Here is a 571,090-nt window from a genome sequence, read left to right as displayed (position 1 = left end):
TTGAATGTACTACCTGCACAAGCACATCAGCTTGCCAGATGGCACAATCTTCCCTCCATGTGTGCTGTTCTGGGGGTTTTCCCAACCATCCCCAGGACCAATTTTGCAGGGTGCCAATGGAGAAGAGGAAGGAAGCTCCATTGTGCAAGGATTTGTTATGTGAATCATGCACACAGAAACCCCTGGCTTTTGTATGGGTGGAATGTAACCTATTGTACAAGTCACATCCATTGCTCTGCCCACTTTTGCCCCTGTCTCCACCTACTTTTGCCTTGGGCCCTGCCCACCTGTAGCATGCGGCCCCTGAAGGATGCCAATGATTGAGTGCAGCCCCTTGAGATGAAAAGTGTTCCCTTGTTATATGATGAAGTTAATGAACTGGATGGGATGATCCCTGCAAAAGACAATACTGCTTCAGTTCTGGGAAGACCCAGAGCATAGTTGAGTCTACCCAGGCTAATGAAGGGGTGGGCCCTCACTGTTTCACCTCCCTGCTCTAGTCAGGTGAAATGGCCAATGGGTGCAGTTTTGTAAGTGGAGGAGGACCCATAGATTGTGATTCTGGGCCTGGCAGATGGTGAAAGCCTTGATGTCTCACCTCTCCCTATTAGGCTGCCACTTGGAAGAGCACTGGACTAAGTGAGGAGGAGCAGATGTCTACTTTGTTTATTTGTTTCAGCATTTCCTGGTTCTTTAGCTAATGTTAAGTGCATGAGCCCAGCACATGAAGCCATGTGTAAACACAACATTGTAATCATTCTGAAACCAAGGGATTAAGACGGGCTAAAAAGCTACAGCTGTTGCTCTCTCATAATGACCAATCACAAATTTTATTTCTGCCAAACTGGCTAAAAATTAAAAATAATCCAGTTCCCATTCTGTTGCAACTCCAGTCTTCTCTCGAATAGGGCTTGCCAACTCTACCACAATTGCTAGTGAGGGATCAGTTGTGGATGTACATCCAGTTCTCGCTTACAGCCTCTTGATTTGGACTAAAGCCCTGGAAAAATGAGTGATTTAGCCATGTGACTGAGCCAGCCAGGAAACTTCTCTGTTAAAAAAAAATGGCATGAAACCACAACAAACTAAAATAGTAGTAAAAATAGCTTATAAAACCACTAAAGTGCCAATATCTTTTTTTTTTATTAAAGGTTAAATACCTGCTGTGAATTGCAGCTGTTCTGTTTGGCAGAAACACCAGAAATCAAGTTACTTGATTCATATGACCACTGCTGCTTCCTATTTATGTGGTCTTCATAGAATTAATACAGTTTATTATACACAGTGAGAAACAAACAAATTTGGAGACAAGACAAATTTCAACAGAGTTCATTTGCTATAGCAAAACACAAAAGAGGCAAGCCATGTAGCACTTTAAAGACTTACATTTTATTAAGTTTTTGTAGCCCAGAACCCACTGTCCCTATCCAATATAATTTAAGCTTTACATTAAAATGACACAGGATGATGAGAACTGAAGTCCAGCAACATCTTCAGTGCCACAGGTTGGGTAAAACAACTGGTTAGGCAAAACAACTCAGGAGAACATTTCTGTAATTTGAGCCCCTCCCCCCATGGCAGGGCTCAAGTGAAGTACAAAGGACAAGAGCTTCCAGGCCATAGCTGTCAACCTTCCCTTTTTTTGCGAGAAATTCCCTTATTCCAGTGCTGTTTCCTGCTGCTTCCCGCTGCTATCCCAGATAGTTAGATATCCCATAGACTGTCCCCGGAACAGGTGAGGCTGCTGGTCCCTTATTTTCAAATTTGAAAGTTGAAAGCTATGTTCCAGGCTAACCTCTAGATCAGTGCTTCTCAAACTATCTGATGCGGGCAAAAGACATTCCCCCACCCCACAAAATGTGCCAGGGTCAGTACCATCTTTGGTCCTTGAAGCATCCCACCCAACCTGAGCTGTGAGTCACTGCAGACCAGCAGCTAACGGCTTGTGGACCAGCACCAGTTGGTGGACCACCACCTTGACTAGCAATGCTCTAGATGGCATTGAACTCCACTCCTATTAGATTTAACTGATGCAAGTCATGAGTCCCACGAGGGACACAAATGTCTCCCTCTCCAAGGGGTTTCAGGTTTTACAACAATCTAGCATCAAACGAGCCATTTGCGCTGCACAGTTTGTAACTCCAACCCTATCTGCAACAAGATTTCCCTTTTTTCCACAACCACGAGACCAGCATCAAGTCTTTTTTCAAAAAAAAAAAAAAATATTAAAGATTTTCTTGGTTTACAAAAGTACATGCCTTCTCTCTCTCTCTCTCTCTCTCTCTCTCTTTGCGTAATAAAGTTTTTTTTTTAATTCTTATTCTCAAACGGCGGCAGCAGCATAGCTGTCAACTTTCAGATTTGAAAATAAGGGATCAGCAGCCTCACCTGTCCCGGAGACAGTCTATGGGATATCTAACAATCCGGGATAGCAGCGGGAAACGGCGCTGAAATAAGGGGATTTCCCGCAAAAAAAAAGGGAAGGTTGCAGCAGCGCCGGCAGCGGCAGCAGCAGTCGCCGTTCTCTCTTCCCTGGAGACGGTCCAGCGCCGAACTACATTTCCCATCATGCTCCATTTCCTCCCGCCCTCTTCCGGTCTCTGCGTTTCCCGGAGCGCGGCTACGCCGGAAGCCGTGAGGAGAGCCTGCGCAGCGCTTTCTTCACAACATCGTTCTGCGGAGGCCGGCGGGACCGTGTGCATCAGGGGGTCCCTCAGCTGCTTGGCGGCCATGGCGCTGAACAGGAACCATTCCGAGGGGGGCGGTGTCATTGTCAATAACAGCGAAAGGTGAGCGGGTGCGGCAGCTGTGTGTGTGTGTGTGTGTGGACGGCACTTGGCCGCTTCTGTTCCCTTACTACGTTGTGTGTGTATATATATGTGTGTGTACAGTGGTACCTCAGGTTACATACGCTTCAGGTTACAGACTCCGCTAACCCAGAAATAGTACCTCGGGTTAAGAACTTTGCTTCAGGGTGAGAACAGAAATCGCGGCGCGGCAGTAGCAGGAGGCCCCATTAGCTAAAGTGGTGCTTCAGGTTAAGAACAGTTTCAGGTTAAGTACGGACCTCCGGAACGAATTAAGTACGTAACCTGAGGTACCACCGTGTGTATATATATATATATGCCGTGTATAGCGCTGCGTCTGATGGGGGTCGCCCCGCCCAGGGGCGGGGCAGCAAATGTTTACCTTCCCATTTCGCTCGGCCCGTTCGTCTTTTCTTCCTTTCTCTGGAAATATTAAAACCCTGAATCCTGTTGGGGGATTCAGCCATCGGCACCTTTACTGCTGCTCTCTGGATTAACGAAGAAGTTTGCAACTGTTTCCCCAACCCTTTGGACGAGTGGGGGGGGGAGGACTAATACATAAACTAGGGCAGCGAGGGGTCCTTGGGAAGCTCGCTAACCCGATGTGTTTTGTCTCTGCTCCAAAGCATACCTGCTAGTTGGAGGTCTGCTACAGTGCCTGAGTACTGAGCTTCCACCCTTGACACAAATCTATAAATCAATGGAGTCTAGGATGGTGTTTTGAAAGCATTTTTGCTGCCAGTGATTTGTGGTGACTCTTTCTGTAAGCTGGGGTAGGGGAACCTCTAGAAATTCTGTTGGACTTAAACTTCCATTGTTCCAGACTGGGACTGCTGGGAGTTGGGAGTCTTGTCAACGTTTGGAGGGCCGTAGCATCCTCATCCTTGCTGTCAATTAACCATGTGTTATGTGAAATAATATTTCCTCTTGTCTATTTTGAACACGCCACAACTTAATCTTGCTGTCCTGAGCCTTTAGCATTTTGAAGGAAGGAGAGACAACACTTTCCCCCCCTCTATTTTCACAAGTTCATTAATGTTCCTTCCGAGGTTTCGCAGTTGAGGGTTTGCAGTTGTTTCTCTCTAAGAGTCAGGTTCCCTTCCAATTGGGATTGATTGCTAAACCACTCTGAGAATTGTAGCTGTGTGAGAGGAATAAAGGTCTCCTAACAACTTTCAGCAGCTTAACAAATTACAGTTCCCAGGATTTTTTGGAGGAAGTCAGGACTTTTTAAAGTGATGTAGTGCTTTAAATGCATAGTGCAAATGGGACCAATGAGTAGTTGGTATCCACAGCCAGGTAGTAGATCCAGGGTGTTGGAGGGCAGGAACGCGAGAATACGCAGTTTCATAATATTTGGTTGTTTAGAAAATTGACATTACTTGTGAGTTCATGGGCATCTAGCAGAAGGAGCTACCCTCTACCACTCTCACGTTTTTGTTCTGCCCTTTTGTAATTAAGTGTCTTGGTTACTCCTCATATCGGATTTCACAACTTTGTCATGTCTGTAGATAAGATTTCACAGCCTTTGCTCATCTTCTCCAGGCGTGGAAGTAATTAATGCTGAGCTCTAATCTTCCACAGTAGGAAATTAAATTCCAGGGTTGCTGTTGCCTCTTGCTAGTACCAGTTTATGTAATGGGAATACTGCAGAAGGAGCAATCACATTTGGTGCTTCATACACTTCTGCTGTAGGAGTGAATCTATTCTTTAGAAACCCCGAGGTTTAAATTATTAAGGCATAGTATAAAGGGATTACAGCTACAAGTGAAACTAGCAATTGGAAGGCTTACAGATGCCATTTTTGTACTGTACAGTATTGCAGATACATTTTCAAGGAGGTGTTTTCCCCTATCCTCTCCTCACTATTATTTTCCTTCCACCTCCTGCTGCTCCCTGTATTTGTAGCAAAATGCTGTGGGGCAGCAACTGCCTGGCACAGCACAGATATGGATGAAGAGCAGCACTGCACCCTGGAGATGGCAGCACACACACATGGGTATATCAACAATTTCCTCTGTGTGTGTTTTTCTTCCTGAAACAGTTGGCAGAGTTTGTTGCAGGGTTTATAAATGTGCTGCAGATGGTGGTGGCCAAAGACAATGGGGGGATGGAACAGGAGCATATTTGCAGGAGCTGGTGAGATGGTGAAAATTCACCTGCATAGAGCCCTATTATACGATTTATTAAGTGAACATTGCAGAGCAGTTTATACACCATCATCAGTTTCACAGGTTCCTACAATGTTAGAAAATGCTAATGAGAGTACCTCCCCTCTTTCAAACTATATAGTCACAGTGTTTCCTAACAGTCATGTATATGAGTAGGGGTCCAGTGGGACCTGAAGTGATCTTTGTGTTCATATTGCATAAACTGGATACAGTGGTACCTCAGGTTAAGTACTTAATTCGTTCCAGAGGTCTGTTCTTAACCTGTAACTGTTCTTAACCTGAAGCATCACTTTAGCTAATGGGACCTCCTGCTGCTGCCATGCCACCGGAGCACAATTTCTGTTCTCATCCTGAAGCAAAGTTCTTAACCCGAGGTACTATTTCTGGGTTAGCGGAGTCTGTAACCTGAAGCGTCTGTAACCTGAAGCGTCAGTAACCTGAGGTACCACTGTACACTGAAATGGCTCATAAAATCACCACCACCACAAAAAGCCATGTGGAATTCCCACACTGTATGTAGGCCCTTCTTGATAAGATATTGCTTGGTGGGACATGTAAAACAAGGCATGAACAAAATGTTGCCATTGCAAGTTGAATAGTTCTGGCAGTGTCATAGCCCTGTTCAGGAGTTCAGCCTGATCACTGGAGAGCTAAATATGTATAGAATAATGGATGTGTGCTGACTCTGCCTCCCACATTCTCTGCATGCCAGGTGCACCCCCCGCCCCGACTTTTTAGTGTAAAGGTTTGAATGCAGTTCGGCTGAATGCAGTTAGAAGCCTCTATTAGATCAGGAATCCTGATTGTACAGGATTCCTGATTGTGTGGAAGCTCTTAACCACATTCAGCTGAACATGGTTAGATGCCCCCTTCATATGGTTATTTTTGGGGTGGAAGGGGGGGTACATCCGATGTGCTGAGTACATTGGCTGTGGGGCCAGTACATGTACCAACCAACGAGGGCTCCTGTGCACACTTAGCCCTCCTGTGTTCAATCTGAACAGCTGAATATGAGTCAAGGATACCGGCTTTGCTGTTGCTATGCCTCTTGTGCTAATTATATTTTGTGTCAGTTTTGTGTTCACTCTCCTATTTCTTTTTGTTCAACCCAACAGACAATCAGCATGTTTGTACATGTGTTTAGTAACATGGACACATTGCATATGGGTTTCACTTGGTGAATGAGGCTGGGTGATGATCTGAAATTTGTCAAACCCCACGTTATCTAACCTATAGAGAAATCATTACTAAAGAGTGAATCCGTGTACCAAACACCTCTTTTTGTGTGTGTATAGCATCTTGATGACCTACGATCACATTGAAATGACATTCCATGATATGGAACACATGCCGGATGCATTCAAAGGGACCAAGAAAGGCAGTGTCTTCATGACCCCATATCGAGTAAGTTGGCAAAAATGTATTTGGTATGTAAAATTCTAATATGAAGAGTGAAGAATATAGAAACAGACCACATGATTCTTCAGTGCTTGTTTTCCTCTGAAGCTCCATGATGAATTGATGTTTTGAATCCCAGCTAGCTATCTGAAATATCTTTACTTGTAAAGCCAAGCATATTGATGCAAAGAAGTAGGAGGGTTGTATGGAGAGGAGGAGATATGATGGTTATGATGATGGTGATAAATTCAATTTCTTATTTGCCCTTTACCACATGGTCCCAGGGTGGGGAGGGTGAGTGGCTCCTGTTACTTAGAAGTACCGTGAGAGGTGGATTTTTCCAGGGCTACGCATGTTCACGTAATAAATCCATTAACCTTCTGGGGGGTGCTATGAAAGTTTCTGGAAAGAGGTGAGCAACAATGGCAGGTTATGTGTGTTTCTGAAATGCATTGCTGCATCGTAGTATCAGTTGAATGAATGGCTAGGCTATTGTTCTAATGAATACATGACCTGTGAAAGTCTTCATTTTGAAAGCCCACTTTAGTTTTTCAGATTTTAGCTTCTAACAGTAAGATGGCTTTTTATTCTGATGCTAAATGTACCTTTTAAAGGAGATGTATTCTTTTTACCTGCAGGTTATCTTTGTGTCTAAAGGAAAAGATGCAATGCAGTCTTTCATGATGCCCTTTTATTTGATGAAAGAATGTGAGATTAAACAACCAGTTTTTGGAGCAAATTACATCAAGGGGGAAGTGAAAGCAGAGGCAGGAGGTGGGTATCAGACCAAAGCCATTGTGTTTGGTGATGCATTCAGTTTCTGACTTGAATTAGAAAGTGAAGAACTAGCAAAGAATTTGGATTCTTATGGACCACATGACAGCTTTATTACCAGCAACAAACTTCTCTGAAGAGCGTAAGAATTGCAGTGCTGGATCTGATGAAACAGCATTTATTCCAGCATTCATCTCCACCACTGGCCTGTCAGATGCTCCAGAATCTGATGATTCTGCACCAGTTTAAACATGGTGGTTTATATTTTTAGCTATGGATTTTTCTAAATCTGTTTTTAAAACTTTGTGTGCTTGGGGAGCCACTACAGTATCTTCTGCTAGTAAAATCCTTGAGAGTAGTCATGCTTTGTGTCAAAAGATACTGAATATGCATGCATCCTGAACCTTCTGTTAGCCCAGTGCATTTTATTGGAGGACCCCAAGTTGCAGTGTTAAGAGAGTGGATAATTGTATGGGAGCACCCCCTCCCTTCAGAACTTCCTGTAAAGAATTCACTGAACCCACACATTTCTTCCTGTCCTGTTCTCGTCATTCTTTATCCTAGTCCTTGCCAAAAATATTAGTTCTATGAAAAACCAAATATTGCATTTCTAGAAGTACATGCCTTTTGACCAAACTGCAGGAGGCAGTGGAAGGCAGAAATGCCTGGCGTGCTCTGGTCCTTGGGGTCACGAAGAGTCGGACACGACTAAACCACTAAACAACAACAACAGAAGTACATGCCAGAACTGCAGTATTGATTATTTTAATCTGTCCAGTTAGGTCTTTAGAGAGAGTTGGGATTACCTTTGCAGAAATGGTTTCTAACTTTACTTGCAAGCAGTTGAGCTCAACTAGGTATGTCGGAAAAGTTCAAAATTCAGTGTGTCAAAACTCCTTTTTGGTAACAAAACTGTAAGGAAAATTTTGTCCCATTCCTTCTCTACCTTTGTACTTCTAATGAAGCAGGATGTCACAGGAAAAAATGAGCTCATGCTCCACTTTGCAGATAATAAAACTAAATCAGCCAAATTATTTTATCTATTTAGCATCCTTAAATGGCTCACAATGAACTGCAGTCCAGGTCCCAGAGGATTTAAGAAAGACAATTGAGCTATAACTTTATCTTGGCTGTAGCCTTATCTCTTTTGCCTATGTAACTCTATTTCTTCATTTCAAACCTCAAACTTAATTCACTAAAAAGCAATTGAGCAGCATTTGCTTCTGTACAGCATGAGAGAGGCTTTTGACAAAAGTTAGATTAGCAATCTTCCATCCCACTCTGACTTCTGTCATTCTTATAATGTATTAAAAGGCGGCAATTCTAAAGACACTTCCCCAGAATAGTTCCCTTTCATGAATATATTGCCGCTACACATACTTGTGCCTCAAGTTTAATAGACACTTAGTCACATGTAGTGTATTGTCAGCAGTGGCCTGGATGATATACTCTGTTTGTTTCTAAAATGGGAAGTTCTGTTATCATTAATTTTATTTCTTTAAACCAAGGGATCTTTTGTGAGCCTTATGCTATACTTCCCATTTAATTTCTTGTCAAATGATTATAATTCCAGACTGATCTGTGGCTAGCTAGTGAGGGGAGTTTTTAGCAAATTGAATTTGCCCTTGCTGACTCAGAATAAATCTAATCTTGTTGATATTTAAGGTTGGCAGACAGAATTTTGTTGTCCTTTGTTGTCCTTTAACCACATTCTAAGGGATGTTGTCAGCGCTGCCCAAGGTCCCAGCTCACACAAGACCAACGCTGCTTCTTCCTCAAGTTAAAAAGTCTTTATTGAAGTTCAGTTTTATTTCCAGACGCACAGCGCGCAACGCTACGTCTATGCATCAGACCGTAGAAGTCCCATCTGAATCTCCTCCCCCCTGACACCAGCTTAAGATTCTAGCCTTACTCCACCTCTTCCTCTGTTCCTTCTTTCTCTGGGTCCTTCTGCTAGTCGGAGTCTCAGCCCTCCTAGATTCTTCTGACGCTGATTCTGCCGACTCTTCTCCCCCCCTCCTTCGGGCTTTAGGACCTGGCTCCCAATCCGGGTTTTCTGCTGTCCCGCGCTCCTCCACATTTGAACTTGGCGCGCGCGCGCAGCCTCCCACTTTCCTTCTGACCGTTACACTTGTGTCACTGCTCCCCCTTTCGGGGAGGCTAGCTGGACCTGGCCTTCCCTCCGTTTCCCCACTCCCCGATGGAGGAGAAGCTGGTCCTGACTCACGTGACTCTTCCCCCCCACTGTGCTCTGGTGGGGGAACTGGTCCTACTCCTCCGCTACTCCTTTGGGACTCCCCTCTGGTTCCTTGTTTATGGATCGTCCCCCCTGGGACTCGCCTCGCCCTTACCATAGGCGCCCCCTCCTGGGAATCTTCTGATTCGCTGGAGAAGCTCATGGAATCTCTCGGTCCACTGTCATATTCCCCTACGCTCCCCTCTGGTTCCTCTCCTCCGCTCTCTACTTGCTCTCTCCCCTGCTCTTCTGCTCCTGAGCCTCTGACAGATGTGTTTCAAATTCATGTACCTTTCAGTCTTTTGACTCCACTCAGCTTGCAACCTTCTTAAGGACCTAAGATAAGATAAAAGCCAAGTTAGGTTTTGCATCCAGAAAATTGCAACTCTACTTTTATGATAAATTACATAAATCAGAGATGGGTGGTTTTTGCTTTTAAACCATTTTTATTACCAGCAAATTTCCAGCTTGATAAAAACAAATATTACAAGTCATTCTTTCATATACAAAAGAATATCAACTCTTCACATCAGAGAAGTGCATTACTTTGTCTCAAGGCAAATTAAAGAGAAACAAATCTTCATGTTTGGATACTGAATAACACTTGCTTTATAGAACAGCCTGATAACAGATAAAGTGGTACCTCTAGTTGCGAACGGGATCCGCTCCGGAGGCTGTTCACAATCTGAAAAGAATGCAACTCGCGTCTGCGCACGCGGGGGTCACAATTTGCCGTTTCTGTGCATGCACGTGATATCATTTTGCACATACGCAAGTGGCAAAACCCGGAAGTAACCTGTTCTGGTACTTCCAGGTCGCCGTGGGACGCAACCTGAAAATGCTCAACCTGAAGCAAATGTAACGTGAGGTATGACTATACTCCCATTCCATTCTTACAGTTTATTTTACCTTTTCCCTAGGAGGTTGGGAAGGATCCACAACTTTCAAAATGACGTTCTCCGCAGGAGGTGCCATTGAATTTGGACAGCGTATGCTGCAAGTAGCATCTCAAGGTACTCACTGTTTTTTTGGTAAAAGAAGCCAGTTCCGCTAAATATAATCTGAATATATTTTGCTGAAAAGAAGGAGTGTGTGTGTGTGTGTGTGTGTGTGTGTGTGTGTTGGAGAGAAAGGCAGAGAGGGAAGAGAGAAATTAAAATATAGCTGAGTGATTTAAGTTATTTGAGAAATTCTAAGGGTTTGGGGTAAAATTGAACTTTGACAGTACTTTGATTGAATGGCTTGCTTTGAAAGCTCCTCCTACTAGGAGAGAAAATAACAGCTATTGTAGCTACAGAATCAGTAAAGTAAAAGCCATAGTGAAATAGAGGACGAGATGGTTGGACAGTGTTCTCGAAGCTACCAACATGAGTTTGACCTAATTGTGGGAGGCAGTGGAAGACAGGAGTGCCTGGCGTGCTCTGGTCCATGGGGTCACGAAGAGTCGGACACGACTAAACAACAACAAAATTGCAGCTTTTCATTGACCCTGTTTGCAAAAAACAAAACCACTCTTGGTATTCAGCATCTCAAAGACACTCCATTATGTGTGGCACTAGGCAGGCACAATAGATGCTTTCACACCTGACCTAGCCCTTCAAACAGGATTTCTCTCCTCCACCCTAGCTCATTGCCATTAATGACCTGTTGTTCCTTATACCCGCTGATTATCAAAGGACAGTCCAAAGTCCTTCCAACTCCCTAATATGCATTGCTGCCTTTTTCCTCAACATCTTTTTCAGTCAGCCGCTCCTGCTGCTTCCCAATTCTTCCAAATGGCTGATAGTTATGGGAGCTGGGTCTCCTTCCATGTCTCCTTCCTTGGCTTATTTGCTCAGTAAAGCATTTCTTCTTGTCATCTTTCCCTCCATCCCCACCTGAGGGGTGCATGAACACTAGGCATCAGGCCAGACAATTTACATTGCTGAATATTTCCTCTTTTCCTACTGCACCAGACTCCTCATGCCAACTGTACAGCGTGTGCTCTGAACTCATTAAGATTTCATGGTGGTGTTGTAAGATATGACAAGCCGTATATTTTATTCCTCTCACCCACTGCAGATTTCTTAACATTATAGTAGCGAGTTTCAAATTTGTTGAAGTTGGTGCCCTATGGTGTTTTTGGCTGATGTGTTTTTGAAACGGACACTGATCATAATTTCCTTTCCTTTGTTTTGCAGCCTCAAGGGGTGAGGTCCCCAATGGAGCCTATGGTTACTCATACATGCCGAATGGGGGCTATACCTTCCCACCACTTGCTGCCAATGGGATATACCCTACTCCCTCGGGGTATCCATATCCTCCACCACCTCCGGGTGAGTATTGAAAGTGGGAGAGGGAAAATCTAGTTAAATTATTATTTTTAAAAAATTGAAAATGAGAGAAAATAATAGAGCTCATTTGCTTTGTCGTGATTTCTGGCTGCTCCCTTGTTAAATGTGGGCCACTTTTGTTTTGCTTGAAAGCACTTACTTTTAATAACTACAGAGTTCCCACAGAAAACTCAGCCTATTCCTAGTACTTTCCATAATGATGAGTGTCTTCAGATGCCATGAGGTAGTTATCATGGCATAAGGTAGTCATCATGCTGTGAAGTAACTTTGAACTTGGCATTTTATCTGCCATAACTTGCCAGGCACAATACAGAAAAATGGTTTACTGGTGACAGGGTTGAATCTGACATGCTCTTCCTCTAAGATTCCCTGTTTTTAATAATATAGACATTGTTTTAAAATATATTGTATCAGCCAGAAGGTATATGGTTTAGTGATGCATTACAAAACTCTCTCTGCAAACACTTTATTCTTCCTTGGAGCAGAATTGTATCCTGGTCCCCCAATGGATGAAGCCATGGGATACATGCAGCTTCCTCCCCCTCCCTATCCAGGGCCCATGGAACCGCCTGTCAGTGGTCCAGACCTTCCTTCGACTCCAGCAGGTAAGAGAGGTACCAGGATGGCTGCATCACATATCCTCTGAACAGTGACATATCTGTAAAGGGCCTTCAAGCCTGGATTCAGCAGGATTCACTAGACTTTAAAGCAGCCTGAATAATGTTTATTTAGCTTCTCCTTGCAAACTTCCTAAAAGGGGGGGGGGTTGTGTTTTGGAGAGCAAAACTTTAAAGGGCATCTTTCTAAAAATGGTACAGTTGAGGTTTCATGTTAAACATCATGTTCTAACTCCAGAGTTAGCACAATCTGTTTACAAAGAAATGATTGTTTCCTCGCTGCCAACTTTGCAAATGCAGTTAATGCAATAAGGGAAAATAGAGGTTTTCTTCTACATTTTGGGTCATCAGGAAAGGGATAAAAACACAGCAGCTGCTCCATCAGACAAGCCAGGCAAGGATTGAACTTTGTTTACCATAGCAACGACATAGAATAACATGGATATAATAACAGCACTAGCTTTGCTTATTTGGTGTCACTGTGTAATACAGATTAAACAAGAACTACACACAGAGAGAGAAGGTTTTGTAGGAATTTTTGAGGGCTAAAAAAGAGGCAGTTCTGTGTCACCACTGAAGAGTTGCAAAATGGCAGAGAGCGCTTAGTTTACAGTGACAGGTGGGAGGCAGTTACTTAAACCTTTTATTTTCCACTGTGTTCATCCCTGTAATCCCCCTTTCTCCCTCCTCCTCCACCAACACTTCCATCTCCTGTCAAATGCTTCAGAATCCAGGCTGGGAAACAAGGTTGTTGGGGGAAGAATTTAGCATTGCACTTCTGGCCTGCTACTCCTCTACTTCAAATTGCACCCTTCTTCTGCCACTTTGCAGCTGTTTGGCAATGATTCAACTTTCCAAACTGGAATCTGTCGCAGATTTCTCGTTTGGCTCTTAGGACAGAACTGCTGTTATACAATCACAGATCTTGCAGCAGATTCTTACAGTGGGTCTGAGTTTGATGCTTGGCGATCGGTAATTTACCAAAAAAAAAAAAAAAAAGCAGTTTACGAAAAGAACCAAACAATAAGATGATAAGTTAGAGCAGTTAAAAACAAATATTTAAACATCAAATAAAAATCAATGAATGGCAAACTAAAAACAGATTAAACAAGCACCAGCAATCTATATAGATGGCTAGGCTTATCTAAACAAAAAATGTATTTATCAGGCACTGAAAAGAGGAAGTGAAGGTGCCTGACGTCAGTAGGCAGGGAGCCTCACCTGAGATGCTGCAATTGCAAATGCTGATCCTACCTAACCCGTGATGTTTTTCTTCCAGCTGAAGCGAAGGCTGCAGAAGCTGCTGCAAGTGCTTATTACAACCCAGGCAACCCACACAACGTCTACATGCCAATGGTATGCTTTGCACCTTGCCCTGCATGTCATTGCAGTCTTAGAAAGGAAGGGAAGATTGGGCACAAAGTATTCCATCTTGCTCTTGGCATCTCTTCCAGCCATATTGTACTGTTAGTAAATAAGACAAATTAATGTGGGTGCAGCAGTCAAAGAGCAGGAGAGGGTGAGGGATGCATTGAGGATTTTGTGAAATAGATCCTGGTGGCAAAAAAAGAGCAGGACTTGTTTCCCACCATAGGGCAGCCTTCCCTGATGTGGTTCCCTCCAGCAGTTTTGGACGACAACTCACATCACCCTTGACCAATAACTATTAATCCTGGCTGGGGCTGATACAGTACTCCAGCATCACCTGGAAGGTGCTAGGTTGGCAAAGGTTCTTTAGTTCAATACAAGAAATGTCCGTGTAAATTCAAGAAGACATTTCATATATTCTCATAGCTCATTAATCACTTGAATAGTACTCTTGATGCAAAAAGCACTTTGCAGTCTTCATAGCACTCCTTAGTGAATTTATTTAGAGCAGAGGTTGTTTTGGAGTTTGCAAGCTTAACAATATGTATTTACCTCAGGACTGGGAAACTTGGGGGGGCCATGTGCCAGTGGTGAATGGAGCTACAGCCAAAAGCGAGTACCGGGGAGAGACAGATTGCTGTTGCCAGAAGTCTGACCTGATTGCTTACAGGGGGCTCCCCACTCTTCCTTCTTTTGTGCAGTCTGTTTCAGCTCCACCCCCTGCATCCTAATAAAATTTGGCCACATACAGCCCTCAGGCCACAGGTTCACCAACCTTGATTTACGTATTTGAGTGCTCTGAAGTAGTAAATTGGATTGCTCCTTCACGGTTGGCATTGTTTACGAGGTAATGAATTGAAGTTAATTCAAACAATCTCTCTCCCTTTCTCTCATTTTAGGACCAGCCTCCTCCTCCTCCTTACTTTCCTCCAGAGGACAAGAAAACCCAGTAAACAGCCACCATACACTGCTTCATTTTTGCCACTTGGCTAAATGTTGATTAGGGATATGACAATGGTAAGGACCATTTAACCTCCCTCTCGTACACGTAACTCCCACAAACAGCAGTGGTAGATACGTGCGGCATTAGAAAAGAGATCTAACATTTTCCTGGATTGTTACATATAGAACTAAAAATATATTGTTTTCTTTTGTATGGTTCTTTCTCCATGTTGATGATATAATGGAGAAAGAGTTTTGTTCTTCCTCTCCCATCCCATCTTTCAACTGTCCTGGAGAATGTTCCTTCCTGAACAAAGACCACTTAAACCGAAAACTTAACCAACAGCTATTGAATTAGATAGGTGTTGACACTCTGACTGTGTTGACCAGCTCTTTCGTGGTGACGCTTCGGAAGAAAATCAACTTTGTGATCTACTAGACAATCCTTAGTTGCATGAACCCCCGCTATGTTGCGACCAAGGAAGTGCACTGATCTCTTGACAAGATCATCTGGTTCTATTTGGACACTGGACTCTTCTGCCATTTCTTCCGCAAGATGCATGTATGGTGGAATGTATGCATCGTCTTTTAATTTTGAACATTCCTGTTGAGTCACTTATATATCTTGGTCCTTTTCTTTCATACAACAACAACAAAACATTGGCTGCAAAGTTCTGGCAGTAAAACATCATACCTCTATGGTAAACTTTGTAATTTATTTGACCATGCGGTTTGATCAGTTATCTAAACACTAATTCCATCTTAGCAGCTGAAAACATTTCTAGGGAAGAAGATGGCTCGTATTTTGATCTATTTATTTAATTAGTTTTGTTTGATTTTATTTATTTGTTTTTTATCCCTAGCATTCTGACCATGCTATAATCTGAGGCAAAGCAATTCCCCTTTGGTTGCTTATGCTCAAAATCCATTAATTCAACTCAAAGAGGTAGAGAAAGATCACCTTCTGGACTGGGGATAACTTAGATGATGTCTAAACTAACAGAAGGGGAAATAAGAAAAGCCTCTTGGAGTTTTCTCCATCTTCTGTTTCCTCTCTGAGGCAGAATATTAGCAATTGGTTTTGAATAGCAGTAGCCCTTTGATGCACGGAGCATAGCAGACTCCCAAAGATCTCAGAAACCCATTTACTGGAATATTTGGAATTTGACAGAGCTGTATGACCCAGCATGTATGTGTTACCAGAAATCTGTTTCATTAGCATCACTTGTGACTTACACCAGAATAAAATCAGAATCTGATTTGTACAAAAATCTTCCCTCTTTCCCTGTAATCTGTGACGCAGAGGAAGTGCTTCAAATCATGGCTCTCTCAAATGCTAACTAACTGAGCCCATGCAGAAAACCTGGGGCATCTGTTCACAATTGCTTTGATTCTGGGTATCCGGCAGTATTTGAGACAACCCTAGTTAACTCCAGCTTTGTGCACATTGCGACACTGTTCCACTTAGCAAGGGATGCCAACTGCTTCCTGTTGTCGTTGCTGCAGAGATGTCCCAAGGAAAAACACAGGTATTATCTGTGGCCAAAATTATGGCAAAGTAGGATGGCTTAACTGCATGCCTCTGCAGTGCTTGATTTGTGCTCCCCTGACTTAGCTGTCTGTTTCGTTTTGAATAACATTCCTGACCTTGTGATTTATGCCAGGGGGTGGAAGTGCAAACTTGTTTAGTCTTTAAAATGTCCCTATTTGCATTTATTGCAGTTACCGCACTATGCTGCAAAATTGAGTGACAGCCAAGTGGATGAGAATCTTGAGTTTCTGCAGGAATCAAATTTAGTTTGTGTGCTTTTTTGAATAGTGGGAAAGGTGTTTCCTGCAGGAGCTCAAAAAACACCCTGTACTAATGAAGCTTGCTGAGATACTAGATGTGTGATGCCCCAGATAGACAAAAGTCCATTTCTGGAGTCCTTAGTTTGAATTTTCAAATGCTTTCTAGCTGACAAGTGATGTTAATGCGTGTGCACGCCCCCTTCCCATCTAATGCACTGACTTTTTTCTAGAATTGCTATTTAAACTGCAGTGAGGTAAAGAAATGATTATTTAAAGAATTGTATTTTGGGGAAGTTCTATTGATACCTTATGGATGTGAAGTGGGTCTTCTGAATGCAAGGCTGACTTTTTATTTGCTCAAGATTGTGAAGTAAAGATAACTTACAACAACTCTCTGTGGCTCATTGTGACTGCATATTTGGGTGGGCAGCTGTTTTGCTGTGGTGAAATCGCCTTCACAGGCTTTCAGATGGAAGAGTCATTTTACAAATAAAGCCCGGGTTGCTTGTGCAGGGTGATTCTCTTTCTGTGTCTTCCACTGATTTCTGTCACAACTGAAACGGAGTTAGTTAATTCCATCAGACCTTGTTTAAATAAATTGCATGGGTTTAGATATTCTTGCAGAAGCCAGCTAAAAAAGAATTTGCATAAATGTATTCACAACTCAAGTGGAACACAATAAAGTGTATCATTTTTTCTGGATTTGCTTAACTATTTCACTGGGTGTCTTTTAACTTGGACTGTCAACAAACCTTCTACCATAGAGATACCGAGCACTCCCAAGTTCATTCCCCTGTCAAAGTCTCTCAGCACACAGAGTGCTCTTCTCCCTGAACAGTCCTGTTCTGAATCAGATGGTTTTTGTGCCCTTATGTGTGTTTACTTCACTCCTCCACCAGAAGATTGATGCAAGCCACAACAGAGGTTCAAAGGAACAGATGAGGTGAGGTGGAGAGGAAAGGCAGAAGAGGGAGTGGTGGATCAAAATGGACCCTGAAGTTGCCACCTTCCTCACTCTCCAAACTTTTCTGTGAAATGTTTTATTACATTTGTAACCGGCCGTTCATACAAGAGGTGGAGAGACTACACCTTACAAGAAATACGGTGCTGCTGTTTTCAGTGGCAAGTCCCCCAAATAGACACACATAATGTGTCCAGTGTCATTGTACTATGTGCTTTCCCCCACCAGTGCTCTGTGTCGCTGGCTTGTATGGGTAGGGAAATTCACACAAAAAAGGATGGTGGGGCATGGGCAGGTTTTAGTATATGCTACAGAGGGGAAACACTCCTGACTGCTTCCAATTATACAACAGCCACCCCATGGGAGTTGTCAGTAACACTTCCACGTGGCAGCTCTGTGGTGGCGGTTATGAAATGACCTTCAAGTTCCCTTCAGAGGAAGGCAAGAGTTCCTGTTAATCACTCATGAAAAAAGGCATATTTTGGCCCATGAAGCTCTTGCATGAAAAAAATCTAGAGTAGAATCTCTAGCACACCTTTTGCTCCTCCTGGTAGGAGGCACCTTGTGGGACTCCAATATCCAGAAATGAAGGCGACTTGCAACCTACCATATTAGTGCTGGTGACTTCAGACTGTTTCTCCCTGAAGCAAGTTCAAGGAATCCATGAAGTCTGCTCTCACCTCTCATCACCTTCGCCCTCAGGTAGATGGAGTAAGCAGTGCCACACCTGAAGAGATGGATATCTGCTTGATATTGCATTCATTTGTTGAAACAGTTTATATGCCATTAACCACAATTGTCTCTAAGCAAATTACAGGGGTACAATACAAAAAGTAAAAATCGGAAGTATAAAATCAAGCTTCACTTAAAATGCCTGATGCAATAAAGAAATGTTCAGCAGGAGCTAGAAATTCAGTAGGGCAGGGTCCTGTCTGATTTCAGCTAGAAAGGAATTCTGTAAAATTGGGCTTGCAACACTGAACACAGCACCTGGTGGGTAAGGCTACTAACAGTGACTGGCCCAAAGACCTCTGTGATCAGGGAGGGATATAAAGAGTTAATGCAGTGATGGCATTGGTGGCAATGTCTGTTTCTGGGGGTCTATTGTTCAATAATATGTGACTAGAAGATGACATAGTCATCTCAGTGATAATGAAAAATTATCAAAGATAATTTGATAATTTGCACAATTCTGGAACTGTTATTTACACACACACCATGCACATGTTGCCAGTGGAGGCTGGTCCACTAAGGCATAATCCTCCCAGGAGAATGCCAAGCAATTAAAAAGCCCTCCAAAATCTGAAAGCCACAATTTCCTGTCTACATACACTTTTTACTTCTCACATAAGTTCTGCAAACATTTCTGTCAGTCAGGTCTGTGCAGCCCTCAGCCTAATCCCAAAACCCAGCTGTAGCAAAGAAGGCCTTCCCATGTATCTAAGCAGGAAAACTCTACAATTGATCAGACAGCCTTTTGAGGCAGGCCTCAAATGAAGCCTTCCACTCCATCTGTTATGCAGCTTAACCAGCATTCATAACAGTATTGACCTATTAGGACTGCCTTGAAGAGCAGTCTGAGCATGCTCAGAGCTGTTTTCTTGAAAGAAAGCAAAGCACATTCTTCATAGTTCACCAGAAGGGTATGCTTGCTGGCTTGAGCAGCTTTTTAAATGAAGAATAATTGTTAAGGGGAACAGTGTGTGTAAGTATATTTCATTAATATCCATTCTCAAATAATTTGCATTCATTTATGTGAATGGGAGGAGAAATGGTGGGTGGTTTCTATGTGTGTTGCAACCTTCAACACTGTGTGTTGTTGGGATAATAGGGTTTCTGGGTGTGTCTCTAGATTTGAGAGAAGTATAGAGTTTTGCATTCAAACAGGCTGTGTGGTGGTCTTCTGTGAGAACATGGTGCTAGACTAGATAGGATATTCAGCAGGAAATTCTACTGTGGCGGTTCTGCAATATATTACGTATATAAAGGTTGCTTGTGGAATCGCCTTATTAAATACAGACAGAAGTTCTGTAGTGGTGAGGCAGATGCACTCTGTGCATGCTCACACTATTTATTTTGAGGCTTATATCCTTTAGGCCTAATTCTATATCCTGTGCTAAGGTTTATTAGGAGGAGTTTGTAGTACTAATAGTCAAAGCCCTTAGTCTGCATCACACCCTGATTGGGTAGAATATTGCCTGCACATTTTCCTTCTCAGTAAAGCCAATTGGCAAAAGCCTCCCTATTTTCATACCTTTAAAAATAAGCGCACCAGAGGATCTGGAGACTTAACATAAAAATCCTCCTTTCTGGCTTATTGTGTGGTGCTGAGAACATTAATCTTGTATTCTTTCATTTAATGGGCTAGCCAACCAGCCATGAAATGAAACAATAATCAAGAAGCACTTCAGAGACTAGTAAATATTATTCTATAAGATTTCAGAGATTACCGAGAATGATGCAGATGACAAAGTGGGTTTTAGCCTCCAATGGCTTATGCCATAATGAATTTGTTAGTCTTTAAGGGGCTAGTACTGTTTTTGTTGTTTTTGCTGAAACTGGCAAACTTAAAATGCAAGTATGGCGGTGCAGAGGATGGTTCAGATGAGAACTTGGTGTGCAGCATCTTTATGTAGTACAGAATTATCAATTGCATCCTGCCCATACACCCCACAGAGACTAGCTTGTCTTAGCAGACAGCCACACACTGGACTTGCCACAGATTTACATGTAAAGTCCAGTGTTTGTAGGCCTGAATATCCTTAAAGTGTGTCCCGCATTCTTTTTTCCCTTTTATACTAAGAGCTGTTCAACAGTGGAACAGACTCACACAAGTCTGTGGTAGACTCTACTTCCTTGGAGGTTTTTAAGCAGAGGTTGGATGGCCACCTGTCATGGATGCTCTGGCTGAGATTCCTGCATTGCAGGGGGTTGGACTAGATGACCCTTGGGTCCCTTCAAACCCTAAAATTCTATGATTCTGTGTTTCCAAACTAGCCCCCTCTCCACCATTTCAAAAGAAGGGGCAGACAAACTAGAGGGAGACGTTTATTTTCGTTTATCAGTATTACATTTAAATCCATTCCACCTTTCCTCCAAGAGGTTGAAGGTGACATTCATGGGTCTACTCTTTCCCCATGTTATCCTCACTGCAACCCTGTGAGAGACAGCAACTGGGCCAAGGTTACACACTGAGTTTCATGGCCAATTTTAACCTTGCTCTGCCAGGTCCTAATCCACTTAAATTCCCTCCACCTTATTCCACATTCTGGAAAAAAGATACAGAAGTAGATAAGCAGGGGATATAGGCATAGACGGGGTGTGTGTGTGCAGGGGGGTAGCTACCCCCCCATCAAGTAAAGAAATAAAAATAATTAACTGACCAACTGCATCACAAGTAGCTCGATTCTGCCACCCCCCAACAAAATTCCTGCCCATCCCCAACATAAATCCTGGCTACAACCATGGCAGGGGAATAATGGTTTCTCAAAGGTCAGAGAAAAATTATGGGGTTCTTTGTTTACAGACCTGTGTGGCACCTTTAAGGCTAACCAATTCAGGCTGCAATCCTTTTTTTTTAAATAAAATTTTTTATTGGTTTTTCAACATATAATATAAGACAATACAAACAACAAACACTAACAAACAAACAAACATATAAACATGTATAATTTCATAAATTTTTTCATATACCCAATTTCAGCGACTTCCCCATGCCTCCCTTTTCTGCATCCCTGTTTTAAACTTTTTTCAGCAACCCCTGGTCTGAATTACTTATAAATTCCTTTCTATAACCCTTTTCTTTCCTCTTTTCCAATCATATCGCTGCAAATCTGCTATTCTCTACCCATGACATTTTAACACTCAGTAATTTTACAAGAATTTTAAAGATAAAGTTTAAATTTCTTCCAATCTTCCTCCACCGTCTCTTTCCCTTGGTCACGGATTCTGCTCGTCATCTCTGCTAGTCCCATATATTCAATCACCTTCGTCTGCCACTCTTCCAACGTGGTGCAATCCTGTTCCTACTTATCAGGGAGCAATCCCTATGGAATTCAGTGGGGTTTACTCCTGATTAATACAGTGATACCTTGGGTTAGGAATGTAATTCGTTCTGGAGGTCCATTCCTAACCTGAAACTGTTCTTAACCTGAGGTACCACTTAAGCTAATGGGGGTCTCCCGCTGCCTCCACGCAATTTCTGTTCTCATCCTGAAGCAAAGTTCTTAACCCGAGGTACTATCTCTGGGTTAGTGGAGTCTGTAACCTGAAGCGTCTGTAACCCGAGGTACCACTGTATACCGCTTCGTTGGCATGAACGCACACTCAAAATTGTGACAGCAGGGAACTCTTCAGAACCAAAGTAATACACTTTTCAGTTTGGTTAGGTGCTGTTTGTAAAATTGCAATGCATAAGCATCCACAGTAGCTTTGCAACGGAAGAGGATGGGGGAAAGCCAGAACAACTTGGTCACACACACCTGTAACCACTCACTGGTCACGCCCCCCCAATGACCTCCTAGCAGCCCCACCTGGTCTAGTGGGTGCCAGCTGCTGCTGCTGCTGCTGTTGCACCCACAACCTCGGGATTTATCAGCGCTGTAGTGCTGCCTGCGTTCCTGCCCAGTGCTGTCTTGCCCATGGGTTTACAATGCAGTGAGTCAGTCCAGCGCGTCAGCTGTTAAAGCAGTTTCCTGCATGAGAAGCAAAGGCACACCTGGCAGAAGAATCTGTGTGCTGACCGAGGTGAGTTATGGCCTCCCCCTAGCACTGTTGCAAGCCCACCCACCTGGTCTTTATCTGGTTTAGCATTTGCCGGTAAGCTCTCTCCCAAAAAAGGAATGCGTTGATAAGTCTGAGAGATGTTTCGCGGAAAAATGCTACTTGCAGGAAAGAATTCAAGGCAGAGCAGGGTGGGGCAAGCTTCGGCTTGAGGGTTGTATTTCAGATAGTGCTGTAAGAGTTTCACTAGCAATGGCACCCCAAATAACTGCCTGAGGGAGAAACATCTGGATGGTGCCCTCCTCCCATTTTACTAATAATGTTATGATAATTTAATTACAACCTACCGGCCTTTCATGGAACTCCAAGTTTTGCTATTTGCTATCTTATTTTGCTAGCAATTTAGCTTTCAACAAGATGCCATTTTATAGAGATCTGGTCGACAAAAATTAGCTGCGCAATTCAGGCTAGAATGCTGTAAAACAGGCTCATAACAGAATTTGTTTTGTGGATGAGTACCTTAATGGACTGTTACTGAGTTCTCACTGGTCAAATCTTTGTCCCAGGCACCTAGCCCAAAGTTGCAGAGGAGGGTGACAATGATGTTAAAGGGTCTGAATATTAAGCCTTATGGTTGAGGGAGTTGGGTATGTTTAGTCTGGAAAAGAGGAGACTCAGATGAGATATGATAGCCATCTTCAGGTATCTCAAGGGCTGTCACATGGAAGATGGAACAATCTTGTTGTTTTTCTGCTCTGGAGGGTAGGACCTATCCTAAAACAATGGATTCAAGTTACAAGAAAGGAGATTCCAACTAAACATGACGGAAGAACTTTCTGACAGAGCTGTTCAACAGTTGAACCGTCTCCCTTGGGAGGTGGTGGATTCTTGTTCCTTGAAGGTTTCTAAGCAGAGGTTGGCTTGCCCTCTGCATTGGTGCTTTAGTTGAGATTCCTGCATTGCAGGGGGTTGGACTAGATGACCCTTGGGGTCTCTTCCAACTCTACAATTCAATGATTCTGTTTTAATTTTAGGTGGAGTTGGTGGTTATGGAACACCCTGAGTACGATTATTTGCTCAACTAAATGATATTTCTAGTGGATTTCACCAGTCCAAACCTTGAAAAGATATAATACACCCACTTTTGTACAAACCAGCCTTCTCTATGCTACTATTTGTTAGACATGGCCTAGTAAATAGTTCAGTTTCTGGTGTGACTATTGATTCTTCATTTTGAAGTGTTGAGTTAGGAATGTCTGATTGTTACACACAGAGACCATGTATTTACAGACTGTATTATTTTTTTCTCTTCAATATGAGATTTCTTCTTGGCTAGTGTTTTTCTACAAAACCGGGTTATACCCAAGGGCCACTGTAATTACAGTTGTCATCTTTATATTTCCTGACAGAGGCTGTGTGCCTCTAACAGCTTCCTTACAGGTAGAAATGAAACTCTCAAATACTTTTCTGTCAGCTAGCCGCAAAGACAAAGAAACCTTTTTGAAAATGTGTGTGTCAGGCTGCTGTTTGAGAAGTAGTCTAAAGGTCACATCATCAGCTCTTCAAATCATGAATAAAAACCACAGCCCTCATATATGTTTGCCAGTTGTCTAGAAAACTAGCCTGTGCATAGTTCCACCCGCAGTGGTTCTCAACTTGTGGGTCCCCAGATGTTGTTGGACTACAACTCCCATCATCCCTGAGCTCTGGCCTTGCTAGCTAGGGGTGATGGGAGTTGTAGTTCAACAACATCTGGGGACCCACAGGTTGAGAAAGGCTGCTCCACAGGAAGCATTGATGGCTACCATTACTTGAATGACTTTAAAAGAGGATTTGACAAATTCCTGGGGGATAAAGCTACTAGGCATTATGACTATTCTCTATCTTCATGGTCAGTGACAGTAATACTTCTGAGTACCTGTTGCTGGAAACTGCAGGTGGGGAGAGTGGTCATGTGCTCTGGTTCTGGTTGCGGGTTTCCAGCAGGTATTTGAGTGGCCACTTGAGAACAGGATGCCAGCCTGATCCAGCAGGCTTTTCTTATGTTCTTCGCCTTATCTGCTCTTGTGCCAATATACACTAGATGTGCAGAAATCAGCAGGTGAGGCTTTTCATGGCATGGAGAGGAACATTATCATCTGTGTTAAATGTCTAAAGATCAAGCTGTTTATCCATCTAACTCATTATTAGTTACTCTACTTGTGACAGGCAGTAGCTCTGCATGGTTTTGAAAATGAGAGTCCTTCCTATCACCAGTTACCAGATCCTTTTTAACTGGAGATGCCCAAGATTGTACATGCAAACAGTGATGTAGCATGGGTTGCCAGTGCCCTGGGGGGCGTCGGAGAGAGGGAAGTGCACGGAGTATGCATGCACATTCAGTGGCATCCGCGTCAACCAGGAGATCATTGTTTCCTTCAAATACAGCAGGGGTGGCCAACTCCCAAGAGACTGTGATCTACTCACAGAGTTAAAAACTGGCAGTGATCTACCCCCTTTTGTGGGGTTCAGGTCAAAGTTGTTGAGTTTTTTCAGGGAGGAGGTAAAATGGTGAGCTTTTTTAAGGGGAGCCACAGTTATTCAGCTTCTTTGGGGGGAACCAATGATCTACCAGTGATCTACCACAGAGGTCCAGTGATCTACCGGTAGATCACGATCTACCTGTTGGACATGCCTGAAATACAGTATTTACTCGAGTCTTATGCACCATTGAACCTAATGCACACCTCATCGTTCAGAACCTTGAAACAAAAAAAAAGTATTTGCTGGCGAATATAAATGTGCCATCAAATGTAATGCACACTTTAATTTTCGCAATGTAATTTGGCCAAAAAAGGTGAGCATTAGATTTGGGTAAATACGGTAATCCTGGGCACTGTGATTTACCTTTCACCGTTACAGTTCCCAGCAACCCATAACAAACTACAATGCCCAGAAACAATCTGGGTTTTACTTGCTATTCAGACTCCAATATTATTTACCAGGTAGAACACAGTTTTCTTTGTTGGCAGTTCATGCTATCACTTTCTGTACTCCACAAGAAGAGGCATCATCTTTCAGAAGCAGAACACAGACCTGATGTGACTTCAGTACAAATGAGCCACCTGATGGGAAATAAGTATGTTCCTCTCTCTGTGTGTAAAAAACTAAAGGGTATTCACACAGTGAAATCAAGGACCACTCCTGTATATTCTTGATGCTAAGTAAACAAGCACCTGCTTGGTTTTGATCATGAGGCTGCAGCCAAAAGGTTTCTCCTTTCACAGGGTCTTGTTTTTAACTTGGAAGGGTGACTTGCAAAATTCTCTGTCTCCCCCAAAGAGATTGAATATATGCCGGAAGCCAGCCAGACCCGAATGGTTTGAACAACAGTCACGCTGAGCTCACAGCACAGGCTTTTTTTACTATTCTGCTTATTAGGACTCCATGGAAGACCAAAAACAAATAGAGTGATTTATATTAATTCATTTTTTGGGGCCAGTGCAGCCAATTAGACCAGAGCAAGACCTTACTCTGGCCTTACCAGCTGCCTGTTGTTAAAGGTCCTAAGTGCATACTTCCTGTCAACAATGACGGGGTTACTGTCTGCTTGACTATAATCAATGGATAATGCAATCAGAAACTGATTTACGTTTCTGCCCTGAGGCGGAATAGGATTGTATGATCTGCAGGGTGCTATTACTATTGAGGGAACAGAATCCTTCAAGGAATAGAACAGCTGGCGGCAAAGTTCAGTTTGGCATATCAGACAGGCAGTAGCCTGGTGGAGCACTGCTGTGTAAAGAGCAAAAATGAAAACAGACTAGGTAAGCGTTGATATTAAATATATGTCTGACGGGAGAAGCTGCTTTTGTGGGTGCATCTTAGAACGTCTTATAGTAGGTTGGAAGTTTCTGGGGATTTCAATATTGAAAGCGACTTTGTCTTGCATTGTTTGTGATAATAGATCCATTTCTGCGCCACACAGATAAGACCACACACTCATGAAATGCATCAGCTAATCTGAACTTGACTACTATATGCACCTTGTGTCACTATTAAAGAATTCTAGTGATTTTATCATGAAAATGCTTTCAGAGGGACCCCTTCCCACACACCCATCTTTTACCACTGTTAATCATTTTGGTTACGATGAATGTGGGCGTGTGGCTTATGCACGTTTACTTGGAAGCAAGTCTCACTGTGGATGAGGTTTATTCCCTAGTAAGTGTACTTAGGAGTGAAGTCCAATGGTCCAGAGGTGTAAAAGAGATAATTATTCATTCAGTGATCATCATGTGCTGTTTGTGTAGAGCTGAGTTAGAATTTGCAGATGTGCCATGTCTCCTTGAAATAAATTATGGGATGCTGCTACAGCTCCATAGAATATTGTGGAACAGCCCTTTTTCATGCACCCCTGTGGTATGTCTTCCAGTGTTTTAGAATATTGATCTGGCTACTTTTAACTCAATGGATAAACCTCCATCCAAATACCACTGGAGGTATAGCTTGAGGCCTCTGAACACAGGATATATAGGAGATGATTGGAGCTGGGGGAAGAGGTGCTCATGAAAAATGTATTCCTGATACAGCATACATCTCTCCAGTTTATCAGTAACTACACTTATGTATGTTTATAACATGCTTTTGCTTGCCTTAAGGAAAACACTGTTAAAACTATAGACACTAACGCTTTTGAGGCAGGATGTTCTGCATAGCAAATCAGAATTAAGTGAATACTAACAGGACAATCCAATGCATGTTTGTTAAGAGTTAAGTCTCAGTGTGTTCAGTAGAGCTTCCTTCCAGGTTAAGTATGCATGGGATTGTAGCCTTAATCTATACTGTATATTATCTCAGGCCTTTGGCCTTTTAAACTGTGGGGTTATTGTTTTTGTTTGTTGTTATGAGATGTATTTTTGTGTTTTTATATTGAAAACCGCCCTGTGATCTTAATAATAATATTTGTATACAAACAAAATTTCATAATTTAATTCTCATGCAATATCTAGGCTTCATTTATTTATTTTATGACTCACCATGATATTCGACAATCAAAATACCCGAGGGTGAAGACAGGCATTCTAGAGACTCAGCTATGCTAGTAAAGAAACAGCGATTTGTATTTTCTAAACATGCAACACCAGATGGCTCCAGAGAGCAGGAAATTTTAAAACACAATTTTCTATAGAGATTTTTTTTCTTTTGCTGTAACAATCTAATTCCGGCATAGGCAAACTCAGCCCTCCAAATGTTTTGTGACTACAACTCCCATCATTCCTGACCACTGGTCCTATTAGCTAGCTATGGGAGTTGTTGTCCCAAAACATCTGGAGGGCCGAGTTTGCCTATGCCTGATCTAATTTCTGACTTATTTATAGCATTCCCCCGTGTCTAGATCCACCCTAAGTGTGGTAACAAATGCATGAAAAGACTTGCTGCATTCCAAGTCACGTGCTTGTAAGGTGGATGGAATGTGCTGAAGCACCTTCCGTTACCTTTTAAAACGACTTTTCTATACCCCTTAAAATTGTGCAGCTTGACTGAACTATATGGAATAGCAATAATATAAAATGACCCCATTTGTTGGTTACGTTATTTTGTTAGTTCCCTGGAATTTCTTGTGTGTCTGTGTGTTTAAGGGAATGAGGAAGTAAAAGTGAAAGAGAGAGATGGCACTTGAGACACACCGTGATAGGGTTAGAATGAGTGTGTTAAGGACCAAAAGTTCATCCAGATCTCTTTTGCTTTCATTCTGAATCTTCAGCAAACCTGCTTTTCAGTTATGTTCTGCATCCTTGATGAGAACGACATACTTGTTGAAACAAAAGGCGAGGTTGTCATGATGCAATGAGAGAACGGGCACGGGAACTCTGCAGCTTTCTGTTAGAGCTGCTGACCTAGCTCTGCAGCAATAATGGTCGGACAGTGATTGTTCTGTTCTGTTGGCCATAAAGACACTCCCCAAGCTCTCGGATACTTGATCTGGAATTTGGAACGGGAGCTCAATTTCCTGCATACTCTGTTTTAACTGAGGCAAAAAAATGTTCCGCCTTCCTTGTTGGGCTGCGAAGCAAAGTAAACTTCCCTATTTGAAGTTGCCTCTTCCTTTCCCGCCTTGACCCTTTGAAATAATACTCTGAACAGCTAGAAGGCAACACGGCACTGAAGTGGTTCCTCATTCCTTCCTTGCATGAACTTGCCAAACACAGCTCAAGTCAGAGAAGTTTAAAAGATAAGGATTCTATGTTCCTGAACCGCAGAATGAGCTTTGGTCTACCCCATATCATATTTTGTTTATTTCATAAAAATTATACATGGCTTGACTGGGGGGGACCCCTTAGAGTGGTTAACAAAAATAATAAAACAAAAACAAAAACATTTTTTTTAAAAAAAATCTATTTAAAACATAGTAATCTAAGCAGGTGTTTCCACTGCTCTCCAGTAGCCTTATTCAGCCCACTGTCTCTTCTTTTCCTTTGTCTCTGGAAGAAATAAGGGGAACACAGGTCTGAGAGCTCACTATTAACTTAAGCAAGCTGGTATGCAGAATCAGTCACCAGTACTGGGGCACCGATACCCAGGCATAATGTGTGGTATTTAATGCTACTGCTACTTAGACTAGACCTACTGACGTTAATGGACACGCCTAACTTAGGTTCATTGGGTGGGGTTCACCTAACTAGCTCTGCCAATTTGGAATCTTATGTGAAAAGTTAGTGTGTTGATTTCAGTGAACTTAGGCACATATATATGATCAAGCAGCTTTTTAAGGCAGGAATTATATTGATGCAATCATTGATAAGCTACAGCTGTGGCCTCTGCTGGCCCGGTAGCTGTTAAAGGCACAGACCCAGTGTGAGGAGAAGGTATTTTCCTATCTGAGTGATGTAGTCAGCTTCAGATGCTGAGTTGTGTACATGTGGGGATTGTGTGGAATAGAAAACGCGAGTCGTTTTCAAATTGTACAGTCCAGGGAATGTCAATTTTATATTTGCCCTTCAGTGCAAAATCTGATTTAAGGGACACCTCTGCATTATACATTTTAAGCAGTATCGGGCCACTTTAAACAGTCATGGTTCCCCTCAAAGGATCCCGGGAGCTGTAGTTTGTTAAGTGTGCAGAAAGTTGTGAGGAGACCCCTATTCCCCTCATGGAGCTACAATTCTCAGAGTGGCTGAACAATCAGTCCCAAGGAATTCTGGAGATTGTAACTCTGTGAGGGGAACTGGGGCCTCAGAAACCGCAGCTGCCAGGATTCTTTGAGGGAAGCCATGTTTGTTTAAAGTGGTATGATACTGCTTTAAATGTGTTGATGTGCAGATGGGACCTAAGACTCAACATCCTCCCTGTGAATGCTGCTGGGATTTATACCAATAGCTTCTAGGGAAGGATAACAAGGCAGGCATTCTTTGCCCTAGCAATTGATCATCATGGACAAACAGCAAGCTGTCCAGCATTGTAGCTGCAATTGAAGCAAGTGTTGCTGGTCAGACAAAACAAGTTAAACCAGTTGACTGATCTAGTCTGGGAAATCGTACATTCCTAAAAAAACCTTCAGCTTGTGTATTCGAGGCTTCTGGTCTTGGAGCCCCACTGGAAGAAAAAACCCAGAAAGAAGCAGTTTCTGAGGAGAAACTGAGCAGGGGAAAGGTTGAATGCTCACTTTCCTGTGTGCCCTTGCATTGTAAAGATTTGGTGGCTGGTCTGCTGCTGTCTTCTGTACAGTTTGTCTGGCTGGACCTTTACTAATATTCTTGGCAATGTGGCCCCTTGGTAACTGACTGTAAGAAGAGTACTCCTTGGGTGGCAGCAGTCTCAGCTTTGAACATTGTATTTTCCCACCTCATCCCTGTTTCATTGACTGCTTTTCAGGACTTTTGTACCTCTGGTTCATTCAAGACTGTGTGCGAGAACCAGTTATGGGTGGGGGTAAGTATTCGATTCTATTTATTGTTGGAAAGGGTTGTTTTGAAGTTGAACCAGTAAAGAATAGGTGAAATGACTATTTTGTGCTGGAATTATCATCACCATCATCATTATTATTGCAAGGTTTGAAACCCCACCAGTTGTTCTCCAGGCATGGTCATTCGGAGTAAATATTGGTCTATGAACAGAGTAGTGACAGTTGGTGGGAACTGTGCCAAAAGGATAAAAGAAATATTAAATAATAATTGCTTTGTTATATTAATTGCTAGTTATAAGATTAGTTAGTCTTTGTACAAGGAAATCACTTGGCGTTTTAGTATGATACAGGGCTGGCAGGAGAGGACTCAGACTATTGTAGTAGTACAGTAGTAGTAGTAGTAGTAGTAGTAGTAGTAATTTATACCCCGCCCTGTGGGAGTCATAAAGCCATGGCAGAGGCTTGTAATACTGCAGGGTACCCCCTGACCTCAATGACCAGCACTCTGTGCCTGACAATATATAGAATGTATTGACCTTATATGGAGTTGTGTTTCCTCTGGGCAGTGATTACCTTATATGGTGATGGGTGTAGTAAAAGCCATGACTGGATGAGGTAACGTGAGACATTGGCAAACGGCCATGCGGGAGAGGGGAACAAAGGAGAATAAAATCGGAGGAGAGTGGTCGAAGGAGCTCCTCATCCCATCCTGAAAATACTTGCTGGCTCTCTGTGTCTTTTTTCTGTGCTGTGCACCATTTAATGACGGCTGGACTTCCGTCACCACCCATCTGGCTGGGTTTCCCCAGCTACTCTGGGCGGCTCCCAACAGAATATTAAAAACATGATAAAACATCAAACATTAAAAACTTCCCTAAACAGGGCTGCCTTCAAGTGTCTTCTAAAAGTCAGATAGTTGTTTATTTCCTTGACATCTGATGAGAGAGCATTCCACAGGGCGGGCACCACTACCATGAAGGCCCTCTGCCTGGTTCTATTCTAGGATATGTGGAGAGGGGATGTGTCTGCCGTCAGTAGCAATTTTCCCATCTCCAAGGAATATCAGGACTGGAGTATGTTATAGGAAGCTTCAGGTGTCACTCTTGCTTCTGGTGACAGGAGGCGAAAGAATGACAGTGCATAGACCATCTCGGTTGTGAGTCCTGGAAGATCTTTTGCCTGCCTTACAGGCCTTTTCCCGCCTGGCCTGATCTTAATTTTAGATCTCCTTTTGATTTATGTTGAAATTGTTCAATTGGGTTGTGTACTTTTTGATGTTTTAGTTATTGTTTATGGCTACTTTTGTTATATTTGTAATTATGTGATTTCCCCCCATGTTGTAAGCCGCCTTGAGCATGCAAAGGCGGCATACAAATAAAATGATGTATGTTTGTACAGTGGGATAGAATGGAGATACTGGGGTTGTGTTGGATTTAAATTTCTTCACCGTCTCTCAGTTCTTCATGTCACCATGGCCTCTTTTCCCTCCTTCACCTAATTATTTTTTAAAAACATGTACTTAAGCCCTTTCAGATTAAAATCCAAGCCACACAACAAATACAGTTCTCAGATACCATAGTGGAATATACTCTTTTCTTCAGATATGTGTCCATCAGTCACACTTTTAGCATTCTGCTCTGAATTTCTGTTGGCAGACTTCCTACCACAGCATTGACAACGGCTACGTCAGAGAAGGGCCATGTTGTCTGGGGTATATAGAGGTCCTGGAAGTGTGCTTGAAGGGTGAGGAATGGGCTCAAAGGGGTCAGGTTGTGATGAATGATGCCTGCTTTTCAGGTGCAATTCCGCATCTTGAATAAAAAAAAGCATCTAAGAACTAGTAACAGAGCAAAGTAAAAAATTATAGAACACCAATTAGCCATGATTACAACAGCAGGGTGTTTTGTTTTATTTTTTATTTAGCCTGATCACCTTGTGGGAGAGTGGGACTCCTTTCCTCTCCTCCACACTTGCAGGGTCCATGGGCTGCAAATGCTAAAGATTAAAAATAAAATAAACAGTGGTAAGCAGAAGGTGGATTATGGTGCCTGGTGAGATTCTTGCAAAGAATGCAGGACTAGAAAGACCATCATTCTGATTCACTAAAGCACTTCGTATGCAAGAACATGGGTGCATACTTAGGATTACTTTATGATTTAATTATACTTTATATATTAACAGACCATGAGTCGGCTCTCTTGTGCCATGAATTATAAACACACCAATAGACCCTAAAGTCATCCCACACTCCTGTCATACAAGCCAACGCAGCTACAAACTTGCTTCACTTTGTCCATGACAGTGCACCCACTTCAATTGCTGATTCTTTGTCAGCTCTGTTTTCTTTGTAAATGAAAACAGGGGCAGTCAAGAGATTCTCCTTTCCTATCTTCTTGTTGACAAGGGGGCCAACAAAGGAAGAAGCTCACCATGTCTCTCTCTACTAGATGAAGTGGATGGTTGGTGCCCACTCTTTCCTGTGTGCTCATTGCATTCAAGTGCGCAGTAAGAATAAGGTACTATTTAATTCCAGCCGAAAACAGCATAGAGATGACGTCTCCAGCGTTTTCTAGGTGCATACACAAAAAAGACTCTGCACACAGTGTTCTCAAGAAAGAAATGTGTTCATTGTCATTGGGAAACTTCTTGATTTCTGAGAACTTCAGAAGGACAAGTGTCTAGGTCAAACTGTTCTTTATTGGGAGCAGTAATTCAAGTTACATTAACTCAAAAACTACCCAGTGGAAAAGCTCATAGGTCTAGGATGATTTGTAGGTGATTGACGTAAGTAAAGACCTTGGTCACCATCCTCTCAGCTCTTTATAAACATCACTGTGAGTGCACATATTCATTTCAGTATTACATTGAGTTGTTTCGGCATAGGAGTAACTACTAGGTTATTGAAATATGTAGTCCTCGCTTGTGGAATTGCCAAATAGTTAGCAGCTTCTAACTTGCCTTAATTTCAACATGCAGTTACCGGTACATGCAGATACAACATAGCTCTGTTTCTGTGCAAAGAAAATATATATACAGACAGACACAGTTCAGTCAATATTAATATCACCCAAGTTGTAGATATCTACTAGTCATTATTTTGCTCTTACTCTCAGTGTGCTTATATGGACATGATCCATCCAAAGTTAGACACTTGCAAGTCTTCATGGTTCAAATGCATGCCACCTTGAGCTCCTTATAGGAAAGGTGGGGTATAAATGTGGTAATTGATGATGATGATGAATGTAGTTTTCATTAAGTTGGAGGCCGCTGCCAGTGAGGACGGAGTATAGTGCTATATAGATATGTGGTCTCTCATGTGGATCCAGAATTGGCCTCCACAGTCACTTACGGACTCATTGTTAAAACCGTGTTTATGGAAGACAATCTTGCTCGGCTACGAGTGAACGCCAAAGAAAGAAGAAAGATACAAACAATTTTTTGCAGCTTCAAGTACACATGTGCTGTTATGTCAAGTTTATGAAACTGAGTGATTACAGTTTTATCACGCTGCAAATATGGTTTTTCCCAGCTCAGTGTCACTGAAATACCATAGTTTTGCACAATAATCATTTGACCAAACTTTCCCCAGACCAACCTACTTCACTTTAGGCTTAAAAGAAGGAGGGAACCACATTGAAACCTCTTTTTGTCTTTGTGTGTAAAATTCTGCTCGTTTATTTTCTAGGTTGCAATTCACAATAAAATCAAAAGAAGGACAGAACTACAAGACAACCGACACAAGAGGTAAGCACATATTAAGCTGCCTTATACTAAGTCAGACCATTGGTCAATCCCTTTCAGTATGATCTACACTGATGGGCAGTGACTCTCCAGGGTTTTAGGTAGGCATCTTTTCCTGCCAAACCTTGAGACACCAGGGATAAAATCTTGGGATCTGCTAATGAGTAGATGTATATAAGATTGTGCTGCGCAGCTGCAGTCCTTCACACTTATCTGGGAATAAGCCCTGCTGAACTCAGTGGGACTTGCTTCTGAGTTGCATAGGATCCAACTTTTAGCCCTGTTTTAAGCAGAGTTTGCTTTCTCTGTTGCTTCATTTACAACATTTAGGATGAATGTTACTTCGAAAGCAGCTTTGGGACCCCAAAATTGGTTGAACTTGAGTTTTTTTGTCATAGTAAAATATTTACAGGCTGTGGTTGTTATTTGAGAGAGCAGTAACTTACAATATTGCCCCATTTCACACAAGACTGTGCCTCTTAGCACAAACAAGCAAATGTGGTTTTCCAGAGAGAAGGTTGCTGCTGCTGTGGAATTTAACACCTGGGTGACTGACTGTGTGTGTGTGTGTGTGTGTGTGTGTGTGTGTGTGTGTGTAAGGGATATAGACATTTTTTGTTTTCTTATCAGGCCTTCAGTGTCTTGAATCACTGCCTGTTACTCAACTGTTGAATGGCACAACTTTTCTCTTAACTGTAATACCATGGCAGAAAGTACTTTTCCTACTAAATTAAAAGTTTCCCCCATTGAGAACCAGTGTGGTGTGGTGGTTAGAACAGGGATGGGGAACCCGAGGCCCTCCAAGTGTTGTTGGGTTCCATTTCCCATCAGGCATAGCAGTATGGCCAAAAGCCAAGGATGAGGGGAGCTGTCACCTAGCAACATCTCCAGGTTAGAGTATAAGACTAGGATAGGCAGACCAGGGTTCAAATCCCCACTCATCCATTAAAATTCCCTGGGTGTCCTTGGGCAAGTCACTGCCACCCTTCTTGTCCCCTATTTGCTCCAGAGAGTTTGAGGAACCAACAGAAATAGATTTGAGGGCATGGGGGTGGGGAGAGTGAGAGGAAGTTCCATTGCACAAGTGGAAGTCCGTCCACTAATGGGGTGGCTTCATTGGATTACAACCCTAAATGTCTGTCAAAAAGTGATTAAGTGCAGGAACTTTGCCAGGGGAAAAAATGTGACAATTTAATTTGAGACATTTAGGATTGATAGGATTGATTTTTGTTTCTTTCTTTCATATATATTAAGATTTTCTGATTGGTAGAATTAGCACGTGCAGTGGTCTCTGCAATTCTATTTATGAAATGTGTGCTAGAGGTGGTTGTTTGCGGCTGGATGTGGAAGAGCAAATAGATTGGCAGCTCAGCTAGTGTGAGAGGAAACTGTCCTAATACATGTATTGAGTGACTAGCCTTTTTCCTTGTGAGACAAAAGAAGAAATGAAACTTCTTTCAACATCAGTGTTTCCTAATGCAGTTCCTCCAACATTGCTACTTATAGTTTGAAGGAACTCCCAATTTAAACAAGCTACTGCTAGAGGGGAATAATTTGGGTAAGCAAAACATAAGACATGAGTGATGAGGAAGTAAAAAAACCCCAGTAGAGTGGGGCTTTGTGAATCCTCAGCATATAATGACTGCATAGCTGTGAGAGGATTTCTGGAGGCTTCTACACAAGGCCGGCACAAGATATTTTGCCTTAAGCAAAGGACCAAATGGTACCCCTCCATTCCATGTAACAAAGACAGCCAGTGTGATGGTTCAATCTTACTTCTATTTGGGCAATTAGGCCGCTTCCTCCAAAGCTGCCCCACTCTGTCTAATGGTAGGGCCAGCAGGACAGAGACGCTAGGACAAAGACAGCTTGTTATGTACTGAGTTGAATAGGATCCAAAAGGCAGCAGTCTGATTGTTCCTAGAACAATAGGATCCAAAAGGCAGCAGTCTGATTGGTCCTAGAACAATAGGATTCAGAATGCAGCAGTCTGATTGGTCCTAGAACAATGCAGCAGTATGATTGGTTGGCAGGAACTACCCAATCATGCTCCAGATAGAAGTGAATCCACAACCTGATTGGCTTACAGTAAAATTCCGGAATTAGCCAATCATGTGCAGCCCATTGTGTAAATAATGTATATAAAGCAGATACTTTGAGGGGACATTCATTCATTCCTCCTCACCACTATGAGCTGAATAAAGAGCATGAAATCACTTTGCGACTCTGAGTATATTTCACAGCTACTACACAATACTATGAATTTCAGTGACCTAGCTTTATTCTGGCTGTTGCATATTGCCTAGACAAGGTTCCTCTTCTACCTTTTTTTGTTTTTGGAAGTAATAGCTAAAATTAGGGTGTCTGACATCCCGTTTGTGTTAAGGTAAAAAAAAAAAAAAAGGTAAAGGACCCCTGGACGGTTAAGTGCAGTCAAAGGCGACTATGGGGTTGTGGCGCTCATCTCGCTTTCAGGCCGATGGAACTGGCGTTTCTCCGCAGACAACTTTCCAGGTCATGTGGTCAGCATGACTAAACCGCTACTGGCACACGGAACACCGTGATGGAAACCAGAGTGCATGGAAACACTGTTTACCTTCCTGGCGCAGCAGTACCTATTTATCTACTTGCATAGGTGTGCTTTTGAACTGCTAGGTTGGCAGGAGCTAGGACAGAGCAACGGGAGCTCACTCTGTTGTGGGGATTCGAACTGCCGACCTTCCCATCGGCAAGCCCAAGAGTCTCAGTGGTTTAGACCACAGCGCCACTTGCGGCCCTATATCCCGTTTATGTAACAGATGTCCATTCACACAAATGGTGCTTCTCCCTCCTGAATTTATCCACATTGGAACAAAATGGGGGGCACATGGGCTGCAGGCGAAGAGAGGAAGGTTGCATCAACTTGAGTGATGTAAGTTATTGCCCTGGAACGTCACTTCTGAAATTTTAACAATAAAGGTCTCTTTTAAAATTTGCTAGTACTGCACTAGCAGAAACACATGAAGGTGGCATGTCAGGCTATGTGAATGACTAATTTTCTCTATGGGATTTGTGGTTGGTTGACAGCAAGTAACCTCAGCAACTGCAGTGGAAAACACACTGGCATTTATAGACAGAGCTGCCAAAGCAAATAGATGGAAAATAGAAGCTATTGGAAAAACAAATTATTTGAAGCCGTATTTTAAACGGTGCAGACTAATTTTTCATTTAATTAAATATGAGGAATTACCAGGCTGGATTTCCAAAATGTATCGGGTCTTGCACCAGCAACACTGGCTTTCAGTTTGTTTCTAGGTACAATGCAAGGTGCTGTTTGTTACCTCAAAATCCCTTAGTTTTTTGTGGCCAGGGTATCTGAAAGACTGCCTCCTCCTTATGAACCTGCCTGTAATGTAAGATCAGATTCATAGGCCCTGTTGTATGTCCAATCTCCAAGAGAAGCTAGGTTTATGGGGAAATTGGACAGGTCCTTTGGGCAGCATCCCATTATGGAATTCCCTCACTTGGAAGGCGAGACAAGACTAGCTTCATCTTCATTTAGTTTTCAGAAAGCCATTAAAACTTCTTTGTACCACATGGCTTTCAGATTATTATAAATATAATAAACTTTTCTGTTGTTTTTTAAATGTTTTTTACAATACGGCTTTAAAGTTTTGAGGTAAAAGTTTATAAATCTAAGTCACTATCTTCCATATTAAACCGCTCCTGCTTTAAAATCAGTAGATGAGGCCCTCCTGATGGTTCCTCCTCAGGATGAGGTACATGATGTGCCGCCCCGAAAAGGGCCTTTTCAGTGGCGACTCCTCATATATGGAACTCCCTCCTTACTGTGGTATGTCTGGCCCCATTTCTTTATAGTTTTAGGTGGTTATTGAAGACAAAGCTTTTTAGGCAGGTATTTGGAGGAGGACAGACCTGTTTGCTGTTGCTGCTATTAGTAACTGTTTTAGTGATTTGTTATTGTGTTGTTTTATGGATTTATAAAATATACATTTGCTCATTGTAAACCAACTTGTGCCTTGTGCATAGAGCGGTATATAAATTATATTGTTTAATTAATTAATTGTTGCCTTGGGGGCCCATTTTTGCCCAAAGTGTGGTTCATAAATATTTTTTACAATAAGCTAAAAAAATAAAATTGGGTGTTGATGGGGACTAGAAACATGCCAAGTCTAAATACGACACTGAATTCAGTGGAAGTATCACTGCTATATGCCAAGTCATTTAATCTTCCTTTCTCTCCTCTCTATGATACTTCAAAGAAAGAGGAAGTGAGGTCTCCAGTCTTGATAGCGAGCTTTTAGGATGGCAGTTGATGCTGGCAAGTGATAATAACATGCAGTTATATGATGGACTATAATCTGATCAAAGTGCCATTTATGTGAACAATATATCTTCCTGTTTCCCATCAGTGAAAAGAAAGACGTTGTCTCTAACTGTTATGTACTGAGTTGAATAGGATCCAAACTGCAGCAGTCTGATTGGTCCTAGAACAATAGGATCCAAAAGGCAGCAGTCTGATTGGTCCTAGAACAATAGGATTCAGAATGCAGCAGTCTGATTGGTCCTAGAACAATGCAGCAGTATGATTGGTTGGCAGGAACTACCCAATCATGCTCCAGATAGAAGTGAATCCACAACCTGATTGGCTTACAGTAGAATTCCAGAATTAGCCAATCATGTGCAGCCCATTGTGTAAAAAATGTATATAAAGCAGATACTTTGAGGGGACATTCATTCATTCCTCCTCACCACTATGAGCTGAATAAAGAGCATGAAATCACACTAACCCTCAGGGTGTCTCAGTCATAAACCAGAGAAAAGACTGCTGCTCTTTATCAAGTAGAGTTCCAGATATATTCTCCTTTATCCTTTTTAGAAAACTGAAACAACTATGAGGTCCGATTTTAGTTCTTGATGTACCGTACAGCTGAGTTTCAGTGCTTAAAAAGAGTAAAGTGGAAGTTTCTGCTTGTTTGATGCAGATAATGCATATTTCTTCCTGCCTGTTTCAGTGAGGCAACGTTGGCTTTGAAACCACGTACTTTCTTAGATCGTAAGAGCTGTGTCTGTTCTTAAGTAACAACAGCAGACACAGTTCTTATTGGTGGATGTGTGGGGAAGAAACTTCATACATTAGATTCTTCACACAGAATGAAACTGAGTGTACATGTCTTTCTACGCTTCCTACTGTGGCGTGGGAGGAAATGGAGGCAGAGACCGAAAGGTTACTCATCACAACTCAGAAAGCAGGTACTGTGGCTGTGTACAGAAGGCAGTTGGTAGTGGAATTGAGGCATCTTATATATATATAAGTTCTTCACATCATCTACACAGCGTTGTTCTTATGCAAATGACAGCCTGCCCTCCCCACCCCCGTTCAATTTGGATTTTCCAGATGCATGGATGGTGAGGGAATGGGCAGTGAAGTAGGGGATAAATCCAACCTAAAATTGCAAGTTAGCCAACTGTGGACATACTGGAGCACATTGTGTGGGAGGTTTTTTAACATGTGTGGTGATGTTTTGCTGGGTGCCATCTATCATGACACATCCTGCTTCTGCTAGTCAGGTGCTCCTCTGTGGGCTGCTGGTGGGGCCCACATGACACACAGATTTGTGTGGTATTTTTGACCCACTGTTTTCTGCAAGTCTGGTATATAGGAAACTTGTATCTCAGAAAACTTGGCCGTGTGCACAAGACACAGTGCAAATACATCCCATCAAGTACCACTCACTCGTGTGGATGGGAATCATGGGGATGCACTTAATTTGCTAGTGTGTTGACATATGTGTGCAAAAGCACAAAAGAGACAGATCTCTGTGACCCACATGGTGAAGGTGTGGGAGCCACATGGTGAACTAGTGAAGGGAAATGCTTTGCAGTTAAACCTGAACATGATAGCAAGCACTATTTACTAAGCTTGCTTACCTAGGGAGTTTTCTTAGCCCTGTAGGAGTGCAGGACCTTTGCATACATCACAGGTGTGGGGGTAAAATAAAGAGGGGAAGGTAGCTTCTCATAGCACTGAGGCAGGTGAAAGGATGGGAGAAAGCTGCTGATGAATGGTTCAGTCTGTCCTTGCCAGGAGGACTAAAGGGTATGTGCTCTGTTTGGGATCTGAGAGTGCTTCCTCAGAGGTCTAAGCCTGTCCTTAGCACATGGGGATATGCAGCACTAATTTCCAACATGAATATGAATTTGTTTTATTTGTGCAGAGGATTTATGTTGCACCCTTGTTGGTGTAACTCTCAAGGCAGCTGAATGCATAATCAAAGAGAGGGCGATAAATTTGTTTTGAACCAGCCACCAGTGTGACAGGGGTCTCCACATGCTCTAGAGAAATGACAACTCAGTAACTGTGAAAGAGGGCCGGGTACATTTCCGTTTGCTGTCACAATGGTCAGAGTGTGATAAAAGAGTGTGGTTTCCTCTTAAGCATGTGAGAGCTGATGGGAACACTGTGCTGGCAGGGACAGACTTCTGAGTTCAGGGTTCAGCCTCTGAAGAGTATATACACTCTGGCATCTTCCTCCACTTGCTCAGGCCTTCCCTATTGCTCAGGCCTTCCCTAGACCAGCCAAGTATGGAGGCTGACAGAGAGACCCCGGTGGGGGAAACTCCTGGGAAAGACAACAAAAAAGTATGTAGTCTTTTCTTTCACTTTTGAATGTTCTTTAGCGGCTAGTTACAGCTCTTGCTTTTCAATCTCCTACCTTTCATGTTCTGCTTCAACCTGCTGAGATACTGAAACCTTTGGGGGTGCTTTAGATCCCATTCTTAAATTTCTTAATATATTTCTTCCAAAGAGCTTTTTAGATTCACAACCACCTGTCAGGGTAGGTTAGGCTGAGAGGCCATGAGCTAGTTAATGAGGATTTTGGACCTGGATTTGTTACATCAGGCCCAGTACTCTAAGCTACTGGTTCTTACCTTGAGGTCTAGCTTTGACCTACCTTTTGCAGGGCAGGGGATGAGATGCCCAGGCAGTTGCAGTCTTGAAAAAGAATAGTGTGCAGACCACATGAGCCAGATCGTGAAGGAACATCTAAGGGCTTTTTGCTTCCTGATATTTGTCAAGTCCTTGCATAACATTTGGTGTAACTTGTTAATTTTGCATGTGCAAAATCAGCTAGCGTTAAATACTTCCTGGTGGTGGAGTTCCTCCGAGTGGGTTAGTTGATGAAGGAATGGTCCTGACAAATAATATCTCCACTGTCCATAGACAATCATGCCACGTTTTCTTGCAGTAGCTACCCAGGGCTTAACAAGTAGCTAGTCTCTGTTCATCAAGCAATTTATAACTTGTTGATCTGATCCAGTATCCTTTCCCTCCTGTGGTCATTTCTAATGCCTTGCAAGTTAGGAATTGGGAGGAGAATACTATTGATGCAAACCTGCCTTTTAAATTCCTAATCAGAAAACAAAGACTCATTGGAGCAAGTCTTGTTCTTGCTGTGCTGTAAAACTCCTTTCCACTTCCTCACCCCCCTGCACTAACCAGTTACGGCTGTGGTTATGGCCTGGTGTGGTTCTCTTATTTCTAAAAGAAAGAAAGCACAACTTGCGAGTCAGCAAGCAGCAACTCACAACCCTTTTTATAGTGGTGTTTGTTTTTACAATGTGGAAAATGTCTGGCGGGGATCTTAAAAAAACTAAATCCATATTTTAAAAAACCAAATGAGCACTCAAACCTGGAAAATGTAGAGAGCACGCAGCAAAGCTGCTAAAAATAACACACATACCTCTCTGCCTCTAAGACCAGAAGCGGAAGTCAAGGCATCAACATCTCTAGAACTTGGGTAGGCAAACTAAGGCCCGGGGCCAGATCCGGCCCAATCGCCTTCTAAATCCAGCCTGCGGACGGTCTGGAAATCAGCATGTTTTTACTTGAGTAGAATGTGTGCTTTTATTAAAGATGCATCTCTGGGTTATTTGTGGGGCATAGGAATTTGTTCATTTTTTATCCCCAAAATATATTCCGGCCCACCACAAGGTCTGAGGGACAATGGACCGGCCCCCTGCTGAAAAGGTTTGCTGACTCCTGCTCTAGAATGTTTCGTAATATGTAGCATTGTTTGAAAGCCATTGCTGTTGACTCTCTCTTTTCTTATTCTTTGGCTTTATTGAAAAAAGATTAATTAGGAAAGGTATTAGATCTTCCTAATAAAGCAGAATGATATATATATATTTTAAGAAAAAATTTTTGGTTTTGCTTATCTATATGTTGCTGACTTTGATAATGATTTTGTGTGTGTGTGCTGTGTTAGGTTTAAAGTTGTAATAAAGTTCTAAAAAACAAATGGAAGGTCATGATCACTCATGGTGGGTGGAACATACAGGACAGAATTAGGAAGAAACATTGGCACATGTCCTTGTTGCCTTCCAGGGCAGTGCTCATGATGGCCTGATTTTGTGTTGAGGGGGTATTGATTGCAACCAACCAGAAGCTGCAAATGGGGGGTGGATGGGTATGCACCACATTGTCCCCTACCCACAGTTTTACCTGATCTTCACCCTTCCCTCTGAAACATTTTTCTCCTGACTACCAGGACAACTCTAGTGAAGCTAGCATGCTTATGTTAGCTACAGACTACAGTGGTGCCTTGGGTTACAAACACTTCGGGTTACAGACTCCGCTAACTCCGAAGTAGTACCTTGGGTTAAGAACTTTACCTCAGGATGAGAACAGAAATTGCGCGCTGGTGGCAGCGGGAGGCCCCATTAGCTAAAGTGGTACCTCAGGTTAAGAATGGTTTCAAGTTAACCTCCAGAATGATTAAAGTTCGTAACCAGAGGTACCACTGTATTGTGGGAGCAATGGGTGCGTGTGGAATTGGTTTCCTTCCACTTTCCTTGCACAGGACCATTATTCTATACATACAGCACTTGCAGTGTTATCTGCAAATTGGGAGGGTGGATAGCTGTTAGCTGTAGTTAATAATGATGAATTGTCAAGGCAGCCAAATCATTTTCTTCCTGGAATACACTTTGGGAGCATTGCGTACTCTTGCTTTTCAAACCAGGTTCACAGACTTACTAGTGCATCTTTTTAATACTCCTCATTAACTTGTCTGGGCTCTTAAGAATTCACATATATAATGCCAGCATTTATTGCTCACTTTCTCCAGCTGGTGATTCCTCAGGCTGAGGACAACCTCCCAGCAGTTTTCTTGTGCAGTACATTTGCTGGGCAGACAGTCAGAAAAGCCTCATCTTCAGTTTCTGTCTCTTGTGTAAAGTACACAGCAGACCTATAAAAGGAAATCATTTCATTTTCAAGCTACTTTTTACCATAGTAATTTGTCAGTAGTTAAGGTTGCTCCAGGTTTCCTTCTGTTGTGCCCAATCCCCGTAAGATTGCTTGCAATAAACATTAATGCCTATAACCCATTGTGTTGTTGTAGTTTTGGTTGTTGTTTACCATGTGAAAAACAGAGGAGTAGAGCTGTTTTTTGTAAGAAAATGTAAGCATTTAGGGTAGTATCCAATGAAGTTGTTCCATGAGTGCAAAGACTTCTCCCTGCATAGCCCTTGGACCTTCCCCATAGCTGCTCCAGAGGGTTGGGGGAAACCCCAGAACAGCTTAAAGGGGGGCATAAGGAGAGGGAAGGAAAGTTCCATTGTGCATCCAGAAGTCTGTGTTCGAATGGAATTACTTCATTGCATGCTGCCCTTAATTCACGAGACAAATAGCGGAATTGTTACTGGCTGTTGTTTTATTCTAAAAGTTCCTGAGATGTATGTCTACCTGAGAACCTAGATGCCCTGCAGGCTTGCTCCATATTTTGGGAAATGCTCTGTGTACTTGGTGTTGGGGAAAGGATCTCCACTTGTACTTTAAGGCACCCACATCTCTATAGAATGTTTTGTATTTATTTAGCATTGTTTGAGTGTTAAAAAGGAGAGTACAGTGGTACCTCGGGTTAAGTACTTAATTCGTTCCGGAGGTCCGTTCTTAACCTAAGACTGTTCTTAACCTGAAGCACCACTTTAGCTAATGGGGTCTCCCGCTGCCGCTATGCCGCCAGAGCACAATTTCTGTTCTCATCCTGAAGCAAAGTTCTTAACCCGAGGTAATATTTCTGGGTTAGCGGAGTCTGTAACCTGAAGCGTATGTAACCTGAACCGTATGTAACCCGAGGTACCACTGTAATTGCATTCTGCTTTTCTTCCCCCTCTGTCTTTATTGAAAATAAGATTTATTTGGGAAGGTAGACGACTTTTAAATATGGCATAATGATTTTTTTTAAAAAAACTTGCTTTTGCTTATGTATATATATCTCTGATTTTGATGATGTTTTTTGTGTTAGTTTTAAAGTTACAATGTGGTAAGCATTTGTGGTAATGCATTTGCCCCATTTTGGGACCCCTCCTGATCCATTCTGCTGAGTAAGACCCTGCATTCCTGCCCCAAAGTTTTACTTTGACAGCACCACTGATTACAGCTTGTCAATGAAAGTCTTTTTCTTTTGTTTTCCCCAGATGGACCTGTCGCATAAATTCTCTAAGAGAGAGGTAAGAATCTATTCATTCCTAATAGTATACAATCAGAGAGCCTTGGTGGATCATGCCAAAGGACCACTTGTTCAGCAGCTTTATTTCCAACAACGGGCACCCAGGAGGCTGTGCACACACCATGCATTTAAAGTGCACTACTTCCCCCAAAGAATCCTGGCAACTGTAGTTTGTTTAAGTTGCTGGGAATTGTAGCTCTGTGAAGTGGAAACTAGTTTCCAAGATCCTTTGGCCGGAGGAATGTGCTTTAAAAGTGTGGTCCATATGTAGATGCCTCTGGAAAACATACAAAGAAGGGTTTGTAGGTGTCCTGACACCTGCTATTCAGAGACTGTTTTGCCTGTGCTCTGAACCTAGAAGCTTCATTTAGCCATCACAGCTTATAGCCATTAACACATATTCCTCCATGAATTTGTCTAATCCCTTTTAAGGCCATTTAGTTCATTGACTGCCTTCACACCCTCAGGCAATGAATTCCATAAGGTAATGATGCATTCTGTGAAATAGTACTTTCCCTTTTTTGTGTGTGTGTCTGGGTTATACAGCCAGATTCAGTGAGTGAGCTCGAATATTATGTACTGTTTTTAGAAAAAGGGACAGATTTGTTATCTAGGTATCTAGCTGTTGTGAAGTTGTTGTTGTTGTTGTTGTTGTTGTTAATTACCCACCCATCACTGTAAGGCCCTCAAGCTGGTTACAACAATTTAACATACAGTTTAAAACAGTTTTAAAACTTACAAAAAAAATAAAATAGAAAAAGATGGGTGGGTCCTAAAAATGTATCTCTCAGGTGTCAGAAGCAGAGATGAAGAGGTGTATTTCAGCGTGAAACCAGGGTGGATTTGATTTAAATCAAGTCAGTAAGACTTGATTTAAATCGCTAGTCATTAAGACTTGATTTAAATCATTTTTTTACAGAAAGACTAATTCTTGCTGGTATAATCTTAATGTTTACAACCAGATGAAGGTTTCATTTTTGGAATAATAAATTTAGTTTTTATTTACAGTTTTTACAGTTATAGAAAAAATAACTGATTTGGTTATACTATTACAAATACATTAACAGATAGTTATGAAATTATTATGAGGCTTAATAAATTAACTATTTATATTTGGACAACTTTTCTACTGTACTTTAATGGAAGGAGAAAAATAATCATTTAACAATTTATTTAACTAAAACAATAACATTATAGCATATGTATCCATGTTCGTTAACTGCTGTGGTTAAACATTTTTTTAAAAAAAAACTTAGACTGAAAAACTTAAAACAAATCCTTATATCCTGATGAATAGCCTTTGGACTATAATGTAACTTAAATAGAAAGCTATCTTTAGAAAGATTTTCCCTCCAAAAGCATTTTATTTTAAAAATCCAATTCAAATAAAAAATCCATTAAAAAAATATTATTGATTTTTTTATCCACCCTGTGTGAAACACACCCACACCATGCCATACAGCCTGGAGCTGTTTCCTGTGCAGAGCTCCTGGTTTGTTGTGGCAGACTGTCAACTTCACTGTGTTAGGTTGGTTAGTGTGACTGTAACTCCTGATCATCGTTGCTGCTTTGCTCCATCTTCCCATCTTCTTGGCAAGCCCAGAGCTCAGGAAGCAAGTCATCCAAAGCAGCAGGGGAGCTGTCCATCTATAGAGACTCTCTAGCTGGACAGCTCCCATCACAGACAACAGACAGAAGATGAGTCACAGCAACTGCTGGGCACCAGCTGGGCAGCTTTATTGCTGATTCTACTTCTCCAACCCCAAACAGGAGCAGCAGCAGCAGGGCGCTGATCCAGAGCACATATTGTTTCTGGCTTCATTCTCCTTAGTAGCACCAAGAGAAGGGAGGCATTGTGTTGTCAGATATATGCTGCACTTTGCACTTTCTGGGCTGGTTCTCTACTCAGATCTGCTGCTGTTTCTGCTCCTGGGGGATTTTGAGGATCTAGCATTGGAGAGTAGGGCCAGTCATGGTGTATTAGGTTCTTTCTGACTGGGGCAGCTTTCTGGGTGATGATCTCGATAGGTGCTGGGGCACCATTGGAATCTCCCTCCTCCAAGGTCCTGTTGGCATCAGTCTGCCTTGAGACACAATAGGCGTGCCTCTAGAGCTGAAGTCAAAGTGCTGTGTTACTCCAAAAGGAAGGGAGTTGGTCATGGCAGGTTGGAAGGGGGTTCTGCCATGTGATAATTGGTTTGAATCAGATGGCCTTCTGGCTACTTCCACTTCTCTGGTTCTACATCATGAAATCCAGCCCTGAGATATGTTAAAATGGATTATTAGTATGAAAAACCCTTCCCTTATGAACAACAACCTTATTCTGTTCAAGGTTCCCTTTGGTTAACCAATCCACAATAAAGTAAGAATGCAGGGACAGTAACCCAGAAGACTTTGGCTTTGTTTTGATCTGTTTCTAATGTGCTGTTGCAGCGCACCCTGCTATATGAAGAGGTCCTCTACACCATTCTCCATCGCTTGGGCAAACCAGAACTTAGCCATGTTGCTGATCCAGATGAGCTGTACACATATGTGCAGAAGGTCAGATGAAAGCCAAGTCCATCTTGTCTCATTAATATCCAGCCTAAAGTCTGGCATCCATCTCTGTTTGGGGTTGTGTTCTTGCCTTGCCCATTTATTTTCCTCCCACTGCAAGAAATGACTGTCTCAGTTTTGTTAATATCCCTACCACCATCACACCCACAAGACATCCCAAATGACATCTTGAGGAAAGTGCTTATTCTCTGCTATATGGAGTCCATTTGTCAGAGAAGAACTGCAGGCAAGTAATGGTGACAGTAGAAGCCAACAGACAAAACTTTACTTGCTAGGCTTCACTCCTTAAGAAGGCCTGATGTTTGAGAGGCCACCTGAAATTGCCTTTTTCAGAAAGCTAGTGGCTAGGCTTAGGATGTTCTGCAGTAGATAATTTTGGTACAACTTGCCTTAGAAAATAAACAGCGGAAAAATGTTCTGTCTGCACCATATTCTGTGTCCTGTCCCAGCCCGCATTAATATTTATTTAAAGTTGGTGACACTTGAAAGATGTACTAACCTTTCCTCAGCATCCCTTTTCTATATCTGGGTATTATTGCCTCTTCCACCATCAGGGTTCCTTTCTCCTTTCTTCCTTTTAATTTCATAATTTGACATTGTGGATACCCACCCCTTTTCAAGGTGGCTTTCACAATTCCTTGCTACTTCCCACTCCCACAGAGAGTTATTGTCCCCCTTATGTTTTGCAATAAAGGTGATATTCAAGCAAGCAATTGGTCTCTACTGGGATGGGTGTCTGTTTGGGCACAGAATTGATGCTGTTTGAAAGACAGCCTCTAAAGCTGACCCAAATAGGCTGCTGATCCAATGATCAGGAAAGATGTACGTACGGAGAATGTGCAAGCAGCTATCCTGAGACATTAAGAGACAATGAAAACTGAAGCCCTAAGAACTGTAACAAATTGTTCTTCTTTTAAGCCAAGCATGGGGAACCTGTGGCCCTCCAGTTATTGTTGGGACTCTAGTTCCTATCAGCTCCTGCCAGCATCGCCAGTTGTCAGGGGTGATGGGAATTGTAGTCTGGAGAGCTATCAGTTCCTCAGCTCTATTTACATTATATGTGTAATCTAAAATAATCCGTGTCAAGGCTATAAGGGACTACTCTTAGCATGCCTGCTCGATGCTGTTTCCCTTCACTGAGCTCGAGGTGATGGAACTTGCCCCACTTCATGCAGTATTATAAAAACAAGTAGGTCTCTAATTGTTTCTTTTCCAATATCTCAACCAGGCCTTCAATATGGATCCAGAAGAGCATGATATTCTACTACAGAGGGTCAAAGAGCTAGAGGTAAAGTCTTAAGGGGAGGGGAACTCAGACCTTCTCTTTATCTGGGCCTCATAACTCTCTCCAGACCACACCTTCTCCCTAGCCATGCCCCTCACCAGCTCTGCTTCACACACATCATGAGTGTTTTTCCTAACTGCTTGCACTTGCTTGTTCTCTGGCAGAATGACAAACATGGCACAGGTGTTACAGGTCACCGCAGCAGCTCCCTTGCTCCCCCATGTCTCTGGTCCTATGCACACCAAGAGACAGAACTCTGGGCCTTCCCCTTAAACTCCCCCGCTAAATGCCCTTGCAAATGCCCCTGTTTGTGAGGTCTGGTCGCAAGCTCCCAGGATCTGCAATGAGCAAAGTTTGGCTGCTGCTGGTTGCTAACTCCTAATTCAGCCTGGCTTCCTCTCAGTTGTAACTCCTCCCCCTCAGATCCTGTGTTCCCACAGAGCCATCAGCCACACACACACACCCCTCAGTCTCCTCCAGCAATCCTTGTTCCTGTTTGTGAGGTCTGTTCGCAAACTCCCAGGATCTGCTCTGTGGATCTGTTCTGTGCTCTTTCTGAAGGATTGAATGACTCACAAGTTAAATGTATTCTTTCTATTTCTTCTTCAGAAACCAATTTTTTGTCTTAAAGCAACTGTGAAGCAAGCCAGGGGCATTCTGGGTAAAGATGTCAGTGGTGAGTGGACAACTCAAAGGGACTTTTGAACCTAAAAATATGGTTCCTCCTTCAGCTCAGGATGGGCTTCTCCCTGTAAAACACTGGGAACATGAGGACATTTTCCAACTCCCATCCTGCTGGTGGTGATGGGGCCTTAACATATAAAGCAATCCCTGTACGTTTCAATAGCTACTTCTGTGCTTGCAGGATTCAGCGACCCATACTGCCTCCTAGGGATAGAAGAGAAAACTCGGGACTCTTCCACCAGTGGTGGCTCCCGTCAAGAGAATAAAAAGCGATCAAAGGCTGTGGTAAAGAATCTGCTCCCTGAAGACCAGACTCACCGCACCCAAATCATCAGCCAGACTCTAAATCCTGTGTGGAATGAAACCTTTATCCTGTACGTCTTGCTTCCTTAAGAGTGTGTGTTTTGCTTCTGACAATTTGGGGTGCTTCCTCTTCCCAGTCCTTGCAGGAACCACAGGCAAGAACCAGATCTCCAAATCTGACTCTCCTGTGTATGTAAGCATCGCCCATGAAAGTAGCAAAGGGGGTTGGCAGCTGGCGAAAGGAGTAGTATGCAGGTTATCCTTATTGGAGAAGTGATTCTCTAGTAATTTGACGTTTTGCAGCATGGTTTCAGACCACTGCCATGAGATCCAGACTAATATTCAGCAGGGTGGCAAACCCAGAGAAAGTGGTTTGTTGCCCTATGAGAAGATCTGCTGCTGTTTGGGTTGAGGGTGAATCAGATAGATGAATATATATAGCTGTCTGCAAATCCAGGACAATTCTAAAAATAATGCCTATAATCAGCTGGTTGTCATAATGAGGTAGGCTTGTTTACATATGGCTGTTACGGGGGTTGTTTTGCTTTCATGGTGTAATGTATTTATATTCATGTTTTCAGATGTGTTATGTAGGTTTGCATGGAGGCTTTCGAGTAGCAAGTGGCTAACAAGCCTAATATATAAATAAATCCTTATGCATAGTGTGCCCTTCACCATATGTTCACAAGGCAGAAAGGCATCATGTAAAAATAGTAAAATAAACAGTGAACGCTATAAAATGTCAAAAGAATAAAACAAAACATCAGCGGGGTAGAAAAGTAGGTGATTAAAATTATCAGGGTGGTTCCCAACATCAGCACTTTCCAAAGTTCTGAGGAAAGAGGTGCCTCTTTAGCTTATGGTGAAAAATTAGCAATGCATAAACAGCAACAAGACCGAAAATATGAAAGCAGTGCTGTATTGAACTCTCTAAGAGCACATATATCAAAATATAAATAATGTTACATATCGCACTGTGTTGCTTAATTGTATCAGAAGACAGAACCCTGGTTGAAAGTTCGCTTTGATTAAATCGATGTTTCCCAAACTTAGGTCTCCAGCTGTTTTTGGACCACAACTCCCATCATCCCTAGCTAGCAGGACCAGTGATCAGGAACTGATTGGAACTATAGTCCCAAAACAGCTAGAAACCCAGGTTAGAGAAACACTGGACTTAAATGGTTCTTTTACATGCCATCTATTTAATTATCTGGCATCCTTGGGAAGAGTGACAACACCACATTCTCCAGAAGGAAACCCAAGTCCTTCATTTGCATTACTGGCTGATAGACGCTCTTTTGCCTGTGCAGCTGCTTATTCTTTGGTATATTGTTAGCTGTAATCATAGTTCGCTTTAATTGCAACATTATTTATTTTATACATGGGCCACTTTTCAGTTTCTTGGAGGAAAGGTGAGATAAAATTGGAGTGAATTTTCAACTGCATATTCTTTGCATTAATAAAATGTTCCAATTTTACCTTCCAGGGAGTTTAAAGATATAGAGAACGCCTGGTTACATCTAGACATGTGGTAAGTAGGGTTGGGTGTTATTCCTCACAGCACTTGTACCCTTTGTGACATTTGAATTGTATGCCTGCAAAGATCTCTGTGGAGTTGGTCAGGTCTAACATTGCACCCTTACAGAAATATACCACTCTGCTAATGTCAGTCCATCTGTCCAGAATACTAAATTGTCTTTTGGCTGACACTCTTCTCATTTTGTTTCCATCTCTTTCTCTGTTTCGCTTGTACATCTTTAAATCTGTTTCTTGTAGGGACTCGGATGATGATGTCGAAACTGTGCGTCACAAACTGGGAGAGTTGACAGACCTCCATGGCCTGAAGAGGTTTGTACTAACCATGGGCCTTTTCACGTTAATGTAGGGTCATCCAGAGAGGCTATTGGACAAGCAAGAAAAGGCATTTGAAGAACAAAATGGAACAATATTCTGTGCTCTTCTGTACAAGAGAAGTCTCCCCTTGCCATTTCACCCTCTCTGGTTTGCTTTTTCCTCTCCAGGATTTTTAAGGAAGCTCGCAAGGACAAAGGGCAGGATGACTTTCTGGGGAATGTGGTACTTCGCCTGCAGGTGAGGAAGGGAAGACCGAATTTTCATGGCAATGCTTTACCTGTTGGCATCCTGGTCTTCCTTGAGCCATGGTTAATCCTCACAGATAATTCACATGTCATAAAGTGGTTAACCAAAACTTTGAGTTAGGGAGGTGGGATTCTCTATGTGTCTCCTGCAAATGCGCATGTGAGATTGTTTGGCATGTGGCTCCCAGAGGGTTGGTTAAGGATAAGTGTGGCTGTCAATCAAAGAAGTTTAATTATCCCTGCTTTAGATAAAGAAAGCCGTCGTGGTTCATTATTATTTTTTAAATCCAATGTGGTCCAGGGAAGATGGGACCTGTGTGGCAGCTGGCATGGTATGTGCCACTAAAAGAGATCCAGATTCCAGAGTTGGTTTTTGTTGTCACTCCAACCTCACTGATTGGAGGGAGCAGGTTCAAATCTGTAATTTACCAAACTGTAACCATAGCAACAAATTGATTACACGCTGCGGTCATGTTGAAAATGCGTGTTCTGCAATCGGAATTGCTTTGTTGTGTTTTTCAAAAAATACATTTATTTAATTTTTCACAATGTATCAAAGGCTATAATCCAAACCCCCTCTGTTTTGGGCATGGGGCGTATGTGTTGGCTTCTGCCCACAGAGTGACAGCTCCCTGTTTCACCCACCCAACGTGTGGGTAGAAGTGCCACTGGCAGGATCCCTGCCACAACATCCTGCAGCAAGCCCTGAAATGGCGGATAGTTGAGCCAGTCTGAGATCTGCTGGATCCTGAGCTGACCCTATTTCTCTCCCATGAGGGCATTGTGCCCAATCTTGGCCCAATCCCTGAGCCAATTTCAGGCTGGTGCAGCAGCCGTTTACCAGGGTTTGGATGGCAGCCTAACACAATTCAGTGGAGATGCCTCTAATTCACCTGCCTGAACTATCCTAACCTCTCTTTTCATCATCTGCCCACTGTTTTCTCTCTTTGTTTGGACAGGACCTGCACAGCAGAGACGACCGCTGGTGCAGGCTGGAACCTCGCACAGAAACCTACCCCAACCGAGGACATTGCCACCTGCAGTTCCTTTTTATGCATAAGAGGGTAAGGGAGTGGCCCCTTAACATTTAGAGGGCGATATGAAGGCAGCTGGGGAGGGGGCTCTGAACTATGGGCTGCAGTCTTCAACGGTTAGGCTGGCATGGCATCAAAGTGCAAGGCTTTTTCTCCTGTGTTGTCACCTCCTGCTGGAGGTTTGCCTGATCCAGTCTTTGGTTACCTTCCCAAAGGTGGTAAAGACTTTACCCTTTCAAATGACATTCAGATGTTCTGAAACAGTGTTGTTTTGCTGCTATGGCTTATTATAGCTCTATTGGGAAATTGGTCTTTTACTAGTATGGGCTTTGTCTCATATATTTCTACCCTGCCTTGGTTATACGTCTCGGAGGAAGGTAAATGAGATATAAGAGACACTTTGTCAGGTGTTCTAATATGGGTCAGTGTTATGATTGAACATGTAGAGATCAGTAATTGTAGGAAAGTGTGTGTGCAACTGAGCCAGCTCTGTCGTTAGGCAGAGTAAGGTGCCTGCCTCAGGCAGCTGATTTTTGGTGTCATGAAAGGGCAGCAAATGCTTATTTATTGAATTTAGTAATGTATTTTTTACTGCCCTCTGTGAGGGGAAAACTACAGTTCCTAGGATTATTTTGGGGAAGCCGTGTGCTTTAAACATAACGCTTGCCTGGAGGAACAATCTTCCCCCACCGTTTGCTGTTTCAGGGGTTATTCTGAACCCCCTCCAGTCAATTGAGGGAGGCAGAAGACATGTAGGATGGAGAAGAAGAGGGAAGCCCTCATTTCGCTAACAGAAGTCTTTGTATGGGCTTCCACTGGTGGGGCCTAGTTAGTTGATTCCAGTCTGTGGTACATATGCAGAGAACACCCTCTTCTAGTGCTTTCTAAAAGCTGGATGCCTGACATTGTTTTCCTTACTAGAGAGCCACCTCAGCCAGCAAGACACAACCGAGCTACACAGTCCACCGGCACCTTCTTCAGCAGATGGTTTCTTATGAGCTTCTTCAGCACCAGGTAAATGATGGACTTGACTTGGTTACTCCCTGTTTCCTTCCATCTAGTTCAATGATCTAATCTAGGTAAGTGGCGCTAAATGGAAACTGAGCTTTAGCAGAAAGAAGCACAAAGCAAGAGTCTCACAGAGCAACTGGTTGCTAGAGCTTCTCAAAGCAGTCATGATGTCAACAGGACTGCTACAGTCTCCTTCCTTTCCTTTGCAGGTGGGCAGCACTTCCTGGAATGGAGAGTTGAGCAAACATGCCAGTACAATCTTGTATCTGCATGCTACACAAAAAGATATTTCAGACTTCCACCAGGTTATGGCGTGAGTATCTCCTGCACTCTTCTACCCAAGGCAGCAGCTATTGCCATGTGGAAATTACTTCAGCAATCAAATGGCATTAGGAGTTAGGACTGTTGCTATTTTCGGGTGGGATTAAATCAAATTCAGGTCATAGTTGGTTGGGAGGTCTTGCTTAACAAGTCTGCTTCCCCCAAAAGATTGGATTTTTTTCTGATGTGGACCAAGTGATAGGGAAATGCACTGGAGGGTGTGGGATAACACTGGCTTTGATGCAACCTCATCTAACCTCCTCACAAACAAACCAGAACAAATGCTCATTAAGTAGCCAATGTCCTCTAATCTCTTTGTAAACAAATTGAGATGGAAGTCATCTGATGGTGCCTTTAGTCACAGATGCCTTCTGCTGATTCCTCTGTCAATCCTAGAATCCCATTCATGAGTTTGATTCATTTCCATATACTATGCACGCATTGTGACCCCACCCCTCTTTGAATAGACCTTTCCAGAGCTATTTACTATTGACAGAAGAGCTCTCTCCTCTCCCATCACTTAGCAATCTCCAATAACCAGTTGCAGCTTCTTCAACCTGGAGGTGGCACAGTGGGTCAGTGCTTGTGGCTGTCAACCAGAAGGTTGATGGTTCAAGTCCACTCAGGGACAGCTATGGACAGGGTTCCTGCATTGCAGGGGGTTGGACTAGATGACGCTCAGGATCCCTTCCAACTCTAATTCTACAAAAATCTAAATTCTACCCCTGAGAGACATTAAGAAAAGCAATCCCCCGTTTTCTGCAAAGAGACGTAACCTGCACAAATTCATCCTGGCTAATGAATGTGAGCTTTTTAAAAAATAAAAAATGCAGAATCTGCAGTTCTTTGTTGGGTTGATTTTTGACATTCCTATTCCTTTTGAAGTGACTATTGCTCCTTCCCACTAATTTTGTGGGACATTTATCCTCATCCTTTCAGTGCTTATTGTGTGACTTCTCCCTCCTTGATACAGGCACTGGCTGGCTTATAGCAAGCTCTACCAGAACTTGGAGTTTGACAGCAGCTGCCTGCTCCACCAGATCACCAGCATAGAGTACCAGTGGGTGGAAGGTCGATTAAGACAGGAGCAGGTAAGAAAGAGACCTGGAATTACAAGCGCTAGTAGAGTAGAATATGCCTGTCCAGCAGGAGACAGCCTCTGAACCATGTTTAATCTAAAAGGAGTTCCTGCTGAGTCCCCCATGTGGACTGATGCAGCAACACTTATGCACATGAATACTTAAGCATGCAAAAATGGCCACTACAGTCATACCTCATGTTACGTTTGCTTCAGGTTGAGCATTTTCAGGTTGTGTCCCGCGGTGACCCGGAAGTACCGGAAAGGGTTACTTCCGGGTTTCACCGCTCGCACATGCGCAGATGCGCAAAATGACATCACGCACATACGCAGAAGCAGTGAATCGTGACCTGCGCATGAGCAGACACGGGTTGCATTCTGCTCATGTTGCGAATGGGCCTCTGGAACGGATCCCATTCGCAACCAGAGGTACCACTATTCTTGGCACCTCTCAGTGCTGTGGTTGCCCTTTACCAGGTCTACTTTCTCGCGTCTTTTTGTTCTGCTTTTGGGTCATTTTGGAAGATCTTTATGGCTCTCGTTAGCGACAGAGGAGGAGGAAGGGTTCGGGGTGAGACCAGCTTCGAGGTGTAAACTGCTTTGAGGTTTTGTGAACTGCTTTGAGGAGTTTTAAATGTCTGACATTTTAATATGTTTTTATATTTTTCTGGAAGCCACACAGAGTTGATGGGTGGGGTGTAAATAATAACATTATTTAAATTAATCAATCCTGAATGCTTTCTTTTCTCAACACAACCTTTGATCCTTTTTGGGTGACTGAGGGGGGTGGGTCACTTCTCTCAAAAGGTACTTCTCACTAGGTCTGAGATATATATAAAACAAATGAATAAATATTTGTTGCTTTCCTCAGAATGTAGAACTGGCCGACTCCTTTCAGTCCTTGCTGGCTTATGGGATTTCTCTCATCCAGAAGTACCAGATTGTCTTTCCACTTTCTGCTCCTAATTCTACAAAGAAGCTACAATCCCTGCTCAGGTGAGCTGTCACAAAGCTTCCCTATGAAAAGGGACCACAATCAGCCCTCCCCACACCTTGGTTTAGGAGAAAAGAGGCAGAGCTGTGTATCATATCTGCATACTGACGACACGTCAGTCCAAGCCTACAGAGGATTTCTCCTTTTGCATCTGTATAGATGCTAAAAACCTTGAGGGATAAAATAGAACACTGAAGGACTAAAAGGATGGAGTGTAACAGATTACCCAGTGTCATCTTCTGGAATTGCCCTTCCAGAAGGGACCATCACCACTGTAACCCCATTTGTCAAACTGCCAACCAAAGGTGGTCTTGAAGGGTACTAGGGTTGATGGTGTGGAAAGCCATTAAGAACCCTGCTAGAAGAGAGATCTCAACTCATGTGTGATGATGATGATGATGATGATAATAATAATAATAATTTTTTTATTTGTATCTTGCCCTCCTCTGCCAAAGCCGGGCTCAGAGCAGCTAACAACAAGTAAAAATAGCACAATGTACATAAAACCACATAGTCAATGAATTAAAATACATTCTAAAATCAATTCAGAATCAAATTAATGCAACCATTGGGTTAGAGTTCTATGAGGATTACAGAAGAAGAGAGGGGGTCAGACTGTGCCTTGGCCAAAGGCCTGTTGGAACAGCTCTGTCTTGCAGGCCCCGTGGAAAGATGTCAAGTCCCGCAGGGCCCTAGTCTCTTGTGACAGAGCGTTCCACCAGATCGGGGCCACGGCCAAAAAAGCCCTGGCTCTGGTCAAGGCCAGTCTAACCTCCCTGTGGCCCGGGATCTCCAAGATGTTTTTATTTGAAGACCATAAGGTCCTCTGTGGGACATACCAGGAGAGGCGGTCCCGTAGGTATGAGGGTCCTAGGCTGTAGGAAAATAAATCCCAAACCTTTATTCAAATAGCATTAAACTTCATCAATGCTTTTTTTCATTGTCAAACAGACTCTTGGTGCAGATGTGTAAAATGAAAGCCTTCAGAGAACTTTGTACAGAGACCCCCGACCTTCAGGAAATGGTGACAGAGGCACTCAAGGTACATGGCCACTGGGCCTTTCCCCCCAAGCTCGCATTGAGATATTGAGGGCTTCTATATTCAGTGTGGAGCTGGAAAATGGTTAGTCTAATCCTGTTTTCCAAAACTGACCACCAGTGCTGGGCTTTGGGTTGTCTGTGACTGCCACCCTAGAGAAATCCATGCTTCAGCTTTTCTTCAGAGAGTCTGTTGAGCAAGTAGCATTTCCTAGAAGGCTCAAAAGATCAGTCTATGACCCCGGAAACTTTCTCCCTGTTTTGTGTGATCTTTGAGTATCTGGCACAATGTAGCTTCCAACCATGGCCCCAGATAATACATTGTTCAGATGTGACTAATCCCTGACTTCACATCTGAATGTGGACTTTTAATGGGCTTGGAAGCATGTGGTGGAACGTGACTGTAGTACTCCTCATTCCTTGTCCTGTTTTCTCAGACTGGAACAGCAGAGTGGTTTCAGATGAAGAAGCAACACCTGAAGCCAATGGTAAAGGTAAGTGTGTGTGTGTGTGTGTGTGTGTGTTTGTGTTTTAGTTGGACAGAGCTTACACTGAGAGCATGTTGCTGGGTCGTTGAATTCTGCATCTCATAGATTCTGGGATGGATGAAAGTAGGCAATGCTTCACACATTGCATTTCTTGTCCATATGGATAGACCCTGGATAGAACCAAATGAGGACTCATTTGTAGTTAAATGTAACCCAGGCAATTTCAGATAAGGCCACCAGCACCTTCCTTAATCATTAGCTGGCAAGTGGCAGAGGTGAAATGGGGGGTGGGGAGATGTTGGCGATATGGCATACTGGCCCTTACCGCCTCAAAAAAAGCACTGCCTGTTCCCTTCTCCATTCCTTTTGCAGACTATGGAGGAGTGCGGGAAGGCCCTGGTCACTCTTCTTCTGGAGGTGAATGCAGATCTCCAGCGGAGCCACAAAACCTATAACAAATATTTCACCAAGTAAGTCTCTTGAAGACATTTTTCTGTTCCCTGTTCAGTCTCTCCACTCAAGAAATATGTCCCAAAATCTTTATTCAACAACAGAAGGTCCAAGCGGTTGAGACCAAGCATAGCAGAATCTTACCGCAGTGTTATAGTTGCCCGTTCTTCCCAGGAAAATTAACTATTGTTTGTTTTAAATATTACTTTACTTAAATACACACACACGTACGCACACGCACACACACACACACACACACACACACTTATGTATGCATGTGTCACCTGACTTGTTATCATGAAGTCAGAAAGAAAAGTTTTAATGTCAAATTTAAATCAGGTTATTCAAATTGACTTATTTTGTACCACTCTCCTGCCTAGAAATTAAATCTTTTGATGTTGTTTAAATCTCTCACATCTGCAATTCCTGATATTTCTGACATTTTTAGCTACTGTTTTTGGATACTTTTAAGGACAGGGCCTCTCCTTATCCTTCCTCAAAATGGACACAGGAACTTAAGAAGAGCCTGCTGGATCAGGCCCATGCCCCATAAAGTCCAGCATCCCATTTTCACAGCAGCCGAGCAGATGCTTGGAGGAAACACACAAGCAGGACCCCCGAGCACAAGAACCCTTTCCAAGTTTCCAGCAACTGTTGGCAACTCCCAGCATGACAGCTATGAATTACTCTGTGTAACCTGCTTGCCTTTTGGTTGACAGTTCTGGGGGCTCAGCTTGATTGGTACTGAAAGGGGCTGGATCTGGCTCTGGGCCTCTAGCTGCAGGTTCCTTATTACCAGGCCTGAAAGGATTCAGTAATATAGTGTCTTGGCACATTTCTGACCACCTGTTTCTTCCTCCTCCTCCTCCTCCTGTGTAGCACTGTCAGAGTGGACCTCTTCTCAATTGCGTATCTCGAAATGCAAGCGCAGGTGAGTAGCTGCTTTGTGGGTCAGTTGCAAAGAGGACTTCAGTTCTTTTATGTGCCACAGCAGTGGTGAAAGAGACTGGGGAAAGGATGAAGCAGTGACTGTCTCAATTTTTATTTTTATTTTTTGTCATGTGCAAGAACTCTGGCCTTTGTCTGCTAGTCCCAGTGGGTGGTGAGATTCACCTGAGTCTTATTCACGATGGAGTTTCACTTGCCCTGAACCAGCTATGTTCATGTTTCATCTCAGGACTGGTTCACAGGTCCATTTCATCTTGGCTTTGAATCAGTGTGTGTGCCAACCAGCCCTGTGAGTACATGCAGTCCAGCTCAGGTGCTAAGAGACCTTGCTTGTTTTTGGTGTGAGTTTCTGGGCATAGCTTCTCTTGAGTGTTTTGGTGTTGTAGGTGCCCCGGGAACATGCATACACCAGTCATTACACACTGATTCAAAATGGGGTGGGGTGTTTTTTTTAATGTAAACCCTTTTTTTTTGCAAATAAGCCCTGTGACAGGTCATGTGGCAGATCCATTCAGGATTAATATGCCACAAATGTGCAATCCTTCAGGTTCTTCTCTAGGTGGAAATGCTCTGTGGTTTTCCTTTCGCTTCATGTGCCTATTGAAGGTTCAGGGCCTTGGGTGGAGTGTCCTGGTTAGCCTATGAAAGAACCCTTTTGCATGTTTGGAACAATGGCATCAATTAAAAAAGAAGACATACATACATTCTCTTTGTAGACTGAGAACCCTAGCCATTATGGACCCAATTTTCTGCATCGTAGAGGTTGGAAAATGTGGGGAGAGAAACACAAGCCCCAGTATGACTCCGTCCTTGCCACCCTCACTTACCTGGCAGTGGCGGCCTTAATTCCCAGGCAGGTGATGGGTGGTGGAGGAGCAATAGCTACAATAATAGCAAACCATGCAGGGCTTGCATCTGAGCAGGATGCATATTGTGACAGTCCTGACCAAGCTTCCTCAAACTGAGCCCTCCAGATGTTTTAAGACTACAATTCCCATCATCCCTGACCATTGGTCCTGCTAGCTAGGGACCATGGGAGTTGTAGGCCAAAAACATCTGGAGGGCCAAGTTTGAGGAAGCCTGGTCCTGACCGTGCTCCTTAGGGCTGGGATTTTCCAGTATCTGACCAGTTTTGTTGTAGGCCAGCTGAATTTTTAAAATAATAGTTTTCAAAGGCTACCCAAAGCACAGCTTATCAAATGAGTCTTCCCTGAGTCAATAGGAATGGCTGTTTGCCCTCTGGATTGCAGGGCCTGCTGCACGCTCACCGGTTCTCATTGGCCCACTCTAGTTTTTGTTGCCATTCTAGGTTTCCCATTATGTCAAGGAGCAGCTGAGAAAGATTGACAGTGGCATGTCCCAGCTCACAGCAGAGAGTCTTTTCCAGCTCTATCTCAGCCTGCAGGAACTATATCGCATGAAGGACCTTGTGTGCAACAGGTGCTGACCTCTTTGAAGGTCAAAGCTTTTGCTTTCAGCCTTGGGTCTGTTCTTATGGCCACCACATGGAGGCTCCTTATCCATTTCAGTAGAGTGTGGCCATTTCTGAGTGTGTGTGTGCATTCTTGTGTGCTTATAGTGTTATGAGTTTGGGGCGGGAGCAGGCTGCATGTGAGGTCGTCCCAACCCCTGAATCCAGCAAGTGTTTTTTAAAAAATAAGCCAGGCTATCTTACTGTGTGGGCCGCGGGTTGCACTGTTGCTTAAACCACAGAGCCTAGGACTTGCCGATCAGAAGGTTGGCGGTTCGAATCTGTACAACAGGGTGAGCTCCCGTTGCTCTGTCCCAGCTCCTGCCAACCTAGCAGTTCGAAAGCACGTCAAAGTGCAAGTAAATAAATAGGTACCATTCCGGCGGGAAGGTAAATGGTGTTTCCGTGTGCTGCTCTGGTTCACCAGAAGCGGCTTAGTCATGCTGGCCACATGACCCGGAAGCTGTACGCCGGCTCCCTGGCCAATGAAGCAAGATGAGCGCTGCAGCCCCAGAGTCGGTCACAACTGGACCTAATGGTCAGGGGTCCCTTTACCTTTACCTTATCTTACTGTGTGTTGAAGTGATTGCCTGGGTGATGGGCCATTAAAGGAAACAAAGGAAAGGGGGCTCTATGTGAGATAGCAAAATAACAAATGCGTGGGGCCCCTCCCTCAACTCAGAGATAGTTAGAAGGACAAAGCCTGAGTTTAGAGTTGAAAGTGGCAGTGATGTACCCTAGAAGTAAAGCAAACAGCAGGAGCAGCACCCTGAGAGCAGTGTTTGATTTCTGTTTGAATCCAAGGCTTGTAGCTATGGGAGAAACAAGATCCTTTTGGGGCATTAATGCTGCAAACCCCTCCATCATAGGCTCAGGTGGTATATATGTGCAAATAAACCATAGATCATAAAGACACCATTCTCCGCTGTGCCTCATTAACATGATAGTATTGCAGCAATAAAGCTGTCAGTACATTTGCAAAGCTATGCAGGGTCCAGTATGGTTTCAAAAGGAAACATGAACCCTGGAACCCCTGGAATCCTGCACTGCTTGGAGATTGGGAGTGGTGTGTAACAATGCACAAGGAAGGGCCTGTTGGGACAGATTTGCTATTATTGCCCCTGACCAGGTTGACTAATCCATGGAGCAAATTCAGGCAGAAATTTAGCACAAGCTACATGACTTAGTCTCAGTTACTGAATCTGCCGGGTTAAGTAGGTTCTGGTTTTGTATCTTTTCTTTCCAGGGAAGGTCCTCTTGAACTGACAAACTACCACCAGTGGTTCAAGGAAGCCATCCCCAAGTGGCTCCAGAAGGCATACACCATAGCCTTAGAAAGGACTCAGAGAGCTATCCATGTAGACCAGGTAATGAATGGATCCCCATCCAGGGAAGGGTCAGTTCTTATTGCTTTCAGCCTTATGGCATTCACACAGAGAGGCTCCTGCATTAACAGGTGACTTTTGCCAATAGGTGACCGTTCTGGTGAGATGCAAAGCGGGATTAAATCCCAAAAGGAACAATGTGTGCAAAATCATTATCATCACTATTAGGATGAAGACACATTTAAGCAGTGCTTTTTTTCATTAAAAAAATGAGAGAGGTACTCTCATTTTCCTACTCATATTGAAATACTACCTCTCAATGAGGCCAAACCTAGATTCACAAAATGTTTAGGGGTATGCATACCCCTGCATCGTCCCCCCCACAGAAAAAAAGCAGTGCATTTAAGTAAGTCCTAATAGCTACTTCCACTGGACCAACATCACTGAAGTAAGTGGAGCATTCTAAATTAAGTGATCGGAAGAACAGCTAGCCAGGTGTGAAAATCCCCTTTTGTTCTAGAAATTCAGGCTCCAAATTAACTGAAGCACTCAACAAATCTGCACTTGATTATTTGTTTCCCTTCTTTTGTTTCTCTTCAGCTGACACCACTAGGAGAGCTGAATAAGCACAGCACATCCACGGTAGACTTATCAACTTGCTATGCTCAGATGGTAAAGACCTGGCAGCAACTGGACTGGCCGGATCCTGAAGAGGCCTTCATGATCATGGTGAAATTTGTTGAGGTGCATATACAGTAGGGATGGGCTGTGTTTCACTTTCATCTGTGATCCATTTATAAGTCTTTTTACTCTTGTTTCCACATTAATCTGTGAATTTGTGCAGAAATCCATACAAAAGTAGCATTTAAATACCCATGTATTATTATTTTTTAAAATATATTTCAAAATTTTAAAATGCATTGTTTTTCAATATACTGTACATACGTATAAATATATTTTGATACAGCTTTTCGATTGGAGAACTGTGTCATAACATTCAGGAAGTGCAAGAGCTGATGGATCTTCACATTAGCCCTGGAGGTGTAGTATAGAGCCAGATGTTCCAATTTAGTAACACTGAGATCCAGTGTGATGCATAGAAACAAATCCTACGAATGTTGGGGAAGATCCACCCCACTGTAAACGACTTTGTACATGAATCTGGCACTTGAAACTTTTGAGATGTTGGAAACAAGGATGCCAGCTGAGAACCTATAGTCCCCAAAGAGGCATAAACAGACGAGACCCAAAAACAATCAAGCAGGTCAAGAGCAGCTGAAACAAGAAAAAGTCCAGTGCTTTGCACTTGTACCTGGTCGCACAGTTTTTACGCTTGCTCTTTCATTATACTCTGAGAAGTAGTAGTACTTCAGAAAAGAAGTAATATATTATTCCAATGGAAAAAAAGAACCCACCTTAATTTGGGATAGAGGATTGGAATATTTGTTTGTAAATTATTATTATTTCTTAAATACAGTGGTACCTCGGGTTAAGAACTTAATTCACTCTAGAGGTCTGTTCTTAACCTGAAACTGTTCTTAACCTGAGGTACCACTTTAGCTAATGGGGCCTCCTGCTGCTGCCGCACGATTTCTGTTCTCATCCTGAAGCAAAGTTCTTAACCCGAGGTACTATTTCTGGGTTAGCAGAGTCTGTAGCCTGAGGTACCACTGTATATTTCTTGCCCGCTTGCCACCCCTTTGATCCCTAATGACCCAAATTACCCCCCCAGACCAGATGTATTTCATTCTTACGGTGCTCTTATTATCTGATGAAGGAATCGCCTCTGCCTACGCCTTCCCACATCCTTGTAGGAAGCAGTGAAATCCAAGTGGTGAACTGATGCATTGGGAGTCTTTACCTCCATATAGCACAACATCCTCAAGCTTCTTCCTTTTTTGACTTCTTAGGACATATGTAAAATTGCTCTGATGTACTGCCGACTGATCAAGACAAGGGCAGAAGAATTGTCATCAAAGAAACACAAAGAGGGAGAAGCGGCAAACAGGGTGAGCGATGGAGCCAGTTTCTGACAAAGGGCGTTGTTCAAGTAGGCTTTTGGGAGGAGAAGTCCCGCTGAAATATACTTGGAGTTGAGTGTGGATTTCATGCTCTTTATTCAGCTCATAGTAGTGAGGAATGCCAGTTCCCCCAAAATTTCTGCTTTATATACATTATTTACACAATGGGCCCCACATGATTGGCTAATTATGGGATTCTCCTGTAGGCCAATCAGGTTGCGGATTCACTTCCACCTGGAGTTGGATTGGGTGGCTCCTGCGGACCAATCAGACTGCTGCATTTTGGATCCTATTGTTCTAGGACCAATCAGACTGCTGCATTCTGAATCCTATTGTTCTAGGTCCAATCAGACTGCTGCATTCTGAATCCTATTGTTCTAGGACCAATCAGACTGCTGCATTTTGGATCCTATTCAGTACATAACACCTGCCAACTCTTGAGGCTACAGAATTCTGCCATTCTGCTTCACAGGCAGTTGGAATGCATCAGTTTCTTGCTTTATTTCTCCCCCTGCCAGCTCTGCGTTGTGGTGAACAACATCGAGCAGCTCCGCATGATGATCCTGAAGCTGCCGTCCCAGCTGGACTGGGCGCGCCTGGAGCAGAAGACGGGAGCGGTCATTGCGCCGGAGCAGATCCAGCACACCTTGCACCACCAGCTTCAGGCTACCGTCACTTGCCTCAACAACGAGATTCGTGGCGTGGTGCAGACCCTGGCAAGCAAAGTAACCCTGCAGCCTTGGCTTTGCTCTTGATAAGCTCAATCTGGCAGGGAAAGGTCTGGGAGGGGCATGGTTGGAAATGGCAGAATGGGGCCAACACGAGACAGTCCGTGTTTTGCAGCCCGTGGTTATGGCTCCCTAAGATAAACCTGTGTGCATTCTGCATTTCTGTACAAGAGCCATACTGAGAATGCAGGATTTTGTAGGGGCCACACAACTCAGCATCTCAAGAAACCCAAGATTTGTATGAAAACATTAACATTTTTTTAAAAAATCTTACGAAAATTTCACACACTGCTCTGCGTGAAATTTCAGAAGCCAGAGCAGAAGATGAGAGGGGGGAACCTTCATAGGAAGCTGCCTTTATACGAGACTCAGACCAAATAGCCTATCTTGTTCAAGATTGTTTACATTAACTAGCAGCAGCTATCCAGCATTTCCCACCTGAACTTTTTATTCATGCAAAGCAAATGCTTTGTCAGTGAGTTTTGCCCTTCAGTGCCCCCTCCCCATAGTTCCTTGTCTAAGGCAGCAGAAATGTTGTAAAAACTAGCAAATAGACACACCATTGGCAGAGGTGGTTCCAAGATTGAGGTTGAAGAAGGGTGCTCAGTGGCTGCTGCTGTTGTTCTTGGTCCCCATTCTCCGCTTGCTGCTCTTCTTCATCTCTTCCTCCACTGTGGAAAAAATATTTTATATCGGAATGTAATGGCAGCCTTCTATACCTGACTAATGCAGTGATTACTAAGATAATGTATGTGAACTGCTTTGAGCACTTACAAAGCATCTTTCCTCAAGTAGTAGTAAGCACATGCGTTTTTATTTTGACAGCTGCATGCTGGAATTGCCAGACACATCCAGGAGCTGTACACCTGCAGCGCTTCCAGGGACCCAGAAGATGTGAGTCTTGGAATGCCGGAACAAACCGTTTTTTCTAGGCTACATGCTGTTGTGCTAAATGTGCCTCTTGGCTCTTTTGCCCTATCCATGTCTCTCATGCTGCCTTAGCTAGTCCTACATTCAAAAGAAGCCACAACCGAAACTAGTAATGTACTAGTAATGCCCCTGGTTTTAACTCTCGGCCTTGAACTGTACTATCTATGCCTTCTGGAGCTTAGGGCTGTTTGACTTTCCAGCAAATAGTTTGGCTTTGGAGCAATATGTTAGATCTCTGTAGAGGAGGTGCAGGGAGGTGTTCAGGAGCCACAAAGGAAGGTGGCAGTGGGGCGGCTTGAGTCACTTCTGAACTTACTGAGATGAATGAAAGTATGTAAGTTCATGTCAAAAAAAGCAAGCAATCATGGCGACAACCACCTTGTTCCACAGCTGTTACTATTGTCACTTTATTGTCATTACTATTATGTTACTACTAATAATAACAATATAGAATTAGCTTTGAGAACTCCTCCACAGAGCTAAGAGATGTTGATATTTTCTTTTTTTAACATCTTCCAGGACTATCTAAAGTCATTATTTTTGTATATAACAACAATATAGCACATAAGGTAAAAGCCTTTGAAATGTTATGCTGGCCGTTTCGAGCACCACCAGAGGAAGGCATTTTTACATACCTTGTATGGAGGCCTCTGAAATGTTTGATATAGACTCCACAGTGCTCTTCCCTGTCTCTCTATTTTCTCTAATCTTTTTCTCCCTGCCGCTCTAGTGCATCACCCCTTTAATGCTATTTTTGGAATGTGAGCTCCAGTATCTAAGTGGGAACCTGGTCCAAGAGAACTTCAACAGGTGAGCCAGAAGCCTGACATTGTTAGGATCTCCCCCCCCCCCCGCCAATCATCATTTTGTAGTAGCAATTATAGTAGCCTGTGGCCCTGTGTTCTCCAGAAGAAGAATCTTCTCCCTCCCAGAAATTCTGCAACTCCTTGGGAATAACAAAGGCTGAAGGAAGACAGGAGAGCTTAATGCTACTGGGAGATGAGTGAGGGGCATCCAACAGGTAAAAGGCCCAGGGTGCCAGAAATTCAGAAGATTTGCCATGGTGTCAGTGTGAAGAATACATGGGTGAACCACAGCAGCATGCCAGGGTCCATAGACAAGGAGATCCACTGCTTAGTTTCTACATTAAGAACACACAATCCCAGTGTTTCCCTGCTGGGTTTTGAAGCTCTCCAAATGCAGATTTACTAGTTACAGCTATTGGGGGGGGGCTGACCACTCTGCACATGCTCAGAAACATTCCATTCTTTCTTTATTTCGACTTCCTTGGGCCCTAGTGTTGAATCCCTAGCAAATCAGCAAGATGTTTGAGAAGGGATCAATAAGACACAGGGTCTTTAGAGACCTCCCAAATGTCTTGTTCTTCTGAACTGCTTTTGGAAACCATTATGGTTGAAAAGAGGTGCATAAATATTCTTACGTAAATAAAATGAAATATTGGAGCTGCTTTGAATGCAATGCTATGTTAAAACTTTATTTTGCCAATTTATTTCTGGGTCTAGGACCGCCTATGATGATTCTACTGTTGTGCATTTTTTTTTAATCCCCCCCTTCACCCATAGTTCACCTCATTCCCCCACAGAATCTAGTTGAAAGTTGATAAATGAAACCTCTGGGAATAAGGGAGTTAGTAAGATGCCCCCTGGCTTTCTTTCTCATTCATCTCGTTCACTGGTATCCAGTGGCAATCTAGTTTCTATCTCTGCTTTCTCTCCCCTCCAAACAGCCTCTTGGAGCTGCTGTGGAATCACACTCTGGACATGCTGAAAGAGGCTGCAAAACAGCAACTTGGCAACTTGGCGTACTTCAAGAAATTGCAGTGTGCCCTCAAGGTACTTAGACATGTGGAATAGAATGTAGGATGGAGCATCTGACTTTCTTTGCTGGGCTTTAACAATGGAGCATTCACTCTTTTTCCTTTTTCTTCTTCTCCCCACCCTCACCCCTTTCATTCCATAGAACTTGGAGCGGTGTTTTCATGGAGAGGGCTGTGGTCTGCTAGAGGACACCCTCCACAATGCAACATTTAAAGTAAGATGCTACAAACCCAATTGGGCTCTCTGGAGCGTTGGGAGTGGGGCAAGAGATCCCTCCACCATGAACAGGCCAATCAATCTAGGGACTCAGCTGCACTCATCAATTATATCATTATGTTTGTGTGACACCAGATGGCGCTGTGGAGCAATGGGATTTTCCATTAAGAGCTTTTATAATGTGTTTTTCTATAGCACTTAAAAAAAAAAACCTATATAGATCCAGCCTAGGCATGCACAAAACATCACCTAAGAATGGTGGTCTTGCTGATCACCAATGATGGGGTCTTTAGAACAAGTGGGCCTCCACTCTTACTTGCTGCTTGGATTACCTGTTTCAAATTTAATTTGTCTTGCATAATCTGTCAATTTTGGGGGGGGTTGTTGTTTTGTTTTTAAACAATTGCTTAATACTAGTACAATTTCTGCTCAAACCCACTTGTCTCCTAGGCTCTGGAAGAAGAACTGGACCTCTGCTCTTCCACCAGCAGAAAACTTATCCAGAAATACTTCAGCGCCCGAATCCAGCAGCAGGTGTGTGACTTCAGTGGTTTCTGGCTCCTGTTTACAAAGAAGACTGCATCTCCTTGTTCATTCTTCCTTGTGCTGAATTATATTGTTACATCTTATTTTCTTACGTTATTTGTGGTTAAGATCACCACTGTTGATTTACAGCAGGGATGTGAAACCTGTGTTCTTATAGACAAATTAACAGAGAATTAGGTTATGTTCTGCTCATACTGTTGGAGGCAGTACACCTCTGAATACTAGTGCCTCGAAAGAGGAGGAGGGGAGGGAGTTGTTGTGCTGAGGTCCAACTTGCGGGCTTCTCATCGACCCCTGATTGGCCCCTGGTCTAGATGGGGCAATAGCTTGATCTAGCAGGCTCTTACATTTTGTGGCCCAACAGTCCTTATTAGATCACATATCCCATCCTACCTGATTATTGGCCATGCTGTCTCGGGCTGATGGGTCACACTCCAAAAACATCTGTAGGGGCCACGGATTCCCCATCCCTAATTTGCTGAATAGAACTGGAAGTGATGTTTATCACTGTTTATTACTATGGTATAGGGAGACTAGGACCATTAATTGCTGGCAAGCAAACTGGGGCATTTGAAATGCATCCTGACTTCTCTGGTTGTTGTTATTTCTTAGACAGAGGCTAGCCCTGAAAAATACGGGGCTGTGACCATCAAGGCCCTTTACCGCCACTCGGAACAAAAGCTGCGTGTCGAGGTGCTCAACGCTGTCAACCTCCTTCCCCTGGACTCCAATGGTGAGAGAGCCCTTGAGCCAAAGGAACGTGTCTCATTCTCCTTATTAGTGCAGGCGCATGAATCTGGAACGCTGTGTACTGTTCTGGCTGCCTCTTCTCAAAAAGGAGTTGGAAAAAGTTCAGAAATGGTTGATCAGAATGATGATAACAAGGGAGAGTGATTCACTTCCCTTATGAAGCAAAGTTGCAACATTTGGGATTTTTAAGTTTAGAGAAATGTGGTCACAAAGGCACCATTGGAGGCAGCAAGGCTTCTGAATAGCAGTTGCTGGAAACCACGGGAGGGGAGAGTGCTCTTGCGCTCATGTTCCCATGGGCAACTGTTCAGCCACTGTGACAACAGAATGCCAGACTAGAAAATCGAAAAATAAAGGTTGGTGTTTTGATGCCAACGATAGAGTATAGACGCTGCAGAAAACATTCATGTGTGAGCAGCACTGATTCCATCTGGGAGTCCCCTTCAAATCTGAAAGGCAATTGCAATTGCTGGTAGTGTGGATAAATACAGCTTTAATATCTGAAGGGAGAAGGGGCTGAGCAGTCTGTAGGAACTACAGTGCAGTTCATTCACATTTCCAGAAGAGGTGGTTGTTGTCTCACTTAAGTGCTCCTGACTCTTTGTGCAAAAATCACAGCGGAGAACACTGAGCGTTAACACACTTGGCTCTTTTAAGAACACAGTGTGAGCTCTGCATGCTTGGGACCTGGAATGGGTAAATAAAGATTTTAGTAAAACTGAGCCAAGGAAAGAAATGGATGAACCTGCTCCAGAGAGTTGCTGCATCAGGAAGGTGCCCTTTGCTTAGTGGCAGAGACTAAGCCTTTTATGCAGAAGATCCCACGTTCAATCTCTGGTACCTCCAGACAGCTAGGAAAGTAGCAGGCTAGGAAAGATGCCAAGTTGGAGAGCCACCACTGCCCCATCAGACCCCACAGCATTGGGCTTGTTGTTGTTTAGTCGTTTAGTCATGTCCAACTCTTCGTGACCCCATGGACCAGAGCACACCAGGCACTCCTGTCTTCCACTGCCTCCCGCAGTTTACTCATGCTGGTAGCTTCGAGAACACTGTCCAACCATCTCATCCTCTGTTGTCCCCTTCTCCTTGTGCCCTCCATCTTTCCCAATATCAGAATCTTTTCCAGGGAGTCTTCTCTTCTCATGAGGTGGCCAAAGTATTGGAGCCTCAGCTTCACGATCTGTCCTTCTAGTGAGCACTCAGGACCGATTTCCTTAAGAATGGATAGGTTTGATCTTCTTGCAGTCCATGGGACTCTCAAGAGTCTCCTCCAGCACCATACATAGACCCAATGCACTGACTCAGTAAAAAGGCAGTTTCTCTCTTTCAACCTAGAAGGCTGAAACTTAACTCTCAGCAGCCATAAGGGGCTTGCTTGCTAGAAGGTCTTTGATGGGTCAATAACACTTGGCTTCCGTTCACAATTTATCAGAAGAAAGTACTAGCAAACATTCTATGGTGGGGGAGGGGGTGAACTAAGATAAAGACTCTTAAAATTGCAGGACACCACTGGGTGCCAAGTGAATGCAACTTATGCTTGGGGATTTGTTAGAAGAACAGATGCCCCAGGACAGACTTGCAGTTTGCTGCTGCTGCTGCTGCTGCTGCTGCTGCTGCTGCTGCTGCTTCTTCTTCTTCTTCTTCTTCTTCTTCTTCTTCTTCTTCTTCTTCTTCTTCTTATTATTATTATTATTATTATTTATTATTAATTTATACCCCACCCGTCTGGCTGAGTTTCCCCAGCCACTCTGGGTGGCTTCCAATCATGTGTTAAAAACAATACAGCATTAAATATTAAAAACTTCCCTAAACAGGAAATGATTACTCTCTTACTTCTTCCTCTCACCCCCAGGCTTAAGCGACCCCTTCATCCAGTTGACCCTGGAGCCACGGCATGAGTTCCCCGAGGTTATGACACGGACAACCCAGTGCATAAAGAACAATCTCCACCCTCTCTTTGATGAAGTATTTGAATTGTATGTATTATTATTATTTATTGAATTTATATACCACCCTATGCCCAGAGATCTCAGGGCAATTCACGGAATAAAATCAAAATATAAAACCACAGAATAAAAACAACAACCCAATAGCTACCCTTCTCTCCTGCCCTGCAGACCCTTGCCATGGGTTGGTTTTTTTTGAAGCCAGGCAGCACCCACGGTCTCAAACCACTGGAAGCAATTATGGGATTCAAGCAATGTCAATGGAACCACTGGGCTAAGATGGCTCAACCCTTGCCATGGTTGACACAGCTTGATAAGTAGCATGAGATGGTGAAGGCTGGTCCATTACAGCAAGTGGGGCATTGCCCCACCAAACTCAGTCTGCCCTCAGCCAGCATCCACTTGCCAATCTCCTTACTTACAACCAGTCCAGGGAGTGGAGGCCCTGGCTGTCAGCTTCCTCCTCCTGAGCCTCAGTTTTGCCCTTGTAGAACGCAGTGGGTAGGTGGGTGGGGGAACAACACTGAAATTACTGTATTTTTCCATGTATAAGACGGGTTTTTTCCTAAAAAATGATGTCAAAAATAAGGGGGCATCTTATGCACGGATACATCTCCCCCCCCCCCATTTTCTTAAATCTGAGTCCTCAAAAATAGGGGGTGTCTTATACAAGGGGGCGTCTTATAGACGGAAAAATACGATACGTCAGCTTGGCCTGTCCTTGTCTCTGTTTCCCCCTACTGTTGGCTGTTCCGCCTTCTGCCCTAACAGTCCCTCTCGACTCCAGCCACTACTGCCCACAAGTGTTACCAATTATTTCTGTTCACCCGTTCCCATTGGTTGGTATGGTTTGAAACACAGAGGAATCATTTGTCTGGTACTTTTTGCGTGTGCTCGGAGGTGGTGCTTCTTTCCCTCGGTTTGAGGTGCCTGCAAAACGGGGTCACTCAACTCAGGCCGTCCCCATGCTCATTTCCTTTTACAGTTTGGTCCCTCCAGAAAAATGCCAGCAGGATGGGACGTGCCTGCTGCTCACCGTGTTTGACTACGACACCTTAGGAGCCAATGATCTGGAGGGAGAAGCATTCTTCCCCCTCTGCAAGGTGTTGGGGCTGAGTGAGGACGAGGAAGCCATCAACCCTTCCAGAGTGCCGCAGACCCGATTGTCCTTGACTCATCCCGGAACTGCAGGTGAGCTCGTTACTTATACATTCCCAGCTTCACTTGTCCTTCTCCTTTTTGGCCAGCTAAACCTGTAGCCTCTTAGCAGGCAGGGTCATGGGCTTCTAGGCATCCCCCCCTAGAAAATACAGGTGTGTGTGGGGGGGGGATGTTCTTTTATTCAAGACCAAGTACTAGGCTGTATATTGAAATGCTCAGCATTTTAGTCCTGTGATTTTGGCTTGTATCCTGCGTAGCGCTAAGTTAACATTCTGTGAAGTGCCCCCTAACTCTACCCTGGGGCTTCCTTCAACAGGGAGTTTGCAGTGGGGCGAGAGGGGCGGGAGAAGTCCCATAGTGCCAGTGGAAATCCTTCCACTGATGGGGATGCTGTCTTTTGCTGTTGAGTTGGTGGTAAATTATATCCGCACAAACACAGTTATGTACTACTAATCTAACGAAGCCAATTTAAAGAGTTTACAAAAATTCAAGCTGATGCAGCTGATGGGTCTTCCAGGCTTCTCTGCTGACCAAGCAAAGGGAAAGATTTTGTTGTCTCTTGTGGGCCCAATCTGACCATACATTTAAACAGTCCCAAAGAATCATGGGAGCTGTAGTTACAGATAGGTAGCCGTGTTGGTCTGCCATAGTCAAAACAAAAAAATTTTTTCTTTCCAGTAGCACCTTAAAGACCAACTAAGTTAGTTCTTGGTATGAGCTTTCGTGTGCATGCACACTTCTTCAGATACACTGAAACAGAAGTTGCCAGATCCCTCTATATAGTGAGAAGGTGGGGAGGGGTATTACTCAGAAGGGTGGTGGGAATGGGTGATTGGCAGATAGCTGTGATGAGCCTGTTGACGACTCTTAACGACTGCAATAGGTCTTACAGGAAAAAGCAAGGGGTGAGAAGGTGAAAAATGGCTTTGTCGTGTATAATGAGATAAGAATCCAATGTCTTTGTTCAGACCAGGTCTCTCCATGGTTTTAAGTTTGGTAATGAGTTGCAATTCAGCAGCTTCTCTTTCCAGTCTATTTCTGAAATTCCTTTGTAGTAAAATTTCAGAATTTCAGAAATAGACCTGTAAGACCTATTGCAGTCGTTAAGAGTTGTCAACAGGCTCATCACAGCTATCTGCCAATCACCCATTCCCACCACCCTTCTGAGTAATACCCCTCCCCACCTTCTCACTATATAGAAGGATCTGGCAACTTCTGTTTCAGTGTATCTGAAGAAGTGTGCATGCACACGAAAGCTCATACCAAGAACTAACTTAGTTGGTCTTTAAGGTGCTAATGGGAGCTGTAGTTTGTTAAGGGTGCTTAGAGTTCTAATGGAACACCTATTTCCCCCCACAGAGCTGCAATTTCCAGAGTTTGGACCGTTGATCCTTCTTCTCAGAGAACTCTGGGAGTGGTAGCTTTCTGAAGGGAGTAGGAGTCTCTTAGCAACTCTTGGCACACATAACAAACTACAGTTCCCAGGATTCTTTGAGGAAGACCATGGCTGCTTGAAGTGGCATGATACTGTTTTACATGTGTAGGTGGGGTAATGGTGCTGGGAATTAAGAATTCTGCTGCCTGCATTTCAATCCCTTCCCACTGGCAGCTTAGGGGGAATTGTCAATATTCCTCCGGCCATTTCAGCATTAGCAATTTAACTGAAAACTAGAAGGCTGGTTTCATAACCTGTCTTCTAAGTTTGGAACCTAGGATGTTATAGAACACAGCAGGCTTAGTATGAGAGCCAGTCCCTGGAGGCATCTATACATATGAAGGTTTTGGAACCTGGGCTTTGATCTGTTACTGGAGCCATTTCTTCACTTCACTGATTCTAGAGAGCTAGGCGTGGCTTTTATTCTACTGCTTCATTTCAGAGACAGAGAGACTGTAGGGATGGCTTATTTTCATAAGATGGCTCCTTGTATAATATGGGTGGAAAGTTAGGACTTTGTGGCAAACAGGCTGATAATGGGTAATGTTTGAGGGGCAAATACCGTATCTGCAGAAAAGGCAGAAAAAGCCAAGCAGGAACAAAGGACTGACTTTACTTAGGGCCAAGTGCTTTTAAGGGCTCATCTACATGTCTGCATGTCCCGTAGCTAGAAAGCACAGGACCAAGTGGTTTTCCATTTGCCCTGCTCTGTTCCTGGGGAAAATGTGCACTTTAGCTTTAAATTGGAGCAAACATCAATCCAGAAAAAAGCACCTGATTGATGCTTGCTCCAATTGAGAACAAAAGATCAGGTTTCCCCAGGGGAATGCAGAGGGGAAAGCAGAAGTCTGGATGAGCCCTAAGTGTGTCCATAGCAAATGAAATGATAATTGGTTTGAGGGTAGCATGGAGGCAGGCTTTTTCACCAGTGTTGAGAAATTCCTTCCCTGCTGCTGTAGGAGAGGCTTCCTCAATTGCGTGGCGAGTTCCCGCCCCCCACCAAGATAAATAAACACACGAGACACCATAGTTAAGGTTAATTGGGCGAATTAGGCCACAACTTTATTGAATTCAGGAATGAGAGGCATTGGCTTAGGCATTGGTCCTATCGACTATCCGGCTCCAGCCCATTTGCTGGAGACACGGGGAAGGGTTAACACTAATCGGGGGAGTCTCCCGCCGAGGCACGTTGACTAGGAGCTCCCCCGGGTCACCGCTCTGGGGCGTGCCTTTGGCCCACACCTCCATAGGCTTCGGACAGGGCCACGCCCCCCGGAGTCCTTTAATGGACCACCCTTCGTTCACTGGGGGGAGGTGATGGCGTTCCTCCCCCCCCCCACATCCTCTTAACCCCTTCTTACCAATGCCTACCGCCAATGCCGAAGAGTTGTGACGAGTTGCTACGAGGTAGGCGAAAAACCAAAAGGCTGTAAATTGCCAATTGGGAAAAATTCCTACCATGCCCCTTGCGGCGACAGACCGAAGTCCATAGCAAAGTCAGACCTACCTAAAGCCCAACTAGAGGGAGGGAGGGTGGGAAAACGTGGGGGCTAGTCGGGGAAGAGAGGGCGAGCCTCCGCTCCGGCCCTAAATAGGGCAAGCCACGCCCCCCCCAGCCAGCCGATTGGCTGGCTGGGAGGCGTGGACGGTTGGGATTCCCCTGTTCTTGCGGGGGCTGAAACCAGCCCCCGCTCACGTGGGGAGGGCGTGATGCCCGCAACCCCACCTCCTGGGGCAGGCCTGGAAGTGGCTTTACAGCATTCCCCCTGCTCTTGATGACGTAGCCATTTAGGCAAGCATTCCCCTGAACTTGAACTTTCTGATACAGTAAATCCACAGCTTAAATATATTTAACTTGTGAGCATTCAGCTTTGCACTTTTGGCAAAATAAGGTTTGTTTTGTTTTTTTAAAAAAAGACTGAGGAAAAAGACTTTAGCAATGCCCACCCCCCGCCATTGCACACAATGTGTTTTGACTATACACAAGTTTGTTATCAGGTACTATCCCCAGAACAAAACCCATGTGCAAGTTGTGGTGTTTTTGTTTTGTTTTTTAAAAAAACCTGTTTAAATTGTTATGTTTTTTACCTGGCTTGTTTAATTGTGTATGTTTTTAATGCTTTGGAATGGTTTTTATTGTGTGTTTTAATAATATGTTAATTTAATAATTGATTTTATACTTGTAAACGGCTTCAGAGCCATTTTTGCATACAAGTGGCATCTAAATAAATAAATATACAATGTGAGGCATTTTCCAAAAGTGAGGCAAGGTGAAGAGCTTGTTTTTAGTTTGCAGGTTGCTGTCCTTTTTATCACCGTAGCTTCTACACTGCCCCTTTCCTAGGGACGCTGGACTGCACCCACTGGACTGCTGCTGGATTTACCTGAGCATCATAGGAGCAGCGTTAGCAGTTGACTCTTAACTAGAGATCTCCTGCTTTTACTTCCAACAGCTCAAAAGACAGTAACACAACCCACCACACCCAAACTCCATTCTCCTTTTAATAAGATTCCCTTTTCCTCACTGCTTGGAAAGCTGCTTCCATAGCAACCTCCAGCGGGAACAGCATTTTGACTCACTAAAGGGAGTTACAAGAGGTGCTTGGAGCTAGAACAGGAAATGGAAACAGCTGTTTTTCAATTAGCCTTGTTCTTCATGGGGCGCGCACATCATTCGCATTGTATCCATTAGCTGCATCCATTAGCTTGTTACCCCTTGGCGATGTCCTGCAGTTTTCCATCAGGTACCTCTGGGCTTCTCTGCTTTAGGATGTTTTGAGATATATGCAATGGGTAACTTTTTGAGGGGCCAGGATTCTTGGCTTTGGCCTAGAAGAAGCTTAAGTCTTAGTTGTTGCCTAGCTTTTGTGATGTCTGTCTGCAGGAAACTGGGTTTGTGTTAAACATCAAGAGACATTTAGTTGTAGGAGCAGTCTACTTGATTCCACATCTCACTGATTGCATGCCACCTCTCCCACTCTGCCCCAGGCGCTGAAATCTTGAAGCTGCTGGAGACCCGCAAAGGAGACAAGGAGGCGCAGGCATTTGTGAAGCTCCGCAGACAACGAGCAAAGCAATCCAGGGAGACTGAGCGACAGCAGGAGCAACAATAGAGGCTGCAACAGAAGGGACTGAGCTGAAAAGGTGCAGCAGGCAGGGCCTGTGCTGCCATGGCGACAGCAAATACACCATGTTGAGCAGGAAGCCCTTCTTCCACTCCAGCTTTTTCTGCTGGTGCTAGAGGGACATGCGGCATTCTAGCCTGGCCATAGCAGACCCTGGGGCTCTTTTGTCAGTGCATGCTGAAGAGCAAGTTGTGTCTGGATGAATGTTTGACCTGTTTCCATTCAAGAGGCGACAGGAAAGGCTTGTGTCACCCACTCCCAGCCCCATTCATCCGTTCTTCATCTGCAGTAAGGACTTCCCTTATTTTATTTTAAGAAAAATGGAAAACGTGGTACCATTTGATTTTCATACTGCAGGCCAAGGGATGCTACGAGCAAACACATGCGCACAATTGGCACGCATGCGTGCACACGAGGACTGAGAAAGAGCCTGTTTGGCCGGCAAAGCTTGTAATATGCCCCTTGTGGATTTCCCCCAGGAAATGCTTTACTCTGTTCGCCAGATGGCATGGAAAGCAGGCAGCCTGGTACACCAGAAAGCCAAAGGGTGGGGTGGGGGTGGAAGAGCAGCTTTTGGTGAGTTAAAAAAAACAAACACCCCAGACCTGCGATCACTAATCTCTGCTACAGGAACTGGCACTTCCTTCTGATTTAAGCATCACTGACTTAAAAAGGAATTAAATGGAAGAGCCGCTGGCTGTACGCTGTGATGGATTCTATGCCCACTCATCTCCAGGGCACAATTCTGATTATCACAAAGAAGGCACAGATGTTGCTGGGGAGTGGAAACTCTTGCGATTTAAAGCAGGGGAGGCTTTAATTGAAAAGAAAAGCTGCATGTTCTATGAACAGTGCTGTTGTTATTTATACCTGTAAGCTGTGCTTGGCTTTGATGGATTGATGGGAGCATAAGACTGCAGTCACCACCACCACGGTTAGAATTTCACCTCCATTTCGGCAGTAAGGCTTGTGAAGTGTTACTTTGAACCCTGACCTACAGGTAAATCTAAAGACAGCCTAACGTAAGCTTTGATCATAGCACTGCAGGAAGCATTCCCTCAATTTCTGAGCATTTGCGACTTGTTCCCCCCCCACTCCACTCCTTTGCAGTCAGGTGTTTCCACTGCCAGTGAGGCCAGGTCTTTATAGTAAGGATGGGGAACCTGGACCCCAATTCCCATCATCCATAGCATTGGCCAAGCTGGCTGCAAGTTGGGAGTCTGACATCTGAAGGGCCACAGATTCCATCCCCACTCCTGCTCTACAACTTAAGTTTTCCTGTTTTTCCTAAAGCCTAGAGCAGATCGTTGTCAGTGTGGTGGTGGTTGATTTAGCCAAGGTTTCTGTGCAAAGGGAAATTTGCTCAGTAGACTGTAGTTCTTGGCTGGTTTCCTCTCCCATCAAGAGGAATTGCTTTCCTGTAAGTGAAAAGGACAACTAAAGGATTATGTGAGGCTAAGGCATGCTATTTCTGTCACATTAGCAGCTAAAGGCTAAAGGCTGTGAAAGAAACCAGGCCAGGCTCTCGTTTAGTTTGGGCGGGGTGAGCTCTGAGCAAGCAAAAGCGTTTCCTATTTTTACAACTGTGTGTATGTGCATACATTCCTGAGGGTAGAGCTGAGTGGACAGGCTCTTGTGGAGGCATTTTTGAGCATCTTAAATATGTAGTGCTTTAATGCCTTTCACTTACTACACAGCCTTTGCAGAGGAGAGAAAACCCGAGAGCATCCTCTATATAGAGCACAGCTGCTGGATGTCTTATCTACTAACCCCCCCCCCAAAATCAAGATTTTTTTAAGCTAAACGGTGTGTTTTCCTCCAGTGTACCTCAGGAGACTTATTGGCATACTATACACCACTTATTCTATAATGTGTTCCAGTTTAAATTGGTGAATACAGTGTAAGAAGGGGACAGTAGCATTCTGTGGCACTGGCAGCAGGGAGGGAAACGGAGTATGAAGTAATCTCATTTCCTTTTGTAAAGGCCTGTAGAAAGCAACCTCTGCAGAGGCAGCTAGGGTAGTTGCAGGAGGAAAGGATGTAGCAGAAGTCCTGCATTGATTCAAAGAAAGAGCGTCCTCCTTTAAGCATCCTGGTACCAAAAATGGCCAACCAGATGTTTTGCACAGCCCATAGCAGGGTGTGAAAGCAACAGCTCTCCCTTACTGTTTGCCTCCCCCTCCAATTCTGCAAATGGAAGTGTAACTAAGAAGTGTGGCAGTGCAACAGAATGTGGCACTTCTGTTCAGTGTTCCGGTTACTCCATTCCCTCCCCTGAGTGTCCTACCCCAACCATTCACTCTTTTAAAACCATTTCAAGCCCACTGGAACATGCTTAGTCTTCATTGGCTGTATTGGATCCACCCTGCATTTGCAGTGTTGCTGGTGTGGTGGTGGAGACACTTGTGCCCAATTCCAGTCTATGGGCTGCTCTCACTTTTGTCACTGGGAACATTTAAAATAATTACTCAGGGTGGAACCAGCAATTGGATAACCCAGATAATCAGGTTTCCTTTTGTGTGTGTGTCGCCAAATCCCTATTTCATGGAGATTGTGAAGGTTTGTGACTGTATGAATAAAAAATTGAGAGGACAGTATACTACTTCTGAACCTGGGAGTTTTGTTTAGCCATCATACACATCATGACTACAGTGGCTGCTGCTAAACATGGCCTCCATAAATTTGACTAGGCCTGCATTAAAACCATTCAACCAAAGGGTCAGCACATTTTGTGGCTCAAGTGCCATAAATCATGTGCTGTAGGTAGGGTTGGGCAACATCAGCTTTTCAAAATTGCGCTATATCGCCAGCCAAACATCGTGGTGATATACCGAGATGCGGAAAAGCAAGCTGCATTGGCCTCTGCCCGTGAGGCACCTGGTGAAAGTGCCCCAGCTCTCACCTTGGGAACTGATGCGGTTTCACCCAGACGCTCATGGGCTGGGACAACACAGTTTGTGCAGCTCAGCTGGAGCTTGGGAAAGTTTCCCCCTCCCCAGCTGAGACAGCCCCTGCGCTCTTGCCGCTCACAGGTGAATGGGCAGAGCATCGGGGCTCCTTTAACTGCTCGGCTGAGGCAAGAGCAGCTATAAACTCCTCAGTTGAGCAGTTTAAAGATGCAGAGGGAGGAACAAGCTGTATCGGCGCCTCGCCAATACAGCTTGTTTCTCCCTCTGCATTGTATGAGGAGCAGACCGCGATGTCAGTTCCACTGAGCGGTATATCGCTGGTGAAACCACCACCGCTTCAGAGTCCCTCTGCTAAGCAGCGCCCACTGGACGAACTCTTGACTCGCTCCAGCAGATGCTGATAGCAGACGGACTCAGGAGCGGTGGCAGTTTCACCAGCGATATACCGCTCAGTGGAACCGACATCGCGGTCTGCTCCTCATATATCGCCCAGGCCTAGCTGTAGGAAGTCCTGTTGGCTGTTGTGAATCTATTCCTTTATCAGTTTCAGTGGGTAACCTGAGCTCCAGTACAGTATGAAAGGGAGAGGGGAGGAAATGCTCACTCTAACCTTCTACCCATTGCACCCTTTGATATCCTATTTTCTCCACGTCATCTCTTTCCTTATGTTAATAACCCCAAACACTTTAGCTTTTCTTAATTGGGAAGGCGTTTTCATTGCTTGATCATATTGACTGCACTTCTCTGCCTCTTTTCTAGCTTTGTGATGTCCTTGTTGAGTTGGCATGACCAGAACATGCATGTAGTAGTCTAGAGGTGGTTGCCCCTTGGTTTTAAGAAAGACATTATTATATTGGCCATTTCCAAACTGGGGCCAGCATGGAATCTTCATTCCTACACAGCTATGCCATTTTTATTGTGCCATCCATTATGACGGCAAGTTTGAGTCCCAGGTCAGTTTAGAATTCTATGTGAAGTTATTTTTTTGCCACTTTACATTTACTTTTGATTTCATATGCCATTCTGTTGGTTATGAAATATGTAGTAGAAAGGCCAGTTTGGGGCATCTCACACTTGTCACCTCCCTGCAAAATTGTTATCTTCCACAGACTTGACCTCCAGAACACTTATGAGTAAATGAAGTAGCGGCACTCCCATCACAGGTCTTTGGCATAGCATAGTACCTACCTCCTTCTCCTCCTGTGATAACAGTCTCTTCTTTCTATGTGCAGAGTCCTGGTCGTCAACCAAATCTTGATGCAAAAGAGGATCTGTCATTTTATCCCAAGACAACTAAGTTCAGGCAGAGGCCTTAGGGAAGTTATGTCACCAAAAGTAAATGATGCCTATAAGATCACTTCTCTACCTATTTGGTTAACCCCCAGATGCTTCTTAAAATGTTAGGGAAGCAAGACTTCAACTTGTACAAGCCATGCTTGTGCTACCTATATAAAGCGTCTTGTTCTACGTCAGGGTTGGGGAACCTGTGGCCATCAGCTTCTGCTTGACTCTAACTCCCCATTAGTCCCTGGCTGTATTGCCAACAGTCAGGGATGATGGGAGTTGTATTCTGGTGACACCTGGAGGGTCACAGAGAGGAGTGTGTGTAAAAATAATTTACAGTGCAAAGGTATAATTTATATAAGCTGCCCCACCCTCTATTTAGTGTTTATCGTCATCCCTAGAAGGGAATGACAGCCCTCAGACTGAAAATGGTTCTTCATCCCTGTTACAGAGACAAGGCATAGAAAGCACATGTGCATAGTAATTAACACATGTGTAGATCTCAGCATTTGCTGGTCTTACAAGTAAGTAAGTCACTAGCTAGCTAGCCTCCGCTGCAGCAGCTTCTATGTAGTGATTTCATGAAATGTGGATTGATCCTTCTGCCTCATCTAATTAAGAGTAGTTGAGTGTCTGGTTGAATCTTTATTTTTCCAGAAAGGCTTGCCTGTGGGTACTACTATTCTAGTTCAGTGATTGACCAAAGAACCTACATTCTAGCACTGAGAAGCTGTCGGTGTGTCCCATCTCTCTCCAGCCTGCACCCATTACTTATTCCTAATCATTCATGCTTTGGGGCTGTGTTTACTCAGCCAAAGGAGAATACTAGTAAGCGAGGACAGGGGATGGGATAGAATCACTATGGAGACACAATTACAAAAACAAGACAGCTTGGACAGATAGCAAACACAGATACCATTATGCTAGGGGGTGTCAATGTGGTGACTTACAGAGGTTGCTGAACCATCCCTGACTACTGGTCATGTTGACTGGGGTCGATAGGAATTGGAGGGCACCATGTTGGCTACCACTACAAATGAGATAGCTACATACTAGTTCAGACAAAGGTAATCATGCAAAACGTTCCAGTGAAATCAATGGGGCAATTTGGGCTAAGCAACCACTGGGTCTCGATTCAATCAAGAATATGTCCTGCTGATTTCAATGGGTCTTAAGGCTGACTAAATAGCTGGATTAGCATTATTAAATTTCCACAAAATTTTTTCCCATGGTCCAAACCCAGAATTCTCAAATTTGCTCACTTTATTCTGGATTCAAGATTTTGGGAGGCCAATTACAAAATGTCATTGTTTCTCTCTCTGTTATGTTAATGGAAAGAAAGAGGAGACAAGACACTGCTGCACACAAATTTTGAAGTGAGAAGAGTATACGGAGATCTCTGGGTTAGGAGTTCTAAGTAAAGAGATAAGCTTTCCCCATTTCCAGTTAGGTCCTTAAAAAGCCAACTGAGGAAAAATTCCCATTCAAAAGCAGATTCTCCCCTGATCTAGAACTTTGTTTCCATGGAATCCAAGATGCTGTTGCAGGTGGTGTGTTGGGAGATATTCCGAGATAAAGGATCTTTCACAAAACCCTGAAATTGTATTGTATCTTGAGCAGTATGAGGGATATATTTATATAAAATACAGTAAATTGAGTGGGTTCTATCTTTGCAGGCCTCTAGGCTGCAAAGGCTACTGTTTCTATATAACCAACTGGAAGGTGAAAAAAGATGTGATTGTGTAGCATTCCTGGCCTACAATCTACAAAGAATCACTTCCGGCACAAGTTCCATGAGAGCAAAGGGATCGTGTTCATTTTACCACGATGCAGATGCTTCACATACCTGCCATTCACTTCATGGAGCTTGAACAGGAGACCTTCCTAGTGGAATGTTAGGCAGGTCCCCCCCCCCAACCTCTCTAGCTTTCAAGTAGAGATCAAAGGTACTAAGAAAACTCACATGGACACCACATATACACTCTAAAACACACATACATATGCACACACAAAACTGCTGCCTTTTTTTTTCTTAGCAAAAAAATAAAAAAATTTATTGTCTTCTAGAAAATCCATCCTGCCCTTGGAAATTGTGACACAAGATTGCATTTTTTTAAGCTCCACATGCAAATCCACTTTGCCAAGAAAGAGTGTCTAAAACCAGGTTTCTGGACAGCCAAACACACATATATACAGAATACGAGAAAGAACAACAGCTGAAATCACAGTTCCGCATTACAGTCTATAATAATGGAATCAAACACCACATTGTACACACCACCTATTACCTTTTGGCTGACTTCTACACAGACTTGAGCGGCTCTCTGTCCCAGCCACCCTCCCCCCTCCCCTGCCTAGGAAAATCCAAGGAGAGAGACTGGTTCAGAATTGCCACCATAAATACTGTAGTGTGTAATTTTAAGAATTTATATAGAATGTATTTATATATTTTTTTCCTTTCAAACATTGGAAGCTACAGAGTGGGGAAGCCCCATAGAGATCTTTTGATCCAGAGTCACCAGTTTGCAGGAATACTTCACTTATAATACTTTTCGCCAGCAACATCTACTTTCCGGTTGCATTGCTCTAAAGGCTGATATAATCCCGGAGGGGAATCAAAAGGAGGGGGAAAATGAGACACCCCCCACACTGGTAATAAATACTTTTCCCTTTTGGGGAAGGAAACAATATGGGAAAGTCCTGTCTGTCTAGTGGGACAGCACTAAACTGTTGAGTCCTTTATGTCTTTCCATGCTAAGGAAGGAAATTCTCTTCATTTGTCTGAGCTGTGCAGCCCTTGAAGTGGCTCAGGTTAAGCTTGGAGACTTATGGAAAGTTAAAAAGAAAAAGGAATTTTCCTGTGAAGAATTCTGTGTGGGGTCTCTGGCTCTGTTTACATGTGATGCTAAGTGATGGTTTAGCATTAGAAGGACAAGCTGAAGGAAACCTTGGGTATGTATGCTCTGCTTGCCACCTCCAGCACTGCAATGAGGAGGAAAGTGGAAGCTTCTGCTTGAACATTACAGCCAAACCGTAAACGGAGGTTAATTGTATCTATGGTTATGGGGGTGGAGAGAGGCAGCTTTATAAACCATGGTTTGAAGTTGCTTTCACTATCTGTAGTTAAGATTAAATGCAGTTTATCCAGATTTAAATGTCACAAGAATCTGTGGTTAGTCTAAAATGGAAGTGAAAGCTTGCAAAGTCTGGTGAATGCACCAGAGACTGCAGGGCTGCAGCTTAGCCTTATAACACTGAGCCATCACTTAAGTGTTACATGCAAACCCAGACCCTGTGTGCTGCATATAGGCAATTCCCCACAATAAATTGTTAGGTGCCGTTTTCCCCTCTGCTGAAGTAGGGCAGTAGAAAAGAGTAGCCCAGCGCCTCTGAGCTATATTACTCAGTCATCTGCCCAAATGTGTGGAAATTCCTCAGCCCCACAAAGCCAATTGTTTTAAAAGAAGCATATACAGGTTAATTCTTAACACTTATTTCTCTAATAATTCTTCAGCTACCTGATAGTTCTCTACTGCTAATCAAGGTAAGTCTACCAGCCTTTTTGGATACTCTGGTTTTTGCAACCACAATATTTCCTTGGCTGGTAAAATTAGTCATATTAGCAGGTCCTCCCCAAACTTTTGGAATGACCCCCCCCCCCATTAGGCCTTGGCATAGAGGCCAGAGAGGGAATACAAGAGGCATTCTGCTCAGAAGTGTGTGAACTTTCATAATCCAAGCACATCTCCTTGGGCTGTCCATTTAGGATGATTTACTCTAGCACCAAATAATAGCTTTAGCATCAGGCAAACCCAATCACATAATCCCGTTGGCCTAAAAAAACCCCCCATTGCTGAGCTGGTACTATTCAAATCAGCAACTACTAGCTCAATCAAGATTTGCTTTCAATTAAACAAAAATATGCATATTTCCTCTCATTCATGGTTCATCCCACCCTATCCCGGTAAACAAAAAATTCCTATGCAGAAACTTAACCCAAAGTTACAAAACAGATTGGTTTTGCTTTTCCATTTGGTACCTAACAAACGCATTCACATTTCAGGTATTTCATTTCAATATCAAAATTCATAGAAATCTAGGCTTTCTTTTTTCTAAAAAAAGTGCGTCTTAAAAGAGCTAAAGAATGGGATAGAGAAGCGTGGGCTTCTACGATTCCCAGGTGTGGATAAAACCAGCCTGCTGCTATTCCTCGTGCCTATGCATTATACTGACAGAGACGAGGTAGAGGAAAAAGCATAATTGGATGGGGAGCAGTCCGGAATTTGTGGGGTTGGGAGATTTATTTATTTTTTAAATCCCATTTTGGATTCTTTGGTCCTTCACAATAAAACAGACAGATTGGGCTGTGGCACTAAATGTAAACAGGCTTTTGCCTCTGGTATAATTTCTCCCCTGCATCGCACCAGCAAAGCAATTTGCCTAGGGGGTGTTGTGGGGAGTGGGAAAGAGGAATCTGATAACCAGCAAGATTCTATAGAGTTGCCAGGCCTTAAAAACAGGACAAAGAAACTACCTCTAAGTTACGCTTGAGGAGACCAGTGACACATCTAACACCCTCTGTAGGATTCTGTTGGAGTTACACAAAGCTGTGGCAATTCAGGACTAAACAAATCGCCCCCCACAAAATCATCGTCTCACTATGGACAATCACATAGAAAGGCAGAGGAAGCAATAAAACACAATGTTTACAAAACTAAGTGTTACAAACCAGTTACCACCAAAGAGCCTGAAAATGGCTGCAATTCTGTATAAACACTGTAGACCCGATTCAAAGAGTTTATTTCCTATGATCTTTAAGTTAGTTACCAAAATAGTTTAGTACATTTTATTTCCAGCAGAGTATTATTACTCCCCCATAATTTAAATTTGTGTGTGTATGTTTTAAAAATGTTCACATATTTTAAACAAACAAGCTTTCCTTAAGACTGAGGCATGTTTGCTGGCCTTGGAGACCAGGTAAGCCCCATGGCACAGACATTCAAAGGCTACAACCAAAAACGAACACAACCACAAGAGTCAGCCAGCAGCGTCTCTCCATACAAAAAAGAAAAGAAAGAAGCCAATTAGGTGTTCTTTTAAAAAAACACAACAGATACTAGTACAATATACACATTGAAAAAAAGCAGTTTTACCAAACATAAAAGTTAATTTAAAAAAAAAAATCCTAAACAGAGCTGCACTTTGAGATCATCTGGGAATGCATATTAGCCCCCCAAATATGGGAGGGTGGAATTGTGGAAGCAAATCTAATGATGTACTTGCATTAAATATGAAAATACTCCAGAGGAAAAACCTGACAGTGAGTAGCTGGATTACCCTTATGAAAAAGAATGATAACTTAGAGTTTCCAGTGCTTTTCCAGGTTGGGGAAAGGTGGGTCAACTACTGCAAATGAAGCAGAGACTGGTGAGCAAGGGAGTGAGATTATAAATCTAAATATTACACTTTTACATGTTAAAGAAACTCCCCAGTTCAAAATGACAGATTAGAGTCCTTCTGGACTGGACCGTTGCTTTTTGTTGCCTACAGGCTGTTGCTATGTCTGAACAAGTCAAAACAAACTGCAGTGGGAGTTCTACCACTCGGGAACTGCAGGACGACACATTTACTGGATACAAGCTTAACACAAAAAATATTCCAAACCACAAATTTCAATGAAAGTCAGTTGGATTTAGGCCCCAATATATATTCCTGGAAGCCTACCACACATAATCAAAGGTTAACACATAATCAGTGAGTTAACACCATTTGTAAAGCACTCTGGGAAGAGTGCAAATTTAATCTCAATGGAAATTATTAGTGGAGGCTGCAATCCTAAACACATTTACTAGGGGAAACCCCATTGCATTCAATGGTGCTTACTTCTGAGTAAACATGCTTAGGATTGCACTGTAAATTTCTTTTTTAATAGGTGTAGTTAAGTTCTGCTCAGAGCTTGGAAACCTTATTCATTCTGGCCTACAAAAGCACAAGAAATAAATTAATGATTGCTCCGATAATCCAGTTGATGGTTGCTTGGGACCCAAAAAGATTTCTGTCTATTTGTATAAAAAGCCTAACCTATGAAATGTATCCCTCAAGGCTAGATGCACTGTGCCCAGTAAGAGATGGGCAATATAAATAGTAGTCAATGCTGTCCATGACAAATGGTTCTGGTCTAAGTAGTTCTCTAGCAAGGGCACACCCAATATTAAGGAGGAATGCATTTATAGACTCAGGCTTTATGGTCGTTTTGGGAGAATGTTCTCCATCTTCATGGAAGTTGTCTACTGCAGGTACCCAGACAAATAAGGGCATTTGCAGCTACACTAAGGTGACCCAGAGTTAACAGAGATGCTAACCCAAAGGAACAACTAGATTATCTTTCATAAGAATGAGCAGAGCAGTAGAAAGGGCATGTCTGCATGGGAGCGTCTCTCATTTTCAGCTTGGTGCTTTTGATGCCAAAGCAGAAGGGCAGGAGGATCAGGCCCCCACCAACTCCAGAATTACTCTCTGGGCTGCGCAAACAGTGTATCACATACATGCCTGATGAATGTTCCCATCTGTTGGGGACCAGTCCCAAGCCTCTGGGCTACAAAGATTCGACTGCACACAATTCAAATGGACCAAACACAACTGATCCCAGACGCAGCCTAAGACTATAGAAAGCCCTGGGTGTCCCCAGATCGTCTATAGCTAAACAGGGATCACAACCAACGATATCCTCCTGCAAAGAAGACAGGCAAGCTTCACCGGAAACCTAAACTAGTGAGGAGTAAGATAGAAGAGTAAGAAGGTTTCCCTAGTCAGAAAGAAAAGGAATGTATTTGAGAAGTGAAACACTGTGGACTCTGGGCAACCCCATCTTTTCTTGCCTACGAACAGCGCTTTAAGTATGGCCTCGTGGCATTCACTATAAATCAGAAGAATGTGAAGCGGATTAGGAACGTAACTCCACTTGACACCTAAGCAGCTAGCTAATCTTTCAAGAGAGGATATTCCAATATCTTGGATTCTCTGTTTGCCTGCTCCCAGTTCTGCATTTTGTGAATCTATTTCTTGCCACTGGAAACATTTTCATATTGGGGTCCCTGAACATTTGCAAAATTCTGTGCTTGTCCCATGGCTGTGAATTAAAAATTATTTCTTCCTCACAATATCTCCGCTATTACTTTGCAGAAATTACATCTGAAGGAAATCCAAGCTTCAATTCAGTATGCAACTCCAAATTTTTGGCAGCAAGATAGAAACACACAGTGTTAACTTCTGAAAATGTCCCCCGCTCCTCTATCACATTCTACATCCCCCAAGTTCATGGTGGTGCACCACAACTTACTGTATGCTAGCAACACAAAGTGCTGTCCAGGGCAAACAGATGAGCTTGCTCTGTTAAAAAACCTGAATGATTTTTTCTTAACACTCAAAGCAAAAAACCAACCCTTGTCTGAACTATAGGGTGGATATGTTACGCCGTGACGCTAGTAACAGTACCATTCGTGGTATGGGAACAGCAAGGGAATAGACATATTGTTTCTACCCATCAGGAAGTACCAAGTATTAGGTTTGGGGTGTGTAACATGGCATCAGCTGACCAAATGTAGACCAACTGAACATTGTACCCTCTAGCCAGATACTTGACCAATATGCCATTTCTGCAGTCCCAGGCAGGCAGACAAAAACAGGAAACTGATTTAGTCCCAAAGGGCTACCCTACCTAACTGGTGGGTCACAAGTTATGCAAGCCTGTATTAGGCAGACTAAAAAAGTTTAAAAGATTCTACCTACCTCCATTAATTATCAATGAAAACAAAGCCTAGGAAGAATACCCCCGCCCTAACCTCCAGCAAGCATCCAGAAAAGACACAGGCTTTTCCAAAGAGGGTCTTCATCATTCACACTTCCACCTCTACCTGCCACCTAGAATGCCTTCCTTTTGCATTATCCACAGCTCTGGAGCACATCCTAATTGCCAAGAGAATACAGACCACCAACTCTGACTTTTCCTCTTTACGAAGTTCCACTGATAAGTAATGCTTTTGAGTAAAACTATTATGACTACTGGCCTGCCATCACTGGTTTGTTTGAAATTTTGCTCCTTTTGTTGCTTTGGTAGAAACCTACAAGTGTGTAAAAAGACTTTTAAAAAGCGAATGCTTGTTTTTCAAACAGATATCCAAAGATCCTCACCCATACTGAAGGCCAACAAGAGTTCTGAATGCCTGAAGCTCTCAACGGGGAAGAACTGCAAAGGGGATTCTCTTGTTGTTAGGCTAAGAGCATGTCAGCTGCTTTAAAAAGATGAAAATGATGATGAAGTAAGAGCCAAGAGAAGGAGGACAAAGACATGATCAGAAATTTGATTTCTGTGTCTCTTCTCCCCACAGATCCAGTCCTCACCCTGGAAAGCACTTGCAAGCCCCTCTTCCCCTTCCCTCTAAATCTTTACTCAGAAAAGACTAAAAAAGGGTTACATCCTAAATAGGGGGTGGGGGGAGAGAGGGGAAACAAACTCTGCAAACTGCCCTTTGATCTACATAAAAACAGCCATAAAAGTCCCTAAGCAGTTAGACTTAGCAGGACTGGGTGGGTGGGGGAACCTTTAAATGGGAGATGCAAAGTATTAAAAAGTGCTCTGCAACTAATTTTTGTTTTTATGTATATATATATATATATATATATATTCATATATATATATTCATATTATATTTATATATATATATATATAAAGTTAAAAAGTTCTATGTGTGATATGCTAAACCAAATGTCCTAGTAGGGTCACGACTGGAGAGTGTGTGGCCTGTTGGGATGGCAGATGGGGCATTCGCCCTCCTCAGCACACGTTTCACACAGCACAGTGTGTTGGCACGGGAGTACCACCCGGTTCTCTTCCTGGCACTTGAGGCATTTCACCGACTGCATCTGAAACACTGCCTGGAAAGAAAGAAACGGGGGGCAAAACCAAAGGGGTTGTCAGCAAAACAAAACAGAGCCCTGGTACACTCATGAGGCAGCCATTAAAAGGTCAGAGATATTCACAAGGAGTAGACAAGGGAGAACCCACAGACATTTTCAGGAGGGCGGTGGAAGAAACTGGAGTACAAAAGAGGCAGAGGAGTTCTTTGCCTCTCTCTCTGCAACTGCCTCCCTGTTCCTATGCCTGACCTGGCTTATCTCCCCACATCCCTCTCGCCTCTTCCCGTCACCTGTTCTGAAAGTTCCTTTGGGCAGACAGCATGCAAAATGACATAGATGGCAGCCGTGCCTCATGAACTTGGCATACATCGAACTCCTGGCAGTGACTCCTCCGGCCTGCTGACTCTGTTAAGTCACTGAAGGAAGGAAGTGGCTTAGGCTGCAGCCAGGACCCAAGATGCACAGGATACAGCTGTTACTCCTCTTGCCTAGCAAGCAGCTCTATGGAATGTGTGGGCAAGAGGACCACCCCACCCCCCACCAAATTGTCTGTGTTCATTCCCGCAGCAAATTCAATCCCACCCACCCCACCCCCATCTCACATGGAAATGTGTATATGCAGCTCTTGTGCAGTATAGGTTTTGCGGGGGAAACAAGATGACATTTTGACTCTCCCCCCCACAAGATCAATGCTATGGGACTGTAAATGTTTTTAAGGCAGTGTCAAGTTAGGTACTACCAAATAAAATCCCTTTCCACCTTCCTTCAACCAACCCGGAAACATGGGGAGTCTGTGTGTGCCATTTCCGCATATTCTACAGGCCCAAGCCATTACATGGGAGCCCAATGTAGGATTTGCTTTCAGGTATCAGGCATACCATACTCTGATCCAGAGGGAAATGCCCTTTCCTATTATCATGTTATAAGCCTTGCCTGCTAGCTGAGAGCATTCTAGTATAAAACGCCCCCCCATCCAAGAAAGAATGGGACAAGACTATGGGGTTCAAAATGTACCATGGATTAAAAATGCAAACTTCACAGTTGCTGCTTTTATTAAGGATTCAAAAAGAAAGCTAAGTTAATTGTGGGACAAGACTTCTCACTCAGACCTACCTTATCAACTCTTTCCAGGTTGGCACGCAGCTGTTTTTGGAGATTATAGAGTGTGGAGAGGGAGAGGGTCTCTACATCAGAGAGCGAACGCAGGAACTGGGGGTCCTGGCCAGTGTGGATCCTCTCCACTTCCTCCTGGAGTTTCTTCACTTGCAGCTCCAAGGCCTCCCTCTGCTCCCGGGCTAGCTCACATTCTATGGTTGCTGTGTTGGCACGATCATTAGCTTCCTCAGCTTCCTTTTTCCAAGCATCACAGGCCTGTGTATCCCAAAGGAAAAGTCATTTGTAATTTGGGAAACAGTGTGGGGGTGGGGTGGGAGAGGAGGATGTGAAGTGAATTCTCTCATCTCCTCACTTAGCTTCACTCCGCAGCTTGAATAGTTTCCCCAGCATTCTATTTAAAGGCTTTGTATATGGAGCAGATTTCTTGTATCTGTACAAACTCCTGAAATCAGTGTGAGACAAAATATGGCAAATTTCCCAAGCAAACATTATGCACACAGTACTGGCAAAAGGTGGGCACACACATTGGATCCTAGAGTGTTTATCTTCTCAAAAATATATTCACATGGCAAGAAGACACCATGTATCTATTTTGGTAGTGATGGGGGAGGAATTGGTATTTTATTACTGTAAGCATAATAAAGCAGTTAAAATATAGTAGTAGTAGTTGTGTACTTATATAGATTATTTTAGTAAATTGTTTCCCCGAAGCCTGAAAGGCAGCCTTCTCCAGCTCTGGGCTGTTCTTTCCATTCTTTCCTTGCGGCACAATAATTGCCCAGACAGATTTTTGGGAACACACCCCTGAGCTAATGAGATCCTTTCAATCCGTGCACACAGAAGTGACACAAAGGTTTTCTAGCCCAGGCATCCACATTTTACCATAACTCCTCTATAGGTTATTTTAGCTACATGGCTTTGACATGAGAACAGGGGGAAAAACAAAGTGCCTTAAAGTGGAGCATCCTGCCTGCCCAGCTGTTATGGAATGGCTGGATACTGAAGAGTGGTGGGTGGCACCAGCTGGGAAACCCCCAAAGGAACCCCCAGGGCAAGAAAGCTCACAGCCAGGGGACTGGTGGTGGGACAACAATGTATGGTCAGAGGGAGAAGCAGGAGCAAACTGGGAGGAGGAGGAGGTGTTGGAAGCTGAAGAGGCCACAGGGTTTAGTGAGCAGGAAGAGGCTGTGGCAGAGAGCAGTCCAGAAGCAGAGGCAGAAGCAGAGTGGGGTCAAGAGGCAGAGTAGGGGCAGGCTGCAGAAGCCAGGGAGTCTTCCTGTCCTACTGCAACCAGCTCCCATCCCTGATGGTCTCCCAGACCACACAGAGAAATGAAGAGCGCAGAGCAATGAGATACAAGGTGGAAGAGCCTTAGGCTGCTGGGGAAGGAACCGGAGGAGGAGCCTTAGAGAGCAGAGGGAAGGCAGGGACCTTCAGTCCTCACAACTGCCTCCTTAGGGCAAGACCTACTGGGAAGGGTTGCTGTGATCACTAGGACTGAGCTGTTTTGTTTCTTTGAATAAAGAATTAACTTCACTGGCACCGGGTGCTTTATTGTTTTATTGCTGACCTATGCCTGACACCAGCACCTAACACCAGCTCAGGGAACAATTTACTAAATGCAATCCATCTGTCTCAATCTAGTTACGGGCACAGTTTAGCAAAAAGCATATATTCACACCCACCCTAGTCTTGTTAGCCAACCTGGCCAGAGCGGGGTGAAAACGTACATCCCCAGAGGGAGAACATTTACAAAGCATCTTGAATGCAGAAGGAGGGGCTTACCATTCTTTCAGTGCACAGCTACTAACCTCAAAATAATTAGAGCATTACTACAAAAAGGTGAGGACCATATCAATTTTCAGGGGATACATAAATCAAAAAGATTGGGACAATTGGAAAGGTGTGCTCAAATACAACTGGAAAAAAGCCAATACTCCTAGAGGAACACTAGCAACCTTGGCATGAACATTTTCAAATCCTATTACAATTTGCAACCTACTCCTCAGCATATCTAAGGTATCAATTGGTTTCTTTCTCCATTGATAAGAGCTAAAAAAGAAAAACAAACAAAACCCCTGTGTCTGCTGTGAAGGAACTATGTTACAGTATAAACACACACCAAATCTGACTTTGGACCCTCAAACTATTTATTCAGCTGTTAGGTGGATGTTTTTGCCCATTAGTATCCTGGCAAACCACTCTCACTCACCCCTCCCAGCGGACGCTACCTGTTTGGCTTGTTTCCAAGATTCTTCCCACTGCTTTATTGTGCTGTTAGCTTCATCCAATTCCTGCCGCAGCCTGGCCAGCTCAGCAGCACCTGGACCCGACAGAAATGCAGGCGAGGTACTGGGTGAAAAACTTCCAGAAGCAAAGTGCTCCCATATGCTGCTGTTCATCCCGTTTAAACCTGTTTCATGCAGACAGGAAGGGGGGAAATGTTACGTCACATATATCCCTGGATTACCCCTTTTCTTGCCCGGCACTGTTTTGGAAAGGAAATGAAATGGTTCAATATTTCACAGGGCATTGATTCATTTGGGGATTCTAGGGAGGGACATTCATGTACCTGCAGTACCTGTTTGTCACTCCGGCTTACACAGAAGAAATGGCAACACGGTAAATATCCTCTACATTTAAAAAATATGACACATGGCATGCTGGTTCCAAGAGTGCTCCTGAGCACTTTGTACTGCATCTAACCTATAACTGCTGTGCAGAGAGATACAGGCTTAGATGCACCACACAGGGAAGATCTCCACGTGAGACATTGGCCACAGCGCAACTAAAACAGATATGCTAGCAACTGCCAGTATAAGCAGAGGCCTGGTTAAACAGCAAAACCTGTGTGGGGATTGTTTTTAAAAAGCCCTTAGCCATTAATCTTGTAACTTCATTAATCAATCTAATTAGATCTTATCCCAAACATTGTTGCAATTCACACTTCTACTTTTGAAAGGCACTCAGATTTGTCTCTAATATTACACCATTTTGTTTTGATCAGAATTAGAACCGTTTTAACAAACCAAACCCATATGTGATTTGAACACTTTAGTATAAGAATCTACAATTGCAATACTTAAGATCTATTAACCACATGAAGTTCTTCAGTACAAACCAGCACTAAGCCATTTTTAGTGTCCAAATCTGTGCCTTTGCTGATCTTACTCAGAAGTTCATCTGAGGAACCAGCTCACTTCACATCAGAACAACTGGCCCTCAGATTTTGTTTTATTTATTTTTTAGAATAAGGCAGTGTTTAATACTAAGGGAAATAAAGCTCACTGCACAGCTTACATTTTTATGAGAGTGCTTAAAAATGTACTGTGCAACGAACATGTGCTTGCAAAAACACCTGTATAACACCAGGGGCAGGGATTGGCTGAGGTTCCCAGCTGAGTCTACACCTGAAGGCAAAACTGCTTTTTCTGCTCCAAATAATGCAAAATGGCTCGCCATCCCAAACCAGGTGGGAATAAATTGGATACAGTTTCTTCTTCTGCTGTTTTCTGCCAGAGCTCACACATACAAAGGGTAGGTTGCAAATAGATCCACAGAGTCTGTGGAGCAACAGAGAGTGCTCTCCAGTAGTGCTCCATGTGATGGGGTGGAGCTGTGGAGCTGCTCCTTTTGGATAGGGCTGAAGTCAGCCTGCGTGGCAGCACTGGCAGAGCCAGTCGAATGCTCCTGCTGGTGTGCTTGCACAGCCTCAACCTATCCCAGCCCCTCACAGGCAGCAACACTGGTGCCAGAAGTGTGCCCTTGCAGCACCACCCCACCCGACACACCACTACTGCTGCTCTTATTCTGTCATAACAAATTATGTATTCTTGTAAACCACTTAGAGGGCTTACTGCAATCAAATGGCATGTCAATTTTGTTAAATAGATAAAATAAAGTGTATTTCCTACAAAAATATGCTCTGGTAGAATAAGCTGCAGTACAAAAATATCTGCAATACTATTCTAGGTTTTTTTATTAAAGCTTTCTTCTTCACACTGAATTACCCATCACAGTTTAGTTTTTCCTGTGGAACTAAGGCACTGCTCACCACACTGATTTATTAAGCAGCATGGCTAGTGTGAGCTCATCCTGATTCCAGTCATAGCCGTGTTATAAATTAGGTCACAGCAGAGGAACCAGGTCAAGGGCACATGCTACTGCAGAAGATGATATAAACAATAAAAATACTCTATCACTTATAAAAGCTAACTCTGCTTCTTAAAATGCCATATGTTTTGCTTTATTTAAAGACTCTATTGCTTGCTATTGTGTTACTGTTTTCTATGTATGCATGCTATTTTTATGCAGGAATACATTTTAATACAGGAGTAAAAAATATATAGCAAAACTACTTATTGAAAACACATTTTCAACTGATAGCCAGCCTAATGAGCGTCAATAATGCAGATGCCCGTGGTTTGGCTTGCAATTAGGCCACGATCTGAATTGAGTCTACACATGCACAAGATGCTTATTGTAAAATTAGTATAATTTTAATTCTTTGTAAACTACTCTTGATAGTAGTTGAAGGGCAGGGTAAATAAAATCAAACATGTACACATTTACCACTTGCAATATAATGCACCAAGCGGGTGGTTATACAGATGATAGACAAGACGTGATTAAACACATAAAAACAAGTACCCAGTTCTTAATTCTTCCCACATACTTCCTGCACACTGTTTTGTCATTTACCTCCTCTCTCTACTTCTCTCCTGTGTGTCCTGCCTAGACTTTAAGCCTCTTTACCAGAGACAGGCACACTTCTATGCTGTACCGTCCATAGGACATTCAGCAAATGCCAAGTGTTGAATTTTCTGAGGTGCTTCCATTTGTAGATACTATAGCTACCCCCCAGGTTGTAAAGATTCATTTGTATAATCATGTCTTCTTAACTGGAGCCAATGCTTAACCTTTGAACCTGATTTTGATGCCAGAATCCAGCCCAGGAAGATTCTAAGTAACAATAAATGAATGCTTCTCCTCTTGCCTTCCTATTACCATGGCAAAAATTGATGTAATTGTCCTCAACAGAGCTCGACCAGTCAAGGTGAGGCTGCTGCTTCAGGTGGCAGAAGTCCCCCTAGGTGGCATGCCCACGAGTGCCCCGTCTGCCCTGTTGCCTCTGTGCAATCAACACTGAAAGGGGCATGATCTTGCCCCAAATCAGCGCCAGCGGTGGTGCCACTTTTCTGCCAAAGGTGGTAGTGGTCAGAGCAGCAGCAGGGCAAAGAGATACTTCCCATTTCACCTCAAACGGTGAAATGGAACACACCACTCCTGGTTCTAAAGCGGGCCAAATGTTCCTTTAAACAGACAGTATGGGGTGGATTGTCTTGAAAATGGAAAGTATTCCTGGAACCCAGTCTGATTAATCTTTGCAGTGAGAGATCCAGTTGTGGGGCTGTGTAATGGTAATGGAAGGAACTCTGAGCAAACTCAAAGGTACTCCCATCACTGCACAGCTTTCATGATTTAAAGGAGCATCATTCAAGTTAGGTCTGTTACACATGGAACACTGAGCCCTTTCTATACTTTGAATGTCAAGGGTGACTGACATCCAACCAACACATTCAATCAGTGCAAGGATTTCTGCTTACACAATGAGACGTCCCCTGTCTCTCTGCTCCCTAAATCTACTCTGGAGGGTTGAGGAAACCCCTAGAACAGATTTAGGGAACAAAGGGGGTGGGGAGAAGTCGCATTGTACTAGTGAAAATGTTTTGGATACAACCCCAGGAGTATTTTGGAAACTGTTTAGGAAGAGATAAAATATTTAGCTTCTGGTAGGCTTGCAAGTATCTGATTTTCAGAGCTCATGTCTGTTAGCTATTACTGACCAGGTATGACTAAGAGGTCTAAACCTGAAAAAGTCAACTATTCCAAGTGCATCAGAAGCTCATTGCTAATGGTATCACATATTTGAACCTTTTTCTATGATTGTTAATACTTTATAACGCAGGAGTGTCTTGCCCAGCGGGATGGAGCCATGGCAGCCTCTGAGCAGCAGAGTCAGTGCTGTTTGCCAGGAGAAGTGAGGTGGTAGTAAGATTTGTGCAGACAAATTGGTTGGGCCAAACCAGTGCTCCTGCTGGTGTGTTCACACAGCCCTGACTTCACCACTTCACCTCTACCCTTCCCTCTCCTGGTAAACAGCAGCAACTCTGTTGATGAGACGCTACTGCTGTGGTTAATAGATGCTCATCCATCTACTGAGCTTCTGTTGAGACTATTTGCCTCCTTCTCTTAGCTGCAGAAAGTCTACCTTCTGTGAATTTAACTCTTGGGTCATCGTTACACATTTGGAATTTGCTTAACTTTTCCTAATGTGTTTTGCTACATTTGCTCTTTGTTGTATGGGTATCCCAAACTATTTTAACTCATCTGTTGTTTGGTTATTTTGTGCAGGGAAATTCTTTCTGAGATGTCCTTAGGCTTAGTGAATTCTTCCTCGTCTGATAGGCATTGGGCACAAGATATGTTAGGTGGCAACACAAAATGAGGACATTTAAATGAAAGCTAAGATAAAAGGAAAATACTTACATGGTATAGACAGGTATGTACATGTTCACATGCACACTCTCACATACGCACTGGGCATTTACCTAATGATCCATGAGAAGCTGATGTCCCCAGGAATGTGTTTTCTGATTGGCTTAAGTGTCCCTGGGGCTGATGGAGGAAATGCGATGATAAGCTGACCGGTGGAGAAGGAGAGGCAGAGTGAAAGGAGGCAGAACTTCCAAGGGACCCAGGGATATTTACAGGAGCAGAACTTTGCAGCAAACTCCCACCTGGACAAAGAACACACAGAAAGGATGGGAATGTAGAAGCCATGAGTTATGAGTGGAAGCACAGCACAGGAATTTGAACAGCAGGTGTTTGCTTCACTCTCTGCACCAGTAAAGGACGGGGGAGTCCGGGGTTTTTCTCCACTTTCCATCCCTCTTTACCTTCAGAAAGAGCATTATGAGAACTTTTCCTCTGGCCGAGGAAGGTACAGTAGCAACTTTCTTGGGTGTTAACTGCAAAATAGGACGTATGGACAGTGTCAGCTGTACTCCAGCATACAAGGGGGTCATTTAAGAGTTTAAGGGACTGTCAAGAGAGACATTTAGACAGCTTTTTTCATCTGTCTCTCCACAATGACAATACACTAATTCATATTATGCATGTTTAAACTAAATTGCTTTTGCACTATCTCCACTGTTTATTAGTGCAAGAGGCTGCATTTCTCTAAAACAAAGAAGTGGCCAGCGATGGTGATATGGGCATCTTTAAGACTCTTTTCACAGGAACAAAAAAACATGTGTCCATCATATAACATGGATTAAGCAACTACATTTCCAAGGGCTATTGTACTAGTTAAAAATATATTTCCCCATCACATTACATATCCTGCCAAAAATATTTCTGTAAGTTCAAATCCCTCCCACACCCCAATATTAGGGATGAAAGTTATGTTCTTAATATCACTTAAGCAACAGCAAATGGGGCCGTTTCTCAATATTCAAAGTCAAGGGATAAGCCACAAATTCAATGGGGCAAATTACAACCTTCATTTTTAATACACCTGTAAAAAACTATACTCTTCAGTAAAAAGATGTCTGAGAAGATCAGATCATTAAATTTCAACACCATAATTATTTCTGCTAGATCTACAGGAAAGAGAATGGAGGAAATCACCTCCCAATTTGAACAACAGAGGAGCTCAGAGGAATCAAACTCAGTAGCATGGGATTTGCTAATGTTGTCAGAATAATAAGAATCTCAGGTTTCATTCTTTGAAAACTCAGTTTTTACCCCTTATGTTTATAAAGCTTGAAAATGCACAGCAGCACCTGTTCAGAAATTAGAGTGCTTCTAGGATGGCCTGGGGAGGGACTCTTACATGCCATAGAACTCTCCATCCTCCTTCTAACCTAGACAGAGTTACAATAGAAGTAACCAACGTGTTATTCTAAGTCAACTCAGGAGGACTGTGATACAAGGTGCTGCCCACAAAACTAGAGTCCTCAATCAGTTTACTGATAAACTGAGGAGCACAGTCTTTGCAACCATCATTAAAAGGGCAGTTACCTTCATGGGAACCAACACTGTGTCTACATTGCATGAAAAACATTATTTGGACCCTATTTTGACTCCTATCTTGAATTGTGATGTCTGCACCATAAACAGCACCCACTTCCAAATTGTTTTAGCCAGAATAAGCATAGGCACAATAGTAAAGGTAAAGGTAAAGGTACCCCTGCCCGTACGGGCCAGTCTTGACAGACTCTGGGGTTGTGTGCCCATCTCACTTAAGAGGCCGAGGGCCAGCGCTGTCCGGAGACACTTCCGGGTCACGTGGCCAGCGTGACAACGCTGCTCTGGCGAGCCAGAGCCGCACACGGAAACACCGTTTACCTTCCCGCTAGTAAGCGGTCCCTATTTATCTACTTGCACCCGGGGGTGCTTTCGAACTGCTAGGTTGGCAGGCGCTGGGACCGAACAACGGGAGCGCACCCCGCTGCGGGGATTGTGCAGAATTGTCTCATGCTGAATTCTACCTCTTTGGTTTTTGTGAAAGCAGACTTGATCACTTGGGTATGTGGAAAATCATTCTGATTTGTGCTACTGCTCAAATCTGAACCAATATTGAGGGCAGGATGTGGTGAAATAGAATTGTGTATTGATGGAAGGCCATTGCAGAGCATTCTGCAATGGTCTGCAACATACAACATCTGGCACCATGGAGGATCAGGTTTAAGCTGATGGCTATGCCATTCAGAGACAGAGTTCAGACAGCATGAGCGGAAATAGCGAGTCACGCACCTACCAATTTGCATGTGGCTTAGTTCACAAAAAAACAACAACCTGTGTAAATGCATTATGGGATTCTTACAATAGGGGACCAAGGTTGTAAGGACTATTTTCACCTGAACAACCAGACACACACACAAAATGGACGCTGGTTTGAAATGACCACATACAAATGATGAGATACATATGCGGTAGTTTGTCAATGTGTGGCGATAATGTCTTGCCATGGTCCTGTGACAGCAGAACAGTGAAAACAATCCAATTTGTTTCTCATTATTTTAAAATGACTTCCCGCCCCCCTCCGTGAAATGTTCATGTCATAATTTCATAAACATGTTTAGTGTGTCAAATAAGCCATGTCAATTTCATAAACATAACTGGGACATCTGAAACCAGTGGAATAAATTTCCAATCTGCTAGTCAATGAGAGCCCTTTTGCTCCAAGGTCTCCCATTGGCCGCAAACCAACATATAATGTTAGGACTGGTTTTGAGAGCTTGTTAGGCTGCTTCAGCCAGCTGATGGGGCGAACCCTGCTTGGCAGAAGATCAAAGAAAGCTCTGCTGCTTTCATGTACCTATCATGATGCCACTCGTGTGGGGCACCGAGCTGCTGTCAAATGTCTTCTCCAGGGCAGCCACTCCGAATTCGTTCAGGTCCAGGTCATCCAAGGCAGACTCTGCCAGACAGAGGCACCAATTATATAATACAAAAAGGACCAACAACTTCAAGGGATAGGGAAGCCCAAAGAGCCTACATGCAGAGATGACACTGCTCTGGACAGGAGGATCTATAGGGCCCTGCTCCCCACTGTACAATACTGCCATTAGTCAACAGTTGTCTAAACAAGGCAGCTTTTCATATCACTTCCTATTGTTTTTGAGCTTTCAGCATCAGGTTCTTTCCCACAGATTGACACCAGAAATAAACAGCAATGCAAAACAGATCATCCAGTGACACCTGCTGTACAGCTTGACTTTGGGAAGAAATACATCCAAGGACAGCTTGAATGAAGGGTGCCCATCCCAGTCACCTAGTAACCTGGGTATCCATGATGCATGGTGATTGGAATTTCCCTCTTTTAGGAATTCCACAATGGAGCAGTGACTTGGGTTGCAATTCAGTGGAGGAGGAGATGGGCAGTAGGAATGAGGTGCAGGTATGGCAGTGGAAAGAAGGGGGTCGAGTGCAGCAGTCAGGTGAGGGGCATCGGGGAAAGGGGATGGATTAGAATACCCTAGGAAGCAGGCTATAGCCAGCAATGTCCCAACAATGGATCAGTGATACATAGCATGGGCATTGCCAGTTGGGATGAGATGAAGCAAGCCTCCACAGGTTCTTCCCAAGTGTCATTTCTAGCCAATTTAATATGTCCAGCAAATATGCCCCATTAATGTTGTCTCTCAAAGAAAAGTATGGCATGTGTTATATTCATGTTACTTCAGAAATGTGGACCATAAAATAGATCACAGTTTTCTGTATTGAAATGGTTGCTCCCCAGCCCCTTTTTCCTCCAAAGCCTGTATTGTGGTTTGGCGTTTTTCCAAAAGGTTGCTTTTCGAGCCTTTCACAAAAAAGACTGCAATTCCCCACAGGATGCCTATTAAAATGTATAACAAGAGCCTGTTTGGGGCTAAAGAAGTTGCCCTTCCTGTCCTCCACCACACTACTGCAAACTTTTCATTTCAAAGCCAGGAATTCTCTCTTGGTTTTTTATCATTCCAGGCAGAAGTGGCTGGGGCGGGGTCACTCTGCTGCCCTTCTGGGAGCAACGTCAGTGTTGCCGTCTGGGATGGGCAGGGTAGCAGTGAGGTTGGGGTTGGAAGGGTGAACTGGCAGAGCCAATCCAAGCCCTGATCCTGCCTCCACGCTGCCCCTGCACCATCCCAGTAAGCAGCAATGGTGCTCCTTCCGGGAGGGTAGTGGCACAGCACTGTTATAGAACATAAACCATTAGCAATCATAATAAGATATCTGGACAACATGAAGCAACACTATATATCCCCTGTTTAGAAATAATAAAAAATAGTAAATAGTAAATAATAAAAATAGTAAATAAAGTTGTGCCTGAGGAGAAAATAAAAAGGGAAATGCCTGCTCTGCACAATATGTGCTATTAATCTCCTTGGGAAATCAGGAGATTAAAATTCGGTGACATACCACACCCTGGAAGGGAAGTATAAACAAGGTCCTTTTAAATCTTCACCTAAGGCACAGACTGGCTATGGACTTCTGCTTGATGTGTACAGATCCGAGTTTCATCCTTGTAAAATTTATGAAAACAGTTGCTCAACCACAAATTACACCTGTCACATGAATTAAATAGAGTCCTGGACTGGCCCAATACAGTAGCACTTTGGGCCAAATTTGTGATCTGTAAATTTAGCAAGCATAAAGTAAGATGAAGGATAGCAAACAAGACATCAATTTCACTACACAAAAAATTCAGAGCAATCATAATATCCAATTCACCATATTGACACATTTTTATATAATTCAGAGCTGAAATTATGATGCATGGAAGACTGTGTATGTCATATTAGCCGCCTCTAAAAGAAAGATGGGATTCTGCAAAAACTCCCCAGGTATCTAGATCTACAACATGCTCCTATTTCCCAGGCTGATTATATTCCCTTTCAGAGCTGGTCCCCATGAGTATAGGCAGTATTACCTATCACAGACTCCACTGTGTCACTGGTTGGGTAGAATGGAAGGGCATTTGCATTCATGCCAGGGACACTGCTTGTGCCTGCTGGACTTGGCGGTGTTGCTGCCAAACTAGAAGTGATACTAGAAGAGATGCTAGATGTCAGTGGGCTGCCAACAGGAAGAATCCCCAATATATCCTGAAAGAGGGAGACATATATTTAAACACTGGATAATTCATTCTCAGCATGCAATTTAAAAAGTGTATGAGCAAGTCCCTAGCTCTGGGGATGCCAACATGGTGCTCATGTGCACAACAGAACTCTTGAGGACTTTACCTGGTGCCCATAAAGCCTCCTCTCCCACTTACCCTTCCATCATGAGATGGAGAGAGTGGTAACTTTTGCTGCGCCCCTCCCAAAAAAGTAAATAGTTCTGAAGGAGGAAGTTGAAAGAATGGCACCCTTTCCCGCTTTCTCTTCCAGCTCTATCTACTTTTCAAGACTCAGAGTAGAATCTGAGCCTTGAAAAGCACATAACAGGCTCATATATATATATATATATATATATATATATATATATATATATATACACACACACACACACACACACACACACACACACACCACAGACTTCTATATCAACATACATTCAGGGCAGTTCACAGTAGTTTTAATATACAATGCAATGCCAAAACAAATGTATGCTACAGTTATGAAGGACAACTTTGATTCTTTTAGAACACTTCTCATACATTATCAGCGGCATCATATAATCATAATTGTGTACAATTTTATCAGAATAAGGTTCAATGAGCTGTACTAAACCCTTTCTTTAATTATCTCTGCAGCTGAATTCATATTTAGATTTCTAATTTGGATGCTCCTCTATATGCACAGCCTCAGCATTTGCACATACCTGAATATACATTTGTTAGGGGCTATTTAAAAAAAAAAACTCTTAGGAAAATACCACCACCCACCCATACATCATCCAGCATCCACAAGTAGGCTTGGAAGCCATGGATGAGATGGCATAAACACACAGGAATAGTCTAGGGCCAATTTGGGGTAACATACCTGTTTTGGTTGTAACAGAGGCTGTTCTTGGGTTCTATGTTCCAAGGAATGGGATTTAATCTTTGCCTGCTGCAGTAAACAGAACAAAAAGAAAGATGAGTGGAGGGGGAGTATACAAATGTGAAATTGCTGACTTCAAGCATTTGAGAGGGCTATGGGATTCTAACAAAACTTTCTCTATTTGGCTGCTCCCAGAAAGTTCAGAGCCCATTAGACAAGGAAAAAAGTATTAGGCAATAAATGGTGGTGGTAGTGGGGATTCCCAGCACATATGGTACTGATAACTTGGATGTAAATCCAATTGAAATAAATGAAATAAACTTTCCAAGTTTTAAACATGCATATGATTGCCCTGTAATCTTTGTACTCCACTGTGACTCATGTGGTGAGATTAACAATGAAAAGAAAGTGTGGAATGTTTTCTTAGTCTATGCCTAGTAAGGAAAAAAATGGGCATTTAAGGAAAAGTTGGTAAGAAAAATCCTACTCCATAAATACTCCAGAATAAATGTCCCAGTTATGCTGGTCTGCGACTGTAATAAAGTTTGTTGTTGCTGTTAAATTCCCAGTGGCTTCTCTGCAAGCATGAGTTTATTTTATATCTTCATGACAATATTCAGATATGTCCATTTTAAGTATCACTGCAGTTATATTCTAAATGCATTTTTTCAGGGATTCAGGTAGTTGGTCTGACGCAGTCGAAATAAATAAAAAAATAGTCCAGTAGCACCTTAGAGACCAACTAAGTTTGTTCTGGGTATAAGCTTTCATGTGCATGTACACTTCTTCAGATATTTTTCAGGAAGAAAAATAATCCCTTTAGGCTAAAAATATACCGTGATAAGTGCAATAACACAGATAGCAAGGATGTTAATTTTCTTTATGCCAAGGAACTCTTACTTGGGTCCTTGCCTGGAAAAAAATGTTTCGAGAAATGTGTCTCTAGACTAGCCCAATAGAAAGTTCCAGGTGGCTGATTTTGTGGTACGTAAAAAATCTGTAAGTTTGCTTCAGATTCTTTCTTTGGATTACTTGATTAGGTATCACAATACCAGGAGCCCTTGTGCCGTGCTTGTCTAGCGCCAATTTCGTAGCTTAGGGAAGTACCAAGATGTTTCACCAACATATTGCAGTGGTTTGGGCAGTTGGTTCCAAAGCCAATATGAAACCCTTAGGTCCCTTTTCCCTGTACTCCCCACCTACCTGGCATTTGAAATTCTTTAGGTACTCTGCTCCAACCAAGTCTTCCCGCTCAAATCCTGGTGCCTTCTTGTAGCTGCTGGCTGCAGTTACTGAATCTGTGGGAAAGCCAATGCTTTCCAAACTATGGGGTTTTCCAATGGCACCAGGAGGAGACCCACATATATTAGATGGGCTTCCAAGACTGCTATTCCTACAGAGAATCTAATGGAAGAAGGAAGAAAAAACAGCACAGGTCACAACATGAGAAAAACTCATATAGTGTGCAGTTACAGATTCCTAGGATTGTAACATTCTGTCTTGCACTACTGCAGATGGCCTTCGATGGAAAAACCTCCAGATAACTAAGTTGTTAAGATTCAGCTAGGTCAACTGGGAACACAAATCACAAGTTTTCGTGCTTCAGCGTCTCAGAAATGCACAGCCATATCTTGATCCCAGAGACAATCTCATATTCTTCTCACTCAGCTCACAAGTTCTTCATGCTCTCTCAAGTGACATTTATAAACCAGCACAGCCAACATAATCCCATAGCAGAATACATATTTCTAGTGCAAAACCTTGTTGCTTCTTCAGAATCTTACAATTCTATGCTTCAAGTTTAAAAGAAAAAAAGTATAAAAAATGTGACGTCAGTCTGTGCTTTAGGAAACAGGGGTGGTTGGGAAGTGGTTTATAGTGATCATAGTGCTGAATATTTTCACTCAGCACACCTTCTTACTCTTATTCCCATAACCCAAATTCTTTGTATCAGTTTTCCTACATATTTACAGCCCCATATGAACCATGTGTTCCATTCTTCCTTGACCTAAATTGATAAATATTTTTAATTAACTTAATGTTTTCATTTATTAAAATATTTACACCCTACCTTTCTGTAGAAAAATGCTTAAGGCAGCTTACAAGTATAGAATTGAAAGCAACTAAAAACTTTTTTTGAAATGTTTGATTGCATCACTCTTATTGGGGACTTCCCATCCTTCCCTGTCATAAATAACTATGGTTATTGGACCCATCACAGCAATGAGAAAAATGAGAGTTCTTTAGTATTTATGCACAACTGGGAGAGAGAACTTCCAAATTATCAGAAGCCACTTGGCTTTGTTTTTTACATATGCAGTCATTCAAGGTTGCTTTGCTAAAGAACCATGGACAAAAGAAAAGGAGAGTATCTTCAGGACAAAATGTTTAATGGCTGAGTGCTTTGTCAGGAATTCTGTACTTAAGAGTTTCTAGGAGATGTTTATGTGGATATTCATAACCATAAGGACTAGAAACTTTTAGGGAATCTAATTTATGTGCCCAACGGCACATAATAGAAGGACATTGGAAGAGCTTGCTGGATCAGGTCAATGGTCCATTTGGCACAACATCCTGCTCTCACAGTGGACAACCAGATGCCCGTGGGAAGCCTGCAAGCAGGATATGAGCACAACAGTACTCTGCCTATCTGCAATTCCCAGCAACTGGTATCCGGAGGCATACTGCCTCCCAACAGTGGAGGTATAACAAGCCATGTTAGCTGGGAGCTACTGATCTGCAAACATACAGGACTGTGGCAAACATAACAACTGTTTCGAAATGTAAAACAGATGAGGTTTGAATTAAGGAAGAGGGGACTGTTGGGAGCCTCTTACAGTAACAATTTTCATTCAACCAGCACAGGTTGTGTAATGCTCTCTCTCCCCAGTTAGAGTGGATACTTACTGTAGTAGAAGTGGGGCTAGTTGGCAGAGTTCCTGGTTTATTCCATACCTACAGTCAAAGACAAAGACATAACACAGAATATGTGGGATGAGCAATTTATTTAGCTTTAATCAGTCATAGGCACGTAATAGGCATAATTAAAACATCATTCACTCGGCTTGCAGCCTACATACACAGCTGAGCAGGCTGAAGTAACAACAGACAAAGGGTGCTTCAGTATGACAAAAGCAGGTGGACTTGGAAGGAGACATTACAATTTGCTCGCCAAAAGGTGAGAGTGTGAGGTTGCCACTATACAGCAGGATGTCTACTTCTAAACAGTGACTTGATATGATTCACTAGAAATATGCAAGACTCTCCCAAGGGATAACTACAGCTTAATTTTAGCTTAACATGAAAACAGAGGGCAACTACCCCACGTTAAATTCTTCAAACATATCATAGTACACAAGCTCCAAGGCTGTATTCCCAAACATTTAGTTAGGAGCAGCTGCCACTATTCACAAGGTAAGCAATTCAGATGAGACCTATACAATAGAGCTCAGCACCCACAACAAGAGATTGCACTATCCCTTTTATGCTTGGAGCACTTTATTCAAGAGGAGAAAAGCAAAACCATGCAAACATTTTAATAATTTGAAGAGGTGTTCTAGAAGCAGTCATTTTCAGATGAAGAAAGAGTACTTCCCAAATGGGACAAATTCTAAGCAGGGAGCATTACAACAGTATTAAATTTCACAGAAAAGCCTTGGGCTGCTCCATATGGCAGCTCGAAAATGACTTCCAAGTAAATTTAAAGCAGCTCAGCTTGTCTAATCCAGTTTGAAAGTGGCAGTTGTGATTTAAACCCATGCCACTATGTTCCTTCAAAATCTCAGCTCACAGATGGAAACCTGTTTTGCATCCCAGTGCTCTGCCAATCCCCACAAATTCTAAGTAAATTTTATGGAAAAAATATAGGCACCATTTCCTTAAGGCAACGTATTTGAGTCCGAGGGGGCAGCTTCTTCCTCTAGAAGGCATTCATATTTAGACAAGTCTGCAGTAAAAACCTACAAAGTGAAGAACTTTCAAAATTTCTACGTACATTGCTAAGGTCTGGGGCTTGTGGACTAGAAGGGCTGACGGGAACAGAATCGCCTGCTGCCGAGGGCATATACATTACAGGGCCTGTTTGTGTAGGACTGGAAACAGAGGATGTTGATTGTAACTCTTCATTAAGTGGAGGTTCTGTAAGAAATGCAAAACAAAAACATGACACAATGTATGCAGAAAAATGAAAATGGATCTTATGGCTCTCCTAAGTGCAGAGGTTCCATAGATCCGTATCTATTTGCAGCAATCGTCATACCAGCCCAGAAGTAACAGAAAGTTTTCATAAGACAAAGTTGATAAATGTTTGGTTTGTTGCCTTGAGTGTCTCAGCTTTTCCTAAAATTATAAATTACACTCTTAAAGCAATGACAGATGTAACTATTCATTCAAAAGACCTACTGAATCAGGGTTTCCATCTCTAATGTTAAATGATGACTAAAAATACCTTGATGGTGATGATTGACACTCCAATACTAAGCATATTTACTAGGTAAGCAAGCTTACAATTTCAATGATGTTTTCTTCCATAAGCTTGCTTAGAATCATAGCCTAAAGAACGTCAGACTATAACAACAACCCTCTTGGATCAGACCAGCTGTCTACACAGTCCAGCATTCTATTTCCAACTATGTCCAACCATATACTTCTGGAAAGCCCAGGTGTGAGGCATGGCTGTAGCCAGGGGGCCGGGCAGCTGTCCCACCCAAATTAAGTAAATAAATAAACAAACAAACAAACAATTGTGTTGCAGATAACTTGGTTCTGCCCCCCCCCCAACATAAAGTCTGCCTCCCTGAAATAAATCCTGGCTACGCCTATGATGTGATGCCTAAAGGCAATAGCCCTTCCCAGTTGTTATCCCTCTGTTTTGGAATGGAGACAGAAAGACCTTAGTATTGTGTGTGAAACACTGATTTGATTTCAGAACGCTAGAATTGATTTTTTTTTTTACGTACGGAAAGATCCCATGTTCCCAATAGTGCAAACTAGACAATTCATATGGCAGAATAGGTTATGTATGGAGAAACAAGAGCTATAACAGTTGTTCTGAATCTGTGTCGCAAGCCCACCCTGAAATGTCTGGGGCACCTGGAAGGGAAAGAATATGAAGTAGATCCAGTCTTCAGCTCAGCAGACAAGATCTGGGTGGGTTGAATGGAGCGGACCTTCACTGATTCAGACTGGATTTGTGGAGGTGGCTTCACCTTCATTCCTCCAAAGTGATTTGCAGAGGGTGGGTAGTTCAAAAACCATTTCAGCTTTCTTCTTACATATTTCAGGTTAGGGCAAGACACTGCTTATTTCACTTTTAATGCCAGTGTTGAGCTACAGCAGGGGTGGTGAATCTGTGCCCCACTAGGCGTGGTTGAATAACAACTCCCATCATTCACAACCACTGACCAGGCTGGGAGTTGCAGTCCAACAGCACCTGGGGAGTCACAGATCCCCCCATCCATACTCACCAGTGCCTTGCTGAAGAGGAAAATCCTATCACTGCTCCTCCCTCTATGAAATATGTCTTGATCAAGTGTCCAAAAATTCTTGCCCATCATTTCTAAGAATCCAACCAAGTGATCGGTGCCACATTGATCTGGCTTCTTAAAAAGAAATTTGAAAAGCAGAAAACTCCTTCACGAAAGGATCAGGTCAAATACTACAGCAGATGAGTTCTTTCGTTTGCTCCGCAGAAAGAAATAGTGTATTCACAGCCTCAGGCAGGCAAATTACAAACCAGCAGCCCAAAATGCCCACAGCAAAACTTAAAACTGTACAATACCTTGAGTGGCCACTGGGTGTCACTTAATTTTGAGGAAATGCAATTAGAGCGTACACCATCTGGTGGCTAAAGAGTCTTTTCCAAAGTAAAAGATACAACACACAAAATAAAATCCACTGGAATATTTATTTTTGAATTCTTTCCCATGACTTGCTGAGGGGAGGGGGGTAATTTGTTTTGAATTTTGCTTGATCCAGCAAATGAAGTCCCACTTTCAACCCAGGATGACACTTCTCTCACAGCTTACACTTTATTGCTAGATAAAGATAAGACCACCTACGTTCTACATGTGCAAAGGCACAGAAGGGTCCTCGGGGGCAGCTGCCAGACTGTTGCATGTCATTACATTTTGTTGATTTGTAGATCTGGGGGGGAAAGCACAAAATGTGATGCAAGTGAGCACACATAGTTATCTATAATGATTTTTTTTTTAAAAAAAAGAACTATACCAAGAAATGCAACTGAGTTTGATGTGCCTCAGTTATGCTTTACATATAACTCTGATCCCAAATTATATTTGACATTCACAGAATTAATTTTAGCAGTATTACCATTGATAATACACATTAATACAGTTGATTAGAACGTCATCACAATATTTTGCACGTCTGCTCAAAAGTTTGGCTGGACTTACTCCCATATAAGTGTGTATAGGACTGCAGCTTTAATGACTCTTGCAACTTCCTGAGTGATGGTCCTGTGCATACACTGGCTCTATCTAAGGATCCAGAATCAGATCACAAAATAAGTATCCATTCAAGAGAAGTGTTTCCATGTGTATATGGATCCATGGGAACCACTCCCAAAGCCCCTGCCACCCAATGCTGCCAGAACAGCAGTCTTTGGGGAAAGAGGAAAGGAACATAGTTGAACTGCTTCAACTATGTTTAACTAGAGTTTGAAAGGATCCTGCTGATAGACAGGGCAGCCATGTCCCAACAGTAACATCAAATGTTGCTAGAAAACACATGGTCTTCTTATGATAAGGGTTGTGTACACTAAGACTAACTCTGCTGTCCTTGTATGCACAGGTGTCAGTTCCCAAATTCATCACACCTTCTGTTCCAACTTTGAAAGCCTTCATGACATTTAGTTCCCCATCACTGTTCTGACTTTGCTCTGAATACCTTATGAGACAGTAAAAAATTCTTTTTTCGCATTTTGGACGAATTATGTCTCAAATTCAGAAAAACAAGACAAGGAGTCAGCCTAACCCCTCAGGGTACTACCTAGATCTCATGCACCTCCCTCAGCCTCTTGTCTGTGTCTTCTAGGCTTCCGCATGTGCCATAGTCCACTCCAAATTTTCTCACTCTCCTACATCCAACCATCAAGCCCCATTTGGCCCCTCACCTTGGTTCCTGCAGCCCCTGCCAGCTGCACTCTCAATGTCCAAGGAAACATTCTTCCCAGCATGTCTAGATGGCAATAGGAGCACTTATGGGTGAAGAATCCAAGATCGCAAGCAATTTCAGCTCCTCAGGACCCCTTGGATTCTTTCTCTTCCAGTGTTCTTATTGTACTTTTTATTAGAAGTGTTACTGTTTATCAGCACATATAAACCCTGGAGCCCCTCCATTTATCTAGCCAGGCAGCCAACAGGAAGGGTTGCTCACTGTACCTCTGGATGAAACTGTTGTTCTGTGCGGGTGTGACAGTACTGGCATGCATCTCCATTGTCACACTTACTGGGATCTCCCCACTCATCTCCATGTTTCACACTGGGGCATGGGGATGACCTGCATAAAGAAGGCAGCAATGGTATAGAATAAGTAACCCAATTCCAACTCGGTACCATCAAATAAACTTATCTCACTGTCCCAAACAGGGATGCCCAGTCTACTGCTTCCATATATCCCTGCCACTTACTTCTGCATATTGAATACCTTAGCTACCTGCAATATAGCTTTTCCCAAGGCAGTGAAAGGTTTTACTTCATTATGCAGAACTAAATACATATGATTTCAGGTCACATTGAATTAGGACAGAAGCTGGTGGGTTTCAAGAGGACAGTCTTCTTTGCCCCCACAGAAGAGGAAAGCACACAACAGCAGGAGACAAGGTAACAAACTGACCAATGCTTGAAATACAGTTTGAACATGAACTGTGGGAGTTTAATGGAAACCTGTGATCTCAGAGAGATACCTTTTCATGTGGCCTTTCTATTTGAAGTATTAAGTCTCAACGTGTAACACAATTTTCACAAGGACTAGAGATTCCCACTCTGAAAACTGTGCTAGCACTATGTTGCTATAAAGCAAATTCTAGGGGTTGCACAGAGATTAAAAGATACAGAGTCTAATAGACATGATACACAAGGAAAAAGGAAAGAGGAAGGAAGAGAACAGCAGTAGAATTCCAGCACCAATTTTTGAAGTTATATCATCTCAACAATTATTAAGTACTACTTTTAAGTACTACTACTACTACTACTACTACTACTAATTTTACTAACAACAACAGTAACTTGCTTCAAAGTGGTGAATGGCATATTAATACAACAAAAAATGAAGCATGATAAAAGGCGATAAATTAATCAAACAAAACAATATAAGACAGGAAAATTACAACAGAGAAAAATAAAAGAGCAAAACTTTCTAAGCTAGAAGATTAAAAAGTGCTCTCAACGCCCATATTACATATTATATTATATTATATTAATTATATTATTATATTATTTATAACCCACATTTTTAGTATCTAGATGCTTGAACAGACAGTGAGAAATAGCAAAATAGCTTACCCCAGCTACAAAAATTAAGGGTGCTCTCCCCACCACCCATTCTGAACACTCAGAGGTTGCATAAAAACAAGTAACCAGTGTTAAGAAACTGCCCCAAAACATTTTCTTAAATATAACAATTAGGATCACTTTCAGTATTAACAGTTGCCAGAAGTATACACACAACCCAGCAGCCCTTATTCCTCTCAAAAACAGTATCTGAACCAATCCTTAGAGCTTAACTTCAAAGGGAATATATTGCTCTCAACAGGACTAATTCAGGGGTGGAGAACCTTTTCCAGTCTTTTCCAGCTGCATTTCCTCCTAGGCAACTTCCTGAGGTTTCCATGCTAGTTGTGTAGGCAGAAGCAAAAAGTGGGTAGTTCAATGGATATGACTTACCTTTGTGCAGTAGGCTATATTCCAGCCATGCAAAAGTCAGAGATGGCTATACACCTACATGCATTTCTCAATCTATGCAAGTAGGAGGCATTATCACAGCTCTAGGACACATTCCAGCAAGGCAAAAGCACTCGAGGAAGGTGCAAAGCAGGGCCATTGAGGGGTGCCTGAGAAAGGGTAGCAGGGAGAGTCCTGAGGGTTGGGACAGAGAGGCCTGGAGGGTCACATTTGGTGCTTGGGCCTGCAGTTCTCACCCCTGGACTTGAGAACTGCAACCTAGAACACACAGTAGTATTTGATTGGGACCCACTTGTAATAAACAGAACCATTTGTTTTACTACAATCCGTGTCTTAACAAAGGAAGTAATCACATAAATGGGTTCAATAGGTTTGAAGAAAACTCAAAACTACTGGTCCCTTCCAAAACACCAGATCTTGAGGCACTGTACCTGTATTTGTGCTTCCTGGGGCTCCTTCTTCTATCTTTGCTATTATGGTAGTAAGGGCAGGCATAACCCTGTCGACAGAGACGTGGGGGCTTCTTACATTGTTCTGTTTTGTAGTTTCCCAAAACATATGTTGTGTCTGTGAAGACAGGTGTGGCTGGTTAATTCGCGATGACAAGCATATTGCTTCCTACATGAAGAACCTTGTGATAGGAGGAGCGGGCAGTCCAAGAACAATGGACAGCCCTATGTAAGACCCTAAGGAACTCACCTTGCCACCTTGGCTCTTCACTGAGTATTTTCTCTATCATAGCATGGCTAGCGGCAACTGCAGACTGACCCTCTATGCCACCCTCTGATGTAGTCTGACCATTCTGCAAAGCTTCCATGGCCTGAAGCTCCCTTAGGGAACAGAGTTAAATGAACAATAGGCAGGCAGAGAAGATTCAGAGAAAGAGATGTGTGTCTACCAGATAGGAGTTGCCACAATGCAGGAATTCCCATACATTTTTTCTTTCTTTTTTTGCTAAGCCCACTTTTAGAGATTCAGGATTTGTATGAGCACTCTGTCCTCCTGCTATTTTGGAGAAAACTCCTACAAGACATATTGCACCCCATTTTCCACTGTTGTTCTATTAATCCCCTATACAACACACACATTTATTTGCACGCAGGGGCATGGTGCTTCATGAAGAAGGTAAAATAAGATCCTGGTTGAATCTCAACTGGTGTGCCTCCAGCAAGTTAATACAGCATAATTAATCCTCCCCACCTCCCAAAACAAACCCAAGTAAACTCCTAGCATGCTTCACATATTCCCTTTTGATAGCCATAATATAAATAGAACAAACAAATACAATGTCTATTTCCTAAACTTAAGTATTTTCATCTTACAGAACTATTGGAAAGAATACCTTAGGTCTAATGTTAACATCTCTTTAAACATGCTCTCCCATATACTTAATGAAATGATATTTACCTCTAAGGGCTGAAAGAGACACTTGGTTGCAGACTCAGGGCTGGGAACCCCAGTCAGTAACACACAACTATACATCAGCTGGGGGAGGGTGTGATCTGCAGGGAAGAAGCAGCAGGCAGGGGAAGGGTAATTAATCCTTCCCCTGCTGCCACTTTCCCACTGGTACTCCCTCTCTAGTCATGGGACTCAGATATGCATCTGCTGCATTGTGGGACAAAACAGATAAAGTGGTTGTAGACTATGGGGAAATGTGGATAGAAAAAAAGGGTTTTTTCTCAGAGCATATTCCCGTACCATAGCATCTTCCCTGCGAATCATGTCCTCTCCCTCTGCTTCACAGATATATGGGGGTAACCAGAATTCCTAGACCAATGTTTGCTGCCAATGTCCAGTTTCACCCAATCTTACAAACACTTAGGCTGCTTGTTTCTATACAAATCTTGTTCTAAGAAATTAAAGTCATACCATCCCTTTCTTTAAACTGATAGGTGATTTTTGACAGTCATCTGGTGGTGGAGATATGCTCGGGGGGGTATAGTTGGAGGGGGGGCAGATTTAACCTCTTCCTAGTCACCTTACTATCTTATGTCTAGTGAGGGCAATGGTTGAGGCTTAGCAATAGTCTGACTTATATTAAACCCATTCATAATAATGGGGCTCCTGGCACCCAGATACTTGCCCAAGTCACCTTGTGATGCATAAAAAGTCACAGGAAACGGCCTTAAAGGACTGTATATAACATATTCTTTTGTGCGGGGTTGGGGGGCAGGGGTGGAGGAAGAGAGAAAACAGAACACCATCATACTTCTGATGCTAAACACTACACATTCAGCAGCATTTTGTACTCTGATCTGTTCCATTTTGGCTTAGCAAGCATACTTCTGCAGACAAGGAACTTCATCCTCTACTAACCTGATATCATAAACTGGAGAGCGGAGGTCATGGGGCCCATGAGCAAAAGCACAGTGGAGACCGTTCTTGGTGCAGTTTCCTTTTGAGTCAGTCTCATGGATGCAGATTCCAGTTTTGTAGTAGCGCAGGTGATATCTACGTTCTGTGTCACCAGTAGTTCTATGCAGGAATGGACACCTACAGGGGAGGGGGGGAAAACAGAGCTCGTAGAAACTCAAAGGCTGAAACATGCTGCCCAACAAAAAAAATTTTTTAGTCCTCACGGTTGTCAAATCCAGCACTTTTTTCCCATTTGTATCCTTTGTAAAATAAGGATATAAAATGAGGAAACGATCCTCAGGCCATTAATTTTAAAATAAACCTCACTAATTTCTCTAGGATTATTCCAGAGCAAAAAAACCTTTGAATTACAGCCTTCATTTGGGGGGGGGGGGGAATATATAGGTGTGGTGCAATCATGATTAATTTTTTGTTCAAGTTTCTACTGCAGCGTTTCCACATTTCTTCATGGGTTCTTCTGCATGATTTTTAAAAAGCTGGTTTGTTGAATTCTCTCCTCTCTGTAAGTGCAGGCTGGAACCTCCATCTGGTCAAGTTAGATGCAGCCTTGAGTAACTTACTCGTCTCCTTCTGGACAGATCCCTGTGGTCTCATCATATTTGGTGCAGTAAATGTCAGGACTGTAGTTAAAGGTGCCATCCCGACGGCGGATAGACCGGCGGCGACGCTGGTTGACAAAGTGCCAGTGGAAGCATGTATAGGGCCTATGCTGAGTACACTTGTGCTGCACAAAGAGTGGGCACTGCTCTGTGCGGAATTCCTTCAGGTATCTGTAAAAAGAAAGAAACTGGCCTGAGCAGAGCCCACAAGGTAGATTCAGAGGTTCCATTCCATGCACAGTCCTGTAGGTCAGTGTTCCCCAACCTTGGGCCTCCAGCTGTTTTTTAGACTACAATTCCCATCATCCTTGACCACTGGTCTTGCTAGCGAGGGATGATGGGAGTTGTAGTCCAAAAACAGCTGGAGGCCCAAGGTTGGGGAACACTGCTGTAGGTAACCCAGTCCCAAAATGATTACGGGCTTTTAAGATTATCACCAGCACTTTTAATTTGGGTTCAGAAACACATTGGGACAGTGCAGCTGGTATAATGTAGGTGCAAAGCACTTTAACCACCCAGCCCCAACCAACTTTTATTTGTTCCAGATGAAAGTTCTTAACCACTTTTAAAAGCCACCTCATGTACATTGCAGTTGTCCAGCCTAGATACTCACTTGTGCATAGATAACTGAGACAACATTCATTCTCTCCAGGTAGAGTTTCAGCTAACAAACCAGCCAAAACTGGAAAAAGCACCACTGGCCACGGCTACCATCTCATCATCCCCATTTAGCATGGATTCTAGCAGTATTCACATAATGTGAACTTGATCATTCAGATGAAATGCAACCCCTTCTAGAATCAGTTACAAACCTCCATACAAAAGTGTATGTTTTTCCTTCCACAGGACCTCTGTCTTATCTGGATTAAGGTTCATCTTGTTCCCCCTCAGTTGCTCAAAACAGCCTGAACGCAGGGATTCAGGAGTTCAATAGTCTCCCTGGGATGAGGATTGTGTTAGCACCAGTCTTACTTACTTCAGGAGGGTGTTCCAAAGCCTGGGTGCCACCAGCAAAAAGCCCCTCTCCTGCAGCCTGAACTCACTATGGCTTGAATCCAAAGATGAATGTGTGTGAGTAGAGGGGGCGGGGGAAGCAGAACACAAGCTTTTTGAACTTTGGTGTTTCTATAGAAATTTTAACACTCTTCTTGCTGTTATCACAATGGCATTGGACCTGAACACACCACACTGGTATTGGATGGATCTGCTATAACTCAAAATGAGAGGCCACAAGGAGAAAATGGGAGTTGATGGAGAACAAGAAAGTGTACTAATTGGACCCAATTTAAGACAGAGCCGTAACTACCGGGGGAGGGGGGTCTAGTCAGGCTTTTTGCCCCAGCTGAAGCCTCCAGAGAAGCACCATCGAGGCTCCCAACCTGTGTGTGTACACACGCAAATATGCATGGGGTGCCAAACTGGGTCTTTGACCCAGGTGAAATAAAGTTTAGTTTTGCCCCTGCTAAATGACTGTGTGGGGAAGCAAATCCTTAAGTCTGAACACCCTTGTCAGAACTCTGTTATTCCCCTGATGCACAGCACATTTTATGTATGCCACCTTCCCGGCTATACAGTCGTAACTTGGATCCCAAATGCCTTGGTACTTGGACGTTTTGGCTCCCAAACGCTGCAAACCCAGAAGTGAGTGTTCCGGTTTGCAAACGTTCTTTGGAACTCGAACGTCCAACAGGGCTTCCGCAACCTCCGATTGGCTGCAGGAGCTTCCTGCGGCTAATCAGAAGCCACGTTTCGGTTTCCAAACGTTTTGGAAGTCGAACGGACTTCCGGAATGGATTCCATTCAACTTCTAAAACAACTTACCATAAAAAACTGAACTATAGAAGCTGCTGATTTATCTAAGGCACTGAGATAAATGTAACCAAAGCCTTTTCTTTAAAACTTGGATTACAGAAGAAAGCACTAAAAATGTAGCCACCACAATCAGTTCAGTTTCATTTTCTATCCTATTGGGAAAAGGGCTGCCTGCATGTTTAGAAAACTGGTTAAATATTAAATAAGATGACAGTATTTTTAGATACAGTCCTATCCAATTCTTATGCGAGCACGTGCATACACATGTGCTTGTATAGGTAAATGTACTTGAACTCTCCTAAGAAAATACTGGGTCAGTTACAAAACAAAGAAACACACAAACAGAAACCCTCAAACCCCTTAAGCAGACATTCCTTCACTGCTGAATGAATGCCTGAAATTATTCACATGAAAGAATTGAAAGCATCTAATTCATTTCACACTATTTCAGTTGAATTATTACTTTTGGATTCTCAAGCATTGGCTATTACTATAAAAACAGTTAGCATGGAGTGTGTGATTACTAGCACTAAAAGATTACTGTCAGAACCAATGGTACTTCAGCTGCAGCTGGAGAAATCTGCTGAGAACAAGGCAGCAGATTTCTTCTTGAATGTTTGGGTCTGTACCAGAAATTACATTATTAAACATTCATTGTTGACAATAAATAATTTTATTTTAGCATGACCCCTAAAGGTATCAACTCTATGCCGATAAAAGCATACAGAATACCCCTGGGCCTTCAATGGGTAAGCATATTTAAGTTTATGGTGCAACAGCTGCTAGGACGCACTATGCCACACATTATACTGAGCTACATGCCAGTCTTTTTGCAAACACAGAATTCTTTCATTAGCAACTTCTTCCAAATAATACAAACAATTTTTTAAATAAAAACAGTCAGCCAGCCAACAGGGCTCAGAAACTTGAATAAATCCTGTATTGTCGCCCAGAACTGAAGTTAAGTTTCAAGCAGGGTATGAAGAAAGGGTCTGCCTCTTCCAAGACAATAATGCCCACACATCACAAAGAACTCATAACCCACCTACTCTCAGCAGCCAGAAACATCATAACCAGACACTGGAGAGTCCTGTCAGGAGTAAGCATGGACCAATGGTACCAAATAGCATGGGAAACAGCCTTACTAGAAAAATTAACCAATAAACTGAAACTGATATGGGGACAAATAGAAGATGACGCCTTCACCCCGGTATGGCTCCCCTTTATCACATACACAGCCCAACAAGACAACGACAAGAATCCACCAACAGCATATGAATCAATTTGGTTACCTGATCCAAAACATCCACCTACCCCACTCACACATGAAAACAAAGTTCACCACAGCCAATCACAAATAAACAATCACACTCTAGGCCAACCCCAACCTCTCTCACCACTAAAGGAACACAAGCAAATAGCAAAGAGAACCTGCACAAGTGACGCTGACACAACCCCCCCCCACACACATTAAGTAAAATAGAAACATTGCCACCCGACCCCACCCCCACTCACCATTCCCCCTCCACCTCTTTCCCCCTTTTCTTCCTAATGTAACACTAATGTATCAACAAATGAAACTGATCAAGAAAATGTAACTTGAAAAAAGAGACATTGCACATACTTTTGTAAACCAAGAAATCTTTAATAAAAATACTTTTTTTTAAAAAAAGGGTCTGCCACACAACTTCAGAATTCTAGATACTCCACAAAATACAATGAACGGTGAGGTGAACACTACAAGGCATGCACATGTGTGTGGTCTCCTCTCTCAAAAGGTATCAGTCTAGGACTCTGAAAAACATCTGCTACTAGGACATCTCTTTGTCACCACCACCTTTGAGGGGCAGAACAAGGAATCACATGATCCCATTGACAGCACCTGCAATTCGGAATTGCCAAGGCAGTATGACCTGTCTATAAATCCAGTTCTATTATTGGGAACTGCTTTGAGAAATATTACAGCAGAAAAGGAGTACACAAATATTGTACAAATATACACCATCATGTGTAAAGAATACCCACATATCCATTTTACTACATGAGCACAGGCTCAAAAATAGAGTTTCCTTCCACAAACCAAGTAGTTAAGCCACATACTAAGTAGTTATCAGACATGTGTCCCAAAGGCTTCCTTGCATGAGAGAGGGCTGTTCACATAATGAGTAAAAATTACTCCAGAATGGATTATTTCTTAATCACAGAAAGTCTTAGGTCCACAACTTGGAGATCTGTCTTCTTAATATCTCAGACCATGCCCCTGTTATCACAAAAATACAATCAGGATCACACAGAGTCAGGATCCTAAGGAAATAAGTACATTGTTTCTACCCCAACATACATCCTAACATTTTCACTTCAGAGAACGTAATCAGTTCCTAGGTTTTACTGTGGATAACCTCAAATTGAACTAGCTAGCCCAATTTCAACATATATTTACTCAATGCGTCAAGCAAGTAGAAGTGGCAGGTACAAGCCAACCAGCAGCAATTCCTCTCAGGTTCATATGGTTTTAAAGCACTGCATATTGTCTTAATCATGGCAGGACCTTTTTCCTGAACAGCTATACAACTTATTTCTGATACTACATTAATACGTCAGCAACTTAACCAAGTAGGAGAGGCACACTATTCTGCAATTATGCTACTTCCTCAAAAGCAACCCAAAGAAGCTCTATTTTTAAATGTATGTAAGAATTCCATTTATAGAACAGCACCACATTTTTTTATTCTTTTATTTTCCCTTAGTTGCTAAATTAGTCACTCACAGGCTACAAAAACTCTCTGTTGCCTCAGTTCAATAACTGTTTCTCCAGCTTTGAAAGTCAGGAACATAACCCACAATGGACCCTCAGAAAATTAAGGGCATCCAAACAGCCTCTCTCTAGTCAAATGAGAGCAGGACACATAGCCCAGGACTCATCCTTTAAGTAAGTCGGCAATTTGGAACAACTGATTTAGGCATTTGGAGAGATAAAAAGTAAGAACCTCCAGGCCACAGCTTCCTTTGATAGCAGACTGCTCCAAGAACACTCACCTATAGGTAAGATTGCTTATATAGGGAACATTTGCAGGATCATAAATAAGGGCAGCTGAAAGTAGAGTTTAAATAAATGTGCTTTTTTGTATACGATACTTTTGTCAAGAGAAATAAAAGTTTAACAGAACCAATTGTTAATTTACATTACACATACCTACCTACAGCAATTGCAAAGTCACATGTTGTACTCCTCTGCTTATCTCAATAAAATATAAAATGCTGCCTAGAACCCTGTGATAGGAAGTTATTCCAAGTGTTAATTGGTTCTGAACTGATGGCCTTATCAGAAATATCCAGTAGGCTGTATAAGTCATTCATTCAAGGGCTTTTCCATTGGAAAAAGGAATCTTAAGTCTGCAGTATGCAAATCACCACGAATATCTGTCTGAATTTGGCTCAAATGTGTTCTGTAATTAACATGAGGCTAACCATCTGCTTGTGCATATTTGATGATCCAGTGTCTCAGTTAAGTGGAAATGCCAGTGCTGGCCAACTCTTCCGAAGTTTGGCTTGTAACTGCTGATGCTTAAGAATCAACACCTTGGCCAAATTTAATTTTATCAGAAACTTTCACCTGCTCTGTAAAGCAAAATCAACTGCCCAAATGTCAAAGATTACTAGCTAGCTAAGACAATAAACCATACCGTATGCATGGAGTAGCAAATAGGATCTGCTAAAACCTCATGGTGAGATATCTAGAATGAACAGTAGCTGATAGACAATGGAAGCAGATGGGACCCACAATGCTTACCAAAGCATGCTAGATGTTGCAAAATGGAATTTTGGAATGCCTGGATATGTACAGCTGCTAAGAAAGTCAGGCTGGTAGACAGAAAGCATTACATTTCAGAAAGCTAATTGTTCTCCCAAATCCTCTTTCCACCAGATACCTAAAAATCTTTGTTATAAGCAAGAGACTATAGATTTTTAGGCTAAGCACCACAGCTTACTTTCTTTCTTCTTTAATAAGGCATTCCTGCATCAAATATGAAACAAGTTGTTTGTTCATTTGTGTGAGCATGAGACTCATAACCAGCAGCAATAGAAAACTACCTTATACAGAGTCAAAAAATACATTCATCTAGCTCAGCATTCTTTACACAGTCTTCCCCAATCTGGTGTCCTTGGCAGTTGTTGGACCAACTGCCAGCAGCACAGTGATGATCAGGGATGATGGAAGTTGTAGCTCAGCAATGGGAAGAGATGAGGTTGAAGAAGACTCATTCACATTCACTGGGATTTTAAACAGGGGGCTTTCCAAGTGCTCCCTCTCACCTTCCACTTTCCTATACTACAGATGCTGGTGATTGAAGCTGGGAACTCCTACACTGAAAACATGCCCTGCATCACAGTGTCATAGCTCTTCTCCAATTTCTGGAGTCTCCAGGCTTCTACAGTGGTACCTCAGGTTAAGAAATTCATTTGTTCTGGAGGTCCGTTCTTAACCTGAAACTGTTCTTAACCTGAGGTACCACTTTAGCTAATGGGGCCTCCCACTGCCACTGCGCCGCCACCGCACGATTTCTGTTCTCATCCTGAAGCAAAGTTCTTAATCTGAGGCACTATTTCTGGGTTAGCGGAGTCTGTAACCTGAAGCGTCTGTAACATGAGGTACCACTGTATCTGAAACCTTGAAGAATCTTTGAGTCTGTGTAGCCAATACTGAACTAGATAGAATTATGGTCTGTAACAGTATAAGGTGGCTTCCTAATGTTGAACCTAGCAGCTTTTGCATGCAAACCACTGCTGAACTACAGCCCCCCCTTTAAAACATCACTTCATGAGAATATACACATGCTTCTATCTTAAGATTCCCCTACACTATAACACCCAACTAAATTTTTGAATTTTCTGTATCAGCAATCCAAAGTAAATTGGTTGGCACCATCTAATAAATAGCTGAATTCTAAATTCTCAAGACACCTCCTGGCATAAAAAGTCCAATATGTCTCTTTTCTGAATACAACACTGATTACCATTCCATTATCTCCCTTCCACCAGCAAGACATAATTTTGCAAGCCTTGCAAAGATCAACCACCATTTAAGCTGCTCAAGACAACACAAATTTTGTGGAAACAAGTGAAATTGGGAATGAAGGGGTGTGGCAAATAGATGAAAAGGAAAGTGTTTCAATAAATGTACATCTGTCAAGATGACAGTTCTGGCATGCCTTGAAATAATCTTTAGCACCTAAATAAATATCAACTAATTAGTACGAAAAGATCATTCAGGTAAGTCTTTCCCACAATTTTAAGCCTCCCGTTTTTATTCAGCTCTTACCATACTATTAGTATGATTTCAAAGAGATTAAATTTGAAGTGATTTACTTGATACCAATTAATTGTAAACACAGCACTGGTAGGCTCTAGAAATATTTACTGTAACACGTTATCTGTTAAGAATGGCTATGTATCTTTGCCACTTAAAAACAAAAACACCTACAGGAATAAAACATATACAGGCAGTGTATTACTGAAACCCATTCAGAAGGCCTGCAAACACCCTACCCCGCCCCACTCTGCCCCTATTCCACCTCCACCCCACCCTTATAGTGATGTTTCAGTTACATCTTTATGATGTTTCCAGGTCACTTCCAGGTTTGGTGCAATGCCAAACACAGTTGCACACATATTAAACATGCAGAAATGAGGGGTTGCCTGGGTATGTTAACAGCTCTCCCACTTAACACAACTAAAGATTGTAAAAGGGCAAAATAGCATGGGAAGGTAAAATATCAGGGGGGTTTTAAACTCTCTGACCAAGATGTTTAACATGCTTTTTCAAATGTTTTGTGAAATAAGACAAGTGAAGCATCTTCATATATCCAAAGAATGTAGTTAATGATAACATTCCCTGCCCAGGCATGATGTCCAAATGAGTGGTGGCAGTTAATATTGGAAGAGCCTGGTTGGATTCATTTCTAAACTAGCTTCATACCTGTTAAGTTTTTTTGTTTTTGTTTTTACACAGAAGCAGCCTTGGTTGCCCTGATGCATACTTATGCTGGGAAGAACGTCAGTTGCTAGATTGATACAGGACCTGATACAGCCCCCCACCCCAGAGATTTTTTCTGCCTTTCAGTACTCCAACACTTCTAAAATAGAATCAGTGCTGGGTAATAACTTCATTGCAAGAAATGGAACTCTGCCTGTGTCCCTAAGGACATCCTTGTCAAAGGAATCAACCCAAAGGAGAAGATATTGACCAACAGGTATTTATTTGCTTGACATGAAAATTCTCCTACAGATCATCATATATTTAAGCATCGTCTTAAGTTAAATTATTATTATACTGTGTGCAGCATTCATCCACTTTACTGGTGATCTGTTATTGTTGCAAAATTAATTATAAGCCCTGTAACTGATGTACATTAATAATTGCAACAATCTTATAAGTATTGTGACAATGTAAATGTAATGCTGCACTAAATTAAATTCCTGTCCTAACTTCAAGGAGGCATTAAATCTGATCACCAAGTCACCAGAGTTCATTTCACTACTGATCAAGAAACACAAGTAAAAAAAGATAATGACCCTTATATGGAATTATTTCAAGAACTTAAAATGGAATTCTTGATCCTAAGAGATTTCTGGAAACATCGAAATCACAGCCATGACATCTAGCCAAATCACAATACAATGTTACAAAACGGAATTGAGACCAAACAAGAAATTACATGGCAGATACATGCAACAATCTCATGATAGTTTTGTAATGAAAAGCAGCTGTAGGAAGTTGTGAACTTGAGTGGAAGAGTTCTGTCCCCCACCCCACCCCCCAGAGAAAAATAGCAGAGGGAGTGTTGAAGGAAAAGGTTTAAGCCGGCACCTTTCCCCAAAGTATTCCTCCTCACAACCTTTTGTGGCTACTTTTAATTATTTTCTTTTTAAAGGTCAAGGCTCAAGGGATCATTACATTTATTTGCGGAACCTCATGTCAGCTAATAGGAGCTGATCTGCTATGCAGCCTATAGTATGGCCTACAGAGGGCAGCTTTGAATGCTTATTTGGTCGAGATTTTGTTGGTTTGGGTATTAAAAGATGCTTGGGGCTATGAAGTTCCTGCTAATGACTAAGAAGCTGATACTTGAAAGAAACTCTCAGTAATACAGGGTCCTTTTACAAGTATAATAATTTTTTACCAGCAAGTACAGTATTACATACCTAACCAAGCTTCACAAAATAGACACACACTTCATATTCTGCATTCATTGCCTTGCACTCATACACTATGCATCTTATATTTTGTCCTCATTCATATTTCTTGCAGCTTAATCCTGAATTTGATTATTTAGAATTACAGGTTTACTTTTTAAACTAAAAGAGGCAGGTGTACTTCCTTTCAAGGATGCTCAACCATTAGAGAAACTTGTCCCGTCCCCCCAATGAATAGAGTAAGTAACATACTGTGAATAGGTTTGAATCTACAAACAGGGATATATTTATAACAGCTTTACAAGATTAGAAAAGAATAAATTGAAAGAACTCTTACATGAATAAAATACCATATTAATTTCTTATAAAACAAGTTCATTTGAAAGATACTGGCACATGTAAGACTTAATATGAAGTAGAGCGCAGGAAATATTAGCCCGCAAACACATTTTCAACACCATGCTCCTACAGCCAGGAAATCCACAATCAGAATGATATTACCATTAATTCACCTCTGAGAAAGCACGATCAGCCCACACAAGTCTGGTTACTTAGCTTTTCCTTTCAGGAATGCTTCGTTTTCACACTAGCTAGGCTGGGTGTCATTTAGCGTCTGTCCATACAAATGACAATTATTCCAATGTGTCCACACCAGTATCTGGTCCTAGGGCTCCTTGCATGCTCACTTACAGAAAGAGCTGTGTTATGGATGGGTTGCCCATTTATTTTAGGGGAGGTGGCAGTCCTTGCATCAATTCCCTCTCCTCATAAGAAATCTGAATGAAATGCTGTGTTGTGATAAGGACACTGGGTCAGGTTAACTATGGTTTGGTGTGTAACAAGCAGTTCTCAAAGCAGAGTACAATAAAACCATAAAACACTAAGAAATGTGGGTGGCCAAGGAGTATGAGATTTGTCATGGGGGGGCAGAGCTACAGTTGGATGGGAAACTGTCCAAATTCAGGTGAACACATTGTGCCATTCAGGAAAGTCCCTGGACACCCTGGCTTTTTGGGTGGGTGTAGGGGAGAAGGAAAGATAGGCTGCACTGCAAGCAACCTCTTGCTTCTGCAACCTGTGTATACACAGACTATGTTTTATAAAACAATAAATACAGCAGAAAGAAAAAATATCAAATTAAAGATCAAATGTTCGCCTAAACTTAAAGGCAAAAACTGCCTGTCTGCACAATCCAAGATTTCAGACCTGACACATCTCCCAATGGCAGGGATTTCTACAAGCCCAGGACCATGAGGAAGTATATAAACTGGAGGATAGCTGTACCTCTGGTAACAGTGAAAACCATAACAAGGTTTCACTAGATTGGTGCTGTGTATCTGATACAGTAAGAAAACTGTATACAGTGGTGCCCCGCAAGACGAATGCCTCGCAAGACGAAAAACTCGCTAGACGAAAGGGTTTTCCGTTTTTTGAGTCGTTCTGCAAGACGAATTTCCCTATGGGCTTGCGAGTTTGTTTCCTTTTTCTTAAAGCCGCTAAGCCGTTAATAGCCGCTAAGCCGCTAATAGCTGTGCTTCGCAAGACGAAAAAACCGCAAGACGAAGAGACTCGCGGAATGGTTTAATTTCGTCTTGCGAGGCACCACTGTACACCCAAACAAAAGAAAACCATGTCTGCAAATATGGAGACTGTAATAAGTTATGCCTTTTTTAAAGGAAACATTTACAAATATTAAAGAAATGCAATCTGTCAGTATCATTTAAATATTTACTGAAGATTTAAGGTTACAGATCTATGCACACTAACCTGGCAATAAGCTCTATTATACACAGTGAGAACTCATTTCTGAACAAAAATGCATAGGATTGTTCTGTTAACTTGGCCCTTATATTGCTTGACTCCTTAAAGATGGTCTCCTTGGGTGCCTTTCTGGCGGAAATATGAGAAGCAAATGTTACCAATTAATTAAATAACAATCTGGCATTCAAACTAACTGTTAAAGTATCATCAACTTAACTAACAGAAAAACTAATGTACTTGGAATCATTAAAAGCCAACTATGGCTCACTGGGAATGTATCCTGCCAGTTTTAAAAGATCTTCAGTGACTATTGATTCATTTCTGAGCCCAGTTCAAGACACTGGTTTTGATCTTTAAAGCCCCTGACAGCTTGGAACTCAGGTACCTTAAGGGCTCCCTACTCCTGAAACAATGTGTCTGATTGGTAAGATGTTTCTATTCCACTGCCCTCTGTAGAGTGCCCCTACTAGGAGAGATGAGGCAGATGTCAACACAGGAGAGGGCTTTTTCATCTGTGGTGTCCTGAATGCAGAATGCATTTAAAGATGCAGTAGGTGTCAATGCTGCTTGCATCCAAGTGAATAAATCTAAGTGGATCATTTTCAATGTGACTGCTTTTGAATGTGCATCTCCATTAACATTCTGGCACAACCAGTCATTTTTTAAAATGAATATTTTCTTTCCTAACACACCTGATCACTTGCTTTCACTTCCTTTGAATACAGCTTTGTCAATTGGTCATAAGAAATGCTTATTTTGCTTCAGTCTAACATATTCCAAGGTATAATTTCCACACACAGGTGAAAATCCAATGATTCTTGGGTTTAACTTTCAAATCATGTGGAACTCACTGGTATTGCCTTGCACTATAACATCTTCACTTCAGGGAACATGTCAAACTGCAATCAAACTCTCAGTGACTCTACTTCTGAGTGTTGTTGGGGGGGAGGGGAAGTATTGGCATTAACAATGACACTGATTAGTCCCTTAAATAACTCATTTACAAAAATTAAGGAAAGTAGCTAAACAGAAGATGAAAACATTCAATAAGATGTTCACACAATGCCACAAATGTATAAAGCACTCATCTAACTGCTGTCATATGTAACAACTGCCATGACATTCTGTTATTTTGTAACATTTCTTGATTCTCTATCCCCACCCAACTCTGGGAAAACACACACACACACACACACACACACACACACACACACACAAAACACAGATTGCAAAATTGTAAAATTTTTCATATGACTATGTTTCTGGGGTCTTGAGAGCCAATAAAACATTTCAAGAACTACGTATTCTTAGTGCAATTATAAAATTGCAATTCAAAATAAGCATGTCCTTATATCTATTTCCAGTGAATGCTTCCCAATGCTACAGCCAAAACTCTGTAAACAGATTCCAGGTGCCACCTCAACTCCAGGAACAGGGAAGTATGTGAGCTATTTTGTCTTAGTATAAACCTTGTAAGGTAAAGGTAAAGGTACCCCTGCCCGTACGGGCCAGTCTTGACAGACTCTAGGGTTGTGCGCCCATCTCACTCAAGAGGCCGAGGGCCAGCGCTGTCCAGAGACACTTCCGGGTCACGTGGCCAGCGTGACAAAGCTGCATCTGGCGAGCCAGCGCAGCACACGGAACGCCGTTTACCTTCCCGCCAGTAAGCAGTCCCTATTTATCTACTTGCACCCGGGGGTGCTTTCGAACTGCTAGGTTGGCAGGCGCTGGGACCGAGCAACGGGAACGCACCCCGCCGCGGGGATTCGAACCGCCGACCTTTCGATCGGCAAGCCCTAGGCGCTGAGGCTTTTACCCACAGCGCCACCCGCGTCCCTTATAAACCTTGTAGCCTGCAGCCAACTCCTGAATAATCCCATTGACTTAATTAGATACTGCAGCCCTAGTGTGACAGATTCATAACAGAGTTAAGCCAAAGTACTTTGACTGAAAATGAAACCAAAAATGCTTCTCTGAGGAAAAAAATTAATTGCTAAAATCAACAGAATTTTCAGGTAACTGCCCCAAACAGGTTTCCCTATTAATCAGCAAGTTAATCAGCTTGACCATGTGTAAAAACAAGCTGCTACATTGCAAAAGTAAAACCACATCCAGTAATGGAGTAAGTTTTGCTCAGTTTGGTACAGAAACTACGCCTGAATCGGTCTGCTGTAGGTAGTCATGAGTTCTGTGTTCATAGTCCCCTGGCTAGAAGGAAACATGTTGCCAAGATCAAGATGCAAAATTCCAAAAACGCATTACTTAGAAATCTCACTGAAATCCTTTTAACACCAACACTGTTCTATTTGCTTATAAAAATAGACCACTAGTTAAGTGTTTTGCATGGGAATACTCAAGCAAATATTTCACATGATCATTTTACTATGAAAGGAGACAAACATACCATGCCAATAACTACATTTGATCTTCAGCTTCTTCAACACAATGAGTTTTGTTCACATGGAAATCTCACTGCTTTTCACGCTTATTACTCCTTATAGTTCTCGTCTAGTAAACTCTTACTGTCTCTTATTCAGGCTTTCCCTTTTAATAACTGCTCTTCAGACTGCAAGTGGAAGAGCTAATGGTTGACTGATAGAATTAATATGTCATACTCATTGCTTGAACTCTTGGGGTTAAATCACCTCAAGCAGACACGCCTTTGTTTATAACTTTATTGCAAATTTGTGGTGTTACAAAAAAGGAAGGCAAACTCAGGAGTGTATTGTGATTCTATGATTTCACTCACTTTCTTGCCTTGTTCACACATGACTTTAAACCAGTGGCTCCCATAGTGCGCAGTACAGCCCGCTGGGGTGGGTGGGATTACCTGGGAGGGGAGCTTAAAGGCATGGGGGCAGCAGGGAGGTGCTGGAGATGTAAATAACTATATGACTTCGAAAAACTGGTGTCACTGGATCAAGTTCATCACTACTTAAACGAAATACCGTAGTTTCCATTGCATTTTCAGTGAATATGCAATTAATGGTTATTGTTTTGATTTTTTTGTGTTATTGTATTCCTTAGTGGCTTGTGCAAACCACTATTCTGAATGCAGTGGGTGCTCGGGTTGCGAACATGATCCATGCGGGATGCACATTCACAACCCGCAGCGGCGCGTCTGCGCAGGTTGCGATTTGGAACCTCCGAAACCTGGAAGTAACCTGTTCCAGTGCTTCCGGGTTTCAGTGGTCCATAACCCAAAAAAACGCAACCTGAAGCATCTGTAACCCGAGGTATGACTGTACAGTAATGCTTTTTATACAGAAGGGTAAGGTAGGAAGCCCTAGAGTTGATTTTATGCAACCAAGGGGACGGGGGCTCGAAAAAGTTTGGGAACCACTTCTTTAAACCATAGTTGAAACTTAACTGTGGTTTAAAACCCTTGATTATTTGGAGAGAAACAAGCCAACAGCCTAACTGACAAGAGGTTAAACAGATTTTCTAGTGGTCTAGGGATAAGTACCTTGCATAGCTTCTTGCTCCTCTCCACAATTAGAAGTCTAATGAATTTTATGAGAGCATAAAATGGCAAAACTGTTCCAAATAAATAAAAAAAACCAGCTTTAGTTGACACAAGATTTAGGTTTCCTTTCTACACATTTTAAAATAATAATATAAGTTCTGCGAAGTATACATAGCCTTGGTGACAAAGCACCAGTGCAAACTTACTTCTATGTAACAGAACTGGGATACACACAAGCACAAACCATAGTTTGCGAAAAATAATAATTGGGGGGGGGAGATGAACTATGATTTGCTTAAAATCAGGAAGGAAGTGTTGTGGCATGCAAGGGAAGGTGCCAGGGGCATGTGTGCCAGGGGCACGAGAGCAGTCTTTAGGCTTGTTTAAGTAACACCAAAACCATGGTTTAGCTTTGTATTTCAAGCAGCCCAATGCCTAAACATTTTATCTTTCTCACACAGCCACAATTTCTAGATTTGTGTTTTTTAAATGGCATACAAAAACTACTTTTACATTCCAGCAACAACCCCTTCATAATTATATTCCTGCCATTCTCAATACATTCCAACATCTTATAAAAGAGAGGAAATGTTGCTATCGTTTCAAGCCCAACTACTTTAACCAGTATAAGGTGTACAGCTGGTTAAGGACACAAGAACACACTCTATCTCTCTCCTTCTCTGGGTTGTTATTTTGCTTTACCCAATTATCAAAATTGGAAATTTACTTGCTTCTAATTTCCAAGATTAAAATCCCCCCCCAAAATTTAAAATCTCGAAGGCTTAAGAAAATGTGTATCTACCTCTAAAGAAGATACAGGTATGCTGTGGCTCCAGAAGTGGATCAGCATGTCTGAACTCAGTCATCTTAACCATGTTTCATTATGAGACAATTAGACATAAAAATGATAACTGATCATATTTAAGTGTCCCTAATATAATGTGGAAACCAGTGTTCAAAACTGTCATTGTTCTATGCGCATTTTGTGACACGGAATTTCATTAGCGTGAGCAGTTTCTGAGCTCTGAGCGCAGTACTGTGCCTAAGATTTCAGATTAAAACTGTAGAGTGGAAGGAAAGGAAGACTTTTTTCTGCCTCCCTACAGAGCCTAGGGCTTGCCGATCAGAAGGTCGGCAGTTCGAATCCCCACAATGGGGTGAGCTCCCGTTGTTCGGTCTCTGCTCCTGCCCACCTAGCAGTTCGAAAACACATCAAGTGCAAGTAGATAAATAGGTACCATTCCGGTGGGAAGGTAAACGGCGTTTCCGTGTGCTGCTCTGGTTCGCCAGAAGCAGCTTAGTCATGCTGGCCACATGACCCGGAAGCTGTACGCGCCAGTAAAGCGAGATGAGCGCGGCAACCCGAGTCATCCGCAACCGGACCTAATGGTCAGGGGTCCTTTTACCTTTTACTTCCAGCTACTCTCCGAAGACTAGAGAAGAGACCCTCTTAAGAATATTAAGGGGGTAGGCAGGGGAAGGACTAGATCATATGAAAAGTGAACATAATATTTTAGCTGCAGTTCATTAATTTTCAGCTTTGTATTCTTGTTATAAGACCCTGATGTTGGGAAAGATTGAGGGCACAAGGAGAGGGGGACGACAGAGAATGAGATGGTTGGACAGTGTTCTCGAAGCTGCCAGCATGAATTTGACCAAACTACGGGAGGCAGTGGAAGACAGGAGTGCCTGGCATGCTCTGGACCATGGGGTCACGAAGAGTTGGACACAACTAAACGACTAAACAACAACAATTCTTGTTATTAAAAAGTGTGCCTAGATACTCCATTGTTGTACCCGTAACCTAGGTTTAAGGTGCCATTTAGCTCCTAGCTTTCATATCTCAGTTTCTAACACTGTCAGTGGCTGTCAGTTTTTTTCTGGGGAAGGCAGATTCAAGCAACAATAATGTTTCTTCAGGGAGATATCTACATTCATCAGCGACTTGTATAGTAACGATTATCTCAGTTCTCAAAGTTTTCACTTTGCAAAGACAACTGTTTAATTCCTCACAGTGGATGAAGTCATAACACACTATTAAATACACATATTACTAATTACTTCATAAATATGCATGTAAGAAACAGTCCAGCAAGAAATTCCTTACACTTATAAGCAGACGTTAACTTATTAATAACTTCAGTACATTCAGCACACTTTAGTAACTTTTTGAGAGAAGGGATCAAGGACAGATTACAGTCAGCAGAACCAGAAGACACATGGTTCTCTCATTGCAAAAAAAAAAGCAAATAAATGCCAAAAATATAAGCAAATGAATGCAAATAAATGCCAAGCATTACATTCTGTGAACACAAATGCATTTGCTGCACTAAGGCTGCAATCTTAACCCTACTTACTCCTAGGTAAGCTCACACTTACTTCAGCATAAGTCCTGATTACTATAGTAAAATACGTGTGATCATGCAAAGAATAGACTGCATTTGAAACATCAATTTGCAAAGTCTACCAGCAAGTTTTGTCTGAGCAAATTTTTACAAGAAAACTGATTTTTAAACCTCACAGATGAGTTCAGTAAACTTTAAAATAATCAAAATGCACCCACAAGGCAAAAATGAAAACACACACCTATGAACTGTATTCCTGGTATCATTTATTTCACCATTTGATTTTGTGTGTGTGTTACAGTCATACTTGTAAACTAGGCCTGATATTAAAATTGGTTGAGTCCCAATTGACCAGTTATGTATCCAATTTATTTTACTGTTCAACTTTGCCTCCTGAAGCAGCGTACCACATTCTGGCTGGGAAGCCATTAATTTCAAAACTTATTAAATAAATGAGTATTTGCATGGAGCAGGTATACTGGAGCAAGCTACAGCAGCAGGATCTTCTGTGTTACAAGTAAGACAACTCTGCACTAACATTTGTTATCAGTTAAAACACAGTGACTGCTTGTAGCGGTATTACTAGCTCTGAAGCATTTTATTGATTTACAACATTTTTATTCCACTTCTCCATATCCTTGAGACAATTCACATGTCCAATCAGAAGTATGCCCTATTGAGTTCAATGGGTTTAGTCCAAGGAATGTAGGTACAGTGGTACCTCAGTTTACGAACTTAATCCGTTCCGGAATTCCGTTCTTAAACCGAAACCGTTCTTAAACCGAGGCACGCTTTACCTAATGAGGCCTCCCGCCACTGGTGCCCTTCCACCATTTGGATTCTGTTCTTAGACCAAGGTAAAGTTCGCAAACTGGGACATTACTTCCGGTTTTGCGGAGTTTGTAAACCGAACCGTTCTTAAACAGGACTGTTCTTAAACCGAGGTACCACTGTATAGGATTGCAGCCTAAGATACATGAAGGGTTGCACTTTCTTAGTTCTAACCTGACTGTACTTCATTTCTGGCCAATTCCATGCCATATATTAGCTTTGCATTATACCACAAGACACATACAGAAATGAAGGCTGTTTCTAGCGTAGTACCACTGTCCCAAAACACTATGCCAAGGTACTAGCATCCTTTGCGGATTTGCACCTGCAGTGCAATGCTACAGAGGTTGGTGATGTCACCAGTGGCACATAATTCACTGTCTGGTCCAAAATACCTGCATTTGCTTAGCCAGTTATTCACAGAATTAGGTCACAAGAGAATTTACCAGGATTTCTGAATGGAGTGAAAACAATACTTTCCTCACACAATTGCCACAGAACACTAACAGGCCGTTTATTTCAGAACTCAGTATCCCTTTGACATTTTTCTACCAAAGCATTTTGTACTACAGCGACTGAGAAAAAACACTATTTTCTGCTCTCTCTTTTGTTACCATTTCCCCCCTAGAATTATAGCAATTTACTATACATAACGTTTCTCCTGGGCTTGGCATCCTTTACTTCACAGAACACACACCACAGCTTCCCTTATTCTTGAAATTTTAACGGGGCATCTCCTGAGAGAAAGACAAACTAACCCAGTGCCAAGGAAGAACAGCAAAGAAAGTCAAAGCTCTGGCAAAGAGCAGCTTAGATTTTATGGGATGGTCCCTTTACTCTAGAAAAGACAGTTCGAAATAAGATAAAGGATGCCCTTATTTGTGTTTACCACAAGCCCACGGCCATTAACACGAGGTTAGTACTTGAGAAAGAAAGAAAGCGAAGATTATATATAAACATAGTAAACTAAACCACTTGTTTTTCCAACATTTGACTTCACAACCGTCCTACTTGGCGGCATGGAAAGACGCATTACCGTTTTACTAAGCGGAAGAAGGCAGAGCCGAGAGAGAGAGACACTACCAAGTACAAAACAGATGATTTGGGGAAAGGGGGGCGAGGAAGATTAAAAGAGGTACCCACTACCCCCCTCAAGTCAACGTAAAGGGGGTGCGCGAGCCGCAACGCATCATGGGTATCGCGCGCCTCAGCTTGTGGGGTGTGTGTATTATGGATGTGGGGTTGTTCTTGCGCGCGCACTCGCGCGCGGGAACGGAAAAGCGCGCGGCGGGGGGGGGTGCCAGCTCCCGCCCCGCCCCCTCCCACTCAGGCGAAATTCCACCGGCCCAGGCCGGCCACGACCGGTTCCAGCCGGTTCCGGGCGGGCGGTTGGCTTCCGTGCGCGCGAGCCGCACGCTGCCCGCTGACGTCAGGCGTGTGTGGCGCGCGGGCGGGTGCCGGGCGGAGGGGTGCGGCGGCGGCGGTCGCAGCAGCAGTAAGTGGCGGCTGCGGGTGTTCTCGCTACGTACGTGTAGTGCTGCGGCTTCTCGGGCTGCGCCTGGAGCGCGCTGGCGGGCGCCACCGGCCCGGTCGCGGGAGGCCCGGTCGCTACCGGGCCCTTCGACATGCTCCTGCCTTCCACTCCCTCCGCCGCCGCCCGCTACCACCGAGGAGGAGAGCTTTATTATTCACTCTGCGCGGTCCGCACGGAGACCGCAATGCGCAGGCGCTGCCGCCGCCATTACCGCCCCGGGTTACCCAAAGCATGCTGGGGCTTGTAGTCCCGGTGATGGCGGAAAGTCCCCCTTTTCTTCTACTGGGCTTCCGGCCAGTGAAACTACAACTTCCAGGGGTGCCCTGCGCTCGCTGCCCCGGATTGTGCAACAGCGCGGGGTTTCATAGGAGTTGTAGTTCGGATGAGTTCCTCCATGGATTGCTATCAAGCGGATCTAAGTAGAAGCAGCGCTATGCAAGCCTCGAAGCGTTTTGAACAATTTAGCCGCACGTAAAACGGATACAGCCCGATCCAAACGATGTTCACTTGGAAGCAAATGTCAGCAAGCGCAGATGAAGGAGTTTGTGCACTAGTTCTTCTGGTAAAGAACTGTAGGATGTTTATATAGTTTTAAGATGGCAAATCAGTACTGTATGCAATTCTGGTTGACAACGACAGCTTCTATAGTGAAAGAAAATCGGGGCTTTAAAACAGTTGATTAGACGAAATCCTCATAGAATGTTTTGCTATCATTAGAACAGGATGAGCTATTTCTGCTGTTGTGAGGTGTCTGAGTAAATATAATAGTTTGTCAGAAACTATGCCACTTAACTATAAAATGGTTAAAGCTTTACAGTAATAACTAGATATGTATAGCCATTGTTAATGCAATGACTTTATTGCACATAAATTTATTTACATAGAACATTTCAGAAGACAAGGTGCTTTACAATTCCTCTTTCAGTTGTATAGTTGGCATGGGTCAAATCATATGCAGTACTGAGTATAGTGGTACCTCGGGTTAAGAACTTAATTCGTTCTGGAGGTCTGTTCTTAACCTGAAACTGTTCTTAACCTGAAGCACAACTTTAGCTAATGGGGCCTCCTGCTGCCACTGCGCCGCCGCTACACGATTTCTGTTCTCATCCTGAAGCAAAGTTCTTAACCCGAGGTAATACTTCTGGGTTAGCGGAGTCTGTAACCTGAAGCGTATGTAACCTGAAGCGTATGTAACCCGAGGTACCACTGTATCTCCCTTCTTAGGTATATTATGGTGGTTTCTATGCAGCACACTGCTTTGTATGTTGGCTTGAAAGTGATCCATACACTGTTTAGTACGGCTTAAAGTTTACATAGGACTGAAGTCTTATGCTCCCAGACTTTTACAATATTTATTCAGAAATGAAGCCATTTGGACTAATTTCCAAGTAAACTTTTGGGCTGAACATGCCTTTTAAACTTTCTTTAGAAGGGTTGGAGTCTCCCCTCCCCCCCCCACACTTTTAGGCTCTTTATGGCAATATTTCAGGTACAATGTTGCATCTTGTTAGTGTTACATATGGTGGTGAGAGTAGGCTTTCGTCTTGCTTATCCTTTAACATCTGGAGTCAAGGAGTGAACACGAGGACTGGAATACTCAGTTATTGCCCAGTTTGAAACTGGTTATGGCCAAAGACACAGCTTAATCCTATCTCCTATTGTATTTGTGATGCAAGCACAGGCTGACACCACAACATGTGAGTTCCCAGAGAGATCACAGGTGCTACATTCTTCCCTGGTCCTCCTATTGCTCCGGGCTAAGCCATGGCTCGGCCTAGCCTAGCAGTGTCCTCCAAAGCCAGAACCACGGTTTGTCTAGAGCAAGACAAACCATGAGCCCAGGTTCAGACATAGTAAGCCAAACCATGGCTTAGCTGATGGTAGTATGGCAGGAGGACGACCAGGAAAGCAGCACAGCAGCCCCAATCCCCTCCAGGAACTTACACATTTACACAAAGCCATGTAAACTATGTTAGTGTGGAAATCAACTAGGACAGAAAGGTGCTTGCCCTTAAAAGCAAATGGGAAATTGCTTTGATTCAGTTCTTAAACAGGGCAAAGCTATACTGGAGTTAGAAGCCAAAGATATCCTGGACTGGTGGGATACAAGGAATTGATTGCCTCTCTCCCCATGTTATAATGCTTCTGTTATTGGTAAGGCCTATGCTTCTTTGAACGTAAGCAGCATTGATGAATGATAGTGCTATTTGAGTGAAAGATTGCCCTTGTGTGATGCTGGGATCTCTGAACCAAGTCTTGTGCTATCAGCAGCAAATCATAAGATTATGGCTGGGTGTTGGTAGAATAGTTTCATCGCAATACGATTTTCTTAGACATATTCTTACTGATAGGTGTGAAAGACAGACTTACTAATCTTATACAGTATGTTGAAAGTCTCCCACCTCCGCTAGTTAACTTATTTGTATGTCTCACTCTTTATGTGTATAGGTTTTATAACAACCAAGTGGTTTTGTTAAATAAATAAATATCACAAATCTCCAGTCATTAGTCCTACTCCTGCTGACTTCAATTTAGTTCATTTGATCTAATACACAGATGCTATGAGGAACCCAATAAATCATTTATTGCATTGTTATTATCATTAAGGGGGACATACCTATGTGTCCAGTTTGTCTCATTGTGGACTGACCAAATAAGTATACCATGGCAAAGAAATGGAGGTAAGTTAAAGGTATTCAATATAACAATAATTAGTATTTGATTGTGCAATCAATTTATAAGCACTTAGACATTTTTTCTAATGGGAAGGGGTGTGGCAGTGCCGTGGTGTCTGTTCTGTGAAACTTGGGTGTTCTAACACCACAGTAATATATATGTTTACTGAGAAGTCCCACAAAGCTCAATAGTGTTTACTCCCAGGAAAGTGATTATAGTACATACACTGCAACTAAATAAAAATAAGTACACAAAAGTACAACTATTTTCTATGTTTGATGTTCAGTAACAAAATATAGTGCTTAAAATGAACAGCATTTGGTCACACCTGTTTGGAAATGCAAATGTTGTGCATCTTCATGCCACACGTATTAGTAATCTTTATCACTGTAATAAAATTTCTGTGAGCCAGTGGAGGAGCAAGATTTCATAAGGTGTGCAGTATATGTCCCATTGTTTATATCTTCAATTTCATCTTGATTACACATATAATGTAATTTCAGCACTGAGTGTGAAACAGTTTTGAGATGTGTCTTCCTTTCAACAGAAATGCCCAAGCTAGTAAAGATTATGTAATTGGTTTTGCTGGATCTGAAGTCATTTTCAAACCTTACCAACAGAGTCTGTCTTTTTCGGTACTATTACCTTATAGAACACTATGATTAGAAAGAATAATAGACTTGTCAAATTTGCATCCTGTTAAATACTAGAACTGTAGGGTTAATTAATGTAATCATTAGCTATTGTGTGATCAGTAATACATGAATTTAGAGAATGCAATACCTGTGCTTTAATAGAATCAGGTATATTGCTTTTACTTAGGATGCACTTCATATATAAGATGTATAAGAAAATATGTCAATAGTTTTGTACATATCAGTAGTCTATACTTCTCATTGCATTTCACACCAGACTGCAGTATTAGGCCCTCATCCTAGAAGCTGCAGGGAGTTTCTATAAAGAAGCTAAAATCACTTAACATAATGTGTATTTGCTAACTAGGAACTTTTCATGTTTTAAATGTTTTGTTTTGTAAATATGTATGTGTTACTTATTGCAGGTATTTATTTGATCATGCAAGCCAGCTAGAGTACCAAATAGAGTAATAGTTTTCCTACCAAAGTATTTGTATTTTACCCACTAGATTTGATTAAGAAATATTTGTCTTCTATATACTGTTAAATTGAAAAAAATATAAAATTTCTAACCTTAGTTTATTTGAGTTATGATTATGTGACGGGTATTTTAAAGGGGCGTTTTAAGCTGTGTTTGTGTTCTGTGCAATACTGTTTAATAAATAATCCGTGTTCAGTGCAATATTGTTTAGAAAATAATTATTGACTTATGTTTGAAGTTTCCTTTATTCGTACCACTTGGTCTGACGCTAAACAGTCAGATATATTCAAATACGACTGCAACCTTCCTACCTGGCTTTACCATTTTCCCTCCTACGATAATTTATGTGGCAGTATTTCCTCCTGTTTACCCGCCTCATTCAGTCTGGGACACTCCAAACGGACAGCTTTTCTTTCCCATTGACTTTCCATTGTGGAGCTTTGCAACAAAAAGTAGGATCCAAACTATGTTCTCTGCCGGCCAATCACAACCTTCTCCTGGGCTCCAATTCCGATTGGTCTGCTTCAGCTCACGATATCCAATCGGAGTGCAGCTTTAGCAACCAATCGGCTGTCGAGGTTTCATCCAATCACGGCCGAGATTCGGGGAAACGGCCTTTGTGTCAGTTAACGTCACGGCGCCAACGGAGGTAGACGCCAATGGCTCCGTGCGCTGCGTGTCTGTATTGTGAGGTCATGACGTTCTCGGCCCCCTCCCTCTATAAATACAGTGTCCCCGCGCCGGGGAGGGGACAGTTGCGGGCTCGTTGAGGAAGGAGTAGGACGTGTACCTTGCGGCTGGTAAGAGCGGAAGTGTTTTTAAAGGCTCCGTTCCTGAAAGTGGTGAGTTTCTGCTTAGGGCGGCCGGAGAGGGGGGTGGTGGGTGGGGGCGGGGAAGGTGGACGTGTATTTCTCGTATTTTGGGCCGTGTTTCGGGAGTGGTGGGGGAGGGGTGGTGAAGGCCGCTTTGTTTCGCTTCGCCCGCGGTGTGTGTGTGGGGGGGATGAGATAGTCCGATAGTCGTAGTCATGGCAACGTAACTACCGGCGGGGGTGGAATGGAGCGGAAAAGTGGCTTCGGTTCTACTACTACCGCGCGTGGGCGGGAGGCAGCGTGACTCCTCGTTCCTATTCCCCGGGGAATGTCCTCCATTGGCCGCCGCGGAGGGAGCAGCGCCCAGACATCTGCTACTAGTCTTGCGCTGCGGTTCCTCCGAAGAGTGGCAGGGAGGGAGGAGGTTAGTGGAAACTGGCACGAAGTGGTAGGGAAAACACTAAAGAGTCAGAAGGGAGGGTGTTAGGGCTAGCGCTTCCGTTGCTAACCTCTCGTTTGCTTTTTCCTCCTAGTAAAAAAAAAGTAAAGGGAAATGGCCCGTACCAAGCAGACTGCCCGTAAGTCCACCGGTGGCAAAGCTCCACGTAAACAGCTGGCTACCAAAGCTGCTCGAAAAAGCGCTCCCTCTACTGGTGGAGTCAAGAAACCTCATCGCTACAGGTAATTAAAGGGGGGAGGGAATAAGAACATCTGCCTTTTTTAAAAAAAACAGCAGTGAATTCCGGAAAGCAGGCCGGGGTTCATATCTACACACTTAAGAGATGATAAGGGCTGTATTGACAGTACCTTAAAGTACTGGTTTAGGGAAGTGGTTGCCCACTTCACAGCACACTTTTCGCTGTTTTCAGGAATGCTTCTCTGCTGGCAAGATCTGAATTTAGATATTGCAGCTTGGGGCCTTGTTCACACTATTCTACTAATTTTGTAGGCCTGGTACTGTGGCGCTGCGAGAGATTCGTCGTTACCAAAAGTCCACGGAACTTTTGATTCGCAAGCTTCCATTCCAGAGGCTGGTAAGGGAGATTGCTCAAGACTTCAAGACAGACTTGAGGTTCCAGAGTGCAGCCATTGGTGCTCTGCAGGTATGAATGTGTTAATAGTTACTTTTAACCAGGTATGCTGTGGGGGAATGGGGAAAAGGGCTAATTACGTGTACCAGTTCATGGTTTCTAACACTGTCTGTCTTGTTTTAAAACAGGAGGCTAGTGAAGCATATCTGGTGGGTCTCTTTGAAGACACGAACCTGTGTGCCATCCATGCCAAGAGAGTCACCATCATGCCCAAAGACATCCAGTTGGCTCGTAGGATACGGGGGGAGAGGGCTTAAGAGGAGGCAGTTTTTATGGTGTTTTGTAGTAAATTCTGTAAAATACTTTGGTTTCAATTTGTGACTTTTTTTGTATGAAATTGTTTATAATATGTTACATTTGTACTTAAGTCATTCCATCTTTCACTCAGGATGAATGCTAAAAGTGACTGTTCACATAAAAACTCAGTGATGTGAGCTTTGTTGCTCAACAGTGACAAGTTGCTAATATGCAGAAGGGATGGGTGATCTTTCTTGCTTTTCATGCATGTTTCTGTATGTTAATGACTTGTTGGGTAGCTAAAATTGTAAGGTACTAGAATTGATATAAATGTGTACAGGGTCTTTTTGCAATAAAACTGGTTATAACTTGATCCAAGTGTTTAACAATTGGGGCTGCTAAGTCTGACCATACATCACTGTGATAGAATGTGGACTTTCAGAAGGGTAAAACTACAAGTCTTAACCACAGTGTAACTTACAGTTTCCTAAAAACGTAAACCTGGCAGCTATAGAATACACTATGTGCATTTATAATAGCTATTTTATATATTGTAGTGTCAACATTTTTAAATTAAATGTTTTACATTCACCCAAGGAGTCTTGTCATTGTTGTGGGGAAAGTAGTATTACGATTTTGTCTTATACTATCCCTGCTCAAATCAAGTTAAGCCTGTTCCTTGCTTGGTATGCAACTCCAATTACAGCAGAAGCTTGCTGTACTTATGTAACCTAGAGTGATTAAACGCTTGCTAATTTGGAAAATAGTTTTCCCCACTTCTAACTTATTAAATAAACAGAACACTGTCAGACTTGGTGTTTTTAGGCCTACTTTTAGTGATCAAAGTACTCAAGTGGTATAAATTTGGTCTTGAGTGTTAATATCCTATTCTTGCTGCCTTGGTTGGTTTCTTCATGTACCCTTTTTCTCTTACACTTTTGGGTTTGTTTTGAACCAGTTTGAGTGATCTCGCCATTTATATATTGAAATGCAGCTTCCATTTCTATAACCAAAGCAGACAATCAGGCTGTTATTTTTTTGGGAGTGGAGTTAATTCTTCACCTAGGCCTGCTAGTCGACAGCCCCTGGCAGCAAACAACAAGGAGTAAAGGGGGTGTACTGAAAAGTGTATATACAGTGTTCTTCAGATTCTTATTTCTGATTTCTTTAAACAATGTAAGCACAAAACTAGTAAAGCTACACACTGAAAAACTGAACTGTCATAGTAAGTTAATGCTTGACTCATTACATTGAATCTGTCTCATTTTTAAATGTAGAAACTTTGGTTAATACAAATAGTATGCAAATCCATGGCTTCAGCTTGATTTTATTCCAAATTCTGCAAATGTCCGTATAAACGTGAAAAGAAAACACTTGTAAAAACTCAGTCTTCTGTTGTAGGAGGTAGCCAAAATACTATTTCCAGTGTAGAGTTTTAATCCTTTCATAGTGCCGCCTTAATCCAAGCGCAAGCCTGGCAGCGTATCACTGACTGAAACTAGGCCCTTTTGCATGCCAGTTCAGCTCCAAAAGTAGGTCATTGGCAGAAACCCAGAAGCAGAGCATCATGCATCTCAATCAGACAAACCATTCTGTGTGTTTAAATCCAGCAGCTAAAGAAACAAATGGTCATTAATCTTAAAATAATATTCCTGAAGTTGGCAGTACTTTCTCCTCTAGCCATGGTTTCGAAAGAACAGAATTTGTCTCCTGACCACTAGCATGCTAGATATTAGGTGATTGGGATACTGGCCTGGAAATCCTCGTAGATCAAACAGAAGACTTCCTACTTTATTTCATACTAAGCCCAAGTCCTTGAACATAATTAGAAATGCAGATATACAATTACTGCGAATCCTAATCTTATTAGCTTTCTAAGTCTTGGAATTACTAGCTTGCAAGTACACTAAGTATGCTTCATTAACGGGCTATAGAGGCATTGCTACTTTTTAGTTGTACACCAAAGAACAAATATCCTTACCAATTCTTCTTATTATTTCCTCACTTTCATCTTCAGTGTTTGATTCAAATACAAGACAGTCGAAGGTGCTTTGTTCCGAAGACTCAGGTGAAACCCTATACAGTATAATGTATTTAAAATTATTCTTCCCTGCATTGCCAAATCAATCAGAACAGGTTACACTAAAATACACATTCAGGGCTTATGCGGATTTTGCAGATGTATTATTAAACAAGAGATTGACACAATAGTGGATTAATTCCACTTCATTAGTGATGCTTCCTGGATGTTACATTATTGTGCAATGAAAAAAGCCCTGAAATATTTGTGAGGTGAAGTCACAGGATTTCAGAAGGAAGCTGTGGCCTGTGCACAGCATTGAAGACAGGATCATATATAGCCAGCTTGATACCCAACATCAGTACAAATGAATGCACAATAAAAAGAACATCTGGAAGACCCTTAAAACACAGCAGTCAGTAGGGTAAAATAACAAAGTGACAGAACACACAAAAGGTTGGGCAAAGAAATGCAGCTGACTCCGAAAGCATGTAAGAATCGGCTAATCAGATTGGCAAAGGGAGGGAATCCCATAATGAGGTACTGATGACAACACTATGGCAATAAATTTGATATGCATGTGGCAGAATGAATCTTCTGCCCCATCTTAAATTTAACACTAGTCCTTTAAGCACACTGGCAAGCTGAGGTACTGCTAACACATCACTTCTGACCTTTACAGGACCTAGGGCCTAGCTCTTCATCCAAACTTGGGGGCATAATTCATTGTGAAAGTGCTGCTGTTGTGATGCACCTGAGGTCAGGTTCCAGTAGCAAATCTGGTGTTTTCTTCAGTTTTACAAAAGCATCAAAATTATGTTAATACATTGATGCATAAGCAAAGCCTGATCTACCAGTGGAAGATCAATGCTCTATATATACTTCAACCTTTTCAGAGATTGCACAAACCTTTACCCCAAACAATGCATGGGGGGCATATTTGTAGTACTACTGTTGGGACGCGCCTAAGATTAGGTAGTGACTGGGTAGCAGGTCTCAACGCACCAGCTGAAAGGCCAGTGATGGGTAAACTAGGCCAGGGTGAATTTCCCCCCAGACAACCCAAGGGGCCTTGGGGTATTCCAAATTGGATGGATGATTTTATCAAAATGAGAGGTAGACATACAGTAGCGTATGTGCTCAAAAGCATGATTTACATAGGCTCAGAGTGTATTGTAAGGGATTTCAGCAGAATTGTTGGCAGGGAAAACTGAACTTTGAAAAGAACAACTCAAACTTCAGCCTGCTCTAAATGCATTGCTGCCACATGCAATTACGCAGCCAGGGATAATAGAATCCTGGTGTAGTGTATCTCTAGGTATGTGGGTGGTTGTTATTTTTAACTCACACAGTGCAGAAGGCGAAGAGATTGTTGCTGTCCAGACGCCGTCCCACACAGGAAATGTCTGTATAAGAGTAACGAAACAGAACCTGGCAACAACATTGAGTGATCTGATAAGGCAGTGGCCTAGAACTGATTATTTACAATTTTATGCTTTTTGTTGTCTAAATGTGTGTGCATGGACCATGATCCACACAATCAAATAGAGATTTTGTTGTAGATTTAAACAAATAGCTCCTCTACGTGCAACCTATCTTCCAGTAAATCACACACATTATAGGCAAGGTCTACCAACAGAAAGCAGCTAAATTCAGTGGCTTGCATTCTATGAATAATTTTGACATTTTATAAAATATTTAAATATAGTCAGGACAAGCACCAACAGTAAAGAAAAGTACTCTAACCTTTGAAGCAGCTTTCTCTTGAACAACGACTTCTGTTTCTTTGACATCAAATAAAACCTCCTGTGAAAATATATTCAAAATGTTCGAAACAATAATGGGTAAGTAAAATGCACTGTTAACTGTCAAAACGCCTGCATCAGAAGATTAACAGATAAGGCTTGAGCATTTTGCTGCGATTTCAAGTCTTTTCCTCATTTTTGCTTCCTTCAACTTTGGAGTGATTTGGGGTAGAAATAATCACAGTGATAGCCTCAAACTGATCACTTAACAGACTGCATAATTTTCACAAAATTGCCAATGTAAACATTTTGATGTACGTCAGCCAAAAATAGTTGGTGTAAATTGACGCTCTCATATTTGCCCTATTGTAGTTTATAGCATTGACTTCAGTAGCTGTATATGGATTTTTTAAAAACCCCACAAAATAGTTCTACCAGTCTATACGTTTGATGTATTAATGTACAGTATTCAAAAAAGAGTAATTTAAGCTCAGTCTCACCTACACCCACAGGGTTATTGTGAGGATAAAGTTTGGGGGTAGGGGAGAAAGCAGAACAATGTACACAAGCCTTGAGCTTATTGGAGGAAAGAATAATTTAAACCCACTGCTTTAAATTATGTTCCTGATATGAGGCACTCACCTGGGTTGAATAAAGATGCACATGTGAGTAAGTTGGTACATATGAGCTACCCAGAAAACAAACCAGTAGCAGCCTTGAGTGCCTTCACTGGAACAGCAATTGACTTTCTCTAGCACTGGGGAAACACAAGTTGCATGCTATGCCAGCTCATTCTGGCAATAGGGTGAAAGGGTCAGCAGAACAAATGGCCTTATTTATTTACAAAGCTGCGTTTCCACCTCATTTTAAAGAGGGAAACGCTTGGGCATTCTGAGCTGCAAAGACCTCTGGTAGCAGAAAGGGCCCATGCACCTGATTAATCTCCCTTTGGTCCATTCATGTTTTGTAAGCGTTTCCTGGGATGGTGCGATGGCGCATCCGATGGTGGTGGCATCTTGCAGGTACAACGGGCCGGATTCAGCTAAGTTAGTGTACTAGCATAAGTCCCACTAAGCAATGGGGCCTTCCACCCTCTTCTCTCCCCATCGGATATGGTTCCATAGGGCAAGCTGAAACGCCGATGGAACAATTGGAAGAGCACAGCATTGAATTCCTCCGAGTAGCAGCTGCTCTTGCATTGCTGCAGTGGATACTACTGTGGCTTGTAATAAGGTCTCAGCGTTATGGTCGTTTCAAACCACCTCCATCACTTGTTTGCTGGTGGGGTCAGGCGTTTTTCGAAAAGCTCAATCTCAGAAACCCACAGTAGGTGAGTTGTTGTTGGCCAGGCAGAGACTGGATGAGTCTAGAACCAAATTGTACAGAGAGAAGAGGCTGGGGCCCCGTATGTTTTCACTAAGATGGTGACACAACTTCAAACCTTTATGTCCATCTTTAAATGACAAGGACTCGTGCGCAAGTAGTAAATTGCAAACATCAGCTTCAAGCAGTTTTAAGAGTAACTGTAAGCTGGGGTGATTGTCTGATTAAGCCCCTCCCTCTTTTCTTTTTTGACAGCTTCATCCTCCCACATATGCAGGAGAGAGAGAAATCTACCCTGTGTGTGTTTAATGGACTATAACCTTGAATTTTTATTTGCCTGTATTTCTATAGCACCCCAATAAAAAGCACTGTGCTCTGTCACTGAAATACAATCAAGGTGAAAAAGCATACAGTGGTGCCTCGGGTTACATACACTTCAGGTTACAGACTCCGCTAACCCAGAAATATTACCTCGTGCTTCAGGATGAGAACACAAATCGTGCTCCGGCGGCGCGGCAGTAGCAGGAGGCCCCATTAGCTAAAGTGGTGCTTCAGGTTAAGAAGAGTTTCAGGTTAAGAACGGACCTCCGGAATGAATTAAGTACTTAACCCGAGGTACCACTGTACAGGCAAAACTGCAATGGTCTTGGGAGAGTAGGAGAAACATGAGAAGCTCTATACCATTCTTCTTTAAAAAATGGTAGAAAGGGAGGGGGGAAGGATCTCTTTAGTAGGTAGTGCATTAGAACTCAGGTCTCACTCCTCACAAATTGCATGCCAACCTGACAGGAAAAAAGGAGGAGGTTCTTTAAGGAGCCAGGCTGTAAAGTATGTTGAGGAATGTGTGCTTTCTCTCCAAAACCTGACCTGTTGGTAGACTTATAAAGGTCTGCAACTAGAGATACGGCCACCACTTGAGTCTCTCTGTCGATTTTGTATGCTAGCTTCCTGGCTAGAATATAATCAGTTTATATACGTTTAGTGACTTGCTGCAGTGTTGTTTGAAGTGGCAACTTCTGGCTGCTGCAATTAAGTGACTGGTTAAGAAAAGTTCACTCAGGTCTCATATCCAATCTGGGACACCAGTTCTATACTCATCAAGACCAGGACTAGGTCTGGTGGTAGGGTAGAGGAAGAGGGCACACATTAGACACATTTTGGTGGTGGGGCGCATTAACCCCCCCGCCCAAGAATTTAAAGAATTTACATATCACACAAAGGTACCTCAGGAATTTTTAAAATCTGAGATAGTCAACTCTCTTTCCTCACGCACATGATTTAAGGGAGGGTTTTCAGAGCTATTTCTAAAGAAATGTGCAACCGAGCACAGAAGGCATTACGGAAACTGTTAACATGCAGAACTGAATGCCCAAAGAAGTAAAGCCTTGTAGTAAATTAGCTGGTGCAGGCAGGGGCTGATGTGTAGTCTGCAGGGCAGCAAGCTGGGGGGGAAACCATAATGAATTGTTTGTGGTGAATGTGCCAAGCTAGGTTGCTCCGCTCCTCCTCACTCTTGCATTCCCTGAACCAGCCTTGCTCCTCCTGAACCATTGTTTGTAGTTTGTTTCGCTCCAACAAACCACAATCTGTAAGCCCAGGCCAAACTTTGGCAACAGGTCAAGGTTTGTGGAATGTTTGATGGAAACAAATCATGACCTCTGGGTGCAGATGCCGAACGGTAAGACAGGGATCATAGTTTGCTTTCATCAAGCATATCTCATAAGATAAAGGCAGCTTTCATATGAAATTGTAATTCCTAGACTTGTAGAAGGGGGTATATATTTAGAGTATTCTTTCTCCAAAAGATCTACCAGAATTGTCAAAAGTTTCACTATTTAATAGCTCCTCAGATTCACCAAGTTTTTTGTGAATGGTACTTGTCAAAAGCAATTATCTGCTTGCTGCTATTTTGTTTCTTTCCCTTTCACAACGATGACTACTGCTTAGTTGTCGCAAGGCATTTGATCAAAGGAGGAAGAAAAGAAATATTCCTTCAGTTCCAAGTAGATTCTTTATTTTTTCCTCACAGGCTATAGGAGTACAAAAGTTGGGCCTGTCTCTCATCTTGTGTTCTTGACTGGAGAAGCTCAATTTTTTTTGCGTACATCCCAAATTGGAGGGCTTTTGGTGCTAGGCAAAAGCATCCTTTCCTTTGAGAGACCTGGTTAAAATTTGGTTAGTTTGCTGGACTAGGGCTAGAGAGATCCAGGTTCAAATCTCACCTCAGTCACGAACTTCAGTGGGTGAATTTGGGCCAGACACCATCTCTTAGTCTTAATGTATCACAAAGGGTTATTGAGAAGATAAAGTTTGGCGGGTGGAGAAGAGAACAGAACATTGTACACTGCCTTGGGCTTACTTGAGGAAAGATAGGGGAAGAATGAATAAAAAAAAGGAAGGTTTGACTCTCCCACCTATCAATAATTTTGCCCTCATAACCTATAATCTGATTTAGCAATTCCTCACAAAGAAAGAATGGGCAAAGAGTTATTGCGGTCAAACTCCAGTCTGCTTAAAATTAAAAAACAAACAAAACTTGAGAGAAAAACCAAACATATGCAAACGCAGAAATATACAAGAATGCATCTAACAACTGTATGCCCTACTCGTGTGCCAGTCTCCACATTCTGGAAAAATGTCTCCACATTTTGGACTGTTAAAGCAGGAAACGTACCTGTCGTGGCAAACGTTTCTCTAAAACCATAGGTATGCCTTGGTCTAACACCTCTTTGCTTCCATACTGAAAATAAGAATCGGAAAGGTGTAACAAAAATAAAAGACATAAACCAACAACAAGGAAAGCTAAACAATCCTCCCTTCTCTGTCCAAGACCCAGTCTCACCTTTCCTACATTGACGTGGCCTAAGTACCGCAGGTTGTACAGCAGCCTGAGGAGAAAATGGCCAAAATAATTAGTCCACAGTGTCTATAAGTAGCTCATTCCTTTAGATCAGGGGGAGGGGATGGCAGTTCAAGCAAAACAGGCCGATACCAGAACAAAATGTACATGGTGTGCAACAATTGTGACTGGCGTGTGCACGCTTATGTGGCTGCTTTTCTCCACAATAATCAAGCGGTGATTGCACACCCAAAAATGGATCTCCTTCTTCTGGGTATATAATGAGAAAAGTGCCCATTTAAACACGCACACACTAGTCACAATTGAGATATATATTGTTTAACCATACCAGAGTGTAAAAACGTAGTATGTTAGTTGGCCCCGCTGGCTCGCCACGATAACTACTGGCTCTGAGCAAGAAGTCTGTGCCACAAGAACAGGCTCTAAATATGTGCACAACAACTGAAGTGGAATTCCTAAGTTGGCTTGACCTTAGAAACTGCTTTACCTCACTCCCCACTCACCTCAACTTTCACTGAAATCTTGTTTTGAATAAACATTCACAAACTTTTTATTGATAATAATCAGCTAAATAGTTTGAGGATCTATACAACTTTGGAACATGCAGAAAACAGCATTCTTAGAGAAACCAAAGACTGGAACTGAGGGAAGGGGTGGGGGGGTTTTGTGTGGGAGGGGGAGGGAGGAAAAATGGGGAAAACAAGGATGAAATGTTTTTGGATAATATGTCTTGTTATAATTTTGAATTTAAATTTTTTTAAAAAAAACTTTCACTGAAATCTTATGTGCCTTCCCCTTTCAGTCCTCCTCATTCAACAGGGTGTGGGGAGCTATTCTCTCTTTGGTAATATGCAGGGGGTTTTTTTCCAGCCTGAACACACTGAAACTCATTTCCGGCACCTCTCAGGTGGGTGCTGTTGCCGTTATAAGAGAACAAGGGAGACGTTCATGGTGGGTTCCGGCACCTATTTTTCCAGAAAAACAGCACTGGTAATATGGACCTTCCAAATCTTCCTCCCAGTTTGGCGCGGGATTTTACTTGCATGCCCCTAGGTGGCTCAAAAGCACCCCCAGTCATAAACATAACACAGTTTTGCTGCTGCTGTTGTGTGTCTCTCTCACGAACCACGTGGTGATCAGCCTAGAGCTGTGTGGCAGGTGGAAAACAGCCCAAGGACCTCAACATTCTCACCTCAATTACAGGCTGCATTCAGAATGAATCCATGCTGACTACCTTTATTGTTACCGATTGCCGAAAGCTGGAGCCTGCAACCATTTTGCTGCCGCTCTGCTCCCCTGGCAGCCCCTACCTGCCCCCCTGCAAGCACCGGTCCTCTTTCTTTTCCTTGTGCGTGTGCTCATGCTGGAGCTGGAAGCTGGGGATTTTCTCCTGGAGGATTTTCAGGTAGGGGAGAAGCGGCTTGTACATCCCTCCATCATGCCACTTCCAGCGGATCAGGCGGAAGCTCAGAGGCTTGCCCTTGTACTTCTGTAGCACTGTCCCAGCCTGAAGAGAAACAGAAAGGTTGAGAGCATGGGCAAGAATTTCTAGCACTGTGCTCACCTGGCACTAAACCCAATTATAGAGGTTACAAGCTTTTTTCTGTGCGGTTCCCACAATACAGTGGTACCTTGGTTCTCAAATGCCTTGGTACTCAAACAACTTGGAACCCAAAGTGTTTGGGTTGCGAACCTTTTTCGGAAGCTGAACATACTCCATTTTGAGTGTTACGCTTCCGATTTGAGTGCCACACTTCCGTTTTGAGTGTTATGCTGAGGTCTGTCTGTTTTTGCTATTTATTCTGCGTTTTTGTTTTTGTGGGTCTTTTTTTTGGTGACTGTGCGGAACCCAGTTCAGCTACTGATTGATTGATTGATTGATTGATTGATTGACTGACTGCAGTACATTGTTTATCACTTTCATTTTATGGATCAATGGTCTTGTTAGATAGTAAAATTCATGTGAAATTGCTGTTTTAGGGGTTGTTTTTAAAAGTCTGGAACGGATTAATCCATTTTGCCTTACTTTCTATGGGAAAGTGCTCCTTGGTTTTGGAATGCTTTGGTTTTGGAACGAACTTCTGGAATGGGTTAAGTTTGAGGACCAAGGTACCACTGTACATAAAGGAGCACATCTTCATATTTTTCTCCCATAAGGAGGAACAGGTCCAATAGAGGGACTGGTACGTTCAGTCTGGGAAAAACACAATTCAGAGGCAGTATGACAGCCACCTTGAAATATCTGGAGGAGCGTCATATAGATGAAGGAGCAAAGTTCTTTTCTGGTGATCTATAAAGGCTCAAACCAGTGCCTTCAAATTACAAGAAAAAGGATTCGGGCACTAAGTTCCAGAAAGAACTTCCTGACAACACAAGCAGTTTGTCACTAGAAGAGATTGCCTTGGCAAAGTGGAAGTTTTAACTCTGTGAGTGGTACATTACAGTGAATAGAATTCTTTAAGGGAAGGCATGTGTTTCAAATGTGCTTTCAATATATGGCGTCCACACAGCCTGACTAGACCTGTATGGGATTGCACAGTCATTAATTTCCATCTGTCAGGCAAGCCAGATCTGACACTTACATGGAAAGCATGAAAAAAGCTCCCAGTATAAGATATTCTGCCCCAGCCCCCCGCCCTGACAGAAATACATGTAAGCAAACAGCTTGATTTGTTCAACTTTGCTATACTCAGAGGAAGCACAGTAAAAAATTTCTCTTGATCCAAAAAAAAATGCTGAAATATTTAGGTGATTGTTTTGTTTGTTTGTTTGTTTTAAAAAAACCTAATTAATTGTATTGCTAGCTCTATCACAACTGTCTGAATACTGAGGTTCAAGAAAGACTGGGCAATTTGTTTATAATATTAAGCTGTTGTTTCCCCACTAGCTGCAGTAGACAAGGAGTCTATAGCTTGCCGTGGTTTCAAGCAGATTCCTATGCATCCCCAATAGTTGTCTTGATCCCCACATTTCTCATACCTATAAACATTGTAAAAGAAAACTTTAAAAGCGAGCAAACCACTGGTATCAATTTAAGTTTCTGAAATTCTAAAGTAATTATAATAATTCTATTCATTATTGCAGTGCAAATCTCTACACTTTTTAGAAAGAAAGAAAAAGAAAGACATTTTGTTTCCCAGTCTTTCTGTATCCCTCCCACACCCTCAATTCTTCACCATGATCTCCAGGTCAAACACCAGAGCTTTAGCTCTGCACAGTCCCCATAGCAACACCACACAGCCATCTCTTCTGCTCCTTTCTCAGGATCTCAGGCAACACAGCAGCCTTAGTCCCCCGAGATCAGAGCGTTCCCTTTCACACCTGTCCATTGCATGCGTTCCTCAGTGAAGATCCATTTATCTCATCAATAACATCTCCAACCAGCACCACCTCATCCACTGCTGCCTGGCTTTGGGGGAGCACATTAACGATGAAAATCCGTCCATCCAAATATCTGTGACGAGAAGAGGGAGAGGAAGGGGTGGAGAGAGACAAGGCAAGGGCTTGCATTGAAGAGTTGAGGTACCACATACTTGAGGCAAAAGAAGGAAGATCACAGGGGAGAAAGAAATGGTGAATGTCTTTTAAAAGAGATTTCTTTCTTTCTTTTGCTCAGAATGATGGGAAAATAATAGATTCCACACCAGGGATAGGGAACTGGTGGCCTTCCTCATGTTGTTAGACTTCAACTCCCATCATCCCCTAGATTAATGGCGATGTTTGTTGGGGCTGATGGGAGTTTGAGTCCAACAACATTTGGAGGGCCACAGAGCTCCCCATCAACTACTCGTTCATACATTCTTATCTTCTGCATCTATAGGCTGCCTTTCAGGGTTTCTCTTTTCAACGTGGTTTCCACCACCAACACCACCTTTAATGTTAACCAAACTAGCACAAGCTCCCTGAAAATGAAGGGCTGCAAATGGAATGGTTAAGTACAACCCAAACTGTGCAAAGCAACCCTCACACAGGCAGCTTGCTTTGTGGATTTCTTGTCCACTCGGCTGTACTAGAAGAAACCACCCACATGATCGGTTGCTTATGCAAACGGTGTCTTTGGCAAACATGAAAAATGGGTGTAGCATTTTGTGGGTCAGGCTTCACCAAAGCCCCCTTCATTAGAGGCTCATATGTAGGTGGTAAAAATATGTACTCAATCATTGGCACTGCGCCTCTTCTACTTCTGAAAAATTCTACTTCTGCAAAATTATTAGGGCAAAAAGACTATTTGGCTCGGATAGCCCACAGCGTTTAAAACCAGCAGTAGGTTGCGCAAAGACAAGGCACAATGGAAATCCTTCGCAAGCCAGAGCGCAGCAGCTAATTTGCACATCTGTTGTGTACCATCAAGGTAATTGCACAGGCTTGATGGATGCCAAAACTGGCAGACACATTACCATTCTTGAGAGACATCCTTTTATGAAATGCTTAAGCCTCATGGGGATGGGAATCTCAAACGAGAATGAACAAAACTTGGAGCTGGCTCCTCAAAAATAATGAATTGCTAGACGTTACTATGTAAGCCTCCCAGCAATTGATTGTACATTACTGTTCTTTCTTTGTATGTTCCTTTTTATGAAGCATTTGTTACTAAATAATAAAAATGATTTGAAAAAATCAAATAATCATTGGAACTCGTCTTAGCTGGTTTCTGTGGCATTTGCACTTATTCCCATCTGATTTTTTTCCTTCTGCAATGCTGTTGATTGGGATTCTTGGGGGTTTACAAGCTCCTCTCAGAAGTGCTCTAAAAGGCCATGTATGGCCTGAGGACTACATGTTGCACAGTAGTAGGCTGAACTCCCTTGTCAACACTAGGATTTCTACCTTGCAGAAAGTGCTAATCTTTATTGCTAGGCACAGGCTCAGGTCACGGTTTGTCAAAGCCGCTGCTCTTAAGTTACAAATAACCAAGGGCGAGGGCACTCAGTCATTCTGAACGAGCACAGAATTTGCTACTGGGTACAGAATTCAGCATATTGAAAATGACAGGCTTTGTTTTTAAAATCCAAGTTTATGGTTACATTTTTAGTTTGCCTTCCCTCCAAAGAGCTTCACAGAGAATACACGGTTCCCTCCCTTCCTCCTCACAATAACCCTGTGAGGTAGTTTAGGTCAGGCATAGGCAAACTCGGCTCTCCAGATGTTTTGGGGACTACAACTCCCATCATCCCTGATCACTGGTCCTGTTAGCTAGGGATGATGGGAGTTGTAGTCCCAAAACATCTGGAGGGCCGAGTTTGCCTATGCCTGGTTTAGGCTGAGATATAGTGACTAGCCCAAGTTTGCCCAGCAAACTTTGCAGCTGAATGTGCATTTGCACTTGAATCTCCAGCGTTTTATAGTCCAACTATCAAACCATGGCGGTTTCCCTTAGTATCCTTTTATGGCTGCAAAGACTAGCACATTTGCAAAGTCAATCAGGATCCAATATGGTTTCAAATAGGATGGGGGACTGTGTGTTAAGATTCCATTGCAGGGGGCTGGACTAAAAGACCCTCTGGGTCACTTCCAACTCTACAATTCTATGATTAGTCTGGATGAATGTGGACAATGGCTGGTGAAATCTCAGAAGTCAGGCAGGGAGATGAATGGAATTTCCAGGCCTGGGAGAGGCCCTGCCCCTTGCCAGCTCCATGCCTTTCGCACAAGCGGAATATACTCCACAAAACTGTATCAGGCTGACATTCGTTTCAGTGACCAACTCTCATTGTTCCCTATGGGCTTTATCTTACAGATCCACACCTGGATATTTATTTAAACAATGGATTTTGTGCAGAGGAAGTTCAAAGCAACGTAAGGATGTCCCAGGTCTCTTACCTGAGCACCATTCCCAGCTCCCTGCAGGGGACAGTTTCGTAGGTCAGGCACACCTAGAAAGCAGTATTTATCAGTGTGGTATCCAGCAAGCTTGAATAAATCCTCCTTCAGAGCCTTGGTGTAGATGAGAAATTTTGCTTCTTATAGGGGCGTTGCCTTTAAAGGAAGGCGGTGGAAGGCCCTGAAGCCTCAAGTTCTCCATTTATGCGCAAAAGGCTTATTGGGATGAAACACTGTCATGATGCTATACTGCGTGAATTCAGGGTTAGAGGCTCCTAGTGCAATCCACTTTTAGATATCACCACATCTTAAATTAAATGATCCCTAACCTGCAGAGCAAATGATCAAAGCCCAGAGATGCTAGACTCAGACAAGCGGACCAAGCATAGTCTTGACCTGTCTTTACTGATAAAACACAGAAAAATAATAAAAATAAAATCAGCCACAGGCCAGTGTCACAAAGCCAAGGATGGATAATTTGTGATTCTCCAGATGCAGTTAAGACTTCAACTCCCATCAGTCCCCTGTCATTACTGCCAATAAACAGGAATAATGGGAGTTGAAGACCACCAATACTTGGAGGGTCACAGTCCCCATCGCTTCATGAGGTCAACCTGAGGCTGATTTTGGTAGAGCAGAAGATATAGAAGCATGATTAGTTGCACCAACAGGGTAAAGAACAGCTTCTATCCGTGGGCTGTTAGGCTGCTGAATGAAAAGATAACAAGGCAACTAACTTTGGGGTTTGGTGGGTGTGCGTCAGTAAACGAGGGGAATTAAGACTAAGAGAGCTGAGTGGAGGGGGTGCTCGTGTAATCTCACTGTATACAAATTGTACAAGTGACAATAAAGTATTTCAATATTTCAGTTCAGAAGTACTTCAAATAACGTACCACAGACCCTTCCCCTACCCCAAATACCACAAACAGCAAGATGCACACACATTTTAAAACAGCTTAGATTGATGCAAACTAGAATCCTTCTTCTGTGGCCCAGCTGAAGCCAGAGCCCTACAGCATTTCAGTATAGCTGAAGTTGTCAAAGTACAATGATTTAAAATTCTAAGTGCAGCTAGAAATGGACTCAGGTTCAGACTCGGTTCAGAGAGACATAGGGTTCAAATTTCTCAAATAGGACTTTGGTAAAAGGTTGAATGAAAGACCCATAAAGCACTTTAAAAATTCGCAAACAGAGCCACAAAGTCATTTAATCAAGTAGAGAGATCCCAGAGGTGTTACCATTTCCCTGCCACAAACCTCCATGCTTGTGAGACATTAAAATGTAAATAGAAAAAAACCACCACATAAACATAAAGTTCCAGTCCAGAGTAGAGGTGCCATTTTTGGCCTGTTGCTACAGGTGTGAAACAGATGGTGCCATCCCTATCTGTAAGCAGCAAGATGGGAGAATATCATGAATTGTGCAAAAGGGGGTATTGAGAGAGAGGGCTAAAGCTTCTTACCGGAAGTTGCCAGCTTTCATCCAAGAAACTGGAATTCTACAAAAAGAAAGAATGGCAAACTATGAGAGGTCAAGCCAGAGGTTAAAAGGAAAGATGGGAAAATGCAGCTATTAATCCAGCCTTTGCCAGCCTTGTTTGGACTACATGTCTCGTCAGAACCAGCCAGCTCCCTGGAGCTGCTGGGAGGTGTAAATCAAAACATCTTGAGGCTATTAAGCAGTGGAAGCTGCATGAAACTTATGTCCCCAAATCATCAACTACTGTACCTGCAAATCTAGGGAGAAATTCATTTCTGTCACCACCAGCATCAGAGAGAGGAAAGGCTCTGGAAGGAGGAAATAAGAGAATCAAAAATTGCTGCCAGATTTCTGACCAACTTTATATATTCATTTATCGGTAAGTCAAGGGACACACTGAGAACACGAACCAAGAAATCTCAAACTTGCAATGGAAGCAAGTCTCCCTAAAATAATATTTGAGCCTTTCAAAAATGTAACCAACGCAGAACATAAGCAAGTTTCTCAGCTGGCGCCACTCACTTGTACCTCACGTAGATTGAACAGGCGAACATACCAGAAAATAAAATCTTTACAAATAGAAACGGTGGTTTTCACAGATCAGCTGCATCATGCCTTGGTGGGCAGGTGTGTGAGGTCACTCAGGTTGCACCAACCGGTTGAGAAGGCGAGATGGGAACTTTGCCCACAGGCTCAATCAAGCCGTATACACGAGAAGGATTCAGCAGCTGCTTACACAGTTAGAATTGTGTAGAGGTCTGCAACCCCTCCATAGCTACTCTGGGAATCTAAAGAAGCAGATTGGTGGTGACTCTGGATCTAAGCATGTAGCTGGAAGCTTCAGGCAGTCACCTTCCTATGAAGCTATACATGTCACTCTGTCAGCTTGTAAGTGACAACTGTGCTGCTCCGAACCATATGAATCTCCATAGATTTAAATAATATTTTAAAATATTAGTTGAGGCGCCGGCTGTGTGGGACTTGCATTTCCCCAAGCAATTACCTGCCTCTCCTCAGGGAAGCCTGCCTCACACCCAGGAACCACGGCAATAAAGTCTCATCGCCACTTGGCATTCATCTCCTCAAACCAGATTGTGGGGAATTCAGTGTCCAGAATTCAACTGCCTTCCAGGTGAAGTTGTTAAATGAAGCCTGACCCAGTAGATGATCCCATGACAGTGATAAGGAAAAGTCACTAAAAGCACTATATAAATAGCTTTTGGGATGATATTCTAATAGAAAACAGGTAAGGAAATGCCCTTTTCTGCACTTTAATCTACAACACATTACCCTTCCCCAGAATTACCTTCATGCCTCCTGGTGCCACTGTGATCTGCTTCCCATGTAATGAAGGCAAACACGTGCTTACTACTATTGTGCGCGCACATGGTTAGAGACCCATAGCTAGTCCCAGCTCCCTGGGTGCTTAGAACATAAGAGCTGTTGGAAATGTGTGTTTGTCACATACACACACAAAGATTTAAACACATACATTAGAGACCTTGACCTCTTTGGAAGGCTGTAAGTAAAATGACCTAATAGAACATGGCAAAGTGTGAAGCGGACTTCTTTGTTGCTGCACATGGACAATTATTGGTGAGAGATGTGAAACAGAAGGGTGAAGGGGCCAGGAAAAGTCACAGATCAATCCTCAGCAATACTACAGAGCACTTACGTTTACTATTTACAACAACATGATTGAGGAAAAAGCTGAGAAGAGGAGTAACAGAAGAAAAATGTGGAAACAAGACAAAAGGGAGTAACATAAAACTCAAAACAGCAGAATCCTGTAACTGATCACCCTTAATGAAGTAAGAAATAATGAGCCACAATTTTAATGAGTCCTGAAGAAGATTCAGTTGCTTGCATTTTGAAAGGCTCGTTATGGGAAAACCTGCCGGTGTTACTTAACACACACACACACACACACACACACACACACACACACACACACATTTTTGGTGTAAGAATGTGCAAGCTTATGAACGGCAAGAAGGCTTTCATCCTATTTTTTTAGGCCTCCAGACAGCAATGGCACAATCTCGACACGTCTGGCACTTCAGAAACCTATATAATACATTGACTAGCTGGAGGTTAAGGATGATTTTAATAACCCCAGAGCTCAAAACAGATGTTGTTACATACCACACAGATAGTGCCTCCAAGGCAATCATGAAACGGTGCATCTGCCTTGCCAGCAAAGCTTATAAAAGGACCTGACAATCTGTGAGTCCAGAAAGGAGGGTGTCACAATGAGAAAGACAAAAACTAGCCACTGATGTGGAGGGAGGGCACAGCAGAATTCACTGGCAAGGGAAACGTGGAGCTACCAGAGGCTGCATGCCTTTTCCCAGGTAGAGGGCCTCAGCAGCATCCTGGATGCCACGGTTTAACAGGGCACACAAAGAACTCAAGTCTATGGCCTTAACCACCTTATCACCTAGCATGGTTGTTGGATGAGATTCCACAGTGGAGCTGTGCAGAATATCCTATCTACATTGGTCCTGCAACATGCCTGTACTTTATTGAAACAAATATGCCCATTCACAACTTTATAATTAGCAACCTTGGGGATGCTAGGTTTTTTAAAAAACAAACAAACAAACAACAACATTAATTGCATCCTTTTAATAATAAAATTCGGTTATTATGTAGCCAATATGCAACACATCACTGGGCAAACTAGACAGGTTGGCAACAGACTTGTGTGTCAGAAAGTTTCCTGATTCCTTATAAAAACTGGAGGGGGCCATTTAAAGTGCTACATTTACTCTGCCCCTTACCTGGGCATCATTTGCCCTATACATTTAAAACAGTATCATACCACTTTATGCTAAGGGCATTTAAACTTGTTAGGACGCTCTGGTACTAGGTTAGGACACCCCTGTTTAAGATGTATGGTGAAGATGGGCCCTTAACACCAGTGCAGAATAAATTTAGACATCAAGAATGCTGCCATTGAGCTCTGGTACCTTTTCAACTTTGTGCAGTGCAGAACCCAGTAATTCAAAAGCAAGACTGTTATAAAGCAAGGCACAATAAATTTCAGTAACATACTGTGCTACAACAGAATGCAAAATGACTCTCAGGGCACTTGTTATAACTTCCAGAGGCAGGCATGTTAATGCATTTTGTAGCCAAGCAACAAGGAGTCTTCTAGCACCTTAAGGCCTAATACATTTAATATAGCACAAGCTTTTGGAGAATAAGAGTCCACTTCATCAGTGTGATGACCTGCTCTCTTGCACAATGTAATGAGTGTACAGAGATGACTCTTACCAGATAAGTCTTCATTGCCTAGGATGGAGGTCATTGGATCATACCACTGAAATAAAAACAACTCTGAATAATTATAATAATTTAAATAAGTTGACCACAAAGGTACGTACACATCAGGAACAGGAAACTATTATTAACCATCATAATATCTAGAAAGGAGCATTAATTTAGGTTTGGGATTTTAGGGTCGTCCCCCCCAAGTTTAGGAGATAAGTATTACCACTAGCAGGATCACAGGAAGCTGTCTAACACTAAACCAGGACATTGGTCCACCTCAATCAGTACTATTCACACTGACTAGCAATTGGCTCTCCAGGGGCACAGGAAGGAATATGCCACATCTACCTGTAGGTGGAACTTGAGATGTTCTGTAAGTAAAGCATATGCTTTGCCGCTGAGTTACGGCTCTTCCCCAAATGGGGCCATAGGTTTAACTGCCAAGTTATAATGAACAATTGCAGATTCTTTCTGTTAAAGAACATTAGCCCTAGACTGAGTACATTTAAAAATCAGCACTGGTTTCAAGATTATAAACATGGTGAATACAGGAATATCCCGCAGACCAGGTCTTTAGCAAAGCACACCTACTAACTTATGTGTCCAATCAACAGAGGCCCCAAGAAAAGAGCGTAACAAAGACAGGTGTCTGAGTACTCTTATTATTCAAAATAACTTCTCCTTTTAATTGCTCTGAATTACGTCATGTCCCCACCTCAAGCAGCCTGGAAGATCTGATCAACTGCTTAACAGCAACAGCTAGTAACTTCCTATTCAAAGCCAGGCGCAGGAAGTACCGCCCTCGTCCTTGTGCTGTCAGCACCTTCTCACAGGAATTAGTTTTCTCAATCATCATTGACAGGAGGGTCATGCTATAGGAAGAAAAGACTTTGTTATCATGGGGTACAGAAACAAAAACCACGTTCAAGTCACTTCAAATGGAGATATTTCAGGGTGAAAAAGTTATGCGCCACCTGCCATCCTTTCCTTGATACCCCTCAAAAGTCAGCATGAAGGATTCTGGGAATTGTGACTCCCCTGTGAAGCATGGGTGAGGGACTGGATCCGGCTGGCAGGTCAGATTCCTAATACCCCCCACTCCCACCACAGGCCAACTTGGACAGGTGAGCAGGACCACCCATCTGTCAGTCATCTGGCATCATGGTGATGTCAGTGTGACTGAGAGCTTTTAAAGTTCAAAGACAGTCCCTGTAAAATGGAAGTCTAAAGGAAAATGGCCATTGTGTGAGACACAATGCCAAAAACCAAACAACCGTACGGGTATTATTACAAAAACTATGAGCACCTCTAATTGTGGGGCGACCTCAGAGTGTAAGAAGAACCCTGCTGGATCAGGGCAAAAGCCCATCTAGCCCAGCATCCCATTTCTCAGAGCGGCCAACCAGATGCCTATCGGACAACCAGACGGCCACAAACAGGATATGAACACCATAGTTACTCATTTATGGACATCAGGTGAAAAAAGAAGAATTGTGAGAGGAGGATAAAAAAAGCAGAAAATTAATAAAAGCCTGTACAGTGGTACCTCAGGTTACATATGCTTCAGGTTACATACGCTTCAAGTTACAGACTCCGCTAACCCAGAAATAGTGCTTCAGGTTAAGAACTTTGCTTCAGGATGAGAACAGAAATCGTGCTCCAGCGGCGCGGCAGCAACGGGAGGCCCCATTAGCTAAAGTGGTGCTTCAGGTTAAGAACAGTTTCAGGTTAAGTACGGACCTCCGGAACAAATTAAGTACTTAACCTGAGGTACCACTGTAGCTGTAATCATGCTTATATACAGAAAGGTAAAGCAGAAAATCAAGTTCCTCTTACTTTTGCAGTATCATAAAGTACTACTACAGGCCACCCACCTGGGATGGGTTACTTGCGGAAGCTGTTCCAGCCAGTGCCAATAGTCCTTTCTCTTGAACCCCAGAACGGGCTCTGAGGAAGACAAGACTTTCCTTTAGGAAGAAAAGCAGCACAGCAAAGTGCTGCATCGCACAACCAAAGATTACAGACACCATTTTCTTAGCACCAGAAGGTGCTCAGTTAGAGCACATTTACACTGGACACATTCCTTGGGGGTTCAGGGCGCTGCCAGGAAGGGTCTGGTTCACTCTGTGCACTCATCAGCAATCTGTGCATGGTGAAAGGCTGGCAAGTGTGAAGTTTTCTACTGCAACACACACCAAACGCCTTTGCACCAGCAGAAACTGCAATTAGATTTTGCAGCTTATGTAAATTTCTGATATCTGCAACAAGACACGAATCCCTCTCCCACCTCGATCTCCGTACTGCAGTGGTCGTCTACATTGCCACTGCAAACTCCCTCATGGGACATGGCTGATCAACCCTTCAATCCTCAACAATTTTAAACAGCATTGATGGAAAGAACCCTGGAAACCCTACTTTTGGAAGGGTACTAAGCCCTCTGAAATATAAAAATTGCAGTGATCAGAGTTCTTTGGGAACAATAAAAAGTACAGTCAAACCTTGGAAGTGGAACGCAATCCATTCCAGAAGGACAATTGACTTCCGAAATGTTCGATTCCCGAGGCGCAGCTTCTGATTGGCTCTTGCAATTGGAAGAGCCAATTGGAAGCTGCTTGTCTGCCGCATCGGACGTTCGGCTTCCGAGGCACGTTTGAAAACTGGAACACTTACTTCCGTTGACGTTCGGGAGCCGAAACGCACGGCAATGGAGACGATCGGATACTGAGGTATGACCGTACAATAAAAGATTTATGAGATTAGTGGTCTTAAAAGGGCTGGAAAAATTTTAAAAATGTCTTTTCCTGGCTACAAAGGACCCCAAAGTAGCCACCAGATGAGCCTCTCTGGGAACAATATTCGGCTACTGAAGTGTCATCATCACCACCACCAGCAACAAATCACACTTAGGGCCAGCATCATGGGTGGGCATGGCTAAGCACTTGCCTAAGGCCCACACCTCAGGTGGGGCTCAGTGGCTGGAGCCCCCGGGACCTGCTTGTGCTCTTCACCACTTGCTCATCTGCTTCTCACTCTTGCAAGAAGGTGGTGGTGAGAAGGAGGTGGAGCTGCCACTGCCTGCTTGCTCACTGGGTCTGTTTGCCATGTAAGCAGGTGGTAGCAATGATGAGGCAGAGGAGGCAACAGTAGCTGGCAACAATGGCAGGGAGGGGGCAGATAGGGGGAGGGAGTCTTGCCCTGGGGCCCCCACCAGCAGAGATGGCACTGGCTGCACCTTACCTGGCAGTGAGATCCGCTTCACAGGGCTAGGGCCTCTGAAGTCAAAATCCAGGGAGATGCATATAGGAGGAGGTGAACTTTCAGGGATTATTATTACTTATTATTATTAAAAATACTTCTACCCCACCTTTCCTTGTAAGGCTGGTCCTGTCCCACTATTACCCCCAACTGCAGTGCAACCCACTCTCTGCAAAGGAAAATCTCCATGCACAGTACTGTCCATCTTTGGTACAGAAAAAGCCACTCACGTTTTATTCCTTTGCGAAGGATCATTTCCAGGACCTCACAAAAGGACTGTAAGTGTGGGGAGGTGTCTGTGTAAGGGCTGCTGCTCCCCTGAAGGTTGAGGATACATACTGCAAGAAGAAAGAGAGAGAGGTTTCAAATACAGACTGGCAATAGAATGAGTTAAAATCTAATATTTGTATTTTTGCTATACTTTTCTTCTGTTAAGATAGGTAAAGGTAAAGGGACCTCTGACCGTTAGGTCCAATCGCGGACGACTCTGGGGTTGGGGTGCTCATCTCGCTTTATTGGCCAAGGGAGCCGGCATACAGCTTCCAGGTCATGTGGCCAGCATGACTAAACCGCTTCTGGCGAACCAGAGCAGCGCATGGTAACGCCATTTACCTTCCCGCCAGAGCGGTACCTATTTATCTACTTGCACTTTGATGTGCTTTTGACCTGCTAGGTTGGCAGGAGCAGGGACTGAACAGCGGGAGCTCACCCCGTCGCAGGGATTCAAACCACAGACCTTCTGATCAGCAAGCCCTAGGCTCTGTGGTTTAACCCACAGCACCACCCTTCTGTTAAGATACCAAAGCCCTAATTGATAAGACTATAGTACAGAGCTTGGGAAGGTAACTTTAAGAAGGGCAGTTCCCCAATCCCACCTTCTAAAGCAAGCTATCATGCCCTGATGCTACAGAAGTCACCAACTTCCCAGCTCTCCTTTGCCTCTGGGTTGGCAACTGGAGGGGAGGGGGCTAGATGGTGTAACCCACACAGCCGGAATTAGTCCAGGGCCACCTGGTTGCTGACTTCTGCGAATCAGAAACCACAAGGCTACTCCTTGCCTGATCATGGCATGTACAGAATCTCCAAGAACACAACTTTGGGTGCCAAGGCATGGTCTGGGGCACATTATGCAACCACCTTGCTAAAGCTCTCTTTCCTTTTGCCAGTTCTCAGAACTTTTGGGGAGTGGGGGGTATATTTCAAATAATTTGAAAACTGGGTGGTACTGTTCCTATTTACAGAGAGGTAGCCTTCTTTATCCATCTGTAGCAGCAGAAATAGAAAAAGGTTTTGTGGCACCTTGAAGACTAACAGATTCCAGAGTTTAACACGCGCTACATCAAGACTTTCTTCTCTTCCAGCATTTGACTTCCCTAAATGCCCATGAGTTCTAGTCTTATGAGAAAGAAAAAACTTTCCTGTACATTTGTACCTCATGTTACAAACGCTTCAGGTTACAGACACCGCTAACCCAGAAATAGTACCTCAGGTTAAGAACTTTGCTTCAGGATGAGAACAGAAATTGTGCGGCGACAGCGGGAGGCCCCATTAGCTAAAGTGGTACCTCAGGTTAAGAACAGTTTCAGGTTAAGAACGGACCTCCAGAACGAATTAAGTTCTTAACCCGAGGTACCACTGTATCTACTTTCTCCATGCCATGCATAATTTTGTAAAGTTCCATGGTTTCCTACTTGCCTTTCTCTAAATAAAAAAAAAATCCCAAATGCTGCAACTTTTCTTCATGAGGGAGTCGCTCCCCCCACCCCCCGATCGTTTTGGTAGTCCTTTTCTTAACCTTTTCCAACTCTAAAATATTCTTTTTGAGATGAGGTAACGAGAACTGTACACAGCATTCCATATGCAGTTGTACCACATATTTGTGGTATTATATTAGCAGTTTTATTTTCAATTCCTTTCCTGGTGATCTGTGGCATGGAATTTGCCCTTTTCAAGTCTGCTGCACACTGGGCTTATGTCTTCATTGAGCTATGTACAAGTACCCCAAAGTCTCTTGTCTTGGTGCATTATTGCCACTTTAGACCCCATGAGCATATATGTGAAATTAAGCCCCTTTTTTGCCCCAGAGTGCATCACTTTACACTTGTTTGCACTGAACTGCATTTGCCATTTTCCTACCCATTCACTCAGATTGGAGAGGTCCTTACAGCACAGTTAGCCCCAAGATGTTCCCATCTGAATCCCATCTGAAATGAAAGGCAGCTCTCATCCATTTCAGAAAAACCTCCCAGTGCACACAGTGCATATCATGTTTTATTTTATGTCTGTAACCCACTTCTAGTGCTGTTGGAGCCGAAGGGCTATAAAGAACTGTTTTAAACAAAAAAATAATTAAATGTGATGGAAGTCCTGAACCAAGAGCCAGCTTAAGCAAATATTGACTGTTCTTTAGGCTGCTGTACTCCACCCAATCATTCCACTTGAGGCAAATCTGAGAAAGATGTTCCCTTTCAACAAAGCTTCTCTTTTACTTGTTGGATTATCAGTGCAGTGGATCCAATACTTCACCACCCAGCCCATAATACGATGTTTAGGCCAATTTCCTCCCTCCTTCTACTTATATTCCACCCTACCTCTAAAGAGCTTTGGGTGGTATATGTGATTTAGCACCCCCTCCATTTTATCACAACTACCCTGCACAGAGAATAGCCCAAGGTCATTGCGTGAACTGCACACGTGACAAAGGATTTGAACCCTGGACTCCAGAATGCCAGTCTAATGCTCTAACCATTACATGACACTGGCCATTCCTCTAAAGTTTATTTTGGAGATATCAGTTTATGCTAAACTAATATTGAGTGGAGAGGTGGACGTGCACCTAGCTGTATATAATGGAGTAAAAAAATAAAAATAAAGCAAGAGGCGACAACATTAGGAATTAGGGTTGCCACCTGTCCTGTATAATACAGGTCCTGTATTTCAATGTAAAATGCTACATCCACAGAGAAAAATAATCTACCTTATTTTTGTATAAATGTAAGCTGCAATCATATGCATGCTTACCTGGATCAAGCCCCGCTGAACACTGTGGGAATTACTTTTGAGTAAACATGCATAGGGGTGTGTTCTGTTATAGCTCCTTCTCAGTATTTTCCCTCTGCAGAAAAGGTGTTATGTGGAGCTCCAGTGACTGCACACTTCCTCCCCGGTGAGTTGTTCCCATAATACTCTAATTTCATTATCTAGATTCTAGAACAAACATGGCAATAAGGAAGGAAGGCAGGTGTCCCTTGGTTACATTTTTGCCCCTTTTTCTGGAATCAAAAGTGGTCACAACTTCAGATGGGGCTTTAAATAAACTGACCAGATACAAGTATTAAATATTTTTTCCAAAGCATGGCAGAGTAGAAAGGATTCAAAGGTGGCGAGTGGGGAGATATTTCTTAGTTGTATGCTGAGGACCCTCCTAATATAACAATGGAACATAAGAAGCTGCCTTATAACATTAGTCCCTCTAGCCCAATATTGTCAACACTGGCTGGCAGCTGCTCCCCAAGGTTTCAAGCAGAGGTCTTTTCCTGCACACCGTGAAGATGCTGGGGATTCAACCTGAGACTATCCTGTATGCAAAACAGAGCTACAATTCTTCTCCAACACAAAAAAGGGGATTACCCCAAACTGCCTTCTTGAACCTATCTTGACATCTGTCACAATAGCATCTAAGCAGCATATATATCACTAGGTGATATCACTCTTTGAGGGAGGTTTTTCCCTTAACAATCAAGTGGTGTATAATTTTTTTCAATGAAATAAAGAAGTAAGTAAATAAATAAAACTCTTTGTAAGCATTTGATCCCACGACTGTTACCTCATAGCTCTCGAGCTTCTGTTTCCCATTTCTCCGATGCCCCATAAAGTTAAGGTGAGCGCAATAATAAAGCCAAACTTAAATCGACTAAGTTAGGTTAAGATCCACTGTAATCACTTGAGATTCTCAATCAATAAACACGTTTAGGATGGGGAGTTTTTACGCTTGAGTACGGATCTCTTCGTTCTGACACTTTTTAAAAAACACATTTGTTCCCCATGGCAACCAGGGACAAAATAAGAATATAACTCTACCTGACTCCCCATCCCTATGGAGAATCGTGTGGCAGTAACTACACACCTGTATATACCCTGACCGAAAGAGGCGTGTATGGTTCTCGCACTTTTTCGCATTCAGCCAAAACCTGGCACCCCGCCCCCTCCAAAACCGCCCCCCTCTCTCCGCTCGTCCCCTCACCTTTTAGCGTTCCCAGCAGCGGTTCTTTGGCACTCATGCTGCCCTCCTTCTCCCGCCCCAACCTTCAGCAGATGTTAACTTGGAGCAGCTTCTAGGGAACCGCCGCTTGTGTCTCCACCCAGTGGAAACAGACATCAAGCAGCCCCTTCCGCAAACACAAGGCAGCGTTCTGGGAGAGGCCATTATCCCTGTAAACGGGGGGGGGCAGGAAAAATAGAACGAGCAGGAAGAAGTGAACATTTTGTGGCTTGATGGGCGGGGGGCGGGAATCAACGGGGAAGGAACACATCGGCAGGTTTTGCAGTTGTTATGAATATTTTGCCTAGACCCCGGAATAATGATTAAATACTGGCAATTGCTCCCCCTTCTCCCCCATTTAGGCCATTCCGCCAGTTTTGGAACGTTGATACTTCACCCGCAACAAGTCCCGAACCAGAGGCGCAAAGACTTTAGCTGCTTTAGTTTGCTTTCAGTGGGTTTACTTTTAGCCGAAGGAGACGGGCGCTGCCGGATTTACGTATAAGCTAAACAAGTTATAGATTACCAGAAAAATTTGAAGGAAAAAAACCTGGATGTACATTTCCAAAATATAAGATAAAAAACAAATAAAATAAAACCTACATAGAGCAACGGTGTTTTGTGTTGTGTAGGCTCTTGTGATGTAAGTATGGACCCCGCCTACTATCCTGCTCCCTAAAATATCACTGGTTTGCTCTTTTCTTTATATAGGGTGCCTACATTCTGCATGGATTGGCTGCATGGCAACATGTTCTTTAGATACCCATAAATTACCATATAGCATATATTTAACACAAAAAAAGTGACAATTTGTTGTTGACAAAGGACAGCTGGACATATACCTTCAGTAGCTTAAGGCCTCATCAACCCTAAATCCAGCTGTGGAGACAAGGGTCATTTTCTGCCATGTATACTTACGTGGTTAGTACTGCCACCGGTCCCTTAATATCTGCTTGCTGTCCCATATTTTTGCCAAACAGCTCTTTGCTTAGGCCAACTGTTTCCCATTTATAAGCGCAATCCCTAGCAAGGAACGAATTCTTGAAACAAATGTTCCGTTGCAGTGGGGATGGGGAAAGTGTGGCCCTTCAGGTGTTGAGCGGGCTCCCAACTCCCATTGGCCTCAACCAGCATGGCCTACAGCCACGGATGGTTGTAGTCTAACAACATATGGAAGGTCACAGGATTCCCAAGCAACCAGTGGAGTCAGAATAAGGCTGTACCTAGGACCCTCGTACCTATAGGACCGCCTCTCCTGGTATGCCCCGCAGAGGACCTTAAGATCCATAAATAACAACACTTTGGAGGTCCCGAGCCTCAGGGAGGTTAGATTGGTTTCAACTAGGGCCTGGGCCTTTTAAGCACTGGCCCTGACTTCTCTGTCACAAGAGACCAGGGCCCTGCAGGATTTGACATCTTTCTGCAGGGCCTGCAAGACGGAGCTGTTCCACCTGGCCTTTGGCTTAGACTCACTCTGACCCCTTATATGGGATTTGGTATATAAATTTTCCCTTGGCTTTTTTGCTGGCCCATGTAGGACCAGCATGGATAGCTGGTTTGGGTGAATATCTGATGTTTCTGCCCTTTATGGTCTTGATTTATGGGCTACTACTAAAATGAGGCTGCATTTTAAGCTGTATTTTAAGCCGTATTTTAATTAACTTTTTTTTGTTTGTTGTTGTTTTCTATTACGTTTTATTGTAATTTATATTTGGTGTTAGCTGTCCTGAGCCTGGCCCTGACTGTGGAGGGCGGGGTATAAATAAAAATTTATTATTATTATTACATTGTTTACTTTGCATCCAATGCACTCCATCCCCAGTTTGTGAAACCTTGTACTTCACACAAACCTTGTACGGACAGTCACAATCCATATCTATCCTGCAGTTTCTTCAGAAATAGTGTGTTTTGATGTGTTTTCCTCCAAACCAGCTTCAATTTTAAAACCTAAGCCACATGAAGGCATCCATGCCCCCTTTCCACCCACTAGTTGGGGGGGGGGGGACAGACAGTATGTAACACATCCAACCCTATTGATGTCTATAATGTGCAAATCAGGTTTGAAACACAGAAGGGAAATGACCTCACTGAGTTTTAAACTGGCAATGTGTACACAGCATAAGTTGCTTATCAGGTTTGGCAAGCCTATGCTTAACAGCTTTAGAGTACAGGTTGGATTCAGACTTAGAAATTCATTCTGAATCCAACTCTATGTACACCGTTACTAGTGAACAGATATTCCTTTACCCTTTTGCTTTGGGATCACATCTCTGCAAGGAAAAAACAAAACAAAATAAAACAAGATTCAATGTTATAAGCATGCAACAATACTCTGAAGAATACTGGCTTTCAATGAAGCTTCCTTCCAGTTTTGTGTGCAAAGGAAGGGTGGTAAATCTGTGACCCTGCAAATGTTGTTGTACTCCCAATTGCAATTGTGATAGGAATTTTGAGGTCTTAGATATAGGTACCTCGGGTTACATACGCTTCAGGTTACATACGCTTCAGGTTACACACTCCACTAAGCCAGAAATAGTGCTTCAGGTTAAGAACTTTGCTTCCCGATAAGAACAGAAATCGGGCTCCGGCGGCAGCAGGAGGCCCCATTAGCTAAAGTGGTGCTTCAGGTTAAGAACAGTTTCAGGTTAAGTACGGACCTCCGGAACGAATTAAGTACTTAACCCGAGGTATCACTGTATGTTAAATGTTCATAAGTGTACCAACCAAGCACTTACATAGATCAGCACAGGAAGACCGACCTGAAATCATTTTTGAATCCCAAATGTTTTCTCTGCAAGGAGGGAGGGGGGTCAGGGAGCCTTCCCGTTGTCTCATGAATTGAGTAATCAGCATTTTAATGGGTGACAGACTATCAGGAAAGGAAATCAGATAACCTGGCTGACAGGAAAAACAACACCTTTTCTGTGATGTAGATATGATGTTTGTGGGGGGTGGTCTTGGGTTACACCCCTTCTGTATGTATGAAGGGGCGGTGTTGAGCTCCAGGGCAGGGAATTTAAAATGTCTATATAAGGCCTTGCACGCCATTGTTCTGGGTTCTTCCTTCTTTCCTGCATGTGAAGGGAGCACCCTGTTGCAACAGATCAATAAAGATCAAGCTTACTAGCTGCTTTGCTTCCCAATATTCTCTGGTTGGCTTCTGTTATTTTCTCCTACCAATAGGGAACCTACATAAGGACTCTATATGGGCTCTTGGATACTCCTTAAGGGGAAAAGGGCACATTTTTGTTTTACAACGCAATCAACCCCAGCTAGCATAGCCATTGGTCAGGGGTGATGGGAGCTGGAGTCCAGCAGCATCCTGAGGACCACACATATTCTGGCCCTGGGCTACAGGATTCCAACCATGGTTATTTTACTGTGTTTTTAATATTTTTTCCATAAACCACCATTATGTATTTGAAGGACAGAATGTGATTTTAAGTTTCAATTACATTTTTACCCCCAAAACTAAATAAACAAACCGAACAATTCTGGACTGGTTCATAACGCAAATATCCACTCCCCAAGGTTACTAAATTACAGTATAGAAACCTTGAGTGAGATGATCCGTATTTTCAGACCCTAGCTTAATTTTAAAAAATTAAGAAGGGGGTGGGCGTGCTGGGGGGGGAAAGACCTAATTCCACCTGCCATTGAACCTAATGTGTTTTGATTATATGCAATTTTTACTTCAGGCACTATCACCCTGAGGTAACCGCCTCCTAAATTGAGAGCTGCTTGTATAGTAACAACAGTGCAGGAGAACATGCCCTGTGTAGGGAGCATAATCTCCCTAGAGTAGAGAGGGAGAAAAGGCAAGCTCTGGCATCAGAATCAGAAGGTGTGTTTGAGGAACCCCATGATTATGAACCCCATCTCTTAAAAACAAAATACCAAAGCCCCGGGGTGGCATTTCCTCCGCGTCGCTGGCCAGCGGCCGCAAATTCTTTTTCCTTTTCTCGCTTACATGTTGGTACTCCTCCGTGAATAATAATAATAATAATAATAATAATAATAATAATAATAATAATAATAATTTATTTATACCCCGCCCTCCCCAGCCAAGACAGGGCTCAGGGTGGCTAATAACCAATAATAAAAACAAGTTGATTAAAATACAATTTAAAAGATTAAGATACAACATTAAAACATTAGGATGCAGCCTCTTCACAGGAGAAAGGAAAAAGACAGGAATATTGGGGTAGCTGGAGGAGAAGCCGGTGTAACAACTCAGACGTTCCTCATTGTGAGTCGCAAGCGTGGGAGAAAGACGAAGAATTTGCAGAGGCAAAGGCGGCAAGAGGCCTGGCGCCCCCTGGAGGTCAGTTGCGGCCGTCCATGGGCGGAGCAGCGGGCTCCATTTTCCCAGGACAGGAAGCGAGAGGCGAGCCGGAGAAGAGACGGGCGGGAGGGAGCGCGGGCTACGCGGAGATCGTGTTGTTGTGCAATGTTGCAATCTTTGCTCTTCTTCCTCCCGGTTTAGGAGGCGGAGAGACCCGCTCCCTCCTGATCCTTTGCCTTCAAGCGGAGGCACTTCGGAATCTGGCCCCCGAGAGCATGGAAAGCCCAAGTGGACCCGAGCAGGGCTCGCTGCTGGCGGCCGCCCGGGGGGCTTACAGGACCTTTTTCGGAGGGCTGGATCCCCAGATCGCCGTGTCGGCTCCGGGAAGGGTGAACTTGATCGGGGAGCACACGGATTACAACCAGGGGTTCGTGCTGCCTATGGTAAGAGAGGGTGGCGTGCAGAAGGAAAGACAGACAGAAAGGGGCAAATACTGTGCCCGGCTGTTCCTTCTTGAATCCTACAAATCCCGGTTTTCGCTAGTCACAATTTGGCGGGAGCGAAGGAGAAGAGAGCCGTCTTTTCTGAAAGCAACGCAGCAGCCTTCCTTGACCCGGGACTGACGAAGTTGCCTCGCCTGCCCGGTACAGAATTTTTGTTAGTTGGCAGGTGCAGTTGTTGGATCCGTCTGCAGAGGCCCCCAACACAACCTCTCCAAAATATGTTTGATCCCCATGGGCGTAGCCAGGGGCGGGGAAGATGTAAAACAATAGAAATACTTAACTGATCAATCACATCGGTTCTGCCCTCCTCTAACGAAAGTCCTGTCGTCGTCGTCCCCCCCCCCGTCAAAAATCCTGGCTACGCCCGCATGTTTGATTCCATTAATTAATCACAGTTTGAGCGTGGGGAGAGATGGCTCTCTGAAGGTACGCAAAGGTACGCAAATTCAGCCAAAAAAGCAAGAAACAAAAATACGAAGGCTTGGCTTCAGTACCTGTTCCTTCAGGTTATTATACCACTTGGGCTCATTCACTTGGTCTGCTGTGAGTAGGACCTTGCACGGAATATAAAGGGTAAAGGGACCCCTGACCATTAGGTCCAGTCGTGACCGACTCTGGAATATAACCATAGGATAAGTTAAATTTAGAGGCAAAAATACATTTGTTGGAAGATGGATACCAGTCCAGATAACAATCTTCACTCCTTGAGCTCTGCTGCAGAGGAAGTTATACAGTGGTGCCTCGCAAGACGAATGCCTCGCAAGACGGAAAACCCGCTAGACGAAAGGGTTTTCCGTTTCTGAGTTGCTTCGCAAGACGATTTTCCCTATGGGCCTGCTTCGCAAGACGAAACGTCTTGCTAGTCTTGCGATTCCCCCCCCCGCTTCCCCCCCTTTTTCTAAGCCACTAAGCCGCTAATAGCCTTTTAGCAGCTTAGCTGCTAATCCTTTAATAGCCGCTAAACCGCTAATAGCGCTAATCCACTTAGCCGCTAATAGGGTTGCTTCGCAAGACGAAAAAACCGCTAGATGAAGAGAATTGCGGAATGGATTCTTTTCGTCTTGCGAGGCACCACTGTATTTGAGTACAGAGTCAAGCTGCACTTCAAGTCATTTTGGCTCCAATTGCAAGCCTTTCTAGGAATGACCTTTGGAGTCGGCATCCCATCATGGGGAAGCGATATGCCTCTGAATATACTGAGGGAGGAGAGACAACCAACCAACCAACCAACCAACCGACAGAAAAAGGGTTATTGGCATCAAACTTTCATTTATGGGCTTGCTGGCTTGCATCTGGCTGCTGTTGTGAGAAGTAGGATGCTGAACCTTTGGTTCCTCCCCAGTTTGGTTCCTCTTATATTCAAAGGGATATTTTAAAGAAAATATTGTTTATTTCCAATTTGCCCCCACCCCACAAAAAAATTACTAACCTGTAAACCTACCTCATTACTTCAAGAACTGAAACAATCCCAACTATTCTGAAGCAGCAATATTTTTATTTTGCATACTACACAGCCGAGAGAGAGAAAATAAGCATTTTTACCCCACACTTCAGCCACAAAAGGCTTCCAGATCAGCTTATGGTCAGTAATAAGACAAATCATCACAAGAAAAAAACTTAAATGTTTTAAAATCAGCTGCCTCTTTTCCACACACTTTTCAGCATTGTCAGTTTGCCCAGAAATCAAGCACATAGCTTAACGTGCAATATCTACCTCTATTCAGATTATATGTAGCCAAACTCTTAACTTTGTTTACATAGAGCACTTCCTATCCCCAAACCTCCAAACATTATCCCTGTTGAAATAGATTGCTGTGTATGTGTGTGAGAGATATCCAGAACATATAAGATGAATAACAGAGTCAGACACAACTAAATGACTAACCAACAACAAAGGCTGTACTGTATTAATTGCAAATGTACATAATTTCCCTCTGACCTGACTGACCGCTGCTGCTGGACCTCACCTGGATAAACTGCAGAGATTCCATGGACTAGGAAATGAAGTAGAAGAAAGTGCATTAAAGGGAAGGAGGAAATAGCAGCTCTTTAGGACCCAGGGATTTCTAACTCCTAATGTTGAAACAAATCACTCTTAAGTCACAACTCTGACTTCACTTGTTGGCTAAAAAATGGCTTTAAAAAACCCCTGCAAGAGCAGTCAGCCTGGTTCATCTGTCAGCATGTTTTGCTTCCAGTCTTTCTAAGCTGAGAGTTTGAGCTTTTCAGGCAGGGCTCCATGGATAACCCGGCCTTGTTTACAAGTCAGTAGAGCAAATCCACTGACTACATTTGATAGGTAAGCCCCATTTTAGCACCATGTTGCTATGAAGTGAGTATTAACTTAAACAAATATTCTTATTGACTAAAGTTATGGCATTGGGAACGTCTCTGTGTTCCAACATTCCTATGCCTGTTCCTGTTCTCCCATCTGCTCCCTGTTATCTGTACTCATTTCTAACCATACAAAACACCATTTGGTAGGTGGTTTGCATAACCCTTGTTCCTGTTTGGTATCATGAGGGATTCAGTCATTGTCTCTTCCTTCAGGCCTTGCAGATGGGAACCATGGTGGTTGGGAGCCCGAGAGAAGATGGAATCATATCCATAGTCACAACCGCACAGGGAGCAGACGAGCCTAAAAAGGTGACATTTCCAGTTCCCATGGAAGGTGCCACCTTGGAGCCAGGAGAACCTCGCTGGGCAAACTATGTCAAAGGGGTCATTCAGCATTATCAGGGTAAGATCTAGACTCAGCTAGCAATTGAGGCGGATGTGCTGTTTGGGATGGAGACAGCCCTGTTAAAGTTTGTGGGTCGTAATGGTGCCCACATGCTTCCACTCGCGCGCTGCCACTCTTCTCAGTTGCCGGATAATAGCAGAGTTCACACGCAGCATAAAATGGCTTGTCTGTGTCGACATGGTATCTTCAATAACTCAGCTCAACACCAGTGCTTCTAATCTATCACTCTTTATTTAGAAGCATAACAAACAGAAAAGAAAACCTACAGAATCTAGCTGCATGTTCACAGCTTTCTGTCTCTAACAAAAATGAAACTACATTGCTCACATTCTCAGACAGACTGTTCTCCAGAGAGAGTTCAGCCCCCACAGAGCACAGATCAAAGGAAAATGCCTGGATCATGTGGGCAGTGCACCCAGTGAATCAAGAACGCTTCATGGAGTGTTAACTCTTGACTGTCCAGAACCACAACAAGCCCACAATGACATCACTTGCTGGAGATGAAAACAATCCCCCTACCCCCAAAAACCAACCACAACAACATGTGGAGGTAGACGTGTCAGTGATGATGAGAGTGAGGTGGAATCAGCACACATATTTAAAATGCTTTGAAAATGCTTTTAAAAAAAAGTTTTGAAAAATACATTGAATTTTCATGGCTCACTTTCGCCATCTAGTGTCACATTTGTATATTGCACTTTACAACACATTTAAAACGTTTTATTTGCAGCTGTGTAGCTGAGTGGGGAATGTCCAGTTCAGAATACACTATCCTAAGATGTTTATGGTACCATGGAAGTTTCTCCAAAAGCCAGCCTTTCCCAACCTGGTGCCCTGCAGATTTTCTTGGGTTACAGCACCTGTGATCATGGATGCTTTAGTTGAGATTCCTGCGTTGCATGGGGTTGGACTAGATGACCCTTGGGGGTCCCTTCCAAATATGATTATTTGATTCTACCTCTTGCCTTGCTAAGATGAGCCTGTTGGAAGTTGTAATCCAAAGCATGTGGATGGCACATGGTTGGGGAGGGGTGCCAAAAACAAGAATGTGTGTGTGTGTGTGTGGTGGGTAGTGCTTAAGTAACAGAGAGAAAAAGAAGGGTGTACATCTCCACTGAAGCCCTAATAGCAGTTCTGGAAGGAAATATCCTTAATTCTAACTCAGCAGCCATGGAGAGAAGCTACTACCACTCAGTGCTGTGTATGTACAAAAGGATTTTGTCATATAATTTAATTGCTTTCAATAATTTCATACAGTGGTACCTCGGGTTAAGAACTTAATTCATTATGGAGGTCCGTTCTTAACCTGAAACTGTTCTTAACCTGAAGCACCACTTTAGCTATTGGGGCTTCCTGCTGCTGCTGCGTCGCCGCCGCACGATTTCTGTTCTCATCCTGAAGCAAAGTTCTTAATCCGAGGTACTATTTCCGGGTTAGCGGAGTCTGTAACCTGAAGCTTATGTAACCCAAGGTACCACTTTATTGCAATAATATAATATTTTAAAATAATTCCATACTGTTAGAGGACACTCTTTTGCGCCTGGCTCTGATTTGTGGACCTCAGAATTCCAGGAAAAAATCAAAACAGAACCCACAAAGCAGAAGTCTGCTCACTCATGTCTTATATTATGCAGCAGGATATTTTCTTCAGTGGTGCCAGGAACAGATCTGTGTTGAAGCTTTTTGAAAACGGACCTAGTGGCATGCAGGGTTTTTCACTGAAGCCGAGGCCTTATTAGCACTATGCATTTAAAGCAATTCTTTGAAGACCTAGCTTCCCCCAAAGAATCCTGGGAACTGAGAGTGGTTAGGAAACCCCTATTCCGCTCACAAAGCTACAATTCTCAAAGAGGTTTAACAGTCATTCCCTCTTCCCAGGGAACTCTAGGAATCACAGCTCTGCTATAGGGGGATGGGGTCTCCTAGTGACTCACAATCCCCTTAAATGTGTAGTGCGGATGAGAACCGAATCATGCATTTCTAATTGTCTAGGTTTTACACAGGCAGCCTTATAAAGAAGTTTCCTTCTCAGTCTCATGAAGATAATCCAGTTCTTCAAAGTGGCATATCATGGTCAGGCCTGTAATTTGAGTATCCATGCCTAACTGAACTATTTTAAAATCTTTTGTTTGCTGTCTTGTTTTAAAATATTTTGTTCTCTCCCTGTTGCTTTGCTATCCCTTTATAGCTGGCCCTCTCCCAGGCTTCAATGCAGTCATAGCCAGCAATGTTCCACTCGGTGGCGGTTTGTCAAGTTCAGCTTCCTTGGAAGTGGCAACATACACATTTCTGCAGCAGTTGTGCCCAGGTAGGAAACCAAACTGGTTTTAGTCTAGAACTTAAATACAAAAAATCCAGGGTCTTTTACTATCTACCATTTTAGCTAAGGGGAACTAGTTGGAGCATAGTGGAACAAAGCTCAGTGATAGAACACAGGCTTCATTGTGCCCTCAAATTAATACTTGGACTTGTTTCGATTAACTTCTGCAGAATAATTTATGGTACTTAAGTTAAAAACAGAAAGAAAAAGGGGGTAATAATAATGAATTAATAAGGAGACAGTTTACCAAAAACAAAAAAGAACCGTGTTGAGGATGAAGGAAGTCTATTAGCAGAAAAGAAGAACTGAAATAATGGGTGTGTGTGTGTGTGTGTATATATATATATATATATATATATATATATTTGATTATTTGTTTTGTAGAAGTTTTCATACGTTATCATGTCTTATTTGTATTTTGCTGTTTGTTTTTCTTTTGATTCTGTACTATTATCTTCATATTTAGTTTGACAAATGTGTGTGTATGTGTTGTAAATAAACTCAATAATAATATAAAAAAAAAAGAACACAGGCTTCGCATGCAGAAAGTCTTTGGTCCAGTTCCTGGGATCCTGAAGTCAGCAATACTGACTTAGACGGACAAGCAGTCTGACCTGGTAAAAGGCAACTTGCTATGTTCCTTTATTTCACGCATCTCTTTTGCTGCTGTTGGGAAATGATGAATTAGTTCAACATTTGGTTTAATCTAACCAGATCTAGCCTAATCTAATCAAAAGCCTTTGTTCTTCATTCAGTTCTGGAAGTTAAGCATAGTTTAGGAATAGCCTAAAACAGTAATATGGAGCCTGTGGACCTCCAGATGTCATTGGACTCCCATCATTCCCAACTAAGTTGGCCAGTGGTTAAGGATGCTGCTGCTGCTGCTAATAATAATAATAATAATAATAATTTATTTATACCCCTGCCCATCTGGCCGGGCTTCCCCAGCCACTCTGGGCGGCTTCCAACAAAATATTAAAATACTGTAATACATCAAACATTAAAAGCTTCCCTGATGGGATTTGTAATCCAACAGCACTTGAAGGGCTGCAGGTCCCCCAGCCCTGACATGATGCCAAAAGTTGGCGCTCTGTCCATTGCACAGAAGTACTAATCTGCCTGTGAACGTCTCTCCTTTTCATTAACACAGACGATGGGGATCCTGTAACTAAGGCCTTAGTATGCCAGAAAGCGGAGCACACCTTTGCAATGATGCCTTGTGGTATCATGGACCAGTTCATCTCTGTGATGGGGAAGGAGGGCCATGCCTTGCTGATAGACTGCAGGTCAGGACATTGCTAGAGGAAATGTAAGCATACATCTCTCTGTCCGCCATGTGATACCCAAAATCTTCCTGACAGACAGATGGCAACAGCAACAAAGCATATAGTGTATGAGTCAACTTGGGGTGGTGGGAAAACATTGCTAGGGCATGGCGAGTGGTGGTGGGAAGAGTTAACCCCATTCTGGAGCTGTGGCCCTTATCTGAATGGGGACACCCCCAAAGCTGCTATTGGCTACATTGTTAAGGGAGGGGAGAACCAGCCATGGATCTTTTGCTATCTTGCCTAGTTTAGGCACAAGATACTCAGAAAAAGAGATGCTTAGCTGTCAAGAGGGGTCTCTACCCTAAAGTGTACGTAACCTAAAACCTTCCTGCGTAATGGAAAGCTAAAAGGAGAAAAGTGTTCCCCTTGAATGTAGTGAGCTGTAAAAACATTCACATACACATAGAAGCTTTGAAATGCAGGATGCAGGTTTAAAAAGCTCCCTGCAGCTTTTACCTTGTTGTGCTGTCTGATTTCCAGGTCACTGGAGACTTCCCTGGTGCCTTTGGCTGACCCAGACGTAGTTGTACTCATCACTAACTCCAATGTGCGGCACACCTTGACAGGAAGTGAATACCCCACCCGTCGGCGCCAGTGTGAAGAGGCAGCGAAGGTGCTTGGCAAGGAAAGCCTAAGGGAAGCCACTATGGCAGACTTAGAGGGTACGTATTGTTAAAATACAGAAGTCTGTCTGTCTGTCTGTCTGTCTGTCTGTCTCTCTCTCTCTCTCTCTCTCTCTCTGTGTGTGTGTGTGTAGGGGACATAATGGGTCCCTGCCTTCAAAATTTCTTGAAATAACACACCTCTATCCCTGAGCACGTAAAAGTGCAAGTAGATAAAAGTTCGAAAGCACATCAAAGTGCAAGTAGATAAATAGGTACCACTCCGGCGGGAAGGTAAATGGCGTTTCTGTGCACTGCTCTGGTTCGCCAGAAGCGGCTTAGTCATGCTGGCCACATGACCCGGAGGCTGTACGCCGGCTCCCTCGGCCAATAAAGCAAGATGAGCGCCGCAACCCCCGAGTCGGTCATGACCGGACCTAATGGTCAGGGCTCCCTTTACCTTTACCTATCCCTGAGCAGAGGGGAATGGACAACAGGGGGGCAGTGATCTTGATGGGTCCTTGAGAACATAGTCATGCAGAAGGTGCCAGAATTTTTGAGTTGTATCCAGGAAAATAATCGTGCAAGCAGAACAACTTTTTCTGGCACAGCAGAACTTCTCCTACCTCTTCTGAAACCCCAACTCGCCCCAGATCTGCTCTGGGGGTTAAGAGCAGATTTGGGCAGTGCAAAAAAAAAAAGAGAGGGAAAGTTCCATTGCACAAATGGAAGTTGCTCCACTCGTTCAACAACTTTATTGGATTTTTCACCAATTTGCTGTTTTTCTTATTAAAAGACAGACGGAGGAGAAAGTATAAATGTTCATAAATTGCAATGTACAGTGGTACCTCGGGTTAAGTATTTAATTCGTTCCGGAAGTCCGTTCTTAACCTGAAACTGTTCTTAACCTGAAGCACCACTTTAGCTAATGGGGCCTCCTGCTGCTGCCGTGTCGCTGGAGCACGATTTCTGTTCTCATCCTGAAGCAAAGTTCTTAACCTGAGGTACTATTTCTGAGTTAGCGGAGTCTGTAACTTGAAGCATATGTAACCTGAGGTATGAGGTACCACTGTAATTAAGAATAATTGTATATTTAAGACGCGTGTAACTCATAGTTTCTTTAAATACTAAAATATTCTCAAAAAGAGAGAGGATGGTGGCTTTCAAATGTTCCACATTCTCAGATATTTTGTTGGGGCTGGTCTGCTCATATCTTTGTAGTTTATATGCGTTATATATCTAGCAATTCCACATAGAAAATGCTTATTTGCTTTGTTCCCTGGCTAAAAGGAACTTTTCCGTTATCTTTTCAAACATTGCATGAAACCAGAGTTTATTGTACTGCATCTCTATTTTTGCCTTTTCCAGGGTTTTCTAGGAACATATGATTATGAGTCCCACTGCCATGAACAGAAAACCCATCAGCACCTCACTTTTTAAAGATTTTTCTTCATCCCAAATGTAATACGGATTGCTTATTAACAGTGTTAATTTCCGTGCTGCTTTTGCTGAAGCATTGAATGGTCTGAAACTTTGCTTCAAATTCTCCAACCTAGCCTACCTGTTTGAACATTGACATTTCCCCCCTCCCCATTTTTTGCAGCTTCTAAGGCCTTGCTAAGTGAGTTGGTGTACCGGCGAGCCAGACATGTCATTGGGGAAATTGAACGCACCTCCCGAGCTGCAGAGGCACTGCAGTCCAAGGACTATAAGAGATTTGGGCAACTGATGGTGGAGAGTCACAATTCCTTGCGGTAGGCTGTTACCCAAAAGATTACACAAAGGATTCCCACCCCCCCCATTGTGCTCAGGTTCTCTTGTGGGCTTCCCTGGTTGACCACTGTGATAACAGAGTGCCTTGGGCCTGATGAAGCAGGGCTGTTCTTGTTTTTGCTTTAGTATTCTTGATTTTTCAAAAATAAAAATTACAGAATCTTAAGAGTCCTTTCAAACATGATCCTAGATTTCAGCATGTAGGTCTGTCCTGCATACATGCAATGTCGCATCACACACACATGCCTACAAGCCACAAATGACTCCAGCTACCTGGCACATGCATGCTCAGTGATATAAATGTGTGTAGAGTGGTCCTACGTGGAAGGGACTTCTGTGTAGGAATTTTACTGTGTGCGAAGCGGTGTTAACCCTGCGACTACGTATAATGACTGTAGTGTTGTGAAACCTGATTCTGAAACCCTACTGAGCCATGAAGCTCACCGGCTGGCCTGGGGTAAGCCTCTACATCTCAAGGCCGTTCCAGACAATTGATTCAGGATCCATCTGTCAATAGAGTACTTCTGGAGGATATTTCATTTTTTCCTGTACATAAACTACATTGGATTGTCGTTTCATGCAGAACCTTGTTTCAGTATACTCCTAAGAAGTTTTTTGTGTACTTCCCTCCCCCAATACAACACTTCCACCATCAGACACCTGTATTGTATATGGAGCAAAGAGTAGCCATAGCTTGTAGACAACCATACACATCATGGCAAACCCAGGCTCGCAGCCACATAACATGGGGAAAAGGGCTCTGATTTGGAGAGTTGCCTACCATGTAATCCAGGTATTAACAAGCACCTATTGAACAGCGCCTGTGACATCACAGCCTAGTTTCCTGCCCAGCTTGTCATTTTTAAACCATTTTTGAAGGATGACCTGTATTTGCCCCCCCCAACTTATTTCAGTAATTCTTTGGAAGAATGCTGCCCACGGATGTCCATCCCGGTTCCAACAATCACCCCCCGCTTTTGTTTGGCAATAATAGCCTTCACATCTAGGGGGGGCTGACTCACTGTTTTTCCCTGCAGAGATGACTATGATGTCAGCTGCCCAGAATTAGATGAACTGGTGTCTTTTGCTTTGGAGATCCCCGGAGTTTACGGCAGCAGAATGACTGGTGGGGGATTCGGAGGCTGCACTGTTACTCTGCTTGAATCTGGCGTAGCAGAAAAAGTCCAGAAGCATATCAAGGTATGTGACATAGACACAGAACAGTGTTTATCACAATGGGGTGGGCAGTCTTCAGCCTGATCAGAGCTCCTGGAACGCTGGGGTCTCCCAGCCAGGCATGCAAAACAATGTCTCAGTGGGACTGACGTAGAATTCACTGGAAAAACAACAACAACCTGCTTCGTTTTCCTGCAAGCAGTTCAGCCGTCTAATCTAGGGGAAGGAGAGCTCTTTGCTGTCACTGTTAGTAAACCATTTGGACCCTTCTGATGTATTGCATGTTACCTGGAGATCTGCCAACAGATCTCCAACAGATCCCTGTGCTGCTCTGCCCTTATCTACAAAACACAGACAAGTGCTTCCTGATCCTATAGTATGCTAAGCCTCATCTGTACAGTCATACCTCGGGTTACAGATGCTTCAGGTTGCATTTTTTCGGGTTACGGATCCGCCAAAACCCAGAAGTACCGGAATGGGTTACTTTTGGGTTTCGGCGGTCGCGCATGCGCAGAAGCGCTGAATCGCAACCCACGCGTGCACAGATGCGGCGCTGCAGGTTGTGAACATGCCTCCTGCACGGATCACGTTCACAACCCGCATGTCCACTGTATTTTCTGCCTATCTTTGATCTGACCTGGGAGTACCTTTGAGCTGGACTGCAGTTACCCTTGCAATTGTGTCGGTTCCACAGTTAAACACAACATAATGAGAGAGAGAAGCTTCTTAGTATTGCATTCCATATATAGTCAAAAGTAATTGCGATGGTAACAGTTGTCATTATTGAAAAAGACAGAACTGCACCAAATATAGGGTGGTGTGTGCCTTTAACGGCAAAAAAAGGAAAAAAAGATATGCAACTTAATTTGTTTTTAAGGGGTGGAATATGCTGGTGAATAGTGCCAATCTTTCCACCGTTGTTTCTCTTAAAGCACTTTTTCCCCTTGGCTGAGCTTAAATACTGGAAATCACTTTGTATGCAGGGCCGGCCCTACTATTAGATAGGTTGAGGTGTCTTGTGTCAGGTGGATGGCAGTGTCCCCTAGGTGAGCATGCTATATTCTGGGATGGTAGAGGATGCTGACCTTTCCCTAGTGTTGAAGTAAGGTTCAGTTGCTAATCTGGTTAGTTTGTGTGTCCTCTCCCCCAAAATAGCTTGGGCTATACCTAGTGCTCTGCAAGAGTTGGGCAATCACCCCTCATCTGCACATCTTTTTATTTTTTAAAATTTGGCCTCTAGCCTACTTCTTCTTTCTTTACCATAAGGACACTTCTGTGGCCAGAAACATACAGCTGCCCTTTGGCTATGCTGTAGTCTTATGAAAAGGTGTGGAATTGCATCATTATACAGTTCCATACCGCCATCCGCCCTTGAGGACTTTTTGTTTTGACATATTTTGTACTCACTGTTTATTTCAGACAGTTGCAACACCTGACCTTTTTTTTTTAATCAATTAGGAAAAATACAGCAGGACAGCCACCTTCTATTTGACACAGCCTTCCGATGGAGCCAGAGTACATCCTCTGCAATGATCCAACTCCCAATCCCAACCCTGACAGAGCAAGGGTTTTCTGTTGCTCTGGTACCAACGACACAGAGCACTGCAAAAGGTCAGAGCTGGCTTCCCTGATCCATGTGCTTGAGACTCCAGTCAAAGACTTCCAAATTCTGATAAAAACTTGAACTCTTTCTTCTCTCTCTCTCTCTCTCTCTTAAATCTGGTTTTTACATATAGAGCCTTCCAGTCTGCTCTACTGAACAGAGGTCTCTTCTCCTGACTGTTTTACATTACAATTTGTGGCAGGGAATCTGTTCTTCATGTGAGGCCAGAACAGGCCTATTTTGCTGTGCTGTTTTGTGTTGGAAAAGAGTTGAGGATAGTCAATACAGCTATCGTCCTTCCTCTACTTCTGGTTCCTGACATAAAACAAATAGTATGATTAACTGAATTTCCCTGATGATTGATTGATTGATTGATTGATTGGTAGGTAGTTCGTTCAGCCTCTTCTTTGTAAACTAAAGTAATAGAAGAAGCTTCAAGAACAAGAGTCCTTCATTTACACCTCACAATGTGGCAAGTTATTCATCTTCCAACCTAAATACCACAGATGGAATCCAGTGTTGCATGAGCAAATTTATGATTATGTGTTTTTCTTGAAGTTACCTGTGATTTTACTACAAGGAAGAGCTACCTTAATTATTAGAAACTCTGCAATCCTCTGCATGTCTTCTCAGAATTAAGTCCCACTAACTTGATGGAGGCTCAGTGACTGTTCTGCTTTCAAAATACAGTGGTACCTCAGAAGTCCGTTCGACTTCCAAAACATTCAGAAACAAAGGCATGGCTTCCGATTGGCTGCAGAAAGCTCCTGCAGCCAATCAGAAGCCGCGTTGGACATTCGGGTTCCAAAGAATGTTCACAAACCAGAGCACTCACTTCCGGGTTTGCGGCGTTCGGAAGCCAAATCTTCGAGTCGCAAAGCATTCATCAGCCAAGGTACTACTGTACAGTAAAAGTGCCCAGGCTAATTACACTTAGAACTTCGTGGGTTCTATAACTTGGTGCATTCTATAGTGATACAAATAACCCTGTCACACAGCACAGTTCAGCTGCTTTGGCTGTCCGTAGGACTGGGAACAGCAGTATGCAATGCCATTCCATCTATGTCCAGTTCCCTCTCCTGCCATAGCACTATATCTTATGATTCCAAAAACATCCACTGTCATTTAAGCTGCATCAAAACTTCATATCAAGGACATGTAGCTGGGACTGTCAGAATCTTTTTGTAATGAATCTATAATATGTATTGCAAAACCTGGGGGGGGGGGTATTTTTCCCCCCCTGAAGCAAAAATGTGACCTTTCCCAGTGGGCTGTGATTTTTATAGGCTGTTATCAAATTAGCTTTGAAACCTGTGCCGTTTGGCTCAAGTCTTCCATTCTTAGACCTTTTCAGCATTTAAGTGATTTTTTTGTTTTTGTTTTTTAGCTACACTAGAATTTTATGCAATATTTTGGTTCTTGAGCCTGATCCTATTGAAATTAATGTATGTAGGCCTGCCTAATTTTATATAGGAGTGCAGCCCTACTCTCTCATTAACACCCACATCTGCTAGCCGCTTTCACATCAGACACACTTGGAAATAAAAAGCCTTCTGCGATCATAGAGGAAAAATGTTTAATAAGTGCAATAGAAAGCCATCTGGTCCTGAATGCCAGTTGTCAAAACACTGCATATGTATTAAATGCCACCAACCCCTGCAAGCCATAATTTGGCTATGAAATGTAATTTACATTCTATTGTGGTTCTTCTGTTAGGTGAGTGAAAGCATACAATCCCTTTCAAAACTGGTGTTAAAACTGCTATGCTGCTGAAATCTGGCCCATCAAACACCTTTAATGGGCTCTTTGGTTAATATTAAAGCCTGTGGTGCTCTCTTAGTGAAAAGAACTCGTAAGAAGCTTCAAGAGCCTGTGACCAAAGTGACTTTGCAAATGCAAGTACTGGAAATACAGCCATTTCTAATAACACACTCTGCTTGGGTCTGAATACAAAGAAGCCATGAAATAGCACATTTTATTGGCTGAGTTCTCTAGCATCCCATGAAAAGAAACCCCTTTGGGGGCAGAAGGTCCAGTGACTCCCCTGTTGTAACTCCCCCTGTTGCGGTGAATGGGTCAGTAGGAAAACCCAACATTAGATTACACAGGACCTGACTTGGTATATTGGGACAGAAAGTTGAAGGCGCCATCTACCTGAGCTTCTAAAACTATGCTGCAGCAGCAGCCCTGAATTCTTTTTGTTTTCTCTCTTGTATAGCTAAGTAAAAAATTATCTGCAGTTGATCCTCTGCTGCTAGCACAGATACTTATCTAAGGTCCTGGGGCAAGGCTGGCCAAAATAGAAGCGAAGGACAACAGCTACCTGTTCTCGCTGTGATGAAACTCACAAATCAATGGTTTACAAACTTCCTGCCTTCAGGGAATTTTGTGAGCAAACAAGTCTGTGTGGCAAATAACATACATCCTCCATAGAACCACAACACATTGCAGAAGATTCTGAGGCATGTTGTTGGTTTGGTGCACACTGGCAATGCTGGTTCCCTTGTGTGAGAACTGGCACTATCAAGTGAGCTGGCTGTCTTTTAGGGGAACTTGCCTGCATGACTGAAGAATTCCTGGGTAGACTTCTGACAAGGTTTCCTGGAACATGGTTTGACAACCACAGCATTGTGGGAGCAACCATGCAAAATGTCAAATAATGGTGTTAGATTGATACTCTTCCAATGATGCTAAACACACACAGTGTGAGAAATCACCACACTGATAGGAATCAAACTAACTTGCCTGCTCAAGTCATTTCTCTCCGGCTTCCTCGTGCCTTTTTAGCAAGGAGTAAAATGTTGATACAATCAGATTGTGTGAGTTGTCTGTCTTCTTTGCCAAATCTGCATATGTATAAATAAAGACCTACAAACAAGCAAAAAGCTTTCACTCCCACCCCTTTTTAAGGAAGGTGAAGTGAGTGTAAACAAAGGCAGATCTGGTTATACAACTTCTGTCTCTAGTCAGAATTCCATGTATTCAGTTCCTACCTTGATTCTGCCTTTAGTTACCTACTGGTAGTCATCCCCCACCCCTGTTGATATACCCTCAGGTCATTCTGCAAAAGCCACTGCTTCTACGGCTCAAGCTGTGCCTACACATGCAGCAAAAGGTAGTGGTAGCACCATCACAGTTGCACTGCCTTGTGGATACTGTAGTGTTGACTACAGTGTCAATGCAGTGTGCCTGAATGAAAGTACATGGTGCAAAAATATGTGATGCCTGTGTTACACAGGCTCTGAAGGATTAATTGCACGTGCACTGCCATTAAATCCTGGCCACTGGCGAAGAGGCAGGAAGGGTAGCATTGCAGTGGACTGGACTAATTGCCCTTCCAACACTGATTCTAAGGGCAATCTGAAATCACTGAAGTTTGCTATGTCCAGACACCGAAATGGGCCAATGATGTAAATCAGCATGCTATGCTTGAGCTACTGATATGGGCCAGTGAGCCACCACTGCCAAAATGGGGAGTGAGGGAGGACTGTAGGTGGAACTCAACAACAACTCTTAATGTTGTTGGTTTTGGTTATTTAATATGAAATGATATCATTCCAGGGGGTTCTTCCAGCAAAGGCATTAATGGATTATAAAGCCGTGCCAAATATTTATTTTTTATGGTAAGGAGCAGAGGTTTAGCCTGGATTTTGGCTCCTTATTACATCTAGGATAAAGGACCCTTTGTAGAACAAAAAATAGTCATATAATATTTTAAGTAAGATTGTGCATCGTATTTTAAGGAGCATTGTATTGTTGGTGATGCTATGCAACTTAAGGTACTAAGCAGTTCCTACAGGACCACACCTAAGCAGCAGGGGTGTCTACACACCAATGTAGGAAGAATAAGGACAATTCCTCTTCTGTGCTGCACTTACAAAGGAGGAGGACAAAGTTGCAATTCCGTTCCTCCCCTGGAGGTCTGGCATGCCATTTGTTGATGGGGTGGGAGTGTGGGGACAGAATGACTTAGGAACAGATCAAAACGAAACAAGCAGCAAAAGTGAAAAAGGTTTCGTGAGAGGTGGGGATTTAAAAAGCAAATTCAGTTGTGTGTAGTTAAATCTTCCAGCGTGTGATATCGGAAAGCAGCCAAGCGAAGCATGGAAAGAGTCAGGAGCTCGACTCAAAATGGAACTAACCAATAGCCCTTCACAGCCAAGCATCTTGCTAAAAAACTCTTTTCGGAATGTCTTTAGGGTGCCACCTGGAATGCATGCAGCCTCCACTCGTGGGTATCTCAAAGCAGCATCCAGTATTTTCATTAGAGTTGAAGCAATGCAGTGGGCACCATGAGCCTCAGTCCAGGAACTGATCACAGAGCAGGCCTGCTTGAGGTCACCAGCTATTGAAATCCAAGTGTCCCTTGGGCAGTTTGCTTCCTGACTCAAGCTTCATAGAACTGCCTCTCTGTCTGTCTGGAGAATGTCCCGCTGCTGTTAGACATCATGGTTCTGGTGACAAATTCATTGGTGACCTGCTTGGTGAGGGTGCCGCCACTCTCCACTCGCTGAGTGGTCAGCAGCATGCCATCTGGAACAAAGGGACGAAACAAAGATTGCGTCAGCAGCTCAAGGGTCTGTCTGTGGTCATGTGGTCATACATATGAACAGACCTGTAGAGACGAAATCTGTTTAGCCGTGTTAGAGGTGCAGTGCTCAGTGGTGTGTGGGCTTATACAGGGATGCTTGTGTGTTTTGGGCCAGAAGCTGGGGATTCTGAAGCTGCAATTGCCACCTGGGCAGATGTTTTGCCACCTGAGATGAAATACAAGATGACACTCTCCCCCCCCCCCCGGAATCTGACTGGGAGGGCAGTTGAATCTTGCTTCAGCACCGCTGATGGGACAACAATCTTCATCATACCTGAGGGAAGCGTACTAGCTGAGGAGGTGCTAAGGAGAAGGGGGATACCTGAGGCACCTGCCCCGCTTTGCCTAATGGTAGGGCTTGCCCCAACTGCCACGTAAAGGTTCTGCAAACAACTGATGTCAGAATGGAATGAGATTTAAATGTGGTTAATTTCAGTCAGGCATCCTTGTTGGCCTCTTTTGTACTGAGAAGGTAGTCCTAGCTGCATTCACATGAACTAAGACAAACTAGGTGTTTCTATAGGGCTTAAATATAGACAAGAGTATTCCTGTACTGTGCACAGATGACTGGCAGGAGTGGATTCTCTGCAACACACACCACGCCTGGAGATGCCAGAGATTGAACGAGGGACTTCCTCCTTGCCACTGAGCTACAACCATTTCCAACGCAGGTTTTGCCTGCTCTCAAATGGATCCCGGATTGCTGCCCATTTATGTTACCCCACAGAATTTGTTGAGATCCTAACCAGCCCCTATTCCCATAGTGCTTCTTTCTTACCTGCGTATAAAGGATCCAGTGGGGAGTGAGTGATGCTGGTTTGGGTACTGTATTCTGTGGGGAGATTGTAGACCTCCTCTCTGGTGAATTGCTGTGTTCCAAACTGAGAAAAGGCCCCTGAACCAAAAAGGGTATATTAGTTGTATCTCAGGGTCTGCTTAGTAAGAGGAAATTTTTTGTACCTTTTAATTTAAATACAAGGCACCAGAGAGCCTGACACATATGCACCACCTCCTTGACCAAACCAGAAAGGAAATTATAAGGCTGCTTATGTTCGCACTGGGGTGTTCAGGTGGCAGGTGAGATGACAGCTCTAGTGTCACAAGCATTTTAAAATTTACCTCATCCTACACAAATACCTTTTGGTTTGTAGAGTTATATCCCAACCTTTCCCCCTCAGGAGCTCAAGATACATGGTACTCCCAAAGACCCTGAATTTATCCACATATTAACCTGGTGAGGTAGAGGTTAGGCTAACAGACATTGTTTGGTCCAAGGTTACCCAGTGAGCTTCACAGCTAAGTGGGGATTTAAACTCGCCGTCCCCCCAGGTGCTAGTCTGACACACTAACCATTACCCCACATTGGCACATCACACTGCACAACACACACAGACACACAGGAGCCACATCATCAAATTTATCTCTCATGTTTCTTCCCTTGAGCTGTTTGCTGTGCAATAATTTACATGGAGGGGCCTCAGCAGAACCTCCAATGCTCTGCTCAGCATTGCCTATGTGCAGGAATGCTCTTTCCTACCCATTCCTTTTCATGACTACACCAGTCTCTCCATGCTCAGATGTGGCACAAACTGATTATTATTTATTTAACATTGTTTCTAAAAATTCTATCCTGTCCTTCCTCCCCCAAAGAGCCCAATTATACCTAAGTTATTACTGTCTCCGGGGTGGGGGTGGGGGTGCGTACCTGCATCTTGAGATTCAATAGTGATAATTCCTTCCCTTTCAGGCCCAAAGCCTTGTGTGGTCTTTGCTTGGACTTTAAACTTATATGGAACATTTTCACTCAAGTAAGGTACTGTCAGCGTGGTCTCCAGGTTGTCTCCCTCCACGTAGATATTCCTGGGTTCCCCTGTGTGATCAGAAACAAGAAGAACAGGTAGAACCTAGAGAATAAGTAATAAAAGTTCCTATCAGAAGGCACCTATCTACCTTATCTGCTCATTTGTCATGCCGGTAGCCTTAATTCAGTAGCCCCTGCGCCCCTGAAGACGTCTGATGCACATACGGAGCCTGGCACTGGCAGGGGCTGCCCTCTTCTGTGAGTCAGGAAATGCAGTGGGAGTTCCACAACTGAACTGCATTCCCCCCCCCCAATCAGAACTTTCACATACCTCCACCATGCAGCATTTCACACGTGACCATATAGCCCAGAATTAACCCATTGGGTTGGCGGGGTCTGTCCCAGCTCAGCTGAAGAGAGTCTGGACTCAGGGCCGTGAACACCAGAGGCCCCGGGGCACTGGGAGTGCTCAGAGTGAACGGTGATCCTACAACCGCAAGAACAAAAAAAAATAAAATGGTCACCATCTCACAGGAGAAAGCAAAGCGGACGAGCAGGCAAAGACTGACACATGTGCAATCTTACATTTGATTTATGTCCCTAATTAAAAAAAAACAAAAGCCCCACGACACCTTAACTTTTTTGGAAAGTGAAGGACCATAATACATAGTTCCCATGATAAGTACAATTCTTCTTAGCTCAAAACCAATGTCAAAGAAAATCAAAATTTCTGTAGGGACAGTTTTGTATACCGGCAACTCATAAAAGCTGAGTGAGCTCATTTCATCACGGTTAGTAAACCATGAAGGCCACATTACCTGGGACAGGACTCAGAGGGCTGCGCGGGTCCACTTGTGACTCAATAGTTATCACGCCTTCTCTCTCTGGACCCCATCCTTCATCACTTTGCGCCTTCACTTTGAAGACATAGGAGTGGTTGGGCAGTAGGTCATCCACCACTACGGAGTTCTGGTGAGGGTTGGGAATAGTAAGTCTCTGGATCTCTCCTAGGGAACAGGAAGACAACACAGTCACTTATCACAATCTGCTGTGCCAAAACCTGCAGTTTTCACTGGCAAACTGATAACTGCTGCGGGAAAGGCAGTCTCTTTGAGGTCACACTAATGAGGGCTGCTACCCAGAAGATGCACTCCATGCATGCAAGTAACTTCAGTGTAGAAAATTGTGGGAGTCCTCCCACGTAAAGTTCTTTGTACAGGATGAATGAGCACATGTCTGCTCTGTTGAAGGGCTGTCCATTCATCTGTATGACATCATGGAAAAAGCCATGGGTGCTGCCAGTTTTTTTGACTGGGAATCAAAAGTGCCCTATTTATTTTGAACTGAGTGTTCTTCATCAGAGGCAGAATCTACATGCTGTCCCTTGTTCCAGCCAAGTAAGAGCCTCATAACAGATTTTGAGTGATCTGTTAGAAGGCATTAATTTTTCTGGTGTAGGGAAGACCATGACGATGAGAGGTAGCCCGTGCTGCAGAAGAGGCCCCCTGTAGATAAGGAAAAAAGGGACACAGCAAACTGTCTGCTCTTGCAGCACATCCACAGGACAAAAAAATCAGGATGGGCTCTTAAACTGCATGTCCTGTCAATGGATTATTGGATGTTTTATATATATATATATATATGTGTGTGTGTGTGTGTGTGCGCGCGCGCGCGCGCTGAGTGCTCTTTGCTGGGCAGAAATAACACTAAGCAGAGTTGTTGGCTACAACTCCCATCAGTCCCAGCCAGCATGGCAAGTTGTCAAGGAGGATGGGAGTTGTAGTCCTACAACATTTGGAGGGCCCCAGTTGGGGAAAGCTGTAGCCAAAAAACCAAGGACCATGAAAATGGTGAGTTGTTTCTTCACACTGAGCAGGGAATAACATCTTTCTGCTTTTTAATTCCAAGGTACACTCTGTGCACTGGTCACCTGGTAATATGATCTTATGAATGAAACACACACACACACAACTCTGCCCTGCATGATCAGCAGAGGGGCCTTCACTGACCTCCGTTGAGGAGCTGGTACTGTACGCTGTATCCTTGCACTTCTTTATCGCATTGTGGCTCCTGCCAGCTGACCTTCAGGGAGGTAGGCCCCAGGGCAGAGAAGACTAAGCGTGTAGGCGTGTCAGGAACACCCAGCTGCATCCTGGAATCTGAGGCAGAAAATCACAGGTTCGGATCTGAAGGCAGGGAAAGGCCTTGCCCACAAATGGGAAAAGCTCCTTAAGTGTCCCAGGAAAACAAGTAGAATGTCCCCTCAACAAAAAAAGGGCTAGTAGTCAGGCCTATTGAGAATCTGGCTAGAAGGACGTCAGATGCTGAGGTAAAGCAGCTAGCTGAGTGGAAGAATAAGGCTGTGTACACCATATATTTGAAGCACTTTCCCCCTCAAATAATTGTAGTTTACACCATATACAACTAAAATTTCTAGCACCCTTAACAAATCACAGTTCCTTTTGTGGGGAGGGGGAAGCTACAGCTTGAGGGCCCTCTGTCAAAGAATGAAGTTGATTTAATTAAGCAGGAAAAAAAGAGGGAAGGAGATCTGATTTTCTCCTGCCCCCCAAACCTGGATTCCCCCAGGCGCAGCAAGGTCCCGTGCAGAGGCCAGGTTAAGCTCACTCACCCTGAAGCACTGTGTCCAGGTTGCTCAGTGCCTCACGGACATCTTCGGAGTGAGTGCGGCCCCTGGCCTTCTGGGGGACAGCATAATGTACCCTGGGCTGTGTGCCTTGCCCTGACATGCCTGCACAGAGAAACAAAATCAGTGCTATCAACACAAAGGCTTGGGCATGGCAGGGGTGACTTGATGATGCCCTGAATCCCTTATCTAGCCCAACGAAAGAATTATGGGCAAATGTTGCAGAGACGGTTAACTAAGCAACTGGTGACAACCTTCAGATGTTCACCAGGACATATTTTTTATGGTGAAAAAAGAAGGTTTTCAGGGTATCTCAAGGGTTTGCAGAGCCTGATCCAGAGTTGTGCCACCCAATTAAACTTGAACCTTGATCTATGAGAGTAAATTTCAAGAGGGACATTTTGCACTGTTCTTCCTGCAGCTTCTCAATTAAAGGCCCGTGGATACAGACACAGACATAGGTTTGCCAAGGATGAAAAACACAGGGTGCTGCTGCGGATGCCACACAAAGTCACGTGTGTTACTCAGCTTGGATAGCTGTAGTCACTGATGTGCTGCAGGCTGCAAATGGAAGTTGTCATGGTAAAGGAGCAGGAAAGTTTGGGTGTGAGGAGCAGACTGAATTGCCGCATGCGCACACATGCACACAAAGCTGGTGGAAGACTGGAGGAAATTTCATAACATGGATAGATTAGCTGGTTATAGGATGAGTCACTTCAGGTAGGGAAAACAACCAGGAAGACAACGAGCCATGCTATGTCATTCGCGATACCTAGGTATTTGGAAATCCAAGAGGGCCCGTCAGCCATGACTATAGAATCCCGAGCATCACTATCGCCATAGTAACCCTTCACCTTTGCCCTCCTGAAGCCCTCATCCTGAGGCATCAGGACCATCCTCCCAGCATCTTCATGTATGGGAGGGAATATCCTCCTGGACTGGTCTACAAGATAGGGCAAAACAGAGAGAAAGAAACAAGCACCATTGAAGACACCAAAGGGGATTGCAGTACCAGTGTCAGGCACAGAGCCAGAGGAACTAGCCCACTACTAAACTAACACTTGGGATATTTCAAGGAAGAAGGTAGCCATGGAGGCTACAGACAAAGTCGCAGATAGCAAGCCCATCAAGTAAGGGAGAGAGGAAGCACAGGGAATTGGTTGAGACTGAGAAAACTCCTCAGCATAAGAAATAGTGTGGGGGAAAAGAGACAAGGACAACCTTTCTCTTGTGATGCTAGCACCTTGGGATAAGTCCTGAACCACCACTATGCCCAGGCAGAAGAGACAGAGAGACATAGGTTTTGTAGTGTGCTTTTCACACACCATGATGGCCAGGTGACAATCAATCTTGCTGATGTTGATACGAAAACCTTGAAACTTGTCAAAGGCTATGTACACATTAGTGGCTTAAAACACAGAGAAGTCACCAGTGATGGGGTGGGGATGTCTTCACCAGATGTGCATTGCTTGATTTGTTTCCCTGGCCATGCAACCCCCATAACTCCTATTTGATGAAGTTGTCGTCTATACATGTGTTGTTATCTGCACGTGTGCAATATCTGTCTTCACTGTACGCATCTCAGCTTAACCATGACTTGCATTTTCAAATAGATGGAAGCTGGTTTGAGGGAAAGTGCACCGAATAGGGCGCATTTCTCAATAAACTATAGGATGCATATAAAAGGTAAAGGGACCCCTGACCATTAGGTCCAGTCGTGACCGACTCTGGGGTTGCGGCGCTCATCTCGCTTTATTGGCCGAGGGAGCCGGCGTACAGCTTCCGGGTCATGTGGCCAGCATGACTAAGCCGCTTCTGGTGAACCAGAGCAGTGCACGGAAACGCCGTTTACCTTCCCGCAGGAGCGGTACCTATTTATCTACTTACACTTTGACGTGCTTTCGAACTGCTAGGTTGGCAGGAGCTGTCACCGAGCAACAGGAGCTCACCCCGTCGCGGGGATTCGAACCGTCAACCTTCTGATTGGCAAGTCCTAGGCTCTGTGGTTTAACCCACAGCGCCATCCACGTCCCCATAGGATGCATATGGATTGCAGCTAATGTCATGCGTATATTCAGCTTCAAACACCAGGAATGGGAGCGCACTGGAGCCAGAGTAAACAGTAATGTGTACATAGCCAAAGTTTCCTTATTAACCAGTTTGCTACTTCTAGTGGAGGAAAGGAGGGAACTTCATATCACAAGTAGATTAACTGGTTATGGGATGATGTTCAGCTCAACACTCACCTTGCCCAGACACCACTGTGGCATACTCCCTTGTCTGAGATGAGCTTCCTATTGTCCTTCTCTCGTGGTATACATGTGGACTTAGATGGTTGTAACTTGTTGTCATATTCCGGGTCAGGCTTCCAACGCTGCCAGGGAAGCCGAAATCCATTCGGCCATTCATGTGTTCTGGAAAAGATTCCATTCACTAAAGTTAACAACGTTCATGATCAATATCTGTGGATATGTATACCCAGCTAATTAAGCCAAACAGAGACTGTGTACGAAAGATCTGTCAGAACATTCCCAGTGCCTGGGCTTTATTCCAGTCTTTAGCTACAAGTCATTTTGCGGCTTCACATCAACTATTGTCAGCCTCATGAAAAGCAAAAATGCAACAACTGCCCCACCGCCACATCACTTAAAACTACAGTGCCAAAGGGAGCTCCAGTACTCAGCCATGTCAAGATGCTGTTAAGAACTAAACAGACTTCCCCAGCAGGCAATTAAAATCAGAAAAGGGGATGCTTGAGTAAGAAAGTGACACCATATATTTTAGTACTGAATTGACTTTGCATGGGAAACCCTGCAAACGAAACTATTAGCATGATTAGCATGATTTAAATCAATTTTACAACCAACCAACCAACCACAGGTTAAAGCCTGGTTTCAGACCCTTGGTAAAAGACAAGACATGACCACAAGCAACTGGTTAGAAACATGCTGACATTAATATAATACGTTCATGTAAGGCAAATATACCTAACAGCTATCAGCCTTAACAGCTAAATGGAGCCTCTGGATTCAGAGGCGTTGTAAAAAGGTAAAGGGACCCCTGACCATTAGGTCCAGTCGTGGCCAACTCTGGGGTTGCGGCGCTCATCTCGCTTTATTGGCCGAGGGAGCCGGTGTACAGCTTCCAGGTTATGTGGCCAGCATGAATAAGCTGCTTCTAGCGAACCAGAGCAGCACACAGAAACACTGTTTACCTTCCCACCAGAGTGGTACCTATTTATCTACTTGCACTTTGACGTGCTTTCGAACTGCTAGGTTGGCAGGAGCAGGGACCGAGCAACAGGAGCTCACCCCGTCGCGGGGATTCGAACCACCGACCTTCTGATCGGCAAGTCCTAGGCTCTGGGGTTTAACCCACAGCACCACCCGCGTCCCAGGCAGAGGCATTGTACCTGTGGGATAAACAACTGGGGGTGGTCATCACCCTTGTGCCCTGCTTGTGAGCTCTTCAGTGGTATCTGGCTGGCCACCATCAGAAACAGAATGCAAGACTAGATAGAGGCATTTACTAAAATGAACGTTATAGAATGAAAACTAGAAAGCATTGGCTCCTTCCAAATGGCTATACAAATTAACAATTTCTGAACGACCATTGGAATGCATTAAAGGCAAGGTGAGTGATTGACTACATAGTGTACCATCCCCTACATGAACCTTTGTCTGTTTTAGAAGAAAATTATTATTATTAATTGGGGGATGTTGAAAAACCCTCACGAAACTAGGAGGAGCTGTTGCCTTATACTGACTAGTAAGTTTCTGGGTACACCCAGTGGCCCTGTTCAAAACAATGAAATAATTCCTGTTCTCATTAGAAACTGGTTCTTACCCTGAGAAGTTACCGAGAAGATCGGCCAAGTTCAACAGAATTAAAATAACTTTTTTGAACAACAAAGACGGTTCTGCTTTCCATAACTGGGTTTCTCTGTGGAAAACCTTTCCCATTTAGTCATCGGGTTGAAAGCGGGTAAACTCACAAACTACCACTGCTAACGCCACAAGTTCTTTCAGAGGGTGGCTGTAGACAACACTCTTTTTAAAAAATCTGCTATGCTGAATGCAGGGCTTTTTTCAGCCAGAACTCGCTGGAACTCAGTTCCGGCACCTCTCAGGCAGGCACCATTGCCATTCTAAGAGAACGAGGGAGGTGTTCATGGTCAGTTCTGACAACTCCTTTTCTAGAAAATAGCACTGGTTGAAAGGATCCATGCCATTTGCAGGTGCAGCCTCTTAGCACTTTCCCAATTCATACCTAGGGTAGGTGATGACCTTGGCACTGCACAATGCATACTATACACAGACAGATCACAACAACATTATGCAAGCAGACTCTGTTACAGGTGGCCAAATATATTACTCCAGCACCAACACCAGCGCTAACATGTATCTACTGTACCGATGGGAAGGCTAAAATCTGGTTCTAGGCCCTTGGGAGGAGGACGAGACACAACAGTTACTGGAAGGGAGGGAAGAAGGCTGTCGTCCTTCACCTGGTTGGGGCTGGGGAGTCCCACTCCTTGGTAGACTGCGGCTGGCTGCATCACTGTCCACTAGCTCAGAGGGGGTGCTATCCTCATGGAGGAGACCCTCTGTGTCCGAGGAAAAGCAGCTGCTGTCCGAGTAACGAGGGATCAATTCTGCTGGGAGCCTCCAGGCGACGCGTCGAAGGTCCAGCTCCTCCCCTAGCAGCTGCACATATTTCCACCGAGAGCCTTTTGGAACAAGTCAAGCACTTGCGTTGGCATAATCAGAAGGGTGCAATAAAAGCAGGCAGCCCGCCGCCTACAAGCTACCCGCTGCAGCCCTTCGTTATTCACCTAGTCCTAGCACTGACTTACGGGGACAGCACAGAGCTCATCAACAGCAGCATTTGCCTTGCCAGGCAGGTAAGTGGCCTGCCTCACTCATGTACTGTGCCAACAAAACTAGTGCTCAGAATATGGAGGTTAAGTTTCTTAGTGAAATGCACAAGCTCCACTCTCCCAAGTTTGGTCAAATTATGTTGCGCACCGGCGCGCGCGCACACACACACACACACACACACTCTTTCAAAACAGTAGCAAAGGGGGCTGTCACACAAAAGATAAAAGGGGTGGCCTTCCTCTGCTTCCTCCCCTTTCACTCCAGACCGCTTACCCCTCTTGGTGTGGCAGTGTTGCAGGACAGAAGAAACTTCACTGGGGCCCCAACAAGGGAACTGGAACAGTGATGCCCTTCCTTATAAGTGCTGGGGGTTTAAGTCCCCTTCTCCTATCAGGAACTGGATCCTAGCCTGCACCCAGCTTTGGCTAATGGGGATGCAGATTGGGGACTTGGGCTGCACCAGGGGGCGGAGCCGACAGAGCAGGTAGGCTTCCCTCTGATCTGCCCCTTGCCCATTTAAGCAGCCCACACCTGGGGCACTACCTGTTTGTACAGAATGCCAATATCCTATGCATTTTTCCTTTTTATAAAGCAAGTCCCACTGAGTTCAGTACCACAGCCTTTGGAAATCCATCCCCAAACCAACAGTAAAAAGAGCCTAGATTACAGGAGCAGGAACAACCTCCTTACAGAACACAGCATGCGCCACCTATGTTTGCAATGAATGTCAGAAACTTATCCAGTGTTTCCTGATACTTGGTATTAATTGTACATGCTACAGCTTACTGGAAACTGTTTTAATATGACTATCTTAACAACGTTCTTTCAATTGCTGTTATGTTTTACGGTTGTACACTGGCTTCAGACAATTTATATATAAAGCAGTATAAAAATGTTTTAAAATAAATAAATGCAGTTTTAAATAAATGGCATCTGAGCATGTGAAGCACTGCATAGCTACAGCCACCTCTCCCCACCCTCTACTTGTCTAGAATTAAGGGACAAGGCTTCAAGACCAGAAAGTGCAGCAGAAAGTTAGATCCAGAAACTTTCTTTGTAAAAATCAACCATCTAGCCAAGTACATAAGGCTTTCAAAACTCCAGAAGTAGCTGTCACTTCTGTTTTTACTTATATAGCCTAATCTTTGCAGAAAAAAGCAAGTATTTTGCAGTTATGATGGGCAATATTGGTGGGTTTTTCACTGTAACATCCTCAGCTTCTGAAAGCATTGTTTACTAAGGAAAAGGAAATGATAACGCAGCAAAGTCAAAGGTGAATGGTTTCAGAGAAGTAACTGCAGCTGGTGTCAACAAGAAGCTTTGGCCAATTTAAAGAGTAGCAGGAATAGAAGCCTTGAACCAGAGATCCACATACACTCAAATTTGTGTGCATGTCCTTCATTGCAGTGAAATGAAAGGCAAAGCTATTCCAATAGAGTTGCTGTGATTGCCCTCAGTTTTAAGAAAGCTTCCTTAAAATTCAGATTATAACTAACAGGTTATAGCTCTCTGGTTCATTATATATTATTGAATACAGTTACCATTCATAAGAACAAAAGAAGATCCCTGCTGAATCTGACCAAAGGCCTATCTAGTCCTGCATCCCATCTCACACAGTAGCCAACCAGATGCCTACATAAGCCTTCATACAAAACATAAGTACAGAATCACCCTGCCAGCACCCACCCTGCAGTGACTGATATTCAGATGCTTGCTGCCTCTAATTCCTGGCGGTAATACAGTAGTTCTGGGCATCACATGCTATGCACATAGTCCAATACAAACTTAGATGCATATGTCAGCCCATTAATTCAATGGACTTAAGTGTGTCAGATTCTTTGATAGCCTGTAGCCTGCCAGCTGTTCTCCACCTGGACAGTAGCAACTTTAAATATTCTCCTCTCACTATAACATTTTCTCATACATTTGCTGGGAGCAACAGTGCTAAAGGTGGGGAAGGGGTGGAATTTTTATACGTAAATGTGAATTGCAGCTGAAACATTGCACATATTTCTTTATGGAGTTTGGAAGACAGACTCTGTTAACCAGCGCCCCATATTTCAGGTCAGAAAGGTAGATAGTAGCTCTCCCACAGGACCTGTTTTTTGTCCCTCCTTGTGAACCTTGAGCCTCACATTGAGCCTTCTGAGTTTATTGCACAGAACGTGCTCCTCAGCAGAGGTGCGCTAACGGCACATCTTAATCAGTCCTGTTATTTGCTTGCAACACAGTCACATGGCCTAATACTTGATTGTCATAAAGTTCTGCGAGTGCATCTAGGCTCTGCACTTAACTAAGCCACATGGCAGCGGATGGTACTCATCACAGCATTTCCTTAAGTGCTACAGTCTACAGAAGCCGCTGCATTGCATTCACAGATGCCATGGGATGCACTTCGATACAAGTCCCTAGTGAATCCAAATGTGTTAGAAGCAGAAGATGTAAAGCACACCTTAAGTTTCCACAAGTAGGGGTTTCTCTGCCTTGAAATAAGAAAACCTATTTGACTTGTGGCTAGAAATTGCTTGGTAATATGTTTTTGGTTTTACATTCTCCAGAAATCTAAGGCTCCAAGAAACAAAACAAAACATTTTTGCAAACTTCAGCAATGCACTGTACCAGAATCATCTGAGACGCTGGGGTGTTTGCTACCAGCTGGTGAGCGCAGGACATCTGTGCTGTACATCAGGTAGCTATCATAGTCCTCTCCTCCTTCAGCATCAATTATTGGCACATCAGGGATGATGGGAACTGCAAGAAAACAGAAAGTATTCATATACTAAGGGCTTTCTATACATTTTAAACTAACGTACCCCAAACACATTTTATTTTTAAAGTGACAGCAGCAGAAGCTTCAATCTAGTTCCTGTGATATTTCAGATTGAGTGACAGGGGATAGTTTCATTGTGGTAGAGAAGGATGGATGGATAACAGCCAACTACGCAGCTCGTTGGTGTTCATTTAAAAAAGGGATGTGTGCACCAGCACTAGGGTTGCATGACAGGATAAGACAGCTGCTAATTAATGCACACACTTAAAAAAGTTCATAAATAGTTTGATACTTGTTACCAAATGTCATCATGATCAACAGTCAAAAGGTGTCCATGACACCTGTGCAACTACATTCTATGGGACATGCTCCCCCAAGAACAAAATATATCATGCAACACACACCCAGTTGAAATGCAGATTCTATGGTGGACATATCAAGCATGCAGAATAAATGAGAATCATTCAAAGTGAAAAACAAGATCTCACGGCACAAGCTTGGCTATATAACTCACTGGACATAGGGCGCTTGGGTTGTGTGGCCAAGTTAATAGTAGCTTCTCGTTCAGGACCCCATCCAGCTCCATTTTTGGCCTTCACTGTGTAGCGATAGGGCTGCGATTCCCTTAAGTTTTCAATCAGAACCATTCGCTTCTTGGCACCCTCCACCATGACTTTCTTTACGGGCCCAACGGGTCCTGTAAACAGAATGTATATGTAAATACCTTTCCCCATTCAATTGCTGTTTTTGCCTCGTTCCATATTGACCATCTTTGATTTATGCTAAAGACAGTATGCCTTTCCAATGATATCCCAGCCTTATGCTGACCCCATTGAAAGAGCATTGTAATCTTTTTGAGGGCAAAACTCAGAACAAAGGGAGATTTTAATGCCATAGAGTGCATGCAGGTGGCTTGAATTATTCAAGGTTTACTAGCATCCAGGAATCACAAGTGGGAAGACTGCTGCTACTGCAGTCATGTCCTGCTTAGGAGCTTCTCATAGGCATCTAGTTAGCCACTTTGAGAACAGAATGCTGGACTAGATGGGTCTTTGTTTTGATCCAGTAGTGCTCCTCCTATGAGCGTATCCCCACTTTGCTATGAAGCTCACTGGATGATTTTGGGCCAACCTCCCAGGGGTGTGTTGTGAGGATAAAATGGGGCTGGGGAGTAGATCTATGTTTTGCTTCTAATCACCATGATTTGGGGTTTGTCTGCAGCTCTACCACTGTGAGATTCGACAACGGCAGACTCCGTTGGCATTCTCTAAATGCACACAACTGAATAATTGCCCAAAAGATGCTGACTAGTTCAGCCCGGAATAACAGCTTGCAAGGTTGCAGCATGATAAGGGTAGCAAACAGAATCCACGCTTACTGTTGACCTCGTTGACAAGTCCATAGCTGACTTCGTAGGCTGTGATAACTCCGTTAGTCTCGGCAGGCTCAGCCCAGCTCAGCTGTGTCACAGTGGAAGAGACTACATTGAAAGCCAAGCGCCCAGGCTCACTAGGAACTGTGAAGTTGAAAGAAAGGCAAGAACATGGGAGCAGTTGGATACACTTAATGCAGTTAATGGAATGTGAACAACAGCCCCAGCGGATGAGGCTGGTAACATCTCAAATTAAACTACGGACAGTTATTTTAAAACAAATCCCATAAAATCTATCGCTTCCTAGGTAGTCTAGTCCACTGTTGAACCACTCTTACCATTCTCCTAGTGTTAGCCCAGGGATCACCAACATGGTGTCTGTAGTCATCACTGTATCCAACAGTATCTCCTCTGGTGCCCATGAAAGGTCTTAGCAAATATGTCCTCATAAATCCACAATGATCAAGAAACTGTGCTCTTCCTGCTTAGTTTGCACAGGCTTGGTCTCTCCTGCATTGAACACGCCCCCTTGAACATGCCCACATTTCATTGGATGCCAGGATTGGACATCCACCCTCCCTTCTGTTCTCATCAGAGGGGAGGTACAAAGAGCTTCTCTCTATGAGAGAGTGCTGATGTAGGTGCCTTTCTCCCATTGATGTGGGACTAAGAAGTGGCATGCCTGCACTATTTTGTGATCCTGTCCCCTTTTTTGTTCTTTTTGATGTGCCATGCCATACCTTCACAACAGACATTTTGTGACTGACAGTCAGGGCACTTTCTCAAAATTCCACACGCGAAAACGGTTGACAACCTCTGGTTTAGCCAAAATCTGTTTTCTTGTAACCTATTCATTCTAGTCCTGCCCTCTAGAGCAACAAGCCTGCTTTATTTAACAGTATTTCATAGATTCACAGAATTGTAGAGTTGGAAGGGACCATGAGAGTCACCTGGTCCAACCCCCTGCAATGCAGAAATCTTTTGCCCAACATGGGGCTCAAACCCACAACCCTGAGATAAAGAGTCTCATGCTCTACAGACTGAGCTATCTCCAGGTGGCCATCTGCCAGGGATGCTGCATCATCATCCAGCCCTGTAGATTCTATACGGAGCGACAGCTCAGATTAGATGATTGCCAAGGTCCTTTTTCTATGCTTCTAGGGTAACATTGATCTAAAGCGCAGCAATGAGACTTTATATCACCAACAGTGCAATTCTATATATGTCTACTCAGAAGCAAGTTCCATTGAATTCAATGAGAGAAAGGTACATGTGCACAGGATTGCAGTCTCAGTCTTTCTTACTGAACCTGTTTCTTAGTATTCATTCATCAATGTTACCCTTAGCATCAGGGACCAGAGAGCTCAGAATGAAGTTGACACGCAGAATTACTTTGATATGTTGAATATTTCTCTTATTTTCATGCTTCCTTTCCTTATAAACACAGCATTTGTTGTGTAGTGTCTTGCCTAGACTGCCCAAGGCTCTATGGTCACATTCACATCATAGATTTAAAGCAGGGCTGTGTACACGTCATACATTTAAACAGTGCTTTTTCTCTGGAGGTACACAGGGGTACGCATACCCCTAAACATTTTGTGAATCTTTGTACTTTTGTCCATTTACTGTATTTATTTCCCCCCGATTTGAACTATAAAATGGTGATTTTCTTGAGTCAAAATGAGAGTACCCCCTAAACATTTTTTTTAGGAAAAAAGCACTGCATTTAAAGAATTCTGGTGGTTATAGTTCACCCCTCACAGAGCTAACATTCCCAGCACCCTTAACAAGCTACAGGTCCCAGGATGATTTAGGGGATGTTTCAAATGTGCTTTAGATGCATGATGTGTATGCAGACCAAATTTAAAGCACATTTAAAACACTTTGCCTCATCTGGCAAGCCGAAATGCTTGCCCCAACAGCACCTTAGTGCGATGTTGAATTCCCGCCTCCTTGTCTGCCATGGAATATGCCTACTTACGGTCCTCTAGTGTGCGGCAGTGGACCACTTCGGAGTAAAGCCCCTCGCCCATATCGTTGTAGGCACAGGACTGCATCTCGTAATCACAGTAGGGATACAGATTAGTCAACTCCGCTGATGGCACCTTAGAATCAAGCAAGCGAGCTTCTGACTCAGGGTCCCCTTGGATCCAGTACTTCACCTGGAGGCCAAAGAGAATCCCATTTGCTTTCAAAGTCTTGCTTACATCATCAAGAATAACAAACCATCATGTGATCAGTTAAGGAAAGTCCCCATTCTAAAACATGACATCCACAGAATGCAATTCATGACTGTCCCCCATTTTAGAACATCCACATCTTCATAAACCTTGGGAGATATTGAATGACTCCAGAGTGCTATGCTTGATGTGATGTATCATGAGAGGGAGAGCAGCAGCAGCAGTCAATGCTGGGCATAGGAGGGCAGGACTACACTGACCTGCAGGGAAGCCACTCTAGGCCTTGAACTCAGTGCAAGTGTCAACAAGATTGTACCCCCCTCATTCATAATAATTAGGTTTATTGCTTGGCAGGTCCATACCTTGTACCCTGCAGGTTTACCAGGAGGTGGCAACCAGTTGAATCGGATCTTCCTAGAGGTTAGTGCCTGTGCATTTGGATTAAGGGGAGCTCCAAGTATGCCTCTGGGAGGCTGCGGTTGCTGGCCTAGGAGTTTCGCCGATGCTAAGCCATCCACAGCTTCTGCAGAAGAAAGAAAACAGAACGGCTTCGTTTGTCTCTTTAACCACATCCCAAGAGAGAGGCATGTGGACTGAATGGTAAAGGTGCTTGACTGCATCCATTAAGGGTTGTGGATTCAAGTACCACAGGTGTGACTCTGTCAACTCATACTACCATGACTGCCTCCAACTCACCCATCTAGTATATAAACTTGAACAGAACATTAGACAAAAATAGCTAGCTGGAATCAATCACCAGCTAACAGAGTCCTTGGGCTAATGTAGAATAAGTCTGGAAAAGTCAGTTGTGTGAGTGGAGTTCCACACATCTATATCTGGATCAAACTCATTGTTAACTATTTTCTGTGGTTTGTGAAATATTTACCACTTTGTTGCGGTTTGCTTTTCATAGAAGCACTCTTGCCTATTAATAAAGAGTTGTGTACAGTACAGAGGAGATGAAGAGAGGAATTCAATGTTGTGCTAAGGCACATGATCCCCCCCTCTCCCCACCCACAATGTTCTGGGGGTTCTTCTGATGCCCCCCCCCGGCAATTTTGGGGTGGGGTGGAGGGAGGAGAGGGGGGGAAGCCACTCTAACAATAAACATATTAGGATGCACTTCTGAAATCACCTTAAGTGTATCCAGGTGGAGGTTATGCAATTTAAAAAAACCTGTAGCCTTTCAGACTAAATTTAGCATTTTATTCTTATTTTACAAAGCAGCTGAGGTTGCTCCTTCAGAGTCTATCATGAGTGCAAATAAATGAAACCTTTTGCATGCAGACAACAATTTAGAGCCATATTCTGCTAAGTAGGCAAACTAGTGGAAGCCAGAGCAATGAGTCCTGTTAAAGCGATGGGACTTTCCCTCCTTTCCTCCCTCTGCTCCCCACCCCATATCAACTCTGGGAGTTAGGAGACCCCTAGGACAGAAGCAGGTGGATAAGAGGGGAGATTGTTCCACTGGGCAAACTGAAGTGCTTGCAATCACAGAACGACTGGTAGAGAACAACATTTAATTCACCCCCTAATGTGGATTAGCACAACCACAGCATTTTCAGAGCTTAATTGATTTCTGCAGGTAGATTGACGTTTACAAGTCTGCCTTTGTCCTTGTCTAAAAAGATGCTACCCTGTTTACAGCCATTACTTCTTAGAACATCACACGAGCCATTGCTTGCCTGGTCTGATGGGGAAGTCCCCCCAGTACAGATTGCACTAGGAAATCAGAGCTGAAATACTAACCCAAGGGGCAAAACTACCAAACTTCCTCATAGAACATTTCTCCTTAGGGGACTTGATGAGAAGAGTAGTGTAGAAGAAGTTAGAGAAGCAGTAGAATATTAGCAACCACCTAAAGACTAATTCATTACTGCAAGCAAGCAGTGTTGAGTCTCTGACCAAACACATCTGGTTACTGGACTTCACTGCCTTGTTGCACATGCATCATGCACAACTAGAACATTCAAAATATATCATTGGCCACCCATGGTAAGCCATACCCCACTGAAGTGGACAGCAACACAGTAGAGGGGAGGCTTGAACCCAGGACTCCAGTGCTGTCTGTTCACTGGACTACATTGAAAGTCCTTAAATGAATCACGGTGCCAGACTTTACCCAGCGGTATATTATATCTATTCAAAAAAAGATTGGTTAATGAAGAAATTACATATCTTTCTACTCATGAGTGTTGAACTAATTGGCTGGTGAAGAATTCAATGAAACAGTAGTTGTTATCCGGAAACACTTGTCAGCAGAGTTCAGAGTTGGACATCAGAATCGGACATTTGCTTATTATACAAAGCTTCACAGCTTGCTCTCCGCTGGGTAAAGTCTGGCACCGGGATTCATTTTAAGGACTTTCAGAGACTTTCAGAGACTTCAGTTTGCTAGTTTTGAAGTTTTGAACCAGTCCATAAAGTTTTTCACATTGTAATTGTTTCTGGCCATCGTGCTGCTTTTGATATTGCTGACTCATATTTTGCAACACAGGGGTTTGTTTGTTTACTCACTGGACTGCACTGGCAGCTCAGATATGAGAATCTAGATTTAGTGTCCCTTATGCACCAGCTTTTTTGCTGAAGTCTCGGCAATGATGTTTGTCTGACAGGTTCAAGCTTTTATACAAAATAGAACAACAAATTGGCAGATAAACAGAGATAAAAAAAGGTGCTTGCCCTCAGAAATTGATGAAGCTCACCTGGATCGGCAATTGTCACAATGGTTTGAGGGTATTTGCCAACCTTTGCACCGAACCTGGGGTTGATGAGATCCACCGCAAACTGTTTCAACTGCTGATTGCGAAGAAGGGCATCTATCTCAGTCAGCTCCAGCAATTTCACCTGCACCTCTTTCCGCTTTTCCCCAGGCTGGAAGACTATATCACCCTCCGCAAAAACATAATCCTTGGGAAGAGAGAGAAAGAGTTCGCTGAACAGTGTACTGATGCAACACAAATATTTTCTACATCTCTAGGATCATATAATGGCTGCACAACTGTCAAAGGGTCTTCCTATAACCATGGCTATCAAGGCTCTCCCCCTATTAGTCAGCTCTATTGTGCTTACTTTGCCTTCCTGGGCAGTGAGATCCCGTGTCCTGTATGTTATCTGAGACTTCCCGTTGTCCAGTATGTCACGAAGTACAGGGATCTTAGCCACCTGGTCGAAGCGGCTGTATGAATAAGCTGGCTCCTGGAAGCGAATGATGCTGTTTGCTAAAGGGATACAGAGACAGTGGTAATGGTGATATGGTGTCTACTAAGTGCCACAACTCATAGAACAAAACCCACACTTCAATATTACCCTAACTTGTTTCCTAACATTCAGTGGCTAACTAGTTCCAACACGACAATTAATCACCCAAGGATACTCTGTAGAACCGAGAAAGGTAGTCAATGCACTGCCATGATATAGATCTAAAATTCAATCCACAAAAGGTCACCATATTCATCTGCAGGACATAGAAAGTGATGTCCATCTCTACATATGGCTGTACAAGAGGTATGAACAACCTGTGCCTCCCCCATATGCTGTTGTTGGACTATAGCTCCTATCAGTCCCAGACAACATAACCAATGGTTAGAGATGATGGGAGTTGTAGTCTAGAAACATCTGGAGGGTGAGAAGTTAGCTTACTGCTGCTTTACAGGAATCCTGTTGGAGTTTTCAGACTGCCCAGAGACCTTCTCTGAGAATGTTGCCTGAGTTGAATGTGCCATCATTACCTGATTGGCCTACAGACACATTTACCTTGCTCTTTAATAATGGTGATGTTGACAAGCCGGCGCCCAATTTCTGCAGTTCCCACAGGGACATCAGTGGCCTCCACTTGCAGCTGCTTTTCATCATCATCTTCTTCCCTGATGAAGAGGGGAACCCGGACATCCACCTGCTCCACTCCTTCCTGAAACTCTACCATGCCGTGAGCATCTTGGGTAGGGATGGAAGCACAAAAAAGCACATTTAGAGGGGAAGGAGTTATTTAGAAAAGACTGCAACTCTTGGCTTTTATTGGAGGCCTAGCCATCAGCTGGTTTTAAACCTGTGTCTAGGCGGCATTAGTTCGGACTGCAGGTGCAATCCCACCTTGTTGACTGCTCCTCAATAAAAATAAACAAATCCCTTCACAATATGTGGGTGAGAAGGCTACACTAGAATCTTCTGGTTTTCTATGCGGAGGGAATGTTTTGTACAGAAGAGCTTAACATCTTATGAGCCCCCACCTGCTGTATGACATGATAAAGTCCAGACAGAGGTTTACAACCTTGGTGAGAACTAGTAGCGTTCATCATCACCTACCTTGATCAGAGATTACAGTGTAGTAACCAGGGGACACTTTCAGATCGTTGAAAGCCTCTTGTGCGACATGCTTCTCTGTTACTTTCACAATCTCATTCTTGGCTGAGCGGGGAGCAGGGAGCACTGTGTCTACGATTGTGTGGTCCTGTCTGAAGAAGGCAGGGTGGGATTGGGGGGCAGGAAAGGAAGATCAGGGTCTGTTTACCTAGGCTATTAGCAATATAAAGTCACTGCTCACATACTCTTATACACAATGATTTTCAGCCACTGATCTGGAACAAGTGCCAGTGTGAAGACTCTTTCCACAGCAATGGGGCCAGATGAAGGCTACTTCACACCACTCAAATAGGGAGTGCTTGCAGCATATCCATAGAATAAACACTGCTGCCACACTAAAGGGGTAACACAGGTCTGCAAAAACTATTGGCCAGTCACAGTTCCCTGGCATAAGTGAATCCACTTCCTCTGCTACAGCGTTTGTCACAGAGAAACATGGTAGACAAATTATAATTGTGAGCTGCTTTGAGTTCAGCATTGTTGTTGAGATACAAACATGACATCAAATCAAAAGCTCTGAGGGCATGGGAAGGGGTGATAGAATGACCATTTCTGCTCACGCAGCAGGGGCGGTTTGAATGCAGCTCTTAGTTCTGCTTAGGAAGGGCTAACATCGATCTACTTTCCATCCCACAAGCAGTGAGAAGTTAACTGGCAAAGAAGATGATGATCTCTGCAGTGCAGAGAGCAACGATGCTAATGATACAGTTGTAAGAAGATATCACAGTTTCTGAGTGGTGAGTGAAAACTCCCACAGAATAAGCACAGCAATGGAAAGTATCCACACGTCGACACCTAGATGGAAAGCAAGAAATGAATTCCTTACCTTTTCCCAGCATTTGGCTGCAGCCTGGAGAGTAAACAGACAATATGCATAATTTTAATTACAATCCAAGGAGAAAAACATAGATTTTTTGGTTTGGCCTTTCAAGCTTCATACACACTCTGACCTGGGGAAAGCTGTTGGGACAAGAGTTCTAATCCTACTACTTTATATTCTCTGTATTCTTCCAAGGATGCCCCCTAGACTTAATCACACCAGACGTTCAGCCATTTTTTACCCATTCTCATCTTTAAAAGGAGCACCCACTGGAAGAGATCTCACTGCTTCTCTACATGCCAGTTGCCCCCTCCCAAAGTAACTCACCTGAATTTTGTCTGCTGAAATTTGTGGGCACCGGGGATAATCCTGTAAACCTCATTGAGCTGTGAAGAGGAAGAGAGAGTGTCACTAACTCAGATTTCCTGGTGTTCAGCCCAATGTCCAGATTAAGGGGTTTAGTTAATTCCACTTGATTTCCTTATGTTGAGCAGACAACAACCATATACTGTCTCTTAACTCAAATCCAAGAAAAGGAAGCTTGCATTGGCTTGATTGTATTCCCCCTGCCCACCCATTCCTCAGTAGCAAACCCAGTAGGCAGCATTCTTCCTGCTCCTTACATTCTCCTCCACATCCTTTTGCAGTTGCTCATGCTCACGGCTATCTGGTTTGGCAAGGTTTTGGGTGAAGAGCCGGGCCAGTCTCAGAGACACTCCATACGGAACTGGATTCAAGGAAACAAATCAATAAGCAAGAAACACTACCAGAAAATAGCATGCATATGGAGACATGAGATGTAGCAATGTGGGTGGTTGGGCAGAAGCAGTAGAGCCGTTTTATTATGGTTAGCTGAATTTTGAAATCAAAGGCTAGAATCTGATTTAGGACATGTCTGTCAAACACACATAATCTGATCCTGTTTCCTTGCCATCAGTCAACTTTAGTTGCGTGAGAGACCTAGGGATCTCTTAACAGATAAATTATCAGCACAGTTGCTCATGATGATACTGTTCTCTTGTCTGGCTGTATCATCTCAGAAAGAAAGCCAGGGGTGAGGGAATGCCCCTTGTTTGAAGAAGCTCCAGTGTCAAATCCCTTTTCAAGTGGAAAGCCAGCAGGGTAGAGGCTTCAAGCCCTCAGGGATAAGGTTTCAAGCTACACAGACAACTTACTTAACTGGAGAGAGATTACGACATGGGGGAGTGTTCTAAGAAGTAATTTCCCACATGCATTCATGTGAGAGGAATGTGCATGTTTGAATCAGCTTAGGATCAGATTCTGAGAGGACAGAGGGACCACTTCCCCCCCTCCCACCATCTTTGGCTCCAGTTAGCCCCTTCTCCACCTTGCAAAACGGGCACTTACTCAGGTCCTTGGGATTGAGAGCTAAGGAAGAGAAGCCTTCCTTATGCACATTGTTGTTGATCTTCCAGTGAACTGTGTCTCTGCCTTTCAGGTTGCCGCTGCGAACCATGGGAGTGTCTAGGTGGTCCGAGGTCATGAGGCTTTTTCTGAGCAGGTAGTGGTCCTCCTTGAAACCAACAGTGCGGCCTTTGGAGAAAGAAGAGGAGTTAGAACATAGAAACGCCAATGGCCCTGTTCAAGCTTTACATCTTTCCCATAGACAAGAGTAAGCGGAATAAGAGGACCTCACTTCAAATGCAGAAACAACTTGTTACCTACTTAGCAAGGTTTCCCCAGGATTTTTTCTAAATGAAAGCCACTTCTAGTTGGGTAAATGGAATTCAGGTTGCTGGCAGCAGGCTGTATTATTGTATAATGCTGTCAAACACCTGCCCTCTTTTGACCTGTGGGTCTCTATGCTCACATAACAATGGTCCTTGTTTCCATGCCTTTGGTTTGATTCACATGTTACATTTTTAGCATGTACCCATATTATATATGCCAGAAACTAAACATTTGGTGTACTGAGATACTTTTTTAAACACACACACACACACACTATTTATTTATTTATTTATTTATTTATTTATTTATTTATTTATTTATATGTACGTACATACATACATAAATACATACATACATACATACCACCCTTCATCTGTAGATCTCAGGGTGGTAACATGGGTACATGGTAAAGAGCACTCCTGACTGACCATGGTTCCCTACAGTATATACTCTCAAATGGGAATATTTTCCTGATACAAATGTCAGTCATGTCTGGCTGCTTGGTTTCCAGGGAATGAATGCAGAGCCCATCCTACCCACCCCTGTGCCCATCATGCAACATGACTGAGAGTAAGAAAAGTCTACAAGCTTACCTGCTAAGAGATTGGTGTGGCACAAGCCCCCAAAATACAAGCTAATAAATTTGCACACAAATGGCTTAAACTGAGGTTACTGTTGATGTAGTTTCTTGTGTGACAGATGCTTCTCTGCCATGTTCCAGGACACTGTAATCAGAGCTCCAGTAGTAGTCCTGGCTCTGTTCTGCCTAACAAGACAGGTTTCAGAATTTTGCCTCAGGCCTTATCTTTTACTATCTAGGGAATCACACAATTCAATGCCATGTGTGTGCTTTGATGGTGTGAGGCTTCAGATAGCGATACTTCACATCTCCAAAACCAAAGGGCATCTGGTAACAGACTTAGAAAATCCTTGCCTGCTTTAAGACTGCAGACAGCAGTTGCCTAGCAGTGTTCAGGGGCAGATAAAACAAGTGGCTAACTCAGCTGCCAACCTTACAGTATCTAGGCCTTCCTCTCCCCGTCCCCATGCAATGCTTCACCCACCCCAAAGACCACATATAAATTCAAAAGAAGGTACCTCGTGCACAACAGGGTAGCAGAGCCAGGCAACCCTAAGTGGCGAAAAGAAAAACAGGAATAGTCAGGAGAGGGAATTCTTTTGAACGTGACGATGAAAAACAAAACAATGGGTAGGAGGACAAACATCTTCCCCGGGGTAGTTGAGACTAGAAGATCCACTCATCAGGGATGGGGCTTGCTACACAGCAACATTCAAGCCTGCCTAGTCTGATTTTCAGCCTAGGTGCCACTTAGAGCTATCCAGGCTGCTCCCTACCTAGTTGTCCTTTGGCCCTCAGCTTTTCTTGTTCTACCTGAACTTCCCCTCTGTTCTGAAACTGCCTTGCTGGAACCTGACTGTTTCTTGACCTGCCTTCATTTCCTGCGTCCTGAACTGTATCTGCACTGGCGTCTCTAGACTCTTGCTTGGCACATGCCTTCACTTCCCCAGAACTCTACATTAGGCAAGTTCTCTCTCATTCACCACCCTTGGCTAGATAGATCACACCCACGCCACCCATTACTCCAGATGGGTTCCCCTTTCTCATTGCAGGGTGGAAGTCTTGGATCTTACCTTGCAACAAGCACAGAACTTCCAGCACAGCAGAAGAAGCAGCCCCAGGAGGAGCATCAGTAAAATGACTAATGGGATAAGCCAAAGGAAGCTTCCTGATGGGCACTCTGTAACAACAGGAAAACCTTCATGGTTAGGCAGGGGTAGCTGGGAAACTAACAGAATTTGGGCACCGCAGGGAAAACAGAGGAAGAACAGAGGAAGCTGCCTTATACCGAGTGAGACCACTGGCCAATCTAACTCAGTACTGCCTACCCAGAGGCTCTCTCCCAACCCTACCTGGTGGTGCCAGGGATTTGCCTCTGGACCTTCTGCATGCAAAGCAGATACTCTACCACCCAATTACGGCCCTTCCTTATGGCAGGGCTGGCCTAAGAAATTTTCTGCCTGAGGCAAAGGATAAGATTGTCCCCCAGCCACTCTTGATTCCACTTACAGAATCCAATTAGACTGGCAAATGAATCTTACTTCAACAACAAAGAAGAGGCAACGTCCTCCATCGTGCTTGAAGGCAGAAAGCTGTGTCCTCCAGAATCTCACTGCCTCTCTCCAGTATCTGCCATCTAATTTTACCTAAGGATAGAGCTGTCTCTGCAGGTGAGGGGGCAAGATGATGGGAAGGCTCTAAGCTCTGTGACTGAGCTCCTACTTCCCATGCAGAAGTTCACAGGATCTGGGATCTTCAGGAAGAGCCAGGAAAGACTTCTGTCTGACACCCCAGAGACCCACTGCCAGTCAAGTTAGATGGACCAAATGTCTAAGATAGCTTTCTAAGGGGCAGAAGATCCTGTTATGATCAGAAATCAGTTTCACAGATTTGACTTTGTCTAGAAATCTGCATAATGGAGTTAGTTAAGCCTTCATTATTAAAACATGCCTCAGAAGATCTCAGACTATGCAAGTGTACAACTCTGACTACGATTCTGGAAAGAGAGAAAAGAGCTGCCTCAGTCTTGCATCTCTCCCTAGAACATAATTACTTACCTTTCTTCCTTTGCACAATAATGGTGCCATTAAGTTCTGGGTTGGAATCCTCTTCCATGCGGTAGTGGTACCTGCAGTCATCCTCTTCATCTTGGTACGAACAAATTGTATTTAGATCTTCCTCTGCAGAGACAAAGAAAATTTATAAAATGCTACCAAAACATCTTCAACATTCCTGAGATTGTCTTTATTGCCACCAACACAGAAGCAAAGTTCTGAAGACTTTGCGAGCCACATCAGGCAGGGCTTTATTGAACTCTTACACCAGTCTTTGGGGCAGTGAGAAACAACAGGCTGAGGTTCCACTGTCCAGAAGGCAATAGCTTAGTCAGAAATGTGATACAGTGCACACTGTCTTTAACAAGGCAACCGTTCTCTATGGTTAAGGTTTGCCTGTTCACGCTATCGGTGAACCGTATGAACTGAAGGCTATTCCCTTGGAACCAAAACACACACTTGGTTTGATGTACCATCTTAATATGGTGAATGTGTGTACACCCCGATGTGCAACTGTGTACACATTTATCCGTTGAAAATAGGTGGAGGAAGCATAATGTGTATTATTCATACATAGGTAGTAATGCAAGCATGTTCATCATGTTTAGAAGTGAGTGCAAGATGGGGCAGGAGGAGGCCCAACTAATGTGTGGTGTTGCATGGCCCTGTGCTCATTCCATGATTACTCTACTTCATTTGCAATGAAATGGCCCACAGTTGCTTCTGCAAGAGTGAGCAATACACAAGCTGGTGAACACTGATCAATATGTCTCCTAAAATAAGTAGCAGGTTCATTTGATAAGGAAGCTCTGTTCAGGACAGCTGTGATGGTCACTACATTACGCCATCAAGCAATTCCCCTGTGATGAACACAACACAGCTCTAAGGCTACAGTTTCATACTCTGTAGAAATTTCACGGATGGTAATATGGGGGAAATGCCCCTATTAGTCTCATACCAAAGACCACTTCCCAAGCTCTCAGCCTCAGCTGTAATGCCATAGCCTTTAGTCTGTCTATTTTGCCCCATACTAATTTGCTCTGCAATAGCCTGCCTTCTACTGCTTTAAAAGACAGAATGGCATCTGCTTTTTGGTTAAGAAAATGATATATTCAAAAAAAATATTTGCATGATAATATGTTTTAAAGAAGGCTGATCGCCGAAGAATTGATGCTTTTGAATTATGGTGCTGGAGGAGACTCTTGAGAGTCCCATGGACTGCAAGAAGATCAAACATATCCATTCTTCAGGAAATCAGCCCTGAGTGCTCACTGGAAGGACAGATCCTGAAGCTGAGACTCCAATACTTTGGCCACCTCATGAGAAGAGAAGACTCCCTGGAAAAGACCCTGATGTTGGGAAAGATGGAGGGCACAAGAAGAAGGGGATGACAGAGGACGAGATGGTTGGACAGTGTTCTCGAAGCTACAAACATGAGTCTGACCAAACTGCGGGAGGCAGTGGAAGACAGGAGTGCCTGGCGTGCTCTGGTCCATGGGGTCACGAAGAGTCGGACACGACTAAACGACTAAACAACAACAACAATGTTTTAATGATTCAAAATATACTTGCAGTGTGTGAAGTAGCAGGCTGTCCATTGCCTGGTGTTTCAGTGTTCGTGCACATGCATCTAAATGTACATGCACTTGAGATGTACATACACACAGAGGAAATTTTACTTCTAAAGATTCTGGTGCAGGGGAGCTGAACCCCTGAAATATGTCAACTCTAGCCATTTACACTAACAACATTTTAAAAAAGATATCCCTCAAAGGCCAAAATAGGGACCGTGGTTTTGCCTGAGAAGGTAACCAAAAACAGTGAAAGTCTTTGGGACTGTTGGAGCGTATGCCTCAAATGTTCGCTACCTCTTACACTGAACACAATTTTGTTTCCACCAATGCACTGTAATAGGAGGACTGCTATCCGTGCCAGTGATAGGGAATCTGTGGCCCTCCAGTTGTTGCTGGACTCCAGCTCCCATCAACCCCAGCCAGCAAACCTTATGGCTAGGGAGGATGGGAGTTGGAGTCCAGGAACATATGGATAGCCAAAGTTGACCACTCATGCTCTTTGGCCTACAACTGAACATCAAGGAAATCATGGTACCTTGTTCCAGTTCATCCACTACTCGGATCTTGTAACGGCAGTTTTCACATTTCTTTCCCTTCTTCTCTCCAGTCCCCCAAGCCTGGCACTGAACACAGGTTCGGACATCTTCTCCACACACATGCCGGTAGCCCTGTTCACCAGAGAGAGGACATCAGTCTATAGAAGTATTGAAGAGGCAGAGTGAAAGACCAGCAGAGGTGGAACATTTGACTTTTGGAAGAGTGTTTGAAAGCAATATATACATTTATCTCATCGGAGAACAGGAAGGAGAGAAAGAACAAGTTGTTGCGTGGAATATATAAGACACACAGGGCTAAGTTAATCACTGCGCTGAGTTGCAGAGAACTCTCTTGTGAAAGAAGCTGTTGCTGTGGCAAATAAATAATCGAGAAACTCCCTGTCGCAGTCCCGACGAAAGAAGAATGGATGCAAAAAATAATGGAATACGCAGAAATGGCAAAACTTGCCAGAAAAATAAGAAATCAAGATAATAAACTTTTTTTTATAAAAGAATGGAAATGGCTTATTGAAAATTTACAAATAAACTATAAACAGATAAGAACATTGGTAGGATTGTTGTAATAACCTGCAGTTTTATAAGAGTACAGTCTTACCTTGAAAGCCGAACGGAATCCGTTCTGGAAATCTGTTCAACTTCCAAGGTGCGGCTTCTGATTGGTTGCAGGAGCTTCCTGCAGCCAATCGGAAGCCACAGAAGCCCTGCTGGACATTTGGCTTCCAAAAGAACGTTCGCAAACCGCAACACTCACTTCCAGGGTTGCGGTGTTCGGGAGGCAAAACGTTCGACTGCTAAGGTGTTAATCAGCTAAGGTATGACTGTATACATTTAAAGTAGATGAATAAATGATTACGTTCAGTTAATTTGGAATATGAGGAAAATATTTTTTTTAAAACGCAGAAAGATTATTGAAATGTATAAAATTGAAAATCATAAATAAAAAGTAGAAAAAAGAAAGAAATTCGCTGTTGTAGATAGAGTGTGCTCATCTTTTGCTTGGTCTGGCTTTTAATGGAGATATCATAAGTAAGGGCTGCCAGGGAAGTTCATATTAACAGGGGAAAGCGGGAGCAAGGGAGTGACCATGTGTGGCTACATTTGCAGTGATCTCTATTTGTCAAATATGCATAAGGAAGAGTAAATGTGGTTTTAAAAGCACAAATAATAATCTTTCAAATATAGCATAAGAATCGACCCAAAGTCCTAGTCATCGGCTATATAACACTCTAAGCATGCTGACCCCCCTAAAGTCACTGGCTTCATCTAAGAGCTTACCAGGGCATAACTGGTTTCGCAGGTGGGTTCAATGTAGAGGGTGGGGTTACTACAGATGCATCTGCCACATTCACATCTCCCGCGCCCATTACAAAGAATCTGCAAGAGACAAGGGCAAGTACTGAAAGTTCATTTTCAGGTGATACATCATCTTCTATTCTGAAATGGCAAAACCTTACCCAAATTCAGTTGAGGATATTTTTTTTTCACCACAGCCAAGAGGAAAGTTAAACATGGGGGAAAGAACCCTTTGGATAATCAGAGGGCTCTTTCCTTACGTCTCTTAAGAGTTGGTAAGGATTTTTTAAAGTGTGCGAAGGGTAATAGGGTCTGGGAAGAAGGTGAACTTAAGCAAACAATTCATAATAGCTACATGATGGCCTAGATTACTCAAGAGAGCAGATCAGAGTTTGGACTAAAATGCCTTCGCAGGCTTCCTCATGTGTGTAAAACAAACAGGTTGCATATTCTGAACACTATCTCCAGCTTAACAACTGCTGCAAAAACTGACAAAATAAGCTAAAAACAGACTTCATACCCGTGCCTTACTTCTCCCTTATTAGTCGAGTTCCCACAGTTCTCAGAGCACAAAAGTAGAGTAGGAAATGGCCTTAGTGGGCAAATCAGCAGATGGAGGGTGGATGCAAAGAGGCAACTGAATGGTGCAATTTCATGCAGTTTTGCAGGGTAGATACAATTCCCTGGGAGCTTGGTGAACAATCCAAGCCACAGAAGGTGAGTAAACTGGGTTATCAAAAGTGAGGGAGTGAGGCATGCTCACCTCCCACCCGTGTCTGGACACTTGTGGCTAAACTTTTCTGCTGCCTCTTCTATACAGCATAATGCTAAGCAAAAAAAACAAAACAAAACAGCACTTCATCCCGCGACGGGTCGTAGCTCAGTGGTACAGCATCTGCTTTGCATGCAGAAAGTCCTAGGTCTGTTATGTATGCCGGCGTGGTTGCTCGAGAGCGAACAGGCAAGACCCTCACTGGACTTTTCAAAGGCTTTATTATCGGTGCAAAAATATTCACAGTGCAGGCCGTCTCAATTCCATGTCTTGCTCAGTCACTAGCAGAATCTGGGAGTGGGCGGTCCTTAAACTTTCCCCAGCAGAGTAGTCTCTTGACCCCCATCCTACGCCTCTCCTCTCTGCGCGTAAACCTACCGCGCAGAGAGGGCGTGGGCAAAGGGGGACCTCCCTCCCCCCCCGCTTTGCTCCTGCTCAGTGCTGTGGCTCTCCCTTGCATCCTCCGAGTCCTGCATCCCTTCCCCACTGGAGCCGTGGCTTCCCTCCTCCGCGGAGGAAGTGCTGCTTCTCACGATCTTTGGAGGCTCCCTGTAACCCAACAGCCCTTCCACCTCTCGCCTCTGAGCTGATGGCAGTTCCCTGACAGTCTGACTCAGCATAAGGGAGTTTTCTGTGTCCTACCCCCACTCTGAAGATGCCTTAAATCCCTTAAACAGTCTACCAGCTCAAGTCCATTATTGTATACTCTGACTGGCAACACCTTGCCCAGGGTCTCGGAAAGAACTTTCCTGAGAGCCTGGAGAAGTGAGGACTTGAATTTGGGAACATCCCAATGCAAAGCATGAGGCCTGCTACATCAACTTTGAAGTCACCCAGCTGTCTATTTAAACAGAACTCTCTCTGATCTTCAGGCTGTTGTACATGAAGGAATACAGCATCCTATCCCCCTTGTTTATCTTTCTAAGAAGGGCAGGGGGGGGAAACTTACCCCACTGCTGGAGATGCAGGTCTCATTGCTTGTGGGACACTCACAGCCAGGGCCTTCCCAACCACTTTCACATGCACACTGACCCATGTAGCAGCGCCCCCGATCTGCATAGAGGAAGGAAACAAGGATAGGGTTTCACAGAACTCAGCCTACACTTACATGGCTGATCTAGCTCAAGATTCACATCTTTGGCAAAGTGCCACAATGCCCATAGTTATGTCAGGAGCTTTTGGGGGTTTGTCGTTGTGTTGTTGTTGTTGTTGTTTTTGTATCTTAGATATTTTGTGCTTTTAAAAATTATGAATAAGATGAAAACAATAAAATGTATTGCAATAAATATAAGACCATCTCACACTGTGGCTACAGGAGCATTATAAGGTGGAAACAAATGGTGATGTCAGAGAAAGATATGTACAGTACAGTAATGTGAAATTAAGGAGGGAAGTCCTAACATCTTTATCTATTGAAGGATCACAATTTTGGGTCACTCATTAAGTGAGTACTGTTGAAAAACAGCTATACAACAAGGCTATGGAAGATGTATATACAACAGGGGAGAGAAAATCGGTGTAGTGAAGCATTTAAGGGTGTCTTTATCCAAATGTGGTAGAAGTGCAAACCATTCAGAAGCTTTAAATGACTATAATCAAGGCAAAGAAGTGGGGAATGTTAAGCTACTGTGTTTTCTACTTGATGGATTCATCGAGTATGCCTCCAACATTTTATAAAGGTTGATGCAGAAAGACAACAACATGGTCTTGTTTGCTGCAATAAGAAAGGCCAAGTACTGGAAAGGGAATGGTGAACCAGAGAATCCATAGTATGTTTTTTATTCACACTGCAATCCTAACCACACATACTTGGGACTTAACTTCAGAGTACTTGGCATTCAGGCGTAGTTTTTAGGAAACCAATAATGCTCAGGTCAACATCAACCTGACCTTGGCTGCAGCCAGACACAGTGAATGCAGGGAATCTGTTTAAAACACAGTATTTTGCCCACTCTGTCACTGGGCTAATCTCTACGGAAATGGATCACGAAAACACCTTTTGTTTTCCCTTCACTTGAGAGTGTAACTGATGCCCTCTAGAGGCTTTCAAAGAGAAGATGACAGATCTATGACCAACCACTAAAGGCTTTTCTTGGCATTAGCTGTACAAGCCTAGGGGAATTCAAAGGCAAAGAATATGAGGAAGGTGTGATAGCCTGCAGAAAAACTCAAACACCATAAGCTTTAAAACTGGGGGAATAGGTTTGGGGAGACTCTTCTATTCAGTCATTAACACAATAGTGAATCCTCTATAATCTATGATCTAGTTGTGGTGTGATTTCACAAGCATCTGAGAACGACCGTTTATGGTGCAATACTAACTGTGCCTGCTAAGGTCTATCGGATTCAAGGGAGCTTACTCTCAGGTAAATGGATTCAGGTGTGTAGCCTTAGCCTGCAGCAGAAAGTTGTAACCACCTGAGGGCAGACCTGAAGCCTGGTCACTGCTCCAGAAGGCCTCACTCACCATTGCAGAGGAATCCAGAACTGCGGGGACACTGCAAATTGTCAAATTCACAAAAGCGGCCTTCAAAACGCTGGGTCCGACCTTCAGAATAGCACTCGCATTGCCCACAGAGGCATTCACCTTGCCCTGAGCAGGGCTCTGTATCCCCTGGTCGTACACAGGCTGCATCGTCAGTAGAGGAGGTGGTAGAGCAGTTACATGTAGCTCCCCGCCTGTCAAGGAGAAAGGAAGTCAAGACAAAGACTGAGAAAGGCCTCAAAGGTCTGACATCTTGCTTAGAAGGCATGTTGCAAAGAAATGATAATAATTGGCCAAAGCTCAACCTTTCTTTGCCATGAAGTGACTATTGAGAGGTGAAAGTGTGGCTCAGAGAAAAGCAGACAGCATGAGTCCAACATATATTTGAGTCTAAAGATTTCCTGCCTACTATTCGTAGTTGATTTGGAAGGGAACAGAGGGGTCAGGAAAGTGACGCTTGAGAGGTGGGATTTGGGCACACAGTTTTCGAGTCTGATTTTCTCTCTCTCCCTGCTTCACAGGGGAGGGAAAGGGAGGGCTCCTTGTGTTGCCCTCTGCTCCCAGGGATACTCCCAGAAGCAGAAGCAAGGTTGCACATGATAACCACGTCCCTTGCTAGATTGCTGGAGTATGGGGGTAGTAGGTTATTCAGAAACTCAACATTTAACAACTAAGTGGGGTGTGGGTGTCTAACATCAGTAGGGAACCTCTCCTACCCTATACTGCTCCCTTTTCGGACTCCCAGGGCATCCATGGGGAGGGGGAGCCACTCTACTAAAGTTTAATACTAAAAGTGGGAGTATTATCCAGAAAGATAATATAATCAATAGAAAAATGTTAACATTTTCAATAACCAAAATATTTTGAAGTGGCTTCCTGAACAGGATATTGCTAAGGCACCAATTACCACATAATCAGTCAATCAGGTCTGTCTCTGTATGCAATAAGCAGTGAACATACTGGGTAGGTTTACACATAACACTGAACCATGGTTACCATTAACCAAGATTTATAAAACAACAATAAACCAGTAGTTTATTGTCCAGTAGTTTGGAGGATGAATTGTTTGGGTTAGGTTGCTGGTCCCACAGATTTTTTATTTATATATTGCTGCTACACTGCTGCATTTTATTGATATCTGATGTTTTTGTGTTTTATTTTATACAGTTGTCCTTATGCTTGTTATTCGAAGCTGCACTGTGTTCCAGATTGGAGGAAGGGCAGGGTACAAATCAATCAATCAATCAATCAATCAATCAACTGATATTTTCTGCTGAAGGAAACAGAAAACACCCCCCCCCCACTTAATAAAAAATAAGGATGAGGTATTTACCAGCCTGCATTGCAAACACACTCTCCACAGGCGAAGTTCCCCCTGAAATTGCACCTAGGTGATAGGACTTCCTGTTGCTGCAAAGTACAAGAGAAAAGATGTTACTGAACTTTATTCTAGGGGATCAGATTTAGTCACGTGTCCTTCAGAGAATAAATAATGGTAGCCTCTAGTTTTGCTTCTATATGCAAACCTAAAGAGCTCATGCAAGAGTCAGGCTTCCTATAACATTAATATCTAGAGCCATTCTTGGGGTAGGACAACCAAAGAGGAGAACAAAGAAGTACCAGTTCACAGGGGCAGGCGTCGCAAATGACTGAGGCTGCTACTTCCACGTTGTTACCGAAAGAGGAGGGCTTAATGTGGAAAACGCCATCCCGATCTTTCTCCGGGAGACTGCAGACATGCTTGTCACCCACTTGCTCATGAGCTTTCACACGTACTTTGAATCTGCCCTAGATGGAAGAGAGAAGTCCTGTTCATTTGCTGGATTGATCCAAAGAGAGAAAGACAAGAGAGATATGCCACTTTAAACAGCAACCTGGAAGGTGAACGGCTAGGCACAAGGCTGAAGACGTAGAAACAAGGAAACGGATATTGCTAACTTGCTTCCGAGATGGATAAGAAGTGTATGTTCCCGATGCTGCACCACACTGGCTGGCAGCATCCTCCTCCCCCATGTATAAGTAGCTGGGTGGGACGGAGATACAACCAGAAAACCTACACAACATGGTGGTGGTCTGGGATATGGGGCCCTGCTCTTCCTGTCCTGAACAGTTATTGTTAATGGCTGCTTCCAGATGGCACTACCTAATCATTGCTCTCAAGTTCTGAACTAAAAGTGAATTGCAATTGACTTTCCACACTAGTAGGAGTATTGCGCTTCTGTGTGAGTCTTACTTTGTCCTGCCCATCCTATCAGGTGTGACGTAGCCCATTTGAAGGTCAGCAACACACATTCGCTATTCATTCATTCAGTTTATATCCTGCCCTTCCTCCGGAGGGAAACCAGGGCAGCTTGTGGTGAGTGGCTTTTCTTTAACCCTGTTTTCAAAATCAATCTTTTTATTAGCAGTAAAACACTTTCCTGCCTTTTTTTCTGAAATGGAGGAATAACTCTTAACACAGTCATGCTATGTTGCTGCTGCTGCTTGTCTTACAGTGCTATAACAGTATAATGCAATTTCTATTCTGAACTTAAAAATGGAAAGCGTAATGCTGGTGGTCAACAAAAGAGGTTTAAAGACTCTCTCAAGACAAATCTTTAAAAATGAAGTATAAACACCGACAACTGGGAAACACTGGCCTGTGAGCGCTCCACCTGGAGAACAGCCTTTACAAAAGGTGTCGTGGACTTTGAAGACGCTCAAACTCATGATGAAAGAGAGATACGTGCTAAGAGGAAGGCACATTTGCCAAACCCTAACCATGATCAACTCGCACCCGAAAACCTATGTCCCTGATGTGGAAGGATGTGTGGATCCAGAATTGGCCTCCACAGTCACATATGGACTCATTGTGAAGAATGTGTTCATGGAAGACAATCTTACTCGGCTATGAGTGATTGTCAAAGCAGCAGCAGCAACAACAACACATTTTTAGCAACCTGGTTAATGATTGTTACCAGAAAGGGATGGATGGATAGATATCATCATGACATTATAACATTGTACAGCTATACTTCTTTATTTAAAAAAAGGAAAGTATTTTAGTGCTAATTAAAAGTTTGATTTAATAAAACACACATAAATAGGGTCCTAAAATGGCAGCAACCACTTATGATGAATACATGTTGAATATGTGTTTCATCCATGTCAAAACGCCACCATTTACAAACAATTAGTAGCTCTAAAGCCATTTGTATCTATGGAGACTGCTCTACTCTTCCATTCTTCTGGAAATAATTGGACTCAGTGCCATCATCTGAATGCCCAGGTCAGGGATGGTGCATCGCATTTTGCCATTTGAGGCAAAACAGGAAGTGCTGCCATGCTCTGCTGCTGCCGCCACCAACACTGCCATATTTGCTGCTCCTTACACCTGCTCTACCCACCCTACCACTGCTGCTACTGGCAGAGAAGCAGTGCTGGCATCAGAACGGCTTTCATGTGAGTTCTTGCCAATTTTGGGGGAGATCACGCTTAAAATCGGTGCCAATGCTGTCACTTCACCACTAGGCTAATGGCTGGGCCGGCCCTGGCCCTGTCAAGAGTGAGTGAATGAGGAAGACAGAAATACAAAGGGGAGAGAGGGCTTACCACTTCACCACGGACAATATTGAATGAGCCAGACTCTGTCTTTTCATACATCTCAGATGTTATTTCTGTTTTCATGGCTTTTGGGGTGCCAAAAGCTCGAATGTCCATCTTGGAACTAATACGCTGGGAAAGGCAGGGAGGGAATAAATTAATAAAACTGAAACATACCAAATTCAGAGGTTCTCCCTAGATTATAATAATAGGATTTGCACATTATAACGTCCAACCATGTCCACAGAGGATGGCTCTATTAATTTGCTCCTTGAGTTGTATTGTCACCGCAAAATTCAGTGAAGTACAAATGTCAAAGGCTAGCTGTGTTTTGGTTCACATATTGATTTGAGAAGTGAAAATTATGCAGCTTCTCATTAAAATGCACACAAAATTGAATTTCTTTTCCATTCCTAGATAGGACAGATTCCTGATGTTGCCTCTTACATTGTAAGCCGTACGAATCAAGTCCACAATATTAGAGGAATCTTCTTGCAGCCTCCCAATTTCAGAAATTGGGAAATATGTGTGCAGTTTCTATTCAAAAAGAAAAAGCAGTGAATTAGTTAAATATTTAAGTTCTGTTACAACCTTAAATGGACAACAGAGAAAGCAACATAGTTAAGTACCTTGTTATACACAGTAACTGAGCATATACCTTTATCTTACTATTGTAGTTGAATTTTTGCTGCTGAGAAACACTAGACACAGGTCACAACAACAAAGCAAATATTAGCTGTGGTGTTTTCCCATTGATTTCAACAGGATGTAGTTATTATTAATTTTCACTGGGTTGGGTCTCTACAATGGAATGTGCATTTCAAAGACAGTAGCAAAACCTCTTGTTGTGAAGGGATGGTTCTATCCTGTACCCATTCTAACCCATCTCAAAGAGGCCATTCTGATTAATGGCCTCCCTAGCTGATATTAATGAACAGGTGGAGAAAGGGGGCTTTGTGGGCAGAGGCTAGTTGTTTGGGATAGGACATGAAAGGCTTTATCAGTCACCACCAGTACAGTGAAGCGAGCATGGAAGCTAGTATGCAGCCAGTGCAACTGTCATAATACCAACTGAAGATGCTACCCACACCGACCAATGCACTCTTTTAGCTGCAGCATCTTAGCAATTATTCTGGGGAGCCTCATGCCAGTAGGTCAAGCCAACACTCAGTGAAGTCCAATGAAGGTTGAGAATCTTAGGGCCAAAGCACACATTATGCCATGAGGATCCAGGACTGCTCTTCCATTGGTCTTTTAAACAGACACACAGCAGTATGTGCATGTGCTAATTTAATTAGGAAAGTGGTGTGAAGGCTGGGACATTAAACCCTATCCCCTGCCCAACACCCTCAAGCTGTGAGTTGCTTTTCAAGAGGAAAACACAAATCTGTATCACGCATCTGAAATTTCCCCCCATGGAACAAATAGCAGCTTAGCAGGGGCTTTCGACTGGGAACATGGCCTGGAAGGAAGGAGTTAAAATACCCTCATTCTCTGTGCATCTTTAATTGAAAAATATTTAAATTATCCATGGCATAGAGAAAGAGGATAGAGAAAAAAATATTCTTAGGGCCAAGCTAACTGTGATGTTAATTGCATAAATGCAATTAATGTACCTGCTTTTTATTACGGAAACTGTAGCCGAGGAGGAGCCTGAGCAGCCTCAAGACCATGGGGGCTGGGGAGAAAGGGAAAGTTTAACTCTTTCTGTTCTGGCCACAATCCTCAAAACCATCTCTTGGAAACTGCAATGTGCATTTCAGTGGGACCAATGGGAACTTGCTTTGAAATGAAAATAGCAGCTTTGGAGAGGCTATTTTTGCCAGGATCATGGCAGGAAGAGAAATATTTAAATCCTCCCCTCTCCATCCTCATAGCCTTCCCCAGGACTGCTATTCTCATAACAATCAGCATGCAAGTTAATTTCCTTTGCAAAGTTGACATGTCTAGTTTGGCCCTCAAACCCCTATCCTTCTAGGACTTAGATTTAAGATAAAGGATTTGTTCACTCTAATGCGGGGGTGGGGAAACTTAAAGCCCCTTCAGATGTTGCTGAACTATAACTCCCATCAGCCCTAGCAACAAGCAATCATGGTCAATGGTTAGGGATCATGGAGTTATAGTTTAGGAACTTCTGGGAGGAGCAACTTCTGGGGAGGCGCTAATGTTCTCCACACCTGCTCTATTGTCTTTTTGCCCTGCAGGTTAGCTTCCTGGAAACATCTGGCTGATCACTGAAGGAAACATGATGCTAGCTTAAGGTTACCAGATTTTTTCCAATGAATCCAGGGACACTTTTCAACTTCAATGGATTTTGTATGGGGACTGATTTGTAAATCCGGGGACTGTCCCTGGGAAACGGGGATGTCTGGTAACCTTAGGCTAACTAAGATGGACCTTAGGTCTGATCCAGTAGGGCTTGTTCTATATTCTTCAAAAAAACTTATCAGATAATCAGTCATGGATTTCTTGGAGTAACATGTAGCTTAGTCCATTTGCGGATGGAAATCTGTTGTGTGAAACAAAAGAGATCTTGGTCTGATTCCTGACTGGGATTATCCAACTAACCACTGGGTGTCCCCGCTGGATTACAAAAATAGATTGCACAGCTGCTTTGAAATAGGCTATGTTCTTGTTTCTGCTGTTACCAAGTTGTTGGGTGAGAAAATATGCAGTACCTGAAGGTAATCTGATTCCTACACCTGTGCGCTGAGTCACATTACCCATATATTCCTATGGGAATATAGTGGAGTGTATCACAGAGAAGAAAGTGAACAGCAGAATAACATCTCTAGGATAAGGAACATATGAAAGAAAACACTAGAAGCACATTTGGACATATACTAGAGAAGACAGTGAAAACCCACAATATCTCCACTTCAATGTGAAAACTAAGGAGATGCTGAAAAAATGAAAAAAGCTCATCTGCTGAAGGATTCTTGGATAACTTTCAAAGTGTATTTCCCAAACAACAATGACTGATGGCCTCCTTTCCCTAGTCAGATCATGTAGCCCTTTTGCTGCCGGAGGAGGAGAGCAGAGCTTTTTGTCCAGCAGTAAATGCCTAAACTGGCTTCCTTGTAAGGTCATTGTCTGCACGCAATGGTGGCCAGTGTCATCTGCAAGTGGCTTAAAAACACACCTCTCAGTTTCTCCTCTGACACCATCCAAGCACCCAACACCCACTGTCTTCCCAGTGTCATTTTTCACCTCATAGTAATCGTAAGAGTGGTTGGTGACAGCAAATATGGGGATGATATTGCTCTGCCTCAGCAGTTTCACAAGTGCGGGTACGGAGGGGTAATCCTGCTTTGTGTCAAAGGTGTAACTTCCTGTCCTGTTCAGGTGGCAGTATCCATCGTTCCTCCTCATAATTCCTGCAAGGACATTGGCACCGTCAGCTTCATAATGGAAGGCGGACTCGGTGGAGAACACCAGGAGGTGAGTGCTGTCTTCCCGCCAGCCAATCTGGTCCTGTGGGCAAAGAGAAAAACAAAAGGGTGTAGATTCAACATTGTGGAGGGATTTAATTTACTCAGAATGGTGAAGCTGGTTCCCCAAAAACAGGTTGAGGAGAGTGCTGTGGACATTCACACCATGGCAGAAGTTTCTGTGGCAACCCCTTCTCTAGGTACATCGATAAAGCTTGCAGCCACTGGGTGTCACTTCCAACTGCAGACCAGTCCAAGGTTAGCTGAGAGGTCTGGAAACTTCATCAATTGTTTTTGTGCTGATGTTGACAGTGTCTGGTCACTTCTCTCTTATCTTGTCGCCTCAGCTCTTATCTCTTAACTATTGACAAGTTATAGCTCCCTGAATTCACCATGTGTTCTGCTTCCATTCTAAAGCACTTCTGGTATTTATTTACAGTGGTACCTCAGATTACATATGCTTCAGGTTACAGACTCCGCTAACCCAGAAATAGTGCTTCAGGTTAAGAACTTTGCTTCAGGATGAGTACAGAAATCGTGCTCCGGCGGTGCAGCAGCAGCGGGAGGCCCCATTAGCTAAAGTGGTGCTTTAGGTTAAGAACAGTTTCAGGTTAAGAACGGACCTCCGGAACGAATTAAGTACTTAACCCGAGGTACCACTGTATTTTTAACCTTCATATGTCTTTCAGCTGCTAATCAAACTGTTATCTCCATCTTTATGCATACAGCACATTTCTCACAAGTTTGTACCTAAAGTGGTTTACAACACAATAGCAGTTGAAAAACAATAACCATAGTACATAATTAAAACACCATTTACACTAAAGTAACAATTCAATAATAATTATTATTTAATAACAATTATTATTATTAACAATTATTTGATAATTATCATTGTTAAGCAATAATTAAACATTTTTAAAATTATATCTTCAAAACATTTCCAGAAAATAAAACATAAAATACACCTAGAATCCCAGGTGTGTAACCTGATATCTGTTACACCTGGGAGGGACTTATTCAGTCTACATTCTCTATCTTGGAAAAAGAGTCTACAAGCTGACCTCATGGCTACTTCATCAGTCTAATTTTTATAAGTTTTGGTTTTTCATTTTTCCTCATTCATCTCTCACTGTCCGCTTGATGAAAAGTTCTAGAGAACTTGCCACACTGTTGTGGGTCCCAATAAAGCTCCAGCTGAACTACAAATTTTGGAGTTTATTTAAATTGTAATGTTCTAACTCTAGCTATGGCTTGATAACAGCTAGTCCATTCTAAAACTCAGCCAGGTTCTAGCAAGACACAAGCATTACCATGCGCTGATAATTGAAGCAAAGCTTTGGCCTAAATATTCTCATTGATCTCACAGCTTGATGAGGGGCTAAGAAGGCCCATATCCATCTTACACTCAGTTAATTGCTTTATCTATCTATGCCTTCTTCAGCGACCTCTTGGCTCACCTTGCAAACAGCCGTTTGTAATATGGCATCAAATCCACCTTCTGGGGCATCCAAGTTCCCTGATATTTGCTCCATCATTAACTCTTGGCTGAATTTATTGATATCATGGGTTAGGCGGATGACATTCTTAAAGGAGAAGGGTGGGTCAGCACCAGTCCAAGGCTCACGGAGTCTGAATGTAAAAAGAATAGCAAAGGCTTTATAATCAAATACCAGCAAGTTGATATCAGAAACACCTCCTCTGTATCTTGTAGGGAAAGACCTCGGTCATCTGCCATACAGTTTAATAAAATTAATTATAGAAGAACAGTCACGTGTTGTGAGCTGAAACAGCAAAAATAAAATAAAAAATAAAAATAAAAATTAACAAATGAGTTGTGACCAAAATGTTCTTAGGCATAAGTTGATTTCATCAGATGCAGGAAGACACCGACTGTTTTCCTTCGTTTTGGAGGAAAGATGGGATATAAATGTAATCCCCCCGTTTATATTTGGGGTGCACAACTGTTTTGCAAAATAAGTTTAAAAATGAAAGAACACATATTAAAAACAGATATTCATCATGAGTCAGTCAACTGACATACACAAGATTCAGCCATGAATGGATATGATGAAGTAAGACAGCACGGTTTGGAGAAAGGGCATAGTCATAGGTATTAGAAACAGGCTAGCTTAAGCTACAAGGCTTATTCACTTTATATCTTTCACACCCACCCACCCACTAAAAACAACGAAGAAGGCAGCTATGGATCCTAAATAGTTAATTCACAAATATATCCCCTGGGTGCACCACCTTCACTTACCTCTCAGGCCTCATATCTGTCTGTGGGGCTGTAACTTTATCCACAAACTTGCCAAAGCCAATAGTATAATCACTGGTTAGCTGAGTCAAAAAATTTGCTGGCAGGAAGAAAGTGGGGAAAGGAGCAAGTAAGTGAAGATGTCCTGGCACACTTAGATTAAAGCTGCAATCCTAACCATGTCTGCTCAGAAATAAATCCTATTGAATTAGATAGGGGTTGCTCCCAGGTAAGTGGGGTTAGAATTGCAGCCTTAGTCCTCTGCTTGAAACATACTTTCCCACAATGTAGCCCGATTACATAATACACTTCCATTGCACCTGAGGGCAGCAGGCTAGTTTGGGGCTTCAAAAAAAGTTGTATGCGCACACCTTTGTCCTCCAACTAAGGGAAAAGGATGCCCTGCTCCTCAGGATCTGCTGCCTGAGATGGTTGCCTCATTCAGCCTAATGGTAGGGCCAGCCCTGTCTTTTGCCAAGTGCACTCAGACGTTGCAGACCGCTGTTTCCCACAGCTGATAAGTTTTTAATTCTCACCCAGTTGTTGGCCCATTGTTTTAAGGTTGTCCAAGTCGTCACGCATGGAATAGGAAAAGTCCATGAGAATGTAGAGGTCCACAGGAGATTCACTGGGCTCAAACACATCCACTTCAAAGGTAGCTTCCTCGCCAGCTCTCAACTTCATTGCTATGTTCTGCGGGGATACTTGTGTTTTCTTCAGAGATGTATCAATCTTAAATTCCTGCCAGAGGAGACACCAGTAATCCTCAGAAGATTTAGCAGTCATGTTGCATTTTTGGTTTTAACAGCAGATCAGAGAGGGAGAGAGCTGATTCATGAAAAATAAGAGATTAACTAAATTTACAATGCTTCCGTGTGCTGCTCTGGTTCGCTAGAAGTGGCTTAATCATGCTGGCCACATGACCTGGAAGCTGTACGCCGGCTCCCTCAGCCAGTAAAGCGAGATGAGCACCGCAACCCCAGAGTTGGCCACAACTGGACCTAATGGTCAGGGGTCCCTTTACCTTTACCTTTTACCCTATAAGTATATAAAAAAGGTAAAGGTAAAGAACCCCTGGATGTTTAAGTCCAGGCAAAGGTGACTATGAGGTGTGGCACTCATTTTGCTTCAGGTCGAGGGAGCCGGCGTCTGTCCACAGACATCTTTCCGGGTCATGTGGCCAGCACGACTAAACTGCTTCTGGTGCAACGGAACACCGTGATGGAAGCCAGAGTGTACAGAAACATCATTTATATGTATACACAAGATGTCTGGACCAATTATGTAACCCTCCCCTTAAGCCTATTGACTTAAAAAAAGAAGCTAGGGAGGCTGTGCAAGCAAACTCTGCTTTTGGCAATTCTAGACAGTGATTCAGGCGTGTGGAATTGTTTTATTATGTCTGTAGCCCATCACCTTGCCGACAAAGGTCCCTATAGTTAAAGCTATGGTTTTCCTAATAGTGATGTATGGAAGTGAGAGCTGGACCATAAAAAAGGCTGATCGCCGAAGAATTGATGCTTCTGAATTATGGTGCTGGAGGAGACTCTTCAGAGTCCCATGGTCTGCAAGAAGATCAAACCTATCCATTCTGAAGGAAATCAGCTCTGAGTGCTTCCTGGAAGGACAGATCCTGAAGCTGAGGCTCCAATACTTTAGCCTCCTCATGAGACTCCCTGGAAAAAACCCTGGTGTTGGGAAAGATTGAGGGCACAAGGAGAAGGGGGTGACAGAGGACGAGATGGTTGGACAGTGTTCTCGAAGCTACCAACATGAGTTTGACCAAACTGCGGGAGGCAGTAGAAGACAGGAGTGCCTGGCGTGCTCTGGTCCATGGGGTCACAAAGAGTCGGACACAACTAAACGACTAAACAACAATAACAAATCCCATCTTTACATGACTTCCTCTCCACTCACCGATTTTGTTAGCATCTCTCCTTCCATGAAGACTATGCTGGTCTGACTGCAGCCGTATCTTAATAGGTTGTCTTTGAAATCACAGCGGGACTCTTTGAAGTTCTAGGGCAAAATAAATTGTATAACAATGACACACACATTTAGAAAATACATGCTATTATCTGTTTTTAAGCATTTACCTTACTATCTGCCTCCATGTTAGACTCAGGGTAGGATGTGGTGGTCCCATGAGAAATTCCTACGTCTACCTGTAACTGCAACTTAAGAGAGGTAGGCTTGCAACAGTGTGAAGAGAGTACAGTCGTACTCGCATTCTGGGAGTCCGTTCGATTCCCGGAACCCTTCGGAAACAAAGGCGCGGCTTCTGATTGGCTGCAGGAGCCTCCTGCAGCCAACTGGAAGCTATGGAAGCTGCGCCTGACGTTTGGCTTCCGAAAATTGTTTGAAAACCGGAACACTCACTTCCAGGTTTCGATCGATCGGGAGCAGATTTGTTCAGGAGCCAAGGCGTTTGAGATCCAAGGCATGATTGTAAATCCAAGTTTTTGTTCTCCATCCTTACTCTATATGACACTAACGTACCACCTGGCTACAACCTGGAACATCAGAGCTGGAAAGTTCACATCATCTCTCTCACACAGTGCTTTTAAATGGGGGGGGGGCAATTCCGCTACCAATCACTGAGGCACTAATCAGCCTTCCCCAACCTTTGATCTTCAAATGTTGTTGGAATACAATCCACATCAACCTTAACCCTTGATCCTGCTGGCTGGGGATGCTGGACACTGGGGAAGACTACACTCAAGTAATTTACACACATTGTATGAACTAGCCCTGCAATGTAGTTGTAACATTTGAGGACGAGCAGTTTAGGCTGTAATCCAAAAGGATGTGTACTCAGAAATAAGTCCCACTGAATCGGATAAGGCTTACTCTCAGGTTTACGGTGGTTATAATTGCAGCCTTAATGTGCAAATTTAGCCCACTGAAGAGAATTGTGTTTGAAGTGATATGAAACTTCCGTTTGCTCATACACACATACAAATTAGTACTTGATGTTGTAGTTATCAAATGATAAGCATGCGCATGTCAAGGACTCCTTCGAGTGTGTATAGCAATAATCTATTTAGAAGTGAGAGGGATGAAACTAAACGTTATGCATCCCCATCCAAAGGCATACAGGTACATTAGAGTCGACAGGACCATAAGAGTAGAGGCTCAACACACATCACTTGTGTAATCAGGATTGATATTGCCCAGGAATGCAGCACTGGAGGCTGTGAGATTGTGGCCAAAACTCAGGTGAAATTTGGAGCTTTGAGATGTGTATGCATCAAGACAAGAGTTATAAAAAGCTCCTACCTCATCACTGCAAAAAGAGCAGTCCTTGCTCACTTGGATACACTCAGTGCAGCTTTTTGCCCTGGAAGCCACACAACGGTTATCTAGGAGACAAGAGCAACAAGTTAGAAACACAGGAAACCAGACTGGTCTAGCAATGGAGAAAGAAGGGGACTCTGTCCTAGTCCCATTCTGGCTCTCTTCTCATTTCCTTTGTAGGACACACACTGTGTTAGTCAAGAACAAATCTGAATTACAGCTCATGGTTTGTTAGCAGTGAGACAAAGCATGAGCCCAGGTTCAGATGTAATGCTAAGCCAAACCATGACTTAACTCCAGGTACCATGGAAGCAGGAGAAATGGGAGAGGAGTGAGATGGCCAAGATGTTTGCTCCATGCACTTGCAGACTCCCTCATTCACATTTAGCCATAGTTCAGCTTAGTATTATATGTGAACTGGGCCAATGTGAAAACTGTTACTCAGGGCTTTGGTGCAGATAAGAAGAATTTCAGGTGAGAAATACAATACAAGGAGAATAAGGATACCAATTTCACCTGCATGAATAAGCTTGTTTTGTTTTGCAACTGTGGATCTAAATCATAGGTACCAGCCTTCCCTGTCCTAGTGCCCTTCAGATGTTTTGGATTACAACCGTTGGCCATGCTGATTGGGGATGATGGATTTGGAGTCCAAACCTTATGGAAGGTGTCAGGTTGGGGAAGGCTGGGTTTTGCATTACATACAATGCCAAAAATAGACTTTTAGCCACTGCCCTGTACTGTCTGCACCATCTATTAAGCCCACTATATTTTGTTGTTTAGAGTAATTATTCTGCCTAGCAATGAGATATACTCTGCCTACTCAGTGTTGCTCAGGAAGACAAAAATAGAGCTTTCCACCATCTTTCTTGCACAGCATCAAGACACATCCCACAAAATGGCGGCAATTTGTCTATCTATCAGTGGTTTGAAAACAATAGCACTGTTTGGTGGTAAAGGGAAATCTATAATATATATGGAACTTACTTCTGTTTCCTTGGCTCAAGGTATGAAGCAGTGATAACAGCAACAGCCAAAGCAAAGTCCTTTGTAGTACCTTGTCCATTCTTTTATTCCTGAAATTCAATAGTCAACAGTCAGAGTCACAATCACCAGCATGAGAGCTAGGCAAGCCTAGTCCCAGCCAATAATTCCCGTGTTCCTCTTCTTTTGTATTCAGCTATGTTTTAATCAGAGTAAACCCATTGAAATTAATGGAACTAACTTAGTCATGTTCATTTATTCTAATGGTTGTGCTCCGAGTTAAACTTAGTTGAATACTACTTCTGACTACAGGCAAATTATCCATAAATATTTTAGCAACATTCCTAAATAACTTTTTCACATAAGCAACGTTTTAACATAAAATTCACTAGCCTAACAAGTCATCTAGCTTAGATGACTTAAAAAAATGTTAGATACCTTCATGGAGGATAGGTCTGTCTACAGGTGAATTGGTCACTTAGGCATCACCAGAAAAAGAAGGGATGTATTGACAAAATAGAGGGCAATATAGGAACCAGATTTCTGTAACATTTTCACAGGACAGTTTCTATGTATAGATGAAGGTTTGTTCTGTGCCTTATTGCTCATGGTTTGTCTGTAGGAGATAAACCACACACTTGGATTTGGATGACGTGCGAAGTCAAACCATGGCTTAGCTCACTGCAGGGAAGCAGCGGTAGGAACAGAGGAGGAGTAAAGTGGCTGCAATCAACTGCAATCTCCTCTCCAGGAGCCTCCATGCTCAAGCATTTGTGTTAAGTCATGGTTTGGCTTAGTGTTACATGTAAACCAGCTCAGTGGGTACCACTTAGATGCAGGGAACAAACAGCAGCAGAGAGCTGCTGTCTTCGTGTCCTGTTTGTGAGCTTCCAAGAAACATCAGGGTGGCCACTTTTGCAAACAGGATGCTGGAGTGGATTGACCTTTGGTCTGATACAGCAGGAGTCATTATGTTACTTTTACAACTTTAGTCTATGATTGTTGCAGGTGTTCAATAATCAAGCAATGTGGGTTCAAAGTGGGGCAAAAAACTCTGGTGGTAAATTCTGTGTTTGACTCACCTCCTTCTCACAATTGATCATGCAAAAGACTAGCCAGATTAATACTACTGGTATGTCTGGAGGAGTCTAGAGAGCATTATTCCCTGCTACAAACACAAGTGACCTAGGAATAACCTGAGACAGTCAGCATGGATATGCGGTTGAAGCAGCATGGAATCTCTTTAAGAGTCTTTAGTCAACAACCACAGGTGTCTGCAAGGCTGTCTTTCATCTAAACTATATACGTGTGTGCCAAATAAGTAGCACTTGAATTATCTTACCTGCACATATTATGTGTGTGTGTGTGTGTGTGTGTATATAATATATATATATATTCCATAATTTATTATGCTATAAATCCCCCCAAAGCATTGCTTACTTGCAAACCTCTTTTCACAGGTGTGAAGGGCTAGAAACTGGCTTTTCTTTTTAAATGGAATAAAAGGGTGGATTCCAGGCTCAATACAAAATGGTGCACATGCGACAGGGAGACTACAGAATCACGGGGCCTGTTCACATGAATCATACTGTCCATGTGATTATCTCAGACTTGCAAGAAAAGTACTAATATCAGAGTGTCCACATGGAAGTTATATCGAGGAATGGTTAAGACTTCTGCAGTGGAGATAATACTTTAAAAAGGAGCTGGAGTGGGTTTAAGGTGATTGTGAAGGCCTATGTAGCACCAACACCTGAAGACTACCATAGACAAATAGGCTTGCCATATTTCAAAAAGTGAAAATCCGGTTGTTGAGCTTTTTTTTTGAAAACTTTTTTTAAAAAGTGGTTTTGGAGCTATTTTTAAGGGTTGCCATACGTATGGATTTTCCTGCAGCTTTCAGCGATTTCCACCCAGACACTGTTTCTGACAGCCGAATGTCCGGGAAATTCCATATGGCAGCCTATAAGAGATTTTGCGATTCTTGCTTTTGCAATTCTTGCTTTGAAGTTCAATTGCTGCTAATATTGCTATTTTACATAATCCTTTTGTTTTTAACTTTATCTTTGTTGTTGTTTTTGCTTTAGCTTACTATTCTTATAAACTACTCCAAATTTTAGAAACGCATCATCAGACGTTTTGCAAAGAGGTGGTGGCACTTGATTATGAAGCTACTGAAATATCAGTCAATGCTAATACCAAGAGTTTAGGTAAAGGGACCCCTGCCTGTCAGGTCCAGTCGCAGATGACTCTGGGGTTGTGGTGCTCATCTCGTTTTACTGGCCAAGGGAGCTGGCGTATAGCTTCCGGGTCATGTGGCCAGCATGACTAAGCTGCTTCTGGTGCACCAGAGCAGAGCACGGAAACGCTGTTTACCTTCCCGCTGGAGCGGTACCTATTTATCTGCTTGCACTTTGACATGCATTTGAACTGCTAGGTTGACAGGAGCAGGGACCGAACAATGGGAGCTCACCCCGTCGCGGGGATTCGAACCGCCAACCTTCTGATCGGCAAGTCCTAGGCTCAGTGGTTTAGACCACAGTGCCACCAGCATCCCAATACCAAGAGTTTACTATGTAGTAATTAAAGTAGATTACCTCCCCCGCTCCTGGAATGCTCATATTATACTCTAAGCTCAGTATTGAATGTTGATGAAATATTTTGCTGATGCTCCATGTTTGGTGAGAACCCCATCTGTCTTTGCTCACTTCCATCACAGCTGCTAGACCAAAGAGGCACAGCCAAGTTGGCTTGTAGAAAGCTGGCATGGCTCTAGAAGAGCTAAAAGAAGCTTCAAAAGCAACCCAAAATAAAGTCACTGATAATTCATCCTTTCTGTTGGCTGGCTTCTCTGTAAGCAATTCTCTATTTCTGACACGTCTGTAAGAGTCAGATTATACAATCAGGGGAATCACAGGAGAGCCTTCCTGAACTGTACCACCAAAAAAAAGCATCCTGCTCTTGACACAGAAACAGAGCATGTCAGGGAAAATGCCACTGCTGAACTCATCTCCTTGACATGCTGTTTTTCTGTGGACAACTTTCATTCGTGCAGGGGTGTGGTATTAAAACACACAAATTCTGTGCGTGCAACCCCAAAAGGGTGGCCCAGTTTGTTGCTACCTGGTGCTGCTGATAGTATAATCCAGGTTTTCAACCTTTTTGTGTCCACAGCTCCCTTGACCAACTACATTCTTTCTGCGGCACCCCTGTGGGGCTCAGGAGCCCAGTTATGTCACTCCTTGCCTGCAGAGCTAGCAGCCCCTCACCCTTTTTCAAACACCCTCCCTTGCTAAGTTTTCCCTCAACCTCCTCTCCTCTCCCCTCTCCTTGGGAGTCCTCTGGGCAGCCGCTGTAGCCACCCCAGATCTCTCAGCTGCCCCCATCCCTACCCCAAAGAGAGGTGCCTCCTCACACTGCCCACAGGGGCCAAGGACATGTCTGTCCATTCCCAAAAGCAAGGGCTGGCAGACCGGCTGTTACTCCAAGGCTACCTCAGCTCCTGGCAACCAGCACCCCCTGGCTAGCCACAGGGGAACCATTCGCTTGCGGATCTTGTAGCCAGGGCTTTGGGAAAGAAACGCAAGAGGGCATCAAAAGGGGGAGGGGAGAAAAGAGTGACAGAGGCCAGTGTTGCCTGCGGCACCCCTGACCATCATTCAAGGCACCCCAGGGTGCCACGGCACACTGGTTGAAAACCATTGGCATAATCAACTGATTCCAGCTTGTGTTTAAAGGGAGGTCTGCTTAATCTAGCAGCTCAAGGTTTGCAATGCTTGATGCAGGAGAAGTTTCTTTTTCTTTCGCAAGAAGCAATCTTTACTAAAGATTATTATGCATACCTTAACTTGCAGGGGTGCAGAGGAATGTATTTTGACTCGATGTAGCACGCCTGACATTATGCAAACCTTATCTTAATGACATCATTTAGGACACCTCAGCGAAGCACATTAACTTCTGTAACTTGAGCAGACGAGGAAAGCAAACATGAACGAGGCAAACTAACGCCTCAAAAAAAGGAGCAAACTTATCGGAGCAGCTGAAAAGACTCAGCCTAATACATTAACATGCTCAATAGTTTTGCTCTCCAAGCCTACTCAAAGAAGAGAAATAACCCCAAAGCATAACACTGTGGGACTTCCTATTACTGTATATACACTATCCATCAGACTTGTGGTTCTGCAGTAAGTCAGACCCCTGCTAGTTTAAGGCAGGCGTCTCTCTGCATACGTGACTCACAGCCAAAACAAGCACCTCCTTTTTCCTGCGTTTAAGGCCTACTGGACTAATCAGAGACGGAGAGGAGAAGAAAAACAAGGTAAGTTTCAAAACAAACCCCTCCTGTCAGCCATTTCCCATTGTGCTAATAATTTCCAGAGTGGCACCAGCCAACAAAAGAATGTTGGGTGGGGCCATGGAAAATGCCAGGCTTCCATAGGAAGCCCTGCTTTGGGTCAGCAACAGGCTCTGGAATAATAAGGCTCACGTTCTCACAGGCCTCTTTTGTCAAGGAAGTCTACACACCCTTTGTAACTCTGTGGGGTAATGCTGGCTGTAAAACGTTGGCACCGCAAAGGCCCAAGCTCCCCTGTACACATGCCTTGACAATGTTTATCTGATCATTCAATAATCTCAACATATGTTGTGGAATGTTCCAAAATGGAAATTACCACCCATAAAGAAAAAGAAAGAAAGAAAACACAGGAGGAACTCAAATCTGTGTGGATGCTTTTTCACATGTGATTGCGGTGCATGCTTTGTTATGGAGCACTTTTACACACAAAAAAGGATGTGTATTCCAGTTACCTTTGCTTCTTGTGCTAATCCTTGCATCAGCCACTTGTGGAAGAATGGGATTACCAAGAATGGGAGCATAAATTTGCCCACTGATAATGGCCTACTGCCAATTAAATAGGTTTAGTTCTACTGCTTGAGAGCCAAGATAGGTTTAACAGGGCATCCACCTTTCCTGTTCACATATAAAGTACTGTAATTTGAGGTGGGGGGTTGATAGGAGGTGACTGGTACTTAGAAGAGGCAGTATATGGCCCCTGAGGCCTCTGTTTGCTGGTCCCTAATCTAAACACAGGGTGAGCCACCCCAATGGCTAGTTCACCATAAGCACACTGGCCTTACTGATTTTTCCTCAGATTCAACCATGAAGCTCACTGGATGCCATCAGGTGCTTCAGGATTAATTCACCTTGTAGCATCATGTCCCATCCTGCCCCCTCCCCCAATTCTCACATGTGCACATATATAATGCATACGCACACACAGGACACAGACCAGCTGAAGAGCAGGGTTATTACCCACTCCACACTTACCAAATAATCAATCTCATGACTAAGGAGAGGGCAGATTATGTCCCCATTAGTGTTCTGGACTGGATAGAGAGGTTTACACCTCTCCCGTCACTCCAGCCCTGTGTCTATTTTAATTTGTTTTATTGGTGTGCAGAGGTTAGCTCACTGCTCTAGAGGATAGATTATCCCCCATGCAGGAGACCAGAAAACAGTATGAGTACAATCTAGCCAAGTTTTACGCCATTTATTTCAATGGAAGAATTAAAGCTGTTTCTGCTGTTGAAATCAATGGGGCTAAAAATGCTTAACTTTGAATGGATCACTCCCTTTCTCCTGGAGACCTAGGGAAGGTATGAAAAAGAGAGAAGGTAAACTATAATTATAATTTTTGCACATCAGCAAGACTGTTCTGCAATTATAATTGTAAATCTCAAGATGTATGTACCTATTATACGCAAGCAAGCTGCGTAATAGAAATCCACAATGCTGTGTTTCAGTTCCCACTGACTATACTTTTTTTGCTGTCCATTGCAATTAGAGGGTATTTCAGTGCCGTAAGCATGAAGTGCTATTGGTTGTGAAATTATTCACAACTCCAACATGGAGAAATATTGATACAACCCTGAATAATATATAACATGCATATGAAGAAACATTCCTTGCTACCCTGACTGGACCATCTGTATGTTTTGTAGTTTGGGGGTATTCGAGTTTGGTTTTCTTTGACTGCAATTGATATTGTGTGGGAGCTCTTGGAAGATTGAAAGTTTTCAGCCAACTCCTTCCCCCTCAAACGCAGGCATAATTTCTCACTGATTTGCCCTCAAATATTATGTCATGGTGCGTAATCATTTACAGTGTTCTCATTTGTAGGGGGACTCAGTGCTGGTGAAAGAGCCTGAGTTCCCATCACTCTTTATTTTTTCAAATACCTTCTCTGTCCTCCTTAATTTTCAAGCCAACATGTATCATATGTAAGCTCTCCCACTCCCTGGGTCCTGTCAGTACCAACAAGGATTTTTGTGATAACAGATTGCTGCCAAACAGCTAATGAGCTCATTCAGTGTGCAACTGTGAAAAAATAATCAAATTGCCACTGGGTTGAAATTGTGTGGGCTCGCCATATACCAAGGTCCTTTCTAGCAGTGGCTCTCTCATGGTGTCTCCCCCGCCCCCGGCTCTGCTCCCCGTTTTTGGTTTAAATAGTGATGTCAGGGATCAAACCTAGGAATATACAACACGTGTCCATTATTGTCATTGCTACTGAGCAGAGTTAGATGTAAACCAGGAAACCCTCAGGCTTCACACAAGACAATATTATTTCTAGCAGTGGCACTGCCAGGAAAGTGCTTTCACTATGGAGCAGAGACTGGCAGGGCAGGGCACCAATTGGCTCTCTGTCTCTGACGTCACCAAGATACCTTCTAGACTAGAGAATTGCCAGAGAAATTTTATACTTTTTAAAAGGTCCCCCCTCTTTTGTGAATAAGAAGACGAATTAACAGAGGAATGCATTGGCTAGAAAAAGTCGTGCTTTCAAAACTGTAAAAATAAACTAGGCAGGCAGCCCACCTGAAGCATGAGGAGCAAGACAGGTAGCTCAGCCAGCATTCAGTTTCTTGGTGCACATATCTGTCATTTCAGTAGTGAAGCCTGGAGGAAGCCAGGCTCATCCCAAATCTAAGGGACACACGGTGATATTTGGGCCATAGATCCGTGGTAGAGCATCTGCCTTACATACAGAAGGTTCCAGGTTCAATTCCTGGAATCTCCAGGTTGGGCTGAGAGAGACTTCCTGCCTCTAATCCTGGAGAGCTTCTGCCAGTCAGTGTAAGCAACACTGAGCTAGATGGACCACTGGTCAGACTGTCTGTGCCTTATTATTTTCCCAAAACAACTGCCTCTAATGCCACTGGGCTCCACTCACAGCCTGGGTTACATATGTATGAAACAGCTGTAAAATCGTACCTTGGATCCCGAACGCCTTGGAACTTGGATGTTTTTGCTCCCAAATGCTGCAAACCCGGAAGTGATTGTTCTGGTTTGCGAACGTTCTTTTGGAACCCAAACATACGACAGGGCTTCTGTGACTTCCGATTGGCTGCAGGAACTTCCTGCAGCCAATCAGAAGCCACGCTTTGGTTTCCGAACGTTTTGGAAGTCAAATGGGCTTCCAGAGCAGATTGCGTTCAACTTCCAAGCTACGACTGTATTTTATTTCTACAAATCTGTGCTATGCATGCATTTTAAATGATTTACTGTACTGTCTTGTTGTGTGTTTTTCAAAACTGATTTAAAATACCCACAGTATTAATTCCATGTAGCTGAATGATAATCTTGGGCTAGCTTTGGCTTTCTTCAGCAAAGATAAGAAGAACTGAGAAATGAAAGGCTCTGTGCCAATGCCTGGAGGAGCCCTTGCTGTTATTTAATTAGCTAAAATATTTCTTAACCTCCCATCAAAAGATTTCAGGGTTGCGTTTAAAAGTATGAAAACAATTGACACAGCATAGAAATACAATATTAAAATAGCAACTAGCATAATAAAAGGCGGGCTAAAAACAATAAACTAAGGAACAGAGAATACAGTTGTAACTTAACATTTCATATGGAAGGCCTGGACAACAAGGAAGGTCTTAAATCTCCTACTGAAAAGATTGTAATGCCAGATGTAAACAGAGTTTTGGCTCCAAGCCTCATTCTCTCCCTATCAAAGCCCTGGGTATCAACTCGTATCACCTCTCAGATAATATCCTTGTGATGTCTTTCCCGCATTCTCATAAACATGATAGCTGTTTTGGGAGAGGGGGAAAATATACTGAAATGTACTTATAATCCAGCAAAGCCATCAGCTTGACTACCAACAAGCTGAGAACTTTGCAGTGCTTGGGTATTCAACAAGGCCAATCTACAAATTTTTGCTGCCTGAATTGGAACAACAAATAGTGCCCTTGCAGACCATTTGCATCAGACTCTAAGTTTGGCACCTGCAACAGAAAATCCCTAAAGCATCTCTCTCTAAGTGTAAAACAACAGTTATAATAACTTCTTCTTCTTCTTCTTCTTCTTCTTCTTCTTCTTCTTCTTCTTCTTCTTCTTCTTCTTCACAATTTATGGCCTTTTATGACACACAAAACAATTTATTTACAGGTAGGTAGCTGTGTTGGTCTGCCGTAGTCGAAACAAACAAACAAAAAATTCCTTCCAGTAGCACCTTAGAGACCAACTAAGTTTGTTATTGGTATGAGCGTTCTTGTGCATGCACACTTCTTCAGATACACTTCAGAAGAAGTGTGCATGCACACAAGAGCTCCTGGAAGGAATTTTTTAATTTTGTTTCGAAAACAATTTATGGCCTTTTATGTCTGAGGCAACCACCTCACTCTACCTAATGATAGGGCCAGGTGTTGATTCAACAATGTGAGAAATTACACAGCAACTGGGCACAACTCTGCCCCATTTGCTAGGGCCTAGCACATGGTAGTCCACCACGTGGTCTGAGGGCAGCATGCGGCCCTCAAGGCTTTTTTTGGTGGCCCTTGGCAACATTTGACAACCTCCTCACTGCAGCCCTTACACTGCCTACCCAAAGCCGGGTAAGGAGGCATTGTACTTTGAGAAGGAGGCATGAAGGCTCTGACAGGGACCTAGAGTCCTCCAGCCTTCTTCCCAAAGCCTGTGCTGTGTGCAGTAGCACTGGCCCAAGGTAATAATAATAAATAATAATACATTTTATTATATACCCCACCCTCCCCGGCCAGAGCCTGGCTCAGGGCGGCTAACAACAGTACAAATTACAGTAAAAACATAATAGGGGTGGGGGGTGGGTAAAACCAATTTAAAATACAGGCTAAAATGCAATTTAAAATGCAGCCTCATTTTAAAAGTAGCCCATAGATCAAAACCATAAGGGGAGGGAAACATAAGGGTCAGACTGAGTCCAAATCAAAGGCCTGGCAGAACAGCTCTGTCTTGCAGGCCCTGTGGAAAGATGTCAAGTCCCACAGGGCCCCTAGTCTCTTGTGACAGAGCGTTCCACCAAGTTGGGGCCAGTACTGAAAAGTGCTTGGCCCTAGTTGAGACCAATCTAACCACCTTGTGACTTGGGACCTCCAAAATATTGTCATTTGTGGATCTTAAGGTCCTCCGCGGGGCATACCAAGGTACTTTGTTGCCTGAGGTGAAGGACAAGTTGCCCCCATCCTCCATTCCAAGTTGAATCTTATTTCGTTGTCTACTGGACAATGTCCTTTGCCGCATCTTGAGGACAGCAGGCTAGTTTAGGGGGCACAGGGTAGGCCACCTGCCACACACAGTGCTGTCCTTCAACACCTTGCTACTTCTCCCCGCCTCCCCCTGCCCTGGCATTCAGCACCTTAGGTGGCTGCCTCACTAATGGTAGGGCAACCTGCTTGCAGTTTCCCCACAACAGTTATTCTATCCCTAAACCTATATTATCAACTCTGGGACACTAACACAGAAAGCCTGCACTCAGTATGCAAATCCAGTGTCACCTTGGAGACATTACCTCAGTACTGGAGAAGGAGGGAAACCAGGAGCAGGAGTCTGGAGTTGGCATGGAGTTTAGGAGAAGGTGATTAAATCAGTGTGAGGGAGCAACTTTGCTTCTTTTATTTTTTTAAATCTTGGGAAACAAAACAAAGCAAATCACTAAGGCCATTCCTGAAGCTCTATGGATATTTATGTGCTTGGAAACAGCAGAGGAATGAAGGTGTCCCAGATTGTTCAGGGGAAAGAGAGGAAGCGACCGTTAAGAGGAGAGAATAAGTTATTTAATGCCTTGGATGAATGCCAAATCGTACAAAGTTTGTGTGTGTGAATTTTGCTTTCAGGGGATGTAAGCGATCAGTAGTACTGAATAAATGTTTGCCCTTGCTGCACAACAGAACCGTTGGAAGCTTGAGTGCGTGGCGTTAACAATCTCTCAATTCTTAAACTGTAAATTGTTCAGGACAATGGCTCTCTGTGTGGCTACCTTGTGTTTACATCTCTTGTATGGCCCTCACCTCCTGCTGTTCTGCTGCTGTCAACTTTTAATCATAGTGATGGTTTCAATATCACTCCCTCCTCTGAGTAAAACAAACAAAAGGAAAAGCCCCTAATATGGCATATGAAAGCATGCCTCCTCAAGGGCAGTTGCCTACAATATTGGGTTATGCAACTGAGAGGTGCATTTTCCAGCCCCCACCCCCACCCCCTGCAATCTTTGGCATCCTTCTCACAAACAGCGGTAGAGCTCTTGGATGTACTGTACAGTGGTACCTCAGGTCAAGTATTTAATTCGTTCCGGAGGTCTGTTCTTAACCTGAAACTGTTCTTAACCTGAAGCACCACTTTAGCTAATGGGGCCTCCCGCTGCCGCCGCGCCACTGGAGCACGATTTCTGTTCTCTTCCTGAAGCAAAGTTCTTAACCTGAGGTACTGTTTCTGGGTTAGCAGAGTCTGCAACCTGAAGCGTCTGTAACCTGAAGCGTATGTAACCTGAAGCGTATGTAACCCGAGGTACCACTGTATATGCCACAGTTTTCACAATTTAAAGTTGCATCCTTGTGCTGAGGAGAACGTCTACAGTCAACAGGAAAAATACCCTGGGCATTTCAAGAATGATTTCAGCTATATAGTTACAAATCCAACAATATACTTGGAAGTTCAAATCACCTGTCAGCCTCAGGGCAAAACGAAAAGAAAAGAGGAAGGCAGAAGTTTAATAAGGAAGAGCAATTCCATCTAAGGAATGTTTTGAATTTTGCTTTCGTCATGTTTTCTCTCAGGCTCTGGGTCTGTTCTAAATACTCCATAAGAATAAGAAAACTCTTTAAAGAAATCGCTTGCCACTAGCATAGGTACACATCTTGAAAGATCAAATGGGTACTAACAAGGGGTGGAATTCAACATTGAGCTATGCTACATGTTCCGCTTGCACAAGCACATCAGCTTGCTGGACAGAACGATTCCCCTCCCCTCCCCATGTCCTGTTCTTGCTGGCGCAGGAAGAAAGCCCCATTACAAAAGTGGAAGCCCTTGTGGAGGGCTTCCACTTGAAAGGGTTCATTAGATTTTTCCTCACCAGTATAAGCTTGGGCTAGGTAATTTATTACGGTTGTCACTGGAGTGCAGCTTTAGAATCTTGACATTCCTCACCTAATATTCTAGACAGAATGTGAAAGAGTAAATTCTGTTTAGTTAACCTAAACCATGAATTTACAATGGGTGCTCGTGGGGGCAAAGAAGCCTTCCTTAATGCCCACAGTGTCCATTCCCTTTCTCTGCCACCTGCTGAAATTAGGCTTGAAAGAAGCTGTCCATGAAAGTACAGTGGTACCTCGGGTTAAGTACTTTATTCGTTCCGGAGGTCCGTTCTTAACCTGAAACTGTTCTTAACCTGAAGCACTAACGGGGCCTCCTACTGCTGCTGCGCTGCCGGAGCACGATTTCTGTTCTCATCCTGAAGCAAAGTTCTTAACCCGAGGTACTATTTCTGGGTTAGCAGAGTCTGTAACCTGAAGCGTATGTAACCCGAGGTACCATTGTAATAGAAGGTTCCTGCGATGAAGGAGGCAATTTCAAGGTGGGGAAGGGTACAACTGGAGAGGGGTAAGTTAAATTGTGTGTGTGGCGCCCACAACAGTTATTTCAGTTTGCAAGTGTACCCCTGGCTTAGGCATTTTTTGTTTGTTTGTTTTTAAGGACACTATGAAAAGGTTTGTAAGCCCTGTGCTACCCAACTGAGCCATAATGAGCTAAGGAACATAATTGAGATTAGAAAGCAATAAAACTCTAGACATGTAGCTTTTCTTAATAACTTTCACTTCTTCCGGGAGACCAGGGCGAGGCTTTTGCAAGAGTCCAAAGTGCAGGCTCCTTCCTGTCGGCACTCACTCTGTAGTTAAAGAGAAAATGCCACCATCCAGGAGGCAGTGGCCATAGCTTACTAGCAGAGCACACACCTTGCATTCAATTTCCGGCATATCCAGGTAAGGCCGGAAAACACCTCTAGTTAGTGTATAACAATACTGAGCTAAGTGTGGTCTACAAAGGCTGCTTCATAGGCTAGGCGAGGCTAGGCTAAAATGAGGAAGTTCATATTGCAGCAGTCTGTAGTCTGTGACATCATCAGTTACATTAACATTTATGTAAAGTCCCTGCTAAGGTTTATTGCTTGCGGACACAAGACAGAGCCTTTTTTTTGGTGGCACCCTTATTGTGAAACTCCTTTCCCTTGGAACTCCAGTTCTCCTCTTTGATTTTAAAGTTCGGGCATCAACTGAAGACCTACTTCTTCACCCAAGCTTTTGTGGGATAATGGTGTTCAGCACCTGGCTATATACTTGGTGATGCTGAGATTCCATGCTATGGTTCATTGGAGGATTTTCTAACATATTTTTATGCCTGCATTTCAATAGACTGGATGTTGTTTGAACATTACTGAACATTACCCTAAGCTGCATGTAGTAAGAAGAGCGATATAAAAATGCAACAAACAATCAATCTGTTGTTTATGTGAAACCTCTGACACAATGCTGAAAGACTGGGGGAAAGGAGAAAGTGTGTGTGTGGGGGGGGGAGAGAGATAAGAAGTGAGCGCTTTCTCTTATCCCCACCCCCACACTTGTACATTCAGGAGAGTGTCTAGGTTTTTGTCCCTTGATGGCAGCCCTTAAGCTTGTGTGATACTGGAAGATGAACTCTTTCTTGTGCCCTGCAAGAATCATCCAGTGCAACTGCAAGCAAATGATACAACAGCTCTTTTGTTATACTCAAACCCCAGAAGATATGAAAGGACTCTGTGTTTGCTCCCCTCCCCTCTCTGTCTGTCTGTGGGCTGCTTTCTGTCTCTGTGGTGGCTTTTTCTTTTTTGCGCACACCCTTCCAGAATCCTGTTTTCGCAAGGCCCACAAACCTTCCTCTTCATCCCCGAAAACTCAGGTACAAAGCACAGAACTGGCGGAATGCAAGTTCTCTCAGCCTTTTGGTCCAGCAGCTTGATGTTGCTTCTTGAGTCTTATGTAATGCTAATAATCAACTTCCTAACTCTCTCTGATTGGCTGTTTCAGACAACCCACGATCCTGAAACCTCGTGATAGGAGAGGCTATAAGCACAGACACTGTATGTAAAAATCAAAACAGATAAGGTCCCCCACAACCCAACCCCCTTTGGTAGTTGGTGAAAGAATAATGCAAGATTTCCGGGCTTACACAAAGCTTTCGCTCAAGTAGAATGCAGAGGTAGATGTTTTGTGAAATATAGAAGATTGCACATGTTTACGTCAACAGACGTTGGCCCAATAAAGGTACCAGCCTGCCCATTTGGCTTACCTCCCTCTACACACAGTAGTGGCTGCCCCCCACAAAAATAATTGAAAAGCATTGAAAAAGGCCGCTCCCCGTAATGTCCTCTTTTTAGTATCCCCTAAAAAAAGCTTCACAACTTTGGCTGTCCCCCCCCCCAAAAAAAAATCCTGGCTACACCCATGGCTGTCTACGTGTATTTTGGGAACATCTCCAACACTTGAACTTTGAAGGATCCGAGCATCTTGGCCAATTGTTGCAGAAGCAATACATGTGTTGAGGGTGGCAAAGCATATGTAACCTGAAGTGTATGTAACCCGAGGTACCACTGTTACAGACGCATCAGTTTACAGACTCTGCTAACCCAGAAATAGTACCTTGGGTTAAGAACTTTGCTTCAGGATGAAAAAAGAAATCGTATGGCAGCGGTGCAGCGGCAGGGGGGGGCCCATTAGCTAAAGTGGTGCTTCAGGTTAAGAACGGACCTCCAGAACGTATTAAGTTCTTAACCCGAGGTACCACTGTACAGTAATGTTGCAAAGGTGAGAAAAAGGGCAGGGCTTGAATCAGAGGATAAGAGAAAGGTTAACCAATATGAGGAAGTACTGGGTGGGGAGGGGGGGCGGAAACTGGGGTTATAATGACCCAGGAAAGAAAGGTTTCCTAGAAGAATTTGGCTTAAAGGAGGAGAAGGGAGCAGCTTGAGAGATAGCGATAGAAAGACTGCAGGCATACAGATAGCAAAACGGAAGGCATGTCAGATTGCCCAAATGGTCGATATCACAACTTTTGGCTGAGTCGCAGACAAGCTGGTTCCTGGTTATTCCCTCTCACCAGAGACAAAAAACAAAACAGGCCTCTCATTCATCACATCACATCTATACACAGTCGCCCTTCACACAAATATGTCTTGTCTGACTTAGAAGTTCAGCTCTTACACAACCTCCTTGTAAAAAAGCAGTGAGGCACCTGTGACCCTTTAGAAGTTGTTGGACTCCAATTCAAACTCTGGGTCCAGTTGGCATCATCTGAACACACGAAGAAGAATTTGGGCATTCACGGAGAAGAACTTCATTTACTATACTAAACAGTTCTAAGATCAGAAGGGAGAACAGTCAATTGGGGGAACCAGAAGTCTTGTCTACTTAAGGACAGTCAATTATTCCAGAACTTAATTTCTAATTTCTGGTGTGAGTCGTTTTGCAGAAGTTCAATTCTCAGCTTATATTTGTAAAATACAGTAGTTTGAAGTTACATTAAAGAAGACACTAAAGAAGAAGAAGAATAAGCTTTTGTCGCCATAGTAGATACATGTCAAGCAGCCTTCCCCAATAAATAAAACACCCCAGAACCAAACTGAACAATTTCCACTTTGGTAATAATTCATAATAAAATCTTAAAAGAAAGATGCAAAAAATTGGGAAAGGCCGATAGAGGATATCTTCAAGTATAAGGTATAATTTTAAGTACACAACAGTAAAGAAGTACCTGTAACAGGTATCGCTACTAGATATTTTGCTACCACCCTCTGCCATCTTTCTGAATGAGGCTGCATGGCAGCAGGGTATAGCTACATCCTCAGAATTTCTTGCAGAGAGAGAAGCCTGTGCAAGGAACTCTACAAACATGTGCTAAATACTCCACCCCAAACAGAACTACAGTAGCAGTAGTTTTATGGCACCACAGCATTGTATACATCTGAAGCACTAAGAGGAGATAGCGTAGACCAGAACTGAGACCAGTGGTCTCTAAAGCAAACGATAAGCTGTTTGGGCCTTGAAAACTCATTAACCTGGAGCAAATCTCTGCTTTCTGTTTCCATTCTTAGTGTCTGCTACAAAAGGTTCTGCCAGGCATGCTATTATTTTGAGCAGTTGCAACCTTTTCACTAGATTCCTGCTGCCTCTCCATGGTTTGATCTCTTTCAGGGGGGAATTCTGGGCTTCAGCCTCACCCCATCAGTTAAGCTACACACGACACATTTGGCAAAGACCAGCCTGCTTGAGGAAGCACGGACAGGCAGTACTATGTATTGCCAACAATGGATGGCAGGAAATCTTGATAAAATGGAAGAACCAGTGGGGAACAACCAGCACAATGAGGGATATTTAAGAGGTAAGCCTCTTTCTTCCTCTTGTAATATACGCAGCAGAAAACCCTGAACACCTGAGGATTTAGCTCAGCTTAACACCATTGTCCTTGTTCCCTTTACCCAGTGCTCAGCTATCTGTTTAGTCCTGTATCACCACTTCATGAATGTCCTTTCCATCTGCTAGCTCTCTTTTTCTTTCTTTCCAGGTGATTACACTCTCATGACTTAGCCTTCCTATCACAAGTCACAGGGTACACATTGGCTAGAAAACATTTTGCAGTGGGCTGTATGGAGTGCACAGAGCCCCACGTGAAAGATGTGTTTTAACATACAAAGGGAGGTGTTGGTTGCCATTTACAGAGGCGAGAGGCCAGTTCTCTCTTTCCTTGCATTCTTACCCACAGGCAAGCTGTTCCCCGGTTTGCTGAAACTCTGCTGTTAAAAGCTAAATGGGCTTGTGCATTATTATATCAATGGCAAATGCAGAAATCCCTTTTCTTCAGGGAAAAATGAAACACTGCCTATTTGCCCTTTAAAAAGAAGAAAGAAAGAAAAATCTAACCATTAACAATCATTTGGACCCTGCTGGATCTTGCTCGGCCCTCTTTTGAGATTTAAAATGGATCCCCAGCCTGGACGCCAAGCTCACTAATCTGGCGGGGTGTTTAGTGGAGCAGACTTGTTCTCTGTGGCTCCAGAAGGCAGGACTAAAACGAATGAGTGGAAATTGCAGGGAAGCAGATCTTGGTGAAATCGTAGGAGAACTGTCTGCCTCACAATAGGGTGTCTGCCTCACAATTCCCACCATCCCTGACCACTGGTCCTGTTAGCTAGGGATGATGGGAGTTGTAGTCCCAAAACATCTGGAGGGCCGAGTTTGGGGGGGCCTGCTGTAACCCATTCTCTGACAGCCACTCTACTCTCCTGTCATCACATATAATTCCATCTTATTTGTCGTTCTATCACGCTTCCTGCTTATTCTGTTCCGAGCTGTCTCTCGCATTCAGACAGTCCTTCACAAAACCTCGTTCACACCATTTCCCTGCCTTATTCCATCCCTCACATTTGCCTTCCTTTCCTGGATATGCTACATCAGAATCTGCAATCAGGACAAATGTTTTATTTTCAGTTAAACAGAAATCACATCACAACACTGTTTAAACATTCTTAGTCTGAAATACAAACTCCTATCTAGATAAGAAGCTTGAGTATGTGTCCATCGTCCCAGACTTTAATAAATGATTCATCTTACAAAAGCACAGCTTCTGTCATCTCCCCAGCCCACCCCTATAAGTGCTCCTATGCCTTTAACAAATTTAATAGCTGCATGACAGGTAGGCATTAAACAGGTTAAGCCTCTTCAGTCATTTGCATCAACATGCTAGGATAGTATCCACAAACTGAACATCTGCCTAGAAACTGTCCATTATTTCATACTACAAGTTGCATACCAGTGCTGGTGGCATGTGTGAATGAATTACAGATACGGCACAGCTTTTTTGTATGGTTGTTGTTCAAACAAACGAATCTCCAGGAAGAAGGAAAAAACTTGCCTGGCTCTGCAACATCAAACTGGCTGATCAACAACTTGTGCCAGGTTCAAGCGGCGCAAAGAGAAGAGAAAGCACATTACAAACTTTTTGAAAGTATACATGAACACACAATGTCCTAAATTGCCTAGTGCCTACCTGGGTGAGAAGCCCTACGCTTCATTTAACGTCTCTCTGGTTAATCGATAGGCAAAAAAATAAAAATAAAGGAAGCCCAGTGGCTGAGCACAGACATGAATTAATTCCACAAACCTCATTAGTGCTGGGTCTGATTCAAAGTCCAAATCCTGTGCAACAATCCAAGTAGCAGGCACCCACACACCAAGCCAAGAAATTCCTCTAGAGGCAAGAGTTGTGCGGGGTGCGGAGGGAGGAATTCACTGCTTCATTGCCATTTCCAAATGAAAGTGGTGGTTTTTTCCTGACTCTTCCCCCGCCCCCAGCTCCCCCAACTCCTGTTTTTATTTTAGATGCCAAATGGAAATCCTCAGGAAGGAAGGCAGGAAGAAGGAACTGGTGGATGTGACATACCTTTGCAGGGCTCCTGGTTCCTTCTGATCAAATGCTGTTGACTTCTACCTTCTCTCTCTCTCTCTCTCCTCTCTCTTTACTTCTGCTTTTTAGCACCCTCTGGCTGCCTTTCTTTCACCAAGAGCATATGGAAGAGTTGCAGAGCAGTAATGGGAACAGCTCTCAGGCAAGTGGAGTCTGAAGAGACAGTTTTATTTTAGCTCAGGTGTGCGCACAGAGGGGAGGAGGGGTGGCTGTCCGTGACTCAGGTCTGTCTGGCATGCCTGTGAGTTACGCACACCTGTATGGGCAAGAACAGCTCGGGCAGCCAAGCCTGCACTCCTTTCTTCCCAAACACATGCTCTTTTCTCGAGGGGGGGAAAAATGCTCCCACCCACAGGAAAAGGGGTTGACGCTAAGAGTGAGACAGAGCCCAACCCCGCTGAACGTCTGCAACGAAGATTTGCAAAATGGGTTGTTAGATAGCAGGGGAAGGAAAACAAATCTGATAAGCTTGATGGTGCCACAAGACGATTCGCTCCAGTCTTTCAGTGTTTCATCCACGCACACACATGAAAGAAAATTGGCTGGATTGCTGCTTTGAAGTCCCTTTTCCCCCCAACCCAGTTTTCTGTCTCTTTAGAGCTTGGCCCTCCAAACGTCCTACGCTGTGGAAGTCAAGAGAGCATTGTGTTTTGGTATTTGAGCCCTGCACAGCCCCCTGAGGAAAGGCCAGTAAAGTTCCTGCTGTATCAACAAGCTCCAGCTCCCTATTTCCTTCGCTGCCAGACAAAAGCTTAATGACCGGCATCCTCTGTTTGTACCTCAAATAGGTGAAAGAACAATTGGACCCCACCATCTCTAGATTAAGTACCCCCAGACTAAAGCCCACAGCTTCCCAAGTCTTATTACACATAAGCCTAATTCCGCTAACTGGTGACTTGAAAGCACAATCCTGTTTGTGCAGTTGGTCAGTACAGAGCTGGCTCTTCCAAGCCCTAAGCCACGAGATGTGTTTTAAGTGGGGATCATGCAAGAAGTGGTCATCTTTTTTACATCCTGTGATTTGCCCTAATAAAAGTCCACCCCAGGCTAATTTGCAATGTGTAAACAAAGATGCAGCTATGGTTGGGAATTAAGGGAGAGAGGCTGCTTTGTACTTTTCCCCAGCTGCTACTATGTGCGTCTCATAATTTAGAAAGCATTTAAAAGGCTTTCAAACTAGGCCCTTATTTCATCAGTAGGCTGGTTCCTAGCTGTGCGCCCTATGGGTTTTTCAAGACCAGAAGGCTACATAGATGTATTTCACATGCCAAACTGTGCTCCAAGTTCCAAAGGTTTAGGGTGAACAGAATCTAGATCAGTATCTACCTGTAGATCTCTAGGTAATTTGCAGTAGATAAGCAAGATATTTTTGACTCCAGATGGCTTAACAATAGGAACAACTCCCACCCCCCACCCCAAACTGAGATGTGAAATGAGCAAAACTTAAAGGGAACCAGGAATTGATTTTTGTGTAAAAGGTCAGTGAACTCACTTCTGGTAATGAAAATAAATACCTGGGCTGGAATAAACTCAGAGGTGTCATCTTCCTTAGTTCTAAATGTTTGTCCACCACTATTTCTAAGCTATCATGTTGCACATTACCCTGGTATATGCATATTTTTGTACACATTATTACCTGGCTAGAGAACTGCACTGTAAAATTAGGTGTGTGGATTTTGAAGGATGGCTGTGTTTCAGTTCACATATTGTTTTGGAGAAAGCGAATTAGGCAAGTTTTTAAATGCAAACTGAGACAAATTTCTCTCCCATCCAAGAAAAAAACAACACACAAAGTAGATCCACAAGCTTGAAGTCTGCTCACTCCTGCTCTAGACAATACAAATGTAAATAATAGAGAAGGATGCCACTGCCAACCCATTGTTAGGATCCATCGCACTGATAATCAGGGTGGGAGCTTACTGTTAAAAGCATGCCTTACAAAAACCCCACACATACATTAAGTAAAAGAATGTACGTTTTACCACCCCACCCCCCTCTCCTTCTCTCCCCTCTCTCTTGGCATAGGCAAACTCTGGCCCTCTAGATGTTTGGGACTACAATTCCCATCACCCCTAGCTAACAGGACCAGTGGTTAGGGATGATGGGAATTGTAGTCCCAAACATCTGGAGGGCCGGAGATTGCCTATTCTTGTTATACTGTATACAACACTAATGTCTCACACCGAATGTAACTGATCTGTAGAAAAGACTCTGTGGAAAGAAAATACCAAGAGAGACAATGCACATACTTTTGTAACCAATAAAATCTTTAATAGATTTTTTTAAAAAAAACAACAGCAACACAAAACATTTGCTACCAGATGGCTGACCACCTCATAACAAATAATCCTTCACCTCCTCACCATATTCCTCTGGATTTAGTGACAGTGAAACTGCTTGCACCAATTAATAAGGCAGAATATTGTTGTAAATAAAAATATGCCCTTTTCCCTTATGGGGTATCCAAGAGCCCATTTAGAGTCCTTACATAGGTTCCCTATTGGTAGGAGAAAATAACAGAGGTCAACCAGAGAATATTGAGAAGCAAAGCAGCTAGTAAGCTTGATCTTTATTGATCTGTTGCAACAGGGTACTCCCCTCACATGCAGGAGAGGAAGAGGACCCCCAAAAAATGCTGTGCAAGGGCTTATAAAGACTTTTGAAATTCCCATCCTCTAGATCCAGACCACCCCCAGAAACATTATGCATTCATCACAGAAGGGGTGTAACCTAAGACCACCCCTCAGATAAGGCGGTCTAAAACAGAAAATTTGCATGTTGTTTTCTCCTGTCGCTTTGTTTATTTCCTGTCTGGCAGGTTACTTGATTGGATTTCTTGGGGAGCCTGGGCAGTCTTTTGTAATGATAAGGCTCACACCCTTATTCAAACACAGATTAAGACAGGATTTGTGAAGGAAGAGACAATGGGGAGGCTTTTCCATTTTGACCATGCAGAGAAACATTTGCTCAGTTTAGGAATCAAAATGGTTCCAGGTTGGCTTTCCTGTGCTGTTCTATGTACGTGTGGTTATGAACATTGCCATATATCTAAGACCATAAAATTCCTATCACAATATCCACAGGGAATGTTTACTTTAACATGCATGTGTCAAGGTGATCTATTTATTAAGACACCTAACTTAATTTCACTGGATTTATTTTCAGTGTATGCGAGAGGAGGCAATGGCTATGGCAGGAACTCCCTCACCCAACCCAATTTCAGCCCTCTGGTGCAGATTTGGGGAGGGTGCGAGATGTGCATGAAGAGAGGGTGGTGGGAAGTTCTGTTGCATAAGTGTAAAATCCTTGCATTCTCAGAACAAGTTTGGATCCCACCCAATGCAACAGAAATGGATCTAGGAAGCTTGAGTTTGAACCTCACTGTGTCCACGGACCTATTGGTATAAGAGTTTTGTCAAAGGGCAGCAGAAATAGCAAGGATTGCACATCAGAAAGGGATGCTGGAGAGGGTAGGACCAACTTGAAGAGACACAAAATCTCACTGCTAGGTTTAGTAGACCTTTTACGGAACCACCAGTTTAGAAAACACTTGTGCACAAGGCTGGAATACAGAAACCCCAACATTATTTGCATCAAGTAATTCTGAACATTGTGGATTTCTGGAGTTCCTTTGTTGGAAATCTCTGTTGATGTGCTGGCTTCCATACGCATTGTCAATGTTCAGGATTCCATGTGAGTGTAGGAAAAGATCCCTGCCCTTTAGGGACAGCAGTCAAGAGACAGAAACTACGCCTGATGTGTTAGCACAGGGGCTGAAGTTTATTTGTTTTTATTTACCTGAAGCAGGCACTTAGGCTGCAATCTTGTGCAGAGAAGAGAGGCACCTCAGTCCTTCTTAGGGTCGTACCCCCTTATTCCAGAGCAGCCTTTTTTTAGGCATCGGTATGACATTATTTTCATAGTCATTCATTCATTATTTCTGAACCTTTCTCCCCTTAAGCATGTATAGAACTGGACAGCCTTAGAATACGTGCACATTACCATTTATTCTGCTTCCAGTGCATTCCTACCACTGGTGTTTGAAGCCAAGTACACATGACATTAGTCACAGTCTATCTGTATCTTGTAGTTTCTCGAGAAATACTCCTGTTCACTGTGTTTTCCCTGATTTGAAAACACGTCGTGGTTAAGCTGAGGTGCATACAGTTCAGACAGCTGTTGCACATGCACCAATTACAGCTTCCTTGAATAGGAGCTCGGGATGTTCCAGGTACAGGGGGGGAATCATGCAATGCCATGGGGTGTGTAGAGCAATCTGGTGTGTAGAGCTAGTGTGGCTTGAAACATAGGTGGTGAAAACAACATTGCTGTATTTTAAGTCTCTGATGTGCACATACCCTTAGAGACTTGAAGTGCTTTCAGCTGCTGCTTCATCATCATCTGTTTTACTGTTTATTGACATGTTGAAGTCACCTGGACAATATTTTATTGAAAACTGGGCTGAAAATGTTTTTAATAAATAATATCCAATAAATAAAATAATGGCTCTCACACCCCACATGAGATTTGGTTGAACAGCTGCTTTGCAGCCTCAGTTCCACTAATAAAATGGGAATAGATGTTGGCCACAGTTTGCTGTGGCTGATCCCAGTAGCAAATGTTCTCCCTCCCTGCGAAAAGGGTTCTGTAGTTTGTTTTGTATTAAGTATTTTTGCACGTTTCTTCCCTCCCAAGGAGGATCAACATTGCTGCAGATATTCTGACATGAATCTAAGGTGGCCAAACAATATAGCTGTTCTTATGTCGAGTCATTTAGCGAAATCTTCAATAAAGGTTGTCAAATTTGTAACACAGCTGCATGTAACATTTGTCTGACATGCAGTGGCGTTATGGGGTGTCTTTGCATGTGTTGATGCATAACTCCTCCTCCTGAAACATCTGTGGCTTGGCACTTTCGTCCTCACCAGGTTCTAGACCAATATTGAAACCCTGTCTGGAGGAGGGTGGGGTAGAACAACAGGCAAGGTTAAGCTTTCGTTCTTCCTGCTGTTACAGTTGCTACATCCCCAGAAAACTTAGGAGCTGATAAGCAGACACCAGTCTGGCTGAGGTTATCCAACACTGTGTAGTTTGAACATGTACAGTGGTACCTCGGGTTACATACGCTTCAGGTTACAGATGCTTCAGGTTACAGACTCTGCTAACCCAGAAATAGTACCTCGGGTTAAGAACTTTGCTTCAGGTTAAGAACAGTTTCAGGTTAAGAACGGACCTCCGGAACGAATTAAGTAGTTAATGTGAGGCACCAATGTAGTCCCAATGTCTATTTACTGAATATTCTGGCTTCAGTTGAAAACTGTCCTTGCAAGACTTTTTGTTTAAGTCAGACACACACATGCACCCCCCCTCCCATTTCTTTAAATTTGCGTGCCTGCTTATATGGCAGTGTTTCTAGTTGCTTCCCCCCATGGGCCAGTTTTTTGTATGCAATTGTAACAGTGGCTCAGGAAACTCTTTCGCGGCACCCCATACTGAAGAACACTTCTTGTGTTCCACAGGTGGGCTGAAGCTGAGCCAAGGGCTTGTCCCAAAGCTTTTCTTTTTTAAAAATGATAATCAGAGTTCCTGATAAAGAGAATGCCTTTGAACTTGTATAGATTGCTTTTCCTAAGAACTAAGATACACTTATCCTAAAGACCTTTGCAGATGATCAGTTTGTAATAATAAACACTGTTTCTGCCAATTTGTCACGTAGGAATGATCTCTGACTTCAAAGAAATTCAAGGACATTGCATTATCCCACTACTTAAAATGGCTTTATTGCTGGGAAACTGCAGTCTTTTCCCCACCAGCAAGAGGAGCCAATGCAATGTGCTTTTTTAAATGCATATCACAGGAATGGTTTGATTAGTGCCATTGATGTGACAGAGCGACAACTTGGTTTCCATTTAGCAGTTTCACACCTCACAGAAAGCTTTTAGACTTTTCCTTGAGCCTTCAGGTGGACTTATTGCAGAGGTAAACATAACAAACTTTACCAACCCCACCTTACAAGCTCCAAATGGTGAACCTGGAGGCTATGGGTGTGTGCTGCTGCTGCTTCCACTGTGTAGCTTTGAGAACTGCAGCGCATGGGAGCTGTTCTAGCATGCCAAGGAAGGGTGTTTCTAGAGGAAAAGAAGGTTCAGACACTAAAGGTTGTATTCAACTTACTTTTACTCAGAGTAGGCCCATTGAAACTAATGGACCTAAGTTAGCCATGACCATTTATTTCAACTTCTCAGTAAAAATTAGTTGAATATATAACCCTAGCTTACAGAAGGCTGAAAACAATACATGTCAGGAGTAAACAGCAGTAGGGAGAGGCAGTTCCTTTGGTGTTAGTTTGCTCTGACTTACAGGATCAGTGAAAGCTGCCTTACTCAAAGTCAAGACTTTTGGCCTCTCTAGCTCAGTAGCGTCAATTCTGACTGGCAGCAGCTCTCCAGGGTTTCAAACAGGAAATTTCCCACTACCTGGAGATGTCAGAGATAGAATCAGAGCCAATTTGCCTGTGAAGCATGTAGTTTCCATGATCAATAGATCTCCCCCAATGGCTCACTAGGCTTAGAACATGCCTACAAGGAATGCAGGTGTGAGGAATGAGGATGTTGCTTTTTCACATAAGTCACAATGCTGGAACTAAAAACAGCTTGTGGTTAGAATGCTTGCAGCTGGGACTAGTGGTCAGGTTTGGCTCTGTCGCTCGCGTCAGTATGTAAATGCATAGAAAACATAGACCAAATAAGGAATACGGTAAACAGAAGTGGTGGTTGTCGAAATCTGAGGAATGGATGTCAACAAGGGCAGGAATGTTAGTAGGAAAATTAGGGGGTTGTGATAGGCTGTAAACCTTTTAATACCCAGCTAATGGGGAGACAAGGAAGGGAAGTTGCGCTTTGGGTATAGGGGATATAAGCTTATGCTTTGTCAGTTTTGGGTGTGCCTACTTTGAACACCCGCTCTTGCAAGAACGTATGTATTCAATAAACTCTTTGCTGCTTCACCAATTTTGTTCAGATTGTATTTTAAGGAGCAGGATTAAGGGTCTTAGGACCCACTTCTTACATTTTACAGCAGGTGTGGTCTCTTTCCAGAGGGTTCCCTTCATCATGGAGAGCATGGCATCAAGTTGATAATCTGGAACAGACTTGGAGGGGTAGCAGGGCAGAGAGGAACTTTGCCACAGCATCTTAGCAAATTGCTATTAGTTTCATACTCACTGTGGGCATGCAATGAAAATAGCCAGAGTTGTGCCGAAGATTTAAAAGAAGGTTAAACCATAACAAAAAGTGGTATTCAACTAAGTTTTATTCCAAGTAGACTTAACACATGGATCTAAGAAATGTTCCTTTCAGTGGGTGCACTGAGAGTTGAATACCACCCCAGTATGAAAACTAGGAACAGCTAGTCAGCCGCAAGAAAGCAGCTGTATCTGACTATAAAGCGTCTCCTCCAGGAGACTCAATAGCAGCAGCAGTTCTGACTCATTTTGAGGGCAGCGAGGGAGTTGTCAGAGGATATATGATAAAGCTCAGCAGAACGATCTCTCGCAAACAGCATCATTTTTCAGAAGAGGGGTGTGGAAAGGAAAGCAGTCCAGAGCATGCCCTTCTGAGCCTTTACAAAATCTCCATACTTTTTATTTTCACTCCTGTTTTGATAAGCACAGAGGCAAGAATGTTGACCTGGAAGTATTTTTTTAATATAAAAAAACATGCCAAGCTTTCTTCTCTTTGCTCAAAGCAATTTACAAAATCAATATAATAAAACCAAGTATGAAAAAACAAATTTAAAAAGTCAACTCCACCCCAAGTCAAGGAGCAGCTAAGTTAATACGGAGGACTGACAACAGCAGAGGACTGATTATTCAATCTTAGGCATAGCTGGGGCTTACTCAAAGGCAAGTGTGCAGAGGATTGCAATCAATGGGACACTTTTTCAGACTATTGGGACAGGGAGTGTTTTGGTTTAGAATCTTCTGAAAAGACTGCAGGGGTGAATACTGGTAGACATGCCTAGGGAACTCATTCCATAACCGGCCCCATTAGTAAGGAGCTTCTGTGCCAACAGTGCACAGATGTAATCTTCAAAGGCATTTTGTTGATGTTAACATACATGGGGGAAGAGGCTAGCGGAGGTATAAAGGCCTACACCATTCACATATTCAAACCAGTAACATGAACTGTCTCTGGATAGAATCAAGGTAGTGCACAAGAAGACTTGAGAGGCTGCATTCTGACCATCTGAAGCCTCCCCTTGGAGCACTTTGCAGTACATAGTTCCCAGTATACACCACCTTTCTTGTGCTTGTAGGCCTAAGCTTTTACACTGTCATTTTCCATAGATGGCCATCAACCTGGATCGTTTTAAAAATTAAATCTGCTAGCCTTGATACCTCTGAATATTAGTTGCTGGGAATCATGAGCAGGAGAATGCTGTTGCTGTCATGTTCCGCTTGTGGACTTCCTCCCCAAAGTCTGGTTGGCCACTGTGTGGGAACAGGGCCCTTATGTCCAATTTTTAGACGTTAGTCAGCTGTGTTAATAGAAATGACTATGAGTACAGTGGTACCTTGGTTTATGAACTTAATCCGTTCCGGAAGGCCTTTCATAAACCAAAGCGTTCTTAAACCAAAGCGTGCTTTCCCATAGCAGCGGGGGAACTCAATTTACAAATGGAACACACTCGACAGGAAGTGGGACGTGTTCTGCTTCCAAGGCAAAGTTCACAAACCAAAACACCTACTACTTCTGGGTTTGCAGCGTTCTTAATCCAAGTTGTTCATAAACTAAGCTGTTCTTAAACCAAGGTACCACTGTATGTGACTCTATGAGTTAAAAGTATAGCAACAACACCCCTAGCATTCTCCCCTCCTCCTCTGTTACACATTCTTCTACCAGTTAGAATGGAAGGCAGATTAAACACAAGCAGCAAATTTTTTTTTAAAAAAATGTTTTTATATTCCAAAGTTCAGTTACACAGGTAAGAAAGCTTATACAAATCAACAGCATCTTTGTCATTAGAATGGTGAAAATGGCAGCATTATTGCAATTATACAGTTTGGTACCTATGTCACCAACATGCACACTGACATTTAAAGGGGACAAATGAGATCTGGCACCAGCTTACATCTGTAGAAACTATTTGGTGCTTCTTTCTGTTTCACAAGCTCCTTCTCCTCAGTAGAGTCCAAATTATGCGCAATGGCTCTCCAACGGCTAGACATAAACATCAGTGTTGATTTGCAGTTTCAAATGTCCAGGCTTTCAAGCCCCAGATGACTGAAACTAAATGGGAGACATAAGGGCAATCCACACAAGTCTCTATCATGGTTTGCATGAAACTGAGCCTATATACAATCAATTCTTTATGACTCTTACAATTATCTGCAGGAAAACTGAATAAGGCACCCCTGCCTGTAATTGCTACAGGCAGAGATGAGAAGCGAGAGCAAGTAGATGTTACTCAGTATTGAATGGTTCACAGTGCAACTGATTGACTTCAGTAGTTTCTTGCTCAAGTTCTCATTTCACAGAGTTCAAAGGATCCTAAGACAGTCACAATTATAATACAACATTTAGTGAACTAATATTTACACACTGACATTTCATTGCACGCAACTCGGTAAGGGGCAGCTCACCAAAGAGAGCTTCTTAACGGATATCTGTTGTGATTATGCATAGCCACTTCCTCCTCTTCTTGTGTGTCCATTTTTTAAACAGTCTTTCGTTTTTGCACCAGAAGGAGAGTATCTCCTACCCCTTTGACTTCTGCAAGTGGTGCTTTTGGCATGAAGCAGTCTGGGGGGAAAACTTTATAGCCAGTCTCTTCACTGCACTTGTCATTGCTTTGCCTTTTTCACTATGGTGCCAACTGCAGAGATCACTGTTGTTTTGGAGCCGCTTGCACTGGTTGTGACGGTTACCACAGCTGGCAGTGTTGCAGTGGTAGTGAGAATGGTGGGTTGAGCTATTGTTGTCACAGGAATGGCAGAATCCCATTTGCTTTTCCTCTTCTGTGCATCTGTGTATGTAAAAAGCAAGCATTAATTTCAGCAGCCCAGATCAGACAAGATGCTTTTTGTCACTATTCCTTGAAGAGCAACCCTTAAATGATGACGCTTTCAGCCATTCCATGCTGACAGAACCAACTTACATGCTCCCAAAAGCAAGTTGCACAGCCCTCCTATGACTGTCCCAATTTAGAATTCTGGTAGCAGAATGCATATAACTGAATTATTTCTTCATATCAGTAACCCCCTATTAGTGAGAGTCTAGTACATCAGGGAGAAGGATTCTACTAGTCCAGGGGTGGCCAACTCCCGAGGGACTGTGATCTACTTTCAGAATTAAAATCTGGCAGTGATCTACCCCCCTTTTTTCCAAAATACTTCTATCAGTGTCTATCAGCATGCTTGTTCTGGTAAGAAAGCTCAACTTCTGCAGACAGGATTACATAAGATACTTAATTTTACAGTTTCATGAATTCTGTTCTAAGTTCCTCAGTTTGTATTGGCTGCAGAATCAGAGTTTTCTGCTTTCATCAAAAAAAAATTCAGATCCTGTAGTTTTTGGGGGGCAAACTTTTCAGGTGCCAAACATAATTTGCAGTTTATTTGCTCTCTCACAGTAAATGCCAAAAGGAAGAGACATATGATGAAGATTCCATGGCTTTTGTGTGTTCCAGAGTTAAGATTCCAGAGTTAAGATGCAAAGTCAGGATGTTTAACTTACCACCACCTGCAGTGCTGGCTGTTGTGGTGGTTGTAGAGGGAGCATTTGTTGTTCCTTTCTTAGTGCCTGTTACAAACTCAATCTAGAAAAGAAGTGAAAGCAAATCATAGTCTGTACTTATGATACCTATTTGTTGGCATTATGAACATGGCAAAAAAGGGTTTATGAGCAGGACATCTTTGTTGACTGTTGAAGACACACAGCTATATAAGTTAGAGATTCAATAAACGAAAACACAGATATAACTAGCTGCTAGTAGTCAATAAAATCTTTGTGTGTGAGTGTACACACCCACACACCAGACAAGGGGACCAACTCCATCTTCAGACTCAGATGGAGCGATTTTGGAGGGACAAATACTAGTCCTTCTCTAATCCCATAAGATACTTCAAATAACGTGGTTAGAATCTCACGTTCCTTCACTGTACAATTTATGCTTCTGCAATTCATGTCTCTACATGCATGACTTATATGGTCTGCATTACAGATTACAATCTAGCAACCAGAGAAACCACAGTCTGAGCACACGTCTCCAAGTCTATGATCATGAGAGAAAACATTATCACAGAGCTGGGCACTTATTACAGGAAGTAAAACAAAAGGGGCAAACCGAATGACGGAGACAAAGAAGTTAGCCACAGAAATATCTGCTGCCAGGAAACTCTAAACTGCTATGTAAAGGGGTGTGCATGTCTTGCTAACTATTTGGGTAATGTACACAAATTCAGGCCTCTCCTAATTTAGTCTGCTCTGTTTTATGATGGATAGCAATGGGGTGGCTCTGCATGAATGCACAGATAAATTGTGAAGTATCACAAATAACATCTCATGCTCTTGGTTCAAGAATACTGGTAACCCATATAAAAAGCAAATTTCTGATTTGCTCAGTGTGACTAATAGAAATTTAGTGATTGGGTGGCTAAGCAGTTGGATTAAGTTCAGTAGAAGGAGCACAGATCATAATAATTTCTCTATATTTTGAAGTTATAATCTGGTACCTTAGTTCGCTCCTTCTTGGCCTTTTCTAGCTTGTCCATTTCAATTTTCTGTGCTTTCGCTGGAAATAGAACCACAGAACAGTGAGCACACTCAATAGATTCAACACCGCAAAGCAATTCTGAATCCACATTAGAGCTTCCCATGTCAGGAGGATCAACAGGGCTACAACACTTAAGAAGATACTGATAGCATTGATTCTTAAGTGTGCCTGCTTCCCAAAAAAATATTTTCGGTGTAGAGCCCTTTCCAATAAAAATATTCTCCCCAGGACACAGCCAACAAGCAACTAGTTTCTTCCCATTCAGATAAAGGGGGGGGGGAATGGTATAGATCCCCATGTACAGTGCTTTGAGCTCCTTAAAGAAAAGGCACCGTACTGATAAATAGGTTCAATTAAACCATCTCTAAAGCTCCAGAATCATTCACAAACGCTAGAGAGGGTATCAAAACAAAAGCTGGATGCAATACCTAGTGCCTCATAATAGGAGTCCTCAGACCACCCATGAGGATCAAACATGTCCTAAAAGAGAAGAGAAAGAAAAGTTATGTAAATATGAATTTTAAGATATACAGTATATCAAGTTGGAAGGCAAAGCTCTTAATTCTGCATTCCAGTTTTGTTTATTTCCTTTTTTAAAAAAAGTCAATATATAAAAGTTTATAGACATTACAACATTATCCTAACAGCTAGAAATTAAATGGGAAAGAAAGATGGTGCTAAAGGACAGAGAATGATGGCCAGGGGATTAGCTGTCACAGAATGTTCATCCCTTAAATGCCTTCATCAGGTCATGTACTTTGGCACAACTATGGGGAAGAGTAACTCAGTAACAGTAGAATGTTGAGACCGTACTGAATTCTGTGCAGAGGGTATTTAGCCAGAACTGCATGAGGTGAGAGTGGGGCTGTGTTCACTTGTCCCATCCCCTCTATTGCATCTTCGTCATGGCTAGGATCCTAAATCATGCAAAGTTCCAAACCCACGTGTTTATCTTCAAATGCGTATACTGACAGAGCTAGATGATGGGAAGGGACGGGACCAGTGAGTATGGCCCTGCTCTCCCCCTCATCAATTCTAATGGTGTGAGGTATTAAAGACAGGAAACTGCTTGCATTCCATGGACTGTTTCATCCAGTTGTCTAAAAAACCTGGAGAATAGGAACCTATTCTCACAGACGTCAGGAATCCCATCTAACATCCCCTCTCCCCACCCAAGTTATTTGTTCCACTCACCTTGGGGTAATTTGTGCCAAGTTCATCAATTGCACAGAACTGGATCAACTTCTCATAGATGCTGAAATAAACAATCAAAGTACATTATTTTACAGCGTTGCACATCTTTGTTCATATCTAACTAGGCCCTCCTCTCACTGAAGAGGTTACAAATACAGAAGAGGACTATATGTAGCTTGTGGAACCCTTTAGATGCAACCAGACAGTCTTACCTTGGGTTGCGGAACTCTTTCTTCCTTTGAATGATATAGTTCATGTCCATGCCCTCTTTTATCTTCCTCTCATACAGCTTTTGTATCTTGTCCTAAATAGAAGAGTCATAGAATCAATACAAAGCAGTGACAATATTCCAGAATGCTTCACAGCAAACACACATGTATTGAAAGAGAAGTTAAATGGCACACTCCCATGCCCCCAAAAGGGTTCTTTTACACTTAAAAGCAATAGACACACCTTTATCTGGATTGTTCTTTACATTGTTGTTATTATTATTGTTATTATTATTATTAATTAAATTTCTATACTGCCCTTCATCTGAGGATCACAGGGCTCTTTACTATTTAGAAACACAAAAATACATACCATAGTTAAACAGTAACACAAACCCTCCCCCCCCCCCCAGTTTAAATGGCCATAAATTGTTTAATGAGCCAAAGGCCTGGGAGATGAGGGATTCGCCTAAATGTATTCCCATAAAGACACAAGGTGGGCTTTCCTGCGGAGAGCTTTCCACAAGCATTGAGCCACCGCAGAAAGGGCTCGTTCTCATGTTGCTGGCCTCCAGACCTCTTGTGGATGACGATCACAGGGTCCAGGTTGGTTCATATAGGGAGAAGCAGTGCTTGAGATATTGTGGTCCTGAGCTATTTAAGGCTTTATAGGTCATAACCAGCATTTGAATTCGGCTGGGAAACTAATTGGCAGCCAATGCAGTTGGGCCAGGATTGGCGTTATATGCCCCAACTATCTTGCCTTGGTAAGCAACCTGGCTGCTGAATTCTGTACCGGCTGAAGCTGATGGAAGGCACTCTGCATCACTGAGGCCACCTGAGCCTCAGGTGACAGCAATGGATCCAGAAGCTGCATATTCACTCATTCAGAGGGAGTGTAATCCCATCAGGAGCAGGCAACCTTCCATCCATCTGGTTTAGGGAACCGCCCACTGACAGTGCCCTAGCTCAAAGGCAGAGGAGGACCAGATTCCCACTAAGTCTCATGCCCATTTCAGTTCTCCATACCACATTGTACACCATTCCCGAAGGCTCCTTGACCTTCATGAATGGATTTTCAGGGGGTTGGGTGGGGCTTGAGGTAGGAAGGCAAAGGTAGGAAGGCCTTGCTCAGCGGTTAGCAAGAATATGCAAATTCAATAATTTTTTGCAAGGCTGGCTGAAACAAAAAGGTGGTTAAGAACACTAGCAACCTTTGAGGAATTTTGAGTTACAGACAAAACCTCAACAAGATACAATATATGACATGGGTTACAGAAATAGGATTTGAAAAATGAAAAATTAAGAAGCTGACCTGTAAGTGGTTGGAACATCTGCCAGGGGGTTCTGGAGGAATTTTGATCTCATCAGGAGACATGTTTCTTACTCGCTCAGAGAAGGAAGCTAGAAATAGAAAGGAGGCCATTAGAATAGCAAAGAGCATTAAAGAGATTTAAGCATGTTAAGTTCCTGTACTTCTGATCTTAAAAAGAAACAATCCCCTTTTTGTCAGTGGTTTCTGAAGATTGAGAAGCAAGTGCATTGGCAGACATGCAAGAAACTGGAAGCTCAATGCTTCTATCTTTAACACAATTCTTCAGCTTTAATTTTTTGGGGAAAGTGTTTTTCATATTTACTATCTTATATTACTAGCATTGGTTTAGATCAGGGTGACAACTGGTTCATATGCAAGGCACAGTACCTAATAAAAACAACACAACTGCTGATTATTCTTAAAGCAAATTGCGAGCCACAGACAATTATTGTTTAAACTTTATTCAGTTTAAGAACAACCACGGGAGCTTCGAGAAGTGTGATCAGTGCCTCTTGCCAGTTAAATATTTCACCCAACATTGATGACCAAGAATTTTGGCATTGCAATTATTTCCAAATCTGCATCTCAAAATATGATGGTTCTAAAATTATGTGGGCAAATCAGTTTTTAAAAGGGGTAAGTGCAAGCCTGAAGTTTATCAAAGAATTGAATGCAGCAGAGAATTGTTTAGAGAGAACTGGAACAAGATACAGGTCAAATGCTGAACATTTCTTGTTTAAAATGTATCACAACTGCCAAAATAGGGGCATAACCTGACCGACATGCAGCAGCGTCCAGGTTTTGTTCTTAAATGCATGTGGGCTGTTGGTGATAGAGAGAATTAGACACAATGTTTCTACAAGTACAGGAAAAAGGCTGCTCTTCAAAAGGACATTATTCCAAGGCGACACTGTGTACCACACTCTTGTCCCTTTCCTTGGCATCAGGCTCTGCCTTCAGTCTTGGCCTGAAAAGCTCAGACAATATGCCGTTTGTGAACAAATGCTTTTCTCTGAGCTTGAAAACAGGCTGCTACTTAAAAAGCGGGCAGGGTGGGGGCATTCATCCTGGAAATCCCTTTTCCACTGCATTTTTCCATTTTTAAAATAATAATAACATGATTAGAACTTTCCTAGTTTTGGGGCAGTAATGTTTACATCGCAAACAGCTTGTGTCGGCAGAAAGATTTCCCCAGTAGCAGGCAGGCATTATAGTTCACAAGCAACTGTATTACACTACTTGCTTCCAGTTAATATTAACTGAAGGACTGACTCTTATGTCCATCAAAGGATGAAGGGGCAAAATATTCTGCTATATTCCTATTACTCTTATCTGCTCTGAACCTTTTGTAGACAGGACGGTTATACAAACATGAGCATATAGAACTGTCTGAAGACTTAGCCATGCATCTGCTTCTAGCTTTTTACCACTGGTGTCTTGACATGTTTGTATCCACCGTAATCAAAGGCAAACAAACACCTGGGCCTCAGTTTAAAATTATAATTCTGCCTTCAGAATTCTGCAATTTGGGCATCTCCCATGCCCTCCTCTCCAGCCCCATGGTCTTCCATTAGGATACTATTTAGGGTTAAGTTCGCTAGCAGTCACAAGTAACAAAGAAATGTCCTTTGGCATTTCCAGAGAATGTGCTTCTGTGAAGAACAGAAATCTTGCCAACATCCCCAGAGGAACACAGTTTGGCTCCAGAGCCCCTTGACAACAAGCTACGGACTTGTTATAGGTTACAAAGCCAGTGATGTGAGGGGTGTGTTCATTTCTAATTAAGAATGTCTCAAGTACCAAGTGGTGGTACCACCGATGTTTCATTACAACGGAGACCAGACACCTGAGGGAAAAGGTGATTTTTAAAAAGAATTTAATGAAGTCAGATACCCAAACCTCATGTGCTATTTAAAGCTAGCTAGGTATTAGGCTTTTGTGTTTTCTTGAGGGTCCTTGTTAGGCAGGAAAAGGATTTAATACTGTTCTACAGAAGACACTGACGGGAGCTCAGGGAATGGCACAGAACAAACAGTGCCAGAAGTGGCATGCTAGAGAGATGGCATTTACAATTAGGCAGCAAATACTGTTAGTTTCATCTATATATGTTTTCCTCTAATAATTTGGTTTGGGATTTTATTGCATCCTTGCACATGCTTTCTAAATAAATCTAATCTGTTTAATGAGCTTCTTTGGTAGCGAATAGTTTAATATTTTAACACCTGAATATTGGTCGCTCTCCTATGATTGACTACTCCAGAGCTCAGTGTGTAAGGGAATCAAGAAGCATTCTCTTGAGACTTAGCTTTTTATATGGCTGAAGGTTTGTTTCAGAATTCAGTCTTGTGCACTTTTCACTATCCCCCTCCCCAGCCTCGCTCTTTTCTGTTTTAAGATTATGTGCCACCTTCTCTCCGCATGCCAATCTGCACCCAAGAGGAAATGGCGATAGACTTGTGCGTCAGACGCTTCTTATGATAACAGCAACAAAAGTTAACAAGTAGCCATAAAAAGTGCCCCAAGGGAGCCCCTATACAATCTCCTGAGTGACACAGAAAGATAACCAAGAACCAACTGTTTATCAATGTACTGAAATCAAGAAGGTAGTCTCAGGAATAAATTTTGTTACAGCAATTTAAGCAGTGTGAAATGCACAACATTGTATAGTGTATAACACCTGCTGCCTTCACCTTAATTCCGCAATAAATGGAAATGAATATATGTTGCCAGGGCGCACTTTCAGACATTTCGTGCATTCTATACCCTGTCATTTCCCCCAAAGATCAAATCCACTTTTGTGCCAGTCAGGTGTGGTGACCTGACATTGGTTGTACCGTTTGACTGGGTGTGCGCGCCCGCTGGCTTCCAGCCTAAGGCGTACTGCAAGGGGAATGCAGGAAGCTGAATATCAGCATGATTCACCATTATAGGCACACCCAACCTCTGGCTTGTGAAGTAAATAATTATTCATACCTTGAAGCTATGGTTTGACTAAGGGCTTGGCTAAGGCAACGGAAGCCACAGGGAACATATACCAATAAGCTGGGGCTAAAACTACATCTGGAACTGTATTGCTAGAATACAAGCCCTATATACAAGGAACCTGATCTGCCCAGTTGGCTTTTTACCCACAAATCGGACAGGCATCGTTCTCCTTCCTTAGTAATCTACTGGCCACTTCAAGGGTTTCTATCGTACTACATCACCTTCCGGTTCTTTCATCTTACGACCAGCCAAAAACTTTTATTGTCTTACTTCCCTGTCCATCAACAGGGCCAGGTTTTTCTCTCAATTCAAAAAGATTTACAGTTCCTCCTTGCTGCCTCACAAAACATGAGCATTTTCTTGGAATGCTAGTGCCTTTAAAATCCTTCCTCAAAATACAGCCTTTAATGCCTCTTGTACGCCAAACCATGCATGCTGTGAAGACCAGAAGCTTTGCACTGGGGTTGATACAAACAATTGCCCACCATGGGGGAATCATTCTCATATGATCACATTTAAAGTGTCCTAGTGGCCACTTGGCTACCCAAATCTATCACATGTCTAAATGTGTAGCAGGGAGGCTTTTGACACCATATGTGTCCCTAGCCCATGGTTGTGAAAACCAAAACACAGAACTGGGATTGTACAACTGTCCACAGTTGGCTACTTGACATGCCATGAATATGGATGAAAATCCCCAAAGAGATGACTGACGCCAGCTAAGGTGGCTGCAGCAATTTAAGCTGCTGGCTGGTCTTGAGGACAAATGCAGTAGTTCCTTGCTTGATTCTAGCCTGCAAAGGATCCGAACAAGGTCTACAAATTTTAGCTAGTACCTCCAGCATACCAAAACAAGACAAAGATCTGTAGTAAGAAATAAGGAAGGAATTAGCTCATCTAATTCTATCATTATGCTTCTCAATTACGTTTATTATCCCAATGGATTTCTGAAGCGAAGAATAATGGAAGAAGTCTCCACAACAATATTGGGGACTCCTTTTAAGGTTATGCTTTTGCCAAAAGGCTACAAGATGAACTGAACAAAGCTAGTTTTATTAGCCAGGTCAAAGGTTTGGAATTAAGACGGCCATCAGCTTACCTACTATTACCAGTAATTCACCCCACTCTAAGGGCTATTTTAGATCATGAACACCTCGGTTTTTGAATGTAATCCATTCCGGAAGATCGTTCGAGTTCTGAAACGTTTGATAACCGGAAACTCAATACGGAAGCCTCAATACAGAAGCCACGTGGCATTTTCAACTTCCGAAAAGTGTTCGAAAACTGAAGCATTTACCTTCCAGGTTTACGGTGATTGAAAACTGAAACGTTTGTCAATGGAGACATTTGAAAACCGAGGTGCCACTGTAGTATTAAATGGATTAAAGTGAAACTAGAGTGATACTAGCATGCTTTTATTAATTGGTTATAATTAGTTGCCAGTAGACTAAGCAGCATCTCCCACCCATAAAGGGGAGGTAACAGCAGGCTGGGGGAACCCCAAGGTTTGCTTAAGTATTTTTAGAATAAACTCTAAGCAGAGATGGACTGATCCCACCAACAATGCAGTAAGGACTGAGTCTGCTCAGTGGGTATGGAATGCTGACCATTGGGAGTGGGGAAACTGAAGGATGGGAAATAAAGGATGATTATCTTGAAGAGAAGCGCTGCATCACATTTTACTGCAGGTTCACCACTTACGTAGTTCTAAATCTTCTATAGGGTATCTGTATAGAGCAGCCTTTCTCAACCTTGGGTACCCAGATGTTGTTGAACTACAGCTCCCATCACCCCAGCTAGTAAGGCCAGAGCTCAGGGATGATGGGAGTTGTAGTCCAACAACATCTGGGGACCCAAGGTTGAGAAACACTGGTATAGAGAGATGGTCAACTTTGTTCTTCATTAAATAACACATTCTGCAGTTGATCTTGCATTGAATAATAAATTCTACAAATAAATAGTGCTTTTAAATTATTTTACACATTTACAGCCAGCTGGTGAACTGCAGCCAAGTGTGCAAAATCACCCTGAGACATTCTCCACAATGCTAACCCAAAAGGAAGCATCATTTATTTACTTAAATCCTTTTCAGTCTCAAATGGGATGGGCCAGCTATAACTTCATGCCTGGGAGAAAGGGTGTTCGTTATTTCCTGGCAACTAACAATAGAACTGTAGGGAAGTATATGAGGCATCAATATGCCACTGAGTCATCCAATTTTGAAAGGCCACTACAGTTACTTGACTTCTGTTTGTGGGCTCAAGAATGCAGAACAAGATCAGCACATTCTGATCTTTTCTAATCTGATACATTTGCAACTCTTGTATACAAGCTCTAGAGTAATGCGTACATTTTCATATACACTGAAAAACTGCTATACAATTTTGCATATATGCACAGGTCCCGCTTACCAAATACAATAAATTCACTGGAAATCATTTGTTAAATGAGCATTAGCATAATGAACCAACAATTTCCATTGATTCCTATGGCAAAATTTGTAATCCGTTCCTAAACAAGGATTTTTGACACCCAAAAGCCAACCCCCCCCCCGGAAAAATCTTATCACCCCCCTCCATTCTTTAGCCAACCAGCAAAAGGCAAACAAAGAAGTAAAAAAATGCTATTTGTTCAGATATCTGAATCTGTGGTGCGTATAGCAAGGTTTGGGTACTAATTCCTCATATTTGGATAAGTGAATTTTCACATAGTGAACATTAGTAAAGCAGGACCCGTTTGCAGTGTGAAGAATGAACCACATGATGCTCTAACTCTAAGACACTGAGACATAATGCTCTAAGACACCTGACTACTTGAAAATTGCTGGGGGTCGTGGGCGACCACCTAATGATTTCTCTGCTAGTTGTAGCAATTGGAATGTGCTGTCCTAAGTGCTGTATGATTTTTAATTGCACTTTTACTGACATGCTATGGGACACCTGAATCTTGCACATCAGAGTTTGGGAGGTCCCTGCTCTAAGGTACATTTAGTTGCTGCATCAGAAAATCCTTCAAAGAAGCAAGATGCAGCCACTAGTATCAGAACCACAGTTTATACAGGTAGCATTTCCTATGAATGGGAATAAAATGTTAACAAATGGGACCAATTCAATATGTGCCTAAACAGTCGTACCTTGGTTGTCGAACTTAATCCGTTCCGGGAGTCCATTCGACTCCTGCAACAGTTTGAAAACCAAGGCACTGTTTCCGATTGGCTACAGGAGCTTCCTGCACTCAATCGGAAGCCGTGGAAGCCACGTCGGTCGTTCAGCTTCCAAAAAACATTTGCAAACTGGAACACTCACTTCCGGGTTTGCAGCGTTCGGGAGTCAAAACATCTGACTACCAAGGTGTTCGAGAACCAAGGTACGACTGTACTATAGAGTGCTGAGCATAAATGAAGTGGCTGGGAAGTTTTTATGAATGTTTTCACCCCTTGGGAAATGAGCCTCCTTTAACAAATTTTCAAAGAATGTGAAACTGCTTTGCACTTAAGTTAAGTATTGCAGTACAGAGGATTGCTATATGCATAAAAAAGCTGAAGCCTTCCCTTTTAGCTGCAGCATTTTCCAAGGGACATGCATGCCAAAGCAAAGGTTCCTTGGCCTGACAATGGGGGGTGGCTTCCCTCTTTCCCCTGCTCCAAAACCTAAGCAGCAGCAGACTGGAGAACAATGACTGCAATGGAAGTTTTCCATAAATGTTTCTGCCCTTCTCAAAATGGTAACTTCTGGCAACGTCCCAAAAATCCAGCATATCCCCAATACTGTATCATATGCCAACCAAGAAGAACAGGAAAGGCAAGGAAACATAGACGAGAACAGGCATGCTAGAGCTTGTTCATACTCACCAACTAGTTCTTGGGGATCTCTCTTCTCCAGTTCTGAAAAGTCCTAAACAAGAGAAAAGCAAAAGTTGTAAGTACAATAAGCCCTTTAAAACAGGTGTGTACTAGCCAATCCTACCCTACGAATTACTGGTGGGGAACCAGTGGCTCTCCAGATGTTTCTGATTTACAAAGTTCTCCCATCATCCCTGACCACTGACCATTTTGACTGGGACTGATGTGAATTAGAGTCCAGCCACATTTCAAAAGTTACGAGCTCCCCACCACTGCTGTGAACATGCTTTAAATACTTACATTATACGAAGACTTTTATAGTATGCATGTGTCACAAAGACACAACTGAAAAACTTTGAGAAGAGCACTATATATTTCAACTGAATTGCAAATATGCTATAACGCAATTTCAAATTTGGTCACATAACAAGGCACATTGGGCTGGTTCACACACACTCTGTAAAACTGTGTTTTAATGCTATGTCCGTGAGCCAGAGACAGCCTGCCTTGGACCTGCATGCTCCCCCTCTACTCTCTTGAGGGACGGAAGAAGCACCTTCACTTATGTTTCATTTAACTTTCAAAGTATTTTGGCTTATTATGTATGTGCCAACCCAATATCTAGCAACTGCACCTCTCACAGCAATCAATACCTATGATTCCTGAGAACTATTTTTACTCCAAGACAACTGTGGTTAGAGCCCTCATGTCACTATATTGTCAGAAACATGGCTGAAGTTAATACAATGTATATTCTCAAGTAGGTGGCTGCCCTCACCCAAATATTCCATCATTTAAATAATGGATGTCCTCCGTTTCAATCCAAAATAGTGATAGAATTATTAGATTAGATTGTGGGGGCAAATAGAAAGGACAGAAGTGTTGTTGCATCCGCAGAGGTATCTCTGCCAGTGGGAAAACTTGATTGGATACAACTTTATGTGCATATTCTTGTTGATAAAACACTAATTAGTCAAAATAGTGAATCTGGAAGTGTACTAAGAGGAAAAGGTCGGTTTCAAGACCAATTAACTTAGCTCCTTTAATACAGAGTCAAAGGGACACCCACAAGAACTGCACCTTCACATTTGCATAGAGTGGCAGACCAAGGAGGTCTTGAAAGGGAAGGTTTTATACCCAGGATACTCCTGAGAAATTAAGTCAGTGCAGATTATGAGAAGCCAGAAGCGTCAGTATGAGGGATGCAAGGCAAACAAAGAGAAAGGGCAAGCATCAAGAAGCACAAGTTCCTATTAAATTAACCGTAGACAAAAAGAAGCAGACATTGGGAGCTCCATCCTCTCTTCATTAAGCAAGTCTTTCGTAATTTGCCAAGACTCTGCCTGAATGCCCACAGGTCCTTAAACACTGATCCTATTCATTCAAGTAGACAAATGCTGCCTGCTTGTTGGCTAGCAATGCAACTGTGCTACTATAGTTCCCTTTTCAATTTTAGGTGGGCAAAAGTAATGGCTTTTTGGGAAGCCAGGGTTCAGTTAGCTAGTTTGGACATCTGCTCTGCCAAATCCAAGATGGCAATGTACACATTTCTAAATGCCCATAGTGTCCCTGGGCCAGCTTTAGGGGATTACAAGTTCGTGGTTTGTTTTTTTCGTATCACTAGCAACAGTGAAGGGGTTTTTACAGCCCCTTTGCTAAAGAACACTATGTAGCTACAAGAAGGCGGGGGTCATAAAACTCTCGTCTAGCTTTTGTTTTTTTGCAAAAGTGCAGTGAACTGGGCTGCTATTTCTTCCTAAGGCTGCAAAGGCATTCTTCGAAATAGTCTGCCATGTGGAAACTTATGCACAATGAACTGATGAATAATTAGAACTGCTTTCGCTAAAAGATTTATTTAAATCCAGAATGTAAGAGGAGCTTGCTGGATCAGGCCTGTGGTGCATCTAGTTCAGCATCCCTGTTCTCACAACAGCCAACCAGATGCCTGTGGGAAGTCCAAAAGCACAACCTGAGCGCAACAGCACTCTCTGCACTTTTGCTGAGTGGCAACTGACATTCAGAGGCATACTGCCTAGGAGAGTGGAGGTAAACAGAACCGTTGTAGCTAGTAGGCATGGAAAGCCTTATACTCCATGACATTTATATCCAAGTAAAGATAATGAATATATGATGGAAGAGGTGGATTCATAATGATGTTGAACTTTATAGAGGTGATCAAGCTTGGGGGACGACGACTGCATGTCAGAGAGCCATCTGACATCTCCAGGCTGCCTTTGAAATAGGGCTGTAACATGAGTAAAGGTATTTTAATTAATTAACGGCAAGATTTTAGTTCATTAACACACAGAACTATTTTTAGTACATACAAACTGTAAGTTAATATTTCTGATGGAAAAATGGAAACTTGTGTCCTGCCTGCATTCTTGCTTTTGGCTTCAATTTGAAGCACTGAAACTATAGGAAAGTATCAAATGTCCAAACAGAGAACTATGCAATATTAGAAAAACAGAGCTACATAGATATCTATGTGTGTGATTTTGGAAAGTTATATGGTTTTCCAGTACACCAACTATAGTTCATAAGTGGCTACAAAGTCTTCAAAATCCTTTTTTTAAAGGAAGACTTTCACCAATGAATGGCACATTGTGAGAATCTTGGAAGCTGTAGTTTACCCCTCAGAGGGCTACAATTTGCAGCACCCTTAACAAACTACAGTTCCCAGGATTCTTTGGGGGAAGTCATGTGCTTTGAATGTATGGTTTGTGCGCAGCTGTAGATTTCATGGCCTTGGGGTATATCTGAGGCACTCGTCACAGTGAAGTAAACAGGCCCTGCTGAGTAATCAACCATCAAGTGCTCACTTTGCCCAGAGGATATGAATCCTGCTTACTGCAGAGTGAGGTGTGCCCAGTGCTTCATGACTGAACTAGCTCAATGCTGTTTTCATGCCTCTCATTAGAACATTAAGTAAATCACAGTAAATCAGAGCCATGGTGTCTCTTGTCCTGGAGGTAGTATTTAACCATCAAAACGAGCAGCTAGATACCCTTATGCTCCATAAGTTGGTGGCCATTGCTAAATTTTGCAGAAGTAAATTCCATAGTTTAACTATATGCTGTGTGAAGCATTACTTCCTGAATCTCCCACTATTAAGCAAATGAGCACCTCTATTATGCTCCCCCTTATTCACCCCTCCCAATGAATTTAAAAGCTCCAAACTTTTCTTCACAGAGAAGTTGTTCCAGGACCCTAGTCACTTTGGTTGCTGTTTCCTGCATCTCTTTCAGTTCTACAATAGCCTTCTTGAGATGTGTGGACCAGAGCTGTACACTGCTTCTCTCTTAAATGAGTGGACAGTCAAATCTAGACCGTTGCAATATATCGTCCAACTCAGAAGCACTTGCAGCAGAATCAAGTGGTGCCTTCATCAAGGCAAGAGTGTTTTTCCTTCTTTTTCACACATGGCTCTAGCAGCTAAGTCTCCTAGGTTTCAAGCCTTATGAAACCTGTATCCCTGTGCCAAATTAGACTATCAAAATTTATGTAATACATGGAATAATAAATGCTATTGTACATAGTGAGGGTGTGGCAGTAGCAGAGATGAATGATCCTATGAATCATGGGATAGCTCTGTCGGTAGAGTATGAGAGTCTTAATCTCAGGGTTGTGGGTTCAAGCCCTACATTGGACAGAAGATTCCTGCATTGCAGAGGGTTGGACTAGATGACCCTTGTGGTCCCATTCCAACTCTACAGGTCTATGATTCTATGGACTTCACAAGGTGCAGATATTATAATGTGAAATAATATCCCAGACTTGGCTCAGATTTTTCGGTATAAAGATTGATCTGTCATATAAAAAGGGAAAGCACTGCTTTATTCAGAGGTACAAAATATGAGAGGGTATTAGTGCACAGTAGGACTGAGAATGTCATTAAAATGACTACAGTGAATATCAGAAGAGGAAGGTTTTTAAATTACTACTTTCAAATTTCCAAATTTCTCTGAGATAGAGGTATCACAAACCTAGGGACACAAATGGAACCCACAGCCATATGTGAACACCCTCAGCATAATGAAAGGTCATGCAAATGTTAGGATGTCATCAATCATCTTTAGATCTCACTCAGGAGCAGTACAGAACAAGACAATCTTTTGTTATCGTAACCTTGAGCTCTGGAATGTTGTGGGTGTCTGATGGGAGAACGGGTCAAGTTAAACGTATACTTCTTCTAAACAAGCTGTGCTGTCAACCACTCTAACCAAATCAGTTTGCAAATAAAGGCTAGGTTATTCGGCCGCTGGCTACCTTGCATCATCAGGAAAATATCCCAAACAGACAGTAAGAACAGCCAACCTTTTGCACTTTTGTAAACCAAGGTCAATCATAGCACTTCTGTCCTATCTGATAACTGATATGGCATGACAGCAAGGCCAGAGCAATCAATAAAAGCTGCCTTGCACTTTAGATGACAGGACCTTACAGAAACAGGTAAGTACAGGCTGTACATGCTACCCTAGATTTCTAGGATACTGGTAGTGGTGACTCATTGCAAGCCTTAGGTCAAACGGATCAAGTTTGAAGTTGTGTGCTCCTACTATATGTTTGCTACTGGAAAGCAACCAAAAAACCTTCCCCAAACACAAGCAGCTCAATAATGGTCTGGTTCACATTAACACTAAATCATGGTTTAGCACTATTATGACCAAAGTCCCAATCCTATCCTCCATTTGCCTCACCTCTTGTATTATTTTGTTTAACTTCCTGGCTTGTCCCAATATATGAAGCAAAGAGGCAACTTCAAACTATGGATTATGAATCTGGTTTATTTCAAAACTAACCTGGATTTGTTTTAAACCACTCTGCTTTGTAGTCAAGGACAAGCCAAGATTCATGGAAAGTGAAGCCAAATATTGCATGCAGGAGTACAGGAGGAGAGGAGGGTGGGAGCCTGCAGCAATGCTTGGACTCGTTCCAGCACTTGCACGAAAACATGACCTGGTGTTATATGCAACCTGGATCATTTCCTTCTTCATAGTCAGCCTTGACTATCTCATCTTTAGGATATTGGAGTTACTGAAAAATGCCACTTGTCACAGAATGGCAGTTTAAGTTTCTCTTTGCAATCATGAGCTATCACAACTTTTAAATACACAGATTCCCAGTAAGTTAAATATCGCCTGTAGGTTAAAGTTATAGAGCATGTGTGCAGGACATTTGCATGGTAGTCCATAACAGTAATTCTAGACAAAGGAACCAAATCTGTAACTAAGCTATTAATTCAAGCTATCACAACATATTAATACTATCAATTCTGAAACACTTATTTTTTTCATTTTTAAGCTAGCTATATTTATGAAGCTGAGAAGGCTGAAGGAAGAGGCTTGGACTCAAAAACACATCCTCCAGTATTTGGGATTTAAACAGCTTTCTCTGCAGAAGGGCTCCCTATAACCAACAATCAGCTGGTTGATTGTTACAGTGAACTCCTTCAAAGGCAAGCTCCAAGCACCAATTAGCTGACTGGCGTTGAAAACATGTCTTCAAAGGATCAGTAGTTACAGCAACTGCTATAAGAACATGAACAAATATCTATCACCTGAAATTATGACAATAGGTGATTGACAAGTGGGTCTCACCAACCTATCAATTGTGGCCCATAGGGAGTTGTACAGCTTTCTGTACTTTCCCACATGAACAGAAGAAACAGGACAGGAGTTCTAGATATGATAATGGCAATATCTGTCGTTTACATAGTTCTCTGCTAAGTCACCAGGAGATGTTCTTCAGACTATCCAGCAAATTTTCTATTAAAAAGGAAGATATGCTAGTGATAATAAAAAATGTTAAAAAGTATAATCTACATATTCAGAACTTGATTGATTAAAAGGCAACACCTATACAAGATGAGGAACATATATAAAGGCCTGTAAACAGCTAATGTTCTCAACCTGTCAGACTTCTTGGCTTTAATGTATATGAAAATTGCTTTACATATATACAATTTAATAATAGATTATTACTTCAGAGGAAGGGCAAGAACCCCCAACCCAATCTAGAAATCCACCAGAATTCAGGAAACAAACATGCAAGGTGAGAATTGCATGACAAACTATTTTCATCTATTGAAAATTATATGGCATACATTAACTTCAATACATTGTGTCAATTTCAGTCTGCATGGAGCTGTGGGAGAGTAAAAGCAGGAACTTTTCCTGTCCAACAATGAGGGTGGGAGGAAAAATACTGGGAGAAGGCCCAAAACAAACCACACTTCCCATGGATGTATCCTGTTTGCCAGCTTCGTGACAAGCCCATAGGACAAATGCCAAACTTAAGATGAGAAACTATTTTTTTTCTGGGGGGAAATATTAGGAAGCTGAGCAGGTTACATTGTGGATTCTGCTAAAGGTAAAGGGAGAAATTCATGTATACCTCTGTAAATAAACCCCTTTTTCCAGATTCCTGCATGACAACTATATTTATTTTGCGGAGGCGAGAACAAAAAAAATATTATCCCAGCTGCAAACAGGAAGGAACATCAATATATGAAGAGTCAACTCCTCAGATTGTAATCTTTTCGATCTTAACATAACAGAAAGCAGATGTCTTTAATTTTGCCTTTTACCTTTAAGTTATATTAACACTGTATAAATCCACTGAACTAGTATGGCAGGCACCCAAACAAACAACATTTGGCAAACCAGAAGTCAACTGAATCATGAAAGTGTTTTTAAACACACGGGAGTCCTTAAATACCCTAACACTGAATGTCAGGTCCACTCACCTGTCATCAACTACTAGCTTTTTTTAGGATTGAAGTTTACCCCAAAGTTGTTGAGCTTCAGAGCTGAAAGCAGCTACAGAAATTGTGGCTCATCGTTTCCGTCCCCCCAATGAACATTTTATTAAGATTTTCTAAATAAGTTGCATATGAAGTTTCTACTATACAATTACCAACAACATCCCCTCCCGGTACCCTGCTTGATTTGTTTGTCTTGTTCAACATCTAGACTAAGGAAGAGTTTATTTGCCGGCCCACTGTTTAGATACCTCAGTTGGTTAGAGTGTGGTGCTAACAATACCAAGGTTGCAGATTTGATCCCTGTAAGGGACCAGCTAGCTGCACATTCCTATAGTGCAGGGGGCTGGACCACATGATCCTCAAGATCCCTTCCAACTCTAAGATTCTATGAGATACTTTCTGGCTCTTAGTCAGAAAATGGTATGCTACAATTGAATTTTGTTAAGTATGTTTAGGAACATTTCTAATTAAGAACTGTAGGTTTTTACTGTCTTGCTCAGACAGGGTGCCAACACTATAGTTCCCCAGGGTTTCTCAATTTTCAGCTAGTTGCTATTAATGCTTCATGCAGCATGCTCTCCATATCTTGAACAGAAATCCCACTCACTAGTAATGTACAGTAATTGAACAGCTACTAGTGGCTGGCTTAAACAGAAAAGGAAAAGCACCTCTCCTTAGGAAGCACTAGAGGAGGGGGTCAGCAAACTTTTTCAGCAGGGGGCCAGTCTACTGTCCCTCAGACCTTGTGGGGGGCCGGACTATATTGGGGGGGGGGAATGAACAAATTCCTATGCCCCACAAATAACCCAGAGATGTATTTTAAATAAAAGCATACACTCTACTCATGAAAAACACCAGGCAGACCCCACAAATAACCTAGAGATGCATTTGAAATAAAAGGACACATTCTACTCATGTAAAAACACGCTGATTCCCAGACTGTCTGCGGGCCGGATTTAGAAGCCGATTAGGCCTTAGTTTGCCTACCCATGCACTAGAGAGCCTCTTTGGATTAAAAAAGCAACTGAATTCATCCCAAGACCTTTTCTCACAAGAGGCACTCACCTCTATGGTGCTTTTGCTTAGTGGCATGTGGATGAACACACTCATGGTCTGACAAGTCTCAATTTGCCCTGGGAACAGCCATTTCCTGCAGAGAGGTAACTTTTTTGATGACGTAAGATGTGGAAACTGACTAGTGTTCACTTTTAACCTGGGTCCTAACATAGGTTTTGACATGCTTAATATACAAAATGGTGTTTTTTAAAAATGCTAGAATGTCAACAGTCAAGAAATAGCAACGAGAGAACAGTGCCCATCTAGCTGAAGTCATCAGGTCTCTCAGCAAGGGGCATTTGGGAAGGGTAGTTGTTTTTTTCTGGCAGCTAACACAATCTAAAATACCCTTCCCTCCCATTTGAAAGCCACACCACACCCATGTCAACAATCTGTGGTATTCAACACTTGAGGGAGTCAGGGGTTTGTTGCAGCTTGCACTCCTGCTGTGGGAAGAACAAGCAGACACGTAATGGACATGTCTCATCTTCCAAACAGCTAACCAAAGCTGTTCTACAAAGGTCCTAGGAAGTTTCATTCCCTCATTCACTTTTATAGTATAAATAACTGGGCAGAAAGAAGTAATGAAGGAGACAGAGACTTTGTTCTGGGTTTCCTTTTTTTTTGCTCCTGTTTGGATTAACCATCAAACCCACTACATTAGGCTTAGATGCATGAGGGACAACCATATGTTACTTTCCAGACCAGACACCAACTAGTTTTTGCTAAGAGGGTTACTTTGAGAAGTAAATGGTTGTGCCAAGGTGGTACCCCTACTCCCAGAAATGACCTGCTAGAAAGTTCTACTAGTACATCTCCTATTTCCACCCATACCCCTCTTGCACCTGGATTGGTAGCTGGTAGGATAATTTGACTCAGAGACTGGCAGTTGGTGATCCCTATAGCCTATCAGTGGTTTTCTAACCTTGACTCACAATAGACAGTGCATGACTCACACTGTGCCCCTCATTCCTCTTGGCATTTTAAGTAACCATCTGAATACCTCTTCCTGTTAAAGACCAGGGGTGGTAATTTATGATGCATTATTTGCAGACTTTAGTCCTTGGCACAGGATCCGACAACAGAATAAAGGATTCTAGAGAATCTTCGCTCTTTCCAAAGGGCAAGAGACAGTTCAAACTACTTGCCTTTTTGTCAAAGATCATGACTGTACTATACAAAAGCAGCATGCCATTGGGAATGGGGGTAAAGAGGAGAGAGGGTATCGCAACAACCTGATCTTTCACATCTTACACTGAACTCCCACCAGAGCTAAAGCCAAATACCAAAGTTACAGTGAGAAGTCAACATGGCTTCTTAAGAGTATCACTGGAAGTAATGTTCAGGAAAAAGTATTTTGGTGTTGCAAATTCAACACTGTTTAAATTTAGAACTCTAACATGGCAGCATTCTAACCAAATCTGGAAAGGGGCATAAAGAGAAGGAGCTCCTCAAAGGATTTTAAGTGTTTTAAAGCACATAAGCAAGTGTCAAAGGCTCACTTGAAAAGGGCAGGGCACTGTGTATTAACTTGCTCATATCAGCATAGTCAGATTAGTAATCATGGGCAAAGTTAATTATTCCTCTGTGAACATTACCTGGATGACTTAACCAGAAGGAATGGTCTCACTTGTTACCTGTGATGGGATGATGAGCTGCTTGTGCGTAAAGTCCTAGTCCCTCAGAGTTTGGCTAAGTCCACAAACCTCTGTCTGCGACGGAGCTCCTTAAGCATGGCTCCATCAGTCGCTCGTAGAATCGGACAGTGGGCGTTTACGGAACTTCTTGCAGCATAAAAGTTCCTTAACGGAAACGCGTCTTCTGGACTCTGGGCGTGACAGTTTCCGGCGAGGAGTAGGTGTCCCTATGGGAGGTCCTGAAACCTCCCCACTATTTTCGCTGGAAGTGTCTCTGAGCCCTCCCTCCGACTCACTTTCCCTTGGAACTCCTCCTCCTCTCCCCCTGCTGGTTCCCTCCTCAGCTGAATAGTCTCTCTCAGCCTCTGTGAGCCCCTTCACCTCCTGCTTCTCCGATGGCAGTTCCCTGACATTACCTCTTGTAGTTTACCTATATTCAAACTTAGAAACAGAATCCTTGAGGAGAGTCCTCTGCAAGACATACACTTTAAGGTGCATATTCCGCTGTTACCTTTTTAGATTTTTTTATTCAATGCATTCAGTGACTGGAATTCTTTCAGAAGTCTAACTGGGACAATTTCTTTAAAAAGGAGAGGTGGAAACAAATTGCTGCCCTTATACTCATGAAGATTCCACTTCCCAGGACCCACTAAAAATCAGCTCCGGGTGGTAGACCCTCCAGAACAGAATGGAAGGTAGCACAAAGAGTTGCATGATGAACAGTCAAAATATTAACTCCTTTTCTCTTCCACTAGTTGAAGCCTCAGCTGGATTAAAACCCCTCTTGTGAGCACAAAGCAACAACTGGATTACACCCAGGGAAGTGTTGCATTGGCACAGTTCATTTAATACTCTAAATAAATGATAATACTTACTAAGGGGGGGGGGTCAAGCAAACCTTCATGAAAAAGTATATAGTCTTTATGGCTGTAAAAGCAAACTTGAAATTATGAGGAAAGTCTTAAGTGCCACAGGGAAAGTGTTTCTTCTAGGGGAGCTTCGGAACTCGGCAAAGCTCATTTCCCCTTCCTATGACCAAAAGAAGTATGCAAAATAAGTAACTGTATGCAAGTTTCTTAATTAGCCCAGGACACACTAGTAGCAAAATACAGCTTTTCTTTCCAAGATATCAAAACTCTCTATCGTTATATGGAGCGTGCACACCATCTATTCAAGCTCCTGGAAAATACTTTACTTCCTTGATACAAAGATTTCCAGAGCTAAGGAAACATAGCAGGATTTTTTGAGGGGTAAAATAAGTCTGGAACTTGCCTTTTAATGCTACCCACCTTCCTGACCTTTGAATCCTAGTTTTCATTAACCACAGGTCATTGTCACTGCTATTCTGGGGAAGGAAGCGCCACAGGGAAAAGGGAACCAGGGAGTGTATCATAGCATTTTGTCATAGGCATTTGGCCACTGTGAGAACATTTAGAAACCAGATGGGCCTTAGGCCTGATTCAGCAAGACTCTTCTTATGAATTATGAGAGAAATTACATATGCAATTTTCTTCCTGAAAAGATTGATAATTGGGCATTTCCACCATACATGAATAAAGTCAGCCCCATTACAGGCCATACACCCAACACTTACTACCCTTATCTGGACAGATTTAGCCAATATAGAATTACCGTAGTTTTTTGTGTATAAGACACCCCCATGTATAAGATGCCCCCTATTTTTGGGGACTCAGATTTAAGAAAATCCACAATTGGCACTATCCGTGTATAAGACACCCCCTAATTTTTGACATTATTTTTTAGGGGGGAAGCCTAGTACACGGAAAAATATGGTATATGCCACTAATAAAGCAGTTTGTAATATCTAGGGAGAAGATGGTTCTATAACACCCCCAGATTGACATAATGGATGTTATACAGCAAATGTAGTTTATTACTGCTGCATTTTTTACTGTATCAGGGTAATATTGTCAAAGGAATTGTGACATCTTTCTGCTGTATCCAGAGCCTCTTTTTTAAAAAGACTCTGGCCTACTTTAACTAGCCTTGCCCTGGGGCTTAAGAGGAAATCACTGTTTGACATCAATGTCTGAACTTGAAAAGCTTACTGGAACATACTGTTCACATTTTATGAACACACAGCAGCTTAATACAACCTATAGTAGCTTAACTTTGATAAATCCACCTGGAAGAACAGTGACACCTTCTGGTGTACTATTGAACAGACAGCGTGATTCTGAATATAAGGAAGGGCTCTCAACCAAGTTAAGACATTTAAGTTGTACTGCATAACAGTACATAATCAGGTAACCAGCCCAGAAAGTGTTAGGATGTAACTACAGGACAAGAAGGAACTCAAAGGCCACACACAGTGCTCCACATGCACAAACTATAAAAAGTGGTATTTGATTCAGTGAGGGGCTATGACAGGAAGAAAAAAACAGTATTGCACGACCACATTACACAGAATGTAGGAGGCCAAACAAGACCATTTAAACGGCCTGTTTGTACATATGAAGTAGTTTTGGAATGTGGTACACAGCATTTAATATTCGCTAGGCACATTTTGCCCTTGGCTATCGGCCACTTGCGACCAAGTGAAGATTCCTGGGTGCCAGGATGGCACCTGAAATCACCACCTGGAGGTGCATCCCTGGGGATCTTTGGATCTTGATTGCTTTCATACACTAGCAACACATCCTGTATAATTCTATTCGTTATATTTGATCTGCACAATCAGAATGAATTTCAGGGACCAAAAAGGTTGTATTGGGGGGGAAAGAGACTTTTGAGCCATCAGGCCCCCAAATGGCAACTAGGCATTCCCTTTTGGTGACTGTAACCCTGGTTTAAAGAGCCATTTGGCACCTAGCTTATATATCTGAGTTTCTAACACCGCTAGTATGGCATAACGTTGATGCTTCCATACATTCAATGTAGTATCTTTATGGCACATGTAGTGCAGCACATGCTTGTCATGCAAAAGGTCCCAGGTTCCATTCCTGGCCCTCCAGAAAAAATGAAGTGGATAGCGGGAAAGAAGCTTGCCCAAGGCTCTGGAGAACTACTGACAGAGCAGACAACACCATGCTAGACTATTATGTAAATGAGCAGCTTTATATATATAAAAAAATCACAAAATAAACTTAAGTGTTTATGTGGAAAAGATTACATTAGTGTACCATCAGTATAGTTTACCTAGTCAGCATAAAGTTTAGCATGTCAATGCAAGGAATGCCCAAGATTCTGGCCACAGCACAATTCAACATACAATGATAGCTGCTGATCACACTGACACGGCACAGACACTGCTAAATGATGGTCAGAAGACAGGAAGCATACTGTGAAACTGCTCCTGCTTTTCCTTTCCTTGGTTTGCTCTAATATTTTCACCAAGGTTAGTACAAACCAGCAGGCTTGTATCAGGGTCTGCAAATCATCTCTGAACTTTGCCTGGCATCAGTACATACTGCAATGCTACACTTGGGGCAAAATTGGAAAAGATAAGCAAATTCATACAGGAGAGAGGAGGAAGGGGGGAACACACGCCAGTTGCACCCTCTTAGTCTACTTTGCAGCACTTAATTATTTACAACAACTCCCCACCCCCGTGCCAAAAATCAGTTGCTATGACCAAATCCCCGGTGTCGCTCACTGGGACGAGACAGTTTGAGCATATTACACCAATCCTGGCCCAACTGCACTGGCTGCTGATTATTTTTTGGGCCCAATCTGGTTTTGACCTATAAAGTCTTAAACAGCTGAAGACTGCAATACCTGAAGGACCACTTCTCCCCCATATAAACCATCCCGGAATCTGCATTCATAATTTGAGGGCCATCTTCATGTGGTTCCTCCACATTAGGTCTGGAGGGTGGCAACATGAGAACTTTCTGGGCAGCATGGCTCACCACATACTCCAGTATTTATTAAACACAAGGCAGTATTAAACACTCTATAGATTCAAATAAGTACACATGTACTCTTAGAAAAATATGCTTGCACATGGCAAAAAGCAATCTGATCATTCACAATATGTTCGTTGAATGGACTAGGTTTTCAGCCAATAGCCATCAGAACCCATGCAAAATATTTCTTAATGTAGTGAGTTACCTAATTTGTTCTGGAAAGTCATTTTAGTAGCCTTTCAAAATCTGGGCTATTTCTAAGTGTTTCAAGAGTTCCTTCCCACAGACCCCACAACAAGATTTTGCATCAGCTTGTCAACAATATGAGAGGCAAATGATGAACTAATCATGCTATGTACACTGTATTCCCATTGTAACACTCTTCCAAATACCTTTAGGTCATCAGCCTCAGGTTTTTCAGTCTCTGAATCGTCATCTTCCTATAAGACAAAGAATTTACAGGATTAAGCTTTAAAGAGTGGGCTCAGCAAGTTCTTGCATGTGTAGCAAGGGACTTGCATTAAATAGCCCAGCTTCACCTTTGCATTCAGCTGAGCTGTTCTTGCAATGCTTTTCCCTCCCTCTGATAAAACATCAATTCAGATAAAATATGACATTAACAAGACATGTCTACATCTAATCAAACAGGTGTCGGTGTAGATTCCAAATGCCCATATAACATTTGATTTGTCGATAAACAGACAACAAAAAGGCCAGCACAGATAGAAAAAGAAATTTGTGCCAAGCGGAAATTTTTCACTGCCACTCTTTTATACCAAGACTGTTCATAAAGAGCAAATAAACATGAGATCTAAACACGCTAGCAATTATCAACACCTCTCTGATTTTGTGACCTCCAAAACACAGTGTATGCTCACTGAGTCTGAACTAGTTACAGAAAGGTAGCCGTGTTGGTCTGCCATAGTCAAAACAAAAAAATTATTTCCTTCCAGTAGCACCTTAAAGACCAACTAAGTTAGTTCTTGGTATGAGCTTTCGTGTGCATGCACACTTCTTCAGATACACTTGAAACAGAAGTTGCCAGATCCCTCTATATAGTGAGAAGGTGGGGAGGGGTATTACTCAAAGGGTGGTGGGAATGGGTGATTGGCAGATAGCTGTGATGAGCCTGTTGACGACTCTTAACGACTGCAATAGGTCTTACAGGAAAAAGCAAGGGGCGAGAAGGTGAAAAATGGCTTTGTCATGTATAATGAGATAAGAATCCAATGTCTTTGTTCAGACCAGGTCTCTCCATGGTTTTAAGTCTCATTATACATGACAAAGCCATAAGAATCCAATGTCTTTGTTCAGACCAGGTCTCTCCATGGTTTTAAGTCTCATTATACATGACAAAGCCATAAGAATCCAATGTCTTTGTTCAGACCAGGTCTCTCCATGGTTTTAAGTCTCATTATACATGACAAAGCCATTTTTCACCTTCTCACCCCTTGCTTTTTCCTGTAAGACCTATTGCAGTCGTTAAGAGTCGTCAACAGGCTCATCACAGCTATCTGCCAATCACCCATTCCCACCACCCTTCTGAGTAATACCCCTCCCCACCTTCTCACTATATAGAGGGATCTGGCAACTTCTGTTTCAAGTGTATCTGAAGAAGTGTGCATGCACACGAAAGCTCATACCAAGAACTAACTTAGTTGGTCTTTAAGGTGCTACTGGAAGGAAATAATTTTTTTGTTTTGAGTCTGAACTGGCAGTGACTGACCAAGAACAAGACATTGGGGCTGTAGTGGATAGCTTGGTGAAAACATCAATCCAGTGTGTGACAGTTGAGAAGATGATGAGTACTATGTTAAGAATCATTAGTAAAGGGACTGAACACGGAACTGCAAATATCAAAATGCCATTCATTATATGGTGCAACCATGCTGAGAAACCTGTTCTGGTTGTGTTATCTCAAAGAAGATATTAGAAAGGTTCAGAAGGGGGGGGCATCACCAAGGGGATGGAGGAAAGGTTACAACATATGGGGGTTTTTAGTCTAGAGAAAAGGTGAATAAGAAGTTGATAAAATGATGCATAGTATGGAGAAAGTAGATGCAGAGAAGTTTTTTGCCCTCTCATGACACTCATGGATGATGCTCAATTTTAGAAGAGTCAGGACAATACTTTTTCACACAGTGCATACCTAAACAATGGAACTCGCTCCCACATCCCCATTGATGGCTACCAGTTTGGATAGCTTTAGAAAATTAGACAAATTCATGGAGGATAAGGCTATGTTCTACCTCCAGTGTCAGATGCAGTAGACCTCTGAATACCAGTTCAGAGGAATCTCAGGATAGGAGAGTGCTGTTGCACTCAGGTTCTGATAGTGGGCTTCCTATAGGCATCTGGTTGCCCACTGTATTGGACAAGATGGTCCTTTGGCCCATTCCAGCAGGCTCTTCTTATGCTCTTAAACCAACAAAATCCACACCTCTGAAGAGGACAACCCAAATTGTTGGTGAAGAGGAAATCAATGTGAGAATGGGGAAGACAGTATTTAAGAAGATCAGCATACAAGTATTGCCTTGAAGTTACCAATCTGTTGGTTCTGATAATTGCTAAAGAACAATTCAACGAAGTCCCAAAGTTTCCATTCTCTTTCAGCAACAGAGACCAAAATTATTACCACACCCATTTTGTGCATCTTTTTACAACTGATGTAGACCTAGCAGGTTCTCTATGAGACTTGTATACTGAACAATTGCCATTTCACAGACACCAAAAGAAAAATCAACCAAGACTATAAAAAGGTAGTTTACCCTCATCCCATTCCCAATAAAAAGGATTACCTAAGTTTTAACAAGAACAAAAGCTTAGTTACTGTATTATGTAGAACATTAAATAATAATTCCACTCAATACAAACATGCTTTGTTCTCAGGTAAAATAATACCAATTATAGGCACTGTTATTCAAGCTAAAGTGAATACCATACAGAAAAATAGGGAATTAGACCATAGTCTGAAAAACTGTCCTCAATATATTTACTTTTTAATGTGTTTGGTTCTAAGAATGTTGTTAATTTTTATTTCTGAACAATATACATATGCAAAGTTGTCAGCAGACAAAAGGAAGACGTATGCAGACAGGAAGCCACATATACTGCAGTAGTACTTTGCTTCTTGCAAACTAGTAAAAACAAACAGAAATGCACATGACTTCTGTTGGAAAAGGCTGTGAAAGGTGAAACGAGTACTATAAAATGAAAAAAAGTTTGGAGAAATGTTCATCACAGTAACCTCTTACAAAATGCCATCTGAGTGTCTGCTCTAGCAATTTTACAGATAATGATAAGCACAATGCTAAAAAATCTTAACCCAGCAAGAAACCATTACTGCAAAACAACTGGAGCAAATTGTCCTCTCCCTCTGACAGGTTACAGGATGAAATTTATACAGTTACAACCTGACACACACAAACCAGGCATATGATAAGACATTTCAAATCTCTGTCATGCTAATATTGCCAACATCATCAAGCAACTATTTTAATATAAACTGTATTGTAGATTCCTCCGCGCCCCACTTCATCTTCTTGTGTACTAGACATTTCTCACACAGTGCAGGAAATGGAATTTACTATCGTAATAAAATATATGATGTAAATGAACACCCTCTCCAGCATATCTTAGACTACAGGTCTACCGCAGACCCTTCTCAGACATCTTTCGTCATACATTTTAACAGCTTATTTGAGATAATGTTGTTCCTTAAAACTGGACGGGAGGAAATACAACTAAGTTTCTTTTACAACTTATCTAGGGTACAGACCACTTAGTAAAAGAACTGACAACTTAAATAGGAGCCATAGAGAATGTTACTGCAACAAGTGGATGCCAAAGAGCCCACTATAAGACTGAAGGGATGGCTTGCTGGTAGAGCAGGAGACTCTTAATCTCAGGGTTGTGGGTTCAAGCACCACTTTGGGTAAAGGATTCCTGCCTTGCAGGGGGTTGGACAGCATTACCCCAGTTATCCTTTCCAACTCTACAGTTCTATGAAAAGTCATACTTCCAGATGTGTTAAGATTTACCTCTCTGACATTTTAAGCCATAACTCTATAAGCACATACATAGCAATAAGAGAAAGAAATAAGAGGTGAGGAGCCTGGCAAATCTATTACAAAGTGGAAGGCACAAAAGAAGTTTGTATAGACTCAGCATTAATATAATTATATACCTACCGATTGTCTACTATTTTCATCTTCATCGTCATCATAACCATCCTCCTCTCCCTCCATTTTACTGAAGTCATCCTCTCCGTAGCCTTCTGACACCAGACCTCCTTTTTCTTCTACCTCATCCAAAACAAGGAGGAAAATAAAAAAATCAAGTTAGTGATCATTTGGTATCCCAGTGGAAACATATGCAAGAGAGTGATACTGATTTAACAATAGCATGTGTTTTTATAGAAAAATAGGGGGGTTGGCTTTTGCTGCCCAACTCCCCAAGGGACTGAGTCCCCTAAGTCCATGATCAGTCAGAGATGAATAGATGGAGAAAGCAAAGAATATCTTTCATTATCTGCTGCAACAGAGTCACCCCCCCACACATGGAAGTGAGACCCAGAACAAAGGTGTGCAAGCCCCTATAAATAATTTTGAAACTGCACACCCCTTAGCCCAAGATCACCCCAAAAACATCATACATACATCACAGAAGGAGGCAGTCTCCAGCAGAAATCTGAGTGCAACTTCTCTCCTGTCTATCAAGGTACCTGATACCATCTTTCTGATTGCATTGCCTGGGTAGCCAGGCCATTCCTTTTGAGTTGGTAAATACTATAGTTCTCGAATATCTTTACTAATTTACACCTATTGATAGTCTGCTCACCTTAACAGATTCTTGCCAGACTGAATTTGCTGGGAGATGTAAGCCCCTACATTAAAGGTAGTTTTATTAACTGGATTTGGAGGTGAAAAGACAATTGGAAAACTCCCTCCAACTGCAGAGAAATATTTGAGGCCTATTACGGAAGGGGGGGGGCATGTCTTCTTCACCTTCTTCTTCGCTACAATATATCCATTTATTCCCAATTGTCAATGTCAAAAGGGACTAAAATCTATAAAATCCATAGAAAATCAACGTGCCAATTTGCTCAATTTCTCTAGGACTCTATGACACCTCCCCTGTCCTCCATAATCCCTCAAGTAAGGTGCTCTGCCAAGCCTTTCCTCCGGGCAATGCCAGGTGGCAGACTATGCATACATGGATCATTGTCTTCCCATCACCGGCACTCAGGAAGCGCTTATCTGCGCATATCTCCAGCTCTGCATATTCCCCCCTCCCTCCTCCATATGTTAATCCGGTGTAACCCAACCTCTCCTTAATGTATTCATGATGTAACTGGGATGTATTTTGCACTGTATTCTGGGACACGGAGGGAGTTTCAAAAGTTCATGTCACCCCTTTCTCGCTGTTCAATCTCGTCTTGAACCTGTTGCGCAATAAACTTGGATCTTCTGCAGTTTGCTCCTGTGCCCGGCTGAGCTCATTTTCTTCCGCAGGGACCCGCGGACTTAGTCCGACGAGCTGGGTGGCAGAGTAGCCCCGCACCCAGATTTTAGCCGTAACAAGGCCCTTTTGGAAGGGATAAAATGGCTTCAGGATTGCTGTCCTGTACTATTTTAGATATGTGGTTTATATACGTGGTTACCTTGTGCATTTATGAACATTTAATCTATATTTGAGACATTAGAATTCTAATAACAATTAACACACATACACACACAAAAACAACTGCAAGGGGTCCTTAAAATTGTGTGATGGCCCCAAATAATTACAAATTTGGGCACACAATTCACAGCTTTCATAAAATCAAACACTGCAGCTGCGGTTGTTGTTGTTAAGAAGCTAACAGCACATTTTACATATAAAGATTCCACTGTTGCTGCACATCAGAAGCTAGTTTTGAATCACAGGCATTTGAAATACACCTCTGAGAAAGAAAACTGGCTGGAAGGCAGACATCACAGTGGAGGGGGGACTAAGGTCCTGCGTAGGCTTAGGGATGGGGAAATAAATCAGTGGTGCAACATATGCTTTATAAGTAGAACGCCTAATGCCAAGCATCTCCGTTTAAAAGGATATCAAGCACTAATGCCAAGCAAGAGCCAATGGCCCAAGCTTTTGGGATCCACTGCCAGCCACAATACAGCAACGAATAACAATAATTTACATCAGGGCCAGATTTAGATTTGATGAGGCCCTAAGCTTCTGAAGGTAATGGGACCCTTTATATGTCCAGCTGTCCTTTGTCAACAACAAATTGTGACTTTTTGGTGTCTTGAATATATGCTATATGATAATTTATGGACCTAATAGGTATTGTGATAGGATTTTACGGTCTTAGATATATGGCAATGTTCATAACCGCACATACATAGACCAACACAGGAAGGCCAACCTGGAACCATTTTGATTCCTAAACTGACCAAATGTTTTCTCTGCAAGGTCAAACTGGAAAAGTCTCCCCATTGTCTCTTTCCTCACAAATCCTGTCTTAAGGACACATTTAAGATATGAATAAGGTGTGAGCCTGTGACCTGGCCCAGGAAATAAGTATTTTACCACTACAAAAGAATGGCCAGGCTCCCCAGGAAATCCAATCAAGTAACCTGCCAGACAGGAGATAAACAAGGACAAGAGAAAAACAACATTTAAATTTCTGTGATGTAGGTGGGATGTATCTGAGGGGTGGTCTTAGGTTACACCCCTTCTGTGATGTATGTGTAATGTTTCTGGGGGTAGTCTTGATCTACAGGATGGGAATTTCAAAAAGTCTTTATAAGCCCTTGCACAGCAATTTTGGGGGTCCTCTTCCTCTCCTGCGTGTGAGGGGAGCACCCTGTTGCAACAGATCAATAAAGATCAAGCTTACTAGCTGCTTTGCTTCTCAATATATTCTGGTTGGCCTCTGTTATTTTCTCCTACCAATAGGGAACCTATGTAAGGACTCTAAATGGGCTCTTGGATACCCCATAAGGGAAAAGGGCATATTTTTATTTACAACAGTATCTAAAGCCATTAGCACATAATAGGAGCCTACACAACACAAAACACTGTGCTGTATGTAGGTTTTATTTTATTTGTTTTTTATCTTATATTTTGGAAATGTACATCCAGTTTTTTTACTTGAATTTTTTTTTGGGGGGCCCAAGAGAGTGGGGCCCTGAGCTATAGCATGCTTAGCTTATACGTAAATCCGGCACGCAAATTCTAGGTGAATTGTAGCCTCACTATACGCCCTAATCACAAAGTAACGCTAGGCAGAAGATGCTGCTTGGCGAAACGCCACGTCGTCTTCCATCATCCCAGAGAAGCGTGATTATTTCCCCCTTTTATCGAACAGCGGCGGGGCAGGGAATATCCTCCCACCACAGACCCCCTCCAGCTTTCCGTGGAGGCCCCGGCGTAAAAAAAGACATCCCCGAACACCCTTCATTCCTTAATTCCCTTCCCGCCCCGCCATAGTCCCACCAAGGCCTCACCCGTCGTCCCTGCTCCTCGCTCGCTGGCCGCTCCACCGGCCTCACTATCGGATTCGGGCTCGGAATCCTCAGCATAAACGGCCAAAGAAGAGAGGACGCTTTTCTTCGCCGCCGCCATTTTCTTCTATCCGAGCGTCGCGAGCGAATTGCCTTCCGGCGCGGCCGAGTGACGCACGACGCGGGCTGCTGGGGAGATGCTGTTGCCGCGGCAACCGCTCTTATAGCCCCCGAACGGAAGCCGTCGCGGACGTCATCTCGCCGCGCGCCCAATCCGTGCCGCTGCCGGAAACTGCCTGAGCGCGCGGGTGGCGGGTGGGCGGTAAGCGGCGACTCGGAAGGGCCCAGGAGTGTCGTTGGACGATGTTGTAAAACTAAAACACTCGCCCTGACAGAGGCGTAGCTGGGAGCCAGGGGCCTGCCTTCTCTGAGACGGAGGGTACTGGAGGGCGCGCGAAGTCGAAAGCCGGGCTGAGGCTCTCCACGTAGTCCCCGCTCTTTCGCTCTCCCGCTTTATCTGTAGTAGTTCTGGGCAGCTGGACATTATTTGGGATGAAGGAAACGGAAACTGGTCAGGGAAGGCCTTGCAACTCTAGTAAAATTCAGGAGGAAGAGGGTCGTTAAGAATCATAGTGTTCTGGCTACACAGTAAGGGGGGGAGCTGATTTACCTTTGTGCTTAGGAATTGTTTCAGCTTCTTTCCCCTGAAAGAGCTGGCATATGAGTTGGGTTAAAAAGATGTATAAATGGGATTGAGGTCAGGCTTCAGAGGAAGTAACATAACTTTAAAAGCAGCCGTAGGATTAGTAGGAGCGAAGAAAACCAGCCCAAAAGTGACTCGCAGCAGCTAATCAGAAGCAGTGTGTTCTGATAGGAGAGGTATTTTTGCTTTCAGGTAGTGTCTTCTTCTGCTGTGCCTACATCTTTGGCTTTTCAGATGGCGCAGGCATTTCGAGAACTCTTTCTGTTTAATTGGATTAGAGAACATAGCTGAATGTAGATGTTTGTGCCAAAAGGAAAGTGTGGACATAAGTAAGTTTGGGTATATCTAAATGGGGCTGTTCCACTCTGCCTGCCCTGAGAAGCCCCTTGTGGCTAAATGATGGATTGTACCAGACAATCATAATTGCACAACGATCCTCTCCTTATCTCTATTTTGAATTATCTCCAGTATCTCCTTATAAGATGAGTAACTGCTCTTCCTCAAGACTAGAAGATAGAGTTCAACGAACTCTGAAAAAAGTGTTTGGATTTGACACTTTCAAGACTTCATTGCAGGAAAGTGCAACCAGAACTGTTGTGAAAGGTAAATTGCAAATACCTGTTTTTGCAATATGTAGTAGGGTTGAATAATTTTGCCTTTTCTTTTTCACATACTATTCAAAACGCCACAGTTCCTTCATTTCTGCTAAATGTAAAAACATGATGACAAATGATACTTACAGAAATTAGATTTCTGCTTTTGAGTTTGCATTAATTACACTATATGGTACAAAGGCTATACAATTTGTATAAATATATTTCCCCTATAGCTGAAGGTGTTCTGGTCAAATTTTAGGTGGGTGGCTGACCTGTGGCCCTCCAGGTGTTACTGATAGAAGCTGCAAATCAAACAGCACCTGTGGGGCCACAAGTTAGCCAACCCTACTTTATTTATTTATATACTCTTCTTCCCAAAGGAGCATAGGATTTACAATCCATTATAAATTCCTCAGTGAAATGTATCTTACAGGGAACAAGTGAATGCTTGCCCAAGGCTGCTGCCCGAGGGAATAAACTCCATTGAACAGTGAGGTATACTTCCAAGCAAACATGGGTTGCACTCCAAAAAAAAAAAAATTTTTTTTCCCCTTCCAGTAGCACCTTAAAGACCAACTAAGTTAGTTCTTGGTATGAGCTTTCGTGTGCATGCACACTTCTTCAGATACACTTGAAACAGAAGTTGCCAGATCCCTCTATATAGTGAGAAGGTGGGGAGGGGTATTACTCAGAAGGGTGGTGGGAATGGGTGATTGGCAGATAGCTGTGATGAGCCTGTTGACGACTCTTAACGACTGCAATAGGTCTTACAGGAAAAAGCAAGGGGTGAGGTGAAAAATGGCTTTGTCATGTATAATGAGATAAGAATCCAATGTCTTTGTTCAGACCAGGTCTCTCCATGGTTTTAAGTTTGGTAATGAGTTGCAATTCAGCAGCTTCTCTTTCCAGTCTATTTCTGAAATTCCTTTGTAGTAAAACAGCTACTTTGAGATCTTGTATAGAATGTCCTGGGATATTGAAGTGTTCTCCTACTGGTTTCTCTGTCTTGTGATTCTTGATGTCCGATTTATGTCCGTTTATTCTTTGGCGTAAGGTTTGGCCTGTTTGTCCAATATAGAGAGCTGAAGGACACTGTTGGCATTTGATGGCATATACAATGTTAGACGATGAGCAATTAAATAGTCCTGAGATGGTATGTGTGATGTTGTTGGGGCCAGTAATGGTGTTGTCCGGGTGTATGTGGCAGCAAAGTTGGCATCTGGGTTTATTGCAGGCTCTGGTGCCAGTGTCCGTGTTACGTCTGGTTGTAGTATTATTGTGGGTTAGGAGTTGTTTAAGATTGGGTGGCTGTCTGTAGGCAATGAAAGGTCTTCCTCCCAGAGCTTGAAAAAGAGAACTATCATTGTCCAGGAGAGGTTGTAGATCTCTGATGATGCGTTGTACTGTTTTAACTTGGGAGCTGTATGTGATGACTAGAGGTGTTCTGTTATTTTCTTTTTTGGGTCTGTCTTGCAGCAAGTTCTCTCTGGGTATCTGTCTGGCTCTGTTGATCTGTTGTCTAACTTCATCTGCTGGGTATTTTAGTTCTAAAAAGGTTTGCTGTAGATCTCTTAGGTGAGTTGCACCTGAGAGTGGGTTGCACTCTCAGTCTCTTAAATTCACTGTGTCCTAATCTACTGCTTTGGTTATGGCAATTCCTGTTTTTTGGGGGTTATTAGGTTTGCATCATGGTGCTAAATGTGCTTGCTGGGAAGTAAGCCTCATTCTGTTCACTGACATTTACTGTCAATTGTGTTTATGTTTTGCAGTATATTGTCTGAAAGTGAGTTGCCTTAAGCTGAGCAAAGCTTTAAACCTGAAACAGTTGCACCCAAACTTAAAGCATGATCCACTGTTTGACACTGGCATTGGTGCTTGGGAAGTAGAAGCAGCCAAATATACCATACAGGTGTTGTGCTTTCCAGCTGGGAGCTGAAAGGCAGTCAAGAGACATTCCACATTCAGATTTTGGCCATTTCATTATGTTTATTTGTATGGCTGAGGCATTGAGGCATAGTCTACTACAAAGCTGGGTTTTGTGTTGTCATTTGATGGCTGGCATATGCCCCTGCTTGGGCATTAGAGATGTGGAAACCTAGAAAAATTGAGAAAGGGGACATTTCCCATCCCTTTCTTTCTTGGCCCTCACAGTCTATTGGCTATGAACAGAAGTGGGGTACCCATTGCATTTTTCTAGTGCAGGGCTTTCTGGAGCAAGGTAGAGGGTAGGATCTGAACCAATGGCTTCAAGTTACGAGAAAGGAGATTCTGACTCAACATCAGAAATAACATTCTGGCAGGAAGAGCTGTTTGACAGTGGAATGGACTCTCTCAAGGTGGTGGACTCTCCTGGTTTTTAAGCAGCGGTTGAATGGCCATCTGTTATGGATGCTTTAGTTGAGATTCCAGCATTTCAGGGTGTTGGACTAGGTGACCCTCGGAGTCCCTTCCAACTCTACAGTCTATGGTTCTGTGTAACAAGTGTTCTATTTTTCTGTTAACTATCAATTTATTGTCTTGCCAGCACAATGTTTATATAGATATTTTGTAAATGTTATCAGCTTTCCCCAAAACACTTAGTGTCCATGTGCCCAGCCCAGAAATGCAGATATATTTGTGTTTTAAAAAGCCTTGATTGCTGCACTGTTGCCTTTGCAGGGGAGAAGGATGTCTTTGTATGCATGCCCACTGGCGCAGGGAAATCCCTGTGCTACCAGCTTCCAGCAGTCCTGGCAACAGGAATCACTATTGTAATTTCACCTTTAATTTCACTGATTCAGGTAATACCTCTTATTGTAAGAAAGAAAGGAATCTTGAAGAACCTGTTGTGTCTTGCTTATGGTCAAAAAAGTAAAATCTGAGATGATTGAAATAGAATAGGTACCATATTAGCTGAATCCACCTCATCTGTGGTGTCTAGTTGACCAAACACAGATCATAGTTATGTTATTGTATAATTCAGTGGTGTGCTATAACCTGATAGAAATAATCCTTTTTATAATAATTCCTAATATTCTTAATGTATTGGATGCTTGAGTGATGAAAGTTATTCTGTTTTTTTAAAAAATGTATCTGTTATGCAGATAAAAATGCAGTATATTGACACAATTCCCTGTTCTCTAAAGTAAACTAATATGGTTTCTTGAACTTCACTACCTCAGAGAAACAAATTGATTGCCAGACATTGTGAAATTATCATTGGTAATGAAATAGACTAGAGGCTTGACAGTCTTGTCATTTGATTATGTTGGGCTGCCTAATTACAACCAGTTTCTGTAAAAGAACAGTATTTTAAGTCTTTAAAATAAATATAACACGGAGATGTTTTGCAAACTGCAGAGCTGGTGGTAAAGCCTGATTGATTAGGAATATATCTGCATGACAGCTATTTTGGTAGAAGGATGCTTTCCTCTAAACACCTTGCTCTTTTTTCTTTCACAGGACCAAGTGGACCATTTGCTCTTGCTCAGAGTGAAAGCCAGCTCTCTTAACTCCAAGATTTCTGCTCAGGAGAAAAAGGCCATCTTAGCTGACTTGATGTGTGACAAGCCTCAGATAAAGCTCCTCTACATCACACCAGAGATGGCAGCTTCTTCTTCCTTTCAGCCTACCCTGAAGGTTCTAGTGTCTCGAAACCTCCTTTCCTACCTAATAGTTGATGAGGCTCACTGTGTTTCTCAGTGGGGGCACGACTTCCGACCAGACTACCTGAGACTTGGCTCTTTGCGCGGTCAAATACCCAACACTCCATGCATAGCCCTGACGGCCACAGCCACTAAACAGGTCCAAGATGATATTGTTGCATCGCTTAAGCTAAAGAGGCCTGTTGCCACTTTCAAAACACCTTGCTTCAGGTCCAACCTGTTCTATGATGTGCAGTATAAAGATACCTTAACGGATCCGTATGAAAACCTGAAACAATTCTGTCTGAAGTGTCTTGGGCAGAAGAATGACTCTGGGGTGAGTTAAATCTGTAGGAAACATTTTGTTTTTAAAGTTTTCTCCCCTGCCTATCTTACTCTAGGCAGCTTTCGTTTTAAGTGGATTGGAATATATTTCCTAAAACTTAATTTTATTGGGGCAGTGGATGGATGAAAGGGGATTCTCGATCAGCAGAGCAGACAGTAAGCAGTTAACTCCACTTGGGAAAGAGGCAAGGCCAATCAGGAAAAAACAACAACCTTTGTCTTGTCTAGAAAGGAGGAACCTTCCAGCTTTGGGCTTCCTTCTAGAGAAAAGCAGGGCAATGTGGTTGCTCCTGGGCTACTGCTTGGCAGTTGCTTATCGACCTTAGGCATATACAGGGACAGGGAGAGATTATAATGTTTTTAGAGCATTAGGCGTTGTGATGGTGCCCAGCACTGTATGATCCTCCAGTTTGCACAGCCTCCAGCTGAGAGGGGACAGCTGCCCAGGGTAGCAAACGATCTCCTTGAGGCCCTTGCATCCCCCATCAAGAGAGGGAGATAGCTGCCCAGAGTAGCGAGCAGACTCAAGAGTAGTGAGTAGACGTCTCCAAGCCTCCTGTATGTGGTGCTCTGCTCACTGGCAAAGGGAGTAGCAACGGGGGCGGGGCGGGGCACTACACTGGGCATGTGCAGCACTCAGCATGCTCTCTCACTCTGCAGTCACTGAGGTGCTTTAGAGAAGAAAGCCACCATCTCTCCTGGCAGCCCAACTCCAAACTCTGCCAATGGGCTAGCAGGCCAAATTCTTTAATAATGTCCCTCAGCAAGGGCTCATGGACACCTTGCACAGGGAAATTGAAGCAACTGTCCAATTCTGCCATAGCCTCCATTTCCAGCCAGCAAGCATTGTAAGGGCACCCACTGGATAAGTGCCCGTCCTTTACCCTGTTAATCTCTTCAAAATCCCTCACTAATTTGGCAGCCTGGTATCCCAAGGACCAGAGGCTTCGCTTGTAAAGCAATGCTGTCATTCACTGCGAAGGTAGGATTGAGAGATCTGTCAGAGTCATTCATAGAATTTAAGGACCAGAAGCCCTTGTGTGGATTTAGTGTTCATTGTAGTTCATACATTTTTAAAGCATTTCCCAATAACTTCTTTTAAGGGAGAGGAGGAAGAGTTAAATCTGAGATTCTCAAGAGAGTTGATTTCATTGGATTGCATCTTCCCTTCTACAAAATTCATACATAAAATATGTACAGTGCTGATCATAAGGCATGCATATGAAAGGCTATTACCACTGGCTGGAATCCACCACAGCACTAAATTTCTTGTTCTGTCGGCACAAGGATTTCTGTTTGTGTAGAATGTTTGTGTGGAAGAGAGGGAAAGTCCTGTTGCAGAAGTGGAAATCCTTTTGCTGACAGGGATGTGGCAGTTGAATACCACCCGTTGTTTTGTTCTTCTTGATACCTTGGATCTATACCAGCACTATACCAATAGGTATCCTTATGACACTTTGATTTATGTTGCCTACTCTTCCTCCCCCTGTGTAGCGCTACTCAGGCTGTGGAATTGTCTACTGCAGGAAGAGAGAAGTATGTGAACAAGTGGCTGTTGAACTTAGCTACAGAGGAGTCAACTCCAAGGCATATCATGCAGGTAGAAAAAGCTGTGTTACTTTGATTCGTAAGCATTTCTTTAGTATGCAAAAGAGTTCCTTATTCTAGCCTCAGGGTCCAGTCAGTATACTGTGGGTTGTAAAGCCCGGTCTTGACTTGTTTTTCTTTAATATGTTCTTTAGAATGCAAATTCAGTACCACACTGATATGATCTTGCTGAATAGAGTCTATTCCAAAGCACAGGAGCCTTATTATCCTGCCAGATCATTGTGTCAGGGGTAAGATTTCAGGTCACTCAAAATTCAGGGCCAGAGGGAGTGGCAAAGTCCTGCATCTGTTCTGGACTGCACCTCTCTTCAGCATGGCCAATGATTAGATATGATGGGGTTGTAATCCATAGCACCTGGGAGGCTGATGTGTGTGAATGATTGCCATACCCCAGCATTCCTTTCTATTCCTAGTTAACTTTAGCCCAGCTCCCTTTCTCCTAGTCCCTTTTCTCGATGTGCTTTCTTATTGTAATTCCTCCTTTCCTGGACCTCCCCCAAACTTCTCCTGCTCCGGCTTGCTTTTCTTTGCCTCATGATTCTCCCACACTTCCCTTCCTAGTCCTCCTGTTTCTTCTGCCATTTCTGAACGCTTATCTCAATCCACTACCTTCTTCCCTTTCCCCCTTTTATTTGGCTTGCAACTGGATGTTTGAATTAATGCCAAAAGTGTTGCTAAATTGAGCACTTCTGGTGTATTGACTTTCCCTGAAGCCCTTTGCACTCAACTTTGCTTTAGTTTCCCCACACATGAGTTCCTAGGGAAAACGTCTCATACTTGGCTTCTAAACTTGTTCTGTACTGCTTTTTAGATGATACTTCTTGTCAGTACTAGGTTGGGATCACAGGCAGCTATGCAAGGAACTGGAATGTATACTCTAACACATGCTCCCTGCCATCAGGAGCTGGGTCCTAGAGTGTCATAGGCTGTAGGTGCTGCTCTGTTGACCCAAGCAGGACTTCTAATTCTTCTGCCTGGCCAAACTGGAAGCCTCATTGCTTCCCTGCTAAGCACAGTTCTTTACAGACTACATTTTTATTCCCTTTTGTGTCTGAAGGAGGTTTGGGGATCTGAGTACACGTAGTCTTGGGAGCTTATGGAGTTAGACTCCATTCTCAGACCATGAGAATTCTGTTTTAGGTCCTGGGTTCCCCTCACATATGCTGGCAAAACAGGATAGGAGGAGTAGGCAGGTAGATGGATTCAAAGACAACTAGGGACTGATAGGCTGGTGTGGTTTGCCCCTTGGAAAGAGCAGAGGTTCTTCCTGCTGGTATCGCTCTTGTCTTTTGCTTCTTCTCAGGACTGAAAGTAGCAGATAGAACATCGGTTCAGAATGAATGGATGGAGGAGAAGGTTCCAGTTATTGTTGCTACTATCAGTTTTGGAATGGGAGTTGACAAAGCTAATGTCAGGTGTGTGAAGTCATCCCAAATGGGTGATGCATACTGTTTGTTCAATATACATTTGCTCAACATCTGGAAGAACCTGGTACCACTATATTTCCTTGCCTGTCCCTCTTAATAGAAGGGTGTAATTAACAGCAAAAAATGGGCTTCTCACAGAGTGGTCTCTCTTTTTCCTTTTTGTATGCTTAGGTTGGTCTTGGATTTGTATGCTCTGTTGTTCTAGTTTTCTTCAGATAGGGATTTGAAAGTAATAGCTTAATTGTCTTACACCATGCAGATTTGTTGCACATTGGAATCTTGCACAGTCTATAGCTGGGTATTACCAGGAGTCCGGAAGGGCTGGGAGAGATGGAAAGCCATCCAGCTGTCGCCTCTATTACTCACGGGATGACAGGGATCAAATCAGCTTCCTGATCAAGAAGGAACTTGCTACGTTGCAGGTGAGAGCCTTGTGTGACATGGTTCAATGCAGTTCACATGCCTTAGCTAATAGTCCTTTGATTACAGTGAACTATCTATTATGCTTTTGCATGGATGTAGTGTAATTGTATGTAATTTTAATTTTGTGAGGTCCTTTCACATGCTAATTAAGAGGAAGATATACATTTTACTAAATAAGTGGCAGTATAGAGACCTTTAGATTTCCCTACTGTCACGTCAGAGGGACTACATATGGAGTCATTTGTTGCTGCATTAGAGAAGTACTGGAGGCAACACTAGGATGAAAAATGCACTATTAAGGTTTGGTTGCACTGAGGTGCACAAAAGGTGCACCTGAAGAGTTTGTGGTTTTACCTATGTGTAGCACTCCTACAGAGTTGACTGAATAGTTGGTTATAGTGTCACAATGCAACTAGAGGAAAGAGGCATAGTTCTGAAAGAATGCTCGCTTTTGAATGCAGTGTTTCTAAAAATAAGTGGTTTTACTTATTTGTCTTTACCTTTCTTCAGGAAAAGCGAGGCTCCAGATGGAAAGACTCCAGTAAAGCTATGTTGAAAGACTTTGATGCTATGGTGGCCTTTTCTGAAGAACTGGGGTAGGTTTATCCTAATAGTTGATGGATTGGAGAAACATATATTTGTTTCCTAGTGGTTGGAATCTTGAGGGCTTTGCTTTTTATGACGTGGAAATGCAGCATGATAGACTGATCTCATAATGGAGGTTTATGTGTATGTGGTAGCACAAATGGCCCATGTTGTATTATGTTTACCAGATTTCTGCTAAAGGTTTCTGGTAGGAAATTTCTGGTAGGAATGTTTACCAGATTTCTGGTAGGAAATCTATTCTACATATTACTGTATTTTTGGAACCTCTTACTAGCTTTAACTTCTTTGAAAAGAAAGGCAATATGAAACCTAATGGCTTGATGTAGAAATAATTTTAATTGAATATTGTTTAGTCATGAAGCTCCCTCCTGTGATGTATGGCGGTCCATTGGTTGTGAAACTTTGCATAGAAGTTTGGAATGGTCAGCCCTTTAGAGAGTTGGATATTTTGGATGGAATTCATTGCAGTACTATTATGGTCGTTCCATGAGTGCAAGCTCTCCTGCTTGCCAAACGGAACAATTTCCTCTCTCCCATCCCTGTGCACTCTTCTGGGGTTTCTCCCAACCTCCCAAAGAGATATGGGGAGGGCGGGGAGTCTCACTGCATTGGTTCCTGCTAGCGAAACTATTTCGTTGACTGCAGCCTGTTGGGTTTCTATTCCTCTCACTGTGCAGATATTGTGTAGGACTGGTTCATCACATGTCTGTGTTATGCATTCCAGCACCAACTGTTGGAATCATGGGAGCGGATGTTTACTGTACTCTGCTTCCATTTGTTTTTGCTTTCACTTCTGACTTCTCTCTGAGGAAGACCTGAGAGAGGAGACATGTTTTCTTTTGTTCTGCCTTATGCTTAATAAAGTAGCTTAGTGCTTACAACCCCAGCCTAGCTCTGACTGCGTTTTATCTCTTCTGGACTCTGCATGTGTGCTCAGTGTCTCCAAGGCATGAGTCACTCTAAATTGTCGGGGAAGGCTGTCGGAACTCCCTAGAGCTGCATGCTGATGGGAGAGACAGGCTGGAAACTTTCCTGTCGTTTGCCTGGGGGTCGTCCATGCCCCCGGCCAACCCGACACAGCCCAATATGCACATATCCAGCAGAGGTCCCTAATTACAGACAAGTAACCATTACACAAATTGCAACCTGTACTAAATTGAGAACTCTGTACTTGAAACAAAATGCTATGCTGAAGCTGTTGCTGGCTTATTTTTGGTGAGAAAAGAGTGATATATATCTAGCTAACTCTAGGCAAATGTATGCCCATAATCTAACGCACATGCCCTACTACAGGTATGGCCACACGGTAGGAGCAAATAAAAATGCTTGACAGCTTTCTTATGATGCAGACTGCTGTTGCGTTAACTTGCTATTAAAATAGAATACGGGGACAGGTAGAAGGCCATAGTTCCTTATTTTGATTTTCTTATCCTGTATAACTGTAATCTCTTGGTTCCATGGTCTGAATCTCGTAATGTGAATTTAGCGGGGTTCAAACCCATAGCTCTGAGATTGAGAGTCCGATGCTCTACCAACAGAGCTATTCCAGCATAGAATATGTATTCAGTAATTTTGAAGACAAATTGTTTGGCATTCTAAAGTAAGGTTACCTTTTTTGACTTATGCATGGTCTAAAACAGGGTGTTGAAGCACCCGGCGGCACTCAACAACATTTGATGCCCCCCCTCAAGCCATCGTGCTGCTTTCTCAAAGCTGGGTGAGTGAGGTGCTGGGCTTTGGGAAGACAGTGTGAGGGTTGGCGGGGTGTCAAAATTTGGCCTCCCTCCCACCCCACTCCACCCCGTGTGACAAGGCAGGGGGCGGCCCATGTGTTCCATGGCAGAGTATTCTTGTGGTTCACGTGGTATGAGAATTTGGACGTCCCTGGTTTAAAATTTTGAAATAATTGTGTTTTGGTTGAAACAAAATATCCCTAAACTATTTAAGACAAGTAGTTTATAATACAATCCTTGAGTTCAGTTCTTATAGTTTTTGGTGGTGGCTGCCTGAATTCATATGAGAGTGCTGGATGATAATAGCTACTGTTTTTCCTTTCTACTGTTGCTTCAGGGTTGCTCCTCCCAACCTTGAGATACTCTAGCTGTTTAGGGTTCATGTGCTGATATTACAATGCTAAGTAGCCAATCAGATTTGGTTAGGTCAGGCATAGGCAAACTCAACCCTCCAGATATTTTGGGACTACAATTCCCATCATCCCTGACCACTGGTCCTGTTAGCTAGGGATGATGGGAGTTGTAGTCCTAAAACATCTGGAGGGCCGAGTTTGCCTATGCCTTGGTGGGCTAGGTGCTAAACTCTCTAGTGACAGAAGAATCTCATTTAGAGAGAGCAATGTGTTCTATACTGGTCATCCTTTCCATTCAAGAATTACTAACAAGCAAAGTGATTTTTCAACCCTTTTGAAGCAGCCGGAAACATCTCTAAAAGAAAGAGGATAATTATATTGAAGATTTTAATGAAATGGGCAATCTTCCTCCACCCTTTGGCTCCGCTCTATCAGCCAGCTGCCTTTGGAAGATTATGGAAATAAAATAAGAATTGGGGGAAGGGATTCATGTGGATGCATTTAAAAAACACAGCTCATTTAGTCTCATTTAGTTTCACTATTGATTAGGTTATCTATACTTATACTGGTTGCAAAAAAAGAAAGACAAATGTACAATTTCAAGGAAAACTGAACATTCTTTGAATTTTCAAATTCTTACACGTCTGCTATTTCTTAAACAGTTTTTTGTCACTTCCTTTGCTAGAAGTAGTTAGTTGTGAATCAGACCTGCTCAGGCACGTGCTTCTTTAATGCTGATTTCATTTGGTGTCGGGCCTCGTGTGGAAGCTGGTCGTGTGCCTTTGAACAGTGCCAAATTTCCTCTGTTGCATGTTCACTTGTACATGTGAAACAGGGGTGTCAAGAAGCAACAATACTTCCCCCTTCTTGGTCCCACTTCAGCATTCCTCAGAGTCCACAGACAAGGCTGCTCTTGCTGTTTTATATGGGGCCAGATTTATTCCTTGGAGTTGAGCAGCAGCCAAAGATGGCAGCAAACAACAGGAGTGCAATGATAACCATGACGAATGAAGCTATTACTACCAGTCCCCCAAGAGCCCAGTCATCTGACAGAATCCGAGTTTTCAGATGTTTTAGAATGTCTTGAGAAGCAGTTTGTATTGAAGTGGACATCGTTGCCAGGCCCTGGAGAATTAAAACAATATGTGCATTTAATACATAGACCACTGGAATAGGAGCAGCATCACTAGGACAGTGTCAACTTCTCTTGGGAGCAGAGGTGCCTGGTCCCTTAGCTACTCTTTTTAAAAGGCTTCAGGGGCTTTGTTTGGCCAAATTTCCATGAGTCAGGGTTGGTGGGTTTTATTAAGGGCTCCCCTGTCTTTGAATATGCTTACCAGAGGTTAAGGTGTCTAGGAAAAGAAAAAGACCTTTGCCTGGCACGGAGAGATTCAAGTTTCAACGTGTTGTTTATTGTTGCTATTTTCTTCTGAGAGAGACAGAAACAGCCCCCTCTATTCTTTACCTTGTAGAAACGTAATTGACTTTTACAGCAATTCACTGATACAGGAATTAGTCACCATAAATATATATAGAATTATGATGCTTTCTGCAAGGTTATTTTCAATTGTTTGCTCATTCTGCACCTTGCTGCATTTGCAGCTGCTGCTGCTGATTCTGCTGCTGTTAACAGCTGGGTGCCGTTACTGGGAATCCTCAGCTTCCATTGCATTCTGTACATAAAAAGATGCTGAAACGGAAAAGGCACTGACATAGGATTGGACTAGATGACCCTCAGGTTCCCTTCCAGCTCTACAATTCTATGATTCTAGCTAAAGTGTTGTTCCATTTAAGTGGAGGGGGTTTACTTTAATACGGATGTGTATCCATATTAAAGAGAAATCCTAGGCGTCTGCTCAAATAACATTTTCAAAAATTTGAATCTTAAGTCACCAGAATTAGAAGTGAATTCAGGGCTTGCTTTCCACATTAAGTGTGTTCAGACTTGTTATCTGTAAACAGATCTGCAGAACTTGCTGCCCCACTCTATAATGTAGCAGGCACTCGAATAAATGTTGAAATGAAGTAAAGAAATTAATAGAGGATAGAAGCAACAGGAAGCAGCATTCTACTCCTTCTTTGAGTTCCTGCTACTTTTACCCTATCATATCCAGAGATGGTTTCTACTGAAGGCAGACTGGATGGACTTTTCTCCCTGCCTCACTTGGCTGTCAATATTGTTAATTTCTTGTGACCAAATGGTGGTACTAAACAGAATTGCCCTTAAGTTCCTTGCAAATTTCTATACAGTGCCTTTCTTTTTGGAGCTCACCATGAAATTTCACATATTAGCACAGGCAAACTCGGCCCTCCAGATGTTTTGAGACTACAATTCCCATCATCCCTGACCACTGGTCATGTTAGCTAGGGATGATGGGAGTTGTAGTCCCAGAACATCTGGAGGGCCGAGTTTGCCTATGCCTGTGTTAGCATTTCAGTTGATGACATACATCCATTCAAAAAGACTTGCATCCTGCAAAGTGCCAAATGTTTCATATGTTACGGGTTTTTGTTTGTTTGTTTGTTCTTAGAGATTCCAATAGAAAGTCCCAAAGCAACTGTGGCTGAAATAAATATCTTACCCACTTAAAAGCCTCTTAGAATTGTAGAGGACTGATCTCTCCAATCACCTTTCAGATTGGAGTGCTTACAGGCCTATTGTTGTGACATCTAAATGCAGTCTGACATCTCTTTGGAAGCAGCTTGTACTTTTAATTCCCCTGCTACGTTCTGTTCTCATTGAAAAGGGCATGTGGATTATTCCCTCGCTTCACATTTGCTGCTGTGCAGAAAGATTGGAGTAATTGGAGAGCAGAAAGAATGAAACATCAGCTAAATTTCACTGCATTTGTATCATTGCTTTCTGGGTTTTTGTTGTTTTCTCTCTTTTTGCCTACATGCTGCATGAAACGAGGGATTAAGGGGGAATGTAACATTTCTCCCACACAAAGCCATGCTCAGTTTGAATCTCTCAGGCACGCTCCAGTTGTCTGCACCACAGCAAAAATATTTGGATAATGTTTCCTTGTTGGAATAAAAACAGTTTGCTTTAGCAAGGTCATATATGTGTACAGCCAGATTAATAAAAGTAGAAACAGCAATGGGCTTTGTGCAAATTTCATCTGTAATCTGGAGGACCCTTATAGTGACCCTTAAACCATTTCCCATAAAATGACGGAAGTAATTGTGGCACAAGAATAACTTAATTAATAATTGTGGCAGTCTGTTCAGAGCGAACAGATCACTACAGATGATTCTAGTAAATTTTTGAAAAGTAGGAATAGAGAAGAACTCTCTGCTCACCTTAAGCTGTATGTAGTTGCCTTTTTAGAACCTGTCGGCTGGGAAGACCTCCTTAATTGTGCAAAGAGAAAGTGTGTAATGTCTAATATCTGTTTGTACTTTAGCAAATTATTAACACAGCCAAGAGAGGGTGAGGCTTATCTGAAAGCTTGAATTATACAATCAGGCTTCATTTTATCCATGTTGTACTATTATTGATTGAGCCACCTCCAAAGCTCCGTAATATTTGCTTAGTTGGAGAAGGCACATGGGAGAACCTGCAGGCTAAAATTGTTTCTTCTTTCTGGTCTTTGACCATACTTAACTAATTTTTCTGGGCAGGATCCTTACTGGCGGGAACCCCCAGAACATTTTCAGGGGCTCGTGGAGGGAGGAAAGTCAGGAAAGTCTTGTTCCTCAAGTGGAACTTGTTTCGTGCACGCATTCCCCATTTAGTGCTATGTTGAATCCCACTTGCTGTGTGTTACAAAGGTCCCAGCTTGATCCAGGAATTGTGTGGAAGCAGGTAAATCTGTCACAAAAGACTGGCAGGAGCAACATAGGGAATTAATTGCCTTCTGCAGGTTTGTAATGATTAAATGTTTACCCTTTCAAAAATGAAGGTATGCATTAAAGTTCATTATTTAGGCTGGGATCTCATACTTGTTTACCTGTGGGTAATTCCAATTGAACTTAACGAGTAGTTGTGAATAAGAGTGCCGTATTTTTCGCTCTATAGGACGCACCGGACCATAGGCGGGAGAGAAGAGGAAAAAAATTTTTTTTCTTGTTCTCCCCCTCTAAAACAAGGTGCGTTCAAGGTGCCTTCACCCAAAGCCTCCAGAGCGTAGCAGGAGTTACAGCTGTGCTCTGGAGGCTTCAGGCGGCTACCTTGGAAGCCTGGAGAGCGAGAGGGGTCGGTGCGCACTGACCCCTCTCGCTCTCCAGGCTTCAGTAAAGGCAACCCGAAGCCTCTGGAGCGTGGCGGGAGTTCCCGCTGGGCTCCGGAGGCTTCAGGTTCCTTTCGACCTGCTCTTTGGGGCTGGCAGGGGGAAGCACTGCTTTCCCCCACCGCCAGCCCAAAAGAGCAGGTCAGGGAACAGCGCAAAAGCTGCGTGCAGCCTTGCCACTGCCCCCCGAGCTTGTGGGGCTGGCGGTGGGGGGAAGCGCTGCTTTCCCCCACCGCCAGCCTCAAAGATCCCTGAAGCCTTTGGAGCGCAGCGGGACCTCGCGCTACGCTCCAAAGGCTTCGGGTTCCTTTTGCACGATTTCCCGCTGCACTCCAAAGGCTTGAGGCTTCGGGGAAAGCGTTTGTAGCCTCCGCAGGGCAGCGGGGTGAAGGCACCCTGCTGCTTTGCGGAGGCTTTGAGCAGCTAACCCCAAGCTAGAACAGTGAGACAGAGCGCTGTGCAGTACTCCGTCTCCCTGTTCTGGCTTTGGGCTTAGCTACGCAGCCTGCATTCGCTCTATAGGACGCACACACATTTCCCCTTAATTTTTGGAGGAGAAAAAGTGCGTCCTATAGAGTGAAAAATACGGTACGTTGTAAGACTTGCAGAATTCTGTCAGATCCTTCACATAATTCTTTGTTCGCTTCTGGTGGTGCATGGTCATGGTCTTGTTGACTTGGGCTAATCTGATCTTTTGAATAGGGGCTTTGCTATAGATGACATATCTTTTAGGAATGACACCTGTGCAGTTCATTGCATTGTGGCAATAATCCTCCCCCTTTTGCACGTGGTTGGTTCCATTCCTTTTGCCTTGTACACATGTAACTCTTTTGAAGTTCATTGGAGTGTAAACCAAATGTCCACAAGGTCTGCCTTTGTGGAAATGGACTTCCTTTCAGTTGCAAACTGTAGCTGGGCAGCTCATTCTTGGCTGTGCTTTAGCTTGCCCAGCTGCTGCACACATTTCCTGAAATAAACCAGGCCTCGCTGTATCTTATTAGCTCTGTGTACAAGCACACTTTAAACTACAGAGACCAATGAATGGATCAAAGAATTTAACCTTTTTTATTATGTTCTTTCCACAAATAACTCTAAAGTAACACTCTAAAATGTCCCTCTTTTTGTAAACTCTCCCAGTAAACTGCCTTAAATAAGATGTATTAATGCCACAAATATAAACTATTCATATCACATATATTTAAGAGAATGCATTTAACTACAAACCCCAAGCATATAAACAATATGTTGTTCCCCTTTCACCGTACTAAAGAACTGCTTTGTAACATGGAAACAAGGCAGGCTTTTTGAATGAGAAAGAAAACACTCTAATATATATTTTGAAAGAGGAAAATATTCACTTTAAGGCAGGCAGGCAAAACGACATAGTGTTTTGGTGGCTCGGCATCCTTTTGTTTTCATCCTTTCACAGAAGATGGCTCGTTGTCTGAGCTCTCTTTGGCAGTTTTCCTTCCTTAATGGAGGCAGTGAGGGATGGGGGGGGCGGAGTTGTTACTGGTGCTCTTCTTCACAGTCTCTGAAATCATATGCCAGCTGCAATTTTGCATCACCTTGATCAGACATCACATGCTCTTGTATTCTTGACACAACAATGAACCAAAAACTAACCCCTGTGTGTTGTGATTGGTTTTTAAAAGATTCAGAGACTGTTGGACATCGAGGAGGAAACACTGCTTATGTTGTCGTTTGTTCTGCTGAGCCATTGCACGTGGCTCGCAGTTCAGTGGAAACTGCTTGTATTCAACGTCTTCCTGGAACTCTGCCAGGTAGAGAAATATAAACAGTCTTAATCCTGGCTAGCTTGCTTGTGGCATTTTTGCACACTTTTATGGATTAACTCACTGGCCAGCCATTGATGCAGTTGTCTTCGTCTTGATAGTAAACTGTCTGCAAAGGGGCAGGGAGAGAAATACTGAACTCCATCACTTCATCAGTGCCCTACAGTAACCATGGCATAAGACCCTAGGCAGGGTGAGGTCTCTTTCTCGCTGCACTTCCTTAGTGCTCTCATCCACTATCTTGTAGAAGAGTATTGTGGTGCCAGCTGGTAGCAGTCTGCACACATTCCTCAGTACATCCACACCCTTTTCTTAATGCATTCTCATACACAGTCTGCCGGCCGAACTTGGATCCTCCTAGGCTTGTGAACAGGTGTTCCATTACAGCAGCGGGCACAGCAAACACTGCAAGCTATGATCATCATCGAAAGTACCGTAACTGAAAGGCAGAGAGAGAGAGAGAGAGAGAGAGAGAATATTAGCTTCTGGAATTGCTAGCCAGGAGCTAGAACAACCCAACCTGCTAATACAATGAATAGGCTCACCAGAAAGGGACAGTTGTGGCTTTTACATTTGTCTTGTGTCCTCTGGAATTACTAGAGGGCACAAGAGTTGCTAACAACAAGAGCTCTAAAACAAGCCCAAACTATGCTCGTTGTTTTTAATTGTTTTGCTTTTGGCACCTACAAAAAAAAAAGTAACCTTCGCTTTTCTGCTCTCCCAGCTGTGCCCAGGCTTGGAGTGGAGAGTAGGCAGATGATCACTGTCAAGGTAATGGGTTCCTAGAAAATACAGGCAGGGGGAGGGAGTGAAAGGAAGAAGCAGCTGGTTCTCTGAGGCCTGGGAAGTGGAATGGATAAAGGACATAAACAACACTTGGGCTATAGTGGAGACTGGGAAAGGAAATTCCTGTAATGGGTTGGGGAAGGATTTTGCATGGCTTTCAAACTTACGAACATTAACCCACTCTGCTGAACAATGACTATTACTACTAATGGCTTTTGTCTATATGGCAAAAGAGCACAAAGTGTGGGGTTGTGTTCCCTGTTCCTTTTACATCATGCCAACGCCAGAGTGGCACTGAGCGCTGGAACTGGGAATCTCTGGATTCAAGTCATACACCTCTCTCACGAACTTGTTGTGAGGCCTTGTACAAGCCACTGTTTAGCACATCAGCGAGACAGAAATAATACTGACCGTTCTCAAAGGATAGTGTGAGCTGCACAATGATTATAAACCCCATTGCAAATCAAACAGTATATGAGTGGTAGTAGCTGTTTTTAAAGGTACAGCTGATTTCTAATGTAAAGAGTACCAGCAGGTAAAGGGCAAAGGAAATAATCTTCAACATGTTTAGTCTAAAAGCTTTAGTTCGGGCTAGCCCAGAGTTATAGCTGAAAGAAGGCTAGGCTCATCTGGCACTTTCCCAATTCCAACAAGGGGAGGATTTGTTGCAGTACACAAGCAGGCTTTTCTTCTTTGGAATTCAACAGAAGAAAACATTATACAGTTGCTTTTATATCTACCAGCTTTCTTCGGTATCTGTGGTTGTTAATTACCCCGTCACTTGTTTCAGGAACTGCTCCATGCTACCTGGTGTATCTTTGGACACATGCATGTTAATCACTTGATGACTGTTTCATATTTGAACATCTGTCACAGACAGAGCTTCCCTACCGCTTTGGATATGCTGCTTTGCAATGGATATGCACACTTCATACATTCATCTAAGAATGCAAGTGATGAGAAGTTATGTGTGAATTGGGCCTCGTTCTCTTTATGCTGGGAGATTCCGCTGTTAGCTCTAAACTGTACATACTACCTCCTGCATAATCTTGTAGTATGGTAGCCCAAAGCAACACTACCGTTTGACCCAGAGTTAACTATTTCTGTAAATGTTGGCTCCCATGCCATTCATATGATAAAGTTCAGATTGAAACTTTAAATACTATAGAACCTAGGGGCTGGCTGCCAGTCCTGATTCTGCCACACAAATATTCACATATATAAACAGCATTTATATTGTATGGTGAAACTTATCAGCGTAGATCTGCACTGAATTCTTACAAATGTTTACTTCAAGCCTGTCCTGAACATCACAATTGCTGAGGAGTCAGAAACCATGTAGATTAAAGAAAAGCTCAAAAAAAGAATACAATATTCATAGCTCCTGAATGACAAAATAGACCCATCTGATGAGCCCAGAAAGTTGCAAGCATGATTCATACTTACCAATGAACAAGATGATGATGAAAAAGAACACAATCTCCAAAGGTTCAGCCTTGGGTAGTCCCTCGAGCTTGAGCCATAGCTTGCTACCAAGAGCATAGAGTTCATTCTGAAATTCCTTGAAAGACATCCTGCTTGGGTTAACCCACGTTTTGTAACACTGGGGGACAGGTCGGGGGGGTCGGGAGAACAAAAGAGAGAATTTGTCAGAGTTTCTACTGTTAACTTTCATAAACTGAACACCAAGAAGGAACTGCCTTTTCTGTGGCGCTAACTAAATTGAGATCACCAGCAAAACAAGTTTAGCAGGGCTCTGCCCTTGATTTTCTAGTCATGTGCACAGCAGTTCAGAAGGAGACACATCCAAACAGAATGTACATTCAAGCCAATCAGAAATTGATTTCCCTAATTCTGACTCTCATTATTTCAGAGGTTACAGCAATAATTTTGCTCTTCCTGAATAATTTCTTCCTCCACATAAATATTTGCCCATGTCAGGTATTTATTTAAAATATGTATGTCCCATCTTTCCACAGGGCAGACTACGTGTGTGTGTGTGTGTAAATAAGTAAGTAAGTAAATAAATAAATAAATAAGCCTTCTGCACAGAATTGTCCATAACTATTTTTGATCTTCCATCAAAGAAGAAGCGGCTTATGTCTCTACTCCTTTCACCTTCAGAAGAAAGTGCCTGGGTTCCACATGAAGTGCATAATGCTGTGGCATTCCATATTCTCAGTTCTATTCCACTGAGAATCATTTTCTTTTGCTCTAGAGCTGCTTGGACACCGGCTGCTTTGTCATTTGTTCTAAAAGGTCTAACACAGGGGTCACAAAACCTTTTCAGCAGGGGGCCGGTCCACTGTCCCTCAGACCTTGTGGGGGGGCCGGACTATATTGGGGGGGGGGATGAACGAATTCCTATGTCCCACAAATAACCCAGAGATACATTTTAAATCAAAGCAAACATTCTACTCAAGTAAAAACATGCTGATTCCTGGACCGTCCGCGGGCCGGATTTAGAAGGCAATTGGGCCGCATCTGGCCCCCAGGCCTTAGTTTGCCTACCCATGGTCTAACATCTAAGAATGATAATACAGTAAATTTTCCCAATTTAAACGTAACTCAGGCATACTCTGTGCATTATTTTCACAGTGTGCCTTAATCTGGAGTTTATTCCTGGAGGAGTTTCGAAGACTGCAGCTATTAAATAAGAATGTGTATTTAATTTGGTAGCCTATCATGCACGTAAACAAAGCATTAAGAAATAAAAAAAGTTAAATGTCGATTTTTGGGTTTCCAACCCTCATGTTAACAGTGTGCAGAAATACATGGTTTTTTCTCTTCTTGGTTGAAGCAGCTAATTAACTTGTCTGTTTAAAACTTTGAGAGCTTCTGGGCCTTATTGTCAGCAGCCACATAACATACATCCAGGGTTTGGGCTTTGAAACCTCATTGCAGTGCTGTTGCAAGAGCTAGGCCTTCAGGGTTTGGTGTGAAGTTGAACCTTCCATGGGTGTGCCGATGCCTGGCTTAGGAAAGATATTTGGCCCATGAAAGGGAGTTTAAATCTTGGGAGTTGTTTTAGTTATGGCTTGCTTGCATGACTGCAGGTAAATGATGCCTTATCTCAAAATACAAGAATTATTGTGGGTTTATACAGTGGTACCTCTAGTTGCAAACATGATCCGTTCTGGGGTGCCGTTCGCACCCCAAAAAGTCTGCAACTAGAGCGGTGCATCTGCACAAGCACGGAGTGCGATAGAATGCTTTTGTGCATGCGCTTGCGGCCAAACCAGGAAGTATACATTTCCGGGTTTGCTGCGTTCGCAACCCGAAAAGCCGCAACGTGAAGCAAACGCAACAAGAGGTATGACTGTAGTTGGAAATAGATATTTGTACTAAAAGCTCAATAATCCTTTCATTTAACAACTTTACCTTCACGTGACTTTCTGAACTCCCCTTCTGCAAGTGAAGGAAAACAACGTGACTAAAGCTGTAGGACAAGATAGCTATTAAAGAGCTTGAAAAGGCAACGCAGCACAGCAGGGTAGCCACTGATGTTCAGCTGCCTGATTTATCTTACCATTCTATACATCGTGGCACTAGATAAGCTCTGCTGGTTGTCTTGCTGCTGTTTAAGCTTAAAGTAGTGGCCAGAAAACATTCATGTTGGTTTTCTGCTTTTTAATGTGGATTTGTTATGCAACGCCTATTGAATATTGTGAAAATTGCCACTATCGGGGCACTAATTCAACACACCATTTTGTACATACTGACTGAGGATGGCCTTGTGCTTGAAGTACATAATTATTCTAACAGCTATGAATTCTGCCTGTTCATCATTTGAGTTCTCCAGTTTAGCTCCTGCCTTTTCCTTGTTCAGAATGGTCTTGGTCCAGGCTGTTCCTCTGAATAATCTCTTCCCCAACCAAATCCTATGGCACAAGGATGGGTACTTGAGCTCTTGTGAAAGCTTGTTACAGTTCAGAGCAGTGTCAGCATTTAGGTATAGCAGTGGATGCATACCTGCCTTTCCTGTATGCAGCTCTGTCAGCTGGTGATGAATTGCAGATGGCTAAATAAAGGCATTCTCGGGTGTTAAATGCTTCGTTAGACTGCTTCCTTCTGAGTTCTGACAGCAAAGCAGACACCTTCCTCTAAGGAAAAAGCTCTGCAGAAGGAAATTCTTATCACTTTCCCCAGGAGATATGTTCTGTGGCAGGAGACCACTGGCACTTGACAGCTGTTGAACTGCTTTGGATGGGCTGTCTTTGTGCCCATTAATAGTCAGGCTCATAGCTGCTCTGCCTCCATTTCCACACGGTCCTGCCTGAAGTAGTTTTGAGATCCAGTCACTGAATTTTAAATTACATGTTCGAGATATTCAGTAACTTCTTTTCCAACTTAATAAGAATATACGAGTTATCATGAAGACAGGAACAATCCTAACCTCCCAGTGGTCTCACACACTTTTGCTTCAGATTGCAGTTAACATCAGCTTATTGTGTCTGAACCTGACAAACTGTGGTTAACTATGGTTTGTTGGAAACATGCAAAGTTCAAACTGTGGTTTATGAAACTGGCTTGCTTTGACAAAGTGAACCAGAGGTTAGAGTTCAGACATCATGCTAAACTCTGGTTAATTGAAATCTGAAGTGAACATCTAATCTCACAGCTGTACCCGTGGTGAGGCAGGAGCTCCCATTCATCAGCAGGGAGACTGCGCTTGTTCCCTTCACAATCAACCATTTTTGTGTTACATCTGAATATCATTATTTTCAGGCCCATAGGAAATCAATACCTAGTTGAGTAGATAGTTTGCTTTTTTGGTACGCCTACGGTAAGGAGTGAGCAAAGCAGACTAGTTACATGCCAAATAAATTCAGTTTGTGGCACCAGACACATTAAATACTAACAAATTTATTTTGTGGACCAGAGTCCATTTCATAAGATGAATAGATCATTTCATCTCACAAAGCAGACTCTGGTCTTTGAGAACTTATGTCATAATATATATGTTTTTAGTCTTTAAGGTGCCTGGTGCCACAGGATTCTCTTGTTTTTGCTGCAACAGACAAACACGGCCACTTCTCTGAAAATTAATAATTCAGCTTTGTGCTTTCAGGCTTGACAAATGAGACTAAATGGTATTTATGACTTCGTCTCTTAGTGGAGGTTGAATACTGGAAGTAATTGTTGGTTTGACGGTTCTGTGCAAAACCAGACTTTCTTGCAGGCAAACAAGTATGTTGGAAACACACTAATGAGAATATTATGTTGCTGAACACTCTTTCTATCCTCAGACTGATGTACCAAGACTACCAACTAATATTCAGTCACTGTTCACAGTGTCTGTTAAAATACCACAGCTGTGATTCACTGGACAAAATGCTGATTCTGGCCCCAAGTGAACTGGATATAAATATCCACAGTTTACCCATGAAGCTGTGGAGAAGATCCCCAGTCCATAAAATGTAAAGAATGTTGACCAAAGGCATTTGTGATATAGGAGATCTGTAAAGCGTTTCTTATTGCGCTTTTAACTACACCTTTTGATGGGACATGTAGAACATCCATCTGTAAACCATAATAGAGCTTCCAGATTTAGAATTGGAACACCAGTCTATCATTTCTCTGTACTTTGAGAAAATAGTTGGTTATTTGGCTTTCAAACCTCAACTACATGGCAGAGAGCCATGGTTTACCTTCAAATTAAGCAGATGTTTGCTCTGCAAGCATTGACCGATGCAAGTCATTAAAGCTAGTGTGGCACTCTGTAGATCTCTTTGAAGGTTTGTCTTTGGTTTTGTGACCTGGCATGTATGTGTCCTGTGAAATGGGACTCTGTTGAAAGGAATTAGCATTAATCGTTGCAGAGAAACAAACCTCTCAAACGATGATCATGGAGTGATCCAAGTTGGATAATTCCAGTAATTTCTTTTCCCCAAAGGCAGATGTTCCTTCCTCTAAACCACCAGTTTATTCCAACTTTATTTACAATAAAAATGATGAATATTTAGGTCTTACAGAGACCTAACAGAAACAAAGGAAAATGTTGTTTTTTACATGATGCTTGGGGAAGCAAGATGTTTTGGTACTATGTTTATATAGTCAGTTTTTGGAGGAAAATTTTCCAGTTGTATTCATGTGCAGATTATTTCATTAGCTGCATGTTCTTCCAAATGTGCCTCCGTGAGGCCTCCAACAGCATTTTCAGGGTGCAATCCAGTGGTATTTCTGGTTACGTACTTAATTCATTCCGGAGGTCTGTTCTTAACCTGAAACTGTTCTTAACCTGAAGCACCACTTTAGCTAATGGGGCCTCCTGCTGCTGCTGCGATTTCTGTTCTCATCCTGAAGCAAAGTTCTTAACCCGAGGTACTATTTCTGGGTTAGCGGAGTCTGTAACCTGAAGCGTATGTAACCTGAAGCGTATGTAATCCGAGGTACCACTGTGCAAAACTTGCTTTATCAAAGCCTGTGCACACACTGGATATGTTTTTTAACAACTTGCATAAAGACACAGTGGTTCCCACGTGACCTGCCTTTCTAATATGACCTGTACCACCTCACCTAGTTACTGAAACTAATGGTGGCCAGCAAAATTGAGCTGGAAATGCAAGGACAAACAAATAGGTTGAAACAGGCCATTTAATCAAACTTGCCTGCCAATAAGTCGTTTGTGAATAGCACAAAAATCCACCAGAACTGTGTGGGGAAACAAATAGAACCAAGTTAAAAACAAAACTTTGACTTGGAGCTGTGTGTTACAGTTTCTCCAGAATACCACACAGTCAGTGTTTCCTGATGTGAGTGGCTAGTACACAAATTTGCTGTATACTGTGTAGAGTCTCTGGCAAATGCTCTTGGGCAGTTGTGCTTTATGGAGACTGAGAGGCCTCTTTAGCGTATGACAGCTGGTAACACAAGCCAGGGCTCTGCCTTCTTATTCCTAGACATGTGTTTCAAATTGCATGTTTCCCCATAGCTGCAGCATAAGGCTCCTGCCAAACCCTTCAGCATTTTTTTTCTTTTTCCAGAAAACATTGGTCTGTTTTTCTCCTGTACTCCTCTGCTTGCTTTTTTGCCTTTTTATTTAACTTTTTCTTCCATCTTCAAATAACAGAAGCTGCCGATCTCTCAAAAAGGGGTAGAAGTTGTGTTATAGCAGGAACTTTGGAATTCAGGTTTCTGCCAGGAAGAAGGGTGGTGTGTTCAATTAGTGCGGCCTTCCATATAAATATTCTAATTTCTTTACACAACCAGTTTGTGAGAATATGCAAGCTCTTGCAAGTTAGCAAGATCCAAAGCGAATTTGCAGATTTCCATGAAGGCACATCGCATGAAGTGGGGAGTGGTAGAAAGAAATCTATTTTATAGGCGAAATTGGCTTGGGGCTGTTTCTGCTTTTCAGGAGTTTGTAGGCAAAAAACAATAGACTACTGGGGTACCAATCCAAAAAAGGCTGCAGAACCATTATGGAAGTAATTAGGCTGAATTGGCTTTGTGTGCAAATTTTAAAAAGTGGGGGGGAGACTCCCTAAGTTTTCTCTTTGGTAACAAGTGAGGAAATATATTTTGGTAGTGGAAAGCCTTGATAGGTGGCAATAAAACTGGCTTTCTCTCTGGTGTGTGCAAGTACATTGCCTACCTCCTGAATTTCTTGGTTGTGGCACCTTACTTTGTAGAGCTTCCTCTTAAGGGAGTACCCTTTTTACAGCTGACCTTTTGGAGGTAAATGATGGGCTTTGGGCTTTTGGTTTTATCACTGTTGAAGCACTTATTAGGTTGGTATTCTTTTATGGGTGGGTGTGGGTGTGCATATGTGCGCACACACACACACAGTTAGGTAGACTTGAAAATTGCTTTAAAGCACCTCTCAAAAGTGAGCTTCAGATTTAATAGATCTAGTCCTTTGCCATAGCTGTGGATTGCTTTTTGTTGCAACATACCGTACTTTTCCGTGTATAAGACTAGGTTTTTTTACTTTAAAATAAGGTTAAAAATCTGGGGGCATCTTATGCACAGATAGTTCATATGCCCACTTTATAGATTTGGGGTCCCCGAAAGTAGGGGGTGTCTTATACATGGGGTGTCTTATACACGGAAAAATACGGTATTCCTCAACGAGAGCTCAGTATGGCAAGTAAACTAAGAGTTAATCTTCAATGGGTGAGTGTGTACTTGCTAGAGACAGAGTAGCACAAGGTATTGGTTGTGTTCATGTGTCCCATAAACAAATGCTTTTGTTTATGGGACAGGAACCTCTGCTTTGGAACAGGATCCCTCTCATCTTCTCACTATCCCTGCCTAAAGCTGCTTAGCAAGATCTCCTTGTTGAGCCTTTGTAATAAGTCAGAGTTAGTTGCAGCAAAAACAATGAAGAGTCTTATGTCACTTTGAAGAGTAACAAAAGCATTGTGCAGTATAAGCACACAGGGGCCAAGGCCCAATAGGTGTCCATAAAGTCTATGTGAATATCCCTGAACAAAGAAAGCAAGAGCACTTCTCTTATTATAATTTTTATTACATTAAGTGAAGCCAGTCGGTGTGAGTGTGCCCCACTCCCAAATACAGGCTGCTGCTAGTGAACAGGTCTAACAAGTTGAGTTCTGAAAGGTAAAAAATCAGGGAGGGACAACTGTTTTCTGTAGTAAGGTATCTGTTCCCAGGGCTTGCTCAGACCAAATGTCACAGTGTAAAATGTGCAGATTCCAGCTCAGCAGCTTCACACTGGAGTCTTCTTTTGAATCTACTTGGGTGGAGTTTGGTGACTTTAATGTATGTTACAGAATGTTCAAAGAGATTGAAAAGCTCCCCCACTGGTTTCCTAGTTTTGCAATACTTAACATATGGTTTGTTTCCATTAAGCCTCTTGCATAAAGACTGTCCTGCATAACTGATGTTAATATATTTCACTTTAGAAGAGGTTCAGGTGAACAAGCTCTTGATGATATGGCTTGGTAGTGTTATCAGCATAGAGAAAAAGCACAGAGTTGGCACCTGGTTTGTTCCTCATTTTCTCTCTCCATTAAGTAGCCCATTTCTGCTTATAATAAACCTATTTCAATGAAAGCTTTAGTGCTCTACTCTGGCCAGCGTTTCCTAATGGTTAGAGCATGCTGTGCTTAGAATAACGTCATGTTCTGTTAAGATAGTACTCTGAACCAAAACCAATGACTGCAGCACTGCTAGTAATTGGTTAAAAATAAAAATACATATGATCAACACAGAATTTTTTGATAACATACTTCATTAAAACCTGAGCCTTATTTCTGCAGCTGTTGCTTTCTAACTGCTGGAGAGCCAATTGCCAGCATACAAATGTTGAATGGTTCCTAATTGGCACGAAGTCCAGAATCTTGAGACAAACTCTTATTTGTGTGCAGCAGCAGCAGCAGCGGTAGAGCTCTGTTGCTCAAGGAAAGGCTTTAACTGTCTGGGGTAAATGTGCTACAAAACTGAGTGAATGTCCCATAATTTGGCATCTTCAGTAGAATTCCTTCAGGATGTAGCTGACAGTCGGAAAATGCCAGGCCTGGTGTTGGGACGATGTTCGGTTCCTGGGAAGATAGCCTAAATCGTCCCATGGCTAATCTGCAATTTAGCTGTTGGAATTTTGTTTAAAGTGAACACACACATTCCAAACCAACTAGGATCGTATGCATTTAAAAATTGTATGGAATTATTTCTGCAACTAGCTGTCATATTTGCACAAGTTAAAAAAAATTGCTAGAATTTTACTTTTCAGGTTGTTGTTTCTGTGTTTGTGCCTGATTCAGAGGGGAGCAGAATCCAAGTGAACATGGAAGAACTTAATCTGTTGACATTCTCCTTAATGCAGTGCAACTTCAGAAACTCTGCTTACAAACCGTTCTGTCTCCCTGACTCACGTTCTCCCACCCGACCCGTCCTCCTCACGCACTTTCCTCTGACAATCCCACGTTGCAACGTTTACTATGAAATCTTGGCACAGGCTTAAGTTGAACAAACCAATTGACCCATACAAAGATGCTTGTAGAGAGTAGGAGAAGAGGTAAAAGTCAGCCTTACCCAAGTAGTGTTGCAGAACCAGCCGTCCCTTTGTCCTTCGTGTTTTTCTTTCTGTTGTCATTTCATGTCAGCTCTCCTCCCCCCCACATTTTTTCACCCTCTCTGCTTCCTATCTCTTTCCTCCCTCAACTCCTCTTTGCCCTGCTGCTGACAGCCAGCTGCTCTGTGCCTGCGCTTTCTCTTTCACCCTCTCCCTCTTTTTTTTTGTTGTTGGTCGTCCTGGAGATGTGAAGTTTCATATTACATGTGCACTAAGGGGAGGATCACAGATGGAGACTTGCAGCTAGCGCAAACTCCCCAGTGCAGAGCTCCCGAAACCAACACTTGTTACAAGCTCATTGTGTAACTCTTGATTGTGCATAAAGTTTCTTCTCTATTTTTATTAGACCTCTTTCCATGCAGCCTGGGTGAGTGTTGAGAGAGCTCCCTTCCCTTTATCTGCCTGTATATTAAAGTGATTTGCTTTTCTGCAGGCTACTGAGTTCTTTATTAGCTCCCAGTAAAAAATCTACAGCTATTCTGTAAAGAAGCCAATGATAAGGAATGAGAGAACTTGCAGCGGCTCTTGGACTTAAAATATGTGGAAACATTTGAACTCCTACGCTTTTCTCAGCGTGCCTCCTCAAAAAGACAAAATAACTTTGGATTTTTCAGTACGTCTTATTCCCATGAAAGTCAGTGTTCTAAATAGTCTTAAATTGAATTTGTGAACAGCGACTGTTGGTTGGCTTTTCTGTAAACAGGTATTATCTTATCACCTCAAAGGCTGCTTTAAGCAGGAGTGGGTATCTGATGGCCTCTGGGAACACCTAATTAAATAATCATAGAATCATATCATATAATCAAAGAGTTGGAAGGGACCCTGAGGATCATCTAGTCCAACCCTCTGCAGTGGAGGAATACCCAGGTGTCCTGGACGGAGATTAAATATGCAACTGTGGCATTATCAGCACCATACTCTAACCCAGTGTTTCCCAACCTTGGGCCTCCAGCTGTTTTTGGACTACAAATCCCATCATCCCTTGCCACTGGTCTTGCTAGTCAGGGATGATGGGACTTGTAGTTCAAAAACAGCTGGAGGCCCAAGGTTGGGAAACACTGCTCTAACCAACTGAGCTAACGCATTTGTGCTGAATGAAGGTTAGGGTTAGGGAAGGAGGAGCTGGGCTAAGAGACAATTGGGTTGTCCTGTTAGTGCAAGAACCTTTGCCTGTGCAAGAAGACTTCCTTACCCCCTCACCCCAAATCTGCTCCATGGGGTTTGGGAAAGAAACTCCAGAACAGATTGTGCAGGGGGAGGAAGAGAAGAGAGAGTTGTGTTGTGTTGTGCAGACAAAAGTCTTTGTGCTAAGGGAAGACTTCGCTGGATACAACCCAATATGCCAGAGGCAACATACAGCTTTGCTTGCCCCTGAAAGAACCAGGGGCAGGAAGACTCCATGAAAGCTGAGACAGCTGCTTGAAGGTGCTTCGGAGGGGATGAAACCCTGACATTCTCCCCAGAGCTTTCCTGGTCTGTTGACTGGGTTTCACTTAAGCACTTCCAAAGGGATTACCGTATTTTTCGCTCTATAGGACGCACTTTTTCTCCTCCAAAAATTAAGGGGAAATGTGTGTGCGTCCTATAGAGCGAATGCAGGCTGCGCCGCTAAGCCCAAAGGCAGAACAGGGAGACGGAGCGCTGTGGAGCGCTCCGTCTCGCTGTTCTAGCTTGGGGACGGCTGCGCGCAAAGCCTCTCCAGGGTAGCGGGGTGCCTTCACCCCGCTCTCCTGCAGAGGCTAGCAAGGCTGTTCCCAAGCCAGAACAGCGAGACGGAGGGCTCCGTCTCGCTCTTCTAGCTTGGGGACGGCTGCGCGCAAAAGCCTCTCCAGGGCAGCGGGGTGCCTTCACCCCGCTCTCCTGCAGAGGCTAGCAAGGCTGTTCCCAAGCCAGAACAGCGAGACGGAGGGCTCCGTCTCGCTCTTCTAGCTTGGGGACGGCTGCGCGCAAAAGCCTCTCCAGGGCAGCGGGGCGCTGCGCTCCAAAGGCTTCAGGGATCTTTGAGGCTGGGGGGGGGGGAAGCAGCGCTTCCCCCCACCGCCAGCCCCACATGCTCGGGTGAATGCACCTTGAACGCACCTTGTTTTAGAGGGGGAGAACAAGTGGGAAAATTTTTTTCCCCTGTTCTCCCCCTCCTATGGTCCGGTGCGTCCTATAGAGCGAAAAATACAGTATGTTGGTTAAGCCCTATGTGCTTGTCTCTGCTGCAGGTGATATTTGGTGTTATGAAGGAAACGTGCATGTTCAGTCTCCACGAAGGAAATTTGGGAGGGCAATCCTCTATTTTTCTGCAGGTGCAGAGTGCCTAGCCTCTCCTGCCCTGTCTTTTTCTATTTGTCTCTGTATGAATATCCCACTTTAGAGGGAGATTGTTCCCCTTTATGTCATGAGCAAAAGTTCTGGATTTCCCCGTATGCTAAGTCAGAACAATGGTGCAATCTGGCCAAGTGACCAGACAGTAATCCTGGCAGACCAACATTTTCCTATCATCTCTGGCAGAGATATTTTCATTAAGGAGTCTGTAAGCTTAAGATATACCCTTCGCCCTCAACACCAGTTAGAAACATTACATATCCTCTGACTCGCCAGTAGGTTTTTTTTGCCACTACAGTATGGGTTTTTGGAGGAGCTGTTCTTCTGCAAGCAGGGTTGGGGGAATGGAAAAATGAGTATTCATTTTTGTGTGTGTGTTCCTGTTAACTGAAACACACAAATTATCCTCCTAGCATGACGGAATTATATTTTGCCTTTCTCGTGTTCTGAAAAACAAAGGATTGACTTGCCAAAGACCCTTGGCATTTCCAGCTGGATAGAGTTAGCAAGATTTTGGAGGGGCATGGGGGGGAATTACACACGATAGCCTTTCAGAGGTTGTGAAAAGAGTGCTTTCTTTAGGCTCAAGAGTCGACGTGAGTCAGTGCCATTTTGCAAGGGTTATAAAGATAGCTTTGTCGCATCTCTCTCGCTTCCCCACTCTGTTTCTCCATGCAGCGGCTGACACTGGCTCAGCTCTCTCTCTACCTGAGCCGGGGTACCATCCCTTCCCTTTTTAGCACAGTGAGTTCTTAGTTTTGCCTGGTGGTGTCTCAAAAGCTGCCAGTTCCAGGAAAGTTCTGTTTGACACCTTTGCCAGGATGGTAGGAAACATTTCACATGCTGATTTTAAATACCACAAAAGTGCTTTGCTGGGATTCTAAACTTCACTGGGATTCAGTGTTGCCCCCCCCCCCCAAGCTTGTGTTCAAATGGAGGGGGGGTGAAATGTTAGTTTTTAAACTGCTGGGAGCATTTGGACTTCCATTTAGTTATAGCCTATTCAAAAACATACATACATGGGGTCATTTATAGCTTGGGGTTTTTTCCTTCAGATATGAAAAAAGAATGCAAATGGACCTTGGTGAATATGTTTTCCCATCAATATTGTGCATTTTCATTCTACAATGAAGATTCCAACAACAGTGGAATGCTTGGCCAATTGCTTTTCTTTATTAGTGATCTGTCTTCACTCTGCTATAGATTAGAATGTACATAAATGGGCACTATTGGAAGCTGTGGTGGCAAGAAGGAGCATTTTGAAGCAGCTCTCTGATGAGCTGGGCCCCAAATATTTTGGATTGTATCCAACCAAGTCATACTGTTCATGCAAGAACTTCTGCTTGCACAACTTTTCCTCCTCCTCCCATGTTTTGATGGGTCTCCCAACTCTCCAGAGCATATTTGGGAGCCTTGGGAGCATGCAAAGAGAGGGAGGGAAATTCTGTTGTGCATGCAGAAGTTTTTGCTTAAATTCTGGGTCAACTTTGTTTGATAAAACCCTTTCCCAGAGGAATACTATTGCCCAAGCAACTTAAGAGCTGCTTCATGCTGCAAGGAGTTCAATGCATTTTCAGCCACTTGTTTGTTGCCCTCACATGAAGATCACGAAGTGTGAACCACAATATTTTTCTGCTTGAGTGTGTACCTGTCCTTGACAATGTTTGCAACTGGTTGTGTGGAGGGTAGTATAAACCAGCCCTGAAACAAAGTTTTCTTTGTAGCTCTTTTAAATGTTGCTGGCATTTTGGAATGTCATAACTGCTAACATACCTTCTGTTTAAAAGCGAGTAGGAGAGACTGTCAAGAAACCATTTGTGGCTACAAAGCCATGTGCTTAAATATTCTAAAATTAAAAACTAGCAAATTCCAGATGCAGGTAACCTAGAAACTTTGCTTTCTGAATTATTCCCATTGTGGCAGTGTGCCTTGATTCTGGGGTTATTTTTAATTTGACCACCATTATGACACCTCTCTAGGCTAGGGTTACCAGACATCCCCGGTTTCCGGGGACAGTCCCCGGATTTGCAAATCTGTCCCCGGACAAATTCCATCCCCGAAATGTCCCCCGGTTTGCAAATCTGTCCCCAGGAAATGTGGCAGTGGCAGCCTCAGCAGCCCGGAGTCAGCCTGGTAGTGCAGTTGGCTCTGGTTGGCTTCAGGAGCTGCTCGCTGCTGTGGCGCCCACCATTTTTCCTCTCCGGAAGTCCCCATATGATATGTTTATACAATATGCATGTGTGCTTGGGCCCAGGGTCTTTTGTCTCACCATCCCCACTACTGACTCCCTGTTGCTACTCAGCTTCAAAAAAAAAAAAAGTGTCCCCGGATTCATTGAAAAAAATCTGGTAACCATACTCTAGGCTTGCTTACCCATCTAGGGCAGGCATAGGCAAACTCCAGCCCTCCAGATGTTTGGGACTACAATTCCAATCATCCCTGACCACTGGTCCTGTTAGCTAGGGGTGATGGGAATTGTAGTCCCAAACATCTGGAGGGCCAGAGTTTGCCTATGCCTGACTTAGGGCAAAGTCTCTTTGCTGCCCCTTTCCCTCGAAATGATATTATTCTGTCTTTGCCTCTTAGTTGTCGTCATGCCGCTATAGCCAACTATTTTGGAGACGCCGTCCCCCAGTGCAACAAGTGCTGTGATTACTGTAAGAATCCAGCAGCAGTGAAAAAGCACGTAGAGGCACTTGAACACACCGGCAGCGGCTGGAATAGAACCTGCATTGGACCCTCTGCTTCCTCTTGGAATGCCTTTGACCCAGACCTGTACGAAGGAGGCAGAAGAGGCATGGGTGGCTTCAGCAGGTATGGGTTTGCTTCTGACTCCAGCAGAAGTGAGTTCTGTTGAGAATAATAAGGATTTCTCCTCTTTTCTCTCCTATGGCGGCTTCAGCTATTTTGGGACTAGTAGTTTCCTCATACCTGAAGTCCCCCATCCCTCCCCGCTGCATACAAACTAAGCCAAGTGCCATGACTTCAGCAGCCACTGCGACTTCATGAATCAGCCAGAGGAATAGATAACTCCTTGAAGTGTAGCTGAGCCTGGGAGTTGATAGCTGGACTTAGTAGAACCAACAGAAAATACAGTGGTACCTCGGGTTACATATGCTTCAGGTTACAGACTCCACTAACCCAGAAATAGTACCTCAGGTTAAGAACTTTGCTTCAGGATGAGAACAGAAATTGTGTGGCGGTGGCGCGGCAGCAGCGGGAGGCCCCATTAGCTAAAGCGGTACCTCAGGTTAAGAACAGACCTCCATAACGAATTAAGTACGTAACCAGAGGTATCACTGTAGGTTAAAAAGAAAACACTGGTTAAAAATGTGGCATAAATGCCTTTATGTTGTGATGCAGCCAGGGGTTAACAAATATTGTTGTTCTTACTGGCCAGCCAACAATTTGTTGTTGCAGGCTCATCCTCAAGCGGCAAGGTCTTGTATCTGACCTCATGTTTTGTCTCCAAATGGAGGCAGGAGGAAATCTCCTCTTTCTCCAGCAATGTTGTTGGAGAAGGAGGTCAGAAAGCAGTTGATGGCTGAAGGATTGGCAGCAGGGAGAGGGGAGATGCGACAACAGAGCCTTCCTCTTCCTATGGGCTTGATAGAAGAGCAAGCCAAATCACTCGTGCCTCTCCTGGCAAGCACAGAGCCAGAACACATCCAAGGCTTTGGCTGAATATTAGGGCTGGAAGGAAGTAGGGTTCATCCATTCTGTCCTTTAGCACTAGGTTTGGGAGAAGCCTCAGACTTGTCTCGCTTATCAAAGCCCAGCTCTCATCTCATCATGGTCAGGGAGATTTTCAATGAGACTGCTTGAGTCAGTAAAAGTGTGAAATTAGACCTTGGTGTTGTCAGCTGTTCCACCCTGTTCTGTATTGAGACAACAGAGAGCAGTAGCTTCTGGCAAAATGTTGTGCTTTCTAATCCCTCTTAAAGGAGGGATGGGGGCACCCTGGGAAGAGAAAGAGAAAGATTGCCCATGCTGTAAGAACCAGGTCACTGTCTCTTTAGCTTCCAAGTGCCCCAGACATTCATCTCTTGCCCTGTTGCCTCTGATTATCCTCCAGAAAGTGCTCATAGCAGCATGACTGGGGGTTTTCAGAAGAATTTGACTAGTGACCGTAAGCAAATGCCACTGATTTCAATGGGAAAGTTAAGTGTATGTTCAGCACCACTCTCCCATTGCAAACCACAAGATCTGAAAATGCTTAATTTTTGGCTAGATTGGCCTTTGTTCTGTTTTGTGACCTGCGTTTTGTTCTGGTATGCAGCAGAAAGATTAAAACCAAATGTTAAGTTGCAGTTTTTCTTTTACTTCCCGGTTAAATGAAATAGTTTGCACTATATTTTTTATCTTTTGTTATCCCTTGATCATTGCATGCGGTTAACATCTGTACTTCTTATGAAACAAAGATAAACCAGCCATATATTTCACCTTTTGTAATTTAATTTTCTGCTCTACTTGACTTGCATATCTTGCATAAACTCATCTGTAAATTTATTCTTTTTATGCAGGGTGGTCTTTAAAGGAAAGTGATCACTTTTAAAAGCTTAAAAGCTTCAGAACTTTAAAAGTGACTTCTTATTTAACACATACGTTTCTGATGCTAACAATTCATAAACGAACCAGCTTCAGTCTAGAGTGGGTTTGCATGAGTAGAAAAACACTTGTGCCCTGTCAAATTCCTCTGATTTCCTGGTCCCATTGTAGCTCTTCTGCCCCTTCTCATGCCAGACCAGAGAGGGTCTTCTGGCCGCCAGGAGCAAATTCTGGGGGGCACAGGGGACAGTAGTGGGGAGCTGGGAAGACCCTGTTGCCCAAGTGAATTCAATTCAATCTTCTCTGAATTCAACCGATAAAACACATGGCAAGAGGAACATAGAAGTCTGTGTTGGTTTTGAGGAAATGATCGGTTCTGGATTGATTTATTTGAGAGAAAATCTGGAAATGTGACAGTCTCACCCTGGAATGAAATCTGACTGGGACTCGGGACCACAATCCTCTGGGATATTGTGATGTATTTGCTAGATCAAATTTCCTTGATGCCAGTTTAATGTTTGAAGTAATTCTGGGTAACCTTCCTGTTCAGTTTCCAACTGTTTCCGGGTTATTGTTCAGATATGATGAAGACAGCGGGAGTGTGGCTGAAATGAATGAGGACCATCAGAAAAGGGAATGGAACAACTTTTATAAGAGGCAGATGAGTCTGCGCAAGGTAAGTTGGTAACTTCCTCGCAGGAGACGGGTTCTATCTTGACGGGTGGGAAAAGAATAGGTAACAGCGCAATCCTATATGTGTTTACTCAGAAGTAAGCCTCACTGAGTTCAGCGTGACTTATTCACAGGTAAGAGGGTACAGTGGTACCTCGGGTTACATACGCTTCAGGTTACAGACACTTCAGGTTACAGATTCCGCTAACCCAGAAATAGCACCTTGGGTTAAGAACTTTGCTTCAGGATGAGAAAAGAAATCGTGCTCCGGCGGCGCGGTGGCAGCAGGAGGCCCCATTAGCTAAAGTGGTATCTCAGGTTAAGAACAGTTTCAGGTTAAGAACAGACCTCCGGAACGAATTAAGTACCGTATTTTTTGCACCATAACACTCACTTTTTTCCTCCTAGAAAGTAAGGGGAAATGTCTGTGCGTGTTATGGAGCGAATGCCTACGGATGGCGGGGGGATCTGCTGCAGCTGTGAGCTGAGGATCCATGGTTCCCCTTCCTTCCCTCCTCCGTGGCTTGCTTTGAAACAGCAAAGCGGGAGAAGAGCCACTGAGTGGGGAGGAGAGAGCGACAGAGAGCCTGCTTGCTTTAAAGGAGCAAAGCGGGAGAGGAGAGGAGCCTTCTCCTCTTATACCCCTTTTCTGCATTATGAACAGCATCCTTCTCCACCCACCCCACACGTGTTCCTTGTCCCTTGAGTGCTTTTCCTGCCCTCCCCACTTAAAACGTGGTTACAAAGCACGGATCCACATGGATTCTCAGGATTTTTGCACTGGGTCACCCCAAATTCACCATCAGATCACATAGCATGTCCATGGCTACAGCTTGCACCAAAAAAATCACGCACCCACTGTTGCCTGGGGCCGCAATGGTGCAAAAACGTGGTTACAAAGCATGGATCCACATGGATCCTCAGGATTTTTGCATTGGGCTACCCCAAACTCACCGTCAGATCACATGTCTGTGGCCACAGCATGAACCACAAAAATCATACATCCACTGTTTCGTTTAGAATTTTTTTTTCTTGTTTTCCTCCTCTAAAAACTATGTGCGTGTTATGGTCGGGTGCGTGTTATAGAGCGAAAAATACGGTACTTAACCCGAGGTACCACTGTATAGGATTGCAGCCTAAGTGTTACTGATGCAAGCCGTGAGGTCTTTATTGTGTTCTTATGTTAATATGTGAGAAATCATTCACACATTAAAGAACTTACCTTGCTCTGACATTTCTTTGTTAGTTAGAGAATAGTACCTTTTTCCTTCAATTTTTATGATGCTTTACCACAGGGTGCTTAATGAGGAGAGCTCTTAAAGTGGCCTTTTTGTGCATATCTCTGTGTGTGCTTTCTTTCTGTCTCCAAGCATTTTCTTGGTTGAATTCACCACCCTTCCTATGTGACTAGAATACAGTCCCATTCTGTCTTGAAACCAAACCCCATTTGTGCAGATTAGGGACTTTGGGATAGAAAGTGGATGACTTTTCTTGGTGTCTGATTTTCGCACAGAAAAAAAAGAACTCCTGGGCTAAATTACTGCCTAAATGAAGGATCTGTCTAAGACTTAACTAGTAACTCTAATGCTATTTTTAAAAGCCAACCATTCCTTGTTATGTATTGCAGCTGCAAATTATAAAATGACATTTTTAAATACAAGAAAATGTAAAATTGCACTTTATTGTAGAAGAAAACATAGAGATGAGGCAATTAATAGAGGCAACTCTAATTAATTGCTCAAACCAGCATGGAAGAAAATGAATGACCCAATGTTTTATCCCATGGATCATTTTGTTTCTGCTTTTATGTCTTCAAAATGCAAGGTGCATACAGTATATGTGTGCAGCCCACTCATGCAATTAATATATGTGCACGCATACACATACAGACTTTTACACCCATCCTCTCATGCTGCCCCACATATTTTTTGCTTTATTCCCTTTTGATTAGTCCAGTTGTTAAAAGAAGGTAGCAATTTTATTTATTCAGTCTACAACTATGAGAAATGTCATAAAGTAAGCCGTTACTATACATCTAATCTTACATCTCAAAACAGTGTGAAACCACCTGCTGAATGGGGAGGTATTGTGTTTCTCCTACAATATTCAGTAAATGAATTCCACTTCTTAAAATTACCTTCCCGCTGTCTTTTTTCTTTTAAATCAGGTTAATTTTGCCGTTAAGGCAAATGCCCAGGTTTTATTAATCCATTCTTCTATTGTTGGCAGTCGTTATATACTAGTTTATAATATTCGTGCTGCTTTCAGCGTGTATAAGACTAAATTTATTATGTTTATTTTTTTACTGTATTTTCCATATAATTCAATGAAAAAACAAAATTCCAGATCCGTTGGGATATCATTGTAATTCCTGTTATTGAGCTCTTAATATTTTTTTTAGAAATGGCATTCCCACTGTATGTGGTGAAAGTCCCCCATTCCTTTTATAATGTTTCCAGTGCTTACTTAGATTGTTCCAATTTATTATCAACTCGCGCCATTTTACAAAGCCTTAGCAAGCTTTGGCTCAGACTAAAAATTGTTGCGTAAATGTGGAAGGTCTTTTGTGTAAAAAAACCCCCCTCAGATTCTAAATCTAGTCTTGTGTTCCAGCCTATGCTTTTAGATACGTTTTTCCTGGTTTATGTCATTGAATTTTCTCTCTTACATTTCTTTCAGGGCCAGGAACCTGAAAAAGACAACTTTGTCCCTCCAGGTAAATTTCTGCATTACTTCATAGATCAGATGCTTCAGACAAAACATTTGTGGTTCTTTCTGGGGATTTTACAATGACTAAAATTACTATTTATACAGTATAGCACTATCTGTATATGAAGCTAAAGAGCTCAGGAGTTAATGCTTGACCCAAAGTTAAGTGTGGCCCACAATGATGAGCTTACTGCCAGAAAAATTGGGCTTAAACTTGACTGTAGCAAAAATAGTTGGAGAGATTGCTATCTGTCCAAATCAATTTATTACTTCTGTTTCCCATTTCACATGAAAATTATGGGTGTATCAAACCCAATAGCTACAGTTAATTTACATATTTCAGCCGGTTGCTGATGAACCAAATGGGTTGTGATGAGATGGGTTGGTGACGTGACAGAGGCAGAGAACTTTGGGAGACATTTCAAGGACTTTACTCAATCTTCTTTGTGGTTCCCAAAAAAAGGGGGGGCACAAGAAGTGGAGGCCAGTGATGGATCTCAAATTCCTCAATCATTGGGCCATTTTAAAGAAATTCAAGATGGAGTCTCATATTTATTAATAATGGTATTGGAAATAGATACAGTCAGAAAGACTCCCACTACAGCGTATCCATTCCTTCAAAACAAACTAAGGAAAATCCCCAGAACACTAAACAGGTTCACACAGTCCATGCTAAAGGATAGAAGGAAAAAGTAGGGAAACGGTCCCCAACCTCATCTCCACTATAATTCCCCCAACCCAACAACCACTATTCCACTATGCATCCCAAAGCATCCCAAGTAAGGGCCTGGCAAGCCAAAAGCCTACACCGCCTAACTGATTTTAACAAAAAAGACCTTGAGCTTGTTTGGAGGCTCTGGCAGAGGAGCGCAGCTATTGTATACCCTTGACCAAAGAATGGTACACTCCTTTTGTATGAGATGGTTGTCGTCTTTCATTGATGCACATGGAACAGTGAAGGAGACACCCGCCTAGCCAGCCAGATAAGCCGAATCAACCCTGGCAATCGATGGGGTGACAGATGTTGCAGCCAGATCGCCCTCACACCTGACTTTTACAATAATGGCAACCCTAGATCAGCATGGGAAACACAGGACAAACTAGAGGACACTTAAATACCCTGACTGAGCCATCACCAATTACATGCCAATCAAATAGAGTGCCACCTGCTCAGTAGTGGGTTTATTTAGACCTCCCTCCAATACGATTCTCACAAGGGTGCCTAAAGATTGACCAGGAATCTTATAAGGGGATAGAATAAACGTTCTCTGACTCCTTGATAGAATTTACAGTAGAAAAACACACAAAAGGCTGGTTCCAGCTCTAAATGATTGCAAAGATAGCACCTGTCCTTGAAGAATACTTTAGAAAATCTGCTATCTAGGATTTTGGAGATATTAAAACATGTAATTAAAAAAAGCTTCTAAAAAGTACTATCACCACATTGGATACTTGTCTAGTTTATTATTTTAAATGGCTATATCCTTCTTGTACCCACTCATCTACTGCAAGAGGTAAGGCAACATGTCAGAAAATGTTTGTGTATCTGTCTCATTGTAGATGCTGATTGTCCCTTGAAGGATGCAGCCAGCAGAAAAATAGCTAAAATCACAGTGAAGGTAAGAAGGGGCTGTGATTACTTACACCAAGCTCCTTTCCCCTCCCCACCTGGATTACGACATGGGCGTGAGAAATAACTGGCAAGAAAATAGCACTGATGAAAATGGGGTGAAGGCATAAAGGCGTGGTGTGGTGGAATGCCTTAAGAGAAGGATAGCATCTTGATCTATATTAGATTGTAGCATAGGAATGTAACTGGGGTATATTGTCCGGTTTCAGTTGGCAGGTTTTAGGAAGGCAAATAAATTGGAGAGGATGCAGAGACAACAGCAGATATTATAGAGCAGCTGGGAAAAGATTACTCATGTCCATATAGTAGTAAAAGAAGGTTTGATTATTATTATTTATTAAATTTGTATACCTCCCTACCTCTGAAGATCTCAGGGAGATTCACAACAAAAAATTACAATACAAAAAATTGATATTGAGTATACTTTACATTATTTGTACTGTCCCAGAACTGCTGGTTAGAATAGATGATGCTTCACTTTCCTTCTGCAATCTGAAATTGGCTCTCATCTCTTATCCTTCAATTTTAGGCTAGAGAACACTGTCTGAACATGCTGAAAGAAGCACTGAGCAACAACCGGGAAGCAGCTCTAACAAGAGATGGGTAGGAAGTTATTATCTAGTCCGGGGGGAGCCCCATAGATCTCCGTAGGGCAAGCAGTGGGCATTTATGCAAGCCAGGGAATTTATGCAAGCCGGTGCATGGCACTAGGGGCTCATGTGCACATATCTCCCATCCAGCCCTCCCTTCATGAGCTGTGCAAGCCTCCCATTCTCTGCAGTGGCTCATGTGCTTTCCATCCGCATACTTGTGCACATGCATTGGTAGTGATGGGAAGCAAGGAAAAAAGAGCTCCTGCACATGCAGGCATTGCACCAGTGTTGGATCAACTTATATACCTTAACCTAATTTTATATGTCACAGCCATTTGCAAAATGCAGTGTTGTGGTTTGAAATACTTTCTCAGCCACCAGTAATATTATGCTGCAGGTTCCAACGTTTTAACATCTCATTCCCTCTCACTGCTTTTGGGAGCATGAGAAACAGGTGTCTGTTGTTCTAAGGTAGTTTTTAAAAGAACAATTTTCTATCATTTTATTAGTTGTGTTCTATTAATGTGTTTCTACAGGGTGAGTCTTTTAAAAGAGGGCCCGTGGAACATGTGTATTCTGTATCCACGGGGCCTCTTTTAAAGGACTCACCCTGTATATGTTCTAAAGTTGCACTGGGAGGGATTTTGGTTTTTTTTGGTTTTTTGGGAAGGGGGGCTATAAATAACTTCAGGTTTGTGGGGAAACTGCTTGAAACTTGTAGATCAAAACTTAAAGCAAGTTGAGCACTTCAAGTTAAATGTCATACTTTAAATTAGAATCCAAAATTGTGTACTCCTAAGGAAGACAATAGGGACGCTGGTGGTGCTGTGGGTTAAACCACAGAGCCTAGGACTTGCCGATCAGAAGGTTGGCTGTTCGAATCCCCGCGATGGGGTGAGCTTCCGTTGTGTGGTCCCTGCTCTTGCCAACCTAGCAGTTCGAAAGCACATCAAGTGCAAGTAGATAAATAGGTACCACTCTGGCGGGAAGGTAAACAGCATTTCCGTGCGCTGCTCTGGTTTGCCAGAAGCGGCTTAGTCATGCTGGCCACATGACCTTGAAGCTGTATGCTGGCTCCCTCGGCCAATAAAGCGAGTGCAAAAATGAATCTTAACAGCTACAACCCTGTTTTTTCTATGAAGCTTGCAATTTTCTTTAGTTCCCGCTAGAGGGTAGTAATATACTGCACAAACGTATTATTTTGAAATCACAGAGGAGGTTGTGATACTTCACTGATAACGGTAGAAATACCTTCATAATAGGGTAAAAGTAATCCAGAGGGAGGAAATATGCTCTTAGACCCCTGTCTTCTGCCCTGCCTCCCAACTGCCCACACAAACACAATATTTCTGCACCGAGATTTATATTGTTAGTGTTCCAGCCTTTCTTCCATAGTAACAGACCTGACATGTGTTGGAGAACTTCCTCTGTTATTGGAGAAATATGTCCCACTGCAATTGATGAAACTGTCTTGTGTTTCAGCTCAGATGTTCTAGTCCATGCTGTGGAAATGGAGTATGAAGCTTTCCAGGCCAGTAAAATGGCAAACCTGTACAAGGCGACTGTTTTAAAGAAGGTAAGAAATAGTTGGTAGTTTTAAGGGGCTTCATTTGATCTCCCTGATGTGTTGGTTTCTCAAATATGCGACTCTGCTAGAGAAAGTGGCTAGGTATTTTCTGTGTGTGTACTATGGAGAAAACACTGCTTACTCCATCTTTTCCCATTGCTGTCTTAGAAGAGGGTGTTTGGGCAGACCCTTAATTTCTGCAGGCTAGAACTCAACTCAAGCAAAGCTCAGATGCGTAGTTTGGAGAATATGCCAATAGTTTTGACAAGACAACATTCTGAAAACAATTTGTTTTTTAATGAACAGTGGGTTTTGAAACTATACAGTTCTGCAGGCTTCATGTAATTCTGTGTTGCTTGTCGAGAAATACAAATGGGCTCTAATTCATGGCCTGCTTTCCACTGATGGTGTAATTCTAAACCATTTGAGTTATTGTCTTGACCTTCCAGATGTATAAATCCATACTTTGAGTGGCTTTAAGCATTACAGAAAAGTGCATTGCTCCAACTGCCTAATATACAATCACTTCTGTCTTGTCTTGGCAGTGCTCAGTTAACATCTGGAGCAGTTTTTTTGTACACCGCTTAGAGATATTTCAAAATATATTAAGCAGCATAGACATTACCATACTTTTCCATGTATAAGACTAGGGTTTTTTTACTAAAAAAATAATGCTAAAAAGGGGGGTAGTCTTATACATGGGGGCAATCTCCCCCCATTTTCTTAATTTTGAGTCCCCCAAAATAGGGGGGCATGTCATACACAGAGGCATGTTATACATGGAAAAATACGGTAAACAATCAGTCAACTTAGGGCCAGAGTAAGGATCTGGTTCTGGCGGCCTGGCTCTTCCATTCCCTCCCCCTCCTGTGAGTCAATAAACTTTGGCTGCAGCTCATGCTTAGTGCAGAGAGAGCTTAACTAGAGCCCCAGTTTGGATCAAACGCTAAGCCAAACTTTGGCTTAGCTTAGTGCAGCAGCGAAAAGGACCAGGAAGGAACAAAGCAGCTGCCAGCTCCTCTCTGGGAAATTGCACAAAACAAATAAAATACCGTGAAAATCCCTGAAACAAGAAGTAATCAACTAGAAATATTATCTTGTGGAAATCAACTAAATAATAAAAATTAAAAAGCTTAAGGAAAAAAATTAGAAAAACCCAAAATAGAACAAAGCCTTAACGGGATGCCGGCTACAAACCTCGTTTCACTGAACTACTCACTTTCCTCAGAAGGAAATAGAAAAATCATAAACTTTAAATTTCCAAAATTCAAACAAGGGTAGAACCCCAAAAATTCTGACGTATTATAATCCTGGCTCGACCAAGTAGCTGAAGTAAATAAACAATAGCAACCCTAATTGAAGTTCATCCAAGCTAGAATGTTACAAGAATGGACCCTATGCTGTATTAAGGCATTACTGGTCACTTAGAGAATTAAGGGTGGTGTGAATTCCGCATTAATTAGTTTGGACAAGAAGAGCAGAATTTCTGAACCCTGTGCTTGCTTTGTGTTGCAAAAAATGCTGTGCGTAAGAGAGCTTATCAAGACGACTTTCCCCTTTCTTGTTACATAAAGGTAACTGAAATTAACAAAGCTTCCAAAGATGGGGAGCTGTATTCCACCCTTGGAGTCAATGGCAGTTCCAAGTTGAAGACTGAACCAGTGGCAACAGCTGATGACGGCTTCATCCCCGCATCCAAGGTGAATACGGTAAGTGCAAATAGGCACTATTAGAACCTTAAATAGCATTCTCTCTCTCTCTCTCTCTCTCTCTCTCTCTATATATATATATTAAAGTGATTTTGCAGCAGCAACCTGTGTCCTGGTGTTTATGAGGTTTCCATTTTCATAATTTCTTTTTATGTGGGCTTCCAGCAGTCTTCTTTTTCCTGTCCCATTGCTTTTAATTTTTTCTCTATGGAAAACATTAAGGTGTGAGGTGGTCTTTGAGTTTAAGGCACATCTGCAGTTTGCCTGGACTAGGATTTGATTTCCAAGACAGAAGGCAGGTAGGCAAAAACTGGCTCTCTAGCTACCTCTCATCTTATTTCTTTCTAATGTAGTTCAAACCCAAGAGGGTGGGGATTGGATTTCGGAAGTCATCTGATGTATTCCAGTCCGCTTCAGAAGTTCTGGCTGCCAAGGGAGATGATGGAGTTCAGCCTCTGAAGGAGGACATTAACCAGAAGGGAAGCCACCACTGTGACCCTGAGCCTATGGACATTGATGGCACAGTTGAGAGACAGGCAAAAGTGGCTGAAGAAGTTTGCCAAAGTGCTGAGGAGGTTCCTGAGAAGAAGGGGCAGCAAAGCACCTCTGATGCTATAGCCTGCTTGGGAGTTAGTCCCACCAAGAAGGGCAAACCCAGTAAGAAACAGCTGCTGTTGGCAGAAGCAGCTAGGAAAGACTCTCAGAAGATATCGAAATTCTTCTCCATCCCCAAAGCAGGGTCCTTGGCGTCAGAGCTTGATTTGGCAGAAGAGAACAACTGCTACCATGATGAACTACCTCAGTTTCCTTCCCAAAGAATGTGTGACAAGAAAGCAGAATCTCAGGAAACTGAAATGGTCTCCAAAGAAGAAAGAGTTAGCGCATCCCATGTAGGAGAGGAAGAATCAGAAAAAGCAGGAGAAGGTCTGACTGTTAGAATTCCTAGCTCAGGAATAGAACCCTCATGTTCAGGAACAACCTTTGGAAAACCAAGGTGAGGGGTATATTTCCTTGTTGTTGCTCTTCCCCAGCCTCCCAACTGATAGCCACCCAATTCCCAATTGGTAGAAGGTTAGAAGAAAAGTGATTATTCATAAGCTGTTCCTTCACAATTGTATTTAAGACTCAGGCTGAAGGCAGCCGTTGAATTGACATAGCTCTGATCTGGACCATTGGCAAAGGCTCTTAGAACAGAAGCAAAGGTGTCTGGGCTGTAAATCAGGAGGGTGGCTAGAACTGAGTTTGGAGTTGCAGAAGCAGGCCTGAGTCGGGCATTCCAGGGGTGTTAACTATCTGTAACTAATTTCCACAATAATAATATTGCTAGTCGAGTAAAATCTTTCTAAACAGCAAATGGATGATAAATATGCTTGGATTGCTTAAATTCACAGAATTCTCAGCTGAATCAGTCTTTAAAATATATTTCAAATATTTATTAGGCTGTGCTTTTAAGATTAAGGTGGTTACAGATGTTTTGTGGATGGCATCTGTGTCTGTTGCAGAAGCTGAATTTGTCAGTTTTAAAAAACAGGGCCCCAACTCTATTTTTTTATTTCCATAGCTCACCTGTTGAAAACCACGTCAAGACTGTTGTTTTTACTGCTTCCTTTGAATACCATAAATACACCATCCTTGAACAAAGTATCTGATTGTTCCTATCCCCCCACAGAGCTAAGCTTTTCATTGAAGATGGAATGACAAACAGTTGTCGAAACCATAATGGAAAGAGACCAGGGTCAGCTGAGGTGATACTTCATTACTATTATTAAATCGCCTTCTCTCTCTTGCATAGGAGCACACACAAAAACATCCCTGAGATACAGGTGAAGCATGCTTTGCAGGAACTTATGGTGGGAAAGCTCACCCAGACCTTAGGATGGGTCTAAGGTGTGGCCATTGGAATATGCATGCAAGGTTAATATTACTGGGGTAGCAGGAAGAGTGGTTCCCATTTGACATGTGTGGGGCAAATCCCAGGAGGCCAGAAATGTTTGTTTGTTGTAAAAGAAACTGATTTACATTGTTGTAAAGAATGTTGTGTCAACTTAAAGACTAACAAATATATTGTGGCATCAGATTATGTGAGCTGGAGGCATTAGATGAATGAAGTGGTCACCTACATTCCAAGTATTAAGAGATGAAAGGTTTTTTGTTTTTTTAATGAGATCAAAAGACTATGCAGAAGCCTATTCATACACAGAGCACAAAGGGGGGAGGGAAGATTCAATCAGCAAGGGTGTGACCTGCTCCCAACTATGTGGGCCATTGGTAATAATAGGCATAGCAAGAGCAATTATACACAAATTCCAGGGACATTTACTTTCTTAAGTGAGCTAGCCACACTCTGTTTCTTGAAGGTTTAAAGTGTTTGGAAAGTATCTTTACCCCGTCCCTTGACATTAGGAAGGCACAAAGAAATAGAAGTTAGGAAACTGGTAGATTGCTGGCAGAGGCTATGCGTTCCCTGTTTCTCACGACATTCCTTTCATGAGCATTTGTTCCTCTCTTGCTCTCTCTCAAGGATCTGGAAAGCCCTTCTGGAAAGAGGCTACGGATGATGACCAAGTCTTCTATCACATTGCAGTCAGAGGGGAAAGCTGATGGGCTGATGAAAAAGAAAGTCACGTTTGATCCCAATTTGTCGCAGGTTGATAAAGAAGGAACAACCAGAATCATCCAGCCAACTACAAAGGCATTGTCACTTAAGGAAACGGCAGACATTGTTGTAAAATACTTGACCCCTTTCTACAAAGGTGGCAAATTTGCTTCCAAGGTTGGTTATGAGCCATGTTGTTTTTTCCTCCTCTTGAAGGGGTGCCTACAAGTAGTGTTGTCTGTCCTATCTAACTGGCAGCATGGAGAGACCATTTCCGCTGTATTGGCCAGTGTCTTGGGTCCCTTGTAGGGTGAGGGTAAACCATGTCTGGAAAGAGCAGGGTATATTACCCTTTCCCATAGCCAATGTTCAGTGAGCTAGATGGACAATATCAGAAAAAAATACTGGTGGGACAACAGTACAATGGTACCTCGGGTTACATACGCTTCAGGTTACAGACTCTGCTAACCCAGAAATAGTACCTTGGGTTAAGAACTTTGCTTCAGGATGAGGACAGAAATCATGCTCCGGCGGTAGCGGGAGGCCCCATTAGCTAAAGTGGTGCTTCAGGTTAAGAACAGTTTCAGGTTAAGAGCGGACCTCCGGAACGAATTAAGTACTTAACCCGAGGTACCACTGTACTCCTATTCTGTGTTTGTTTTTAAATCGTGTGTAGTGGTAATGAGAGCTGAAATACTTACATTGTGACTTTGTTCCTTAGAAACTTCTTGCAGATCAACAAGTTTAACTTATACAAGACATTGGGGTTTTTTTTATTTCTAAGACATTAGTTCATTAGGTCAGATACATGTCCTGGGTGCTGCACAACTGGAAGGTGCTAGGTCCTACCATGTTGGTCTCGGCACCTAGTCATTATAATATGGGAAACGTTATAGGAGTACCAAGATGTCCCAGAGAGTACACAAAAGCAATAATATGTCAGTGAGGGTGAGAACCCTGTTATGCTCATTCTGTTTCTTCATCCCTAATTGGCAGGATTTGTTTAAAGGGTTTGCCCGGCACCTCTCTCACTTACTGGCTGCAGACAAGAGTCCTCTCCGTAAGACAGGTGAGATATCAGGTGATGGCTGGGGAGGAATGTCTAGTGCCTTGTACCAGTAGATCCTGGATCTAACACCAGTACAAAATGATCAGGCAGCCAGCTGTGTATGGTGGGTTGGGGGTAGGGTAAATAATATAATATGTGTAATTGAAGAAAATATTTGAAATATGCAAGTGGTGTATCTAAGGTATAAGAATTGGAAGGTGTATGTGGAATGTTATGAGACTGGTGTTGTCAGCACATAGTTTTCATTCCTTAGCATCTCCTTGGTGTTTCGGTGGTAGATCCATACTGCTGGCCTATCATTCTCCCCGAGTCCCCTATTCTTTAAACAGCATTTGCCACTGGAATATTTTCATGGTTCAGAGCATTTGTGCAAATGTGCATGAGAGAGATGTAGTATCAAACTAACCTAATTTTGCTTGTGTGTTATTGGGAAGGGAGGTTTATGCAGATTCTTTTCTTCATAGATGGCTTGGAGACACCGTTAAATGATACTGTAGTTAACAGTGGTGAACGAGGTTGGGCATCAGTGTATTGTGTGTTACTTTCTGTTTGTAGTAAAAGAAGAAGCACAGAGACTGATCAAGGAATTTTTCAAAACCCGTGACAAGTGTGAAAATGAGACAGACTGGCAGGAGCTAACCAGCTTGGAAACATGACACCTGAAAGGCACTGGTTTTGTCTGCTTCCTGTGGCTGCTGGACCCCAAGCACTTAGAGGAATCATTGTAGCTCTGGGAGTCAGGGGGTGGTGGACCCAGTTAAGCTCTGGCCTGGGGGAAAGGCCTTTGCGATGTTATCCTAGCTAGGAAAAGTCTGTTGTGCAGATGAAGTCACCAATTTTAAGTTACAAGGCTGCCCTATGATACAGTCAACTTTGCTTGTTTTAGACATACCACAAGACTGTAATTGATTCTTTTGCTGACTAGAAATCTTGCTGCTACCCAAGATTTCCTGCTTCAACCCCCAGTCCGTTACTATGTTTTTTTTAATTAGCAGCAACATCACTCAGAGTTGTCATGGAATACATTTGCTTTGAAGAAGGCTTTCTCGTTTTGATACAGTGGAAGGGAGTCTGGCAGAGCTGCTTTGCCCAGGTCCCTTTTGATTTGTGTTGTTTGTGCTGAAAAGTGTCTCCTTGCACTAGAATTATTATTTTTTAAACTGTGCATATTGCAATAAGAATGAGAAGTGCTGCCAGGGACAATGCTCTCTGTCAGAAAGTAAATTTAGGGTCTAACCAAAGGTTGCATGAAATCAATCTACAGTATAATAAAATCAGAAAGCTACGTCTTTGAGAGAAGTGGGTGATTTTGTAACACCAGCAGGGCAGGGGATGTTATTGGTGCCAGTTCCTGCCAGCTGTGTTATCCCAAATGACTCCACTCTCACATGAGGTTGGGAAATACATGTTTGCCAACTTCTATGCTCCCCATGGCCATCAGAGTTCTGTTACATACAAGTGCATGTAACATGTAGTCAGACACAAATACAATTTTATTTTTCAGGAGAGAACAGTCTTCTTCAAGGCTTGAGGGCATGTCCTTGCTTACATAAGTTGAAGAGTTTTATATTTCGTGAAACCTCAGGAATAAATAGGGGCCATGGGGCAACCCTTCCCTCCCCGCCAAATTCTATTTGGTGGTTACTAGTGTTTATATTCTGTTTTTTGTTTGCAGTAAACAGTTGTATCCAGGAGCACCTCCTTCTGGTGAAAAGGCCTAATACATGTTTCAGGAAGTTGTTGCCATTGCAGTGTATAATTGCATTTTTCTTTGTGCATATGGAGTAAGTCTAAAGAAATCTGAGACAAATAGGTTATTACTGACATGTGATTCCAGGTAGGTTCACATTAGGGCTGCTTCAAAATCTCTGTGATGACAGGCGCGTTTGATGCACGGTAAGGAGTCCTGGACATTTGCACCTGCAGAAAACATGAGTGTGTTGCATGTGCAGAACTATGTTTTTCAGGTGTATATGCAAAATACTTTACAGGTTATAATATGAGATGTAGCCATTTGTATTAGCCACTTTGTATTGTCCATCAGGATGTTAAAAGAACCAGCCTTCCAAATATCACAGTTGACTGGGCAGAGGTGAGTCTGCACAGCAGAGTCTTTGGTATGAGGGCTGTGCAAGTATTCACTTAAAGCCATATTGCTGCATTGTGCGCCTCATGTCATCTTATCAGACTACTGTGACAAAATTGCCCAGGGGTTTTAGCAGGAAGATGCTGCTTTATTTATGTATAGTTCAAGTTTGGCATAGACTGTAGATTCCCTGCTGGGATTATGGTTTTTTTACAATTGTATTTTCTTCTTCTGTGCCTTAGAGAAGCATTAACCTTTTCCTTTAGTGGAAACTCCTAGACAAAGGTGGGCCTGGCAGAGGGACCCCCTTCTTAATAGCTTGCACTTGGGAGCTAGGGGTTTGTTACTTTAAAAGGTTCATGGTGAGCTGCTAATAAAATGAATGTTAAAGAGCTTACATTGCTTAATCTCATTATTTTTACCACTGGAAATCACACATACAAAGGAAGGATCTTCCTACCCACCTTGGGAGAGGAAGAAGCAGCCAAGATAACATCACCCAGCCCCATACTGCTCTGGCTCTCGCAAGAAAGAGTGGTAGGGGGGTTGATCAGCTGAGAGGCAAGCTTCTTGCCCCCCTCCCACTGCTGATCAAGCCCCTCCCCATCCAGTTCGCATAAGCCGGGCTCCCTCAAAGGCACCTGCCTGCCTTTGTCTGCTTGGGCAAAGGTGAGCAGCAGCCAAGCGCATGGAGCCTGAGAAGCATGTTCTCAGGCTCTGTGCATCTGCCTGCCTTTGCCATCTGACGGCGGCTAAGGAGCTGAGATGTGAACGCCATACCGGTTTCAGACAATGAATTGCGGTAGCGGCCCAGCTCTACCTGTTAAAACCATTACAAAATCTATCACACCATGAGCAACAATCAACAGTTTGCCACCCCTCAAGGGCGACATTATTGCCAAACAATGAAGAGTAAATAGGATGGTGCCAGGCAAGCGTCTCTTGGTAGGGCATTCTGCCCCTGTGGTCTGTAAGGAGGGACATATTCCAGTTTTTCTACTATTCAGATCCACACATGAATGATATCTACAATAACTACCCCTTTGTCTGCATTTTTGAGTGCTCTGTATTGGGGCAGGGACACAGACTTAAATCACAAAGGAATATTTGTACTGATGCTGCTCAGAGCACATATATGAACCACAATTAAACAAGCATCGAGTCACTACAGCCATTGAGAACAGTAAAGGTAGAATGCCAGTGCTTTAATAATACCTGAACATCTAGGTAGTGTAAATTTGTCAGCGCCAGTAACAGTGAAAGTCAGCAATGCTTTGGGTAAACCTGGATCTACTTTGAGCAAAACAAACTGTAAATACCCATGTTTTCCTTGAACTTCATTACATGTAATAAAAAGCATGTCTAGAACTGTTAAGCCAGTTTTGCTCTCTAGTAACTGAAAAGCTAAACGTGTTTTTTTTAAAAAAAAACGCATCTGAATAAAGAGGGAAAATCTGCAGATAGGAGGCACAGCAAGAACCAAGGTAACAGTGCTTACTTCAGATGCTTGCGATGAACAGAATTTGCATGAAGCTTTAGGATTTCAGAGTTCAAAAAAAGACATTTCTGCCACTCACTAAGCCTCAGATTCGGTTTCTTCTAGGATGATGGCAATCGTGTGGTACAATGCTTTAGCCTGTCAAGATAGAAACTTCAATGAAACAAAAGTCCCTCATCTGCCATCTCTACTTCCTTCCCCCTCATTTTGAGAAATCATTTCATTTTGTGCTTGCACCTCTACTTTCCAAAAGGAAGCCCACACCAACTAAAAAAACAATTTTAAGTGAGATCCAGATGGAGCCTTCATTTACTAGAGCTTGGTGTTCCTTGTGAAAGTAATTTTTTAAAAAACAAAAAAAATCCAGTAGTCAAAAGCCTTGTAGTTAACTTGTTTTCCCTTATGGCGGTCTTTCTCCTGCTTCAAAAGCAACGCTGTCCTGTGCTTTAGAACCCAAATCTAACTTCCTGGTCCAATGGCCAGATGTGGTTCAGCTACACAGGTTGGCAGTAGCACCTCCAGGGAACCATGTGCGGGAACAGTGGGTTTAGTTCCAGACAAAGGACTCCTCACTATGCTGTTTTCCTGCAGGCCAGAGATGTACCCTATCCCCAAGCATGCAGCATGAAAGGGGATGCTGCAGAACAGGCTTCCTGCCTTTAATCCCAGGAGTTGCTGCCTTCTAGCAGCAGAACATACCTCTTTGTAGCATACCAGTCAGTGCCTTGGGGTAGCTAGAAATTAACTTGATTTTAACCTCTAGAAATAAGTTCTGCCAAGAGCCCTGAACGACTGGTTGTAGAAAGAGCAGGCTTCTATTATGGTGCATTGCACTAGCGGAATGCCACAAACCCCACCAGAAATAAGACTAATTTAAGGCCGTAGAAAACTGCTAAACTCTAGTAAGATTCGGATCTCCCAACTGTGCTGTGTCTGTTTTTGTAAACTTGGTTACGGTCCAAAATGTACAAAGCTAAAAATTACATCTGGATCTTTTAACTTAAGAAGCGACGACCAGGGATATTACCTGCTTCAATTCAAACCAAATTGTTTTGGGATCTGCTGCTGAGCCATAGTTAATTTCCAGGCCAGGAAGCCCAGATTCATTCATGGGGCGCAAAGTCCGCATCCTCTGTATCGTCGCCAGTGGAATGAGGCTGTGAAGGTTCTGGGTGAAGGGAGGGAAACTGCCGTTAGGACAGGTATATTGCAGTGGAGGATCAAAAGCACCACATGACTATTAAGAACACCTTCTGGATCAAGTCAGTGACTCATCTCATGGCAGCGTCCTGTTCTCATAAGTAGCCAATCATATGAGAAGTTAATTCCTGTTATTTTGTCCACACGAGCTTTCGCAGAATTTAATGCATGTTTCAAATTGCCTTTTAGGAGTCCTAATTCAACAGCAGTCCTCTGAACTGAGCAAATATTTATAGCAGAGTCTCCCTCCCCCTGAAACTGCCTTTTCAGGGACATTCTTTTCTCAAAATGTAAATTACTCTATACACCCATTTCATGATATTTCATAATGCAGCTGCAGAAATAGTAAAAAAAGAAGAACAACTTGAAAATTTTGTGGAAATTACTGTGTTCCATCATTCTCCACAATTACTCTTTATTGAAATTATTGTAAGTACTATTAAAATAATAAGGTTAATTCAGATTCTGTACGAAGCCTGCCAAAGCACACTTGGGTAACACTCACTGTGGGTAGCTATGACATTTACATGCTGATTACTATATTCAGCCCAATCACAAGGAAACTCACTGATTTGTTTAAAAACGAGGATTATTGTGACATCTTGAAAGCTGAAGAAGTTAAAGAAGCTTTCATGGACCAGAGCCCACGTTATGAGATACATAAAGGGTTCTTACTGTTAAGTTTATGAAACAGATGAACGTTTCAGAAAAGTTAAACTAGATACAACTGTATGAATTTTCTTTTTTTTTATGTGTAGACCCAGGAAGCAAAGGGCTATGCTCCCTTATTTTGAGGCCCCAACCCATGTTGGTCCACCACACTTGTGATTTATAGTTGAGACCAATGTGAGTTTTCCTCTTAATGCATTAATGCCTCCCTGAACCAGGTAAGGATAGCAGATGGGGGGCGGGGGGGTGAGGATTAAAGCCCCCAGCATGGTCCTGATCTGGATTAGGCACCCTGCACTTGCTACTTACTCTAAAGTAAGCTGCTAATACTCCAGGGATTTCTACTAAAGCCATACCTGGGTCTTCCCGTTCACTACAACGATCTGTTCCTCATTCACTCCTACAAAGCAAGGCGTGGGGATCCCAAGTGTACTGATCTTCTCCACAGTGTAAACGTTGTAGCCAAAAAGCGGCAGCTGGATCACGTGCTCTGGGACAAGAGAAGGAAGCGGCCATGATGTCAAACCCCACAGGCCAAGCCAAACCACTGTATTGCTGCTGCTGACTATTTCTAGTAGCAGTGGGGTTGCCCCATCTCCTGAAAAGAATATGGCTAAAAGGCAAGACTATTGTGCCGTGCCTGGTATTCCTAAGGCTGCCACAGCCAGAGGGCACAACTACCCTGGCATATCCAAAAACTACAGAAGCAGTGATTTGTCACATTACTGATAATGCAGTACAGTTCTACAGTCACACACAGTGGCTTATATCCAATATAGAACACAAGTCCCTTGTTCTGTTAGCATAGGATTTAGCTCCCACCCCACCCCATCTCTTCTGGGGAAGGTACGGGACGAAAATACCATTGCGCAAGGGTAAATCTAATGAGATGAATGCATTGGATGCAACCTATTTTCAGTATTTGGAAGTTATAGTGCAGCTGAGGCAGCAAAAAAGGCTGTTTGCAAAGTGTCGACAGCGGGGACCACATTTCTACATTCAGCTGGAAGGATCCTGCAGATGGTGATCATGGTTTTGAAGGATTGGGCATTCTTTGTAGATAAGAGACGCTTTTTGTGTTGGGTTTTGCTGACACCAAGAGTCTCGCTACATAAAAACGTGAACATTTTGCATTCACATTTTGCCTACCCTACAGACCAGTGTCCTGATCAGAATTATTGTGTGTTTCAAAAAAAGCTATTGATGGGACCAGAAGAGTGATAATCCACAGATTTACAAAAATATCCTTAGAATTACTTGAACAGTAATAAAGGAGAACTAAGAACAAGCTGTGACCATCCTCCTATAGGAACCTAGAGGTGATCTTGCTGTACCAAAGGAAAAACAAAAGTCACAGGCACTAAGACATACTATAAATAAATGCCTCAATCCATTTTACTGCTATAATTTGTAGATGCTTGCCCTTAAGAGAAAGCACGTTTTGCAATATGTGTGCATTTTCCCTCAAGTAATCTACATGCACATAAAAGAAAAAAGCCAGACTCGCAAGATCTCACTGAAAGTCAAGCACTGGGTAACGTGGGAATCAGTAACGTACTTCATAACAATTAGGTTGAAGAATGAAGTAAGATAACCCCATGTAAATTGCCTTGAGTTCTTTGGAGAATGCAAAATAAACATGTCAGTATGCTCCTGGATTCCATGCCTTGATGTTTGGGGGGAATACCATGTGGCAACAGGAAACTGGTAGAAAGTTTGGGATTACAGAATAAGATCATACCAGCTCCAACCGTATTGCCCACTTGAACTTACCAATGAAACTGATTTTTGCCTCCTGTCGCTCAAGTTGGTTCATGGTTTTCAGCTGATAGGTGACAGAATTTTGAACAATCACTGGGTTGATGAGGCGTGCAACGTCATCAGGGATGTAACTTACTAGTTCCTCTCTATTTAGGTGATCAGAAAATAAAGGTATGGTTAGGACGCATAGCTGTGCTCCATGGAAAGAAATATTTGAACAACAATTCAAGAATACTACTACTTCCTCTTCCCCTCAGGCTGGGTCTAGTAGAAAGAACTCTGCTGCCACAGGGCCCAAGTAAGAAATATGCTTACCTTGGTTCTTGAACAGCTTAATTGTTGAAGAAATCAGCTCCCGAAGAGTGAAAACCCAGAAGTGTTCCAGTTTTCAAACGTTTTCTGGAAGCTGAACATCCAATGCGGCTTCTGCTTGAGTGCAGGAAGTTCCTGCAGCCAATTGGAAGCTGCGCCTTGGTTTTTAAACTGTTTCGGGAGTCGAACTGACTTCTGGAACGGATTACGTTCGAGAACCAATGTACCTCTGTACTCAGATTGTGTGAATGGTGCCTTCGTTTAACGTTCAGTAGATTAATTAGAGGATGTGAGAGGAAATAAACTAGTAAGCGGGACCTCTTGCATTATTTCTCTCACCCCCAAGGTATATGGATCATGTAAATCAAGAATGGTGAACCTGCAGCCACCCAGATATTCCTAGTCTAATATTCCTATCACCCCTCAGCTCTGGCCATACTGACTGGGACCGATGGGATTTGGAGCTTCAATATCTGGAAGGCCACTTGTTCACCACCCCTGAAGTAAACCATAATGGGGCTGAAATTTAGCATGCAAAAGTGGGTAAGAGTACAGAATCATCCACAACCTATAGTGAGTGACAGAACCTAGTCCCCTTATCACCAGGGCCGGCCCAAGACATTTTGCCACTTAAGGCAAAACAGAGACTGGTGTCCCTCCGCCACCACTGTCCTTCCTGCCTCCGCCGCCTGAGGCAACTGGAAGGGTGGGGGGAAAGGAGGCTAGAGAGGAGCAGGTGGCAATAGTGGATCCACTCTTCCCAGGCAATGGCCACGAGCTACAAGCACAGGAGGTGGCAAACAGCACATTCCTCAGGCATCTGGATTCTAGCTGTCCCCAGCCAGCCACCTGAGGCAACTACCTCACTGAGGCTAATGGGTGGGCTGGCCCTGTTACCACTTTCTTTGCTTGGAACAGTTACCATTAGCAAACAAGTATGAGGAACATTTTACATGCTCTGCCTCTAAACAACATTGGCTAAACCCCCCAAATGGCAGGGAGGAGTCAAGTAGCTCTCCTGAGCGTGTGGACTAGGAGCGTGACAGTATGCACGTGCTCTGAGGAAGACAAGAAGAACTGCTGGGGGGGGCGGGGGTATGTGAATAATGAGGATCAGGCCAGGGCCCTCATCATGCCTATATTAAAGGACGGTTGGACTTTGTAAATACATCTTCACCCTCCCTGAGAGACGAGTCTTCTTGACACACGTAGGGAAATGTCTCTGCCAAGCATCAGGTTCTGGCCTACACAAACCACCCAAGGCTACGAACAGGAAACTTACATGGAAGGGATTGATCCAGCTCCCTTGGCCCAGTGCTGAAGCAGAGCCAAAGCACACACCAGCTTCTCTAGCTCCCTGGTGCGTGGCAGCAGCAGCTTCCCTTTCATATAATTCTGCAGCACCTAGGAAAAACCCACAAGAGTGTTGGAGATTCATTCCCCGTGTCTGCAGTCACGGGATTGTTGTCTATCACATGACGGTGTATGTTTTCATTCCACAGTGTGGGAAGTGACGGAGACAGGATGTTTGTGTTACTGTGTTCTGGAAAGTGGGACTATTGTCCTTTGTCCTTTCTCTCTTTGCTGTCTGATGAGAAAGAGGAAGGAGCTATGTCAGAATGCTCCGAGTGTATTATATGTAAATAAACGTAGATTAGCCAAAATGCTGTGCTACTGAAGTCTGTTACTCTGCGGATCCCTAAGCGTGCTAATGCCTTTTGGTATCAGTCACTGTGATGTTCAGGCAGAAGAAAGCTTTTGAAGCTCCTGAACGACCGACCAGGAGGGAGAGAACATGCCAGTCGGGCATGTGTCTCTACCAGGTTCCTACACGAGAGTAGGATGCTCCTAACAAAGAGAGCATTGCATTGTACTTCACTCTTTGCCTACAATCCCTTGAGCAGGAACCAGCAGGGAAGCATTTTGCTGGTTGAACAACACAGTCCTATTAATGGTTATGTAACTCTAGATATTCAGCAAATTCTGGCAGCTGATGCCCTGAAAGTGTCCCAAACATCAAGCTAGGTCACAGCAAATTTAGCCTAATGGGAACAAGATGTCACCATACGCTCACAGGCAATGTGTGCGGCATCTTCAGAGGAATCCCCAGCTTTTTGCAACGGGTTCCTTCAGACATCCTTTTTATTGTGCATTCATTGTGATTTCTGCTCATAATGGCATTGGAATGGCATTTGCAGTTCTGATTTCAGCACTTTGTGCCTTCAAAACCTTTTGGGCAGACATGCTGCTTTGTTTGCCATTGAAATCCTGTAACTATGTATTTATTTATAAAATTTACAGAATTTTACATAAATTTTACAGAAAACAGATAACATTACCACTAAAAGATTTACAACTGTAATTTAAAACGCACAGAAGGAAGAAAGGAGCCTCTCCTTAAGCTTACCTGGTTGAAGTGAAGGTTAATATACATGTCATTCTCAAAGTGCAAGGGTGTCCTCCAGGTGATCCTGCAGAACTCCAGCTCTACCGAACTTCCCTCAAGCAAATAATCATGGATGTACTCAGTCTGGCGCAAGGGACGTACAATCTTACCTGCATGGCAAAACAAGAGACACAACCCTGCTCACCTAAACATCACCCCCACTTCTAAGTAAAGCAGAAAGAGCAGGATGTGGCGCTTCAAGTCATCCTCTCCCCCATCAAATCAAAGGCACCTTTCCCCCCAGGATTCAGCCCTAACGGCACCGTGTTGCACATTCCTGCACAAGGCAATTTCATGTGAAACGGACTGGTCAACAACGGCTACTACATCTCATTCACACAATCTGCACCTATGTCTCCATCTGTCCCCATGAGAACCTTGAAGGTTTTGGTGGTGGTGTTTTAAAGATGAAAATAAAAGATCTAAATTCACTCTCATTTAGTGGTGCCATCATATGAAGGATTTTGGAAGCCCTCCATCAATACAGCCTCAGTAGGCCACCCCATACCTTGGGCCAGGTATGCAGTCTGAGAAGTGATTCACACTGCCTCTCTCTCTGCATACTGGCATTCCTGGGCTTGTGGGCACTTGGTGGTCTTAGGAGGGATGCGAGTCCACCCAGGTCATGCTAGTCAACAAACTACCCACAGAAATATCCCCATCTTGTCTTGATTCGGTTGCCATTTACTCATCTACCCTGTTCCTGCTGTTGGACAGTCATCTTTAGCACATTTCATCATATAAGAAAGTATCCTGCAGCTGACCATTCGCTACTGCTATGGGGGCACTTTACCGTTATCTTTGTTGGCCAGGATGGCAAATTCCTGAATCTCTTCTGGCTCAGTGACCCCCATCTGCTCAGTAATTTCTTTCATGATGTCTGCAGCAACCTACAACCAAAATGGGAAAGGAATACTTTTAGCCCTTACCCTGCTAAAAAAGGTAAAGCTACCCCTGCCCGTACGGGCCAGTCTTGCCAGACTCTAGGGTTGTGCGCTCATCTCACTCTATAGGCCGGGAGCCAGTGCTGTCCGCAGACACTTCCGGGTCACGTGGCCAGCGTGACGAAGCTACCCTGGCGAGGCAGAGCAGCACACGGAACGCCGTTTACCTTCCCGCTAGTAAGCGGTCCCTATTTATCTACTTGCACCCAGGGGTGCTTTCGAACTGCTAGGTTGGCAGGCGCTGGGACAGAGCAACGGGAACGCACCCCGCCGCAGGGATTCGAACCGCCGACCATGCGATCGGCAAGCTGAGGTTTTACCCACAGCGCCACCCGCGTCCCCTTACCCTGCTACTGGCTGTCTAAAAGTAGCATCCTAGCCATTTGTAAGCAACTGGAAGGGCTTCCAAACACAAGGGAAAGACCTGTGCTGGCAGAAGTTCCAGCCCCCCTCATTTAGTGGTGGGAGGGAGGAGGACTAGTGAGATTTTATAGTACAGTATAGTGGTACCTCGGGTTAAGTACTTAATTCATTCCGGAGGTCCGTTCTTAACCTGAAACTGTTCTTAACCTGAGGCACCACTTTAGCAAATGGGGCCTCCTGCCGCTGGAGCACAATTTCTGTTCTCATCCTGAAGCAAAGTTCTTAACCCGAGGTACTATTTCTGGGTTAGCGGAGTCTGTAACCTGAAATGTATGTAACCCGAGGTACCACTGTAGTTTTAATTCCATTGTGATGCGTTCAGCCACAAACAGAAAACAGTAAGTTTGGGAAGGGGCAGGTGAGCTGCAAATCTGGCCAGCTTCCGAAAGATGATATGGCTCCTCTTGGATTCACATCAGTGGGAGAGGAGGGAGATGCTCGGTCGGCTCATCATAGGCCCCAGTGGCAAACTGATGCATGGTGAGCTCTATGCACACAGCAGGGCTTCTCGGGAGTACACTCTCACACCTCTGGCAGCACCCTCCCTCCAAATTCAGAGATACTTTGCAAGCAGCCTCTGGGAGGACATGGGGAACTGCTGGAAAGAACGGGGGTTGCGTGGCAAGGCCCCCAACCCTGCCCTTTGTTGGAATAAAGACACTTGACACCAGTATTTTAGGTTAATGGGCTAAAAAAGGCCACAACTTTATTGGTTACAGAATGTGAGTGGTATTGGCTTAGGCATTGGAACTGAACTGACTATACCTGACTCCTGCCCACCTGCAGGAAGTCTCAGAAGGGTTAACCACCGGTAGGGAGAGCCCTGTTGATGCAAACCAACTCAAGCTCCCCCAGGGTTACCGATAGGGGTCGTGCCATAGCCATAGCCCCCGCCTGGGCTTCAGACAGGATCATACCCCCAGATTCCTTTAATGGAATACCCTCAAAATAGGAGGGGTAGATGATGGCCTCTACCTCCCCTCCAATCTAATGCACCAATGCCTAACTGCTACCCAAGCCAAACGGCTCACCACCAATACCTTCACACCTGCAACCAACTCCTAAAGCACGCCACGCGCCCCCTGGCCACCCAGATTGGTTGGTCTGGGGGCGTGACACGGAGGGGACTCCCTATGATGCAGGGGCTGGCCACACCCCTGCGCACAGGGCGGGCTCGCGTCCAACCCCCAACTCCCATTTCCCTGGGAAGGGAAATGGCTAAATCACAGTGTAGAGACACAAGCCCTTATGATTCCCTTGGAAGTCACTGAGTTCATGAGACGAAGAACACAGGAAGCTGCCTTTGACCAAGACAGACCACTTCTCCAACTAGCCCAGGATGTATCTTCCATGACTGGCAGTGGCTCTCCAGGCAGAGGTCATCCACATTTACAGCTACCTCATCTTTTTTAAAGGGGCGCGGGTGGTGCTGTGGGTTAAACCACAGCCTAGGACTTGCCGCTCAGAAGGTCGGCAGTTCGAATCCCCGCAACGGGGTGAGCTCCCATTGCTCGGTCCCTGCTCCTGCCAACCTAGCAGTTCGAAAGCACATCAAAGTGCAAGTAGATAAATAGGTACCACTCCGGCGGGAAGGTAAACGGTGTTTCCGTGCGCTGCTCTGGTTCGCCAGAAGCGGCTTAGTCATGCTGGCCACATGACCCGGAAGCTGTACGCTGGCTCCCTTGGCCTATAGAGCGAGATGAGCGCCGCAACCCCAGAGTTGGTCACGACTGGACGTAATGGTTAGGGGTCCCTTTACCTTTACCTTAATCTTTTTTAACTGGAGGTGACAGGGAATGAATCTGGAGACTGGGACTTTCTGTGCGTAATGCAACTGCTCTAACACTGAACTATGCCCCCACCCCACCCCTGGAAATAAGAGAAATTAATAGCACAAGCGTAACAGCCCTGGCTCAGATGGGTGATGAGACTGACCACAGGCCCCTGCAATAGAAAGAGGCTGTTTCAATGGCAGAAGGTGCAGAATTGGCTCTCTTGATCTCTGCGTCTAAATAGCATTTTAAAAAATGGGGTCACCTACTCTGAGTCATCTCGGTAAGGGGAGATGAAAATCAAAAGACATAAATATTTCAAAAGTCAGTCTCATCCACCCAAAAATGGACATGGCCAGCACTGTCCCCACAAGCCCCCCACCCCATAACACTCTGATGAACATGCCAAAGAGGGACTCACCGTGAATGTCTTGATTTTCGTCTTGTATTTCATACCTCCAGGTAGGTTGACTGATATATGACGTGAGCCACGTCCCTTCTACCAATGGGAAAGGATTCAGGGTTTGACAGAATCCAGTACAGACATCTTTGTCCCCTTCCCCGAGAGCAGGATCAGGCAAATTTAATCACTATGAAGCCCTACTGGGGCTTTCCATTACAGATTCCAGCATCTGCTTGACTCTCACAGTGAAATGAATAGGGCTTAAAAACCTGACCTGATTGTGACCTTTGGGCTTTTAATATCTTTAAGAACATAGCTTGAATGACTGAAGATATTTGCATTACTTAAGCATGCTCTGGGTTTTCAGCATAGATCAAACACATTGTGATTTCTGGGAGAGCAGCATAGCTGGATGGGGAAGATTCCTTTTGCATTTCCTATTGGCAGCTCTTATCTCTCTCAAATCCTATTCAGCCACATCCATCATCCCAAAAAATTCTGTCTGTTCCTCAGAACATCATTGCTATCGCTAACACCTCTCCCCACAAATCCCATCCACAAAGGAAACTCAGTTCCCCTTTATAAGCACACATGTAGGCTCACAACCTCCCAGTCAGATGCTAGTAACGCCTCACGAACCATTTCAGCCAGTATACAATCGACTCCTCACTTGCTGAATATTGTCTCCTTCCCATATATATCGAGTTCCCGTTCATGCAGCCCATAAAGCAAGGGCCAGCCCTCCCATTAACCAGAGTGAGGCAACTGCCTCACACAGCAAGGGGCACCATGCTGAAAGTGCCACACAGCCTGTCCTTAAACTGTCCTGCTTCCCTCAAGTGTAGTGGGGGATGCTGTTCCATTGCCAGTATGGAAGTAAGATTCAACTCTTCAGCCCCATTTGCCTCTTAAGTGTAATGTGTGCCTGTATGTACTATTTTGTCCATTGCCCCAGGCAGCAAAATGTCCAGGCACAGCCCTGCATCAAGGAAAGTCCACTCCGCAGTTCCTGTACTGGCACATACCTCCTAGCCCCAAAAATTTACTGTCTCAGGGACTTGCCTTAGCAACCCAAATGGTAGAATACCCCCTTCAGCACCCGACCTCCTGCAACCATATTTCACTCAGTTACCAGAAGCGCTTCAGTCTCCACACGGAACGGCAAGTGTCGACGGCCTCCATACATGACCATTTTCCTCAGGTTGCTCTGGCAAATCCTGGCTATTTCTGTGGTTGAGAAAGGGCAAAGGGCTGAGCTTGTCACCTCATGGGTCTTACGAGTGTTGCCTTACGAGTACTACAAGCTAGAGAACTCTGCTCAGTTGGGATTCTGAATTTAGCCCCCGATTTGGTGTGAAAACTGGAGCCCCAACAACCTTTCAGGATATCTCTTGCCTTGTGACAATGAAGGGAAGTCTAAAGAACCACACGGGAGTGAGGCAGTCGGTGATACTGTGCCCAGCACTGGGAAGATCCCACCAAACCCCTCAGCTTAATTCAATGAAGCTTTGAGTTGCTTCTTCCATAGTCAACCTCATTAACTTATCACAGACCAAAGAAGGCCAATGGATTCTTTGCGTACCTCTTGGGATGGTCAGCTCCAAGTCCATTATGGTTGTTACAGCCTCCTATTCTAGCCCTTACCCACCCAATTTTCAATTGGAAAGGTAGTACCCTGAGGATGATGGCTTTAAAAGAGGATTAGATACATTCATGGAGGAGAGGGCTCTCATGGCAGCTATGCTATGCCTCCAGTTGGATTTAATGATGCTTCCGAATACCAGTTGCTGGAAACCACGGGAAGGGAGAGTGTTCTTGTGCTCATATTCTGCTCCATGGTTTCCACAGGCATCTGGTTGCCCACTATGAGTACTAGATGGTCCATTGTCCTGATCCAACAGACTATTCTTATGTTCATATCCCTACCAGCCGAGCCTCAAGGGCTAGGGCCTACTGCTCATATAATTTACTGAAGCAGAGTTTGGAGTTCCTGGCTATCATAACTTGAGGAGACATTGTGTAAACAACAGCCATATGTATGGAATTATGGAATCCTGCAGGTGGTGTGACCTCAGTTCAAGTCAGCAAAATCCCTCCCAGGACCACCACCCCAGGAGTGAAGTAAGAGCCGCTTCTTGCTCTCCCTCATGCTTCATGAATGAAGCCAGCACATATGGCCCAAGGGTGGGAGGCAGACGATACCTGTGCTGGAACTGGGGTCAGAGCTGGCCTGCTGCAAATACTTGGTGGCATATGGCATCAAAATGCTGGAAGGGAGGAAGTATCCAGTCAAGAGGCCCAGGAGTCTCCAGCCACGGAGACAGCTCTCTCTGCAGGACAGAGAAAAACATGGGGGATAGTTCCCTTGGGCAGAGCACAGAGCAGGATTAGACAAAAGACAACTTCTGGTTGGCTGAAAGTGATCCAGGAATAAAGGAAGACTGAGGGGGAGAGAAAAGAGAAAAGTTGGAAGGGAAAGATGGGGAAATGAGAAGCTTCAAGGAGTGAAGGGGGGGGAATTATGGACGCGGGTGGCGCTGTGGGTCAAAAGGTTGGCGGTTTGAATCCCCGCGATGGGGTGAGCTCCTGTTGCTCGGTCCCAGCTCCTGCCAACCTAGCAGTTCGAGAGCACGTCAAAGTGCAGGTAGATAAATAGGTACCACTCTGGCGGGAAGGTAAATGGTGTTTCCGTGCGCTGCTCTGGTTCACCAGAAGTGGCTTAGTCATGCTGGCCATATGACCCGGAAGCTGTACGCCGGCTCCCTCGGCCAATAAAGCGAGATGAGTGTCACAACCCCAGAGTCGGCCATGACTGGACCTAATGGTCAGGGGTCCCTTTACCTTTAAGGTACTCCATGTACCTGCTCAGTTCATAAGAAATACATCTTCCTTGAAAAAGAGCAAAGAGCCTGAAGTAGATGAGCCCTGCAGCTGCTCCAAAGAAGTCGCAGGTGTTTACAGCACAGAGTTCACTTTAAAGTCCTTGACTTTCAGAGGCTATGATTCAATACAGAGATCCTAAGGGGCAATTACAGCCTCACAGCAGTGAGGCAGGCAGGTGGAAGGCACAAAAGCCACTGTATCAACACATGGGGAGGTTATTGTTTTGTTTTGAGTGTGTATTTTGTCTTTTTAACTTGTGAACCACCCTGAGGTCTACAAATGGAGGGCAGTTTGCAGTTTCATAAATAAAGAAATATGTTTAAGCCCTGACTTCAACATTACAATTCCCTTTATTCAAGCCCACAGCCACAGTCCTCAGAAGATGAAAATACAGTCCATGATTGACAGCGAGGAAGACAGCAGAGGGACGGGAGGATATACCATAGTCCCAACTTGATATCTGAGGCTAGACTGCTCTCTCATTGACTCCTCCCTTCACATGAATGGGATCAGTCCTGTTTTATAACAGGCCATAAATGAGAGCTACGTAACCCTGACATTTCTGTAGTGCAGCAGAAGGGGCGGCCACAATGTCTAGGAACCTGGGAGGCTAGTGCTGAATTTGTGGAATCCTCGGTATTTGTGATCTTGTTTTCAATAAAAGCCCAAAGAGGGTTACAGAGAAAACCAACACTTTTCCATGAAAAGGGGGCTCTTCAGATGTTGCTGGTCATGTTGACTTAGGCCAGTGATGTCCAAACTTTTTTCAAAGAGGGCCACATTTGATGAAGTGAAGGGCCGTGAGTGAGGGCCAACCAAAGGGCCAACCTTTTTTTGGGATTGAAGTTTGTTGAGATTTTTTTAGGATTTTACCCCAGGAAATAAACTGCTGCAGGGGCCGGATTAAACCAACCGGCAGGCCATATTAGGCCCCCAAAACAGACTTTGGACATGCCTGACTTAGGCTGATGAGAGCTGGAGTTCTGCAAGTGTATTGCTACAGGTATAGAAACCAGATAATATTTGGAAAGGACTCCCTGCACTTATGGTTTAGAACATTTTCATTACTGTTACTTTTGGAAGCTAGTGTGCTGTAGTAGCTAGGCTATGGTGCTTAGACCCTGGGCCAGTCCCTATATCTCATACTGACTAACTACACATGGCTGTTGTAAGGATAAAGTGGGGGGGGGGACACCCAAGGACCCCAATTTGAGGTTCTTTGAAGAAAGGCAGGGTGAGGATTGCAATATACATAAACAACTCCTTTAAAATCCAACACCCTGTTCATTCCCAGAGCATCAGCGCTGGGGCTCATCAGTAATCCATTACTCAGATCTCTGCTTTTCTTCCACCACTCCAATTTGGCAAAAAATTAAATAGATTGGAGCCAACAGCCAGTTAAATCAATGTAAAAAATTGCATCATTAGGGTTCACTCCCACCCACACACCAAAAGATCTTGATTTTCTAATGATGAAATTTTCACTCAAATTAACACCTACATCTCCTCTTTTCTAACAAGAGGCTCCCTTACTTAACACTTCACACTGACATCCCAATTATACCCACCCATGTTCCCCTATTCCTTCAATTTCAGAGCTCCCGCCACCCACAGACACACATGCAGAGGTACTTACTGACTGGGGTTCCGCGTGATCTGTTTGATGACCTGGCAGTAAACCTCGTCACACAGATTCTCCTTCTCTTTGCACAGCTATACAAGGCAGAGAAGCATAAGAGGAAAAGCAGATACATGGCAACATTTTGGAACCTCCTTAACTTACATAGAGTAGAAAGACCTCCGTACTGATTCCTGACTTATCATCTTGCATGGGATTGGGCAATGCAGGGATCAACAGAGGAGGGTGATGGTTAAGGGAGCGTAATGAGGGCCTGTCTTTCTCAGGCTGACTCCTACTTGGCACCTCTTCCCCCAAGGCAGCCATCAGTGGGTTGGTAATATTACCCAACTCCTCCCAGACAATCCCGCCCATCCACTGAGGACAGTGAAGGAGGATGTTCCGTGTGTCCCATGAAGTTGTGGTTGGTAGGAACACTGGACGAAAGGGCCTTCTCTGATGCAGTGCAAAGGATGTGGAACTCACTGTCCCAGGAGATGCCTCTAGCTTGACTGGTCTAAGATGACGATGACCAGAATAATTTTGCAGCGGCTTAGAGTCTAAAGATTTGATTGGGTTGTACTTAAGATAGTAACTCCTAAACCAGAATATTTGAAAATAATTTGGCTCGATAAGCACGTTGCATCTAAAACATGGGTAGGCAAACTAAGGCCTGGGGGCCGAATCCGGCCCAATCGCCTTCTAAATCTGGCCCGCGGACGGTCTGGGAATCAGTGTGTTTTTACATGAGTAGAATGTGTCCTTTTATTTAAAATGCAGCTCTGGGTTATTCGTGGGGCATAGGAATTCGTTCACTACGTTTTTCAAAATATAGTCTGGCCCCCCACAAGATCTGAGGGACGGCTGAAAAAGTTTGCTGACCCCTGATCTAAAAGGTCCCTCCAACACTCAGCTGCATTTGGTATCTTCCAGCTTTTCCTTCCCTTTCATCAGCAGGTATTTGGCCAGACATAAGAATTAAAAATCGCTTGCTGGATCAGGCCAATGGCCCATCTATTCCAGCATCCTGTTCTCTCAGTGCTCAACCAAATGCCTATGTGAAGCCCACAAGCATACAAGAATACAATGGCACTTTCCTGATTAGCTTATTTTATTTACTTTTTACTTTGCTCCCTGATGCTGTTCTGTTTTGGCTTCCCATATTGTGTATTTTAAATTGATTTATCTCTGAGGGTGTGTTGTTGTTTTTTTATTAATGATGTAGGGGCCCCCGTGGGTCTCCCTGTTTGAAGCAGAAAGGCAGGATAAAAATCTCATTAAAAAAATTGATAGATTATTTACTTCCCATCCTTATAGGAATCGAGCATCACTTAGGAGAGATTGTGATCTTCCCTTCCCCAAACATTAGCCCATTCTGGTCGCCATCACCCACACAAGCCCATCACAAAAAGAGCCACAAACCTGGAGGATTTCATAGACATAATCAACCTCATCTTTGCTCTTGAGGCCTGGCTGGTCTCCCATGAATCTCATCAGAGCTGCAAAACAGGAGCTAGCATTAATCTCTGCTCCTACTTCAGAACTGGAAAAGGAAAACAAAGGCACTGGGAATGGTGAAATTAAGAAAATTGTAGCCTCCGTTTCTGCCAATATTGACAAACCAAGGGGAAAGTCCAATGTCTGGATAATGGTTTCTCCCATTAGGGGAGAAGCAGAAATGCTCTCAGGCCATTCCCCTGGTGCCAGATCTGCATAAATGAGACCTATCCCAGAGCTCTGGAAGCACAGCCACTGCCACCTCCCCCATTGCCTAGCACAAGGAAAAACCACCTACTCAGGAAATTTTTCGTAGCCAGGTCATTCATCTTGCCATCAGAGTAGAACAGGAGTGATTCTTTGATTGGTTCCTGTGAGGTCAGAATACAAGCAGTCAAGAAGAGGCAAAGCCCAAGAAGGCAGCTGATACCCTCAGCGCAAAGTTCAAGTGGGTCTAGTAGAAGTGTGCACACCCTTAATAATTTATTATTTCTATCCCGCCAATCTGGCTGGGTTTCCCCAGCCACTCTGGGTGGCTCCCAACAGAATATTAAAAACACGGTAAAACATCAAACACAAAAAACTTCCCTAAACAGGGCTGCCTTCAGATGTCTTCTAAAAGTCAGGTACAGTGGTACCTCGGGTTAAAAACTTAATTCGTTCCGGAGGTCTGTTCTCAACCTGAAACTGTTCTTAACCTGAGACACCACTTTAGCTAATGGGGCCTCCCACTGGCGCCGCACTGCCACCATGCGATTTCTGTTCTCATCCTGAAGCAAAGTTCTTAACCCGAGGTACTATTTCTGGGTTAGCGGAATCTGTAACCTGAAGCGTCTGTAACCCAAGGTACCACTGCAGTTGTTTATTTCCTTGATCTCTGATGGGAGGGCATTCCCCAGGGCCAGCGCCACCTCTGCCTGGTGACCCATGTAACAAGCACCATCAGATACTTCAGCACCGACTTCCAAAAGGCAAGCTGCCCGTCTATCAGGCATCTTTCAACTATCCACATTCCAAGTGATAAAGGAACTACCCAGAGATGACTCCCCTCTCCCTCTGATTTACCTTAGTATGCTGAACCATGAGAGCTGTGTCCTTCTGTTCAGCACTCATCCCCTTCCATCCCAGCCTAGCAGAGACAGAAAATTAGGGTATTACCCAGGAGAAAAAAAACATTCAAGAATCTGGTCTGACATATGCCCTACTCTTCAGCTGCTTTGCAGTCATAGCTCAGTGGCAAAGCACATGCAAACCCAGGTTGCAGGTCCTATCCCTGGCATCTCCTAGATTTATTTGGTATCAGGTGACCCTGGAGATCTGGAACAGGTGAATATAGAAGTGGGGAACCCTTTTCAGCCTGAGGGCCACATTCCCTTTTGGGCAACTTTCCAAGGGCCACATAATAATAATAATTTATTATTTATACCCCGCCCATCTGGCTGGGTTTCCCCAGCCACTCTGGGCGGCTTCCAACAGAACACTAAAATACAATAACCTATTAAACATTAAAAGCTTCCCTAAACATCACATGCCATTAGTAGATGAGGCCGAAGGCAAAAGTGGGTGGAGCAATGAATGGAGATTTTACCATTTTACAGCAGGCTAGGTTCTGCGCGCGCGCACACACACACACACACACACACACAGCCCTCTGAATCCTTCATCCAATTTTTCTGAGTTCAACGACACATTTCAGCCAGGCAAAGAAACTTGGGATGTGAAGCAGAGGTGTATGGCCCAGGGAGAGCCTTGAGAATTGGTCCTGGAGGGTCACTCACTTGCCCCCTCACAAGGCCTGAGGTTCCCTGCTCCAGGCATTGACAGTCTTTTGTTAGAAGGACAGAGCCTGAAATGGTATAAAGCAGCTTTATCTGTTTCCAGCAGTGATTCATAAGCTGCAGTCCATGGACTACCAGCGGTCTGGGAAACAACGATAAAAAACAACAAGAGTGAGTTGAAGGTTCTTTGTTTGCTGTGGTGGAAACTTCACAGTTCCCCAGTCTACAATAATAAATGGATGGCATGAAGAGAAAAGAGAGCCCTTTCTAGGAAGAGGGTAAATGTTGCATAACTTAGATGCATATCAATTAATCGACATCAGCCCTGGAAGTGGGGAATTCCAAAGTAACTTCAAATCCTTTCCTCTTGGTCTGGCCAACACTTGAGGTACATGTCAAGTCATGTGGATGAACTTCTCCCCTCTTAATTTCCCATGAGGCCCATACTTTCCTTTGAAGTGGTATGAAAGAAAATGTCAGACAGGTCCCACCCAGGGAAATTTTGTCATCAGAAAATGTAATGCTATCTTAGCACAACTCCTTTAGATCTTGGTACCACCTCATCATAGTAACACAAATGCAGGCAAGTTAGAAAAGTTAGAAGAATTTTTAAACATGATTTTATTGACGTGTATGGAAATATACAAAAGGCAGATCAAATACTATCTGTAAAATTTGATTATATTCCAAGAAAAATAATTTAAACTATATTTTATTTAGGTTTACTGAACTCACAAAAAAATTCTGCACATCATTACAGCACATCAAGAGGGATTTCAGTAAACAAAATGGAGCGAAGAAATAGAAACTGAATAGTAAGGAATTTGTACGATTCCTGGGATTTTGTTGAGAATTCTAGTAAGATGTGGCATGATAAATTCTATGGAATGCATCAAATTAAATATACACATTAGTATTTTAAGGGAATGTGCTCATGGCCTAGTAAGGACTCAGCAAAGGAAACATAAACGAAACCATGGGGTCATAGTACTTTTCTTTTGAGTGAGATTCCTTGCTACCTGAAGTAACAGATGGATAATTTAGCATGTACTGTAGCCAGTATTTTCCATATCTTATCAATATACTTTTCTGGGAAGGTTGCTGACTAGGGCTTTCAAGCTATTTTTGTGGGGAAACAGGCAAAAACAGCATACGCTGCCATAAGTCTGGATTTCCCCAGATTTTTTCTTCCCGATTTCCGCCCGGACACTGCTACCAACTGCAATATTCTCGATATGTCCGGGAAAATCTGGGTGGATGGTGACCCTATTGCTGACATGGTTCCACTTCCTCACTAGTCATCATTTTGTTGCCATGTAGTTGTTTATGGAAGTCTTTATCCAAACCACCAGAATGACTGTGTTCAGAACAATTCATTAGCATAGCTTTGGAGGCCCCACGTGGCCTGGAGAGCAACTGTTCTGGCAGACATTCCAAAACCATTGTATTGAAGGAAGGCACTCCCACCAAAGGTGGAAGTAGGTGCCTATTTGTCCACATTCTTTCCAAAAGTGTTTGTTAGAGTTTGGAAGTATTCACAGGAGTTGAGAAGTTATATACCATCAGCTGAAAAGCATCATATGGGAGCTTCTTTCTGTTCATTTTGACAGCGTAGCAAATGAATTCTCAAATGGGCAATGCAGTCATTGTCTTCCAAACTCTTGTCCAAGTAGTCCAGCTCCCAAACACAAATGTAAGAGTGGCCCTCTTACAGAAGGGGTGTTCAGAGGATATTATTTATGGCTGTTATAATATTCATTGCTGATAGGGTAGCTGTTCCATGGATGTCTCCAGAGACACAAATGAGTGTTCGGCTGCCAATTTGATATGAAGTTGGTTTAAAAAGCATGTAGTGATATAGAGGGAGAGGAGCAGGCTCAGCTTCCTTCGGGTTATCTGCATGAAAAAGAAGGTTCTAGAAGTATTCTTACCTTTGAGGTTTCTTTTTTCCAGTGAGTCTCCTACTCTCATCAATGTTTTTTCCACTTGTGTGTGTGTGCTATCATTAGAAACAGTACATTTCTTGTTTCAAAGGCCCTAGGGCAATACAGTAAGCACACAACTTATGCGTGTTTAATGTGTGCATTCAGCTTTACGTGCTTGGAAAACTTTTTTTTATTTTTTTTTTAAAGAAGGCAGAAGTCTAGGGGGGCAAGACTTTGGCAATCCCACCCGCCATTGCACCCAATGTGTTTTGACTAGACACGATTGCTCCTAGTATAGCTCAGTTGGCAGAGCATCATTATTATTTTATTATGTGTATACCAGCCTACACCCGCAGGTATAGGAGCATGAGACTCTTAATCTCAGGGTTGTGGGCAAAAAACCTCTACAATTCTATGATTTTGGCTTTAGGAGCAATCCCTGGAGTGTAACCCCTGCGTAAGTTATGTGCTTAAAGGTAAAGGGACCCCTGACCATTAGGTCCAGTCGCGGATGACTCTGGGGTTGCGGCGCTCATCTCGCTTTACAGGCCGAGGGAGCTGGCGCTTGTCTTCAGATAGCTTCCGGGTCATGTGGCCAGCATGACTAAGCTGCTTCTGGCAAACCAGAGCAGCGCACGGAAACGCCGTTTACCTTCCCGCTGGAGTGGTACCTATTTATCTACTTGCACTTTGACGTGCTTTCAAACTGCTAGGTGGGCAGGAGCAGGGACAGAGCAACGGGAGCTCACCCCGTTGCGGGGATTCGAACTGCCAACCTTCTGATCGGCAAGTCCTAGGCTCTGTGGTTTAACCCACAGCGCCACCCGCGTCCCAGTTATGTGCTTACTATACATGTGGAATGGTTTGAGTTTGCAGTTATGTGCTTACTATACTGCAAACTCAAACCATTCCACATGCCTACATATTCTGAAATATTAGTAACCTAAAATAAGTGGGTACAGAGAAGGTTGGCAGGAGAGGAGAGGAAGAATATCTGCGCCCAAAGAAATTTGGGGTGGGTGGGGGCAAAGACCTTGCCAAAGGACATGCCCTCCTTGGGAACCCTTTTGCATACAACTTCCTATGTGGAGGTGGGACAAAAAATATGGCATAAAGCTGGAGGGGTAAGGAGCCTGTGGTCTGCAGCCTAATGTCAGGCAGCCCTCAGAGACGGAGTGGCAGATTGAAAGAGTCAGCAAAGCTACAGCATCTTGCAGTCTTGCTGCAAATTCTACTCAATTTTGGCCCTCTTCCCACCCACTTTCAGCTGGGAGCCCACCCACCATTGCCTTTAGCTCTGCCTGCTATTGGCTGAGACCTCCAGTTGACTTTTCCCTTTGGTCAAAGGTCCTTCGCAGGAAAGAAGGTTCCCTACCTCTCGTATAAAGGAAATAGAGAGAAGGGAGGTCAGCAGAGTGTTATTTAAAATATTTTAATCTCATCTTTTTAAAAAAATAAAATTAAATTAAATGGGATTGGGAGTACTGGCTAGTGTTTTGATGCCAACCATGTGTGAAAAAGCTGCATACATGAGGAGCAACCATCCCATAACAAATACCAATCTAGAAGCACCCACAATAATTAAGGACCTCTGGTGCATATTACTCACGCGGACTGGGCTTCCTGGAAGTGTGTTGCGGCAAACTCCGCCATAGTATAGTTGCAAGGGGGAGTGCTGGCTGTTGTACTATTGACTTCTGACTCCAGGCTGGAGGTCAAGTTCTGATGGGGCAGGAAGAGAAAACCTTCATATAAACGTCACTTCAGGTTTTATGTATAACTGTCGGGAAAACTGCTCCGATTTTTAAAAAATGAATAGCAGTACGTAAGTAATTATTTTATAACTAAGCAAATCAGAAATATTTTTATAAGCAAATAATTATAATTAACAGCAGTCTACATATGCTTCCAATAGCAAAAACAACAACGCCCAAACAACCTTTCTCTCCCACTGCAGAACTCTTTTGGAGCTCTGTATTTCCTCACAGACCTCTCAAATCCACAGGCCCTACTCCCTGTCAGAGCATTTCCCCCCACCCATGAGAGAAACTGTAGAATCATTTGCTGCTGCCTCCTCCTCCTCACAGCCTGCCTCACCTCCTTGCTAATGTTTCTCTCCAGCTGTGTTTCTCTCCTTAGGCTCTTCCTGACAGCTTCCTGGCGGTTTGTACGGTTTGGATGGTTACTGTGGTAAGTGGGAGCTGCCACCGGCTGCACCATGCTGGAAGGGAAAAGGCCAGAGCGACCTCTGACAGAGCCAAACTGCCAGCCTGTGGGGAAAAGAGGCTGAAATTCACATCTGGACATTTGGGAACGGGGCTGCTTCCCTTTCTCTACCCAGCTTCTAGCTAAGTTGCTTCCGAGCCTGTATTTTCTTATGAAACCCTGCACTTCACACGTATGTTTAATATATTGTAAGAATGGATGCACACAGATGAACAAAAAATAAAATAAAAGCACCCAGTATTTGAATTTTGTATCAGCAGGACAATTCTGGCTTCCTTTTCCTTTCTTCTGTTTTTTACAATCAATACTCTGGATTCAATCAGTTGTCTTGTTTTCTCCACCCCCACCCCCACTGTCTGGCGCTTTCAGGGGAAAAAATTAGGGGACTGTCTGCCTTTTTTGGGAAGTTTTAGGGTTTTTTTAAGCACAGCACTGCAGAGTCATTCAAGTCAGTGCTGGCTTCTAACCTCCTTTTGAAAACAAACAAACCTACGATAATCTTATGAAAAACTTCTCTGAAGCAGAATGGAGATGATATCACAGGGATTAGCCAATCCATGCTGAGCACAGCTCACTCTGGCTGCAAATGGGAAGACCAGGATTCCTTGGAGATTGATCCTTAAGAGCAAGATTGAGCAGCTGGTTAAGTGCATTTCTACAGTGGGCTCTCTGCTCAAATCATTTGTATCGGGATATTTTAACCGACCAAGTACTATGTCTGTAGCAGGCATGCAGGTTGCTAAGGACGTGGAAATGTGGAAGGAACCTTTGAACAATAATGTGGTCTTTCACTGCCAGACCCTCTCACCTGGCTCCAGTTCCTCCATGCGCAGCAGTTGGATGAAGTCGCCTTTCTTGAAGCTCAAGAGGCTCTTGTCATCTGTTACATAGCTGCGCAAAGCTATGACGTAGTTGGAGTCCTTTTGGTGGGGAGGAACAGAGAGAGGAAAGAATAGCACAATTAAGGAGTTGTGGTTATTCTGGAGGTGGTGGCAGAGAGTCCTGTACTTTTCTTAAGCAAAGAGTAAAGGTGTTTCGAAGGCGCTTTCTCTCACCTTTTTCAGTTCAAGCAGGAAGAGCTCCACCACGGTCTTAATCTGCCGAGCCTTTCGAGAGTGAAGGATGAGCTGCTCATCCTTCAGAGAGAACTGAAGGGTACTGCGGTCCATCAGCTCTAAGGACAGCACATCTGAATAACTGAAAAAATCCAGAGAATATGGTTCGTAGCTGGCCTTTATACCTGGCTAAGTTCAGTGGCTGCGCCTCGCTAAGACCCCTGGGACCTTCCTTGCCTTGATGCCCCTCGAAAGAAATCTGAGGTCGCTGCACATATAATAGCATGCAGGAAAGGTGCCAAGACATGGGCAAGGAGAGAAGATGCAAAGAACAGGGAAAGGCCATCCTGCCCCATTCCCTTGCTTAGATCATCCCTCCATGACTCCCACACAAACCCATTCATCCAACCAGACTACAGTGTGCCACGATCAGTGTGTTTGCAGAGTTAATAGCTCCAGATGAATCAAGCAACTGAACCAAGCCATGTTTCATATTTTCAATTTACACACTAAATGTATTATTTTATTACTGATTTTAATTGTTTTGCTGAATATCTTATTCTTGTTTTTGCTTTATTGATATGCATTGTAAACTGCCCTGGGATAAATATTGTTAAGACTGGTACATAAATGCCATGGAGGGGGGCGGAATCAGTTGATCTTTTGAGAGAGAATCAGAAGACATAACTATACCAAAGATCTCAGGTGCTGCACAGGAGTTAATGTACGCAAGACAGGCCTTGACCACAGACTTACAATCTAACAGCGCAAAGGGAAGTGGGCATACCAAAGAAAGGGGAGAGATGTTTTGCTATAGCCATAAAGAGCAACACATGTTCTGAATCCTACTGAGAGCTTGAGTGCCATCAAAACTCACCCAAAGAGATTTCCCCACAGAGTTGTGCCATTTTGTGAACCACCCTGAGATCTACAGGTATAGGGTAGTATACAAATTTTAATAATTTTGGATACGTTCCAACATGCAGCCAACTTCTTAGATCTAGATTATGCATTCGTCCACAAAGTGATCAGGTTTGGGTCAACTTGTTGCAGCTTCTCAACAACCTCATGAACCCAGAACCCACCACCATCTCCTTAAAGCTGGATTTTATTGCCTCTTACCTGTAGCTGCAAAGGGTTTTCAGCTGCTCAGCATTGAAGCTGGCTGCTTTTGCTCTCTTCAGCAGCCTGAGCCCCCGGTGAGAAACGCCCAGAATCTGAACATCACTCCCGTTTTCTCCCTTTAATAAAGAGGAGGAGGAAAAGACTGACAGAATGTCTTGCGGTGGCCTGAGGGACACTTTTAATGCAGAGGTAGCAAGAAGCGTCAGAAAATCTTGCAGGGCAACCAACTCTGAGATGTGTCCATTGGGGGCCAGACCAAACGAGATGGAGGGATAAAGAAAGAAGCCATTATGCTTAAGCATAATGAAACAGAGCGCTGCGACGGGGGGAAGCCTCATTTAAACATAAGGGGAAGCGTATAAGGAAAACGTAACTGTGTGGTGTGTTCCAGGTGTCCTATGTCTCATTTAAACCAGGTCAGGTCACTTTGTGTGAATAGCATTGGCATGCTGGGGTGGGTGGTGGTATGGGCCAGACAACTTCTCATGCTTAACACTCCACACCTAACAGCTGCCGGCCTTGGTGGTTCCAGTGGTGGAGTGCAAGCAGATGGCCTCATGTTCAACCCACGGCAGCTCACGTGTAAGAAAAGGATACTGTAAGTGGGTGCTGGAAAAGGCCCTTCTCTGCTTGAGACCCTGGAGATCTGCCACTAATCAGTACACTGGGCTCAGCAGATATATATATAGCTTGAGCAACCATTAAAGGCAGCTTTCTATGTTCCTCAATAAGGAAGCAGAGCAGCATGAAATGCTGAGCAGCTAAGTTATTGTCACTCAACTAGCTGTTGATTAAACTGGGCTGGAGAAATTATTCACCAGGGAAAGGGCTACACGACAGTATATCCTCGCCAATGAGGTCATTTCCTAAGTACAGGGAGTCTCCCCCTCTCAATACACACATTGGCCAGCTTTCAAATATGCAACATCCCAACTGCTGCATTAAGTTGTTCAGGTACAACAAGTTTCACACGCACACATTGGATTATTCTGAATGCATTTGGTTTGGGCTTTGAGGATGTGTTAGGCCTGCTTGAATAGTACCACCTTATATATATGCAGAGCATTTCAAGCATTCTGAGATAGTCACATAAATTACAGTGGTACCTCGGGTTGCATACGCTTCAGGTTACAGACTCCACTAACCCAGAAATAGTACCTTGGGTTAAGAACTTTGCTTCAGGATGAGAACAGAAATTGGGCGGCGGCAGTGCAGCAACAGCAGGAGGCCCCATTCGCTAAAGTGGTGCTTCAGGTTAAGAACAGTTTCAGGTTAAGAACAGACCTCCGGAACGAATTAAGTACGTAACCAGAGGTACCACTGTATTTCCTTACATTAGCCCTGTGAGGTACTATTTTCTTACTCCATCTCCAACCCTTGCCCCCAACTGCTTGAAGATAGGATGCTGAGGGGATCATGGTTTGCCTAAGACACCATACAATCAGGTAATGGATGGGATGAGCTTTAACTTGAAGCTTGTGGCTTCACTCCTGAGGCTGGGGAGGGTGGGGTATAAATAAAAGTTGTTAGTTAGTTAGTTAGTTAGTTAGTTAGTTAGTTAGTTAGTTAGCTAGTTAGTTATTTCTGTTTAAAACATTCCAAGTAGTGACCCAGGCAGGGTCAGCACCAATGTTGAGTAGTAGCTAATAAAAGGGTGAGGGACATAAACGAATCACCCACCCAACTCGCAAGCAAAACCCAAGAGAGTCTCTCCCCCCACCCTGCCCCACTACAGGAGATAAGGTCCCAGGTCCCTCAAGCAACAGCTAGCCTGACTTACCTTAACTGGGAAAAGGCGAGAGAAATAGTTGGCCCAGTTATCACGAGCAGCTACCACAATCCTCTTCTTTATCCCATCATCTAGAATGGAGCTGGCATCCATGCCCACCTGGAACTCCACTGGCAAGGATGCAGAAAGGAAAATGTTTAATCAGCAGGGACAGGAAATGGTTCAAATTTGTCGTTAGTAGCCTTAGCAGAATTAAGCTGTGCTAACTCTGCTGGAGAAATGGGCTCGTATTTTTAGTCAGCCCCCTTACTTAAGCAGCACCAAACCCCAAATGTTTCAAGCAAGGAAAGCAAAATTCTGGAAGCAGGAATCTGATATTCTGATAGCAAAATCACCACCCCACTTTTTCTCTCACCTCTCCCCACCCCCCGCCACCAAACCTCACAATGCCTATGACAGCAATGTCTCACACCAAATGTAACTGAAGACAAAGACGTTATATGTACCTCTGTTATCTGTGAAAAATCAGTAAAAACTTTTTTTTTTACTGTTTAAATGATGCATTAAATGGTTGTAACTCACCCTGGGATTTTAGGGTGAAGGACAGGTAATAATACTATATCTGCAAGAATGTAGAGGCAACTCTAACATCTGTTGAATCACACTTGTGGAACAAAGAGGAATCTTAGGTGGTTGTTTGATAAGTTAATAAAATACCGAGGCAGCACAAAGTGTGCTATAAGACAGGATATGAACATGACAGTCCACACATCCCTAATGCACAGCCAGTGGCAGATGCATCCAAGAAGCCTTTTTAATTCCAGGAAGAAGCTGTATGTCCCCAAGACATATGGGGCATGGGTTAGGGTCGAGTGGTTGGAGAGGGGGCTGCTTACCCAACAGGTCTTTCATCTTACGCTTCTCCTCTTTGGAGATCCGAATGCATGATTCCGAATAAGTGTCTGTCATGATCTGAGAGGGAGCAAAGAAGATTGACTTTGATTAGACTCACATACGTCTTACTGGAAACGTCAGTCCGAGAGCTTTGAAGCTCAAAGCTCAAAGCAGAAAGCAGGTGCGTGGATTTAAGAAGGCACAAAAACCCAAGGAGAGGAAAAAGGGGAAAGAAAGAAATGTGCAGATGTTAATGGACCAAGAAGAAGGAAAGCGAGTTCACCACCACCCCGCCCCTGATGCCGCTCACCTGGTCACATAACAAATTTAAGCAATAAGGATGACTGAAGTTTTCCTTGGGGTAAAAAACCTGTTGGGAAACAAACACAAAGCTGTCTTCAAAATATGTAACCATTTCTCTCACCATCCAAGCCAACCAGAGATCCAGTGCACTGGTGTGAGTTCATTTTTTAAGGACACAGTTTTGACTGAAGTTCAAAGAAGAAGAACAGCCGATTCTTTACACAACTTGCCCACCCAACACACTTGGCATAGAGAGAGTGAGGAGTCCCATTCTTGCTCTTCATCTCCCGTCCTCCTTAGGGCAAGGCATGCAAACATGACATAGAGTGTCCAAATCAATCCCTATTACAGTGTCTTGATTTATATCTGCCCCAGGCCTTGTGGTCATCACACCTATTCAGAATTTATTTTCCTCATTTACCATTCCCAGGATTGTTCCTACTCCAAACCTGCAGAATTTATCACAGTGGGAGAGACCATGAGGCCGTGCCATCGCATGTCTTTACCACAACACTCGTTTTGTTGCGCTTCCTAGAACGAGGAAACACACTGAGATGGTTCCAGCTCAATTTGAAAAGCAGGACAAAGCAGAGCAGTGTCTGTGACAGGTCACATGACCAGGATTCCCAGCTCTTGCGAGATGCTCCCATCGCAGATGTACACGGCAAATTAGCCAGTTCTCCCACTTCCAGAAAAGAGCGCTGGTGCAATGGACCTTGACATACCTCTTTGCGCAGGAAGAGTTTCCAAGTAGGGTTGGCATAGGAGAAAGTAACACTAGCAGAGTGTCCTAAGAGCTGGGTTCTGATCCCGCCATCTTCCACCACTGTCAGAGCTGAGTCTAAGTGTAACAAAAGGGATGTCAGAAGAAGGGATTTTATTATTATTATGGTTGCTTCACCATTTATATGTCACTTTTCCACCAAAGCAGCCCTCAAAGGGGCTTACAAATCAATATATTGTAGTACTGCCAAGATATTCACTATCCACCATCATGTTCTCCCCAAAATAAGAAAGCATCATTCATCTAACTCCCCTGTTAGGGGTTTCAGTAAAGATTGTTGTAGATTTGTTGAACTGTTCAGATTTATAGCCTACCGTATCCATAAGGTAGGTAAAAAGCTTTCTAAAACAACTTACTAAAAGGGAAGTGTTTTTGCTGGTTGGGTGAATTTCTAAACTGCCCTACATTACAAGGCTCCCCAGGCTGTGTATGATTTAAAATAATAAAAACGAACACAACTGAATAAAAGACCAATACACAGAAGCTAAAGCCACAGAGTAAGCAAAGTCAGCAATATCCTGAAGAAGACATTTAAGACCAGCTAAAAGTCCAAGTTGGAACCACTGCCTGATGTCAAATAGATATCAAGGTAGATGTCATGTCAGCTTCTCAGGGGAAAACGATTCATATGTTGGGCACTGAGAAAACTCTCCTTGGTCTCCACCTGCCTAACTTCAGGTGTCGAGAGACTCAAACAATGGCCTCAGATAATAATTTTTATTAAGGGTTTTATAAATAATAATGATACACACAATAATAAAAATGGTGGTCTTTGCGATGAAAAGAAGGGCTTTGGCAGAGGCATGTGGAAGAAGACATTATTTCTAACAGGCCTCTCATTGATAATGACCAGCACTTTGAATTGTGGCCCATACCACAGTCTTCCCCAACATGTGGCCCTGCAGATGCTTTGACTACAACTCCCATCAGACCCAGGGAAGGCTCCCCCAAGGTGCATACACACTACAGTGGTACCTCTGGTTACGAACGTAATTCATTCTGGAAGTCCGTTCTTAACCTGAGGCACCACTTTAGCTAATGGAGCCTCCCGCTGCCACCGCGCGATTTCTGTTCTCATCCTGAGGTAAAGTTCTTAACCCGAGGTACTACTTCTGGGTTAGTGGAGTCTGTAACCCAAAGTGTTTGTAACCCGAGGCGTTTGTAACCTGAGGTACCACTGTACATACATTTAAAACACATTTGAATCACATCCTTTCCACCAGAAAATTCTGGGAACTGCAGTTTAACCTTCACGGAGTTACTATTTGCAGCAACGCTTAATAATAAATCACAGTGCCCGGGATTCTTTGAGGACAGGAAATGGGCTTTGAATGGATAGTGAGCACATAGCTCTGCACCCTAAAGATGAGCCACAGATAATCAGAAGGCACAGAGGATGAGAAGATCAACTCACTAATCACAAAGTCAAGGCTGCAGAGTCTAAGCTCCTCCACATACCTCTCATGCCAGTTTCTTCTGAAGCGTAGTCCAAAGGAAGGGCTGGTGGAGGTTGCAGGGGGGGAGGAGGAACCTCCGGGTTAGGAGGGGAGGTTGGTGGCGGCCGAGCAAAAAGGTTAATGAGGGGCAGCTGCTTTTCTTTGATGGAGCTGGACAACTTGCCAGGTGGTGGCAGTGGAGGAGGAGATGCTTGGGGGCTCCCCTCTGGTGATGCAGAGGACAGCTGTTTGCGTAAAGAAAAAGCAAGGCGGAGGAGAAGCGTTTTAAACATGGCCACAGGTCACACCTGCAGTCCTAGAGTAGCAACACAGAAGGCTGAAGAGCAAACAAACTGCTTAATTTAACCCACTGAGCAAAGCTTTCTGGCAGTAATCTCGTAAACTACAGGAGACAAAAAGGCATCAGTGTTGCTACTTCTCTGGATAACCCACTCCAGCAGGCCTGACTGGAGGGTTAATGTAACCATATCAGTAACAAGACTCCAGGTGACTTGGGTGTGGCAGGGAACTTACCCCAAAAGTGAGCTTATTGCATTGTAAAGCAACAACGGTTTGCCTTCCAAGGACATCGGGATCAGAGTTAGTGGTGAATGGTTCTTAACGAAAATTGCGACACTTTCCTCATGTCAATCTCAAGCATCTTTCTAAAACCCAAATAAGCTTCAACCAGATGGCTCTCACGGGACATGCTCCAAAAGCAGAGGTGCAGACAGAGGGGTGATGGTAGTACAGCAAGTCTGTATCGATAAAAGCCTGGAGCCTTCTGATATCCAGTCACACTTGGTATATATATTTTTTGTTTTTTATTTGTCCTACTTGTATCCTACTTTTTCTCTCTAAGGAGCATGTAGTGACTTATATAGATTTGTCTCGTTTTTATTGCCACCGTGACAGCTAATTGGAGAATCCCAACAGGACTTTGGCCGCTGACCACATTGGTTTTTCTAGGTGTGTCGCAACAGAAACCATTTGGAAGCGACAAGCTATTACTCACCTGTGAGTGTCCCACAATCCCCAGCTTTGCCAGAGCTTCCTCCTTGGGGTCATTCTTCTTCACGAAAGGTTTAGAGACGTTTCTGTAAGTCAAATAGGAAAAGAAAAACTTAAAACCAGCTCTGGTGAGTTAGTTGTATGGGCCAACAGTAAAAGTCAACAAAATGCCTGTCCTCAGAGTCCCTTCTTTGGACAGTCTCTTACAAATGCAATTGGACAATTCTGCCATTCCTCCCATGTTGGCCAAAAAACAGCTAGAGAGTTCTGCCCATGTTGGCTTGCTATGACAAGATGGTTCGTGCACAGGCAACACCCAGCCCCTTGGGAAGTTCACGGTCTGTGAAGCAGCTAACCGCATTGGCCTCGCTGGGCCCATTGTGTCTGTCTAACCAGCCAATAATAGCAAGCAGGCTAGTGATGCCACTGTCACAGTGAGGCATTGCCAGGGAAAGGGTGCCACAAAGGCCTCTGATAACAAGTTGGAGTCACGGAGAAGGTGGCACCAATGGTGTGTGGTCAGTGTACTTGAGGGATTAGGCTAGTCTCCTAAATGTTCACGGTAAATTAGAGTGCAGTGGTACCTCAGGTTAAGAACTTAATTCGTTCTGGAGGTCTGTTCTTAACCTGAAACTATTCTTAACCTGAAGCACCACTTTAGCTAATGGGGCCTCCTGCTGCCGCTCCACCGCTGCCACACAATTTCTGTTCTCATCCTGAAGCAAAGTTCTTAACCCGAGGTACTATTTCTGGGTTAGCGGAGTCTGTAACCTGAAGCGTATGTAACCTGAAGTACCACTGTATTAATGACTGGTGCCTCCTTCCAAAGCCTGGGAAGCTTCTGCCTGGCTTAGGGAGGGAGGTGCGATGTGATGACAGGGAGTAGGGCTTGATGCTCACACACACAACATCCCCTCCCCCATCGCCCTTGCAAGATGGCTCCTCTGACCCTAACTGTTCCCCTACGAAAAATTTCACCGCACGCCACTGGGTGGCACTGAAATTAACTCAGATGAACTCAGCTGCGGCATAACAAACCAAGGTTAATCCGATCATACTCTTCCTCTTTAACCAAGCTTCATAAACTAAGGATAATGTTAACAATGGTTGACATTAGCTATGGCTTTAAAGTGACATGTGGACAAGCCCAACATTGTGGCAACCCACCAAACCTTTAGATGTTCTCTGATTGGCACGGGGGCAACCATGGAAGCTTCTGCAGGCACAAATATCTAAAAGGAGTTCTAATTCCGTGACCAGGCTCAGGTCCATTCCTCACCTGAGTGGGGTGATGGGTTTTGGTGGCACGACAGGCTGAGCCTTGTGAGTTTTGATGATGTGCCGTATCTCCTGCGTTGGTTGAGAATGTTGGTCATTTTCTGTTTGTGTAGAGTGTGGCAAACCTGCAGCAGAGGATTAAGAGAAAAGGTGTGCGCGCTTGTTTTCTAAATAAGCAAAATGATTTCGCCTTGTTTCTACCTTACACACTTCTCTACCCCTGGCTAGCTGTTTCTATTTAGCACCTTCCCAATCTCATGCATAAGTATTTTGCTACTTCCTTATTTAGCTGTAATCCATCTCCATGACTGAAGCTAGAACGGGCAAGTGAGGCAGCCAGCAAGGAATGAAAAAGCTGTGCGAAGACTATATTCATGACCAGAACTTACCTGAATTTGGTTGTGGGCTAGTCTCTTGGTCTTCTGATGATGGTTTACTTGGAGGTGTCCACCTCTTTGGAGAAGGAGGTGCTTTCTTCACATGACTTTTCTGCTGCCCTGTGTGGAGAAGCAGGGGCAATCAAGGGCCAACAATTTATTAAACCTGGACTGGCAGCATCAGTCCAGTTAGAATACTAAATACATGCCACTGTTGGTTGGAAGGAACTTGTAGATCAGCCCCATACTAGCAGAACAGCCTACATCAGGCCTGGGAACTCAATGAGCCCCTCCTGGCTTCTCTGCCTGGCCCTTAGGATGTTCCCCAGCAACACCCCTTCTCCCTAATCTGACTGTGCATCCTCCTTTAATGTTTTTTACAGTCAGACCTTGGAAGTCAGAATGGAATCCGTTCTGGAAGTCCATTCGACTTCCAAAAGGTTCGGAAACCAAAGCACGGCTTCTGATTGGCTGCAGGAAGCTCCTGCCACCAATTGGAAGCTGCGGAAGCCCCGTCGGATGTTCGGGTTCCAAAAGAACGTTGGCAAACCGGAACACTCACTTCTGGGTTTGTGGCGTTCTGGAGCCAAAATGTTAGGAAACTAAGCTGTTCCCAAACCAAGGTATGACTGTACAGTGGTACCTCGGGTTAAGAACTTAATTCATTCTGGAGGTCCATTCTTAACCTGAAACTGTTCTTAACTTGAGGAACCACTTTAGCCAATGGGCCCTCCTGCTGCTGCCACGCTGCCGGAGCAGGATTTCTGTTCTCATCCTGAAGCAAAGTTCTTAACCCGAGGTACTATTTCTGGGTTAGCGGAGTCTGTAACCTGAAGTGTCTGTAACCTGAAGCATCTGTAACCCGAGGTACCACTGTATTTATTTGCAGTGATAGTGTGCCACAAGCACAGCAGAAGGGACATAAAACGTGTCATACCTTAGGTGAGAGTTTAGTAAAGTACACATGGATATAGATCAACCTTCCTTAACCTGGTGTTCGCAAGTGTTGTGAACTACAGCTCCCATCATCCCTGACTTTTGGCCATGCTAGCTGGGGCAGAAGGGACAATATCCACAGGGCACAAGGTTGATGAAGGCTGCTAAAGATGGTGGTGAAGAAATGTTCCTAGTAGGATTTACCGGGGGGTGGGGGCATTTTCATCCTGAACCCAAACAGTTGAACCATGGAAGCACAAGACTGACCTGTCAATAGAGGTTCCTCATCTTGCCTCCCATTCACCTAGAGATACTTATTTTTTCCTTGGCAGAACTCAAAAGAATGTTTATTCCCCAGGAATGCACTCGGGTTCTTACAAAACACTGGCACTTTCCTCAGGAATGAATTAGTACCACAAAGCAGTTAGTAATTATAGTAATTCGTATTAGCGTGGAGCATGAAAATATACTGATGTGTAAAAATGGAATGATGCCCCGTCTGGGATGAAGCCCAGAGCAACAGCATGATGTGGCTCACCCATTTTCTGGAAGAACTCAACTTTCTTCTGGAATGACTCTCGAGAGATGGGGTCCTCTCTGATGTCGGAGGACTGGTTTCCGTGGAGGAGGGGGATCTAGAACACATAACCCAATATGTTCCTCAGTTAGGCCTCACTGACTGATCCTAGTCAGGGATGTCTGAAAAAACGAGGAGCCATCTCCTCACCCCATATATAGCATTTTCTGGCAGCTCAGTCATGCCCAACTCAAAGCTAGTTTAAAAGAAACCCGTGCCTGGGCTTTAACGCTGCAAGCTGCAGATGGGAGCTCACATGACTAAATGCTCCCCCATTAAGGTTTTTTTAAAAAAGAAAACCCAAAAAAACTAAATGTCAGGGAAAGCATTCCAGCTTTCATCCTTTGCATCTTTTCTATATAGAGGGAACCTTTTTTTTGTATTGAGTAGCATTCAGTCATGTCAGCCCCCACTTGGACACAGGTTTAGCATGTTATCTGCTGTTTGTGAGAATCAGGTCTGAGTTCTAACAAGCTAATAAAGGTAAAGGTAAAGGGACCCCTGACCGTTAGGTCCAGTCGTGGCTGACTCTGAAGCGCTCATCTTGCTTTATTGGCCGAGGGAGCCGGCGTACAGCTTCCGGGTCATGTGGCCAGCATGACTAAGCCACTTCTGGCGAACCAGAGCAGTGCACAGAAACGCCATTTACCTTCCCACCGGAGCAGTACCTATTTATCTACTTGCACTTTGACGTGCTTTTGAACTGCTAGGTTGGCAGGAGCAGGGACCGAGCAACGGGAGCTCACCCCCTCGCGGGGATTCGAACCGCCGACCTTCTGATCAGCAAGTCCTAGGCTCTGTGGTTTAACCCACAGTGCCACCCGCATCCCAACAAGCTAATAGCAGAGCGTAAAATCATAAAGCAGTGTGGCCAGAGTTCAGCTCTATCTCTCTTTAAAGTCAATGTGGGAAACCTTTGTTGCTGAACTACAACTCCCAGATGTTGCTGTACTACAACTCCCATCATCCCAGGCAACTAGCCTTGCTTGCTGGGGGTGATGGGAGTTGCAAATCAGCAACATCTGGTAGACCAATGCTTTAAAGGTTTGGTTTTGAAGAAACCACACTATGATGCAGAGGTCGTGCAGGCATTTCTACAGAGGAATAATTGCTGGACACCCAGTACCGGTGCTGGTGGCGGAGATGGAGATTCTTGTAGATCAGGCACTGATGCATCTTGCTTGGTGGTGCTTTTGAGGCTCTTGGGTTTAGCAGCTGGAGCTGGCAGGTGTGGAGGAGGAGACGGTCGCCTTGGCCTTGAAGATTCTGGTGACAGTTTCCGTGGTGACACTCGCCTCGGCCTTGAAGATTCAGGCGATCGCTCCTGTTCTGATGCTCGACTTCGCCTTGAAAATTCAGGCGACCTCCTCTGTGGTGATGTTCGTCTTGGCCTTGAAAGCTCAGGAGACCTGTCTTTTATCTGGCGCTGTTGCTCCTTTTGCTGCTGCTGCTGGGAGATTGTCATGGCTTGAAGGGTCATCTGCTGAGCCTGAAACATGAAATCCAATTTTTCAGGAGCTTTGGCCTGATCAACATGGCAGTTTCGGGCTTTTAACCCGGGGGATTTTGAGACTGGTAGATATATATTGGAGGAAAGAGAAGGGATGAAGCTAATGAGACCACTTATATGTTTGTTTGTTTGTTTGTTTGTTTGTTATTACAAACAAACAAACATATGCAAACATAAGCAACTGACTTCTAAACCGCCATTCCAAGGTGATTTATACATAAAATAATTAAAAACAGTTAGGAACACAAAAACATTTGAAACAAGAATTAAAAACCTAACAACCGGACACTTGTGGTGCATAATAAACATTTTAGCAGGCAACTGGCAAGTGAGACATGATTCATGGCAAAAGGCAACAGCATAGTTATGTTTCCAAAGCTCCTTGTACTCACTTGCTCATCGCCCATTGTTCTAAACCCTTTCACTTACCATGAGCATGGCCTGCTGGTTGATGAAGGCTTGTTGCTGTGCAGCTATCTGGTTTGGATCCACTGATGGCATAATGGGTTGAGGCTGAGGCATAGCCATAGCTGAATGAGAGAAAGAGACATCTATGAAGGCTCATCTAGCTAATGTCCGAGATCCACATAGTATGTGGTTACTTCCTGTTGAATGCACAGCAACCAGAGGCTCTTCCTCCCCGATGGGGATAATACCATCAGGGGACAGGACTGCAAAATTCAACACAACTCCATACTAACTCTCCTCTTTCCAATACTATATTCAGTGAATCCAAAGAAGCTTGTAAAATAGTTGTTAAAGCATGACTGAAACAGAAGTACAGTGTTGCAGAGTACATTCCACATGCTTTTATGTCATTTGTAACACATTGAGGCAGAAAGACTTGTTTTGGCCTGTTTTAGCAAGCCAGTTGGATAGTAAGAAAAGAGACAAAGGGATCTATTGTGCAAAAGATAAATGACAGCCTTCTCCACCCCCCAACTCAAAATCTCCTGCATTTCAACCTGTTCTGACCCTTGCCACATTTTCTGTATTATTCTTACCTGGCATTGTTCCCATTCCACCAAGAGCTGGCATCATCGGCATGGTGGCTGGCATCATTCCGCCCATGGCGGGCATAGGTTGGTAAGACGGCATGCTCATCATTCCCGAATAGCCTAATGGAAGAAGGAAAGACTGGCTTGCTGTGTCTCGTGTGAAAGTTATCACCAAGTTGAGCAGCCAGACTTACTGATGGTCCTGCTCACATGCACCGGGCAAATCCCCACCCCGGTTTCCATTAACTACTAATCTTCACACACTCCATACCTTGGGAGTAAACCTAGAGGCTGCTGGCTCCATCCTTGCGGTGCCCGGCTAAGTATCTTCCCAAGTCAGAACAAGCAAGCAGACATCACCGAGGAAAAACAACAGCACGCAATGCACACAAACCACCACAAGAGACATACAAACCCCTTGAATAACTAGAGAAGACTGGGAAGGCTGGAAGAGAGCGGCAAAGAGGAATTTTAAATCCCTGCCCAAATCGCAACATCCTTCTTTTAGTTTCTCATTTTTTTCAATCACATTTTCAGTTACTTTAACTGATATATGCATTTTTACGCAATGCACACTTACCCCTAATAAACACATTTCTGGACACAGTTTCGTTTGGAGAACAACATTCCAAAATTCAGAAAAGTGCAGATTTGGGTTTCAGGAAGTCATTTCATATTGTTTCAGGAGGTGTGAATTAAGCAGGTTTGCATTAAAACATGAACGGAACCAAATTTCCCCCTCATCTTTAGTCAGCAACCACCACCACAAAGTAGAAGCCTACTACCATTTGGATCTAAGGAAGGCTATTATTTCACCACACGTAGAAATATGATGGAATGGAGAAAATGGAGGACTTGTAGAAATGCTTATTATATGGGAAAAAATTACATTCAAGGCAAAATCCTTAAAAAATGATATCTCCTAGGACTTGCACTGATATAACCTTGGCGTAGTTGGCCCTAAAGTGAGGGTGCAGCTGGGCATTCTGGGTATGGCAACCATTGCAGGTTGTGGAAGCAGGTCCCTGCCTGATCCTGTAGGCCTGACAGAATTTCAAACCCTTGAACTTCCTAGGGCTTACACGTGTCCAAAGTGTGCATGTCCAAAGTGTGCACGTCATTATTCACACCCAACAGCATGAAGTGTGTGCCATGTATACAAGCATAATTCCACACACATCTTAGATCACATACATTGGCTCCCAGTATGTTTCCAAGCACAATTCAAAGTGTTGGTGTTGACCTTTAAAGCCCTAAACAGCCTTGGCCCAGTATACCTGAAGGAGCGTCTCCACCCCCATCGTTCTGCCCGGATGCTGAGGTCCAGCACCGAAGGCCTTCTGGTGGTTCCCTCACTGTGAGAAGCAAAGCTACAGGGAACCAGGCAGAGGGCCTTCTCGGTAGTGGCGCCCGCCCTGTGGAACGCCCTCCATCAGATGTCAAAGAGATAAACAACTACCTGACATTTAGAAGACATCTGAAGGCAGCCCTGTTCAGGGAAGTTTTTAATGTGTGACATTTTAATGTTTTTTTTAATCTTTGTTGGAAGCCGCCCAGAGTGGCTGGGGAAACCCAGCCAGATGGGCGGGATACAAATAAATAATAATAACAATCATCACCATCATCACGTACAGCTTAATGCTTGCTAAAAGAACAGCCACTGGTGGCCACCATCCCTGAAAGACTAAACCCTGAACTCCCTTCCCCATCATGTACAAATGCTGGATCTTTCCTGCTTGAGTCGCACCTGAGAAGGCTCCATGGTGAGTGGGCCCAATTTTCCCACCTCCTTTCATACGTCCAGTCAGATTCCCTTCACTCTCCATATCCTGCAGAGAAACAAGAGACAGCCCAACATTTAGTACACAGCTTATCCGCCTCATTTGGTCTCTGAGTTCAGACAACTGAACGTAGGACAGGGTCGAAATTCACTATGAATTACATGGTCACTACAGATCTAAATGCTAACAAATGAAATGGGAAACAGAAAGGCAGACTTGTTGGAAGGACAGTGCATGAGAAAAGGAGCAGCAAACAATTGAACAGATGAGAAACGAGCAGACTTACTGGCGTCTGACTCCTGGTCCCATGATGCAGCAGAGGCATGAAGAGACCGTCCACAAAGTGATCCAGCCCTCCAGCGGATCTGGAGCTACCTCTGTAGCTCGACTCTGTTGGGGGATGGAAACAAATCAGGCCAAGCTCCTCCCTACTCTCTTAGCACCATTTGCGCTTTCCCCATGCTAATTCTACGGATGTGGGTGGCGCTATGGGTTAAACCACAGGGCCTAGGACTTGCTGATCAGAAGGTCAGCGGTTCGAATCCCCGTGACGGGGTGAGCTCCCTTTGCTTGGTCCCTGCTCCTGCCCACCTAGCAGTTTGAAAGCATGTCAAGTGCAAGTAGATAAATAGGTACCGCTCCGGCGGGAAGGTAAACGGCATTTCCATGCGCTGCTCTGGTTCGCCAGAAGTGGCATAGTCATGCTGGCCACATGACCCGGAAGCTGCACGCCGGCTCCCTTGGCCAATAAAGCGAGATGAGCACCACAACCCCAGAGTCGGCCACGACTAGACCTAATGGTCAGGGGTCCCTTTACCTTTACCTATGCTAATTCTACAGCCTCAACATTTTCTCTTTAAGTCTCCCGCACACACTGAACACACACAAAGCCCACATTGCTTCAAAGCCTGGAAACCAGACACTCAGGTTCACACACTCCTTGGTGCTGTCCAGCCGCCTTTGAATTTAGGACCATCACTGCCCTGAGATTGGGACTCACCTGAATGAGCGATGTTGTCCAAGTCTGGAGGCAGGGGGGGTGGGGGGACGGAAGGTGCCCGAATGCCTGGAGCAGGGGGGATGTCGAAGGGCATCCTGCCAGGGGAGAAAGCCAGTAAGGTCACAGAAGCAGAGGTTTATGGGAATACGATCAAAGCTGTAGCGGGGGGCAAGTGGCAAGGAAGGAGGTCACTCACCCATATGAAGAGCTCTGATGGGAATAGCTCTCATCCCACTCTGGGGTTATAGGATAGTCAGGGGAGGATTCAGAGGGCCAGTTGCCTTCCTCTATTTCTCCAATGAGATCCAGCACAAAGTCACAACCGGGCAAATCCTGCCACGCCTTGCCTGCGAACATGGACACAGACCAGCCGCGAGGTACGGTATCCAGGCCCCTGAAATCAGGAGAGGGAGGGGACATTACGACACAGAGACGAAGTGCAGAGTGCCAGAAGACAGGGGTGAGAAAGAAGGCGAGAGCAGAGCCGTATTTCCCATTGGGCTTAGTGGCGTATTGCACCACGGTGCCAGCCTCTCAGGGGTGCCCCAGCAAGTGGGGGAGCTGCGCGGCTTTGCCGGCGGCCTCCCCTTTCCCTGCACGCCCACCAGCTGCACCCTGCCAACCATATGGCTGGTGGGCGTGCAGCTTGCCTCCCAAGCCTCAGTGGGAGGAGAGCGATCCCTGCAGAGGCTTGGGAAAAGGTTAGACAACTCTGGGAAAGGGATCTTTGCACACCAGAGGGATCTTTGCACCATGGCGCTGGATATGCTTAAGACGGCCCTGGGTGTGAGGCAGAGAGGGAAAAACAAAAGGCTTCTGTTTTTGCCCATGCTGGCTGGGTCTGATCAAGAATTGTACAGTGGTACCTCGGGTTACAGACGCTTCAGGTTACAGACTCTGCTAACCCAGAAATAGTATCTCAGGTATCTTTGCTTCAGGATGAGAACAGAAATCGTGCTCCGGCGGGCACAGCAGCAACAGGAGGCCCCATTAGCTAAAGTGGTGCTTCAGGTTAAGAACAGTTTCAGGTTAAGAACGGACCTCCGGAACAAATTAAGTTCTTAACCCAAGGTACCACTTTAGTCCAAAACACTTGGGGGGCACATGAAGTTGGGGGGAGGCGACTGCTCTTTGCAGACGAAGAGCTGAACTGAGGCCCATCTTCTCTCCAAAGACAGTCTAACTTCTCCAAAGCATGAAATGGATTTCCAGTTAAAAAAATAAAAAAGGGAAGGATTTCCAGTTAAAAAATGGATTAGAAATGGATTTCCAGTTAAAAAAATAAAAAAGGGAAGGTGGGAGCTCAAACATTCATTTTTATGACTAAAGACAAACTCCAACAGCCTGGGATGAGGAAGTAATAACACGGCCTGGGGTTGGTCCTTACATAATTATTTACCCTTCTCATGCTGCTGCAGAACACGCTGATAACAGCCTGAGCCTTTGCTGACCTCAAAGATCAATTGCTCTGACAACAGAAACTGTCAGATCAAAACCTACTCCTTTTGCTTCTGCGTGTACCTTGAACTCAGGATCCAGCCTGCATATTGCTCTCCTGTTGTCCAGGACTCCACTTCGGCTGAAAGCCTCTCCTCTAAGCCAGAAAGGGGGGGAAAAGCAAAAGACAGAATGCTAAAATAAAAGCCTTACAACTGCAAACTGCAATATCACGAAGGGCCCAGTCCGGAAATACTATTTGTTCCCAACAATTCTGATGAATATCACAGGCGGAGTATCACAGGCTGTGTGAGTGGTGCAGTCACATCAGGCACATAGCCAAAGAGGGTGCCTTCTCAAAACCTGGTAGGCACTTGCCCTGCTTTGGGAAGGAGGTGTAGGGCTCCGAAAGGGTCCCAGAGTCCTCCTGCCTCCCTCCTAAAACTGGCCAAGTGCTTACTGGGCTTTGGGAAGGAGGTGGGAGGGCCTTGCGCCCCCTTCCCAGAGTCTGGCTTAAGTTGGTGCTAGGAGGGCTGTGGGTGAGGGGGTCCAATGGTCGGCATATTACCAAGGTCTGCCCTTGGTAATGCTAAGTATTCGCTAAGTATTGTATGCTAAGTATTCGCTGTTACCTTTGTAGGTGTAAACGTCCAACACCATCTTGCCTTTCCTCTGATTGGCAGTCCACTCCAACTGGGTGGGAGGAAAGCTACGGGACACTTCTGGGTCGCTTTCCATCTGCTTCATTGACATCAGGAGTTTACGCTGGCAAACACCATTATATCCATCCAGACCATGGTCAGACACAAACCTGTAAGCCAAAAAAGCAGAATCCTTCCGTAAACGGCTCTATTTTATGAGTGGTGTTTTTAAAAAGTGGAGAGCGGAGCCTTTTTCTTACTTCAACAGGGGCTTCTCCAGAGCTGGAGAAGGGGCAAAGGTGCCCAGGAGGGCAGCCATCAACACACAACCTCGTTGGCCTTGCTCCAGGTCTGGGTTCTTCCACACCTGACTGGCCACCTGGCTCAACAGCTCATTGCGCAGGGAGAGGCTGGCCAGCCCTCGACTTGCTATATAGTTCCCCAGGAGTTTTTCTTGCCAGTCCTGAAGGTCCTTGTCATTGATGAACCGCAGGATCTGTAAGGGAACCGATAAAGCTGTGATCCGAGTCAGGCAGCAGACCTCAAGCGACAAGATCAAGCCGCCATGTTTTTCCCCACCTTGATCACCCTCTTGGAGAACCATTGCAGGTAGGAACAGAGGCAGTTGGCACTTGCAGCAGAACTGTGCCCAAAGCAGATTACTTCGCTTTTGCTGCACACACAAAAATGTAGTGTCGTGGTTTTTTTAAAAAAATTGAGTCATTCATCTTCAACTTCAACATGCTGCTTTCAATCTAGATTGAGTCTAGATTCAGCCCTAAACAAGGGGGTGGGGGTGGTTACTTGATCTGCATTTGGAAACTCCCCTTGATTAGGTTATCACCCCTGCACATGCCCCAGGTGAATGGAGGAGGGAGTGGCGATTGTGATCTTGGGACACCCCAACCCACAATGCCACAATGTGGATGCACCTCCAGTTTCCAGGACCACCTATAACTGTTTTCAAATGGACACACTGTAGGCTAATGCAGAATCAATAGGCAATGAGCATCTGTTTTTGCAACAAAACTAGTTTCTCTCCGTGCTTTTCAGGGGCAAAAAATATGCATGAGGTCTGGATTGCACTCAGCCTCCACGTGCTCCACTGCTGCTGAGCTACATGTGGGAACCGTTTTGCCCATCATGCAGGAAAGCCCTTCAATATGTCCAAGGCTAAGAGTGGAGGAATTCTTGTTCAGTTGCTCGGACCTTGAGTCTGCCCTCATTCTTTCTCATTCCACACCACACATTTAGAACTCATTCAATGCCTATTTAAAACACATTTCTTTCAACCCAAAGATCCCTGGGAGCTGTGGTTTGTTAAGAGGAATTATAGCTTTGCAAGGAGAAACTACATTTCCCAGGATTCTTGGGGGGAAGCTATGTGCTTTAAATGTATGGTGCAGACATATGTGGTGGATATGTAGGAAAATACAGGTATTCTGGGAGAGTATACATGCAGAACTGCAAAAAATGCTAAAGATCTCTTACAATAAAAAACCAGAGGCCTACCTCCTGGGAATAACAGATTTGGATATTCCACAAAAGAGGAAGGGTATCTTTTTATATGCGACGGCGGCAGCAAGAGTTTTGATCGCAGCAAAATGGAAGAGTAATGAAATCCCCTCTATACAAGATTGGATCCAAAAGCTGACAGAATATGCCGAATTAGATGGTTTATCAGAAAAAATAAAGAATAAATCAAAACAGGAATTTGTTTCTAAATGGGAGGTTTTTAAAGAATATCTGAAAAATAAATATAGTAGTTTAAATTCTGTTGCAGCATTTGAGGAACATCAGTAATAGTTGCAAGGTAGATATAAGAAATTAGATTTAATGAGAATAAGTTTAATTATGAAAAAAAATGTGTATTGGCAATAAGTAATATGAATTTGAAATATGGAATAGAAGGGAGGTTGGGTCTTTAGTGTTAAGACCAATAGATGTTTTATTGTTTTGCAAAACTTGCGGCCAGTGGATCAGTTGTGGTGACTTCCCGCTTCTGCCTTCCCAGCATAAAGGCTTCTGAACGATTCCGAATATAAGAGTTGCAAGTCCTGAGCAACTGCACACTAACAGACATTAAGTAACATATTAATGGCCCTGTGGTCTCCCTGACAAGAGGATTCGAGAGGGAAGCCATAGAACACTGTGAAAACAAGAGGAGAGAGGTGAGAGTGTGCAGGAGGAAGCCAGAGAGACTGGAGGGCAGAGGGAGAAATAGGTTCCTTCTTTTCCTCTGAGTTTCAGGGACATCTCACCCCCTCTGCTTCCCCACTCCTTTACACCGGTGACTCTGCACACAGAGTGAGAAAAAGGGAAGGCTGGCAAGCAGCTGCTTACATCCTTTCGTTGTGAAGCCGATGCCATCGACTCCACTGTTGCGCATGACAATGGTGTGGCCTGGGGTGTGGGAGAAGGGGCGTGCACAGGTGGCCCTAGTGGGGTTAGTGGGGAGGTGTTAGGCTGCGTATCTTTGTGCGAGAGGGGGCAAAGGTCCATCAACAAAGCCACAACGCCCGTGGGAGCAAGACACCCTTCTCCAGACGTGTGGTTAATAATTTGCCACCTCCCTTTCCCCTCCCTGCCACCACCAAAAGAGAGATGCTCTAAGTGCCAAGTCTACATTCTTCTCCCCTTCGCAGGGTCTGAGAAAGGAGCAGCGCCGCAACCCTTACTTTGCGGCTTCTTGTTTGTTGCCTCTCAATAGCAACATCCCCCCCTTATAATGTGATAGGAATTTTATGGTCTTAGATATATGGTAATGTTCATAACTGCACATACATAGATGAACACAGGAAGACCAACCTGGAACTATTTTGATTCCTGAACTGACCAAATGTTTTCTCTGCAAGGTCAAACTGGAAAAGTCTCCCCATTGTCTCTTTCCTCACAAATCCTGTCTTAAGGACACATTTAAGATATGAATAAGGTGTGAGCCTGTGACCTGGCCCAGGAAATAAGTATTTTACCACTACAAAAGAATGGCCAGGCTCCCGGGGAAATCCAATCAAGTAACTTGCCAGACAGGAGATAAACTGTGACAGGAGAAAAACAACATTTAAATTTCTGTGATGTAGGTGGGATGTATCTGAGGGGTGGTCTTAGGTTACACCCCTTCTGTGATGTATGCATAATGTTTCTGGGGGTGGTCTTGATCTACAGGATGGGAATTTCAAAAGTCTTTATAAGCCCTTGCACAGCATTTTTGTGGGTCCTCCTCCTCTCCTGCGTGTGAGGGGAGCACCCTGTTGCAACAGATCAATAAAGATCAAGCTTACTAGCTGCTTTGCTTCTCAATATTCTCTGGTTGGCCTCTGTTATTTTCTCCTACCAATAGGGAACCTATGTAAGGACTCTAAATGGGCTCTTGGATACCCCATAAGGGAAAAGGGCATATTTTTATTTACAACAATCCCCTCCTTCAAAGCTCTTTAACTTTGAGTGGGGGGATGGGACTGTCTCCATGAGGCCTAGCTACTTAGCTGCTTGCTCATATTTTTTCTTTTCCTTACCACTTTGTTGAGCTGCAGAGCACTTTGCCTCTGCTCGCCATCCAGTCTGGTCAAAGGCTGTTGCAGGGGCTGCCCAAGGGCAGGGAAACCCGCTTCCTACAATGGACAAGGAACAAAAGTGCCGAGTTCATAAGAAGGATTACTAATGTTAAGCAAAGTGAACACACTGCGATGTGCATCGCTCTCAGAGCCACTGCTGTTCAGGTAGGGCAAAGCAAAGGGCCTTTTGTTTCCCTCAATCACTTCTCCCATGTGACAGAAGCAGAGCTGACAGCCGAAGTAGAGGAAGGGTGAAAAAGCCCAGTGGACTGGGGGGCTACAGGTGCAAGAAGGAAAGATCTAGATCAGTGTTTCCCAAACGCTGGGTCTCCAGTTGCTTTTGGACTACAATTCTCATTGTTCCTGACCACTGGTCTTGCTAGCTAGGGATAATGGGAGGTGTAGTCCAAAAACAGCTAGAGACCCAGTGTTTGGGAAAGACTGATCTAGAGCCTTTCTTCCCACAAAACACTCAGATGATGACCATCAAATAGATGGACTTTTACTACAGGGAAATAAACAGAACTGAGATCTGTATGACAGTGAATTAGACTGCCTTGAAATATGGCAGTCTTAACATTCTATGAATTGAGTGGAAGAGACAATGATGGCTGCTGGCTTTTCTAGTGAACTCCAACTTTCCGAGACAACCTCCTACCTGGAAATGCGACCTTATGAACGAAGAGAATGGAAAGCTATTGATGTCAGGTGGCAGAGAGAGATCAGCCTTTGCTTTAACTTCCGGAGGGGAGACTTCTGTGACCTGATTAATTTGGGCATGGTGGTGATCTGCAAGACAGGAAAACACTAACAGTGTTAGCTCAGTTGGTGAGGCACACCCTTGTTTTTTTTATGTGGCTACTGAGATTAACAGGGATTTTTTGGGTGTCCAAACAAACACTAAGCAAAAGCAATAACCACAACTACTGTAGCTACAATGGGCGGTGGGGGGAGGGGGAAGAACCTAAGAAGTGCCTGCTGTATCAGGTCAATGGCCCATCCGGTCCAGCATCCTGTTCTAACAGTAACCAACCAGATAGCCAGAAGCGAATGCTTGGTGGGTTCTAGACTAGCACATTCTCAGTTCACAAAGGTTAGCCCCAGCAGTGTTTATGCCCAGAATCCTTTGTGACAAGTAGTGGTTCTATGGCAGACACTCAAGTCCTTCGGCAAACAAATCAATGGCAAAAGTATCTCCCCAAAGCTTGGAAGACCACTGCATGTATTAGCTATTACAAATTGTCAAGCACTGTCTGTCAGTACAGTGGTACCTCAGGTTAATAACTTAATTCGTTCTGGAGGTCCGTTCTTAACCTGAAACTGTTCTTAACCTGAGGTACCACTTTAGCTAATGGGGCCTCCCGCTGCTGCTGCTGCGCCGCCACCGCACGATTTCTGTTCTCATCCTGAGGTAAAGTTATTAACCTGAGGTACTATTTCTGGGTTAGTGGAGTCTATAACCTGAAGCATCTGTAACCTGAAGCATCTGTAACCCGAGGTACCACTGCATCTAATATTGAAATCAAACATTACTGGCTAGTGATCACTTAAGCAACTGAACTGCTGAAACAATATTTATACAAAGAGCCCTGCTTAGATCAGACCAAAGACCTATCCAGGCCAGCATTCTGTTCCAAGAGTAACCAACCAGATGCCACTAGGAAGCCCACAAGCAGCAGGACATTATGTAAGGACACCCTATGTAAGTTTACAAGACTTTTTTTTTGGAGGGGGAATTTATTTCAGCTCTACTCTAAAGCATAACACGTGTGAAGTGTATGGACTTTAGCAAAAAAAAAAAAATTAGGAGTCAAAGGCTCTCTGCTCACCTTCAGCCAAACGGAGTAGGGCAGCAAGCTCAGCAGGGATTTCTAGCCGTCGAACATCCTACAGAGGAAATGAATCAAAGGGGTGGTTTATTGATTGATTGATTGATTGATTGATTGAATAACTTTCCCCCTCTTTTAAAAATTAGCCTTTTGTTTTTTAAAAGAAAGAAACTCAAAAAGATACAATAGCAATCTATCCCTTCCATAAACAACTTAATAAACTAGGGTAAGTGGGTGGGTAGACTTGTATGAGCTGCTTCCCCCCCCAAAAAAGAACCCCAAGATCTAGAATCCAGAGCGAGGTACAAAAGTCATGCAGTTAGAATGGAACAACAGAGTGCCTCTCTGAGCACACTCAAAGCGTTGTTATTGAAAGCAGAAGACAGATGTTTCCACTTGATAAAAACTTCCATATTTAATACTTATGCATTGGTGTATGAATTCACCCTTAAGGAAAAGGAGAAGAGGAAAAGACACACCATGTTCTATGTACAGAGGACTGTACCTGCCGGTGTGTTTATGTGACAAAATCCAAACGTGATTTTCAAAGACCGCCCACTTCCCATGCAGTTAACGACTGATTAGTGATGTGGGATGCAGAGTTGTATGGTAAAGAAATACAGTGTGATGACCCATCGTGATACGAGTGGCAACTACATTTGCAAAAAATAATAATACCTGGACGGTGATGCCTCATCAATGAAAGGGGCTTAACAAACACATAGTCTCTGCTATCCACTCGGTCTTGCTAGATATAGATTGAGGTGATATGTCAGGCTTCAAAAATACGTTTGGGAAACTGATTTGAATACAGAATTTGAAGATGAAGTTTGGGAAGCTTACTGGAACAAACCTACAATCGCTACAGCATCTAATCAAATTCAAGAATGTACAAGGTTGTACACAGATGACACCTTTACGTCTGCACACATTTCACACATCTCCACAACTATTGCCCATTACAACATTCAGTGCCGGTAAGTTTGACATGTTATTTACAATGTAAAGCTAAGATTTTAATGGAAAAACCAAGATTTTAATTATCTTTTAATAAATTGTCACAGGAAGGCCTTCTGGAGAACAAATGAGTGCTTTTTTTTTTTTTTTTGCAAGAACAGTTTTAATTTCTTCAGTAGTAGCACATTTTGTGGCTGTTTCAGTCTAGCCTCAAAGCAGTTCAGTGTTCAAAGCAAACTATCCTCTCAGAAGCAATATAAGGGGGTGGGGTTGTGTTGGCCACCTGCTGCGCCTCAGCTTTTTAATTTTTTTTTTATTTAACACAATAAAGCAACATCAGAAACAACAGTTGGGAGTACAAACTTGTCATTTGACCAACTAAAATAAAAGCATAGAATACAAGCACAGCTGTGCTTTATTCCTGCTCAGTTAAAAGACATTTAGAAGCATTAATTAAATTTCCTCTCATATTAATGCTCTCCACAAATAAACCCGAGTTTCTGATGGCTGCTTTAAGTTCCTGTTCCAGTTTACACAGGTCAAGAAAGGCATCTAAGCCCCACCAAATTTATCTTTTTTTTGCAGCTCATCTAATTACTCACCCAGTGAGCTATTCTGACAGCTTAACCAACACAGGGCCAATGCTAATAGGGTATCAATTGCCCCATTACTGCAGAGATATATTTTTCCCCAAAGACCAGCTCCCAGAAGTCTCTAGCATATCCATACCCTCCACCCAGATTTCAATTAACCCTTTCATTGCAGTTCCCAGCCTGCTTCTGTGTGTCCTTGCAATCACCCCGGTCCACCTTCCTATTCCTTACACTTGCATAAAATACCAGAGGCATTACAAAAGGTATTCACAGGTCAGATTAGGGAGAAAGGAAAGGGGCAGCAAAGACCGATGTACGTCTATGCAGTTAACAAAGTTGCAAACAAATTCCATACTATTTGATTTTTTGGAAAAAAGAAAGAACAAATTCCTATGCCCCACAAATAACCCAGAGATGCATTTTAAATAAAAGCACACATTCTACTCATGTAAAAACACGCTGATTCCTGGACCATCCATGGGCTGGATTTAGAAGGCAATTGGGCCGAATCCGGCCCCCGGGCCTTAGTTTGCCTACCCATGCTCAAAAACCTGCCAAGTGGAATCACTTTCAGTGACTCTTGATTATTTGCTTGTTTACACTCCACCTTTTCTCTGAAACCAGGGCTCAAGGGGGCTCACAAAAAATAGAATGAATACAGACAAAACACACACATAATTTTTAAACAATAAGCTTTCATATATTTTAGCTATTAAGCTATCCATGGGATTAAAACAATGTAAAAAGCATATCTACTAAAATGCTAACCTTTAAAACAGGCACATGCATAGTGGCAGAAGCTGCATCTCATTTGCCACAGGCATAATGTAATGGGCACCAACAAAATGTGATAATTGCCTTAACACAAGTGCTATCTTGAGTGACCGTCATGTGAATCACTTTAAACCAATGATTAACAATCACACTAAACCAATCATCACAGAGTGGAAAGATCAATGATTAAAGTCACTTGGCAATACCAGAGCTTGACAACACCAAGAGGTTTTGCTGCCTAAAGTGGAGCCCAATAGCACCCTCCCCCCACAATAGGGTCAACATTTTAGGAAGGCTTCTTGCAGCATTCAGACCCCAATCTCTGCCTCTATTCTCCCTTCCTGAGTTCTGCTGCCACCTGGAGAAGGTTGCTTTACCATGTTGCCTTTTGTGGCAGGGCCCTATTAAAACAACTGTGAGAGAAATACCAGAATTTTCAATTTGTATCTGCCCTAATGTTCAGAGGATTAGGGCGTTGCCAGAACCTGGGCATGCATGTACATCAAAGAACTCTGCTTTGTGCTTGCTAAATCTGCACACACAGCTGTGCCAGTATTCCAGAGGGATAAACAGATCTTTTGTAGGGACAGACTAAGCACAAAGAGTTCTGGCAGCACCTTAAGCACCGATATGTTTTGACATTGGTGTATCGGCACTGTAACTGCATGATCCATCTTATAACTGCAGGCACCAATTTCAAGAAAGTCGACACAGAACAGGGCAACTTGCTGCCAACGCTGTCTCTGACACAGTAGAGACACCAAGGGTTCAACTAGACAATATGTCAACTCTGTAACTGTGTCCTTAAGAGCATGGCATTTTAAAAACACACACTGTCAGCCTGCAGTGTTGGAGTCAGATAATTTTAGATTTCGTACTTAGCGGCCTGATGTGAGGACCCTCTTTAGATGGCAATTAGTAAAAAGGTAACGACTATTAGGTCCAGTCATGACCGACTCTGGGGTTGTGGCGCTCATCTCGCTTTATTGGCCGAGGGAGCCAGCGTGCAGCTTCCGGGTCATGTGGCCAGCATGACTAAGCCGCTTCTGGTGAACCAGAGAAGCGCACGGAAACGCCGTTTACCTTCCCACTGGAGCGGTCCCTATTTATCTACTTGCACTTTGAGGTGCTTTCGAACTGCTAGGTTGGCAGGAGCAGGGACCGAGCAATGGGAGCTCACCCCATCGCGGGGATTCGAACCGCCACCTTCTGATCGGCAGGTCCTAGGCTCTGTGGTTTAACCCACAGCGCCACCCGCGTCCCAGATGGCAATTACTTCACTTTAAAATGTGTAAGTGAAACCTGCTGCATTTGTCAGACCCCTCCTGTTCTTTCTGGCGAGAGGGACCCTGGACTTCTGCTGTGACAGCATCCCTTCCAGCCCAGCTGCCCAGTCCAGACCTTTGCCCACCCCCCACCCCACTATGGTCTCAATCTGGACTGAGGCCTCCATACTGGAGATTTACACAGGGGAAAACATCTCCCATTGAAGTGAATGGTAGTTATTCCCCATGCAAACCGGGGGTGTCAGCATAAAACTCTAAAACAAAGCTTTGGTTTCACAAATGTTATCAGGCTTTGCCAGATTATACCCTGTATTTAATTGACATACCATTTTCCAGACACCTGCGTTCCTCAGCACCTTTGCCCAGTGACTCGTTCCTCTGTAATCAGGACAGGATAAAAAAAAATCATGCATGCTTGCAAGGTGTGTTCACTGACAGACTATCCTTTGCGCAAAAGAAATTTCAGCATTACCCAAGGATTGCTACTAGGAGCTGTGCTTTTTAGATTGTTTATAAATGATATAAAGGTTTGGGGTGAGCAATGAGGTAGTCAGGTTTGCGAATGATACTCAATTGTTCGGGGTGGCAAAGAGCTCCAAAAGAACCTCTCTGAACTGAACGAAGGGGATGCAAAACAGCAAATGCAATTCAATGAAAACAAGGGTAAAATGGGTCTGAAGTGGACTTGATTTTTTATATATATTTTTAAAGTGTGGTGTGTATGTGTATGTGTTGTAGCAATAACCTAATAAAAAGCATGTTAAAAAATATAAATAATAAATAAATAAATAATAATTATTATTATTATAGTGGTACCTCGAGTTAAGTACTTAATTAGTTCCAGAGGTCCGTTCTTAACCTGAAACTGTTCTTAACCTGAGGTACCACTTTAGCTAATGGGGCCTCCCGCTGCTGCTGCGCTGCCAGAGCACGATTTCTGTTCTCATCCTGAAGCAAAGTTCTTAACCCAAGGTACTATTTCTGGGTTAGCAGAGTCTGTAACCTGAAGCGTATGTAACCTGAAGCGTATGTAACCAGAGGTACCACTGTATTATTATTATTATTATTAAAAAATGAAGTGGAGATGATTGACCAGGAATACGACCTGGGGGGTCGTGCCTGATAGCTTGATGAAGATGAACCCATGTGAGGCAAGGTAAATTCCATGCTAATGATAATTAGGGATGAATTTAAAATAAAATTGCCACAGATCGTATTGATATTATGACAGCGTATGCTGCAACCACACTTGGGGTACTGTGTACGGTTCCAGTCACCTGAAAACGGGTATTATACAGCTGGAGAAGGTTCAGGAAAATCATCAAAGGGATGGCACAACTCCTCTGTGAGGAAAGGTTGACCTTTTTAGTTTAAACGAAAAGGTAAGAGGAGACATGATACGGAGCGGTAAGCTTATGCATGGTGTGACAAAACTGCCCAGAGAAAAGTATGCTCCTGAATACAAGTTGATGGGAATCAGAGATGAGGAGAGAGTTGTGGCACTCATCTCTCATGTCCTTATTTTTGGGTCTTTCCATAGGCATCTGGTTGGCCACTGTGAGAACAGGGTACTGCACTAGATGCACCACAACTGGCTCGATCCAACAGGCCCTTTTTATGTTCTCCTTATGATAAGGGGATTTGAATTCTCTTGTCAATCTAGATGATGCAAATCTCCCTACTGTAAAGCAGCAGCCAATGTGGCGTCCTCCAGATGTTTTTAGCCCAAGCCAGCATGGTGAACAATCAGGGATAATGGGAGTTGTAGTTCAGAATATCGGAGGGCGGGCACCACACTGGGTACCCTCGCTGTAAGGTATAGCAACTCCCATCTCTGAAGGTGCGACTGAAAACCAAGGCAGGCTGAGCTCTTTAAGACTCTTTCACTTTCCCCTCCTTTCTGGTTTGTTTCACAGACCTTTCTTATAACCCTGTTAAACCCTACAATCGGTAACCCTGCACACACCACAACATCATTGTTGTAATGTCAGGGCAGGAGACACTGTACTTTCCCGTGTATAAGACGCCCCCAGGTATAAGACGACCCCTATTTTTTTGAACCCAGAATTAAGAAATCAATATTTTAAACATCAAACAAAACTTGGATATTTTAATAAATATTCAAAGCACCAGCACTGGCATAGCAACCTGGGGTAACGTGCCCCACCAGGAACCAAGATCGCCCAAAGTTTTTGAGTGTTTTTTGAGAGATCATTCAAGCCTGGCACCCGGGAGGGACAGTGGCTTGGGCGGTTCTGGCAGCTTGTTCACAGCAGCCATGGGGATGTAAGTAGTGTTTTCTTTAACCCCTGTGCATTCACCATCCATGTATAAGACGACCCCCAATTTTTTCAGCAAAAAACATTGTCTTATGCATGGCAAAATACGGTAACTCTTTTATTCCTACAATACAATTATCCACAGATGTTTAACCAGAATATGAATCAATGACTGTATAGCAATGTCCTTGGCAGGACACATACAACTTTATTTTCGGGTGGGCCCTGTACCCATGGTTCATCAAATCCAGTATACTGTTTCCAACTGTGGCTAAAATCAGATGCTTCAGGAAGTTTTAACAGCATGGAATGGGAGAGGGTAATGCAATTCTCTACCCAATGCTATTTAGTCCCAGTTATTTAACTCTAAGCTACATTAGCATTTAACATTACGAACGTCCTATATGACAAAAGTATACAGTACTGCGCTTGGAAAATTTAATCACCTACCTCTCCCCCTGTCCTTCCAGCTGCTGGAGAATGCAATTTTAAACCAGCCCATGAAGGTTCACAGCTGAGTGTTTATTTCTCCCCAGAAGGACATATAGAGTGGCAGAATCATAATCTCCTATCCGGCTTTGTCTTTCCCATATGTAACCGAAACATTTGCTGAGCCCTGTACAATGGCACTTGCCTGCTCTTCCGTGATCTATGGAGTATCCTTTCTCTTCCTCCCCACTGAGTGCAGCTGTGTGGCTGTTGCCACTGAGCAGCCAAAAGGAGCTACAAGGGGGCACAGCCCAGGTTAAGGCTGAAGAGGGCTAAAGTCCTCCCAGTGTGGAATGACAAGGAGAGGGAGGTTCTGCAAGTCTTAACAGTGAACTTTGAGACCTTACACTGTTGCGTTTTCTTTCCTAAGTGCCGAGTGTATTCATAAAGTAAACACTGAGGGCAGGAATGATGAAGCCAAAGCACAGCTTTGTGGTGGTTTCCTGGGAAAGAAGAGCCGGGAGCTATTCAGGCTGGGAAGGACAGGTGCACAGCACATGCTCAACTCAGGCAGAACAGCAGACTAGGAAGCCTTGAACTACATGCATATCACAGAGCCTCCCAGGACTTATCACCACACACCTGGCAGCCATTTTCCTGGTACTTTCAGAGGCAATCCTTGCCATGGCTTTTGGCCCCCTGAGCCAAAAAAAGCAATTTAGCCAGTAGCATTGGATGGTACACCAGGATGATGTTCTCTGCTTATCTGGGAGTCCCAGAGAACAGGTGGAAAGGTGTGTCAGAGTTTCTCATGTTGACCTTGTACCTTCCCACATATTAATTGCATCACATTTGAATAAGCCAGGGTTCTTCGTAGTTCCTGGAGATCAAGGCTGCCTGTGCTTTGCATGTAAGACACCTGACAAGTCTCATTTACAATCAGGGGTGGGGAACCTCAGGCTGAGACACTGAATATGGTCCTCAGGCCTTTCTATAAAGCCTTTAAGACTCTCCCAAGCCCCTTCCCAGACCACAATCTTCACTGGCCCTGCTCTGTGCCCTCCTTGAACACACTTGCCTGAAGTGTGGTAATGCCTCTTACTTTCTAAGATAAAGAAAGTGTGGTGGCTGTACACACTTAGCATTCTATTTTAGAATCAATGGATACAGAGTACAGTTGTACCTTGGTTGTCAAACGCCTTGGTACTCGTCCGTTTTGGCTCCTGAATGCCGCTAACCCGGAAGTAAGTGTTCTGGTTTGTGAACGTTTTTTGGAAGCTGAATGTCCGACGCAGCTTCCACGGCTTCCGACTGAGTGCAGGAAGCACCTGCAGCCAATCAGAAGCCACACCTTGCTCGGCGAACATTTTCGGAAGTTGAACCGACTTCCGGAATAGATTCCGTTCGACAACCAAGGTATGACTGTACTTGTATTTTCTATGTAGTCCTCACACAATCTACGCCTATTTCATATTTTTCTTCCCTAAAAATGCTCACTGAAAAAGTGGCTTCATTCCAAAAACAAAAGCTCAATGCAGATCCACACTGCATTATCTCGCAGTGAGTCCATTTTACAAAAGATGTAAAGGTAAAGGACCACTGGACAGTTAAGACAGGTCAAAGGCGACTATGGGGTGCGGCACTCATATTGCTTTTCAGGCCAAGAGAGCCGGTGTTTGTCCGCAGACAGCTTTCCGGGTCATGTGGCCAGCATGACTAAACCGCTTCTGGTGCAAGAGAACACCGTGAGGGAAGCCAGAGCACACGGAAATGCCGTTTACCTTCCTGTCACAGTGGTACCTATTTATCTACCTGCACTGATGTGCTTTCAATCTGCTAGGTTGGGAGGAGCTGGGACAGAGCAACGGGAGCTCACCCCGTTGTGGGTATTCGAACCACCGACCTTCCGATTAGCAAGCCCAAGAAGCTCAGTGCCACCTGCTCCCTTGCAACAGATGTAGGCAGCTCTGGTGGGGAGGTGTATCCATACCCGCTCAGTGACATTGTTGAGTAGGCATATACCACATTCACACTGGCCACTTCCTTCTCCGTTCACCTGGGGCATGTACAGCAAGCAAAAGGTTCCAAATAACCTAATCAAAGGGAAGGTTTTTCAAACATGTATCCAGTAACCATACCCGCCCCTGTGGATGGCAGGATCCACATTCAATTTACGCAGAAAGCAGCATGTTTAGGATGAACACGAATGATTCCAGATTGCAAAAAGCGAACCTTTTTTGTGCTGCGAACCAGTTAGCGCCCACACGCAGCCCTAGTGTATGCATAGAAACCTCTGAACGGAATGCAGCTGGCTATACAAAAGTGATGGTCACATTTGTTGCTCCACCCACTTTTGCCTCTATCCATCTTCACCAACCAACAGAATGAGGCTACCCACAGGGTTACCATGACTGCCCCTGGACTGAAAAGCAGTCCTCATTTGCCGGTGCCCAAAACAAAACTATCGTTAGAAGGCGCTCCCCAAATTAAAAGCCCAGGGGTGGGGGGTTGCTTTTTAGCCAGAATATACATGCTTTAAAAAAAAACAACCACCAATGACAATGAGCGCTAGCCTCGGTTTCTTTTCCAAGTTTCATCTTCTCCCGAGTCATGACTGCTGGTGAAAATGCTGAAATTTTCTAGTATAGTAACACCAGTAATACCCCAGCACTTGTAACAAATATTTTAGAGATATAAATGAAGTTGTCAGAGCACAGCAGACGTGTGTTCAGGGTGTTTCTCAAAAGATACACACATGATTAGTGCTCACAGCCGTTCTGGGAGTTGGGCACACATTATTCTGGACTAACCTCACACAAAGATTGAGACCACCTGAAAATTCCAGTAGCCAGATGTGGGTGACACAGGTCCAAACTGGGCTACTCCCTAGGCAAGTTTTTGGAAATACATTACAGAGACTCTTACTCTAATCTACTGTGTCCACTAAAAAAGCCACCTTGGATCCATAGCTAGTTGCATCCTCAATTAAAAAAGCTTCTTGATCAGGCATAGGCAAACTCGGCCCTCCAGATGATTTGGGACTACAACTCCCATCATCCCTAGCTAACAGGAACAGTGGTCAGGGATGATGGGAACCGTAGTCCCAAAATATCTGGAGGGCCGAGTTTGCCTATGCCTGTTCTTGATCTTAGCATATCAGGAAGAGGTCTTCATTCAACATTCCAATCTGATGCACAACTTTCTACATGAACAGAGTTTCAAAATAAATAATTAAATGACTCCATACGGCTCCTAAAGAGGTTCAGCCCAGATTTCTACCATTCAAATCGACCACAACATTCTGCCCTGTGTATATAATGGTTACAATCAGGGCTTTTTTTCAGCCAGAACTCGCTGGAACTCAGTTCTGGTACCTCTCAGGTGGGCACCATTGTCATTATAACAGAACAAGGGAGGTGTTCATGGTGAGTTTCGGCACCTCTGTTTCCCCCCCCCCTCTTCCACCAGTCCTACTTTGTCAAGGTGATGTCTGCTCTTCGCAATAAACACCCTCTGCTCACTCAGAGAGATATTTACAGTTCTTTATTAACATATGTGCAAACAGCCACAGTTCCTAATCATGCATCTGAATCCGAGGAGTCAGATTTGGGGAGTGGCTTCCTTTGGTTCCTTCTCCAACATAGCAGGCGTGGGAAAGCACCGCTTCCCCTTCTGTTCCTGAACTTCCTGGTTGGTGACAGGGCTTTTCAGCATCAGAGAGCCCTGTATTTCCTTTCTGATTCTCCTTGCTCTGATACTCCCCCTTCCCTTGCCCCAAGGGCGTTCCCTCTCTGTCCCGTGACATACTTCCAATAACAGAATGCCCTGAAGTGCGTGAACAGCATGTGGATAGCCCACACAGAGAAACTGCTTCTCTTTTCTATTATCTTCTGCTGGACCTCCGGACAACTTCGAAGTACGACCATCTCCACTATCATTCACTGTTGCAAGCATTAACTTGCTAACTTGCCTTGCTTTCTGTTGTTGGGACCTTGTCTAAAACGTATGTGCCGAGTATTCCCATGTCACACTGTTGTTGTTGTTTAGTCGTGTCCGACTCTTCGTGACCCCATGGACCAGAGCACGCCAGGCACTCCTGTCTTCCACTGCCTCCCGCAGTTTGGTGAAACTCATGCTGGTAGCTTCGCGAACACTATCTGACCATCTAGTCCTCTGTCATCCCCTTCTCCTTGTGCCTTCCATCTTTCCCAACATCAGGGTCTTTTCCAGGGAGTCTTCTCTTCTCATGATGTGGCCAAAGTACTGGAGCCTCAGCTTCAGGATCTGTCCTTCCAGTGAGCACTCAGGGCTGATTTCCTTAAGAATGGATAGGTTTGATCTTCTTGCAGTCCATGGGACTCTCAAGAGTCTCCTCCAGCACCATAATTCAAAAGCATCAATTCTTTGGCGATCAGCCTTCTTTATGGTCCAGCTCTCACCTCCATACATCACTACTGGGAAAACCATAGCTTTAAGACATGTCACACACAATCCCTCAAATAAAACCTTATAGCAGAAAAGTATATTACCTATTGCATTGCCAATTGTCAGTAACCCTATTACCTGGTATTGCCTCCTCTTATGAGTCAGTGGTCTAGAGACGAGCATGGCCACCCCAAACCGCATCAGGGTCTTCTTCAATCTTTGGTACCGTTTCCTGGAGGTTACAAAGAAAAGGGGAAGTCAGGAAACAAGAGACAACTGTGAGAATGTGGTGGTGGTGGGGAACTTTCTAGCCAGTCCCACTGAAATCAGTACACATGATTGCACCAGCACTGAATGGAGTTTGGCCTTTCATTTAATGCTAAAAACAGTTCAGTTCTGTGGCCTTCAAGCCTTCCAACAGCACTACAACCTTTGCACTTTCTGACCTTGCCAGGTAACCCCGGAAATGAGCCTGGATGACCAAGGCCTTCTCCTTAAAGACCTGGAACCGCCTACGGTTGATGAGGCCTCTGAGATTGCGTTGAAGGGTAACAATCGCCCAGCTCAGCTTTTGATTCCATCTTCTCTCTAGCATCTGCCTCGCTTTTTCCTTCAAGAACACCTGGGTGGGGAAAGGAGGCAATAAAGAACACTGCTATTTGCAAGTGAATAGCCCTAATTATTACCTACGCCCAAGTCTTCAATGACCAATTTGTCAAAGACTATGCAAATAAATGCATCTAGTGGGCGTTTATTTCATATTTACTGTCTTTCTCCAGTCGAGCATGAAGAGTTGCTGAGGCTCAGTGTATATATTTGATTTATACCAAAATATTTATTTTACCAGTTAGCAACTAAAAGAGCCCATTTAGGCTAACCACCTTTTGCAGCCTAAGGGCAGCATTCCTTTTGGGCAACCTCGAAAGGACCACATGCCAGTGGTGAAAGTGGGTAGAGCAACAAATGTTCATTTTATCTCTGTACAGTTAGTTCCAACACACACCCTCTATCCTCCATTCAGATAAGAGCCACTATCAGAGTGTAAGGACACATTACAGGCAAAAACATTCTCCAGAGTGGCTGGGGAAACTCAGCCAGATGGGCGGGGTATAAATAAATTGTTGTTGTTGTTGTCATCAGTGAAGGGTATGGCCTGATAGAGAGTCTTAGAGGGCCAAAATTGGTCTCTAAGCCTGGAGATTCCCCAAGCCTCTAATCCAGTTGCCCCTTTGGAATCGAGAGCCTTTGTAGTATAGTGGCCAGAGTGTTAGACCAGGACCTGGGAGACCAGGGTTCAAATCTCCACTTGGCCATATAAAGGATTAGGCAGTCCTTGAGATGCCCTGGACCCAAGTTGTTAAGGACCTTGTAAATCAATATAAGAACCCTGAACCTGGCCGGGTAGCGTATGAATAGCCAGTGAAAGCTTTTGAGTGCCGGAGTTACATGCTGGCGATAGTTGTTGTCTCCATCAACTGTCTACCCGCAGCATTTTGCACCAGGCCAAGGGTAGCCCTGTACAGAGCACATGGCAGTGGTGAGAGTCACGAGCTTACCAAGAGAATGCACCCCCCCCATGAAACCAACAGCATGCACACGGCCTTTCATAAGTTGCAGGGAAGAGAATTGCTAAGGCACACCACCTTGGTGACTCCAATCTGATAGAGCTCTGAGAGATCTCCCACCACCTGTGAAAGCACTGCGGTGCAGCCATCTCTCTCCTGCAAGGAGTTCTGCCCTCGGCCAGCCAGGACTCCATACCTGATGAGCAGAAAGGAGACAGAACCATCTGCTAAAACTCCTCAGCACAGGGTGTTACAGAGAAAGGAAGCAAATCCCAGCTCTTTGGGAGCCAGGGACAACCTGTCTATTGAGCATTTGTTCTGATTTGTTTGCATGGTGGTTCTATGCTTTCCAGTGCATTTTTCCTTACCACAAAGTTCCAGGCTTTCAGAAACCTCCCTCTTTCCCACCCCTCCAACTCCCTAAGGTCAAATGAAGAGTCTGCAGAGAATGTCCAAATGTAGGATCAACTGCTGTATTTTCTGAGTATAGTTCCTATAGTCCGGTATAACACCTGATTTTGACCCTAGAAGTCTTTTCCAATTAGTGTTCTAAAACATTTGAAGTTGGCTGTGACAGCCGCTGTGTTTTATTGCCCCAACTGTTTGGTTTGGCGTGCTTGATTTACCATCGTTATTGCATCTTAAATTGTTATTATGTTATTGGTGTGCCTTTCTTTTACAACGTTGTGTTAAAATAGGAGGAGGGACAAGTAACAGGCTCACCTGATTAGGAAATGACGGAATGGAATGCGGATGGGATAACCTTCTTTCCTGATGCATATGGCCTCCAAAATCCCAGAATGCCTTAGCTGAGAAGCCACGTATTCAGTATCGAAGATGTTTGGCACCTGAAGTTTAAAGGGAATGGTCTCAATTAGCCAAATAAAGAAGGGAACGAGTACAAGACACAGAAAGGCCGCTGAAAAGAACCAGTACCTTGCCGGCTCCCCCCACAAATTACATCTGTGATCCCGGGGCTTGTCCACATCCGAACAACATGTGGATATTCCTGTGCTGCCCTGGACATTTCCCCTCTTTAATTGGAGGTCTTTTCCCAATTCTGACTTTCCAAAGATTTCAAAGGAAAAACACATTTAAAGGGGGGAGAGGTCAAGGACAACACTGGAGTGGGGAGGATATCATATGGACACCCCTGCATTAAAGGGATGGCTACCCAAATGGCTTGTGTCAGGGCAGCCTATGTAGAGTAAGACACCAGCCCTTCTTAGGTGTTATAGTCCACATGATTACTATTTACAGGGTGGCTGAGATTTTGGATACATGAGAGGGAATATTGGTACAAGACCTGCAATGAGCAAAACAGTTTCTCATCTAGCTTCCAAATACAGTCATACCTTGGGTTAAAGTTGCTTCAGGTTGAGCATTTTCGGGTTGTGCTCCATGGCGACCCAGAAGTAATGGAACACGTTACTTCTGGGTTTTGCCACTTGCGCATGTGGAGATGCTCAAAATGACGTCACGCACATGCACAGAAGTGGCGAACTGCAACCTGCACACGCACAGACGCGGGTTACATTCACTTCAGGATGCGAACGGGGCTCTGGAATGGATCCTGTTCGCATTCAGAGGTACCACTGTATACGTAATTTGACGCTGTTTCTAGCAGAGGAACTAGATGGACATCTAAAGTGTCGTTTGTTTTTACAGCAAGTTTCTAGCCATCAGAATACGAGGGGTGGGCTGCCAAAACGTTACTGTGCTCAGGAGCAGACTTTCTGGTCATTGGACAAGCATCCATGGAACTGCCAATGGCAAAAGTTGATGGACGCTGTAGTTCAGCAACACCTGGAGACCCAGAGGTTCCTAACACCTGGGTTAGAGCATGTTTTCACAGAATCAAAGAATTGTAGACGTGGAAAGGACCACTAGGGTCATCTAGCTCAACTCCCAGCAATGCAGGAATCTTTCGCCCAATGTGAGGCTTGAACCCATGACCGTGAGATTTAAAAGTCCCATGCTCTACCGACTGAGCTATCCTTGAGCATGTGTATGTAAGAACTTTCCATTGATCTGCATAACTCAGCCGGGGCATTGTCTTGGTGGCATCTCAAAGATAGCCTCAGGTTATACATTCCAGCCCTGCAAAGACCAAGTCTTACCTTTTTGGAATTAGGCTTGATGCACCGAACAAAGAAAATGTGGCTCCTGTAGGATAGAAAGAAAAGATGTAAAGTGCGTCCATTTTAAAACAACAGGAGATGTGGCTCCAAACTGATTCTCCATCTTCAGAACCACAGCTCAATGAACGGGTGATCAGCAGTTCACTCTTTGACCTCGCCTTCCCACAGGCTTATGCTCTGTGCCGGGAGGTGGCAACACAAATTGGTGGTAGCACCACCACCTTCCCTCACCTGTCTAGCTTAGCTGTGAGATCTTGCAAGGAGTGCTGGAATCTAGACACTAACGTAGAAGCTTGATGTGTCAGCCCTTGGACTCTAGTTCCACTCCCTGGTTCTCTCTGGTTCATCTGCTGTTCCTTCACTTTCTCAAAAAGGTGGGACACCAGCTTCAGAGAGGTGGACAAAATAAATCAAAGCTTCAGAATAAACTTAGAACATTTAGTTGAAACGTTAGCATGGAGAAGAACCAGCTCCCTCCATACTCCGCCAATGAAAAAAGCAAAGGGCAGTTTTCAAACAATCCAATAGATCAACAAATAAAACTTTATTATAGCCTCTTAGAACAGATGTCCTTTACATAAGGTTCTACAATTACACAGTACAGTGGTACCTCTGGTTAAGAACTTAATTCATTCCAGAGGTCCGTTCTTAACCTGAAACTGTTCTTAACCTGAAGCACCACTTTAGCTAATGGGGCCTCCCGCTGCCACCGTGCCGCCGCCGTGCGATTTCTGTTCTCATCCTGAAGCAAAGTTCTTAACCTGAGGTACTATTTTTGGGTTAGTGGAGTCTGTAACCTGAAGTGTACGTAACCTGAAGCGTCTGTAACCCGAGGTACCACTGTATCCTTTATATATAAAAGTTTGATCAACCAGTGCTGCTTATGCAGAAGATGGAACCATAGCTGCAGATGTTTGCGCCAGTTATAAAATAAATCTAAAAGTAAACCAACTCCTCTCTGAAACAAACAAACAAACAAACAAAACAGAGCTATCTTGGAGCAAGGGAGTGTCATGTGAAAGCATATACACCTCAGGAGTGATTTTTCTATCCACCAGGAAACTGGTATACAATTAAGTGTCTCTTGATGTCTACCAATACCGCAGCACAAATAAATTAGTATCAGACAGAGCTGTACGTCTCTTGACTGTGAGATCATAGGAATAGTCTGCACTGCAGAAGCATAATAATTAACCCAAACTATTTGACTGTACCTTGTGGTGGCTGTGGGAAAATATCTCCAGGACCTCTGGGCGTAACAGATCATGGTTTTTATTCAGAAACTTGTGGACCTGTAAAGCCAAATTCCACATCACTACGTTAACAGAGCTTCTGAGGCTGCAATCCGATACCAACTTTCCCACTTACCTAGGAGTAAATTCCACTGAAGTCCATCAATGGGACTTCTAAGTAGACATGTTCAGGAGTGCACTGTGAATCTCCTGTCAGTAAAGTTCTTAGTTTACTTGCAATCCTGATTTCTAGTCTTTTCTGAGGAAGCTCTTCAGCCCTAACTCTTGACTTGTTTTTGCAGATTAGAAACCAGGATAGCTGCCTGTGAAGCTGGAGGTCCACTATCCAGTCAAATAAACAATTTTGCCCAACCCAAATCAAGTCATAATAATCAAGTCATAATTTCAGTTCTATTCCCCCCCCCAAAAAAAATTGTCTAGCCCTTCTTTTTCTAAAGAACCATTCAATACAATGGACAGCATTCAAGTAAGTTGTTGCATGCCTGAAACAGGAACTAGTCTCACAATGGGACTTCCCACTCCATTGTCCCGTAAATCTGCTCTGGAGGGTTGGAGAAAAACCAAAAACAGATTTAGGGAAATAAGACAGGGCGAGTCTTATTGAGCGAGGGGACCTCATTCAGTGTATGCATACCCCATTTAGCACTACTTAGAATTCTACTCTAGATAACAGATTGGAAGAGGACAAATTGAAAGAGCAGTACAGTGGTAGCTTGGGTTAAGAACTTAATTGGTTCTGGAGGTCCATTCTTAGCCTGAAACTGTTCTTAACCTGAGGTACCACTTTAGCTAATGGGGCCTTCTGCTGCTGCCATGCCGCCGCTGCATGATTTCTGTTCTCATCCTGAAGCAAAGTTCTAAACCCGAGGTACTACTTCCGGGTTAGCGGAATCTGTAACCTGAAGTGTCTGTAACCCGAGGCACCACTGTATGTATGTTTAGAAGGCACTTTAAGACCATTAAATTTGGGGTTGCAAAACTGTGAGCTCTTTGTACCCCCCTGCTGGGTGACCAATCCAGAGTGAAGAGACTGATACAGCCCAGGGCTCTTCCTTTGGATTACTAGCAGTAAAGTGGCACTTGCGTATGCTGCCATCCAGAACCTCACCAGATGAAGTTGTGGCAAACTGACGTGTCCTACTTCAGGCACAGGCAAACTCTGGCCCTCCAGGTGTTTGGGACTACAATTCCCATCATCCCTAGCTAACAGGACCAGTGGCCAGGGATGATAGGAATTGTAGTCCCAAACATCTGGAGGGCCAGAGTTTGCCTATGCCTGTCCTACTTGCTTGGGTGAGCAAAACTTGCCTTTGTGCTGCTTGAGCTAGGCAAACAAGTGCAGGGGATGTTGGAGGGGAGCAGGCTCCTATATACCTGGTAGGTAACGGGTCCTGCATAATGCTGCACAGTGAAGACAGGCAAAGGCAGCTTCGGCTTGACATACCAAGGGCTGTTGGCATGATGGTAATGGCACTTCTGCAAGAAGGTGTGGTCTGTGGCCTGGATAAGAAAGAAAACTCTCACACACAGCAAAATAACAACTAGAAGTTGGGCATTTCAGCTATGTGCATTTGGAAAAACATCCCCCCCCCCAAAAAAAAGAATGCTGGGCAATGCAATGTAGCCCTCACAGAGCTGGCATATACTTTAAATGTATAGTGCATATTCAGCCATTGTGTCACCATCCCCATGATGTGGAATTGTCTACCAGCCGAGATTTGGCAGGTATCCTTGATTTTGACTTTCAGGTATCTCTTCAAGACTTTTTTTTATGCTGACAGGTCTATGCTGCTGTTTGAAGCTGTTTTGACTGGCCAGCGATTGTAATGATTGCTTTTTTAATGATGTTTCCTTGCTGCAAACCACCCTCATATTGCAGTGTATAAACTGTGGTAGATAAATGCTTTTATAAATAAAAACAAACAAGTATTGATCAACCACATCCTTAGTAACATGTGGAGGTATTTTAAATGTTTAGGGAGCCAGACCCACAGATAAACCAATCTGCTTGTTATCATGCCATTTCAATAGGAATTGGGTTCCCACTATGGTCCATTGACCAGGTGGCTCACGGAGTGCCCATGAAAAACACTTAGAATTCGAATTCTATGGAAGTCATGTTGTAATACAATATAAGAAATAAAAGAAGCAATAAAATGCAATAAAATTCACATCAGCATCCAGCACAGAGCATTACATTTGACGGGGGGGGGGGGGAATATTACATGGCCCACCAAAATTCTCAGCGATTTTCAAGTGGTCAGTGGGAGGAAAAAGGTTTAGGAACCACTGCTATATGATACAAGTCCAATCTTATATTTAAGGGATTCTTAGTGCTAAACTTAAATTAGTTCCCCCCATCTGGTACCAAGTACAGTGGTACCTCGGGTTAAGAACTTAATTTGTTCCGGAGGTCCATTCTTATACTGAAACTGTTCTTAACCTGAGGTACCACTTTAGCTAATGGGGCCTCCCCCTGCCACCAGCACGCAATTTCTGTTCTCATCCTGAGGTATCTTAACCGGAGGTACTATGTCTGGGTTAGCGGAGTCTGAAGCGTCTGTAACCTGAAGCGTCTGTAACCCGAGGTACCACTGTACTGGACTGCTGCAAAGTAAAAAGACAGTCTAATCCTGTTTGCCACTTCTTTGTTCTCTCTACAGGAAAGGGAGATGTTCATGCTAATTCTGGAGAGAGGGAGTGCACTGCATGCTCAGCAGGTTGATGCCAAAGGTCAGCATGGCCAGGCATCTGCCAAGGGCCCACCCCACAGGAAGTGGGCCTACTGGAAGAAGCCCCCTGCACCTGCAGCAGTGAGGAAGCAGACTCACGGCAGGGAGGGTGACTTGACCAAGGCAACTCTCCAAAACCTGGATCTAACACCAGGCAGTGTGTGTGTGTGGAAATCAAGTGTCCTCAGAACAGAAGCTTCCTTTGGAGGAGAGATGTCTGAATCTCCTGCAACAAATGAATACCAGCTGAGCAGTCAGAAATCTAGAAAGCCCGGAATGCAAATATTTATTAAATAATGTCCACAGCTGTTCTATTTTATCATGCCTGCCAACTTCCAACTCTCTCTTTTTTCTTTTTCTTTTTTGGCAGATAGTCATCTCAAGAGAATTGGAAAATGCCTTCAAAATAGGCCAAATGACTAGACAACTGCACCAACACACACTCTGTTTAAATTATTAAGGTTTCTGCCAGAAGAGCAGTTGGCTTTTGAGATTGTCGTGTAGGAATCTATTAAATTTGGCAAAAGCAAGATGGTCGCCCCCTTGGCACACATGCTTGCAAACACATATTTGGAACAGCATATGCCTGTGTTGAATGCCCATAACACATAAACATGGTAGAGACCAGACCAACCCAATCAGGCTCCTTGACGCGCATCTGCTGGTGTTTAGAGATGAGTGTCTGTTGTACATACTTTGTGTGTTTGCTTTGTGGACGCGGGAGGCACTGTGGTCTAAACCACTGAGCCTCTTGGGCTTGCCAATTGAAGGTTGGCAGTTCGAATCCCCGTGACGGGGTGATCTCCCATTGCTCGGTCCCAGCTCCTGTCAACCTAGCAGTCTGAAAGCACACCAAAAAGTGCAAGAAGATAAATAGGTACCGCTCTGGCGGGAAGGTAAACGGCGTTTCCGTGCGCTGCTCTGGTTTCAGGGTTGCATTGTGCCAGAAGTGGCTTAGTCATACTGGCTACATGACCCAGAAAAACTGTCTGCAGACGCCGGCTCCCTCGGCCTGTAAAGGGAGATGAGCGCCGCAACCCCAGAGTCATCTGCAACTGGACTTAAGTGTCAGGGGTCCCTTACCTTTACAGGCGCCGATGTGTCACCCACGTTCACGCAGCAAATCTGATTAACAACTCTTGTCAAACTTTCTCTCTCTCTGTGTGTGTGTTGCTCACCAGATCTAGGTATAATCTACCTCTTGTAACACTTCAACAAAATCCAATGTAAGAAAAATAACATTCTGAGGAAGAGGCACTCATGAACCCTCTTTGAGAGCACTCATTTTGCTCCTTCTCTACGAACCATCAGTCACAAAAACACCCCCGGACCCGACATGCAAATATGAAAGGGATATCTAATGAACTCCTGACCTGTGATAGTAAAGTCTGATTGTCCAGGATGCACATAATCCCATGGGGCTTTGCAGCTATCAGATCCAGGCAGGACTCGCTGGGTATCTTGGACACAGGACTCCAGATGAGGTCTTCTTCTGCATACTCCTCCTAGTGGTCAAAGATAATTCAAACGAAGCCTGCATTCATAATATCAAATGTGTCTTTCTGTAAACCAGAGCTTTACCAAACTGTGTGCAGCAACACATTAGTGCGTCAGCTGCAGTGTGTGTGTCACATGAACACTCCCCACGCTCCTCCTGGAGCTGGAAAGGGGTTAGTTTAGCCTCTGGTTTGCTAGTAAAACTGAATTTGTTACAAAATGATGCATTTCTAAAAAGTGCATCACCAATATTAAAAGTTTGGAAAACTCTGCTGTAAACTATTTCTTAATCTATGGTTCGGGTATCTTTTCCACACAATACATACAAAAACACACTCTTTGTATAAAAACATTTGCATGAGAGGTAGGAAAGCTATGAGAAGACAGGTTGATAAGGAGGAGTCTGTTTTCATGATTCAGTGATGCTGGTTGGAGCCAGCTGTATACATATAAAGTCTTTGTTCCTTTATTCCGAGTGCTCACAAACTAAAAGACAAGATCTATGCATGAAATTGGCCCCAACCAGCCACAATGAATCATGAAAACAGGTTAAGGATTCAGACCCACGAATGTATTGTGAATTTTTTCTTTATCAACTTGTGTTTTCACAATTTCGCAATAACACAAAGCTGCCTCTGTGCAATGTAATGGTTCCCTCTTTTGCTCTTGGATAAGTTGTGCACCTACCTACATGTGCCTAGCTTTATATTTTACCTCCTCTTGGGTGATGACTATTCTGCTGAACAAGTGCTGGAGGTGTTCATTGGCAAAGTTAATGCACAGCTGTTCCAGGCTGTTCACCCCGAGATCCTGTGGATACAAAGAAAGACACAAACCTCTTTTGCTTCCGGTACACAAAGTCCACAAGGAAAGTGGCAGGTGGCACCTTGCATGAAGAAGAAAATGGCAACAGACCCTCATGGTCTCAGCATATAGCGCTAATCAATTTTAATGGCTGAGATTTGGTAGGACTCTTGCCTACAACCTGCTGGCCGTTACAATACAGTGGTACCTTGGGTTAAGTACTTAATTCGTTACGGAGGTCTGTTCTTAACCTGAAACTGTTCTTAACCTGAAGCACCACTTTAGCTAATGGGGCCTCCCACTGCCGCCGGAGCACAATTTCTGTTCTCATCCTGAAGCAAAGTTCTTAACCTGAAGCACTATTTCTGGGTTAGCGGAGTCTGTAACCTGAAGCGTATGTAACCCGAGGTACCACTGTAGTTTTGCCCTGGAAATACTACAAGTTTATGGATCTAAGAGACAGTCCATATGCACCTCCTCTCCTCTCCACTGTTCTTTCTGGTGGGCATTTGAATTTTCCAAAATTTCCAAAGTGAGAAGACAGTATAGAGAGAAAGAGATATATATCATATGTGCATTTGAAGCAAAAGGAACCATTCGTCAGTACTATTTTAGAACTATAGAGGTGTGGAGAGGGAGAAGCAAAACTGCTCTGACCTAAATACTTGTGAGGAGGGTATGCCACATAGTGGCCAGAGACAAGCCTTCATGAGTGCTCATTAAACCAATCATAACCAGATCTGCCCACTGTGTCCCAGACCTTCAATACAGACAAACTGCCAATGCTCCCAATTTTGTGCGGCTGCTTTGCAGACGATTCCAATGCCTACATGCCAACTGATCCTACATAGCAAATGTCAAGGGAGACTGCATGGAAAAGCACCTGCCAACGTATTTTCCACAAGCAATTTCAAGAAGACTTGTCGTCAGCATTCATGCATACACTAGCACAGGGCAAAAACAGAAAGCTGCCCTCAAAGACACTGTAAACACAGGAAATGACCTCAAAGCCATATATGTCAACAATGCCAACAGTGCTGTCCATTTCCAACGGGGCCAGCCACTCATTGATTTTCATCAGCAGCCACTCAAAGAGCAGGGAATACAAAACTTTGGCGATTGCATCCCTGAAGAAGTGGAGAGAGAGCAATTTTATTTTTAAAGAAAAAAACAGAAAATATTGTTATTTGGATGAAAAGCTAGCAGACAGGCACCAGACAGATAAAAGCCATGAAGGTTACCTGGCATCTATAGCACTTTCTACTGACAATGGAGTGAATATCCGGTCATAACATGTTTCCTGAGGAGAGAGAAATGTTAGATATAGAGACTGGTGGCATTTTAATTTCTCAAAATAGGAGCTTTTGGACAATTTCAATCACTTTGTATAATAAAGATTTCTGCTCAGGAGTCTTTGGAATACAAAAGCTCTAATATGACTCTGCATCTTTGTTCATTCTTTTCATCTGTAGGCATTCTTGTTTGTGCCCATAAACTGATATAATCTGCACCAAGATGAAAAACATGCATTCCCTTTCACCTTGTTTTGAAAATACCGTATTTACTCAAGTCAAACGCACCATCAAATCTAGCAAGTGCTTTTCACATTATTTTGCTTTATTGGCTAGAACCAAATTAAACATGCTTAATGCGAGTGAAGGCTTAAACCTGAACCAAACCGAAATCACAATTTGACTGTTTGATTATGCTCCAGCTAGGAAAATCAAGGAGTTTATTTGTTTTCCTAAAGACGTTTACATCGACATATAAAAAAAAGAGTGCTTGCAAGATAGGACAGTCCTACGAATGTACAATAGATGGCACAGTGGAGCCAGCTACCAGTAGACATTCTTTTCTGATCCCACTGCAGATAAACCACAGGGAAGGCAGGCAGATAGGTTCTTCTATCTTGTTCCCACAACACAACACAATCCATATCACTTAAACACAAAATCCTCCTCTGTGAAAAGCATGAGAAGAAGTAAGACGTGCCAACAAGAGAAAGAGATGCTCACAGTGACTCGGTGGGTGATGGCCCTTTGAAGAAGATCTGCTGAAATATGCAGCAAACTGGCAACAATCTGGATTTCCGTTTCACTGGGGATGAGTGCAAACTCAGAGGATTCTTTCTAGATGGTCGTGTATACAAAGAGAGAGGAAGATATGAAATGAGGACATTATTTACACCAAAATTTCAATCCTTAAGACATCCAAGAACACAGACCGCACTGTGCAATGTAGTCATTTCACAGGGTGTCAGTATTCCTAAAACTCTTCAGATCTTCCTTAGTTTTGGATTAGGTTACCTAAATCATCATCTTCTCTTGCAAATGCCTAACTGGAGATTAGAACACATTGGGTCTTTTTTGAGCATTTATTCCAGTTTCTCTGTGGGGTGGTTAGATGACAATAAGCATCTGTCTTGATCTGAAGGCATTATGTATCTTCCTGTGGTTAACAATTATTTAATCCCACACTTTTCAGTACATTTCCTTGTCAGTTTCCTAACTGCAAAAAGTCTGTTTTTTGGATTTGTTGCACTAGAGCTCTTTAATGCACTTTTAACTGTGCAATCCTAAGGTTTTGGTTAGCTCTAGAATCCCCCTGCTGCCACACACAAAATACTGACTGTTCAGAGGCACCCTAAATGGAAAAAAAATGTCCCAGGGCCATTTCTACTGGGCTCAGGTGGTATTGCTAATAACACCTTGATTTTGCAAAGATGCAACATACCTCACAGGATGTAAAACAGATGTTTCCCAACTGCAGTATGCCAGAGAGCACTGCCCAGATGGAGTTCAGCTGGTCACTGGAGAGACCTATTGTCTGGAGAGCCTTAATTAAGACCAGAAAATCGTGATCATCCCGCTTTCCTGGAAGCTCACACACTCGGCCCTTGAGAGTCAACACAAGTTTGCATAGTTAGGAATGAACTTGCCCTGGGAATACTTACGCTTCCTGGTAGGAAGCCCATAAACTCTGGATTTTTGTGAATGAGGGGCTATTTTCAAAGTACATACCGTATATTTCGCCCTATAGGATGCACTTTATCCCCTCCAAAAATGAAGGGGAAATGTGCGTGCGTCCTATGGGGCAAATGCAGGCGTTCGCTGAAGCCTGGAGAGCCAGAGGGGTCGGTGCGCACCGACCCCTCTCGCTCTCCAGGCTTCAGGAGAGCCCCAGCACCAGCCCCACAAGGTCGGGGGACAGCGGGGAGGCGGAACGCCACCATCCCGCTGTCTCCTGATGTGGTTTGGAGGCTGACAGCGGGGAGACACGTGCTTCTCCCCGCCGCCAGCCCCGCAAGCTCCGGGGACAGCGGGGAGGCGCAGCGCGTCTTCCCGCTGTCCCCGGACCTGGTCTGAAGGCGGGTGGCGGGGAGAAGAGCGCTTCTCCCCGCTGCCTGCCCCGCAAGCTCCGGGGACAGCTGGGAGGCGCAGCGCGTCTTCCCGCTGTCCCCGGACCTGGTCTGAAGGCCCAAAAAAACTTGGTGCGTCCTATGGGCCAGTGCGTCCTATGGGGCAAAAAATATGGTATTCTACAATGTGAACTACACCCATTGAAGGGTTTCCAATTCCACTTAACTCTAGCCTAAGCAGCAGAATTTGTTCTCATGTAATGAGCACCTCAGGGACGCACATGGCGCTGTGGGTTAAACCACAGAGCCTAGGACTTGCTGATCAGAAGGTCATCGGTTCGAATCCCCGTGACGGGGTGAGCTCCCATTGCTTGGTCCCTGCTCCTGCCAACCTAGCAGTTCGAAAGCACGTCAAAGTGCAAGTAGATAAATAGGTACCTCTCTGGCAGGAAGGTAAACGGCGTTTCCGTGTGCTGCTCTGGTTCGCCAGAAGCGGCTTAGTCAGGCTGGCCACATGACCCGGAAGCTGTACGCCGGCTCCCTCGGCCAGTAAAGCGAGATGAGTGCCGCAACCCCAGAGTCGGCCACGATTGGACCTAATGGTCAGGGGTCCCTTTTACCTTTACTTAATGAGCACCTCACATTTAATCGCCTTCCACACAAGTAAGGCACCAATGGCAGAGACCTATTCATCCACCTGGGAAGGGATGTTGGAACAACAATGTCTTCAGTTGTTTCCAGAAAGTGCAAGAGCGGGAGCAGCCACCCTAAAGCCCTGCTTCAAGTTACGGTACTTTGGAGCTTCTGAGCTCTTTGGAACATGAGGAAGAGGTTCTCCCACAGACTGCAGTGACCTACTGGGTGTATAAGTGGCATATTGTAGACTGGGTATATAACTATTCCACATCCTTCCTCTTCTGGTCTATTAAAGCTTCTGCATTCTGAAAGTGCTAAAAACTGCCTTCTGTTGGATGCCATTCCACAGCAAGGATTATCTAGGTATAGAGTGAATTTCTTGGGGGAGTTGCTTTGGTTTGTTACTTTTGTATGCATTTTGTTTCAGCTGCCCTGTGATCCTCAGATGAATGGTGGTATGGAAATTTTTGACAACAACAAGAAGAACACGCTATTACTTCCGCAAGCCCTCAGAAAGAGGCAGGTTAAATGAAATTGCATCGATATGAATGGGTCAGCCTGCCCATGAGATATTTTAGTTCAGATTTCTTTTTCGAGTCCAGTAATTTCACCCCCTATAAAACCTTTTAAATCCTTATAAAAGGGTTAGCCCTGCAGAATTGGGGAGTGGGAAAAATACATCAGAGTCAAGCTATTTCTGTAAAGCAAGACAAGCACTGCTGTGGTTCAGATGAGTCTCTAAAACCATCTATTTACTTGCCTGGTTTAGATAAAAGTAAGTCTCTGCCTCTTGCAGGTAAAGTTCCTCTTTTTGTCCTACTGGAAGACCACACAGCAGCTCATAAAACACATGAAAGCTCCTTTCACCTCGGCCCTAAAAAACAAAGAGGAGGTGGCCCTCGCAGATCCACACCATGGGAGGAATTTAACATTCTGCTATTGCAATTGTTCTGTCATCTCGGGCTTTTTCGCTTGCCAGACAGAACAATCCTCCTTCTACTCTCCCCTGCACATTTTTTGGAGGTTCTTCTGACTCCAATGAGTCAATATCAGGGGGAGCACAAGGGGAGGGGTGGAAGCCCCGTTGCGCTAGTTATCAGGACTCAAGTTGAATCCCACCCCATACATATAAAGCACATCCAACACACATTTAAAGCATGCGGCTCAACCCTGAAGAGTCCTAGGAACAGCAGCTTCCCTTCCTGGAGGACCAACCCCTAGACAGGGAACCAAGCAGAGGGCTTTCTCAGTAGTGGCGCCCACCCTGTGGAACGCCCTCCTATCAGATGTCAAGGAAATAAACAACTATCTGACTTTGAGAAGGCAACCCTGTTTAGGGAAGTTTTTGTTAATGTTTGATATTTTATTGTGTTTTTTTAACATTCTGTTGGGAGCCACCCAGAGTGGCTGGGGAAACCCAGTCAGATGGGCAGGGTATAAATAAATAAAAAAATAAATTATTATTATTATTATTATTACAGCCAGCTTAACAAACTACAGTTCTCAGGATTCTTTAGGGCAGGCATAGGCAAACTCAGCCCTCCAGATGTTTTGGGACTACAATTCCCATCATCCCTGACCACTGGTTCTGTTGGCTAGGGATCATGGGAGTTGTAGTTCCAAAAAAACATCCAGAGGGCCGTGTTTGCCTATGCCTGCTTTAGGGGAGGTCATGGATGTGCTATAAGTGTATAGTGTGGATCAGCATCGTTCTCTTTAACAGGAATACAGTGGTACCTCTGGATGCGAACAGGATCTGTTCCGGAGCCCTGTTCGCATCCTGAGTAGAATGTAACACGCGACTGCACGTCTGCGTGTGTCACATTTTGCTGCTTCTGCGCATGACATCATTTTGAGCGTCTGCGCATGTGGCGAAACCCGGAAGTAACGTGTTCTGTTACTTCTGGGTTGCCGCAGAGCGTAACCTGAAAACGCTCAACCTGAAGCATATTTAACCCAAGGTATGACTGTATACTACTTGGGAGAAAAAAAGGTTGCTGACTGCCAGCAGTTTTCTGAGATTTTAAAATGAACTGTACAGATGGTGGACACAGTGATTGTAGGATACTACTGTCTGATGTCTAACTTCACTGATCCATGTTTATGGACCCCCCCCCCCCCAAATCTCTTAGTTTGCCATGTTCAAGCTTCAGAATTTGCAAGGTGATTCTGTAGACTAGTTACCTTCCCACATGGAGGTGCAGCTTTTGCTCAGGAGGATGTGACTTCCCACATCATGTGTAGGTGGTATCATAATCATCACCATTACCATCCCAGAGTGGATCACAGCCATTTAAAATACAATTGCAATCACAAGAATAGGGCGGGTCCTAAAAATTTACATCTCAATGTATCAAAGGCCAGGGTAAAGGAGAAATATCAAAAGCATCTACAAACAACTAGCACAAACTCAGGTCTCTACAAATCCTGTCCCCCATCCCATTCCCTTTTACCCAAAAACTCTTCCCTATATGGGTTTGCAGGTCACACATGGAAGTGGGATTACTTAATATAGAATTGTGCGTCTCATGCACACAGGGGTAATTTATCGGCCATCTGACATGCAAGAACACTTTCCTTACCTGAAAAACAACTCTGGACTTCTCCAAAAGGTACTGAGAGATGGACGTACCCACCATAAATCCGCTATGAGGAAGAGATTCCAGTAAGACGAGTCGTTTTATTTTCTAGCCTGACTATAGACTTTATGGAATGGGAGGTCTTATTCAATAATGCAAGGCAATTTTTTGAACACTCACCATTGAAGAAATAAGGCATTCAGTAGCATTCTTAAAACACAGGCTCCTGCTCCCCAAACTAACGGTGATTTGTGGAAAACACTGAAATCCCATGGAAAAGTATCTGACGGAGGTCTTTTGATTCAAATAAATGCTGAGAAATACTGACAACTGGCGTCTGAATACTTGGAATTTCAAAGCTGTGGGAGTTTAGAACTCCCTATTCTATAGCAACCAAATCAGCTGACTCTCAAACCCCTCTAATTGTTTGAAATGCAGAGTGAGACCCGGTCAATGAAAGCATGACATACAAATGAAGGCACGTGGTAGATTTTATGTGAGAAAAACTAAAGATGAATCTGTTGTTACTGCACCAGTCTCTTTTACATAATAAATTAAGAAGTACTGTCATCTCCCAAGAGGCACCAGCTTATAGACCAGAGCTGATTTGCACACTATTTCTTAACGGATTTACAATAAGTGAATTGGCCCTACTGTTGTTGTATTCCAACTCCCATCAACCCCAGCCAGAACATCCAAACATCAGGGATGATGGGAAACGGAGTCCAGCATCATCTGGAGGGCCAAGAGTTTTGCCATTCCTGAGGTAAGCCATTTCAGCTCCATTCCGCCTGCTGCTGGAAGGGAATCTGTCTCCTTTTCCTTGCTTTGGGTGGAGCCCAAGAGAACCAGTCTCTCACTGGAAACGATTCTGAGAACAGCCTCTCATGAGACAGAGGCAAGCTGTGCTCAAGACGCCTTGGTGCGTCCGTACGGTTCTTAAGAGCAGACAATCATTCCTCAAACAGCAAAGAGAAGCTGACTGGAATCCCTTGGAATCCATCCCAAGTATGTGAACATGAGCCAGCAGGAATCGTTGATAAGGCTATATCTTCCATTAACACATCCACTAGCTTTACATGTTCAGTAAGTTTCTAAAAATTCGTTGTTCCTAATAAAGTTATTACCGGTACCTTACTGTTGATTTTGCATCCCCCACCATCTATGCTTTTTCTGTTTCAAACAGAAATATTAATTTCTTTTTTTTAACTCACTGTCTTAGGTGGACATGAAAGAACTTTCCAAAGCGGCTGGAATTGTCATTTAAGATGGTCTTTGCATTTCCAAAACTTTCCAAGATGGGTAACACATCAGATGGCTGTAAGGACAAGGACAATATTAATATTAAAGCTGCCGCCTTATTTTTTTTAATCTATCAATAACATTACATTACTTTCAGTACAATCTTATGGGTCCCATAAAGAAGGCTGATCGCCGAAGAATTGATGCTTTTGAATTATGGTGCTGGAGGAGACTCTTGAGAGTCCCATGGACTGCAAGAAGATCAAACCTATCCATTCTGAAGGAAATCAGCCCTGAGTGCTCACTGGAAGGACAGATCCTGAAGCTGAGGCTCCAATACTTTGGCCACCTCATGAGAAGAGAAGACTCCCTGGAAAAGACCCTGATGTTGGGAAAGATGGAGGGCACAAGGAGAAGGGGATGACAGAGGACGAGATGGTTGGATAGTGTTCTCGAAGCTACAAACATGAGTCTGACCAAACTGTGGGAGGCAGTGGAAGACAGGAGTGCCTGGCGTGCTCTGGTCCATGGGGTCACGAAGAGTCGGACATGACTAAACGACTAAACAACAACAACATGGGTCCCATTGAGCTCAATGGTGGTTATTCCCAGGGTAAGTGGATATAAAATTCTAATGAATTAATTACATTTTTTTATGTATTTGTATGGAAGCATGATCCACAGATTTCACTAAGATTTATTTTCAGACCAAGCATTTAGTATTCAGGCTGCAACATGCACTAATTGTGCTCAATGACAATCTAACTTCTGAACATCTTATTGTCACTAAATAAATGTTAAATAATAGTACACATACTTGCTTTATCCCATGGCTTTCTTGCCTTTGGTATAGCCTGGACAAATAGAGGATGATCGCTTTGGCAGTTTCAGTCTTTCCCGAGCCACTGTGTCCACTGGAAAACATTAAAAAGGAGGGAGGTGTAATGCAAAGATCGTCACTGTTATTTACCGGTAAGTTGCTGGATCACATTCTCCACCAGTGCAGTTTATCACCAGTTGAACTGGGTTTTTTTTCCTTTTCTTTTTTGGAAAAAAAATATCCAATTAAGATCTCATTGTCTGCTGCTTATTATAAACAGGAACAAAGAAGATCATTTGTCAGCCAAAAAGGAAAAAATAACAACTTTCATGGGGTTTCAAATGTTAAGTATTTTCAGCAAAACATTTTGATTTCCCATGGTCTTTGACTTGAGGGTTCTAACCCACACCTGGTTTGGTGTGTGACAGAAGGTGGATCATCCATGGCAATGGCATGGTGTTAATAGCCACCCAAATCAATAGGTTTGATCGTAAGGGGCAAGCAGTTCATCCATAAAATAACGCCATGCTGAAAACCAATTGTGGCAGATTCCCCACCCCCACCCCAAGATTCCCACATACTGTCCTAATATGAGATGCACATTTGGAAGATGGATATGATGCTCCTGAACACACCCAGTGCTGGCAAGTCATATCCAAAGCACTAATTCCTCCCCTCCTGTCCCAATGAAAGAATGTGCTAGATCAGGCTTCCTCAACCTCGGCCCTCCAGATGTTTTGAGACTACAATTCCCATCAACCCTGACCACTGGTCCTGCTAGCTAGGGATCATGGGAGTTGTAGGCCAAAAACATATGGAAGGCTGAGGTTGAGGAAGCCTGTGCTAGTCAAGCAGGTGGCTTGTCTATTTGCCCTCTGTATTACATGGCTGCAGATTGGCTACAGAAGCAGCAGAATCCTGAAGAGAAATCTCAACAACACAATGCTACATATTTCTACTCAGAAGTAAGTTCCACTGAATTCAATTGCTTACTTCCAGGAAAGCACCCAACAAACATGGCCTGAATAATGCCCCTAATAACACTTGGGCCCCTTTTGCATCAGTGCGGAAGAAGCAATAGGGAGACGGAGAATAAATCTCAGACAATCTTAGGAAAAGTGCCTTTATCTCTCTCTTACCTGAGGACAATGCACTGCTCTTTCTCTGAGCTCTGAGAGAAGGCATATGCCATTTCTGTGATGGCAAATATATGTCTGCAAGGGGACCAAAAGAAATGGGGGCGGGGAGAAGAAAACCCATGTTATTACTCAGCTGCCTAAATTTCAGTTGCATCAAAATTAGTTCAGGCTTATTTGTACAGAGATCGACACAACACCTTATCAACAGCTACATTTTGTTTGTTTTTTTAAATATATTTATTAAAATTTCCAATTTTTATACAAACAAAAAACAAAAAAGTTTAAAAACACATATAGTTCACAATACTTAGTTTTCAATGACCTATTTCCCTGACCTCCTCATACCTCCCCTTCTTGTAGTCCAATTCAAATTATTTATTCAGCAAATCCTTATCTCAAAGCATTACAGCTAAAAAACCCCTTAATTTCTATCCGACATCATTCAACATTCATTAATTTTACAATATTTCTGTAAATAGTCCTTGAATTTCTTCCAATCTTCTTCCGCCGACTCTTCTCCCTGGTCACGGATTCTGCCAGTCATTTCTGCCAATCCCATGCAGTCAATCATCTTCATCTGCCATTCTTCCAGAGTGGGTAAATCTTGCATCTTCCAGTACTTTGCAATAAGTATTCTTGCTGCTGTTGTAGCATACATAAAGAAAGTTCTATCCTTTTTTGACACCAACTGGCCGACCATACCCAAGAGAAAGGCCTCTGGTTTCTTCAAGAAGGTATATTTAAATACCTTTTTCAATTCATTATACAGTGGTACCCCGCTAGACGAATGCCCCGCTAAACGAAAAACGCGCAAGACGAAAGGGCTTTCCGGTATTTTTTCCGCTCCGCAAGACGAATTTTTCTATGGGGTTGTCTCACAAAACGAAAATTTTTTCGGGATCTTCTGTTTTCCCCCCCTTTTCTGAAAGCCGCTAAGCCGCTTATCTGCAAATTGCCGCTTATCCGCTAATCCGCTAAGCCGCTTATCTGTCAATTACCGCTTATCAGCTGATCCGCTGATAGTGGTGCTCCGCAAGACGAAAATCCCTGCAAGACGAAGACACCCGCAGAATGGATTAATTTCATCTTGCGGGGCACCACTGTAGATCATTTCCCAGAAAGCCTTAATCTTAGGGCACGTCCACCAAAGGTGAAAAAATGTACCTTCATTTTCTTTACATTTCCAACATTTATTATCGGGCAAATGGTAAATTTTTGCAAGCTTGACTGGGGTCATGTACCACCTGTATATCATTTTCATAATATTTTCTCTTAAGGCATTACATGCCGTAAATTTCATCCCAGTGGTCCACAACTGTTCCCAGTCAGCAAACATAATGTTATGTCCAACATCTTGTGCCCATTTAATCATAGCTGATTTGACAGTCTCATCCTGAGTGTTCCATTTCAGCAGCAAGTTATACATTTTTGACAAAATCTTAGTTTTGGGTTCTAACAGTTCTGTTTCCAATTTAGATTTTTCCACCTGGAAGCCAACTTTCTTATCCAAATTGTACAACAGCTACATTTTGTACAAACACATTGAAATATTTAGGCAGCAGAGTGGCAGGGCGGTAAGGTAAGGGAGGACAGGAAATTCCTGTGGCAGAAGTGGCCACATTGGGTTGCAGATCCTGAAAGTGGACCATGTTTATTAACATTTCATACCTCACACTCCTTCGGGGGGTAAAGAAACCAGAGCAGCTTATTCCAATAAATACAGGATTTCTGTAGAACTTAATTGTGCTTAACCTTCTCTGGATTGTTGTATCCGAGAACTGTAAAAAATTATACCAAGGGCCGCAGCTTGCCCACCTGTAACCTAACAGAACCAAATTGTGCAGATGCTGTGGCTCAGAGCCATTAAGTCTAGGGTTGAGAGTGCTTGAGCCATGGAAAGTTTTAGTTAAAGAATGAAATTGGGAGAGAGGTTGGGAGAAGAAGAAGATGAAGAAGAAGGAGGAGGAGGAGTTTGGATTTTATATTCCGCTTTATCACTACCCTAAGGAGTCTCAAAGCAGCTAACATTCTCCTTTCCCTTCCTGCCTCACAACAAACACTCTGTGAGGTGAGTGGGGCTGAGAGACTTCAAAGAAGTGTGACTAGCCCAAGGTCACCCAGCAGCTGCATGTGGAGGAGGGGAGACGTGAACCTGGTTCACCAGATTATGAGTCCACCGCTCTTAACCACTACACCACACTGGCTTGAGTATCCTGGCGATAAACATTAGATTTAGTGGAATGCATGCCAGGAGGCTTAAAAACTTCCCCACATTATACTTAGTCCTCCACAAGCTATTGTAATAAAGTACTTTGGTTGGCAGAAAACCCCAAAGCTGAGCACTTTGGCATAATACAGCCATGTGAGATAAGAAGGTATTTAAAACTGGAGTGATCAGAATGGATTTGTATTAATAGCAGAATGAGTCTCGTACAGATTTTGTTGTTGTTGTTCTATGGTTTAAGCCAGTCTCAGATCAAAGTATTATACTGGCATTTGAACAGGTAGGTTTTTCTAGTTCTTAGCTGCAAGCCTTCACAAACACCAACCCTGCATGGCAGGCCTTTAAAACTGTAATAGCCAGCCTCAGATTAAATCAGCAGCACACTTACATATTCCTTTTCATAAGCAATCAGAAACCATGAATTTTTCTATTTTTGCCCTAGGATTACTGTTTGAAACCAGAGATTACTTAAAAGTTGCCTACCCTAGAGGGTTATTGTGAAGAACTGTTTCATTATTTATTTAAAAAATCTCCCCAATGGGAAATATATAAGTCAGGCCCTGTTGATTTAATATGAGCCTGGCCATTACAATTTTAAAACCTGTCTACCTTACAGCAATGTTGTTGTGAAGGGATAAATAAAGGAGTTGCATCTAAAAATTAATCAAGTTCTTAAAGAGTCTTTTTACTGTTAATGTAAATTATTCCAGTTCAAGGCACTACAAGCTTAAAGCCTGTCTACGACACAGGGCTATTGAATAGAGGCTGCTTTTTGCTGTGGATCTCTGGTCACCCTCTAGTTTATGATTTTACCAACACAAACAAACAACTGTATACTCTTTGAAAATGAGGCTGACCATTACTATCTCAAAGTCAACCTAGTTTACAGTAACCTACTAAATATATTGGGTGTTGGGAATCTTTTTGTCTTTTGTTTTATTTCTGTGTAAACTGCAACCCCGCAAGGCAAGCACACAGTGTTGTGAAAACAATCAATTCCACTTTCTTTCCCCTGGTTGAATTAAGGAACAGGAGAGACTACCCTTCATAGGATCATTAGGGCATAGGAGAAAAAGCCACAGCTCGCTAGAGAAGCTGCTCAGGTGCAAAGGTCAGCACCCAAACACCTTATTTTCAGTAATTTCCGTTTTTGCAAAGTATTTACAAATTAGTGTATTTGTGGAGTGTCGATGAAAAATCTTTAAAAAACCAACAACATGCTGGTGTTTAAAGTCAGCTTGGCAAGGATAACTTGTCCTAGTCCAACTTTTTGTAAGGCGTGTGTTAAATTGATCACTCAGGCTTTCCATTATGGAGTCATGTGTTCAGAAAGTGCTTTAAAAAGGGGGGGGGGAGGACATCAGCTTTATTTCAAAATAATACCAGTATTCTATGATAAAAACCCTAGCATGAGCATTGCTAAACATGATCAAAGGTTTGGGTGGGAATTTAAACCCACAATGGGTTAGCAGCACTTTGTAAAGTTCTTTGCTTCTAGAACACTCTTATTGTGTGTGACCTGCTTCCCTGGGACAAAAACTCCAACCCTATGACAAAAATCAGTAATTTGCTGCCCAAGCCCCAGAAATCTAAAACAAATACATAAACAAATGACACTGTAGATCTGAGTGAGATGATGAACGGTGTGTGTGTGCGTGCGCGCGCGCAGGCGCAAGCATATATAAAATCCAATAGCAACACTGTCACTGAAATGAGTGAAAGAATTGTGCCATATTCCTAAATTCCAAAGAGAGGCACAATGACTTTGGCCAAGTGAAATGAGCCCAAGATTGCAAATGAAAGCCAGGATTTCGTATGCAGCATGAATAAGATTATCAGAATAAGGCAAGGAGAAAACACAATGCAGACATACGGTGCATTTCTGGAGAGCAGGCCATTCTGGTACTGGATCACCACATCTTCTGAAAAAAGGCTGAGTGGCTTGAAAGGATTGATACAGATCAAGATATGCCCAATGTAGGTCTAGGAAGAAGCACAGCATTGCCTTGGCTTTACTTATCTTTAAAAGCAGGGCAGGAATTTCAAACTCAAGTCCCCTCCCTTAACTCTTGTAAAGACCAGGGGTGGAGAATCTCCAGACTGCAGACCTAACATGGCCCTCCAGGCCTCCCCAACTGGCTCATGAGGCCATTTTCATCCACCTGCCACACACCCAACATCAAACAGCTCATAGTTCTTCCTTTATCAAACAAGGCTCACTCCCACCTGCCTGCCAGCTCTCGTTGCAATTATGAAGGGTTGCTTGAAAGCCCCATGGTTTGGTTTGCAACTATTAGGGCTTCAACGGGAAGCATTCCCTGGTCTTACTACGATGTCAGGTGAGAGACAGGTAGCCAGCTCTGCCCACCTGTCTAGGTTGGCCCACCAGCAGAGGGAGAGATAAAGACGTGGCTCTCTGGCCGAAAAATGTTCCCAACCCCTGTTCTACACTAAGGAAATGGCACTGTTATATTCAGTCACAAAGGGTTCCATTGTGGATTCTTCCCCATGTGGGAAATCAGTGTCTCCCACCCATCCTCAACATTCTTACACACAAGCACTTACTTCTTATGACAATCAATTAGAGAGATTAAGAAAGTAATATCCATACATAAATAAAGTTGCGATGGAATCTCTTTTTCAGGCACAGCAGCACAGAGCTTTCGCTGACTTCCCTGGGTGGGGGGGGGGGGAAGAAATATTATATTTGAGGGTTTTGATTTGATAACATACCTATTTTTCTAACCCCCAAAACAAAATCCGGCAGTTAATTTGAAGAAATGTTTACTACTGATGTTGGAAGTAAATCAATACATAACTACACTCTGAATCCTGGATTGGACCCTGATGATTCTGGGTTTCCTCATACACTTCTATCAGAAAAACACCTTGTACCATACTTACTCCAACCTGGAAAGGTCCTCCACTTTTTCAAATTCCATGTAGCAATCCTCATCTTTATACATCTGGAAGGTATATGACAATAGCATTTCAAAGAGATACATAACATCAGTTCAGCCACATCCCACACGATGATCTCTAGCACAGAATGCACCAACCTGCTTTTGCATCATGTCCATCTCAAGGACATCTTCAGTGACATCTTCTGCCTCCCACCTTCCCTGCAATGCTTTTTTTGACCTAGGAGACTTGGCCAGATCCTGCTCTTTATATAAAGTCCACTTGCTTAAGTTCTCAATGGTGAACCGTGGGAGCAGCGTTTCAGAATTCAGCCAAGCGGTAGGGTCACATGTAAAAGGCTGATGCTGAGTCCAGTGCACTTGTTCCATGGCTTCTGGCGTGCTCCTCTGGGTGAGGTCTGCCTTGTCATCTTCCCCCAAGCTGGAAGTTACAGAGTCTTGTAACACCCTTCCTTCAACTTAGAAAAAAAGAGAGCAGGTTACGGTACATGTTACATCAACCGTTTCTAGTTGTATTTGAAGGTATCCAAGTCTGAAGTTTGCAAATGAACGCTTCACTCTTATTCAAGGAACCAGATGTTGCTTTCCTCTTGGATCAAGGGCACATCATTACAGGAACATCACAGTAATAATAACTTTAATAACTTTATTATTTATACCGCACCCATCTGGCTAGGTTTCCCCAGCCACTCTGGGCAGCTCCCAACAGAACACTAAAAACAGAATAAAACTTCAAATATTAAAAACTTCACTAATGTATACTAATGAAAACCAAAACACTGTTTTGACCCACCATTCCCCCTCAAGAATTTCAGCTCAACAGAAAAAGCCTACTGGATGGGATTTCAAAATGGCAGCATGGCAAAGAGCAATATTTGTCTCCTGAGGTAGTGTGGTAACAGCTCTTAACTCAGCTAGAGTTAAAAGAAAAAACAGAAGAACATTCAAAATCATTATTACAAATGCCCAGAGGATTTCTCCCCATTTTTTCATTGTCTGGTTTTAAGAAATGAGAGAAATGGGGGGGGGGGATATATAGCGTAAGGCTGGGTAAGGGAGAAGTAATGGCGCATTTCCTGGCTTACAAACTGAAGTTATAGAATAGACATGGCCATTGACTGGGAAAAGGTACTGCAGGAAAGCTGAGAGGAAGGTACATGGAGGACTATATTTGGGGGAAATGGAGCATAATTAAAGACCTGCCTTTTTCTTTTTCTGAAGAGTCTTTATTATGTGGCATAAGCAACTTAATGGCTTTTTTGGCGCTGTGGTCTAAACCACAGAGCCTAGGGCTTGCCAATCAGAAGGTCAGCAATTCGAATCCCCGCGATGGGGTGAGCTCCTGTTACTCGGTCCCAGCTCCTGCCAACCTAGCAGTTTGAAAGCACATCAAAGTGCAAATAGATAAATAGGTACTGCTCTGGCGTGAAGGTAAACGGCATTTCCATGCGCTGCTCTGGTTTGCCAGAAGAGGCTTAGTCATGCTGGCCACATGACCTGGAAGCTGTACGCTGGCTCCCTTGGCCAGTAAAGCAAGATGAGTGCCGTAACTTGACCCAACGGTCAGGGGTCCCTTTACCTTACTTTAGGATTAGCTTGATTTTACGTACCTGGTATAGATACATCAGCTCGAGAACTGCAAGGAAGCACTTGACTATTCCTTTGGCCATTTGGCTTAGAATATTCATGTTGCAATTTAGCATCTGGCTGGACAGATATTACTGTTTTCCTGCTTGCTTGGTCACATGACTGCAGCTGTGGTCCACTACAGTCAATTTCAAGAGAAGCATTTTTGGACTTCACCAACTGATGAACCCTGGGGAACACAATGGCAAACTTGGCATCCGTGATACTGCTCTTCTCTTCCTCGGACTGTCCACTGAGATTCATCAGCAGAGGTTTTAAGTTGTCTTCATTACAGGGGAAATTCCTTGAAGACCTTGCCCCTTCTTCCAGTTCTTTGTTCACAACTGTATCTTCATCTCCGGTTTGATCACATTCTAACAAGGAACAGGAAGACCCTTTTTTACACAAGTGTTTCTTCATTTGCTCCCCTGTTGAGTCATGGAAAGGCCTGCCACATCGCTTGGCCAGCCCAACAGTGCCAACAATCCGGATGGCCATTCTTCTCCTGAATCCAAATGATTTGTTGCTCCTCTTCTTCTTGCCAAACTTCTTGAAGAGCCATCCAGAGAGGCCAACTGCACGTGCCACGCGTAAGAAGCGCTCTTTCAAGCTTGCTTTCTTGGGAGGCTTATGGCTAAGCCAATGGGTCACTTTCTTAAACGCTGAAAGGGTTTGTAGAGATTTGGATTTCGTTTGCTTAGAAGAGATTGTGCCTTTTCCGGCAGCATCTTCAACAGTTTGTTCCTCCACTAGCTCCTCTTCCTCTCTTGTCTCCAGGACCTGATTTGAAGCCATTTTGACATTTCCAGTTACTTTTCCAATTTTCTTTTTCTTCTCAACAGAAAGCTTTCTAGTGTTAACGTTTGAGCTTGAAGCAGTAGAGAGACTTGATTCTTTAATCTCCTTGGCTCTAGAAACCATTTTGTCATTTTTTTTGGTACTCTTTTTTGGATGAATGCTTCCAGCCTTCTTCAAATCAGAGCCAATTTCTGTTGCCTTAGGACAAAGCTTGCTGCCACTTGTTAATAGTTTGGCTTTAGCATCCTTATGCCTGCTTTTTAGGCTTAGCAGAATTTGGGATTGTGAAGTCAGATGGCTATATCTCTTTTCGAGCAAGGCCACTGCATCTACTCTTGAACTTGCATCTCGGCTTGTTTGCTCTTCTAAATGCATGCCTTGTTTGGATGGATCAATCTTACCACGATATTCACTTTTGTGCTTTATTAGTTGTAGTGAGGAGGTGGTGGTTTTGTCACTGACACTCATGTTCTCTTCCGTCTGCTGGTTCTCTTGAGGATTTTTGTTCGAGCCAAACTTGAGGAGCTTTGATCTTTTCTTGTTTCTACTTTTTCTTTTTGCAAAGCTGCTCATCTCACTTTCCTCCTCTTCACTTCCAGGTATACTCTGCTCATAATCAGAGGCTTCTTTGCCACTCCCTTTTTCTGAAAGATTTTCATGCTCCCCATCATTGCTCTCTTCCTCTGTAGGGCTACTACTGCAATTGTCTGAGTCACCACTTTGCTCATCATTATCACTTGCTGTAACTTTTCTTGCCACATATCTTTTATCACTCCCTTTTATTTTCTCATCTATCTCAGAGTGACTCTCTTCATTCTCAGCCTCTTGTCTTGCTGCTATGATCTCTGACTTTCCTTCACTTTCACTGGCTGTTTCCTGAAGTTCTTGACAGTCACTAGTTTTGCCTGCAGGTTGATCTTCCCCAATAGTGGGTAACACTTTCTTAGAACAGAGCTCTTCATTATCATCTTCCAAAGAGTTCTGTCTACGCTCTCTGACCTTGAACTTGTCCTTTCCAGTCTCTTTATCTCCCATTCTTTGGTTCAAACTGTATTTATCTTGGGAGTTTGAAGAAGATGATGATGATGAACCTTCTGAATCCACAAGATTTGCTTTGGAAAGTATTCTAGCTGACTTTCCAGTATGTGTTTTCTTGTGCCCTCCACTTTTTTCTCTGGTAGTCTTACCACTAGCCTTATAGCGAGGCTTCCTCTTACATTGTTCCTTGCTTTCAGTGTGACTTCTCTGGTATGACTCTTGCTTCTTCCAAGGGGAACCTTGTTCATTTTCTATTGTGAGGGACTCAGTATCAGCGATATTCTTTCTCTTGCTTGGTTGCTTCTTACGTTTCCTTTTCAAGTTGTGTTTCTCATTGTCTTCAGTGTCCTTTGATTCACAGCTTTTCGCGCTGGCATTGTGCCATTGTCCTGAAATCAGATCATCTTGCCTCACGACCCTTCTTCCGTTCTTCTCTCCCTTGCACATTAATTGCTCATGTCTTCTATCAGAATGACATTCTCTGACCTTGGAACTTCTCTTCTCTTTTCCTTCTTTCTTGAAGCTACTCTTCCTTCCTTCCTTCAGCCTTCTCACCTCTCCCTTGCCCTTTGCTGGGCCCTGCACGGAGACAACAGGAACCCCATCCTCATCAGAGGATGAATCTTCAGAATTAGTTCTCTCATTGCTCTTTCTTTTCTTCAGCCTTCTGTCCTGGTTCTTTGATTCGTCAACATGCTTTTTCTTTTTTCGAGAAACATGTGCTGTTATTTCCTGGCTGCCATGCTCAGCTTTCTGTTCTCTGGATGTTTTGCGTTCTGCTTTAGACCGAGAAGGTGCCATTCTTCCTATATACGTAAGCACACAATCTATTAGGAGGAAAGATGTCATATTCTATGTGCAATGAATATGCAAGTAATTATTTTTTTTAATCCACAAATCACCTGCAGAAGGGGTGGCCGATTTCTTATTATCTGGATTTCTTATTCTCTATTATCCAATCGTCTAAGACCTGAAACTGTATTTTGTCACACCCCTTTGCTGATGTGGGCAGCTTGATAGCAAAACTGATGTCACATAGCAGTAAGGACACCACAATTATGGAACTGCTCAGTCATGCCTATGGCATCACAAACAAAAGTGACATGGAAATGTTACACTAAAGTATAGAACTTCTCTCACACATGCCCAGTGGTACCTTGGTTCTCAAACGCCTTGGTACTCAAACAACTTGGAACCCAAACACTGCAAACCCAGGAGTAAGTGTTCCGGTTTGCGAACTTTTTTCAGAAGCTGAACGTGCTCCGTTTTGAGTGTTATGCTTCTGATTTGAGTGCCATGCTTACGTTTTGAGAGTTACACTGAGGTCTGTTTGTTTTTGCTATTTATTTTGTTTCTGCGGCTCTTTTTTTGTTTGTTTTTGTGACTGTGTGGAACCCAGTTCAGCTACTGATTGATTGTGTGACTGCAGTACATTGTTTACTGCTTTCATTTTATGGATCAATGCTCGTTAGATAGCAAAATTCATGTTAAGTTGCTGTTTTAGGGGTTGTTTTTAAAAGTCTGGAACAGATTAATCCATTTTGCATTACTTTCTATGGGAAAGCGTGCCTTGGTTTTGGAACACTTTGGTTTTGGAACAGAATTCTCGAACGGCTTAAGTTTGAGAATCAAGGTACCACTGTATTTCCCTTCCAGGTGAAGCTGCATACAAAACTTTTGCCACTCTTTGTTTGTGGGTGGGGAGCTTTCATCTCCATAAATACTTCAACTTACCTTGAACTCTATGGGGGATGGACAATCAGGCTGCAAATGTGGTAAAATCAGAGATGGCTAAGCTGTGGCCCTCCTGATGTTGTTGGACTCCACCTCAGATCAGCCTCAGCCAGCATGGCCAATGTTTCTGGATGGTGAGAGTTGTAGTCTAACATCTGGAAGGCCACAGCTTAGCCACCTCTGATTTTACCACATTTACAGCCTGATTATCCACCCCTGTAATAAGTAAATAAGAAAGACAAAACTTTGCACACCTCTGCTCAGCCCACATTGAGAAAACTGTGATGGCATCCAAAAATGCAGTTTCTGTTCTTGTTAAATAAGGCATACAATACAAATTGGGCACATAAACTCCACCATGTGCCTTAATTTATATACCATGCATTGTGGGATATATTTACATCACTGTGCAAATATATTTCAAACAATTAAGGGAATTTGAGACTCACTTCATTTGACTGATACAGAAAAATAGACCTCTATACTCCCATAGCTTTGAAATTAGTATTTAGACACAAATTTCCAGTAGACCATTGTCAACTACTTCTCATGTGGTTTCAGTGTTTTCCATAAATCACTGTTAGTTTGGGAAGCAGAAAATGTCTATGAAGATAAGAGGAATACTGGAAAGTACTATTTGTGTTCCAAACTCATAGAAGCACTATTGTGCACTCAGCATAACAAAATATCAGGTTCTGTTCCAGCATGCCAGATATGAGGAAGCCTATTAAGGATTGTTAGGAATAGAAGATTTTATATCAGAAAACGTTTAATGGATAGAATTTATACTGATTTATTATTTATAGAGTAATTTGTTTCATTTCACCCTTTTTATGTGGAAAAGGCAGTGGCCTCAAGAATTATTTGTAGGAAAAATTAAATTAAGAAACAAAAAAAGAGAAGGAACTTGAGCTCCAAAGAAAACAGGACTGCAATACGTTGGCTTTTGAGTCCAATGAAAATTTTCACTTGTTATATGAGTGAAATTCTGCAATATAACATGTTACCTAGACTGAATACTAAGGCTTTAATCTTGTCTGAATGAGTGCAGTGCAAATCTTCTAAAAACACTTGCCTATGTTAATCTTATGTTAATGTAACTTGGTCCAATAAAATACATTATTTTGTTTTGCATCCTTTACAGCAATTATGTGGGCTCTGAATATAAAGCAGCTTTCAATATTTTAGAGGCGCCACTTTAAGAATACTTTTTCAAGTTTCCATTTCGAAGTCAGCCAATTTGTTTACATTTTCAGTTTAGTCTAAATGTCCTTATCCAACTTACCAGTCTCCTCCCTCTCAATTCCAACAATGGGATTAGCAGTGACGAGATCAGAAGTCAGCGTTCTGTGCAGCCTAATGCTTTAATAAGCGTGTTCCTTTCTTCTTCAACAGCCTGTAGAAGCCCTTCTTGATATTTCCAGTACATCCACTTTCATAGCAAACTTAGGTTTAGCCAGGATACCTATGCCGTGAGGGAACAGGGAGGATGAAGGAAAGATGGCATCAATAATTCAAGATTCCCAATGGCATGGCCGAACTTTTCAACCAATGATGGCAGCAGATGGTTAGCAGTGGGCACTGGGAAAACTGAGACAATGGTCTTTGCCTGAGTAAAGCATGTGCTAGAGTCAGACACAATAGCAAAACATGAAGCTCTGAAAGACACATGTATTACTTACTGGGACTGAAGTGTAAATCAGTGTAACTACAATACAAGCTTGTAGATTGCAGATAAAGTGAAATCCTCAGAAAACAGGAGACAGAAGAAAGGAAGGCTAGAAAGCAAAAAATAAAAAATAAAAAAACCATGTGATCCATTACTATTGCAAACAAGGGCCATTCAAATGGATAAAAAGATCCAATCAGAGTGAGTACAGCTGGTAATTAATTAGCAAAAGAACCTGAAGCACTTGTGGAGGTACAAATTCAATCATTTTCTTTCTGTTCAGTCTGATAGTGTCAAATCTACATATGAATTCCAAGCTAACATAATTAGTCTGGGGCATTGTTTGTTAAAGTTGTCAGTTGAAGTATAGGGACCTTAATGCATTTTTTTAAAATAGAGAAATGTTTTTGTTCCAGCTGTTACTGCTGTATTGGGCATTCCAGATTAGGGGGAAGGAAGCTTCAACAATTTTACCAGTAGCATAAAAACAAATAATTTAGCAGTGCTATAAATACAACAAATTTATTATGGCATAAACTTTTACGGAGACTAGACTATGGCATGGCAAACATACGAGTCCTTAAAGATACCATAAAGCTTTTTGCTGGTTTTGCTGCAAGAGATTAGAATGGCTTTCTCTCTGGAAATCAATAGGAAGATGTGAACACTGGTCCCCAAAAGTAAAACATTGTGTCCCTGCTAAATAGATGATAGTCTTACTGCCTAGGTACGGGGCACTACAGGAGATATTACTCCCCTTGTTTATGCTTAAAGCAACAGTATAAAAAAAATGTTGTGCATTGTAGTCTTTCTGGCAGATTATACAATGGGAGCATTTGTATAATACAAATAGCTAACTGGCTGAGAAAATATTACAAAGTAGACCAGTTGCTTGCTGTGGAAGGAGGCCTTGCTGTTTCAGGCCCTACCAGGAAGCATGAGACTCTTCTCTCTCCTCATGCTTGCTTACTAAGAGGATTCTGAATCCTGCACAGACATTCAGAGTGACATTTTATTTATTCTGGTTTATAAACAGGACAGATAGCTAAATCCTGAGTGGAAAAGCAAATTCAAAACAAAATGTTGCTCTTTCCCTCTTGGCCTTTCCATTTGGAGAACTGAAAACATTCAATAGAGTAGAAAGTTCTGTTCCTTGGGGCAAAGTTTCCCCCTCAAATAGGTATGATTCTGTTTCTTTGTACTAGAATATTCCAGATAGTGGCACCTTTTTAGAGGTAACCATGCCATGCCTGTGTCCAGTAAGTAAAGTTCATAGGGCCAAGTTGTCAAGCCCATCAGTCTTTCTTAACATACATCCTATTTTGGTCTTTTTTCCAGGAGCTAGCTCCTTTCTCAAAGTAACTTGCCTACTTGCTAGGGGGAGGGAAAAGGGGTAAATAGGAAATAACCTCAGGCGGAGCTAACTTTTGCTTTTAAAAAAGGACAAGCAGGATAGCCACCACCCCTCCCCAAAACCATCATTAGGGTCATTAAGATAAGGCTTCCATACGCAGGAACTACTTTACGCATGTTGGGTGGGGCCTGTATTTCTGCCCAACAAGGTTCTTTAGCCAACCTCCGTTTAGAGGGAATCTTTAAAAGAGAAAGAAAAAAGCAAAATTGCCACTTGCATTTTACCTGCCGTCCCTTTCCAGTCAGGAGAGGTGGGATCACACACCGGGTAGCTGAGAAGTAACAGGTTAGTTCAACATCTCCTTTGTTTGTTTGTGTTTGTTTGCATGTCCCGCTATATTTAAAGCTAATTCGTACGAAATAATAAGTCCCCCTCCTTCCTTTTCCCGTAGGCCAAATTATTGATGTGGCCCGGCGGTATATATTTTTTCCAAATCCCATCCCTTTTCGATTTGAAGCGGGGTGTGGACTGTAATGGGACAGCTAACATGTGCAGGTTGCAATTATGTACTCCATTACCTGGGAGTAACAAGCCCCATTGAACTCAGCGGGCCTTGGCTTCCTCTCCACCACCCGAGTCATCTTCATTTGGAACCGAATCTGGAAATATTACCTTGCACACCGTTTTACGCATTCATTAGAAGTGGGGTTGGCGGCGGGTGTGCCTTAGTTTAAGACATCGCCTTACTGCGGTTTTACAAGCACTAAAATTCGAAGTTGTGCAGGATCTGGCTGTGGCAATCACTGCTGTCCAGCAAGATTTGTCATCCGTGTTAAGACTGGTGGGCGCAGGAAGGGGCAGAAGAGGGAGAGCCAAGGCGTCGCGTCGCCTTTTAGCAAAGCGCCCCCTTGAAGAGGAGCTTCTCTATAGGGGAGACAGTGGGGAGTAGGCGTAGGGCTTTTTGTCCACCTCGTCCGACCAAGGAAAACACGCACAACACATACAATCCTCCCCGGCATGTTGCGATTCTCCATCTTTTGAGGATCTCATGAAAGAGCCATGCTTTATTATGGTTTTTATATGCGTTGGAAGCCGCTGGAAAAACATAACCAGATGGGAGGGAGGGTAATAAAAATTAAATAATAATAATTAATACAGCTAACAGAGCAGGAACTAGAACGGCTTTATACCGCCGCCGTCATAGTAAGGGGTTGCTTTTAAGGTCGCCGCTTTTCTAACCCGTTTGGAGGTGTGGGTTTCCCCATCCACCCTGGTTGTAGTGCTGTGTAGGAAAGCTGCTTAGCAAAATTTTAGGTTGTCCCCACCCCACCCCTTATCGGGGGTTTCGCGCCTCGTACGCGCCGCCTTCAGATAAGATAAAAAGATTGGCTCCGCTTCGTTGCAAACCTTCCCTCTCAAGAGGCCTTCGGAGAGGCCTGGACTCCACGGCCTATTTTATTCCTACCATTTAAAAATAAACAACCCAAAAAACCTAAACTTAAACACGAATGCGGTTTGCGCATAAAAAAGAACAACACGAGTTGAGTTTAAACTGGGCCCAACCACGCAGTGAAAAAAAAAAAAAAGAACTTTTCACCCATCCTAAAGCAAACGTGGCAGCATTGGTCACGAGACCAGAATGGAGTCGGGCTTTTGCTTTGGTTTACCAAGGCTCAATATCAGTAGATATGATTAACCCTCCACTGTTTTCTCACTGGGGGGGGGGGGCAAGATTGCACACGTCGCTCCCAACCTCCATACAATTCAATCCGAGGTCTGAAGGGGGACGGGGGGGGGGTTTCCACAGCGCCTTCTCGCTTTCTCCAGTGCAATGCCTGGGACCCACCTGCAAAAAGAGTGCGTGGACATAAGGGGGGAAAGAGAGGGGGGGGTTGAGGAGCATCTCGCTCTTCCCTGCTAATAAGATATGATAAGGGGTTTTCCAAAGAGGACAACAGCTGTTGAAAGCTAGGTTTAACCTTGAAGCTCCTGGGATGACCCTGAGCCAGTCGCATCCCAGCAACCAAGGTTTCTCAGCTTCAGTTTTTGGACAGAAGTATGATAAAAGAAAATCCTGGAACCTTTGCAAAACCCACGCAGCTCTAGGACTTTTTCTAACAGCGACACACAGTAGGGTCCTGGGTGTGTAAGGGCAGGTTCAAGTCGCTGTGGTTTCTTTTTACAGTTTTGGACACTCGGGCTAGGAGCAGTGCCGGATTTACGTATAAGCTAAACAAGCTATAGCTTAGGGTCCCACTCTCTTGGGGGCACCCAAAAAATTTAAAGGGAAGAAAAACTGGTTGCACATTTCCAAAATGTAAGATAAAAAATAAAATAAAACCTACATACAGCAACAGTGTTTTGTGTTGTGTAGGCTCCTATGATGTAAGTAATGGGCCCCGCCTGCTAGTCTGCTCCCTAAAATATCACTGGTTTGCTCATTTCTATATATATTAACAGCTGTAAATTCTGTTAAACATATAAGATGTTTTAAATTGACTTTTAATATTGTTTTTAGTTCTGTAACCCACCCTGAGACCTTAGGATGAAGGGCAGGTGGTAAATAAGTAAATGATAAGGTTTAACATCAGTGTTGAACAGTGTCCTAGCTAGAAAAGATTACTCAAAACTCTGTCAGGCCCAATTTTTGGGGAGATGGGGATGGAAACAAGCTTCAGTGTATCCTCAGCAGCCCAGGAAAAGTAGAGCCCCGCCCCTAAAAGAAATAAGCAGGAAATTATTTGGAGGCAGTCTTGTTGCAAGAAATCAGCAGCCTTTCCTGGGTCCCCTTGCTTACTGGGCTCCCATCAACTAGAAGAACAATTTCCTTCCATTCATCACCATTTTCAGCAACATGTGGAGAACCCAAAGTTCCCAATAGCTGCTCATATCTCAGTATTAGAAACTTGAGATATGAAAGCTAGGAGCTAGATGGCACCTTAAACCTAGGTTGTGGGCGCTGCAATGGAGTGTCTAGGCACACTTTTTTAATAATAATAATAATAATAATAATAATAATAATAATAATAATATAATATATTATTTATACCCTGCCCATCTGGCTGAGTTTCCCCAGCCACTCTGGGCGGCTCCCAATCAGTGTTAAAAACAGTACAGCATTACATATTAAAAACTTCCCTGAACAGGGCTGCCTTAAGATGTCTTCTGAATGTCAGGTAATTATTTATCTCTTTGATATCTGATGGAAGAATACAAAGCTGAAAATGAATGAACTGCAGCTAAAATCTTATGTTCATTTTTCAAATGGTCTGGTCCTCATCCAAAGACTGCAAAAAAACACACACACAAAGCTATACCTCCCCTGTCCGCCCCCCTAATATTCTTATGAGGCTCCCTTCTCCAGTCTTCAGAGAGTGGCTAGAAGTGGAGAGTCAGAAAAAGGTCCTCCTTTTCTTCCAGCAGTGTCAGTTTTAATCTGAAATCTTAGGCACAGTACTGCGCCCAGAGCTCAGAAACTGTTTGCATGAATGAAATTCCCTGTCGCAAAACGCGTCTAGAGCAATGGGAGTTTCGAACGCCTCTAGAAAGAGTGCCTCTGAATATAAGCAGAGTGTTTTAATGCCTCTCAGAGTTATTAAAACCAGTTCTGTTCTCTGCCCCCTCCTTCCTTACCTCTCTGACTGGTGTTATTAGGAGTGGAGAAAGTGTTGTTTCTGTTACTTCTACCATCAAGATGCAGTGATAGAAAAGGGGGGGCGGAATCCACACCATTAGTTTAACGCACATCCAATGCACATTCAAAACACATGACTTTCCCCCTTCTGTTGAATTTATGCTTGCTGTACAGTTAAAGGCACAGGAGCCTCATCGGTCAGAATGGATTTACTTCTCAGGTTCAGGCATGGCCATCCATTAGGGGTGGCATCATCACCAGATTCCCAGCTTTCATTTAAAAGAAAAAAAGAAAGGAGTATCTTTGGTAGCTCAGTCGGTAGAGCATGAGACTCTTACTCTCAGGGTTGTGGGTTCGAGTCCCATGTTGGGCAAAAGATTCCTGCATCGCAGGGGGCTGGACTAGATGACCCTTGTGGTCCCTTTCAACTCAACAATCCTGATTCTAGCATCCGTAGGACGTGAGACACCTGACAAAATGCTCAGGCACTATTCCTCCCATAGAGTGGTACTTCGGGTTAAGAACTTAATTCGTTCTGGAGGTCCGTTCTTAACCTGAAACTGTTCTTAACCTGAGGTACCACTTTAGCTAATGGGGCCTCCCGCTGCCGCCGCACGATTTCAGTTCTCATCCTGAAGCAAAGTTCTTAACCCGAGGTACTATTTCTGAGTTAGCGGAGTCTGTAACCTGAAGTGTCTGTAACCCGAGGTACCACTGTTTTTGTGTGTGAGAAACCTGCCTGCTCCCCACCCACCCCCACAAAAAATCCTGGAGCTATCCACAGCTTTAGGGTAACAATGCTACTATTTAAAAAGAAAGTAGGTTCTAGTCACTTGTTCCTCAAAGGAAACCTGAGGTGGGATGATAAAATATTCATGTCCAGGGAAAGCAAACCAAACCAATTAAGCAACACAGGTTGGAAAAAGTCCTCCTTTAAATATTTCACTTGCTCTTTGTTGCCTAATTGTCAGCTGCTCTGTAAGGTTCAAGGGAGTAATCCTGTTGTTATGAGAGCCATGTCTCTCCTCTCTCTCTCTCTCTCTCTCTCACCCTCCCACCCACACAACACAGCCAAGGTCATGGGGCCGGCCATCTCAGCTGAAGTGTTGTTTTGCCTGCTGGTTAGGAGCTCATGTTGCACATTAAACTGCAATGCTCTGCTACTAGAGGAGTCATTTGCCTACAACACTTCTTCACTGATGTAATTAGAAGACACAAGCCTGGAGCGCAGCTGTTCCGAGTGGCTCGGTTGGGCTCTCTTCCGCCTCAAGAACATCCGCGCAAATAGTGTGAAAGGGGGATGGCACAGTGTCATAGGTAAATGCGCCCACTTCATAGGACAAGATTGCAGGAAATGGAAACGGGGATTGCGGTGGGTGGGGAACGCACGGGAACTGCTTAAGTGCCTGAGAGCTTAGTCCTGAGAAGCAGAGCCAATTGAATTACTCCCAAACGGATAGGATTACGACTGCCGTGGCCAAATCTAACAAAAGCACAATGCAAAGGTATCAAATCAGATCCTCTTCAGCCTGGGGCCTAATGTAACCTGGCACACAGACAAGGGGATGCGACAAGCAGCGGAGATATTTAATGCTTATTCTAGCACTAAACACTGCAGTTTCCCATGGCAATGTGGGAGGGCATCTTATCCAAAAGGAGTTTGGAAAACTTGCAATGGCCTCTTAATTGAGTTCTTTTTTGGGGGGGGGGCTTACCTAGTGACTGTAAATAGAAGTGGTGCATACCCGTTATTTTACGATGCTCTCTTCTGTTATGAAAGCTGTTGGCACCAGATAAAATTATGCATTGAGAAACAGTATTGCTACTGTAAACACACATTGGGTGGTGGAGGCTGGTCACTGTGGCGGAGCCTTCCCTCCTGAGAAGAATGTTAAAAAAAAAAAATCCCTCCCCAGCTTTCCTGTCTCAGACACATTTTGTAGTTTCATTTTCACTCAGAGAAGCTCTTCAAAAATTGTTAAGTTTTTACGGATAATTTTATTCTTTCTCTTTTTGTAAACTTCTTTGATTTCTCTCCCCCCCCCCGCCCAATCATGGTGTATAAATTGTAAAAAAATAAAGTTAATTAGTTCTCTGGCTAATCAGGTCTCTGCAGCACTCAGTCACTGCTAATCCAAAAGTGTAGCTATGTTTTTAAAAAGTCCCCACGTACCACGTAACTGATATTGGAATTAAAGGGAAACTGATTTTATTTAAATCAAATTGATTTAAATCACTAGTCAGTAAGGCTTGATTAAATCATTTTTTTATAGAAAGACTCATTCTTACTGGTATAATATTAACAGATGAAGGTTTCATTTTTGGAATAATAAATTTTCAGAGTAGTTTTTACAGTTATATGAACAATTACTGATTTGGTTATACTGTACTATTAGAAATACAAAGACAGGTAATTATGAAATTGTTTATATTTTGACTTTTCTGCTGTACTTTACTAAAACAATAACATAGCATATGTATCCATGTTTTTTAACTGATGTGGTTAAATGTTGTTTTTTTTAAAAAAACAGACTGAGTTGGAAGTTTAATATGAAAAACTTAAATCCTTATTTCTTGATGAATAGCCTTTGGACTATAATGTAACTTAAATGGAAAACTATCTTTAGAAAGGTGTTTCCTCCAAAAGCATTTTATTTTAAAAATCTGATTTATTTTAAATCATTAATTTCTATCCACCCTGCTCAGAACGGTTTTCTTGAAAGCCACACCTCAAAACACATTCTTCATAGCTATCCAGGAAGAATGTGTGTGGCTACTAATTTGAGCAGCTTGTTTTAAAATTAATATTTGTTGAGAGCAATGGTGGACAGTGTGCGTTTTTGCAATATCTATTTTCCACTTATTTTTGTGAATGGGTAAGAGGATTGGAAGGAGAAATGGTGGGTGTCTTCTGTGTGTGTTTTGCAACTTTCAACACGTGTGTGTTACTGGAACTGTATGATTTGTGATAAGTATGGAGGTTTTGCATTCCTGTAAGTCAATTATCGGTTTAGTTAGGTCCTAAGTATTTGTACAGCTACAATGCGTAAGTATCCACAGAATCTTTGCAAAGGCAAGATGGGGAGAAAACCAGAACAACTGGTCATGCCCCTGTGACCTCACTGGCCACACCTCCATGACTCCAGGCACCACTAACAGTAGTCAAGACACCACTAACAGTAGTCAAGACTTGCCAGCTGCAGCTTTGGCAAGTGGTCAGGTCACATAAATAGTACACCGTGGGTTTGTGAACAGTTGTGAGCAACTGTCCAAGTTACTGACATCAGAGTGCTTATGACATCGGGAAGCCTGATCCCTCTTGTCCCAACTGCTATTGCTGTGATGGCTTAGGCCAAGAAGCTTGTTTGAGACTGGTGAGATCTAGAATGTGTGTGGTTGCCTGGCAACGCTACAGCTATTCCTTGCAGGTCAATTTGAGACTCCATTTTATCACCCCCTTATTAAATTGCACGTCAGAAAGTTCTTTCACTTATTTTTGCCCCCGTCTCGCTCTTTGAAATCACAGATCCTTACATGGAAACAGGAGCCATTCCAGGGGAGGAAGCCGTGTGCCCAAGTGATGTAAGAGGGCCCAAATCCAGCCGGGAGAAGTTTCTTCAAGCGTGGTATGAAAAACGGAAACCGCAGACACTCCCCGCCGTGTCATCTCAAGTGTCAGGGTGTGAGTCACCAGCTTGTGCTCCAAGCCAGGAGAACTGGACAAGGGACACATCCTTGTCACATGCCCTTTTCTACCTGATGGTGGTGCCTCCCCCTCAGGCGCAATTGTACGCAAGTAGCCGCATGATGGCACAGTGCCCCCGCCAAAGAGACTTGCATCATGTGGCCCAAGAGCTGGAGCCGGAAGCAAATCCCAAAGAGGAATTCCTGCAGATCTGCGCTTCAGATTTGCTGCTCAAGTCTGCAGAGAGGAAGAGGCCACGGTTGCTGCCGCCAAACCGTAAGATGCACGTGGAGGTGTTGAAGAGGCAGGACTCGCCCCCACTGCAAGAGTGCCAAAAAAGCCCTGTCCCCCTGGAGTACAGCCATCTGCTCGATGCCATAGAGATGACTAATCTGGCAGACCTTCCAGAGGTGGAATCCTTCTATCGAAGTTTCATTCTCGGGCAGAAACGGAAAGGATATTCCAGGAGGGATGGGCAGCTTCACCCACAGACGGAGTGTCGGATACCTCCCAGGGCCACAGAATCAGCTTCCTGCCAACAGGGTGCCAGGAGAACCGCCAGGATGAGATGCACACAAAACCGGAAGCTGAGCCTGAAGAGGAGCACTCCTCTGTCTGAGCTCACGGTGGCGACCAAACGGTCTGCGGACTCTTCTCAAAACGGCCACCTTCCGCCAAAGAAAAGGTATACCCAAGGCTTCTTCTAGGGACACATGCTGCAATATTGGCAGTGTACTAGGAGCTGCCGGTACACAGGGTTTTTAAATTGGGGAGGATTTTCCTTCTCCTTATATATATGTATATATATTTATATATTTTAGCATAGTCCCTGAGGTATTTAATAAAGTAAGTTAATTTTGTACTTTTCAAATAAACTCTTTTTAATATTTGTATATTTACTTCCTGGTGCCTTTTTGTCATTTTCGCCTCTCTACACATACGTAAGAGCAAGTTCTTGGTGGTTCGCGTTGCTATTCCCATTTTTACAAAATGGGAACTGATAAATCAACTTCCTAAGATTTTCGTAGTTCCCTGCCTGCAGAATCTAAACCTAGCTCTAGTCTCCCTTGCAGTACTATACAGGCCCCTTCATCAGTTATTACAATTCTTCGTATATGGAGGAAGAATTTTTTAAAAATAAGATTCATTTGATTACAAGGCATTTTTTACCTTGCCCTGTAGCAAAGCAAATTGTAGGTTTAGTAAGGATAATTTTTGTTATTATCACACACTTCATTCTCTGGGTGTTATACTGTGTTTTTGATTGGTGCATAGAATCAAACCTAAATTAATATGATCTGTTGTTACCTTTGGAAGGTTAGGATACAGTTGGGATTCTGCCTTTGGTCCAGTAAACTGGACTAGATTTAGAAAATTGGTAAAATCCCCTGGAAAGTAACCTAGAAAGGCATTAGGCAATTACGCTGAAAGGCTGAGTGGTTTAGAATAAACCCTTCCAGGTGAGTTTTATCTGCCTTTCACAGAATGTGGGGAACTCGTGGCTTATAGAACAAGTTTCATGTGACCATGGAAAGCACTACAAGCATCTAAATGAAGAGGATCGCTTCCCGTGCTGCAGTTGCAAGGCTGTTAAAACATTTCAGAGGGCATCAAAATGAGGCAACAGAGTTTCTTGGTCAAATTAAAAAGCATATTAAAAGTACGCGTTTATTTCACAACAGTTCAATGTAGTGTCCACACACAAATCAAGTTAAATTTGATTAATTTTCCCAGCTCTGATCAGCTACAAAAATAAGAATCTACCTGAGTCTGCAAAACTACTTAACAGTAACATGACCAAAAAAACCCAAACCCCTTGCAATTTCCTCATTTGAAGGAGAGAAAAAAAGTTACAGCAGCCACAGGAATCTAAAGTGACATATATTATTTCATTCAAGATTTTTTTTTAAAAAAGAATTCTTCTAAAATATATCTATTGAACAAACACCCAGTATGATTTTTTTAAAAAAAAATGTACAAAAAAATAATCTTAGTCAGTATTTTAACAGTATTTATTTTTTTAAAAAATCTCTGCACCCAAGGCAGTAATATTTATAATTTAAAACCCATCCCAGTAGAAATATTTTATTTTAAAAGAAATTGTGCAAACGATTGAAGAATTGCAAAAACATATCCAGAGGCATGAAGGGAAACAGGCCAAGGGAAGCATTCCAGCCTCAGTGCAAGGCTGGCATCTCAAAGAGAAAATGAGGGCTTCAGGTGAGGCACAGTGAAGAGGATAATAAGCAGGTGAGTGGCCAGGCAAGACTCAGCCCTGCAACCGAATCCAAGGCCACGGTCAGTGGATGTCTCTTCCAGTGGACGGTGGGCCTGTAGTCAGTAGTGTTATGGCACTCTTTCCAAACGTCAGACATGACGGAGACACTGCAGGAGCACAATCATTCTGCTGGGAAGAGAAAAGGGCAGAATTAATTTACACAACCTGAAGAGGCTGTTGCTTTATTGTGCATTGTCTAATGCATACTGCACTTTCGTGAAACCACACGGGTATGTTTTTGGTGAAGAATGTGTGTGTCCCCCAGCCTGGTAGGACTCAAATATATACCGTATTTTTCGCTCTATAGGACGCACTTTTCCCCCTCCAAAAATTAAGGGGAAATGTGTGTGCGTCCTATAGAGCGAATACAGGCTGCGCGGCTAAGCCCAAAGCCAGAACAGGGAGATGGAGCGCTGCAGAACGCTCCGTCTCGCTGTTCTAGCTTGGGGATAGCTGCGCGCAAAGCCTCTGCAGCAGGATGCCTTCACCCCGCTGCCCTGCAGAGGCTAGCAAGGCTGTTCCCAAGCCAGAACAGCGAGACAGAGGGCTCCATCTCACTCTTCTAGCTTGGGGATGGCTGCGCACAAAGCCTCTGCAGGGCAGCGGGGCGCTGTGCTTCAAAGGCTTCAGGGATCTTTGAGGCTGGCGGTGGGGGAAAGCAGCGCTTCCCCCCACCGCCAGCCCCACAAGCTCGGGTGAACGCACCTTGTTTTAGAGGGGGAGAACAAGAAAAAAAAATTCCCCCACTGTTCTCCCCCTCCTATGGTCCGGTGCGTCCTATAGAGCGAAAAATACGGTAATTGGATGCAAACTAATGTTTTGAAAATGCCAGTCTCACAACAGCAAGGCATTCAGCATCCTGAAGTAACACCTTTGATGGTTGTATGTAATTTCTGCAATGTCCCTATCTCCTACTCTGCATCACTGGTGGGAGCTGGCAGAGGAACAGTCTACATGCAGCCCAAGTTGGGGGGCATCAAGTTCTGCTTTAAGTAATGTTGGTTTATAGAGTGAACTCTGGCCAGGTTCCCAGCTGCAGTCTACCTTTAAGGATGAAAATTGCAGAGAATGGGAGAAAAGTGAGAAGTTACTTCCTCCTTTTTGTCAAGTACTTTTTTGCAGTGGTGAATTGGAATGGGAAGAGACATAAAAATACTCTAGAAGGCATTGGCAGCCATCATCTCAAGAACAAAACTGCGTGAAGACAGCAGAGGAGGCCAAGCCTGGCATTGAGGTCAAATCTCTGTTAAACAAATTATTATTTGTGGAAGCTACTGTTTCCCATATTCAGACAAAACGAAAAACTGATCTGTTACAAACCATGAGCAGAAGCTTCAAGTTTTCTGTTCATGGTTCGTAAGACACCAGTTTTTGCATAAGGAAGCTACATAAAGATGTATTTTTATAACAAACCATACTGTTTTCTCTAAATACACCTATAGCATATATACCCACATACCTCCTCCATTGCTTAGTCTGTGTCCTACTTGAATTCTCCTTGAGTTTTTGTCACTATAACTCCTGCAAAGACAAAATCGCCATATGGAAACTGTGACAGACAACTTGTACCATTCTGGTTCTCAACACCAAAATCTCCATATGCCTGTAGATAGAGGCGCCTTCTCTCCCACTTCCATCCCCCCCGTCAAATCCTAAAAGTAAGTCATATGTGACAACCAGTATTCTACTGGTTCTCCTTTTGAAAAAGAAGAATTGCCTCCCCAGTGCCAGGAAGTAAATCCATGGGACCCAATTCACCCACCCTCCTCTTCGACACCAGCTGACTTAATGTTGTTTTTAGATCTGTATCTCCTTCCTGGTCGACAAGTCCTAAAAATGAAAGACGTCTGCCCTGAGCTATTCACAAGATTGGGATAGTGGGTATCTTAACTCAAGTTGGGTGTAAAGATCTTAATTAGAAAGCAAAACAACAACAAAACAACCCTCATATCAGAATGTACAGAGAAATACAAAATCTGTTCAGTGTTGGCAGCAGACTTAATAGAAGGTTAAATATTTGAGAATGCGAAGGGAGCCATTGAGGAACACAGCACCAGGTTTCAGGGTTGCTAAATAGATGTTCTCCGATGTTCACTATGTCACTTCCCTTCTATCAGAAGGACAGAACAGTTTAACTCCCCAAGTTCTAAGAGAAACCATGGACACTCACCCTTTTCCACCCTCCAGAGTGCTTTGGATCTCTTTTAGAACTTCTGAAAAGGGAGGAAAAAAACATTCATGCGAAAGAAGTGCATATATTCTTCAATCTCTAGTATTCAAGAAGCAGTTTTACTTCCACTGTTGGAACAGTTGTTCTTTTAAGCCCCATCTTCCAAAGATTCTGCTGACAGGACTTTTAAAAGATAAATGTTTTAATTATTGATTTCCTTCTCTCTTGCTGGAATTTTCATGCAGAATTCATTTTATTTTAGCTTATTGCGGTTTATATTTTAATGCTTTCATTGCTATTAAGCTGTCCAGATAACTTTGCTACTGAGCAGCAGATAAGTAGCATTAATAAATAAACGAACTTTAACCATTCCTACAGAGCTGACGTGACATTCAGATTTTATCCTTAAGGAAGGATGACATCTAGATGATGTTGTGTTCAACTTACTGTCTAATATAACAGATCTATGTCTGGAATGTATTTGATTAAAAGTTGGGCAATAACTTTGTTTAGATTCAGGGTAACTGAATACAATCCTGTTGTGCTAAACAATTGCCAGCGTCTCACAACCAATGTGCCAAGGAGGACACCAAACATAGACATACAGATATTATTTTAGCTTGCTCAGTTGCACTTCAGAAAGAATACTATGCGGCATAAAAGCTTGCAGCTAGCATTCAAAAGAGATAAGGGTGTGCATACTTTGTGTTTCTCAAGGTTGCTTAGGTCTCAAGTTTAGGTATTTTTTTTTCTTTAAATCCATAATTTCGCCAAACAAAGTCTTTAAATTTGGATGCCAGCATTTGTAGTGCCATGTCAAAAAGGAAACAAGTGCATAGTGGCAGATGTGCACAAAATGGTCCACCTCAGCTGAAGCCAACATGCGTAGGATGTTTCTTTTGGCAACCATGTACACAAATAATAGCAATTTCTCCACAGACCCTACACTCATGGCTGAATTAAACACTGAAACACTGGCTGCTTCCACACCAGACATTTACTGTGGAATAACCACATTTTGTTCAATCACTTTTTACAGGGCATTGGCATGATACTGTGATTGAAAGACCCCCTCTCACATTTTCCCCATTAGGCTTTTACTTCCTTCCCCTCAAATCCAACCTACTTATAGTCAATATAGCTGCTATTAAGCTACTATTCTGGTCATTATCTCCCTCCCCCCACCCCAAATTGCAGCAGAGGTGCAGTGAGGGGAGGGGGCTATTTAACCCGTCCCACACATACAAAGATCCCAATGAAAACTGCTCCCCTCCAACATTTGGGGAAAGAGGAACTGACCACTTGGTTACAGAGTGTTTAGAAATTTGCCATCCCACTTCCGGCTTAAAGCAGAACAGCAATGATTGGGAGCTGCCAACTCTGGAAGCACCCAACAACAACATATGTCAGTACAGTGGTACCTCGGGTTACATACGCTTCAGGTTACAGACTCCGCTAACCCAGAAATATTACCTCAGGTTAAGAACTTTGCTTCAGGATGAGAACAGAAATCATGCTCCGGCGGCGCGGTGGCAGCAGGAGGCCCCATTAGCTAAAGTAGTGTTTCAGGTTAAGAACTGTTTCAGGTTAAGAACGGACCTCCAGAAAGAGTTAAGTACTTAACCCGAGGTACTAATGTATAGCAAGTTTACTCACTATTAAATGTACCAGCTTTAAAATGGCAAAATGCTTCTGAAGGCTTTGTGTTTACCCTCACGAAAATTCATGTGAGATAGGTCACAATTTATTCCCATTTTACAGATGTTGACATGATGTTGGGATATCCATTGCCCAATGTGTAGATCAAGTCCTCCTAGTGCAATAGCCACAGAACTCTGAATGTCTGCTGGATACTGATGTGCTAAGCACCAAAGAGCAATTATGAGATGCCAATGGGCAGCTGTACACAAATATAGACATGTTCAGGTATGTTACTGGTCAACTGCCTGCCTAACTGAGGCAAACTCATGAAGACAACATCCCTAAGAGAAATCTACCTAATGTTGTATGGCTGCTGGTATTAAGGAGGGGAGCAGACTCAATAACCAGAAGCAAGTGAATAAAGTGGCTCAAGCCAATTCCCACAGACTGCCCATCCCTCCACCCCTATAGCACGAAAGAAATCATGTCTTTCTCACTCTCATCATTGAGCAGGGCATGCTCCATCAATCTGCCATGCGTCCTCTCTGAAAGGCAAATCAGACAAATGTTAAGGCGATCAATTCCCACGATGCAAAGAAACTCACAAAGCCCGCCCCCCAAATACATTAGATTTATTGGGTTGTATTCAATGTAAGTTCTACTCGGAGTAGAGCCATTAAAATAAAGAGACATGACTAACTTAGGGCCATTCATTTCAGTGGTTCTACTCTGGGTAAAACATAGTTGAAGACAACCCATTATGCTTGGCATATCCACCCTTTGAAGTTCTTAAAAGGGCAGGTTAACCCGATTCTGACAATCTATGACTCCTCTGAGTGATGTTCATGATCTTGTCTTTAAGAGCCTATTTTAGAATTTGAAGCCAACATACAAGCAGCTGTACCAAATATACTTCCACCAACCTATGCTCCTGTGGCACAGAATGGCTTCTCCCATTTTAAAGTTCCCTTGAAAAGGAAACAAGCAGAAACTCTCAGAAGACTGGGCCTCCAATTGAAGATCTTAACTTTGTAGGTTGACATGGGACATAAGTACCCCAAGTCCTAGGCTGAGGGCTTTACAAGTCACAACCAGCACTTTGTATTGTGTCCAGAAACAAACTGGTACTCCATGAAGCTCTTAAGACATTATCCCTCCTATTGAAACAAGCCAACAGCCTTTGAGCTAGATCCTAAGCCAATCTGAGTTTCTGACCTGCCTTCATGGGCCGTTTCCTGTACTGCACTACTGGAGTAATCCAAACTGGATGTTATGTTACATTACTAAGCAAGCAGCACTGGACCAGCAATTTCTCTCTGTACATTCACATTTTTCTTACCATCTGCCCCCGGATCACTGGCACTCCATCCCGATTCCTTGCTACTGCAGAAGATAGAAAAAAGAGTCAATTAGACAAGATCATAAACCAATTCCAACCCCCTAGACATTGCAAGTCAGATGCAATTATCATAGGCACACAGAAAGTCATGCACCCTTGGTTTACACTGCGCTACTTTGACAGGTACATGCTGCTTCTTAAAAAACCTTCAGCTTTTAAGTCAGTTCAAAATTTGTGTGGGAGTTCGCATGACTGCTCATCCTTATAAAATTCCTCAGCATATTGAAAACTAACATATCAAGAAGAAGAGTAAGCAAAACAACAAGAACCCTTCTCTATGTTTTGATTTTTTCTTTAAGACTACTTTTGTTATGTTTGTAAATTTTGTACATGTTGTATTCTGCCTTCAGCATGGCTTTAGCTTTGGAAACATGTCATACAAATAAAACAACTGATTTTCTACATCTAGGGATAGACCAATAGGGAGATATATATTCCACCATGTGAACCCCCATCAGCAGTCTAGGCAGAGGCGTATCCTCTAATGGCAACTAGGAGATGGTTAGGTGGTTAGCTAGAATTGACCTGTACCAGTTCTGACATATTTTGCTGCTACCCTTTAACCATCCCACCTAGTGCACACACAAAATGATTACACAGCCTAGGGACTGTATGTTGTACCCAGCTCAGAAGGCTTTGTTTTGTGGAGAGTCATTCCACAGGTGGTAGAATCTCAGCACCAGTACATATGGCAATATGCAACTTCAGCATTTTTAAAACCACTTCTCTTTTCAATAAGCACAATGAATAGTGGGTGGCAGACAAGCAAAGCCTTGTCGGTACATTGGGATGGCATTAAGGCAGGCATAGGCAAACTCATTTAAAACAGGCACCCCGAAGCCCGGCCCTCCAGATGTTTTGGCACTACAATTCCCACCATCCCTGACCACTGGTCCTGTTAGCTAGGGATGATGGGAGTTGTAGTCCCTAAACATCTGGAGGGCCAAGTTTGCCTATGCCTGCATTAGGGGATGAGCAGAGGCATTGTCAGATCATGTAGGTGCATATGGTGGCAGGACAGCAACCCTAACCCCTTTCCAGAGTGACCATGGGCCTCCTTTGTTGCAGTTCCCATGGCTACGCATGTCATATTCAACACACAAAACCAGCAATACAAAGTAGAATGTTGCACCCTTTCTATCATCCACACAATACAAATGCCACAATCATTCATACTTGGATATCCTTGATGCCTTCTCCACACCAGGTGTGCTGTGCACATGGCTGTTGCCTGTGTTTTCAGGTACTTTTACTAAGCATCGTGGTTCAACCAGCCACTTTGGGGAAAGTGAAAACCTCTCAAACTCTGACGGGGAGATGAGATAGAACCCTGCAGAGGAGAAAGATGGAGAAATGGCAAGTTGTGCATGCACAGATGCAGAAAGCGTCCCACAAGAGTTTCCCAAAATACATTTTTACAAATCTTATTCACTCAGAAGATTAAGCTTAAGGCTGCAAACCCACACACACTTATTTTGAAACAAGGGCAATTGTGGGGTGGACGGTGGACCTGGAATTAACTTCAGAGTAAACATACAAAGGCTCAGCTGCGTGAGCACTTTCCAAAGTCATGCTTGGTGCTTGTGACAGATTTTTTAAAAGAGATCCCATGTTACTATTTAATACTTCTCAGCTGGATCTCTGGGACTCCTATGCATGGAAAGATCCAAATACTGTATGTTTGTCTGATTCTCATGCAATGTTCTCTCATTCGCACACTTTTCAGGTCCCCTATGTAAACCATTTTTAAACTTAATATGCTCTAGGTTAGATTACTGCAATGCATTACACATAGGGCTGCCTCTGAAGGTGGTTCAGAAGTTTCAGCTGGTGCAGAATTCAGGGGCCAGGTTGCTCACTGGGGTAAGATGGTTTGAGCATATAACACCATTCTTGGCCTGACTGCAGTGGCTGCCAATTAGTTTCCAGGCCCAATTCAAAGTGCTGGATTTGACCCACAAAGCCTTAAACAGCTCAGGACTGCACTACTCCAAGGACCGCCTCTTTGTATATGAACTGAACCAGACCCTGTGTTCATAATCTCAGGCCTTTCTGCATGTGCTTCCTCATCGTGAAGTCCAGAGGGTGGCAACATGGGAACCGACCTTTTCTGCAGTGGCTCCCCGTTTGTGGAATTCTCTCCCCTCGGAGACACCAAGCAACACTGTTTCTCTTCAACCAGGCATTCGGCTGATTAACATTCTATGGCTTTTAAAATGTATTTGTGTGTGGGGGGGGTGTTACTGGCTCGTTTATGTTTTATTATGTATTTTGCATTCTCATTTTGTATTTTTATGTTGTGAACCATCCTGGGATCTTCGGATGAAGGGTGGTATACAAATTTAATAATAATAATAATAATAATAATAATAATAATAATAATAATAATAATAATAATTTATTTATTTATACCCCGCCCATCTGGGCGGCTTCAAACTAAATATTAAAATACAGTAATGCATCAAACATTAAAAGCTTCCCTAAACAGGGCTGCCTTCAGATGTCTTCTAAAAGTCTGGTAGTTGTTGTTCTCTTTGACATCTGACGGGAGGGCGTTCCACAGGGCGGGTGCCACTACTGAGAAGGCCCTCTGCCTGGTTCCTTGCAACTTGGCTTCTTGCAGTGAGGGAACCGCCAGAAGGCCCTCTGCACTGGACCTCAGTGTCCGGGTAGTACGATGGGGGTGGAGACGCTCCTTCAGATATACTGAACCAAGGCCGTTTAAGGGCTTTAAAGGTCAGCACTAACACTTTGAATTGTGCTCGGAAACGTACTGGGAGCCAGTGTAGGTCTTTCAAGACTGGTGCTATATGGTCTTGGCGGCCGCTCCCAGTCACCAGTTTGGCTGCCGCATTCTGGATTAATTGTAGTTTCCGGGTCACCTTCAAAGCAGATACTACTATCCCAACTAATATTTTTCTTTCTTGCTTTCACAGTATTGTGGATAGAGGGACAAAATAACTCCCCCTTCTCTCCCCCACCCCACATTTATCTATTTTGTACAAGAGGCAGAAAGGCTTCCAAGACCTAACACAATGGAGCTTGGTAACCTGTGGATGACCATGTTGTTACCTTGCCCATATCTGGTGAAGACACAGGAGGCAATGCCACTCACATCCTCCTTGCGGATACAGGGGTAGCGCACTTGTATCTTGAGTGCAGGCAGGGAAATGATCTGGATGTCTCCCAGGTTCGTCAGAACAGCCAGGTCATTCTCACTGTGCTCACTCTTACAGCTGGCAAAGTTGGTCACTGTCACCTTCCGAACCCGGCAGCCTTCCAGGGCCGTCAATTTAAGTTTCAGTTTGGAGCTGACTTTGGGCAATGTGAAAACCTGCCAACGTAAACAAGCTGCGTATTAAATCCTTCATTCATGCAAGAGCCATCCAATCTCCGGTCAATGCGTAATGAGTTTCCTGCTGGAGGGGGCAGCAAAGCAGCATGCTTTAAGTCTAGCTGCCCAAAAGGAGCTGTGTAGCCTCTCTCCTGCCATCAGCAGCAAAAAAGCCTGGATTTCTGACAGCGGCAAGGGAAGGAGTAGCTAAACTTTGCTGCCGCTCACTGCTGTACATAAGGGATTTGCAAGCATCTCTCACATGGCTAGGTCGTATCAAGTCTGGGCTTGCAAATATCTATCCTCAGATACATAAAAATAAGCAGAGAGCCGGTTTGCAGTCAACATCCCTGAACAGAGTCTTTTTTCCTTAGCCCAACTCTGCCCCTTTCTAGAGAAGCATCTATGGGCAGAATATCAAATTCAGGAGTAGGGAAAGTGTATCAGACATAGGGTTAGTAATGCACATTACTCTATGATTTGCTCAGGTGGCAGGGAAGGTTGGAATCTTTGCAAACTTCCAAGCGTATAGTATGCTTTTCCACCTCCCCAAATCTGAACATGCCCTTCAGCAAGGGTGACAACCAAGTATCACCTCAAAACAAGCAAGTTCCAGGAAGGATCTGCAAGAGGAAATGAATTCCCATACTATAATTTCTCTGGCTGCTCCCTTATAGGCAAAGAGCATGCATATACACAAGCACTCTATTGTGTTACCTTAAGCTGTTCTTCCGACACCACGAGAAGCTGGTGGCTCCCTTGCATGTTGGGACTCTTGGAAAGGTCATGGGCCACTTCCAGCGGCTCTGGAAGGGGAGTGCTCTGGCCATCCAGAACAACGATCCCGATAACAGGAGCTCTGTGCATGAGCTGGATCTCTTTGGCTGGAGAGAGAGCAGAAAGCACACGCCAAATGAGGCAGGAGGTTTGGTTCAGAGAGAAGCAAACTGTTCCGACAAGGCACACTTTCTTCTCGCAGAACCCAGCTACCATGCTGGACATACAAAGGGCAGCAGAGAGGAAATATTGGACTGAACCCAGTGTTGCACGTCAGCACTGGACCCAATCCACTGTGGTTAGAGATTCGGATTAGGAGTGGGGAGACCCAGGTTTAAACTCCTACTCCGCCATGAAGCTCATCGGCTGACTTGAGGCCTGTCACTATCTCTCAGCTTAACCTACCACACAGGGTGGTTGTGGCAAAAAGGAACTACATATGGTACTCAAAGCTCTTTGGAAGAAGGGTTGGATACAAATACAATACAGTGGTACCTCGGGTTACAGACGCCTCAGGTTACAGACTCCACTAACCCAGAAATAGTACCTCAGGTTAAGAACTTTGCTTCAGGATGAGAACAGAAATCGTGCAGTGGTGGCAGCGGGAGGCCCCATTAGCTAAAGTGGTGCTTCAGGTTAAGAACAGTTTCAGGTTAAGAATGGACCTCCAGAACGAATTAAATTCTTAACCAGAGGTACCACTGCACACACATAAGCATTAAAAAGTGATTGAGTTTAGAGGAGAACTGAAGTATTTAAGCTGTGATGCCGCATAGAAACTGCATAATTATTTCTTTGGGTGCAGTCAAAAAGCCACTTTTTACACTGTACAAAGGCAAGTATAGGTATTGAGGGGACGGGACAAAATGAAGGTCAGGGTCTAGTGGTAGATCTCTAGATGATTAGCGATGATAAACAAGAGTTCCTGGCTCCCAGTTGCTTCACCACAAAGACAAAACAACTATTTCTGGCTAAATAAGACTGTGAAATGCAGAAAACCAAACCAGGAGACATTTTTTGTGACACCACTGAGCACTCAGTTCAGTTCCAGCACTAAAAACAAGTTCCTAGGCTGAGAATGTGCTCAAAGATGCCCTATTTTGTTTTGTGTTTTAATCCTCCATATCTTTTACACTTTGCTCTGCTTGGTGGGTTTCTGTAAAAGACAAAGCAGCTCTGGACTTTGCCTACTTCTGTATTGGAGGTTGAACTGTGATTAATGGCACATGAAGCCAAAGGGGAAGCTGCCGAGCCACCTTCCTTAGATCCGTAAGGAAAATACACATAACCGTCCTGTAGATATGGTTACAGAAATGAATTCCATCTCTTATGTCTTGCTGGATGACCCTCCTGACTTTTAAACACGAAATATTTTCCAGATTTTTGTGACCAGAGAGAAACATTTACAAACAGCCCTTGGGCTTGTTTTATGGTGTGTTAAGGACTTTTCCAAAAAAGTACAGAGGCTAAAATGAAGTAAAAACTGTTGCCCAAGCTCACAACATTTCTAGGTAGGTGTTTTATGTACAAGACCGTTTTCCTTCAGAAAACCACATTATTTACCAAAAAATGCTGCTCCTAAAAGAATCAGAGCACATACCTGGGGGCTGGTACAGTCCTGCAGTGAAATGTGTCTTGTTTTGCTCTTCCAGAATGCACACACAGATTCTGATACCCTACTCCACATTCAGCACTAAGGCTTCTAAGAGTCAGGTGGTGGGAAGCGTGTAACCTTCTGGATGTTGTTGGACTCCAACTCCCATCAGCCCCGGTCCAGCATGGCCAACAGGCAGAGGATGATGGGAGTCTCTGTGGTTTCATCACCAGGGCATTTTACAAAGGTACCTTCAATCCTAAATCTCGGGGGCAGCTATTTCATCTAAATCGAAAGTCGTCTGATCTTTTCACTCACCCTGCTCTGCTCGGACAGGCTCATCCATTCTTCTCTCGGCTGGAGGAACACGCAGACAGAAGGCATAGACCGTGCCCCCATTGGTGCCTGCCCATAAGGAGGGGCAGTGCCGGGAACCTGGACCAGAGATAACAAAGCCCATAAGCCAAAGTTTCACATATCGCCAAGGGAAAGCAAGCAAGACCATTCCTTATACCCCCAGGCCAGACTTTGCTGTACATTACTTTGCGGGTGTAATATATTGTTCAAGCACATCGAAGCTGGTCTTACTCACTGTCTCTTAAGAAGGTGTCGGCAAAATACAAGGTGCGAACGAAGCCAGTGAAAGAGTCCTCTGCTGACCGCGCTTCAATCTTCCGCTGGACAGGAGCTAGCTCTATCTCCTGCAATGCATCATGATCATGCCTGGAAATTCCCTCTTGTACCTGCCCGCAAAACAAAAACGAGAACTAAGCAAACAACCCCTTTTCGTTTCTTTTATTAGATTTCTTACCTGCCCTTTACCGTAAGGTCCCAGGGCAGTTTGCAACAGAAAAAAATATACATTTATAAAAGCAAATAAAACAATTACAGCCATAAAACAGATAAAAACCATTCCATACAGAAAATGAAAACAATCCCATATATTAAAAACAATGCAAACAGCAGTTAAAATAGTTCCAGTATAGACACAGACTGAGATAAAGATCTGTGCTTAAAAGGCCAGAAGAGGAAGGTCTGCAGTAGGTGTCAAAAAGACAACAGAGGACATTGCCTAATACGTAAGGGAGACCATTCCAAAGTGTAGAGACCACCACACTAAAGGCCGGATTCAATTTAGCATCTCTCAAGTGGGCAGATAAATGAGATTATAATGATAAAGTGGCATCTTTTTATATATATATATATATATATATATATATATATATATACACACACACACACACACACACATACATACATACATACACACACACACCATACTTTTCTGTGTATAAGACTAGGGTTTTTTTTTTAATTAAAAAATGATGTTCAAAATTGTGGGTCGTCTTATACACGGATACAATCTCCCCCCTTTTTCTCAATTTGGAGTCCCCATAAATAGAGGGCGCCTTATACATTGGGGGGGGGGGGGTTATACGGTAATATGCATATTAGCTGGCGTCAGGTGGTTTTATTAAAAAGAAGTCAAGCCAGTTCCAAAAAAAGCCATTTCTTATAGGGATGCTTGCTTTGAAGAAGAGAAACTATTTTTGAAAAAGAGAATGCTTTAAGGCCATGTAATGAATCCTTTTATGCCTCTTTATGATGGCAGAAGACTAAGTTCACCTTACTCCAGGAAACTGGCACAATTCTGCTCCAAAAGGATCAGCCTATAGCTGCCCAAATCTCCTCCTCATATGACATATCAATGCCATGAGTAGCAAGGCTGAGATCCAATACTGTACAAGGGGGCTTTTTCTAAAGTCATGCGTGGCACCAGAGCAAGGCTTTGCTGAATACAGTGGTACCTCAGATTAAGAACTTAATTCGTTCTGGAGGTCTGTTCTTAACCTGAAACTGTTCTTAACCTGAGGTACCACTTTAGCTAATGGGGCCTCCTGCTGCCACCACACAATTTCTATTCTCATCCTGAAGCAAAGTTCTTAACCCAAGGTACTATTTTTGGGTTAGCAGAGTCTGTAACCTCAAGCATCTATAACCTCAAGCGTCTGTAACCCGAGGTACCACTGTACGTGAAGCCGAGACAGCGCAGCCCCTCACCTCTGCAGTTCGTCGCTTTCTGTTAGACACCCTGCTCCTTCGCATTCGTCGGAAGGACTGGCGGAGGGACTTCTTTAAAGACTTCACTCTGGAAAGAGGGCCTTCCAAGGCCAGTTGGTCACTGGGATGCAAGGTACACCTAGAAGGAAATTAACAGGGTTGGCTCAGTTTCCCTTTTTAAACCAAACTGTTTTTTGGTCAAGTTGCAGCCACACATTGGAAGCCCATTAAGAGTGTTACCGCATTTTGCAGCGCAGAGGTCTGAAATACCATTCACAGGCATTGGCAAGGCCTTTAGCTGCTTTGCATCAGGGGTAAGAAACTGTAGTCCTGCAAATACTTGTTGGACTGCAGGTCTCATAATCCCTGCCCATAGGCAATGGCTGATGGGACTTGGGAACCCAACATCATCTGAGGTGGCCATCCCAGATGTAAAGCAACATGGGACAATGCTGCTGCTTTTTGCCTGCAGTTCTCAAACCAGGCAAGAGAGCATTCAGAAAACCAGAACTATTCTAAACTGCACACTTTATATTGTTCACAGTATTTGCTTTTGTGGAATGTTGGCAATTACTAAAGTTTTCCTAGAAGGCTCTAAAGGTATTCCATCAGTAAAATCCATTTCGGTGTTTCTCAACAGCCATGAGGATTCAAAGTAAATCTGATGGTGTGTTTTTGTTTTCCTTTTCAAAAGCAGTGCTACACTGCCTTGCCCTTACATTCCACAAGGATTATACTATTTAGGATTTACGTAGCACTTTAAATGCATTACTTTGATGATTTTTATCACTCTGTAGGACACACCAGTATTAATTTCGCGGAAGTGTACTGTAACATTTGTGGGGAAAACCTTCTCCCCATAATGATCAGGAGGAAGGGAGGGCTCAGCCTCCCTTTGTCCCCCAAGGCAACAAAAGGGAGAAGAGAAGACCTTTGGACTTCAAGAGAGCACGCCTGCCTGAGCATAATAGTGTTGACTAAGCTGTGGTCAGGAAACAACTTCCTGCTTTGGAGTATAGTAATCCCAGGCCGCCAGGGATGGATCCCAGCATTTTGTGGGGGCTAGGAGGAAGGCAGGGTTCTCTCCAACTCTCCAATTCCTGAATATGTTGGGGGTACCTGCTGCCTACCCACCCCCACACAAGTGGGGCTTTGTAACTTGAGAAAAAAGTCAAGAAAGAGCCATTACGACAGAAGCGTACAACATGACGCATGGTGTCCGCATAGAAAAAGTGGATGAGGATGTTTTTCCTCCCTCTCTCCTATAACACTAGAACTCAAGGACATCCAGAGAAGCTGAACGCCGGAAGATCCAGGACAGACAAAACAACTTCTTAACACAGTGCGTACTTAAAACTATGCAACTTGCTCTGGCAAGAGGCCATGAGGGCCAACAACTTGGATGGCTTTAAAAGAGGATTAGATAAATTCAAGGAGAGGGAAAAGGCTGTCAGTGGCTACTAGCCATGATAGCTCTGCTCTGCCTCTGTCGGCGGCAGTGTGCTTTTGAATGCCACTTTTCAGGAAACTGCAGGCGGAGAGAGTGTCGCTGTGTTCAGCCCTGCTTGCAAGCTTCCCCTGGCATCTGGAGGGCCACTGTGAGAGCTCGCTTAAACGATCAGGAGAAGCTATTGCAGATCTAAGCCTAAGGCTGGGAGGAAAATGCTTTGCCTAAGTAATTTCCTGCCCAAACTTTTTAATCCAGGACTTCCGGTTCACTGGTTGAACCCTTAGCACTATGCCTCACCAGTCTGACAGGAAAACCCTGTTTAAGCACATGGCTTTTGAAAATGGCTGGACGTTCAATGCAAGACTTTCACCTAAACCTTTTATAATAATAATAATAATAATAATAATAATAATAATAATAATAATAATAATAATAATTTATTATTTATACCCCGCCCATCTGGCTGGGCTTCCCCAGCCACTCTGGGCGGCTTCCAACCCTACACTGTGTCAGGAATACAATTTAAACATTATCTACCTCTATCTATCATCTATCATCTATCAATCTATCAATCTATCTATCTATCTATCTATCTATCTATCTATCTATCTATCATCTATCTATCTCAATCAGGAAGTAACCCCCTTACTTGACAAAGACCAGCCGCTTCTGCTGATGATCAAAGAGCCCAAAACCGTGGCTTGTGCCAAAGGCTACGAGTTTCCATTCCGAGTGAAGGGCCAGCGAAGTGACCACAGCTGGCGGCTGACACTGGACCAAGACAAAGGGCTGGAAGCCTGGCTCAAACCGAACAGGCCCATCTTTAGTTTTGAGCCGCTCATGACCTTTCCACCTATAGCCTTCCTGATCCTGGAGGAGGTCCGCCTCTGAATGGTCAACCACCTGCTCTGCTTCTTCATCATTTAGCTCCATTACGAGTACCTGGACGGGGCAGGGTAGGGAAAAGGGAGAAGGTCATTTGGAAGTGTGTTTTGAAACCTTAGCATTGCAAAACCCACAGAGTTTGTGCAAGAATGAAGGCCAGGACAAATTTCCTCCTCTGGGCCTTTACCCTCGAAAGCACTGAGGAATACTTTTGCATTTCACCTATATCCTTCCTCGCTGGTTTTTCAACATCACGTCAGCAGCAAGGGAGTTCAAGCTAACCCAATTCACTTTTTGATTAAGTGTATGAACACCCTCCTGCAGCGTGATGCACTTTGAAGTAAAACAAAAGAAAAGAGGTTGTAGGCTTATGTAATTATGCAACAGAGGCAGTCATTTACCAAGTGGCTCTTGTAGCACACTATGAATCTAAGAAGCATTAGCAGTCTTATTTCAATTTATTTCTACCCCACCTTTTCAGATACTTTCAAGGCAGCTTTTGAAAGTGATAGGCACAACATATAATCAAAAGAAGCAGCAAAACCCAAATACAATGGAATGTAAGGACAACACCACTTTAAAAAACCCAGCAACAACCACCGTTCATGAATATCATATCACTTAACTACTTGGCAAAAATAGTCTTTATGTTTCTGCCCTGCAGCAATGCTAAATCTATCCACTGCTTTCATTTATTTCTGACCTAATGTGGACAAGATTCTCTGCCCACAGCTTTGGCAGGACATTTTGCTTGAGAGACCTGGCAGTTACATGCACAACAGACTGAGTTACCCATTTGGTTCATGATGATCTGCACTCACCCATTCAAAGTCTTTAAAGAGCAGTAGAAGAGTCATAATTCAGAAAGCTACATGCTGCTCCTTTCTCATCACAGGTGGGTTGGGCAAGTTGCTAGCCCTGAGGCAAAGCAGCTCGTTTGGCAATCCAATGTGAACTGACATTTGCGGCCAATGCCCACATGACTCAAGCAGGCGTGTTGTTTTGGTTTTTTGAAAGAGCTGAATGACTCCTACAAGTACAGTGGGAATGTATTCTGAAGAGTGTGTTTCGGATGCCAGGAGCCGGTGTATATTATTATTATTTATTTTGATTTATTACCTGCCCTGACCTTAAGGTTCCTGAACAGGTCGCAGCAATTTAAAAATGCAACATTGAAGGTGATCTGATACAGTTCAAAGTTAAGAAAGCCAAAAAGAAGAGGAATGGGCGCGTCACAGCTGAGAGCCCAAGAGCAAATTGTAACTATCTTCTAACCTGAATTAAGGCTCTTTGAAAAGCTTTGCATTTCACAGGAGAATACATGCATATTTGTCCCCATTCCGCCCCCCCCCCCTTGACATAGATGAACTTCCTTATCCAATTATATGGGGCAGAGCATCTGTGAACCCTGTCTTCCACAGTCTAAACAGCAACAAAGGCTTTCAATAGGCCAGTGGTGTTGAGGCAGGAATTGTCAAAATGTCTTCCATGGAAAGGGCCACTTTATCCCAAATCAGTAATTCAAAACTAAGGATTCTCCTTGGTGCTCTCTGACAGGGAATTAAAGAGCAGAGATAGAAAAAAATTAAGTTGCAAGCTGGAAACTAGCCCAGAAAGTTTGCATTGTCAACACAGTCCACTGACTAGTGGAATGGTTCGCCTAGTATCAACTTAGCAACTTAATCTTCCCTACTTGTTCTGGTATACAGACACTGCCGCATATAAAGTCATATATACACACATTCCTACTATACAGTGGACGCTCGGGTTGTGAACGTGATCTGTGTGGAAGGCATGTTCACAACCTGCAGCGCCGCGCCTGCGCCCATGCAGGTTGCGATTCAGCGCTTCTGTGCATGTGCAAAGCGCGATTTAGTGCTTCTGTGCATGCGCAAGCGCTGCAACCCAGCAGTAACCTGTTCCGGTACTTCCGGGTTTGGCGTGGTGCGCAACCTGAAAACACACAACCTGAAGCGTCCATAACCCGAGGTATGACTGTATATACTACCAGGATCCAGCTGGCCAAAACAACACAATAATTTAGAGAGCGAACAAATTCAAACTGAAAACCCAAAGATGAACAAGCCAGAACAGCTTAACTGGTGATTGGCTGCACAGCTGGCAGTTACAATAGTGTAGATGGTACAAAGAAATTTGCACATGACGGTATCTGAACATGTACAGAATGCTTCCTACACTCCGCAGATCACTAGGATTGGGAGAAAAGTTTATGTAGAACACAGGGCATAACATGCAGGGAAGTTCAAACTCCTGCATTTCCCAACTGATGGGGGCAAAAGATAAAGTAAGGTCTATGTTACTGGATGCAGTGTGCCCCAAAACCTATCCAAGTGCATTTCAGTACCTGCCCTGCTGTTCCTGCCACGGCCAAGTAGCTACTGTATTTGCACAAGAAGATCTTCTGGATCCCAAGTCTGGGGTCATCGCTGTAAGGGTCAAAGGAGCCAACCTAGCAGGGCAGACAGGCAAGAAAGAAAATACCATATCAACACAAAACAAGGTTTTCTGCGGGGCAGCTTCTCTGCTGCTCAGTTCAGCAGGCCTTGGCTTTGGAAGGTTTAAGCTGGGCCACGGACTCCTCACCTTGCGCAGCGGAGGCCATTCGTCCTCCCCCATCTGGTTCAGATTGTCATTGGGATCAGCATCCGTGAGGAACACCCTCACCGTACTCAGCTTATACAGGAGGTTCAGACAAACGCCGGACGCGTTCCAGAATCGTACTGTGCCATCCTCATGCCTGATTGGGGGGGGGGGAGAGAAATGAAGGGGGCAAGCAGATTACACCAGCAGCACGGCTTACTTTCCAGGTAAGTGAACACACTGAACATTTGCCACATGAGCCACTGAAATCCTTTTGGGCTAATTGTTTAAATACAGATAGCCCAGGCGGCTACAAAACTTTCGTCCTTCGTGATCCCCTTTCTACGCTGACTTGACTGCTGGAGAACTGATGCACACCAAAGGGGATTCTGGTGGGGTGAATAGCCAACTCACACATGCAGAACCTCACTGCGGCCCAGTACAAAGGAAAACTATATACCCAGATGTCTGCACATTGCAAGGAAATGTCTGCAATGGTGGGCAAAGGGTCTTTCGGGGAAGCTTGCCTGCCACTGCTTCCAAGCCCACCAGGGAAGCCTAGACTTTTAGAAGATACCCAAAGGCAGCCCTGTTTAGAGAACTTTTTAATTTTTGATGTTTTATCGTGCTTTTAATATTCTATTTGGGAGCCGCCAGAGTGGCTGGGGAAACCCAGCCATATGAGTGGGGTATGTATGTATGTATGTATGTATGTATGTATAAATAAATAAATATTATTGTTATTCTTATTATTATTACTACTACAACTACTACTACTAACTACTGGACTTTCCTGAAGTTCCTGACTTTTTTGAAGACTACCACCCAAGGCAGTTAACTGCTCTCCATATATGTTTCCACACAAACTTAAGCTATTAATATTTTTGTCAGGCTGAAAGAGCTTTAGTTCCTTGTGGCTATCGCTCTAAAAAGGCTCTTGTTAGGTCCAGCTTAGTGAAGTCAACTTAAGGAACATAAATTGCAGTGAGCATTTAATATAAATCTTGACAGGAATAATCTGATGGGCGTACACAGAAATGCGTTCGCAGCAGCCAAATTAGATCCATGTTGTCTCCCATCAGTGGCCAGTCGACAGCAAGGACCACTCCATCAGCTCAGCTGGGACCAGCTGCCATTTGGGCTCCTCCCCTCTCCTCAAGCAATCTCCTGTGGTGACCTTTCGGCCTGGTCATTCTTTAACAGTTTTAAACGGCTGGCACCTGACCTGGCTTTCCCCCCTCCTCCTACCATTTCCCTATCAGGTGCATCAACTGGGGTGGGGGGCGAAGACACCTCGGCTCCCTCAGTATTTGTTTTAAGGGGAACAGGCCCCCTCGATCTTGAGGTGGCCCTGCACACAATGTCCGACGACTTGTGTGTCGAAGTTCCAGTGGCTGGCTCCTCCAGAGCACTCTGTCTCCTCCATCAATTTGCGGGGCAACCTGGCACCTCTCTTCTCTATTGTATCATGCCTCTTACATCCTCAGCCATTATTCCAAAACTGTAAAACCACGTTAACTTGCGGGGTGGTATACAAAGTGTTAAATAAGTAACACAGAACATTATGCTGCAGCACTTGAGGCACCAAGCTTGCTTGGGTGAATCAACGTGAATTCTCCCCCTGCATCACTGCTGCTTGAAATACACCAAGCGACATTCCAGAAATTAGCTTGTATCCCACTGGGTTTTACGAAGACTGGTGACGGGCTCTTACGTTCAATCCTCTCTCCACAACATCAGTACATTCGGTTCTCAGGGACACTGAGTATTCTAGCTCCTGTATGCTAATGTTATCCTTTTAGCATGGCTGGCAGGATGCCTGGGCCATTAATTGGGAGAATCTTATCAGGGATCTTGACAGGAAACCTCTTTCGTCCTTGCAGGAGTATTAAGGATACATATATTTTAAATTCCAGATGAAAAGCAACAACGAAGCCCTATTTAGCGTACAGAGAAAGACTTATGGAGGGGCAAAACGAAACAATTGTTCCATCCCATCCACTTGATGTGAGACTTTTTATACACATCTACGCACACAAACAGGTAATTGTTTTGGAACTTTCTGCCTTCAGAAGAGTTCATTACCATTGAAGTGTTAAATACCCAAGTTCAAAATGGTAATCACTTTAATGGCTGTTGCACAAATGATGATCTTCACATGCTGTATTGGACTGACTAAGCAGAGGTGGAAACAAAACGTGAGGTCAGAAGCTCCAGAATGGTAACCAGAGGGAAAACGTCTGTTTTCATACCTACCCAGTAAGCAGCAAGTCTCTCTGAGGAGGATCTGGAGCCTTGCTGGTGCCTCCATTAATTGGCCATTGCTAGGAAAACAGAAATTGGGACAGAATGGATGCAAAGTTGGAAGTACATAAGCAATGAAGACACAGAGGGAGCAGGAAAGCATTGAACACCAAATCTATGCAGATTAAGCTTTGTTTGGATTAAGGCATACATTCTTAAGGTTTTACTAGCCAATTTCCTTATGCTAAGGTTTAACATAAGATGGGGAGGAATCCATTAACCTACATTTTTTTTCTGTAAGCAGCTGCTGCTGCAGAAAGCTTGTAAATATTTGCAAACTGTAACTATTGGGGCTTTCTGAAACCGAACCCACAGCAACTACAACTTTGTCAGGGTGCAGAATATTGTCTTCAAGTGTTCTGATCTCTCAGCAGTGTACAAAACGTGTAAAATTTGCTTGTCTGCATCTAGATGTGAGCTCAGAGCCAGAGTCCTTTGCAACAGAGGGAACCAGAAATCTAGATTAGGGTGGGGTGCACAGAAGCTGCCTTAAAACAGAGGTCAGAAGATTGGTTCTTCTAGCTGCACTGTCTGGCAGTGGCTCTCAGGGTTTCGGAGAAGAGATGCCCAAGACTGAACCTAGGAACTTCTGCATGCAAAAACAGATCCTCAGACCCTGAGCCACAAAAACCCCCAAATTAAAGTTATTAAATTTCTGAATTCTGTGACAAGTTGCGCAGGCAAACTAACAATATAATTCAGCATGTTTTCTTGTGCAGTACATTGCATCTTTCCTGCCCACCTAGCAGTTTGGAAGCACGTCAAAGTGCAAGTAGATAAATAGGTACCGCTCCGGTGGGAAGGTAAACAGCGTTTCTGTGTGCTGCTCTGGTTCGCCAGAAGCGGCTTAGTCATGCTGGCCACATGACCCGGAAGCCGTACGCCGGCTCCCTCGGCCAATAAAGCGAGATGAGTGCCGCAACCCCAGAGTCGGCCACAACTGGACCTAATGGTCAGGGGTCCCTTTACCTTTAACATTGCATCCTACACGTGTTTAACACTTCAGCAATTTCAACCATATGCTGTTGAAGGCCGCTGATTGCAATCCCGCAAATTAAAAGCAAGCAAAGCAGAGAGCTTTTTGTGGTGCGTTTTCCTAGCACGAAAAGAGCATTTAAGCTCTCTGTCTTGCTTGGGAAGCAAGGCCCTCTCCACGCACCAGGTCTGAGATGCCCCTGTGCAAGATGTCATGGGAACTTGGAAAGACCTGCAAGATCTCACTGGAGCACCCCAGGACCTCTAGAGTCAGTGAACATAGAAGGCCTTGCTCCCCAAGGAAGGCAGAGACCTTAAAAAATGCATTATTCCTAGAGTGCCCCAGGACAAGAGCGCCAGTGTGGTGTAATGGTTAGCGTGCTGAGCTGGGACCTGGGAGATCAGGTTCAAATTCCCACTCAGTCATGAAAGCTCACCGGGTGACCTTAGGCTAGTCTCTCACAGCCTAACTTATCTCACAGGGTTCGTTACAAAGATAATAGGGGAGAAGAGCCACATTTGCCAATCTGATCTTCTTGGAGGGATAAGCAGGATATAAATGCAATAAATGAGATAAGCAAACAGATTTGGGTCTGGGGTCCATAATTATCTTTGAGTACTCAGGCTGGAATGCAAGATTACATTGCTGAAACGGCATCATCCTTTGCTTGTGCCTTCTATCTCTCAAGTGGGACTTCAGATGCAGTGTGAAATCCAGTATTAATATGAAAGGGACTCGTTCATTCTGTTCCAACGTTCATGCATGCAAGCCATACCATATTAGAGAACTGGGAGTTCTGTTTACTCCCGGCACTGATGATCCTTTCCCATAACTTGAGAGGGATGTTGGAGACATGGTGGGAACATGTGATGGCTGAACAGTGAAGAGATGCCAGGTACGGGGGTTGGACCGATGGCCAGCCTGGAGACATCAAGTCTATGACTACTAGCTCTTCCTCTGCTAGCACCACCATGGCAGATGGGTCATCAAATTCTGCAGGAAAAGGAATCAATAAATAGCCATCATTTCACTGGGGGAGAGGCAGCAGGGAGAAAATGATCGTGAAGTACTTTCATCATTGGACACAAATAAGCAGCATGGTTTATCTAGGCTTGGGGCTGAGCAATATTAGTTACATTATGGATCTTGAAATAATCACACAATTCCTCCCCTTCTCTACCCTTGTCTCTATTTTCATCCTTCTTCCATGGGTCTAGTTTAGACCACACATTCCCTGGAAAAGAAACCAGCCAGACCTGCCCCTGGCAAAGAAGAAAATATAGAGATGGTACTATATACATTTTATTTATTGAATTTCTATCTTTTCCTTTCTCCCAATGGAGGCAAATAACCAGGCAGCAAAAGAATACAATTTTAAAAAAAGAAAGAAGACACGTATGTAAAGCATTTTAAACGGATTAAGAACATATAAAATAAAATCTTTTCAAAAGCACATTATGCCTGTGGTTTCGTCAATTGCACTGTCTCCCCCATTTGTTCCAGGGCTCAAGTCAAAGTGTTGATTTCAGCCTTCAAAGCCCTTCACCAGAACAATTTGCTTTCATGTGCGGCCACATGAAGCGGGAAACAGACTGCTCTGCTCAGTGGTTCACTCCAATTGCAGAATACTCTCTTCAAGGGAGCAAAGGTGGACTTTGGTCTTTCAATTTTCAGTGGTGCATTGTGAGACCAAAATTCGGTGTCCCTACCTTTCGCCTTCCATTCTGCGCATGCACTGCATCATAGTTATAGCGCCCCCCTCAGCTTGGTGCCCAGTGCGAGGGAATCAACCGCACTGCCCTAAATCTGGCTCTGAAGGGAGGCCCAACTAGAGCTTAATCTGGTGTCATTTAGGCAGTAGGCAAAAATATTTTATTTTCCCAGTCAAAAAAGTAGTTTCAAAAGCTTTACACAAAGTAGAGCCATTGAATTTCATTAACTTAGGCATGTTTTATTAATTCCAGTGGGTTTTACTATGTGCCAAACTTAGCTGATGGGCTCCCCACCCTGCAATCATCTTTGCTTTGTTTTTAAGCTGCTTTGAATTTTTGTTTTTACTCCCGCTTCCTTTATGCTGCTCTTTTATATTACGGTGTTTTCATGTCTGCTTTCATCTTTGCTGTATTGAAATGTTCACTTTGAAAGCTGCCTGGAAGCCCGCTGAAGGGCAGGGTATAAATTCTTCAAAAACAACAACAACAAAGTGCACGTCTGTGAAGCACAAGTTTTATTTTTCTGCCCAATCCAAGTTCCTGTGGTGCAATCGCCGACACCCCTAATAGGCCATTTATGTGCTTTATCCAAGATTATCTATGGAGTAAAAAATGTCACGTGAAATGACCGAGAACTGGAAATCAAGGACCCGATGCAAGCTGGTGGGCTATGTGACTCTTTTCATCTGCCATCCTTTAACGGGTAAAAGACAGGCTGCATTGTGCATGCTCAGCAGTGACCCAGTTAGTTGTATGTTAGACCATTTCTAGGAACTTAGGCCAATCCCAGCAAAGTAAGCTGCTTAAAATGTAGCAGCGTTGCTGGTTCTGAGAGCGGTTGATCCGTTTGAGAACAAGAAGAATTTCATTACAAACGGAAAGCCGCTTCTGCAGCCGGCTCCAGAAACTCATCACTGCTCTGCTTTTGGAAAGCAAAATGCACAATGTGTCACAGAATCACATGTCGTATTGTTTTCTGTTATAAATGAACTTGGCAAAAGGTGGCTCCTCCAACATGGAGATGCACAGCAGCTTTGCAACAAAAAGAAGAAGTCACGGTGCATTTTAAACTAATTGAAGTATTACAGTAATTTAAAATGGATAGAGGCAATTCGGCAAGCGCTTGTCTGCACTGAGTTAATGCATACTGTTGGGTGTGTTGTGCTTCCAGAAGGCTGTTCCTTGAAACAAAACAAAAAGCCCCCTCCTAAATGTCTCTTTAATAATAATAATCATAATAATTTATTATTTATACCCCGCCCATCTGGCTGGGTTTCCCCAGCCACTCTGGGTGGCTCCCAACAGAATACTAAAAACATGATAAAACATCAAACATTAAAAAACTTCCCTAAACAACTTCCCTTTATGTTTTATCATTTCAGTATTTGCCATTTTAAAACCGATGTAGGTTTTAAGGGAGTAGGACTGCATGGTTTAAACTTAAAGCAACTAATATCTTCTGATAAGACTTTAAAAAAATGGTCCCAATTACCTCACAGCAGATTATATACATTAACAGGGGTATGAACCACTATGTTAAGAAAAGCACATAGGACAGAATGCCTCTTTTGATGTATGCACCTATATTGCAGAGCAGTCACAGTCCAACACAAGATTGAAATGTGTTGCTTATACTCATAAGCAAATTTAGCCAATCAATGAACAGGCACCACTCATGTGGGTAACTGTCTAAAACTGCAATCCTACACACACTTACTTAGGAAGCAGGCACCGCTGAAAACAGCAGGACTTGCTTCTGTGTAAACATACAAATGACTCTCTAATCAGGAGAGAGCCTTTGTAAAGAGCTGAACACCATGCTCCTTTTAAAGAAAGGTTCTTCAGCATCTGTTGCCACTGACAATTTCTATACTGCCCATAGATACTGCGATCCATCATATAGGGCTGGAATATGTGAATAATCAAATAATATGGGGATGCCAGGTATACTAATCAAGTGTCTCTTTATTTATTATACATGCTAGCCTTTTGTTTTCTATGGAACATTAAACTATGGGGGTTTGTGGGAGGGCAGAATCCAACTAATTTGTTCTTTCAGCAGAAGGATTTCCACTTGCACAAAGGAACTTCCCCTTCCTCCATGTGCATCTCACACCCGCTGCAAATCTGCTCTGGAGGGAAACCCATAACAGATTTAGGGGGTCCATGGGGGGACGGTGTTCCACTATGTAAGCAGAAACCCTTGTGCTGACAGAACGAATTAGTTGGATACTGCCCACAGTTTTCACATTTCAGCATAAGGTAAAGGTACCCCTGACCATTAGGTCCAGTCGCGGACAACTCTGGACAGCTTTATTGGCTGAGTGAGCCGGCGTACTGCTTCTGGGTCATGTGGCCAGCATGACTAAGCCGCTTCTGGCGAACCAGAGCAGCGCATGGAAACGCCGTTTACCTTCCCGCCGGAGTGGTACCTATTTATCTACTTGCACTTTGACGTGCTTTCGAACTGCTAGGGAGGGATAAAAGCTTAAGACAACTTATTTGGAACCCCCTATCTGCAAAAATTTCCAAGCACCAAGTTATTTGAAAGTTAACGTTGCTAGCAAAGTCATCTTTGCTGAGCATAGTTGATCGTGTATCCTTTCATTGGAAGTTGCCAAGTAGTAGCATTAAGCAATCTCAAAGGGTCGTTTCTAATGGTGCATTTAGTACCGAGGCAGAGACAGCAGGCATACATTGTACTCCAGCTATAGTAGCAAACCAATTGCAAAAAAAGACTGCTTTCTGCCCTTCCAGCCCCACTTACTGGAAAAGATAGAAGCCCTGCTCTTGTGTTATGAAGAGGACAGGAAAAGCAGCCATTTACACAAAACTGACACGATACAAAGCGTTTCTGTCCTCCACCTCTCCAGTTACATAATGCATTGTAAGAAGTCGTCCCAAATGATCAGCTCTGAAAGCATCTTGCCCACAGCACGGACACTCGGTAAGTGAAAGAATAGCTTCCCAACACCACCAGAGCCATTACATAAGCATTACACATTAACCTAAGTGGATTTGGTGCACAATGAGTGGCCCACTCTCACACTCTGTTGAGCGAAGGAAGGAGCATGTGAGGTGAGCCAAGGCAGATTCCCATTAGGCTTAAGCGGTCAGTTACAGGGAAGCTGGCCAACCACAGGAACCTCAGATGACTGAATGACTTCCTGGGCTAAGCCTGCAGCAGTTGTAGCACTTCCTTCTTCAGTTCCTGTATGCCCTGTTGCACACGTGGCCTGTGTGAACAGCTGTGCAACAACGTTGGGAGACAATCGCTCAGACCCAAAATGCTGAGGAACTCCACCTAACACCACTCCTCTTGCCCAGAAGCAATCTTAGGCTTGCCAATCAGAAGGTCGGTGGTTCAAATCCCCATGACGGGGTGAGCTCCCGTTGCTCTGTCCCGGCGGCTGCCAACCTAGCAGTTCGAAAGCACACCAGTGCAAGTAGATAAACAGGTACCGCTGCGGCAGGAAGGTAAAATAGTGTCCTTTCACCTTAAAAGTCTGCTTTCATGGACAAGGAGAACTGGGCTGACTTCCTTCTCACTAATAGCCATGTGTTTGTAAAACTAAATGAGTCATATGCCTACAGTGATGCAGTTTCAGCATGTGGAAAACTTACCTGTTTACTGAAGTGTTTGCTATGGATGCCAGCCGTTTGTCCCAATCTGTTTAGTTAAGCTTTGTGCTGACTTTTAATGCCGCTGGATTCTATTGTTTAATGGATTTTACAGTAAACCACACTGAGCACTTTTCATAACAGTGTATAAATAATTTCAAGAAATTGATACACGTCTCGGAGAGTAGTTAAGGGCAGCACTGCGGATGCAATCTATGAAGAATCTCTAGTGTAATAGTGGGTAATCTGTGGTCCTCTAGATGTCGCTGGACTTCCAACTTATACGGAATATTATGGTGCTGGTTGGAATTTAGACTTAGTGTTGCTGTGTTTATAATGGATATATGGTTTTACACCTGTTTTATATTCCTGCTTAAATTATACTGTATGCTGTGTTGTTAGCCAAGAGGTATAAAAACTCTTAAACAAATAAGCTGCATTCTGCATGGCTTATGGTCAGTGATGATGCGGGTTGTAGTTCAGTAATATCTACCGTACTTTTCGCTCTATACGACACACTTTTCCCCCTCCAAAAATGAAGGGGAAATGTGTGTGCGTCCTATGGAGCGAATGCAGGCTTTCGCTGAAGCCTGGAGATTGAGAGGGGTCGGTGCGCACCGACCCCTCTCGCTCTCCAGGCTTCAGGAAGCTATCCGCAAGCCTTGGGAGCTCGGCGGGAGTGCCCGCCGGGCTCCCCAGGCTTGCGGATAGCAGCCTGCATCCTGAAGCCTGGGGTGCGCTGAGCTCCCAAGGCTTGCGGATAGCAGCCTCCCAACCCGACCTGGTTTGGAGGCTGGCGGTGGGGAAAGCAGCGCTCCCCACCCCCCGCCAGCCCCAAAGAGCAGGCCGAAAGGAACCCGAAGCCTCCGGAACTCCCGCTGGGCTCCGGAGGCTTCGGGTGAACGCACCTTGAACGCACAGAACGCACCTTGACTTAGAGGAGGAGAACAAGAATCTTCCCCCCCCCCCTGTTCTCACCCTCCTATGGTCTGGTGCGTCCAATAGAGCGAAAAATACGGTACTTGATCTAGCACTATGAAACAGCATCCTACCCCCATGAAAGATTTCCAATGGTCATTTTCACAGCTGAAAGCTGCAATTGCTATCAAGGTTCTCTATATTTCTATCAAAATGCTTTACATTTTTAGCTCCCAAAAGATGGAGCCTATAAATACAAAACATCATCCGTTTACTAGTTTACCAAAAAATAAAATACTGTAAAACAAAAAAATCCAACACACAACTAGTATTCCACAATGATCACCCAAATCTGGGTGCTAATAACAACACATTGGGTATTTCAACTCCAAGCAGCACCCAGAATCTGAACCCTCAAAGTAAAATGTAGTTCCAACTAAAGCTCCCCGAGAAATCAAAAACCGCCACATACCTGCAAGTGGATCTGCGTTGGCAATAACAAAGAAGTCTATCACTCGCGATGTAAAGTCAAAGGCAGTTTGCTGATTGCCATAAATGACAGAAATGCTATGCCTGTCACCGTAGCTGGCCCGTGGCATCCCTCCTTGAAATATAATGTAAGGAAGCCTTAGAGAAAAAGAAAATGTAACAGATATACAATTTAGGTACCTTCCTCCAACTTAAAAGCATTTCATGCTACAAGCTAACCAAACCACTGCAGAGACAGAATAATTATCTCTTGTGGCAAAATGCACCCCCCTGAATCTTTAGAATTTCTCTTAAGTCTCTAGCAATCAGAGAAGCACAAATTTGCTCCTTTAAAGTCCTAAGTGGCCTGGGCACAGGATCTCAAGGCCAGCTTTCACTACCCATCACTTAACATTGTCAAGCACCTTTCTCTGTGTGCCCCCTTCCCTCTTTCGAAAAGTCAAAACTGTGGTCACCAGAGTGAGGGCCTTCTCCATGGTGGCACCCAAACTATGGAAGAGTCTCCTTCAGCAGGATCACTTAGAACCAGATACATCATTTTTTAGATGTTTCAAGAAGTCCACCTGTTCTCTCATAATATTTAATATTACTGTGTTTGCTTTTTAGCTGTTTTTATTTGCTGCTTTTATCTCCTTTTTAATTATATTGCTATAGATATAGATTGTTATTGTTTTAGGATTATTTGTTTGTAAGCCACCTAGGAAGGAATTCATGGTAAAATGTAAGACATAAATCCTATTTTTTTTATATTAAAAAAAAACTATGACAGTATTATTTCTGAGTGGATTGAAAAGAGCAGGCAATTTCTAACTGCCCTTCCATTATGTGGATCAGCTTTCAGTGTTCAGATTATAAAGAGAGGACTTTTGCTGACACCTCAGTCAGCTGCAGAATTTCTAGCAAGCAGCAGCTCAGCTCTTGTTACTAAAAGGTCACTCTAGAATCTTAGGAGAATGGGCAGCATTGTAATATCTGCCAAAGTACCTACCCGTTCTTTGTTGTTTGCCAGTAAATCTTGGAGATGGCCTTGCAAGGAAAAGGACCTAGAAGGGCAGATTTTTAAAGAAGATGCCATGTTTTAAATAAATGCTTATTTTATTATATTGTTGTCAATTTATTATTTCTTTAAGCACCACAAAGCAATTTCACAATGCAATAAACAAATATAAAAACAACTGCACATATAAAACCATTTCAAATCCAAGACAATTATTTTAGTCAAAAATCCACACGACTGAAAGTAGCTGGAGAATCTTTTAGTTTTATCATTTAACCTGACACGGCATGGCAGCACGCCCCTAATTTTACCATATGAAGGAGAAAGCGCTCATTACATAACTTTGCCCTGACAACCTCGTCTTGCTATCCACACAGACAGCGCAATCAGAAGCACCATGAATACCCGTGTAATGAAGGTTGCTTTATGAACCAAACACTAGAGAAACTACTTGTACTAAAACCAGACCAGTCACTCATTAAAGACACCCCTAACAGTAGAAAGCCAACTATTTCCCACTGGTTCCTGCATTCCAAAATCTGGAAAGCCACCATCACTTTAGCAAGACTTTGGTCCTCAGATGCTATCACCCAACCAGGGCACTGCTCCAATTCAGTGGAGCTCTAATTAAGGCCTACACAAAATATATTTTGTGATGTATGCATTTTGGCAGGCCACAATATAACAATTCTCTTGTTTTTGCTGCCTCAGGCAGGCACAATTCAGACATTTGAGCCTCAAGCGGGCAGCATTCAGCTTTGTGGGTCCCGTGTTGTAAAGACTTGCTGCTCTGAACACACGTCAAATCATGTACAGTTCCAAAGGCATGCACTGCGAGCCCCCGCCCATACTGACCATAAGGCACTTTGCTTTCCAGGGGTTCTGGCTGCCTGTCATCACTTGAGACAGGCCACTGGGCATAACTCCCATCATAATGGCAGCTGATGATCTGGCGGCCGTTCCTCTGCCAGAAGAGGTTTTCCAGTTGCTAGGGAGAAACAGCAAACAAAAGTTCAAAGGTCTCATCACCACTGCAGTCCAATTCAGAAGAAACACCCCACCAAGAACTGTGTGTCTTCTGCTAGTCACAGAATTCAGCCACCTGACCATCACGAGGACGGGACTGCATGCAAGTCTCGGAGAATGGAAATAAGTTTCTTAGCCCTCATGGTTACGAGGGAACAAATGAAAAACCTGCACTTACAGTACCCTACTGAAGGGTCAGAAACTAAAAGGTGGCCTCTGGCAAGCCTGACTTAAAGCTTATTCCAAATACAGAACTGGATTTGCAGAGGGGCGGTATGTGCGGTTTATACACAGTTATGGATGCAATCTTATTCTGAGGACTGAAGATCTGTAGCCCAGGGACTAACTTCATGTGTGCCAGCTCAGAGTGACTTTGTGTAAATGAACTGCAAGGTTAAGCATCCACCTCCTGGGTTTGTCTCTTCCACATCAGCATTAAAAAATGGTTCCAGGATTCCATTACAACATGCTACATAGAATACATAATTAATTGCTCAAGTGGGCTTTCCTGTTCTATTTTCCTATACGGAATTCTCCCTGCACCTTGCTGTATATTCCAGGAATGAAAGCTTTCCTGGCTGCGACTCACAGCCCCAGAAGGTATTAGTACCTGATTGCCAAGGAAATGGTGTGTCGCTTTGTTATTTATTAAGTCCCAGAGGACAATGAGGCCCTTGCTGTAGCCAATCAAGATCTGATTGGGGTTCTGGGGATGTTCCCGTAAGGCTTCCACCAATTCAAGGGACCTTCTGTTGAGGTACTCCTCTGGCACACTGCAAAGAAATGCAGGGAGAAAGGTTATGAACTATTATGAATGCCAATGAAGCCACCAATATATGGAAGGATAGAAAGGAAACAGTTGGAAATTCTCCACCTTTGCACTATCGTGTCAGGGATCAATTTGGGCATCCTGGAAAATAGCCAGGCTAAAACCACCTGCTTGAAGCTTCATAGCCTCCATCCTAACTATGCTGCCCTGACATCTATATCTGCCACTGCAGCCCAGTGGCATTCTGATAATTTGTTTTTTATTCCATTTATTAACTGCTTCCCATAAAAGATCTTGATGCCATTTCCCACCAGCTCCTTGCTCCTTGTGATTCTCCCTTAGAAGCACCGAAATCTCCAGTCGATGAAATTGTTTCCCATGTCCTGAGTCACTGTTGTTACAATTAAATAATTCTATTCACTCTGCTTTTTTTTCTTAAGCGATGGAAGTGTCAATTTGACTTATACTGACAACGTTGCTGTAGCTCAACCTGGTATTTTCCTGACAGTGTCAGACTCCAGACTCCCAACAGCCTTAGCAAGTATTGCCAACGGTCAGAGATTATGGGAGTTGCAGCCTGCAACATCTGGACAGCACTAGGTTGGTGAAGGGTACCACAGTTATTATGAAGTATTTAAAAGGTAGTCACAACTAATGTACAGTGGTACCTTGGTTTTCGAACATAATCCATTCCGGAAGCCAGTCCGAGTTCTGAAATGTTTGAAAACTGAAAACTCAATACGGAAGCCTCAGTACGGAAAACTCAATACGGAAGTCGCATGACATGTTCAACTTCCAAGGCCATGTTCGAAAACCGAAGTATTTACTTCTGGGTTTACAGCGTTCGAGTTCTGAAACGTTCGTCAACGGAGACATTCGAAAACCAAGGTACCACTGTATTTAAGTTATTAAAGGGTGAAAGCTGAATCCTGAAAATAAAAACAAGCTTCTGAACCTTACTTGGACTTTTACACTCCCCTCCTGCCACCACAGTCACACCGGGAAATTTTTTAAAATGCCCCCAAACCACCGGGGGGCAGGGCTGAGTACAGTTCCTGGTTACCTGTGAAGCTCAGTCTGCCAGGACAGAGAGACCTGCTCATCCACACCAACAAACCAGCATAGAACACTGGAATTAAGAAGCTGCCGTGTAACCAGAACGACATGCAAGTCCCAGGAACAAGAAAGAGTTTGAGTCAGACCATGTAGGCAGGGACTTGAATACATTTCCAGAGCAACCACAGAGGTGGCACCAATACTACTACTTCATGTTAATATGTTAATATAACCAGTGTTCAAAGGTCTTGCAGGCTTTTTACCCTCATCGTAACGCATGCGTAACACAACACCCCGAAATCATCCCTAGATAGCGCAACTCCAGCGTCTCATTTTACCGTTGCAGCACAACATCTGGACTGATGGTCCGGTCTTCTAGCACTCTGAAGGATGGGATCTCCACCACAAAGACATTGCCACTCTCGGTGCCAAGATAAAGAAGTTCCTGCGACGAGTGTGCGAGGATTGCTGTTACCTGGGTAGCACTTGGAGGGGAACTGTAAGTGGAGGGGAAAAGAGATACTGGTAAATTACAGCTGGGTGAAATTAGTTGCCCAGGCAGCTTGTATAAACTGTAATACAAAGCAGTTGATCCAACAGCTGTGTGTAAAGGGTTCGGAAATCATTATTCATTACCAGATATTTAAGTATAAATTCTCATCCCACAATTCTCAGTTGCCGGGGGGGGGAGGACATATGATACAAAAGGGGCTAATGCATAACATTAATGTGGGAACAGAAACTTGCTAGTAAGCTGTCCTACAACTCTACAGGAACAAACGATTGAAGCCAGGTGTGTCCAAAGTCCATTTCGGGGGTCCAATCCGGCCCACCGGTTGGTTTAATCCGGCCCCTGTGGCAGTTTATTTCCTGGGGTAAAATCCTAAAAGAAGCTCAACAACTTTGGTCGGCCCTCACGGCCCTTCACTTCATCAAATCTGGCTCTCTTTGAAAAAAGTTTGGACACCACTGATTTAAGCAATCAATAGAATATTTTAAGCAGGGTTTAAAGACAAAACAAATGAACAGGATATGTACTAAACATTTTATAAGTGCACACTCAAACTTTAAGCTAGTGAATCACTTGGCGCAAAAAAATCTGCAGCAATCCCCCCCCCCCCAAAATTCAAACTGTGGCTTGCTCAAAGATGTATGGAAGAACTCAGCTCCATTAAGTCAGAGCAAAGTACAAGTCTACACTCCTAATCCCTGCACAACATGAAGGTTGGCGAATATTACTTCTGAATAAACCCTTAGTTTGTAGAAAGTCATGTAACACACATGCACACAACCTTTCTTCCAAATTTAGAAATGAGAAACAGGCTTTCCAGAGCGCACAGAACTAGTAAAAAAGCAGGCATTTGCTTAAACAATAAAAACAAAACAAAAAGCTGTGTCTATCAGAACGCATCTCCTGGCCCACTTCTGATGGAGAAAGAAGTATCCCAGTTACCCAGGAGGCCCTCGGAGTGTGAAATGTCTTTCTTCCTGCAGCTCAGACATATTGCTGTGGGTCTGTTTCAGGGTCCATAAATGCAGGCTGTTATCATCTAGCAATGTCAACAAGCGGCACTGAAAATTAGACACACAAAAGAAGGAATGAGCAAGCATCTGAGTAGTACAGAGTGCAGCAACGTTTCAAGAGGCACATTATTCAGCAGTTGTGTTTATTAAGCCACAGTACATGACCAATCAAGAATGAAGTTTTAGCCATCAGAAGAGTTTGTACTACTGTCGTCCTATTAATGTGAAGGTAAGCTATTTGGTAGAAATAAACACATCTGACAAAGTGAGCATGAGACCACAAAACTGATGCTACAGAGCTCCGGTGGTTTTTTGCTTCAAGAGACTAACATGGCTCTCCTGCGGAAAAAAAATCAATAGAAACAGGTAGCCCATTTCAGCACGGGACCAGGAGATATTAAACTCCTATATAGGGTAAGGTCCTTATGGAGGGAAACTCTATGGTAAGACAGCACCTTGCAAGCAAAGCTAAATCAAAACGTCAAAACAATCTTCAATATTTTCGCAGTTTGGATTCTAATGTCAAAATCAGATCCAGCCATTTGACATACAGGTTTCAGGTTTTTATGTAACTTTGTAAATTATCTTATGCTGGTAAGTTATATGCTTAGATTGTTGTATGCTTAAATATTGTTTAAATAAAATTATTTAAAATATTACTTCAGAACCCTGTGTGACATCATATTGCAACTGGTATCTGCTTTTGTACATTCAAGAGGATGTTTTTAACTGAATGTTGGATGCTACTGCAAAATCAGTTTCAGATGCTGATATTGTGAATTCCCTCTCAACATCCAGCACATATTTGATGTGAGAATTTGAAGAGGAAAACTGACGAGAAGGACAGGGGAGGTGGCTAATTTCAGCTCCAGTAAATATCAGAATCATACAAATCAAATGAACCTGAATATACCTAATTGCTTATTCTAGTTGAGAATGAGTCTCTTTGTAATGCAGTATGTCATCAGCAATTGGCCTGTTCCACCTTCTCCAATCAGGATCTTTATGCCTTCATCTGTGCTGATTCCCTATTCTTGGAAATACCACCTCCATCTCTTATATTTAAGTCACTCCTTTAGCACCTCTCCAACTCCACTTTAGTAAAGGCTTTCCTGAGCCACAATACAATCAGCCACTACTTTCCATGACTCACACACACCTTGACTGCTATTTAAATCAACCTCCTGTTCCCCAGAGCAAACTCCAGGCAGTGGCAAGGCTGGGTACCTGCCAGGGCCCCAAGACCATCATCACTCCTTTGCACAGAGTAAAGAAGCAGTTTGGGAATTCTGTGTTTGCATGTCTTGCTTCTCTTAGGTCAGGGAGAGGGAGTACTGAGGATGCTGTGCTTGAAGAGCACCAAAACCTTTCAGTTGGTCCTGCCCTTTCTTTCTGTTTTGTTCACTTAGCACAGAGTCAAGTGCTCTATGTAGAGACCCGGTCATTTCTGTGCTCTTTTGTCATGTTAAAATTCTGCACTTCCAGAGAAGTACCTGTTCAACTGTCAGCTTTGCTGGGCTAATAATTTGAACTCCTTGTAGCTCTGAGTGAAAAACACATCCCCACCCTGTTTAGGAGCGAGTGGCTCCTATTCTGTGACTCTCTTTCTCACCTTGCATTCTTTTCACCTGACTTCATCCTAAAGGAGTGGTGCCCAAGAATATTTGTTACAAGCCCAACCCTGGCCAATATTTAAGTATTTAAAACCAAGCACTGTCTGCTGAAGCTACACCTAGTACAGCAGGTAACAGTTCCCATGAGTATTCTGAGTTATTGCTCATTCCAAATGTTCTCTCTTTATGCGATTCCACTAAGGCATGAAGATCAGCCCAGGCTTGGCAAATGAGAAAGGCAGCATGCTAAAATAAAAATGCTCACAAACACAGAATTCTTCCCTCCCAATCTTAGAAGCAAAACCCTTTTAAATAATTTGAAGGTTCTTCTAACATTGCAGGATAATTGGGAGTTTGTACTCATGAAAGTGTGCTTCCGAAACATCAGTTTTGGGGAGAGTCAACCTGCTGAGTTACAACTTTTATGAAATTACTCCTGCAGCAGGTTTCTTAATAGAGTAGAAGGGGGTCCCTTTATATTCACATCCACTTGTCCTACATGGAGAGCCATCTCTCTATACAAAAGTGCATGCAGGACAAATGCCAAAGCGGTAACCAAATTCCAAATCCTCTCCAGCATAATTAAAAGCTGTCTGGCCGCAGCTGGATTTGGGGCTTATGTTTATGAGCAAGAGTGACACAGCAGCATTCTTGAAATATATTCAGACTACTCCCAGTGGTCTAGAACCAAAATCAGGTTTGAGGCTGCTAAGTGCAGGGCTAGTTGATGTGCTCTCCTCCCTCAAGATGTTTGCTCCTTCAAGTATATCCAGTTTTTAAAATGAACACAAAAACGATCTTCAATCTAGAAGCAGTGCCACATAGTAGAGGCAGAGTCTATTAAAGTATATTGTAGGGAAAACAACCGAGTCCTATAGTACTTTAAAGAAAACATTTTTTGCTGCAAGAACCTACACTCTGGCCAACAAAAGCTTATGCCACAATAACTGCATTTATCAAAGGACGCTTGTTGTATTGTGCACAGCAGTTTTCTGGCTCCAACAATGATCAAGCATCGTTTTTCTTTTCCCTTGTATTCTAGGACTGCTGCAGAACGGAGATGGCAGCCTGAAGAGTGACTAAAATGACAAACGACTTCTCAAAGTTCGTTTGTCCAGGCTCCCCTCATCAGACTCAGGATTCAAACTTTCACTACGGCAAGTTTATTTAAAGGCTTCCTTTAGGAATTCAATACAGCGCCCAAATAAGGGTCACGAGTGGCAAAGTCATAAGCACTGCTAAGACGTTGATCCAACAAGCGACACGCCACCTGCACACAGCTTGCGATGCCACTGGTCTAATTCAGAAGGCTCTTCTTATGTCAGGTTCTTATCAATGCTGAAACAGGAGGCATAACCAGCTTTTGCCCTTGGAGATTGAGGAATTGGGTAAGGAACTGCAGGCTGTTGGGGGAGGTGGGCATCTCCCCTCCTTTTGCAATTACATCTACACACTCAAGAGTTTGCCAAGGTGCTCAAAAGTGGGAACAATAATTAAAACGTTCAGTAGTTTTGGATCCCTTTGCCCAAAACATCATGGCATCTATCATGTTTTCACATTACAGAGGGCTAGTGGGTGAAGTCCATCTCAGTCCTTGAAACCCTAGAGCAGACCCTAGAAAGTTGAAAACATATCTGATGTATGAAGCACAGAATTTAGATGGAATTCTACTCACCTGGCCAGGAATGAAATGTATTTGCATGACAGTGTTGGTCTCTTCGTGCAAGCCCATGAACTCAACCCCTGGAGCGCCGTAGCTGAATGACTGATTGAGGTCAATAGTATTTATGTGTACATTGATTTTTGCTGCCTTCGCTTTGTGGCAAATTAGTTCTATCCTAGAATAATTGTGATGTCTCCCCATAAAGCACTAGTATTAGGCTCGCCACCCCTGGTAATTTCCATTATCACTGCTTAGAAGAAGCAGTCACCTTCCTTCTGTTGCCTATGCTCTAGTAATGTCTAGGTTAGATTATTGCAATGCATTATATCGGGGACTGCCTCCGCATAGAGTTTGGAGAATTCAGCTGGTGCAAAATTCAGTGGTCAGGATGCTCACTGGGGCAAAATGGTTTGAGCATATTACAGTAACTGCACTGGTCCAACTGCACTGGCTGCCAACTATTTTCCAGGCCCGATTCAAGGTGCCTTAAATGGCTCAGGACTGCCTCACCAGATATGAACTGACCTGGACCCTGCAATCATCATCTGAGGCCCTTCTTCATGTGTCCCCTCCACAAGAGGTCTGGAGGGTGGCAACGTGAGAACAGGCCTATTCTGGGGTGGCTCCCCAGGGAGGCTCATCTGGTGCCTTTGCTTTAGGAGCAAGACCAAAAAAACCATTCCTCTTCTCCTAGGCCTTTGGCTAATTAAACGATCTATGGCCTTTTAAACCATGAGGGCTATTGTTTCATTTGTTACTTTTTTTATATTGCAAACCACCTTATGATCCTTGGACGAAGGGCAGAATAGAAATTTAATAAATAAATAATAAGCAAAACAAGCAAAGACAACCATTTACTGTTGGCATAGACCAGGCTCCCTCAACCTCGGCCCTCCAGATGTTTTTTGGCCTACAACTCCCATGATCCCTAGCTAGCAGGACCAGTGGTCAGGGATGATGGGAATTGTAGTCTCAAAACATCTGGAGGGCCGAGGTTGAGGAAGCCTGGCATAGACTAAGAGGCAAGTGTACCATGCAGCAAAGGCTTGCTGAAACCTTTGCTAGTAACAGATAAGGAGACAAGAGTTGTCCGGGAACCCATTTTGAAATTCGTTAGCAGATTACTGTAATGCAGACAGACATCTACTTGATTTTAAATTCAAAAGTTGGGAGAGCCTGCTTATGTGGCACTTTTGGAAGTTGGGCAAGATGGAGTGACAGGAGCCCATCTATTCTTGTCTTCCGGGTGCTGCAATTCCATTTAAATCCATCATCAGGAGACAGATGGCCCAATGCTTGCTTGCAAGAGTCTTCCAGAGAGACGTGTTGCTGGAAAATGGCAGTGTCATTGGAAAGGACTCAGATTGTCCCTCAGTGAAAGAGGAACAGTTCACTTCCCCTACCCTAGCTGGCTCAGTGCCACTAGAAACAGATTTGTGTTCATGTATATTCTGCACTGAGGCTGGATAAAAGGAAAGCACCTTCAAAGCACTTTGTTGCTTACCCCAGTATTTTAGGACTACCAAGACAGGAAAGCCAAAGATTTATTTATGTCTCAAAATTCAAACCACAAATATTGCACTGTGCTAAAAATGAACTCTTCCTCTGCGTCAGGATATTTAAAACAGACTTGGAATGTGGGTGATAAAGCTATTTATCTACAGGCACCACTTTCCACTAGACCAGATTAGCTCAAGAGTAGCTTCCACAACAATTTTAGTACATTTCACAAGAGCTGATCACCAGCGGCCCTCATTATCAGAGGTGCAATTGAACTGATTATCTAGGTTCAAAACTTACATTAACGACAACCTACTAGGTAATCTGAGAAAAGAAAGCAATATGGGGATAATGCGATTGTTAGGATTACTGATTCTACAAATGCAAAGCCCTTTGAAGGAAGCACCACATAAATACTATCTCTACACATTTTGACATACCTACTGCTGCTGCTGAAAAGCCATTATGCAGCTCAGAAATGAATGAAAAGGATACAGTTTGATGGCTCCTGATCGGGTCCCGATAGCCATGAGATGAAGGAAAGAGCTATAGCCCAGTGCGCTGGGCTGGTGCGGGAAGCCATGTTCAACAGTCTGTTGGGAATGCAAGCACAAAAGACAATTACTGCAGACAAAAAAGCAGCTGAAGCCAATAATACTTGCACCAGAGCAATCACTATTTTCCTTCCATCATTAATATACCTCAATCCTGAAGTCAGACAATATAGTCAAGATAAGGTACCATTTTGGATTAAGTTTGGCAGAATCAGAGGGGGTTTAGGTCAACAATTTTTACTTCTAGAACAAGATTTAGGGAACCCATTTTAAACCAGTTTTTAAAAGGTACTGAACAGAACAGACTTTCAAAGGTTTACTGTGCAATCCAACCACCATGGCTTCAGCACGAGCGGGAGAGAGATTGGTTTCCAAGTAACTTAGAGCTATTTCCTGAACTCTCATTTTCGCTTTGTTTATGTGAATCCATCTTCTCAGGCAGAAAAGAGTCTGCATTATTTGAGAAAACAAAGCCGCAGCCACCTTACATGGCACTTCCTCTGCTCTGTAAACACAGCTAGCCACAAAAGCTGACACCTATTCGCTGGAAGGTCTGCTGTTGCCATCTTACACAGAGTCAGATCAATAACCCACATAGCCTAGTTAAGCCTTCCTTGACAACAGCACCCCGTAATTGCAGTGTCTCAGGACAACAAAACCAGCACACAAAGATCCAGCTGCGTAGGAACAAACATTATGTTTTATTTCAGAAGCACTTGTGAGGGTCTCCTTTTGAGGAAGCGGTCCTTGTAACATAAACAGAAGCAGCTGGCCTTCTGAAGATTGCCACATTCTTCTTTGCAGCTTGGTGCTTCAAAAGACCTGTCTTCCCTGCTGCCAGAAGCCCTCTAACCAGAGACAGCAAAGAACCGAACCCCAGACTGTGGCCTCCAAAGACATGCTTCACCACAGAACTATGACCTCACCCCGCATGGCATTTCTGAGAAGCCACCAATAAAACACATGGAAGTGTTTCTTCCCTTCGTTTCAAAAGGAGCCCAAAGGCCACAAGGCAGCCAAACAGTAAGACCACGCCTGAGCAAAAACGTCAGCCTAGTACAGGACAAGAGTAGCTGAGCAAGCACTGTGGACATGAAGAGAAACTGACCCAGTGGTTTTCAGTTGGGATCACTGCAGGAAACTACAAGACAGAGGTTCAACAGATCATGCCTGTGTGCAGGGATGGGGAACCTGCACATCCATCATTCCATGCTGATGGGAGTTGCTAGCGAAGGCGGAGGCCTTGAGTATCAAAGGCAGAGGTGGGGGACCTGGAGTCCTCCAAATGCTGTTGGACTTCAACTCCCATCATCTTTGACAACTGGCCATGACTGCTGGGGCTGATGGGAGCTGGAGTTCAACAACATTATCTGGAGGGACAGCAAGTTCTCCATCTCCAGAGCCTAAGAGGGACACTGGTCCCATTTCAGTTTCCCATATACCATCTGAGCAGTCTAAGCCAAGCCAGAGCACAACTATGCCAGTTGGGAAGAGTCCATTTTCACCTCATTGCCTTATTCAATAGGCCGTTCCTAGTACTGTAGCCAAGGGTGCTACCTTAAGAAGGGCTTGGGATTGTGGACTAGAGGAATGCCTCATCGTCCCCCGCTCTAACATGTCTTTGTTGCACTTTTGTCACAGTTCAAGGGCAGCAATGTGCTTCAGGCCCCTGTTCTGGTTTCCTGATCTGCGCGGCCTTGCTTTAGATTCACACACAAGAAAGCCCTGAACAAATTTTAAAGGTGCAAGAATATTGTCATCCATGACAATTAAAAGACAGCTTTAGCAGTACAGAAAAAACATGTGTAATATTTTGACTCTGTTCATATATGCACATGCTAGTTTATAGACAAGAAGCAAGCAAGCACAACTGCCAATCCGTTCCCCAAGTACTTATGTATGGCCTGTAAAACCCGGCTTCCCTTTAAAGGGGGGGGGGGGGAATGTTGAAGTTCAGCTGGAAAGAGGAAGGCAGTGACTCAGAAGTGAGATAATTCCACAGCATAAGGACTACTAGTCATTCTAGTTTGCTGCAGCAAGCAGATCTGCAAGAGTCTTGTGACCCTTTAGAGATTCACGGTGCCTTAAGGTTTTGGACATGCACTTTGTTAGTTGCATGAAGTGTTATCCTCTGTTGGCTTAGAGAGGCAGAAAAACATAAATAGTGAGGTCAAAAGATCATGAGTAGAGTTTGCAGTGTCTCCGTGCAAAGCTCATCTCTGAACATAACAAGCACAGTAACCATACAGAATTGCAGCTATTTGTGACAATAGATCTTCCTAGCTTTGTTACGTTAATTTGACTAAGTGGGAGTGAAAATCCTTATCCTGATTGTATTCATTCAGGGCTCAAACTAACTGATAACAATTATACTTCAGGAATTTCACACTGTAGTCTGTCTTTCAAAGATTTTATTGTTGGAGGAAGAGAATAATACAGTGCGGATCTGAAAAGTCTTCAGAGAGTCCTGGGATACTGAAGTGCTCTCCTAACTTCTTAATCTTTCAAAGTTGCTTATTTTGTAGTTCACATATTTATTAAAGATTTTATTAGAGTAACAAATTAAAGTCTGTGACTTTAATCACATGTCTATCACACTACAGAATTATTTATGCTTACTGAAAAACGGGCGGTTGTGACTGTAAGGGATTATTTGTATTTATGCATTTAGCAAGATTTAAAGACTTACAGAGCAATCCTATACAGTACATGTCTACTCAATGGAAAGCCAGACTTCAACAGGACTTTTAGGATTGCAGCACAAGAGCCCAGAACTTCCCAGAAGTGTAATGCTATGGAAGTAAATGTCAATACAGTACAGGGTTGGTAGAGTCATAAATATTAATAATCTGAGGAATTTACAAACTGCAGAGTTTAGGTAATTTTAAGGCATAAAAAGGTAGACTCAGCAAAACGATCTTAGTGAAATACACGATTGTTATCTCCAAGGCTCTAGAGAAGCTAGTGCCTGTGATGGTAATGTAATAATTTTAAGGCGTTTTCCCTAAGAAAACTGGAAAAGGGTTTCAAGGGTCTAATGAGATATTTCAAGTATTTTATCATTCCCACACTGATCATGTAGATATGTTAACTAATGATATTTTTAATCATAGTTGAACACATGTCAGAGTATCACCTAACCTCCAAATTGCAGCCTCGTCTTATTCTGGTATTCCATTTTTCTGTTATGAAAATGGAAGTGTCATAGTGGCAGAAAGGATGTGAGGGGAGAGTATCTTTGTGCTGACTACCTCCATCGCAAGAATCCTCCAGAAGGGAATTGCTGCCAGGAACATTATGTGCCAGTGTATTTTGATGCACTGAATAGAATGAAAGTTTATGAGTCATGGTGGTGAGGCAAGTATGTGTACAAATTCAACAGGGCTTTGTTTATTTTGTTGCTATTTTGTTAATGTTGTCAATATTGTTTCATAGATATGAATGCTGTAGTACCTTTGTGAATCCTATATTATTCTTTTTGGTGTAACGGTGATGTTTAGCTTATTTCTTAGTTGTTTTGTTAATAGTGTTACATAGATGGTAGTTGTTGTTGGGATACTTACTGTCAGGGAGATAAAAGCCATCATGGCCCCCACGCCATGTTTGTGATTTGTGATTGTTTTACTGATGATTTGTAAAGTATTCTATACAATTTATGCTGTATTTTTGATGTTCCATTATTTTATTTTCATCTTTTTTTGTGAGCCGCTTTGGTATTTATTTGAATAAAAAGCAGGATAGAAATAAATAATATTCATAATGATACGTCAAGACATGGGCCCAGCAGAAAAACTTAAAATGAGAATAGGCCATATTTGCAATACTTGACTGCATCAGATTACCATATTTTTCTGTCCATAAGGCTAGTTTTTTTCCCCATTTAAAAAAATGTCAAAAATTAGGGGGTGTCTTATACACTGATACATCTCTCTCCCCCCCCCCCATTTTCTTAAATCTGAGTCCCCCAAAATAGGGAGCGTCTTATAGACGGGAAAATACGTGGTTTCCCCCTCCATTTTTGTTTTTAACAGGAAAACACAATCTAATGGCTTCAGTTTAAAAGGTTCAATATCGATGACACTTTAAATCAGATTTTTAGAAAGAAAACACAACAAGATTGGCTCATAATTTGGCCGTAGCAGCAGAAGCTACAGAAAACTTGGTTCGCCCCTACCCAACCACCAGAAAAGAACACTTGGCTCCAAATGCCAGTTGCAGGCAGCAGAGGGTCGATTATCTTCTGTCATCAGCTGGGTGACAGAGGGCTACAGATATTACATCTCTGTACTTAAAAGGCAGGAAGGCCCACCTGACCACATCAGATGCTGCTGCTGCAACTATGTAGCTTCAATAACTGGCGCCTCAGTTCGCTAGCTTTCCTCTTCCCTCCCAGCTCCTTGTTTCCTTTTGTGTCATATCCACTAGACTGAGCCTGCGGGCAGGGAGCGCCTTATCTTTTAATCTCTCTACAATGCTTAGAAAATACTAGGTGCTTTCTATGTGGTGGCGGTAATAGTAAACATAGTTTAAAACAACCATTTAAAATCCAGGTTTTTTTAATTAAAAAAACTATTTCTATCCATGTCCTTTAAGGAACATGGATTCATAGAGACAGTGCTTAACTGTCCCGTTGCCTCCAGCTTTGGGGAAGGGCATAAAATAGGAAAAATGGCTTGGATCCAAAGAGCATGTCACATAAATGGAAGGCTCTTCTGCTTTCACAAGGTGTCCCCTGTCCTCCAATTTCCCCTCTCCTCCCGGTTCTGCATCATTCACACCCCTTTTGAGGCACCATCTAACACCCCCCCCCCCGCTTTTTTACAGTGCAAAGGAGAGTGTGGCAGTAGCTGATTTAGCGTCCTTGAATAACCAGAACTAGACTCACAATTTTTTACATTCCACCTATCTTCTGTAATGGCTTCAGCTACACAAATAATATTTGTGTTAATGTACTACATTCCATCTAATACTACTTATTTCTTAGTTCCATGAACATTGACCACAGCTTTCTAGCTCTTTATAGCGTTGCAGGTGTGATTACAGATTATAATGAATGAGGCTGATTACAAAGATTTATTTGCACATTTTAGCTTGCACTTACATGCATTCATTTCAGATTTTAAAGGGAGAGAGAGACAGAAACTGCATGCCTGGCTCTATTTTACATCACATGCACCGAGACACCAGAGGAGCAGGTGTACCTTGAATGGGGGTGGGGGAAGGGAAGAAGAGAGAACAATGGACTTCTTGTAATAGTGCCTTCGCGCAGAGAGAGAGAGAGAGAGAGAGAGAGAGAGAGAGAGAGAGAGACTCAGAAGGTGATCAGCAGCAACCTTCACTTTTAAGAGCGCTTTTGTTTCCTTTTCGGATCAGGTGGAAAATATAAAAACACAGAAATACACTTTTTGGTTGGGAGTTCTGCCTGCAATTAGAAGCAGTGGTAAACCAGCAGGCCAACTCCAGCACAAAACTGAAAGGATTTACATTGGCAGCTGTTTCACTCACTTCTGCCATTGTTGTTGAGGTTTTTTTAACAACTGTGAGGGGAACAGCTGCTTTGCAGAATTCTCCTTCAGAAGGGGAGAGGGATGAGCAGAAGTCTAGCCAGTGGTGAATCAGATTTTCACAAGTGCTTAGTCAATGAGACACAGCCTGTGTTTACATCAATTAACGGGGCAGGTTAGGAGACACAGAAGAAAGCAAGGAACCCCTGAATTAAGTGGAATGCTTCCAGTTAGGTAAAACACAGGTGAACCAGCCTGTCTGGTAGCTGAGCTTTGCCAATCAGCGAACTTAACACCGCCAGTCGAGACATGCCTGCCCCACAGAGCTTTACATGAGACAAACTAAGAGGGAGGTACCCCGCCTTTATTTTCCTTGAAGAGTTTCATCCTAAACTTCCCCATCCGGCTGACAGCAGATTCCTGCAAGGCACTCACTTGCCACAATGTTCCTTGCAATGGTCTGAATGGCAGAGGAATACTGCTCCCAGCAAACATGCCATTGTAAACAGGACAACAGAGCCAAATACAATCAAACCTCTGATGTCAAAGGTAATCCATTCCGGAAGACCCTTTGACTTTCAAAATGTTCAGCAACCGAGGCACGGCTTCTGATTGGTTGCAAGAGCTTCTTGCACTCAAGCAGAAGCCGCATAGCACGTTCTGCTTCCAAAAGTTGTTCAAAAACCGGAGCATTTACTCCGGGTTTTCAGTGTCCGGGGGAGCCGAAACGTACGATAACGGAGGCATTCGGGAACTGAGGTTTGACTGTAAAAGCTGCAAGCAGAACTGCTCTTCAGGCAGCACACTGGATAGAGTCTTCCCACCAAAGGATATTCAGGACTGGCATTGAAAGTAAACAGTTTTGGCAAGTCCTTTCTAAGATTTATTTATTGAGAATCATCCAACAACCCTGAGATTAAGAGACTTGCGCTCTACCAATACGGCTATCCAGCTCAACAGAAAACAGATCAATATAAAACTGTTTTAACAAATTTGTCTGCCCACCTGTAACAGGGACACAATTTAAAGTGAAGAAAATAAGAAGCCATTAAATGCCAGTATGTTCAGAGAAGTAAGGTGGGCTCAGAGCCTTGTTTTTAAAATTGGCACATGCTGGCATTTACTCTGGCAAATATTTGTAGACCTATAAAATTCAACCTCAACTCAAAAGCCAATGGGTGGTATTCAACTAGGTTTTATACAGAGCAGACCTACTGAAATGAATGCATCTACCTCAGTCATGCTCGTTAGGTTCAATGGGACTACTCTAGGTAAAACCACACATCATATATGGCTTCTTTTCAAGTGCTCACATCTGCTTTGCTTTTATCTGCAGGAACGTCAAAATACCTCAACCTTAATAAAGCTGCAAAGAGAAACTATGAAGGACTCCAGCCTGCCTCTCTGGCAGTGTGATGCTGCCCTACCTAGCAGCAGAAACCTATGACTAAGCAGCTCAGCCCATCAGCCAAGACTCCAGCCTGGAGCACAATACTTGCAGGCTGCTTCTGCTGGGGTTCTTGCAATGCGGAGTTGTAGCCCCAAAACATCTGGAGGGCCGAGTTTCGGGGTGCCTGTTTTAAACAAAGGTTGGACAGCACTCCAGATTGCCAGCACTGCAAGTGTAGGAAAATAAAATGCTGGCTTTTAGGAGCTGCATTAACAGGGTGTTTAATATGTGTCAGAAAAGCTAAAGCACAGAATGAACTTGCTAGAGAGGTTAAAAGCAACAAAAAAGGCTTTTATGGGTATGTTCGTAGAAAAAGGAAGAACAAAGAAACAGTGGGGTCACTCAGAGGAGAAGATGGTGAAATGCAAACAGGGGACACAGAAAGGGCTGAACTCCTCAATGCCTTCTTTGCCTCAGTCTTCTCCGATAAGGAAAACAATGCCCGACCTGAAGAATTTGGAGCAAATGATTCAGCAGAGGAAACACGGCCCAGAATAACTAAGGAGATAGTACAAGAATACTTGGCTAGTTTAGATGTATTCAAATCTCCAGGGCCAGATGAACTGCATCCAAGAGTATTAAAAGAACTGGCAGATGTGATCTCAGAACCACTGGCAGTCATCTTTGAGAATTCCTGGAGAACAGGCGAAGTCCCGGTAGACTGGAGGAGGGCAAATGTTGTCCCTATTTTCAAAAAGGGGAAAAGAGAGGACCCAAATAATTACCGCCCAGTCAGTCTGACATCAATACCAGGGAAGATTCTGGAGCAGATCATTAAGCAAACAGTCTGTGAGCACCTAGAAAGGAATGCTGTGATCACCAATAGTCAGCATGGATTTCTGAAAAATAAGTCATGTCAGACTAACCTGATCTCGTTTTTTGACAGAATTACAAGCCTGGTAGATGAAGGGAACGCAGTGGATGTAGCCTACATCCTTGATTTCAGCAAGGCATTTGACAAGGTGCCCCATGATATTCTTGTAAAGAAGCTGGTAAAATGCGGTCTTGACTATGCTACCACTCAGTGGATTTGTAACTGGCTGACTGACCGAACCCAAAGGGTGCTCATCAATGGTTCCTCTTCATCCTGGAGAAGAGTGACTAGTGGGGTGCCACAGGGATCTGTCTTGGGCCCAGTCTTATTCAACATCTTTATCAACGACTTGGATGATGGACTCAAGGGCATCCTGATCAAATTTGCAGATGACACCAAACTGGGAGGGGTGGCTAACACCCCAGAGGACAGGATCACACTTCAAAACGACCTTGACAGATTGGAGAACTGGGCCAAAACAAACAAGATGAATTTTAACAGGGAGAAATGTAAAGTATTGCACTTGGGCAAAAAAAATGAGAGGCACAAATACAAGATGGGTGACACCTGGCTTGAGAGCAGTACATGTGAAAAGGATCTAGGAGTCTTGGTTGACCACAAACTTGACATGAGCCAACAGTGTGACGCAGCAGCTAAAAAAGCCAATGCAATTCTGGGCTGCATCAATAGGAGTATAGCATCTAGATCAAGGGAAGTAATAGTGCCACTGTATTCTGCTCTGGTCAGACCTCACCTGGAGTACTGTGTCCAGTTCTGGGCACCACAGTTCAAGAAGGACACTGAGAAACTGGAACGTGTCCAGAGGAGGGCAACCAAAATGGTCAAAGGTCTGGAAATGATGCCTTATGAGGAACGGCTAAGGGAGCTGGGCATGTTTAGCCTGGAGAAGAGGAGGTTAAGGGGTGATATGATAGCCATGTTCAAATATATAAAAGGATGTCACATAGAGGAGGGAGAAAGGTTGTTTTCTGCTGATCCAGAGAAGCGGACACGGAGCAATGGATCCAAACTGCAGGAAAGAAGATTCCACCTAAACATTAGGAAGAACTTCCTGACAGTAAGAGCTGTTCGACAGTGGAATTTGCTGCCAAGGAGTGTGGTGGAGTCTCCTTCTTTGGAGGTCTTTAAGCAGAGGCTTGACAACCATATGTCAGGAGTGCTCTGATGGTGTTTCCTGCTTGGCAGGGGGTTGGACTCGATGGCCCTTGTGGTCTCTTCCAACTCTATGATTCTATGATTCTATGATTTTTAAAGACGACCTGAAAGTCAGCAGGTTTTAAGACTTGTCTTTAGAATAGAAAAAAAAGGGGGGAGGCAGAGAATGTTGGAGGGGCTAGATTTTGGTTCGAAGTGGGAAATGGCCTCAACAGGACTACCATTGCAGCTGGAAGGGCAAGAGGTCATGCCATTTGGGGCGGGAGGGGGGAGGTTCAGTTTCAAAGCATTCCTTCCCTGCTGCAGTAGTAATACATGGGAACCGCAGTCAGAAAATCCACCAATCCTAACCCTTGGATCTGATGCAATTCGAAAGGCTTGGAGGCTCAATGTTACACTGTGCATCTGCTGAAAACCACCAAGAGCTTGTTCCCATGTGATACTTAAAACAATATGAAGTCTTAAGTGTTCGAAGCGCTTCATGGGCACGATCCAGTTTTAAAACTTAATAAAAAACAATAACTATACACATCTGTATTATTATCCCCTGTATTGCAGATGCAGGGACTGAAGCCAAGAGAGCAGCTTGCCTAAAGCCACTTTGTGAGTTCCTAGCAGAGGCAAGATTTGAACCGGGGACTTTCCAATTCACAGCGCAGTCTCTTGGAGCACCCGCACATCCATCCCAAAGGTTCTTGGATGTGGGTGTCATAGCTCCCTCGCTGCCATCATAAACCCCAGTCCTTATTGTACAGCCTTTATCTACTGTCCAGCAGGAGGAGGGTTAAAAATATTTTTAAAAACGGGGGTGGGGGGTGTTGAAATAAGAGAGAAGACACCACTAGAAGAGCCACTCTGTGAAATAATGATACAATGATATAAGGAGCATTGCCCCTTACTAATGGTTTCAGATCTGAAAAGTAATGTCTTTACTAAAGTATACAGTGGTACCTCGGGTTACATACACTTCAGGTTACATACGCTTCAGGTAACAGACTCCGCTAACCCAGAAATATTACCTCGGGTTAAGAACTTTGCTTCAGGATGAGAACAGAAATCGTGCTCTGGCGGCACGGCGGCAGCGGGAGGCCCCATTAGCTAAAGCGGTGCTTCAGGTTAAGAACAGTTTCAGGTTAAGAATGGACCTCCAGAACGAATTAAGTACTTAACCCGAGGTACCACAGTACTGTTTTCCTTACACTTGCTCAGGATTTCTCCTCCCCAGTCCACCCCCACCCGCTACAAACTTTGTGCTATGCACCACCTCTTTCCTTCCCTCCACCATTCTATTATTACACTATTTCAAAACCAGGGCGGAGTGCCTAATCCAGCATGGGTGGCACTTGAAATTGTACCCAGAGAGCAGAGACCTTGCAAGAAGGAACTGTTGAAATACTGGGGAATTTATTCTCGGGATAAGCCAAGCCAGGTTGCCTGAGCCCTGCAATGTTGGATTTGTTGAACTGTTGAACCGCCCAACAGTTAAGTGCTGTGCAAGGGGAAATTCCAACTAGCTTTTGTCTCTCCGTTCAGAAGCCAAGGGTTACCAATAATATGTCCTCTTCCCCTGACACAGGGCGAACCAACAGACTACCCAGTCACAAGGGATGCAGAGGAGAGGGAAGGAGGCAAAGACACCAGCACCAAACACCTGCTTCTACTACAGCTGATTTGTCTCCCTCCGCAGGAGCCACTTTGAGGGCTACAGCTGAAAAGCAGAATCTACAATCAGGAAGTTCTGTTTTCCATTCTGTTCTGTAGACAAATACGCCATAGAGTCTGACAACTTCTTTTCTTATTTTTAAGAAGCCAAAATTGCACTCAGTAAGTTATCACTTCCCTTGTCATGCTATTCAATATACACAGACAGAGAAACTGCTTTTGATGTAGTGCATGAACAAAAGTCCCAGAAGGGTGGTGGGAAATCCCAGAAACAATTAAGAACAGCTTGTGGCTATAACCACACACTGCACTGACAGCCACATCTACAAGTTCAGCCTTTGCAGGTGCAGTAGAGCAGTGGAAACCCAGTGTTTCCATACCAGCCAAGATTTTATACCGGCTTCCCAGCCAACCTGGAAAATAATAATAATTCTAGAACTGAGCAAGGACAGAACTGCTTAGACAATGTACACGCATGCTCACACAAAAGTTGCCAGCATTGTGTCACTACTAATGAGTCATCAAGGGCATGGATTTGACTTAGAAATGCCATGAATTTGGCTGCGCTACGTGGGTGGATGAGATTTCACAGCAAAGGAGGGGTAGACAGAGCATTCCAGCAGTTTAGGATAGAAGGTTTCTATCATTAGAGTAGGATAGACTTACGCTGGTGCAGGAAGAGGCACAAGCCTTAGAAATGGTTGGTTTAATTATGAAAGGCGCCATTTCCTGTCTTAAAAGCCCCACACATGAACTATGCACCCCAAAGTAAACATCCCTAATTACACCTCAACCTCCCATTTGTACAATAGCTTCAATGTGTTAACTCTAGGTAAAAGCTGAACGCAACCTATAGTAAAAAAAGGGGGGGGATGAGACAAGAAAAAGGTTTCTAAGCAATGTGCATGTGCGCACACACAAATCTTGCCAATTAAAAATGGAAAGAGCGGTTTCTCATCATCAAGAAGGTTTGATAAACTCATTGAGAAAGTGGCATTCTACTGAGTCATTACTGAATTACTCCACACAGTGAGCTGAACATATCCCTAAGATTGTAGTTAATGGGCTTTTCTACCACCTTCACTAAGACGCTGAAAATTTGAATATTAGATTTAATATGCTTTAAATTACAGGGTTCTGGAACTTTTCCCATTTAAATGTCAATTAATCTGACAGTTTTACACTACCTACAAGGGTCCTTCACAAGCAAACACTCCATCTAGGCAGCATACCACCCAGAAAAACACTTTCCCACATGGAACACAAATAGTTAATTAAGAACAGGTAAGTTAGTACCTGCTCTGGAGATATGGGACTGAGTAAATGGTTAACTATGCAAGGCACTCCAGCACTGCAAAGTATTTAATCTTACCTTGAAAAACACTGGGAAGTCTATCACAGGCGAATGACACCAATGTTATAAATTGTTCCCTCTCCCCATTTCATGCACAGATTTTTGAAGGGGATATGTTCAAGTTGTACATGAATTGCAAGCATCTGGCTTTTTTTTAAAAAAGCAAGCTGTCTGTTTTTCCTGCCACCAAATCTTATTGCTTTGGCGAATATACGCAACATACACCAGAGAAATTGAGAATAGATTAACAGGACAACTGATGAAAATGTAATGTTTGCGGATTTCAGTTTAAGCAGTAGAGCAGGGGTCAGCAAACTTTTTCAGCAGGGTGCCAGTCCACTGTCCCTCAGACCTTGTTGGGGGCCAGACTATATTTTGGGGGGGTGATGAACGAATTCCTATGCCCCACAAATAACCCAGAGATGCATCTTTAATAAAAGCACACATTCTACTCATGTAAAAACACCAGGCAGGGCCCACAAATAACCCAGAGATGCATTTTAAATAAAAGCGTTTTAAATACTCATGTCAAAACACAGTGATTCCCGGACTGTCCGCGGGCTGGATTTAGAAGGCAATTGGGTTGGATCCAGCCCCCAGGCCTTAGTTTGCCTACCCATGCAGTAGAGCAATATGAAAAAAGGGCCTAAACAGGACACACTTCCTACACACCTAATTCACACTTTAGCAGATCAAAGTGTGAACAGCATAATGGCAAATGGGGTTCAGATGTCAACAATGAAGCTTTCAATGTGCTGATTCTGGCACATGGTTACTGTCCAGGATTTCCAAGGTGGGCTATTCATGGGTGTTATTTAGATTATAGTTTCAACGCATGAAAAAACACACACACTCCAACACAGAAGTGTCTCAAGTTACTGTTCCCAAAATGGAAAAAAAGCGCAAAGCTTCAACCTCTTAAAAGCTAGGAGTGCTCCAACTGAGCAATCAAGTCATCTTAGCTGTCCCCAGCATTTACAAAATACATGCAGCAATCATGTCCAGCTACGGTTGCCACTGCTAAACATGGCAATCAAGCCCTACATACCCTTCCTCCTGTTTCCCACCCCAACACCATCCTTTTATCCACATGACACTCCTTTTCATGAACGCCAAGGTGTGGAAATTACTACATGCGCACTTGCAAAACACACACACACACCAATAAACCACCCGTAAAAGAGTTTGCAGGATACGGTACGCACCACACAAATTCTATAAATTTTTTACTACATCTGAGTCGATAGTTACACCACTTTGCGATGGAAGATTAGAAGCAGCAAAATGTTAGCTGAAGGTCAAGCTTCTGTACATCCTAACAGAGATCCGTTTACTGTTACCGTGGTTTAGCAATTAAAGCGCTGGCTCATAACACACCTGCTGCCAAAGGAAGAACACAACACACAGCACTTTTTCACAGTTTTTACCTCAGCGATTGGCAGCACACAGAGAGTGATTTTAAGCTTTTAAAAGAAGCATATTCTAACACTCCTCCCAACCACATCCAAGCATACGGAAATGCATGTAAGCCCGAGAATTGTACACCGCCCCATACGTGTTTATTTAATGGCAGTGCTATAACCAAACTAAAATAGCTCCCATTTAACTTCTCAAAGGAGAAAATACTGCTAAACAAGAGATAAAGGCCCTCTCTGCCTTAATTAATAAATAAATAAATAAATAAATAAATAAATAAATAAATAAAAGCCACAGGATCTGAATGTCCATCTGGAACTCAGGAAACAATTTGTTAGCTTAAGGCACATACATACATAAAAAGGACATTGTTGGCAAGCCCCGCACCAGTTTACCAAATATTTGTTTAGTCGTATGCTCTGTGCTAACCTGAAGGCCGAGGAAGGATTGTCCCACACAACACCACGTGATCTCACACCTTCCAGCCTGCCTAGGCAGGCTGCTCTTTAAAAGTGTTCATACTAGTTTCCACTTAGGCTGCATTCAGGGCCAAAACTTACCTTGTTAAACTGGAAAAGGTCACGCTTGAGCCTCTCTCTTATTGGGTCATGTCCAGGTCTCAAAAATCTTCTCATTTTCCTCTTTAACCGCTTGGCCTCTAGACCTAAGGAAGAACAAGAAGATTTGATAAGGATCACGTGCAACCTACCTAGAACATTCCACACGAGGAAAACTGAAATAACTTGCATATTTCAGGTCGATTTTCTCTGACTAGAAGTGGAAAAGAGAGCGCACCAGAAGTCGGGCAACAGTTGAGTGATAACACAGGAGATAAGCATTTTAAAAGATCAGTTCTAGAGACTCTCCCAGCTTCCCAGATTGGTTGGCAACCCTGACTGGGATCTGTTTTCACACCAGTCTCACATTAAATGAATGAGGGGGAGAGAGGAAGAGGGAGTTCAACTATTCTCATGAGACTAAATAGAATTAAGTTTTTTCTGTGTCAAAAGAAACAGCAGTGTCGCATGCACAAGACTACAACATTATGTTCTTCAGCGTTATTTATTCCAAAGCCACACCATCCTGGTACATACAAATTGCTAAGCATAAGAACAACCTGCCAGATCAAGCCATCTAGTCCAACACCCTGTTGTCACAGTGGCCAACCAGGGTATATAAACCAGGATTAGGATCCACACTCAACCCGTAAGCAGCAAATGAAAAGAGTAGGAAAGGAGTGAGGAACCGAAAATCAAGTGCTTGGGACTCTCTCTTGGCCACAGCCAAACCACAGCCCTTACTGAGACTGCTTCACGACCTCCTTAAGTGGTTGCATGTGACTGGAATATGAACCAGGGTTAGAGAGATGTGTGTGCATGCAGAAGCCTGCATGGGTGGAATGTAGCCTACTATAGTGGTACCTCGGGTTACATACACTTCAGGTTACATACACTTCAGGTTACAGACTCCGCTAACCCAGAAATAGTACCTCGGGTTAAGAACTTTGCTTCAGGATGAGAACAGAAATTGTGCTCCGTCGGCATGGCAGCAGCAGGAGGCCCCATTAGCTAAAGTGGTGCTTTCGGTTAAGAACGGACCTCCGGAACGAATTAAGTACTTAACCCGAGGTACCACTGTATATTAAAGTAACATCCACCTGCATTGTCCCACCTACTTTTGCCTCTAGCCCCACCAACCACTGGTTGCCCAGGAGGGAGTGAGACCCCTCCGGATGAAAAAGGTTCCCTAAGGGACAGAGAACATCACCCAGCTTTATCTACACCAGTGGTGTCCAAACTTCTTTCAAAGAGGGCCAGATTTGATGAAGTGATGGGCTATGAGGGCCGACCAAAGTTCCTGACCTTTTTTTAAAAGATTGAAGTTGTTCAGCTTTTTTATTATTTTACCCCAGGAAATAAACTGCCACAGGGGCCGGATTAAACCAACCGACGGGCCGCATTAGGCCCCCGAAATGGACTTTGGACATGCCTGATCTACCCCGACTGTTTTGTTAAATATATAAAGAATAACATTCTTGAGAACTGCATACTTTGGGACTTCCAACATCGGGCCCAGAAGAGTTCTGGAGAACTTGAGAGCTTGCTCACTATCTTGTCAAATTTTGAAGGTCTTAATCAAAATACTAATAAAATCAATAGCCTATTGTAAGTTCTTATTTTTTTCTCCCTAGTGGACCAACACAATTACCTAGAATTTTTGTAATGTTGAGTATGCAACCTGTGCTCAGAGACTTACTTTTGTCTAGTGGTATCTGGCTAGAATATCTGCATTTTCACAGAATATTTCGGGTGATTAGAGAAAGGTGTAGGTGAGGCCAGGGGCTGTGGCACATAAGGCACCACCAGTAAGAGACTACGCTCTGTTCAAGAGACACCAATTCTCTCTTTTGATCTCTTCAAAGGGGTTGTATTAATCCCTGACACTATGAAAGCCTAGATGTTTTAGCTGAAATTCTAATTCAAAACAGGCACTTAGGTTCCAGTGAAATAATCTGTTGCTGCATGGAGGATTGAAGCCTTTATTAAAAATAAAGCAAATGGAAAGCAAGGCTTTCATGAAAGAAGCCGCTCTGCCATATTCTGGGGAACACACAATCGTACATGCAGTTCTACACATTACATTGATGCTTTCTACAGCGGTTGCATGTGCGAGTCTTCCCGGTGTTTACAGCGCTGAGAAATATGTTCAGCGGTCCTTGGTTGATGCATCAAGATCTGGTGTGGAGACAGGTTAATTGTTAATCTGTTTCTACAAAAAACCACAAACGCTTAAATCATCAACTGCCATGGAAGATGCAACAGCCTTAAGGTATTTTGCACCTCTGCAGATACCTAGCTGCTCAATGCCTCTGCAAAAGCTAATAAAAGATGGTAAATACAGGAATAACCCAAAGCAACTGGGCTAACAATAGCATTTGGAGCAGGAAATGCAAAGCCAAGAGTTCAACTACCTTCACTCACAAAACAAGGTGTGAAAAACATTAAGCCTTGGAAGAAAGCAGTTTAAGAAAGGCAAGGCCTGGGAACTTGGAGAAATCCAAGATGAATAGACATGTTTTAGGAAAAGGTGTTATGTTGGAGGGAAGGAAAAGGAAGATCCAGTAGAGCAGAAGGAAATCTGCAGTTTCACTTAGAAAATTTTCCATACAAACGATGGCTGGTATACCACCCATCTTGCCATGTATATTTTGGGCAGCAGCTGTATCCAATTATTCTTGAGCTGTTTTTGGACCACCTTTGTATCTCACAATAGCAAATGATAACAACTTTAGGGCTCTCAGCCACAGCAATAAGCCCATGTGGCCCCCAACAGAAGAAAGGTTCCCCACCGCTGCTGTGGACAATCATTGCAGGGACATGTTTTCTATGTGCAACGCCTATTGGATAAGTTTTTCCCAGTTCTATCAAGCCACACTTGTGTTCTTTAGGCTGAAGTGAGAACATGAAAAAGACACTGCTGAATTGGGCCAGTGGCCCATCTAGTCCAGCAGCCTGTTTTTACAGTGGCCAACAACCTGATGCCTTATGGGAAGCAGACAAGCAGGACTTGAGGCACAACAGTACTCTCCCCCATTCTGTGGTGTCAGCAAGTGGTATTCAGAAGCATACAGTTTCCAACAGTAAGGAGGAGAACATAGCCATTATTACTAGTAACCACTGGATATGAACTAAGGAGAGTTTGGGTTTTTTAATGCTGAACATAGAAAGCTGCTTTCTAAGACTCAGGTTATCAGTCCCTCTCACCCAGTCTGGACAGCCATGTCATTAACTGGGACCTGAACCTAGGACCCTCATTAAAAGGTAAAGGTAAAGGGACCCCTGACCATTAGGTCCAGTCGTGACCGACTCTGGGGTTGCGGCGCTCATCTCGCTTTATTGGCCGAGGGAGCCGGCGTACAGCTTCCGGGTCATGTGGCCAGCAGAACTAAGCCACTTCTGGCGAACCAGAGCAGCGCAGGGAAACACCGTTTACCTTCCTGCCGTAGCGGTACCTATTTATCTACTTGCACTTTGACGTGCTTTCGAACTGCTAGGTTGGCAGGAGCAGGGACCAAGCAACGGGAGCTCACCCCGTCGTGAGGATTCGAACCGCCGACCTTCTGATCGGCAAGTCCTAGGATCTGTGGTTTAACCCACAGCGCCACCCACGTCCCACAAGGACTCTCATTATTATTTTATTTATTGAATTTATATCACCCTTCATCTGAAGATCTCAGGACTGTTCACAATACAAAAATACAGGACAAAAGCACAAACACCACCCCACACACCTAAAAGCAATAACGTAAGAAATTAAGGTGGTCTGCCAAGGAGCAAATCAGCTGGAACAGTAGTCTGTGGCAGACCACAGGTAAGAATTTCAGCTTTACCCCTGCAGATGCATCTAACAGTTGTCCAACTTTAGACTGTAAGAGCCTTTTGAATTTTGAGTGGAAAGGTAGACCATAAAGGCTTAAAGCAAGAACAAGTTAAGTTGCCTCTCAGTATGCTGCTTTGGTACCAGGTAATTTAGCCAAACAGGGCAATGTGAAAACACAAGAATTCTCATAAATCAGCACAGTATTCTACCAAGCATGAAATGTTCAGTTTTAGAAATGAGTCCCATATATTTGCAAACATAACCAAATTACTTATAGTATAACTTAGAAGCAGCAAGCAAACAATTTACTGCTGTTTCCTACTGAGGGGCACGATAAAGGTCGCTACCCTGGGGAGGCCACTCATCACACACTCCAATATGAAATTCTTGGACTACAGCAAAGGTCTTAGCAGCTGGGGATGTTTCTATTACTTTATGCTTATATAAACAAGTGGGCTCATTCTCTCTGCATTCCAGCCAGTAATGAGGTCGCCCCACTGCATGTCATAAATCAAACTATTCCCTTATGAGTTTTGCCACCACATAAGAGTGAAGGATAGATAGCCAAATTAAGGGACAGAAGTTGCAAGGTGAACATATTTTACACCCAACTAGAATGATCTGTAGCAGAAGGGATGCAACTCAGTAGCACGGAAAGGGGTCCAACGTTTAATTCCTGGCATCTCCGTGGAGAGCTGCTGCAGATCAGTAGTTGATACTGAGTTAGATAGACCAATGGTCTGATTTGGTACACAGGCAGCTTCCCATGTAGAAAACTACCAATTCCAGCTAATTCAGTATTTGCCACACAGCTGCACTTCTTACCTTCTAGACCAGCCTTTCTGAACCTTGGGTCCCCCAACGTTGTTGAACTACAACTCCCTTCATTCCTTGCTAGCAGGACCAGTAGTCAGGGATGAAGGGAGTTGTAGTTCAAAAACATCTGGGGACCCAAGGTTGAGAAAGGCTGCTCTGGACTGTACAAAAAAGAAGAACAAATTAGTAAAACTCCATACAACTGGATCTATTCCCCCTTCTTGTAACAAATTCTTCAATGTCTCCATATACAAGCAGTGATGTTAGGGTGTTGTGCAGCCAATGTGTGCCGGTTTAGTGCATAGAGACTGAGTAAGCTTTCTTCTCCTAAAGTATTAACACCCAATACTCTATACTTATCTATGGAAAGAACAGTACATTCACACATTTTACTGTGACAGAAGAATTTAGGACAGGGAGGAAGAACTTATGGCTCTCCAAATGTTGTTGGACGACACCTCTCACCACCAGCCATGGAGCTGCTGGAAGTTGAGTCCACCAGCATCTGCAGGTCCACAGGTTTCCCATCCCTAATTTAGAAGGCTTCTTTTGTAGAAGCTTGTGACAGATATGCTAGCGGGTAGGCATTAAAGCAGGACCGTTCAGCAGATGGGAGTGAAAACGATCACCTATCTAGCAAGCTATAATGGTTACTATGTTAGACTAGGACTTGGGAAACCCAAGTTAAATCCCACCTCAGCCATGAAGATCTCATCTTGGGCAAGTAGCTATATCATCATAACCTTTCCCATGTATAACCAACCAACAACCCAAATATTCAGACACTGGGATGCTGCCCATAAGCAATCCATTTGATAATTTCCAAGGCTGCTTTCAAAATGGCAGCTCTTCCAACAACCAGCAAAAGACAAAGGAAATGCCTCATGGAAGAGGGAGCACTTCCTAGCATGGAGACTAAGCATGACAACAACTTTGTTTCTGATACTGCCTTGCACATACTGACCCAGAATGCAGTATCAGGCATGACAATTCAATATGTCCCTCAACAATAGCCCAATGCTGCTTGAAAAACCAACCACCTGGAAGCCACTTGGCAGAAATGTATGGTATAATTTTCATGAGTTCTTTTCACTTTCCACTTCCTCCAAGCTGGGAGTTGTACGTACTTTCCACTTCAGGAAAGTAACCCTCAGGCCTTGAGCAAATTATTTCACATACTTCACAACCCATTTTGTGGCTTCTTAACCTCTGAGTATTGAGATACCAACAGGAGCAAAAACTGCAACATATGGGGCGTTAGTTTGACAGGGCAAGGAGCGCTTGGTAAAGACAATTAGCAAAAACAGGTGTGAAGGAAAGAGTGCCCAGTTGTCTGCCATGGAAACTTTTGCAAGAAGGAAAACAACAGAGAGAGGAAAAGAGGGAAGGAAGTAGTAAATAAAGTAAGATGCTCATAAATGTGGTTTATGTGGTCAAATTACACTTAACCTCCATTGTCACAAACAGACAGGAGAGAAATGTGGTGCTTTCAACATAATGCTAAAATGAACGAACGACTAGATTTCTTGTTCCAGTCTTCAGAAATGATTTACCCTCCAATACACCCACTACAAAACTGAAAGTTCATACAGAAGACTGCGCCCAACTTCCTTTTGACTTAAAACGATTTTTACAAACATTGACGATACAATACACACAATATCCACAAAATCAACTTCTATTTCTTCAACAGCTGTGGATGGAATGGGGCTGTGATGGACTGAGGATGAAACCAACGCATAGAAAACAACATATACATTTTGGAAAAGTCTTCAGTGGTGGAGAAACCCCAACATACTGGATCCCAACCAATTTCTTTGCTTCCTCAATTCCACAGAGCACAATTCAGGGCATGCACAGTTTGAACAATAAAGCTTATAGAACAGCCTTGAGCCTTAGAGACAAATTTCTTCACTGGTCACAACCATCCTCAGCATTAGGGCTGGACGATATTAGGTTTTCAACACTGATGTATCACCAGCCAAACATCGTGGTTTTGCGATCCACTATGATGTTGAAACAAGTTGCATTGGCTCCAGCTGGCGGGGTGCAGTGTAAAACTGCCTCTGCTCTCATTGCGGAAGCTGAGGAGGCACATTCACTCTAGCGCCTCATGGGCCAATGGTGCTGGAAAAGACATCAGCCTCACCTGCAGAGCACATTCTGGACCCAGACCACCATTACCAAGAAGGCCCTCTCACCTTTTACCATCTGCCTCATCTCCTAAGGTGGGGAAACACAGAAGGGGGTCTCAGACAATTTGCAAATGCACTACCTGGCAGATTCGCAGAAGACCTTTAAAATACTGGGCTGAAACATCAAGAGTGTTGTAGCACCTTGAAGATAACACAGTTACTGTGCATAAGCTTTGGCGAGTGCAAGGTAATTTTTAATGCACCATGCTAACACAGTTGGCCTTCGGGCGTTTACCCTAGGTTGACATTTTAACCAGTTGTGCAGTGCCAATTAGCGGTTTGTACATTGCAACTTTTGTTATGCTTTTCACAGCCCTGCTCCAAGCAAATGCAGAACATACAAAGGGTCCTGATACATAAGACTGTAAGATTGACTGGTGCATCATTCTGTTCTTGCAGCGGCCAACCAAATGCCCTTGGGAACCTCACAAGCAGGATATGAGTGTAAGAGCACTATCCTGGCTCAGCTGGTTAGAGCATGGTGCTGGTAACACCACGGTCATAGGCTCAATCCCCATATGGGACATATACATATTCCTGCATTGCCAGGGGTTGGACTGGATGATCCTCAGGGTCCCTTCCAACTCAACAATTCTACGATTCCATGATCCCCAGCAACTGGCACTCAGAGAAGTAGTGCTTCTGATGTAAAAGGCACCACACAGCCATCATGACAAATAGCCATTGGTAACCTGGTCTTCCATGAATTCATCTGTTGGCTCTTTTTGAAGCCATCACAGTTGGTGGCCACCATTATATAAGGTGGGAGTGGCCACCATCATTTAATATGCTGTTACCTGGATCTTCCAATATTTAGCATAAATAGATGACCCTGGGTTCTAGTGCTATGAGAGCGGGTGTGTGTGTGTGAAAACTCCCTCTCTACCCACTTTCTTCAAAGGATGCATAATTTTATCTGTGAAAATCTTTTGTGGCAGTGGCATAAGCATCCAAAGTACTGCAAAGCTGCCAAATACTTACTTGACACAGCTGAAGTGGCCAATAGGTTTCGAGAAATGTATAATTTCACACTGCTGACTCAAATGGATGAAAGAGGAGTACCCCATCACAGAACAAGTATGTTCAAGTAGTCCCCCCCCCTCTGAGGCCTCTTAGAAGGATATAAAGATGTGAGTGTTTTCAAGGCTGTTTTGATTAAAGGGACGTAGAACATTAGGGATGATGATTAAGCTCAGCCAACTTCAACAATTTAAGTACATTACTTCTAAAGGTTTAATTTGGAAAATAATCCTATGATTGAACAGCCCTGGCCCTCTTCTTACTGGTTATTGTCAGCCACGTGACAAGTTATAAAGACAGTCAACAGCAGTGGTTCAGTGTGTATGAAAAAAAGAGACAGACAGACATACATCATGGCATGCTTCTCTCTCTCTCTCTCTCTCTCTCTCTCTCTCTCTTAAAGTAACTTTTGATAAATGCTGTCTCCAAAAATCTAAACAACAGGAAAGGTATAGGAAGAATAGTAACCCATCAGATTGCAAAGATGCTCTTTTCATTTTGGTCCACAGTCTTATCTATAAGATTCAGGTGTATTTGCTAGGGTGTTTTTTTACCATGACAGTACTGAAATGAAGGAAATGAAGCCAAGGTGCCAGGCATGTCTCAGGGCCAAATTACATGTTACATAGTTGTGGGTTCCTTTAAACAACAGCAACAACAACAACTGAGGTTGCCATCAGAAATTGAAGAGCAGCAGGAAAAGGAGCTGATTACCCCTTTCCACCATTTCTGCATCCCCAACAAACTCCTTTCCCATGCAGCCCTGCTCTCAATCAGAGGATTAGGCGGAAATGGAAAAGATAAAGTAGAATATGCCTGGTTTGGGCCACAGATGCATAAGAAATTTTATTATGGTGCCCAGAATATGAAGCACTCAGTCAGTCATGTATGTCGAGTAGCCCAGCTGCTGGTAGCAGAGATACAGGCTTGACAAGTGATCAAGAGAGAGACTTATGCCCCTCCCTGCAGCTATGGTATTCAGTAAGCAATGCAGGCTTACAACAGACCTATTCAACAAGACCAGAAAATGTGTTAATCAGTTCTCATCATAGCAGTCAACTTTCAGATTTGAAAATAAGGGATCAGCAGCCTCACCTGTCCTGGGGACAGTCTACGGGATATCTATCAATCCGGGATAGCAGCAGGAAGCAGCAGGAAACGTGATGGAATAAGGGAATTTCCCAAAAAAAAGGGAAGGTTGACAGTTATGGTTCTCATAACAAGAGCAAATGTTGTTATCCTATCACTTTCATTAAAACAGGTCTCTGATTGATACAATATGCAAGACTCTTCAGTTAGGAAGTGGTTTATCCTGTCTTAAATGGAAGGGTAATCTGCATGTTTAAGACTTTTGTTCTGTGCCATCCCCAACCCACCAGACTTACTTCTGGCCATTAAGGAATACCTGTGAATATTATTAAAAAGGTCATCACTGAACTCCCCTGCAGTGACAGAACTAAAATACTCCATATTTTGTAGCCTCTTAACAAACCTCTGATCCTGAGGTATTGCAGTTCACAAGTTTCCTGCCTCTAAACTAAAGACCCCAAAATCAAATCTGACAAGAACAGAGATATGTGCAGCTGGCAAAAAGTCAAACAGAAATTAATGCAGACTGACAAGGTGACAAGTTAAGCCAATTATTCCAAGTAGAATTTAAACAGAATGTTTGAATAAAATGTTGCAGTGGCAAGTCTTCAGGAACTCAGAGCAGCTTTTGAAAAGTGGGTTTATCCATGCATACTTGAGAACTCTCCAAAATTTGTTTCCACTTTAGTTAATTTTGAGAAAACCAGGCAAAATCACATTTAAAATTATAATCATATGCCTACACATAATCAGGAAGGAACACTGAAAAGCATCAAACCCAGCACTATTTTTCTAGAAAAAGAGCTGCCAAAACTCACCATGAACGCCTCCCTTGTTCTCTTATAATGGCGCCCACCTGAGAGGTGTCGGAACTGAGTTCCAGCTAGTTCCAGCTGGAAAAAAGCCCTGATCATATCCGAGAACATTTGGTGTATGTTCTACAGCACAGAGAGGGTTTCCATTCACTGTTATGAGGAATAAGGCTTGCAATTCTAAACATGGAATGTCCAGAAGGCAAGTTCCAAACTTGGTGGGATTTTCTTATTGAGTAAGCCTTTTTAGGACTGAGTTAGAAGATGCACAATCAACACAGGGTTTCTTTCCTTTTTACAGGTGACCCTTGAATTTTAAATCTGTATTGTGAGATCTGAAGAGATCAGATGTAAGATGTGGGAAAATGACACACGACTACTAAACGGAAATTTTATAGGAGGACTAATCACAAAGCAGAAATAATGCAGATTAACTGAAATTATCAACATTTCAATAAGGCCTCAGTCAGACAGAGCATTCACCTTGCTGCAAATGTGACAAACTAAACAGCTAAGAAGATAGCCAGGTCATAGGACAGGATCCAGAACAAGCATAGGCAAACTCAGCCCGCCAGATGTTTTGGGACTACAACTCCCATCATCCCTGACCACTGGTCCTGTTAGCTAGGGATGATGGGAGTTGTAGTCCTAAAACATCTGGAGGGCCGAGTTTGCCTATGCTTGATCCAGAATATCCAGCACTGCATGAACAGCATTCCACTCCCACAATAGAGCTTCCCCTTTCTTCTCTCTGCATGCTTCCAAAAACTGATCCAGAGGGACCCTTGACACTCTGAAGCAGATTTTGTGGGTGTGGGAGAGGCTTGCAGGTGACAGCAGAGGAAAGGGACATTCCATTGCACAAGAAGAAGTCTATTGTGCAAGCGAACAGCAGCATTTGGAGTTCACACAAGCCACCTTATTTACAACCCTCAGAGCAAGATGACCAGATGATGATGTACTTCAGCTCCCATCAGTCTCGACCAGCATGGTCATAATGATAAGAGTTGTATTCCATCAACATCTAGAGGGCTACAGATTTCCCATCTCTGCAGCAGAGCGTACCACTGAAGCACATCTGCATTCCATACAGAAGCAAGATTAGCCCAAAATCTAAAACTCCACTCCAAATACCAATGGCATTTATGATGTCTGTAAGGAAAAAAACAACAGCAATAAAAACTTTGTGTTGCTTACTAAATTTATTACTATACATGCACCACCAAGTCATTTTATTGCCAGAAGCTAACTTCTCAATTCATAGTTGAGCTATACAAGACACCAGTAAAAATCACACTGTGGCTAATTCCACAACACCACATTTAAACCATGGAAGTTATACCACATTTAAGTTACTGCAGAGAATATACGTAAAAAAGGCAACAGTTAATTAATCCTTTGAGTGATGTAACAGACAGGTCAGTATTTTCCATTTTTCCCTTTATTTGATGCTGTACATGGCAAGGACATTCCATGATAGTTGATTCATATTAGAGATAGAAAATACCACATATAACACAAAAATGTTCCCATAATCCTGCAAAAGGAGGTAGGGCTATCTTTCCTTTTAATCACCCAACTTACTCGGAAAAAGATTGTCCGTTTGGGACAAACTTGTTAACCATAAGCTTCAGAATGACAATTTTAAAATATACTGTATGCTCCAGTGAGGCAGCTTCGGTGTTAATTCCTATGAGAAGTATTTGCATAGCAAAGAGTCAGAGATATTTTTAAGTGTGATAGTACATGGAGTCTTCTGTGACCGAAAGCTGCTCACCCGCCTCTGATGAAGCAATGGCAACTAGTTTCCATTGCTGTTATACCACATATTAATGCCTGTAAGTCAGGGATGCAGCTTTCCAGATGTTTCTCAACCTACCATCAGCCCCAGTCAGCATGGTCAATGGTCAGGATGACGGAAGTTACAAGTGAAGTTCCCCAACTCTGCTGAAAGACTCTCTGTTTACATTTGGTTGTATACCAATACTAGTTGTCGTTCATCCTACAGGTTTGTCAAGTTCAATAATTGCTGATTTTCCCTTCTGGAAGTATACCCTACTACACAGACCCTAAACATGTTTACTCAGAAAGCAATCCCATTATTGTAATTGCGTACGCTCAAGGGAACCAGGGATGGTCTGGGAACACCTGATGCCGCAGCAAAGCAGGAACAGACCTTAACAATAAACCACACAGAAGATCACATAGGAGCAGAATAAACATTATTAAAATTGTGCACACTCTGGACTACAAGTTCTCATTTAAGATGAAACCCACATATTAAATGTAATATTAGGCAGCAGCTGCTTGACCAGCTGCAGCTTGAGCACACCTGTGGCAAAATATATTTTAACAGAAGCATCAACAATACATAGTACACCCTTGCTTCCTACACAGACCTTGAAAATGTAAACAGCTTTAACAGCTCAAACTTGCTGCTGCTCATGAAACATTATGCTGTACAGGTGACTCTAGACTCTGAATATTAACACAAATTTCAACCATGAACAGCAGACAGGTAACTTCAAGGAACCACCCCCAGGTTCCAGTTTCAACAATACAATAGGCATGAACATCTACAGCACGGGTGTCAAACACAAGGCCCGCGGGCCAAATCCGGCCCGCCAGACCTCATCATGTAGCCTGTGGCATCAAGGGCGAGGAAGCGAGCTTCTCGTCCTTTTTACTGGTCCCGACCCAGATTTTAGGGTCCGCACTCCGGCGGAGGCTCTCTGCCTTTCTAAAAAGTGACCCACGCGAACAGCGACGCGCCCCGACGGCGCTGCCTACCGGCCGGTCCCACAACTTTCACCTGCCTCGCGGGCCGGGCAAAGAGGCTTTCTGCTCGCTCAGTCCAGTCTGGGGCTCGCTGCGGAGGAGGCGGTCCCGCGAAGCTGAGCTCGGAGCCGGCTGCCTCCGCCCCTCGGAGCCTCCCAGGTGCGGCTGCTCGAGGGGGCGGGTCGCGCACGCGGCTGCTTTTGGAGCCCAAGAGAGCCGCGGAGGCTGGCAGCGAGGGCAGGGAGCGAGAGCCACGCTTGGGACGCCGCTCGCTCACTCGCTCGGGCCACAAGAAGAGGCCACTGCGGCGCTGCAGCTGGCGAGGAGATGGCCAGGGGCGCGGGCAGCGGGGCCAGGGGCTGGCTGGGGATCGCTCTGGTGGGTAAGTAGTGGGGCCGGCAGGCGGGGAAGGGAACGGCGGAGGCGGGTGGAGAGCGGGGACCAGGCGCAGATCCTGCCGCAGGCGGCGTGTCCCGGCTGGGCTGGGGAGGCGAAGCTGCTGCCAGTTCAGCTGCGCAGAGTGGGGTGGAGGGAGGCGGGCGAGTGGGTGGTGTGCCACACCGCAAAGCAGGGGCGCCTCCCACCCCGAAGAGGACCGCGCCGGCATCTGGGCGGCTGGAGCAAAGTGGGAGTCTGCCAGCAACTTGGCTGCGGGAGCCTGGCTACGAAACACCGCCCCCCTCCCCACGCCAACACATCGGCTTTCTCCGGGCCGGAGGACTTGGCGGATAGCCCCCTCCCCAGGAGCAACTGCAGCAGCTCGGGGCCCCAGCAGGACATCCTGGCCACCCGCGCCCGCAGTGCCGCTGGGGCTCCCTTGCAAGGAAGAAACTGCTGCTGTCCAAACTGCAGCTCCGTATCCTCTGACTCCTGAGTGTGGCGGCAGGGCGGGGGGAGGCAACATTTGCTTCTGCTCTGCTCTGTTGGGACAGGCTCCTGTCTCCTCCCCGTTGGAGCTCCAGTCTGCCTGGAAGCCCATCTCGTCATCTTTTTAAAAAATCATTATTATTTCTTCTTCTATTCTTATTTAAAATCGTACTGGAATAGGTATATTAAATAGTGTATAGGTTCAAGACAACACACACCAGTGCCTAAGGAAAAATAACTTTGATAAAGTCCTACAGATACAACTGGCCCTTTGAGGGTGACCAAACTGCTGATGCGGCCCCCGATGAATTTGAGTTTGACACCCCTGACCTACAGGGTCACCTGACCCACCTCCAAGAAAAAGATGACATGTTTCACTTCAGCACAGCAAGAGGTGCAGAGCAGGGATAGAAAGCCATTTGTCCTCAATAATACACCATTGTCTGAGCTTGGAATGAAAACCTGCTGAAAGACCATTAATAAGGCAACCTCAAAGAGATTTATTTAACAATGAAATTATTTCAAAGGGCTCCAATTTCCACTGAAACAACTCAGATTTAATGAGACCCGGTAAGTTTTCCCAGCCTCCAAAGCAGTTACTATTTCAGGTTGAACAACTAGCAAGCCTTCATTGTTTGAAGAGACCAGCTTGTCTTAGAAGTTACACATGGAGTCCAAATTAAACTGGGAGGGGGAATAGGGCAGGAGGGGAGTTTCTCAGCTATAGAAGCCTAAACTGATCTGTTACTTATGTGCCTGGCCTTTGGAGAACACAACAAGGCTATTCTCAGTTGTGATACTTGACAAATACCTTTACTAGTTAGGGTGTGGTGTCCACTCATATTGCTAAAGACTGCATGGAGATTTCAGTTTGCCTCAAGCTTATCTGTAGGGGCATTCATTACCTCAGATGTCAGCAGTGTTTGGGGAACAAAGGGAAAATTTGGCTCAGTTCATGTGGTAATTTCAGTACCACAAACAGTTATCTAACACAATGAAGGGCAGGTTTCCATCAATGCGGGCTGATATTATCATACTTGCCCAAGGCTAACGCCAAATGCCCCAAAGCACACATACCACATTGCTCTGTAAGAGAGGATCTGCCATCTTGGATTTCCTCAATGAAATCCCAGAGCCAACTTTTGGCCTATGCCAGGGATAGAGAGCATGTGGTCCATCAAACCCTGTTGGACTACAACTCACATCCTCCCTAACCACTGATTATGCTTGGGGCTCATATAAGTCAGAGTCCAACACATCAGAGGGACACATTTTCCCACTGAGTACTGACCCTATATAGGCTAATGGAGTGGTTCAGACAACTAATAGGCACCAAGATGCCAATTACTGGCCTATACCTCCTAGAGCTTATTATACTAAATTTCAGTCAACAGCGACATATTGACCTTCAAAGAAAAGGAAATGACGAGCAAGATTCGTCTTCACCTGCTACCAAAGAAATAAAAAGCCACCTGGAATCAACAATAGTCAGAGGGGAAATCAAGCCCCCTCACAGAGATTTGCCAGCCTGCCATACTGTAGTCCCAGAGCACCTGTGCAAACAGCACAGCCTGCCAAAAAAGTATTAAGTACTTGAACAAAAGCAAACCTTTCTGAAATACCTCCAGCCAACAACCGACATAGCAAGGCAATGCTGACCAGGGGCATCGGAAGAACAACAGGAGTCCTAACTTACTGCTTGCTTCACCGGCGAAAATTAAAAACGAAAAACAAAAACCAGTTACCTGCCTCCCCAGGGCCAGATCTCAATGCTGGCAACCCCCCTCCAAAAAACCACAACAATCCACAACTAAGGCGGCCAAGGTAAAGTCCAAACTTCATACCCACAAAGACCCTCCTCCCCACACTTCTGGCAGACACCAGAAAAAGACCCCACATAATTCTCAAGGCCAAGCGCACCCAAGTGATGCCCCCCTACACGCTTTCTCAGCCCATCGAGAGCACCCTTCCACCAACCCACTGCAACACCCCCACTCCGACCAGCTTTCACGCCCCCTAACCACCATACCAAAGAATCCCTCCGACGCCCGCCCTGCAAGGCACTCCCCGACCAGCCTTGCCCTTTCTTCCCAGGATCCATGACAAAGCTCAGAGCAGTCTCCTATTTGCTCACCTTCCAGCATGGAGTCCAAGAATCAACTCCACCCAACGCCTGTCCAAGGGAGCTTCTCCCTCTCCCCCCCCCGGAAAGCACCCCTCCCTTTACCTGGCGTCCCCGCTTTCTTTGCAGCCTCAGCCCCGTCCCCCCGCCCAGGCCCCCCGCTCACCGGGGGGGAGGGCCGCGTGCAGAGAAGCCAGCCTGAGCCTTACCGTGCAATGTCCCCCGACGCGCCCCAGCTCCTCCTTGCGCCGGCGCCGCCGCCACCTCTCCTTCCTGGATACCTCCAGCGGGGGGGGCGTGCCCGCCGGATATGCAAATCACAAAGGAGGCGTGGTGCATCCCTTTCTCCCCCCCCCCCCCAACTCTGCCGCTCGTGAATAATTCATCGCGCTCACCGCTACCCGCCTAGCCAATCGGGAATCAGCAAACCTCTGCCTGCATTCTTCTCACTTTGCATCCGGCCAATAGCAATTGGCGCGCGAGAGGGGGGGGATCGAGATCAACGTAGGCTAATTCCAGTATGACTATCTTGGCTTCTTAAGACGCCGTGGTCACGCCCCATATCCGCCGAGTTCTGGGCGCACCTATCTTGCTTTTTTCCGGTGGAGGAGAGACGGTGTGCAAGCAGGGGTACAAAGGGCATGAGCAAAGATAGGATTCTGGCTGCTGCTTTCCTGGTGCTAGATCGTAATTAAGGCTGCTCCCTTGATTCAGAGCAAGTAGGAGCTCCTGCGAAGAACAAAAACTCGAACGTGGCGCTTTTCCAGATTGCATTTCCTCCAATCTTGACTGCGTTTTCTTATGTGTTGCTCTGGAGCAGGTAAGGGAGAGACAAGAGCGGATGGATTCGTATTCCGATCAGGAAAGAGATACCGGTCGCAAAAAAAGTAAAACAGCAGCTCAGTGCACACAGTAATTAGAACAGGACCGTACTACTGTTGGACGTGATACCACTGGTAACTTGGATTTCGAATTAAAATTCTCAGCCTAGTCGTTGCATCTTCCTTTAGGGAGATCCCTTCCCAAGCTGTATAATAAAGATTACCACCGTTAATTAGAGGTCTTGTTCATACTAATATTCATGACAGTTCTAACTCTTGATCATGGCCAAATGTCTTTTATTTCTTCTTATCTCTCTTTTCCACACACGGTACTTGTGATAATTTCTAAAGGTGTTGCCCTGTTAACTCTGTTGCAGCAAGAACAGCAATTTGTGCCACAATTTACACCACAATATCATCTCCGAGTAGTCTTTAAGCTGCCACAAGGCTGTTTATAATATTTCTGATAGTAGTTGAGTTTATACTGCTTGCTGTGGTGGTGAGAGCAGCAGGCAGGGTCTGATCAAGCGATAAAAACAAGCCACATCTTCTGCTTGTTTACGTTAAGAGCAATCCTATTGAACAGTAGTATATTAAACTTGCGTCAGAGAATATCATGCTGTAGATTAAAGGTACTGTGTTCACAATTATGCTTGGAAGAGAGTCCTTTAAGAGGATCTGACCAGTTTCTTGCTATTGTTTCTGAAGGGGAAGCACTGACATGACAATTATTTCAATATCTGCTTCTCTCAGTAAGCCTGGATGGAGCAGAAATAACAAACTGCATTGATTCAAATGACACATGTGCCACAGTTGTATGCAGGCTGCTGATAGAGCCTGAACATGTTACTCCCTTTTTAAATGAGCACACATAAATGCATATTTGCAAGGCTAAACATGGTAGTAGTACTGTTAGGGCAGGATTTGGGGGCAGAGGCTTAAGGCCCCATTTAACAAAATAAGCAGGAGAGTCCCCACATACACAAACAGGGGTTATCTTGCCACATTTTGAAGTAAATTAAAACACATGCCCCCTCAGAAACCCCCTTCCAGAGAGTACCAGTGCTACCTTACATCTAAAGCAATAGTCACCAGCCTTTTGGGGTCTCTGAGTCACATTCAACCTGAGTAATGTGTCATGGACCTCCCCTCCCCCCGCACTAACCAAGCACACACTGCAACCTGTTCTATTGGCTACAATAAAATGCTTCTTTCAAGGCTAATTTGAATGGGTGAAAGGGAAGGAGACCCCTGCAAGAAGGCCACTGTGGGCATATGTGAGAGCCAGTGTGGTGTAGTGGTTAAGAGCGGTAGTCTCGTAATCTGGGGAACCGGGTTCACGTCTCCGCTCCTCCACATGCAGCTGCTGGGTGACCTTGGGCCAGTCACACTTCTTTGAAGTCTCTCAGCCCCACTCACCTCACAGAGTGTTTGTTGTGGGGGAGGAAGGGAAAGGAGAATGTTAGCCGCTTTGAGACTCCTTAAAAGGGAGTGAAAGGTGGGATATCAAATCCAAACTCCTCCTCCTCTTCTTCTTCTTCTTCTTCTTCTTCTTCTTCTTCTTCTTCTATGTGCACCTACAGATGCAATATTGGCCATCCCTAATCAAAAGATGGGCTGCGTAAGAGCATTAAGTCCAGAGACTAAAATTGCCTAACGGCCCCAAAAGTAAATCACAAGGTTGCAAGTTTTGGAAAAGGAAGGCGTGATCTAAAGCAAAATTACTGATCTAGCAGTTGTGAAAGTGATCTTTTTTATTTGTAGTTGATAGTCTTTCAGCCCACAATAAAACACTCAACTTTCAAATATTATTCACCATTAACACAAACAAACAAGAAACCCAAAAGCCACACTGCAGCAATCAAATTACTTTTGTTCATTGTTCTGAATTGCCCAAGCCAACTGGCTTATGATTGAGTTACGATGCCACAAATCAGAGGCTGGAGGCTGCTCTGTGCATCAGCAAAACTAGGGCTAAACAGCAGAAAAAGAAAACAACAACAAGTGAACAGATTTAGTTTCAGCTGAATGACAAAGATTGTCATTGTCAGGGGATTTTCTGTAGCTTTCATCTTGGTTTTCCCCCTCCAGCAAACAACTCTGGTACTGTGAAGCCTGGCTACAAGGAAGGCTGAAAGTGAGTCACCTTGCCACACACCTTTTTGTGACACTGTTCAGATAACAACACATTATTAAGCAGCAAGTAACTGGAAGCTCCAGAATTGCTGCTTATTTTTTTCGCTATTCTTTTCCTGGTTTCATCAGAATTTTGGTCCATATATCCCTGAAGGCAAGCAAATGTCATTCTGTCACCAAAACAAGGGAGATTAGCATTTGGGTTGGTAAGACACAATGATGTTAGTGGCTCCTGCTGGACTGGCTGCAAAAAATGGCAGTCCTTCTGGCATATTTTAAGGTAGATGGTTTTGTATTTTCGTACTGTACTGTCGGGAAATCATTCCCTGATCAGCCAAGTATAATGGGTGGCTCTCAGACAGGGATAAAATAATGAAAATGGACTGGATGAGTGGCAGAAATGTAGTGCTTATTGTCTCCCAACAATTTTGTATAAAACTCTCTGCTGGCATGAAAAAAAACATAAGTTTGGGACATGGTTTGACAACTTTGCGCATGTGTGGAGAAGTAGACCATTAGAGGTAGCTGGAGTGCTATTATCCATCAGTTACCTAATGGAAACAAAACTGCTGTGATTTTATGATGTACTATCCTGGAGCCCAGGGAAGGGATTGACTAGTTTCCCCATTATGGTCTGCAGATTTCAGAAAGCCACCTTTGATAATTGTGAACTGCAACACAAGTTCTCATTTCTTTCCACAAGTTCTCCCTCTGTAGTGGTTTGGTACCAGATCAGGAAATTCTTTGGTCCCTCAGAAACTCAAGCCAGAAAAATCTCCCATGAATTCACTGAGGCATACTTCTAAATGAACAAGGTTAGGTCTGGGCTGTACAGCATTTTGTGTGTGGGAGTCCTGGAAGACCTGCTTCCTGCCTTGCAGGCCTTTCTCCACCTGGCCTGGGAGGCAAAGGCCCTGGAATTGACTCCAGCTACAAAAGATGAGGCTGCCAAAGAAGCCAGAGACCATTTTGGCCAGGCATAGGCAAACTCGGCCCTCCAGATATTTTGGGACTACAACTCCCATCATCCCTAGCTAACAGGATGAGTGGTCAGGGATGATGGGAGTTGTAGTCCCAAAACATCTGGAGGGCCGAGTTTGCCTATGCCTGATCTTGGCTGTCTCTTAGGGCGGTCCCAGGTCTTCGACCCTGAGCTTCCACATCATGAACCGCCTTTTGCAGGATTGGCAGCAACAGCAGCAGATATGTTCTATTCTTAAGAGAATATTTTATTCTCTTGTTAACTATTCTGTTTTAAATCTGCAGTTTATATTGAATTCCTTTAGTAATGTTTTCTTTTGAAATGTTTTAAGATTTTTTTTGTTAACTTTGCTACATTAAATGTACATACCATTGTTGATTTCCTTTGTAATGTATTCTTTTGAAATGTTTACAATAACATTTTAGTTGCTTGTTCATTATGTTCAAAGGTATAATTTACATTTGACTTTCTTCAGTAATGCTGTATTCTGGATTGTTTTATTTGCGGTTTTAGTGTGTTGCAAACCACTTTGAGATTTTTTCTTAAACATATAAAGTAGTATAGAAATGAAATGAATAATAACGATGCGCAGAACATATCTAGAGGCTCTCTAGCCCAGTCTTCTATAGGAAATCAGGGTGTTCCGCCCTCTGGCAGCTCAACCCGCATAATCCAGACAGGGTAATAGCCACATACCAGCCATGTCAGAAGAGCTACTCCAGAAAGAACTCGTTTTCAGCCAGCCATCCAAATTGGGTGGAACAAATACACTTTATGAGAACAGAGGGCAAGGCTTGCTGCTTAATGTTGACATCATATAAACATGATGGTATTTGGGTTGGGTTGGGATTACGGGTTTTCTGTTATAGCATACACCATGTCTCCCCTTATACGGTCTCTGTCTCCCCTTATACTGAAGCACTAGGACAGCTCTGATCATAGACCTAGTGTCTCTTCTTTCAGGTAACTATGACTGGGTAGGCAAAGCTGCTAAATGCCCAACAATTTTCGGTTGCCTGTCTCTGTCTTGGGCACAAAAGAAATGCAGTGCATTCTGGGAGATCATTTGGGAATCCACTTGTTAGCAAATGCTGGCAGTAGTAAACTGCAAACTACTGCCAAGTAAGAAAGCCCTGAAGTATTTGACCAGAATGCATTAACTGCTGTCAATCATATTTTGCCTAAGAGAAATGCACTCTATGAAAGCACCCTAAAAGGACCACAAGACACTGTATTAATGTAAACCTAATTGTTATTTTATTGCTTTAGCCTCCACACTTGGCAAAAAAAACCCCAACCTTCATAAACAAAACTACCTCTAAAATTTCTTAGGAAAAAACACACAGGCCCTTTATTTTTGATAACTGCTTTCTGGCTTCAACGACTGTAGCAAGTTCATAGGCAAAAAAGAGGCAGAAATTTGGTATCTGGAGAAGAAGAAAAAAACTCCATAGCAGCAAGGGTTATAAATAAACTTTGTAATACAGACAGTTAATTCTCAACAGGGAATATCAATTTGCATCCTGGAGAGAAGCTGTAAAGTAGAAGTATGGCAGCCCAGTAATAATGACTCCAGCTCTGAATAATTAAAGGTTCACTAACTTTATGGAAATAACACACACACACACACACAAACTGGTGGTGTCTTTTTCCATGGACTCTCTGCAAAATCTCCATGTTCTGTAGTTTCCTTTCCTCTGAAAGATCATTGCTGTTGAAGACGGTGAGGAAAGCACTTGAAGAATCATCTATCTGCCTAACCACAGAAGACTATTCTCAGGTTTTCACTGGCTGTTCTGTGACTAGAAAGAACATCATGCAATAAACACAGGGAAAGACAATACGGTCCTCCAGATGTTAGATTACAATTCCCATCAGCCAGAGCCTGCAAGGTCAATGGTCAGGGATGATGGAAGTTGCAGTCCAACAACATTGGCTATCCCTGCAATAATGGCTTGCTCCGCGTCACTTGTTGAATCACTGATACTGAATGTTGGTTTCTAGAGTTTATGTTTGCCAAGGCTTCCAGATGGTACGAGCAACATTATTTATCATGGAAACACTTCCCTGGCATCAAATAACTAGCAAATCATTCCAGATTGGCAGAGCCACTATGCCATGTCCAGGCAAAAACCAAACAAAATACATTTGCACGTTTCTGTCCAGAAATGTTTGTTTTGTTTGAACTACTCTTTGCTTTTATGAAATGGGCAGGCTTTTGCTGCATGAAAATTGCATCTACTGGCGACACAAGGTAGGTAGATATTAAATTCTATATAGTCCTGAGTAATATTTTGTATAAAACACACACCAGTTCCAAAGATGTTTCCCGATGTGACAGCAGGAACATCAGGGATGAACGTCCACAGGCAGCTTGAATTCCTTGAAAGAGTAGAAAGAGATGTCTCCATTGTCTACTAGTGCAAAGACCACTGTGACATCTCCACTTTGGCAAGCAAGCTGCTTCACTGCCCTCAGGGATGGGATCGGCTCATCAAAGCTATGAGAGAGAGAGAGAGAGAGAGAGAGAGAGAGAGAGAGAGAGAGAGATGCTTATCTTTCTCAACAGCAAACATGCTTGATTTTCTGAAAAAAGACATCTAACTTGGAGGAGGTTGGGAAACTGGTATTCCCGTGATCTAGCTGTCTGGTGACATATGTAAATTCCTGGGAATCTAGTACTGTATTCAGGGGGGGGGGGGGCGGCAGGGAATTTCAAGCCCTCAATATTAGGGACAGAATTTTGATAACCATGCGGGTAAGTATTGGCTAAAGCAGTGGTTTTCAACCAGTGTGCCATGGCAGTCAGGGCCATCTTAAGCATATCCAGCTCCCTCCGGCGGCGCCCCCCCCCATTTCCCAGAGGTTTTTTTAGGGAGGATGGCGCTGCCGGCGGGGCTGGAGGAGATGGGCAGCGGCTGGAGGGCGGCTCCTCCGGCGGGGAAGAGGCAGAGGCTGGACGTGGCGCCTCCCGGCTCAGCTGGCTGCTTCGTGCCGTGGTGGCCATGGCAGACGGAGGCTCCAGGCACGGTGCTGCTTCGGCGTGGCATGGCGGAGGCGGCGAGCTGATGTCAGGAGGTGCTGCATCCCGCCTCTGCCTCTTTCTTGGTGCCCTCCAGAACTTGGTGCCCCATGCCACTAGCCTCTATGGGTAAGACGCCCCTGATGTCAGTGCGGGTATGTGCCAGGAGCTGAGGCGGCCTTGGAGTAAACAAGCAAGTGGGTGAGGAAGCCCAGACAGCCAGTTCGCCAGCCCTTGCTGTTGGGAACGGACAGGTAAGTCCCAGGCCCCTGTGGGGCAGTGTGAAGAGGCATCTCTCTTTCTGCTCAGAGACCAGGGGTGGCAGCAGCGGCTGCTCAGAGGACTCCCGAGGGGAGAGGAGAGGAGCCTGAGGGAATACTCCACAAGGGAGGGTGTTTGAAAAAGGGTGAGGGGCTGCCAGCTCTGCAGGCCAGGGGTGATAACTGGGCTCCTGAGCCCCACAGGGGTGCCACAGAAAGAATGTAGTTGGTCAAGGGAGCCTGGACTCAAAGAGATCGAAAACCTCTGGGCTAAAATATCGGCCACAGAACCAGAAAGTATAGAGGGGGCTAGGGAATTCAGCAGCTGGGATTCAGAGTCCTCACATGGTCTCCACAACCAGGTTCCTGCCCCAAATCAAAGAGCACTACTAACAAGACAGTCCTTGTGTGTCTGTTGGGTTGGTGGAAGACTCTCTTATCCTTACACCCACTCACACCCACGCCTGGACTGCAGCAGGAACTTGCCCAGCTGGCATGATCTCCTCTCTATAGGCAGGCATCCTTGGTGACTGACTGCGGAAGAGTTCCACTTTCTCAGCATGTACATTGCTTTGAAGGATTTCAAACCATTCAACTACAGTACTCTAAAAACCGATTGTTGATGCAACCCATTAGAGCTAAAACTTCCACTTTTTTGAAGGAAGGCTTAGGCTCTCTCCATAACAAAACTGTAAGCTAAATTCTTTAGCTGATTAGAATATGTAGCTTTGCTGATCAATAAACTGATGAGTGCCTAGTACCTGCGAACACACATCCGGGCGTAAGGCTTCCCAGGGTCATTCTTCTTGAAGCTGGAAGCCACATCTGCTTGATACACATCAAAATCAATCTTCATATGCCTGGTATCGTTCTGCAGTCTGTTGAGGAGGTTAGTTATCAGTACAAAGCTTGAAAGGTCTCCTGTACCCACAGAGAAGTACCAGAGGAGGGAAAAACAGGAAAGCACATCTTTAGCTACAGCATATTTTGGCAGGATCTAGAGTGGAATTAAGGGAAGGGGACCCATAACTTCTTAAGGTGTTAAAAGAGTTGGCTGGGAGAGGGGGTTGAGAGTGGGCATCATAATAAGGCCAGGGAACTCAGAAGGATAGCAAAGACACACTCTGGTCTTCCAGTCTGGTCTGCAGCTGTTTTGGGACTACAATTCCCATCATCCCTAGCTAACAGGACCAGTGGTCAGGGATGATGGGAACTGTAGTCCCAAAACAGCTAGAGGGCCAAGTTTGGCCATACCTACTTTAACAGACATCCAGATTAATTCCACAGCTAGGTAGGTTAGATATTAGCTTTTAAACAGACAGCAGTGTTTCCTCTGGGCTCTGAAATCCACCTCCCCTACCACCACACATAGCAGATTTCATTTGCACGCTCCCAATTAACAGCAAACAAGTCTTTAACTCGATTTATGCAGTCTTTACACAACCCAGAATTACAAAGCTTCCCTATCAGATACGGAACCACAGGCTCTGGATTTCAGTATTCCAAGCATTGCCACCGCCTGAGACTCATGAACGAGAGCGTCTCTCAAAGGATGTTCTCTACTGACAAGGATGAATGGCAAGCAGATAAATCTGAACTGAACTTGCAACTGATATCCTCCCACTTCTATGACTGGAAGAAGCAGGGACATTCAGGTACACACTGCGCTTTGCCCATGATGATTAGTTGGTTTGGATGTTAGTCCTTTGGTAAGCACGTGTCTGGCACATAATTTAAAACAGCATTCGAAGTTCATGAGCTGCCACAGAATCACACAACTGGAGAGGGACCCTGAGGAGCATCTCGTTCAACCCCCTGCAATGCAGGAATGGGCAGCTGTCCCATACAGGGATCAAACCTGCAACCTTGGCGTTCTTGGTGCCATGCTCTAACCCATGGGTAGGCAAACAAAGGTCCGGGGGCCGGATCCGGCCCAATTGTCTTCTAAATCCAGCCTGCGAATGGTCCAGGAATCAGCATGTTTTTACATGAGTAGAATGTGTCCTTTTATTAAAAATGCATCTCTGGGTTATTTGTGGGGCCTGCCTGGTGTTTTTACATGAGTAGAGAGTGTGCTTTTATTTTAATAATAATAATAATAATAATAATAATAATAATAATAATAATAATAATAATAATTTATTATTTATAGCCCGCCCATCTGGCTGAGTTTCCCCAGCCACTCTGGGCGGCTCCCAATCAAGTGTTAAAAACAATACAGCATTAAATATTAAAAACTTCCCTAAACATGCATCTCTGGGTTATTTGTGGGTCATAGGCATTTGTTCACCCCCCCAAAAAAAATATAGTCTGGCCCCCCCACAAGGTCTGAGGGACAGTGGACCGGCCCTCTGCTGAAAAAGTTTGCTGACCCCTGCGAGTCTAACCAACTGAGCTATGTTTCAACTTAAAATCAGGAGTGAAATATTTTAAAGTCAGTATACAAAGTATAGAATAGCTGCTAACACCTAGAACCACTGAAGAGAGATTAAAAAGCATTTGGCCAGCTTTCTAGCTTTGATACTTACAGAGATGCCTCATCCAGGATATGGGAGGGCTGGAACACACTGATCTGTTGGAGCACACTCGCTAGTGGGGAGAACACAAAAGAGGTCTGGATTAGGGGCATGCATTCTTCAAAGATCTTATCTGCCCTGATTAGGCATTCTCATCATTCTGACCACCCCACCCTCCACTCCAACAAAGCTATATGCACCTTCCTCTCCTTCTGCCCAGAGGATCTGTGAATGAGAATAGTTGCATGCAAAGAGAATGAAGTCTATGCAGCAATAAAATGCAAATTCGGTAAATAGAAAGAGGGTGGGCAAGCATGTACTGATTTTCTCAAAGTACAAGAAGGTTTTCTAATTGAAGTAGCCGGGCAGGAAGGGATGCCAGGAAACCAGGAATTATGTTCACACGTGGTGGGGGTATAAATAAGTACCTTTTTTTTGGCAAAGGGTGATTAAGGAGATAACAGAAATCACTGGGTTAAAGTTGACCCAAAGTCCAGCGGTAGCACTATTATTAATTTACAATGGGGTGGAAGGTTCACAGGCTATGAAGGACTTGCTCACAAATTTACTGACAGCTGCACAAATTATTACAGCTAGGAAGTGGAAGGGACAGGCAGAATATAAAATGGAAGAATGGTAAAAAAAAAAAAAGGTGTGGGATATAGCTATGAATGATAAATTAACATGTGCCATTAAGGTAAGACGGGGAATATGCAGGAGAAATGATTTTGAGGAGATATGGAAGGTGTTTGTAGAATTTGTACTGTTAAAATGGAAAGGGGTCAAACCATCACAAGAGGTGTTAAAATTTTGGGAGGTTGGATAGTTACAATGGAATAGTCTCGGTGGTGGGGTGCACATTTTTATTCTTATTAATTTATGATTATTAAAATATATTTTTTTAAAAAAAACCAAGTAGCTGGGCAGTAGGGGAAGGCACAGAAAAAGATGTGGTGAAGGCAATATAAAGGGGGAAATAATGAACTGGGTTACCAAGCTAGTAGGCACTCTGCCCCAATGGTTCTTGCCACCAATAGCATCACATCCTTGTAGGCATCAGCTTGAAAGGTGCATGCAATGGACAATTTCTTGGCCTGGTCCTAGGCCTGTTTGGGAATGTCATCCCTCTGAAGGAGTTGCTCTGTCCAGAGGACTGATGTAAGAACTGCCCTTCAGGAGCCTCTGGGGAAACCTGAATTCTAGCCCGTCACCCTACTGCAAAAGGGAACAAAGCCTCTTTTCAACAATACCTGTTGACAGTTCTTGGTCTGGCTTCACAAGCGGGGTGACCGCCTGCTCCCAGAGGTGTGTAGGGCGGTTCCGTTCCTCCCACCGCCTCCTCTCTTTCAGAAGCGCCTTATACTCTTGCCAAGTGGAGCAAAGCCGGACTTCTCTATCCTCGTTGACGCTGCTTTTGTACCTGCTCTCCCACTTCAACTGTTCCCGCTCCTTGCGGGTCAACCTCTCGTGCTTCTGGTTGAGCTTCCTGCGCCAACGGGTCGCATCAACCTCCCGGGCTGTTATGTTCTCCGGAAGGAGCCTCTTATCAGGCTCTGCCAGGAGGGTCTGCGGGCAATCGGCACCCATGTTGGGGAAAGTAATAGTGGTGTAATCCCAGCGGGAAGGACCGACGTTGCTGCGATCCCCACGAAAGGTCTTGCTACACCTCTTCTTGTCATCTTGAGCACGAGCTGGAGCTTCTCTTGGGACGCTACAAGATGGGGCTGGCTCCACAACTGCAGTTTTAGGATCTGAACCATTCGTGCTTTCCTTGGAAGAATCATCGGACGTTGGGTGCTTGGAACTCTCGTGATACCTCCTGGTCTTTTGGGGCGACTCTCTGCACTCCTGAGACTTCTCTGTATCTTTGGGTTTCTTGTCTTGTGACAACCTAACCAAAGGGAAAAGAGAAATAAATGAATAATAATAATAATAATAAACCGGAGATGCCAGGAATTGAACCTAGTGGTGATATTATTATTATTATTAAAATGTATATACCACCCTACATCTGAAGGTCTCAGGGTGGTTCACAAGATAAAAAAAAGGATAGAAGCATAAAATTAATAGCTAAAACAAAAACAAAACAAAAATGCCCCTCCCACAAACACATTTAAAAGGCCATAGAATATTAATCAGCTAAAGGCCTGGTTGAAGAGGAATGTTTTCTTTTTCTTTAATTAGTTAAAAAGAATTATTTCCAAATTATTACAAATCAAACCAAATTACCGTATTTTCCCATCTATAAGACATCCCTATGTATAAGACGCCCCCTATTTTGGGGGACTAAAATTTAAGAAAATGAGGAGAGATGTATACACAGGAAAATAAGGTACTTTAATTTAATACAATTTCTTAAAATCAGGTTTCCCGCTCCTGTTGCAAACATATGGTGATCCATTTCCTCCCATAGCCGCATCATCTCTTGTTTAATGTCCAGTCATCATCCTTCACTAGTCGTTAGTCCATTCTTGCAGCTGACCTTTCCCCCCCTTACAAACAGTGCCTCTGTTACATCTTATAAATATAAAATCTTATAAATATAAAATCCATTTCACATGTGTAGTTTCACTGTAGTTTCAGACCTGGTGTGCTGGGAGGACTAATTACTATCTTCCCTTATAACATTTTCGCCTGGCACCTAAAGACGTATAATGAAGGCCCCAGACAAATAAAACATGGGCATGCTCCTTTACCATCACAAACTAGCAAGGTCACAGTAATTGAAGGAATCCATTAGGCCCCACCTGTTATCTAACGCAATAACGGCTATTATTGAGTTCTTGACTCTTTGCACTGACGTGGGTGGCACTATGGGTTAAACCACAGAGCCTAGGGCTTGCCGATCAAAAGGTTGGTGGTTTGAATCCCCGCGATGGGGTGAGCTCCCATTGCTCGGTCCCTGCTCCTTCCAGCCTAGCAGTTCGAAAGCACATCAAAGTGCAAGTAGATAAATAGGTACCACTCCGGCGGGAAGGTAAACGGCGTTTCCACGCGCTGCTCTGGTTCACCAGAAGCGGCTTAGTCATGCTGGCCACATGACCCGGAAGCTGTACGTCGGCTCCCTCAGCCAATAAAGCGAGATAACCCCAGTCGGCCACGACTAGACCTAATGGTCAGGGCTCCCTTTACCTTTATCTACCCTTTGGGAATGGGTGCAAAACCTGCGGGCTTCCAGATGATGTTGGGATACGAAGCTCCCATCTGCCACAGCCAGCATGGCCACTGATTAGTGATGATAGGAGCTGGAGCCCAGCAACCTCTGCAGGGCACCAAATTGGCTACCCCTATATTGTGGCAAGTGGCAAACATGAAAATTGCTGGGGGGACGGGACAGAAACAGAACTGATACATTTCACAGTATGCAGTAACATGCCCACCTAGGGCTAGCCAGTCAAGGGCACCACTCCCAGCATCTGTATGGTTTTACCGAGGGCTGGAGCTCCTCCGCCTCTTGCTGCGACTTCTCTCTGTGCCCTGGCAGTGGCTATCCAGATTCAGCTGCCTCTCATATGGCGTTGGAACACTGCTGTGGAGTTAAAAGGGGAATCAGAAGATGGTATTAAACTCTGAGCATGTTGGCTAAGATTTACAAGACAGAATCAGGTAAGTGCTGGAAGTGTAAAGAGGTGGAGGGAACATTCTTTCACATGTGGTGGACATGTAAAAAGGTAAAAGAGGATTAGGAAATGATCTATGATGAACTGGGTGGGAAAAATTAAAATTACTTCCCCCCCCAAAACCAGAGTCCTTTCTGCTGGGGATAACCCAGACTGAAATCCCCAGGTGTCAGAAAAGGTTATTCATGTATGCAACAACTGCAGCCCGTGTTTCGTTAGCCCCAAAATGGAAAGTGAGCGAGGTCCCGACTAAAGAGGATTGACAACGCAAGTTGACAGAATATGCACAGCTTGCAGATTCAACATATTCTGAGCTCTGCTTCTCCATGACCAGCCACTCTCAAAATGGCGAAGGCGCCCTTTCCTTCGCTTTCCCGCTCTTTTTTCTAACCCCCTGGCTAGAGCTGGCTTGTATCTCCCCTCCTCCGAATCTGAGCTAGAACTTAACCCTTGCCTTTCCTGAGAACAGCCAGTCCCTCCCTGTTGCTCTCTTCTCTTCAATTCACTGCTCTCCTCCCCCCCTTGGGGAATGCTTTCTCCCTCTGGGAAACTGGAATCTTCTAACTCTAACTCTTCCCTGACAGAGAACATACGTTTAAAGAAGATTGGAAAACGTTTATTGAGTATATGGAAAATAAGTGTGTACAGCTGAAAACGCTGGCAACATTAAGATAAATTCAACAGTGTTAATAATTCTTGATGGATGTAATAGTGGGAAATTTATTTGAATGGTTATTGTAAAATATGCAGGGATGCAAGATATGGAAAATGAACCATGGAAGGAGAAGGAGGAAGTCATTGGATATTTTAAAGTTTGTAAAATGTTTATTTGAAATTGTAAAACAGAAAATTTAATAAAAAATATTATATAAAAAGGGGGGATCAGAGAACAGAAACCAGAACATGCCATTCACTCTTAGCTGCAAAAGCCTTTTTAGCAACGCAGAAATAGCGATAGGAAACGTCCCTTCCTCCTGGTTATCAGCTCTTCACCTGACTAATCCACAGACTCATTTGAAATCAAAGGAAGAAGTGGGAGGCAAAATCCATATACAGGTCTCATGACTGACCCAAAGGATGGGAAGGTGTGCACTAACCTTGGGAGGTTGGGGTGTCAAAAGGGAGGGAGTGCGAGACAGACAGAAGGAACCAACATGCAATGCTAAGTGGGTGCCTAAAGGAAAACCTTGAGAAGGGTGTTCTAAGGGAGGGAGAAAGACCACCATCAAACAATTACCTGGGATGGAATCTCAGAACGATGTAACCCAGTCTTTTCAAGTGGCTGAATACCTTAAAACAGGGATGAAAATGAAGTCTGACTTTTGTGTCTTTTCAGGATCATACAACAAAACTTGAATCAACATTACCCATGACGGAAAGCCATTCTGCTCAGCTGCTGCTATTGCCTCTCCAGCAGAGGTGTGTAGGGGTAGGGTGTGTGTGTGTGTGTGGCAGCACCAACAGTTTGAAACTCCCTACCTATTGAGACCAAGCAGGCACCTTCACCCCTTTCTGCACCTGCTAAAAACATTCTTGCTTAGACAAGCCTACCCAGATGCTTAGAAACTTGAGGTAGTTTTAATTGGTTTTAGTATTTTAACTTTAGTATGTTTTGAGGTTGGGTTGTAATTTTGCTTGATTTTATCGCCTTATCTTTTTGTTAACTGCTTTGAGGTGTTGTTGTTTTTACAATCAAGCGGTGTATAAATTTTAGGAAATAAAATAGCAACAATAAAAATCTGTATCAGATCCATGTCACCAAAGGCACATTTATCATATAAGTTTTTCCAAAACACATTACAAAACAAAAACAATATTTGCAGAGTCATCGTGACTCATTTTGCTTTGCATGTTAATGCTTTGTCACCCCAAAGCACTCATTACTATTATTATTATTATTATTATTATTATTATTAACAAGGAGAGTAGCTCACAGCCTGTGCTGCAGCACCTGGTAAGACGCCAGAGAGACTTGCACTTCTCTTCCAAACACAATCACAGGTACCATTCACCTTTGTGGAGAATGCCACAAATCAGCTGAAGAGCCCTTAAGCCAACATATACCACCAGACTCACAGATCTTAACTTCCCATTATGGAAAAGAAAGAAAAAGAGGAGGCGTATACTCTCTCTCTCTCTCTCTCTCTCTCTCTCTCTCTCTCTCTCTCTCTCTCTCTCACACACACACACACACACACACACACACACACAAACTTTTATAAAAAGTAATTAAAAAAAGAAAAGGGCTATAGAGCTATCAGATACCACAGCAGATTATTGTTTATGCTTTCATAGAATATTGAAGCGTGAAAAATATTTTAAGTCTCCTATGTTACTTAACAGAAAGCCCAAAACACTGGTAGTATACTGACACACAACCTTCGCTGCCAGAGTAAATGCATCTGCTAACTATATTGTGGTAACTAAATTGGCACAGGGCTCTTTGCTTTGAACCTCCATGCAACTCCCAGTCCCCAGGGAATGAGAGAAACTCCTTCCATCACTCAGAAACTAAATACTTCGCCAACACAGGTTGATACGTCTCCAAATGTGGTTCTGTGCTTGCTGCAGAACTCTCACCATTTTCATTCATTCCAATTCAGTGCCGTACGTGTGAGCTTGGGCTTTGTTGACTTTTCCACGAGATTGAATACCTGCAGCCAAACCCAAATCCTGAGGCATACCTGGTACTTCAGCAGGCTCACTGTCTTCTGGGATAGCAGATTCTCATAGGCTTCCTGAACTGACATAGGCAGGCCTCTGTAGAACAGCTGAATAGATCCCTAGAATACAGGAGCATAACATTTAGGAATTAAAGCCTGCATAAAAACTCTGTGGGGACCATATTCTGTGGTCTCAGGAGCCAGCCAGCCCATTTTAACTCAAAAGTACATTGCTTTTTCTTTAACCTTCCCTCTTGGGGATTTAGGGCAACAGCACATATTAAGGTGGAGAACAGAGGGTGTGTCCAACTTGAGCTGAATAGGATCCTTAACATCTATTGCAAGAAGGTTTTGGGGACCTGGTCCAATCCCAACACATGCACCCAGGTGCTTACAGATCCATAAGAACAGGTACACACTGCCTACCCTTTACAAAGAACAAGGGCAGCTTTCCCCAACCTTAGGTATTCAGATGTTGTTGGGATGACAACCCCCTTCATCCCTGACCACTGACCACGCTGGCTAGGAGTGATGAGAGTTGGGAGTCCAACTGGGGAAGGTGACACTAGTGTAACAGAGTCTGCTCTCAGTCTGTGACAAGAAGAGGCAACCAGGCAACGGAAGCAGCAGAAAACAATGGAGCAAACTGTAGCAAGGGTATATTGACCCCTTCTCTTGTTGTTGTTTAGTCGTTTAGTCGTGTCCGACTCTTCATGACCCCATGGACCAGAGCACGCCAGGCACTCCTCTCTTCCACTGCCTCCCACAGTTTGGTCAAACTCATGCTGGTAGCTTCGAGAACACTGTCCAACCATCTTGTCCTCTGGCGTCCCCTTCTCCTTGTGCCCTCCATCTTTCCCAACATCAGGGTCTTTTCCAGGGAGTCTTCTCTTCTCATGAGGTGGCCAAAGTATTGGAGCCTCAGCTTCACGATCTGTCCTTCCAGTGGGCACTCAGGGCTGATTTCCTTAAGAATGGAGAGGTTTGATCTTCTTGCAGTCAATGGGACTCTCAAGAGTCTCCTCCAGCACCATAATTCAAAAGCATCAATTCTTCGGCGATCAGCCTTCTTTATGGTCCAGCTCTCACTTCCATACATCACTACTGGGAAAACCATAGCTTTTACTATTTACTATTACTATTTTCTAAGCACACAGTATCATCCTCTCCTTACTTCAGCTAGGGTGGAATACGGCAATAATACAAGGCATGGTTTGTTACATCAATTCTTCTTAGCAGTGCACGATTACCCCTGTGCACATTCTGCACTCTCCTTCCCCCTCTGTCCCCATCCTACTTCTGTGCTCCACAGATAAATGTGCATATTTGCAAACGATCATCATTTATTCTGCGACAGGTGGCTTCATGGAGCTTGAGACCTTTCTGCGAGGTGCTGCAGAACAAATGAGGAGGGGAAGGCAGTTGCCTGTGCAAAATCCCACTCGGCACTTGATAAAAACATGGAATCAAATTTCTTAAGCCTGCAAGCCCGGTCTACTTACACATTCCAGGAGATACAGGGCTTCTTCTGGATGCAAGCATTGCTTTCCGTGCTCTGCAAAACCCATAGTATGCCAGAATTTCCCCTGGCAAGGAAAGAAAATGTCAGTTGTTAGGATTAGCTCTAGACAGATACACAAGCCTTCAAAATGGTTTTCTGCAAGGTAAGGCATGCCCAGAAAGGCTGGATCCTTTAAGGAAAATATTCCAGACTCTCTTCTGTACTTTGTGATGTAGTCATATCCTCTCCATCAGGCTTTTGGCTATACATAAGAGGAGAACCTGATCTGTTGCCCTGTGGCATGAATTGCAGGTGAGGCTTGAGGATGTGTCACCTTCTACCTTTTGTGAAAGCTACTGTTTGAGAAGATTACAGTGGGGCACAATCTACCTTCCACATCTCTATTTAAGGATACCCATAGCTTCCCCATCTAGATCTCTGCACGACATTCTTGTAGCTATGCAGCTCTAGATTACTTACTCAGGCTACCTATCCATGTCCCATGCTTCAATTACAGTGGCGGCCTTCCTGCCTTATCTTTTGCTTACAGGCATAGGCAAACTCAGCCCTCCAGATGTTTTGGAACTACAATTCCCATCATCCCTGACCACTGGTCCTGTTAGCTAGGGATCATGGGAGTTGTAGTCCCAAAACATCTGGAGGGCCAAGTTTGCCTATGCCTGGCTTAGAATGCCACATCGTCTAAGCGCTGCACTGGCCAGCCCCATCAGAGAAGCTACTCTCCAGGGAGAGTAGCAGGTTCCAAAACCAATCCAGCCCTCTGCCATGGCTGCTCCCAAGCTGAACACTGCAAAAGCAGCTTCCACACCGAGCTGTGCTATAGGAAAAGCTATACCAGGCAAGGCCTAGACCCCAATCCAAACTCCACTCTTTGTGGTGGGTTTTTTTTATTTGAAGCCAGGCTCTGTAGGGACACTACATAATTAAAAAATAAAGAGCGAGAAACAACAGCATAAAGATGAACAGTGCGACTTACAGCAGGGGTTTTCAGCTCGACAATACCTTCCTGGGGCTTCCACTCAGCTGCCACCAGACTTCCCCTACAAAAGAAGTTTAAATAAAATTATATCCTGTTACCTTAACTGAAAAGGGGTTAAGAAACCATTTTAGTCTTAGCTGGAAGCACAACCTTTTGAAAAAAGATCAGGGGGCAACTTATGTACATATCCTTATGCAAAAACTGCTTCTCTATCCAGCTTCAAATTGCCTTGCAAAGAAAGCAGGCACTGTGAATCTACATTTTTAACACATTCAGTTATTTCACTGTATACATGCTTCCGTCTCTCAATATGCAGAATAGGGCTGGCAGTGCTCATGAGTCACAGAGGCAGCAATATACCGTATTTTTCGCTCTATAACACGCACCCGACCATAACACGCACGTAGTTTTTAGAGGAGGAAAATCCGTAGGCATGCCACCCGTAGGCATTCCCTCCATAACACGCACAGACATTTCCCCTTACTTTCTAGGAGGAAAAAAGTGAGTGTTATGGTGCAAAAAATACGGTACTTCCCTATAGTGGCCTGGCAAATGATGTTTGAAGCTTCTTTACCCTCTAAGTCAGGCCAGCAGTCTAAACGGTTTGAGACCAGGCAATCTGTCAGACTGTCTCTGCCTTCTTGGACCTGCACACCTATACAAAGCTCATCATCTAATGCCTTGTTCCATATCCTTAAACTTATTGCCTGGGACATGGGACAAAACATTTTCCGTTGCAGTAACCCTGGCTCTGAAACAACCTCCCTAGACGGGTTTGTACTGTAGCCCATTCTCTTGTGGTTTTTAGGCTTAAACACATGCAAGCACAATGTGGTTTAATCTCTCTGAATGCTTGTCTGAATGCTTTTTTTTAAATGACAGTTTTAATTGTTGCTTGTTATTATTCTATTTTATTCCTGTATTATAGTACATACAACCGCTCCACACGCTCTTCCTCCAAAAGCTGCCAGTGTTCTTCCCGGCACTGACGCAGCCTCTCCTCTTGCTCCTGCGATCCATTGGGGAGGAAATCCTTCTGGCCATGCGAGCGCTGAGGGACCTTGTGATCACGCGTGCGAGCAGACAGCAGTTCTGCTGGGCTGTAAGCAAAATTAAAGAAGGGCAACCACTCAAAAACCCAGTGCTATCAACACAAAAGGGCCTTGCAGCATCAGGACAGGGGCCCCTCTGGTCCAGCATCCTGTTCCCCACAGTGGCCAGTTATGGGGAAAACGCAGACCATAATACAAGGGCAATCTGGAGCCCTCCAGATGTTTTGGACTCCAACTCCCATCCAGCAGTCCAAAACATCTGGAGGGCTCCAGGTTGATAAAGGCCCAGTCTACTGGATCCACTCGCCTACACTCTCAACTTACTCCATACAATTGAAGCAGGACTTTTCTTTGGAAAAGCCACACTGCTTCAGCGACACTTGTGACTTCTATATGCTTGCTAACTGCAAAAGTGCTTTCTAACAGTTTACCTGAAGTTATGCTAACCAGCCTGCAATTTCTCAGGCCCCTTAAAGAATTGCCATTACAAACCTCAGACCTAGGGGGATAAGTTACACATTTTTGTCAGGAGATCTCCCATTTTCTGGAATAACTTTCTAAGATGCCAGCCATACAAAATTAGTAGAGCCAGTCCACTCAGCACTGCACAAAATCACTAAAAAAAGAGAGTCACAACTAAAAAAAATTAAACCCTGGGAAACCGGAAAGGTGTTTCCCTATGCAATTCCAAAAGGCTGAAGCCAACGTAAAATATGAGCACTTCCCACATCTGAATGATTTAATAACTTTCAGGCGGATGTACCAGTAAAGGCTTAGGAATTCGCTTCCTGCCACCTCGATACGCCTCGTTTACTTTCTGCAGCGGAGCTCCTTCTTAAAAAGGGAGCGCCCAGAATACGGGATCCAGGACGGACGGACCAAGAGGAGGACAGGGCGGAGCCCCCTGCTCCCGCAGCTAAAGTTGCGTGCATTCACGTGTTGCTGTTTTCATATCATCAGCTTATAACTCTCCACTACCCGCGTTCTCCTGGCTGCAGCCTCACACTTCCGCCTCCGCCCGAGCCGCAGGCTGCCGCGCCCACGTGGCCGTTCACCCCAGGGGAAGAGGGAGCCCCGAACGGGCGCTGGGCGACCCCTTTAAGCTCGCTCGCATCCCCCGCCACGCACCTGGCCCGGGTTACCTGAGCAAACGGCGACCCTCAGCAAGACGTAGCTCAGCATCCATGGATTCCACTCGCTCCGCCCACTTGGGCCCTCCGACTCTTCCCCGCTCTCCTTCCCTGGGTCCTAGCGCCGGAAAGGTTTCTCTCGAAGCAACGACGCTTCTCCTCCGAGTCTCGAAACCGGCGTGGAAAGCGAAGCAACGACGCTCACACAAGACTGCGGGCGCGCGCACATACGCACACGCAACATTTTGTGGGGGGGGCAGGTGCATTTTCAACAGGAAACCGTCAAGGGTCCAGATCTGGATCGGGATGCTGTGCAGGAACGTTGCTTTTTTTCTTCAATACTGGTACACATCAGTGCCGGATTTACGTATAAGCTAAACAAGCTATAGCTTGTGACCCCACTCTCTTGGGGGGCCCCAAAAAAATTAAGGAAAAAACACACTGGGTGTATATTTTCAAAATAATAATAATAATAATAATAATAATAATAATAATAATAATAAATTTTATTTATACCCCACCCTCCCCAGCCAAGGCCGGGCTCAGGGCGGCTAACAACCAATAATAAAAACAAGTTGAATAAATGCAACTTAAAAACAAGATTAAAATACAACATTAAAACATTAAAATGCAGCCTCATCACAAGAGGAGAAAGGAAAAAAGAAAGAGTGGGCTAAAAACTAATAAAATAAAACCTACATATAGCAACAGTGTTTTGTGTTGTGTATGGACCTATTAGGTCCATAAATTACCATATAGCATATATTCAACACATAAAACAGCGACAGTTTGTTGTTGACAAAGGACAGCTAGACCTATAAAGGGCCCCATTAGGTTAGGGCCTCATCAAACCTAAATCCGGCCCTGCACATAATAGAACCATAGAATTGTGGAGTTGGAAGAGACCCCGAGGGTCATCTAGTCCAACCCCTGGAAAAGGCAGTAATCACAACTACTGTAAAGCATCCATAACAGATGGTCATCCAACCTCGACTTAAAAACCTCCAAGGAAGGTGAGAGTACTTACTAAAAAGTCCATTCCAGCATGCCAACCTACTCTGTCTCTAGCTCCAGCCAACCAAATATCCTCCCTCCTGTTCTGCTCCAGTATCACCCATATATACACACTGGCTCTCGGCTATGATGTTCAATGGAACATCCATGTTCAAAGGCAGCGTACCTGTGAATTGGAGATGAACATTGCAAGGTGTCGTCTCAGTGCTAACCGCTGCCCCATGTGGTGAACTGCATAACTGCAGCCTCTGAACGGAAAACTTAGAATTTGGTTCCACCCACCCGTTTCAAGTAAACCTTAAACCCCTCCATGATCTCGTCAGAGGAATATTTACAACAGCCTTATAAGGTAGGCTAGCATTATTATCCCCATGCTACACACCGAAGTTTCAGGCTAAGCATAGCCTAAAGCCATCCAATAAATTCAGAATTGACCTGAGCCTTGCATCAGAGACTTTCCTGTTCATGCTTTTAATCATTGTCCTGTACAGTGGTACCTCGGGTTACATACGCTTCAGGTTACAGACGCTTCAGGTTACAGACTCCACTAACCCAGATATAGTGCTTCAGGTTAAGAACTTTGCTTCAGGATGAGAACAGAAATCGTGCAGCGGCAGCGCTGCGGCAGCGGGAGGCCCCATTAGGTAAAGTGGTGCTTCAGGTTAAGAACAGTTTCAGGTTAAGAACAGACCTCCGGAACGAATTGAGTACTTAACTCGAGGTACCACTGTACCCTGTTTTTTGGTGACAATAAATGTGATGGGCACTGTAAAAAATAAAGGGAAAATAAAGAGCACAGCACCAACCCTTTCATTAAAAGCAGCCGGTTTCCCAAAGCCTGTTGGAACAAAAAAGCGGAAGGACAACACAGAGGGAGCCAGTCTACTAATTTTGCCAGGGAGGGAGCTCTGGAGTCTAGGAGCAACCACCGAGAAGGCTCTGTACCACATCCCCACCATATGTGCCTGTGAGGTTGGTGGGACTGAGAGAAGGGCCTCTTCCAATGTTCTCAAAACCCGGGCAGGTTTGTATGAGAGAATACAGTCTTTCAGATAGTTTGGCTCTAACCATTGAGGTCCCTTCCAATCCTACAATTCTATGATTCTCAACTCCCTCTTAAAAGATGCAAGACCCCTGTCCTCTTTTGCATCTCCCCCCATTATCCTAATTGCCAGGTGTGTGCAAATAAGAAAATGTTAGCAGCGAGGTGAGAGGAAAATGAAATGCAGGATATGCAGAGCGTGCTTGCCGTGCTAAAAGCTTAAATAAATACATCGTCCATTTGCAAAGTAGTTTTGATGAGAACACACACATACTGGGCATGGGTGAGCTAATTGACTGCTGCAGGGATAAAAACCTTATCTTGATTCAGGATGCATTTGTCATTCTCTCAGGTCCCGTGGGTCTCTCTGCTGTTTTGGATGCCCCTCAGAAAGCCACAAAAGGTGCAAGTACCCTGCCAGGTATACAACTGGTAATGCTTTGCAGAGCTGTAGTGTTCTGGCATATGGGACATCCATTATATTCTGTGAAAGGGATGTTCATTAAGGCCAGGCACATCTGTTAGCCATCGTCAGCAGGATGCTTTCAGATTTTTCCTCTTTTGAAGTGCTGCATCTCGACAGTATGCTGTCAGTGAAAAGGATCACGCACCTCTCAGCACCGATGAGGACGTATTTCTGTTCTTTTAAAATGGCAATGCAGACAGCAATGACACTGAAACATCAAAGGCACGTCAGGGCTAGTGTGGTTCTTGTTCATACACAACCCGCACAAACACACCATAGGCTGGATACTTTTAGCAAAGGGATATGGGAAGGAGACGCACCTAAGCAAGTTAGAGTACACTTAGGGTCTCAGGTTGTAATATATTGGCAGTGGCTGTTGTAATGCATCCATCACACAAGCCGCTATATGACAAAAGTTTGAAAATAATCCCATGAAGCCACAGTTGCGAAAAACCAGCGCTATCAATATTCTCTCTATAACCCGCAACTGGGGGTTGTGCATCTGCTTGTGTTATTTGTGTGTTTAATAACCAAAAGGTTCTTTAAGGCCACTCAGAGCTAGGCCTTTAGCATGAGGAAAGATTTAGAAGAGCTGAACCATTTTTGTAGCAAAGTATACTTTGCTCCATAAGTATATCATGCCTCCATAAAAGTCAATGGCAAATGTCCCAGAATTCCCCACTGGCAGGGTTACCTTACATAACATTGCTGGATTTACTTCCAGCTATACGCAGGCTGCCAATTCTCAGATTACAAATGCCATGTCTGAAGTGGTGATTTACACACACACACGAAAAGCCCATTAATGGAAATTTCCAATAACTTGCAGAATCATATAATATGTCCCATTCCTTCATTGGTGAGTTGTTACCAGAAGTGCGCCTTTTTCAGTGCAATACTATACTTGTCTAGTCAGAAGTATGCCACATTGACTTCAATAGGCTTACTCCCAGGTGCAGCCTTAGACATGCATTTCATGTCACACACTGTGTGATTTGGGGTAGCTGCTTTTGTAAAATTGTCCTAGCTCTGGAGCGGCTCTAAATGTCTGCAGGATAACTTCAGAATAATTTGTCTGAAGACTGGCAAATCCATCAGACTACAATTAAAAAGGTTCTGCCTAACTGGACAGACTAAAAATGTGCAAGAAAAGAAAACCAACATCTGGGCAATGTTCTCTATGAGCTTAAAAAAAGGGGGGGAGGATATATTATAGAAGAAGTACCGGTAATTATTATTCCAAAGTAATCCCTTAACTACACCTCATAAGATTTCAATAATCTGACAACGTTGGAAAGCAGATGGTAGATCATATACTATGCAAATTAAAAATTTGCATAGCCACTAAAGGCAAAATGTATCACTGCCAGTTGCAGTAAGAATAAAATATCCAGGTTTGTATAGGCTTAAAAGCATTAGTCTTCAAAACTCTTAAGATTCTTCAAAGGGGTCAACAACAATAATTTTCAAAGAAAACATTCCTATTGCTGTGTTTTTCATTGAGATAGTAGCCATCTTCAAACTCACACACTGATTGATTTTGAACATTTGCTGTGCCATCATTGCACTTTCCACTCACCCTCCCACCATTGTGTTTGTGTTTATGGCTGTGCACACACTATACTTTTAAAACACATTCAAAGCACATTTCCCCCCTCAAAGAATTCTAGGCACAGTAGTTTGTTAAGGGTTGCTAGGAACTGAAACTCTGTGGGCTTGACTACAGTGCCCAGAATTCTTTGAATGGAAAGAATGTGCTTGAGATGTCTTTTATAGGTTTGGGTGAACACAGCCCTAGCCTCGTCTGTTGGCAAAGATTCTCAGGAACTCCAATCATGCAGAGCTCCTGATACCATGGAAGTCTTCATGCTTACAGCTGTACATGTGAACATCCATGTCAACAACATGTTGATGTTGGGGGCATACAAGACATGCAAGGCGTGTCTCTCTGTGTGGCAGCTAAGCCAGAACAGCAGAACTCACATGATTTGAACAATACATAAGCAGGAACTTCTGAAAATGGATATCATAGCATGACCCCTTGGGGTTTTATTTTTTTAACTAGCCCTGTTCCTGTACTTTGACAGTGCTGAGCATGCAGAAAATAAGGACAACATAAGGACAACCCATTTATGCCCGAAAGCACATTTAGAGAGTCAGATATCCAAGTTTTAGAGAAATTGCTAAGCCTTCTTTATACCTGTGACTTACCTCTAGGGTGGCCTGCTGAAAATGCAGATAGAGCTCCTGTGCCTGTAATAGTTGCATAGAAGAGCGAATTTCAATGGGTAGATGTAGCTTTGACAACCTGCTCTTTTCTTCTCTTTTTCATCTGGTCACTCAACTGCTTACCTGTCTGTCTCAGGTGCTTAGCTCAGCAGCTGATCTCCAATGCCAGAAATGTGCTTTTGGGGTAGAAACTATGAGAAGGCAAGTGGCAGGTATGGGGAGGGTTCAGTTGCTCCCAGTTGCACCTATCTTGGAGCAAAATGGTGGTGTTCATGCTTCTGACACCTTTGAGCTAGATTACTGTAAAGTGCTCTTCACGGGGCTGCCCTTGCAGCTAGTGCCGAAACTTCAACTTGCTTCACAACATAGCTACCAGCATTGGAATGACATGAGTTTTGTTTTTGGTCATTTTCATTTATTATTATGATGGTACAGTGGTATCTCGGGTTAAGAAGTTAATTCGTTCCGGACGTCCATTCTTAACCTGAAACTGTTCTTAACCTGAAGCACCACTTTAGCTAACGGGGCCTCCTGCTGCCGCCGCGTCGCCGAAGCACGATTTCTGTTCTCATCCTGAAGCAAAGTTCTTAACCCGAGGCATTATTTCTGGGTTAGTGGAGTCTGTAACCTGAAGTGTATGTAACCTGAAGCGTATGTAACCTGAAGCGTATGTAACCCGAGGTACCACTGTATATAGAAGGTTCAGGTCTGATTACAAATCGCATGGGAAGGAAGTTGCTATGGCTTTGTTCTTTCTGTAGGTGGCACTGTTGCTTATAACTTAGCACAAAGCACAGCAAACATACTAGGAGTGGCCTTCAGCTATACCACTGGTTCCCACCAGAAGAGGGGGGCTGTTGAGGCTTCTTCTAGGTTGTATCGTTCTTGTGTGCTGGGCGGCAGGTTACCAGTAGTAGGATGGTGCGCTTCAAGGAGCTGAAGAGGGCCGATCAGAAAATGAAAGCAACCAGGACACAACATCACTGGTAAAACAACAACACTTTGAGAACCACTCCCTCATGCCAAAGGGTCTTCAGGCACCTTAAAGAGGATGAGCAACAACAAGCTTTCTTTGTGAATTACACTTCAACTGATGCAACTGTAGTCCATATAGTTTATTTAACTTTATTTTCTTACATTTTCATCCTTCCTTTCTTCCATCTTGGAACTCAATGCGATGGACATATGGCTCCTAGGAGGTCAGGCACTTTTAACTTCTGCATGGTGGTGCCTTCAGACCAAGCCCTGAAAGTAAAGCTTATGGCATTATAAATTTGTTGGTCTTAAAGGTGCTACAAGACTCTGGTGGTTTCTCCTGCAAGGGATTAACACAGCTGCCCCTCTGGAACTCCTCCACCATACCAGTGACCCCAAACTTTGTTCTATTTCAAGATCTGTTCAGCAGGTTCAATACAATGACAGGGGCTATGAGGTCCTATGACAAACCTAGACAGCATCTTAAAAAGCAGAGACATCACCTTGCCAACAAAGGTCCGTATAGTAAAAGCTATGGTTTTCCCAGTAGTGATGTATGGAAGTGAGAGCTGGACCATAAAGAAGGCTGATCGCCAAAGAATTGATGCTTTTGAATTATGGTGCTGGAGGAGACTCTTGAGAGTCCCATCGACTGCAAGAAGATCAAACCTCTCCATTCTTAAGGAAATCAGCCCTGAGTGCCCACTGGAAGGACAGATCGTGAAGCTGAGGCTCCAATACTTTGGCCACCTCATGAGAAGAGAAGACTCCCTGGAAAAGACCCTGATGTTGGGAAAGATGGAGGGCACAAGGAGAAGGGGACGACAGAGGACAAGATGGTTGGACAGTGTTTGACCAAACTGCGGGAGGCAGTAGAAGACAGGAGTGCCTGGCGTGCTCTGGTCCATGGGGTCATGAAGAGTCGGACACAACTAAATGACTAAACAACAACAAACATGAGGTCCAAGTCACTGAGTCCATTCCACATCCCCCAGGGTTTCAGGCAGGGTTCTCTCCCAGGCCAAACAGGAGAAGATGGTGTATTGAATCCTGGATCTTCTGCATCCAGAACAGATGCCCTACCATTGGGCTATGGCCTTTCTATATCCTAGGAAAAAACATGTACCTATCTTGTAATGGCTGGAGCTTAGCTTTTTACAATGTGCTATCGACAATTCTGCGCTAGAAAGACAAACGATAAGGCCCTTTCCTGTCTTCTCACTCTGCAGAACTTTAAACAGACAACCCATCCCAGGGTGAATCGCATATTTGCTTTGTACCCTCTAAGCTCTACAAATGCAATAAGATTGTCAACGCTCCAGAAAGATCACTGTAAGACCCAGCTCCAGTATTTGTTCATTAAAAGCTTTCTGGGAGCCTTGGGTAAGAAGGATCAGAAAACAGCACAGAAGTATTGGTGTGCATCTATCCTTGCCATGTTCTTCCTTCAGCGCCCTTAGCTAATTTTCAAAGCATATCCTTATAAATGATTAGCTGGGATAGTAAGGAGCTCATTCTCCTCTGAGCTTTATTGTTCTTGTATTTATTAAGCAGTCTTGAAATCTGTTAACACAGTTTCAAGCTCTTTCTTCTTACTATTATTATCGTTTGTAAATAACCCTTACAACAGTGACAGCATATGAAAGATGACAACAAGAACACAGCAAAAGAGAAGAACAAAATGGAAAAAGAAAAAGGGAGAAGAAGGGAGGAAAGAAGGGAGAAGACCATGTAAAACAAGATTAAGTGACTTTCCCTGTTTCTGGCATGCAAATTGCAAAACTCAGAGTTTTCCCACAATTTCAGTAGACATGAAAGAAAAGAACCATAGAATCATAGAGTTAGAAGGGACCACGATTTTAATGCGTGACATTTTGATATATTTTTAATCTTTGTTGGAAGCCGCCCAGAGTGGCTGGGGAAACCCAGCCAGATGGGCGGGGTACAAATAATAAATTATTATTATATTATTATTATCTAGTCTAACCCCCTGCAGTGCAGGAATCTTTTGCCCAACATGGGGCTCAAACCCACAACCTTGAGATTAAGAGTCTCATCCTCTCCTAACTGAGCTATCCCGGGCAGCAAATGAATGAATGAATGAATGGATGGATGAATATATGGAGGGCTATTGTTTTTGTTTGTTAATACTTTAGGTATTTTTGCATTTTAAAACTGTATTGTAAACCACCCTGTGATCCTCCAATGAAGGATGGCATAGAAATTTAATAATTAAGTCAAGGTATGTGACAGTTGGGTGCAACTGCAAATATAACCAGCTTGAGCAGATGGTCGTTGAGATAAAGTTTCACTCACTGTATAAGAAATAAAAGAGTGCCAAACCATATAGAAAGAATCTGGTGCTGATAGCCCTTGTCTGAATTTCAGATTGTATGTGATTATGTGGGGGAAGGGGGGATCACATACAATGTTCCATTAGGAAGGGTACTACAGTTGTAAAGCTCCTGTAGCCATTCGGAAGCCCCGTCGGACATTAGGCTTCCAAAAATAGTTCGCACACCGGAACAGTCACTTCCAGGTTTGCAGCATTCGGGAGCCAAACATTTCAGGAACTGAGCTGTTCGAAAACCAAGGTACGACTGTACTTGTCTAATATAAGTTCTTCTGCATCTTTCCAATGGGTTTCAATGACAAAATAGGCTGCCAATAACATGGAGGCAACCATTTATTTTGGTCATATAGTGGCACTGTCTTCATAAAAAAATAAAAATAAAAACAACCACATCAATTTAGGGCACCATGCAATCTGATCTTTACTAATACTACAAATTTCATGATGAACCAAATTTCTAAACTAAAACACAAACCCACCGCTAGTGAAAGTACGTGCCCCGTTGATTATAACCTCACCAACAAAGTAGTGGTGTTATTGAAAACATTGGACTGGTGTACAGTACAATCTATGAGTAGCTTCAGCCCGAGACTGCACCCTAATACTGTTAAGCAACTCCATGGTACAATCACACTTGAAATACTATGTATAGTTCTGATCGTCCTCCCCTTAGAAAGGATATTGTTGAATTAGAAATGGTTCAGAAAATGGAAACCAAAATGATCAAGGGCTAGTAATTCTCTGTAACAAATTATATATGAACAGTGTATAATGATATATACGGTATCCACTATCAGATAAACAGTTGAACAGGGGTTGGGGACTGGATCAATACCTCCCCAAGGAAAGCTATAAAATTTTGGCCTTTTTAAGTTAGAAAAAGAGCAAGGGAGTGGGGACATGATAGAAGGATATAAACATCAGTTGGAGAAAGCAGATAGGCAGACGTTTTTCCTCCTTCTTTCATAATACTAGAACCTGAGGCCACCCAGAGACATTGAATGTAGGAAAAAGTTTGGCATGCCATCAAGATAATACGATTCCCAAGGATAATGTTCAAGTCTGCAATAGCTATTTCATCATATAAATAAATCTTCCCAAGAAGAATATTAGCTTTAAGCCTAGCTCTTTGGGGTGGTAGTGGAATCCATTCCTAGTCAGTGTGAGCTTTGTAAACATTTTGCAAAACAGAAGCGGGCACACGCAAAAAAACCAATTTCCACTGTGAATTTTCCCCTTTTTTAAAAAAGGTTATTTTGTCTGATTGCTGCATCGCCTGCAATGAATGGTGCCTTCCTTTGTGAAAACTTGCCAGAAGTCAGGGTGCCTGACTTCCAATCTGCCTTGTCTCGAACATGGTATTTCTGCCTAGCCCACAGTGGATACTTGTCTGAGCTGCGATTTTGCCTTATGATTGTAGCAGCCAGCTCAAATAAGAGAAATGTGAGGTGGTTGCAAAGTAGCCAGAATTGTTTGAAACGGGAAACACAATGCAAGAGCAGAATGCTGCTTATTGTGTTCTTGGGTTCATTTGCTTCTGGTCCAGCGTACCAAACGTACATAGATTGAGCCTATATACACCTCATACGTTTAAAAACACATTCCCCTTTGTCAAGAAACCTGGGAACTGTTAAGGGTCCTGGGAATTGTAGCTCTGTGAGGGGTAAAATACAGTTTCCATGATTATAATTTTTTGGGGTGGGGGAGCAGGAGGAATTTGCTTGAAATGTATGGTGCATGTGCAGCCTGAATTTCATGAAAGCAATACACTGTTACACGCCACCCAAATCACCCAGGGTTCAGTTTCCTTGCAATGAGGGACTGCAGAGACTGTGGTGTCTTTAGGATATATGGTTTAATTACACATCTTAGTCTGCACCTAAGATGGAGGGGCTCATAGCATTAGCACCCCTACAGATCTTGCTTCTCCCTTCATCACAGCCTTAGATTCCAGCCCAAAACGAGAATGGGTCTGTCTCAGCTTTCCAGCCCAGCTCTTCTACAAGTATACTCCTGGCTTTCTATCTACCAGACAGGTGAGGAGCGAGGAAGGCCCACCCATTTGCCACCTGGCATAAAGCAACTTCCTTGGTTACACTTGACCTTACACTTGACCAGTTAGCAACAGAATCCTCCAACACCTTTTAACCCAGACATAGGCAAACTCAGCCCTCCAGATGTTTTGAGGCTACAATTCCTATCATCCTTGACCACTGGTCCTGTTAGCTAGGGATGATGGGGTTGTAGTCCTAAAACATCTGGAGGGCCGAGTTTGCCTATGCCTGTTTTAATCCTTATTGCAGGCATAGGCAAACTCGGCCCTCCAGATGTTTTGAGACTACACTTCCCATCATCCCTGACCACTGGTTCTGTTAGCTAGGGATGATGGGGTTGTAGTCCCAAAACATCTGGAGGGCCGAGTTTGCCTATGCCTGCCTTATTGAGTACAGGACTCTTAAGAATTGGAATGCACTGTGGTCATCACACAGACTGACCCTGCCAAACCTACATCACTGTGCTGTTGATTTGACAAAGTGATTCTCAGTAATACCTCTACAGTGTTTTGATGGTCCCCCCCACCATCCATTTATAAGACCTTAGCATAAAGGAATTGGATGACAGGTCTGTCAATGGCTTAGTCATGATAGCTCAATGCACAGCCTTTGCCCAAACTTGTGCCTGCCAGCTGTTATGGACCACAACACCCATCAGTCCAAGTGATCATGATTGTGTGATGCCCAGGTTGATGGGAGTTGCAGTTCAAAACATTTAAAGGGTATCAAGGTGGGGAAGACTGCCCAAAAGGATCCTTTGTGTTCAGAAACAAGATACCGTATTTTTCGCTCTATAAGACGCACCAGACCACAAGACACACCTAGTTTTTGGAGGAGGAAAACAAGAAAGAAAATATTCTGAATCTCAGAAGCCAGAACAGCAAGAGGGATCACTGCGCAGTGAAAGCAGCAATCCCTCTTGCTGTTCTGGCTTCTGGGATAGCTGCGCAGCCTGCATTCGCTCCATAAGATGCACACACATTTCCCCTTACTTTTTAGGAGGGGAAAAGTGAGTCTTATAGAACAAAAAAATATGGTACTTTAGAGAATTGGAGCTGGTAAGAAGGAACATCTGTTGACTCTCTTCTCAGCTTGTGAGCTTTGTTTAGACCCAGCAAGGTTCTTGTGCTCATATTTTTGCCATGTTGGACTTCTTAAATAGAAACCGAGGTAAGCTGGATGGGTCTTAGGAGCAGTATTTTCTCTTTCATTACCTGTCTATCACAGGCAAGGCTAGGCAGACTCCCAAGCTGCTAATTATGACAAAGCACAAATGTTTAAGAATTCCTCATGTTCAACAACCAGGGCAGCTTGGTTTTGAATTCTGATCACATCTGTGAGAGGGAGAATCCTGCTTCATTGAGACACTGCCCCAATATTGTCTCTTCCTTGGGGAATGAACGGTCTTTTGTCTTTAATAAAATATCTCTCTGTAAAGTCTGAAATGCAGAGATGGAAACAAAGTGAGCGGCCAGTTTTAGACCCTGGAGAGAGAGCGAGAGCGAGAGAGAGCATCATATTTGCTTGCTTTTCATCTGCAGGAAATTAAGAAGCAGGAGTGACAGTGGAGATGGATGCAGGTGCTGCCACACCTCTTCTAAAGCACGGTACTGTTGGTGCACAAAACATCTTTTCAGGAAGAGGAAGATGCAGGGGGAAATCTAGATAGTATGTGTGCTAGTCAGAAAACTGCTGGTGCAAAGGATTTGCAGACCCCAAAGCTTTTATTTTACCAATATTAAAAAAGGTAAAGGGGACCCCTGACCATCATTAGGTCTAGTCGTGACCAACTCTGGGGTTGCGGCGCTCATCTCGCTTTATTGGCTGAGGGAGCCAGCGTTTGTCTGCAGACAGCTTCCGGGTCATGTGGCCAGCATGACTAAGCCGCTTCTGGCGAACCAGAACAGCACACAGAAATGCCGTTTACCTTCTCGCTGGAGCGGTACCTATTTATCTACTTGCACTGCAACGGGAGCTCACCCCGTTGCGGGGATTCGAACCGCCAACCTTCTGATCAGCAAGTCTTAGGCTCTGTGGTTTAACCCACAGCGCCACCCGCGTAACTAGCAAAATGCCTGCCATTATCAAGCACTGAGCTGTGGGGGGGGGGTTTCTATATATTACAAGGGGTTGCTGTGGGTGGGAAAGAACAACTTTCACGGGCCAAATCAGATCCCTGTGTGATATACACTCTTTGCCCAGGTATCCCCATTGTTGGGAGGAGATGATGGGGGTCGAAATCTGCCAATACACATCATGTTGGCGGCTTTCCATTGCTTGCAGATACAGTTACTCTCACCCCAGTTCTCCAAGCAGTGAGGAGTCCCAGAAATACAGAGCTCGCCCAGGTTTAGTTCTCTTTGGAAGGAGGCAACTCACGGTTCATTGGTGTTCTGTAATATCAGAGTTTATTTTGCAAACATATACACTGAACGTGGGTGGAGGAACAGCGTGAATGTTCTAACAGCCAGCCAGTATTAATTGCTCCTGCATCAGATCTCCAGGAAGACAACCAGAACCCTAAGATGCTTACAGAGCCAAAACTCCGCTCTTTGGCTTCTCTTGGGCTGTTGTATCTGTTTTAACACAAGGACGCTTAGATTAAAACAGCTGAGGGGAGAGGGGAGTGAAGATCTGCCATTAGCCGCTTTTCAAGTACCATTCAGAAAATATAAAGAAAATGATCTAACAATCAGTTCCCATGGAAACGCATCACCAGGCTATTAACACTCTTTTGTGAAGTATGAGGCTTAGCCCAGGTACACTGGTACCTCGGGTTACAGATGCTTTAGGTTACAGACTCCGCTAACCCGCTAATACTACCTCGGGTTAAGAACTTTGCTTCGGGATGAGAACAGAAATCGCGCGGCGGTGGCACGCTAAAGTGGTACCTCAGGTTAAGAACAGTTTCAGGTTAAGAACGGAGCTCCAGAACGAATTATGTTCTTAACCAGAGGTACCACTGTATTGCCTCAGGGCAACCCGGACTGACACCCCTGCTCACAGAACTTGGATAAGAAATCTGTATTGCTCTAAAGCATCTTAGAAGTACATGTAAACATACCAAAGAAAAGTAGGTTGGGTTTCAAATACTGCTCTTAAAAACAGCCTGTCAAAAGTGGAGAGCCTCCATTTGTTAATAACAGAGGAAATGCTCTTACTTCAAATTACACATGCACAAACAAAGATGGATGTCTTCGTCCAAAAGGAACTGCTCAAAGTGGCACCATAGTGCTTAAAATATATGGTGTGACTGTGGCCTGTACAGAGAACACAACTTTCTTCTGGATGAAGAAGAAATGTGTTAAGAAATGTGGTTGGTGTGCATAGGTGTACCACCAGTCTTAAGGACGAAGCAAATGGGGCTTAAGTTTTCTAGTCGGACTGAAGCTTGTTTGGGAGGGGAAAACACATCAAAAGGAAAGATTTGACAAGAAGCTACACAATAAATATGGATTGTGACTAATGTCATGTGAATGTGGCCTCTGTAGCTAGCACAGAAGCCACTGGATCAAGGGGGCTTCAGAGGAGGGAGGGAAGGAGAGAGGGACAGAGGCCAGTGTTGCCCACAGCACCCCTGACCATCCTTCAAGGCATGCCAGGGTGCTACAGCTCACTGGCTGAAAACCACTGATCTAGTTAATTGGCTGCCCCTTTTCCTCCTTGATGACCAAGGCACATTTCACATGGGCTGTCTGTCTGCAGTAAGAGTCTTTTATTTGTTTGTTTGTTTGTTTGTTTGTTTGTTTGTACCCTGCCCATCTGGCTGGGTCTCCCCAGCCACTCTGGGCGGCTTCCAACAAAGATTAAAAATACATTAAAATGTCACACATTGAAAACTTCCCTAAACATTGTTTAAAAACAATGAGAACTGGTGGCTGCTTTGGTATAATAATGCAGCTGTGAAATGTAATGCAGAAACATTGCCACACCCCTAGGGAGGGTCCACTGTGGCCACTGAAATGTCTGCAATGGTCAGCCCATAGGATATAAAGTATTCAAAAAGGTTGTCACAGCATAGTTTTGTAGGGAAATTGGCCTACACAATTGGAATGAGAATATACGAAATGCTCTAAATGGCACCTCTACATGTGGTGCATTGCAAAAATGGTTTAGTGAAGCAGCCTTTAATAGCTCCAAAACTGCTGAGAGAATCTAATTTGGGAGAGGAGGGTAGTCTGCTGCTTTCTTGCTGCTGGTCTGTGTGATTGCCAGTCTTCTTGTTTAACACACCTCATGCAATTCACCTTTTAAAACAGATTTTAATTAACTTGCTTACTAGGAAAGGACGCATTTCGCTCAGCGTGGCCCCTGCATTAACATTTAACAGTTCCCACCTGGCATAAGATCATACCCTCCAACATTTCTCAGAGAAAATAGGGATGTCCTAACAGATCAAATCAGAAACCGTTCCTGGAAAATAGGGACACTTGGAATGTCTGTAAGATGAATTAACCTAATAGTGCCAGCTGGGCAGATTCAGGCCGCAATCCTAAACTCTCTTACCTGGGAGAAAGCCCTATTGAGTTCACTGGGGTGTCCTTTTAAGTAGGCATGTATAGGACTGCACTGTTAAACTGGCTTATCAAGGATCACAGGGAAAACACAGGAAGAATAACTGGGTCATGCAGGCCCAGATTAAAATGTGCATGAATGAGGCATGTGATCTTACATTAAATGCTGAAAACCTTTGTTTCTTAATTTTAACTTACCCTAAGTGCCAGGAAAATGACATGGTAGTTCTGCATGCATTAAACACAATGTGCCGCTGTTTTCTTCACAGTATGCAATGGCTGCCTTCTCTCTTGCTTACACCAGCTCTCTAATGTATCGAGAACTTTGCTCTTTAATATTTTTACCAAGAATGCTCTGAAGCAGAGCAACTGGAGGACAGAAAGGTGGCACTCCAAAATGACTTAGGAAAGAGGAGTGTGTCTTGAGCCAAAACAAAATATCCACCCTGTTGAATAGTGGATAGACATAGCAGACGACACAGCGATTTCTCCAAAGCAGCTCTTTATTTTGTAAGCTGGAACAGAAAACTGAACAGCAAACAGCTCAGCCGGCCTGCTTTTATAGGCAGCCGGCTGTCAACAATGTAGCAACAACAACCCAGGGTTTCCCGCCTAAAATAACTGACATGGACCTGAGTGAAAACTACATACTCAATACTCCTGGTATTGTGTATGTGAGGGTGAGAACTTCAATACATAACACACCCAACATCTCTTTCTCTCAATTTTCTGTTTTATTATTTGAACAAAAAATGAATTATTATTATTATTATTATTATTATTATTATTATTATTATTTTGCAAGGCAACCTATAGTTTTGGTACTCATATATGTTTCCTGCAAGGTCAGGGACTGGCTGGATGAGGAAGAGTGGTGGGTGCCGCCCGCTGAAGAGCCCCCCAGTGAGGACACAGAAAAAGATGACTTAGACCCCAGACTTAGATATAAAGGAGTCAGATTGCTACCCTTGCTACCCAGCAGCACAGTCCTAGTCCTGCTGGCTTTCCTCCCTGCCTCACACCACGCTCAGGGAGAGTCCTGCACGTTGCTGAGCAATGGGTCAGACAGGCCCAGAGGAGGAGCCCACCCCCTCGCCGCAGTCTCCAAATGCTCAGGAGGCCAGTGGTCAGCTTCAGCAATGTCTCCAGCTTTAGGAGATGAGCCACAGGAACTCTGCTGTGTTGTCACTTTCTGTGAATAAAAGCTAATTGCATTTCGTGTTTCAAGTTCTTTCCAGCCCTATGGATGACCTGTGCTCGCCTGACAGCTCCTTGACATACGGCTATGTGAAATGCTACCAAGAGGAAGCAGATCCTTCCCTGCTGTGAGTGAATGGGAAGGAAGCCTGTGTCCTGGCAAACAGGGGTTTTGAACACGGGAAGTTGCCATATACTGAGTCAGATCATTGGTCTATCCACACAGACTGGCAGCAGCTGTCCAAGGTCTCAGGTGGCAGTCTCTCCCAGTCCTACTGGGAGGTGCCAGGGATTGCAAAGCAGATGGGCTACAGCCCTCCCACTAAAATACACAGAGAGACAGGATTATACCTTTAATCAGACCAGTGGTCCATTAATCTCAATATTGCCTACACTAATTGGCAGTGGTTCTCCAGGATTTCAGACAAGGAGATTCTCCCGGCCACTGTCAAGCTCATTTCATCAGTGGCTTGGAGGATTAATGCAACTGCCTCCTGCTTCTGGTTGAGCAATCTTTGTTTGGCTGATCTTAACTCACAGCAGCATGGAGAGCTATAAATTTGCTTTGCTCCAGCACTAACTTGTGGCAAATGAGTGATGATGATGATGATTTTTTTTCTGCCGGTCTGTTTGCTGCAGAGATTTGTAGCTCAACTGCACTTGGTGTGCCTCCACACAAGCCAGACTCAGTAAATTAGAGCTACCCCATTCAGCCAGTCGTTGAGCCCTGCAACATCTAATTAAACTGCAGTTAAATCTACCCAATTCTAGGTTATCTCCCAGGTGGCAAAGACTGTCTGTGACTCAGCAGCTGCCCAGGGGCGAAGGAAGGAGAACCAGCATCCAGGGCAGGGAGGCGGGGCAAACCGTACGGTGGCACAATAATAAATAATAAATAATATTTTTTTATTTATACCCCGCCCTTCCTGGTTCAGAAAACCGGGCTCAGGGTGGCTAACAACAAATTTAAAACACTTAATTGATGCAACAAAAAACAGCATAAAATACAGTATAAAACATGAATAACAATAAATTCAAAATTCACAATGGCGGCGGCTCGCGCTGTTGCGCCTGGTGGCGGCGGGGTGAGCTCCTAGTGGGGTGCCTTCTTATCTCTCCCCCCCCCGACATGGCACCTGGGGCGGATTGCGCCCCCGCCCCTTCCTTCGCCACTGCAGCTGCCTAGCCAATAACAGTATGGGGTAGAAGAAAAAAAATCAAACTGTGACCAGTGGGAAGAGTTTAGGGGCTGGGCAGAGGAGGAATGGTGGAGACTGCCTCCCCAGCCTGACCCTTCCAGAGGAGGAGAAGACAGTTCAGAATTACAACAGGGGTTTGAGGGAGGTCACAACTCAGAGGAAGATGAGGGGGAAAGTTGGGAAATAATGGGAGAGGAGGAGGAAGGGCAGAGCCGGAGCAGCTGGCTAACACATTATCACTAGAAAGCTTTCCTGACCCACCATCTCCCAGAACCCGGTAAGCCTTAAAAGTAGGAGAGCAAAGAGCTCAAAGACAGATGGTCCTAAGCAGCAAACGTAAGGGTGTGTGTGTGTGCTGTTGACGAATGAGGAAGTGGGGAAAAAGTGGGGTGGAAATTTACTCGGGACACTGCCATTATTCCAAGAGGCTGCATTCCCAAATCTCTCTCTGTAAATATTGAATAAAAAGCAGATGGTAAGGACTTTTCCTTGTCTTATCCGTTCCTGGTAACCTGCCATGAAGGTTGGTTCCTCTGCCACCTGACAGAAATTGTGAGGGATGCAGAGAAGCAAAGCTTGAATGTCGCTGGAGACTGAAGTCACACCCACACCCTATGTTTAGAGCACATGCCTTCCTCAAAAGAATCCTGGGACCTGCACCCCTCACAGCAACACAAGCACCCTTAATGAACTACAGTTCCCAGGATTCTTTGGGAGAAGTCATGTGCATTCCATAAAAAGACAGTCAGGAGCTCTTCACTCATTGAATGTTGTGGGTGACAGGGATCATGTCCAAAGCATGCATTGGCTGTTGGGGAGGCTGTGGCTAGCAGCCCCTTCACACATTATTTTAACAAGTATGTTGTCGAAAACAAGTATGATGCCTAAGCAACATCCTTGCTCACTGAAACCAACTCCAGGGGCCCATGGGGGCTTCGGCACCCACAATAATATATTTTTGGGAGCTGCCCCCACCCAAGTCAATGGGCAGAGTTGAAGCCCTTTGTTGAGGGCACCTACAATCTTCGGCACAAGATGGCTCCTATGTCCTTGGATACAACCCTAGTCAACCATCAAAACAGTCAGTGTGTACACACTCTTCCTTTAATGCATATTCAAATCACATTCTTTCCCCCAAAGAATTCTGGCCACTGTGGTTTGTTGAGGGTTGCTGGGAACTGAAACTCTGTGAGGGGTAAACAACAGTGACCATAATTGTTGGGGGGAGGGGGAGCGCTCTGAATGTGTTTTAAAGGTACAGTGGTACCTCAGGTTACAGACACTTCAGGTTACAGATGCTTCAGGTTACAGACTCCGCTAACCCAGAAATAGTACCTCGGGTTAAGAACTTTGCTTTAGGATGAGAACAGAAATTGTGCTCTGGCCGCACGGTGGCAGTGGGAGGCCCCATTAGCTGAAGTGGTACCTCAGGTTAAGAACAGTTTCAGGTTAAGAATGGACCCCCAGAACGAATTAAGTACTTAACCTGAGGTACCACTGTATAGTGTTTACACACCCTTAGAAACTGGTCACTTCTACAGAGTGAACTGGATTTGGGGCCCAGCACCCAGCACCCTCAGAAGTGAGGGCTGAGAAGCTTGAGGAGGGAAGGGAAGAAGGGAAGTCAGCAGTTAGGCCACTGCAAGGATGGGAAAGGCTCTCTGGGGCCATGCAGTCAGTTCTTCCCAAGCAGCATCTATTAGCTACCATACTTATGGGGTGCTTATTTCAGCCACTGCCAAAGTCAGGCTTCCACATCCTTTGCTGGCCCTGTTCTAGTTCCTTTGGTGCTGTTGCTTTTTTATGGATCTTCTCAGTAGGTACCCATATAAATATAGTTTTAGTAGTAGTATTTTGCACCCCCTCAGCTCGGCACCCTGTGCGGTGGAAATGCCTGCACCACCCTAAATCGGGCTCTGACTCCAGCCCACCCTTCCCTGAAGGCATTCAGTTTAGGTCTGACAAAAAGCTAGAAAAACTCGAGAAGAGAACAGGAAATTTCCTTTACTTGTTTGAAGCAAGTTAAGAAACATTCAGAGTCAAAACAAACCCTGAGGTGTGAACTGAAGTTATTCTCCCCCCTCCCCCACAACAACATTCTGAGAAAAGAAACGAGGCAGAACAAATTCATTTAACTTTTCCTGGCTTCGTTTCTGCCAAAAGCTTGGCAGCGACGTAAGCCCTGCAGTGCTGTCGGGATCGAGTTCGGATTGGCAGGCTCTGATGCAGGAGGAGGAAGAAACAGACTGAGGGGGGACTGAATGGTGGAGGAGGAGGGGGATCTCTTCCATCTCCACTCTAACTTCAGCCACTTCCAAAGGGGAGCACATTTCTGATCACTGTTCTCCCTCTGCATGCACAACTTTCCAGGAGACAGTGGCTTAGTGTGGGGGACCGGGGGGGGGGGCAGTGGCCCCAGACAGGCACATTTCTTAGAGAGGGCACAACCAGGCAGCTTTCTTGCGCCTGGCCACAGCAGCTCCACTCTTGGGTCAAGCCTGACCTGGGGGTGGAGGGGAGGAGAATTCGTGACAGCCTAGCCACCCTTGTACTCCACTGGGCTGTGGTGCACGAGTGTGCCCTGCATGTCACTGTGTGAGGCAAGCTGCAGCAGGCTCCCTCTGCCCCCTGTCCCCTTCAGAGAGGTGCCCCAGGCAGTGGTACATTACGCTCTGCCACTGCCTGTAGAGTCAATGGAGTCTGGGTTTTAGGGCTGGTTCAGCTGCGAGTCAGCACAGAGACTCAGAGAAGAGCAGTAAAGTTGATTCTTCATTCAAAGAGACACAATACAAACAAATAACTCCATGGACAGAACTAAGCTGATGAAGCAGTTGCCAGAACTGAGGATCTGAGTTTCCCAAGGAGGCACTAAGTAAAGAACAGGAAACTCTAGCGGTGATGTCCTCTCTGATGTTTGACATGGCTATACCGCTCCAAGCATGGTGTCCTGTTCCTGACGGTGGATCAATCTCCTCTCAACTCCACACACGCAAATTGCTTTTTCAGGACAGGGTCACCAGTGGAGACCCATTCTAATCAGCTCCGAATTCATACATGGGGCTTCATTACAAGGAAAATTAAAAAGAAAACCTTGCCCTTTTCATTTAGCGAGGAGAGAGAAGCCAGTTCTTGAATGGAAGTGGGTGCTTTGATCTTTCCTTAGCTTTCATCTTGTGATCTTCAGGCTTTTGTGATACTCAGCTCCTGAACAATAACAAAGGGTGTGACTTCCAGATTATGTAATATGGTAGAGGGCCAATTTAACTTCAATAGGGAAGGGGCCAGGCAGCATTTTGAGGCCAACCACCTTGTCTTCTCAGGACGTCAGTTCCAAGCAATTTCACACCAAGCTAATTTATTAGCAGCTCATCTTGTCAAATGATTATAATAATTATGCACCAATTACAGATATAAGCATTTAGGGGGCAGATTCAACAGTGCGTAATAACTGCAGCAGCAAAATTTAAAAATCCCCAAAAAAACACAACGTCCCCAGAGGTGTGTTGCCTTCCGGGTGCGAAGATTCACAATGTTGCCAAGTCTTATAAAGCCCATGGACAACAAAATCCAACAAATTCCTTCATTTCCTCACTGACAATTTCATTTCTCAGAAGGTGGAAGAAGCAACAAGGGGATCATCTATCTTGGCACCTGGTCCTCACCAACAGAGAAGAATTGAATATTGAAGTTGAAGTACTGGGAAACTTGGGAGGAAGTGATCATGTCCTCCTGGGATCCATGATGTAGAAGCAAGGGAAAGCTGAGTGCCGTCGGACCTGCACTCTGGACTTTAAGAAGGCCAGTTTCAAAAAGCTTAAGGAGCTACTGGGTGAGATCTCATGGTCAGAAGCATTCAAAGAGAAAGGAGTCCAAGATGGATGGGAATTCCTTAAAGGCGAAATATTGAAGGCACAAATGCACACAATTCCAACAAGAAAGAAAAGTGAGTGGCATCTAAAGAAACTGGTGTGGCTGCATAAAGAGCTTACAGATGAGCTGAGACTTAACAAGGGCATGTATAAGAAATGGAAGAAAGGGTAAATCATGAAGGAAGAGAATACACAAGTAGCTAACAGTTTCAGGGTGAATGTCAGATGGGCCAAAGGTCAGAATGAGCTCAGGCTTATAAGAGAGGTTAAAACTAATAAAAAAGATTGATTTGTGTATGTTTGAAGCAAGAGGATTTGGGAGTAAACCAAGAGGAACCTGCTGCCTTATGGGACAACTTTGGGAGAAGAAAAGGCTATGGGATAACCTTACAGAAATCTAGAGTGGAGTTCCTATGATGGTTGGATGGTGTCTTGTATGCCTCCATCTGGCAACTCCTGCTGCCAGGCTGGTGCCAAATGTATTGCTCTGCTTTCCTTTGAACCACATTAGTGTGGCTGAGAGGGTTTTTGTTGTTGTTGTCTAGTCAGCCCAGGACCTCCATACACACTTCTCAGACTTGTGCCCCAGGAAGGACACTTGGGTGCTGTTAACACCACAAAAACAACGCAGAAGGCACCAGTTATGAGTTACTGGTCTTTGCAGTACATGCTGTGGTTCTCTAGCAGTTGGACTTTACCTCTGCAGGCACACTCCATTGTCTCTCAAGACAGATGGATGCCAACAACACAGAGGAGCACCAGTCTGGATCAGTGGGGAAGAATCTATAAGAGGACACCAGCCAAACCACTCCCTTGGTTAAGGTAATGTCCTTGGCTGACCAGTTAACCGTTCTCATCAGCATCTAAAAGGACAAGTTCTGTTGCCATGGAGATAAATGGGTAGGCCTTTTCCCACCACACCTGGCTGCATGCCACATCATCCTATGTAGGATGAAGAACAGTAGCCAAAGTTGTGTGCCAGAGTTGGACTGATGCTGGAAGCTGGAGAAACTGAAGCATGCCTGGTTCCATGCTGGACTTGGGGCTCCCCTAGAAACCAGATCTGTTGGGGGTGTTAATGCTGTGACCCCTCCATCCTATGCTCAGGTTGCATATATGTGTAAATAAAACAGTATATCCTAAAAACACCAGTGTCTTCATTGACTTTCCTTCCAAGGAAACCAAACCCCAGATAAGTGATTGCACCCCTGGAATCTCTTGCCACTCAGAGATTGGGGTAGTGAGCAACAGTATACATACTCAAAAGTAAGCCCCGTTGAGTTCAGTAGGCCTTGCTTGCAAACGAGTGGGGACTGCAACCCCTGTGTCCATGTTCAGATGTATTCATAAAGCAGGGGTCTGCAACCCGCAGCTCCAGAGCCACATGTGGCTCTTTTACACCTTTGCCACGGCTCCGGGGCAGATACTAGCGAGGGGAGGAGGCGCATTGTGCACCCCGACACTCCCCACTGTGGTGGGCACTGTACTGGCTGTGACGTCGCATGGGGACGGTGCGTGCGTTAGTCACGCACCGTCCCGATGTCACCTTCCCGCCCGCCCGCCCACTACATTGTAAGGGGCATGTACGCTGGTCACTGCATTGAAAGGGGGCATGTACGCAGGTCACTGTTTTGAAGGGGAGTGAAGAACACACACACACAAAAAGGTAACTTGTTAATTTAATGTTTATTTCTATGAGGAGGAGTAATTCTGAGGGGTCAAACAAAGAAATAATAAAAAAGTGACCAAAAAGTTATTTTTATAATGACAAGTTTTGCAGCTCCCAGTTTTTTTTTCTTCGGAAACGGGTCCAAGTGGCTCTTTTTGTCTTAAAGGTTGCAGACCCCTGTCATAAAGCATTCGGTTGTATGGCAGCCACTCCATGTGTTGAAGCCACTGGAGCAAATAGAGGGACTCTGCCCGAAATATCAAATAAAAAATATGAGAGAAGTTCATTCTCTTTGCTATGAGTGATGCACGCAGCACTACTTGCTGTGTTTTACGTGTATCGATGGGACCTTTTCGCTAAGTAAAGGTCACAGTGAAGAAATCAATGTGGTGATGATTCTGCTTCTATACCTGACCGCATGGTGTATAAAAGCAAATCTGGTTTCCTTCCACCTCTCCACAGATGGATCAGGCAAGTGCCATTCAAGCTTCTGTTTTCGTTTCGTAGGGCTACTTAGGAGCATTTTCAGGCACCATGATATAAGTAGCTAAAAGAGGTCCCATTTATTAATCAATGGCACAGTGCAGCAAATGTGAAACTTTCACCACTCAATGATATGATTTATTTGCATCCATTGCTTCCAGTGGAGAAATTCTATCTGCTCTAGGGTCTATGAGGGCCTAGGGAACAAAGGGTAAGAAGTTTAGAATGGGGTGGAATTCTCATAACAGGGCTACCAATTTCTTTGACCCTTGGGTAGGCTGAACAAACAGATTCAATCAGCAGGATAATCTGAAATTTTGACTTATTGGGAAGCTGTACTCTACTGAGTCAGAAATAAAAGGCATCCCTCTGTCTACAGTTCCAGAATATGGGGCCATCAGGTGTGTAACCAGACTCATTGACAACCTTCATTGCTAGTTGGTGCTGTCAGATTTCTAGGTGGGGCTTTAAAGAAATGAATGGATAACCATTGATTTCTTCCTAGCTTGCAGCCGGGGTGACAAACCTGTGGCCCTCCAGATGGTGTGGCGCTGCATCTCCTATCCAGTGGCATAGCTAGCCACTCGGGTGCCCGGGGCCAGGCGTGCTGCGGAGCCTCCAAGGAGTCTGCCTGTCGCCTCCCCCTCAGCTATAGGGTGGCTGAGGGGGAGGCAGTGAGCAGACACAAGTCCCACACTGCTGTTTTGGGCAGCATGGAGCCTGCAGGAGCCCGAGCCACCTCATCACTCCCAGGAGAGACATGTAACTTGGGCTCACTGCAGGCCCCACAGTAAGTGCCCTCCCATGGTGTGGCACCCAATACGCTTCACCCCCCTGTCAGGAGTTCAGCCTACACTCGAGTAGGACCCTGGCAGAGACACATGCCCGACTGGCATGTTCTCTCCCTCCTGGTTGATTGTTCGAGAGCTTCAAAAGCTTTCTTCAGCGCAAAGATCACAGTGACCGATGCCAACAGACACCAGCACACTTAGGGATCCGCAGAATTTGCGCGTCATGCGTGACAGACCTCAGCAACTCAGAATTTTGACTAATCTACCTTATTTACATATAAACACACACGGAGCACTGCAACATGGCTCCCTCTCTCTCTAGCATCAGACAGCAAAGAGAAAAAGAACAAAGACAATAGTCCCACTTCACGGAACACAGTAACACAAACATGCTGTTTCCGTCACTTCCCACTCTGTGGAGTCAAAACATATACCGTCATGTGATAGACAACAATCCCATGACTGCAATCATGGAGGAGGAATTCTAACACCGCCTGCCCCTCCCCCAGCTGTGTTCCTACCTATCATCCTTGACCATTGGTAATCTTGGCCAAGGCTGATGGGATCTGGAGTCCAACAACATCTGTAAGGCCCCAGGTTTCTCCATCCCTGGCTTATAGGAACTTCTATAGCACTCTCAGATACTCTGTTTTAACTTTTTCATTTGTTTTGTTTAGTTGCTAACTGATGCCTTATATGCGGAGTTTTACTGTATTTTTATGCTTTTCATTTGTTTTTGTTTTTTAATTATTTAAGAAAACATTTGGTCTCTGTTAATTATGCTGATTTAAATGTGTCTTCTCTACTTGACACTCATTTGTTTTGCCATGTTATATTTGCTGTTTCAAGATTGGTTGCAAACCTCTTTGAGATTTATTTATTTTTAACTATTAAAACTAAAAATGATTTAAACAAATAAATTTAGCTTCCGAAAGTGTGATCTCGAATAAGAACAGCTATCTTCTGGGTCAAGGAGCCTTTCTCCCATTTTTAATCAACACCTTCCTTAAAGAAATGACCTCCGCAGTTTATCTCCTATATTCCTTTTAAATACCTTGCCATGCTCACAGTCATTGTAAAATTTAAAATCGCCCTCCCCCCAAAAAAGACCCACCTTAAGGGGAATAAAGCAGTGCTGGGTCACATAGGGCTCACTGTTCTGCCCTCTTTCTGCTCATCCTAATTTGGAGATAGATGGCCTTGGGTGGGCTTTTCAGAAGATTGCTCCCTTTTCCCATCACCCAAAATCTGCTATTATAATGCTGTGGGGGATGACTGTTTAAGGGACATCTGGCAACTATAGTTCACAGCAGCTGTGTGTGTTCACCAAAGGAAGCGCCAAGCTTTTTCTTTGCCACACAGCATGAGCTTAAGAGATGTGGAGACAAGGAGCTAGGAATCAATGCACACACACAGTTTTGCTGCCTAATGCTTCTTGTTCAGACTTCTGTTGGCTCATTAGTGCACAGCGAGATCGCATTCAACTGTCTCTCCAGTTTACTTCTCTTAAGGTCCTCAGCCAAGTGTTAGATGTTTACCACACTGAGCCTCTTGGGCTTGCTTATCGGAAGGTAGGCGGTTCAAATCCCCATAATGGAGTGAGCTCCTGTTGCTCTGTCCCGGCTCTTGCCAACCTAGCAGTTTGAAAGCATGATAAATAGGTACTGCTGTGGCGGGAAGGTAAACACCGTTTCCGTGCGCTCTGGTGTTCCGTTGTACCAGAAGCGTGCCAAATGACCCGGAAAGCTGTCTGTGGACCAATGCCGGCACCTCGGCCTGAAAGCGAGATGAGCGCCACAACCCCATACCTCGGGTTACATACGCTTCAGGTTACAGACTCTGCTAACCCAGAGATAGTACCTTGCGTTAAGAACTTTGTTTCAGGGTGCGAACAGAAATCGTGCTCCAGCGGCGTGGCAGCAGCAGGAGGCCCCATTAGCTAAATTGGTGCTTCAGGTTAAGAACACTTTCAGGTTAAAAACGGACCTCCGGAACGAATTAAGTACTTAACCCGAGGTACCACTGTAGTTGCTTTTGACTGGACTTAACCATCCAGGAATACTTTACCTTTTACCTTTACTTAGATGTTTAGCGCGCACACACACACACACTGCCTAGCTAGTCTTGGGGCAATAGTGTGTTGCTGTGTCCGTCACCTTTTCGCTCAGGAGTTCAGTCCTCACTGATGTTAGAGATACTGGCAACTGACATGCCCCATCAGCTTGCTACAGACAGTGCATTGATCTGTGACAAATGATGCAGGTTTTAGCTAGTTGGGCTTCCGCAGCATATTACATTGTCCCGTAGACTGAGAGACACAGAATACGTCATTCACTGGTAAAACAAGATATACTTTCACATATCCCAGTGTGTGAGAGTGAGAGATAACTGCTAACATGCTGTAAGAAATCAATGAATTCCACTCATGTTGCACTTACCTGTAGGTCAATTTAGACTCTGGGCTTTATGGCCTTACCAAGGGAGACTTCTTTGTCAAAGTCTTGTTCTAATGGCAGCACTTAACTCAGCAATTAGAAGATCTTGCGAACCCAAACTCCCCACCCACAGAGAAGACTACTTTGCTGTGTCCCCTCCTGATAGACAATTCTGGCTTTCCTTCCATCCCATCAGCTTTTTAGCAGGGTGGATAATTTTTTCCATCTCCCTGTGGTGTACGATTGCACCATTCAGCCATTCTCGCTGCAAAGAGGCAGCAGAATTCACTTGTCCTCAGAGAAGGCATGCCCAGAACAACAACACATGCAAAAAGAAAACCTGGTTTCTTCCAAGGGTGGATAACATCCCTTGCAATCTGAAACAAGGTGGTTGCTGATGAGAGAAAGAGATAGGGAGACTTCTCAGTGGTGGCACCCTGTTTGCATAATTTCTTCCCCAGGGCTGCCTGCTTGGGGCCAATATGGTCACTTTTCAGTGTCAGGCAAATTCTTTCCCCCCTGCAGGTTTTAAAATGGATTTTAAAAATATTTGTGTTTTATTTTTATTTTTATCTTGTTTCTGTTCATCCTGCTATGCTCCACCCACACCTGTGGATATGACAAAGTTGTTGTGGATGGGGAAGCTTCTGTTCATCCAAGCAGCCATTTGAAGCTCGGCACACATCCACAATAACTTGAAAAAGTGTTCATTTTATCACCCTATTTATTACTGTTCCAAAACCCTCATCTTTCAGTTAGTGATAAAATGCTTTTCTGACTACCCTTTTGCTTAAATTAAAATATTAACGAAATGCCACTTAAATGGAAGACTGTTATAGTACTATTACACTATAATTCTATTTGGAAAGATAAGCGTGGGTGGGTGATCCAGTCACTTTTGTAAAGGTTTTAAAAATCTTTTAAAAAAATATATTTTAAAAAAATAAACGAGGAGTTAAAATGGGGCACATACAAATATTATAAAGAATGTGGCTGCTTAAATGAATAGGGCATTTCCACTGGCAGCAAAAGCATGTCCCAGTGGTGCTGATGGAACACAACAAGAGTGTGGAAAAGGATGCCTAACAGTAGTCATTTGCCGTTTCACTTGTAGCTCACAGTAGAAGAGCAATGGTTATTAAGAGACATCTGTCTGACTGCAGCCTCCAGCAATTGCTATACCTGTTCAAGAGATAAGTCCCTTAAGGGGTGGGTAAGCTATAGCCCTCCAGATGTTGTTGGACTGCAGCTCCACTTTGTCCCAACTAGAATGATCCATAGACAGGGATGATGGGAATTGCCAGAGGCCCTCTGTCCTTGCCTTCAAGGGTTTGGCAATCTTTTAGCATTGGATGCAGAGCTGTGCTCTGAGTGCGTGAATGCTCTGGTGCATTTTTCAGAACAGCTGGCGTTTATTGTCTCACTTGTGAAATCATTTCAGAACTTTCTCGGCATCAATCTCCTCCACCCCCCATTTCTCCAGACATTGATTTATTTATTGATGCATCTCTGGTTCTTGGCAGCTTTGAAGATGTTAAAGACAAGAAGTCTGCTGTTGGCAGTCTTACACTTAGGGGTGTTTGTTGTAACCTAACATGACAATGTAATTGCCTAAGTATTACTCATACAGAAAGAAAATTGAATTGTGAAAACCTACAATTGAAAATGAAATACAAGGGAGGGAAGCAGAAATGTGTCTGCTCAATGTGCGTTGCACGGCATAAACAGTGGAGCCCAGTGTTCAGTAAACCTTTCACTAGTCCTCTTTTCCAGGACCTCTCATCCAAAAGAAGTCAAATACAGTGGTACCTCGGGTTACAGACGCTTCAGGTTACATACGCTTCAGGTTACAGACTCCGCTAACCCAGAAATAGTACCTCGGATTAAGAACTTTGCTTCAGGATGAGAACAAAAATCGTGTTCCGGCGGCAGCAGGAGGCCCCATTAGCTAAAGTGGTGCTTCAGGTTAAGAATGGACCTCCAGAACGAATTAAGTTCTTAACCCGAGGTACCACTGTACAACAACCGAAATGCAAACTTTGTAAACAGATGTAACTTTGCAGTCTGTGTTCTGAATAAACCTGATTCAGAATGAGTCCCCCAATGCTTCATTGTGTCAAGGGCACAGAACGGGCAATGGGATTTTCTAGCAGATGACATAACTGGAACAGGCAGCAGCTCATGTACGCATGCTGACATAAGTGAAGACTAAAGCTGTTACCTAATAGTTCTGTAATGCTTTCTGATACCCTCTCCCTTTCGCTCCCCAGCCAATCTTCCTCCTCATTTTATCCTCACATCAACCAGGTGGGTAGGTAGGCCTGTATTTTGGCGCTTTATAATTTAGGAAGACTTAGGAAGAACTGGTTGACAAGTCTTATCAGTCGCTGACATATGTACAGATTTTATTTGCTGCTATTCTGGGCTTCTGCTGCACCAGGGTTTACACCGGTGTAAAAAGTTGTAATCCAAATGCAGACAGCAACAGCTGTCGGGACATAGCAGCACCGACAGCCACTCCCATAGCACCCTCCAAATTCTACCATTACCTACCAACCACGATGATGCACATTGATGAGGCACATTCACCAGGTAGGGAAGGCACCAATCGGCAACTGCCGCAACCATGATGATGTGACCTCGCACGGTTCACATAATTTACCAGCCTGCTGCCAGGCACTGCCCACAATGTTTTCTCCTTAGGAGGCTGTTTGCAGCTAAACAGCTTCTTTTCTTCTTTGGCGATCACTTATAGCAGAGTAAGATTGTCTTCCATGAACACAGTCTTAACAGCGAGTCCGTAAGTGACTGTGGAGGGCAATTCTGGATCCACACGTCCTTCCACAGTGGGGACACAGGTTTCCACGTGGGAGTTGATCATGGTGAGCATTTGCCAAGCGTGCCTTCCTCTCAGCACATTTCTCTCTTTCGTCCCGAGTTCATGCGTCTTCAAAGTCCACAACACCTTTGGTAAAGGCTGTTCTCCAATTGGAGCACTCACAGGCCAGTGTTTCCCATTTGTCATTGTTTATACTACATTTTTTTAGATTTGCCTTGAGAGAGTCTTTAAACCTCTCTTGTTGACCACCAGCATTCCGGTTTCAAGTTTGGAATAGAGTAGTTGCTTTGGAAGATGATAATCAGGCATCCCCACAACATGACCAGTCTAACAAAGTTGATGTTGAAGAACCATTGCTTCAACAGTGGTGATCTTTGCTTCTTCCAGTACACTAGATGATCGAGCGAGTGAGGGCTAAACAGCAACAGGATAGCAACATACATTTGTAATCTCAAGGCTTAGGGCTCCAATAGTGAAGATTCAAAGCCAAATACATATCGGGAACAGTTGCCTTCAAGTGCAACCCACTATTGGTTCATTTCCACTGTGGGTTAACCACTAACTTATATGACTTGTAGTTCTACAAAAACTTTTCTTCAAAACCTGATTCTACAAACGATTTTATCAAGTTTTCCTCACTGGCCACATCTTCCTTGCTTGCTTTCTCAATCCCCCGCCGGGGAAACATAACAAGATTTGTTACGGTGATGTTTTTCAGCTAATCTATAAACACACCATTATTGCTGTTATCTGACATGGCACAGAAGGTGAACTCTCTTCAGATGCAACACCTACCACCTAAGTTTTCAAAGTCCCCTGTAATTTTGCTGTATTTGTAAAAGCTGTTGGGCATTCATGCTGTGGTTAAAGTTGTGTACATAGCTGCCATGTTAAGTTCCAAATGCTACACTGCCCATCTTCTGGAGCATGTTTTTTGACAAATGCTTTCGTCTTTAATGTTTGACATCTCTGAATAAATGACATGACTGGACCCCTCACATAATACGATGCTGTCGCAAGAGGCAATGTGCTCTGCCAGTTGGAGTGTCAGACATTCCTTTCTGGGATCGTTGCCTAGTTACTGTACCGCTTTTCAGACTCAGATTCTCACCTGCCAAAGAATAATGAAAGCTATAATCCTATGCCCACTTTCCTGGGCATAAGGCCCATAGAATTTAATAGACCTTACCTTACTTTTGAGTAGGCTCACATAGGATTACATTTTCAGGCTGCAAGACTGTGTACATTGACTTGGGAGCATGATCCACAGAACATGCACAGGGGTGGGTGGCAAATGCTGCTGTGATGTAACATAGGGCAGTGTCACAGGGGCAGTTGTCCCAGGTGCAAAATTGTTAGGGGCGCAAAATTTCAACACCTGATGCTGCCTCAATATGGCTGCACGCTTCCATCGCTGGGCTCCATGGAAAATGGCTTTTCCATGCGAAACAGAAAGTGACCTCTCCAGACAATAGAATGGCTCTTCTTTTAGGCAGTTGAATGCGCATGCGTTCTCTGCCTGTTTCCCTCTCTCCCACCCACACCTCCATGCAGCCCTGGACGCTGGCAGCCCCTGCTACGCCACTGCTGCAGTGATTATTGTTATGTGTGACCCAATGACTGAGTATTGAGAGTGCCTAGGAGTCCCAGGGCATACTCATGTTTGGTTTCCTTAGAATGAAAGTCAGTGGAGACTGTGGTGTCTATGGGATGCATGTTTTTATTTATACACACATACATATGGGCCAAGCATAAGACTGAAAGACACACATAATTGATACATGAACAGATTTTGCTCCCCTCCATGGGGTTTCCAGGGGCCACCACAAAGCTATAGCTTTGGATTCAGCACAGAGAGCAAGTCAAGCCTCTGTGTCTCTTCCCAGCCTAATCCAAGCCAAGAGTGCCTCCAAGCCTATTATTCTCTTACACGAAGAGTGAAGAACCTGTGATCTCCAGCTGCTGCTTGACTCCAACCCCCATCAGCCCCTGGCAGCATAGTTAAGAGTCGGGGTGATGGGAGTTGTAGTCCAGCAACACTTGAAGGGCCACAGGTTCCTCGGTCCGGTCTTACATTTACCAGTGATGTCATCTTCAGTAAGGGGAGAGCAGAAGGCCTACTTAGCTTGGAAAGTATTTCCAGATACAGTGGTACCTCGGGTTAAGTACTTAATTCGTTCCGGAGGTCCGTACTTAACCTGAAACTGTTCTTAACCTGAAGCACCACTTTAGCTAATGGGGCCTCCTGCTGCTGTTGCGCCGCCGGAGCACAATTTCTGTTCTCATCCTGAAGCAAAGTTCTTAACCTGAAGCACTATTTCTGGGTTAGCAGAGTCTGTAACCTGAAGCGTATGTAACCCGAGGTACCACTGTAGTAGTTTCTCTGGCAACCAGTAACCTGGACTCTTTAGTCATGCAAATAGATACTTAACAGGCTTGGCTAGAGCACTAACTCAGCAAAGATAAAGGTCTGACTACTTCAGCCATCTCTTTTCCTGCAGAAAGTCGTCTTACAGATATAAAAACTAGAGGCTTGGAGCCTCCCACCCCAAAGATGCCACCTAGGCAATTCTACAGCATATTATACATATGCAGCTGAAAATTATATATATTATATATATGCAGCTTAAAAACATGCCTACATAAGCATTCAGCAGTATTAATATGCTTCAAAATTACATTTGCTTACACAAAGGATTAATCCAGCGTTGAAGCTTATTCAAAACAAAGTAAAGAGCTCCTGAATAACCAGAGGCAATTTCTGTACTATTTCACATTGATATAAGCTAGGAGGGAAGACAGTACCAGCTGGTGGGGATGGGACGAACTCATAATTTACAGAAAGCACACAGTGAGCCAAAGGTCTGAGAAATTGGATATACAAGCGAGGCTCAGGGCCAGACAATGTGGTAAGGTGGAAGGTCCTCAACATAAGAATGTAAGAAGGGCCTGCTGGATCAGGCTAATGACCCGTCTAGTCCAGCACTCTGTTCAGACGTTGGCCAACCATATGCCTATGGTTACCCAAGCACAAGAGCCCTCTCTCCTCCTGAGGTTCCCAGCAACTGGTAGGCAGAAGTATTACTGCCTCCAAACATGGAGTAGAATTCCTGACTATTAGTTTTAGAGGAGATGCAGGTATGTGTATGTGTCCATGTTTGATCCAATCAGTGGTACTGAATTGCCCTGATCTAAACAGGTGGTTGTCAGGATGCGGGTGGCGCTGTGGTCTAAACCACAGAGCCTAGCACTTACTGATCAGAAGGTCGGCGGTTCGAATCCCCGTGACGGGGTGAGCTCCCGTTGTTTGGTCCCAGCTCCTGCCCACCTAGCAGTTCGGAAACATGTCAAAGTGCAAGTAGATAAATAGGTACTGCTCTGGCGGGAAGGTAAATGGCGTTTCCGTGTGCTGCTCTGGTTTTGCCAGAAGCAGCTTAGTTATGCTTGCCACATGACCCGGAAGCTGTCTGTGGACAAACGTTGACTCCCTCTGCCAGTAAAATGAGATGAGCGCCACAACCCCAGAGTCGTTCATGACTGGACTTAACTGTCAGGCGTCCTTTACCTTTACCTTTTAAACAGGTGGTTTGGACTTAACTGTCAGGGTCTGTCAGGACTCAGAGCTTGCACCTGAGCTGTCAGATGAGGTGTTTGGGTGTAGATGTGGCCATACGCTGCTCCAAACATCCAGCTTGGAGCACCACCAGCTACCTAGCCATCGGAAGCTTGCGCGCACATGTTTAGTTCACCTCGGGAGCTACTGCAAGTTTGTGCTTTGTCAGTAAAGAATTAAACTACCCACTGGTTTGTCCTCCTTGGTCTGGGTGTGTTTGAGACACTAACATGCGTGAGATTATCTACCTGTTGGTAGCTGGTACAAATCTCAGAATGCCTCATTGCGTACGTAATATCTAAGAAGTCTTGCTGGATAATACTAACCTTGGCAATACAGGTTCACCTCCCTGCTCCTGAGCCTGCCTGGCAATGTCTCCTTCTGTCACCGGACTTCCTTTGGAAAGAAATGCAGGTTTAACTTACAGATCCAGGGCTTGGTCCACCACGAAGTTCTCCTACTCGAGCTCCTCTCAGCTGAATGGGATTTGTGGAAGAGTATAAGTGCTCTCACACACAAGTCCCATTCATTTTAGTAGGGCTTGCCCAAGAGAACTTCCATGTGGGGCTTTCCAAGGAGAGCTTGAGAATCCTTCACATCTTTTGGACAGCTAATTGCTCTCCTTGTAAAGTACGTGCCCTGAATTTCTTCTCTAAAACCACATAGCTACCAGTCTCAGCCATGGGGTTATGTGGTCCTTTTGTTCAATGGGTTAAATTCTCACCCTGTTATCAAGGCAGTGGGAAACGACATAGTTCAATGCACAGCACTTATCCTACTTTGTAGCATCTGCCTGCATTTCTGGCATGGCTGAGTTTGAACAGGCTTCTCAATTTGTTTATCTGTTCCCAGTGGGCTCAAGCTTCCCCCCCCCCCCAAGTACCCCACTGTAAATATTCAGAGTGCAGGGAAGGATAACTCTTCCATTCTCCCACATATTTATAAATTTGAAAGGACAAGGAAAAGTAAGGGACTGACTTGAGCAAATTGCAAATAGGTTTTCAGCACAAGAGCAAAGGATTTAAGCAAGAGACACGAAAATAGACTAATTCCAAGGGATTTAATAAGAGCATTTCATTACCGAATAGGAGATGATGGAATCTTTGATCTTTTCCTCTTGCCAGCTTTGACCTGCCGATTTCACACTTCAGCAGTTTCCCCTTCCTCCTAGAGAGATGATGGGATTTCCACATTTATTGCCTCGGACCTCAGTTGCACAGAGGGAAACATCTCATGAGGTGCATGATGAAGTCATGAAATACCTGCTCCAAGTTAGAAACTGGAATGTTGCATCACAGCCCTTTGCCAACCTGGTGCCCTCTAGGTGGTTTGGACTGCAACCCCCCCCCCAGCCCACCATCTGAGCATGGTGTAAATAAGACAATTTAAAACAATGTATAATTGAAATTGGGGAGGGAAAATTAAGAATGGCTATGGACAACTTGCTAACATGCCTGAGCAGGCTTGCCAAAACAGAAAGGTGCTGCGCTGAGCAGTTTGGAGAGGGGTACCAATGGGACAAGTACATGATATATAGCTTTGAAAGCTATATATCGCCTGGGAAAGCTGGGGCAGCTCAGTCAGTAGATCATGAGGGTTTTAATCTGAGGGTCGTGGGTTCAAGCCCCACATTGGGCAAAAGATTTCTGCATTGCAAAGGTTGAATTGGATGGCTGGCCCTTGTGGTTCCTTCCAACTCTATGATGCTGCTGGCTTGATCTGAAGTGGAAATTGTTGTAATCTATTTTTCATTGATTTTATTATTGTTGTGTGTCTATATTACGGATGCTGCTATTTTTAATGATACGGTATTGTTAATTCCTGAGGGATGCGGGTGGCGCTGTGGGTTAAACCACAGAGCCTAGGACTTGCCGATCGGAAGGTTGGCGGTTCAAATCCCCATGATGGGGTAAGCTCCCATTGCTTGGTCCCTGCTCCTGCCAACCTAGCAGTTTGAAAGCACATCAAAGTGCAAGTAGATAAATAGGTACCGCTCCGGCGGGAAGGTAAACGGCGTTTCCGTGCGCTGCTCTGGTTCGCCAGAAGCGGCTTAGTCATGCTGGCCACATGACTTGGAAGCTGCACACCGGCTCCCTCGGCCAGTAAAGTGAGATGAGAGCCACAACCCCAGAGTCGGTCACGACTGGACCTAATGGTCAGGGGTCCCTTTGTTGTTGTTGTTTAGTAGTTTAGTCGTGTCCGACTCTTTGTGACCCCATGGACCAGAGCACACCAGGAACTCAGCTTCCTCTGACGGGGTTGAGAGTGGAGCACCTGCAGGCAATGGGTCCTCCATCACCTCAGGAGCCAGAGCAGACTCAGCTGATGCCTGCACCTGAGGATCCAGCACAGGTGAGGACCCTTCAGGCTCAAGCCCCAGCCCCGGCTCAGCTGGTTCCGGAGGCGGGGAATCCTGTGCAGGCTGGGATCCTTCAGGTTCAGCATCCGAGTCCGAATCCCAGGCCATCACACTGTGTTTGTCTATGAAGAGAAACCTGGAGAGAAAAGACCCAAAACCAGCAGTGCAGTGCAGTATCCTATGACTCACCAGAACATCTCTGGTGCACATTGAGCCTTTGTTTCCAAATGCAGCAGGAATAGGAACAAGACACCACTTTAACCACCACGCTGCACAAGGTTAGATGTGCTCCAGCCCAAGCTCAGCATCTCTCGGTTTCAACGCAAAATAATGGGTCACATGCTTTGCTCTCTTTCCATTGAAAACCAGTGAAAGTGCTTAACTATGGCTGGGATGTTCCTATTATTGTTTACACAATGGCCACTAAAATGGATTTCTAGTACAGGACTGGCTGAATGTCAGAAAGCATCTCCACCTCAGCCAGATATAAACGATCATGTATTAAAAGGTCAAAATGTTACTTTCTTAATTTTAAAATATCTGCAGTATATTAAAATAAATAAATAGTAAAGGGTATTAAAGTAAAAGCTTCCCCCCTGCCATTTCACCATTATTATGTAAAGTATTGCTGGCTCAGAGTGCATATTTTTTGTGTGTTTGAGTCTCCCATTCACTGCTCAGCATTTCCCGTGGAGAAAGAAGAAGGCCCGGCTCCTGTTTGCATGCATTTCTCCAAGATTTGTCAGAAGAGATAGATGCACTTGCTTCTATTACACGAAAAGGCAGAGAGATAAAAGAACACGGATCCTCGAGCAGATGCTCTTCTTTAAATAGACCCAAATGTCTCTCTAAAAACAAACCTAATCCAGACAGACATTATCAGCTGGGTGCAAAGGTGGCTGTCTCCCTGCAGTGTTATTGGTTGGTCTGGCTATTTCTTATATAGCAGGGATGTCCAACCAGTAGATCGCAATCTACCAGTAGATCCCTCTGGGCACTTCCCTCCTAAAAAAACTTCAACTCTGGGCAATCCACCTACCCCGCGTACGCTCCTCCTCCCTCCAATGACAATGGGTAGATCACTGCCAGGGTTTTTTTATATTGAGAGTAGATCACGGTCTCTTGGGAGTTGGACATGCCTGTTATATAGCAATTGGTGCGGTTCAGGTGAATGTGCACCCCCTGGGCTTCTGGAGATGGTTACTTTGGGGAAGTGGACCACTAGCTTTGATTGCTCTAACTTCAGATAAGCAGTGGATTTAAAAAAACAAGACAAAACACCCACACACAAAGGAAAGATCAGTCAGTGATGACATGAGCATAGGAAGTATCCTTATACAGTGGTACCTCGGGTTAAGAACTTAATTCATTCCGGAGGTCCGTTCTTAACCTGAAACTGTTCTTAACTTGAAGCACCACTTTAGCTAATGGGGCCTCCCGCTGCCGCTACTGCACGATTTCTGTTCTCATCCTGAAGCAAAGTTCTTAACCTGAGGTACAATTTCTGGGTTAGCGGAGTCTGTAACCTGAAGCGTCTGTAACCTGAAGCATCTGTAACCTGAGTTACCACTGTACTGAGTCTGATCAATGGTCCATCTAGCTCAGTATTGTTCTCACTGACTAGCAAGGTTTCAGGCAGGAACCTGGGGCTTTTGGAAGGCAATGCATGCACCCCACCACAGCCAAGATGGTCTTAATGCCCCTTCATACATTTCTTCCTATGCCATTGCAATCATGTTTGGAAGCTAGAAGCTACACGGGTTGGCTCAACTGTGTGGGTCTTTCATCCCACCCAATCATCGCTCTCCCTCTCATCTCAGCAATGGTCAGCTGACAAGCTAGCTCCGCCCACATGGTTCTGTGTTGCCTCTGTGGTTACATATGGTGTTCCAGAACCACATGGGGAGAGGAGAGCCAGTTACTCAGGCCCTTCTTAAGCAAGAGTTACTGGGTCAGGAAGGGAGCCAGTTCTCTGAATCCGTAATAGGAGACTCATGCTGCACATCAACAGATGGTACACGTCTTGAGAAAATGGGCACAGAGATTATTAAATAAGTATAGCTGGATGATGCAGTTTTAAGATGCAGTTCCCTGCTGGACTAGACAGACGCATTATCTGCCTCAATACAAAACAAATCAATGCCTCCATCACCAAACCTAAACAACTTTCACTAACGTGGGGGTTTGCCAATGACTCATTCCCACTTTACCTCGTTCTCTGCCGCTGTGTCTGATTTGGAGTTGCAGTATTCGCTCTTCCTGTGTAATTTGCTCATCCGCACCTTACAGAATTCACAGCAATAGATGACAAAGACCAGCACCTACAGCATCACACTGCTGCATTGAGTCTCAGCTGCTGAATTCTCCCTTGCAGTGAGTGACTCAATTAGTGCTCTCTCTTTACAGTGTGTTATTAATGGTGGCCTGACTCCAGCCCTGACACACCATGGGGTGTGTACTGAAGTTCTCACTCTGGGCCAGCAGGGGGAAACTGTAGATAGTTCAGGTCCACATATGCAAATAAGGGATTGAAAGTGACGTTCAGTGATTGGATAGTTGCAGAAAGTTGTTACAGTTACGTTGTACTGGAGCTCTATATAAGCAGGCTGACTGAACCCTTCAGTTCTGTTCTGACCTGTGAATAAACAAGAGCTGTTTGGAGAATCGCTGTGTCGTCTGATATGTTCACCCAAACTTAACACTGGGAACTGGTAGTTTCCATTCACAAAACTACAATCCCCAGCACCTTTCATAAACTACGGTTCCCAGGACTCTTTGGAGGACGTAATGTGTTTTGAATGCACTTTAAATATATGAGAGAGAAAAAATTTCCTTCCAGTAGCACCTTAAAGACCAACTAAGTTAGTTCTTGGTATGAGCTTTCGTGTGCATGCACATTTCTTCAGATACACTGAAGAAGTGTGCATGCACACGAAAGCTCATACCAAGAACTAACTTAGTTGGTCTTTAAGGTGCTACTGGAAGGAAAAAAATTTTTTGTTTTGACTATGGCAGACCAACACGGCTACCTTTCTGTAACTTTAAATATATGGTGTAGGTTTGCCCAGAGTGGTTGGTGCCTGTTGATAATTCTCAGCTCAAAATCCTTGAACCCAACAGGAAAAACTCAAGAGCTTGCATGTTAAGTGAGGTTTGGCCACCATAGTAAACCTGCTAGAACTGAATGGTGGGAATGCAACCCTGTTGGTGCATTTGGACCCTTCAGCATTTAGGATTAGCAAATGACTTGGCAGCTCAATTTATTTACAGGACCGCTGTGTTTTGTTTTGCAATTCTGCAAGCAGGGGGCATGAGTGCATATACGCTGTTTTCCTTTACCAAATTAATGATTGCAAAGTGGCTTTTCATTAGCATGTTAGTTATGCGTGGATGTACACAAGTTGGCAAGGGAGCAAGAGGGATGTCAGACTTGCTGGAAGCTTCCCGAGTATGGAAGCAATTGCCCGAGGCAATCTAAGCTACAAACCGAGACCACAGGCATTACATTGTAATCAAACATTGTGGAGACAGTTTATTATAGACTGTACCCCCTAAATGATGGGCGGAGAACAGCTGTGAGTCACAGCGAGTGAGCATTTGAGATCGCTGTGGGTTTGGGGAAAATATGCAGTACAAATTGGGGGAACGGACAGATTCGTTGTCTGACTGCCTTCTGGGCACTGAGGATGTGGCTGACGTGTTATTGTTACAAAAAAGGGAGAAATACTCTCCTCTGTTCACCTTCTCCCCACCATATATAGTTTTGTAAACATATTGCATCCTGCTGCGATCACCAAGTATAATCTTTTCTCAAAGGAAGTTGGTTCAGGCCTCCCTCCCCTCTAATTTTGGTTACCCTTTTCTGCACCTTTTCTAGCACTCCCCTCTCAGACAGGCATCCTCACCTGCTCATTGCTGTTGACCTGGCTGCTGTTAAAAGGCACAACTACAAATGCTAATTCTAAAGTTGGCAACCCTAATGCACAAGATGTGTTCATGTAGTGATACCGGTGTGTGTGTGTGTGAAAGATCACCACGCATGACACCTGTACACAGTTTGCACACTTTCCAACACTGAGTTTTCTTAGTGCCCGAATCCTCTCAGAAACTCCATTTTTTCTCAAAACTAGAATGAGAAGCACAGCCCCCCCCCAAGTCTCTCTATTTTCCAGGGACAGTCTCAGATTTACAGAAGCCATCCCAGTTTGTTTTGATCCTGGAATGCCCCGCTTCAACTTAGGATGCCCCTATTTTCATCAGAGGGTATGGAGTTATGCAACCCCCAAGCCAATGAGAAGTAACTATACAACCTTTAAAAGATATCTGGAGGCAGTTTTTTTAATGTTTAATGTTTTATTATGTTTTTGTGTATGTTGGAAGCCACCTAATATGGCTGAGGCAACCCAGCTATAAATAATAAAATTATTTTTGTTGTTGAGTAGGACATCCCTATTTTCCTTGGAGAAATGCT

At 43.7% G+C, this 571,090-nt stretch overlaps 15 protein-coding genes and 1 long non-coding RNA gene across 49 annotated transcripts; 6 read left to right on the top strand and 10 right to left on the bottom strand.

Annotated features, from left to right (window-relative positions):
• Window positions 1-2,633: 2,633 nt before the first annotated feature.
• Window positions 2,634-17,139, top strand: WBP2 (WW domain binding protein 2). Its single transcript, XM_053375992.1, has 8 exons — window positions 2,634-2,789; window positions 6,274-6,382; window positions 7,015-7,150; window positions 10,307-10,399; window positions 11,567-11,701; window positions 12,205-12,324; window positions 13,616-13,692; window positions 14,604-17,139. The coding sequence occupies exons 1-8, from the start codon at window positions 2,731-2,733 to the stop codon at window positions 14,655-14,657; spliced, it is 783 nt and encodes a 260-aa protein (XP_053231967.1). The 5' UTR covers window positions 2,634-2,730; the 3' UTR covers window positions 14,658-17,139.
• A 1,870-nt stretch (window positions 17,140-19,009) lies between these two features.
• On the top strand, window positions 19,010-82,875 carry UNC13D (unc-13 homolog D). 5 transcript variants are annotated; one of them, XR_008328818.1, is made up of 34 exons: window positions 25,815-25,926; window positions 33,691-33,749; window positions 44,232-44,264; window positions 46,697-46,804; window positions 48,048-48,107; window positions 48,714-48,780; window positions 48,970-49,162; window positions 50,578-50,622; window positions 50,868-50,939; window positions 51,113-51,182; window positions 52,150-52,254; window positions 53,146-53,238; window positions 53,445-53,548; window positions 54,530-54,647; window positions 55,506-55,630; window positions 56,580-56,670; window positions 57,104-57,160; window positions 57,527-57,624; window positions 58,484-58,535; window positions 59,862-59,992; window positions 61,270-61,390; window positions 61,949-62,092; window positions 63,259-63,357; window positions 63,888-64,094; window positions 64,923-64,991; window positions 65,758-65,837; window positions 66,775-66,880; window positions 67,008-67,079; window positions 67,532-67,615; window positions 68,240-68,360; window positions 70,230-70,353; window positions 71,309-71,514; window positions 75,908-77,044; window positions 81,914-82,875. XR_008328818.1 is itself a non-coding variant. In XM_053375936.1 (33 exons), exons 3-33 carry the CDS (start codon window positions 44,232-44,234, stop codon window positions 76,030-76,032), a joined length of 3,180 nt encoding a protein of 1,059 aa, XP_053231911.1. In that variant the 5' UTR covers window positions 19,010-19,103; window positions 33,691-33,749; the 3' UTR covers window positions 76,033-78,641. The 5 variants fall into 5 exon arrangements, 4 of the variants coding, with proteins under 4 accessions (XP_053231911.1, XP_053231910.1, XP_053231912.1 ...); XM_053375936.1 differs by lacking the exons at window positions 25,815-25,926; window positions 81,914-82,875 and adding an exon at window positions 19,010-19,103 and having other exon boundaries at window positions 75,908-78,641; XM_053375935.1 differs by lacking the exon at window positions 81,914-82,875 and having other exon boundaries at window positions 75,908-78,641.
• A 2,145-nt stretch (window positions 82,876-85,020) lies between these two features.
• On the bottom strand, window positions 85,021-133,926 carry UNK (unk zinc finger). 3 transcript variants are annotated; one of them, XM_053375940.1, is made up of 17 exons: window positions 133,640-133,922; window positions 114,663-114,872; window positions 114,043-114,219; window positions 112,423-112,553; window positions 112,155-112,290; window positions 110,203-110,320; window positions 108,862-108,946; window positions 106,797-106,939; window positions 105,710-105,757; window positions 104,006-104,206; window positions 102,803-102,871; window positions 101,749-101,923; window positions 99,655-99,756; window positions 96,881-97,069; window positions 92,501-92,682; window positions 90,267-90,524; window positions 85,021-89,171 (listed from the first exon to the last, which is right to left on the bottom strand). In XM_053375940.1, exons 1-17 carry the CDS (start codon window positions 133,735-133,737, stop codon window positions 89,016-89,018), a joined length of 2,478 nt encoding a protein of 825 aa, XP_053231915.1. In that variant the 5' UTR covers window positions 133,738-133,922; the 3' UTR covers window positions 85,021-89,015. The 3 variants fall into 3 exon arrangements, with proteins under 3 accessions (XP_053231915.1, XP_053231916.1, XP_053231917.1); XM_053375941.1 differs by lacking the exon at window positions 99,655-99,756 and having other exon boundaries at window positions 133,640-133,926; XM_053375942.1 differs by lacking the exons at window positions 112,423-112,553; window positions 133,640-133,922 and adding an exon at window positions 115,514-115,651.
• A 4,855-nt stretch (window positions 133,927-138,781) lies between these two features.
• LOC128407519 (histone H3.3A) lies at window positions 138,782-139,949 on the top strand. Its single transcript, XM_053375994.1, has 3 exons — window positions 138,782-138,929; window positions 139,198-139,351; window positions 139,468-139,949. Exons 1-3 carry the CDS (start codon window positions 138,802-138,804, stop codon window positions 139,594-139,596), a joined length of 411 nt encoding a protein of 136 aa, XP_053231969.1. The 5' UTR covers window positions 138,782-138,801; the 3' UTR covers window positions 139,597-139,949.
• Window positions 139,950-140,887: 938 nt separating this feature from the next.
• LOC128407513 (uncharacterized) lies at window positions 140,888-165,758 on the bottom strand. Its single transcript, XM_053375973.1, has 16 exons — window positions 165,598-165,758; window positions 161,585-161,692; window positions 159,974-160,046; window positions 158,815-158,971; window positions 158,103-158,148; window positions 155,073-155,131; window positions 154,807-154,842; window positions 153,345-153,397; window positions 150,846-150,978; window positions 148,835-149,031; window positions 147,507-147,552; window positions 147,339-147,404; window positions 143,343-143,402; window positions 142,945-143,027; window positions 141,558-141,652; window positions 140,888-141,189 (listed from the first exon to the last, which is right to left on the bottom strand). Exons 1-16 carry the CDS (start codon window positions 165,632-165,634, stop codon window positions 141,155-141,157), a joined length of 1,284 nt encoding a protein of 427 aa, XP_053231948.1. The 5' UTR covers window positions 165,635-165,758; the 3' UTR covers window positions 140,888-141,154.
• A 4,228-nt stretch (window positions 165,759-169,986) lies between these two features.
• GALK1 (galactokinase 1) lies at window positions 169,987-182,290 on the top strand. Of its 3 annotated transcripts, XR_008328817.1 has the most exons (9): window positions 169,987-170,343; window positions 172,954-173,143; window positions 175,335-175,454; window positions 176,617-176,752; window positions 177,275-177,456; window positions 179,000-179,150; window positions 180,207-180,369; window positions 181,804-182,166; window positions 182,218-182,290. XR_008328817.1 is itself a non-coding variant. In XM_053375925.1 (8 exons), the coding sequence occupies exons 1-8, from the start codon at window positions 170,176-170,178 to the stop codon at window positions 181,876-181,878; spliced, it is 1,185 nt and encodes a 394-aa protein (XP_053231900.1). In that variant the 5' UTR covers window positions 169,987-170,175; the 3' UTR covers window positions 181,879-182,290. The 3 variants fall into 3 exon arrangements, 2 of the variants coding, with proteins under 2 accessions (XP_053231900.1, XP_053231902.1); XM_053375925.1 differs by having other exon boundaries at window positions 181,804-182,290; XM_053375927.1 differs by lacking the exon at window positions 169,987-170,343 and adding an exon at window positions 171,649-171,985 and having other exon boundaries at window positions 181,804-182,290.
• Window positions 182,291-183,510: 1,220 nt separating this feature from the next.
• On the bottom strand, window positions 183,511-249,829 carry ITGB4 (integrin subunit beta 4). 7 transcript variants are annotated; one of them, XM_053375919.1, is made up of 42 exons: window positions 249,721-249,829; window positions 231,936-232,024; window positions 230,931-231,013; window positions 229,569-229,670; window positions 228,188-228,392; window positions 227,655-227,751; window positions 226,852-227,023; window positions 225,171-225,434; window positions 222,408-222,497; window positions 221,970-222,092; window positions 219,999-220,166; window positions 219,712-219,788; window positions 218,361-218,572; window positions 216,843-216,946; window positions 215,104-215,202; window positions 213,807-213,939; window positions 211,701-211,823; window positions 210,717-210,823; window positions 210,162-210,195; window positions 208,740-208,925; window positions 207,995-208,098; window positions 207,699-207,757; window positions 207,378-207,401; window positions 206,495-206,643; window positions 205,946-206,125; window positions 205,262-205,410; window positions 204,895-205,099; window positions 202,552-202,712; window positions 201,991-202,171; window positions 200,016-200,153; window positions 199,152-199,334; window positions 198,487-198,618; window positions 195,495-195,716; window positions 193,234-193,401; window positions 191,760-191,930; window positions 190,973-191,092; window positions 190,350-190,499; window positions 189,159-189,347; window positions 188,672-188,827; window positions 188,245-188,409; window positions 187,318-187,434; window positions 183,511-186,481 (listed from the first exon to the last, which is right to left on the bottom strand). In XM_053375919.1, the coding sequence occupies exons 2-42, from the start codon at window positions 232,012-232,014 to the stop codon at window positions 186,336-186,338; spliced, it is 5,727 nt and encodes a 1,908-aa protein (XP_053231894.1). In that variant the 5' UTR covers window positions 232,015-232,024; window positions 249,721-249,829; the 3' UTR covers window positions 183,511-186,335. The 7 variants fall into 7 exon arrangements, with proteins under 7 accessions (XP_053231894.1, XP_053231893.1, XP_053231895.1 ...); XM_053375918.1 differs by lacking the exon at window positions 249,721-249,829 and adding an exon at window positions 249,442-249,650; XM_053375920.1 differs by lacking the exon at window positions 249,721-249,829 and adding an exon at window positions 248,202-248,403.
• Window positions 249,830-257,427: 7,598 nt separating this feature from the next.
• Window positions 257,428-292,056, bottom strand: SAP30BP (SAP30 binding protein). Of its 2 annotated transcripts, XM_053375910.1 has the most exons (11): window positions 291,888-292,053; window positions 288,582-288,691; window positions 284,784-284,831; window positions 271,073-271,115; window positions 264,238-264,326; window positions 262,926-263,017; window positions 262,714-262,774; window positions 261,948-261,999; window positions 261,479-261,537; window positions 260,481-260,562; window positions 257,428-259,770 (listed from the first exon to the last, which is right to left on the bottom strand). In XM_053375910.1, the coding sequence occupies exons 1-11, from the start codon at window positions 292,003-292,005 to the stop codon at window positions 259,589-259,591; spliced, it is 936 nt and encodes a 311-aa protein (XP_053231885.1). In that variant the 5' UTR covers window positions 292,006-292,053; the 3' UTR covers window positions 257,428-259,588. The 2 variants fall into 2 exon arrangements, with proteins under 2 accessions (XP_053231885.1, XP_053231886.1); XM_053375911.1 differs by lacking the exon at window positions 284,784-284,831 and having other exon boundaries at window positions 291,888-292,056.
• Window positions 292,057-292,135: 79 nt separating this feature from the next.
• RECQL5 (RecQ like helicase 5) lies at window positions 292,136-342,043 on the top strand. Of its 6 annotated transcripts, XM_053375906.1 has the most exons (21): window positions 292,136-292,206; window positions 292,780-292,916; window positions 293,056-293,190; window positions 295,842-295,963; window positions 296,625-297,143; window positions 298,646-298,751; window positions 300,063-300,174; window positions 300,446-300,608; window positions 301,120-301,205; window positions 325,054-325,281; window positions 327,595-327,691; window positions 330,367-330,403; window positions 331,957-332,015; window positions 332,556-332,629; window positions 334,102-334,195; window positions 335,761-335,895; window positions 336,249-336,889; window positions 337,565-337,640; window positions 338,417-338,668; window positions 339,488-339,560; window positions 340,116-342,043. In XM_053375906.1, the coding sequence occupies exons 3-21, from the start codon at window positions 293,070-293,072 to the stop codon at window positions 340,214-340,216; spliced, it is 3,096 nt and encodes a 1,031-aa protein (XP_053231881.1). In that variant the 5' UTR covers window positions 292,136-292,206; window positions 292,780-292,916; window positions 293,056-293,069; the 3' UTR covers window positions 340,217-342,043. The 6 variants fall into 6 exon arrangements, with proteins under 6 accessions (XP_053231881.1, XP_053231882.1, XP_053231879.1 ...); XM_053375907.1 differs by lacking the exon at window positions 292,136-292,206 and having other exon boundaries at window positions 292,213-292,916; window positions 335,761-335,886; XM_053375904.1 differs by lacking the exon at window positions 292,136-292,206 and having other exon boundaries at window positions 292,213-292,916.
• On the bottom strand, window positions 303,672-307,295 carry LOC128407497 (uncharacterized). Its single transcript, XR_008328816.1, has 2 exons — window positions 306,605-307,295; window positions 303,672-304,426 (listed from the first exon to the last, which is right to left on the bottom strand). It is a non-coding gene; the product is annotated as an uncharacterized LOC128407497 (long non-coding RNA).
• On the bottom strand, window positions 309,201-320,383 carry SMIM5 (small integral membrane protein 5). The gene is made up of 3 exons (XM_053375917.1): window positions 320,115-320,383; window positions 311,562-311,718; window positions 309,201-309,768 (listed from the first exon to the last, which is right to left on the bottom strand). Exons 2-3 carry the CDS (start codon window positions 311,686-311,688, stop codon window positions 309,653-309,655), a joined length of 243 nt encoding a protein of 80 aa, XP_053231892.1. The 5' UTR covers window positions 311,689-311,718; window positions 320,115-320,383; the 3' UTR covers window positions 309,201-309,652.
• Window positions 339,174-409,191, bottom strand: LOC128407492 (unconventional myosin-XVB-like). 2 transcript variants are annotated; one of them, XM_053375901.1, is made up of 51 exons: window positions 409,064-409,191; window positions 406,333-406,458; window positions 404,920-404,997; window positions 403,937-404,091; window positions 403,685-403,730; window positions 402,288-402,412; window positions 401,643-401,760; window positions 400,446-400,621; window positions 400,138-400,231; window positions 389,257-389,314; window positions 388,086-388,216; window positions 387,389-387,484; window positions 384,134-384,369; window positions 383,865-384,043; window positions 383,317-383,389; window positions 381,992-382,189; window positions 381,796-381,890; window positions 381,082-381,185; window positions 380,762-380,843; window positions 379,021-379,134; window positions 378,446-378,546; window positions 377,633-377,995; window positions 376,468-376,564; window positions 375,006-375,113; window positions 374,618-374,741; window positions 373,343-373,424; window positions 372,350-372,572; window positions 370,833-370,948; window positions 370,115-370,174; window positions 369,807-369,882; window positions 368,962-369,080; window positions 367,179-367,297; window positions 366,057-366,198; window positions 365,810-365,921; window positions 364,873-365,045; window positions 364,385-364,497; window positions 360,138-360,201; window positions 359,371-359,443; window positions 358,998-359,074; window positions 357,594-357,670; window positions 355,277-355,404; window positions 354,207-354,301; window positions 353,093-353,170; window positions 350,326-350,422; window positions 349,494-349,642; window positions 348,369-348,490; window positions 346,787-346,920; window positions 345,370-345,503; window positions 344,172-344,312; window positions 343,145-343,282; window positions 339,174-339,357 (listed from the first exon to the last, which is right to left on the bottom strand). In XM_053375901.1, exons 1-50 carry the CDS (start codon window positions 409,097-409,099, stop codon window positions 343,223-343,225), a joined length of 5,877 nt encoding a protein of 1,958 aa, XP_053231876.1. In that variant the 5' UTR covers window positions 409,100-409,191; the 3' UTR covers window positions 339,174-339,357; window positions 343,145-343,222. The 2 variants fall into 2 exon arrangements, with proteins under 2 accessions (XP_053231876.1, XP_053231877.1); XM_053375902.1 differs by lacking the exons at window positions 339,174-339,357; window positions 400,446-400,621; window positions 401,643-401,760; ... (4 more) ...; window positions 406,333-406,458; window positions 409,064-409,191 and adding an exon at window positions 393,193-393,244 and having other exon boundaries at window positions 343,114-343,282; window positions 400,138-400,193.
• Window positions 409,176-434,097, bottom strand: LOC128403574 (uncharacterized). The gene is made up of 17 exons (XM_053368458.1): window positions 433,708-434,097; window positions 431,392-431,571; window positions 426,521-429,199; window positions 425,049-425,368; window positions 424,894-424,955; window positions 424,601-424,664; window positions 423,863-423,972; window positions 419,766-419,840; window positions 418,624-418,720; window positions 417,779-417,882; window positions 416,568-416,631; window positions 414,746-414,859; window positions 412,725-412,886; window positions 412,007-412,120; window positions 411,233-411,291; window positions 409,902-409,997; window positions 409,176-409,195 (listed from the first exon to the last, which is right to left on the bottom strand). The coding sequence occupies exons 3-16, from the start codon at window positions 429,171-429,173 to the stop codon at window positions 409,985-409,987; spliced, it is 4,011 nt and encodes a 1,336-aa protein (XP_053224433.1). The 5' UTR covers window positions 429,174-429,199; window positions 431,392-431,571; window positions 433,708-434,097; the 3' UTR covers window positions 409,176-409,195; window positions 409,902-409,984.
• On the top strand, window positions 432,821-441,288 carry LOC128407495 (uncharacterized). 4 transcript variants are annotated; one of them, XM_053375914.1, is made up of 2 exons: window positions 432,821-433,474; window positions 440,290-441,288. In XM_053375914.1, the coding sequence occupies exon 2, from the start codon at window positions 440,298-440,300 to the stop codon at window positions 441,153-441,155; it is 858 nt and encodes a 285-aa protein (XP_053231889.1). In that variant the 5' UTR covers window positions 432,821-433,474; window positions 440,290-440,297; the 3' UTR covers window positions 441,156-441,288. The 4 variants fall into 4 exon arrangements, with proteins under 4 accessions (XP_053231889.1, XP_053231890.1, XP_053231891.1 ...); XM_053375915.1 differs by lacking the exon at window positions 432,821-433,474 and adding an exon at window positions 434,148-434,254; XM_053375916.1 differs by lacking the exon at window positions 432,821-433,474 and adding an exon at window positions 437,835-438,080.
• An 810-nt stretch (window positions 441,289-442,098) lies between these two features.
• On the bottom strand, window positions 442,099-511,126 carry LLGL2 (LLGL scribble cell polarity complex component 2). 6 transcript variants are annotated; one of them, XM_053375890.1, is made up of 26 exons: window positions 511,025-511,126; window positions 495,297-495,400; window positions 481,302-481,399; window positions 479,319-479,400; window positions 475,960-476,078; window positions 474,845-475,003; window positions 473,292-473,454; window positions 472,511-472,643; window positions 471,647-471,701; window positions 470,642-470,796; window positions 464,694-464,911; window positions 462,895-462,962; window positions 460,642-460,795; window positions 460,403-460,507; window positions 457,802-458,094; window positions 455,703-455,841; window positions 454,234-454,384; window positions 453,960-454,076; window positions 451,988-452,154; window positions 451,009-451,270; window positions 449,113-449,266; window positions 447,877-447,920; window positions 447,035-447,082; window positions 444,897-444,939; window positions 444,186-444,247; window positions 442,099-442,855 (listed from the first exon to the last, which is right to left on the bottom strand). In XM_053375890.1, exons 2-26 carry the CDS (start codon window positions 495,369-495,371, stop codon window positions 442,848-442,850), a joined length of 3,072 nt encoding a protein of 1,023 aa, XP_053231865.1. In that variant the 5' UTR covers window positions 495,372-495,400; window positions 511,025-511,126; the 3' UTR covers window positions 442,099-442,847. The 6 variants fall into 6 exon arrangements, with proteins under 6 accessions (XP_053231865.1, XP_053231866.1, XP_053231867.1 ...); XM_053375891.1 differs by having other exon boundaries at window positions 442,099-442,852; XM_053375892.1 differs by having other exon boundaries at window positions 447,877-447,917.
• A 697-nt stretch (window positions 511,127-511,823) lies between these two features.
• On the bottom strand, window positions 511,824-531,624 carry TSEN54 (tRNA splicing endonuclease subunit 54). 5 transcript variants are annotated; one of them, XM_053375898.1, is made up of 12 exons: window positions 531,531-531,624; window positions 530,272-530,436; window positions 529,334-529,397; window positions 528,338-528,421; window positions 526,857-526,955; window positions 525,410-525,462; window positions 523,983-524,081; window positions 521,803-522,443; window positions 520,565-520,625; window positions 518,798-518,914; window positions 517,066-517,254; window positions 511,824-511,842 (listed from the first exon to the last, which is right to left on the bottom strand). In XM_053375898.1, exons 1-11 carry the CDS (start codon window positions 531,572-531,574, stop codon window positions 517,104-517,106), a joined length of 1,578 nt encoding a protein of 525 aa, XP_053231873.1. In that variant the 5' UTR covers window positions 531,575-531,624; the 3' UTR covers window positions 511,824-511,842; window positions 517,066-517,103. The 5 variants fall into 5 exon arrangements, with proteins under 5 accessions (XP_053231873.1, XP_053231872.1, XP_053231871.1 ...); XM_053375897.1 differs by lacking the exon at window positions 511,824-511,842 and adding an exon at window positions 515,989-516,556; XM_053375896.1 differs by lacking the exon at window positions 511,824-511,842 and having other exon boundaries at window positions 515,989-517,254.
• Between the last annotated feature and the right edge of the window lie 39,466 nt (window positions 531,625-571,090).

The sequence above is a fragment of the Podarcis raffonei genome, chromosome 2 (genome assembly GCF_027172205.1).
Source record: "Podarcis raffonei isolate rPodRaf1 chromosome 2, rPodRaf1.pri, whole genome shotgun sequence".
Taxonomy (NCBI): Eukaryota; Metazoa; Chordata; class Lepidosauria; order Squamata; family Lacertidae; genus Podarcis; species Podarcis raffonei.
Note: the sequence above shows the minus strand (reverse complement) of the source record. Positions and strands in the feature narration are given on the sequence as shown.

Bases quoted from the DNA above. Each gene is read 5' to 3' on its own strand.
- WBP2 (XM_053375992.1), top strand. From the start codon at position 2,731: ATGGCGCTGAACAGGAACCATTCCGAGGGGGGCGGTGTCATTGTCAAT. The intron at 2,790-6,273 runs GTGAGCGGGTGC...GTGTGTGTATAG, and splicing joins ATTGTCAATAACAGCGAAAG to CATCTTGATGACCTACGATC. The intron at 6,383-7,014 runs GTAAGTTGGCAA...TTTTACCTGCAG, and splicing joins TCTTCATGACCCCATATCGA to GTTATCTTTGTGTCTAAAGG.
- UNC13D (XM_053375936.1), top strand. From the start codon at position 44,232: ATGGACCTGTCGCATAAATTCTCTAAGAGAGAG. The intron at 62,093-63,258 runs GTGCATATACAG...TTGACTTCTTAG, and splicing joins TCATGGTGAAATTTGTTGAG to GACATATGTAAAATTGCTCT. The intron at 68,361-70,229 runs GTGAGAGAGCCC...TCTCACCCCCAG, and splicing joins CCTTCCCCTGGACTCCAATG to GCTTAAGCGACCCCTTCATC.
- UNK (XM_053375940.1), bottom strand. From the start codon at position 133,737: ATGTCGAAGGGCCCGGTAGCGACCGGGCCTCCCGCGACCGGGCCGGTG. The intron at 114,873-133,639 runs GTACGTAGCGAG...TTCTTTTTACAG, and splicing joins GAGAAGCCGCAGCACTACAC to ATACCTGAAGGAATTCCGCA. The intron at 105,758-106,796 runs GTACGTAGAAAT...CTTTGACTGTAG, and splicing joins AAGCCCCAGACCTTAGCAAT to GTATGGAATAAACCAGGAAC.
- LOC128407519 (XM_053375994.1), top strand. From the start codon at position 138,802: ATGGCCCGTACCAAGCAGACTGCCCGTAAGTCCACCGGTGGCAAAGCT. The intron at 138,930-139,197 runs GTAATTAAAGGG...CTAATTTTGTAG, and splicing joins AAGAAACCTCATCGCTACAG to GCCTGGTACTGTGGCGCTGC. The intron at 139,352-139,467 runs GTATGAATGTGT...GTTTTAAAACAG, and splicing joins CAGCCATTGGTGCTCTGCAG to GAGGCTAGTGAAGCATATCT.
- LOC128407513 (XM_053375973.1), bottom strand. From the start codon at position 165,634: ATGAGTGCCAAAGAACCGCTGCTGGGAACGCTAAAAG. The intron at 161,693-165,597 runs GTGAGGGGACGA...TTCTTCTTGCAG, and splicing joins GCTGCTGGGAACGCTAAAAG to TATGTATCCTCAACCTTCAG. The intron at 153,398-154,806 runs GTAAGAAGCTTT...ACTGCTTTCTAG, and splicing joins ATGAAAGCTGGCAACTTCCG to GTGTGCCTGACCTACGAAAC.
- GALK1 (XM_053375925.1), top strand. From the start codon at position 170,176: ATGGAAAGCCCAAGTGGACCCGAGCAGGGCTCGCTGCTGGCGGCCGCC. The intron at 170,344-172,953 runs GTAAGAGAGGGT...CTCTTCCTTCAG, and splicing joins AGGGGTTCGTGCTGCCTATG to GCCTTGCAGATGGGAACCAT. The intron at 180,370-181,803 runs GTATGTGACATA...TTAATCAATTAG, and splicing joins AAGTCCAGAAGCATATCAAG to GAAAAATACAGCAGGACAGC.
- ITGB4 (XM_053375918.1), bottom strand. The intron at 225,435-226,851 runs GTGAGCCAAGAG...CTTTGCCCACAG, and splicing joins TACAAACGGCTGTTTGCAAG to GACCAGATTGGCTGGCGGGA. The intron at 188,410-188,671 runs GTATGTGAAAGT...CTGATCACACAG, and splicing joins TGAAATGCTGCATGGTGGAG to GGGAACCCAGGAATATCTAC.
- SAP30BP (XM_053375910.1), bottom strand. From the start codon at position 292,005: ATGGCGGCGGCGAAGAAAAGCGTCCTCTCTTCTTTGGCCGTTTATGCT. The intron at 288,692-291,887 runs GTGAGGCCTTGG...TGGATGAGGTAG, and splicing joins GCGAGGAGCAGGGACGACGG to AAGAAAAAGGAGGTCTGGTG. The intron at 260,563-261,478 runs GTACCAGATTAT...CTTCTTTTCTAG, and splicing joins CCAAGAAGGAGCGAACTAAG to ATTGAGTTTGTAACAGGCAC.
- RECQL5 (XM_053375906.1), top strand. From the start codon at position 293,070: ATGAGTAACTGCTCTTCCTCAAGACTAGAAGATAGAGTTCAACGAACT. The intron at 293,191-295,841 runs GTAAATTGCAAA...TTGCCTTTGCAG, and splicing joins AACCAGAACTGTTGTGAAAG to GGGAGAAGGATGTCTTTGTA. The intron at 298,752-300,062 runs GTAGAAAAAGCT...GCTTCTTCTCAG, and splicing joins CTCCAAGGCATATCATGCAG to GACTGAAAGTAGCAGATAGA.
- SMIM5 (XM_053375917.1), bottom strand. From the start codon at position 311,688: ATGTCTTTCAAGGAATTTCAGAATGAACTCTATGCTCTTGGTAGCAAG. The intron at 309,769-311,561 runs GTAAGTATGAAT...TCTGCCTTTCAG, and splicing joins CATCATCATCTTGTTCATTG to TTACGGTACTTTCGATGATG.
- LOC128407492 (XM_053375901.1), bottom strand. From the start codon at position 409,099: ATGTGCATCCTGGACAATCAGACTTTACTATCACAG. The intron at 353,171-354,206 runs GTAACTGAGTGA...TCCCATTGGTAG, and splicing joins TGGAGACTGAAGCGCTTCTG to AAGGGACGTGGCTCACGTCA. The intron at 345,504-346,786 runs GTAAGTTCAAGT...CTCTTGTCCCAG, and splicing joins GGCAAAAATCAGTTTCATTG to AGCACGTGATCCAGCTGCCG.
- LOC128403574 (XM_053368458.1), bottom strand. From the start codon at position 429,173: ATGGCACCTTCTCGGTCTAAAGCAGAACGCAAAACATCCAGAGAACAG. The intron at 423,973-424,600 runs GTATGGATATTA...GCTTCTTCCTAG, and splicing joins TCCATCGCAACTTTATTTAT to ACCTACATTGGGCATATCTT. The intron at 412,887-414,745 runs GCAAGTAAATAG...TTGACTCTCAAG, and splicing joins CTTACTTTTATCTAAACCAG to GGCCGAGTGTGTGAGCTTCC.
- LOC128407495 (XM_053375914.1), top strand. From the start codon at position 440,298: ATGGAAACAGGAGCCATTCCAGGGGAGGAAGCCGTGTGCCCAAGTGAT.
- LLGL2 (XM_053375893.1), bottom strand. The intron at 464,912-470,641 runs GTATGTGGCGGT...CTTTTCCTGCAG, and splicing joins CAACGCAGATCCACTTGCAG to AATTTGATGACCCATCTGCC. The intron at 455,842-457,801 runs GTAAGGGGGTTA...ATTTCCTTCTAG, and splicing joins AAGCGGCTGGTCTTTGTCAA to GTGTACCTTGCATCCCAGTG.
- TSEN54 (XM_053375898.1), bottom strand. From the start codon at position 531,574: ATGGATGCTGAGCTACGTCTTGCTGAGGGTCGCCGTTTGCTCAG. The intron at 528,422-529,333 runs GTAAGTCGCACT...TTTCCTTGCCAG, and splicing joins TCGAGCTGAAAACCCCTGCT to GGGAAATTCTGGCATACTAT. The intron at 526,956-528,337 runs GTAAGTAGACCG...CCTGTATTCTAG, and splicing joins CCCTGTATCTCCTGGAATGT to GGATCTATTCAGCTGTTCTA.